This window comes from Natator depressus, chromosome 3 (genome assembly GCF_965152275.1).
Source record: "Natator depressus isolate rNatDep1 chromosome 3, rNatDep2.hap1, whole genome shotgun sequence".
Taxonomy (NCBI): Eukaryota; Metazoa; Chordata; order Testudines; family Cheloniidae; genus Natator; species Natator depressus.
Window position 1 is genome coordinate 184,185,348 of NC_134236.1, and position 576,716 is coordinate 184,762,063.

General features: G+C 44.6%; 4 protein-coding genes across 8 annotated transcripts; 2 read left to right on the forward strand and 2 right to left on the reverse strand.

The window, feature by feature from the left end:
- The first annotated feature begins 1,147 nt into the window (after positions 1–1,147).
- EML6 (EMAP like 6) lies at positions 1,148–342,137 on the forward strand. Of its 3 annotated transcripts, XM_074949464.1 has the most exons (44): positions 1,148–1,447; positions 2,387–2,512; positions 2,954–3,648; positions 49,577–49,736; positions 64,414–64,512; positions 67,451–67,519; positions 71,413–71,598; positions 75,723–75,858; positions 94,630–94,831; positions 105,663–105,800; positions 134,705–134,961; positions 138,166–138,378; positions 144,880–145,047; positions 147,759–147,865; positions 155,193–155,311; positions 156,158–156,344; positions 159,552–159,657; positions 218,582–218,675; positions 222,994–223,094; positions 224,913–225,115; positions 226,159–226,270; positions 226,810–226,937; positions 236,995–237,136; positions 239,261–239,413; positions 239,699–239,830; positions 267,874–267,962; positions 269,470–269,646; positions 269,770–269,971; positions 270,252–270,378; positions 292,263–292,341; positions 299,339–299,468; positions 309,350–309,448; positions 311,859–311,879; positions 312,236–312,409; positions 315,671–315,879; positions 326,525–326,682; positions 328,088–328,202; positions 329,717–329,905; positions 331,218–331,390; positions 332,032–332,194; positions 335,041–335,144; positions 337,160–337,313; positions 337,663–337,763; positions 341,546–342,137. In XM_074949464.1, exons 3-44 carry the CDS (start codon positions 3,452–3,454, stop codon positions 341,568–341,570), a joined length of 5,898 nt encoding a protein of 1,965 aa, XP_074805565.1. In that variant the 5' UTR covers positions 1,148–1,447; positions 2,387–2,512; positions 2,954–3,451; the 3' UTR covers positions 341,571–342,137. The 3 variants fall into 3 exon arrangements, with proteins under 3 accessions (XP_074805565.1, XP_074805566.1, XP_074805567.1); XM_074949465.1 differs by lacking the exons at positions 2,387–2,512; positions 311,859–311,879; XM_074949466.1 differs by lacking the exons at positions 2,387–2,512; positions 239,699–239,830; positions 267,874–267,962; ... (16 more) ...; positions 337,663–337,763; positions 341,546–342,137 and having other exon boundaries at positions 236,995–237,135; positions 239,259–239,413.
- LOC141983923 (uncharacterized) lies at positions 121,725–132,448 on the reverse strand. Its single transcript, XM_074946880.1, has 3 exons — positions 131,890–132,448; positions 131,052–131,301; positions 121,725–121,773 (listed from the first exon to the last, which is right to left on the reverse strand). Exons 1-3 carry the CDS (start codon positions 132,446–132,448, stop codon positions 121,725–121,727), a joined length of 858 nt encoding a protein of 285 aa, XP_074802981.1.
- Positions 342,138–344,135: 1,998 nt separating the features above from the next.
- Positions 344,136–410,329, reverse strand: RTN4 (reticulon 4). 3 transcript variants are annotated; one of them, XM_074949455.1, is made up of 9 exons: positions 409,711–410,329; positions 387,387–387,443; positions 384,128–386,584; positions 356,292–356,499; positions 353,011–353,149; positions 348,805–348,874; positions 348,197–348,243; positions 345,521–345,579; positions 344,136–345,085 (listed from the first exon to the last, which is right to left on the reverse strand). In XM_074949455.1, the coding sequence occupies exons 1-9, from the start codon at positions 410,123–410,125 to the stop codon at positions 345,043–345,045; spliced, it is 3,495 nt and encodes a 1,164-aa protein (XP_074805556.1). In that variant the 5' UTR covers positions 410,126–410,329; the 3' UTR covers positions 344,136–345,042. The 3 variants fall into 3 exon arrangements, with proteins under 3 accessions (XP_074805556.1, XP_074805557.1, XP_074805559.1); XM_074949456.1 differs by lacking the exons at positions 384,128–386,584; positions 387,387–387,443; positions 409,711–410,329 and adding an exon at positions 371,743–371,938; XM_074949458.1 differs by lacking the exons at positions 384,128–386,584; positions 387,387–387,443; positions 409,711–410,329 and adding an exon at positions 359,275–359,409.
- Positions 394,022–395,692, forward strand: LOC141983929 (uncharacterized). The gene is made up of 2 exons (XM_074946886.1): positions 394,022–394,577; positions 395,157–395,692. The coding sequence occupies exons 1-2, from the start codon at positions 394,022–394,024 to the stop codon at positions 395,690–395,692; spliced, it is 1,092 nt and encodes a 363-aa protein (XP_074802987.1).
- Positions 410,330–576,716: the final 166,387 nt, after the last annotated feature.

A 576,716-nucleotide genomic window follows, 5' to 3' on the forward strand; every position in this document is an offset into this window, starting at 1 on the left:
ATGGTGTAGCTTCCACAGTGGGTGCAATGAAGCATAAATTATATTTCCTCATGATCATTGAATTAAATCTGGTCTATTACCTGGACCCTGTGTGACTTTCAGAATTCTGCTAAAGTACAATTCCCAAAAGCACCACCAAGGGGTCAAATAGTAACAACCTTTGTGATACCAAAAATCAAATTCAAAACCTTGGGTGAACACTTTAGGGATCTAGGGCACTTTCACTGCATATGAAGGTAAGTACTTTTGTGCTATTACCTCCTTCTCTCTAGGGACGCACCATAGCATAGCACACTGTATTGGAGAGTCTCATATCTAGTGTTTTAGGTATAGCCCCTGCTCCTGGAGTCCTTTAAATTTGTGAGCTTCTCAGCTTTAGTTAAAAAATGGATGTGTCTAGCCCTTATTGTTGCAGAGAAAAGCTAGAAAACATGGACACTAAAGGGCCAAACCCCAGAAGGCAAATAAAAAGACCCCAAGTTTTTATTTTTTAAAACCTCATGATTTGTCAGCCAATCTCAGGCTTTCTGGGTGTCTGGGTCAAGCTGTGTTTGAAGGCTTGAGGTTGGCAAACCTAGTAATATTTCCATTGGAAATAGCTCAATAGGCAGGTCTTTAAACAGAGGGGAGCAGGGGTGGAAGGCAGCCAAGGAAAATTTAGTTAGAAATAGTGAGTGTGTGTGTGTGTAAGCAGAGACTGTTCCCACTGTGGGGGAAGGGGGAGAAAGGTAGGAGTGAGGGGATGTAGGGAGGAGAGTGGCGGACCCAAAGGTTGAGGCAATAGAGGGCGGGAAGCTTGACAGCAGGAAGGGAAAGAAGAGGATGGGGAAACTGTGCGTGAGCAATGGCGCAGACAGGGTGTCCGGCGCGGCAGGACATTCCCCCACCTTGGCCGTTGCTCCGCAGCCCATTTGTTTCTCCTCAGCCGCAGTTTCCGACAGATGCAGCCGCCACCCAAAGCCACCAAGCTGCATATCCAACGCCACAGCAATCGCTAGGGGACGGGGCGGAGTCCTAGTCGCGTTGCACCTTGGGACTTGTAGGCGCTCACAGATTCTGCCCTGCCCGGCGAGGCGACTCAAAGGCGCGGGTGAAACTCCAATCCCCATGATCCACTTTGAGAAGCCGCCAAGCCGGTTCTGTGAGCAGCAGGCTTAGCTGTGCGCGTTGGGGTTTCCAACCGAACCTCTCCGATTCTCCAAAGCCGCTTACGACAACTCACTAACCTTCCCGCCCACATTGAGTGGGGCGCCAGGGCTGCCTAGGAAACATGCCTGGCCGTGTGCGCTGGAGACTGAGCACTGGGAGGGGGAAGGAGGGGACGCCGGCCAGCCAGCCAGCCAAGGGAGTGCTCCTCTCCGTGCTGCCTGCGTGAGCTGTACTCGCCTCTGTCGCCACTCGCCTCGGAGCACACGGACCAGGCTGCGGAGAAGAGCGCTGCTGCCAGGTGGGTGACAGATAGCGACCGCTTGGGCGCGCTGCTTTGGCTGTGGGCTTTAGTGTCAGGTCACATCCCCCCGCTACCACTCCCTAGTGGGGCACGGTGCCCTGTGTTATACCTCCTCCCCACACACGGAGGAGCATTGCTTTGGCTGTGGGGTTAGTAGTGTCCGCTCGCTCCCCTGGGGCACGGTGCCCTGCGTTATTTCCCCCACCCCCCCACCCCCGACAGAGGGGATCGTTGCTTTGGCTGTGGGGTTAGTATCCACTCTCCCCTCTCGGGCACGATGCCCTGCGTTATTGCCCCCCCTCCCCCCCGGAGATCATTGCTCTGGCTGTGGGTGTTCGTATCCGTTCATCCCTGTGGGAATATTTCTCTGGCTGGGGGTATTCGTGTAAGATTACCTCCTGTGCAGGATGATGCCCCGTTTTACTCCTATGGGGAATATTGCTCAGCGTGTGACATGAAGTTTAAAGCTCCCCAGTCCAGTCCCCTCTGTGGAGTGTTGCTCTGGGGGACAGCGCCGGGTTATACCACCACCATGGACTATTGTTTTGAGTGTGATGACGGATTATATTCCTTGTGTGGAGTATATCTTTGTGTGTGATGCCAGATTTTACCCTAAGGGTCGTATTGCTTTCAGTGTGGATTCATTGATAGTAGGTTATGTACTAAGTGGGGAATATTGCTTATGTGTCTGGGGGGAGGCACCACTGAGGAGTACTGCTGTGGTTGTGAGGTACAGTTTATATTAACCGATACCAATACACTCTGGTTTAGTTTGTTAATATAAGGTTAAATGGAGGATAATGAAGTTAGAGGCATATTCTGTGGAAAATGCATGGTTTAGCCTTTTGCTGGTTAGTTTATTCCTATCCTCCCTTCCATCTAGTACTGAACACTGTTATCTGCATGAGTCTTTGCTTTTCTTCTTCTCTGATTCAGAAATCTCTCTCTGACGTTTGTGACTGGCTTTTTGGTGAATGAGTGTGGTGTGAGGTGAATGTTACAAAGGATGTGGAGAAACCACACAGAACGGATACGAACTAAAAAATTAATTCCGGCTTTAGGGTAAGGAAAAGGAAATCATGAAAGTGTGTGTTGGCGCAGGGAAAAAATTGTTATTCCAAAACATGGTAGTAAACATTTTTTTAAAAATGCTTTCTTGACTTGATGGTAAATTGAAATGTTTTGGTGGCTGCAAAATGGACAGTGTTTGAATTAAATTGTTGTTTTAGACTCCGAGAGAGCTATTTTTTTAGGACGGAGCGGGGAAGAGGTCATCTTGTTTGGATGTATTATGTTAATTCTGTTTCTCTTGAACATTATCCTGTATGCAGATTGACAATTGCAAATGAATTATGGTGGAAAAGCTGAGAAGGATTCCGTATAACTCGCTTAGAACTGACAGAATAAATTCAGATTTATTGCTGGAAAACCCTTACACTTTGCATTTTAAGTTCACGTTTATTTTACATTTTAAATATACTTTTTTTCCTTTTTTATTTTCAGTTTAAATCTACAGACATAAATTTTAAAAGGGAAAAATCCAGAAAGCCTCTTTTTGCAGGAAGACAAGAAAGTGCATTAGAGGAGACACAGCCCGGACTCATCTCCAGGTGGTGGTGACATCCAGAAGTTACTTTGCCTTTGGAAAGAAAAGACCTGTGTGACATTAATTTACGTGTATGTGCATTATCCCCCTTCCTCGCCCCAGAAGTTGTCTGGGCTGCAAAGCAGCGGGGAGGCTGCAGCTGCTTGTCTCGGGCAACAGAAGATTATGGTGCCAGCACAATAGTAGCAGCCGCGGCAGGAACAGCAGCAGCAGAAGCAGCAGAGCTGGTCCGTGAATGTGTGTTCTGATTAAAATCAGCATTGGAAAGTGCAACCTGAAAATTCAGCAGCTAGGCAGGAATTGGTAACGTTTAAAAGAGGGAAACATTTTAAGGGGGGAAGAGGGAGGGCGGCACTAGGTTTCGTGTGTGCTTGTGGGAGTCGGGGTTGATTATCATGGCGGATCGGACAGCTCCTAGATGCCAGCTACGTCTGGAGTGGGTTTACGGGTACAGGGGTCACCAGTGCCGCAACAACCTGTACTACACGGCAGGCAAGGAGGTGGTTTACTTCGTGGCTGGAGTCGGGGTGATTTATAACACCAGAGAGCACACCCAGAAGTTCTTCTTGGGACACAACGATGATATTATCAGGTAAGGGGGGGGGCAGACAGTCGGTGTGTGTTGGGGTTAATAGGGAGGGGCGGGGAGAGGAGGACTAGTAAGTACCTCCTCCTCTACTCACCTCTGAGCATGTTTCTGTAATTTTAGGGAGAAGCACAGGTTGTCATCAAAGGCCTGGGTGAAATCTAGATCTGTCTGGATCCTGCTGATCTTTTTTGTATTGAAGCCCCCAAATTGGAACGCAGAATAGAAAATGAGTTTAGCCTCTCCTACTGCACCACAAACAAACAAACAAAAAACACCACCACAACAAGAAAAATCAAAAAAGTTTAGTGCAAAAACTTTACTGCAAAACCCCTGCCAATTTTCGGTCCACAGTCCCTTAATGATAATGTCTAAATAGAGAATATGGTGTAGATGCTACTCTTACAGCAATAAAATCTGGACTCCAGACATCCCAGTTCAACAGTATCACAAATGCACCTGAATCCTGCCATTTTTTGGTTCCCACACTGCCAATTCCACTTCAACAAAGAACAAGTTTAGTTGCTCATGCCCCAGGAAAATTGTGTGCCAGTGCATTCTGTTGCAACAGAACTACAAAAGTCCAGATTCAACACCTGAATCCTGGATTAAGCCAAGTTTTCATCTCAGTCTCTCAAATTCTACTGCCTAAATAGAGAATGTGTTTAGCCATGCCTGCTGTACCTTAAGATGTGCCCTAGCATTGCAAAAATTTGGATTCAGTTTCTGGGTTCAGCTGGATTCTGCCAAATTTTGTTCACAAACACAGAAATTGTATCAACAAAACAGAGAACAAGTTTTGCTTCGACTATTCCACCAGAGAAATCTGGACCCCACTACAAAAAAGCTGCATGGACTGCTGAAGCCAGCTAACTGTTGGCCACCTACCATTTTTTTTAACACCTAAATTTAGTATAGATGAAACTTCTCCTACTCAAGCAGAGTAATCTGGAATTCAGAATAGTACATGATGAATCATGGTGCAACAGTGCTGCAGAAAACACATATCCAGCAGTTGAACGTCGGGGTCTCCATCTAGGTTTTGCTACTGAATATGCAAATACTGCAATTGTCAGATAACCATACTGGAGTCATAGCTTACAGAAATCCATCTACCTTATACAACATGATGTCTTTCACTATCACATACATATGTTAGTTGGCTCATTTACCTCCCTCCTTTCATTGGGTGCACTTACAAAGTTCATTTTGGTTTTAAAGGTATTCCCAACCCATGCGGCATTCTTTATTTAAATTTTATTTCTTGAAATGCTACTACCTCTAAAACCAGAATGAACTTTTTAAAAGCACCCATGGTAGTTCATTAAATGCCTGGTACCTCCCTTTTATATTGCTGGTCATTTATTTATTCCTTAGAAGCTAGAAAGTATAATAATCAAGGTCCATATTTAGCAATGTATATATGAGTTTTATTTTAATACACTCATTCAAAGCTTTGATTTTGTTGCATTTCCATCTGCTAAGGAAATAGTGTCCTGATGATTACTATTGTATAAATTGTATGGCTGGTCATTTATGGAACATTTCAGAGGATTGTTTCCAGCACACTGCATATGTACTAAATTTTGATGATAAAACAGGGGGAGGGTATGTAGGTGTTAAGCATTGGCATTTTGACACTACATGCTAGTTTTATTCTAATTGTAAAGGATAGTAGTATGCAAATCAGTTATTTAAATCAAAAAGCTGTTTGAGGACTAGTCCTGTGGTTAGCGTAATATGCTGGGATTTGAAACTACAGTTCAATTCCTGAGCTGTTAGGGCTGATAATTCTGCTGAGTCAGAATGTTCCACTCCTGGAGGTGGCAGGAGTATTTTGCATTGCTCAAAATGAGTGCTCTGTTGCCAAGTAAATAGCAGCATCAGTGGGATCCAAATAGGCGTTCCATGTTTCTCTTCATGGCCAAGGAAGGTTGCTGGGATGAGGGGCTTAGGAAAAGACAAGTCTTCTGCTGATAGAATATTTTTCTTTTTGCATTTTTAATACTTGATGCCTTTATTCCTTTGGTACATTTTGTGATTCTCATTAATAGAGAATTCAGGCACAGCATCCAATATAGCCACTTTTTAGCTGGATGTTTACTGGTATGATAAGCAGTGAAGTGCTTAATAAATGTTAACATTTAAATTGTCACAGTTAGGCGTCAGAGCCAACATCTTATTGAGATGAATGGGCAATAGTTCTCTAGTATTTCCATTGGTGCTATTGTTTTACTTTTTCTATGTCCAGACTCATGACAACAGTGAATAAATTTGCAATATGAAAGTTCATTGTAACTAAAGGGGTTTGTAACTTTTTTTTTTTAATTAAAATGAAACTTTACACTTTGGAAAATACTGCAGAATTAGTATGAAGGCCTTGAATGTGTGGTTTTTCTGCCTCCGTAGGTTCCTATTGGCTCCATTTGTAGCGAAAGCTTTCAGGGATGTACTGTTTTTATGAGAGTTGGTGAACCCTATAAAAACATTCATAGAGATTGAGAGTTACCATCCCACTTTGCAGTGTTTTACCAAAGTCATGGGCATCAATGTTTTTCCATAATGAAAAGGTCACATGTTAAAAAAAAAATTAATTGTACTTCCACTAGTTCACAAATTGCCCTGTCTTTGGCTTTGTGTCAACATCATGCAGTGGATACAGTTCATTTTTGGCTAAGTTAAACAAGAGCCTCTTAAATTACACTTAGAGTTCAAATTGGAGGTGGGGAAAAGTAGTGATACTTTTCCAAGATCCAACCCTCCCCGCAAATCAATTTCTGTGCATTTGAGACACCACTCTTGGTGGAATGTCTAGATGTTCAAAATATGATCATGTGGGCTCTGCTATGGTCTTTCTTCACAGAGGGAGGGAAATAAATGGTGATATTCTCCCAAGCACCATCTACTTCTGATGGAAAAATGAGATGTCAATCACAGTAGATTGTGCTGTCTTCATAATACAATTCTCCATCTCCTTTATGTGCTTTGATCAGCTGTGAAATAATTAATGATGTTCATATTTAAATTATTATTGTTGTGAGTGTGAGCCATCACATCATTGTGGTGAATAGGGGCAGTTCACACCTCACAGGACTATTGTTACAGTCTCTCTGAAGATTCAGGCAGACATAGAATCATAGACATCAGTCATAGACATCAATTACATTTGCGCTTTTTATGGTTTTCTTCATAATCAGAGGGTTTGAGATTTACTTTTTTTTTTAAATTAAAACATAAATTCTGGAGCACAAGATACTACCACTGTGTGGCTGGCTAAGGGTACAGCATATTGCTACCTATGCACCAAAACCTGCAAAGACTTACACACATGACTTACTCCCATTGAGTTCAGAGTTACTCACATGTGTAAGTTTTTTCAGAATTGGGCCTGTTGTGAGCTGAATTCAGGATGAGTTGTAACACTAATCCATTCAGATGTTAGGGTCATCATCTGGTTTGAGTAAAGTGAAACTGTGGGTTTGAAGCGGACAAGTTATAGTGAACGGCAAACAAAGTAAATACAAGTATATGATGGAATAAGTTATGTAACTTCATTATTTTAAGACTTCTTCCCACAAAATGCTTTTTCTCATAAGAGAAATAACATACACTTTTAGGTCTTAATCTGCAAGTAGATGCACTGGTATGGGTCCTCTTTTATGTAATCCCTTTAACTTCAATGGAAGACCACATAAGTGCAAGAGTCTGGGGCCCTAGTTTTGACAGTAATTGAAGTCTTTCAAGAGAACCTCAGTTTTCCTGGCACTTGCATTTTAAATTATTTGTTTAGCAACTAGCATTGTCATCTTTTTTCTATCTTAAATGAAATGTTGAGAGAGGAATTTTATCACTAAATTTGTGATAATATGTTAAAGCTGGAAACATCTTAATAATAATGATAATAATAGTAATAATAATAATGATACCTTACTTTTATCTAGAGCTTTTCATCATTAGATTCTAAGGGAGGTAAATATAATTATCCCCATTTTACAGATGTTGAAACTGAGGTATAGGGAGGTGAAATGAGTTGCTCATTGTCACTTAGTAGGCAAGTGGCTGGTGTCCCAGGTTAGTGCTGTACTCTTAGGCCATGCTGTCTCTCTTTCTTTAGTCTGAAGGTGTCCAGAATAGTAAATTTCTGCAGTCTGTGCATACCAAAAAGAAGTTTACCGTGGGAAATAGTTAAAATATATTAATTTCATCAGTTTAGATTTTTTTCTGTATAGTTTTTAAATGCAATTGATAATTTGATTATTTTTTAAATTGGTGCAATGTCTGAAATTGCATAGTTAGTCTGTAAACACAGATACTTAATATTTTGGGTTCTAATTGGTCAAATTCATCTCTAGGGTAACTCCATTGTCTGATCTCATAGTTTACATTCCACAACAAAATACAGTCTTCTGAAACTTGGAGAAAAATTGCCAGTGGCAGCAACATAGTCAGAATTTTGGGATTTCTAGATCTAAACTACATTTCCAAGAATTTCTACAGTATTTAACAGTTTCATAATAGCTTTGAAGTTATTAGAGGTTTTTAGAAATCACACTGGTTTTGTTGTTTCTGCAGTTCTTAAAACACAGTATGACTCGTAACTGTGTTTGCCTTGACTGATCTGTTGAATACCTAAATAATATAATTTTATATGTCTACAAGACCACATTTGTATTCTAGCTGGGAAAAAAATAACTCAGCTGTGAGGCAGGAAACCACAAATCACACCACATTTACTATAGTTTTTTTATAGTAATCTGTGCCTCTGGATATTAACTAGAAAGCCAACCTGCTAACCTCTGGTAACAAACCATGTTATTTATGTGAGAGAAACTGCAACTTAATAATAATGTGGGATTTGTCAGAACAACTCTGTAAGTACTATGGTATATGCGTTCCACTGTGCTGACATGCTAGGAGGTTAAGATACATTGCAAAATATTGACGTGCCACCGGTGATGGGTTGAGTGAGTAGATGGAGGTTTGGTTTATTTCTTACAGTAATCATTTCAGAAGATAGAAAACATAGAGAATGACTACACATTTTTGCCGGGTTGATAGGGTTGTGAAAAAGAAATGTGATGCTTGAATCAATGCCATTTGTTCCTGGGGATATTATATATTACTGTAGAGAAAAAAAATGAAGACAAAGTCATGGTCATCAACCACCTGGAGTTAAACCATCTTTCTTTCAGTGGATAAAGTACAATATTTTAAAAATTGTGTATTGTAATAATGTTATGTTTACATGGAGTCTCTTATGCCCAAAGATTCTAAAGTACTTAACAAACTTTACATACAGTTATTGTTTTTTATAATGGTACCTGCTGACGAATGTTCATCACACAATGATAACCAAACTACTACAGTTATTTGCTATGCTACCTGCAGGAAAAACTGACCTGTAGTTTATGGTGACTTTAATAGCAACCAATGCACATAAAGCACCACTGAAATGCAACTTGCTTTGGGGTAGGCAAGTGGTACCAATTGGTACAGCTCATTGAATAATAGCAATAATTTCCTGTTACAGTTTTAATGGTAACCCCCAAACTGTTTCAGTTCAAAAGAAAAGACTTAGGAAGAACAATAATAGAATACCATTTATTTAAATATTTTTGGATGTTTTCTACATTGTCAAATATATTGATTTCAATTACAACACACAATACAAAGTGTACAGTGTTCACTTTATATTTATTTTTGATTACAAGTATTTGCACTGTAAAAAAACAGAAATAGTATTTTTCAATTCACCTAATACAAGTACTGCAGTGCAGTCTCTTTATCATGAAAGTTGAACTTATAAATGTAGAATTACGTACAAAAAAATTGCATTCAAAAATAAAAAATGTAAAATTTTAGAGCCTGTTAAGCCAGTCACTCAGACAAACAAGTTTGTTTGAATTTGCAGAAGTTCTTGTTTATGTCACATGACAGTCAGAACAGGCATTCTCATGGCGCTGTTGTAGCCGAAATCACAAGGTATTTATGTGCCAGATGCACTAAAGATTCATATGTCCCTTCATGCTTCAACCACCATTCCAGGGGACATGTGTCCATGCTGATGACGGGTTCTGTTCGATAAGAATCCAAAGCAGTGCGGACCGACACATGTTTATTTTCATTATCTGAGTCAGATGCCACCAGTACAAGGTTGATTTTCTTTTTTGGTGGTTCGAGTTCTGTAGTTTCCGCATTGTAGTGTTGCTCTTTTAGGACTTCTGAAAGCATGCTCCATACCTCATCCCTCTCAGATTTTGGAAGGCACTTCAGATTCTTAAACCGTGGTTCGAGAGCTGTAGCTATCTTTAGAAATCTTACATTGGTACCTTCTTTGCGTTTTGTCAGATCTGCAGAGAAAGTGTTCTTAAAATGAACTAGATGTGCTGAGTCATCATCTGAGCCTGCTATAACATGAAATATATGGCAGAATGCTAGTAAAACAGAACAGGGGACATACAATTCTCCCCCAAGGAGTTCAGTCACAAATTTAATTAACACATTTTTTTAACGAACATCATCAGCATGGAAGAATGTCCTCTGGAATGATGACTGAAGCATGAAGGGGCATACGAATGTTTAGCATATCTGGCACGTAAATACCTTGCAATGCTGGCTATGAAGTGCTATGCAAATACCTGTTCTCACTTTCTGGTGACATTTGTGGCAAATTGCTGGCACTACTTTGATGGGTCTCGCACTTTCTCTTCTTGGGGAGGGTTCAGGGCACCATTTCTTGCCCCTGAACTGGGGTATTAACTGCCCCACTAGTGTCCTAGAGGAGGGGAGTGGAGAGGGAGGGACCTGGGCCTACCCTGTACTCTGGGTCCCTGCCCAGGGGTCTAGGGATAGCAGTAAACCGCTTGAACTAGTGGTTCCTTCCCCTGGACTACTTCCCTCTCCTGCCCTTCAGCTCCCTTTGCACAAACCAGGTGTCCCTTTACCTAGGGTCTTCGTCTTCTTAGCCCACCACAGCACTTCTCCAAACTCTCCTGTGCTTCCCTCCAAACCGCTCTCTGCTCCAACACCAATCCACTCTGCTTCAACTCCTTCCCCGTCTGATAGAAGCAGGGGGGGTTTTATTAGGTGACTGGCTTCAGGTGTGCTAATTGGTTTCAGGTGCTTTAATTAATCTATAGCAAACTTTCTTCCCTCTACAGGGAAGAAGGCTCCTTTCTAGCCCTCTCCTGCTGCCCTCTGGTCTGGGCTTTCCTTGCTTTTTGCCCCTGCTTTAGTTCCCCCCCGTGACCGGGCCAGATGCTTTTTCTTCGGTTTTTTTTTTTTTTTTGCTGCTGTTCGAGTGCTGGTCGGCTGCCAGCTCGCCTGCCAGCCCCCCCCACGCCTGCCCTCAGACGCTGCTATTGCTTCAGCTGCAACCCCCGGCGGAGGGGGGAGGACTGCCAACCTCCTTCCCAGAGGAGGGGAGTGGACACCCCCAGACCCAACCGTTTTGCTGTTTGTTTGTGGACCCGCAATTAATCGTCTTCTTATCTTTGCTTGGCATTTTTGGAATGCTCCACAAAGACCGGGAGAGAAGACAGCTGACAGAGACATCGCCCGGGAAAGCTACAAATCATCGTGGAGGGGGCCGTAAGACTGAGTAACTTTTGAACTGTACTCTCATGTGGGGGAAGTTTGACTGTGTCTTAACTGCGTTTGTAGGGCACAGGGGGTGTGGCACGGAGCTGCCCCTCGATCCATTGGTGCCCCCCCCAACACTACTACAACCGTCATGGCTCCCCCGCCGTCCGTCCCTGCTGGCAACCTGCCATCTGCCTCTAGCCTCAACTGCTTGCTTTGAATTCCATCATCCGGACCAGACACAACAGCTGACCAAACGAGACTTTTGGATAAACGCGCGTGGGTCCGCGTCCCCTCCCCCCCGGACTGCCCATCCCACAGTTTGCCCCTACTACCTGACCCAAACTCCTGTTTCCTTCCCCTGTCCAGTCTGACCCATTTGGCCCACCCCCGCCTGCAGCCCAACAGGGAGAAGTGGTTAATCTGCTTCCCCCTCCCCCCTCCTCCTTCTGGTGTCTCCCCATCTCTCCCTGCTCATGATGGCGGGGAATGAGAGGGGTGAGGCCCCTCTAACAACCTCAGTTGCCCCTCCCCCACCTACCCCCCTGCCTAACCCCCAAGCCCCCCTCCCCACCACTGCTGCCAAAACACCTGCCACCGCCCCCGCTGGGGCATCGGCAGCCGGAGGCACTGGGGCGACTATTGCCACTACTACGCCCACCGCCCCCCCAGATTCTAGGAAAGCCCCCCCAGTTAGCCGGAAAGGCCAGGGTGCGAAGAAGGGGAAGGGCCCCGCCACAACCACCAAGCCCTCCATGACAGAGGCTACCCCCACCGCTGTGGCCTCATCATCGACCATGGCGTCCCTCCCCGCTGTTCCCTCCACCAGCTCTGCGAGCGTCCCTCCCCGGCCCCCAGGGCATATGCCCGGGCAGTGGCAGCCCCCCCCCCACCTGCCGCCTCGTCATCTCGCCCACCCACCGCCTCCGCTACCATCAATAGTGGCCGAGGGCCCTTTCCCACCATGACCAGGAAGCATGGCGTCCGTTGCCTCCTGGTGCCCCCCTCGCCCCACGTGGATACCTACATGCAGGCGTTGGCGAGGGTGGTAGGACCCATGGCTATCGTGGCGGCCTCCAAAATGTACGGGAAGGTCGTCTTTTTCTTAGCATCGGAGGCTGCCGCCCAGGAGGCGGTGGAGAAGGGCCTGGCGGTGGGGGGGGTGTTTGTCCCCCTGGAGCCGCTAGAAGACCTGGGCGTCCGCCTAGTGCTGACCTCCGTCCCTCCTTTTCTACCCAATGCCACCCTGTTACCCGCTCTCTCCACCCTGGGGAAACCCGTTTCTGTCATCAGCCCTCTCCCATTGGGCTCCAAGGACCCCACCCTCTGTCACGTCCTTTTGTTCCGCCGGCAAGTGCAGCTTCTACCGCCACCAGCGGCGCATGACGGAGAGGCGCTCGAGGGGTCCTTCCTAGTCCCCTACCAGGGAGCCTGCTATCGGGTCTACTATTCCACAGGAAGAGACTGCCCCTTGGTCCGGCGGGGAGGGGCACCCGAGACCCCCAAGACCTGGCAGGACATCGGCTCTGTCGTTGCCGGCGCCCCTGGCTCCCCGACATCTGAAACCACCTCTCCTCCTGCTCGATCCACCGCTGCTCCTGCCCGGGCCCAAGAGACGCCTCCCCTACAACGCCCAGACGAGCAAGGGAGCCCCGCCCTTGCTGTTAACAATCCAGCAAAGCCTATGGAGGAGGGTGCAGCAAAGATATTACCGGGCATAGGAGAGGGCCCGCCCCAAGGAGAACCGCCCCCCCATGTTGCCTCACCGTTACCCCCCCGAGCCTCTGAACCATCGCCTCTGACCCCCGACACGACCCCTGCTAACCAGCCCCCAGACGATGCTATGGAGGGCTGGACCCTAGTCCAGGGAAAGCGAGGCAAGCGGAAGGCTCGAGCTCCGCTGCACCCATCCGATGCAGAGGCCCCCCGGAAGATCAGGAAGGGAGGCACTGACACTGAGCCTTCCGCTTTGCCCACGAGAGAGATCCATCCGCCGGTGTCAGGAGGGGAAGACAAAATAGCACTGGAAGGTAGAATCTCCCCTCCACGGGAGACCCTCCCCTCCGAGACCTTCTGCCCGAATATCACCCAAACCCCCCGCGAACCCCGAAGCGACCGTCATAGCGGGCGCCAGAGGGGAGTCCCCCGGGGTGGCAGAAGATGACCTTTCCTCCATGTATGGGGAGATCGAGGCCCTAGGTTTGACCCCGGTCACCCAGGGAGAGAATGACCTACTGCCGGCTGGCCTCGATCTGGGCAACCTTACCCCAGTCCCCCTTTCCCCATGCTCCCTCCCCCTAACCGCCTTCCTGGGCGAGCACCCTGCAGAAGGTGGTCCACCACCTGAAGCCTCGGCTGCCAAATCCACCACAGAGCCTGCGCCTAGCATCACTGGGAGCCCCCTCCCCACCCCCTTAACCCTTGAATCTGTTCGGGAGGCACCACCTCTTAGCTGCTTGCCTCCCGAAGCCCAGAGCCTCGCCTCTGCCCCCACCCCCGCCCCCACCCCCACCCCTGTCCCTGCCCAATCCACCTCCTCCTGCAATGCTATTGCCGCCCCTGGGGTTATTTCTTTCCCGTTTTTTGCGGATCCCCCTCAAGGAGCAGCCTTTGCATTTTCCTGCCGCGACCCATTAGGAGCTGCAATTTTCCCTCCGCCATCCTCTTCTACCCCAAGCCTTGAGAAGGACCTAATAACTTTGGCCTGTCAGATGCCCCGTTGGTGGTCTGCACCCTGCCTGCCCGCCTCAGCGGACCACGAGGCTGCACCAAGAGCCCCACCAGGGAATAACCCGGAAATCGCAACCCCACCCCCCCATGAGCTGCGAAAAGCGTTGCGACAGTTTTTAGAAGACATCCATGGCTCCCGCAACAGGGTACAGCTAGCTCTCCAGCTATGGGGGGACTTTGATCACATCCTCCAGGCCACAAGGGCCCTTATAAAGGAGGGTAAAGGGAAAGGAAGGCACGGTGCTGTGGCCTACGGGCGGGCCCGCAGCTTCCGTGACGATTTACTCACTTACGGGATGGGTCACGGATTGTTGCGCGACCCGCTGGGGGCTGCGAACACCCCCGCCAACAAGGAACCCCCACCCCCCAGCCCTCCGCATGATGCCCCTCATTATTGCAACTTTGAACACCAGGGGCTGTAGGATGGCTCTCCGCAGGTCCCAGGTGCTCTCTTACCTTCGGGAAGGGGGGTACTCTGTGGTTTTCCTGCAGGAGACCCATACGGATCCGACCGCCGAGGACAGCTGGCGGCTGGAGTGGGGGGACGGGGTCTACTTCAGACACTTCACGATTTGAGAAGCTGGAGTGGCGACCCTGTTCTCCCCCAACCTATGGCCCGAGGTGCTAGGGGTCACTGAGGCCGTGCCGGGCCACCTGCTGCATCTCCGAGTCCGTATGGAGGGGCTCGTGGTCAACCTTGTCAACATCTATGCCCCGGCAATGAGCCCGAAGCGGCCGCAATTCTATCAGTGGGTGTCCGACTTCCTCGGCACCCTAGATTCTCACCAGTGCTTAGTCCTGGGAGGGGACTTTAACACCACCCTCGAGGAACAGGACCGCTCAGGGGCCGAGCTGAACCCGGCCGCTGCGAACATTCTCCAAGAAATAGTTGAACATCACTCCCTAGTAGATGTCTGGCGTGACCACCACCCAGATGACACTTCCACGTTCACCTTTGTCCGGGTGGAGGCCCATCGGTCACACCACTCTTGGTTGGACCGTATTTATTTATCCCGTTTCCATCTTTCACAGGCCCACTCCTCCAACATTCGGCCGGCCCCATTCTCCGACCATCATCTAGCCACCATAACAGCCTCCCTCCGTGCAGAGAGGCCGGGACCGGCCTATTGGCACTTTAACAATAGCCTGTTGGAGGATGGGGGCTTCGTGACATCCTTCCGAGAGTTTTGGCTGGCCTGGCGAGAGCAGCGGCATGCCTTTCCCTCGGCGCGGCGATGGTGGGACCTAGGGAAGGTGCGCGCCAAGCTCTTCTGCTGTGACTATACCTGGGGCACCAGCCGACGGAGAAATGCAGCGATAGAGCAGTTGGAATGGGAGGTCTTAGAAATGGAGAGGCGTCTGGCCGCCAGCCCCGAGGACCCGTTCCTCTGCGGAGTGTGCCGGGAGAAGCGGGAGGAGCTCCGGGCCCTCGAGGACCATCGGGCCCGAGGTGCCTTTGTTCGATCCCGCATCCGCCTCCTTCGGGAGATGGATCGCGGCTCCCGTTTCTTCTACACCCTGGAGAAAACGAGGGGGGCCAAGAAACACGTCACCTGCCTTCTAGCAGAAGACGGCGCCCCCCTCACGGATCCGGTGGAGATGTGTGGGAGGGCCCGTGACTTCTACACAAGCCTTTTCTCCCCGGATCTGACTGATCCTGGCGCTTGCAGGGTGCTCTGGGAGGAACTCTCCATGGTCAGCGTGGGCGACCGAGACCGGCTAGAGCTGCCTCTCACCCTGGCCGAGTTCTCGGAAGCCCTCCGTCGCATGCCCACCAATAAATCTCCGGGCATGGACGGGCTGACCATGGAGTTTTACCACGCGTTCTGGGACATCCTTGGCCCAGACCTAGCCACTGTCTGGGCTGAGTCTTTGCAGGACGGGGTCCTCCCCCTTTCGTGCAGGCGAGCAGTGCTCGCCTTGTTGCCGAAGAAGGGGGACCTCCGCGATTTATGAAACTGGCGTCCCGTCTCGCTCCTTAGCACGGACTACAAAATCGTAGCGAAAGCAATCTCGCTGCATGATGGCGGACGTGATCCACCCAGACCAGACCAATACTGTCCCGGGTCGCAGCATTTTTGACAACCTATTTCTAGTCCGAGATCTTTTGGAACTCGGGCGGAGAGATGGTCTGTCGTTCACCCTCCTGTCTCTTGATCAAGAGAAGGCGTTTGATAGAGTGGACCATGGGTACCTCCTGGGCACTCTGCAGGCGTTTGGATTCGGACCTCAGTTTGTGAGTTTCCTCCAGGTGCTGTACGCTTCCGCGGAGTGTCTGGTTAGGCTCAACTGGACCCTGACCGAACCGGTCAGCTTCGGGCGAGGAGTACGGCAGGGGTGCCCCCTCTCAGGCCAGCTGTACGCTCTGGCGATCGAGCCCTTCCTCTGTCTCCTCTGCAGGAGGTTGACGGGGTTGGTGCTGCGGGAGCTGGAGCTGCGGCTGGTCCTGTTGGCGTACGCCGATGACGTGCTCCTCATGGTCCAGGACCCGGGCAACTTGGCGCGGGTGGAGGCTTGCCAGGCCATCTATTCGGCAGCCTCCTCCGCCCGAGTCAACTGGGTCAAGAGCTCTGGCTTGGCGGTGGGGGACTGGCGGCAGGTGAGCTCCTCCCACCCGCGCTTCAGACCATCCGGTGGAGCGCGGGCCCACTGCTCTACCTAGGCGTTTACCTTTCTGCCACACACCCTTCTCCGCCAGAGAACTGGCAAAATTTAGAAGGCGGGGTGATAGAGCGGCTCCGGAAATGGACAAGGCTACTCCGATATCTCTCCCTCTGAGGGAGAGCACTGGTGCTTAACCAACTAGTCCTGTCCACGCTCTGGTACCGGCTCAACACCCTGGTCCCGGCCCCTGGTTTCCTGACCGACCTCCGGACATCGATTCTAGAGTTCTTTTGGTCAGGAATGCACTGGGCCCCTGTTGGGGTTCTTCATCTACCCCTGAAGGAAGGAGGGCAGGGCCTGAAGTGTCTGCACACTCAGGTCCGTGTCTTCCGCCTCCAGGCCCTGCAGAGGCTCCTTTATAGTGCAGGTAGTTCGACGTGGAGCATATTGGCGCACGCCTTCCTGCGCCGCTTCCAAGGGCTCCGATACGACCGGCAGCTCTTTTATCTTTGTCCGAGAGGTTTTCTGCGAGACCTCTCCGGGCTGCCGGTCTTCTACCAGGACCTCCTCCGGACCTGGAAACTGTTTTCAATGGCCAGGTCCGTGGCGGCCACCGTGGGAGCAGATCTCCTCGCGGAGCCCCTGCTGCACAACCCCCAGCTCCGTGTGCAGGTGGCGGAGTCCCACTTGGTGCGCCAGAGTTTGGTCCTGGCAGAAGTCACGAGAGTCGGAGACCTCCTGGACTACGACCGGGGAGACTGGCTGGATCCCGTGATGCTTGCTCGGCGCATGGGGCTCTCCAGACCTCGTAACCCCCGGCGCGTACTTCGGGAGGTGAAGGCCGCTTTGACGCCCGCTGCTCGGGCTTATCTTAACTGAGCCCTGTGCGAGGGCGCACCCCGCCCACCCTCTACCCCAGGCCCGCCGGACCTTTCAGTTGGGCCCCTACCCCGTAGATCCCAACAAACCCCTCACCCTTTCACTGCGAGACGGCTGCATGAACTGCAGCCAGTCAGCTTCCAAATCGCGCCACGGAAATATCTATACAACTCACGCTTCACACCCTTCACGCCCACACCCTGGTGTCCCACCCCGATACAAAGTGGCGGGACCTCCTGCCACCTTTAGAGGGTGAGCAACCCTGGTGGGCCAGCCTGTATTCCACCTTGGTCCCGAGGCCCGTCGGGGACATTAGTTGGCGGCTCCTTCACGGAGCTGTGAGCACGGGCGTGTTTTTGAAACGGTTCACCCCCATCCCGGATACTTGCCCTTTTTGCAATGTGAGGGAAACCCTGGCGCACGTATATTTGGAGTGTGCCAGGCTGCAGCCCCTTTTCCGGCTCCTCACAAATATTTTACTTCGCTTTTGGCTACACTTTTCCCCTCACCTTTTTATCTACACACTCCCCATCCGTGGCCCCACAAAATCGCGAGATCTCATAGAATCATAGAATATCAGGGTTGGAAGGGACCTCAGGAGGTCATCTACTCCAACCCCCTGCTCAAAGCAGGACCAATCCCCAATTAAATCATCCCAGCCAGGGCTTTGTCAAGCCTGACCTTAAAAACTTCTAAGGAAGGAGATTCTACCGCCTCCCTAGGTAACGCATTCCAGTGTTTCACCACCCTCCTAGTGAAAAAGTTTTTCCTAATATCCAACCTAAACCTCCCCCACTGCAACTTGAGACCATTACTCCTTGTCCTGTCCTCTTCTACCACTGAGAATAGTCTAGAACCATCCTCTCTGGAACCACCTCTCAGGTAGTTGAAAGCAGCTATCAAATCCCCCCTCATTCTTCTCTTCTGCAGACTAAACAATCCCTCAGCCTCTCCTCATAAGTCATGTGTTCCAGTCCCCTAATCATTTTTCTTGCCCTTCGCTGGACTCTCACCAATTTATCCACATCCTTCTTGTAGTGTGAGGCCCAAAACTGGACACAGTACTCCAGATGAGGCCTCACCAATGTCGAATAGAGGGGAACGATCACGTCCCTCGATTTGCTCGCTATGCTCCTACTTATACATCCCAAAATGCCATTGGCCTTCTTGGCAACAAGGGCACACTGCTGACTCATATCCAGCTTCTCGTCCACTGTCACCCCTAGGTCCTTTTCCGCAGAACTGCTGCCTAGCCATTCGGTCCCTAGTCTGTAGCGGTGCATTGGGTTCTTCCATCCTAAGTGCAGGACCCTGCACTTATCCTTATTGAACCTCATCAGATTTCTTTTGGCCCAATCCTCCAATTTGTCTAGGTCCCTCTGTATCCTATCCCTGCCCTCCAGCGTATCTACCACTCCTCCTAGTTTAGTATCATCTGCAAATTTGCTGAGAGTGCAATCCACACCTTCCTCCAGATCATTTATGAAGATATTGAACAAAACCGGCCCGAGGACCGACCCCTGGGGCACTCCACTTGACACCGGCTGCCAACTAGACATGGAGCCATTGATCACTACCTGTTGAGCCCGACAATCTAGCCATCTTTCTACCCACCTTATAGTGCATTCATCCAGCCCATACGTCTTTAACTTGCTGACAAGAATACTGTGGGAGACCGTGTCAAAAGCTTTGCTAAAGTCAAGAAACAATACATCCACTGCTTTCCCTTCATCCACAGAACCAGTAATCTCATCATAGAAGGCGATTAGATTAGTCAGGCATGACCTTCCCTTGGTGAATCCATGCTGACTGTTCCTGATCAATTTCCTCTCATGTAAGTGCTTCAGGATTGATTCTTTGAGGACCTGCTCCATGATTTTTCCGGGGACTGAGGTGAGGCTGACTGGCCTGTAGTTCCCAGGATCCTCCTTCTTCCCTTTTTTAAAGATGGGCACTACATTAGCCTTTTTCCAGTCATCTGGGACTTCCCATGTTCGCCACGAGTTTTCAAAGATAATGGCCAATGGCTCTGCAATCACAGCCGCCAATTCCTTTAGCACTCTCAGATGCAACTCGTCCGGCCCCATGGACTTGTGCTCGTCCAGCTTTTCTAAATAGTCCCTAACCACCTCTTTCTCCACTGAGGGCTGGCCATTTACTCCCCATGCTGTGATGCCCAGCGCAGCAGTCTGGGAGCTGACCTTGTTCGTGAAGACAGAGGCAAAAAAAGCATTGAGTACATTAGCTTTTTCCACATCCTCTGTCACTAGGTTGCCTCCCTCATTCAGTAAGGGGCCCACACTTTCCTTGGCTTTCTTCTTGTTGCCAACATACCTGAAGAAACCCTTCTTGTTACTCTTGACATCTCTTGCTAGCTGCAGCTCCAGGTGCGATTTGGTCCTCCTGATGAATCTCCTGGTTAACCTCCTCCTAGCCCTAGCTAAAACAGCCATTTATAAAACCAGAGAGAGGAGGTTGGCTAATGAAGCGTCCTGCGATTGTAGGGCCGTTTTCCGATCCTCAGTACATTCACGTATCCGGGCGGAGTTCCTCTGGGCAGCGTCCACCGACTCCCTTGACACCTTCGAGGAATGGTGGGCGCTGTCCGAGGTTCTCTGCTTGGTGACCCCATCCGGTTCCCTCCGTCTGACCCTTTGATTGAGGGGAAGAGTGAGAGACCCCAGCTGTTGCCGCTGTGGATACCATCATCACTGTCACCTGGGAGGGGTCCTATCACGCATGGTGTACGTCCCCCCCACCCCCAAACTGCCCACCCTGCAGCTGTGCCCATCTTGTCGGGGACTCTCAGGAGACAAATAATCGGTGACACTGAGTGTGGCACCAGGTAACTCAGGAGGGTGGAAGACCACGAGTGTCGAGGAAGCCCCCCCGCTCTGGGCCCAGGCTAGCCTGAACACTTCTCCCTCCTGAAGGCTGCTGTGTTATACCTTGTGTTTGCTTTTGTTTTGTTGCATAGTTTTGCTTTATCCTTTTTTGGTGATTCCTTGTAAGTGTTACACAAATAAAATTTTTTTCTTCTTAAAAAAAAAAAAACCCCAAAAAAACCCCACTCTCCTGCTGCCCTTGGGCCATGCTGTATCACACATTGTAGATAGGAAGAGGGCAGCATTATTTCCTGTAAATGTAAACAAACTTGCTTGTCTTAGCGATTGGCTAAACAAGAAGTAGGACTGAGTGGACTTGTAGGCTCTGAAGTTTTACATTGTTTTGTTTTTGAGTGCAGTTATGTAGCAAAAAAATCTACATTTGTAAGTTGCACTTTCAGGACAAAGACAATTTTCAATCTTTTGAACAATTTGCTTTTACACACAGCACTTGCCCCTTGGCATGACTGGCAATCACAGAAGTTTGTACAATCATCATCAGTTTAATTCTGCTTCTTGCTAATTCTGGTACACAGGCTGTTGTGGAAATGGGAAGTGAAAGGATTTAAAAGAAAGAAATCTGTTTTTCAATGCTTCATGCTCCCCTCTGTATCTGGGGAAGGGGAGCAATTCCACATTTGTAATATTGGCCTCTTATCCCAGGAAATCCCGAGGCTTTGCAGGATTTTAGCTCTGTTTGTGGTAGCCAGTTTGGATTTACCTGGATTCACCTTTCACCCACCAGCCATCTGTTTACTTACAGATGTATTAACTTCTGCTGTTCTCCCTTGTGTGCAAGGGACCACCTTTTGGAAAGGATGGGTTCTGCGGTCATTTGTGGCAGAAGAGATGGCAGGAGCCAGAGGTGAAAGTAAGCTGGTACGCCCCGGTACGGCATACCGGCAAGAGCCCATGCGCCGTACTGGGGTGGATTGGCTTCCTCAGGTGGCAATTTAAAGGGCCCAGGGCTTCTGCCTCAGCTACCGACCCGGGCCGTTTAAATAGCCGCTGGAGTGGTAGCAGGGCTCCGGGGATCATTTAAAGAGTCCCGGGCTCTGGTAGCTGCTACCACCCTGGGTCCTTTAAATTGTCCCCGGAGCCCTGGGGTAGCGGTGGCGGAGCTCTGGCAGCTATTTAAAGGGCCTGGGGCAGTAATGGCGGCTGGAGCCCCCGGCCCTTTAAATAGCCACCACAGCTCTGCTTCTGCTACCCCAGGGCTCCAGCATGCTCCGGGGACGATTTAAAGGGCCCAGGGCTTCTGCCTCAGCTACCGACCCGGGCCGTTTAAATAGCCGCTGGAGTGGTAGCAGGGCTCCGGGGATCATTTAAAGAGTCCCGGGCTCTGGTAGCTGCTACCACCCTGGGTCCTTTAAATTGTCCCCGGAGCCCTGGGGTAGCGGTGGCGGAGCTCTGGCAGCTATTTAAAGGGCCTGGGGCAGTAATGGCGGCTGGAGCCCCCGGCCCTTTAAATAGCCACCACAGCTCTGCTTCTGCTACCCCAGGGCTCCAGCATGCTCCGGGGACGATTTAAAGGACCCAGGGTGGTAGCGGCAACCGGAGCCCCGGACCCTTTAAATCACCGCCCGAGCCCTGCTGCTGGAGCCCCGGGGTCGTGGCGGCAATTTAAAGGGCCCGGGGCTCCACTGCAGTACCGGTGGCTGGGAGCCCCTGGCCCTTTAAATCGCCGCTGGAGCCCCCAGCTGCCACTGTTATCCCAGGGCTCCGGCAGCGGGCCCCGGGTGGCAATTTAAAGGGCCCGGGGCTCCCACTGCCTCTACCCTTCGGAGCCCTTTAAATTGCCACCTGAGCCCCGCTGCTGGAGCCCTGGGGTAGCGGCAGCGGGGCTCTGGCGGTGATTTAAAGGGCCAGGGGCTCCTGGCTGCCGCTACTTCAGTGGAGCCCCAGGCCCTTTAAAGGTCCGCCAGAGCCTGGGGCCCCAGGATAGCAGTGGCAGCTGGGAGCCCCCGGGGCTCCGATGGTTATTGAAAGGGCCTGGGGCTGGGACTGTGGTAGCAGCAGCTGAAGCCCCGGGCCCTTTAAATCACCCCTGAGCCCTGGGGCTCCCAGCCGCCTCTGCAGCTGGTAGCTCCGGGGTGATTTAAAGGGCCCGAGGCTCCCAGGTGCTGCTACCACAGTCCCAGCCCCCGGCCCTTTAAATCTTGATTTATAGGGCCCAGGGATGTAAAGGCCCGGCCTCTTCCGGTAGAGGCCATGCCTCTTCTGGTTGAGGCCCCGCCCCGCTAAGGACTCCGGAGTACCGGTAAGTCTTTAAGTTACTTTCACCCCTGAGGGGACCCTGGAGTTCCCGGCCACTGCAGGTGGTGGGGGCCCCGTGCAGCTCCCGGCCGCCGTGGGTGGTGGCCCACAGAGCTCCCCACTGCTGCGGGTGGCAGAAAGGGCCAGAGCACCTAGCCACTGCGGACAGTGGGGGCCCCCACAGCTCCTGAGGGGGCTCCAAGCTGCCATTGATTGGGAGGGGGAGGGGATCCTGCAGCTCCTGACCGTGGTGGGAGGGGGACCCTGGAGCTCTGAGCCCCCTCGGATGGTTGGGGCCCCTGGATCTCCCAGCTGAGCCCCCACAGCTGCCCAGTGGCTCCCCATTTTGTCATGGATATTTTAGTAAAAGTCAGGGACAGGTCACAGGCTTCTGTGAATTTTTCTTTATTGCCCATGATCTGTCTGTGACTTTTACTAAAAATGTCCGTTACAGAATCTTTGCCTTAATTATCGTTACTAAGTGTGTGGTCCCATGCCTTATTTACTCCCCATCAAAATCCTGATCTGAATGCAGAATTATTTTCTTTATGGATTTTTCTATGGTTTTCGTCACTATAGAATATAATGCTTATATTAATGAATATATTCATTATATATTAATGAATATAACACTTATATTAATGAATATATTTTTACAAGACCCCTATGAAATAATTTTATCATCTCCATTTTACAAATGGGGAACTGAAGCGCAGAGAGTGTTTAGACTTTATGAAATGCATGTAAGTTGCTTCATGTATTAATTCTACTTATAATGGCTATAAGGTAATACTTGTTTGCTATATAGCAGTAGAATGTACTATGTAACTCACCAAACAAGAAAACTTTACCTAATGCAAAATGTGAAATCCCTGTGAAAGATATTATCTCTTGCCCATCAGAAAGGACTATCAAAACTAAATGGGCTATTGTGGGACATCATAATACAAAGACTTTAATTGCCCCTTCATACTCATGAAGGGGCTATATGCAAAAGGGCTCGTCCCATCAGCTTGATTTCTGGAAGAAGGAAATAAAGACAATGAACAAGAAAATTTTTCATCTCTTTTGCTATTTGGACTCTGACAGGGCCAGAGCTATAAAACAGAAGCAGAGATCCCCAGGGTCAACCTGGATTAGCCCTAAAAGACATTCAGTGCTGGCAGATTACTACAACTATCACTTTTAAAAACCATAAACTGTAACTCATTTGTGTATATAAGTTTTCATGCTTTAACCTTGTAATATCTCTTTCTTTTCTTAAATTTACTACAGTATTGGCTGTAAGTGTTCGTCTTTGATTTGAGACCTGAGGTACAAATTGACCTCGGGTGAGTGACTGGTCTCTTGGGACTGGAAGCAACCTGAATCTTATGTGATCCTTGCTGTATAGCAACCAAGTATCACTAATTCAATCTTGCCTGGGTGGCACAATAGACTGGAATGCCCTGGGGAACTGTTTGTGACTCCATGGTAAATATGCTTCAAAAGTTCACATTTGTTACTGGGTTGGTGAAATTAAATTATAGAGCATACAGCCAGCTGAAGGTATCTGCCCTGCTTTTTGACTGTCTGCCCTTTGGCTGGCACTCATGGTAGTGAACCATTCAAGACAGCATGACAGATGCATTCCCAGCAGCACTGATACTTTTTGAATAGATTCTTACACACTAAGAATGTTTTTCCTCCCACTTATATCTAATGTTACCATACTTACCATTTCTGTAGACATCTATTCGAGACTCCTTTCTGCATTAAAAAAAGTGTCAGCATCTGCTTCTGATGGATTTAATGCAGAGTTTGGAATCTATCAACCAGATACATTATTGATTCAAGCTATAACCATCCCAGCCCCCTTCTTCAAAAGTGCTTAAACTCAAAATGTTGAATGACCGGATCATCAAGAAATTGATCATTCTTTTTGTAAGGAGGTGAATGAATAGTTGCAAATGCAATATATACAGCAACAAAATGTACTGTGTATGCAAACAAGCATGAACATTTATACATGCCAACTGACTGTTTTTCTTGTTTTGGGGAGCAGGGACTTTCAGCTGTGCTTGATTTGTATTCCTTTACATTTTAAAAAAATAGCTTATAAGTAGGGCTGTCGATTAATCACAGTTAACTCACACGATTAACTCAAAAAAATTCATTGCGATTAATCACTGTTTTAATTGCACTGTTAAACAATAGAATACCAATTGAAATGTATTCAATATTTTGGATGTTTTTATACATTTTCATATATATTGTATTCTGTGTTGTAACTGAAATCAAAGTGTATACTATTTTTTGATTACAAATATTTGCATTGTAAAAATGATAAAAGAAGTATTTTTTTTCAATTTACCTCATACAAGTACTGTAGTGCAATCTTTGTTGTAAAAGTGCAACTTACAAATGTAGAATTATGTACAAAAAAGCTGCATCCTAAAATAAAACAATGTAAAATTTTAGAGCCTACAAGTCTACTCAGTCCTACTTCTTGTTCAGCCAATCGCTAAGACAAACAAGTTTGTTTACATTTACAGGAGACAATGCTGCTCTCTTCTTATCTACAATGTCACCAGAAAGTGAGAACAGGCATTTGCATGGCACTTTTGTAGTCAGCATTTACGTGCCAGATATGCTAAACATTCGTATGCCTCTTCATGCTTTGGCCACCATTCCAGAGGACATGCTTCCATGCTGATGATGCTCGTTAAAAAAATAATGTGTTAATTAAATTTGTGACTGAACTCCTTGGGGGAGAATTGTCCCCTGCTCTGTTTTGCCTGCATTCTGCCGTATATTTCATGTTATAGGAGGCTTGGATGATGACCCAGCACATGTTATTCATTTTAAGAACACTTTCACTGCAGATTTCACAAAATGCAGAGATGGTATCAATGTGAGATTTCTAAAGATAGCTACAGCACTTGACCCAAGGTTTAAGAATCTGAAGTGCCTTCCAAAATCTGAAAGGGACTAAGTGCAGAGCATGCTTTCAGAAGTCTTAAAAGAGCAACACTCCAATGCGGAAGCTACAGAACCCGAATCACCAAAGAAGAAAATCAACCTTGCGCTGGTGGCATCTGACTCAGATAATGAGATTTGGATTCTTATTGAGCAGAACCCATCATCAGCATGGATGCATGTCCCCTGGCATGGTGGTTGAAGCATGAAAGTACATATGAATCTTTAGTGCATCTGGCACGTAAATATCTTGCGATTCTGGCTACATTAGTGCCATAAGAATGCCTGTTCTGATTGTCAGGTGACACTGTAAACAGTAACCGGGCAGTATTATCTCCTGCAAATGTAAACAAACTTGTTTGTCTGAGCAATTGGCTTAACAAGAAGTAGGACTGAGTGGACTCTAAAAATTTACATTGTTTTATTTTTGAATGCATTTTTTTTGTATATAATTCTACATTTGTAAGTTCAACTTTCATGATAAAGAGATTGCACTACAGTACTTGTATTAGGTGAATTGAAAAATACTATTTCTGTTGTTTTTTTACAGTGCAAATACTTGTAATAAAAATAAATGTAAAGTGAGCACTGTACACTTTATATTCTGCATTGTAATTGAAATCAATATATTTGAAAATGTAGAAAACATCCAAAAATATTTAAATAAATGGTATTCTATTATTAACAGTGCGATTAATCGTGATTAATTTTTTTAATTGTGTGACTAATCTCTATTAATTTTTTTAATTGCTTGACAGCCCTACTTATAACTAATCTAATTTCTTCTCCCCCCCTTTTTTTTGCTAGTAACATGTTGAGCCAAATTCACCCCTGGTGTAACTTCATTGATGTCAGTATTTTGTTCTGTCCATGTAGCATATTGTGTTTAAACTTGAAATGAAGAGGCAGAAGAGCAACATCCTGTATTCTAGTGAATTAACATGAGTGTAGTGGTTTTGGAAGCAGAGCAGCACCTGTTGCAATAAAGATTTTTTTAATTGTGGGCTTTGTGGGCAGGAGGTTGCGGAGGGCTACTGAAGCTTTCACTTGGCTTTGGAGGCAAATGTTTGGCAGGTAGGAACTGGAACAGCAGCAGATTCAAAGTGTATTGGAGAGGAGGAAGGGCAAAGAAAGAGATTTTAAGGAAAGAAATAAAAGGTGTGTGAGATTTTAAATCCCAAATCTGGGGGAGGGGTGGTCCGTAATTTTTTTTTTAAATACATATACTGTGGAAGAATAGTAATGCCAAAGAAAAGACATCCATTCCTCTCATTTCGTTTTGTTTTTAATTTTCAGCTTTTATTTGTTTTTCTTGTCTCGGTTAGTTGATTCATTCTTTTCTTATTAGTTTTGCCCATTAACAATGCTTAGATCTGTATGTCTGCTTCTCCTTCCCTTACTCTATAGTCAAAGCAATCACACTTACGGAGGTGGGGCTGCTGGGATCAACTGTATATGCTTGCTTACTATCCCTGCTTTTTTGTTTAGCTGCTATCATTTGCAGATAGTGATGCATCCAGCACTCTAGTTGCAGAACAATGAATGGAAACAGCACAGGAGATTATTGTGAAGCTTTGAGACATCAGAGAAGTACCTCATCCCTCCCTCTTCCAAGTTATAATTTTGGCAGCTTGCTGCTCTGTCTACATAAGGAGCTATTTAAGTTTTATGTTTCACCGTTGAAAATATTTCTGGAACTTCCCTCTGGATTGTTACAGACTGTCTACATACCTGTTCACAACTCTAAAATAATCCAATTTATCTTCCATCTAGTAATGTCTCTCCATCTGTCTTCCCTCAGATGTGCTCATGGACTTCCTCCTTACCATTCCATCTTTGTCTCTTTCATAGAATCATAGAATATCAGGGTTGGAAGGGACCTCAGGAGGTCATCTAGTCCAACCCCCTGCTCAGTGCAGGACCAATCCCCAATTTTTGCCCCAGATCCCTAAATGGCCCCCTCAGGGATTGAAATCACAACCCTGGGTTTAGCAGGCCAATGCTCAAACCACTGAGCTATCCCTCCCCTCATGAAAGGGACTCCTAACATTTCACATAACATCCATCTCTGCTACTCACTTCACCATACTTCATTCTTCTCCTGTCTTCTTTATACAGAACTAGCATTTTCATCTTAATGTGGTTCCTGTGATTATTTGAGAATGTTCACAGGAGGCTGGGGAGCTTTGATGTTAATGCAACAAGAATCATATTAGGATAGAAACGCAGGATCTATGCTTGCAGGTGAAAGTTGAAAGGGGAGGCTGATGTATGTTGCTTTCACACTGAGAATTATGCAGTAGAGAATGGTACACTTTGGCTATTGGTGTACAATAGATTTCCTTGACCTGCAGCTGCACTCCAACCTGGAAAAGAAGTCCTGGATAGCTTCTGCTGACCACTCCATGCTCATCAGGACCTTTCATGAGAACATGGAAAATCAGTTTTGCCTGACTTTAAGTGGTCAAATAGACTATTTGTAAGTGAAGCTGGGATAAAATCTGTTGAGACTACATTTCACAGGCTGAAGCTCAGAGTTTCAAAAAGAGATGATAAAAATATCTCCCATCAGAATTGTGATCTTTGTGCTACCAAAATTCATGTGTGATCAGGAATCAGACCCTGCGTTGCATAAGAGAAACTGAAGATTTCCTGGACAGACATCAGAATATGCTTCTACAGACACAACGTTCTGAAGATTCAGAGCAGGCTGCACTGTGGGGACAGGAGGACGGTGAAGAAATTTGGCAGCATGTGACCTCCAGAAGAAGAAAGGGGAGCATCCATGTACCAGCAACGCAGATACAGGTAAGTAACCGTTTTCGTGTTCTCTCCACAGGTACTAATGCGGAGAGTGGACTAGATGATACATCTGAGGGAAGGGAACACAAGGAGACTCCACCGATTGGAAGGCATGAGATGCACTTTCCTAGGGTTGGGGGTTCCATGACCACCGCTCGCAAGAGAAGGAGGCGGGTGGTGGTGGTCGGGGACTCTCTCCTCAGGGGGACTGAGTCATCTGTCTGCCGCCCCGATCAGGAAAAGTGAGAAGTCTGCTGCTTGCCAGGAGCTAGGATTCACGATGTGACAGAGAGACTGCCCAGACTCATCAAGCCCTCAGATCGCTACCCCTTCCTGCTTCTCCACGTGGGCACCCATGATACTGCCAAGAATGACCTTGAGCGGATCACTGCAGACTACGTGGCTCTGGGAAGAAGGATAAAGGAGTTTGAGGTGCAAGTGGTGTTCTCGTCCATCCTCCCCGTGGAAAGAAAAGGACTGGGTAGAGACCGTCGAATCGTGGAAGTCAACAAATGGCTATGCAGGTGGTGTCGGAGAGAAGGCTTTGGATTCTTTCACCATGGGATGGTGTTCCAAGAAGGAGGAGTGCTAGGCAGAGACAGCTCCACCTAACGAAGAGAGGGAAGAGCACCTTCGCAAGCAGGCTGGCTAACCTAGTGAGGAGGGCTTTAAACTATGTTCACCGGGGGAAGGAGACCAAAGTCCTGAGGTAAGCCCGGAGGAAGCACAAGCAGGAGCGCGCTAAAGGGCAGGGCTCCTGCCTGATACTGAAAAAGAGGGACGATCAGCGAGTTATCTTAAGTGCCTGTAGACAAATGCAAGAAGCCTGGGAAACAAGCAGGGAGAACTGGAAGTCCTGGCACAGTCAAGGAATTATGATGTGATTGGAATAACAGAGACTTGGTGGGATAACTCACATGACTGGAGTACTGTCATGGAGGGATATAAACTGTTCAGGAAGGACAGGCAGGGCAGAAAAGGTGGGGGAGTTGCATTGTATGTAAGGGAGCAGTATGACTACTCAGAGCTCCGATATGAAACTGCAGAAAAACCTGAGAGTCTCTGGATTAAGTTTAGAAGTGTGAGCAACAAGGGTGATGTTGTGGTGGGAATCTGCTGTAGACCACCGGACCAGGGGGATGAGGTGGATGAGGCTTTCTTCCGGCAACTCATGGAAGTTACTAGATCACAGGCCCTGGTTCTCATGGGAGACTTCAGTCACCCTGATATCTGCTGGGAGAGCAATACAGCGGTGCACAGACAATCCAGGAAGTTTTTGGAAAGTGTAGGGGACAATTTCCTGATGCAAGTGCTGGAGGAACCAACTAGGGGCAGAGCTCTTCTTGACCTGCTGCTCACAAACTGGGAAGAATTGGTAGGGGAAGCAAAAGTGGATGGGAACCTGGGAGGCAGTGACCATGAGATGGTCGAATTCAGAATCCTGACACAAGGAAGAAAGGAGAGCAGCAGAATACGGACCCTGGACTTCAGAAAAGCAGACTTTGACTCCCTCAGGGAACTGATGGGCAGGATCCCCTGGGAGAATAACATGACGGGGAAAGGAGTCCAGGAGAGCTGGCTGTATTTTAAAGAATCCTTATTGAGGTTACAGGGACAAACCATCCCGATGTGTAGAAAGAATAGTAAATATGGCAGGTGATCAGCTTGGCTTAACAGTGAAATCCTTGCTGATCTTAAACACAAAAAAGAAGCTTACAAGAAGTGGAAGATTGGACAAATGACCAGGGAAGAGTATAAAAATATTGCTTGGGCATGCAGGAGTGAAATCAGGAAGGCCAAATCACACCTGGAGTTGCAGCTAGCAAGAGATGTTAAGAGTAACAAGAAGGGTTTCTTCAGGTATGTTAGCAACAAGAAGGTGGTCAAGGAAAGTGTGGGCCCCTTACTGAATGAGGGAGGCAACCTAGTGACAGAGGATGTGGAAAAAGCTAATGTACTCAATGCTTTTTTTGCCTCTGTCTTCACGAACAAAGTCAGCTCCCAGACTACTGCACTGGGCAGCACAACATGGGGAGGAGGTGACCAGCCCTCTGTGGAGAAAGAAGTGGTTCGGGACTATTTAGAAAAGCTGGACGAGCACAAGTCCATGGGGCCGGATGCACTGCATCTGAGAGTGCTAAAGGGGTTGGCGGATGTGATTGCAGAGCCATTGGCCATTATCTTTTAAAACTCATGGCGATCGGGGGAAGTTCTGGACGACTGGAAAAAGGCTAATGTAGTGCCCATCTTTAAAAAAGGGAAGAAGGAGGATCCTGGGAACTACAGGCCAGTCAGCCTCACCTCAGTCCCTGGAAAAATCATGGAGCAGGTCCTCAAGGAATCAATTCTGAAGCACTTAGAGGAGAGGAAAGTGATCAGGAACAGTCAGCATGGATTCACCAAGGGCAAGTCATGCCTGACTAATCTAATTGCCTTCTAGGACGAGATAACTGGCTCTGTGGATGAGGGGAAAGCAGTGGACGTGTTGTTCCTTGACTTCAGCAAAGCTTTTGATAGGGTCTCCCACAGTATTCTTGCCAGCAAGTTAAAGAAGTATGGGCTGGATGAATGGACTATAAGGTGGATAGAAAGTTGGCTAGATCCTCGGGCTCAACGGGTAGTGATCAATGGCTCCATGTCTAGTTGGCAGCCGGTATCAAGTAGAATGCCCCAAGGGTCGGTCCTGGGGCTGGTTTTGTTCAATATCTTCATAAATGATCTGGAGGATGGTGTGGATTGCACCCTCAGCAAGTTTGCAGATGACACTAAACTGGGAGGAGAGGTAGATAGGACACAGAGGGCCCTAGACAAATTGGAGGATTGGGCCAAAAGAAATCTGATGAGGTTCAACAAGGAAAAGTGCAGACTCCTGCACTTAGGATGGAAGAATCCCATGCACCGCTACAGACTAGGGACCGAATAGCTAGGCAGCAGTTCTGCAGAAAAGGACCTAGGGGTTACAGTGGATGAGAAGCTGGATATGAGTCAACAGTGTGCCGTTGTTGCCAAGAAGGCCAATGGCATTTTGGGGTGTATATGTGGGGGCATTGCCAGCAGATGGAGGGACGTGATCGTTCCCCTCTATTCGACATTGGTGAGGCCTCATCTGGAGTAGTGTGTCCAGTTTTGGGCCCCACACTACAAGAAGGATGTGGAAAAATTGGAAAACGTCCAGCAGAGGGCAACAAAACTGATTAGGGGACTGGAACACATGACTTATGAGGAGAGGCTGAGGGAACTGGAATTGTTTAGTCTGCGGAAGAGAAGAATGAGGGGGGATTTGATAGCTGCTTTCAACTACCTGAAAGGGGGTTCCCAAGAAGATGGATCTAGACTGTTCTCAGTGGTAGCAGATGATAGAACAAGGAGTAATAGTCTCAAGTTGCAGTGGGGGAGGTTTAGGTTGGATATTAGGAAAAAGTTTTTCACTCGGAGGGTGGTGAAACACTGGAATGCGTTACATAGGGAGGTGGTGGAATCTCCTTCCTTAGAAGTTTTTAAGGTCAGGCTTGACAAAGCCGTGGCTGGGATGATTTATTTGGGGATTGGTCCCGCTTTGAGTAGGGGGTTGGACTAGATGACCTCCTGAGGTCCCTTCCAACCCTGATATTCTATGATTCTGTGATCAGATTGTGCTGCAGTGCCATTCTGTTCAGTGTCACTGCTTAAATATGCCAAAACTGTTCTATACACAGCACTCGTGAGTATAAATCACAACTGGCTGGAATGAAAATTGTAGAACCTTTTTCTCAAAACATTTAATTCTGAAGTATTTTTTCTTTTTGTTGTTGTTGTTACTTGCCCTGTTCTGTTGGGTTGGGTAATTTGAATTATGTGATCAATATCTATTTAGCTCTTTAATTCTGGCCTACTTTTCATTTTCCCCCATGTAACCTTGCACTGTTACTGCCAGTTCCCCTCTTTGGTAGATTGTAATGCAGCCGTATGGGTCTGTTCTGTCAAGATTCTTAATAATTGAGGAGATTGAATTGTATTGAAAATTTTGAGCTAAATGTTATCTAATATTGTCCAAAATAATTAAAGGAATATTTCAATATTCCTTTCTATGATGGTGAATTTTTGGAGCTCTTTTATAAAGTATAAATTATTGTTATGAAAGATGCAAAAAAGGCATTTTAAATAGCTAATAGCAATAGCTTTCTATAGTAATAATTTATACTAACACTAATGTAAAGATATTTTAAAAAATACTAATGTGTACTATTTATTACTGATTTTCATTTTCAGTGTATTGTGTTAAGAAAATAAGGCAACAGTTTGTATCCCTTGTAGCTTCTCAAATGCTTCTATGATTCACCAGTAGAGCTTCTGGAACAGCTGGCATCTGACATATCCACAGTGGAGATATCATTCAAATTCTCCAAAGACATCAGCAACACTCAGAACAAATAATTTCCTTGCCCTCAAACAGTGTTTCAGTCTCTATAGGAATTCAATATACACACCACCTTGTATAAAAATGTTAGTAAACTCACAATTAGTTTATATTGTAAAATAGATCTTTATGTTGATTTTCTAGCTTCAGTAGATTTGTTCCTTGATAAGAGGGCTTTGAAGAGGGCTTTAGACTGTAGTAGCACACAGTTATTTACCAAGAGCTGATTCTTGTTCACTTTACTCACACAAGTAGTCCCACTGAAGTCCCTTCTTTTTTCACCTTTTGTTGAAGTCAGTGGGGCTATTGTGAGTGAGGCAAGTAAATGGATGTGTTATTTTATAAACTTTTATAAACTTTTATGTGTTATTTTATAAATTTTATGTGTTATTTTATATTTCCTTTCTGCTGTTGGTTACCCTGACCAAATAATGTGCACTGTGGCTTATAGATGTGATCAAAAGTTTATAACTACTCACTTGGAAAATCTCTAAAAACTTAACAAAATGTCTGTGTACCAGTCATAGAATCATAGAATATTAGGATTGGAAGAGACATCAGGAGGTTATCTAGTCCAATCCCCTGCTCAAATCCCCTGACCACTGCATGACGGAATCAGCTCCAGCTAGTAGAAGCAGCCAAATACAGGACCTTTGGTCATTTTGACATTTGGAGAACTTTCTACAGTTTTGACTGGACTCTGTCTGCCTTGTGCTGGTTGGCTGTTTGCTCCAATACTCCCTCTCCTTCCATTTTTTTCATCTTAGTTTCACTCCATGTCTGTCCTTCTTACCCTTGGGTCCCCTGCCCTGTCTCTGTCACCCCTTCCCTTCCTTTTTCTTTCCATTTAGTTTACCTACTCCTCCCTAAACCTACTCCTTCCTCTTCCCCAAAAAATCATGAAATTAACATGTTGTTTGCCACCATCCCATTGTTCACTCTGCTTGTGTTTATACCCATTTTTCCACCCTGTGTCTGTCTTGTCTATTTAGATTGTATGCTCTTCAGGGTAGGGACCATCTACTAGTCTCTGTGTGTACAGTGCCTAGCACAATAGGGCCCCACTCTCGGTTGGCCTTTAGGCAAAATAGACATGTTTAAATAAAAAAATATTATATGTCATAGGTCATATACTGCTACAGTAACAGACCACATAAATTCTCCTTTATTTCTTTGATAGAGGTATGTGCTTTTGGAGAATAAAGGATTGGAATTCTGTCCCCACTGTGGCTGTGAATTTCAGGTGGTCATGGTGTGTAGTATAGTGACAAACTGTGATGGCCACAGATTTGTTACAATATCTGGCATGTTCTCCCTCCCCATCTCTCTAATTATGAGTGTGAACTCATAGTACCATCTATTTCCTTATCTTCTATTTAGCTTTTATATTGTGATAGCATATTCTCTAATCAAATGGATTTGTATACCAATATGGGTTCTACATGTCAAGCTTTTGCCACTGTTACATGACTGGCTGTCCTCTGCAAGGGATTATTAAGCAACTGAGCACAGTGCATTCCCAGTTTGTCAGAAGTGAGTGTGTTATTTTGGCTGTTCCTCACACTTTTAAAAATGATGGTTAAAGTAGATAAATGACAAATCTTGATCTTTAAATAAAACAAAGTCATTTTTATTTTTGTTTTGAGGCCCCACCTCCTTTTCCCTCCAGTTGCTCTTTCACAGAGACTTGCTATTAATGTAATCAACAACGGCTGAAGGGCACAGCAGACACACCTGCCAGCAAATACAACACAGAAGAGCAACTTCAGGGGAGAGACAGTAGGGAGAAGCACCTGTTCCCTCCATTACCCCAGAAATAGGAAAAATATGTGGTGATGAGGAAGGAACTGGTCATAAAAGACAAAGGGAAAAGGAGGGATCTGGCAATATGGGAGGAATATCCTGCACTCTCAAAAATGAGACAGCAAGCCTTGGCAACCACCAATGAGCACCTCTCCGCATGGCTTCTTCTTGATCTTCTGGTAGTAGGAGTAAACTGGGCCCTTTTTCACCCTTCTCCCTCTTTGCTATCTTTACTATTTCCCCTGTAGTGAAGGGTATAGTAGCTCTCTGTAGACAGTGCCAGGAGAGAGGGGAGGAATACAGAGGTCACTGTTTGATCTGCTGCCAGAAGGGAGTTGAGAACAAAGGGTAAACAACAGAAAAAAAGCTCACTGTTGGAAGCTCAAGCTGTAGAATGGAGCAGGTGCTGCTTCCTCCTCCTTCCCTGGTTCTTCTGCTGGTCATGCCTCTGCTGATGACAAAGAAAATTCTCAGTAGGGAGTCGAGCTTCTGGAGGAAAATCAATGTTCCTTGAAGAATCCTTGAAGAATCCTTAAGCCCTGAATCTGGTAAATAGGTACAGTTGCCTGTGAAGGTTCAGAAGTTCTGTTCTACAGTTGGTTGAAATCTGGAAATTTTAAAGTGTTGGAATTTCTCATGAAACAAAATTTGTGAAAAAAATGCATTTAGAAGTACCTAATTGCTCTGTTTTGATAAGGTCCAAGTGCTTTGTTCAACTATCATATATAATTAATATGTACTAGGAAAAATGATAACATTGAAATTAAGCACTTGGACCTTATTGAAACAAAGTAAAACATTTCAATGAAATTGATGTGTTCTCGTGAAATATTTAAATTTTTTCTAATCTGCATTTTTCAATGGAAATTTGTTCCCTTGGAAAAATTTTCACTCAGCTCACTGTTCTCATCCAACACTTTATGACTCTCATAAGAATGGCAATACTAGGTCAGACTAAAGGTCCATCTAGCCCAGTATCCTGTCTTCCGACAGTGGCCAATACCAGGTACTTCAAAGGGAATGAACAGAACAGGTAATCATCAAGTGATCCATCCCCTGTTGTCGATTCCCAGCCTCTGGCAAATGAAGGCTAGGGACACCATTCCTGCCCATCCTGGCTAATAGCCATTGGTGGACCTATCCTCCATGAATTTATCTAGTTATAGTCTTGGCCTTCACAACATCCTCTGGCAAAGACTTCCACAGGTTGACTGTGCATTGTGTGAAGAAATACTTCCTTTTATTTGTTTTAAACCTGCTGCCTATTTAATTTCATTTGGGGACCCCTAATTCTTTTGTTATGAGAAGGAGTATATTATACTTTCCTATGTACTTCCTTCAGACCAGTCATGATTTTATAGACCTCTATCATATCCACCCTTAGTCATATCTTTTCCAAGCTGAAGAGTCCCAGTCTTATTAATCTCTCCTCATATGGAAGCTGTTCCATACCCCTAATAATTTTTGTTGCCCTTTTCTGTATCTTTTCCAATTCCAATATATCTTTTTTGAGATGGGGTGACCAGATCTGCACTCAATATTCAAAATGTGGGCGTAGCATGGATTTATATAGAGGCAATATGATATTTTCTGTCTTATTAGCTATGCCTTTCGTAATGCCTTTTGATTCACAACATTCTGTTAGCTTTTTTGTCTGCCTCTGCGTATTGAGTGGATGTTTTCAGAGTACTATCCAAAATGACTTCAAGATTCTTTCTTGAGGGGTAACAGCTAATTTAGACCCCATCATTTTATATGTATACTTGGAATTGTGTTTTCCAATGTGCATTACAAAATTCAGGTTGGGAAGGGGTTTCCTGTTTTTCTTAGCCCTTATTTAGACATTTATTTCTTTGACTATGAAAGTTTTCCATGTTCAACAGTGTATGATGATAACTTTTAAAAATGTGATTGTCTATTATAAAAGCCGGTTTCTTTAGGCCAGGTTATTTAAACCTGTATAAGTAGATTGTAGTGATTCTGAAGGGAGATGTTTTTAAGTAAGAAATTATATATGGTAGGTCTCAATTGTCATCTCTGTAATTGACGTAACAAGGCCAAAAGATCTGTGCTGCTCTTAGGAGGTAACCGGTATTCTGTGAAGTCAGTGAATGAAATACAGTTCTTGCGATGAAGATGTATGTTGTGATGTGGAGCTATTGTGTTGGAAATATAAAAGCAAGATGAAAATCAGTGACTTTCCAGCATTATATTCATAAATAGTGCTTTTGGCATACGAAGACCTTTCCTTCGCTTCTGTTAAACATATTTTCCATATGAGGTGTGTTTTGAAATCTAATATGTAACTTTTCAACAGCAGCAGCAGCATAGGTTTGGAAATATTTTTTGCAAGACCTAAAAAGATAAAAAACACTTTTCATCACAGTCTAGAAATATATAATATGTAACTAAATATTTATTAACCCCACTAAATAGCACTACAGTGTTAGCCATTCAATTTCTTTCCTTTTGATCCATTTCTGCAGTTATTACAAAGAAATGAATGGCTTATAATGAGTAACTGTTCCAGTTGTTAGTGTTTTTGTTTGCTGTAGCTGCTGTGGGCTGTTCTTTCCTGGTTGCACGGAAATAATAATTATAGGAGTTGCTAATAGTTGGGGGGGGGGAGGGCGGTATTTCTTGCACAGTACCCTGTGGAGAAATTTGACTAATAATTTGAGTGAGTGACTTGTAGCCAGTATTGCTGGGGGTGCTTTTGCACCCCCTGGCCAGTAGTAGTAATAACAAACATCAAAGACATGGTTTCCATCACCCCCACTATAAAAATTGTTCCAGCACCCCTACTTGTAGCCAGCACTGTTCCTGGCTCTGCCACTGACTTAGGGTTGATTTACATACAGTGTTTGTAATGATTTTTAACTATATATCAGTTTTAGAAACCAATATAATTAAAGTGGTACAGTTCCTAGTGTGAATGCACATATACGTTGTTCCAATTAACTATACCAGTTTCTAAACAATATAATTAAATGGATAAAAAAACTAATGTAGACAAGCCGTTCATATATGAAATCAGTCAGGACACTCTCTCTGTATTTCAATTTCCCTGTCTGTAAAATGGCCATGTTACCAACATCACAGAGGTGTTGAGGCTTAATCAGTGTTTATAAAGTTGGATGAAATGAAAAATATTTACTCAGGGGAAGATAATCAGGCATGCGACTCAAAGGCTATACATGAAAGCAGGAAAGTTTAAGGGCATGCCTACACTCGGATTTTAGTTACTGGTGTGCCTATACCAATGTAACTGCAGTGGTGTTGCATTAATGCAAACCCCTACTGTATATGCACTTACTGGTGTAAAGAGTGACTTGGACTAGGGTTGCCAACTTTCTGATTGCAGAAAACTGAACACCCTTGCCCTGCCCCGAGGCCCTGCCCCTGCCCTACCCCTTCTCCAAGGCTGCACTCCCCACTCACTCCATCCCCCTCCCTCTATCGCTTGCTCTCTCGTTCACTCTCTCATTTTAACCAGGCTGGGGCAAGGGATGGGGTGTGAAAGGGGGTGAGGGCTCCGGCTGAGAGTGTGGGCTCTGGGGTGGGGCCAGAAATGAGGGGCTTGGAGTGTGGGAGGGAGCTGGGGCAGGAGCTTGAGGTGCAGAAAGGGGATGAGGGCTCTGGTGTGGGGCTGAGGGCTCTGGTGTGCAGGAGGGGGCTGGGGCTGAGGAGTTCAGAGTGTGGGAAGGGATGCAGGCTCTGGGAAGGAGTTTGGGTGAGGAAAGGGGCTTAGGGCTGAGGCAAGGGATTGGGATGCAGGAGGGGGTGCAGGGTGTGGGCTCTGGGAGGGAATTTGGGTGCGAGAGGGGGATCAGGGCTGGGGCCAGGGTTAGGCATGTGGCAATTTTTGTTAGTGTAAAAAAATTACAGTGGGACTAGATAGAGAAAGATAATTAAAAGATAACTTTAATGCACTACAATTTTGCCTAAGGATTATTGTTTCTTCCTTATTTGTGGAATGCATAAAGCAAACTTACTGACTTTCTCTTGAATATATAAAATATTATTTAGATATTGTTGTTTTTAATTAATGTTTCTAAAATCTGAGAATTGTTCACTAGTTCTGTATTTAAAAACTTCATATTAATAAAACACCAGACTATTCATAAAAGTGCAGTTTAGAAACAGTTACAGTTGCTCCATTTAAAAGATGGATATTTAATACTGATATTACATTTATAGGGGTTTTTACAGTATTTCCTATCTGAAGCCCTGTATTGATAGAATTGTTCCAGACAATAAGAATACATGCATTCTGTACAGTTACTAGCCTGTTGCTGTACACTTTCCCCCCCTCAGTTATAGTTCCTTACAGCCTGGTTGTGGGGGATTTGATTTATATGGTAATTGATGAACAGGCAAGGCCTTGACCAAGAATTTATTAGTGAAAACAATCTATAATGAAGCACAGACTTTTGGGAATATGCCGTTTTCTTTTTTTTAAATAGCAATGCTCATTATTTTAGCATCCACAGCAGGATCCCTGTTAAAGTAGAATAATTATATGTGCCAATCATGTGTTCCAGTAGAGACCGATTAAACATTTTTATAAAACTCATTAGTGAATCCTTCTGGTCTGGTGGCCTTGCCAGATGGTAAACACTTACTCTACCAACACAATTTCTATTGCAGCAATATCCATCTCCAAAAGTATCTTTTCTTTCTAAAATGATTCTTGTAGTTTAAGGGAAGGCAAATAATCATTTCCTGCTCTAAAGTAGTTTTCCTGGTTTTGTGTAGTAATTTGTACACATTTTAAAATGTCACTGTCGAGACTGGAATGAGCAAGAGCTTGAGTCAAAATGTTTAGATTTGGAACCCAAACTTCTCTAAGGAGGTGTATGGCTTGGTGATCCACTTCAAGACCTTCAAGACCACTAGCAACAAGACTGATTATCTTGTTTGGTAAATCTTTACCATGGCCTGTCTTTACCTTCCTAGTTTTGAATAAATATTCTAACTTAATTATATTTTTCTCAGATAAAATAGGGATAACATAGACATCTCTTGTTTCCTGCCCTCAGCCAAATATGGGAAGTTGAACTGAACTTGTAGAGAACTTTGTATTCAGAAAAAATAACTTTTTTTTTTTAGATTAGAGCTTTAACTTTAGGGTTCTAAATCCATAATTAGGTCCTGATTCTGCAAAATTTTAAACACATGATTAACTTTAATCATGTAAGTAATACCATTGGTGTCAATAACACTGCTTATGTGCTTAAAGTTAAGCATGTTCATAACTTTATGTAACACCAAGGCCCAAAGTACTTAAATAATATTTCTGTCTAGATTTTCAAATTGTAGATCACCTAGCAGTTCCCAATGGGAGATGCTGGATTATCAGAACATTAGAAATATCAGGCTACTTATTTAAGAGTCTAAAACTTTAGGTTATTTTTGAAAGTGTTTGCTCAAGATTTTAAAATACAAAATCAACAATATTTGAAATACATAGAATTAAAATTCCAGTTATTATCTGTAGCTAGATATTGTGTCTAAAATCATAAGGTGCTCCACTTTAGGTGTCCATGTGCCCTGTGCTTGTAATCGAAGATTTTTAGTAGTAGTGCCTGCTTGGGTCTTCCATGCACTGTCGCCATCTCAAGCTGCCTCGGGTGGTTACATAACACTGCACGACCAACCGTCCCTCCGTTTCTTCTCTGCTGCCTTTGGCTTGAGTCGGAGCACTTAGCAGCTCCTCTTATCTACATTTAGTATAAGATTCATTTATGGTAAATAGTTTAGTTAGCAGTTAGTTAGTAGTTATTCTTACCCTTCCTACTTATTTTATCTTATTTTCTTAAAAAAACCAAACAAACAAAAGTTGTTTTTCTTCTATCCTTATATTCCTTATTATAAAATAAGTTTCAGTTTATCTAGAGTTTTACTGTGTCGTCCCCCCCCCGCCCCCATTCTGGGACAGAAAACTATCTGGTATGCCTGGCTTTCTGGGATTAAAAACGGTGCCTGACATGCAGGCTGTCAATCCCTGTTTCTGATGGACACGCACAGTGTGTCTGCTGTCTTGGAGAGACACATATCCCTCAGAAGTGCTCTCATTGCCATAATAGAAAGGCCAGAACAAGGAAAATGAGGGATCTCCAATTTAAGCTTATACAATGGAAAAATCTCTGCAACCAGCCTCAGATCCTGAGTTGAGGACCGGACTGGCCAACAGTCGCCAACAGCAGCCTCTGACAAAGGTCCTGTCGCAATAGCTCCTCCTAGAGGGCCGTTGCCCAAGAAGGCTACAAAAAAGTGGGCTGAGCTTTCACCTCCACAGAAAGCAGCTAAGAAAAAACGCTCCCCTGCTGCCAAGACCACTTCAGCATAGTTGGCACCTGGTATGTTGGACTCTGAGACACCGGGACCCAAGAAGGCTACAAAAAAGTGGGCTGAGCTTTCACCTCCACAGGAAGCAGCTAAGAAAAAACGCTCCCCTGCTGCCAAGACCACTTCAGCATAGTTTATGGCACCTGGTATGTTGGACTCTGAGACACCGGGACCATCAGCTGAATAATAATAATAATAATGGGGGATTTCAACTATTCCCATATTGACTAGGTATATGTCACCTCAGGCCGGGATGCAGAGATAAAGTTTCTTGACACCTTAAATGACTGCTTCTTGGAGCAGCTAGTCCTGGAATCCACAAGAGGAGAGGCAATTCTTGATTTAGTCCTAAGTGGAGCACAGGATCTGATCCAAGAGGCGAATATAGCTGGACCCCTTGGTAATAGTGACCATAATATAATTAAATTTAACATCCCTGTGGCAGGGAAAACACCACAGCAGCCCAACACTGTAGCATTTAATTTCAGAAAGGGGAACTACACAAAAATGAGGAGGTTAGTGAAACAGAAATCAAAAGGTACAGCGCCAATAGTGAAATCCCTGCAAGCTGCATGGAAACCTTTCAGAGACACCATAATAGAGACTCAATTTGAATATATACCCAAATTAAAAAACATAGTAAGAGAAACAAAAAAGTGCTACTGTGGCTAAACAACAAAGTAAAAGAAGCAGTGAGAGGCAGAAAGACATCCTTTAAAAAGTGGAAGTTAAATCCTAGTGAGGAAAATACAAAGAAGCATAAAATCTGGCAAATGAAGTGTAAAAATATAATTAGGAAGGCCAAAAAGGAATTTGAAGAACAGCTAGCCAAAGACTCAAAAAGTAATAGCAATTTTTTTTAAGTACATCAGAAGCAGGAAGCCTGCTAAACAACCAGTGGGACCATTGGACGATCGAGATGCTAAAGGAGCACTCAAGGATGATAAGGCCATTGCAGAGAAACTAAGGGTATGTCTACACTATGAAATTAGGTCGATTTTATAGAAGTCGATTTTTAGACTTCAGTTTTCTATAGTTGATTGCGTATGTCCACACTAAGCACATTAAGTCGGCGGAGTGCATCCTCACTACTGTGGCTAGCATCGACTTATGGAGTGGTGCACTGTGGGTCTCCGCTGCCCATTGGAATTCTGGGTTAAGCTCCCAATGCCTGATGGGGCAAAAATATTGTCGCGGGTGGTTTTGGGTACATGTCATCAGTCGCCCCTCCCTCCATGAAAGCAACGGCAGACAATTGTTTTGCGCCTTTTTTCCTGGGTTATCCGTGCAGACGCCATACAACGGCAAGCATGGAGCCCGCTCAGTGCACTGTCACCGCTGCTGTTGCAGCAGATGGTGCAGTAGGACTAGTAGCCGTCCTCATCGGACATATAGCTTGGCCGGGGGTTCTGGGAACGTCTTCCCTGCCCGGCTCCTAGCAACCTCCAGGGCATGGTGTACGGCTCCACTGCTTCTGCTGCAACTCTGCTCTCCTGCTCTTTTGCGAGCTGGAGGCTTCTGCCTCAGGCTGCTCTCCCAGCTGGCAGCACCGCATGGTTGCACCTACCCCAGCCTACCCCTTGCTCCCATGGCTCATGAAGCCTGGACAGTAGTAAGAAGCAGTTCAACTATAGGCTGAGCAAGTGTGGAATGGTGGTACAATGTGCCTTTGGACGTTTAAAAGCTCGCAGGTGCTGTTTGCTGACTAGGTCAGACCTCAGTGCAACCAACATTCCCATTGTTATTGCTGCTTGCTGTGTGCTCCATAATATCTGTGAGAGTAAGGGGGTGACGTTTATAGTGGGGTGGGAGGTTGAGGCAAATCGCCTAGCATCCGATTTTGAGCAGCCAGACAGCAGGGCGATAGGAAGAGCACAGCAAGGCACTCTGTGCATCAGAGAGGCTTTGAAAACCAGTTTCATGACTGGCCAGGCTTCGGTGTGACAGTTATGTGTGTTTCTCCTTGATGCAACCCCGCCCCCTTTGTTGATTTTAATTCCCTGTAAGCCAACCACCTTCCCCCCTTCGAAATAAAGTAACTATTGCTTTGAAACCATGCATTCTTGCTTTATTAATTAAAAAAAAATGAGAACGGACAAGGTAGCCTGGGTGGGGTGGGGGAGGAGGGAAGGAAAAGGCCACATTGCTTATTATAGCAACACTAAATATCAAACTGTTTGAATGAGAGCCTTCTCTTGCTTGGGCCATCCTCTGGAGTGGAGTGGCTGGGTGCCCGGAGCCTTCCCCCCGGCCCCGCATTCTTGGGCATCTAGGTGAGGAGATTATGGAACATGGGGAGGAGGTTAGGCGGTTATACAGTAGATGCAGCGGGGGCCTGTGCTCTTGTTGCCTTTCCTGCAGCTCCAACAGACGCTTCATCATGTCTGTTTGCTCCCCCAACAGACGCTTCATCATGTCCGTTTGCTCCCCCACTAACCTCAACATCACGTCCTGCCTCTGCTCTTCGCGCTCACTTAATTCTTTCCTGGTCTCTGCCACTGAATGCCTCCATGCATTAAGCTGTGCCCTATCAGAGCAGGAGGACTGCATCAGCTTGGAAAACATGTCATCGCGAGTGCGTTTTTTTCGCCTTCTAATCTGCGATAACCTCAGGGACGGAGATGATTGAGGGACTGCATGGTCACCTGTGCTGCTGAGTGCTGCTGAGTTCACCACGCTGACCAAACAGAAAATTAAATTAAAAAGTTCCTGGCACTTTTTCTGTGTACCTGGCTAGTGCATCGGAGTTCAAAGCGCTGTCCAGAGCGGTCACAATGGAGCACACTGAGATAGCTCCTGGAGGCCAATACTGTTGATTTGCATCCGGCACTACCCCAAATTCGACCCAGCAAGGTCAATTTTAGCGCAACTCCCCTCGTCAGGGAGGAGTACAGAAGTTGATTTTAAGAGCCCTTTAGGTCGACGGAACGGGGTTGGTTGTGTGGATGCAGTCATTTTTAAATCGACCTAACACGGCTAAATTCGACCTAACCCCATAGTGTAGACCAGGGCTAAATGAATTCTTTGCATCAGTCTTCACGGCTGAGGATATGAGGGAGATTCTCAAACCTGAGCCATTCTTTTTAGGTGACAAATTTGAGGAACTGTCCCAGAATGAGATGTCATTAGAGGAGGTTTTGGAACAAATTGATAAACTAAACAGTAATAAGTCACTAGGACCAGATGGTATTCACCCAAGAGTTCTGAAGGAACTCAAATGCGAAATTGCAGAACTACAAACTGTACTCTGTAACCTATCATTTAAATCAGCTTCTGTACCAAATGATTGGAGGATAGCTAATGCGATGCCAATTTTTAAAAAGGGCTCCAGAGGTGACCCTGGCAATTACAGGCCAGTAAGACTGACTTCAGTACCTGGCAAACTGGTTGAAACTATAGTAAAAAACATAATTGTCAGACACATAGATGAACATAATTTGTGGGGGAAAAGTCAACATAGTTTTTGTAAAGGGAAATCATGCCTCACCAATCTGTTAGAATTCTTTTAGGTGGTCAACAAGCATGTGGACAAAGGGGAACCAGTGGATATAGTGTACTTAGATTTTCAGAAAGCCTTTGACAAGGTCCCTCACCAAAGGCTCTTAAGCAAAGTAAGCTGTCAAGGGATAAGAGAGAAGGTCCTCTCATGGATTGGTAACTGATTAAAGTTAGGAAATAAAGGATAGGAATAAATGGTTAGTTTTCAGAATGGAGAGACGTAAATAGTGGTGTGTACTGGGACCAGTCCTATTCAACATATTCATAAATGATCTGGAAAAAGAGGTAAACAGTGAGGCGGCAAAATTTGCAGATGATACAAAACTATTCAAGATAGTTAAGTCCCAGGCAGACGGCGAAGAGCTACAGAAGGATCTCTCAAAACTGGGTGACTGGGCAACAAAACAGCAGATGAAATTCAACGTTGATAAATGCAAAGTAATGCACATTGGAAAACATAATGCCAACTATACATCTAAAATGATTGGGTCTAAATTAGCTATTACCACTCAAAAAAGAGATCTTGGAATCATTGTGGATAGTTTTCTGAAAACATCCACTCAATGTGCAGCGGCAGTCAAAGAAGTGAATAGAATGTTGGGAATCGTTAAAAAAGGGGTCCTTGTGGCCCAAATTTATTTGGGCATAAGCTTTCATGGGCAAGAGCCCATTTCAGAAAATATCATATTGCCTCTATATAAATCCATGGTATGCCCACATCTTGAATATTGCGTGCAGATGTGGTCGCCCATGTCAAAAAAGATATATTGGAATTGGAAAAGGTTCAGAAAAGGGAAAAAAATGATTAGGGGTATGGAACGGCTTCCATATGAGGAGAGATTAATAAGACTGGGACTTTTCAGCTTGGAAAAGAGACGACTAAGGGATATGATTGAGGTCTATAAAATCATGACTGGTGTGGAGAAAGTAGATAAGGAAGTGTTTTTTACTCTTTTTCATAACGCAAGAACTGGGGGTCACCAAATGAAATTAATAGGCAGCAGGTTTAAAACAAAAAAAAGGAAGTATTTCTTCACACAACATACAGTCAATCTGGAACTCTTTGCCAGAGGATGTTGTGAAGGCCAAGACTATAACAGGGTTCAAAAAAGAACTAGATAAATTCATGGAGGATAGGTCCATCAATGGCTGTTTGCCAGGATGGGGTTGTCCCTAGTATTTGTTTGCCAGAAGCTGGGAATGAGCAACAGGGAATGGATCACTTGATGATTACCTGTTCATTCCCTCTGGGGCACCTGGCATTGGTCACTGTTGGAGGACAGGATACTGGGCTAGATGGACCTTTGGTCTGACCCAGCATGGCCATTCTTATGTTCTTATGCTAGTAATCCTTTGGATCACTTGAAAGAAAGGTTAATACTTAAACCATGAACATTTGAATTTAACCTGTGTGGTAAAGACAGAGAAACTCTCTCTGTGTGTGTAATATAATACACACACACACATGCTTTAAGAAAAAAGATGACTAGGAGGGGAAATACTTTGTCATCAGGATGCAGTGAAGGTAGACACAGATGAGCAGAGAACTTCTAGCCCAGCTACCCAGTTAGTGTGTAGGTGAATCCTGGAATCTGGGTGTGAATGTTTGTTCAAGTTATAGTTGATAAATTTTAGAGGGACATGTGTGAATCTTCAGAGTATGTCTACACTTTGAGCTGGGAATATAATTTCCAGCTCGAGGAGACGTACCTGCATTAGCTCTGATTGAACTATTGAACTAGAAACAGTGTAGCCATGGCAGCGGGAGGGGCTAGATGCTCTGAGTATGATCCTGTCTGAGACCCTAGACTAGAGGTTTTCAACCTGTGGTCTGTATACCCCTGCTGATTCACAGACTATGTCTAAGATTTTCAAAGGGTTCCACATCTCCATTTGAAATTTTTTAGGGGTCTGCAAATGAAAAAAGGTTGAAAACCCCTGCCCTAAACACATACTCCAGATGACTAGCTCCTCCCACTGCTAGTGCCACCACAGCGACACTCTGTTTTAGTGCAGGTATGTCTCCTTGAACTGGGAATTGCATCCCCAGTTCAAAGTGTAGACATACCCTTTAAACTTCCAGATTCCCCTTTTCTTTCAATCTGACATAAATGCAATTCAGTGGCAGCACCTTTAAAAGTTACAACCACATAACTGCTATTCAGACATACACTGCATTCCTGTGGAGAGAATGGCTATGGGAAAATGATGTTGCATTCAATATGTTCTAGACAAGGAATACTTTCCCCTCAAAGGGAGCAGCCTGTGAAACCAGAAAAAAACCAGAGCTCCTTTGAGCAAGCAGCAATGGGGAGGCTCATTTCAGCTGGGTTAGGTCCTAATGTGGTTACCCCCAGATCCATTTTAGTGCCCAGGGCAAACAAGCATATTTGCACCCCTTACCATTTTTGGGGGTCATTTTTCCACCCCATTCAGAGGTGACATGTAATTTATTCATAATGGGGAGGGGGACAGGTGACCACCCCATGGAGGTTTTCAAACTGTGGGGCGCACACCTCACGGGTTGGGGAGGAATGTTTTTGGGGGAGAGTGGCGATGCCAGGTGGATTGGTCCGGTGACGTCAGACAGGGATCAGGGAGGGAACACCATCTCTACCTCTGACTCACCTCAGCAGGCCACCCAACCTGTCTGGGTTGGGGGGGCACCTCTGGCCCCATCTTTCTGCCCCTATGGCTTTGCACCCTGGGCGGCTGCCTCACTTGCCCCACCCTGATTACAGCCCTGGCTACTTCTTTATTGTATTCCTAGAACAGAAACAAAATGGTGGCACCTAAAGGAATAGGGCAAGACACTAAATAGCGTGCTCTCCAATATGCTTATTCTTCAAAAGTATTCTCTATTCTTTTGGGTTTTTTTAATGGACAGCGACAAATAATTTGGGTAATTCTCTTCCAAACAATGTATTTAGTTACGGAATAATCATAGTGAAAGATGTTCTAATTTGAGCCCTATGTGGTCCAGCTAGATATTTAGCCTTCTAATTCACCTCCTACCACAGATTCTAAGTGTTTTTCCCCATGTGTAACTTTTATGGATGCAAAGTAAACATGAACAGAGTGTAAACTGATTCACTGTTGTCTCCTGAATCTGTAGTCAGCCTGAAATGATACTTCTGAGAACACTGTAAGTGTCCCATTCATCTGAATGGGTAATTTCTAAAAACGAATGATGAAACTGTTCAGATAGTTACCTATTTCAGTGCTGATCATTTTAGCGGACATCCAGTTAATGTTCTAATCCCACAATCTTAAACCACCTCCGCCCTTCTTCTGTGCCAAAAGCTCCAAATATTTCCTACTTAGCTCCATAGGCATAGTTTGACTTCTATATTTAGGGGGGCAGCCCCAGTCAGGCCAATGAGGCTTTGTGTGTGTGTGTGTGTGGGGGGGGGGAATTTTGTGCCTGCCAGAGGCTTGCAGTTTGGGGGGGCAATGCCTCCATCTCCCCCAGCCATGCTCAAGCTCAGCTCTCAAATCTCTAGTTTCCTCTGACTACTCCAACATAAATATTCATTGCCAATAGAAAAATTGAAAATACTAGACTATTGTAAAATTGAACTTAACAATATAAACAAAACAAGAGCTACTGTCAGGGCCGGCTCCAGGCACCAGCATTCCAAGCAGGTACTTGGGGTGGCAGTTAGAAAGAGGCGGCAGTTCCTCCGGCCACGGCAAATATTTGGCAGCAGTTTCTCTGTTCCGCCCGCCATGGTGGCAAATCAGTGGCAGCTTCTTCCTTTTGCTGTCTGCGGGGGCAGTTTTTTTCACTGCTTGGGGTGGCAAAAACTGTAGAGCCAGCCCTGGCTACTGTATTGATTGTATTCTTTTTTGTGTCTTGTTTTGTAAACTCCATTTTTATATTTATTTGAAGCTGCCTCTGAATTTGCAGTTTGCTATGCCAGGGACTCTCAATGAAAGCCAGCTGAGATCTGGGCAGATGAGTAGGGAGATATTGGGGTGAGGACTGCCTGCCCCTCTGTGTGGGGTCTGACATCCCTCCTCCTAATTCTGTATTTCCTGGTTTTCAAAAGTTTGATATGAAACTTACCCTTCATTTCCTGGTTTTTACTAAGTTTGAGTTTTGTTGGTTTGAATTTGATGTTCTGGAAGAGCATGATATACCACAAGTTTTTTTGTTTTTTTTTGGGCGGGGGGGCTTTTGGGGCTTGCTGGGGGGAGGGGGTTGGTCAGTGAATTTAGGTCTACCTTGCAGCAGAGTATGCGGGGCCTGGGTTATACTATTTTGCAGTAACAAGCATATCCAAATAACAAAGAGTAAGAATGTTGCTTGACATACTTTATAATATATTTACTTTTAAAGAGATGCATAAGGGCAGTGTTCAAAATCAGTTTCTCTGTAACCCCAATGGGAGTTACATAACTAAAAACCCAGCATAGTTACATAACTAAAAACCCAGCATAGTATTTTTTAAACATTGCTATCTATATACAAAAAGGAGGTAGCACGAGTACCGTTTGATATGGCTGTTGCTAATTTTTCTTGAATATCAGAGAAAATAAGGTAAAATATATAGGTACAGGAAATTTCAGCTTTCCTGAGGATTTAGTAACTAAAAATATATCCATAAACACATGCAATTCCTTGTCTCAGAGGTAGAAGCAGTAGTTTGACTCCCCATCCCCTCTGAGGTTTTGATTCTTTAAAAAATATATAACGATGATGGTGAAGGCCTTCCTATAGTTTAAATTAATTGTGAAAAATACATTTTACTCAGCTGCTGGCTTACTTTTTTTTTAAATTTGAACTGAAATTTGCATACTAATTTCTAAAACCATGGAAATACAAAGAGAGGCCCATGGAAGAAACAGGCCTATCAGATAAATGAAACTATTTAAAATACAATAGTTTATATTTTTGTTGACAATACACTAGCTAAAATCTGACTGTGTGCTGAATTGGACTTTGTATTGATCGTCTTAATCTGTCTCAGCTGAACATACTGTTTAAATTTAGCAAGCTAAATTAAGATGGAAACAATTTGAAATACTCTTCCTTAGAGATTGTTGCTATGAAGGTTCTGATATGTTAAAGGAGTTGGGATTTTTGAAAACTGAAAAAGATCAGTGATCTGTTTTCATCTTTGATTACTCTACAATATTGTGCTGAACTAGAGAATTAAGTGTGGGTTTAAACTATATTCTCTTCTAGCCTGGCTGTACACCCAGATAAAACCTTAGTTGCTACTGGACAGGTTGGGAAGGACCCTTACATTTGCATCTGGGATTCCTACAGTGTACTGACTCTTTCTGTTCTTAAGGATGCGCATACACATGGAGTTGCCTGCTTGGCTTTTGATTCAGATGGCCAGGTTTGTATATTTTCAGTTTATATTTTTCTTCTATTTAAGTTTACACATAAAATATATATTTTTATATATATAGCCTGCATATAGAATTATAGCATTACATCAGAACTGTATACTGTAGTTTAAAATTTTAATGCTAATACAGAATCCAAAATACTGCAAATATATCTCTTTTTCAAAAAGAAATGCTTCTGGGGCCAAGACCACAGCCTAGCACTCCAGCTAGTTGTATGGGGCACTGGGCAGATGCCAATGGTAGACATAGCCCTCCATGGCCCAAATGCAGCCCTATCCCCTGAGGAGTTAGTATTGGAGAAACTGCACAGTGAGGGGATCGTTTGGTCCTCAGAACCAGCCAATGTCCACCTGCGCCTGTTGTTCAGAGAGCTTCTACAGTGCATTGATATACACTGTGTCCCCGCAATCCTGTCCCTCCTTGGGCAGCAGAACTGCATTGGTCTCACTGTTAAGGGATTCTCACCAGCTGTAATGCAGAGTACATTTAATTTAATAAAGTGTTTGAAATAGAAAAGCTGTGTGGCTTTGGCGCTTAGCATCGGAATCCCGAAAAAAACAAACAGAAGACCACTCACAAAAATCTCTGAGAATCAGAGTGTTTTGACCATATGATTAACCAGATATTTTTAAGAAAGATGGAAGTCAAATATAAATGGAGAATTGGATTTTTTGTTATTGGCCACAATAAGTAAGTTTCAAGAAGAAAAAGTAATGGTAAACCACAAGGACTTTAACATAAATAGTGTGCTTCACACAGAGACCTGAACAAATTATTCCAAACAGTTCATCCCTACAGAAAGATTACCTGTGTAATATTGTCACTATCAATGTCTGGAATATTCCACTGTGTAAATTTTTGTCACGCCTTAAAATTCCTATCCTATGTTAGTTTTAAGGACACTTATGGGTGCCTAGATCCTTCTAGAGGCCATCTGCACTAGGGTACATTTCACCTTGTGCAATCTTCCCCACAAAGTTTAATCCCAACCGAGAGAGAATTGAATTTGCATGTTTTAAAAAAATAATCAGTCAGCTAAATTCGTTTTGGGTTGCACAATCAGATAACACAGGTATGCTCCCACTGATATCCCTGAGAGTTGGATTGTCTGTATCTGTGGGCAGATTTGGACCATGATGTTTTAAAATAATAGTCTCATATGGAACAAAACTACCTTTAATTTTTAATGTAAATTAACCTCTTTTCACTCACTTTAAAATTTAATCTGAAAGGAAGGACACTGCCAGAAGCAACCTTCCTTTATCATATCTTATTTGTAACAGTACATTACTTTAGTCTCAAATTAATAAATGTGATTGTTAATTTTGCTACCTAGTAACATAGAAAGATCTGTGAAATGGTTAATAGACATGAGAGGAATGAGGGATTTTAAGAAATTTCAAGGGTCGCAGGTGTTAAACCAATTCAACAGCTAATTTTTTTCCTAGGATTGTAATAATAGTAGTTATTACATAGTACTTTACATTGCACATCATTACCTAATTAACATTATTATGGGTTGCTCCTCCAGATTTAAGCTTGCTTTCTATTTCAAGCCCAATTTTCAACTCTCTTCCCCCAAATTCCTGAAAAAGGAAACGAGTCCCTCTGAAATTTCATACACCATATCTCATCCCCAGTGTACAGTCTTTCTGGGAAGACTGGGAAAAAATGGGAAGGGAGTTATAATGTTATAATGTTTATTGTGTCCCAAAAATCTCCTAACTTTCTTGTGTCCTCCTATTTCCGAAATGACTGGTAGTTTAATGCTTAAAGATGGAGATAGGCATTTAGTCAGAATTTCAGAAGTGCCTAAGACCAAGTGCATTTGAAAATCCTACTATTTGAATATCTGAATCTTTAGGCGTCTAAATACTGCTAAAATTTTGGCCCCTTACCCTACAAGTTCCAAATTTGTTGACCTTGCATAACAGTGTTCTAGAGATGCAGTGGGAGTAAGGGTTGGGGTTGAACTTGGGGTTTAGTGTGGGAATTCCAAAGATATAAAGAACTATTTTTACAAACATGATATAAACTGACCAGATGCTGAGTATAAGATTTGCAGCTTTAGCTGTGGGGCTGAGCCAGAATTGGAGGGCATGGATTTGGGGGTGAGGAGACCAGGAGGGACATGGACTCATGAAAACCAGGTACACGGAGCTTATAGCTGTCAACAGTTACATTTTGGCCAAGACACTTCTAGGTTCTGAACACCATTGTGCGAAATTTGTGTCCTGTTCTGAGACTAGACAGATTCCACCTACGTATGTATTACTCACTTCCTTCAGATGCACCCCGTTATCCCTTTACACTGAATGCATTTTAAAATTGAAAAACCAGTAAATATCTTGGGCTGAAAAGGGAGAATAAGGTTATCTACATGTTACTGTACTCTATCATCAGTAAAACATACAAAAGATCAATCTGCAGTTTAAATCAGGAAATATTTTATGTACATATTTTTATTTATGTATACTTAGTAAGATGCCAAGTTTCAGAGACAAATATATTTAGTCAGGCTTGGGAGAATTTGGGCTTTTTATACTTTTGATGGATAATAACGTTTGTTTTAAGTATTTTTATACTTTTATTTATTTTCACAGTTGCACAAAATTATGGGTTTTAAGCAATTTTTTTTATTTTTATGGATTTACATTTTCACAGTTGTGAGAAATAATGGGGAAAGTCAGATAATTATTTAATTACAATAGTCATTGAGATTCAAACAGTTAAAGTGTTATAACCATTAAAACAAAACTTGTCATCATCATATCAAAATATACAAAGAAAGTATCCTTAAATCACACACTAATAGGTTCTCAAGTACTGTTTTTCTTATTTTGCCTATCTGAAAATTCCAATTATTATTGGTGGACTATTTTTCATCAGTTTTTGGGGGTGAACAGTGAAATCAATGTTTACAGACATTTACAGATAAAAATCTAATCCTTCCCAGTCTGTATTTAGTATAATCTTGCTATTAGAATTTTTTATAATTAAATACTAAAGTGAAATACATCCTGAATGTCCAGCACACTAGTCTGAGCTGCTGCCACTTAAGAGAAATGCATTTTTTCCCGTTTGATTGGGAAAATGTTACTTTCTTTATCAGATTTTATGGCCTAGGTAGTTTACAAATTTTTAACGAAAAGAACTGTCAATTTGCATATAGTTGAAGATATGTTTTGTTGATAGCTAAATTTTTTATATTTTGCATCTTCAGAATTTTTTCATAGCTACTGTAAAATTAACGAGGAAACAATTTACTTGAATCAGGAACTAACTATGACCATATTGCAAGCTGTTCTGCGCTGAAGTTAGTAGGCTTCTCAAAAGTGCTGGGTTCTACCCCTTATCAGCCTGCAGATTTAGAGCTGATATTTTTGCATATTACATAGGCTTTGTACAACCTGCAAAGGAACCTTTCACTTACACTCACACCTTTAACCCTTCCCAGAATACTTTGCAATGCCTGCAACAGCGTTAGCAACATACAATGCTGATCTGCCTCCCCAGGGGACCCCCTGAGGGAGGGAGCCATTAGGTTGTGACATTCTCCCCCTTGATTCCGAATCAACATTTAGTTGTGAGGGGTCACGATTTAAGTTTCCACCCTCCCTCTGACACGGTGGCTAGTTTCACCATTGGCCTTCTACACAAGCAGTAATATAACACAAACAGAATTGTTAGGGCAAGAACAATTGCATACACTAGCCGGTAGTGGCTTCTGGCTTTGTTAGTAAAATAGCATAGCACATCCCCTCGCTGGCACATCCCATCTGGATGGCCGTGGCAAAGGCAGCTTTCTCCATATTAAATGTGTGTTGTAACACAGTGAAGGAGGAGGCATCTGCCTGGAACACAATAAGTTGGTCCCGGGTGTATGTCAAGGGAAGGAAAACATTGGGCATAATCCATGAAAAATTAAACACAATATAATTAGAAACATTAATATTGCTTTGAATAACAGTGGGCCAATGCACCCAAAAATTGTGCACTTGAGATTGTAATCGCAAATCGAGGGGCACCCTGGGGTAGGTGGTCCTCCAAACACACGCAGAGGTATTGGTAAACAGATGTGCCTTGGTGGGGGCGTATCCTGATGCCTCCTCTTCCCAGCAGATGTTTTGACCCATCTCGTAAAAGCGGCCTGGCGTCACCTTTTCTTTACACATCATTTGAGGGGCTCCATAGGCCATAATTGCCAGGTGATGCCCTCTGCAATCCATACATGCTGATGGTCAGTGGCCATGGTCAGCACATACCTCTTAACTGTGTCGTTGTAGGGAGCCACCTCCTGCACGTCGCCATGGACCACCCAGTCCCAGAGGCAGCCTTCCCACGAGCCGGGTTGGATTTTTATAGCTGGGGCCCACACTCCCTTCATGGGACCAAAGGGTGTAAAGGAGCAGGTTATGCTGGTGCACTTCCAGTTTGTGAGCCTCCAGGAGTAGCAAAAAGGTGATTGCTCCCAGGGGATCCCCGAGTGGGAGTGGATTTCCCCCGGCCAAGATCCATGGAGCACATCCTCCTGTATGCTCTGGACTTGTTGGGTCAAATATTGTTGGAGTTGAGCGCACACCGAATCCCATGCTAGTTGGCCCCCACCCCAAATTATGGTTTTAATCAGTCCCCACAAGGTATCCCGTGTGTGGAGGGCCAATTCGACAGTGTGTTTGAGGGTGGAGGTGGCCACTATTAGGTGGGTGAGATCTGCACTTGTGATCAGCCCCATGGCCTTTTCGAATTGTCCCAACCGCTCAACCCTCAGAGCCCCTTGTTGAATATTCTAAATGCTAGCTGCCGTATTGACCCCATCCCACAAGGAGCCCACTAAGGTCCGCCTCCCCCGGGGGAGTAAAGACAACGTTTGTCTGAGGAGGGCAAGTTGAAGGGTGGCCCCCCTTGTACAACTGGGGAGGAAGGTGGGGACCTGAAAGTGTGTCAGAGGCAGGAAAACATCTAAAGCTCCCAGGGTGGCATTAAGGAGGATCCAGGATTGAGTGGCTGCTTCCCATTTGGTAGCCGGTGACATCTGCCACCACCGCTGGTGGGGGGAGATGTGGAGGTGTTTTCCTAGATTTATTCCTTGAATACTTTGGGCTAGGCGGAGGAGGTTACAATTTAAACAGGGATGCTGGAAATCATTCGGGGCATGTAATATTTCCCTCCCTACACTGGCGAGATGTGTGTGTATGAGGGAGTAATATATGTGATATACCAACATGTGGAACTGTGGGGCTCAGGTTGAACTTTACACCAGCCAGGGATTAAGAGCGCAACCACATCCCGCTTCCAGCTGCCAATGTGGAGAGTTGATTCGAATGGCATGCTGAATCCTCCTGTGATATTGAAAACCTCTCTGTGTACCCTCCCATCTGTGGTCCGCTTGAGCCATCGCTCCCAGGTTTCCCCTTTCCAATGGAACCACAAGCACGGGCAGTAGGAATGGAGATTGTCCTCCTCCAAAGGTAGGGCCATTGTTCCCAGGTGGAAGTAAATTCTATGGGCGGGGGGTTTGAAAGGCGTTGGGATGCAGTGTTGTCTCCGGTAGTGTTGCTTGGTGGGGTAGGGGGCCCTTCTGGGTCGATCCCATCTGGGATCCAATTGGGGAGGGATATGCAGGGCCAGGGGACCTGGTGTTCTCGGCAGGGGCTGCCCCGGGGAGGATACCCAGGTAATACATGGTGCCACATTCCCAGGGTGACGTGCCACAGTTGCCTCCCTGCCAGTGGATAATTGATTGTTTCTTGCACCAGGACCAATTCTGAACAGCGGTAAAATTAACAAAGGAGGCCTAAAACATCGGGACCCCAAGGATTCCCATAGAGAAATACCACCAAACATACATTGTTTTGTCCTGATGAATTTTGCAGGCTTGAAGCAGCAAGAGCAATCCCACCACTCCTGGTTGGGGTGTCCCTGGGCTCTTGCTATTACTGTCTTGCCCTGTTAACAAAGCAAAAAGGGAAAGAAAAAAGGAAGAGTAACAGAAATACATCTACTGGGGAAACCAAGGCACATATAAAACTCTCTAAATCATTAATCGTTCCATTACAGCTCTTCCTGGCTTCTGTCATGGATGTCGTTTGCCTGGCTTAGGAGGTCACAACAACAATGTTCTCTCCGGGGATCAATATTCTGTCCAGGGATTGCTTCCCAAGGGGCTGCTTATTTCGCTCCAGGCCACCACATGAGGAACAGGGTTTGTCCCCCTGGGACCCACGGAAGGTCCAGGGCCACCCACCAGGTATTTTGCTGTGGCCCCAAGGTGTCTATCCGGACAATGCATTGCCCCCAAGGCTCCTCCTCTCCAGCCTTACGCCATACTTTGGCTTGGGCCCCATCGGTGGCTCGAACCATGGAGAGCCTTTGGAGGTACTTTTCCTCCTCATCATTATAATCATCCAGATAATCCCATGGACAGATGGAAACCTGGATGGTCCAGGCAGGTGGCTGGTCCACAACCGAGTCCCATGATGCCATGACCAGGAACCTAGGGAGAAACATATGTTTTGAGTTGATTGGCGTGTGCCCATTTTAGTTTACTGGGTAGCTGAAGCTGGTACACTACCGGAGAGATGCAGTTCACCACAGGATATGGGCCATTTGGCATCTTAGGTGTGGGCCTCTCTCCCCAGTTTCTGCAGCATCACCTCATCTCCAATTTGCCACCCCCGGACGCCTTTAATTACGGTCCCTTTGTGTTTGGCTTTTTCTCTGTCTAAAGCGGCTTCTACAGCTTTGCAGGTTTCACAAAGTTCCTCCCTCAGCTGGGTAATATACCGACCATCTGGTGAATTGGTGGGTAAATTCCCCTTCCATTCCCACAGATTGCCCCACATCATTGGGCGACCAAAAAGGATATGGTAGAGGGTGTACCCGGTACCTAGGCAGTTAGAATTGTATAAAGCTGCCAAAACAGTTGGCAGCTTCCGGGGCCAATCCATTCCTGAAGTGGAACACATTTTACGGAGGGCATTCTTCAAATCCTGATTTTGCCTTTCCACAGCACCACTGCTCTGTGGCTGATAGCTAATGTGTATTTGCTGCTTAATGTTCAGGGCAGCAAGCAAGGATTTAAGGACCTCTTCCACACCTTACCCCACCTGGTCAGAGCCGATAATCCAGGGTGTGCCGTACCGGCAGAAGATTTCCTGATAGAGTTTCTTGGCAGCCACACCCACTGTATTGACCTGGGTTGGAAATGCCTCTGTCCAGGCTGAAAACACATCAGTTATCACCAGGAGGTATTTATACCCCTCCTTTGTTGTTGGTAGCAAATCAATAAAGTCCATTTGCAGATGGTGCCATACCTCTTGGGTTCTTTGCCCCTGCAGGACAGGGAGTTGGCCCCCTTGCTTTACCTGGGGACACTTAAGACATCCCTCTACAATCCATTTACAATTTGCTTTTGTTTTGGCCATTGTGCCACCTGCCTGACTTTGAAGAGTGTTCCCTCCACCCCCTCATCTGCCCACTCATGTAATTCCCGGACTATGTCCTCCTGCTCGGTGGTTGCTAGTCCTGTGACTAATGCCGCTACCTTGCTTGAACGTATTCGGGTCATCTTATCCACTCATCCATTCCATTCATGAAGTAATCCCTTGTCTTTATGGGCATGTGATTTCACCCAGGTGATGTAGACCTCCCCCTTTTGTGCTCTGTACAACATCATTATCTCTTGCCACCTTTCTTGATGTTTGAAGGGTTTACAGTCTGCAGTATTCCAATTATCCTTTTCCCAATAAAACATGTATGTTGATACTCCTCGTACCACACATTCATTGTCTGCTACCAGGTATACCGCAAAGTCCTCCCCCAACTGACTCTCATATTTCAGAACCTGGAGCACTGCTTCTATCTCAGTGTCTTGTGCTGAACCATGCGCTAGGTTCCCAGTGAGACTCACTTCCCTCCACTCAGAGCTGTCCACTGGATGTACCGATTCCCTTGGTGGAAAAAGCAGGATCCATCTGTAAACCATAAATGGTTAGCCTGGGTTTGGTCGTGGAGGATTGGGAGGGGGTCCCATTCTCGGGGAGCTGTCCGTTCCTGCTCCACTACCTCACAAGAATGCTCGGCACCCTGTTCCACCAAAGCTGCTCTGAGCAGATCCGAGGACTGCAGAGTCTCCGATGCCACCCCACTTTGGGTAAGAAACAGGGTCCACTTTGCCAAGTGGGTATTTGAGACCAAACTCATTTTGGACCCGGTTAAAGTGTATTTCAGGGGCGTGTGCAGGGTCTGCAATATTATTGGTGCTCCCTCGATATATGCTTGGAAAGTCTGCACCGCCCATACGCTGCCAAGCACTCCTTTTCACAGGGGCTATATTTCACCTCTGGCTGCTTTAGGGCCAATCATAGGCAACTGGGATCAGCCAACCCTCCACATTTTTCTGAAGGAGGACAGCCCCCAGTGCCTCCGGACCGCAGGACAGCCGGAGGTAAAAAGGTTTGGTAGTATCTGGGAAAGCGAGGGCTGGCGCTCGCAAGGCAGTTTGCTTTAAGGCATCAAAGGCAGTTTCTTGCGGTTCCTCCCAATTCCACCATGCTCTCTTTTTGAGCAGTGCCCATAAGGGGCAAGTGAGAGTGGCAAAATCAGGAATATGATTCTGAATAAAATTAAAGCCCCTCGAAATGGTGTGCAGTTGTTTTAAATTGGTGGGTTTCTTCATCTCACACAATGCGCGGACTTTTGCCACATCCACTAGCCTACCCTTTTCCCCCATGGTAATGCCTGAGTAGAAGACTGACCGCTGAACCAATTGCACCTTTTTTAATGACACCTTGAACCCAGTTTCCTCAATTGTATTTAACAGAGTTCTGGTGATATCTCGCACCTGGGGTTCTGTTTCCCCGTGCACTAACAAATCATCCATGTATGAAATGACGTGGCAACGGATCTCGGGAGGCAGTTTGTCTAGCATAGCCACCACATGGTGGTGTGCATGGAGGGGGCATTGTGGAATGCCGTAAAGGTGAACTATTTCCCCCTAAACTGAAACGCAAAGTGGTCCTGGGAGGCAGAGGTAAGGGGTAAAGCAAAAAAGCAATTGGCTAGGTCGATTACCGAAAACCATCTGTCCCGTGGCTGCACATGGAGCAAAACCTCAGGCACTGAGGTGACCACCGGGGCCATCATCGGGGTGCCTTGGTTTACTTTCTGGTAATCTATGGTGAGGCGCCAGGTCTGACCTCCCGCTTTCAGCACTGGTCAAACCGGGGTGTTAAAGGGGCTATGGGTAGTCCGGAGCACTCCTTGTTTCTCCAAGTCGGCAATCACCCCGGCTATGCCCTCCTCTGTGGCTTTGGAGTAAGGATACTGGCGTTGTGGGGGAACGGGGGACCCTACCACCTCAACCAGCACTGTCTTATGCCTACCACAGTCAGATGGATACATTTGCCACACCCCAGCACTGTCTGCCTCCAATATGCTTCCTCCTCTACGGTAAGCGCTGTCATTGCGGTGGTGGCAAACCTCCCCCCCTCGTCCTGGGGCAGAGGCATGCGCCGCTCCTGCCATAGTGTGCCCCCTTGGTCATAAGGATTAAACCATAGCCCCTGCTCCAGCATCCAGGGCATTCCCAAGATCACCCTCTTCATGGATGAAGGGTCAATAGTAAATGAGGCATGCAAAACCGTCCCTACAATGGTCACTGGGACCTGGTAGCGGGTCTGTCACTGTTGCGACCCAGAATTGAAGGCCGAGACATGGGTGGGAAGCCCTGGGTTGTCCTCAACAGGGGTGAAGTTTAATACATTGGTACCCGCCCCAGTGTCTAGTAGGGCCATACAGGGCCACTCAGCGACTACAATGGCAATTTTCGGGTGTCGGTTAGAGTCCCAGGTTACCTTACCCCACTACTGCCAGCAGGACCCCTGGCTGACAATGGGGCTGCCCTAGCCAGAGCCCTAACTGGGGTCCCCAGTCTGCGGGAGTTGATCATGGGGCTGGCGATAATCTTCCACCGGAGGGATGGAAGGGGTGGCTGCTGATCGCCCGCCATGTGGGCCCAGGTTTCGTGGATGCTGGTGGCTTGTTCATCCCGCCTGGCCGAGAGGGCAAAATAGCCTTTCTACCAACAGGACAGTGGGTTTCTTATCCCACCGTCTCATGTCCTCCCCCAGAGCCCTGAGGGCACACCAAGTTTGCTTCCGCACCTCCATCGCTATCCTCTCCTCATCCTCTTTAGTTAACAGCATGAACTGGCTGTCACAACCCAATGGCCCCCTCCCCTCAGGGAGTCTCCGGGGAAGGCAGATAAGCATTGTTTGTGGCTAACGCTGTTGCAAGCATCGCAAAGCATTTTGGAGAGGGTCAAAGGTGTGCGAGTGGGGAGTGGAAGTTTCCTTTACAGGGTACGAGAGGCTGAGAGGGGGGAGAAGAAAAAAAGAGCAGAGAACGGGTTAAGTCAACATTTCAGCTAGCTCAGTTGGAAGATAAGATGCTGGCCCCAGCAGACTTGGCTGACAGCCGAGAAAGACGGGGGGCTTAAAGCTTTCCCAAGCAGCCATAAAAAAAAAAAAGAACTAAGTTAAGCAGCGCTGCAGAGATAGCAGCGAGGACAGTAAGAGCAAATAAAACAGCAACAGCAAAGGCCAATAGAAGGAAAAACAAAGTCTCCGGAGCCGGGATGTTTTGGGAAACTGAGGAGGCCACAGCAAGCCGGTTTGAAGTGACACAAAGAGCACCAGGAACAGAGGTCACAAAATAAAACACCCCCAAAGGAGCCCAGGACTTAAAACCCTCCTGAGAGCTGGAGCACTTTGGAGATCAGCAGCAGACCCAGATGGCCTGGGCCCAAGACAGCACTCCCGTCCACCTTTACTCCACATCTCTTCTTCTGACGTTACACCCAGACTTGGCCAGTCTCGGGTAGCGTGTATGTGAATATGAAAGTGGGTTAGGGCTTGGGACATTAATGCTTTCTTTGTTCCCCTGAGTGATGTGGGAGTGTTCCCAGCACTCTCTGCTGTTACATTATTTTATCAATAAAGCTTTAAAACTTAGACACTTGATGTGTTCTATACCTCCTCCCCAAAGATCCTGTGGCATCTGCCTAATTCACTGACGCCCTAGGCAGATTTGTAATAAAAATCTGTCACAGGCCCTCCTATGTTCTGACTGGCCCTCGGTTGGCCCCTTTCCACCTTCCCCTGGCATCCGGTTGGTATATGTGGGGGTGCCGCCATCTTTACCCGTTTAATTGGCTCCCCAAAATGCTTAGCAATTTGCATGATTTTACCCTTTAACACCTCCCAATTTGCGTGTTCGCCCTTGGCCCAGAGCCCTAGTCTATCCCTCCACCAGTCATTCATCCCTTCCATCAGCTCCCGTAACTGAGCGACGGTCCATGGAAGCTGGCCAATAAGGCGCTGCTCTGCTTTCACCGGCTGAATTTGTCCCAAGACAGCCGCAATTAAACTCTGTTGATAAAAATAGTCTAACCCGGTTTGCTCAGGGGCCTGATCTAGGTTAGATAAATATTTTCGTTTGTCCCTAGCGGAAAGAAGAATGTTTGCCAAGGCTTGAACGACAGGCAACCCCTCTCCCAGCAATTCGGCCACCGTGGTTTTTAGGGTGGAGGCCAGCTCTGGGCTGGCAGCTGTGAGCACCCGCTCAGTCTCTTGCTGGGACAAAATTATTTACATGTATGATGTCCAAAGGGAAAGGAGCCAGGTAGCGGCCTTTTCCGTTTTGAAGAGGCCAAGCTCGCGAGCCAGCATATCTGCCGGGTCCAGCAGACTCTGAATTCTGGCTGAAATACGCTGAGTCTCGACCCAATTCCCATCCTGGAGTTGCTCAGTGGACCTCTCCTCCATTTTAATGTGGGCTGCTATCGGGGTGCAACAAGAATCCACCCATCCTTGGGGATCCTCGCAAAGGGAAAAATCAAAGCCTTCACACGGGTCACCCTGTTATGCAGACAAAACTACACAGGATCGTTTCAGGGGACAAGACAAGATGTCACGTTTATTATAACACAATTTGATTTATGACCAATAACTAATATCTAATACCTATGTACACCCCCCCCAACTGTTCTGCAGCTGCTGTGTAGTTACCAGTCCTGAGTGTAGCTTGAGTTCGTGGCTTGGGTTCATAGCTTGTGGCAGCTAACTGGCCGGAAGAGCCGGGCACAAGGAAGAGCTGGGTCTCTGTTGGGCAGGCACCGACGTCCTTCCAAGTTGGCAGCAGAATGTTACCCTCCAAAATCTTCCATCTCATCCATCCTTTTTGTAGGCTTTAGTTTGAATGCAGAGTCTATAGGTCTTGCTGTGTCACGCTGCCTCTGGGTTTGGTGTGATTGATCACACGTCAATTGCAGACATGACTTTCAGCCTGGAACCTGGCTTTGATGTTTCTTCAATTGTACTTTTGTTCTTTTCTTTTTAGGGTGGACTCTTGCTTTGTCAGGGCTGTTGTCTGCATCTTCAGCCATTGGTGTTTATACTTTATTTCATCAGGACAGGCTGGGGCTGGAGGTTGATGTCATCATCCATACATACCTCATTCACACATCTAAACTAAGCTAATAAGATTACAACAGGGTTTTGCAAAAATGAAGGTTGCAGCAAGCTTTTACAAAATGGAGTGAGCATTTTAAAATGGAGTTTGGAACAAGTTAAAATGGAGTTTGAGTTACAATATGGACAAGTGTAAGGAATGGCAAACAGTGAACAGAAGTTACAATATAGACAAATATAATGAATGACAAACAGTGAGCAGAAGTTAGAATGTTGAAACAGTGTAAGTTTGAGTGATTTAAGCAACAATTGGATTGAAAGTGAAACTCAATTAGCCAGTTATTGGGGTAACCGGTTTCATGAATGAATGTTGTTTCATTCATAAAAACTTTGCTTATGAAGTTATATTAATATAAGTGAACAATTAAAAACAATTTCATTGATCAGTTCTACAACCCGAATCATCCCCCGTGAGGCTCGCCACCTGGACTGAACATACGGCCAACTGATGTTTTAACTGTTCAATTTCCTTTTCGTGTCAGTCACGCTGCTGCTGTGGCGTATGCTGAGCACGAATGGTCAAATCTTTGACTAGCCCCTGAAGGACCAGTACTTGCAACTTTTCTTGGATGTAGGCTTGTGTTGCTGCCTGATTAGTGATTTGCGCTTTTAGTTGCTCAATTTCCACTAGTTGTCGGGTACACGTCTCTTCCCTTCTCCCCAACTCCTCTTTCTGTCCTGACAACATTTGATACCACATGGCTGCTGCAGTCCATACTGAGCCCACAGCTGCCCCTAGGTTTTTACCCTTTTGCTTTTCATACTCGGCATACAAGTCTAGTAAATCCTGCCAAGTAAGCACGCCCCTCTGAAGCTCCGCCACAGAACCCTAGGGATTGTATCCCACTTTGGTGAGAGCCCTCTCCAGCTGGGAGAGTTCCCCACCCACCCCTTTGCAAGAGGTAAGAGGGTCCCGTCCCCCTTTGCTGCCTCCCCCGTGGCATGGGCACCCAGTCCCCCAGCCTCCTGAGACCCCACTGTTTATGCCATTGCCCACGACTGTGGGACTCCCGAGTCCGCAGCTGTACCCTTCTGTTTCCTGAACATATTATCACAAACCGTTAGTACCACTCTGAAGGTCTTTTAATCACGGGAGATTTCACGCTGCCCACACCGGCACTGGGGCTTACAATGCTCACTCCCTCCCGGGCTGGAGGGCAGGACGCTAAGCCTCCCTCCATATTACTCGGTCCTCTACCACCGAGGGTCCATACACCAAATCCAAAGCCCCGTCCCGGGCAGAGCGAGAAACCCTAAGTTCTCCTCCTATGCTCAGTCATACTATGACTGAGGGTGTATGCACCGAGGATTATTCCTTCCACTTGGAGCAAGGGTCTCTAAGCCATCCTCCGATTACCCGGCACTTCTATGGCCGGGGATGGACCCACCTGCACCCTTCCCCCGCCGACTGGGTGGAGAGGCAGGATACTGAACCAGATGAACCACTGGTGTTATCCAACAGGAAAATTTCTATGTTCCTGCATCCTCATAAGGACGTGTGAAATTAGGCAAAATTTGAAGAGACTTGGTATGCTAATTTATATCTTAAACATCTCTTCTTCGTCTGTTTGTTTATAGCCATAGCCTGGACAAAAAGGGATTTTTGCTTTCTTTTGTTTCTTGGGAGAGGGCAGTTCATTTATTTGTATTAAGCTTTTAAAATAATTAATTATGCATTCTTTCAAAAACAAAATTGAAAATTAAAGGGTAAATTATAGTTATAAAATGCTACTAGAAATGTCCACAAAAATGAGCACCATAGACATAATGAAATGTGGTGGTGTGGGTGGTGGGAGAGGAGTGTTTTAATCACCCATTTATTTTTAATAACAGGTCAGTAAGATGTGAATGCCAGATTGTTGTGCTACTGAAGCAAGTGCTTCAGATCTTCTGATGAATTTAGCCTATGTTTGGTACATTTAAAAGTCAGGTAGTTAATTTCAAGCTTCTAGAAAAGACTAGAATTTTTGGCATGTCCTAATAATAAATAAATTTTTAACATGGATATCTTGATGGTATCTTTAGCAATTTAGTTTTAATTTGAGTCATATTTGTACACATACTATGCTCAGTTGAAAGACTTATTTTGGGCTGATCTTCAATTAACTAGATGCTTTTTTTTCCCCCTTAGTGTTTAGCCTCAGTGGGACTGGATGCCAAAAATACAGTATGTATTTGGGATTGGAAGAAAGGAAAACTACTAGCAACAGCTACTGGCCATTCAGATAGGGTAATCATATAGAAGGAATTATCTGAATCTTGTCTGGAGCATTTCCCAATAACTTCTGTAACATTTTTGTTTCTAAATTGTATTATTTTTTCATCAAGTTAGTGCACAGCAAGGTCCATCAAGTGGATCTGAGTGGAGAATATTGCCCAAAATTAGGAAATGTCAAAGCAATTTCACCACCAGTCAAAAAAAACCACACACACACACACACACAGATGATCATTAAGATAAATGAATCTTTCCACTGTGCATATATATTTTACTATGCATGGTATATCTGTGAATATTTCACATGATAGAATATACATAAATAGTGGCAACAGAACAAAACAATATGTGTTTATACTGTCTGTATGTACTGTGTTTGTGAGTTGGGTGAGTTCAGTGCTTCACTGTTGTGTACTATATTTCTAACACATCAAGATTAATGTTTTTATTCGTTTTTCAAAATTACTCTTTTAGGGTCTGATGCAACTCCCATTGATGTCTGTGGAAGTTTCGCTACTGACTTCAAAGGGAGCTGTTTCAGGCTCTGTTTCTCTAAGCCATGATCGAAGTGTTTCAACACTTAGCCCTTCAAGCCCTCCCCACAGCGAAAGTAAAAGGGTGTTTGGCAGGGGATTGTCTAATCTGATCCTAAATTCTAGTGGTTGAATGTTTTTGTTCTTCTTCGAGATGTGTTGCTCATGTCCATTCAACTTAGGTGTGTGTGGTTGCCACATATACCAAAGCTGGAAGTATTTCCCTCAGCAGTATCCATAGGGGACTGGCTCTGGTGCCCCCTGGGGTGGCACACACAAGCCGCGGTATACAGGGCACCGCCGGTTCCCCTCAGCCTCAGTTCCTTCTTGTCTCCAGTGATGGTGCTGGAACTGTTGCTGCTTTAGCTAGTGCTGTTGCTGCTCGTTCGTATGAACTAGCTATCTCTTGTATTAAAGTGTATATAGTTTTCTGTTAGTGTTTGTAAATCCCTTAGCTATAGTTAGAGACTTCGTAGATCCCGAATGGGACTTTGCCTCGGGATGGGGCATGCCCCAGTCCCCAGGCTTTAGTTCTGTGATCGCTGCAAGAGGCCCATGCCCGCTAGTGAACCACACAGCAGTTGTCTGCGTTGCTTGGGCGAAGGACACGTTAGTGAGAAGTGCAAAATTTGCAAGTCCTCCAAGCCAAGGACTAAGGAGTGCAATATTTGTTTAAGAACGTGCCTTATGGAGTTGGCCCTCACCCTGGCACCAGAGCAACGCTCCAACTCGGCGCCGAGTACCATGACCTCAGTACGCAGTGCCCCATTGGGACTGTCCACTGGCCACCATCATTCCCCATCCATGGCTCCGACCAAGAAGGCCAAGAAGGTGAGGCGAGGCTGGTCTCCAACCTCCCGCAAGGGAAAGGATAAGACTGGGTGTGAGCAAGGTCCCATGCCAGACAACTCAAGAAGGAACTGACGTGGGGGGAACTGGCAGTGCCCTATATACCACGGCATGTTCGCGCCACTCCAGGGGGCGCTGGAGCCAGTCCCCTACAGATAGTGCTGAGGGAAAAAACTTCTGGCACCGGTGCATGTGGTGAGCATACACACCTAAATTGAATGGACATGAGCAACACATCTTGAAGACCACCAGTTATGGAAAAAGTCTTTTCTGGTGTGAGGGTCATAAGACATTGCTGCAGTCTGTCATTTACATATTTAAGAAGTATAGTACTTAGAAAATACTTCAAAATCACAACTTTTTATAAAGAAGATTTACATTTTATATTTTGAAAGACAGTGTTTATTATACTAAATGACTGGTTGCATACTTAACATGATAAAATACTTGTTAACTGACTGGAGTAGCTACTGTGCTTTGAATCAAAATGGAGAAATTAGGCAAGGGGTGTGTGTGTGTGTGTGTGTGTGTGTGTGTGTGTGTGTGTGTGTGTGTGTGTGTGTGTGTGTGTGTGTGTGTGTGTGTGTGTGTGTGTGTTAAATGAAACAATTCACACTACTGTGGCTCTTTTGGGTAATGTTGATTGCTAGTTTGGCTCCTGAACCTCTGAGGTCTGAATATCACTAGTCTACATTTTAAAAAGAAACTAGTGATTTGGGTGCCTCAATTTTTGGGTACTCAAATTGAGACACCATAAAAGGGCCTGAATTTCAGAGGTTGGCTGCTCAGTGTTTTCTGAAATTCAGGCCCCTGTAAAGTATCTAAAGATGGAGAACCAAAAACTGAGGCACTCTTGAAAGTTTGGGCCATAGTATAAACTCTTTATTTTCAAGCTTTATACAATATTTCCCTGAGGGCCTGATTGTGCAGTTATTACTGAGACTAAGTTCCCATTGACCTCAACAGGAGTTCTGAGTAAAAAATGTGGGATATAGTCCTTAATTTTGAAATATGCTTACTTTGTATTATATACAAAAATATATATTGCTCGCCAAAATGACTAATGTAATTTTATTATGTAAATTTCTGTGTATATTACCACTTTAGCTGCATTACATAAGATGGCATATTGGGTTAGTATTGCCTAACCTGACCTGGGTACACCTTTTCCCATAGATAATGAGTGAAGATGAGTAATGGTCTCTCCTCTTAACTTTTGAGGGACATTAGCTCACATCACACAACTTGCACTTTATTTTCCCCAGTTTGGCACAGTAAATTTTCTCTGGGACTAGAATAGGTGGGTTGTTGCAAGTTATGAATAAGATCTGCTGGCAGAGCTGTATGTGGAAGCCTGCAAGCACATGTCTGCATTATCCCTCAGTCTAGCTATAGTTATACTTGTCATTCATGTCATACAGCATTGTATTCACCTAAACATTATGCTGTTAATTTAATCAAATACTGAGCGATAGAACTGCATTTAAAAATGTGCAAAAATAAATTAAATATATGGCAGATTCAACTGGTTTATAATTCAAAGTAGCATCTTTGAATATTTTTAACAGATTTTTGATATTTCCTGGGATCCATATCAGCCAAACAGAATGGTTAGCTGTGGAGTGAAACATATAAAGGTAAATTGGTTTTGTTGCTTTTATATTTTCATTTGTTAATGTTTATGAAGTCATCCGATGTCCTGAACTGCTTGCCTATTTTCTTTCAGTAGGTGGCATCCTGGCACCCCCAAAGCCCATGAACACTATCTAGTTTTCTAGGTTTGCAGCCAATTAGAGATGATGAGGGAAACTTTCAGAAATATGAAGTGATTGCAGTGCAGGACAGCTTATCAAGCAAAGTATAAACATTTAATGTCTTAATATTTACCAATACTCACTCCCATTTTTGGCTTCTGCCCTCTCTATTCCACCAAACTGCTCACCAACATCTTCAGTTATCTCTTCCTAGTTAAAATCTCAATAAGGCATCATTGAAAAGGTCTGAAAGGATTGATTCACTCACTGAGGCTAAGAAAATTGCAGAACCATGGATCACTTGATGATTACCTGTTTTGTTCATGCCCTCTGAAGTACCTGGCATTGATCACTGTCAGAAGACAGGATACTGGGCTAGATGGACCATTGGTCTGACCCAGTATGGACATTCTTATGTTATGTTCTTATGAATGAGATAGGGATCCTAACTGCTCAGCCACAGTCTGGACAGAGACTACAGAGAAGGTATGAGAGGAGTCACTCCATGCTGCTAGACATCCTCTGCAGCTTTGGGAGTCAGATTTCTTAGAGATCCTTGGTTTTCCACTCCATTTTTTGGCCCAGCTCCCTGTACCTCTGATCTCATGGAACTGAAGAGAGAACCTGAGTACTCCACAGCTCCAGTATTTGTTCCTTCCCACAGTTTTGCACAGGAGGCACATGTGGACCTAAATACATATTTGTAAATTACCTTCCTGTTGCCTTACTTTGTTGCCTAGTATTAAAACTTAAATGGGACCAAAATTTAAGTAAAATTGAAAGCAAAATGAAAATCCCCCCCCCAAAGGTTCATATTTTGGATAAAACCTCCTTGGGTTTATGCAAAGCTTGGAGGGAAGTCCCTCACTTGGCCAAAGTTTTCTGTTTTCCCCTGTCTTTGAGACGCATCTCTACCAGATGGCAATTATTTCCCATGATTAGGGGTGGGAAAAATTTTAAACAGAAGTTTTAGGAAACTTGCTAATCTTTCTTGCTCTGGTGGCTGAGAAGTTTGAATGCTAAACTGACACGATTTTCAAAACTGTGGGGTGGTTTTGGCAGTAGTTATGCCATTTGCTGTGTTCTGCAAGCTGCTTCTCAAAAACCTATCTTTAGTTAGCACCCGTGCTTTGTTAAAATGGTCATAATTAACCATCCAAACAAACAGATATAGATTAAGGCATGCCATAAAACTGTGTGTTGAAATCTTTGAGGATTAGGTGTTGGATTCCCATCAAAAGATGTACAAACAGTAGTCCATACTATATCTTAAGGTTAGAGGGATGGGATCTCTGCTTGAACTTAGAGGTAGATAAAATAAATAGCTTCTCCAGCTCTATACTATAGGGTATTTACTCTGTGTTGTAGAATCAAGATTAATATTTGGGGAGGAAGAAATGGGGAGAGTGTAGTCTTTTCTCTGAGCTTCTCTCTAGTCAAGCAACCCAAACTATTTCTGAAGTGTACTGCAGCTGAGCTTTTTGCTGAATGGCTAGGCTGGGTATCAAAGCCACACCTGCAACCTTCCACATTTCTCAAAGCCTGCATGCAATTTCAGATGAATAAGTACCACTGGCTTTTAAATACATTTAAAAGATTGTGAAGAGCTTTGAGGTCTACACTTAAAAACACTGTGTAAGAGGTAGGTGTTATTCTTATTTTTCTTATTAATTACTTCGCAGGATCAGGTTAATTTAGCTTCCTACATATGTAGTTAGGTGCCTAAGTTTAGCAAAATTCTTGGCAAAAGTGACTTGCCACATATAAAATTATCCCTAAGTGGTACAGGAGGAAGAGCAGAGTCTGAGTTCTCTCTTCTGTAGACACTCAGTCCTGGCAATCTGTGTCCCACAGACACTTGGCCAGAGGGCCCCAGGCTGGAATGGAGTTGAGTCTGTTGCTGAACTTGCTGTAGGCAGGAATCACAGGTGCTACCTCCTGCCTAGTCAGAAATGCTGGCCACCCACATCAATGGGCGGGGAAGTCGGTAGGGTAAGTGCTGAAATGGGGATAGTCCCAGTAGCAAGGACACTCAGCAAGGGACAATAGGAAGTTCCTCCCCCTGAGAGGCACCCATTTGCCAGCTGGAGGAGAGGGGTGCAGATTGGCCAACACTCCCCAGCTCCCAAGATTTATCTGGTGCAGGGACAATGTGGAGCCTCTTCCAGCTCCATTCCAGCAGCCCAGCCTACCCATTCGAAGTAGGAATGGGAACCCAGCCAGACAGGTGCTGCAGGTCTAGCTGATTGCCTATTTAGGGAGTCAGGAAGGAATTTTTTCTTCCATGGGCCAAATGGCAGAGGACCAGAGAGTCTTTTGCCATCCTTGCAGCATCTTCAAGCCACAGTGGGTTAAATAGGAATGCTCTTACTGCCTGACTGAGTTACTGGAGTGATGGTGTTTATTTGTCACAACTTGCAGCCAGTTTCTACTGTGGCTAAGAGAATAAAATGAATTGCTCCAAGAGGTAAAAGATCTTGGATTTTGGTGACGGGCCTTGGGCTCATGTGATAGAGGCAGATCTTGTGGCCCTCATAGGCTGAGGTCCCCACCCTGCTGCATCTTCTGTCCCATTCATGGGGGAGGGTGCTGAGACTCAGACAGAGCTGAGTCCTGGGGGTAGGCTGAGGAGAGCCACACTACGTTATGGGTTATATGGTATAGGAGAATATGGGTGATGGACAAGTAGGGCCCATCCCTTTTGTTAAAGTTTAATAAAAGTTGCAGCCTGCTGCTTTATTCCATGCATGTGTTTGTCTTCATTTTGCTGCTGTGTCCACATCAATATCCCCTGCTGGGGTGGAGGCTGCACTGGATATGCCACCTCCTACTGAATTATTTTGCTAAACTGTTGTTAGTGGGGCAGCAGTTATGAGTTCTAATGAGTCTTAAACTAGGTATAATTTGCTGCCTCCCCTTTCTCCCTCTACAGCCAACCAAAAATTAGGTGGGGGGGGCAGTATAGTGTTCCCCAAGTTTGAAAGCTGTGTGGAAAATATTCCCCTTCCACGCCTGTAATTAGGCCTATGTTGAAAAGATATGGAAATTGGAGATGGGCCCCAAACCAAAATCCTTGATCCAAACGCTTTCAACTCTAAGGAAGTTCATATCATATTTTTAACATATGAATTTTGTTAAAAAATGCCCAAAGCATGTTCTTAATTTGTCTCAGATTACAATCTAATGGTTATAAATGGCTCATAATCTTGTCTTTCATGACTTCCTATCAGCACATACTACTGTTGGGCTAAATGCTGAGAGTCTTACTTGATCCTCATTCAGGCAAACTTGATGGGAATTTTACATGAGTAAGTACTAAGAGAAGACCTCAGGACTTGGTCTTATTTTTTATTTCTACAGCCCATAGTTATGTATGGAGCTCTGCAAACAAACAAGACAAGTCCCTTGTTTAAGAAGATTCCATTCTATTATATATCACGCATGAAAAGGTGACAGACAAAGTGAGGGTGAGGTTATTAGAAGAATGAGGGTAACAATAATAAAACAGCATGAGTTATTTTTCAGTTTAATACATATACACACAAAAAATTTAACTATCACATTGTGTATGTGATCTTAAGATCTACTGTGGTAGTTTTCCATTCTTTATAAGTTGTTTGTGGCATGATGGAACAGTCAGTTAAGAGGCAAGAGCCATATAAGTGTCTAGCTCAGTTACTGAACAATATGTAGAGATGTCTGTAAGATCTGCAAACTGATGTCAAAACCAAAAATGCTGCAGAGACTTCTCTTCATGTATCATTTACATTTCATAGTTTTGGACATTGTGTGGAAATGCACTGACAGCAAAAAGAGGAATATTTGGCAAAACAGGAGATCTCCAAACTATCCTTTGCTTAGCATGTGCAAAAGAAGATGTCACGTACTCTGGTGCTTTAAATGGAGACATCTATGTTTGGAAAGGGCTAAACTTAGTCCGCACAATTCAAGGAGCTCACAGTGTAAGTTATGTTTTTAATTCTAACTTATGAAAATTAACCTTGTTCACTGAATTGAAGAACTGTAATGGATCTGTAATATTTCAAAAGATTCTAATCTGTGTCAAATCGTAATAGAATGTATAGTGTTCTAAGACTTTATGAATTGTTCACTTTATACTCTGATTATGTAGGTATTTAAGTATTAGCTACAGTATCTTGTTCTACTGACAGAACTGCTGCTGTTGTTTGTTTGTGTGTAGTGTTGATACTGATTTCACCAAACAGACTTAAATGTAAGGTATCATCTTGATAGATTTTTAAGGTGCCTTCAGTTCTGAATAGACCAATTGTATAAACATAGATTCTAATATGTTAGTCTTATTTAATATGCTAGTCTTATTTAAAATAGGATTCCCAATATTCCATACCAAGGATTTTCATAAAAATGAGATCTTAAGCATAACAAGCATCTTATGTGTTTTTCTCAGTAACCAAGGCAATAAGAACATGAGCAAATCTGCTTTATAGTGGAATTTCTCTTTGGCTTGCTCACATAACGTGGAAATGATTTTAAAAACTTTCATTAAATACTAAAAATGTAATTTGAAGCAAACAAAAATCTCAGTCTATTCAGTGTAGATGAACATTGGAGCTAAAAAAATAGCAGAGGCATATTTTACTACTGTAAATGTTTATTTCATATTCCTAAACATTCAACTTTAGTGCCTTAATTAGATTACATATGTTCATGTTTCCTTTTGTTCTCAAGGTAAAGGCAGAGCATTCTTCTAACATCTTGTCCTCAATACATTTGAAACTGCTAGAAACAACTGTATTGAATACAGTGTTCCATGTGTTTTCTCTGAACATGTGGGTAGGGATTGTTTCCTTAGTGTTATGCTATAAGAGCTACCCAGGGGATTTATATTTCTGGAACCTTGGTAGAAACAACAGTCTCGATATACAGTTGTTGCTGAGCCTCAGTAGTTATGAGCCTAAGAAAAACACAGCTTTGCTGACATTGTATGAAGAATCACAGTAATATTCAAAAATTGAGTTCCATCATGGAATGAGCCACCCAAATACCCCAAGGGAACCTGCTTCAAAAGAGAAATAACCCCCCCCCCCGACCACACACCCCTAGTTGTCACCTACCACCCATCACTAGAACCCATATGGGGTATTATCAAACAACTACAATCCATATTCAATGCATACCCCACCCGGAAATAAATCTTTCCTGGACCCTGTAAGGGTTTGGACTCACCCGGCAGCACCTCCTGCTGGTCATCCTTGGGAATTAGCTCGATTTCCAGCCCAGAGCACCCTCCGCAGGCCAGTGATCCACCTTACCACTGGTCCCTGGTCCCTCCCAGGATCTGGTGCCCTTGCCTTGAGTGCTGCCCCCCTGGCAGTGCCCCCATTCCCTGGGTCTCCCCACCCCAGGGAACCTTCACCCACTATCCCCACACCGCCTCAGTCATGGCTACTGCCAGTTACCATCTAGCCCCGCACCCTGGGGCGGACTGCAGTGTAAAAGCCAATCATGACAGGAAACAAGGGGTTTGGTCTGGCTGCCTTTACCCACCCCCAGGCTGCCCCTCTGCAACCCCAATACTTATGTGGGCCTGGGACCAGACCCTGCAGCCTGGGGAGTTGCTGGCCTAGGGCTTCCCAGCTCCTGAGGCCTTTCCCCAGCCCTGCCTCACTCTAGGTCCCCCAGGTGAGTTCCCCCACAGCCAGGCCTGTCTCTCTCTCCAGCCAGAGAGAGTCTGCCTGAACTTCTGGCTCCCAGCCTTTATAAGGACCAACTGGGCCCTGACTGGGGCGTGGCCCAGCTGCGGCTACTTCCCCACTCAGCCCAGCTTCTAGCCTAGCTGGCTTTTCAGCCCTTCAGGGCAAGAGCGGGTGACCACCCCATTACAGACCCACTCTTGTGGACCCAACCGGTCCCCCTGCCCCTTCTCCATGAGCTGGCTGCACGACTTGCAGCCGGTTTGTTTCCAGACCGTGCCAAGGAAACACCTATACACGCTCGTGCTCCACACTCTTTACTTCCTCACCCTCGCGTCCTGCCCCAATACAAAGTGGTGGGACCTCCTGCCACCTTTAGAAGGTGAGGAGCCCTGGTGGGCCAGCCAATACTCCACCCTGGTCCCGAGACCCGCCGGGGATATCAGCTGGCGGCTCCTTCATGGAGCCGTGAGCACGGGCGTGTATTTGGCGCGTTTTACCCCTATCCCAGACACCTGCCCCTTCTGCAGCGTGAGGGAGACTCTGGCGCACATTTACTTGGAGTGTGCCAGGATGCGGCCCCTATTCCGGCTCCTCACAAATATCCTGTTACGTTTCTGGCTGCACTTTTCCCCTCACCTCCTTCTCTATGCACTCCCTATCCGTGGCCCCACAAAGTCATGGGACCTCCTGGTCAACCTCCTCTTGGCCCTGGCTAAAACAGCCATGTATAAAACCAGGGAGAGGAGGTTGGCCAATGGAGACTCCTGTGACTGTGCCTGTTTCCGATCCTCTATCCGTTCACGTATCCGGGCAGAGTTCCTCTGGGCGGCGTCCACTGGCTCTCTTGATGCCTTTGAGGAGCAGTGGGTGCTGTCCGGGGTTCTCTGCTCGGTGTCCCCATCAGGCTTCCTTCTTTTGACCCTTTGACTGCACTCCTGTTCCTGTTATTTCATTAGTTGTCCCCCAGAAAAAATTGGTTTCCAGGTCCTGTAGATCCTCCCCTTAGGCTGGGGTGGGGGTCCTTAAGCAGTGGGCAGGCTCCTGCCCGCCCACTTCCTGGAACCCAATAGGTACAGACCCATTCTTCTGGCCTTCAAATAACCTCCCAACCTCTCCAACCTCCTCATCACACACAAGCTCCCCACAGACCAGGACATACCAACTCAAAGTGGCACCAGACCCTGCCAGAACAACAGATGCAAAACTTGCAGACATATCTTCCACTACTACAATGATAAAAAAAATCCCACAACACACCTTTCAAGATCCATGGGCCCTACACATGCCTTTCATAACATGTGGTGTACCTCATTTAGTGCACTAAATGCCCCAATAACAACTATGTGGGTGAACTTACACAGAAAAATGATAAAAGACAAAAACATCACTTCACCTGTGGCTGAACACTTTTCACAAAGCAATCGCTTTATATTTGACCTCTCAGTCCTCATCCTCAAAGGAAACCTGCATAACACTTTCAAAAGTTGAGTCTGAAAGCTTAAATTTATAACTTTGGTAGACACTAAAAATCATGGACTGAATAGAGAGATTGGATTTATGGCTTATTACAACAATCTATAACCTACTAACGGCCACTTCATCTTGAATGATCCCTTGAAATATGTGTTAACTACTTATGCTAAACAAGCTGTTCCATCTTGTACTTAGTTGTGACACTCTGATTTAAGTTTCCCAAACCTCATGAAGAGCTCTATGTAAGTTTGAAAGCTTGTCTCTCTCACCAACAGAAGTTGGTCCAATAAAAGATATTACAGTAGAGACAAGGTGGGTGATACATTAGTAAGCATTCTAACAAGTACTGTCAAACTATTGTAATGTAGAAGAACATGGTAAGCCATAAATTTTGCCTTTTTTAAAAGTGAAAAAGCAATTCAAACTACAGTAGATACTTTTTGTGCCAACAAAAAATGAAATTCACACTCTTTCAGTTTACATCAGATTCCAAATGATGTCTGAACTGAATTCATGAAACGTTGTCTGAGCCATCTCTGCACCTGTAAGAATATTTGTATCAATTGTTTGCTTGTTTTTGTTTATTCTGGGTGACAATTTATTGTGAGTGTCCTATCGTTTACTTAATACTCCTTTGTAACAACATTAATTAAATTTAATTTACAGTCACATATGTACGCTATGTGTATGACATTTATACAAAAACTTCCATTATAATTCACAATCAATGGATTGGTAAGATAGCACTTGAAATAAACTGTCACCTGTGTGTTTGGTTTGTTTTCTGAGTGGAGAGCATCTTGTCTTTTAAACAGTATTATCTAACAGTTCTTAACAGTTTGGCCTTTAAGAAGAGCATACTCAAACACACTTGGATTTGTTTTTATGTTTAAATTATTATTAACTTTCAAAACTATTATACTATTGATTAACAGGCTGGAATTTTTAGTATGTATGGTTGTGAGGAAGGTTTTGCCACTGGTGGGAGAGATGGTTGTATTCGGTTATGGGACACCGATTTCAAGCCAATAACTAAAATTGATCTCAGGGAGACTGAACAAGGATACAAAGGTAATACAATTATTTGTGAGTGGATTTTGAGATATTTGGATAATGGATGTTACATTTTAATACAATATAAAGTGTTAATGCCTGTGCATGCTGTTGAATTTTACCAGACCGGATAGACTATATACAGATTTTTAAACTGAATTATTTTGTTTGACAATAGTCTTTTTTAATATCTTTGAGCAGCTTTCATATTCCATAGTAAAAATAGAAGGGTGCTTTGTCATCTTTTTTCCATACTGTGGAAGTTCAGAACATGATCTACAAAGGTACACTCATCACAAAAGTGTAAGACTGAGGTTACTCATGCTTTCTGAGCACAAGAGAGGGGAAGCCAGTCATTATGACTCTTAATGTTCAATATTTTTCTTCGAGTGCTTGTTCATGTCCATTCCATGTTAGGTATGCGCAAACCCTCCAGCACACGCTGGAGATTTTTCCCTTAGGGGTATCCATTGGGCCAGCTCTAGTGCCTGCTGGAGCCATGCACTCGTGTGCCAGTATAAGGGGCGCTACTGGCTATTTACCCTCTCAATTCCTTCTTACCGCCCTTGACTGTTGCTGGAATGACCCTTCTTGCTTCGGCAAGATTTTCTTCCCAGTGTTTTTTGGACTCTAACTCTTCATTCTTAGTTATCATAGTTTAGTGTATATCGTTTTTGAAATTAGAATTAATGTACATAATTAGCTCCTGTCGTTGAGGGACTCCTTTGCGCCATGGGCCAGGCATGCCTCAATCTCCAGGCTTCAAACCTTGTGCATCCTGTGGCAAACCTATGCTTGTGAGTGACCCACACTCCAGCTGCTTGAAGTGCTTGGGGGAAACTCATGTGAAGGTCAATTGCCAGATCTGTCGGGACTTCAAATCCTGCACTAAAAAAGACAGACATTAGGCTGAAGGCTATCCTCAGGGAAGCTGCCCTCAGACCAGCCTCAGAGCAGAGCCACTATAATTTGGTGCTGAGCACTTTGGCGTGAGTGCGAAGTGCTCCTCCAGCATCAAGCTCTTCCCGGCACTGTTCACCATCTCCAGTGCCGAGGAAGAAGCACAAAAAGCAGCGCATTGACAGAGGGCGCTTGCTGGTGCAGAAGAAAGACAAGGGGTGGGAAGGCAGCACAGTGAGACCTGTGCTAGGCCACTCTTCCACTCCCAGACCCACGATGGCACCATCGACTCTGGCTAGAGCATTGAGTCCAGTGTGGGACCCTCTGCCAACACCCAGAAGCAACTGTGGCACCAGTGATCTGAGTATTCCATTGACCCCGGAGGCTTTCCAAGCTGTGAGGGACCCATTTGCTTTCCCGGTTCCCCCGACTCCATTGGTACACCCTCCAACTCCAATGTCCAGAAGCAGAAAGGAACAAGGGGCGTCAGGCTCCTTCCAGGACCAGGGCCCCTGACACCCTCTAGAGGCTAGCTGTCCCTGATCTCAGCATCCAGATAATCTCTGGTCCACCGCTGGTCTCTGTAGCCCCGGCACTGCATGGTGGCAGAATCAGGAACTGTTCCACTGTGGTCTCCAAGAGAGGGCTCCTGTTCTGAGTCTGAAGGGAACTGTAGGTGCAAACTAAGGCTCACCACCGGTACCCAACCTATGCACCACCAGCGTTTGGTACTGATCACCCCCCAGCACCTGGCCAGCGCGTCACTGGCCAATGCAGTGGTCTTACTGGAACCCCTTGGGGTTTCCCCTGGCACCAGGTCCTCCCTCCCATTGCTCCTAGTCAGTGGTTTCTGAGAGACAGGCTTTCGCTCCTTCTCAGTCATCACTGGACCCCGACTCCAGTACTGACCCAAGTACCAATGTTCAGAAGATGGCTCTGGTGGATGTCATAGGGGCTGAGGAAGAAGAGGGATCCCCTCCTCTGGTGCAAGCCTCCTACTCATCCTCTCCAGATAAGGCTGTCGTGGGACCAGGTGTCCTCTTCCATAGGATGATTTCAGGGCCCACTGGTACCTTTTGAAGTGGATAGCTGCAAATCTGGGTCTGGAAACTGAAGATCTTAAAGAGACATCACACAGCCTTAGTAATACCATGGCTGCAGCAGCTCCATCCAAGGTGGCCTTACCCATCAATGAGGCTGTGATGGGGCTGGTCAGGGCCCTGTGGCAAACTCCTCCTTCTTTGCTCCCCACCTCAAAGAGGGCAGAGAAGAAGTATTATGTGCCAGCGAGTGGGTTCGAACACTTATACTTGCACCCCCCGTCCAGTGTCCCTGATTGTGTCTGCAGCAAATGAGAGGGACAGGCAGGGCCAGTTGAGCGCTACCCCTAAACAAAAAGAGGTGAAGAAACTGGACCTTTTTGGAAGAAAGGTTTATTCGACAGGTAGCGTTCAACTACGTATCTCTAACCAGCAAGCTTTGCTGGGGTGATAAGATTATAATCTGTGGGACTCCCTGGCTAAATTTAAAGACTCTCTGCCCCAGGATTCAAGGCAGGAGTTCACTGCCCTCTTGGAAGAGGGAAAGAATATGGCCAGGACCTCTCTCCAGGCAGCTCTGGATGCAGCTGACTTAGCAGCTGGAATAATGGCCTCTATTGTCACCACGAGGCATTCTTGGCTCCAGTCCTTATGGCTTCCTCATGAGGTCCAACAGTCCATCCAGGACCTCTCCTTCAAAGGCTCCTCTCTATTCTCAGAGCAGACAGACATGAGACTTCACAGCCTGAAGGACTGAAGGGCCACCCTATGATCCTTAGGCCTTTATGCTCCATCAGTTTCCAGGAAGCACTTTAGGCCCCAGCAGCCTCCTTGTTTCTCAGTGTCTCCAAGACAAGAGCCCTACAAAAGAAAAGGGAGAGGTTATAATTGGCAGAGGTCTCAGAGGTACTCTGGGGAGTTCAAGCAGGCCTTTTGAAGGTATGCCAGAAGGCACTATACTGTCACCACTTCAGATCCGTCTCCCCTTTTATTTTTGGAGTGTCTGTCCCATTTCAGCCCAGCATAGTCATACATAACTTTGGACCGTTGGGTTCTAAGTACAATGACAATCGGCTATACCCTTCAGTTTTTATCCCTTCTCTCCCACACCCCCGTTCCCATGCCTCTTCAGGGACCCGTCTCATGAGCAACTCCTTATCCAGGAGGTGCAATACCTCCTACAAATGGGGGCTGTGGAGGAGGTTCCACAAGACTTGAGAGAAAAGGGGTTTTAATCCGATATTTCCTAATCTGAAAGGCCAAAGGGGGCCTCCAGCCCATTCTGGACCTGCGTTGCCTCAACAGATACCTCCTTGGATCCCGGAGACTGGTATGCTGCCCTTGACTTAAAGGATGGATACTTTCACATTTCTATCTTCTGTAGTCACAGAAGATTTCTCAGGTTTGTCGTGACTCAGCACCACTACCAATTCACCGCTCTTCCCTTCGGTCTATCAGCGGCCCCCGGGGTTATCATGAAGTGTATGGTGGTAGTAGCAGCCTTCCTCAGATGGTGAGGCATCTACCCATACCTTGATGATGGCTGATCAAAGATCGGTCACAGGCTCAAGTTCAGAACAGCATTAGCACAGTCCAAGCCACCTTCCAAGTGCTGGGCCTGCTGATAAACGAATGGAAATCAACTCTTGGCCTGGCTGAGGGAATAGAATTTATTGGGGCAGCACTCAACTCGACCCAAGACAGGGCCTTCCTGCCACAGCCCTGATTCCAGACCATGTCGGACCTGATATCCAGTGTCATGGTTTATCCGATTATGGCAGCTTGGGTTGTCTCAAGCTACTGGGGCACATGATGGCATGTACTTACATGGTTCAAGATGCAAGACTGCACTTCAGACCCCTCCAGATATGGTTAGCATCAGTATATTCCTTGAGCAGACAACACTTGGATTCTGTGGTTTCTCCCCTAGTCCTCACCTCCCTGGAGTGGTGGAAAGACCCAAGATCGGTAATGATGGGGGTGCCCTTTGTTACCCCTCAAGCATCAGTAGCTTTAATCTTGAATGTGTTAGAACTTGGGTGGGGAGTCCACCTCAACAATCTCAGGACTTGGGGCCTCTGGTTCCAAGAAGAAGTCCCTGAACATAAACGTCAGGAAGCTCAGGGCAGTACTCTTAGCTTGCCAAGTGTTCCTTCCCCAGCTGTCAGGTCAGGTGGTGCAAGTCCTGACAGACAATAATGTGGCCATGTTCTATATCTACAAGCAGGGAGGGGCCCTATCTTTGGCCCTGTGTCAGGAGGCCATCTGTCTATGGGACTTCTGCACAAAGCACTCCATTCATCTTGAGGTATCACATCTGGTGATGGAGGGAACACACTACATTTTTTTTTTAAATGTACAGATCTACATTTTAAAAAGTGAACTTTAATTTTGGGTTTCCAATTTGAGACCACTGGAGTCTGATATTCATAGAGGTTGAGCACATGAAAACCCTATTAGACTGATATGGAGCTGTGGATACTCAGCACGGTGAGTACACACACAAAAATTGAGGTCTACTACAAATTAGAGGCTGCTTTTGAAAATTTTGACAATAGTATTTCTTGCATCTAAATATGCTTCCCACAATTTTATTGGAGATATTCTGCCTGATGGAGGCAAAATGTCTCCACCCAATATCTTATCGCTCTGGAAACCAATTATACCTTTAAAACTTTGATTACAATAATTTAATTGGAGCAGAACAAAAAATAAAGAACAAAATAATTCAGTGCAGTGAAATGATCTTTGCAAACTGCGTTCAGACCAACTTCATTCTTAGGTTGTCTTCAGCCAACTCTAACTGCAACTGTTACCAGTTGACAATCTTTTAAACTCTACATCTCAGAAAGTTCCACACCTGAAAGGTGCTGCAACCACAGAGTGTTGCCACAATTATTAAAGCTCCATATGCCATACTCCTCTCCTTTAATTTTTAAACCATAGATTTATGACCTGATTTGCATAGATGATGAGCACTCATAGTTTCTGTTGAGGCCAATGGTAACTATAGTTATACAATATCTCTGAAAGTGAGGCCATTTTGTCTTCTGGAAGGTATATAATTCCATTTTGATTAAGGGAGCCTGTTGGGGCAAACAACTGACATGTACTCCTCCGGCTCTTAATTTACATGTTCAGAATCACCTTCTATATTAACATTAATATTGGAATTATCAGCAGGCCAGTAAAAAGGATAACAATTTTTTTCTTAGAAACCACATAGTTATCATCAATGTCAATACCCTTTCTATTTTCTGAAATTTTATCTTGTAACAACTGGTGAGTGTGTTTGTTTGTTATTTCATTATTTTACTTCAACCAGGTATGTTATTCATCCTGACACTTGTAAAATGTATATCTATATGTAAAAAGTATATCTAGACACGCTTCTGACAAGCAAAATGCCTCCAGTCACTGCTATATGGTTAAGCAAGTCCCCTTAGCATGTTCTCAAAGTTCCCATCTAGTTCTTAGAGCTCTGTATGCATACTTTCTAGCCTTCAAAGCTCTCAAATGGACCCTGACAGCAAAGTTTGTTTGCTGACACAATTCTGGTTTCATGCATTTTTGGCAGCCAGCATTTTAATGACTAATGTTCATTTCCACAGAAATAATCTGTAGAAACTGTATTTATATCAGTTTATGATCCATTTCTGAAGCACCCAATTCCAAGAAACACTTTCTAAAAAATTGTGGAGGAAAAAAAAAAGCGGAGTGGGTAAGTCCTGACCCCTTTGACAGATCTGGTCCTGAGAATTCAAGAAGGCCAAACTCTGACATGAAGAAAAAAAACAGAATAATCACCAAATGCTAAAACTATGGTGAAGCATTACTATATTCTGGCTGGGAACAGCCCCTCATGCAGTCTGTTTCTAATAAAAGTAAGAATGACCTATATGTAGACCTGTACATAGAAACCATTGCTGGCTATTACAGTGCACACACATAAACATTCAGCCTCTTTGTTTCCCCTTGTAGTGGCCCTGTGAAGCACCCTTCATATTTTGGAAAGTCCAGTATAGGAATAATACATTTCTATCCTGTACTCTGCTTGCTGCTCGTGAACTTTCTGGCAGGTGTCTGTTATGTCTCTGAATTTGCCGAATTAAGAGAATTTTCTGCAGAAAATTATTGCTTCAAAATAATAAATAAAATTAAGAAGCTGTAATTTATTTATAAAGGTCATCTATTCCTAATGTGCTATCTGCAAAGACCATCTTACCGTCCTTCTGCAGGTGGTCTAAAGAATGCATTTTCATCTTGGAGTAAGTTAAGCTATTTTGCTTCCTTTGCTAAAAGGAAGAAAACTCACATTAGAGTTGCTATTAAATTATATTTATTTGATGCCATTACCTCTACCATCTGTTAAATGTTAAAGGATACAGAACACTTACAGGAGAGCAACTAAGTTCAGAAGAAAATTATATACCAACAGCAAAATGACAGGGATGTAGACTATCAATGCTAATTCTTACTATCTCCTTACAAGACAAGACTAATTAGTACAAAATTCCATTTTCAGAGCAAATAATGAGCTCAATTTCCACTTAAAGATAAATGTGAATGTTAACATAATTCTTTTTATTAGTAAATAACAAATTAAGTGACTTCTAAGTAGCAATAAGCTAAAACTAGAAACATTTACCTGACCCTTTCTCTCCTGAGCTTTTGGGGTTCAGATAAAATAGCATTTGAACCACTCATGTTTTAAATTTGTTTTTCCAAAACCAGAAGAGATTTTGTCACTCTGCACTGAGATGGCAGTGACAAAGATTAGAAATCTTACTTAAGCAAGCCAGTAAATACTGAATTATGCTACAGCTATTCTATAGGAAGAAAGTGCTTTGTGTTGAAAAGGGGTTCTGTCCACGTGCATAATCATTTAGATTAAGTAAGAAGAAATGTATCTGTGAAAACTGCTTTCTAACAATAGACAGACTCTTAAAATATTAATTTAGGGCATGAAAACGGTTACAGATCATAAAATCCAAGCAACCTGTGGTCTTACCTCTCTCTGTCCCTACCCTTTGTTGTCTGTCTTCTCATGCCCTCTTTTCTGTTTTCTCTCTCCACTGTATCCTTTCAATGTCATGCTTCTCTCACCTGCCTCCTTTGTCCCTTCTTCCATCTCTAGCCCTTTCTTTGGTTCCTGTATTGTGACCCACTGCTGATCCATTCTGTTTGCTAGCTACAGATTTCATTTAATTAACCTTTCCATATCTTGTTCTTCGAGAACTCTGATCACTGGAGCTCTGCCAGAGAGCACTTTAGACATCAGGATTCTTGTCTGTTTCACTTTGTTGATAGTGCACGTAGACTCTGATCCAGTAAAACACATGCTTAACTTTAAGTGGTTGAGCAGCCCCATAAAAGTAGTCTACATCCCTGTCAAGGTCTTGGGATTCTTCAGAACTCTGGAAATTCCATGATGGCTTCAGCTATCTTCTATGTGGCCCTGGTTCATTTAAGCATGTGCTAAACACTAAGTATGTGAGTAGTCCCAATTTCTCCCCCACACCACCTCCCGCCTCCCTTTGTTTCTTTCCTAAGCAGTTTGCAGAGGCGGCCCACTGCTGGACTTACAATTGTTTTAGTACTAGAGTGCTATCAGGAATTTGTAAATTTTCTTGCACATACTAACTGACCAGCCATCCCCTTCCTGCAGTATACCAAAACTTTTCCATGGTAGAAATGCCACTGTCACAGTTCAGGGCAATTGCACCTGTATTTCCCGCCAGTGGTCCAGCCAAGGCACCCAGTCTCAGGCTTCCAGCTCTTCAGCTGTTGCCTCTCTTGGGTGGAGACACAAGTCTGTCTCCCTTCTGACCATGGCATTTTCAGGTCACACAGTTCCCTGGTGTCACTGTGTGTTTCCCATCACAGACAGGTTGACTAAGGATACTTGCTTGCTTTCTCTTCAGAGACTGTTAACAGGTGTAATTGTTACAGATATGTTACCAAACAGCACTTCCTATGCAAACCTACTTTATTCTTAAGATAAAAAGCATTACAGAGGAAGCATATTGAAAACTATAAAATAACCTACACACATACTAATAAGCTTACCAGAGTTGACCCCAATTCTAACGTGGATTCTTCTTCGAGTGCATGTCCATTGCAATCAGGTGTGTGCTCACGCATGTGCACGTTGGCCAGAAGATTTTTCCCCTAGCAGCATCCGTTGGGTCAGCCTGGGTGCCCCCTGGAGTCACGCCTTCATGGCACCCAATATAGAGCCCTGCCGACCCGCCACCCCCTCAGTTCCTTCTTACCGCCAGTGACGGTGGCTGGAACTTCCCTTAGCTGTTGCTAAGCAAGTTTGTTTTTCTCTTGTTGTATATAGTTACCTTAGCTTAGTTTAGTGTTCTTAGTATAGAGATTGTTGGGGGTTTCCCCCAATCCTAGCTCCTAGGAACCATGGTATGCCGCGGTCCCCGGGTTTTAAAAACTGTGTGGCCTGCACAAAGTGCATGCCAAAGAGCGATCCGCACTCGTCGTGTTTATGGTGCTTAGGGGAGAGCCATCAAAAAGATCGCTGTAAGATCTGCCGCGAGTTCCATCCAAGAACTCTTAAAGAAAGGGAACAGCAGCTTAAGGTGATCCTCATGGAGGCAACCCTATGCCCCTACTCTGACCCGGGCTCAGGGGACCCGGTCCCCAATGAATCGTCCTCGACGCGGAGCACCTCGGCACCGTTGTCGAGCTCGGCGCTGAGAAAGGACTCCTCCCGAGACTCTCAGCACCGACATTGCTCCACATGGGGCCCAACTGATAGTAGGCATCAATCCCACTCGCTGGTGCCTCAGAAGTAAAAGAAGCCGGACAACCGCTCTCCTCTGGCTAAACCAAGAGAAGTGTATCCCCTGCCAGGGCCGTGTTGACTCCTGCCCAAGTGAGGCAGTCGAGTCTGGCCCCACCTCAGTCGTTGGTTCCTACACAGCAGCTACAGCTCCCGTCGATGCCGGAGGCTTACCAAGCTGCTCAAGACCTCCTGCATCTTACGGTACCGTTCTCGCCCACCAGGAGGGAGGAACCTTCAGCAGTGGCGGACCCGCCCCATCCTCTGGTGCAGTCAAAGGGGAAGCCGACTATGATGTCGAGGCGTTCCCCCTCACCATGCCCCTTGGCGCCAACTCCTTTGGATGGAGAGCTTACCCGCTTCCCAAGCTCTCGATGCTCGAGACACCGAGGATTGGCTCCTCCGTGGTCTTCAGTCTCAGAGACCTCGGAGTCAGAGTCAGACTCCTATCGCTCTGGGAGAAGCAGGAGCTGCAGATCGAGGTCCAGGAGAGGCAGGAGACAGCCCCAGGCATGGCCTCCGCAGTGGCAGAACCCACCTCAGTGGCCCTTCTTGACCCCCTGGGCCTTTCACCAAGGACAGGGAGGAACCCAGGGTCACCACTCCGCAATGTCTTCTGTGGCTTCAGCCACCCTTTGTCTCGCCATCTGCTGCTCACCTGCCTTCAGTACCTGCAATTCCGACACCTCCATCAATGACACCGTCGTTGACTCCAGCACTGTGCTTGGCTCCGACCTTGGTACCACCCTTGGCAGCGTCTTTGTGCCCATCTCCCACACTGGCACCATTATCGATGTCGACCTCCGCCTCCCTTGGCTCCTGTGAGTGGGCCGACACAGCTCCCTCTGTCATACTGGTGGCGGCGCCGACACTTGCTCCAACGTCTACAGCCCCGGTACTGTCGGCAGCACCACTAGCACCAACACTGTTCCGAGAGTCTCGGGACCCCTTGGGAGTGGACAGCAGGGAGCATCCACTCATTGTAAATGCTTCCTCCTCTTCATCACTGGACGAAGCATTGGTGGGGACAGCCAGAGCTCCTGTGCTAGAGGACAATAGAGTGCTGCAGCAGTTGCTGCTCAGGGCTGCCCAGAGTTTGGGCATTAAGGGCGAGGAGGTGGTAGAGGAGGCTGATTCAATGGTGGACATCTTCGCACCTTCCAGACCTTCCCGTATTGCCCTTCCACTTATTAAAACCTTTGTGGACACCATCAAGACCCTGTGGCAGACCCCAGCTTCCTTGCCACCCACTGCCAAGCACAACGAGAGGCATTATTTCGTGCCTTCCAGAGGGTTCGAACATTTGTACTCCCACCCACCCCCTGACTCTCTGGTGGTCGATGCAGCTAACCAGCATGAGAGACAGGGCTTCCAAGGATCCTCCCCAAAAAACAGGGAGGCTAAGCGCCTAGACCTTGTGTGGAGAAAGGTCTACTCTACAGGGTGTTTGCAGCTCCGTATCGTGAACCAACAGGCCATCATAAGCAGGTATTCGTACACCTGTGCAGCAATGGCTAAATTTACAGAGCTCATCCCTTCAGACTCCCAAACTGAGTTCTCAGCCTTGGTGGAGGAGGGGAAGCTAGTCTCCCGTGCTTCCCTCCAGGCTGCATTGGACGCTGCAGATGCCGCCAGTAGGGTTATGGTGACAGAGGTAGCTATGAGGAGGGGTTCCTGGCTCCAAGTATCAGGGCTACCCTACGAGATCCAGCAAACTATTGAGGACCTTTCATTTGAGGGTGAGACTCTTTTCTCTGAAAAGACAGACAAGACACCCTCAAGTCCTTGGGTGTGCAAACCCCCGCCATGCAGCAGAGACACTTCCACCTGCAACCTCCTCAGAGATTCCAGCAGCAGAACCAGCGGGACAGTTCTTGGAGGAGGAACAGGATTGGCAGGAGGAGGCAACACCCATCCTCAGGCCAGGGCTTTGGCCAGCCCAAACTGCCCTCTGGCCCTAAACCAGCCTTTTGAATGTGCGGTCGAGGACGGCACACCAGATCACAGACTGGAACTACTTTGCCTTACCTTTTTCTCCCGATTATCCCCTTTCTACCGTGAATGGTCCCATATCACCTAGGACCGTTGGGTGCTCCACACAGTAGAGGGGGTATACTCCATCCAATTCTGTGCCCTCCAGCCCTTCCACCCCCCCTTTCCCGTCCCTCTTCAGGGACCCTTCTTATGAGCAACTTCTCATACTATCAATAGGGGCAGCGGAGGAGGTTCCTCTGGAGCACATGAGCGAGGGTTTCTATTCCTGGTATTTCCTAATACCGAAAGCCAAAGGTGGCCTCAGGCCTATTTTGGACCTGCGAGAACTCAACAAGTTTGTGAGGAAACTCAAGTTCCATACGATCTCCTTGGCCTCCATCATCCCTTCACTAGATCCAGCATATTGGTATGCCGCCCTCGACTTGAAGGACGCGTATTTTCACGTCGCAATCACTCAGACCCACAGGAAGTACCTCAAGTTTGTGGTCAATGGTTCTCACTACCAATTTACTATCCTCCCATTCGGCCTGTCAGCAGCACCTCGAGTATTCACCAAGTGCATGGCAGTCATCGCTGCATTCTTGCAGAGGCATCAGGTACAGGTGTGTCCATACCTCGACGACTGGCTGATCAAAGGCCGCTCCAGTGGTCACATTTATCAAAGTCACCTTCGAGAGTGTGGGTCTGCTTCTAAACGAAGCAGAATTGACTGTGTCTCCCATCCAGAGGACAGAGTTCATAGGGGCAGTACTGGACTCGACCCAAGCCAGGGTATACCTGCCACAGGTGAGGTTTCAGGCCCTCAATGACATAATCCGGGGAGTCATGCAGTTTCCCACCACTACAGCAAGAAGCACATGGCGGCCTATACATATGAGGTGCCACATGCCAGACTCAGGCTTCGGCCACTCCAGTTGTGGCTAGCATCAGTCTATCACCCAGCCCGGGACACCTTGGACAGGATCGTGACCCTTCCTCGCCCGATCCTCGATTCGCTCTGGTGGTGGATCGATGCCCGGCAGGTGTGCTCAGGGGTCCCCTTTGCTGCCCCACAGCCATCTCTGTCGTTAGTGACAGACGCATCAGCCTTGGGCTGGGGAGCTCATTTGGGGGACCACAGAACTCAAGGCCACTGGTCGAAAGCAGATCTGCGTCTCCACATCAATGTCAGAGAGCTCAGAGTGGTGCACCTAGCTTGTCAAACGTTCTGCCCTTACCTGATCGATCAATGTATATCAGTCATGACAGACAATACAGCAGCAATGTCCTATATCAACAAACGGAGGTGCAAGCTCCTATCCCCTGTACCAAGAAGCCTTCATGCTATGGGACTTCTGTGGAGAACATTCAATCCACCTGCAGGCATTATACCTCCCCGGGATTCAGAACGAGCTGGCGGACCACCTCAGCAGGTCATTCCGCAGCCACGAGTGGTCCCTTCACCTGGATGTCACAAATTCAATCTTCCAGAGGTGGGGATTTCCCCTGATGGACCTCTTCACCATGTGATGCAACAGGAAGTGCCAGCAGTTCTGCTCCTTCCAGAATCACAGCCCGGGCTCCACCGTGGATGCATTTCCCCTCCACTGAGGAGGTGCTCTCCTATACGCCTTCCCACCAATACTGCTTGTTCACAAGGTGCTGCTCAAGATTCGCAGAGATCGAGCTCAGGTCATACTGATAGCAGTGGCCTGGGCCCGTCAGCACTGGTACACATCCCTCCTAGACATGTCGGTGGGAGCCCCGATTACTTTGCTGCTCTCCCCGGACCTTCTCACACAAGATCATGGACGTCTCCAACACCCAAACCTCCAGTCGCTCCATCTTACAGTGTCGAAGCTCCATGATTAAACCCGTCAGAGCTTTCCTGTTCAGAACAGGTCAGACAGGTCCTTCTTGGCAGTAGGAAGCCCTTGATGAGGGCCATGTACCTTGACAAGTGGAAGAGATTTTCAGTCTGGTCGATGTAGTGCCGCTTGCCCCTGACGCTCACTTCAGTACCGCACATCCTAGACTATCTCCCTCATCTGAAGCAGGAAGGTCTCTCATTGCCTTCTATAAGAGTGCACTTGGCTGCCATCTCGGCCTTCCACCCAGGTGTGCAAGGCCGCTCGATTTTCGCTATCCCCATGCTCAGCTGATTCCCAAAAGGGCTTGATAAGTTATACCCTCATGTCCATCAACTGGTCCCTGCCTGGGACCTCAACTTGGTCCTCTCGAGGCTCATGGGGCCCCCCCTTTGAGCCTTTAGCAACATACTCCCTGCTCTACCTCTCCTACAAGGTCTCATTCCTGGTGGCGATAACCTCGGCCTTGACATCAGACACTGTGTTCTTTAAGGACAAGGTTCAGCTCAGGCCTCACCTTGCTTTCCTCCGGAAGGTTGTATCGCAGTTTCACATCAACCAGGACATCTTCCTCTTGGTTTTCTACCCTAAACCTCATTCCAGTGGCAGGGAGCAGAGACTCCACACTCTGGATGTCTGCAGAGCGCTGGCCTTTTACACTGAGAGAACGAAACCATTCAGAAAGTTGGTCCAGTTGTTCGTGGCAGTGGCAGACAGGATGAACGGTCAGCTGGTTTCATCCCAATGCTTTTCGTCATGGATCATGTCCTGTACCCATGAGTGCTACTACCTGGCAGGTGTTCCTGCATCTCCAATCACTGCGCACTCTACCATGGCGCAGGCTTCATCTATGGTGTTCCTGGCTCAGTTTCCCACCCAGAAAATCTGCAGAGCGGCAATGTAATCTTCCATACACACTTTCGCTGCGCATTATGCAATTACCCAACAGGTCAGAGACGATGCGGTCTTCGGAAGAGCAGTACTCCAATCAGTGGACAGCTCCGACCCCACCTCCTAAATTTGGCTTGGGAGTTACCTGATTGGAATGAACATGAACAAGCACTCAAAGAAGAAAAAACAGTTACTCACTTCTCGTAAAGGTTGTTCTTCGAGATGTGTTGTTCATATCCATTCCAATACCCACCTTCCTACCCCTCTGTCGGACTAGCTGTCAAGAAGGAACTGACGGGGTGGTGGGTCGGCAGGGCTATATATTGGGCGCCATGAAGGCGCGACTCCAGGGGGCGCCCAGGCTGACCTGACGGATGCTGCTAGGGGAAAAATCTTCCAGCCAATATGCACGTGCGCACACACTCACCTGATTGGAATGGACATGAACAACACATCTCAAAGAATAACAGTTACGAGAAGTGCTCTGACAGGAGCAGTCCTTATTCATAGAATATTAGGGTTGGAAAAGACCTGAGGAGATCATCTAGTCCAATCCCCTGCTCAAAGCAGGACCAACACCAACTAAATCATCCCAGCCAGGGCTTTGTCAAGCTGGGCCTTAAAAACCTCTAAGGATGGAGATTCCACCACCTCCCTAGGTAACCCATTCCACTGCTTCACCACTCTCCTAATGAAATATTGTTTCCTAATATCCAACCTAGACCTCCCCCACTGCAACTTGAGACCATTTCTTCTTGTTCTGTCATCTGCGAACACTGAGAACAGCCTAGCTCCATCCTCTTTGGGACCCCCCTTCAGGTAGTTGAAGGTTGCTATCAAATCCCCTCTCACTCTTCTCTTCTGCAGACTAAATAACCCCAGTTCCCTCAGCCTCTCCTCGTAAGTCTTGTGTCCCAGCCCCCTAGTCATTTTCGTTGCCCTCCGCTGGACTCTCTCCAATTTGTCCATATCCCTTCTGTAGAGGGGGGACCAAAACTGGACGCAGTACTCCAGATGTGGCCTCACCAGTGCCAAATAGAGGGGAATAATCACTTCCCTTGATCTGCTGGCAATGCTCTTACTACTACAGCCCAATATGCCGTTGGCCTTCTTGGCAACAAGGGCACACAGTTGACTCATATCCAGCTTCTCATCCACTGTAATCCCCAGGTCCTTTTTTGCAGAACTGCTGCTTAACCAGTCAGTCCCCAGCCTGTAGTGGTGCATGGGATTCTTCCTTCCTAAGTGCAGGACTCTGCACTTGTCCTTGTTGAACCTCATCAGATTTATTTTGGTCCAGTCCTCCAATTTGTCTAGGTCACTCTGGACCCTATCCCCCCAGCTTTGTGTCATCTGTGAACTTGCTGAGGGTGCAATTCATCCCCTTATCCAGATCATTAATAAAAGATGTTGAGTAAAACTGGTCCCAGGACTGACCCCTGGGGCACTCCACTTGATAGCAGCTGCCAACTAGACATCAAGCCGTTGATCACTACCCATTGAGCCCAACAATCTAGCCAGCTTTCTATTCTTCAGTGCCTCATCCAAGGAGATTCCTTTGTGGTCACCAGTTCATCACACCTTCAGCTCAGAAAAAGCAACCAGGATTCTGAAACCTCAGTAGGCTCAGTCCTTCCAGCCCTATCCTAAGGATTGGGGCCCCCTGTGGACCAGGAGTCCCGTCTGTTTGCTTGATCAGGAAAAAAGTCATGAACCAGTTAAAAGCCAGTTTGTCTTTTGGTCCTTGGAGAATCCAGTTTGAACTTGTATATGCATACCTCTCCAAGGCCATGGCTCCAAAAGGTTGATAAGGGAGGAAGTACAGTGACATCCCCCATCACTATTAGAGAAGGTACATACAGTGCCATAATAACATGTACACAATTGCATTTTTAATACAATGCACCCCAAAGGTATTAACCCTATTTCAGTAAAGTTAAACTTAATTCAATAAAGTTCATTCAGGATATTGCAGGAAATTGTCAGTCTCTCACAGCCACCATACACAATCTGATCACTAGCACAGTATTTACACTTAAATCTAAATCTACCAGAGTGCTAATAGAACACCTGATGAAGAATACAGTTTCCTTCACATATATACTAGGAATGATTTCTCTCTAGAAATTTAAAATAGGTTTGGTGTAGATGTCTTAAGATTGTCTACACACCCATGCTTTACTGCAATTACTGAGGATTTGTAAGGGATATCAGAACTCCATTCCCTATGCTGATTTTGGTGCCCTTCAGGAGGAGGGTGTTGTAAGACCTGAGCTTAAACCATTTCCTAGATAACTTATGGAAGGGTACAGACTAAGTCATCTTCTGTGTTTTTGTGGTTTTTTGGAAGTTGGCAAGACAGAAGGCATGAACATTCTTTTATCCCTTTCAAGGGGACAGCACAAAATGCTAATACATATATTTTATTCATAGTGGGGATTTTATTGACAAGCAATTTTCTACCAATATTTAACAATATTTTATTCAAGTATTGTTTTATTATAAAATCTGTAGCTGGAATTGACTTTGTCATGGATTTTAACATGACAATTTGACTTTTCATTTATTCATTTCATCCCCCCATACTTCATCCCACTACAGAAGTTACTGATTTTTTGATAATTTACTAAAGCAGGCAACCAAACAGAAAATGCTATCAAGTTGTTACTGTCTTATTTTAAAGTGTTCATTCTCAGCAGACTTTCTTCTCTTGTAGGAGATATTGAGATAGAGAGCCCTAATCTTCACATTTAGCTACCTAAATTGATAGCCAATCCCATATTTGGTTCTTAAAATTGGTTCTTACTGTGTTAAAAATGGACATACCTTTATGGCTATTTGAATGTCCAAATACAGAATTGGGCCATCTGAGTGAAGAGCTTAACTTTGCAAAACTGAGCCCAGAGTCTCTACATTATATGTAAGGCAGAGTCAAGAAGTTGATTTCAGGGCTTTTCGGACTGGGCAACATGAGAAAAATCCAGACTGAAAGTTCAGTAAACATTAAAGTATCTGTTTTCAGAGTAGCAGCCGTGTTAGTCTGTATCCGCAAAAAGAAAAGGAGTACTTGTGACACCTTAGAGACTAACAAATTTATTTGAGCATAAGCTTTTGTGAGCTACAGCTCACTTCATAGCATGCATCCGAAAGCTTATGCTCAAATAAATTTGTTAGTCTCTAAGGTGCCACAAGTACTCCTTTTCTTTTTATTAAAGTATCTGTAATGCTACCCACCTGGTTTAATGGGTGGGAGACTTGATTGGATCCACCAGGTACATGATAGCTTTAGGCAGAATAAAAGGGGAAGTGTATGCAGGGATAGGCCTCTCCTCCCGCTACATGCTCCTCTGCCAGTTGGCCAGCCAGAAAGAGAAGTGCTAATTGGCTCCTTGCTTCCCACAATCATTAATTTAAACCCTTCCCAGGGATTCTTGAGCCTCTTGCCCCATTTTATCTGAAAACGCCCTTCATCCCTGTAGTTGGGCATGTCTGAAAATTTTAATCATAGTTCAGTAACTCACTTTATGAATCCTAAGTCATTGAAGAGAACAGTATGAACAACTGCACATTTTTACTTTCACTTTAGAAACAAATAGCATCAGAAACTGTGCATGTAAAAGAGGAAGCATAATAAACTGGCAGAATAAATGGTGAACTGAATGATCTGGAACTTAAACCTAAAACTAATCAATTAGAGATTCATTTCTTTGTGAAGTTTTCAGTGACAAATGTTTATAATGATATTTTGAGGTTGAAATCACTTCCATTTGCATATTTCTGGGACATGGCACATCTGTTTATATAGTAGAAAGGAGTCTGTTCTGACAAAGCAGATGCCAAGCCTGTCTCCAATGAGATTAACTATTCTGTGGTGTTCATCCATAGGTACTTTATTAATACAGACACTGTCGGTATCCCAGAGATAGAAATTATTAATCACTTTCCATATCACATAAAACCCATCACTTACAGTTCTTAAATAAATGACTTTGTATAAATTCATCTATGGCAATTGCTCAGGTTAAAAAGGAATCTAATTTTGCAAATATATGTAGGCAGATCCACAAATTAGCAAAAATATTGCATATTTAAAAAGATAGCATGAAATCTGATTGTAATGTTAGGCTTGACATTAAAATAAAAAATAAACTTAATCACTAGATTAAACCTGTGGAAAATGAAAAAGTAACTATAAAGATGTATTTACGTCTCTCTACCTCCCAAAACCTAAATATGATCTGATTATCCTTTTCCTTGTACTAGTTTTACAGCAGTGTAACTCTTTTGACTGGAGTTATTCCCAGTTTACACTGAGGGAATGGAAAGTCAGACCCAAAAGTACAGAGACTTAAAATTATGTGGAATCAATTATTTAATTTTTATAATTAATTATATTGCCTGATTCATGATTCACTATTACTAGTGTAAATAATTTACAATAACAGTGAAATCTCAGCCTGTCTGTGATATAGATGTATATTTGGTTTTAAAGTGAGGGTTGTTTCTTGTAGTGAAGGACAGATGTGGTTTAAAAATAATCCTTATAAAAAAAGCAGGAAGGAGGATGATTTGTGAGGCAAATATACTCTTGTGTTTAAAGCACAGGACTGATAAATGGAAAATCTGCATGTCACTTCCACTTTTGCCACAGATTTCCTGCACACACTAGAGTAAGTTACTTAGGCCAGGTCTCCCTCTGGAGAAATTTACCAAAATTTAAAAATAGAACCACTGAGAGTCACAGTGTAGATAAGACTGTGGTTACGGGAATCATTTTTATCACTGTTTTAGTTAAGCCTGCTTAAAAAGCAATTCTAATGAAAATGATGTTAAAAACAGTTCCAGTCACAGGAACCTAGCCTAATCTAAATTTCCCACAAGTTTTAACACAGGTGAACTTGTGTTAAATAAAGTTGGATTTTTTGGGGGGTAAATTTCCCCATTATAGACAAAGCTTAGGAGACTGATTCTGTGACATGATGAGCACACTCAACTCCCACCATAGGCAGTAGGAGTTCTGGGCATTCAGCGCTTCTCAGGATTGCCCTTGCATCTCCCAGTGCCTTAACTTCCTTATTTGTAAAATGGGAATAATTATATTTGCGTTACCTCATAGAAGTGCAATTATAGCTTTCTATTTAGCTTTATAGCTAGGTAAGCTATAAAATGCCTTCAGTCTTCAGACTGAAGACACTATGTAAGTTAAAAATACAGTTGTTATAAAGGAATTTTTAAAATTTCTATTCTTTATTATGTTGGATATAACTTTGTCTTGTTATTACTGGTGACCTAAAACTACTCTGTTCCTTGTCAGGTTTGTCCATCCGAAGTGTTTGTTGGAAAGGAGACAGACTTTTAGCAGGGACGCAGGACAGTGAAATATTTGAGGTGATAGTGAGAGAAAGAGATAAACCAATGCTGATAATGCAGGGTCATTGTGAAGGGGAGCTCTGGGCCCTGGCAGTCCATCCAAAGAAGCCTTTAGCTGTCACGGGCAGTGATGATCGATCCGTACGGTAAGGCTGGAGCTCATTTACTGCTATATATTCAATTAGTCATGTACTTTTAACAAGAACATTTTTAACCAATATTCTTTTCGAAACATTTGTCATTTCTTTAAAAATAGGTTTAGTGGTGAGTAAAGAATTGCAACAATTTCCCAAGAAATTGTAAAACCTTCAGCTTAATTAAGATAGTATTTTTTCTACTTATTTCCTTGCAGCCATACCTTTGAATCATCCCTAGTGTCCACATTCCATAAATCATGTAAAACCCATCAGAAATTGCCTACAAAAAGGTAGGCTTAAAGCATGCTGAATTTCATTTCTTCCTGTGCCTAAAATGGAAGGCATTAACCTAACATATTTAGTCATTGATATTGTCACATTTTCCTCTTGTATTTATGAGCGTATTAAACAAACTTGGCCCCTATTCCCCAAAATACTTGATGAGGTCCAATTTCTCTTTAGTATATACCACAATTGGAAATTAGTAGGACTGTCAAGTGATTAAAAAAAATTAATAGTGATTAATCGTGGGATTAAAAACATTAATTGCACTGTTAAACAATAATAGAATACCATTTATTTAAATATTTTTGGATGTTTTCTACATTTTAAAATATATTGATTTCAATTACAACACAAAATACAAAGTGTACAGTCTCACTTTATATTTATTTTTGATTACAAGTATTGGCACTGTAAAAAACCAGAAATAATATTTTTCAATTAATTAATTCAATTAATTCAATTGAATCTGTAGTGCAATCTCTTTGTCATGAAAGTTGAACTTACAAATGTAGAATTATGTACAAAAAACTGCATTCAAAAATAAAACAATGCAAAATTTTAGAGCCTGCAAGTCCACACAGTCCTACTTCTTGTTAATCCAATTGCTCAGATAAACAAGTTTGTTTACATTTGCAGAAGATAATGCTGCCCGGTTCTTGTTTACAGTGTCTCCTGACAGTCAGAACAGGCATTCTCATGGCACTGTTATGGCCCGAAATTGCAAGATATTTATGTGCTGGATGCACTAAAGATTCATATGTTCCTTCGTACTTCAACCACCATTCCAGCGGACATGCGTCCATGCTGATGATGGGTTTTGGTTGATAAGAATCCAAAGCAGTGCGGATCGACACATGTTCATTTTCATTATCTGAGTCAGATGCCACCAGCACAAGGTTGATTTTCTTTTTTGGTGATTCGGGTTCTATAGTTTCTGCATTGGAGTGTTGCTCTTTTAAGACTTCTGAAAGCATTTTCTACACACCTTGCCCCTTTCAGATTTTGGAAGGCACTTCAGATTCTTAAACCTTGCGTCGAGAGCTGTAGCTATCTTTAGAAATCTCACATTGGTACCTTCTTTGCATTTTGTGAAATCTGCAGTGAAAGTGTTCTTAAAATGAACAACATGTGCTGGGTCACCATCCGAGCCTCCTATAACAGGAAATATATGGCAGAATGCGAGTAAAACAGAACAGGGGACATACAATTCTCCCCCAAGAAGTTCAGTCATAGAGTCATAGAATCATAGAATAGTAGCGTTGGAACAGACCTCAGGAGATCATCTAGTCCAATCCCCTTCTCAAAGCAGGACCAACACCAACTAAATCATTCCAGCCAGGGCTTTATCAAGCCGGGCCTTAAAAACCTCTAAGGATGAAGATTCCACCACCTCCCTAGGTAACCCATTCCAGTGCTTCACCACCCTCCTAGTGAAATAGTGCTTCCTAATATCCAACCTAGACCTCCCCCACTTCAACTTGAGACCATTGCTCCTTGTTCCGTCATCTGCCACCACTGAGAACAGCCGAGCTCCATCCTCTTTGGAACCCCCCTTCAGGTAGTTGAAGGCTGCTATCAAAAGCCCCTCACTCTTCTCTTCTGCAGACTAAACAAGCCCAGTTCCCTCAGCCACTCCTCGTAAGTCATGTGCCCCAGCCTTCTTATAATTTTCATTGCCCTCCTCTGGACTCTCTCCAATTTGTCCACATCCTTTCTGTGGTGGGGGGCCAAAACTGGACGCAGTACTCCAGATGTGGCCTCACCCGTGCCGAATAGAAGGGAATGATCACTTCCCTCGATCTGCTGGCAATGCTCCTACTAATGTAGCCCAATATGCCGTTAGCCTTCCTGGCAACAAGGGCACACTGCTGACTCACATCCAGCTTCTCATCCACTGTAATCCCCAGGTCCTTTTCTGCAGAACTGCTGCTTGCCAGTCAGTCCCCAGTCTGTAGCGGTGCATGGGATTCTTCCTTCCTAAGTGCAGGACTCTGCACTTGTCCTTGTTGAACCTCATCAGATTTCTTTTGGCCCAATCCTCCAATTTGTCTCGGTCACTCTGGACCCTATCCCTACCCTCCAGCATATCTACCTCTCCCCCCAAGCTAAGTGTCATCTGCGAACTTGCTGAGGGTGTAATTCATCCCCTTATCCAGATCATTAATGAAGATATTGAACAAAACCGGCCCCAGGACCAACCCCTGGGGCACTCTGCTTGATACCGGCTGCAAATAGACATCAAGCGATTGATCACTACCCATTGAGCCCGACGATCTAGCCAGCTTTCTATCCACCTTATACTATTCACCCAATCCATAATTTTTTAACTTGCCTGCAAGAATACTATGGGAGACCTTATCAAAAGCTTTGCTAAAGTCAAGATATATCACGTCCACTGCTTTCCCCATATCCACAGTGCCAGTTATCTCATCATAGACGGCAATCATGTTGGTCAGGCATGACTTGCCCTTGGTGAATCCATGTTGACTGTTCCTGATAACCTTCCTCTCCTCCAAGTGCTTCAAAATGGATTCCTTGAGGACCTGCTCCATGATTTTTCCAGGAACTGAGGTGAGGTTGACCAGTCTGTAGTTCCCCAGGTTCTCCTTCTTCCCTTTTTAAAAGATGGGCACTATATTTGTCTTTTTCTAATTGTTCGGGACCTCCCCCGATCACCAGGAGTTTTCAAAGATAATGGCCAATGGCTCTGCAATCACATCAGCCATTTCCCTCAGCACCCTCGGATGCATTAGATCTGGACCCATGGACTTGTGCATATCCAGCTTTTTAAATAGTCCTTAACTCAGGGGTGGGCAAACTACGGCCCGCAGGCCATATCTGGCCCTCCAGCCGGTTTCATCTGGCCTCAAGCTCCTGCTGGGTTGTGAGGTTTGGGGCTTGCCCTGCTCCCGCGCTCCAGCCAAGGCTCCCGGAAGCAGCAGCATGTCCCCCCTCTGGCTCCTACATTTAGGATCAGCCAGGGGGCTCCGCGCGCTGCCCCCTTCCCAAGTGCCAACCCTGCAACTCCCATTGGCCGGAAGCTGCAGCGAATGGGAGCTGCAGGGGCAGCTCCTGCAGATGGGATAGTGCCAGAGCGGAGAAGGGACATGCCGCTACTTTCAGGAGCTGCTTGAGGTAAGCGCTGCCCGGAGTCTGCACTCCTGACCCCTCCTGTGCCCCAACCCTCTGCCCCAGCCCTGATCCCTCTCCCGCACCCAAACCCACTGCTCCAACCCGGAGTCCCCTCCTGCACCCTGAACTCCTCATTTCTGGCCTCACCCCATAGCCCACACCCCCAGCCAGAGCCCTCAGCCCCTCCTGCACCCCAACCCTAATTTTGTGAGCATTCATGGCCCACCATACAATTTCCATACCCAGATATGGCCCTTGGGCCAAAAGGTTTGCCCACCCCTGCCTTAACTTGTTATTTCACCACTGAGGGCTGCTCACCTTCTCCCCATACTGTGTTGCCCAGGACAGCAGTATGGGAGCTGACCTTGTCAGACCTTGTCTGTGAAGACTGAGGCAAAAAAACATTGAGTACTTCAGCTTTTTCCACATCATGTGTCACTAGGTTGCCGCCTCCATTCAGTAAGGGTCCCACACTTTCCCTGACCTTTTTCTTGTTACTAACATACCTGTAGAAACCCTTCTTGTTACCCTTCACATCCCTTGCTAGCTGCAACTCCAGTTGTGTTTTGGCCTTCCTGATCACACCCCTGAATGCTCAAGCAATATTTTTATACTCCTGGCTGGTCGTTTGTCCAATCTTCCACTTCTTGTAAGCTTCCTTTTTGTGTTTAAGCTCACCGAAGATTTCTCTGTTAAGCCAAGCTGGTCGCCTGCCATATTTGCTATTCTTTTGGCACATCGGGATGGTTTGTTCCTGCACCCTCAATAAGGCTTCTTTAAAATACAGCCAGCTTTCCTGGACTCCTTTCCCCCTCATATTAGCCTCCCAGGGGATCCTGCCCATCTGTTCCCTAAGGAAGTGAAAGTCTGGTTTTCTGAAGTCCAGTGTCCATATTTTGCTACTCTCCTTTCTTCCTTTTGTTAGGATCCTGAACTCAACCATCTCATGGTCACTGCTGCCCAGGTTGCTACCCACTTCTACTTCCCCTACCAATTCTTCCCTGTTTGTAAGCAGCAGGTCAAGAGGAAAACGGCCCCTGGTTGGTTCCTCCAGTACTTGTACCACAAAGTTGTCCCCAACACTCTTCAAAAACTTCCTGGATTGTCTGTGCACTGCTGTATTGCTCTCCCAGCAGATGTCAGGGTGATTGAAGTCTCCCATTAGAACCAGGGCATGTGTTCTGGAAACTTCAGTTAATTGTCCAAAGAAAGCCTCATCTACCTCATCCTCCTGGTCTGATGGTCAATAGCACATGCCCACCACGACATCACCCTTGTTGCTCTCGCTTCCAAACTTAACCCAAAGACTCTCAACAGGCTTTTCTCCAGTTTCATACAGGAGCTCTGAGCAATCATACTGCTCTCTTACATACAGTGCAACTCCTCCACCTTTCCTCCTCTGCCTGTCCTTCCTGAACAGTTTATACCCATCCATGACAGTGCTCCAGTCATGTGAGCTACCCCACCAAGTCTCTGTTATTCCAATCACATCATAGTTCTTTGTCTGTGCCAGGATTTCCTATTCTTCCTGCTTGTTTCCCTGGCTTCTTGCATTCGTGTACATGCACCTAAGATAACTAGCCGATTGCCCTGCTTTCTCAGTATGAATCAGGAGGCTCCCCCTGTTGCACTCTCCTCCTTGTGTTTCCTCCCAGTATCCCACTTCCCCACTTACTTCAGGGCTTAGGTCACTATCCCCCGGGGAATCTAGTTTAAAGCCCTCCTCACTAGGTTAGCAAGCCTGCCTGCGAAGATACTCTTCTCTTACTTTGTTAGGTGGATCCCATCTCTTCCTAGCAATCCTTCTTCCCGGAACAGTATCCCATGGTCGAGGAATCCAAAGCCTTCTCTCTGACACCACCTGCGTATCCATGTATTTATCTCCACAATTCGATGGTCCCTACCTGGGCCTTTTCCTTCAACAGGGAGGATGGACAAAAACACAACTTGCACCTCAAACTCCTTTATCCTTCTTCCCAGAGCCACGTAGTCTGCAGTAACCCGCTCAAGGTCATTCTTGGCAGAATCATTGGTGCCCACATGGAGAAGTACTCACAAATTTAATTAACACATTTTTTAACGAGCGTCAGCACGGAAGCATGTCCTTTGGAATGGTGGCCCTTTGGCATGAAGGGGCATATGAATGTTTAGCATATCTAGCACGTAAATACCTTGCAATGCTGGCTACAAAAGTGCCATGCAAATTCCTGTTCTCACTTTCTGGTGACATTGTCAATAAGAAGGGGGCAGCATCATCTCCTGTAAATGTAAACAAACTTGCTTGTCTAAGTGATTGGCTGAACAAGAAGTAGGACTGAGTGGACTTGTAGGCTCTGAAGTTTGACATTGTTTTGTTTTTGAATGTTGTTACTTAAACAAAAAAAATCTACATTTGTAAGTTGCACTTTCACGACAGAGATTGCATTACAGTACTTGTATGAGGTGAATTGAAAAATACTATTTCTTTTATGTATCATTTTTACAGTGCAAATATTTGTAATCAAAAACACTTTGATTTCAATTACAACACAGAATACAATATATATGAAAATGTATAAAAACATCCAAAATATTTAATAAATTTCCATTGGTATTCTATTGTTTAATGGTTCAATTAAAACAGTGGTTAATTGCGATTAATCAACAGCCCTAGAAATTATGCCCTTCAGAGTGACCATTGTGGATTTCAAAGCATGAATGCATTTACTCATATTTGTTACTTTACTCTTAGAATACTCACGTTTCTCAAATTATTTTTAAAAAGTAGTGAGTTATTGGGAAAACATACAGAATAAACAGCACCTAAGGTGCTGTAGTTTTGGATTTATGTCTTTGGGCCAAATCCTATATCCAGTGTACAGGTGCATCAAGTTTATAACCCCACATAAAATTACCAGACATTGGAGGACATGAAATAAAAAAGCTAAGATCCACGTAAATCATTGTGTGTAGGCGGTGCAGGTATAAGATCATTATATATTAGTTATTTCTAATTTTACTAAACTTAAGCAATTAGAGAGTACGGTGACTTAAACAATTCAGGCTGAAATTTTTCATGCCATGTGCCTGCCTCAGGCTGAAATTTTCCAAAAATGTTAGTTAAGACAAGTCAGCCATGTCAGAGAACAAGATGAGGAAAAAAATACACTGTCTGTGTTAACAAAAAATTCTTACAACCAATTTATTGAAAATTTCCTGTGTCTCCATTCTTTGGAGCAGGGACTTAAAATTTGGCAGGAGGGCGTCTCTTGGTTAAACTCTCTGTGTTTCTTTACTTCTGCATTCATAAGATGGGATAGACACAGATTAATACGTTTTATGATTTATGGATTGGTTTGAATATTATTTTATATCTGTGCTTTTTCCTGCCATTAAATGTATTGAACCATCAGTAAACCTCCAACATCAAAACTGTTTCCTTCTGTGCCGGTGTGGTTGCTGAGTAAGCTCCTGGGCTGCAGACATCAGTATGTGGTCCAGTAAATAAACATCAGGTATATGATAGAAGAGGCTGGAATATTACCAAGAGAACAGTTAAGGTTTATAAAAGTCAATTATTTCAACCAATTAATAGAAAAACTTCCAAAGAAAGATTTTTTTTTGGCCTTATTTGAAAATACATGCAGTGTTTGTGCAATAATAGCGAACTTCAGCTAGAGCCTCTAGTTTTGCACTTACAAAAGAGCATACACAGGCATTTGATCTATACAAAATGTGCATTTCTCATTTCCATGCACAAAGTCAAGTCCTTACTTCCTCATTTGCACATGAAAATACCTGTATGTGTGCAAAATAGTTACATGAACTTTTTTTGCAGGTGTGAAATCATAGGCCGTAGCTAAATGTTCGGTTGCAGGGAATGGACTGTCCTTTCATTCCTCAACCTGTATTTTGGAAAACCAAACTACAGTACTTGCACTTACATACACAGCATCTAATCTTCCCAGTATATAGAGAAATGGAAACCAGATGCAGAAGACTAACTTGGAAGCAAGATTTATCCCTATGTTTGTACTGAATTATGAAGTCTTAAGTGAAACAGAAACTAAAGCAAACTTTCACTGTTGGGGAGGCCTGCCCATGGATCTCGTTTAGTAGAAATAAACTCCAGTGTTTATCAACTTGCATTGCAGATCTCACTATGGAATGATTCCAGATCTCCAGTCCCCATCTGCATTCCTCATACTCACGATGAGAGTCCAACCGACAGCTATTTTTGTATCTGGAAGTAAATATAAGTGTGTTACTAATACAAAGTGCTTCACTCTGGCTACAAACATAAAATGTGCACTTTAGTTACTCTTTATGTTTACAGAATATCAGGGCAGTTGATATTGATGCTATCTGAAGTACTACCATTTATCCTGGAGAATCAGATGGCTTTTTTCAGACTGTTTTCCAAAAATATCATTTATGCAAAGGCCAAGGATTGTGTATTTTAAATTTCAGTGCTGGACTCTCTGTCCACCCATGATTAGTCACCAGCAGATTAGGTTACTGCCAGAAGAGGGTAGGAGTGTAGCGAAAGCATTTTATGTGACATTGTAGCAGAGTCTATGTACCTGCCCTATTGAAGTGCATAAGTCTGCCCCAGTTTCCCCTCCCGAGTCTCATAGCACACAACTAATGTTTCATCTAAAGTCTCTCCTTTGGGGTCTGATTTATTGGTATTGTTAAGCAAGTATCCACCCATCACCTTTGAATCCAATCCAGGCTTTTCAAGGCCTTTCTGGCATTTTCAGCCAGGCTTCACATTCAGCCTTGTATTAGGGCTCCCTAGTGTCTCCCTAGCAAGGCCTCCTGCTAATCTTGTGCCTGCCCAGCCTAAGCCCTCTCTGTGAAGAGCGTTCTGATGGTTCCACTCGAGAGACTTCACCACAGTTATTCCCCAGGCAGTTGTCTGTCTGCCTGTCTCTGTAGAGCATCCTCTTCCAAGTCATTCCTGTTCTCTGACTCAGACTAAGAGGAAGCCAGACCTTTTCAGAGGTGTTGCTTCCAGCTAGTCACATGATCTTTTCCAGTCACACACTCCCTCTGACTAGGGGACTTCACTTGGGAGCTCCTTGGTCTTCTGAGTCAGGAGTAAAACAAAGATGGAACAGGGCCCTAGCTCCCTAAAAAGGGCCAGCTCACTCTGTGACACACATGAATGTCAGTGAAGTGATAGCTATATTACACACTTGCTTTTAGTCTTATTTCACCTAGGCTTTTCCCTGCTACTGCTAATTTGTGGTGTGGCAGAAGCAAGATCGTATGATATAGTTGAAAAGCAGGTGTGAAACATGTCTTTCATTTTACTGAATGCCACATATAGTGTCTGTAAACCATTAAAGAATAGCTTATCTTAGACTACTTCTTTCAGTGTTCTTTGTGCCCGTGGGTGCAAGTCAGTCCATGGAACCTTCTCATTGCAGTTGGAGCACTCATACACCCCTCCTGCCCTTCTCTTCTGCTTTCCTGGACATTTTGAGGGTGTATAAGAGGAAGTGTTGCACCCTCTGATACCTCCTTTTGTTCCAACTGCAGCAGCAGATGGACTTGAACCTTTCCAGATCCTTCTTTCATGTAGATATTAGTGTCGCAGCCTAGTGCAATTTGTAGTTTTATTCTTAGCATAGTTAACAGTACTTAGTTCTTCAGCTTTGACTACTGGTTCCGTGATGGATCCAAAAGGTGAAGACACCTGGCTTTAAAATGTGTGCCTCTTGTCTGTGGTCTTTCTGGTCAAGGCAGGGCCATATTTGATGCTTGGAGTGTCTCAGTGGGGGCCACTCTCCTTTGAGGTACTCTATTTGCAGCTCCTTTAACAGGGAGCACCTAAGGAGTGCCATAACAGGCAGCAAGCCCTAATGCTCCAAGAAGCTCTGGCTGGGAAGCCTGTCAGATCTGATACCTCAAAGAGATCTGAACACAAGATGCACGTTCCAAGATTGTTGTACAGTTAGTTCCTAAGTAACTGGATTCAACCTTAAAACATTCAGAGACACTGTCAGTGCCAGCCTCTGAGATAACAACCAAACTGTAGTAAAAACCATCAGAGCCTCCTAAATTAATTCCTAAAAAGATTGCATGAGACAGGAAGTCTCCTGTTAGCAGAGCCAAGTTACGTTCAGAAAACTCCTCAGATCTGGATCGAAGAACACTGAATTCTAAACCAAAGATGAGAAGTTTGGATCAGGGTGAATCCTTACCTCAAGTTCATCCTTCAGTTCCAAGGATTGCATCAGATCCAAAGAGAGTTCTGGAACCAGTTGCCAATTCTCCATTGCCAATTCTCAGTTTCAACTGTTGTGATATTATGAATGCATTACATAGATCCACAGTTGGATCATTTACCAGATCTGAAAAGACATTGCCTAAAGGGGATAAAAAGAACATTCCTGCTAGTCACAGTTCTCAGAACTCTCCATCTGAGAAACAGAGGCGGTTGAATGAGCTATCTCAGTTTTCCATGGACCCTTCCTTACTGCCCCCATTTTTGGGCTCCTTCTGTAAAGTTTTTTCATGATTCGCCATTTTCCACATATCAGTTCCTGTAGTTTCACCAATAGTGTCTGTTTGCAAATGTTCTGACAGGGCTATTATTCAACTCAGCAGCTCCATTGGTAACAAACATCTTGGATGCCTCTAACAAAGGGTGGAGAGTACACCTCAACAGATTAGCAGTTTGAGGTTATTGGAGCTCTCAAGAAAAGAGACTACCTATAAACGTCCTAGAATTGAGTGATCTGTTTGGCTCTCAAATCTTTTCTATCTCACATCCAGAAAAAGGTAGTGGAAGTTGTCACAGACTGTATGCCAGCAGTATATTACATGAACAAACAGGGAGGGGCTCATTCTCAGCCTAGCCAAGAAGCAGTCAAATGGGTGTTTCCATCAGAGTAGTTTGTCTCACAGCTGTATATCTAGCAGGAGCCTAACTGAGCAGAGATGTAACAGGATTTGCATGATAATTGTTAAAGAAATTGGTGATAGATGACATCTTCAACATGTGAGGGTTCCAGGACATAGATATTTCTGCAAATCGAAAGAATATGAAGTGTCACCACTTTTGCTCAAGAGCAGGGCGAGAGAGAGAGAGAGCGCGCGAGTCTGTCTGTATCAGATGCTTTCACCTAAACTGGGGGAAGGGTCAGTTCTGTTCCCCCCCACCACTTTCCTCTCATTCAGAGAGTGATAAAGAAGATAAGGCAAGGTAGTAACAGGATAATTCCAGTTGCCCCCCCAAGACAAGAATAGTTCATGGATCTTCTTCAACTCTTCAAGGGAATGTACAGACTTAAAAAGACAAAATGTGCAGTGAATGTAAGCATACTTACTGTGTGGATCAATTTGTAGAAGCTGGCATTTCATTTCTGCGTTTGATAGTATTGAAAGTCTGTAATCATAAGTATTGTGCTTTGATTCTCAATTTTTTGTGTAGATTATGGAGCCTTGCTGATCATGCCTTGATTGCTCGCTGTAATATGGAAGAAGCTGTGCGCAGTGTATCTTTCAGTCCTGATGGATCTCAGCTAGCTCTTGGAATGAAAGATGGCTCCTTCATTGTTCTCAGAGTAAGGTAGGACAGTGAATTGTATTTCAGCACTGATGACTCTTCTAGTAACTCAAGGCCAAATCCTGAAGTCCTTTAGAAAATATTTTTTAAATCAGTGGGTATTTTGTTTAGAAAAAATTTGAATAAAAAATTATCAAAGCCTCTAGGTATTTCTCCTCAGTTGGCTTTAGAGGTGACTACTACTACTAATAATGTGTATTACACCCATGCTTTAATGTATAATTTTATTTAAATTTAACATAAAATGTCTCTCATGACATCACTAATAATGTTGTCTAAGTTTAAGCTTTCAAACTTAGCATTTTCAAGTGAAAAGCATCTGTCTTATGGCTTAGTAGCTCTGAAATTAAACATATCTTTTGGGGAACAGAAACCATGTTTATGACATGCTAATAGATGCTAGGTTTGAGAAGGACCTCTTCAGTCACCAAGTCCATTTCCTGCATGAATGTAGGAAAGCTTGCTATCTGTCATAATTTCTTTAGTGATGTCTGAAGGAAAGTTTGTGAACATTTGCATATTAAGTGAAAATCAAACTTCCCATGTAATAGGACAGCCCCTTTTAACTCTTTAGAATGATTTTTTTTCTATTTCAAAAGCCATAGTACAAGCTGTTTTTTGTTGGAATAATGGAATGGAAGAAGTGCAACAGCAAATGAAATATTTAGGTAGGAATAAAAACCTATAGACAGTGGGAGATCTGTGAAAGTTGCTGTAGTACACTTTTACCATACAGGGCCAGATTTTAAAACGTGTACCCACATTTCACCAGCAGAACAGATATATAAATAAAGTTCTCATTTGTGAGCAAAACTCAAGTGACTGTGCATGAGAACAGATAACTAAATATGTAACCACTACACATGCACATGCTGCTTGGTAAGTTCCATAGGCGTGCATATATATTTTGTAGCTGCAATGAAGGTATATGTATATGAAAAATTGGCCTATTATTTTTTCCCATAAAATAATCCCATATTTTACATAACTCATTACCCAAATGGGATCTAAAGTTTCCAGACTTGATTCTCCACTGCCTTGCAGCTTGTGTAAAGTTGTGCACCACTGTGCTAAGTAAGAGTAAAATGCTATTGTTCTCCTTTGATAGTGTTTTACCCTTAATTGCAGAGATGCAAATGCCTATACAAAGTGCAGAAGCAATCCAGAGTCAGAACCTCCATTTTTCTGCTTCATGTTATATGAAATAGAAAACACAAACATGCTCATTACCCATTCATTTCTATGGAAAGCCAAAGCAATATTACACGTGTATCTTACTGCGCACTCTTTACTCCAGGAAGACATTCATTTATTTCAACAGAGGTTTTGCATGAGTAAAAGATTCTGAATAGGGCCCTAAGAAGTCATTTATTATTGAGGTTGGTGGATAAAGGAATTAAAAATGAGTACATAATAGAAGTAAAATGCATGATATTGTTCTGCAGTCAAGGCTTGTTAATAGGAAAAAAGGAACATTTCTTTGGATACTTGAAGTACATATCCCAGATATAAGTAAAAAGGTATTCCTCACCCAGTGAAGATTTGCAAAAGGTGTGCACTAAGAGGGTATTAATAATCAAAGAATCATAGAAGCATAGAATATCAGGGTTGGAAGGGACATCAGGAGGTCATCTAGTCCAACCCCCTGCTCAAAGCAGGACCAATCCCCAACTAAATCATCCCAGCCAGGGCTTTGTCAAGCCTGACCTTAAAAACCTCAAAGGAAGGAGAATCCACTACCTCACTAGGAAACCCATTCCAGTGTTTCACCACCCTCCTAGTGAAAAAGTTTTTCCTAATTTCCAACCTAGACCTTCCCCCACTGCAACTTGAGACTATTACTCCTTGTTCTGTCATCTGCTACCTCTGAGAACAGTCTAGATCCATCTTCTTGGGAACCCCCTTTCAGGTAGTTGAAAGCAGCTATCAAATCCCTCCTCATTCTTCTCTTCTGCAGAAGAAATAAACCCAGTTCCCTCAGCCTCTCCTCATAAGTCATGTCTTCCTGCCCCGTAATCATTTTTGTTGCTGGACTCTTTCCAATTTTTCCCCATCCTTCTTGTAGTGTGGGGCCCAAAACTGGACACAGTACTCCAGATGAGGCCTCACCAATGCCGAATAGAGGGGAATGATCACGTCCCTCGATCTGCTGGCAATGCTCCTGCTTATACAGCCCAAAATATACTGTTAACCTTCTTGGCAACAAGGGCACACTGTTGACTCATATCCAGCTTCTCATCCACTATAACCACTAGGTCCTTTTCTGCAGAACTGCTGCCTAGCTGGTCAATCCCCAGTCTGTAGCAGTGCATGGGATTCTTCCATCCTAAGTGCAGGACTCTGCACTTGTCCTTGTTGAACCTCATCAGATTTCTTTTGGCCCAATCCCCTAATTTGTCTAGGTCCCTCTGTATCCTATCCCTACTCTCCGGTGTATCTTCCACTCCTCCCAGTTTAGTGTCATCTACAAACTTGCTGAGGGTGCAATCCACGCCATCCTCCAGATCATTAATGAAGATATTGAACAAAACCGGCCCCAGGACCGACCCTTGGGGCACTCCGCTTGAAACCAGCTGCCAACTAGACATGGAGGCATTGATCACTACCTGTTGAGCTCGATGATCTAGCCAGGTTTCTGTCCACCTTATAGTACATTCATCCAGCCCATACTTCTTTAACTTGCTGGCAAGAATACCTTGGGAGACCCTATCAAAAGCTTTGCTAAAGTCAAGGAATAACACGTCCACTGCTTTCCCCTCATCCCCAGAGCCAGTTATCTCGTCCTAGAAGGCAATTAGATTAGTCAGGCATGACTTGCCCTTGGTGAATCCATGCTGACTGTTCCTGATCACTTTCCTCTCCTCTAAGTGCTTCAGAATTGATTCCTTGAGGACCTGCTCCATGATTTGTCCAGGGACTGAGGTGAGGCTGACTGGCCTGTAGTTCCCAGGATCCTCCTTCTTCCCTTTTTTAAAGATGGGCACTACATTAGCCTTTTTCCAGTCATCCGGGACCTCCCCCGATCACCATGAGTTTTAAAAGATAATGGCCAATGGCTCTGCAATCCCCTCCGCTGACTCCTTTAGCACTCTCGGATGCAGCACATCCGGCCCCATGGACTTGTGCTCATCCAGCTTTTCTAAATAGTCCCGAACCACTTCTTTCTCCACAGAAGGCTGGTCACCTCCCTCCTCATACTGTGCTGCCCAGTGCAGTAGTCTGGGAGTTGACCTTCTTCGTGAAGACAGAAGCAAAAAAGCATTAAGTACATTAGCTTTTTCCACATCCTCTGTCACTAGGTTGCCTCCCCCATTCAGTAAGGGGCCCACACTTTCCCTGACCTTCTTCTTGTTGCTAACATATCTGTAGAAACCCTTTGTGTTACTCTTAACATCCCTTGCTAGCTGCAACTTCAAGTGTGATTTGGCCTTCCTGATTTCACTCCTGCATGCCTGAGCAATATTTTTATACTCTTCCCTCATCATTTGTCCAATCTTCCACTTCTTGTAAGCTTCTTTTTTGTGTTTAAGATCAGCAAGGATTTCACAGTTAAGCCAAGCTGGTCGCCTGCCATATTTACTATTCTTTCTACACATCAGGATGGTTTGTCCCTGCAACCTCAATAAGAATTCTCTAAAATACAGCCAGCTCTCCTGGACTTCTTTCCCCGTCATTATTCTCCCAGGGGATCCTGCCCCTCAGTTCCCTGAGGGAGTCAAAGTCTGCTTTTCTGAAGTCCAAGGTCCGCATTCTGCTGCTCTCCTTTCTTCCTTGTGTCAGGATCCTGAACTCGACGATCTCATGGTCACTGCCTCCCAGGTTCCCATCCACTTTTACTTCCCCTACTAATTCTTCCCGGTTTGTGAGCAGCAGACCAGTTCTTCTGGTCAAGAAGAACTCTGCCCCTAGTTGGTTCCTCCAGCACTTGCACCGGAAAATTGTCCCCTACACTTTCCAAAAACTTTCTGGATTGTCAGTGCACTGCTTTATTGTTCTCTTTGACAAAGTTCCTCCTCTGCCTTGGTGGATCCTGTGCTTATTGGCGGATTTGCTCACCTCAGAGATTCACGGCAGCCCTCAGTTTGGCCACTTTTGCCAGTGGCTCAAATGTGCTGTTCACTCAGCTAACCTCATCACTGGCCAGCATGGGGAAAAGGAGGAGAACAATCCCCGCAGTCTCTGCTGGCCCACCTAGTGGGTTGGGGGACAGGCCAGAGACCTTCCCTTCTGGTGGGACCCACAATCAAGGTCAACTCCTCTTATATCAAATAGGGAGTTAGGGGGATGGTGGGAACCCGGGCCCGCCCTCTACTCTGGGTTCCAGCCCAGGGCCCTGTGGATTGCAGCTGTCTACAGTGTCTTCTGTAACAGCTGCGTGACAGCTACAACTCCCTGGGCTACTTCCCTATGGCCTCCCCCCAGCACCTTCTTTATCCTCACAGTAGGATCTTCCTCCTGAAGCCTGATCACGCTTGTATTCCTCAGTCCTCCATCTGCACACCTTCTCACTCCCTGCTCCTTGCACGCCCTCCACTAACTAGTGGGAAGTCCTTTTTAAACCATGTGTCCTGATCAGTCTGCCTGCCATAATTGATTGTAGTATGTTCTTAATTGGCTCCAGGTGTCTTAATTAGCTTGCCCATCTTAATTGGTTCTAGCAGGTTCCTGATCGCTCTCATGCAGCCTCTAGTGCAGTCAGTCAGGGAACAGCAACCGGCTGCCTCTCCAGTGGCCAGTAGATCAGCCCTCGACTCCTCTCCTATAGCCCTCTGGCTTGGAGGGAGGCTGCTGCTGGGGCTGCTGCATGGGGGGGAGCCCCTTTGCCTCACTACAGGGACTGGTCAGTCTGCTCTGGCTGCCCTGCTGGCTGGAGCTCCTCTCTGGCTGCCCTGCTAGCTAGAGCTCCTCTCTGGCTGGAGCTATCCCTCCCTTGGGCTGCTGCTGCTGGCTGGAGCTCCCTCCCTCCCTCCCTGAAGGACTGCTTTGCTGGCTGGCTGGTGGGAGCTCCCTTCCCTGGAGGACTGCTGCTGCTACTGCTGGTGTGGGGGAGGAGGGCCTTGCCGGCCTGCCCCTCCATCCCCACCTCCATCCCTCTGGAGGGAGAACCAAGGACTCCATTGCCGACACCACCACCTTCCCTGTCTGGGTCCTCACCTGCCGCCTGCTTGCTGCTGCTGACTGCTGCTCCTGAGCCTGCTGCCTCATCGAGGAGGAGGGAGACTGCTGCGGGACACTGTGGAGGGGGTTGATTGGCATTACTGGACTGAGTGACTCTAACACCTGTGCTCCTGGGGTGGTGGTAGCCTTTGCTGCTGTGGGGGGTCCGGGGAAGGGCATGGAGTCCTCCCCATAGCCTAGTTGCCCCCCTCCACACTTTCCTCCACCAGCACCACTATCACCACCGCCGCCCCCTCCACCAACCCAGTTAAACACTGACACCTGCTGCTCACCCCTTGACGGGGCCATTTGCTCCTCCCCTCACCACCATCTGGGACTGTACCTAGCAGCAAGCAAGGACTGGAGTGAACCTCACCAGTGCTCGTGCCCCCGCCCCCTTGGACTTGGCCCCTCTGCCCCAGTTGCGTTGGGCCAGGGGCTGCCCCACTACTCCCGCCACAGCCCAGTTTTTCCCTCCCTCCCTACTGTAGCCCCCAGAAATTTTTTTTCCCACTGTTGTTTGCCTGCCCTGCCATGGCCCCGCCCTAGGTTTGTGAGTTTGTTGCTTTGCGTGCCCTGTCTTTTCCAACAGTTAGTTTTTTCCCTGTTCTACCTGCCCCGCCCACAGCTATTTCACCACCTGTTCCTACTCCCCTGCCTCCCATTGGCCCCCTGACCCACCCAGCCCACCGCACTGTGTGCCCATGTCCTTTCCCTGAGCGCTTGTGCCCCCACTCCTTTAAGTTGTATACCCTGATCACCACACCCCCCTGATGCCATTGTAGCCCTTTCCCATCCGAGTGCAGCCGGAGGAGCCGATACCCCGCCCTGCGCCTGTGATTGTGCCCCCCTTTTGCCCCTGTGTCCCCACTCCACTTGCACCCTCCCCTGCCTGCAGCCTAGCGGGGAGGAGTGGTTGCTTATTCCATTTCCCCCGGTCCCTGCTGTAGTCCCCCGCCCACTGGTACCCTCCTTCCCTGACCGCAGCCTAGCAGGGAGCAGCGGTTACCCAATTCCCTCCCTCCGATCCTCCCGCTGGACTTTCCTCACCTGCGTGTTGCTTAGCTGGGAGGAGCAACTGCCCATCGCTCCACCCCCATATTAGGGCCTCCTCTTGCTACCATGGAGGAGGACCCTGCCCCTGCCCCTACTCCCACCCCTGCTCCTGCCTTGCTGACCCTGTGGTCCCCCCTTTGCCACTGCCCCGCCTGCCCCTGCGGCTGACCTCTCAGCCACGACTGGTCCAGACTCCGCCGCTGCTGTGGCCCCCCTTTCCACAAGCAAAAAGGACCAGGGGAACAAGAAGGGCAAAGACCCCGCCTGGAAAACTAAACCTCCTGCGGGCGGGGCTGCCCTTCCCACCATGGCCCCGACACCTACCACGACCCCTCATTCCCCTGCCATTCCTTCCACCAGCTCTGGGGGCGCTCCATCTCAGGCCCCCAGGTGGCTGCCACCCCTCCGCATGCCACCGTGCCATCCACCGTGCCATCCACGCCACCTCCGGTACCATTCCTGGTGGCCGGGGTCCCTTCCCCTCGCTGACCAGGAGGCACAGATTCTGCTGCCTCCTGGTACCCACCTCGCCCCACGTTGAAACGTACGTACGGGTGTTGTCGAGACTGGTGGGGCCCACGGCCATCATGGCGGCCTCCAAAATGTATGGAAAAGTCGTGTTCTTCCTAGTGTCGGAGGCTGCCACTCAGGAGGTGGTGGAGAAGGGCCTGGCAGTTGGGGGTGTGTTTGTCCCCCTGGAACCTGTGGAGGACCTGGGCATATGGGTGGTGTTGACCTCCGTCCCACCCTTCCTTCCCAACGCTGCCCTGACACCTGCCTTCTCCACCCTGGGGAAGCCCATTTCGGTCATCAGCCCTCTCCCACTGGGCTGTAAGGACCCTGCCCTCTGTCACGTCCTATCCTTCCGCCGGCAGGTCCAACTCCAACTGCCACTGGAGGTGCATGATGGGGTGGTGCTCAAGGGGTCCTTCCTGGTGCCTTACCAGGGGGCCCACTACCGGGTCCACTACACAACGGGGGAGGCCCAGTGCTTCCTCAGCCTGACGACAGGGCACGTTCGGAGGGACTGCCCCCTGGCCCGGGACCCCTGAGGCCTGGGAGGGCGCCGGCCCTGTCATCACCAGTGACCCTGGTGGCCTGGCTACTGCTGCCACCACCCCTCCTCCTCCTGCCATAGCCCCTGCTCGGGCCATGGGGACAGCCCCCCTGTCGCACCCAGAGGAGCGGGCGGGCCTCGTCTCCATCAGCTGCAGTTTGGCTGGCCAAGGAAGAGGGCCCGCCCCCGGGGGAGGTTTCCCTTCCCACCACTGTCCTGCCCTTGCTGCCCCGAGCCCCGGAACCATTGACCTTGCCCCCTGGCCCTATCCCTGCTGACCTGCTCTCCACCTCAGGAGGGTGCTCGTCTGGGGGAAGCATGGTGTCTGCAAATCACAGGCTCGATCCCTCCCCTCCAAGGAGGAGGGAGAGGAAGCCCCCTAAAAGATGCTGCGGGGGGCTGATGCTGCTAAACCTTCTGTTGTTCCCCCAGATGGGGCCCAGCAGGAGGCACTGGCCTTGGAAGCTGTGGCAGCGGACAAAGGCCCCCTTGCCGAGTCCCCTCCTGAGGAGACCTGTGTAGGAGTTCCCCTGGCCCTTGTGCCACCTGTGCCCCCTGCCGCTGCTGATACCAGGGCAATCGTTGCCCCGGTTACTGGTGGGGAGGACTCTGGGGCTGCGGGGACTGATTTTACGTCCATCTTTGAGGAGATTAAGGCCCTGGGTCTGACCCCGGTCACCCAGGGGGAGGACAACCCCCCGCCAGCGGGCCTTGATCTGGGCAGTGGCTTAGTCCTGCTGCCCCTTCCTCCTGCCTGCCCCTCACCCCCAGCTGTCACACCTACTCTAGTCCTTGGGGCGCCCCTGGCCCTCCCTATTTGCCAGACACAGATAGCATTACATCTGAGGCCGCTGAGCCCCTCGGGGCGATGGCCGATGCCGAACAGCCGGGCCCCGAGCCTGTGGGTGGACCCTCTAGCACCCGGACAGAGTGGCTAGCCTCCCCTCGGCAGGGGGGCCCCACTGCTGACTCCACCGTGCCTACCACCGTGGCTGTGGGTGACGCACTTCCCGCAACTCCCATGCCCGGCTTAGGCGAAGGCCCCCCTCCCACCTCTACCCCCTTGGCCCTGAGCCCTGGTCGAGAGGAGCTGCACCCCGGCAGCTCGGCTGCTGGGGACCATGAACCCATTTCTGACCCTGCTCACACTCCTGTCCCTGCCCCCAATCCTGCTCCTGGCCCCTCTCCTGCTCCAGGCCCAACCTCAGTCCCCGTTCCCGCTTTAGGCCCTGGCCCTGGCCCAGCTCCTGCTCCCAAAGCACCGCCTACTTCTCTCCCCTCCACCTCCCGTGCTATTGCTGCCCCCGAGGTTGTCTCGTTTCCTCTACCCAGGGACAACCGTCGGGGTGGTTTTTGTCTCTCATTTTTCCGACAACATTGGGGCTGCAATATTCCCTCTGCCGTCCCCTTCCTTTGCTTGGGATGGGGACAGGCTGCCCCGTGCAGTTTCTCTGGGGCTCGCCCCCCTGTTTGCCCGTCTCTGCAGGCCACGGGGATCTCTCAGGGGCCCCACCGGAGGATGGCAGCAGGCTGGCTGCCACGTCCCCCTCTGCGCTGACGGATGAGCTGCGCCGTTTCCTAATGGAAACCCGTGGCTCAAAGGGCAAGGTGCAGCTCGTCCTCCAGCACTGGGGGGACTTCTATCACGTTCTCTGGGCTGTGAAGGCCCTTTTGAGCGAGTGGAGAGGGACCGGGAGGCAGGACATCGCGGCCTACCAGCGGGCCCGCAAGTTCCACAACTCCCTATTGACCTTTGGGGTCAAGACCAGGTTGTTGTGGGGCCCCCTGGAGGCTGTCGATCACCCTGCCCATGAGGATCCACCCCAGCCCTCACTATGACAGTCACCATCTTTGCTACATTAAACACCCAGGGCTGTAGGGTGGGTCTCTGCAGGAGCCAGGTGCTCTCCTTCTTTTGGGAGGGGAGGTACTCTGTGATCTTCCTGCAGGAGACCCACACGGCTTCAGCTGTTGAGGCTAGCTGGTGGCTGGAGTGGGGGGAACGGGGTTTATTTTAGCTACCTCAGCGCCCATTTGGCTGGGGTGGCCACCCTGTTCTCCCCCAAGCTACAGCCCGAGGTGCTGGGGGTTGCCGAGGTCGTGCCGGGCCGCCTGCTGCACGTCCAAGCCTATGTGGTGGGGCTGATCTTAAACCTAGTCAATTTTTATGTCCCAAACACGGGCCCTGACCGGATGCACTTTTACTGGCAGGCGTTGGCCTTCCTTGGCACCCTGGATCCTCATGAGGCACTCATGAGGTGGGGACTTCAACACCACCCTCGAGGACCGGCACTGCTCAGGACTCGAGAGTTCGCTGGCTGCCGCGGGTGTCCTCAGGGAGATCATGGACCATCACTCCCTGATGGACATCTGGCGCAACCATAACCTGGATGACGATACCGCCTTCACCTATGTCCAGGTGGAGGACGATCAGTCGCGCCACTTCCAGTTGGACCAAATTTATCTCTCACGTTTCCATCTGGCACGAGCCCACGCCTCCGGCATCCGGTCGGCCCCGTTCACGGATCACCACTTGGTGACTGTGACGGCCTCTCTCAGTTCAGAGAGGCCAGGGCCGGCCTATTGGCATTTTAATAACAGCTTGCTGGAGGATGTGGGCTTCATGGCATCCTTCCAGGAGTTCTGGCTGGCCTGGTGGGGGCAGCAACGTGCCTTTCCCTCGGCACGGCAATGGTGGGATGTGGGGAAGGTGCGCGCGGGGCTCTTTTGCCGAGACTACACCTGGGGCGCTAGCTGGCCGAGGGATGAGGTGATAGGGCAGTTGGAGTGGGAGGTCTTAGAGCTAGAGAGGCATCTGGCCTCCAGCCCCGAGGATCCACCCCTCTGCGCAGCGTACCAGGGGAAACGGGAGGAGCTCCGGGCCCTGGAGGACCATCGGCCCCGGGGTGTCTTTGTTCGATCCCGCATCTGTCTTCTTCGGGAGATGGATTGTGGCTCCACTTCTTCTATGCCCTGGAGAAAAAGTGGAGAGCCAAAAAGCATGTCACCTGCCTCCTGGCGGAGGACAGTGCCCCCCTCACAGATCCGGAGGAGATGCGTGGAAGGGCCAAGACCTTCTATGCCAGCCTATTCTCCCCAGATCCGACCAACACTGAAGCCTGTAGGGTTCTCTGGACCGAACTCCCGATGGTCAGCGTGGGGCAACTGAGACCAGCTGGAGCTGCCTCTCTCTCTGGCCGAGTACTCGGAAGCCCTCTGTCTCATGCCCTCCAACAAATCTCTGGGCATGGATGGGCTGAATGTGGAGTTCTACCGCATCTTCTGGGACGTCCTCGGCCCAGACCTCTTCACCGTCTGGGTCTAGTTCTTGAAAAGCGGGGTCCTCCCTTTCTCGTGCAGGCGAGCCGTGCTCGCCTTATTGACGAAGAAGGGGGACCTCTGACTTACGGAACTGGCGTACCACCTCGCTCCTCAGCACAGACTACAAGGTCGTAGTGAAGGCCATCTTGCTGTGTCTGGGGTCCGTACTGGCGAATGTGGTCCATCCCGACCAGACCTACACCATTCCGGGCTGGATCATCTTCAATAACTTGTACCTGGTCCGGGACCTCTTGGAGCTGGGGCGTAGGGATGGTCTGTCGTTCGCCCTCCTGTCCCTGGCTCAGGAGAAGGCATTTGACAGGATGGACCACTGGTATCTCCTGAGCACTCTGCAGGTATTAGGCTTCGAGCCCCAGTTTGTGGGCTTTCTCCAGGTACTGTATGATGAGGCGGAGTGTCTGGTTAGGCTCAACTGGACCCTGACCGAGCCGGTCAGCTTCAGGCGGGCAGTACGGCAAGGGTGCTCCCTCTCAGGCCAGCTGTACGCTCTGGCAATTGAGCCCTTCTCTGTCTCCTCCGCAGGAGGTTGACAGAGTTGGTGCTTCGGGAGCCAGAGCTGCGGCTGATCCTGTCAGCGTACGTCGACAACGTGCTCCTCGTGGTTCAGGACCCGGGCGACCTGATGCGCGTGGAGGCCTGCCAGGTTGTTTACTCAGTGGCCTCCTCCACCCGGGTCAACTGGGTCAAGAGCTCTGGCCTGGTGGTTGGGGACGGGTGGCAGGCGAGCTCTCTCCCACCCATGCTTCAAGCCATCTGGTGGAGTGCGTGTCCGCTGCTCTATCTCTAGCTCCGCTCCTTCCATCCGATGCGGAGGCCCCCCGAAAGACCAGGAAGGGAGTCACTGACACCGAGCCTTCTGTCTTGCCCCCGGATGCATCCTATCTGCTAGAGCCGGCTGGGGATGATGTGGCAGCAATGGAGGGTAGCACTGCCTCGCCTCTGGAGTCCCTCCCTGGGGGGCCCACCGATGGAACCCCTTCTGCTCCCTTGCCACCTGAACTCCCTGCATGCTCCGAGGCAAGTGTCGCTTCAGGCACCAGCGAGGAGGTCCCCGGTGTGATGGGTGGTGATTTCCCCTCCATCTTCACGGAGATCGAGGCCCTGGGTCTGACCCCAGTCACTCAGGGAGAGGACAACCCAGGGGTTGTCTCTGCCAGGGGGCCTCAATCTGGGTGACCTCACCCTGGCGCCCCCTCCCCATGCTCCATCCCCCTAACTGCTGCTTCTGCTCCCGCTTCCAAGGAACCCCTGGACTCTTCCACCAGCTCTGCCGCAGATGACCCCCCACTAACGGCCGCTGAGCCTATTGAGGTGACAGCCAGTGCCATGCGGCCGGGACCTGAGTCACCAGGGGCATCCCTCGTTGATGCGGGGCAGCCGACCTCCTTCCCGGGTGGGTGCCCCACTGCTGCTTCCCTACCTATCGATGCCATGGCTACAACACCTGCCTTGGAGCGCGAGCCCGGTATCATCGAAGGCCCTCATCCCACTCCACAGACCCCTGAGCCTGGCCGAGAGGTGCCGCCCTTCAGTGGCTCAGCTGCTGGGGTCCATGATCCCACTTCTGCCCCTCTCCCCAACCCTGCTCCCGACCTCTGCACTGCTCCTGATGCCGACCCCAGCCTCCTCCCCTCCACCTACCATGCTGCTACTGCCGCCCCTGGAGCTGTCTCCTTCCCCTTCCCGGAAGACGACCCACAGGGAGCGGCCTTCGTGTTCCCCTGTCCCGACCCCCTAGGGGCTGCTATTTTCCCTCCGCTGCCCCCTACTGAGCCAAGGTCTGAGGTGGGCTGCGTGGCACCAACACATTGGGCACCACGTCAGGTGTCCGCCCCCTGCCTGCCTGTCTTGGTAGGCCACGGGGCTTCGACAGGGGCCCCACTAGAGGACGGCTAGGGGCCTGTAACCCCGCCCCCCGATAGGCTGTGAGAGGAGCTGCAAGAGTTTCTCCAGGATGCGTGCGAGTCCCGGAACAAGGTGCAACTTGCTCTCCAGCTCTGGGGGGACTTTTATCAAATCCTCCGGGCCATAAGGGCCATTCTGGGGGAGGGTAAAGGGACTGGGAGGCAGGCCGCTTTGACCTACAAATGGGCCTGCAGCTTCTGTGACTCTTTGCTCACCTACGGGGTAGGTCATGGTTTGCTGCACGGCCCAACGGGGGCCATGAGCATCCCTGCCAGCGAGGATCGCCCCCAGGCCTTCCCATGGCATCCATCATCTTCACAACATTAAACACCCGGGGCTGTAGGATGGGTCTCCGCAGGTGCCAGGTGCTCTCCTTCCTTCGGGAGTGGGGGTACTCTGCGGTTTTCCTGCAGGAGACCCATATGGATCCAGCCACTGAAGCAAGTTGGCAGCTGGAGTGGGGGGACAGGGTCTATTTTAGCCACCTCACAGTTCATACGGCTGGAGTGGCTACCCTGTTCTCCCCCGACCTACGACCTGAGGTGCTGGGGATCACCGAGGCTGTGACGGGCCGCCTGCTGCACCTCCGGGTCTGTATGGAGGGGATAGTGGTCAACCTCATCAACGTTTACGCCCTGACATTGGGCCTGGAGCGACTGCACTTTTATCAGCAGGCATCCACCTTCCTTGGCTCTTCGGATCCTTGCGAGTGCCTGATCCTGGGCGAGGACTTTAATACCACCCTCGAGGAGCAGGACCACTTGGGGACTGAGCAGTGCCCAGCCGCCATGGATGTCCTCCAGGAGATTGTCAACCGTCACTCCCTGGTGGATGTCTGGCGCGACCACCACCCGGATGACGTCTCGATGTTCACCTTCATCTAGGTGGAGGCCCATTGGTCGTGCCACTACCAGTTGGACCGCATTTACTTCTCATGCTGTCACCTTTCACGGCATCCGGCCGGCCCCGTTCTCAGATCACCACCTAACGACCGTGATGGCCTCTCTCTGTGCGGAGAGGCTGGGGCTGGCCTGTTGGCACTTTAATAACAGCTTGTTGGAGGATGTGGGCTTCATGGCATCCTTCCGAGAATTCTGGCTGGCCTTTCCCTCGGCGCAGCGGGACGTGGGGAAGGTGCGTGACCAGCTCTTCTGCCACGACTACACCCGGGGCACGAGCCGATGGAGAGATGCGACAATAGAGCAGTTGGAACGGGAGGTCTTAGAGCTGGAGAGGCGTCTGGCCACCAGCCCCGAGGATCCATCCCTCTGCAGAGCATGCCAGGAGAAGTGGGAGGAGCCCTCGAGGACCATCGGGCCCCGGGGTGCCTTTGTTTAATCCCGCATCCGCCTCCTATATCGTGGCTCCCGCTTCTTCTATGCCCTGGAGAAAAAGAGTGGGGCCAAGAAGCACATCACCTGCCTCCTGGTAGAGGACAGCAGCCCCCTCACGGATCCGGTGGAGATGTGCAGGAGGACCAGGGCCTTCTATGCAGGCCTTTTCTCCCCGGATCCGACCGATCCTGATGCTTGCAGAGTGCTCTGGGATGGCCTCCTGACGGTCAGCGCGGGCAACCAAGACCGGCTAGAGCTGCCTCTCACTCTGGCTGAGTTGGCAGCTGGTGTCAAGTGGAGTGCCCCAGGGGTCGGTCCTGGGGCCGGTTTTGTTCAATATCTTCATAAATGATCTGGAGGATGGTGTGGATTGCACTTTCAGCAAATTTGCAGATGATACTAAACTAGGAGGAGTGGTAGATATGCTGGAGGGCAGGGATAGGATACAGAGGGACCTAGACAAATTGGAGGATTGGGCCAAAAGAAATCTGATGAGGTTCAATAAGGATAAGTGCAGGGTCCTGCACTTAGGACGGAAGAACCCAATGCACCGCTACAGACTAGGGACCGAATGGCTAGGCAGCAGTTCTGCGGAAAAGGACCTAGGGATGACAGTGGACGAGAAGCTGGATATGAGTCAGCAGTGTGCCCTTCTTGCCAAGAAGGCCAATGGCATTTTGGGATGTATAAGTAGGGGCATAGCGAGCAGATCGAGGGACGTGATCATTCCCCTCTATTCGACATTGGTGAGGCCTCATCTGGAGTACTATGTCCAGTTTTGGGCCCCACACTACAAGAAGGATGTGGATAAATTGGTGAGAGTCCAGCGAAGGGCAAGAAAAATGATTAGGGGTCTGGAACACATGACTTATGAGGAGAGGCTGAGGGAACTGGGATTGTTTAGTCTGCAGAAGAGAAGAATGAGGGGGGATTTGATAGCTGCTTTCAACTACCTGAGAGGTGGTTCCAGAGAGGATGGTTCTAGACTATTCTCAGTGGTAGAAGAGGACAGGACAAGGAGTAATGGTCTCAAGTTGCAGTGGGGGAGGTTTAGGTTGGATATTAGGAAAAACTTTTTCACTAGGAGGGTGGTGAAACACTGGAATGCGTTACCTAGGGAGGCGGTAGAATCTTCTTCCTTAGAAGTTTTTAAGGTCAGGCTTGACAAAGCCCTGGCTGGGATGATTTAATTGGGGATTGGTCCTGCTTTGAGCAGGGAGTTGGACTAGATGACCTCCTGAGGTCCCTTCCAACCCTGATAGTCTATGATTCTATGATTCTATGATTCTTGGAAGCCCTCCGCCACATGCCCACCAATAAATCTCCGGGCATGGACGGGCTGACCGTGGAGTTCTACCACATGTTCTGGGACTTCCTCGACCCGGACCGTGTCACCGTCTGGGCCAAGTCCTCAGAGAGCGGGGTCCTCCCCCTGTCTTGCAGGCAAGCCGTGCTTGCCTTGCTCCCAAAGAAGGGGGACCCCCGCGACCTTCGGAATTGGCGTCCTGTCTCGCTTCTCAGCACGGACTACAAAGTCATAGCGAAGGCCACCTTGCTGCGGCTGGGGTCTGTGGTGGCAGACGTGGTCCACACCGACCAGACCTACAGCATCCCAGGCCATACCATCTTTGATAATCTGTATTTGGTCCGGGATCTCTTGGAGCTCGGGTGTAGGGATGGTCTGTCTTTCACCCTTCTGTCCCTGAATCAGGAGAAGGCATTCGATAGGGTGGACCACGGGTAGCTCCTGGGCACTCTGTGCGCATTCAGCTTCAGATCCCGGTTTGTGGGTTTTCTCCAGGTGCTGTACATCTCCGTGGAATGTCTGGTTAGGCTCAACTGGACCCTGACAGAGCTGGTCAGCTTCGGGCGGGGAGTACGGCAGGGGTACCCCCTCTCGGGCCATCTGTACGCTCTGGTGATCGAGCCCTTCCTCTGTCTCCTCTGCCGGAGGCTGATGGTGTTGGTGCTGCGGGAACCGGAGCTGCGGCTGGTCCTGTTGGCTTAAGCTGGTGACATGCTCCTCGTGGTCCAGGACCTGGGCGACTTGGTGCGGGTGGAGGCTTGCCAGGCTGTCTACTCAGCGGCCTCCTCCACCCGGGTCAGCTGGGTCAAGACCTCTGGCCTGGTGGTCGCGGACAGGTGGCAGGCGAGCTCCCTCCCACCTGTGCTTCAGGCCATCCAGTGGAGTGTGGGTCCGCTGCTCTATCTTGGCATTTACCTTTCTGTCATGCATCCATCTCCATCGGAGAACTGGCAAGGTTTAGAGGGCAGGGTGGTAGAGCGGCTCTGGAGATGGGCAGGACTACTCCAGTGCCTCTTCCTTCGAGGGAGGGCACTGGTGCTCAATCAGCTAGTCCTGTCCATGCTCTGGCACTGGCTAAACACCCTGGTCCCAGCCCCGGATTTCCTGGCCAACCTCCGGAAGTTGGTTCTGGAGTTCTTCTTGCCAGGGCTGCACTGGGTCTCTGCAGGGTTCCTCCACCTGCCCCTGGAGGAGGGAGGACAGGGCCTGAAGTGCCTGCACACTCAGGTCCACGTCTTCTGCCTTCAGGCCCTGCAGAGGCTCCTTTATGGTGCAGGTAGTTCGGCGTGGAGTGTACTGGTGCACGCCTTTCTGCTTCCGAGGGCTCCAATACAACCAGCAGCTCCTTTATCTCCATCCAAAGGGTCTTCCGCAAGACCTCTCTGGGCTGCCGGTCTTCTACCAGGACCTCCTCTGGACCTGGAAACTGGTTTTGGCCACCAGGTCCATGATGGCCGCCAAGGGGGCGGATCTTCTCGCGGAGCCCCTGCTACACAACCGCCATCTCCGTGTGCAGGTGGTGGAGTCCCCCTCGGTGTGCCAGAGGTTGGTCCTGGCGGAAGTCACCAGAGTTGGAGACCTCTGGACTACGACCGGGGATACTGTCTGGATCCCCTGACTTTCCCTCAGTGCAAGCGGCTCTCCAGACCTTGTACTTCCCGGTGCGTACTTGAGGAGGTGAGGGCTGCTTTACCGCCCACTGCTCGGGTTTTCCTCTACTGGGTCCTGCGAGAGGGCACGTCATGCCCACCCTCCACCCCAGGCCCTCTGGACCTTTTCATTGGGCCCCTGCCCTGTGGACCTGCCAGGCCATCCCACCCTTTTACTGCGACCCGGCTGCACAACTTGCAGCCGGTTCGGTTCCAGACCGTGCCAAGAAAACACCTGTACACGCTCGTGCTCCACACTCTTCACCTCCTCACCCTCACGTCCCGCCCCAACATGAAGTGGCGGAACCTCTTGCCACCTCTTGAGGGTGAGGAGCCCCGGTGGGCCAGCCTATATTCCACCCTGGTCCTGAGGCCCACTGGAGATGTCAGCTGGCAGATCCTTCACAGAGCCATGAGCATGGGTGTGTACTTGGTGCAGTTCACTCCCCTCCCAGACACCTGCCCCTTTTGTGGCATGAGGGAGACCCTGGTGCATGTGTACCTGGAGTGCGCCAGGTTGCAGCCCGTATTCCGGCTCCTCTTGGATATACTATTACGTTTTTGGTTACACTTTTCCCCTCACCTGTTCATCTACGTACTCCCCATCCGTGGCCCCACAAAGTCGCCGGACCTCCTTGTCAACCTCCTCCTAGCCCTGGCCAAAATGGCCATCTACAAAACCAGGGAGAGGAGGTTGGCTGACAGGGTTTCCTGCGACTGGGGGGCCTATTTCCGCTCCTCAGTCCATTCACACATCTGGGCAGAGTTCCTCTAGGCAGCGTCCGCTGGCTCTTTAGACACCTTCGAGGAGCAGTCTGGGGTACTCCACGTCTGGTTCCCTTTGTTTAGCCCTGTGACCTCACTCCCGTTCCTGTTATCTCATTAGTTATCCCCCACAATTATTTGGAATCTCGGATCTGTGGATCCTCCCCTTAGGCTGGGGGAGGTCATTTAGTAGTGGGCTGGCTCCAGCCACCCACTTCCTGGATACCAACAGGACTATTCTGCTGTACCCAACTGGCCTGGGTCTATCACATCTCCCAGCAGATATCGGGGTGATTGAAGTCCCCCATGAGAACCAGGGCCTGTGATCTAGTAACTGCTGTTATTTGCCTGAAGAAAGCCTCGTCCACCTCATCCCCCTGGTCTGGTGGTCTATAGCAGACTCCCACCACAACATCACCCTTGTTGCTCACACTTCTAAACTTAATCCAGAGATTCTCAGGTTTTTCTGCATTTTCATACTGGAGCTTTGAGCAGTCATACTGCTCTCTTATATAGAATGCAACTCCCCCACCTTTTCTGCCCTGCCTGTCCTTTCTAAACAGTTTATATCCATCCATGACAGTCCTCCAGTCATGTGATTTATCCCACCAAGTCTCTGTTATTCCAATCACATCATAATTCCTTGGCTGTGCCAGGACTTCCAGTTCTCCCTGCTTGTTTCCCAGGCTTCTTGCATTTGTGTATAGGCATTTTGTGTATAATCTTGTGGCTGGGAAAGCATAAACAGTGAAGAAAACCCAGGGAGAACTGTCAGCTATTCTCTAACATAAAAATTGTATTTAAACTGCTGTATAGTCATACAATTTTTATTTAAAGTCATTAAAAGTACTGCCACATAGTAGTACCAGTACAGACTTTTACAAAGCTTAATTTATAAAGAATGTAGTAATATTACATTAAAACTCCTTTTAAAAGATTAGTTTCATTCTCCTCTGGCAATTAATCTCATCTCTGACTCACGGTAATCTTGTTTTTGCTGATTTGGCTGGCATTTAACATTATTCATGATTCTGATGTTAGATACTGGTAATAACAAATCTGGGTCCATTGTTCTAGCCTTAAAAAAATGACAATGTTTTTGTGTGAAACCCTAAGTGTAAGTGTTTCTCCATCTCTTCCTGTTTCAAGATTTCTTGGAAGATGAGCAATTCTGCAAACCCTGAACTTAGGAAACTATGGGTTCTGGCAACATATATCTCTTTTTTTTAGGGTCAAACTCTGATCCAAATGGACTCTGTGGCATGTAGCTCTCAGAATCTCAGTGATTTGGGCCCTATGGCCATGAACGGGAAATCTAGAGGGTGGATCATCCTTCTCAATAGTAGCATTTCCCGTTGTGGAGTGGTTATATCGCTGCACTCATTACTAAACTATTGCTTAGAGTAGGTAGAACACTTTTTTGTCAAAACACTTTTTCAAGAAAAAGTGGTTTTTTGAGATGTGTTGCATATGTACATTCCACTGCAGGTGTGTGCAAGCCCACTTGTCAGAGATTTTTCCCTTGCCATGCAAAAGTATAAAGGGCAGAGCTGCCCCTGACCCTCGCCCCCCTCCCAGTTCCTTCTTACCATGTATGAAAGTTGTAGGAATGTGTGGTCTTGCAATTGCAAAATTTTCCCTCATATTTGTATGTAGTTGGTCCGTGTTTTAGTAGTTTTTGTAGTTTGGACTGTTTGGTAGATACAGAAATATTGTTTTTTAAAGTGTTTTTAAAGCTTCAATTCCCATTGCTAAGTCCCAGTGGTGGGGCAGGCATGGCTTGGTCAACGGGTTTCAACTTGGTCAACTGCCCTTCCTGCAAGAAACCAATGCCAGTGAGTGACCTACACTCAGGATGCCTGAAGTGTCATGGAGAGACACATTGGGATCGGTGTCAAATTTGGAGGGACTTTAACCCAATAACCAAGAAAAACAGGGAGGCCAGACTCAAGTTTCTTCTGATGAAGGCAGCCCTGCATCAACCCTTAGAGCCTTCGGAGTAGGAACTGAGTGCGTCTGCATCCATCAGAATTGTTCCCTCTGTTTTGATTGAGCTTTGGGGCCTATTGCCCTCCCTGGTACTGAGGGAGAGACACCAGAGGAAAGCATTTAAGGGCCCAGTCTCTGGGAGATTGAGGTCCCCAGCACCTCAGTCCGGCAAGCACATGGACGAGCACAACAGAGTGTACTCAAGGCCAAGGCATTTACCAAGGCAGTCGTCTGCTCAGGAGGGACTGTCCACTCTAGCACCAGCACCATTGAGATTGACCCCCGAAGTGGCTCCATTTAGTTCAACAGTACCTCTACTCTGGCTTATGTGACAGCATGGGATGTGGTGATTCTCAATGTGCTGGCTTTGCCAGCAATCCAAGAATCTTCTTGCCCAGTACCAGTGCCCACTGTAACTTTATTGACTTTGTCCCAGCATGGGGTACAGTGGGTGCCTCTAGTCCTCCGTGTACCTCTTCATGTGGTACTGTCAAGAAGGAAGCCAGCCATGATCTCACTGATAGCACCATCTCCAGGCTCCCAACATTGATCCTGGGCAATGATTGGAACAGTGCCTACTTGATTAGAGGAGGCTGGTTCATCTTCAGACTCTGAGTTTGGCTCCTGTGTGTCACAATCGGACCGTGAACCATTCCCCTTCCACAGCCTACCATCCTTGGTATTCCTTGGAGGCTCCATCTTGGCCACCAAGCAGAGACCATTGACTGGAAAGTAGTTGGGCTCTGAGACCTTACCAATAGCCATTTTGGACCCCTTGGGTTTTTTTTTCCTGCCTCCAGGTCATCTCCATGCACTCCCTACTTTGCTTCATCAAGTAGGCACCAAGATTTACCACACCAGGTGCAGAGGGAGACCACTCCCAGTAACAGGCTCAGTACCCAGCAAGAAGAAATTCTACCTTTAGAGGAATTGAAGAAGGCTCCACTACAGCCAGTTTTGGCGTCCTCCTCTTCATCACCTGATGAGGTAGTGGTATCAAAAAGTTCCTCACTTCCTCCCTGAGGATTATAGGGGTCATCAGGACTTGTTCAAGAGGGTGACTTCCACACTGGATATCCAGGTCGAAGAGGTTGGAGAAAGGTCGCACAGGCTGGTCAACATCTTAGCTTCTGTGGAACCATCTAGAGTAGTGCTTCCAATTAATGAAGCTATCCTGAGCCCACCAAGGTGCTGTGGCAGACTCCTTCTTCGCTCCTCTCACCTAGCAGAAAGGGCCGAGCACAGATATTCTGTCCTCTCAGAGGGATTTCAACATTTTTACACCAACCCCACTCCGGGATTGGTGGTAGTCTGAGCTGCCAATGAGAGAGAATGCCAGTGGCAGCAGGTATCTACCCCCAAAGGAAAGGCTGCAAAGAAGTTAGATCTCTTTAGCAAAGACTTTAGCAAAGCTTTTGATACAGTCTCCTACAGTATTCTTGCCAGCAAGTTAAAAAAGTATGGACTGGATGAATGGACTATAAGGTGGATAGAAAGCTAGCTAGATTGTTGGGCTCAGTGGGTAGTGATCAACGGCTTGATGTCTAGTTGGCAGCCGGTATCAAGCGGAGTGCCCCAGGGGTCAGTCCGGTTTTGTTCAACATCTTTATTAATGATCTGGATGATGGGATAGATTGCACTCTCAGGGTATGTCTACACTACGGAATAAGGTCGAATTTATAGAAGTCGGTTTTTTAGAAATCGGTTTTATATATTCGAGTGTGTGTCCCCCCACAGAAGTGCATTAAGTGCATTAACTCGGCGGAGTGCTTCCACGGTACCGAGGCTAGAGTCAACTTCCAGAGCGTTGCACTGTGGGTAGCTATCCCACAGTTCCCACAGTCTCCGCTGCCCATTGGAATTCTGGGTTGAGATCCCAATGCCTGATGGGGCTGAAACATTGTCGCGGGTGGTTCTGGGTACATATCGTCAGTTCCCCCCTTCCCTCCCTCCCTCCCTCCGTGAAAGCAAGGGCAGACAATCGTTTCGCGCCTTTTTTCCTGAGTTACCTGTGCGGACGCCATACCACCGCAAGCATGGAGCCCGCTCAGGTAACCGTCACCGTATGTCTCCTGGGTGCTGGCAGACGCGGTATGGCATTGCTACACAGTAGCAGCAACCCATTGCCTTCTGGCAGCAGACGGTACAGTATGACTGGTAGCTGTCCTCGTCATGTCCGAGGTGTTCCTGGTCACCTGTGTGAGGTCGATCAGGAGCGCCTGGGCAGACATGGGCGCAGGGACTAAATTTTTAGTGACTTGACCAGGTCATTCTCTTAAGTCCGGCAGTCAGTCCTATTGAACCGTCTTATGGTGAGCAGGCAGGCAATATGGATTGCTAGCAGTCCTATTGCACCGTCTTCTGCCGAGCAGCCATGAGATGTGGATGGCATGCAGTCCTTCTGCACCGTCTGCTGCCAGCCAAAGATGTAAAAGATAGATGGAGTGGATCAAAACAAGAAATAGACCAGATTTGTTTTGTACTCATTTGCCTTCTCCCCTGTCTAGGGGACTCATTCCTCTAGGTCACACTGCAGTCACTCACAGAGAAGGTGCAGCGAGGTAGATCTAGCCATGTATCAATCAGAGGCCAGGCTAACCTCCTTGTTCCAATAAGAACAATAACTTAGGTGCACCATTTCTTATTGGAACCCTCCGTGAAGTCAACCCTGTAAGCCGTGTCCTCAGTCGCCCCTCCCTGCGTCAGAGCAACGGCAAACAATCGTGCATCTGAGTTGAGAGTGGTGTCCAGAGCAGTCACAATGGAGCACTCTGATTGGGTTAAAACATTGTCGCGGGTGGTTCTGGGTACATATTGTCCGGCCCCCGTTCCCTCCCTCCCTCCGTGAAGGCAAGGGCAGACAATCGTTTCGCGCCTTTTTTCCTGAGTTACCTGTGCGGACGCCATACCACCGCAAGCATGGAGCCCGCTCAGGTAACCGTCACCGTATGTCTCCTGGGTGCTGGCAGACGCGGTATGGCATTGCTACACAGTAGCAGCAACCCATTGCCTTCTGGCAGCAGATGGTGCAGTATGACTGATAGCCGTCCTCATCATGTCCGAGGTGCTCCTGGCCACGTTGGCTGGGAGCGCCTGGGCAGACATGGGCGCAGGGACTAAATTTTTGGTGACTTGACCAGGTCATTCTCTTTAGTCCTGCAGTCAGTCGTATTGAACCGTCTAATGGTGAGCAGGCAGGCAATACGGATTGCTAGCAGTCGTATTGTACCATCTTCTGCCGGGCAGGCAAGAGATGATGATGGCTAGCAATCGTATTGTACCATCTTCTGCCGGGCAGGCAAGAGATGAGGATGGCTAGCAATCGTATTGTACCATCTTCTGCCGGGCAGGCAAGAGATGAGGATGGCTAGCAGTCATATTGCACCATCTTCTGCCAGGCAGGCAAGAGATGAGGATGGCTAGCAGTCGTACTGTACCATCTTCTGCCGAGCAGCCATGAGATGTGGATGGCTTGCAGTCCTTCTGCACCGTCTGCTGCCAGCCAAAGATGTAAAAGATAGATGGAGTGGATCAAAACAAGAAATAGACCAGATTTGTTTTGTACTCATTTGCCTCCTCCCCTGTCTAGGGGACTCATTCCTCTAGGTCACACTGCAGTCACTCACAGAGAAGGTGCAGCGAGGTAAATCTAGCCATGTATCAATCAGAGGCCAGGCTAACCTCCTTGTTCCAATAAGAACAATAACTTAGGTGCACCATTTCTTATTGGAACCCTCCGTGAAGTCCTGCCTGAACTACTCCTTGATGTAAAGCCACCCCCTTTGTGGATTTTAGCCCCCTGAAGCCAACCCTGTAAGCCGTGTCGTCAGTCGCCCCTCCCTCCGTCAGAGACAATCATTCCGCGCCTTTTTTCTGTGCGGACGCCATACCAAGGCAAGCATGGAGTCCGCTCAGCTCACTTTGGCAATTAGGAGCACATTAAACACCACACGCATTATCCAGCAGTATATGCAGCACCAGAACCTGGCAAAGTGCTACCGGGCGAGGAGGCGACGTCAGCGCGGTCACGTGAGTGATCAGGACATGGACACAGATTTCTCTGAAAGCATGGGCCCTGCCAATGCATGCATCATGGTGCTAATGGGGCAGGTTCATGCTGTGGAACGCCGATTCTGGCTCGGGAAACAAGCACAGACTGGTGGGACCGCATAGTGTTGCAGGTCTGGGACGATTCCCAGTGGCTGCGAAACTTTCGCATGCGTAAGGGCACTTTCATGGAACTTTGTGACTTGCTTTCCCCTGCCCTGAAGCGCATGAATACCAAGATGAGAGCAGCCCTCACAGTTGAGAAGCGAGTGGTGATAGCCCTGTGGAAGCTTGCAACGCCAGACAGCTACCGGTCAGTTGGGAATCAATTTGGAGTGGGCAAATCTACTGTGGGGGCTGCTGTGATGCAAGTAGCCCACGCAATCAAAGATCTGCTGATATCAAGGGTAGTGACCCTGGGAAATGTGCAGGTCATAGTGGATGGCTTTGCTGCAATGGGATTCCCTAACTGTGGTGGGGCCATAGACGGAACCCATATCCCTATCTTGGCACCGGAGCACCAAGCCGGCGAGTACATAAACCGCAAGGGGTACTTTTCAATAGTGCTGCAAGCTCTGGTGGATCACAAGGGACGTTTCACCAACATCAGCGTGGGATGGCCGGGAAAGGTACATGACGCTCGCATCTTCAGGAACTCTGGTCTGTTTCAAAAGCTTATTCCCAGACCAGAAAATAACTGTTGGTGATGTTGAAATGCCTATATGTATCCTTGGGGACCCAGCCTACCCCTTAATGCCATGGCTCATGAAGCCGTACACAGGCAGCCTGGACAGTAGTCAGGAGCTGTTCAACTACAGGCTGAGCAAGTGCAGAATGGTGGTAGAATGTGCATTTGGACGTTTAAAGGCGCGCTGGCGCAGTTTACTGACTCGCTTAGACCTCAGCGAAACCAATATTCCCACTGTTATTACTGCTTGCTGTGTGCTCCACAATATCTGTGAGAGTAAGGGGGAGACGTTTATGGCGGGGTGGGAGGTTGAGGCAAATTGCCTGGCTGCTGGTTACGCGCAGCCAGACACCAGGGCGGTTAGAAGAGCACAGGAGGGCGCGGTACGCATCAGAGAGGCTTTGAAAACCAGTTTCATGACTGGCCAGGCTACGGTGTGAAAGTTCTGTTTGTTTCTCCTTGATGAAACCCCCCGCCCCTTGGTTCACTCTACTTCCCTGTAAGCTAACCACCCTCTCCTCCTCCCTTCGATCACCGCTTGCAGAGGCAATAAAGTCATTGTTGCTTCACATTCATGCATTCTTTATTCATTCATCACACAAATAGGGGGATGACTACCAAGGTAGCCCAGGAGGGGTGGTGGATGAGGGAAGGAAAATGCCACACAGCACTTTAAAAGTTTACAACTTTAAAATTTATTGAATGACAGCCTTCTTTTTTTTGGGCAATCCTCTGTGGTGGAGTGGCTGGTTGGCCGGAGGCCCCCCCACCGCGTTCTTGGGCGTCTGGTTTTGGAGGCTATGGAACTTGGGGAGGAGGGCGGTTGGTTACACAGGGGCTGTCGTGGCAGTCTGTGCTCCAGCTGCCTTTGCTGCAGCTCAACCATACACTGGAGCATACTGGTTTGGTCCTCCAGCAGCCTCAGCATTGAATCCTGCCTCCTCTCATCACGCTGCCACCACATTCGAGCTTCAGCCCTCTCTTCAGCCCGCCACTTAGTCTCTTCAGCCTGCCACCTCTCCTCCTGGTCATTTTGTGCTTTCCTGCAGTCTGACAATATTTGCCTCCACGCATTCGTCTGTGCTCTGTCAGTGTGGGAGGACAGCATGAGCTCGGAGAACATTTCATCTCGAGTGCGTTTTTTTTTCTTTCTAATCTTCACTAGCCTCTGGGAAGGAGAAGATCCTGTGATCATTGAAACACATGCAGCTGGTGGAGAAAAGAAAAGGGACAGCGGTATTTAAAAAGACACATTTCATAAAACACTGGCTACACTCTTTCAGGGTAAACCTTGCTGTTAACATTACATACATAGCACATGTGCTTTCGTTACAAGGTCGCATTTTGCCTCCCCCCACCGCGTGGCTACCCCCTCAACCCTCCCCCCTCCCTGTGGCTAACAGCGGGGAACATTTCTGTTCAGCCGCAGGCAAACAGCCCAGCAGGAATGGGCTCCTCTGAGTGTCCCCTGAAGAAAAGCACCCTATTTCAACCAGGTGACCATGGATTATATCTCACTCTCCTGAGGATAACACAGAGAGATAAAGAACGGATGTTGCTTGAACGCCAGCAAACATACACTGCAATGCTTTGTTGTACAATGATTCCCGAGTACGTGTTACTGGCCTGGAGTGGTAAAGTGTCCTACCATGAAGGACGCAATAAGTCTGCCCTCCCCAGAAACCTTTTGCAAAGGCTTTGGGAGTATATCCAGGAGAGCCGCGAATGCCAGGGCAAAGTAATCCTTTCACATGCTTGCTTTTAAACCATGTATAGTATTTTAAAAGGTACACTCACCGGAGGTCCCTTCTCCGCCTGCTGGGTCTAGGAGGCAGCCTTGGGTGGGTTCAGGGGGTACTGGCTCCAGGTCCAGAGTGAGAAACAGTTCCTGGCTGTCGGGAAAACCGGTTTCTCCGCTTGCTTGCTGTGAGCTATCTACAACCTCGTCATCATCATCATCATCTTCTTCGTCCCCAAAACCTGCTTCCGTATTGCCTCCATCTCCATTGAAGGAGTCAAACAACACGGCTGGGGTAGTGGTGGCTGAACCCCCTAAAATGGCATGCAGCTCATCATAGAAGCGGCATGTTTGGGGCTCTGACCCGGAGCGGCCGTTCGCCTCTCTGGTTTTCTGGTAGGCTTGCCTCAGCTCCTTCAGTTTCACGCGGCACTGCTTCGGGTCCCTGTTATGGCCCCTGTCCTTCATGCCCTGGGAGATTTTGACAAAGGTTTTGGCATTTCGAAAACTGGAACGGAGTTCTGATAGCATGGATTCCTCTCCCCATACAGCGATCAGATCCCGTACCTCCCGTTCGGTCCATGCTGGAGCTCTTTTGCAATTCTGAGACTCCATCATGGTCACCTCTGCTGATGAGCTCTGCATGGTCACCTGTAGCTTGCCACGCTGGCCAAACAGGAAATGAGATTCAAAAGTTCGCGGTTCTTTTCCTGTCTACCTGGCCAGTGCATCTGAGTTGAGAGTGCTGTCCAGAGCGGTCAAAATGGAGCACTCTGGGATAGCTCCCGGAGGCCAATACCGTCGAATTGTGTCCACAGTACCCCAAATTCGACCCGGCAAGGCCGATTTAAGCGCTAATCCACTTGTCCGGGGTGGAGTAAGGAAATCGATTTTAAGAGCCCTTTAAGTCGAAATAAAGGGCTTCATCGTGTGGACGGGTGCAGGTTTACATCGATTTAATGCTGCTAAATTCGACCTAAAGTCCTAGTGTAGACCAGGGCTCAGCAAGTTTGAGGATGACACTAAGCTGGGGGGAGAGGTAGATACGCTGGAGGGTAGGGATAGGGTCCAGAGTGACCGAGACAAATTGGAGGATTGGGCCAAAATAAATCTGATGAGGTTCAACAAGGATAAGTGCAGAGTCCTGCACTTAGGAAGGAAGAATCCCACGCACTGCTACAGGCTGGGGACCGACTGGCAAGCAGAAGTTCTGCAGAAAAGGACCTGGGGATTACAGTGGATGTGAAGCTGGGATATGAGTCAGCAGTGTGCCCTTGTTGCCAGCTAACGGCGTATTGGGCTACATTAGTAGGATCATTGCCAGCAGATCGAGTGAAGTGATTATTCCCCTCTATTCGGCACTGGTGAGGCCACATCTGGAGTATTGCATCCAGTTTTGGGCCCCCCACCACAGAAAGGATGTGGACAAATTGGAGAGTGTCCAGTGGAGGGCAACAAAAATGATCAGGGTGCTGGGGCACATGACTTACGAGGAGAGGCTGAGGGAACTGGGCTTTTTTATTCTGCAGAAGAGAAGAGTGAGGGGGATTTGATAGCAGCCTTCAACTACCTGAAGGGGGGGGTTCCAAAGACAATGGAACTTATCTGTTCTCAGTGGTGGCAGATGACAGAACAAGGAGCAATGGGCTCAAGTTTCAGTGGGGGAGTGTAGCGGGGCGGTCACCCCACTCTGGTTTAGAAGGGGTTAAAAACAGCCCTGGGAAAGGCTTGAGGCAGCCAATCAGGGCCCAGCTGGGCCAGTATAAGAAGGGCTCCTGGGGAGAAGGAAGTCAGTCTTGCTCCAGCAGTGGAGCAGATGGACAGTAGTACTGGGACAGAGCAGTACTGGGAAAGGGCAGGCTGAGCTGGGGATCTCTGGCCTGGTGACCTCCCAGGCTGAGGCTGAGGCCTTGCAGCAAAGGCCTGAGGAGGTACTAGGGCTGCAGGGAGGCAGCCAGGGCTGCCTTTTCGTCCAGCCCCCTTGCCAGTGTTGAGTGGCCATTTCAGACTGAAGTTTGCCCCTGAGAGAAGGGGCTAGATGATGACTGGCAGTAGCCACTGAGGCAAGGTGATTATAGGGGCTGAGAGGGGAGACCCAGAGTGTGGGGACACTGCTGTGGGGCAGCACCCCAAGGTAAGGGGCACTGTGGTCCAAGTGGGATGCGGGGCCTGAAGTGGTAGAGATAAAGCGACTGCAGAGGGGCAGGTAAGGGCAGGGGAGAAACTGGCTACAGGAGGGTGCTCCTGAGCTGGATGAGCTAATTCCTGGACTGACCAGTAGGAGGTGCTGCGCCGGTGCATCAGCGCTGTTACACATGGTGGAGAACGTGGGCATGTGCAGTCCACCTCTGATACAAGGGGAATTGTGAGGACTGGGCAAGGTGTGCCAATATGGGGGGAAGGGATGATGGATCCCACCTATGTAGAGGGTTTTTTCACGGAGGGCTCTTATGCTGTCCCTGGCTAGACTCCAGCATCGGTGCCCCAGTGAAAGGGGACTGGTGAGCAGTGGTGAAGGCTAGAGACCCTGCTACAGGTGATCCAGGAGGGACAACGGGAGATGTATTGGGCCCTGCAGGAACAGATAGGGCAGCTGTTTGATCAGAGGGCCCTTGTAAGACTCCTGAGGAAGGAATCCAGGAAAGACCACAGAGAATGGTGGGAAAAGCCCGGCACCAAGGCCAGGAGGCCAGTGGTGGAGTACAGGACTTGTTATGCCTGCAGGAGGTGTGGACTTTTCAGAATGGAGGATTCTGACTTCTGAAGTCCAATTTTGCTTTTAGAAAGTGTTTAGTATGTCTGTCTTAATTTAAATATTTTTGGGTTTCATATTTACAAGTCCATAATTTATATGCTTGCTTTTGGTTCTTGCAGAGATATGACAGAGGTAGTTCATATTAAAGACCGAAAGGAAGTAATTCATGAAATGAAATTTTCACCAGATGGCTCTTATCTTGCTGTGGGTTCTAATGATGGCTTCGTGGATATCTATGCAGTTGCTCAACGATACAAGAAGATAGGAGAATGCAACAAGTCTTCTAGTTTTATTACTTATATTGACTGGTCTGTGGATAGTAAATTCTTGCAAACCAATGATGGTGCAGGAGAGCGACTGTTCTACAAGATGCCATGTAAGTTCAGAGAAGTTAGCTTTATGAACAAATAAGCTAGTTTGATGGTTTCTAAGAGGACAATACAATATGCGTATTCAAATTTTACATCTCAAAGCAGAAATACTTGTTTATTATTTACCTAAATATCTACTGTTTACTTATAAAATCAGATATATTTACCATTCATATTAATCTTTAGGGTTAGTAAAAAGAAATATCTTTCCAAATCTGTATTCATCTAATTGCACATTTCCCATAGTATTAGTTACATTATATACTGATCCACTAAAGAAATAAATTCTAGATCATCATGAATGTCTGAAAAAGCCACCCTTTGTTATACACTGGTTTAATTCCTTTCATATAATGCAGAATTCTGGAATTGGTGGTTAAACTAATTATTAAGAATGTAATTACTAGAAGATGGGAGAAACTTGTTTGGGTAAATGTCAAATGTATCCTTGAAATATAAACGTTTTCAAAATTCCATGATTATTAGTGGCACTCCAAAATGACACTGTTAAGGTTTGACAGGGCCACTGGAAATCATGAACACAGATCATGCCTGAAAGTCCTCAGCAGAAGACTGTAAATGTATGGGTAACAGCAGTTTGAAGAGCAGTACAGCCTAAAATGTAGTAATGAGTTTAGTGTTAGAAAGAGGGACCTAGAGGACAGTTAATTGTACCCAAGAGAGTAGCTAATTCACTTTAAACCTAAACTTGTCCACTCTTCCAATATTGATCTTATGTAGAATAAAAAACTGCTAATCATAAGAGCTGGTCAGAAAATGGAGTCCCATTCCCCACCATGCCCAGGTTTCCAGGATCTAGGATTCTGGCTGAGCATCACAGAGCCTGAGAGTCATGGGAACTCAGTCTTGAGACAGAGCTCTCAAGATATCCAGGCTCCAGGGCACAGCGTTGGGAACCTGCAGGTTCTGCGATGGAACCCCACACCACCAGGGGGGAACCCCACAGCAGGGAGCCTGGAAGCCATGACAACTGTGGCTCAAGCTGGGGCTTTCAGGATTATGGGCTTTCTGCTGCGGAACTGGGATCCTGGGAGACCTAAGCCTGGGGCAGTCTGCATGATATGGCTGCCCTGGATACGCAGACTCTGGGAGCCCAGGCAGCTGCTGACTACAATTGACATTCTTGTCCATTTCACTGCTGCTTGTTTCTCCCAAACTGGAAATCCTGAGTTTTAGCCAGATCTACTAATCATGAGAAAGTATGTAATGGTTTTGTGACATTGACAAAATAAAGATTCTGATGAGACTACTAAACTCATTTTCACTTGTGACCTTGGCCAGGATTTGAATCCAGATCACGAAAAGTGAAAAGCTAATGTATTGGCCTGCACCAAAATTTAGAATTTTAAAGATTCTTTATATTATTTATACATTTGAAAGGACAAGCACTTAATAAATTCTTTGGGGCTTGATCATATGAGTTTGTACAGTACCTAGCACAACAGGATCACAATCCTGAATGGATCCTCTGAGTGCTACCATAGTAAAAAGAATTAATTTTGTTTAAAGCTTAATAAGAAAGTGTCTAGATTAAAACTGCCTTTCAGATTTAGAAAAATATGATGAATAACAGGAAAAGATTTTGTTTTGGTTTAAAACATGTCTTCATCAAAATGAGCTTAAAAACTAGTTTAAAAATGATTACCTAAATCTCTCATGTTAAACTTTATTTAATTGTCATCACTGTGTTAACTTTAAAATGAACAAATCTTTAAAAAAATCAGTTTACGATCAGCATTCCTCTATTTCTCAAAGTTTGCATCACTTGAGGTTTCCATATCTGCATGTAGTATGCATATATCCTGGGGAGTAACAATTTGAAGGGTTTTTTGCTAATATTATATAAAATATTATACAGCGGAAAAAATGTTTACTTTAATAAATTATGGCACATTAACTAAATTAAGCTAAATTAAGCATTTAGATAACATAGTGATAGGCACTTTAGAATTGTTGATAGGTTTACATTTAGATTAAAATGTTTGGAATATTCTTCTGGACAAGAAATCCAGTGGGCTGTACATCCCTAATTGCTTTATAATCATTTTAGAATGAAAGCTAAAGATTTAGTCTATACTTAATAATTTTGAAGAAAAAAGAAATGTTACAATTAATAGATTTCAGATCATTTTTAATGTCTACTGTAGAGATGAGCTTGAACCAAAAACCCTGGATTTGACACCCCCAAGAATTAGACCCAGCTCTAATTTAGTGGAGTTTTAAAATTAGATTGCTTTCTTTTCATCTGACACCTCCTTATATGTTTAAAATGTAGCTAATGAATACTATCACATATGGTAAGGTTAACTTTGTTTCCCCTACAGAATTGGTATAGTCTTCTTGGGACAAGTCCGAAGTTCTTCATAACAATTCTTGAAATTATTCTTCAATGAAATTTGACTTCAAACATTACTCTGCTGATCAGCTCATGTTGTGTTGCTGATACAATCTTAATGCAATAGGATTACTTGCGATCATTGCAAATGAAACATGAATAAAAATGTTTGTCAGCTAATATTCTTTCCCCAATTATATTTGTTCTCCTAGTACATTCAAGACATTCAGAAATGCTGTTTACATAGGGAGCATTAAAGGTTACCATGAAGTAATAACATGCGTAATTAACTTAGAGGAAAGCTATTACCTATAGAAATGTCTTTGGTTAACCTGTAACTATACAATGACTCCTTTACATGAACAAATATTCTCATTTAATTGATCTTATATAATCCAATAAAGCAAACTCCTGTACCAGTTATAAAAGTGAAATTAATAAATGGAGGTAGATTTAGGATAGGATATTTTAGAACTTTAGTCCCCATTTCAAAATTTGAATGAGTACATATTATTTTATTAATTTTATAGCACCTAAAAGTGTTCTATTTATTTATGTGTATATGTAAGTTAGAGACATTTCTTTTGCTATAGAAGATGTGACTTTTTGAGTCAAAATGGTGTAAAATCAGGATCTAGATAATCTGTGTAAAGTGCTCAGATTCTACAGTGATGATCTAGGAAAAATCATAACCAGCTAGATCATATTTATTCAAAATAAAATAATCTTTCTTTGTTTCTTGACATAAAAATACTGAGCTCAGAAAGAACACACAACTAACTATAATGGAGAAAAGCATCTTTTTAATGGAAAGATAGTTGGTTAAACAGCGTATTAATTTGACTGTTTTCAGCTGGGAAGCATTTAACAAGCAAAGATGAGATCAAAGGAATTCACTGGGCCTCATGGACCTGTGTGATAGGGCCTGAAGTGAATGGAATTTGGCCAAAATATACCAACGTTACAGATGTCAACTCTGTGGATGGAAACTACAGCAGCTCAGTGCTCGTGTCTGGAGATGATTTTGGATTTGTTAAATTATTCAAATTTCCTTGCCTAAAGAAAGGTAAGACACACTTTTTTCTTCTCAGGAATTCAGTAATTAAACTGCCACTGAATGTATGTTATATTACACTGATATTATACTAATATAATTACTGGGATTTAATCTCCCCTTGATGCCCATTCAAAACTACCATTAATATTAATGAGAATGATGTGTACATATGAGAGAATATGTTCCACTGATTCTAAAATGATCATTCAGTCAATGCTTGTGATGTTTCAGTGGAGTGGGTATTGCCTTATGTAACACTTAATATAAGCAGATGTCAAATAAGGCTTGTCAAGGTTTCTTCCCCACACTGAACTCTGGGGTACAGATGTGAGGACCTGAATGAAAGACCCCCTAAGCTTATTTTTACTAGCTTAGGTTAAACTTTCCCAAGGAACAAACGTTGCCTTGTCCTTGAACAGTATGCTGCCACCACCAAGTGATTTAGGCGAAGAACAGGGAAAGGACCAATTGGAGTTCCTATTTCCCCAAAATATCCCCCCAAGCCCTTACTCCCTCTTTCCTGGGGAGGCTTGAAAATAAACAAGATGAGCACAAACCAGCCTTGGATTTTTAAGACCCAAAAAACCCAATCAGATTCTTAAAAATCAGAACTTTATTAGAAGAACAATAAAAGATAAGAGAACAACTCTGAAAGATCAGAATGGAAGATAATCTTACAGGCAGTCAGATTCAAAACATAGAGAATCCCTCTAGGCAAAACCTTAAGTTACAAAAAGACACAAAAACAGGAATACACATTTCCTCCAGCACAGCGAATTTACAAACCAAAACAAAGAAAACCTAATGCATTTTCTAGCTAGATTACTTACTAACTTTACAGGAGTTGGAGGGCTTGCATCCTTGATTGGTTCCCGGCAAAGTTATCACACAGACAGACAAAAGTCTTTTTCCCCCCCTTCAGATTTGAAAGTATCTTGTCCCCTCATTGGTCATTTTGGTTCAGGTGCCAGCGAGGTCACCTTAGCTTCTTAACCCTTTACAGGTGAAAGGATTTTGCCTCTGGCCAGGAGGTTACCTTTCCATTTATTTTTATGACAAGGCTATTCTAATCACTTTCCAGAGGAGTGTATTTCTTTTTCCCTGCATATTTTAGACCCTTGCCTTTTATTAAAATATTCCTATCTAACCATTCTGGAAAACATCCATTTGTTGCAATTGAGCAATTGTTATGATCATAGAATCTTTATAACTGTGTCCTATAAAAATCATCTCCTTACTAGCATAGTATATTCCTGTATTGATGAGTCAGACTGGGGCTTTCTCGAATGTTTGGATCCTGGTTCTTGAGAAACCAGTCAGCTCTGCAACAGACTTATGTTGGTACCCAGTCAGCTCTGCAACATACCTATATTGGTATAACTATGTCGTTCAGGGGTGTGAAAAAAAGGGCCTGAGCAATGTAATTATACCGACCTAACCTCCTGTGTAAATAGCACAATGTCCGCGGGACTGAATGGCTAGGCAGCAGTTCTGCAGAAAAGGACCTAGCGGTTACAGTGGACGAGAAGCTGGATATGAGTCAACAGAGTGCCATTGTTGCCATGAAGGCCAATGGCATTTTGGGATGTATAAGTAGGGGCATTGTCAACAGATCGAGGGTTGTGATCGTTCCCCTCTATTCGACATTGGTGAGGCCTCATCTGGAGTACTGTGTCCAGTTTTGGGGGCCAGACTACAAGAAGGAAGTGGAAAAATTGGAAAATGTCCAGCGGAGGGCAACAAAAATGATTAGGGGACTGGAATTCATGACTTATGAGGAGAGGCTGAGGGAACTGGGATTGTTTAGTCTGTTGAAGAGAAGAATGAGGGAGGATTTGATAGCTGCTTTCAACTACCTGAAAGGGGGTTCCAAAGAGGATGGATCTAGACTGTTCTCAGTGGTAGCAGATGATAGAACAAGGAGTAATAGTCTCAAGTTGCAGTGGGGGAGGTTTAGATTGGATATTAGGAAAAAGTTTTTCACTTGGAGGGTGGTGAAACACTGGAATGCATTACCTAGGGAGGTGGTGGAATCTCCTTCTCTTGAAGTTTTCAAGGTCAGGCTTGACAAAGCCCTGTCTGGGATGATTTAGTTGGGGATTGGTCCTGCTTTGAGCAGGGCGTTGGACTAGATGACCTCCTGAGGTCCCTTCCAACACTGATATTCTATGATTCTATGTACTTCATGTGCCTGAGACTCGAAGATTCATGTTAGTAGTGTTCATTGGTCTGTGTCTGTGCTGTTCCTGTCCTCTTGCACCAAATCAAGGGTAAAAGGGGCGGTGTGGACTGATTGTTTCTCCAATTCTTTTCTGCCACCACATGGCATGAGACAGAGCCTACAATGTCCAGAGATTTGATCCTTCTACTTGATTCTGTAAATATTATATGTATGAAGTTCTGTTAGATAGTTATTAGTTTACTCAATGTAGTTAGTTAGGACTTGGGAGTTTGCCTCCCTGCTCCTGATTTGGGGTTGGGAATATGGCTTGATCAGTGACGAGTGACTGTCAGAGGCGCCTGTACTGCCTCAGAGAAGTGCACATCTCCGTCAAGTGCAGTATGTGCTGCTCTTTCCCCAGGCAAACTTACCAGGTACAAAAATTCAAGCTGAAGAGACATCTGATAGAGTGTGCAATGAGGGCTCAGTCATATCCAGGCGAGGAGACTGCCCCTCCCTTGTTCTGGTCAGAAGCTTCAAAAAACATGCCTCCTAGCACCATTACTTTCGACACAGGGATGGGTAAGAATAGAACCAAGGACTCTTTTTCTCAGGGGAAGCATTCTCAAAAATCTAGAAAGGTGTGCCCCTTGAAGTCCACCTCTAAGGGGAGTGCTTCTTCCCCAACACTTTCTGTGTTGCGTGACTCTTTGCACCCTGTCCCAAAAGGTTCAGAAAATCTGAAGAGTCACTGCACCAATTTGCAGGCTCCAAAAACTAAAGGTGCTTCAGCTCCAGTACTATCTGCAACAGCTGGTCTGTCATCAGTAACGAACAAGGACTGACACTGTGAGCCTAGACTGGGTCAACCCCCAGTACCAGCAAAGGAAAAGCACAGAGATTCCCTTGAACCGATGGTACCTTCATGCTCACATAGTGAAGTGTTGGTTTCCAAGGGATTTCATAGAATCATAGAATATCAGGGTTGGAAGGGACCTCAGGAGGTCATCTAGTCCAACCTCCTGCTCAAAGCAGGACCAATCCTCAATTTTTGCCCCAGAACCCTAAATGGCCCCCTCAAGGATTGAACTCACAACCCTGGGTTTAGCAGACCAATGCTCAAACTACTGAGCTATCACTCCCGCCCTCTTCATACACTGGCTCTGTCAATATGGGGAGAAACTAACTGAGGAGAGGTATATGACAACAGAGTATCCTCCCAGATCTGCGGTCTCTCATCTTATTGGACCTGGTCCCGTCTTGGGAGGTTCTGACACCATCAGTCCATGAGCACTATAAAGGGAGAAGCTGGTCTCTGGTCTGTCTACCAATATAGGCATTGTGGCACCTACCATACTGCTGGCACCCCATTAGAATTGAACCCTACATTCTCCTTTTCAAGACAATCCAACACTGAGGAGGGACTGACATCTCTACCACAGAAGGTGAGCCCAGATAAAGGATTGAGAAGCTCCTGGGCTCCCCCACGACCTATGCTATGGGGACTACCTCAACTCATGTTGGATTTTTCTCACTGGCCTTACTAGGGATGTGGGACCCACACATGCAGTATTCAGAAGTGGTACAGTCCTGTCAAGAATCACACTATCCTCCAAGAGTCCAACCTGGCCTGCTCCATGAGCCTGTGGAGGAAGAAGAGCCAGATTCAGCAGTTCAGCTGGTTTTGCCAAGAATATCATCTTCGTCTCCTAAAACGGCAGTTGCCCCGGTCTCACCATCTCTGCTGGATGATCACAGCAGATTACAAAATGCAGTGCGTCATAAGGTGGTCATATCCTCTAGTGGCCAAAGTAGTGACATACTCCAACAACATGCGCAGCTATTCCTAAGAGGGCAGAAAAGAGGTACTTTGTTCCAAGTGAGGGAGCAGAATTTTTATTCATGCATATTGCCCTGAATTTCCTGGTTGTTCAGGCTGCTCCAGAAAGGAGTAGGCAACAAGACACCCCTTCAGATAAGAGGCTAAATGCTTGGACCTCCTAGGGAAAAAAGTGTTTACAGCTTCCAGTCTGCATTTCCAAATAGCCAGTTATCAGGCACTACTTGTGAAGTATGATTTCATCAACTACTGCAAGTTTTCGGAATTCAGAGACAAGTTCCTTCAGGAAGACAAAGTGCAATTCCAAGCCCTCCAACCTGCTGCCTGTTAATTTCATTTCGTGACCCCTAGTTCTTGAAGATAAACATCAATGACCTAGAGTTCACAGTTAATGTATCTGATGTGGTTTTCATAAATAAACTAGAAAGAACATGATCAGTCCTATCCCAGAGAGAAAAATCAACTTCTTCTGTCCTGGTGAAAGCAAAATTTCCTATCTCTGTGTGCACTGATCATTAAGGGAAAGATGAACAATAAGACTTGCATGGCAGAATTGTGGAATTAGCACCAGAAACATCCTCACTCATCAGGTTAGCAGGCTGGTGATTGACCTCTTTGTTTCGGGAAACAGCAGTACAGTGACCTGTAGCCTCTTCAGGAAAGGTCAAGATGTGATGTGGGGAATGACTTCTCACAAAGCTGGGCAATGTTTCTTCCATATGCCTTCCCGCCTTTTCCACTGCTTTCCAGGACTATACAAAAGAGTTACTTTTTATGCCTTTCTGACTGAAGAGGTCTGGACTCTTAGGCATGATTAACTTAGCATTGGACCTTTGGTTGTCTCTGTCTCACAGAGGAGGTCTGCTATTGCAAAATTCAGTCATCCCATATTGTAAAACCCAATCCTTATCCTGGTCCAGACAGGTTCAAAATGGATACTTGTGTGAAGTGATTTTCAAAAGAAGTCAATGAATAGAACTTATTCTACTTGCTGGTGCAAAGTCCATATTTTAACTAATATGTTAAGTATAGCCTTGACTTCCTCCAGGAGGTGTTAATGTGGCCTTAATAGGCAAAGAGGTTAAGCCTTTTTGGAATAATATCATCAGCATGTTCAAGAAAAGGAAGTTTTGTACAAATCCCAACATTAAATGCTTCCTTAGGGCACCAACCTTTATTCTGGTCCCACAAGCTCATAAATAAATACATCAGAACCTAAATTCCCTCTAAGCTGCGTGGTCAGGTGGCCACCCAGCAGGCTATCAAATGCTGGCACTTCAGGTGTCCCTCCCCACACTGCTGTGCTGCTCCTGCCCTCTGCCTTGGAGCCCCTGGCCAGCTGCTACCGGGAGGGGGAGGTGGGCACTGATGTCAGGGTGTCCCCCTTCCCCTGCCCCTGTACCCCATCTCCACAGTGCCGGGGGTGACATGACAGGGCTCAGGACAGGGCTCAGGATGGAGGGAGCTTGCTGGCAGCTGTTGCTGTGTCTGGACAAGCAGGCTTCAGACTGCTGAGTGCCAATCTACTTAAAAGGGCAGCGTACTTAAAGGGGCAGTGTGTGTGTCTCTCTCTGTCACACATTTGCACTGATGGCATGCAAAATCCAACCTCAGAAGATTATTTTATCTCAGAAAATACTGAACATACTGAGCTACTGTTCTCATTTTTGTTAGATAGCTCATCAGTAGTTTGGTGGTGATAGAGACTCTCTTCATCCTAGTTTTAAGAATAATTTCTACTCCATTTTCTGGTCAGAATTATACAGAGGGGACTGGGGAATGTTTTATAATTCCATCACTACTTTGTTTTGGTAAAGGACTTCTATTGTTGTTATACTCTGTCTGAAGTTTCATCCAGATTAGGAAGAGATCAAGATTAGATGGAGGTCACCTGACCTTGACCAGCTATATTGAGCTAAAAGTTGTTGACCTTGTGTGTACAGTAGAGTAAAGGCTGGGGTTAGGTAAAATTTGTTAGCTAATCCCAATTTCCTTTCTTAATCTAGACAGACCCTTAGAAGATATGTAAATGGTATCCCCTAAAACCAACTCCAGCACTGCCATGTTGCTGCCTACTTGCTCGTATTTCTTTTTTGCAGTCTAATCATTTCACCATTTCAACTCTGTCATACAGTTGCCTTGAGGGACCAAGCAAGAGTCTCAATAGCACAGCTGAACCTTGTGCTTTTTTATAATTGTACCACACTATGCTGTTACTTTGCTGATGATTTGGCTTTTTATTGTATTTTATTTCAGCATGAAATTTAAAAAAATAACCTCCTATCTTTGGGCCATATAATGAAACTGTTAGGATGGTGGAAGTTTGATTTGAAATGTTGGAAATTTGCAAGAGCATACAAGCCATGAGACAGATTTTTAATGTATGGTCCCATTAAAAAGAAAACAATTTATATGTACTGTCCTATCACCTTTTTTAAAAATTAACTATATAATTTGTTCATTCAGTGGCTATTTTCACTTTTAACAATTTTATTTTTATATATTTTAGGAGCTAAATTTAGAAAATATGCAGGCCACTCAGCACATGTAACTAATGTACGTTGGTCACATGATTTTCAGTGGGTGTTAAGTACAGGAGGTGCTGATCACTCTGTTTTTCAGTGGAGATTTATTCCAGAAAGTGTAACAAATGGAATCCTTGAAACAGCATCCCAAGGTAAAAATTACCATTTTCTGAAAATTTGCTTATGATGTTTATTTTGTTGTTTTTGTTTCATAAAAATCAAAGAAATATGTAGCACTGATGCAGAAGGTTGTGTTGGATGAAGAGAAAAATATTATTTTTCATATTAGTCTTTTGGAATAACACACATCCAGCTTGCACAGGGCCTTTTGCTTTCCTATAGATTAATGAGAGTTAATAGTCTAGTGTATATCCCAGGCAAAATCCACTCAAATAATCATGTAGCAGGATTCAGGGAATTTATCTGGGAAGATACCAGAGATATTTTTAACTCACATCAAATATAAGAAGCTTGTAAGAGGGAGAGATGTATGAAATCAGAGTCAGTTTTCAAATTTGAACACCTGAATTGTGTACACAAATCCTAATTGTGCATGAAAAAGGCAATTAGCTGTGTAAATGCCATTTTGTGTGTCTATCTGTAAATATGCATATGAACATGTGAGATTTGTGTGTTCAATTTAATGGCCATATTTGAAAATTGCACTTGTAATGTGCATTGTGCCTGTAATATTGAACAGAAGCATATAAATTACATAACGTCAACTGCTAAATATTGGATTTCCCTGCAGGAAATCTTTCACATTGTCTCAGGCCCTGCAGAAATTAACTGATTTTTTCCATGTGATATAACACATTATTTCAAGCAAGTAGAGGGATCACACATCATGCAATATTTCAGGATAACCATAAAATTTCTGCATGTCATCACTATAAAAGGTAGTTACAGATAATGTATAATCCCAGTTGAGTGAATTCCATTAATTATTATTAGGGCTGTCAAGCGATTAAAAAAATTAATCATGAGTAATTGTGCGATTAAAAAAATGAATCGCAATTAATCTCATTGTTAAACAATAATAGAAGACCATTTATTTAAATATTTTTGGAAGTTTTCTACATTTTCAAATATATTGATTTCAATTACAACAAAGAATACAAAGTGTAGAGTGCTCACTTTATATTTATTTTTGATTACAAGTATTTACCCTGTAAAAAAACAAAAGAAATAGTATTTTTCAATTCACCTAATACAAGTACTATAGTGCAATCTCTTCATCATGAAAGTTGAACTTAAAAATGTAGAATTATGTACAAAAAAACCTGCATTCAAAAATTAAACAATGTAAAATTTTAGAGCCTGCAAGTCCACTCAGCCCTACTTCTTGTTAAGCCAATTGCTCAGACAAACAAGTTTATTTACATTTGCAGGAGATAATGCTGTCCACTTCTTGTTTACAATGTCACCTGAAAGTGAGAACAGGCGTTCTCATGGCACAGTTGTAGCCGTCATTGCAAGATATTTACATGCCAGATGCGCTAAAAATTCATATGTCCTTTCATACTTCAACCACCATTCCAGGGGACATGTGTCCATGCTCATGACGGGCTCGATAACAATCCAAAGCAGTGCGGACTGATGCATGTTCATTTTCATTATCTTAGTCAGATGCCACCAGCAGAAGGTTGATTTTCTTTTTTGGTGGTTTGGGTTCTGTAGGTTCCGCATTTCAGTGTTGCTCTTTTAAGACTTCTGAAAGCATGCTCGACGCCTCATCCCTCTCAGATTTTGGAAGGCACTTCAGATTCTTAAACCTTGGGTTGAGTGCTGTAGCTATCTTTAGAAATCTCACATTGGCACCTTCTTTGCATTTTGTGAAATCTGCAGAGAAAGTGTTCTTAAAATTAACAACATATGCTGGGTCATCATCCGACCCTTCTATAACATGTAATATATGGCAGAATGCGGGTAAAACAGAGCTGGGGACATGAAGTTCTCCCCCAAGGAGTTCAGTCACAAATTTAATTAACGCATTATTTTTTAACGAGCGTCATCACCTTGGAAGCATGTCCTCTGGAATGGTGGCCGAAGCATGAAGGGGCATACGAATGTTTAGCATATCTGGCACGTAAATACCTTGCAATGCTGGCTACAAAAGTGCCATGCAAATGCCTGTTCTCACTTTCTGGTGACATTCTAAATAAGAAGTGGGCAGTATTATCTCCTGTAATTGTAAACATACTTGTTTGTCTTAGCAATTGGCTGAACAAGAAGTAGGACTGAGTGGACTTGTAGGGTCTGAAGTTTTACATTGTTTTGTTTTTTGAGTGCAGTTATGTAGCAAAAAAATTCTACATTTGTAAGTTGGACTTTCACGAGGAAGAAATTGCACTACAGTACTTGTATTCGGTGAACTGAAAAATACTGTTTCTTTTGTTTATCATTTTTACAGTGCAAATATTTGTAATAAAAAATAATATAGACTTTGATTTCAATTAAAAGACAGAATATAATATATATAAAAATGTAGAAAAACATCCAAAATATTTAAAACATTTCAATTGGTATCCTATTGTTTAACAGTGCGATTAAAACTGTGATTAATCGTGATTAATTTTTTTTTAGTTAATCGTGTGAGTTAACTGTGATTAGTCGACAGCCCTAATCATTATTCAGGGTTTTACAATAGAGACCTTGGCATTGAAGTGGGAGAATTATCTGTCTTTACCTTTGCGATACAAAACCAGAAATGTTCACCAAGTCCATAGAATGTTTGCAAACACTTTAAAGCTTCTGAAGGTTTTGCATTAATTCCTGGTAGTCTAAAAAATTGTGAAAATGTGACATAATATTCTGTTCTGACTAGATAATAACTCTTACATGTGGATTGATTTTTATGCAGAGGGAGGTATTGAGTCATACAGTGAAGAATCAGATTCTGATTTATCTGATGTGCCAGAGCTAGATTCAGATATTGAGCAGGAAGCTCAAATCAACTATGATCGCCAAGTGAGTAAAAATGAATATACAGATGTAAACTCAGCTGCCTAATAATCCACTATAACTTTTCAGTAAAGCCAGTTAAAATAAAGTTGCAGCAAATTCATCTGTCTACTTCGAGAAAAAATATTTTGACAATATTTAGGCTGGTTATGCAACCAATATACAAAATAAAAGCAGTGTGTACTTTAGCTACAGACGAGTATTTGAAGAGCGTTTAAGAAAAAGTGCCTATATGTACAAAAGCCTTATACTAGTATGATAGATATGTCCTTTTATTATCATGCCCATCAGCTTCAATGAAGTTTCACCCAGCCTGTATTATAATATATCACACATAAAAAGTACTTTAAAAGAACACTATTAAAGTTTCAAAATCAAGAACTCAGAAGTATGGAAATGACAGAATTAAGGATGCTGTGCATCTTGGGATGAATTAGGGTGGTATAATAAAAGTGGCTGTTGTCTGTAGGACCTTGCCTCATTTGCTGCAGAAATTGGAAGGTGTGTGTTGAATGAGGTAGGGGATTAGCAGGAAGAAAAAGAAAGCTCTGATGGTCAAGGCAGTTAAATGCTGCTGTCTTGGAAAATTGGATTTTATCCCTGACTTTGCCACAGAATTCTGTGTGATGCTGAGCAAGTCATTTAAATCAGGCTTTTTAGAAGTAGTCATTAATTGTGTGTTCCTCATTTTCTGGGAGTTTGACTTGATATCCTGGGGTCTGATTTGCAGAAGGTCTGATTTGGGGTTTGATTCACAGCTGCAACTGAAGTCAATGATGAACTCCGCTTTGAACATAAAAAATGCTAACTAATAATGGTAGTTATTCTGAAAAATCACATACTCCCTGTCTCACGTTGGTCATCCAAATTAGTGGATACTTTGAACTTACTCTCTGTGCCGCAGCTCCCTACAGTAAAATGGGATAATGCCACCTCCTCATCTCACAGAGGTGTTGTGAACATAAATTAATGAATGTTTGTGAAGCATTCAGATACTATTGAGACAAGCACCCATAGAAAGGGACATGAGGAAATTAATAATTCTTTGTTCAGAGTGTAGGTAAATGAGGCCTAGGGTCACACACTGAACAAAACAAAATATTGGATAGCTGCTTATTAAGTGAGCAATGTCCAGCCTGTGCCCTAACTGAGGCAGGGGTCCTGTGGAAAAATAGTGTATCATCATGTAATTAAAGACTGTATCATAATGGCACAAGGGGGCCAAATTAAGCTTCCACATGTTGGGGAAGCACTGACTCTGAAAAAGATTTGGGGTCAGTGGTGGCTACGCAGCTGAACATGACCTCCCAATGTGATGCTGTGGCCAAAAAAGCTAATCCTGGGATGCATAAACAGGGAAATCTCAAGTAGGAGTAGGGAGGTTATTTTACCTCAGTATTTGGACTGGTGTGACTGCTGCAGGAATACTGAGTCCAGTTCTGGTGCCCACAATTCAAGAAGGATGTTGATAAATTGGAGAGGGTTCAGAGAAGAGCCACAAGTATGATTAAAGGATTAGAAAACATGCCTTATAAGTGATAGACACAAAGAGCTCAATCTATTTAATTTAACAAAGACAGTAAGGGGTGATTTGATCATCATCTATAAGTATCTACACAGGGAACAAATATTTAATAATGGGCTGTTCAGTCTAGCAGAGAAAGGTATGACACAATCCAATGGCTGGAAGTTAAAGCTAGACAAATTTAGACTGGAAATGAAATGTAAATTTTTGACAGAGTAATTAACCATTGGAACAATTTACCAATAGTCATGGTGGTGTGTTCATCACTGATAATTTTTGAATCAGGATTGGGCATTTTTCTAACAAATATATTATTGGAATTATTGTGGGCAAGTTCAATGGTCCGTGTAATACTGGAGGTCAGACTAGATGATCACAATGGTTCCTTCCCGCCTTGAAATCTATGAATCTAGGAACATCAGGAATGAAATCAGGAAGGCCAAATCACACCTGGAGTTGCAGCTAGCAAGAGATGTTAAGAGTAACAAGAAGGGTTTCTTCAGGTATGATAGCAACAAGAAGAAAGTCAAGGAAAGTTTGGGCCCCTTACTGAATGAGGGAGGCAACCTAGTGACAGAGGATGTGGAAAAAGCTAATGTACTCAGTGCTTTTTTTGCCTCTGTCTTCACGAATAAGGTCAGCTCCCAGACTACTACACTGGGCAGCACAGCATAGGGAGGAGGTGACCAGCCCTCTGTGGAGAAAGAAGTGGTTTGGGACTATTTAGAAAAGCTGGACGAGCACAAGTCCATGGGGCTGGATGCGCTGCATCCGAGAGTGCTAAAGGAGTTGGCGGATGTGATTGCAGAGCCATTGGCCATTATCTTTGAAAACTCATGGCGATCGGGGGAAGTCCCGGATGACTGGAAAAAGGCTAATGTAGTGCCCATCTTTAAAAAAGGGAAGGAGGAGGATCCTGGGAACTACAGGCCAGTCAGCCTCACCTCAGTCCCTGGAAAAATCATGGAGCAGGTCCTCAAGGAATCAATTCTGAAGCACTTAGAGGAGAGGAAAGTGATCAGGAACAGTCAGCATGGATTCACCAAGGGCAAGTCATGCCTGACTAATCTAATTGCCTTCTATGATGAGATAACTGGCTCTGTGAATGAGGGGAAAGTGGTGGACATGTTGTTGCTTGACTTTAGCAAACCTTTTGACACGGTCTCCCACAGTATTCTGGCCAGTAAGTTAAAGAAATATGGGCTGGATGAATGGACTATAAGGTGGATAGAAAGTTGGCTAGATTGTCGGGCTCAACAGGTAGTGATCAATGGCTCCATGTCTAGTTGGCAGCTGATATCAAGTGGAGTGGCCCAAGGGTCGGTCCTGGGACCGGTTTTGTTCAATATCTTCATAAATGATCTGGAGGATGGTGTGGATTGCACCCTCAGCAAGTTTGCAGATGACACTAAACTGGGAGGAGAGGTAGATACTCTGGAGGGTAGGGATAGGATACAGAGGGTCCTAGAGAAATTAGAGGATTGGGCCAAAAGAAATCTGATGAGGTTCAACAAGGAGAAGTGCAGGGTCCTGCACTTAGGACGGAAGAATCCCATGCACTGCTACAGACTAGGGACCGAATGGCTCGGCAGCATTTCTGCAGAAAAGGACTTAGGGGTTACAGTGGACGAGAAGCTGGGTATGAGTCAACAGTGTGCCCTTGTTGCCAAGAAGGCTAACGGCATTTTGGGCTGTATAAGTAGGAGCATTGCCAGCAGATGGAGGGACGTGATCGTTCCTCTCTATTCGGCATTGGTGAGGCCTCATCTGGAGTACTGTGTCCAGTTTTGGGCCCCGCACTACAAGAAGGATGTGGAAAAATTGGAAAGAGTCCAGCGGAGGGCAACAAAAATGATTAGGGGACTGGAATTCATGACTTATGAGGAGAGGCTGAGGGAACTGGGATTGTTTAGTCTGCTGAAGAGAAGAATGAGGGGGGATTTGATAGCTGCTTTCAACTACCTGAAAGGGGGTTCCAAAGAGGATGGATCTGGACTGTTCTCAGTGGTAGCAGATGATAGCATGAAGAGTAATGGTCTCAAGTTGCAGTGGGGGAGGTTTAGATTGGATATTAGGAAAAACTTTTTCACTCGGAGGGTGGTGAAAGACTGGAATGCGTTACCTAGGGAGGTGGTGAAATCTCCTTCCTTAGAAGTTTTTAAGGTCAGGCTTGACAAAGCCCTGTCTGGGATGATTTATTTGGGGATTGGTCCTGCTTTGAGCAGGGGGTTGGACTAGATGACCTCCTGAGGTCCCTTCCCTGATATTGTATGATTCTATGATCAATTCTGGCAATTCCTAACTTCTGAGAGCTTGAGTTTACAACCTTAATAATGGTCTTTTAATTTAGTTTTTTGTGTGTAATTGTCTATGTTTTTAAAAAGCAAACTGAAGGAACAGAAATTCAATCATGTGGCATCATATTGACACACATGGGTCATCAGCAGGATTGGAACCTTAAGATCCACTGCACTGATCTCTGAGCTAGTGGAGTAACTGATAGCAACAGTAGGTTACTGTCCTCTATGTCAATTAGCACTAGAGGGTGTTTAAACACACATCTTGCCTGTGGGTTTCACAGGTGTTTGCTAACAGCAGACGAATGGTGAGACTCAGTAATCTTGGGTTCTATTCAAGGCTTTAGAGGGGAGTGTGCTCTAGTGGGCACAAACTCTTCTGCCCATTCCTCTCCAGCTTAACCCATTCTGTCCTATCCCTTCCAACATGTCTCTGTCCCAGTTGTCTCTTTCCCACTCTTAAGACTTCTCATCTCAGTTCCATTCTTTTTGCCTACCCAGTCTCCTCTTCCGGGCTTAGTCTCCTAACCCCCCCCATACTCCCAGTGTCCTTGCCAAACCCAGTTCCCCACTCCTGGCTCCTTGTCCACTCTGTCTGTCCCATTCCTCCCTGCCCACCCCCCAACACTGGCTCCCTGTCTCCCTCCCTGGGATCCTTATTCAATTTTAGTCCTCCCTTCTTACTCCTCACCCTGCTGCTTGCCCCAGTCTCCTCACTCTGTGGCAACTTGTCCCAATCTTTTTGCCTGTCCAGTCCTAGTTCCTCCCCCACACCCTCCTGCTCCTTGTCAGATCTTCTCTCCTGCCCCCGTTCACCCCCCACTGATTTCTAGTCCCAGTCACAGATCCTTGTCCAATCTCAGTGTCGTCCCCTGCCGCCAGCTGCTCCCAGTCCTCCACATGTCTCACTAGCTTCCAGGCTCCTTGCTCAACCAGCCTCCTCTCCCTCCCTGTTCCCAGTTTTAGTTACCCTGCCCTGCCAGTCCCAGTCTCCTTGCCCAGCCAATCTTAATTCCCCCCACACATACCACCAACTCCCAGTAACACTTTCTCTCCCTTCCCCCTTCATCCCCAGTCTCACCAGACTTCTTTCCCCAATGTACTCCTTTCTTCCCTTCTCTGGTCCATCTTTTGTCCCCTCTGCATTTGAATCAGATGGCTTCCTCCTTCACACTGTCTGAGTTCCAGCATGGGATTGGGAAGGGTGTCATTGACAGTGCAGGAGAGACAGGCTCCGTACTCTCACTTCCAGTATCCAGCCCCATTCTGACTCACAGCAGCTGGGATCAGCCATTACAGTGAAAGTCCAGCTTCATACTTGTAGTCCTGTGTTGGAGCCACTGTGAGGGGATGAAGCATGCTAGATGTGAGGACAGAAAATTTGGATATTTTAGAACTGAGAGATGTGAGAAGCTCGAGCATGTTCAATGTGGACAGAAAATTTGGATATTTTAGCTGCTAAAGTTGAAAAAGTCTCTACTGAGCATGTGTGAACAGTGATTTTTCAAAGGCTTGTAGCTTGGCGAAATATTGGCAGATTTTCAGATGGATGGTAAAGGGCATATCCCTGAAACAAATGCCAGATTTCAAGTCCTTGCTCCAAATCATGGATGATAAAGATATTCAAAGAAAAGGTTGCCAGAATTACTTTATTATAAGTAAGAGTGCATTTTTCACTAGCCTCATTAGTGGAAACAACTGAACAGTTTTGGCTGAAATTAGAGATAGACTAGAATTTTCAAAAGTGCCTAGTCCCATTTTCAGACGTGACTTATCTTCTTACTTTTCACTTTTGAAGATGGAACTTAGGCTCCTAAATTACTTTGGCACTTTTGAAAATGTTACCTATAATATTTTATGTTTCATTGTTAGTGTAACGGTGTGGCTTGCCCCATGCACTGGAGAGCCTGGGGCTAAACCAAACTGATTACAAAATGAGCCCCACCTGAGGGAAATCAGACAGTTTCCCATATCAAGCAGAAAGTGGCTGCAGTAAAGCGGGCGAGCTGGGCTTAAGTGGTGATAAAGCTTGGCTGGGGAAAGAGATGGAGGAAGAGCCAGAGCAAGAAGTAAAGCTTTCTAGGCAGGGAGGTCTGGCAGAGACCCTAACTAAAGCAGGGAGGAGACAGAGAGACCCAGAGGGGAACTGAAAAGATTGGATAGGAAGCAGCCCAGACAGAACTGCAGCACAGGTAAAGGAACAGACCTATTTATTCAGTACATGGCCTTAAGTCGAAACCCAGAGGGTGGAACTGGGTTCACCTACAAAGGGGGCATACAAATCCTTCGCAAGGATTATTGAGCCTAGGATGGGGGGCCTACAGACTATGCCTTGAAGATAGGCAGATGATTAGCCCCAGAGAGGATGGAAGAATTTTGTTTATGTTAAAGACATTTTGGGACTCTTTGTCTGGACAGTTGTGACCCTGAAAGGGGTGGACTTAAGATGGTGACCCAGCTAAAGGGCCAAGTTACTGGAAGAGAAGCCACCACAGTGCCCGAGCAACTGTTGGCAGGGTGGTACTAGAGTAGCAAGAGAATTGCTATGCCACGTCTGGCTAGCAGGGAGGCCCTAGTAGTGAGTGGACTTATTTACAGGTGGCATCCTTTAAAAGTTTTTGAAGATGGTGTTTGAAACCAGATGAAAACAGTGTGTGAACAGTACAGTGTATGCTAGTGACAGGCAAAATGTCTAGAGTTTGTGTTTGTATACTCACCAAAATTTCAGATGCTTATCTGAACCTCTGTATGGTAACATTTCCAGATCAGACATTCTTATGACGTTTTCAGTACCCGTGGGGTCAGGGGTGCTAAAAATTAGGTCATAATTTCAAATGTAGGTCAGAATTAGTGTGGAAATAGCTTTTGTTGCAAGAGATTTTGGTACTCCATTGCCAGCTAAAACCAAGAAATGAAGAGATGTACAAAAAAAAGAAATAATTTAAAGCTATATTTCAGCCTCGTGGTGAATTTAATTGATGTCACAACCTCTAAGTGGCGTCAAACAGCTCTAGGAGTTCCACAATGTTTCAACATCTCTATCTGATTTACATGTATAATATTTTGTATCTCTGGTATATATATTAAGACTGTAATTCCATCTCAGGATTCTGGTGACATTTGCAAATCACTTAAGTAATGTGCTTATTGTATATGTCACCAGAACTTATTGATGGAATTATTTCATTATTATATACAGGTTTGAGTATATGTATTAAGTTGAAAAAAGAAATTTAGAGTATCAGTATTAAAAATCCTGTTCACAAAGTAGTATGTGATACATGAAACTTCTTGAATAGCAATGACCTTTCCCTGACCTTCCATTAATACCACTAGTGGGGATCCTCCTCCTCTCTTTAGGGCAGGGATCATGACTTCTTCTGTCTTGTACATTGTTGAGCACACTGACATACAACTAATATTTTTCATTATTATTATTTAAGGAACTGGTCAGTGTGTATTTATATTCAATTCACTTGAGATGTATAATTAAGTGTAACTTATTCTTTAGGTTTACAAAGAAGATCTACCTCAGTTGAAACAACAAAGTAAAGAGAAAAACCATTCAGTGCCCTTCCTTAAAAGAGAGAGAGCTCCTGAGGACAGCTTAAAACTGCAGTTTGTACATGGGTATTGTAACTACTAAGTAAAGGTTCTTGGACTTCTCTTTTGAAAGCCAAAATTTCCATTGAATAACACAGTGCTTAAATAGACACTCTTAAACACCCCTTGATTAACTTGAGGTAAAGTATTTGATGTAACATTTTCCACTGCTTACCCACAGGTAAATTACTGCGCCTACTGGTATTGTGGTAAAAATGGGAATATCACCTATACATTTCTCTTCCTTTCAGTTGTGATTGTTAGGGAGGAGGATATAAAGAGGTACCAATGTACCTAAGTAATAACCAAGCATTACCTTTTTTTTAAGATCACGTTTTCAACTCAGAGTTGACTTTCCTTGGTATTTCCTGGAGCAGTCATTAGGTCCATTGGCTATGGTTGTTGTAATTAGTAGAAATGTGTGATACATTTGCAGCACAAAAGCATGCAAAACTTTCCTGGGCATAATTTTGTATGAACTTGAGCTAATTTATGATTTCTCATCCAGATCATAGGAGCTCTGTGTTTTCTCATGATTTTGATGCAAATCAGGTGAACATTGACAGTTTTGGATGAGTTTTTGGTTCAGTTAATCCCCAAAATCAAAGTGAAATTTGAGTGGTAATTGTTTGAATGCAGAAAAAAATGTATACTTAACTAGTGCAAAGAAAACCATGGAGTTTTACGCAGCTCTAGTTGTTAACAATTATGAATGTAATATAAGACATTTAAATGGTTGTAGTCAGCCTGTATATTATGATATTTTGGGTCTAGCTCAGGTAAGTCATTTGCGTAGTTAGATTGTTTTCCCTCCAAAGTACACGGATATTTTTGGTGGTATATTAAACTTCCCTTGCTTTATATTTATTTCAGTTACAGAGGCTACGACTGTCGAAATAATTTATTCTACACACAAACTGGAGAAGTAGTTTACCACATCGCTGCTGTTGCCATTGTATACAGTAGGCAACAACACACCCAAAGACTCTATCTTGGTCATGATGATGACATCCTCAGCTTAACCATCCATCCAATGAAAGACTATGTCGCTACTGGACAGGTATGTATCTAGGAGTGTTGGTCATGACAAAACAACTTAAGGAATTCTCTGTCACAAACTATATTTGAGAAATGCAAAACAGTTTGTGTATCTTTGTCATAAAGAGAGGTATTTTTCTGCTTTGAAAATCACAGATTAAATGTTTTGCTACCCATGTCATTGCCTAACTGCTAGGGAAAGCAGGAGTGGAAACAATGATTGTGACACTGTTACAGTATTCCTAAAAAACAGAAATTAGAGTCTCCTATTGTGGCATTTGGAAAGTTGCTTATTCACTCTGAACCTTTGCTTCTCATCTGTAAAATGTAGAAAATAATACATATTTCCCTACCTCCCAAGAGTCTTCTAATGTTTACTTAGGTTTTTATTATATTTGTATAACAGTAGCACCTAAAGGTCCCAAGTAGGCAAGGATCTCATTGTGTTAGGCACCATACTGACAAAGTAAAAGACTGTCCTGATGCAAAAAACTTTAATTCTTAATTCTAAGATACAACAGGATGGCAAGACATATAGGCAGGGGCCAGGGAGCAGCCGCGTAGCCAGGTGGAGGGAACAGGGGGAGGGTGGATGAGCTAATGATAGTAACAGAATATTTGTGTAAAGATTAGCAATGTTCACAATCTTTAGGTATAATAAGATGAACAACAGCAGTAACATTAGATTCATGATTGATAGGTCTGCAAATTTGTCATAGCATTTTTTAAACAAAAATCAGGGAGCAGTTATGGCAGATACAGTAAAAGTCATAGGTTACCAAATTTACCTTGACTTCTCCCTGACTTTTGATTTAAAAAAATATTGTACTCCTTGCCCTGCTCAGGAGGCATGGACCATCCACAGCAGCACCTTTAACCTCAGGACTGCAACCCTAATCCTGACTTGGTGTGGAAGGGAGGGCTGCCCAAGGAAAGGGAGGATGCTCTGAAAAGTGAGAGCCTGCACATGCTCATCCTGCAGCAGCAGGTCCTGTGGGCCTGTGCCTGGCACCCTGCTCTGGGCATTGTGACTTGGCATGTTTGCTCTGGTTTGCCAAGCACTCCCCCCCCGCCACATTATGACAGAGGTTGGGTGGGCCAATCCTGAGTGGCACTGCAACCTGGTATACGAGGTCATAATGCCCAGAGTGGGAAGCTGGGCCCAGCCCTGTGGGATCAGAGCTGCTGCTGCTGTGAATGAGTGACTGACAGAAAAAGTCACGGGCAAATGGGAAAATCACACTAAAGGTGCCTTTTTTTTCCACCCACTATGACAAACCTGTAGTCCTACTGTTTCCCTATCCATTCTCATCAGGCAGGGATTTGTACTCATCATGGCAGGGGTGAGTGTTGAGGGATTTGAAGAAAGATGAAATCGAACTATATGGATTATAAAAGTGAGTTTTACTTATTCATAAGGAGTGGTAATGGGGGAAAGCTCAAAGGTGTCTAGGGAGAAGCTGACTGGTGGGCAGTAAAGACTGGGAATGTTGGAGAAGGAAAAGCAGGCATCATCATCATGATATAAATTACTAGATCAACTATGTAGCATGGGACCAAGTCCTGAAAAGGCTTATAGATAGAGAGAAGAAACATATGTTGGATGTGCAGATAAGTGAAAGCATTGGAGAAACTCAAAGAGAAGACTGATGTGCTCAGAACCAGGAAGATAATCCTAGAAGCAGCATTTTGAATAGACTTGAGGGGAACAAAGGTGCAGCAGTTAAGGCCAGGGAGGAGGAAGTTGCAGCAGTTAAGGTGCAAGATAAGGGCCTAGATGAGAATTTGATGGTGTAGAGAGAGAAAAGGTCAAATTTTAGAAACATTCTTTACCAGGAAGTGGAGAGATTTAGACGCAGCCTAGATGTGTGGATTTCAAAGGAGGGTTGAATTAAAGATGATGCCCAGAGGGGAAAGGAGAGAGAGGAGAGGCTTTGGGACAAAATATAAGACCTCTAATTTGGGAATGTTGCATTTAAATTGAATGGCTGGACATCCACAAAGAGATGTCAGAAGGACAGGCTGAGATTTAAGTTTGTGCAGATGAAGGCAAGTCTGAAGTGGATATGAAGTCAAAGTTTTGTTTATGGATAAGATCATCCAGCGACAGAATGCAGAGGAAGAAGAGTGTAAAGGCTGGAGCTCTCTTGAACCTCCAACATTAGTTACAGGGCATATGAGGAGGACCTACCAAACAAAACACTGAAGAAATTATTAAAGAGGTAGGAAGAGAACTAGGAATAGTCACAAAAGCTGAGGGAAGGTGAAATTTTAAAAGACCATGGCCAGCAGCATCAAAGTAGCCAGTAGGTCAAGGAGGACAAGGATGTATCCATGTTATTTGGATGCAAAGTGCTCAATAGACCCTTTGTTAAGTGTGGCTTCTGTGGAGTGTAAAGCTGGAAGTCAGATTGGAGAGGATCTAGGCTGGAATGGGAGGGAAGGAACTTCAGACAGTGGTTCTAGAAGGTGCATTCAAGGAATTTGGAAATGAACAAGAGAAGAGAGATTGGGTGATAATTTGAAAGGAAGCTACAGTGAGGTGGTTTTTGTTTGATTTTAAGATGGGGGAGACCAAAGCATGCTCATACAGGGAGGGGAAGGAAGAAATAGAGTAGGGGGTGAGGGAGGTCAGGAGACTGGAAGGAACTGGAGGAGGAGGAAAGCAGGAGAGTATGCAGTGAAAAAGGAGAGATGAGAAGAAGGTTATGCCAGATGGTTTTCAACATTTCCTTTGAAGGCTGTGCAGAGATGGGGGGGAAGGGACAGAAAAGGGAGGTAAAAAAAGACAGCTGGGGTTGTGGGTGTGGGATTGAGTGAAGGTGGAGAAGTAGACCTGTGTGGCTAAAAGGATGGCAAAACTGAAAGAAGTGAATTAGTGGAAGAAGTCTGTATGGTTGTGGGATATCTACCATAAGAGAAGGTGAGGAAGAGGGCACTGAGAATGAAAGAGAAGTTCTCGGTGTTGATGGATAGGAAATCACAGGAGGATGGGGTTTCTGGGCAACGCTGAGGGGCAGGTGGGTGATAGTAAGGGAGATGTGGTAGTGACCAGGGAAGTGGAAGTCAGAGGTGGAGAAATTGGAGAGAGAGCAGTTCTTCATGAAGATAAGATCTAATGAGTGCAAAGGTTAATGCTTCTAAAGTGTTTTGAAGATGCAAAAGTGCTAAATATTGTTATTGTTATAGTAATTTAGGAACAGCTATTAAGATTAGCATTCTAATTTAGGTTGGAAGAGATGCTGCTATTCATGTGTGGGACACACAGACACTAAAATGTTTATCGTTGCTGAAAGGCCAGCACCAAAGAGGAGTATGTGCACTGGATTTTTCAGGTAAGCAACAACCCACACACATCAGAATGAATTATTAAAATTAGTCATTAGTCTAAAAATGAAATTTATCTTTTAGATAAAAGGACATTTTTATAATTAAGATCAATTTCACATGGGCTGTTTGATAAGAGTGGGATTGTGTATGGAAATCAAGTACATGGCCTTTTTTTTTTTTTCCCTAACAATGGATTATTATTCAAGTGCTGCTCCCTATGCGTATTCCAAATGCGGGTGCGCATGTGCGCCATGCACCAGAGCCAGAACTGTTCATAGTAGTTTCCATTGACTCACATGTGCGTGGTGCATTGACCACATGACGCATCCGAGGCTCTAAGAGGCTGTGTGGGTTGACGCCACTCCAGAGTCAGAATCCTCTGTTCCTCTGTGGTCTTAGCGAGCTAAGAGTACTGCATTTGCCTTTGTACCTAGTTCTTTCTAGTTAGATAGTTGTCCATTCGTTCATAGTAGTTAGTTAGGTTCTCCCTTGAATTTCCCCTATCGGGGACTTCTCCTCCTCCCCAGACCCAACAAGTGAGTGTCAAGAACTGTGCCTCGTGCCCTTGCTCCTTTTTGGTGGGTGACTAACACACTCATTGCCTGTACTGCCTGGGTGAAGCCCACATAGTTTCTCGCTGCTCCATCTGCTGCTCATTTCCATTGCGTACCCGAGCAGCTCATGAACTTCACCTCCATAATTTTCTAATGGAGGAGGCAATGCGCCCACATGTGCAACCAGACCCAGCTCTGATGGAACCACCAGAGCGGCGCCCATCACCGATGGTGAGCGCCTCACCGGGTCCCTCATGTGTGGCACCGGCCAGGTTTGTATAATATTTGGTGGTGCCCAGAATGGGTCCAAGTCCTGCCCCCCCCACATACACCTGCCTAAGGCTCTGGGAGGGAGTTTGGGTGCAGGAGAGGGTTTGGGGTGCCAGTTCTGGGAGGAAGTTTGGGTACAGGAGGGGTGCAGGCTCTGGGACAGAGTTTGGGTGCTGGATGCAGGCTCTGGGCTGGGGCAGGGGGTTGACATGGCCCTTTCCCCGGCCTTCTCCTACATCCTGGAACCATGACAACAGTCCTATCCTCTGGGATATGATCCTGCAGTCGACCCGTGGTTCCTTTACTAATGCATGGCGATCCCTACTCCTGGCCTTACTGGCCCTCGTGGGACCCCTACCACCATTTCAGTATGCATCGCCCGCATGGCCTGTCTCCTGTTTCAGGAGGAACGTCTGGGTGTTCCCACTCCATCAGCACCGCTGGCCTCAGCGGCACCATCGGAACCAGCAGTCCCTACAGGCACTTTGTCGTCACTGGACGATGCCCTTATTCCACCTTCCCTCTCACCACCAGATGACCATGCACAATTGATGGCTTCTGCACTCAGTCTCCCAGTAGAGGATGTTCAAGACTCCCAGGACCAATTCCTGGACATCCTTCAACCTTCCAGACTGTCTCGTACCGCCTTACCAAGACATGGTGCCATCTTACAGTCAGCCCAAGCTTTATGGCATATGCCAGCATCCTGCACCCCCACACCAAAGTGGGTGGAATGCCGATTCTTTATCCCCTCTAAGGGCACTGATTTCCTTTTTACCCACCCACCACCTAACTCTCTGGTTGTCCACGCTGCCACCAAATGCACCCGTCAGCAACACTTCAAGTCTGCTCCTCCAGACTACACTGCTATAAAACTGAACTTGCGAGGCATCATCCACCAGGGCTTTCATTATCGAATTCCTTTCCTTCCCTCCTTGCCACCTGCCTGGTGGCCAACCTTCCAAAGATGGTCTCCACGAAGATGCCACTGCCCTCCTCTGAAAGGGTGCCATAGAACCTGTCCCATAATACTACCACGGCCATAGCTTCTATTGCCCCTCTTTCCTCATTCCGAAGAAAGGAGGTGGTCTTTGCTCCATCCTGGACCTCTGCTCCCTGAACAAGTTTATTCACAAGTTTCATTTCAGGATGGTCACCCTCCCTCTCATTATCCCCTCCCTTCCCCCATGGAGGTTGGTTCACGGCTCTTGATATGAAAGATGCATACTTTCACATAAACACCCACCCCACTCATCGCTAATTCCTCCATTTCACAGTGGGCAGTGCCCATTATCAATTCTGCATCCTCCCCTTCAGAATCGCTGACACCCCCCGTGTCTTCACAAAGGTCTTTGCAGTCGTGGCAGCCCACATGTGCTGACTGGGCCATTCCCTTTTCCCTTACCTGGACAACTGGCTTCTTGCGGAGCCCTCTTGCTCCCATCTCCTCGCCACTATACGGACTCGCCGTACCCTCCTCTGCAGCTTCGGTATCTGCATCAACGAGGACAAGTCAATCCTCGACTCTACCCACACACTCACTTTCATAGGGGCATGACTGAACTCTGTCTCGGCCCGCGCTTTTCTTCCATAGGACAACTTTGCCATCCTTACTTCCCTTATTACGACACTCCAGCACCATCCGCAGACACACATCTTTCAGTGCCTCCCTCCTGAGCCATATGGTGGCCTGCACTGTTGTTACACTGTATGCCCACCTTCATATACGTTGCCTTCATCTCTGGCTCCGTACTGTTTATGATCCACAATTGGACTGACTAAACAAACCACTCATCCTCCCTCCTCCTGTTTTGACTTCTCTTGTTTGGTGGTGCAACCCATCCACAGTTCTAGTGGGCTTCCTGTTTACATCTCCGATGCCCAGCACCACTCTCACCACGGACGTTTCGCTGGTAGGCTGGGGCACCTATCTAAATGACTGCACAGCACAGGGCCTTTGGTCAGAGATGCAGAGATGCACATCAATGTCCTGGAGCTGTGGGCGGTCCATCTTGCCTGTCAATCCTTTCTGTCCTTCCTCCACTCCCACAATGTCCAAGTACTGTCAAACAAGATGACAGATGTCAGATACATCAAAAAACAGGACGGTGCAGGGTCCCCTTCTCTCTGTCAGGAAGCTGTCCATCTTTGATGCCTCCGACACAAGATCATCCTACATGCAGTGCACCTTCCGGGCACCAGCAACTCTCTGGCAGATAGACTCGTCCACTCCTTCCATGCCAACTACGAGTGGGAACTCTGCAAACCCCCTCTCCAATCTGTCTTTTGTCGGTGGGGCATGTCACTTTGGGACTTCTTCGCAACGTCCACAAACCACAAACTTCCCCTCTTCTGCTCCTGAGGGGGCCTGGACCCGGGCTCACAGGGTGATGCCCTTCTCATTCCCTGGACTTCAGATCTCCTCTACGCCTTCCAACCCATTCCACTTCTCCCCCAGGTTCTATGCTAAGTGTGCAGGGACTGCACAATGGTTATCCTCATGGCTCCCTCCTGGCCTTGCCAACACTGGTACACCAATCTTCTCCAACTCTTCGCTCGCCCCCCATTCCTCTTCCCACCCTCCTAGATCTCCTGATGCAGGATGCCACCATCACATCTCTCCAGACTCCATTTCCATTCTTGTCCTCCTAGACTATCTTCTTCATCTCCACTAATCAGGCCTCACTCACTCCTCCGTTCATGTTCATCTAGCAGCGCTAAGTGCCTTCCTTCCTCCTGGGGATGGCTTCTCCGTCTTTACTCACCCAACGACCTCCCCATTCCTCTGGGGCCTCCTCGATGCTTTTCACCTCTTGCAGAAGCCTGCACTGTCATATCTCAATGTGGTCCTCTCTGTTTTCACCAAGCCACCTTTCAAACCCTTTGCTACCTGCTCCCTCACCTACCTCTCCAAGAAAGTAATCTTCTTGGTAGCCATCACCTCTGCACACCATGTCAGTGAACTGGCAGCCATGATGGCGGACCCACCATTAACGGTCTTCCACAAGGACAAAGTCTCCTTATGTCTGCACCCCAAATTTGTACCCAAGGTGGCTTCCTCTTTCCACTTCAACCAAAGTATATACGTTCCGGTCGTCTACCTCAAACGCCATACCTCACCCATGAAGCATGCCTTCCACTCCCTCGATGTCTGCAGGGCACTAGCCTTTTATCTCTACTCCACTTGTGCTTTCTGTGCATCCCCCCGTCTCTTTGTTGCCATCGCAGAGCGCTGCCACAGCTCCACCCTCTCCTCACAATGACTCTCCAAGTGGATCTCCCACTGCATCGAGACCTGCTATGAGCTCTCTGGCGCTCCTCTTCCACTGGGAGTCACAGCCCATTCCACAAGGGCATATGCTGCCACATCAGCCTTCCTGGCAGGAGATACGTTGAGCTGCCACTTGATCCTCCATCCACACCTTCTCCACTCATTATGCCATTGCTCCCTCCACAACTGCGGATGCAGCAGTCGGTCACGCTGCCTTACAGACTTGTTCTTTCGAGAGCCCTCATGCCAGCCTCATGCTGACCACTGCTCACTACTCTCCTGCCTTTGGAATCCACATAGGGACCAGCACTCGAAGAAGAAGAGAGGGTTACTTACTGTAACTGAAAGTTCTTTGAGATGTGTGATCCCTATCTGGATTCCAATCCCTCCCTCTTTCTCCTCTGCTCCAGGCTCCATTCATTATGGGTACGAGGGAACTAGAGTGGTGTCGACCTATACAGCCTCTTAAAGCCTCAGGCATGCCATGCGGTCAATGCACAACACACGTGCGGGTCAACGGATACTGCTTTGAACAGTTCCTGCTCTGGTGCATGGTATATATGCGCGCCCGCATTTGGAATCCAGATAGGGACCACACATCTCAAAGAACCTCCAGTTACAGTAAGTAACCTTCTCATCTCTCTGGTCTCTAGTCAGCCAAAATATCAGTGGCCTCCTGGAATGCACTTGCCATAGCAAGCCAGCCTATTCAAGGAGAAGATAGACGAGATGCCCTTACTCATGCATGTAGTCCCAATGAAATCATGTACTTCTGTGAGTTTCCTACATATAATAAGAGTACAGCTATTAGATTCAATTTATTGATGTTTACAGGATGGTATAATTATTCTGAAGTAGACAAAAGAGTCACCTGGAGCATGTAAGCAAGATGGAAGTGTAATTTGCATGCTGTAATTTGCATGCAATTCTTAAATTGTGGTTAGAGATGCCCAAATACAGGAGTGTGTCTGAGGCAGAGGGCAGTACAAAGCATCGTTGTCTGTTGCTGTTCTAATCTCCTTCTGAGATGGGCTTGTACTGTCTGGGTTGCCTCACTTTTTCAGAGGCAAGATTCAAGAGTGGGAGAAAGACTGTCTCAGTATTGCAAACCCCCACATGTTCAAAAATCATGAGTCAGGCCTCCCAAAATCATCAGATAGGATTAAAATCATAACATTTTAAAAGAAAACTACTGACTACTGGTTTACCTTTAAGGTGCTCTTAGGTCACATTTTCAAACTTTTCTCCGCAACCATGAGGGCTAGAAATTTCATTCTTTTTTTTTTAAATGAAAGCTCAGATCCTCAAGTATTTGCATAACTTTGGGAGCTAGGGCTTTAAGAAAACCATCAAATATTGTGAGCCTAGTGATAAAATTGCAAGAGTTAGCTACACTGGTGTCCATAAACAGGAAGGTGACAGGAGTGGGAGAAAAGGTCCATTCAGGAGTATTGGACTAGGAGGAAGAGATGGTAGCTTGATAATAAAAGATTGTCCAAGGGCCCTGAAATTTTAGTGGATCCAGTTTTCCTTTTAGCCTTTGTTCTCAACAATATCTTATCAATGCATGATGCAGAGCTACTAGCAGTTTGATATTCAGACATCAGCTTAATTGCTCCTTGTGAACTGTTGTGATTATCTGATTTAAACATCTCTGAACTTCAAAAAAGTTTGGATCTGAATCTAAATTTTGCGGCTGCTCTGTTTCTAAAATAGGTACTTGTTTGAGTGATGGTCCTTATGCTTATTCCATTGGAGGTGCACATGTGCTCCACATGCCTGAAACTGGAAGATTTTTTTCACTAGCAGTGTCCATTAATCCGTGCCTGCCCTCTTCTCCTCATGTTCTGAACCAAGGACATAAGGGGCAGTGCAGATCAACCATCTCTTCAGTTCCATTCTATCTCCCATGGTCTGAGACTGAACTTATGCAGAGCCACCAAGGAACAGAAGCCCTGTCCGCTCTTAAGCAACAAGGGCCATATATGCTATCCTGGAGGACCTTACTATCTGTGCAGGCCTGGAATTGCCAATTCTATCTAATCCAGTCCTAACCAGGGAGGTCCCCACACCATCTGTTCAACACTCACAGGTACCAATGACTAGCTGAGGTATAATAAGACCACCAGTGCAGAGGGCACCACCCATCAATACAAAGACCTCACACTCCTCCCAACAAATCTGGAATCAACAGGAGAGCATCACCAGCCTTTTCAAAGTGGGCAGTCAGCCCCAACAGATGATCCAAGAACTCATGAGCATCTTCTCATTCTCACAGGAAGGACTATCAGAATCAGTGTTACCCTTCCTTCCTCGTTACCCCCATGATCCCTGGCACTGCACTTATTTGGGTCCCTGGGATCTGTAATTGAGACAGCCTGAGACAGGTAATCCCGCAGGGGTGAGTGGTTCAGCTGATCAGGTTGCTGATTTTCCTCAGAGTGTTCCTGAGTGGATTGAGGTTCTTCAGGGTCCGTTCTCATGCGAGGATGCTCAGACAGGAAGTAGACTCCCTGCTTCCTCCAGGAGCCATAGAAACAGTACAAGGGAAAAGGATTATACTCAAGATACTTCCTCATCCCCAAGAAGAAAGGAGGCTGAAGGCCCATAGTAGATTTGATGTCTTCATCCACAGCCTGAAGTTCAGAGTGATCACCCTGACCTTTATAGTTCCCTCATGGACTTACAGAGGTCAGGGTGATCATTCTGTTTACAGCTCTTGATGTAAAGATGCTTATTTCCACATATCACATTCTGGGGTGCAATTCAGATTAGTGAGAGGTTATGTCACTGCTTGTCCTGTAATCCTGAGTGCCTTAAATGCTCTGCTTCTGTAGCCCCATGTCTGGATGTTCCCAGTCAACATGCACTGAGTGTCTGTGTGTTGAGTAGCCCTGGTTCAGCAACTCTGACTCCAGCAGCCTGCTTTTTTCACACTCTGGTCTCCACCAGCTTTGGTTACTACTATCCAAGTGATCCCAACACACACCTACCCCTGAATTTCCCCCAAACCATGTACTATGAAATGTCCAGCCCCTCCTGGAACATTCAGAGGAGTAATAAGTTCTGTTGCTCCTTTAAAAAGACAAAAGTGCAGCACCTTCTTGCTTTAACTGCAGTTAATACGACTTCAAGTGAAACACAGTCCTGGGTTGATTCAGAATAGAAGTAAAAGGTTATTTAATGAAAGAGAGAGGTTTTCAGTGAGTTGAAGTATAAGGGATAAAATCAGAAAGGGTTACAGGTAAATAAAAGTGAAAAATGCTTTCTAGTAACCAAAATTTAACCAAACTACAGCCTTGGTTCAAGATGAGTTTCTTACCACACTTCCTTCCAGCAAGATTGCTGTCCACCCCATTGGTCAGGATTTCCCACAAAATACAAAGTGCTTGGTTCCTTTGTAAGTTGTGAGTGAAGGATAACTTGGAGTTCTTTGCCCCTCTCTTTTATAGAAATATATCCTTCTCAAAGTTCAGTGCCCCTGCTGTGAGGAATGTGCCATGAAGTCTGATGAAGAAGGTTCCATGCTGGTTTCTTCCCCGCTGGTGCTTTCTACAATGCAAATTTATCTGTCCATGCAGTCTCTGATATGCCAATAAATGGCCACTTGTCTGATTTCCTTGAAAAAAGTCAAGGAAAGTGTGGGCCCCTTACTGAATGAGGGAGGCAACCTAGTGACAGAGGATGTGGAAAAAGCTAATGTACGCCATGCTTTTTTGCTTCGGTCTTCACGAAGAAGGTCAGCTTCCAGAATACTGCACTGGGCAGCACAGTATGAGGAGGAGGCGACCAGCCCTCTGTGGAGAAAGAAGTGGTTTGGGACTATTTAGAAAAGCTGGACGAGCACAAGTCCATGGGGCCAGATGTGCTGCATCCGAGGGTGGTAAAGGAGTCAGCGGATGTGATTGCAGAACCATTGGCCATTATCTTTGAAAACCCATGGTGATCGGGGGAGGTCCCAGATGACTGGAAAAAGGCTAATGTAGTGCCCATCTTTAAAAAAGGGAAGGAGGAGGATCCTGGGAACTACAGGCCAGTCAGCCTCACCTCAGTCCCTGGAAAAATCATGGAGCAGGTCCTCAAGGAATCAATTCTGAAGCACTTAGAGGAGAGGAAAGTGATCAATAACAGTCAGCATGGATTCACCAAGGGCAAGTCATGCCTGACTAATCTAATTGCCTTCTATGATGAGATAACTGGCTCTGTGGATGAGGGGAAAGCAGTGGATGTGTTATTCCTTGACTTCAGCAAAGCTTTTGATAGGGTCTCCCACAGTATTCTTGCCAGCAAGTTAAAGAAGTATGGGCTGGATGAATGGACTATAAGGTGGATAGAAAGTTGGCTAGATTGTTGGGCTCAATGGATAGTGATCAATGGCTCCATGTCTAGTTGGCAGCTGGAATCAAGTGGAGTGGCCCAAAGGTCGGTCCTGGGGCCGGTTTTGTTCAATATCATCTTTAATGATCAGGAGGATGGCATGGACTGCACCCTCAGCAACTTTGCAGATGACACTAAATTGGGAGGAGAGGCAGATATGCTGGAGGGTAGGGATAGGATACAGAGGGTCCTAGAGAAATTAGAGGATTGGGCCAAAAGAAATCTGAGGTTCAACAAGGACAAGTGCAGAGTCCTGCACTTAGGATGGAAGAATCCAATGCACCGCTGCACACTAGGGACCGAATGGCTAGGCAGCAGTTCTGCAGAAGAGGACGTAGGGGTTACAGTGGACGAGAAGCTGGGTATGAGTCAACAGTGTGCCCTTGTTGCTGAGAAGGCCAATGGCATTTTTGGATGTATAAATAGGGGCATTGCCAGCAGATTGAGGGACATGATCGTTCCCCTCTATTCGAAATTGGTGAGGCCTCATTTGGAGTACTGTGTCCAGTTTTGGGCCCCACACTACAAGAAGGATGTGGAAAAATTGGAAAGAGTCCAGCGGAGGGAACAAAAATGATTAGGGGACTGGAACACATGACTTATGGGGAGAGGCTGAGGGAACTGGGGTTGTTTAGTCTGCGGAAGAGAAGAAAAAGGGGGGATTTGATAACTGCTTTCAACTACCTGAAAGGGGCTCCAAAGAGGATGGATCTAGACTGTTCTCAGTGGCAGCAGATGATAGAATGAAGAGTAATGGTCTCAAGTTGCAGTGGGGGAGGTTTAGATTGGATATTAGGAAACACTGTTTCACTAGGAGGGTGGTGAAATAGTGGAATGGGTTACCTAGGGAGGTGGTGGAATCTCCTTCTCTTGAAGTTTTCAAGGTCAGGCTTGACAAAGCCCTGTCTGGGATGATTTAGTTGGGGATTGGTCCTGCTTTGAGTAGGAGGTTGGACTAGATGACCTCCTGAGGTCCCTTCCAATCCTGATATTCTATGATTCTATGATTCAGCTAATCCTCAGATGACAGTAGGATCCTGTCTTGTCTTCCTAGGTCAGATAGCTTCATGCATATTTGTGACATCCTTTTTGAGATTTTGTCTAAGAAGTCTACAGATTTGGTTGTGGACAGTCTACGCACCAAGCAAGCACAGTCCAGACAAACTGGTCTCACTTCCCCACAGAGTTCTGACTTCATTTATCTGGTGGGAAAACAGGGAGGCAGTGTGTGAGGGGATTTCCTTTGCCCCTCTGCCACCCACAAAAAGATTGATCAGATGCCTCCCTCCTACGCAGGGGAGCCTTTCTCATCAAACAAATAGCACAGGGTACTTAGACCCAACAACAGGGTACTTGGATCCTCATGGCCTGTAGACAGTCCATGAGGTCTACAGTCCATGAGACCTGCAGTCCATGAGGCCTGCAAACAATTCCTGCTGTTTATTTGAACTCTGCATGTTCAAGTCATGTCTAAGAAGATGACAGCTTATTTTATATATGAGCAGGGAGGAGCAAGGTCCACCCCTCTTTTCACAGAAGCTCTCAAACTCTGGAACTGGTGCATTCACCACCAAATCATTCTCTCGGCAGTGCACTTTCTGGGAGTGCAGAGTGCTCTGGCAGACAGCCTTAGTCTACATTTCTCCAGAGAGCACAAGTGGGAACTACAGAACTTGGTGGTACAGAGCATCTTCAGCAGTGGAGATTCCCATTATGAGATTTCTTTGTCTCTTGGGACACAAAGAAATACCTGATCTACTGCTCCAGCACAGTTCAGGGCCTCTATTCCAGAGGAGATGCATTTCTAGTGCAATGGTCAGAACCACGATGTTTGTATTTTGGCCCATCCCTCTTTTACCTCAAGTTCAGAGGAAAATTAAACAAGAAAAAGCATCAATGATTCTAGTTGCTTCTCAGTAGCTGAGATATTTCTAGTTTACAAGCATTCTCCAGATGGTCTTGTGTACATGCATCCACATTCAGCTTTTCTCAGGCCTCTTGACCCAGGACAAGGGCAAGATCCTCCACTCCAACCCAGCATATCTCTATCTAACAGCTTGGTATTTGGATGGGTGATGAATCTAGAGCAATTGTGCTCAGCAGCAGTACAATCCATGATCACAGTACAGTCCATCCTTAACAATAGCAGAAAAGACTCCACAAGAAAATGCTGTACAGCAAAATGGAAAAGGTTGTTCTACCTGGTGCCAGTGTTATCAGATACCCCCCAGAGGTTGCTAAGATCCCTACTATTCTGGACTACCTTCCTCTTTCTAAAAACATCTAGACTACCAGCGCTTTGCGAGTGCACTTGGCAGCTATTAGCACCTTTCACCCTCTGGTTGACAGACATTTGCTCTTCTCCTATTCCACCACAGTATGGTTTCTGAAGGAACTAGTCAGAACTCTTCCTCCAGTGCTGAAGACTACCCTGATATGGGACCTCAGCATTAACAGATTGTCCATTTGACCCTGTGGCCCTTTGCTCATCTATCTATGAAGGTTGCCTTCCTGGTTCCAATCACCTCAGCCAGAAGAAAGCATGGGCGAGCTAGGGGCCTTTATCAGGGATCCTCCTTCTATGGTCTTCCATAAGAATAAGGTTTTCTTTAGGTTACATCCTAAATTTATTGCTAAAGTAATCTCAGAATTCTATCTGAATCAGATCATCCACTTTCCTATCTTCTATCCAAAGCCCCATGCCACTAGAGAAGAAAGGAGGCTCTGCTCTCCAGATGTCTGTCAAGTCTTGGCATTTGACCTGCAAAGGACGAAACCCTTCAGGAAATCTCCTAAACTGCTTGTTTCCTTTGCTTCCCCTCTCATACTTTCAGCTATCTCTGCACAGAGGCTTTCCAAATGAATACCAGGCTGCATCCTGCTTTGCATGTGTTGATGCTGACCCCGCCCCTACAGGGTGTGAGAGCCCACTTGACCAGAGCTCAGGCTGGGCTGGTAGCTTCATTTCATGATGCCCCTCTTCTGGAGAGCTATAGAGTGGCAACTTGAAACTCTGTGCATACATTTGTGGGACATTGCACCGTGGTACAAGGTTCTATGGCAGGTGTATCCCTTGGCAGAGCACTCCTGCTATCTGGAACAGCGGGGTTTCTCATACCCTCCTCCTCAATGAATACTATTTGTGAGTCACCTCATGTGGAATACACGTAGGACCATCACTTAACAAAGTCTGGTTACTTCCCTGGTACAGTAACTGGAGTTCTTTGATATGTATGGTCCCTAATGTGTATTCCATTACCTACCCTCCTTCTCCCCTGCTTCTGATCCTTATTCTAAGGTTATTCACAATAGAGAAGGAACTGGAGAAGTCTATGCCCTCAGTTTGGAACATGAGGAGGAGAAAGGCTAAGGTACAGACAAAAGGATGCTGCCAATGAAAAATCTTCTGATCTCGGAGGCACATGGAGTGCATGCACATCTCAAGTGGAATATACATAGGAACTATACATTTCAAAGAACTCCAGTTACTGTACACGGTAAGTATCCAGATTTTCAACTAAAATTCTCTATTCAAATACCCAACAACAAGGTTAGGAAAAATTTAGAACTGGATCCCATTTTTCAGCTTGGGCCTATCTCTAGTTGTGCTGTATCATGTCAACACATAAGAGTGACTTTGTGATGCTACTATATGTTAACCACCAATGTATTGGAAAATTGTAAACACTTGTTCATGCACTGGTTGGAATTTTTAAATGTTAATAAAATGTCTGTTTTTAAAATTATGGAGGGTTTAATACATAATAATACCATAAGGTACCAGCCATAAGTAAAAGTTTTTAAAATTTTATTCATTTTTAATATGAAATCCTTTCTCTCAGAGTTGTGATATTTCATTGTTGACTGAGGTTTTTGAATAAGTTATTTATCTAACAAAGTAAGTTAAGTGAACACAGTATTGGTGCTCTTGTAATTTTGCATGACTGCATTCTGTGACTCAGTCTCTGCAACTGGGTTGTCCTGTCTTTGTGTGTGCAATAATCAACAACAATTGCGGTGCTGTATAGTATATTGCATGGTATGTGGCAACTTTAAACCTCCTCTTGAAGCTTACCCCTAAACAGCAGAACGGTTCCTCAAAAATTACAAAATTAAACAACAGTTTTTTGCCTCACTCTAACTAAAAAGCAGAAATTGGAAACTAAATAAAATGTTGCACTGAATATTCCCAAATTTTCAACCCTAATTAAATATGTATGATGAAACATAGTCTAATTATAATGCTCTTAAAATAGGAATGGATAGAGGTGTTGGTATTCAGAGCTAGCCCTAGGGAAAAGTTCTTCTGGGTTCAGGTTTGCATTCAACAGTGTTAGAAACTTGTAAACTACTCCAAAATTAAGGAAATCTTGCAAGATCAGATGATCATCTGTCTTTGAAAATTTTCTGCAAACTTTTTGGCTGTTCTGGCGGTGATTTGGGATGCACCTAGATTCAAACTAGACTACAAACACCTACCCTTCAAGTTTTGGATCTTTATCAGGAACCTTAACTGTAGGGTTTGGTTAAAATCTAGTGATTTTACTGCCAGGAGCAGCCCTTTTGGGTGTTGCATAATTTGTCACTAAGGGATCTAAACTAGCTGTTATCACTCAGGAAAGAGATCTTAGAGTCATCGTGGATAGTTCTCTGAAAATGTCTGCTTAATGTGCAGTGGCAGTCAAAACAGCTAGCAATGTAAGAGCCATTAGGAAAGGGATAGATAATAAGATGGAAAATATCATAATGCCACTATATAAATCCATGATATGCTCACACCATGAATAGTGCATGCAGTTCTGGTCACCCCATCTCAAAAACATATATTAGAATTGGAAAAGACACAGAGATGGGCAACAAAAATTATTAAGAATATGGAACAGCTTCCATGTGAGGAGAAATTAAAAAGACTTCTCATTTTAGAAGAGAAATGACTAAAGAGGGATATGATAGAGGTCTATAAAATCACAAATGATTTGGAGAAAGTGAATAGGGAAGTGTTATTTACCCCTTCACTGAAAACACAAACCAGGGGTCATCCAACGAAATTCATAGGCAGCAGGTTTAGAACAAACAAAAGGAAGTACTACTTCACATGATGCACATTCAACCTCTAACTCATTGCCAGGGGATGCTGTAAAGGCCAAAAGTATAACGCAATTCAACAAAGAATTAGATAAGTTCATGAAGTAGGTCCATCAATGGCCATTAGCCAAGATGGTCAGGGATGCATCCCCATGCTCTGGGTGCCCCTAAACTTCTGATTGCTAGAATCTGGGACTGGACAGCAGGGAATGGATAACTCAATACATTTCTCTGTTCTGTTCACTCTCACTGAAGCATCTGGCACCAGCCACTGTTGGAAGACAGGATACTGGGCTAGATGGACCATTGATCTGCCCTAGTATGGCCATTCTTATGTTCTACAAGGACTGCCAGTTTGGACCCTTAATTTTCATGTGACAAGCATGCCTAGAATCCTTATACCTAAAGTTTACCAACCTTCTCTGATGCAAAATGTTTTGAAAATAGACTTAATCTTATATATGTTAGCTTCTTCAACATAAAGTGCTTAAACATTTTTATTGCTACATTTTCAGCATGTAATGATCTTTATCAATCTGTTTGGCACTAAGGTCATGCCTAGACTAGGAAAATATGTTGAGTTTTAAAATGGATTGGTTAGCACCTTAAACAGTGTGTTTTAAACCATAGTTGTCATAAATATAAAGGGAAGGGTAACCACCTTTCTGTACACAGTGCTATAAAATCCCTCCTGGCAAGAGGCAAAAATCCTTTCAACTGTAAAGGGTTAAGAAGCTAAGGTAACCTCGCTGGCACCTGACCCAAAATGACCAATGAGGGGACAAGATACTTTCAAATCTGGAGGGAGAGAAAAGGTTTTGGTCTGTCTGTGTGATACCTTTGCCGGGAACAGATCAAGGATGCAAGCCTTCCAACTCCTGTAAAGTTAATAAGTAATCTAGCTAGAAAATGCATTAGGCTTTCTTTGTTTTTTGACTTGTAAATTCACTGTGCTGGAGGAGGAAATGTGTATTCCTGTTTTTGTGTCTTTTTGTAACTTAAGGTTTTGCCTAGAGGGATTCTCTGTGTTTTGAATCTGACTGCCTGTAAGATTATCTTCCATTCTGATCTTAGAGTTGTTCTCTTATCTTTTTTTGTTCTTCTAATAAAGTTCTGACTTTTAAGAACCTGATTGATTTTTCATTGTTCTTAAGATCCAAGGGTTTGGGTCTGTGTTCACCTGTACCAAATGGTGAGGATATTATTCTCTAGCCTTCCCCAGGAAAGGGGGTGTAGGGCTTGGGGGGGATATTTTCGGGGAAACGTCTCCAAGTGGTCTCCTTCCTTGTTCTTTGTTTAAATCGCTTGGTGGTGGCAGCGTACCAGGTTTTTAACCTAAGCTGGTTCCCAAGGCAAGAAAGAAATCTGTGCCTTGGAAGTTTTAACCTAAGCTGGTAAGAATAAGCTTAGGGGGTCTTTCATGCAGGTCCCCACATCTGTACCCTAGAGTTCAGAAGGAACCTTGGGGAAGGAACCTTGACAGTAGTATAGACAGAGCTGAACACCTTTAAAAATGTGTTAGCTGATCCTGGTCAACCAGAGGATTTCCCATCTCTTATAGTGTTTAGAAACATATTCTTAAATACAACCTGTTTTTCTACTTTATACATGGCCTAAGAGAAAACAAAAGGGGTTTAAAAAAAATACAGGATTTGTACTCTCAGTATCCTTTATATATAATAGAGATTCACTATCCACTAAACCATCTTTGTTAATGTGAACAGGAATTTAACATTAATGAGAATTTGAAGGTGCTTTATTATCAGCTTTAGAGAGTCTAATCATAATATTTCATGAATGTAACAGAAATCTAATAAGAATTAGGTGGAAGGAAAAGTTGACTTATTTTAAAATTAATATAAAGGGTCATAACTTTCAGTCCATGGGGCCGGACGAGTTGCATCCGAGAGTGCTGAAGGAATTGGCGGCTGTGATTGCAGAGCCCTTGGCCATTATCTTTGAAAACTCGTGGCGAACGGGGGAAGTCCCGGATGACTGGAAAAAGGCTAATGTAGTGCCAATCTTTAAAAAAGGGAAGAAGGAGGATCCTGGGAACTACAGGCCAGTCAGCCTCACCTCAGTCCCTGGAAAAATCATGGAGCAGGTCCTCAAAGAATCAATCCTGAAGCACTTACATGAGAGGAAAGTGATCAGGAACAGTCAGCATGGATTCACCAAGGGAAGGTCATGCCTGACTAATCTAATCGCCTTTTATGATGAGATTACTGGTTCTGTGGATGAAGGGAAAGCAGTGGATGTATTGTTTCTTGACTTTAGCAAAGCTTTTGACACGGTTTCCCACAGTATTCTTGTCAGCAAGTTAAGGAAGTATGGGCTGGATGAATGCACTATAAGGTGGGTAGAAAGCTGGCTAGATTGTCGGGCTCAACGGGTAGTGATCAATGGCTCCATGTCTAGTTGGCAGCCGGTGTCAAGTGGAGTGCCCCAGGGGTCGGTCCTGGGGCCGGTTTTGTTCAATATCTTCATAAATGATCTGGAGGATGGTGTGGATTGCACTCTCAGCAAATTTGCGGATGATACTAAACTGGGAGGAGTGGTAGATACGCTGGAGGGGAAGGATAGGATACAGAAGGACCTAGACAAATTGGAGGATTGGGCCAAAAGAAATCTGATGAGGTTCAATAAGGATAAGTGCAGGGTCCTGCACTTAGGATGGAAGAATCCAATGCACCGCTACAGACTAGGGACCGAATGGCTAGGCAGCAGTTCTGCGGAAAAGGACCTAGGGGTGACAGTGGACGAGAAGCTGGATATGAGTCAACAGTGTGCCCTTGTTGCCAAGAAGGCCAATGGCATTTTGGGATGTATAAGTAGGGGCATAGCGAGCAGATCGAGGGACGTGATCGTTCCCCTCTATTTGACACTGGTGAGGCCTCATCTGGAGTACTGTGTCCAGTTTTGGGCCCCACACTACAAGAAGGATGTGGATAAATTGGAGAGAGTCCAGCGAAGGGCAACAAAAATGATTAGGGGTCTAGAGCACATGACTTATGAGGAGAGGCTGAGGGAGCTGGGATTGTTTAGTCTGCGGAAGAGAAGAATGAGGGGGGATTTGATAGCTGCTTTCAACTACCTGAAAGGGGGTTCCAAAGAGGATGGCTCTAGACTGTTCTCAATGGTAGCAGATGACAGAACGAGGAGTAATGGTCTCAAGTTGCAATGGGGGAGGTTTAGATTGGATATTAGGAAAAACTTTTTCACTAAGAGGGTGGTGAAACACTGGAATGCGTTACCTAGGGAGGTGGTAGAATCTCCTTCCTTAGAGGTTTTTAAGGTCAGGCTTGACAAAGCCCTGGCTGGGATGATTTAACTGGGAATTGGTCCTGCTTCGAGCAGGGGGTTGGACTAGATGACCTTCTGGGGTCCCTTCCAACCCTGATATTCTATGATTCTATGATTGTGTTACCTAGTTTATATCAATATCTACATTATTACAAATGTTAATGAATATACAAACAGAATTGAAATGTGTTTTACTTCTTCAACATAAAGTAAATTTTTTCACCTGCATTTTAGTTTTAGTTTACTTTTTATGTAAGAATATATATGTCCTTTTATAAACACAAAGCATGAACTGGGCACCTGTCTGTTAGTGATAGGTCTGTACAAAAATACAAAAAAATACAGTCTTTGGTATTGTCATGGCAGTACCTTAGGCCCTGATCCTGCAAACACACATGCTTAACTTTAAGCATATGAGTAATCCCACTGACTTCAGTTGACGTCATTGGCGTTCTGCATGAACACACGAGGTGTACCTACATACATCTCACTGCAGGGTTGGGTCCTGTGTTGGTGGTGGGGAATGGTAGTGGTGGTAGTAGTAGTAGTAGCTTTCCCCCACACACCCAAATTAGTTTCAAGTTGCATTAGTCTGATACTTGGTGTTATTGCATTCATGCAACATTATGTGTGCCCTGGGTGGCAAATTTAACACCTGTAATTTCCCATATATATTAACCAGATTATATGTAATTTAGTGGATAAAGTGCTGCCTTATATTTCAAATGTATAGAGTTTAAATCTAGGTGAGATTGTTTTCTTAATGAAAAGTTTTCATATCTTTTTTCTATGTCAAATGTATTGCTTTTTAGCACTTTTTACCCTTGAACATTGTATTTTTCTAAGAAGTATGTAAACAGATCTTTTTCTTAAAGAAGCAAAACATATTAACCCTTTGACCTTCCATTGTTAGCTTCCTTTATCACTACCAATACCAAAGCAAGATTATATTCTTGTCGTCTTTTTCCTTTTTATCTCCTTTTATTTCTTGTTTCCTTCTCTTTTATTTCTTTGCAATCACAATTGTCCTCCTTTTCCCACTTCTTTACTTCCTGCCTCTTAATTACTCTTCCTCCTCCCTTTTAGTTCCATTCCACTCCCAATACAGTTCCTCTCTCTACTTCCTTAAGTCCCCATTGCATTTCCTTTTTTACCTTGCTTCTCCTATGGCTCAATCCTGCTAGATACTGAGCACTCTGACTACAGTCCAGCAAAGCATTTAAGCACCTACTTAACTTTAAACACTTGAGTAGCCCTGTGGAAGTCATTTAAGTTCTATGGCCTGTGTATTCAGGAGTCAGACTAGATGACCATAGTGGTCCCTTCCATAACCCAGGGTGCCTGGGGTAGCCCAAACTGGAAATGCCAAGGTCAGGGCAGATACTCCCAAATCAGGGCAGGTACTCCCAAGAAAATGCCAAAGGAGAGCAGATACTCCTAAGAATGGTGGGTAACACTGAAGTTAAACTCCCCAACCAGTCCCAAACTGTTCTTCTGAACCCCACACTGGTTATCAAAAAGCAAAAAGCAAAAAAAAAAAAAAAGGAATCACACAGCCCCATTATTGCATTCCAGTTCTCTGGCTCCTATTCAGCACCTAGATCCAGTACAGTAAGAAGTTATTTTAAAACTCTGCTCACTATACACAATGTTCTTCAGACCCCAAATGGACAGCCACATTACCAGGTCAATATTAGGTTGGATCTTACCCAAAATACCATGCCGCCAGCCAATCCTTTAGTGTCTAAAACTAAAGGTTTATTACAGGGGTCGGCAACCTGCGACATGCGTACCAAAGGCGGCACATGAGCCAATTTTTACTGGCATGCTGCTGCCAGCCGGGGTCGCGGCTGCTGGCCCCACTCAGCCTGCTTCCTGCCTGGGTGAACGGAATCCCAGGCCGGCATCAGGCTGAGCGGGGCTGGTGGCTGGGACCCTGGCTGGCAGGAGCTAGCGGACGGAACCCCAGACCGGTGACGGGCTGAGGCGCTCAGCCCACCAATGGTCTGCAGTTCTGTCTGCCGGCCACCCTGAGCCCGCTGATGGTCTGGAGTTCCGGCCACCGGCCCCTTGCCAGCCGGGGTCTTGGCCGCCTGCCCCACTCAGCCCTCTGACAAGTCTGGGTTCCGGCCGCCTGCCCCTTGCCAGCTTGGGTCCTGGCCATTGGCCCCGCTCAGCCTGCTGCTGGCTGGGATACCAGCCGCCTGCCCCACTCACCTCGCTGCTGGTCTGGGGTTTCAGGGGCCTGGCCCCTGCCAGCTGGGGTCCTGGCTGCCGGCCCTGCTCACCCCACTGGCAGTCTGGGGTTCCATCAGGGGGCCCCTGTAAATGTAAATTTATTACTGGCATGCGAAACCTTAAATTAATGAAGACTTGGCATGCCACTTCTCAAAGGTTGCCGATCCCTCGTTTATTATAAAGAAAAAAGAAAGAACAAGAAGAGAGCTGTTAAATGGTAAAGCAGTCACATACATACAAATATTCAAAGTCCATTTATCAGGTTCTTAGCAGTATTGGTGAGTTTGCTGGCTTGTTCAGACCTTCAGTTGTAGCAAAATTCCTCCAGACGTAAGAAGCAGGAATGAAGACAAGAAGCAGGATAGAAGACAAAATGGAGATGATGCAGCTGCCCTTTATAGTCCTTTTGCCATATGTCTGGTACTTCCTTTGTTCCAAACACAAACTCATAGCACATGGCATTAAAGGGCCTTAGAGTTCTTTCCACAGGCATTTCCCTGCATGCCTTGCTGAGTCAAAAGTTGTAGTCCCTGTCCCTTTCAATGGATTCATTGTACAGTTGATGTCCCTTAATGGACATCAAGCAGGGGTCTGGGGCACATGACTTACAAGGAGAGACTGGGCTTGTTTAGTCTGCAGAAGAGAAGAGTGAGGGGGGATTTGATAGCAGCCTTCAACTACCTGAAGGGGAGTTCCAAAGAGGATGGACCTTGGTTGTTCTCAGTGGTGGCAGATGACAGAACAAGGAGCAATGGTCTCAAGTTGCAGTGGGGGAGGTTTAGGTTGGATATTAGGAAAAACTTTTTCACTCGGAGGGTGGTGAAACACTGGAATGCGTTACATAGGGAGGTGGTGGAATCTCCTTCCTTAGAAGTTTTTAAGGTCAGGCTTGACAAAGCCGTGGCTGGGATGATTTATTTCGGGATTGGTCCCGCTTTGGGAAGGGTTTGGACTAGATGACCTCCTGAGGTCTCTTCCAACCGTAATCTTCTATGATGCCATTCTGTCTGGGAGTGTCACCCAGAAACACAGTACAAGTTTGGAAATACAGATATACCTTCCATATCTATAACTCATAATACAAAGGAGATTCAAGCATGTAAACAATATTATCATACTTATAACATTTTCACAAATACCTTACATGCCATATCTGGTCAGATTCCTTGCAATTTTATAATATTGGTGGTATTAATAATGTAAATGGTATCCCATATTCCATATAGCATCACACTTTCTGCCTGTAGAATCTGAGGGGGAAAAACGTCAGTGTCACTATTTGCATTCATAAAGTTAAGCAGGTCCTTGAGTGCTTTGCTGGATCAGGCCAGAGTGCTTGGCACCTTTCAAAATCGAGACCCTAGTAGTCAGTCCAATGAGGTGTTGGGCACTGTCAACTCCCAATGACTTCACTGACTGCTATGGCCTTCTCCCCAGGTTCTCCATACTTCCTCTTCCTGAATCTATTTCCAAGAAAGAATAGCAAGAGTTGGGCCAAGTCAGCTCCTTCTTATAATGTTGGAAAAGTTAATTAATTTATTACTTACTGGACTGATCGAGTCTGTTTTTCTTGAAATTTTGCATGGCAGTAGTTTGTCTGAATTTTTTTTTAACCAAACGTTGTGTGCATGCTCTTCCCACGTACTGTACATAAGTGTGTTTGAATTCTGTATTCAATCTTTTTTTCTTTTTCTTTGTCATTATAAATGTTTCCATTACATTCATCAAATGCAATAGTATTTGGTGGCTGATTTTAGTCTTTCAGTTTTTCATCATTTTATTGCTGCTGTGGTTTCATTAAATTTTATTCATCCATATGATTATGGAATAATTCATTCTTGACGCTTTTCTAAAGCAAAAGAAGAAAAGAAATGATTTCTGTTCAAAAACATTTCACATAAAATGGACCCTAATTCTGGATTATTTAGACTTGAGGAAATTGATTTCTATTATCTTATGTGACGGGGCAAGGCCAGATGGCTATGGAAAAGTAGTGCGAGATAGATATATTAGCTCCCGGCTAAACAAATCCCTGGTACCAGGATAAGTGAAATGGCAGCTGCTCCAGGTCAATTAAGAACTTTCCAGAAGGCAGGGAGAAGGCTAGGTTGATTGGGACACCTGAAGCCAATTAGGGGCTGGCTGAAACTAGTTAAAAGCCTCCCAGTTAGTCAGGTGGGTGTGCATGTCAGGAGCTGTGGAAGGAAGTTGTGCTATTGGAGAGGCTGAGTAGTACACACCATATCAGGCACAAGGAAGGAGGCCCTGAGGTAAGGGTGAAGTGGAGCTTGAGGAAGTGAGGGCTGCTGTGGGGGAAGTAGCCCAGGGAATTGTACATGTCATGTTTCTAAAAGGTTAGCTACCATAGCTGATACTATTAGGGTCCCTGGGCTGGAGCCCGGAGTAGAGGGTGGGCCCGGGCTCCCCCTCCCACCTTTACCCCCTGATTAATCACTGAGACTGGGAGAAAACAGAGACTGTGCAAGAAGGATAACTTCTCCTCACCTCCCTCGCTGGCTTATGATGAAAATGGCTCAGTAGACTGTGACCCTTGTCTCTAGAGAAAGAAGGGTTACGTGGAGGGTCACAGTGAGCCTCTGAGGCTAGCAAAATCTGCCAGGAAACGCGGGACCCATGGAGGCAAGGACAGAGCTTTATCACAACTGGTGTCAGGAGTGGGACTTCGCTCACAGCGTGGCGGAAGAAAGAGATTTTTTTTTTTAAAAAGTATGCACTGGGGTTTTGGATTTTTTTTTTGTTTTGGTTTGTTTGCTTGCTTTGTACCACAATGGAGGAGGTGGTAAGAGCTCTGGTACAAGCCACGGCAGCCCAGCAGGAGGCCACCCGGGTTCAGGCAATGGCACAGCAGGAGTCTATGCAGCTACAGCAGGAAACCAATCAATTATTGATGAGCCAGGCGACCCAAGATCGTGCCCTCTTGAGAGAGGTGGTGGACCAGCTGAAGATCCTCACCACCCAGGCCCGCGGGTCCGACGGGACGCGAATCCTGAGGGCCACTGGTTGTCTGCCAAAGATGATGTCAGGAGTTGAAGTAGAGGCATATCTCCTCTCATTCGAAAGGACTGCTCAGCGTGAGGCGTGGCCCCAGGAGCAGTGGGCCAGCATTCTCACCGCTTTTTTGTGTGGAGAGGCCCAGAAGGCCTACTTTGACTTGCCTCCCACGGATGCCACTGACTATACCCGTCTGAAGGCAGAGATCCTAGCACGATCAGGGGTAAGGGCAGCGGTAAGGGCCCAGAGGTTCCATGAGTGGAAATACCAGGAGAACAAACCCCCGAGGTCCCAGGTATTCGACCTCATACACCTTGCATGGAAGTGGTTACAGCCCGAGGTGTGCAGGCCAGAGGAGATTTTGGAGACCCTGGTCATAGACCATTACATGCAGGGACTGCCGCCAGATCTCCACAAATGGGTAGGCCAGAACGATCCGTCCACATATGACGAGATGATCGCACTGGTGGAAAGACAGATGACAGCCAGGGAACTGACCTGACTACCCAAGGAAGGCCCCTTTCGAAGCAAGCACCCGACCCCAACCCTGGAAGGTTGGGCAGCCAAACCCCCGGGGATTCCTAGGTGGAAGAAGGGGGGGCCCGAAAACCAGCAGGGACCCCAGAAGGAAGGGATTGGCCTGAGTGGAGGGAACCCCGGGACTAAACCCCCTAACCACCAGGATAGGGGAGTGATTAAAAGCAATTATAAATGTTATGCATGTGGAGAGTGGGGACACATAGCAGCACAGTGTCCCAGCACCGAGGAGCCTATGCAATGTAACTTGGGGGATTGGGAGGTCCCATGCTCCCTTATCCACTTCACGGGGGATTGCATTAGCCGCGCATAATTACACCAGGCCAGTGAGGATAAATGGAGCAGAGACTACAGCGCTTGTGGACTCTGGGAGTGCTATCACCCTCATATCGGGTAAGCTGGTAAAAAGTAGTCAGCTGCTACAAGCCAAACGCATAGCAGTGACGTGCGTGCATGGGGCCGTGAGCCATTACCCCACCATCTCAGTGGAGATAGAGGTTCAGGGAATCCCCATTGAGGTGACCGTGGGCATAGTTCCTAAACTCCCATATCCTGTAGTCATTGGGAGGGACTATCCAGGGTTTGATAATTTACTCCCCTGGGAGAGGCTGGAGGGAGGTGGGGACCCTGAGGACAGCGACTCGTCACTGGGGGAATGTCAACCCCCGATATTCACTGAGATTTCTCAGGATCTGTTCTCAGCCCCCTGAAAGACCCAGAAGACAAAAAAAGAGAGGAAGGCCGTGAAGGCCTTGGGAACCCGGATCCTGACCCAGGGCCAGAAGACCTCCCTAGTAGGCAGATGGACGCGAGCAGCCAACAGAGAAACTTCCACCACAGAAGGTGAGCCAGAAGCTGCCCCCAGCCATGACGGCGGTGAGCCATTGGAAGAAGCAGAAGCCGACCCCTGAGAGCTTGGGCAGGTTAGTCCCGGGAGAGAGACTTTTGGGCGGGACCAGGCGGAGGACCCCAGATATGATATTGCCAGGAAAGAGGTGGCCGAGATCGATGGGATACCTGTTGGATGGGAAGGTCCGGGGTCCCGGACCTTACTTTATAGTGAAGAAAGATCTCCTGTAGCGTGTGGTGCAAATGCAGGAGCAAGAGATACAACAACTTCTGGTGCCACGAAGCCAAAAAGCCATATTGAGTCTCGCCCACAGTCACCTGTTTGGGGGACACCTAGGGGTAGAGAAAACCCAGGCACAGATCCTGCGGAAGTTCTTCTGGCCAGGAGTACATGAAGATGTCCGGCGATACTGCACCTCTTGTCTGGAGTGTCAGTTACATAGCCCTCCCCCACACTTGTGGGCTCCTTTGATACCTCTTCCAATAATAGAGGTTCCTTTCGAACGGATAGCCATGGATCTGGTAGGGCCCCTAGAGAAGACAGCTCGGGGCCACCAACATGTGCTTGTTGTACTGGACTATGCAACCCGGTACCCGGAAGCTGTTCCCCTGCACAACACAGCTTCCAAGACAATAGCTAAGGAGCTAGTACAGATCTTTGCCCGGGTTGGGCTGCCCAAGGAGATATTGACTGATCAAGGGAGACCTTTCATGTCCAAGTTGATGAAAGATCTCTGTTCACTGCTCCATGTACAAGCCCTACGGACTTCTGTATACCACCCGCAAACAGATGGCCTTGTGGAAAGGTTCAATAGGACCCTCAAGGCCATGATCAGGAAAGTGGTGAGCCGGGATGGGAAAGATTGGGATACCCTATTGCCTTACCTCATGTTTGCCATCCAGGAGGTTCCGCAAGCCTCCACGGGTTTCTCTCCATTCGAACTACTATATAGGTTCCACCCTCGGGGCTTCTTGGATATAGCCAGAGAAGCCTAGGAAGAGGAGCCAAATCCCGGAAGGAACATAGTTGAGCATGTACTGCAGATGAGAGATCGGATAGCCCGAGGTACGCCCATTGTACGGGAACACTTGGAGAGAGCACAGGAGACGCAACGAACCCATTATAACCGCCAAGCGAAGCTTCGACGGTTCCAGCCAGGGGATCGGGTGATGGTACTGGTGCCCACAGCAGAAAGTAAACTGTTGGCCCAGTGGCAGGGACTCTGCGAAATAATCGAAGCCGTGGGAGAGGTGAACTATAAGGTGCGGCAGCCAGGCCACCGGAAATCGGAGCAAATTTACCACATAGAATCATAGAATATCAGGGTTGGAAGGGACCTCAGGAGGTCATCTAGTCCAACCCCCTGCTCAAAGCAGGACCAATCCCCAATTAAATCATCCCAGCCAGGGCTTTGTCAAGCCTGACCTTAAAAACTTCTAAGGAAGGAGATTCTACCACCTCCCTAGGTAACGCATTCCAGTGTTTCACCACCCTCCTAGTGAAAAAGTTTTTCCTAATATCCAACCGAAATCTCCCCAACTGCAACTTGAGACCATTACTCCTTGTCCTGTCATCTTCTACCACTGAGAATAGTCTAGAACCATCCTCTTTGGAACCACCTCTCAGGTAGTTGAAAGCAGCTATCAAATCCCCCCTCATTCTTCTCTTCCGCAGACTAAACAATCCCAGTTCCCTCAGCCTCTCCTCATAAGTCATGTGTTCCAGACCCCTAATCATTTTTGTTGCCCTTCGCTGGACTCTCTCCAATTTATCCACATCCTTCTTGTAGTGTGAGGCCCAAAACTGGACACAGTACTCCAGATGAGGCCTCACCAATGTCGAATAGAGGGGAACGATCACGTCCCTCGATCTGCTGGCTATGCCCCTACTTATACATCCCAAAATGCCATTGGCCTTCTTGGCAACAAGGGCACACTGCTGACTCATATCCAGCTTCTCGTCCACTGTAACCCCTAGGTCCTTTTCTGCAGAACTGCTGCCTAGCCATTCGGTCCCTAGTCTGTAGCTGTGCATTGGGTTCTTCCGTCCTAAGTGCAGGACCCTGCATTTATCCTTATTGAACCTCATCAGGTTTCTTTTGGCCCAATCCTCCAATTTGTCCAGGTCCCTCTGTATCCTATCTCTGCCCTCCAACGTATCTACCACTCCTCCCAGTTTAGTATCATCCGCAAATTTGCTAAGAGTGCAATCCACACCATCCTCCAGATCATTTATGAAGATATTGAACAAAACCGGCCCCAGGACCGACCCCTGGGGCACTCCACTTGACACCGGCTGCCAACTAGACATGGAGCCATTGATCCCTACCCGTTGAGCCCGACAATCTAGCCAACTTTCTACCCACCTTATAGTACATTCATCCAGCCCATACTTCTTTAACTTGCTGACAAGAATACTGTGGGAGACAGTGTCAAAAGCTTTGCTAAAGTCAAGAAACAATACATCCACTGCTTTCCCTTCATCCACAGAATCAGTAATCTCATCATAGAAGGCGATTAGATTAGTCAGGCATGACCTTCCCTTGGTGAATCCATGCTGACTGTTCCTGATCACTTTACTCTCGTGTAAGTGCTTCAGGATTGATTCCTTGAGGACCTGCTCCATGATTTTTCCGGGGACTGAGGTGAGGCTGACCGGCCTGTAGTTCCCAGGATCCTCCTTCTTCTCTTTTTTAAAGATTGGCACTACATTAGCCTTTTCCCAGTCATCTGGGACTTCCCCCGTTCGCCACGAGTTTTCAAAGATAATGGCCAATGGCTCTGCAATCACATCCGCCAATTCCTTTAGCACTCTCGGATGCAACTCGTCCGGCCCCATGGACTTGTGCACGTCCAGCTTTTCTAAATAGTCCCTAACCACCTCTTTCTCCACAGAAGGCTGGCCATCTACTCCCCATGTTGCGATGCCCAGCGCAGCAGTCTGGGAGCTGTCCTTTTTAGTGAAGACAGAGGCAAAAAAAGCATTGAGCATATTAGCTTTTTCCACATCCTCTGTCACTAGGTTGCCTCCCTCATTCAGTAAGGGGCCCAGACTTTCCTTGGCTTTCTTCTTGTTGCCAACATACCTGAAGAAACCCTTCTTGTTACTCTTGACATCTCTTGCTAGCTGCAGCTCCAGGTGCGATTTGGCCCTCCTGATTTCATTCCTACATGCCCGAGCAATATTTTTCATCAATCTTCTAAAACCTTGGCACGATCGAGTGGCATGCTTAGTCATGCAGGAGACCCTTCCCCAGGAGGATAACTTACACGAACAAGTGAGGATATCATCTGACTTGATGCCGATCCAAAAGATCGAGGCAGCCGATATGATTAATCGCAACAGAGATGTGTTCTCTACAAAACCAGGGCGGACGACTGAGACCTATCACCATATCCGCACGATCCCCGGAGCCAAGGTAACATTGAGACCCTACCGAATCCCAGCAGCCAAAAGAGAAGAAATCAAGGCCGAAGTAAAGAAAATGTTAGAATTAGGGGTTATTGAAGAATCTTACAGTCAGTGGTCCAGTCCAATTGTTCTAGTGCCTAAATCTGACGGTACCATGAGATTCTGTAATGACTTTCGCCAACTGAATGAAATATCCCAGTTTGATGCATACCCCATACCATGCATCGATGAACTGGTTGACTGACTGGGTAGTGCCTGATTCTTGACTACACTGGATCTGACAAAAGGGTACTGGCAGATTCCTCTGACCAAAGAAGCTAAAGAAAAGACAGCATTCTCCACCCTGGATGGGCTATTCCAGTACACCGTCCTCCCTTTTGGGCTACATGAGGCCCCAGCCACATTCCAGCGTCTCATGGATAAGCTGCTGCGCCCCCATCCTAGTTATGCAGCTGCATACCTAGATGATGTCATCATCTATACGCCAGACTGGGGAACCCACTTGGAGAAAGTTGAGGCAGTACTGCGCACCCTAAGGCGGGCTGGCCTCACTGCTAATCCCGTTAAATGCGCCATAGGGCTAGCACAGGCTAGGTACCTGGGATATATTGTGGGAAGGGGCATAGTGAAGCCCCAAACGAATAAGATAATTCAAAACTGGCCCCGGCTGACCCGAAAGAAGCAGGTCCGTGCGTTCCTAGGCGTGGTAGGCTACTACCGACGGTGTATTCCCCACTTTGCCACTAGGGCAAGTCCCCTAATGGACCTGGTGAAGGCCCGAGGTCCAGACACGGTAAAGTGGACCGACGCAGCAGAGGGGGCATTTACAGACCTTTGGATGGCTCTCTGTAATGACCCCATACTCATAGCCCCAGACTTTAACAGGGAATTTATTTTACAAACAGACGCTTCCGAGGTGGGGTTGGGAGCAGTTCTGTCGCAAATGGTGGGAGAAAAGGAACACCCGATCCTCTACCTAAGCAGAAAGCTTCTTCCAAGAGAACAGAAATACGCAGTAGTCGAGAGAGAATGCCTTGCTGTCAAATGGGCTATGGAGACACTGCGTTATTACCTCTTAGGCCGGCGATTTACTCTTGTGACGGACCATGCACCCCTCCAGTGGATGCAGCGGAATAACGAAAAGAATGCAAGGGTCACCAGGTGGTTCTTATCCCTCCAACCATTCCAGTTCCACATACGGCACAGGGCTGGATGCCACCATGGCAACGCTGATGGTCTGTCACGAGCATACTGCCTGGCGTCCCAAGTTGCCCAACTCTATGGTGTTGAGCAGAGAGGGGGGATATGTGATGGGGCAAGGCCAGATGGCTATAGAAAAGTAGTGGGAGATAAATATATTAGCTCCAGGCTAAACAAATCCCTGGTACCAGGTTAAGTGAAATGGAAGCTGCTCCAGGTCAATTAAGACACCTGGGTCCAATTAAGAACTTTCCAGAAGGCAGGGAGAAGGCTAGGTTGATTGGGACACCTGAAGCCAATCAGGGGCTGGCTGAAACTAGTTAAAAGCCTCCCAGTCAGTCAGGTGGGTGTGCATGTCAGGAGCTGTGGAAGGAAGTTGCACTGTTGGAGAGGCTGAGTAGTACACACCATATCAGGCACAAGGAAGGAGGCCCTGAGGTAAGGGTGAAGTGGAGCTTGAGGAAGTGAGGGCTGCTGTGGGGGAAGTAGCCCAGGGAATTGTACATGTCATGTTTCTAAAAGGTCAGCTACCATAGCTGATACTATTAGGGTCCCTGGGCTGGAGCCCGGAGTAGAGGGTGGGCCCGGGCTCCCCCTCCCACCTTTCCCCCTGATTAATCACTGAGACTGGGAGACAGCAGAGACTGTGCAAGGAAGGATAACTTCTCCTCACCTCCCTCGCTGGCTTATGATGAAAATGGCTCAGTAGACTATGACCCTTGTCTCTAGAGAAAGAAGGGTTACATGGAGGGTAACTTGCCTCCATGGGTCCTGCGTTTCCTGGCGGATTTCGCTAGCCTCAGAGGCTCACTATCCATCATTTAGGGGCATAGGAGAACAGCACTCTCTTTGCCTGTGAAAGTTGGATCTTCTTGGCCTGAAGAGCAGGAGCTGCTGATAACTTGCTATAAGTGAGAAACTGTTTTAGTCAAAGACAACCTTGCTAGAACTAAATTTGTCACTAGAAAGCGTGGGGTTTTTTGTAACCATAATTCTCTCTTTTTCTCTTGCTTAGTAATACTTAAATCTCTATTCTTATTAATTAAATTATTCTTGGTTATATAGTAAAATGGTTTATAGTAAAACTGTTGTATTGAAGCATAAAGTTAGTCTTCAGCTAACCTAACAGGCTGGTGTGTAAAGTGTCCCTTTGGAGGCAAGTATTAGAGGGATAGCCGTGTTAGTCTGTATCCACAAAAATAACAAGGAGTCCAGTGACACCTTAAAGACTAACAGATTTATTTGGGCATAAGCTTTGGTGGGTAAAAAACCCACTTCTTCAGATGCTTGGAGTGAAAATTACAGATACAGGCATAAATATATATTAGCACATGAAGAGAAGGGAGTTACCTTATAGTGGAGAACCAATGCTGAAGGCCAATTTAGTCAGGGTGGATGTTGTCCACTCCCAATAATTGATGAGGAGGTGTCAATACCAAGAGAGGGAAACTTGCTTTTGTAGTGAGCCATCCACTCCCAGAACAGGTTGGATTATGAACAGGAGGCTGCCAGACAACTCTCCAACACCATATTCTACAGGCTACTATCCTCCAATCCCACTGAGGAGTACCAAAAGAAACTACACCATCTGCTCAAGAAACTCCCTGCTACAGCACGGAAACAGATCTACACAGACACACCCTTAGAGCCCCGACCAGCGGTATTCTATCTGCTACCCAAGATCCATAAACCTGGAAATCTTGTACGCCTCATCATCTCAGGCATTGGCACTCTTACAGCAGGATTATCTGGCTATTTGGACTCTCTCCTCAGACCCTACGCTACCAGCACTCCTAGCTATCTTCGAGACACCACAGACTTCCTGAGGAAACTACAATGCATTGTTTCAGAGTAGCAGCTGTGTTAGTCTGTATCCGCAAAAAGAAAAGGAGTACTTGTGGCACCTTAGAGACTAACAGATTTATTTGAGCATAAGCTTTCGTGAGCTACAGCTCACTGCATTGGTGATCTTCCTGAAAACACCATCCTGGCCACCATGGATGTAGAAGCTCTTTACACCAATATTCGACACGAGGATGGACTACAAGCTGTCAGGAACAGTATCATTGATGAGGCCAGAGCACACCTGGTGGCTGAGCTTTGTGACTTTGTCCTCACCCACAACCATTTCAGATTTGGGGACAATTTATACCTTCAAGTCAGCGGCACTGCTATTGGTACCTGCATGGCCCCACAGTATGCCAACATTTTTATAGCTGACTTAGAACAACGCTTCCTCAGCTCTCATCCCCTAGCGCCCATCCTCTACTTATGCTACATTGATGACATCTTCATCATATGGACCCCCGGGAAGGAGGCCCTTTAAGAATTCCACCTGGATTTCAACAATTTCCCTCCACCGTCAACCTCACCCTAGACCTGTCCACACAAGAGATCCATTTCTTGGACGCTACAGTGCAAATAAGTGATGGGCACATAAACACCACCCTATACCGGAAACCTACTGACTGCTATACTTACCTACATGCCTCCAGCTTCCATCCAGGACCCATCACACTATCCATTGTCTACAGCCACGCCCTAAGTTACAACTGCATTTGCTCCAATCCCTCATACAGAGACAAACACCTACAAGATCTCTATCAAGCATTCTTAAAACTACAATACCCACCTGAGGAAGTGAGGAAACAGATTGACAGAGCCATATGGGTACCCAGAAGTCACCTACTACAGGACAGGCCCAACAAGGAAAATAACAGAACATCACTGACCATCACGTACAGCCCGCAGCTAAAACCTCTTCAGCGCATCATCAACGATCTACAACCTATCCTGGAAAATGATCCCCCCACTCTCACAGGCCTTGGGAGGCAGGCCAATCCTCGCTTACAGACAGTCCCCCAACTTGAAGCAAATACCAGCAACGACACACCACACCACAGAAACTCTAACCTTGTAACAAACCCCGTTGCCTTCTCTGTCCCCATATCTACTCTAGCGACACCATCATAGGACCCAGTCACACCATCAGAGTCTCATTCATCTACACATCTACTGATGTGATATATGCCATCATGTGCCAGCAATGCCCCTCTGCTGTGTACATTGGCCAAACCGTATAGTCTCTACGTAAAGGGATAAATGGACAAAAATCAGACATCAGGAATGATAACACACAAAAGCCAGTAGGAGAACACTTCAATCTCCCTGGACACTCAATAACAGATTTAAAAGTAGCCATTCTTCCACAAAAAAACTTCAAAAACAGACTTCAAAGAGAAACAGCTGAGCTACAATTCATTTGCAAACTTAACACCATCAATTTGGACTTAAATAGGGACTGGGAGTGGCTGGCTCACTACAAAAGCAATTTTCCCTCTCTTGGTATTGGCACCTCCTCATCAATTATTGGGAGTGGACAACATCCACCCTGACTAAATTGGCCTTTACCATTGGTTCTCCACTTGTAAGGAAACTCCCTTCTCTTTATGTGCCAGTATATATTTATACCTGTATCTGTAATTTTCACTCCATGCCTCTGAAGAAGTGGGTTTTTTACCCACCAAAGCTTATGCCCAAATAAATCTGTTAGTCTTTAAGGTGCCACCGGACTCCTCATTGTTTCTTTGGAGGCAGTGAACTTAATACACTGCAGAGAGACATCTCTGGGGAACTCGGGAACTGGGATTCACTGGTTGTAACCTGAAAGGCAAGGTTAAGACTGGCAGAGTCTTGAGTTTACTAGTGAGATGAACAGTCTGGTGTGGCAAGGAGCTGACACAGACTGATCTCCAGTGGTGCTCACTCTTTCTGAGGCAGAAGGATAACACAGTGGCTTACAGTTCTGAGCAGAATACCACTAGTTGTATACAGTATATGTACATGCAAATTAATGGCATCAGTTTTGGGAAATTAAGGCACTGATTCAGCAAGTTACTTTAGCATGTGAATAGTCCCCATTTCTGATGGGACTACTCAAACACTTAAAGTTAAGCACATGTTCAGGTACCTGCTCAAAGGGATGGAGTGAAGCAACAACTGTACACAAAAAGTCCTTGAAAATGCTTTTAATTTTTACAGTTCATAACCTTTCACAAAATCTTATTCATTTGGTCTACTATCCTCGTTTTGATCTGTTTTCAGAACTACCATTTTAGTAACAAGGAGTTCTGTATCTCTGAGTAGTATTGTGAATGTTAGCTGTTTAGTTACTGACTGTAAAAAGTGCTATCTAATGCTAAAATGGAAATTCTAATCATTGAATATCAGGGTTGGAAGGGACTCAGGAGGTCATCTAGTCCAACCCCCAGCTCAAAGCAGGACCAATCCCCAATTTTTGCCCAAGATCCCTAAATGGCCCCCTCAAGGATTGAACTCACAACCCTGGATTTAGCAGGCCAATGCTCAAACCACTGAGCTATGCCTCTCCCCAAGGGAACGCTAATCTGAGTTACAGCTATTTACATTTAGAGTAATTCCACTGACGTCACTGAGTAATTCCACTGTTACTTAGATCAGAATTTGTTCTTAATTTCCCCACCATAATAATTAGTTAAATGTAAACTTATGAAATTACATTTAAACCTCTTCATGTGTTAAATATTTTTAAGCATCATTTATGGTCTCCATAATCCTGACAGTTTGCTACCATTGGACATGTTTAGACTAGAAAAATAGGTAGTGTTTTAAATCACGTTAGCTAACTTGATTTTAAATAAGATTTTGAGCCTAGTGTGGACAAGGCAAGTTGTGCTAAAAGTATATTAGCTGATCATGGTCACCCTCGAGTTTACCATGACCAACTACCGTGATCTTAAATACAACTTGCACTGTCCACATTAGATGCAAAATCCTATTTAAAATCATATTAGTTAAAATGAGGAAGGATGAGACAGTGTTAGGGCACTATCCTGGGTTTTGGAAAGCCGGGGCTCAGTTTCCTTGCTCTACCATGGACTTCTTGTGTGACCTTGGGCAAGACACATAGTCTTTCTGGGCTAGATTCACAAAGGAATTTATGTGCCACTGGTATTCACACACACCCCCGCCCCACTCAACTGCGACCAAACCCTGTAGGCACCTTAAGTCACTCTCACCTGTGGGGGCCAGTCTGATAAGCATGTTTGGAGCATGCCTAATGCCAGATAAAATAGCTGCAGGGGGAGCCCAATGGTTAGGATACTCACCTGGAATGTGGGAGACCTCCAGTTCAAGTTACCCTGCTACATGATGAGAAGGGATATTAACAGGGATTTGCCACTCTGACATACTCAGGGTACAATCTGGACCGATGAACAGCTGTGTCACCTCAACTTTCTAACTTGGGTTATCTTCTATATTGCTTCACTGTGAGAGCTACCACTCCTGGTCTGCTCATGCACAGCCACCAGCATGTAAGTTACTCCCAGTTATATTGTATGAGTGCTTCCAGCCACTCTTGAATTACACTGCAGAACAGCACCAGCAAACTACCAGTTCCAGACTTTCCCCAGAAATGTACATCTTGTACTGCCCAGCTCTCTCCTGGACAATACAAGCTCATATAAAGTCTGTCATTTTATTAATAGAAAATGATATGCACCAAACCTGTTATCCCAAATGGAGTATCCTAAACACTTCCAAACAGTGGTTTAGATAAAACAATGCTACAAGTTTAATGACTACAAAGAGAGATTTTAAATGAATTTAAGTAATGAGGCATCAAGGTCAGAATTGGTTACAAGAAAAATAAAAGTAAAATGTAACTAATGCCTAACTTAACAAACTAGAATGAATTTAGAGCAAGGTCTCTCTCACTACATGTTTCAGCAGTCTCAGTCATGATCCCTCCCCCAGTTCAATGTTGCTTCCTTTATTCTTCAGGTGTCATGGAGCCATTGGCAGAAAGAAAGGGAGGAATGATTTGGGGCGTCTGCCCTCCCTTTTTATATTCTTTCCCTTCTTTGAGAAGCATCTCCAGCTGAGGTTCAGGAGACACAAAGTCTGTGTGGACAGGAACTCCAAGCTGTTTCTTTTTAACATATAAATTTTTCACCCATGTCCCTTTTCCTGCCAATGAATAGTCACTTAAACAGGCAATAGGCCATTTGGTTTGTTTATACTTGGCTGAGGTATCAGCTTGTCTTTTGTTCCTGAGGAACTGTTTTGGCCACTTCCCAGACTTGGAATATGTCTTAGTAACACCATCCAGTGGAACTTATAACTTTACATACAGCATTGCCACACATTTTATCAGAACAGTATTGACCAGCAAGTTATGAGTTTTCAAATGATACCACACAAGGCATACTTGTACCAAGATTATCACAATAGCATGTAAGGGGTGAATACAGGGGTACAGACTGTCACAGCCACCTCTCAGATGAGTGCCCTAGCCATTGACCTATGAGATATAAACTCCAAGGCCAGAAACTATAATTGCAATCATCTAGTCTGTCCTCCTGTCTAACACAGGGCATAGAACTTCCCCCAAATAATTCCTACAGCATATCTTTTAGAAAAACAGCCAATCTTAATTTACAAATGGTCATTGATGGGAGAATCCACCACAGCCCTTGATAAGTTGTTCAAAAGGTTAATTACCCTCAATGTCAAAAATGTATGCCTTATTTCCCGCTGAATTTTTCTAGCTTCAACTTCCAGGCATTGGACCATGTTATACCTTTCTCTGCTAGATAGATTAAAGAGCCCATTATTAAATATTTGTTCCCCAAGTAGATACTTGAGTGGTAAGTGGTAATCAAGCTACCCCTTGCCATTCTCTTTGTTATCTCCCTCTATAAAGCATGCTTTCTAATCCTTTAATCACTCTCACGGCTCTTCTCTGAACCCTCTCCAATTTATCAACATTTTTCTTGAATTGTAGGCATCAGAACTGGACACATAACTCTAGTAGCGGTCACCCCCATGTCAAATTATAGTGGTGTTTGGCTAATATGTGCAGGTTAGCATACATAAAATCATATTAATAATATGTATGATCAACACCATATATATTATTAATATGTTATTATTAATATGATTTTAAGCACCAATAACATTAAGCACAAATATTGTAACAGTGATATAGCCTAAACTACCCTAAACCATAATCCTGTTCACTTATGCTAAGTATCCCCAAAAAGAAAAGGAGAACTTGTGGCACCTTAGAGACTAACAAATTTAAACCTGCTAAATATCCCATAACTCTTTGCATTTATGATGTAAGCATTTGGCACAAGCAGATAGGAAACTTGTCAAAATCAAGATACATTCATTCTAAGTCTTAGTACAAGCTAGGAAAATACTTTCACAGATCAGTACCTGGAATGTATTATTTCAAAACAAAGATAAGGGATACACGATGGTACCAGAAAAACAAGGTAAAAAGCTGATTAGTTAAATCTAGTTTCAGATGACATATACGGTACCTTTTACTGGTAAAGAAGTAAGATATAAAAAGATGGCTTAGGGGTGTAACTTTGAGGGGCACACCTTCTGTGTAAGGTGAATGTAACATCGCTACACAGGATGGCTCCTCAGAGACTGGTATCGTATAGAACCTTTTCTTGTACCATATTAATAAAACCTGACTCATGTTGGTAATTTGGTCTCTTGAGTATATTTCAGAATGGACCAAAGTATAGTCAAACAATTGACTATACAATTTATCAACAAGGTAAAATAACTTTTCTATTCCTACTAAAGATTCCCATTTATGCATCCCAGGATCACATTAGCTATTTTGGCCACAGCATCACATGTTAAGAGCTCATGTTCAGATGATTATCCACCACAACTCCCCAGTCTTTTTCAGACTCACTGCTTCCCAGGACAGAGTCCCTCATTCTCTAAGTATGGCCTATATTCTTTGTTTGTAGATGTTGTGACAAATTTCCTCCTCTGCCTTGGTGAGTCCTGTGCTTATTGGCAGATTTTCTCGCCTCAGAGGTTCACTGCAGCCCTCAGTTTGGCCACTTTTGTGGCTCAGATCTGCCGTTCACTCAGTTAGCCTCATCACTGGCCAGCATGGGGAAAGGAAGAAGAACAATCCCCACAGTCTCTGCTGATCCACCTAGTGGATCGGGGAACAGGCCAGAGAGCTTCCCCTCTGGTGGAACCCACAGTCCAGTTCAACTCCTCCGGTATCAAGTAGGGAGTTGGGGGGATGGAGGAAACCCGGGCCCGTCCTCTACTCCAGGTTCCAGCCCAGGGCCCTGTGGATTGCAGCTGTCTACAGTGGTTCCTGTAACAGCTGCATGACAGCTACAATTCCCTGGGCTACTTCCCCATGGCCTCCTCCCACACCTTCTTTATTTTCACCACAGGACCTCCCTCCTGATGTCTGATACTGCTTGTACTTCTCAGTCTTCCAGTAGTACGCCTTCTCACTCTCAGCTTCTTGCGCCTCTTGCTCCCAGCTCCTTGCACGCATGCCACAAACTGAAGTGAGCTCCTTTTTAAACCCAGGTGCCCTGATTAGCCTGCCTTAATTGATTCTAGCAGCTTCTTGATTGGCTGCAGGTGTTCTAATCAGCCTGTCTGTCTTAATTGTCTCCAGAAGGTTCCTGATTGTTCTGGACCCTTCCCTGTTACCTTACCCAGGGAAAAGGGACCTACTTAACCTGGGGCTAATATATCAGCCTTCTATCACTCTCCTGTAGCCATCTGGCCCAACCCTGTCACAATGTATATATTTACATTTAGACTATCAAAACACATAGTGTTTGCTCACACCCAGTTTACCAGGTGGTCCAGATCACTCTGAATCAGTGACTTGTCCTTGTCTTTATTTACTACTTCCCCAATTTTTGTGTCATCTGCAAACTTTATCAGTGATGATATTAAATATTGTAGGGCCAAGAACTAATCCTCGTGGGACCCCACTGGAAACACACTAAATTGCTGATGATTTTCCTGTTAACCATTACATTTTGAGACCTATCAGTTAGCTAGCATTTAATCCATTTAATGTGTACCAGGTTAATTTTATATTGTTCTAGTTTTTTAATAAAAATGTTATGAGGTACCAAGTCAAATGCTTTATAGAAGTCTAAGTACATTACATCAACACTGTTATCTTTATCAACCAAACTTGTAATCTCATCAAAAAAAGATATCAAATTAGTTTGACAGGATCTATCTTCCATAAACCCATGCTGATTTCCATTAATTACATTACCCTCCTCTTATTATTTATTTATTGAGCCACTCCATTATCTTTTCTGGGATCAATGTCAGACTGAGAGGCTTATAATTATCTGGGTCACCCCATTTATCCTTTTAAAAAATTGGCACATTAGCTTTTTTCCTGTTTTCAGGAACTTTCACAGATCTCCAATACTTATTGAAAATCAACATTAATGGGCCAGCAACCTCCTCAGCCATCTTTGTTAAAACTCTTGCATGAAGATTATCTGAACCCGTTGACTTTAAAATGTCAAGTAACTTCTGTTTAACATCCTCCAGGAATACAAATGGAATGGGACGAGAGTTATCACCATATGATGAGACTATATCATCTGTATTTTCCCCAAATGCAGAACTAAAATATTTATTGAACACTTCTGCCTTTTCTGCATTATTATTGATAATTCTACAATTTCCATCGAGTAATGGACCAATAATATTGCCAGGATTCCTTTTGTTCTTAATATATTTTAAAAACTCCTTGTTGTCTTTAACTCTGCTGGCATTAGAGGTCTCCTTGTGTCCCTTGTCTTCCATTATCCATTTTCTACAATTCATAACTTTTGATTTATATTCATTACTATCAACTTCTCCTTTCTTCCATTTGTTAATTTTTTAAAAATAAAATGTTTAGCTGCCTTCACTTTCCTGCTAAACCATCACAAGCTTCTTCCTCAATTGTGGAATTATAGCTTTCCGGGCATCTGGTAAGGTGTTCTTAAATGATTCTCAATTATCATTCACATTTTTCAGATTTAAATTCTTTCTGCCAGCTTTTCATAAATATAAAGGGAAGGGTAACCACCTTTCTGTATACAGTGCTATAAAATCCCTCCTGGCCAGAGGCAAAACCCTTTCACCTGTATAGGGTTAAAGAGCTGACCCAAAATAACCAATAAGGGGACAAAATATTTTCAAATCTGGAGTGGGGGGAACAAAGGGTTAGTCTGTCTGTGTGATGCTTTTGCTGGGAACAAATCAGGAATGCAGCCTTACAACTCCTGTTAAGTTAGTAAGTAATCTAGCTAGAAATGTGTTAGATTTCCTTTTGTTTAGTGGCTGGTAAAATAAGCTGTGCTGAATAAAATGTATATTCCTGTTTTTGTGTCTTTTTGTAACTTAAGGTTTTGCCTAAAAGGATTCTCTATGTTTTAAATCTAATTACCCTGTAAGGTATTTACCATCCTAAATTTAAAAAGGTAATTCTTTTACCTTTTCTTTAATTAAAATTCTTCTTTTAAGAACCTAATTAATTTTTCATTGTTCTTAAGATCCAAGGGTTTGGGTCTGTGTTCACCTGTACAAATTGGTGAGGATTCTTATCAAGCCTTCCCCAGGAAAGGGGGTGTAGGGCTTGGGGGGGATATTTTGGGGGAAGACGTCTCCAAGTGGGCTCTTTCCCTGTTCTTTGTTTAAAACGCTTGGTGGTGGCAGCATACGGTTCAAGAACAAGGCAAAGTTTGTACCTTGGGACAGTTTTTAACCTACGCTGGTAAAAATAAGCTTAGGTGGTCTTTCATGCAGGTCCCCACATGTGTACCCTAAAGTTCAACAGTTGATTTGGCTAGAATTGTTTTCAGCTTTGTGAAATTGATCCGATTAAAGCACCAAGTATATATAATACTGTTCTGGACTTTACTGTGCTTGCCCTTTTTAAATATGATCAAGTCATGATGACAGGGGCCAAAGCTACCATTAATTTTTAGTTCTGTGATCAGTTCCTCTTTATCTGTTAGGACAAGGTCTAATAAAGAACTCCCCCATGGTGATTGCAATACTTTTTGATTTTGGAAATTGTCATCTCTAATGTTTAGAATTTCCAAGGATGTTTTAGTACTGGTAGAATGAGGTCTCTAGTATTAATGTCACTCAAATTTAGGACCTCCATAATCATGTAGCTTTTCCCCTGTACATTATAGATAGCTGCTTAAGGAGGCTGTAATCCTGTTCCTTAGTGTGACTTGGTGGACTGTAGCAGACACCAACTAATACGCCAGCTTTATTTGTTAGGACATTCATCCATAAGCATTCAAAATCATTTTCTTCTGAAAAAAGAAAAGGAGTACTTGTGGCACCTTAGAGACTAACAAATTTATTTGAGCATAAGCTTTCGTGAGCTACAACTCACTTCATCAGATGCATGCAGTCTCACTTCATCGGATGCTACTGCATGCATCCGATGAAGTGAGCTGTAGCTCATGAAAGCTTATGCTCAAATAAATTTGTTAGTCTCTAAGGTGCCACAAGTACTCCTTTTCTTTTTGCGGATACAGACTAACACAGCTGCTACTCTGAAACCTACCATTTTCTTTTGAGTTATCAGTGACTCAGAAACAGGTAATGCAATTTTTGACAGAGTGCCACTCCCCCTTCCATTCTGCCCACTTGATCCTGTCTAAATAAGTTATAAACATTTCACTGGTGTGAATCATCCCATTAGCTTTCAGTAATACCAACTAGATTGAATTTATGCTTATAAACGAGCAATTCCAATTCTTCTTATTTGTTACCCAGGTTCCTCGCAGTGGTGTATAGCTAATTCAAGAATTTCTTCTCTTCATGTTCTTTGATTCCTTGATTCATTTTGTTCACAACATCTCAATTTTGTGCTGAGTTCTCATATATTCCCTCTTCCCTGTTGGGGCTGTTCCGCTTTGAATAAATAATTAGTCACTGGGTGAGAGAGAGGGAATGACTCTCTAGGCTGGTGGTTAGAGTACTCACTTAGGCTGTGGGAGATTTGTAGGGTCTAGTCCTCCTGTCAGGATTTCCTCCCCACTCTGAACTCTGGGATACAGATGTGGGGACCCGCATGAAAGACCCCCTAAGCTTATTTCTACCAGCTTAGGTTAAAAACTTTCCCAAGGCACAAATCCTTTCCTTGTCCTTGGGTGGTATTGCCGCCACTACCAAGTGATTTAGACAAAGATTCAGGAAAAGGTTCCCTTGGAGTCCCTATTTCCCCAAAATATCCCCCCAAACCCCTTCAGCCCCTTTCCTGGGGAGGCTTGAGAATAATATCCTCACCAATTGGTACAATGTGCACACAAACCAAACCCCTTGGTTTTTAGGACACTGAAAATCAATCAGGTTCTTAAAAGAAGAACTTTATTTAAAAAACAAAGTAAAAGAATCACACCTGCAAAAATCAGGATGGAAGGTACTTTTTACAGGGTAATAAAAAGATTTTAAAACACAGAGGATTCCCCTCTAGGCTCAACTTCAAAGTTACAAAGACAGGAATAAACCTCCCTCTTAGCATAGGGAAAATTCACAAGCTAAAAACAAAAGATGATCTAATGCATTTCCTTGCTATTACTTACAATTTCTGTAATTTTAGATGTATTACTTCAGGATCTTTTTAGGAGCTGGTTTACCTGCTTGGTCTCGCTCTCTCTCTCTCTGTCCCGAGAGGGAACAAACAAAGAGAGCACAAACAAAACCTTCCCCACCCTCCAGATTTGAAAGTATCTTCTTTCCCCATTGGTCCTTCTGGTCAGGTGCCAACTAGGTTAATTGAACTGATTAACCCCTTACAGATAAGTGATTCTGTACCTCTGGCCAGGAGGGATTTTATGTTACTGCATACATAAAGGTTGTTAGCCTTCCCTTTATATTTATGACACGCTCCCCAAATCACAGACGGTGCTGGACAGCCTGTTCCACACTGGCTGTGATTTCTTCCTGGAGCTCTAGAAGAAATCAGAGTTAATAAGACACATGCACCTTTAGATATACTACTGATTATATAAAAACTAACAATATTTCCCACATTTCAAGGATTATTTTAATTAGCTGATTCTGGGAAACACTTTGTTAGAAGCTCCTGAAATGTGTTGTATTTCAAAATCAAAATCTTGGAGAGCTAAACTCCACGGAAGAAGTTTTTTGTTATTTTCCTTGACGGTATGAAGCCACTTCAGCGCAGCATGGTCGGTTTGCAGGTGGAAACACCGTCCCCAAACATATGGGCGTAGCTTTTCCAGAGCGTACACAATGGCATAACATTCCTTTTTCATGACTGACTAGTTGCTTTCCCTCTCAGACAGTTTTTTGCTGAGAAACACAACAGGATGGAATCTTGATCCAGTCCGTCCTGCATTAAGACTGCTTCCACACCACGCTCGGACACATCTGTGGTTACTAGGAAAGGTTTGTCAAAGTCTGGGGCCCTTAGCACAGGGTCAGACATGAGTGTCGCTTTAAGCTGGTTAAAGGCCTTCTGACACTCTTCAGTCCACTGAACTGCATTTGGCTGTTTCTTTTTGGTCAGGTCGGTCAGTGGGGCAGCGATTTGGCTGTATTGCGGTACAAATCACCTGTAATATCCGGCCAAGCCTAAGAAGGATTGGACCTGTTTCTTTGACTTTGGGACAGGCCACTTTTGGATAGCATTCACTTTGGCCTGTAGGGTGTTGATAGTTCCTTGACCCACCTGGTGTCCAAAGTACATCACTCTGTTTAGGCCTATTTGACACTTTTTAGCCTTAACAGTTAGTCCTGCCTCCCTTATGTACTCAAAGATTTTTCGTAGATGCTCCAGGTGTTCTGGCCATGAATCACACAATATGGCCACATTGGCAAGGTAGGCGACTGCAGATTCTCCTAATCCCACTAGGAGACCATCTACAAGTCTTTGGAAGGTGGCGGGTGCATTCCGCAGCCTGAAAGGAAGCACATTAAATTCTTACAGCCCCTTATGGGTGATGAAGGCTGACCTTTCCTTGGCGGATTCATCTAGTGGTACTTGCCAGTACCCCTTGGTTAAGTCTAAGGTAGAGATGAACGGGATACATCCCAGTTTCTCCAATAGCTCATCTGTGCGTGGCATTGGATAGTTGTCTGGGTGAGTTATAGCATTTAGCTTACAATAGTCAATGCAAAAGCATATTTCCCATCTGGTTTGGGAACTACAACTACTGGAGATGCCCATGCACTTTCAGAGGGGCAGATTACATCCATCTGTAGCATGTCCTGGATCTCCTGTTCTACAGGAGTTTTAGCTTGAAAAGCCACCCGGTAAGGTTGGGCTCTAATTGGGCGAGCATTACCTGTGTCAATGGAATGGTATGCCAGTTCGGTCCATCCTGGGGTGGCTGAGAACATCGTCATGAAGCTAGAGCACAGCGCCTTGATCTGCTTGTGCTGCATACGTCTGAGGGTCATGGAGAGGTTCACCTCTTCCACGCCACCGTCACTTTTTCCTTCATAGTAGACACCTTCAGGCCACTCAGCGTCATCTCCTCCCTGGCCTGCAAACTGAAGAACCTTTAACTCTCTCGAATAGAAGGGCTTTAGAGAATTAACATGGTACACTTTAGGCTTTACGTTTGAGGTGGGGGATGCTATGAGATAGTTAACAGCTCCCAGGCGCTCTTGGACCGTAAGTGGCCCTTTCCACGATGCTTCTATCTTATGGGCCTGGAGCGCCTTCAAGACCATAACCTGGTCCCCTACTTTGAAGGAATGCTCTCTGGCATGTTAATTATACCAGGCCTTTGGCTCTTCCTGAGCATCTTTTAGGTTTTCTCTAGCTAGGGTTAAAGAGTATCAGAGGGTGTTTTGCAGGTTGTTTACAAACTCCAGAATGTTAGTTCCTGGAGATAGCGTAAAACCCTCCCATTGCTGCTGCACCAACTGTAATGGCCCCTTAACCTCATGGTCATATACAAGTTCAAATGGTGAAAAGCCCAAACTGGGATGTGGTACAGCCCTGTAGGCAAAGAGCAACTGTTGCAACACTAGGTCCCAGTCATTGGAGTGCTCATTTACGCATTTATATATCATGGCCCCCAAAGTTCCATTAAACTTCTCCACCAGACCATTTGTTTGATGGCGGTAAGGGGTGGCAACCAAGTGGTTCACGCCATGAGCTTCCCACAGGCTTTTCATGGTTCCTGCCAGGAAATTAGTTCCTGCATCTGTAAGGATGTCGGAGGGCCAACTTACCCTAGCAAAAATGTGTGTTAATGCCTGGCACACATTTTTAGCCCTGGTGTTGCTTAGAGCTACTGCTTCTGGCCATTGGGTGGCAAAATCCATGAAAGTCAGTGTGTACTCCTTTCCTCTGGGTGTCTTTTCCAGGAAAGGACCCAGAATATCCACAGCTACTCGCTGAAATGGAACCTCAGTGATGGAGAGTGGTTGAAGAGGGGCTTTGATCTGGTGTTGGGGTTTTCCCACTCTTTGGCACACCTCACAAGACTGGACATAGGTAGAAAAGTCCTTGCCCATTCCCTCCCAGTGGAATGACCTCCCCAAACGGTCTTTGGTCCTGTTCACCCCAGCATGGCCACTAGGATGATTGTGGGCTAAGCTTAAGAGCTTTACCCAGTACATAGTTGGAACTACCAACTGTCTTTGAGGATGTCAGTCCTCCTGGTGCCCACCAGAAAGAGCTTCCTTGTATAAAAGTCCTCTTTCTACAACAAACTGATTAGAAGAGCTGAGAGGTGTTGGGTTGCTCCGTGCCGGCATCCAAGCTTCCTGGAGGCTTTTGTCTGCTTTCTGCTCTGCCTGGAACTGTTCCCTTGATGCTGGATACATCAGTTCTTCATTGGATTGTGGAATTGGGCTTGGTCCCTCTGGAAGCGATGTAGGCGATGGGATTGTTTCTGTTGTCTGTGAACTGCTTTCCGCTGGTGCACTACGTTGTATTTCAGGCTCCGGCTAAACCTCTTGTGCAGGCTTGGCGGCTGCTGCCGGTGCAGGCTTGGTGGTGCCCTCTGGTGTTGGAGTTGCAGACGGGGTTGCAAGCACTGAATTCAGTGCTGGCAATGATTCTGGTGCTGGATGCTCCGCCACTTCTGGTTCTGGGACTGGTTCTGGCTGGGTCTCTGCGACTGGATCCACTATTGTTGTCTCAGACATTGGCATGGAGTCTCTGGTAACACAGACTGGGCCCTTGCAGAAGGCTCAGGACCAGAGCGAGATGTGAAGGCTTGCTTACCCTGGCTGCAGGTGACCATTCCCACCCTCTTGGCTAGCTTCACATTGTTGGCCAAGTCTTCCCCCAGCAGCATGGGAATGGGATAATCATCATAGACTGCAAAAGTCCACATTCCTGACCAGCCCTTGTACTGGACAGGCAACTTGGCTGTAGGCAAGTCAAAAGAGTTTGACTTCAAGGGTTGAATCGTCACTTGGACCTCTGGGTTGATGAATTTGGGGTCCACTAAATATAGCTGACACCTGTGCTCCAGTCTCCCTCCACGCAATAACCTTCTTCCCGCCCACACTCACAGTTTCCCTTCACTCTGAGGGTATTTGGGCCTGAGGACCTTTGGTGTGACCCTAGTGCAATGAACTGCAATCTGTTGGGGTTCTTGGGGCAGTTGGCCTTTACATGCCCCAGCTCGTTACATTTAAAACATCACCCAGCTGACTGGTCATTGGGGCAAGGTAGGTTGCTGGAGAATGGTGTGGTAGGACGAAAAGGTATCTGGGGTTTTCCTTGGTGTGTAGGTGGGGCCTTGGGCTGCCCTGGGTGGTATGGTGTGGTCTCGGGGTGTCCCTTCTGGTATCTGCCCAAACTGCGACCAGGGTTGTTCCTCTCTGCTACCTTCAACTGTTTCGTTCTGATTTGCCCCACCTCGCTGGCGGTCTGGGACTGCTCGTATTGATCAGTATAAGAAGCAAGACTTTCTGCTGAGTCCAGTTTCGTATCCCATAAACACTGTTTTACATCATCAGTGGTCATAGTCAGGAACTGCTCCTGTATAACCAAATCATACATCCCTTCAAAGCTAGTTACACCTCTTCCTTTGACCCATTTATCTAACAGATTCTTCATCTGGCTTACATAAGCCACATTACTTAGTCCAGCCCCTCTCTTAAGGGCTTTACATTTTACTCTGTAAGTTCAGGTGTAATTTGAAATTGTTTTAAAACCAAATCCTTAAATTTACCATAGTCAGAAGCATCCTCAATAGACATCTTGTAGAATATGTCCAGAGCTCTTCCAGTCAATTTTGCTACCAATGTGGTCATCTTTTGATCTTCAGGAATTGCATGGAGGATGCACAGTCTCTCAAAGGTGATGAAATATTCAGCAATATCACTGGATTCATCATATTGTGGACATAGTCACTCTCATTTATCCGATGAAGTGAGCTGTAGCTCACGAAAGCTTATTCTCAAATAAATTCGTTAGGCTCTAAGGTGCCACAAGTACTCCTTTTCTTTTTGCGAATACAGACTAACACGGCTGCTACTCTGAAACCTCTCATTTATGGATTTTTGGGAAAGTGGAGCCAGCTGCTGACGGGTTCCATCTTTTCCACTCCATCACCTCCAGTTCATGCTTCCTCTCTCTTTCTGCCTCCTTCTGAGCATGCTGCCTCTCTCTTTCCTTCTCCTCCAGTTCATGCTGCCGCTCTCTTTCCCTTTCCTCCCTAGCAGCTTTTTCTCTGATCACTTGTGCATCAATCTCCATCTGTTTGAATTCCAGTTGTCTTTCATGTTCCTTCTTTCTTTCCTCAGCTTCCAATCTGGCTAATTCCAGTTTTTTCTGGACCTCACTTTCTGTCATATTGGCTAACCTTCCTTTCCTTACCGCAGCCTAGCCCAAGAGCTAGAAAAGAAAAAAAAACAGATTGTGAATTCCCTTGCTGTAGCTTAACTCCTCTGCCTACAGGCGGAAAAACAAAACAAAACAAACAAAAAAACAAACAAACAAACAAAAAAACTCCAGCTGCTCTCAGCTAAGAAAAAAAAAGTGTCCTTAAAAAAAAACCTCCCTGGTTTTCAAGCAGCTAAAAGGAAAAAATGTTTCCTTTTTAAAATCCTGAGGTCTGTGCTTCTGGTTCAAAATGATCCCACCATGCTGCCACCATGTCAGGGTTCCCTCCCCACTCTGAACTCTGGGGTACAGATGTGGGGACCCGCATGAAAGACCCCCTAAGCTTATTTCTACCAGCTTAGGTTAAAAACTTCCCCAAGGCACAAATCCTTTCCTTGTCCTTGGGTGGTATTGCCGCCACTACCAAGTGATTTAGACAAAGATTCAGGAAAAGGTCCCCTTGGAGTCCCTATTTCCCCAAAATATCCCCCCAAACCCCTTCAGCCCCTTTCCTGGGGAGGCTTGAGAATAATATCCTCACCAATTGGTACAATGTGCACACAAACCAAACCCCTTGGTTTTTAGGACACTGAAAATCAATCAGGTTCTTAAAAGAAGAACTTTATTTAAAAAAAAAAGTAAAAGAATCACACCTGCAAAAATCTTAATGGAAAGTACTTTTTACAGGGTAATAAAAAGATTTTAAAACACAGAGGATTCCCCTCTAGGCTCAACTTCAAAGTTACAAAGACAGGAATAAACCTCCCTCTTAGCATAGGGAAAATTCACAAGCTAAAAACAAAAGATGATCTAATGCATTTCCTTGCTATTACTTACAATTTCTGTAATTTTAGATGTATCATTTCAGGATCTTTTTAGGAGCTGGTTTACCTGCTTGGTCTCGCTCTCTCTCTCTCTGTCCTGAGAGGGAACAAACAAAGAGAGCACAAACAAAACCTTCCCCCCCTCCAGATTTGAAAGTATTTCCCCATTGGTCCTTCTGGTCAGGTGCCAACTAGGTTAATTGAACTGATTAACCCCTTACAGATAAGTGATTCTGTACCTCTGGCCAGGAGGGATTTTATGTTACTGCATACATAAAGGTTGTTAGCCTTCCCTTTATATTTATGACACCCCCAACTCCAGAGGCTTGAATTATTTAATTCAAAGTGCAACAGCTTCAACAGGAGAGACTAGGGGAGACCCACATCAGAATGTCCTGTATCTCTTCATTCACAGAATAAGAAATCTGAGCACCTAATTCAGGTTTTGTGAATCCTAGTGAATTGTTAGGTATAATTGTGCATATCGTCACAGTGCCAAATGCCTTTGTGAATTTCACCCTCTGTCCCTCAGGTCCCGAGCTGTCAAATGGAAGAATAGTACCTCCCTGTCATAATTATAAAGGGAAGGGTAACCACCTTTCTCTATACAGTGCTATAAAATCCCTCCCGGACACAGGCAAAATCCTTTCGCCTCTAAAGGGTTAAAAAGCTAAGGTAACCCCGCTGGCATCTGACCCAAAATGGCCAATAAGGAGACAAGATTCTTTCAAATCTGGAGGGGGGGACAAAGGGTTTTGTCTGTCTGTGTAATACCTTTGCCGGAAACAAATCAAGAATGCAAGCCTTCCATCTCCTGTAAAGTTAGTAAGTAATCTAGCTAGAAAATGCATTAGATTTTCTTTTGTTTTTTGGCTTGTAAAATTCACTGTGCTGGAGGGAATGTGTATTCCTGTTTTTGTGTCTTTTTGTAACTTAAGGTTTTGCCTAGAGGGATTCTCTATGTTTTAAATCTAATTACCCTGTACATTCTAATTTTTCAGAGGTGATTCTTTTACCTTTTCTTTAAATAAAATTCTTCTTTTAAGAACCTGATTGATTTTTTTATTGTTCTTAAAATCCAAGGGTTTGGGTCTGTGTTCACCTGTACCAATTGGTGAGGATATTATTATCAAGCCTTCCCCAGGAAAGGGGGTGTAGGGCTGTCATAAATATAAAGGGAAGGGTAAACACCTTTAAATCCCTCCTGGCCAGAGACAAAAACCCTTTCACCTGTAAAGGGTTAAGAAGCTAAGACAACCTCGCTGGCACCTGACCAAAATGACCAATGAGGAGACAAGATACTTTCAAAGCTGGAGGGGGTGGGGGGGCAAAGGGTTCTCTCTGTCTGTGTGTGTGTTGCTTTTGCCGGGACTAGAGCAGGTCAGAACTCCTGTAAAGGATTAATAAGCAATCTAGTTAGATATGTGTTAGATTCTGTTTTGTTTAAATGGCTGATAAAATAAGTTGCGCTGAATGGAATGTATATTCCTGTTTTTGTGACTTTTTGTAACTTAAGGTTTTGCCTAAAGGGATTCTCTGTGTTTTGAATCTGATTACCCTTAAAGGTATTTACCATCCTGATTTTACAGAGGTGATTCCTTTACTTTTTCTTCAATTAAAATTCTTCTTTTAAGAACCTGATTGCTTTTTCATTGTTCTTAAGATCCAAGGGTTTGGGTCTGTGTTCACCTATGCAAATTGGTGAGGATCTTTATTAAACCTTCCCCAGGAAAGGGGATGTAGGGCTTGGGGGGATTTTTGGGGGAAAGACGTTTCCAAGTGGGTTCTTTCCCTGTTATATTTGTTAGACGCTTTGTGGTGGCAGCAATAAAGTCCAGGGACAAAAGGAAAAATAGTTTGTACCTTGGGGAAGTTTTAACCTAAGCTGGTAAAAATAAGCTTAGGGGGTCTTTCATGCAGGTCTCCACATCTGTACCCTAGAGTTCAGAGTGGAGAAGGAACCTTGACATGGTGGCAGAGCGGTGGGATCATTTTCAGATCATTTTGAACCGGAAGCACAGCAGGATTTTTAAAGGTTTTGTAAAAGGTGATTGCAGCTGTAGATTCTCTCTCTCTGCCTGGGGGACAGAGCAGCAGGCATAACAAAAGGATTTTTCTGTAGGCTGAGAACAGCTATCAGGAAAAAAAAGGTATCAGGTTACGGCACAGCAAAATTTTACAAGCCAGTTTTTTTGTTTTGTTTTGTTTTCTTTCTAACTCTCGGGTGTAAAGTTAGTTAAAAACAGAGAGGTTAGGATGACAGACTGCACTGTTCAACAGAAGTTGTAATTAGCCAGCTTTGAGGCTGAGGAAAAACAAAAGGAACATGAAAGACGGGTATAACTCAGAAAGATGGAAATGGAGGCAAAGGAAAAAGAAACGGAGGAGAAGGAAAAAGAGAGGAAGCATGCACTGGAGATGGAGAAGGCAAAGGCTCAGCAGAATATACCGAATAACGCTAACAATCCTTCCCCAGCAATCCACAAATGGGAGCGACTATGTCCACAGTATGATGAATCCAGTGATATTGCTGAATATTTTCTCACCTTTGAGAGACTGTGCACACTCCATAAAATTCCTGAAGCTCACAAGATGACCACATTCGTCGCAAAATTGACTGAAAAAGCTCTGGACATATTCAAGATGCCTATTGATGAGGCTTCTGACTATAATAAATTCAAGGATTTGGTTTTAAAACAATTTCAAGTTACACCTAAAACTTACAGAGTAAAATTTAAAGCCCTTAAAAGAGGATCTGGACTAAGTAATGTGGCTTATGTAAACCAAATAACAAATCTGTTTGATAAATGGCTCAAAGAACGGGATGTAACTAGCTTTGGAGAAATGTGGAATTTAATGATACAGGAGCAATTCCTGAATATGTCCAAGGATGATATAAAACAGTGTTTATGGGATAAGAAAATAGACTCAGCAGGAAGTCTTGCTTCTTATGCTGATCAATACGAGCAGTCCCAGACTGCCAAAGAGGCAGGGCAAACCAAAACAAAACAAGTGGAGGGAGGAGAGAGGAACAACCCTGGTCGCAGTTTGAATGGATACCAGAAGAAACACCCTCAAACTACACCCTACTACCGGGGGCAGCCCAAGGCCCCAACTACACCCCAAGGAACCCTCCGGACACCTTATCGTCCCACCACACCATTCTCCAGCAACCCACCTCGCCCCAGTGACCCGTCAGCTGGACGATGTTTTAAATGTAATGAGCTGGGGCATGTAAAGGCCAACTGCCCCCAAAACCCCAACAGATTACAGCTCATTACACCGGGGTCCCACAAAATGTCCTCAGGCCCAGATGCCTCCCAGATACCCTCAAAGCAGAGGAAAACTCTAAGTGTGGGCAGGAAAAAGGTTACAGCATGGAGGGACACTGGAGCACAAGTGTCAGCCATCCATGCTTCCTTAGTGGACCCCAATTTAATCAACCCAGAGGTCCAAGTGACGATTCAACCCTTCAAGTCAAACTCTTTTGACTTGCCCACAGCCAAGTTGCCTGTCCAGTACAAGGGCTGGTCAGGAATGTGGACTTTTGCAGTCTATGTTGATTATCCCATCCCCATGCTGTTGGGGAAAGACTTAGCCAATCATGTGAAACTAGCCAAGAGGGTGGGAATGGTCACCCGCAGCCAAGCTAAGCAAGGAACCTTAACATACCCTACCTCACATGGATGCTGTGAGGTAAAAATACATTTTAAAAAGAAAAGGAGTACTAGTGGCACCTTAGAGACTAACCAATTTATTTGAGCATAAGCTTTCGATGCATCCGATGAAGTGAGCTGTAGCTCACGAAAGCTTATGCTCAAATAAATTGGTTAGTCTCTAAGGTGCCACTAGTACTCCTTTTCTTTTTGTGAATACAGACTAACACGGCTGCTACTCTGAAACCTACATTTTAAAAGACTGTGAAGTCCTCAGATACTATTGTAATGAGGTCATACAAGTACTTTATATTGTAGACATGATAGCTAACACATATTAAAACACAACTTGTGTCAAGGTTCCTTCCCCACTCTGAACTCTAGGGTACAGATGTGGGGACCTGCATGAAAAACCTCCTAAGCTTATCTTTACCAGCTTAGGTCAAAACTTCCCCAAGGTACAAAATATTCCACCCTTTGTCCTTGGATTGGCCGCTACCACCACCAAACTAATACTGGTTACTGGGGAAGAGCTATTTGGACACGTCTTTCCCCCCAAAATACTTCCCAAAACCTTGCACCCCACTTCCTGGACAACATTTGGTAAAAAGCCTCACCAATTTGCCTAGTTGACTACAGACCCAGACCCTTGGATCTTAAGAACAATGAACAATCCTCCCAACACTTGCACCCCCCCCCTTTCCTGGGAAATGTTGGATAAAAAGCCTCACCAATTTGCATAGGTGACCACAGACCCAAACCCTTGGATCTGAGAACAATGAAAAAGCATTCAGTTTTCTTACAAGAAAACTTTTAATAAAAATGGAAGTAAATAGAAATAAAGAAATCCCCCCTGTAAATCAGGATGGTAGATACCTTACAGGGTATTTAGATTCAAAACATAGAGAACCCCTCTAGGCAAAACCTTAAGTTACAAAAAAGATACACAGACAGAAATAGTTATTCTATTCAGCACAGTTCTTTTCTCAGCCATGTAAAGAAATCATAATCTAACATGTACCTAGCTAGATTAGTTACTAAAAGTTCTAAGACTCCATTCCTGGTCTATCCCCAGCAAAGACAGAATATAGACAGACACACAGACCCTTTGTTTCTCTCCCTCCTCCCAGCTTTTGAAAGTATCTTGTCTCCTCATTGGTCATTTTGGTCAGGTGCCAGCGATGTTACCTTTAGCTTCTTAACCCTTTACAGGTGAGAGGAGATTTCCCCTGGCCAGGAGGGATTTCAAAGGGGTTTACCCTTCCCTTTATATTTATGACAACTTGTTTTTCTAGTCTAGACATGGACTGTACATGTAAGATACAGCTTGCAGGGGAGAGGCTTAAGGTGATGGCTGACAACCACACAGGTGTGAGATCCTTGACAATTGGTTTCCCGTTGTCAAGATATGCAGTGCCCTCTACTCTGCTCCCGTTCTCACATTCATCCATCTATTAGTTAGTTGCTCTAACAATCACCTATGTGCCTTCTTCCACATGGTCCGCTATGCATGGTCCAGCCTTCCTGAGCTCATCCTCCAGGCCTCAACCTGTTCACATTTAAGTCCTTCTTAAACACCTATTTCTGTTGTAACCCATAATTAATCTAGTTGATTTGTATAGAAAATCCATTTTATAGTTCCCCTTCCTTGAAATATATTTACTTTGCTGTTTGTCCATCAAAGAACTCTTCAAGGCAGGCATCACCCCTTCTTATGTGTCCGGAAAATGCCTCGCATATTATGGGTGCTATCATAAACATATAATAATATCCAGAACAATAGAATGTTATAATGGATGTGGGAGCTCTCCCAGTATTTAGGTACTTAGTTCCACAAAACTGAGTTACTGGGAATGATATGTTGTTTTGCAAACAGTTACTGGATTTTTCAGCACAAAAGTCTGTTTCCTTTCGCATATAGTACAACAGGTACGCACATTTTTTCAGAATCCTTCATTGTGTCCTGCTCTGAAAATTCTGCCTACAAATTCATAGTCTCAAATTCATAGTCTCAAATGCCAATTGCAACTTGTTAGTTAAAGTGGAGTTCTGTTCTGCATGTAAAGCATAGTCTCAAATTCATAGCATAGTCTCAAATTCATAGCATAGTCTCAAATTCATAGTCTCAAATGCCAATTGCAACTTGTTAGTTAAAGTGGAGTTCTGTTCTGCATGTAAAGCAGGGATATTAATAAAGAATTTTTACAAAGAAACATTTCTTTATTGCTAGTCAATACTTCACTTGGAAACAAATCCTATTCTTAGCATACAGCTTGATAACCAGATGTGTGCTTAGGAGTTCTTCATGTACAGTGGGAGAATTAATTCTTACCCATGTTTAGAGAGCAGCAGTTGAGCTGTTTCACAATCGCTGCTGCATAAACCTATGTTGTTCTTCAAGTGATTGTCCACCCAGATTCCACTCTCAGTGCTCATGCCCCCATGCATTTGAGATTGGATTATTTTTGAATAGCAGTGCCTGTTGTTTCAATGGCTGTGCTCTGCATGCCTTCACATCCAGTGGAGTCTCATGAGAGACAGTTGAAGTAGGGAGTAGACTCCCTGCTACAACTCAGAGCAATGGAAGAAGTGTCCTTAGAATTCACAGGAAAGGACTTTCATTCCCATTACTTCCTACTTCCAAACAAGAAAGGGGGTTGGAGACCCATCCTCAATCTTTGCGGTCTCAACATGTTTATTCATCATTTCTAATTCTGCGTCATCAGCTAGCTTCCGTAATACCTTCCCTGGATCCTCTGGACTGATTCATAGCTCTCAACCTTCAGGATGCTTACTTTCATACCTCCATCTTCCTAGCCCACAGAAAGTACCTGAGATTCCTGGTAGGAGCATCTCAATACCAATATAGAGTCCTGTCTTTTGGGTTCTCAGGAGCTCCTCAGGTCTTCACTGAAGTCCTGTCTGCACATCTTTGTAGGTGAGGAATACAGGTTTATCCTTATGTAGATGACTTGGTGGTTCAGGGAAAATCCCTACAGCAGGAAACCGACTAGACTTATTAGAATCATAGAAGATTAGGGTTGGAAGAGTCCTCAGGAGGTCATCTAGTCCAACCCCCTGCTCAAATAAGGACCAACACCAACTAAATCATCCCAGGTAGGGCTTTGTCAAGCCGGGCCTTAAAAACCAGTAAGGATGGAGATTCCACCACCTCCCTAGGTAACCCATTCTAGTGCTTCACCACCCTCTTAGTGAAATAGTTTTTCCTAATATCCAACCTAGACCTCCCCCACTGCAACTTGAGACCATTGCTCCTTGTTCTGTCATCTGCCACCAATAAGAACAGCCGAGCTCCATCCTCTTTGGAACCCCCCTTCAAGTAGTTGAAGGCTGCTGTCAAATCCCCCCTCACTCTTATTTTCTGTAGACTAAATAAGCCCGGTTTCCTTAGCCTCTCCTCATAAGTCATGTGCCGCAGCCCCCTAATAATTTTTGTTGCCCTCTGCTGGACTCTCTCCAATTTGTCCACATCTTTTCTGTAGTGGAGGGCCCAAAACTGGGTGCAATGCTCCAGATGTGGTCTCACCAGTGCCGAATAGAGGGGAATAAATCACTTCCCTCGATCTGCTGGCAATGCTCCTACTAATGCAGCCCAATATACCATTAGCTTTCTTGGCAACAAGGGCACACTGTTGACTCATATCCAGCTTCTCGGGCATTGTAATTCCCAGGTCCTTTTCTGCAGAACTGTAGCCAGTTGGTCCCCAGCCTGTAACACTGCATGGGATTCTTCCATCCTAAGTGCAGAACTCTGCACTTGTCCTTGTTGAACCTCATCAGATTTCTTTTGGCCCAATCCTCCAATTAGTCTAGGTCACTCTGGACCCTATCCCTAGCCTCCAGCGTATCTGGATAGAGTACCCCCCAGCTTAGTGTCATCCGCGAACTTGCTGAGAGTGCAATCCATCCCATCATCCAGATCATTAATGAAGATGTTGAACAAAATTGGCCTTAGGACTGGCTCCTAGGGCACTCTGCTCGCCTGTCAATGGATGGATTAGATCCTCCATCTGTTTACCTCACTGGGGCTAAAAGTCAACAAGGAAAAGTCCATTTTGACCCTGACTCAGACCATGCAGTTCATTGGTGCCGTATTAAATTCCAAATGATGATAGGCCAGAGCATTTTGGACATTTCCCAGAACACCAATGAGATGTGCCTCAAAGTCATGTGACACATGGCATCTTGTGCCTTTGTTACACAGCATGCTATACTTTGCCTTTAGCCTCTGCAAGGATAGTTGAGATCAGCCTATCCACCAAACAGACACAGCATGAACCTGTTGGTCATAGTTGCTCTAGAAGTCCTATTCTCATTAAATTGCTGGACAGAACCACTTCAGCTGTGCAATGGAATTCCTTTCTTGGTGCCTCTTCCTACCTGGGCCTTGGTGATGGATGCCTACACAGAAGCATGGGAAGCTTGTCTCGAACAAGTCAGGATTCAATTATTATGGTCTCCATGGAAAGCCATGCTACATATAAATGTCCTGGAGCTCAGAGCCATATGGTTGGCATGCAAAGCCTTTTTACCCCTTCCCTAAGGCCTCACCATTCAAATGCTGACAGACAACATCACTGCAATGTACTATATCGATAAACATGGTCAGGGAGGGGACACATTTCTCCCTCTCTCCCCCAACACACAGTGTGTCAAGAGACAACACAACTTTGGAACTGGTGCATACTTCACCATTTTACACCAGTAGCCCTCTACCTACTTGGGCTACAAAACCAACTAGTGGATCAATTCAGTAAGGATTTTTCAGTGAATCACAAATGGTCCCTCAACGACTCAGTCTTCCATGACATCATCTTCAGGTGGGTTTACCTATTTGTGCCCAGAGGGGGCACAAGCCTGGGTTTGCTGACAGAAGCTTTTCTTCTCTCATGGGCACCAGGACTATTCTGTGTCTTCCCACAGATTTCTATGATACCCAGAGTTCTTCGAAAACTACAACAGAATGCAGGCCATGTGATCATGGTAGCCCCTGCATGGACCTGGCAGTTTTGGTTCTCCATCCTGGTGAATCTATCGTACCACTTCTCTCTGACTTAGTTTCCCACCACTAAGGCCAGATCCTGCACCCAGCTCCAGCAGGACCACCCAGGTGGTGGCTGAATGACTTCATTAAAGAGGAGCTGCTCATCTGAATTAAAAAACATCTTGTTACAAAGCAGAAAAACCTTCAACCAGAATGACCTACAGGGCTAAATGGGGGAGATTTTCTATCATGGTGGTTCAGCAGCAGCTTTTGCCATTGACAATCTCAGTCCTGACTCTTTTGAACTATTTCCTTACTCTGAAGCAATCTAGACTTTGTTAGTTCAATCAGGGTACATTTAACAGTGATCTCAGCAAATAACCCTCCAGTTCAGAGTTACACTATATTTTCACATCCCTTGATGGGGAGATTTTTTTAAGGGTCTCACTCATGTCTTCCCATCTATTGGGTAGCTTCCCTCTTCCTGTGAATTCAACTTAGTTGTCATTCAGTTAATGGGACCCAACCCCCTTTGTACTCTTGGCAACCTGCTTTCTTTACTACCTGTCAATAAAAATGGCCTTTCTGTGGCTACTACTTCAGTTAGTAGAGTGGCAGAAAGTCAGTCCCTTATGCCGGTCCCACTTTACACCATATTTCATAAAGACAAGGTCAACCTTAGGCTGTACCCCAAGTTCCTTCTTAAGGTAGGCTTGGATTTTCACCTCAGTCGTATATATCTGCCTACCAGTTTTCCCCCAAAACCTCATTCCACCCCAGGCAAAACAAAACTTCATACCGTAGACTTGGTGAGGCTTTATCCTTTTATTTGGAAGTCATTTAGATCCTCTCCCAGACTGTTTGTGGCTTTCATAAAAAGGGTTACTGGGCAACCTATTTCCATGCAGAGGTTATCTAAATGGGTTTCAGATCATATTAAGAATTGCTATCAGATAGATAAGAAGTATCCTCCCAGTTACATTAGAACCCAGTCCACTAAGGCTCAGGCAGTCTCTGCCACTTGCTTGGGTAATATACTAATATCTGAAATATGTAGGGTGAAACCTGTAACTCTGTTAATACATTTACTTCCCATTATACCCTGGTACAGACTTCCAGATTGGATAGCCAACTCTAATAATGCAGTCCTGCAGTCGCTCTTTAAGTAGGACGTCTCTTTCCACCTTGAGGCTTGAGATAACTGCTTGCCAGTCACCAAGAGTAGAAGCTGTATGGGCAATCACTCAAAGAAAGAATGGTTACTTTACAGTAACTGTGGTTCTTCGAGATATGTTTTTGCTTTTTTTGCCTCTGTCTTCATGAACAAGATCAGCTCCCAGACTACTGCACTGGGCAGCACAGTATGGGGAGGAGGTGACCAGCCCTCTGTGGAGAAAGAAGTGGTTCCGGACTATTTAAAAAAGCTGGATGAGCACAAGTCCATGGGGCCAGATGCACTGCATTGGTGGGTGCTAAAGGAGTTGGCAGATTGCAGAGCCATTGGCCGTTATCTTTGAAAACTCACGGCAATCAGGGGAGGTCCCAGACAACTGGAAAAAGGCTAATGTAGTGCCCATCTTTAAAAAAGGGAAGAAGGAGGATGCGGGAAACTACAAGCCAGTCAGTCTCACCACAGTACCTGGAAAAATCATGGAGCAGGTCCTCGAGGAATCAATTTTGAAGCACTTAGAGGAGAGGAAAGTCATCAGGAACAGTCAGCATGGATTCACCAAGGGCAAGTCATGCCTGACTAACTTAATTGCCTTCTATGACAAGATAACTGGCTCTGTGGATGAGGGGAAAGCCATGGATGTGTTATTCCTTGACTTTAGCAAAACTTTTGACATGATCTCCCACAGTATTCTTGCCAGCAAGTTAAAGAAGTATGGGCTGGATGAATGGACTATAAGGTGGATAGAAAGCTGGCTAGATCGTCGGGCTTAACGGGTAATGATCAATGGCTCCATGTCTAGTTGATAGCCGGTATCAAGTGGAGTGCCCCAAGGGTTGGTCCTGGAGCCGGTTTTGTTCAATATCTTCATTAATGATCTGGAAGATGGCGTGGATTGTACCCTCAGCAAGTGTTTGCAGATGACACTAAACTGGGAGGAGTGGTAGATATGCTGGAGGGTAGGGATAAGATACAGAGGAACCTAGACAAATTAGAGGATTGGGCCAACAGAAATCTGATGACGTTCAACAAGGACAAGTGCAGAGTCCTGCACTTAGGATGGAAGAATCCCATGCACTGCTACAGACTAGGGACCGAGTGGCTAGGTAGCAGTTCTGCAGAAAAGGACCTAGGGGTTACAGTGGACGAGAAGCTGGATATGAGTCAACAGTCTGCCCTTGTTGCCAAGAAGGCTAACAGCATTTTGGGCTGTATAAGTAGGAACATTGCCAGCAGATCGAGGGACATGATCGTTCCCCTCTATTCAACATTGGTGAGGCCTCATCTGGACTACTGTGTCGAGTTTTGGGCCCCACACTCCATGGATGTGGAAAAATTGGAAAGAGTCCAGCAGATGGCAACAAAAATGATTAGGGGGCTGGAGCACATGATTGATGAGGAGAGGCTGAGGGAACTGGGATTATTTAGTCTGCAGAAGAGAGGAATGAGGGGGGATTTGATAGCTGCTTTCAACTACCTGAAAGGGGGTTCCAAAGAGGATGGATCTAGACTGTTCTCAGTGGTAGCAGATGACAGAACAAGGAGTAATGGTCTCAAGTTGCAGTGGGGGAGGTTTAGGTTGGATATTAAGAAAAACTTTTTCACCTTGAGGGTGGTGAAGCACGGAATGGGTTACCTAGGGAGATGGTGGAATCTCCTTCCTTAGATATTTTTAAGGTCAGGCTTGACAAAGCCCTGGCTGGGATGATTTAGTTGGGGATTAGACCTGCTTTGAGCAGGGGGTTGAACTAGATGACCTCCTGAGGTCCCTTCCAACCCTGATATTCTATGATTCTATGTTGACCCATAAAAATTCCATGGCCTACTCTTCTTCCCTAAGGACTAATTCAGAGTCCTATCTATATGGGATTCTTACTGGTGAAGGAAGTGAATTGCAGTTGAAGCTCCTTTATACCCTCAGCTGTGGCGGTTGTGAGGTTATGCAGGTTCAGGCATGGCCCCCGTGGAATTGCTATTCAAAAATAATCTGATCTCACATGAATGAGAGAGTGGAATCTGTATGGACAACACCTCTTGAAGAACCACAGTTACTACAGGGTAAGTAACCATTCTTTCCTCCTATATCCCTTTTCATGGTGGTCAATCGGCTAATGGATCAAATAGTTACACACAAGACTTGCAGCTGGTGTGCTCTTAAATCTACTCTCCATGGTAGAGTGAATGGTTTCTCCATGTAGCTGTATAGACCCTTGCACATTTCTCAAATCCTAACCTCAACCCGGCATAATACAACTGTACCATTCTGTTGCGTTCAAGGCCTTTTGTTTCAAGTCAGAGGATCAAGAATTGTAAAAGTACTTTCAGTGTAAAAGTACTTGACTATGTATTTGTTGCCCACCGTAAAACATTCCATTTTGTTATGACTGCTTTGAAATTCAATTTGCAGTATATTTGTTGTGTTGTACAAACTGTTAATGAAATATCACCTTTGATATTGTATATTATTTTTGTACAGCTGATGGGAAGTTTTTGGCATCTATTGGGTTAGATGATAATCACAGCATTGTATTCTGGGATTGGAAAAAAGGAGAAAAGATAGCCACAACAAGGTAAGAATATTTCCAAGTGCAAACATGATCACTGCCTATTCTGATCACTATTTTACCTTGTTCTGTATAATATTAACTAAAAATTTTAAGATATTGTTTGGAATAAAAAATATCACATCTCACTGAAAACAGAGTAATGTTTCAGAAGAATATATCTAGGTAAAAAACATTAGGATATATAGTTTAAAATTGGAAAATTCTGTAAACTGTTTCTACCGGGAACTCCCTATCCTTTCTGGGAAGATTGCTGCACTGGAATCTTAATAAAAAAGAATAACCCTTTATAGGGCTCATGTAACTTTTTTTTTTTCATTCTATCATCCCTTGACCCAGGATTGTCAAAATCATTTAAATCAAAAATTGTATATTTTTCCTTATATGATGGATAGTATTCTGGATTGAAGATTCCCTCTCGATGTACATATACTGCTTTATATCAAATAAGGGGAGGTGGGTCCTCTCATATAAACAGATTTTTCCAGGCCTATTGGTACTGCCAGGTCACCTGTCTCCCTGCTGAATCAGCAGTTTCTGCAGTATTTGTCCCTTTGAGTCACTAACAGGAAGCTTAGCTGCTAACAGCAGTGGTTAAGAAACTTTTGTAATTGCTTGAAACAGATAGTATGAATAGAATTGGTCTGCAGGTCATATTTCTGATAGATTTTTTTATTTTAAAATATGGAATAGCAATTGTTTCTTTTTATTAAAATAGTTCTGTTCGTAGCAAGATTCAGACAAGAATGTTAAAAATGTATAACAAACTAAAGAAAGAAAGAGAGTCTGAGGAAGTGGGCATTCACCCACAAAAGCTTATGCTCCAATACATCTGTTAGTCTATAAGATGCCACAGGACTCTTTGCCGCTTTTAAAGAAAGAGAAAATCTTGCTCCCTCTCAACACTCTTCAAGGAAGTATTCTCTGTCAGCTTCTCATAATACACAAATTATTTCTTTGATACATCTTTTACTCTTACTTATATAGCAAATGTAAAGGGTTCATGACATTTTTTTACTTTGAATAAGGGGTAGCCCACCTGAAAAGGTTTGAGAAATGCTGTTCCATACCATATGAAAGCTGGGATGCCAAGTTACTCATCGGGGTATACAGAAATGGTTTCTGTCTCTAATGGTTCACCAGAGAATGGTTGTTAAAATCAAGAGGGTCATCAGAATTATATGACTTTTTTTAAGGTCTGATATTTTGGACCTATCTAGAACAAATTACATGGTCATTCTAGAAAGCTGAGAATCCCCATTTTAAAACACTAATAATATAAAGTATCAGTTTCTACCCTTGATGATTGACAACACATTGAATTTAGAAATTAGCATTAGTGCCCATCTAGCATTGCTTTTTTTGCACAGGTCCAAAACTGAACATAGAAGATCCCAGAACTCAAACAACTGTAACTGTAATTACCTGAGAACTGGCTTGAAGACTTATCTGCTGCTAGTTAAACTATCCTCTGAAATATAATTTTAGTTTTTGTCCTTCTAATTATTCTTTTACTTTGTATCATCTTATTTCACATTTCCTAGTCCGCCTTGCCACATTTGTTTAAATATTTTAAAATTCCTACTTATCTGTCTGTTTATACATCCTTTACATCTCTGCCTAATTGAATTGACTTTTGTTGCCTATTTCCTTGCTCTAAGCCTTAACTAGACTCAAAGTCAATTGTTCCACCTACACTTTCTGACTTATTTACCACTTTGCTATAGTCTGTTTCTCATATTGTAGGATACTGTAGAGGAGTGACTGCCTCATAACACCTCCTCATGGTCCTAGGGCAGCCCTTCATACAGTGCCTCACCTCCCTTCTTGCATCCCCACATAAACTCCATGCAGGGTTTTTCCAGTCCAGTCATTACAGCTCTCCTTAGGGTCTGATTTAGTAACTTAAAGTTCAAAGTTAAAAACAAAGTCTTTCCTCCAGTCTGATACAGCCCAAACGCCCCCACTCTGGTCAGAGTCCTTCTTGCCTTAGCAGGCTATGCTCAACCCTTCCTAGCTGGAGCAATTCCTCTGGTCTCAGGGTCTTCTATGTAGGATCTTCTATGCAGGAGTCTTTCTCACTCTCTACAGTCTCCTTATCTTCCTTCTTTACTGCAGCCACCTTCTGCTCTTTATCAGAAACTGTCTCATTCCCTGCAGGTGGGGCTCATTCTGTAATCAGGGTTGGCTTGGCTCCAGCTCCTCAGCCCAAAGGCAAGTCACCCTGTTACAGCTACATTCTACCAACCCTCATTCTGGCAGAAAAATGCATAATGAGATCCAATGATGGGAAGTTAAAGCTAGCCAAATTCAGATTACTGAGGTGCCAACTTTTTAAAGCGAGGTTAATTAAACATTGGCACAACTTATTCAGGGATGTGGAGGATTCTCAGTCACGTAGACTTTAATTCAAGACTGGCTATCTTTCTGAAAGACATGCTGTATGTAGTTCAAACATGTTGTGGATTTGATGCAGAAATTATTGGGTGACATTCTTTGGCTTGTATTATGGAGGAGGTCAGATTAGATTATCATACCTCTGAGCCTGTTTTCCCTGCCAGCTTGGGACTTCAGTACCTTTAGAAGTGCTCCTGTCTCCAGAACTCAGATATCCAGCTCCCAATGGGGTCCAAACCCGAAATAAATCCGTAAATTCATAAATTGTTCGCCCTCTATAACACTAATAGAGAGATATGCACAGCTGTTTCCCCCCTCCTCCCCAGGTATTAATTCTTACTCTGGGTTAATTAATAATTAAAAAGTGATTTTATTAAATATAAAAAGTAGGATTTAAGTAGTTCCAAGTAATAATGGACAGAACAAAGTGAATTACCAAGCAAAATAAAATAAAACACACAGTGTAAGCCTAATACAGTAAAAAACTAAATGCAGGTAAATCTCACCGTCAGAGATGTTCCAATAAGCTTCTTTCACAGACTGGATGCCTTTGTAGTCTGGGCCCAATCCTTTCCCTTGGTACAGTCCTTGTTCCAGCTCAGGTGGTAGCTGGGGGATTTCTCATGACTGCAGCCCCCTTTGTTCTGTTCCACCCCCTTATATATCTTTTGCACAAGGCAGGAATCCTTTGTCCCTCTCTGGGTTCAAACCCCACCTTCTAAATGGAAAAGCACCAGGTTAAAGATGGATTCCAGTTCAGGTGACATGATCAGATGTCACTGTAAGACTTCATCACCCACTTGCCAGCACACAGGTGTGCAGGAAGTTTTACAAGTAAACAGAGCCATCTACAACCAATTGTCCTGGTTAATGGGAGCCATCAAGATTCCAAGCCACCATTAATGGCTCTAACTTTGCATAATTACAATAGGACCTCAGAGTTATATTTCATATTTCTAGTTTCAGATACAAGAATGATACATTTATACAAATAGGATGAACACACTGAGTAGATTATAAGCTTTGTAATGATACCTTACAAGAGACCTTTTGCATGAAGCATATTCCAGTTACATTATATTCACACTCCTTAGCACATTTTCATAACATCATATGGAGTGCACCGTCACACTCTGTTAGCCAGATACTAGGAATGGGCACAGGAGATGGATCACTTGGTGATTACCTGTTCTGTTCACTCCCTCTGAAGCACCTGGCATTCACCACTCTCAGAAGACATGATACTGGGCTAGATGGACCATTGGTCTGACCCAGTGTGGCCATTCTTATGTTCTTAAGAAAACTGACCAAGCTGAATCCTGTTCAGGGGGTCCCTAACACATTGAACTGAAAGAGACTCTAAAGCAGCAGGGCCTGATTATGAGGCCTGCTGATTGGATAGACAACCCTGCAACAGTACCTGTGGCACCTGAAACACTCGGGGCTCTTGCAAAGCTTGCTGTGGGTTCATCTGACAGCTCTTTCAACTATCTACCCACCAACTGACCAGTCCTCAGTCTTCTCCCACTCATGACAAAGAGGTTACTGAAAGGCATCTTATGGATGTCTCCACCAGTCTGATGTCATGGGCTCTCCCAGTAGTGAAGGAACTAGGTGTGGTGGGGTGACTTCAAGTTTGCTGGAATGCATGAGGAGAGGAAGGTTGCATGCACCATCCCAGTGGATACTGCTGACTAGAAAATTCTCTGATGCATTCTCACTAAATGTGCACTCACCAGCTGTGGAACATATATTCAAGCTACACATCTCGAAGAACATGAGATACCATATGGGTAAGTAACTTTTTTATCCAAAATGTTACTCGTTTGAAGTTGGTTTGTAGAAAGTTGTAAAACATTCAAAAATGTATAAAATTATTTATTGAAATATGCTCAGTCTTTTTTTATCATGTGTTTGTTTATTGCAGGGGCCAAAAAGAAAAAATATTTGTAGTGAAGTGTAATCCGCATCATGTAGACAAACTAGTCACAGTTGGGATGAAACATATCAAATTTTGGCAACAAGCAGGTACTGTACTGGGTTAATATTTTAATGCATTTGTATATCAGGAGTCTCAGTCTATCTGAAGTTTCTAGTAATCAAAATACAATAAAATTGCAGAATCTACTTCTGGATCTGTAAATGACACCATGTTCCTGCCCTTTTCTTTGGAAGACATCTCCAACTAATAGCCATATTAACTCTAATCATAATGCTAAAGAGACTCCACTCAGCATGCCTCTTTGGCTCTCAGAAAAGATGCATTCCTGTGACTTGGCTGAGCCACTTGGCCAGATGCAGAGACAAGAGGTGTGACCTTTCCTATAGGGAAGCCAGCTGGTAGTTATGAGTCTTAATGACCTCAAGCTGGACTGCTAAAAATGATAGTGTTTGAATTCCAGCTACCATTGTAACACTTCTGTAATCCTCATGGTTTCCAGATAGAATTTTCTTTAGTCATCAGAAAGACATAGCAGCCTTGACTCAAGTTGCCAGACTGAACAGCTGGGTTTGTGAGTGTCCTCAAAACACCTACTGTCTGGAAAAAAATGGAGACCAATTATTTTGCATAAGTTGTCATGGTTTACATTTATCCTATGGGCCAAAAAATTTCTATCGCCATGTCATGATATTGTCATTCATAGTAACACAGTATCATGACTATGTATGAAACACACACAGGATTTTTACCAGGTTATATTCAGTAAGAACATTTTTTATACTCTTCAAACTGTTAAGCAAGTCTTGCAGATTGGTAGTGACCATTCTTCTTGACTGTCCTATCAAAGTTAGGAGAGAGAGCAAACATGTAGACTTGATTTTTGAGTAAGGATTTTGGCTAACCTGCTCTCCAGGACTATTACTCTCATACTCATGAAGTACTGTGTAAAGTAATTTTGGATTAAGCCTTGGCTCTGTTAAGATCAATAAAGACAGGCAGCACAAGGATAGCTAAAACTAGAACTGAAGCTAACTCAGAATGACATAGTTTACAAGAGGCCATGCTGGTTTATAAAGCCAAAATGGCTCAGGTACCAACAGATTAAAGAAGACAAGATTTTATTATATGTCGTTATTACTGTAATAAAATAAAAGCACATGCAGTATTACTGGACAAAGTCTGGTATATGTATTCACGTTAAATAGCACCTTTCTCCATGGATAGACTCATTGGAATAAATGAGATTTATTGTAGAATAAACTACTCCTCACTGTAAAAGTATCTGAATCTGGGCCTATATGTGTAAACTGAAGCAAATTAATCAAATTCTATATTATTTCCTTATTATCCTAGTACATATTGTATTTATATTTTTGTCTAGGATCATTCATTCTTTGTGCTCTTAGGCCCAAGCTGTGACCTCTGTACCAAGGAAATGGTTTTGGCACAGTATGGTTCTCTGGCAGTCAAGTGAGGACAGAATCCTTCCACTCAGTCTGCAGAACTGCTCCATGCCCACTTCTACAACCTTCATACTATACATAGCTTCTGCATTACCGTGCCCACCTCCACAGGGGAAAAGGAGATTTGGCAGGTGGATTTGTGGAGCAATTAATTCACCAACCAGGCCCTTACTTTCTCTGTCTGATCTCTGCCCAAGATTCAGCAGCAGCTTGAAATAATCACCCATAGAAGAAAACTCTGCACACAGTTGCGGGGGCATAGTAGCACTACATGAATTTCCCACATTCTACTGTCTTGCTGGGCATTGAAATCCCAACATTACTATTGCCTGCTTAGTATTTCACATTCACAGCAAGTTTTGGGGACAGAATTTTTGTCCTTCAGAGCACTTAGGATACAAATGGAAAATGTAGTGAGATTTAATGTTGTTCACATTACAGGAGGAGGTTTTACATCCAAACGAGGGACCTTTGGAAATATTGGGAAACTGGAAACTATGATGAATATTTCTTATGGGCGAATAGAAGATCTGGTTTTCTCTGGAGCTGCTACTGGAGACATTTACATCTGGAAAGATATTCTGTTGCTTAAGACAGTGAAAGCCCATGATGGACCAGTATTTGCTATGCATGCATTGGATAAGGTATTCATCTTCTCATGTAGTCTGTTTTCTGTTCATTATTTTCATAATAGTTGATTTTGAAAGTGCATAGACAGGGAGGGTGCATTCTAAAAAAGACACCTGTGGTTTTGTACAGAAGTACATCAGTACATTGTGTTTTGTTAGTGAAAACAATGGATGTGCTTTAAAAAACATGGCTTCTGTATCAGCAGAACAGATTTCCGTAGATAAAATGGAATGTGGCTAAAACACAAAATGTAATTGACAATAATGAGCTGCAGTGTTTTGTGGTGATATGCTCCTTTGCCAATATTTAATGTATTGATCTATGATCAGTAACGTTCTAAGCGGAGCCAAAATACTGGAACTCTGAAATATACAGAATCCACATTCACTATGTACACATTTCTTTCATTTCCATGTCTTTGGAGGCATGCAGCGTAACAAAGAATATTTTTAATACCCCATCACCGCCACAAAACCTGTTTTTATGATGAAGCTGTTCATGCATTGGGAGCCCCCATGATAGCACTAATGCCTTTTTCATTAGAATATCACAGAGACAAGAAAAACTTCCAACATGCAAGGATGATATTATTTTCAAGATACTTTGAATAACTGGCAAAACTATTTATTCTTTTTTGTAGTGTCATTAGTAAATCCTTACATGAAAATGTGGCAAATTATATTTTAATTTCTGCCACATAAACATATTTTTTTAAAGTATAGTTAAGGCTGGGGGCTAAATTGTGCCCCCAGATATTAACCGACAACTTGAAGTCTGTGGGAGTTGCATATGCTTATCTGAGTAAACAGTTTGATCCTAGGAATTATAATTGTAAATGTTTGTAGGACTGGGCTCTAAGGAAGGTGCTCTCTGCTCCTTTAATACCTATGTGCAGGACATCTGTAATTTGACTACAGATTTTGGGTGAGACTCCTATGCAAAACAGACAAAGAAGAAGTTGTACTGTAACTTGATCAATATGGACATATTTTAAGAATTAACATTTTAATGTAGAACATTGGTATTTAAATACATTTTTCAAACTGTGTTTGTGCAGGGTTTTGTAACAGGTGGAAAAGACGGAGTTGTGGCACTCTGGGATGATATGTTTGAGAGGTGCCTGAAGACATATGCTATTAAAAGAGCAGCATTATCCTCTAGCTCTAAAGGTATTATTTTTCAGAATATATTGATAAAGGATATATGCATGAGGGTTGGTAAAATGGCATGAAAAAGTGTCAAAATCTTAACAAAACAACCAGTTGGCCAATTAAATTCTTCCCTCATTCTCCTGACATTTGGCTCCTGACATTGGTTTTGGATAAGTAACAGCCTTTAAAAAAAAGTGTCACCAACTTGTTTTTCCAACCATTTCAGAATGCATTCTCCATGTTAAATAACTAGCTTTTCAAGTGCCCCCTCTACATGGCCAGATTTCTGAGTAGAAGCAGATTCTCTGTAAATTTAAAGAACCCTGTGAATTATGGTATTTCAGACACAGTATCTTTCTCAACCCCACCCCCATTCCCAACTATTACATAAATCCACAGGTCAGTGAACTGCTTGACCAAACAAGTATATCTTACATGTTATGTTGTGACTATCCTAAATAGATTCTGCTTGTAGATAATGTAAGGTACAATACTAACCGAGACCTTTCTTTGATTTTGCAAATAAGAAGTTTAAATCACATTTTTTAATCTTTCAGGTTTACTTTTGGAAGATAATCCCTCCATTCGTGCCATCACCTTAGGACATGGGCATATACTAGTGGGGACCAGAAATGGAGAGATACTTGAAATTGATAAAAGTGGCCCCATGACTCTGCTTGTTCAGGTACAATACTAGTATTCTTCATCAAAAAGTTCATAAGAATGCAAGAATTCCTAAGATTTCCCCAATTGCTCTCTTTTTGTTTTCTTTAATACTCTTGTTCAGTTATTCGCCATCCCTCCCTGTCACTGTTCATTCAGAAACTAGTGTACAGTAGGACCTTGCTGATTCATACTGATGAGTTGGAGACCTGTTGTGAATTACTAATTTTTGAGGGGGAAAAAACAAGTAAGAGCCCATTAATATTGAGTACTATTGAGTCTTTTCATTTACTTTAATGGGAGCTGGATTAGGACCTATGGAAATATATATTATATATATAACAATAAAAACTAAAAAGGGGGGCTTTTGCAACACAAAATGTAATTTGTTCATTTTATTTTGACAGTTGTGGTTCAGTTTATTTATGCTGAAATCATATAGCATACTAGTAAATATTCTATATATTATTTTGTAATAAATGTTAAGTTTTAGTAAACTGACAGCTCACTACAGTAATCTGCTGTTACATCTTTCCTGAGAAGTGGAGAGGCAACTATTTGTGTGATTTATAACATCTATGGATTTAGCAAAATATTTAACAAATTTCTGGTATATGTGCCCCTTGAAATCTCTGATTTTTTTTGTTTTAATAACTGTACCAACTTTGCAGGATAGCACTCCTTTTATAGTGAAAATTGTTTAAGATCTCCTTTTGTATGTTTTGGGTGGTTTTTTTAAAGTCTAATATGGAGTTTATTGTAATTTGATCTACTTTTTGGGAGTTTGAGCCACTTTTTAAAAATAAGACTTCAGTTAAAGTAGTCAAAAATGTTTCTTTTGTTTTATTTACATTCTATTTTATTAAATCATAGATATAGCTAAAATTTCTAGTGTTTTTACAAAACATTATTTCTTATCTATATTACTGTTGTATGGAATTAGTTCCAGGCATGTAAAGCAATCTTGCAATTTCAGCTACTTGTGTGATAGCCATAACAATATGGGGTATGAGCAGATGTATTTTGTACTTGAGTTTTAACCAGAACATTTGAAATTATAATTTTCTCATATATTTCTGCTCTGACAAATGCTAATGCGGTGTGATACTGAAATTGTATGAAACTAACCTGATTTCTGTGGTGAGTTCTGCTGATAAAAAAATATATATGTGGTGCCTGCATCTAGCATAATAAAGTGATATGGAAATAATTTTTATAATTTGTCATCCAGACAAAATTACTGTTATATCAACTGAAGTACAAATAGAAAATATGTAAGATGTGATCAAGATGGCCTGATGAACCAGTAAACTTTTGTTGTTTTAGTGGAGTTTTTCCATGTCTACAAAATGCAAATAGCTAAACTGGAATAATTCACAGTAATAAGAAATGAGCTGACCTTGTACTTCAGTAGACTCATAAATTATAAGGGACCACTGTGATCATCTAGTTTGACCTCCTGCATAACACAGGCCATGGGACTTCCCCATAATAATTCTTTTAGAAATACATCCAATCTTGATTTAAAAAGGGTCAGTGATGGATAATCCACCATGACCCTTGGTAAGTAATTCCAAATAGTTAATGGTAATGGTCACTGTTAAAAATGTACACCTTATTTCCAATCTGAATTTGTCTAGCTTCAACTTCCAGCCACTGGATCATGTTATACCTTTCTCTATTAGACTGAGGAGAGAATATTAAAGATTTGATCTACATATATATACTGTGGCAAGTTGGCCGATGTTAGTATGGTGGTTCCTGCGCTTTTCTTGGCAGGGGGCTAAGATGCCACCCCTTGCCCCTGCTCTTGGGATGCTGAGGTCCCCAATAATAGCCCAGGAAGGTGGTAGAGAAGGGAAGCAGGGGAGGGGTCTGGATTTGCTCCTCACTCTGAGCCCCAGCCCCTCTCAATCCCTGCGGGTTCTTACCCTCTTCTGCCTTGGGTGGGGAACCTTCAGTCCTTAGATGTTGGGGAAGGAAGTCTCCCTTGCTTCGGTTCTCTGTTTTTTCAAATCTTACAACACACCTCCAAGCTCCAGTCCTTTCTCCTTCCTCCTCCTCCCCTGACTGCCTGAAGCAGGGGGTTTTATTAGGTTCCTGACAGGGCTTAATTGACTACAGGTGCTCCAATTAACCTTTAGCAACCCTCCCTAGTCTACAGGGAACCACACCTTAATTAACCTAGGGTTTATATATTTCCCCTCTACCACTGCTCCCTGGCCCTCCTGTATCACATATCCCGCCCCACCCCCACCCCGCTCAACACCACGGGGTTGGGCTACTTGGGACGAGAAACAGGGTTGTCATGACAGGCTGTCCGTGTTGCTTTGTCGGCTTCTGGCTCTATGCTGTATCCGGAAGTGGAAATGTTGTAGGGATAGAAACCATCTAGTCACTCATGTATTCCTCTCCTTGTTTGTGTGCATCCATTGGAGTGGGGTGTGGTCTGTCACAAGGGTGAACTGCCGCCCAAGTAGGTAGTACCGTAGAATCTCAGGAACAGTCAGCATGGGTTCACCAAGGGAAGGTCATGCCTGACTAATCTAATCGCCTTTTATGATGAGATTACTGGTTCTGTGGATGAAGGGAAAGCAGTGGATGTATTGTTTCTTGACTTTAGCAAAGCTTTTGACACGGTCTCCCACAGTATTCTTGTCAGCAAGTTAAGGAAGTATGGGCTGGATGAATGCACTATAAGGTGGGTAGAAAGCTGGCTAGATTGTCGGGCTCAACGGGTAGTGATCAATGGCTCCATGTCTAGTTGGCAGCCGGTGTCAAGTGGTGTGCCCCAGGGGTCGGTCCTGGGGCCGGTTTTGTTCAATATCTTCATAAATGATCTGGAGGATGGTGTGGATTGCACTCTCAGCAAATTTGCGGATGATACTAAACTGGGAGGAGTGGTAGATACGCTGGAGGGGAGGGATAGGATACAGAAGGACCTAGACAAATTGGAGGATTGGGCCAAAAGAAATCTGATGAGGTTCAATAAGGATAAGTGCAGGGTCCTGCACTTAGGATGGAAGAATCCAATGCACCGCTACAGACTAGGGACCGAATGGCTAGGCAGCAGTTCTGCGGAAAAGGACCTAGGGGTGACAGTGGACGAGAAGCTGGATATGAGTCAACAGTGTGCCCTTGTTGCCAAGAAGGCCAATGGCATTTTGGGATGTATAAGTAGGGGCATAGCGAGCAGATCGAGGGACGTGATCGTTCCCCTCTATTCGACACTGGTGAGGCCTCATCTGGAGTACTGTGTCCAGTTTTGGGCCCCACACTACAAGAAGGATGTGGATAAATTGGAGAGAGTCCAGCGAAGGGCAACAAAAATGATTAGGGGTCTAGAGCACATGACTTATGAAGAGAGGCTGAGGGAGCTGGGATTGTTTAGTCTGCGGAAGAGAAGAATGAGGGGGGATTTGATAGCTGCTTTCAACTACCTGAAAGGGGGTTCCAAAGAGGATGGCTCTAGACTGTTCTCAATGGTAGCAGATGACAGAACGAGGAGTAATGGTCTCAAGTTGCAATGGGGGAGGTTTAGATTGGATATTAGGAAAAACTTTTTCACTAAGAGGGTGGTGAAACTCTGGAATGCGTTACCTAGGGAGGTGGTAGAATCTCCTTCCTTAGAGGTTTTTAAGGTCAGGCTTGACAAAGCCCTGGCTGGGATGATTTAACTGGGAATTGGTCCTGCTTCGAGCAGGGGGTTGGACTAGATGACCTTCTGGGGTCCCTTCCAACCCTGATATTCTATGATTCTATGATTCTATGATCTCCATGGCCCATTTAACCGCTAAGCATTCTTTTTCTACTATGGTGTACCATTGCTCTCTGGGCAGGAGCTTTCGGCTAAGTTAAAGGATTAGGTGCTTCTCATCCCCCACCGTCTGTGAAAGGACGGCCCCAAGTCCTACCTCCGAGGCGTCTGTTTGTAGGATGAACTCCTTTTTGAAATCTGGGGCTATGAGCACTGGATGGCTGCAGAGGCCGTCCTTAGGTCTGTGAAAGCTTCTTCTGCTGCTTTGGTCCACTTAACTATCTCTGGGTCCCGAGCTCTTATCAGGTCCATCAGAGGTGCTGCCCTTGTGGCGAAGTGAGAGATGAACTGGCGATAGTACCCCACTATCCCTAAGAATGCTCTGACTTGCTTCTTGCGCATCGGGCGGGGCCATTCCTGTATTGTCTTCACTTTGTTCCATTGGGGCTTCACCAGGCCCCTTCCGACTACATACCTGCGATATCTGGCCTCGGCTAACCCTATTGCACATCTGGATGGGTTAGCGGTGAGGCCAGCCTGTCTAAGAGCATCCAGTACCGCTTCCACTTTCCCCAGGTGCGTCTCCCAGTCAGGGCTATGGATTACCACATCATCTAAATAGGCGGCAGCATACTTGGCATGGGGTCGAAGTAATCTATCCATCAATCATTGGAAAGTCACAGGGGCCCCATGGAGCCCAAAAAGGAGGACGGGGTATTGGAAAAGGCCATCGGGTGTAGAGAAAGCGGTTTTTTCCTTGGCGTCCTCAGCCAGGGGGATCTGCCAGTAGCCTTTTGTCAAGTCCAAGGTGGTCAAGTGTCGGGCCTTGCCTATCTGATCCACCAGCTCATCAATACGTGATATTGGGTAGGCATCGAATTGGAATACCTCATTTAACTTCCGGAAGTCATTACAAAACCTCAGGCTGCCATCAGGCTTGGGGACCAAGACAATAGGGCTGGACCACTGGCTGTGTGATTCCTCAATCACCCCAAATTCCAGCATCTTCTTTACTTCTGCCCTAATTTCTTCTCTTTTTGCCTCTGGTATGCGATATGGTTTTATCGTCACCCTTGCTCCGGGACAGGTGACGATATGGTGTTGGATCAGCGTTGTACGGCCTGGTTGTGTGGAGAACACGTCTTGGTTCCACTGGATCATGTCGACTACCTCTGTTCATTGTTCTGGGGCTAATTCGGGGGATATCTTTACCTGCCCTTGTGGGCCATCTGCCTGGGATGGAACCGGCAGGACGGCCAGGCACGTCTCCTGATCAAGCCAGGGTTTCAGTAAGTTGACATGGTATATCTGCTCTGGCCTTTGGTGGTCTGGCTGCTTCACCTTATAATTCACCTCCCCAATGGCTTCCACGATCTCATAGGGTCCATGCCAACTGGCCAGGAGCTTACTTTCTGTTGTTGGTACCAGCACCAGCACCCGTTCTCCTGGTTGAAATTTCTGTGTTTTTGCCCGACGATTGTAGTACTTGTGCTTTTTCCAAATGCTCTCGTACTATGGGGGTTACTTGGGCTATTCGTTCTCTCATCTGGGCTATGTGTACAATGACGTTCTTCCCTGGGTTGGGTTGTTCCTCCCATTCCTCCTTCACGATGTCTAATATGCAACGTGGGTGGCATCCATACAGTAACTCAAAGGGGGAGGATCCAGTAGATTCATAGATACTAAGGTCAGAAGGGACCATTATGATCATCTAGTCCGACCTCCTGCACAACGCAGGCCACAGAATCTCACCCACCCACTCCTGCAAAAAACCTCTCACCTATGTCTGAGCTATTGAAGTCCTCAAATCGTGCTTTAAAGACTTCAAGGAGCAGAGAATCCTCCAGCAAGTGACCTGTGCCCCATGCTACAGAGGAAGGCGAAAAACCTCCAGGGCCTCTTCCAATCTGCCCTGGAGGAAAATTCCTTCCTGACCCCAAATATGACGATCAGCTAAACCCTGAGCATATGGGCAAGATTCACCAGCCAGATACTACAGAAAATTCCTGGCCCTCCTGTATCACAATACTTACAAACTATAATCAAATTACCCCTTAATCTTCTCTTTGTTAAGCTAAATAGATTGAGCTCTTTGGGTCTATCACTGTAAGGCATGTTGTCTTATCCTTTAATCATTCTTGTGGCTCTTCTCTGAACTGTCTCCAATTTATCAACATCCTTGTTGAATTGCGGGCACAGTATACCAGCAGTGGTCACACCAGCTCCAAATATAGAGGTAAAATAATCTGTCAACTCATACTCAAGATTCCTCTGTTTATGCATGTGAGAAAAATCACTGAAAAGGTACGAGAAAGAGGGAGGTGGCATGGAGTGCTCTTTACTACCGACCTGTCTCCTTTTAGCCAATTTAAAATCTTGGCTTCTCTTTCTGATATTTGACATAGGTCAAACAGAGCTCTTAATCTGTTCACCTCCAAATCCTCTCCCCCACCTCCTTTCTTGATCACTGTGGACACCACCACCATCCTGCCTGTCATTCAGGCCTGTAACTTGAGCAGCATCTAGTACTGGATAACTGTATCCAAACTGGAGGAAATCCAGAGAAGAACAACAAAAATTATTAAAGGGATATAAAGATTGACTTATGAGAAAAAATTAAAAGAACTAAACAACGACTAATACCAGATCAGAATCCTGCAGAAGGCTTAACTTCCATAAACTTCATTGAGAAAGTTGCCTGTGTTAGGATCTCAGGATAGCACCCTAAAATGGATATAACTGTCTCTTGTACAAGTATCGAAGGGTGGAAGAGAGAGAATTTGTTTAGGATTGTACAAGGTTTACACCTAATAGTGATGAGATTAAATGAAGGAAGTCACAGAATCACAGAATATCAGGGTTGGAAGGGACCTCAGGAGATCATCTAGTCCGACCCCCTGCTCAAAGCAGGACCAATCCCCATTTTTTGCCCCAGATCAACAGCCCCCTCAAGGATTGAACTCACAACCCTGGGTTTAGCAGGCCAATGCTCAAACCACTGAGCTATCCCACCCCCCAAATGTACATTTAGGCTGATTATCAGGGGCAGGACCTGACAGTAAGTTCTCTTAGGGTATGTCTGTACTTGGTTCTCGTAGGGTATGTCTACACAAGCAGGGAGAACTGGAAGTCCTGGCACAGTCAAGGAATTAAGATGTGATTGGAATAACAGAGACTTGGTAGGGTAACTCACATGACTGGAGTATTGTCATGGATGGATATAAGCTGTTCAGAAAGGACAGGCAGGGCAGAAAAGGTGGGGGAGTTGCATTGTATGTAAGAGAGCAGTATGACTGCTCAGAGCTCTGGTATGAAACTGCAGAAAAACCTGAGAGTCTCTGGATTAAGTTTAGAAGTGTGAGCAACAAGGGTGATGTCATAGTGGGAGTCTGCTATAGACCACCGGACCAGGGGGATGAGGTGGATGAGGCTTTCTTCCGGCACTAACGGAAGTTACTAGATCGCAGGCCCTGGTTCTCATGGGAGACTTCAAACACCCTGATATCTGCTGGCAGAGCAATACAGCGATGCACAGACAACCCAGGAAGTTTTTGGAAAGTGTAGGGGACAATTTCCTGATGCAAGTGCTGGAGGAACCAACTAGGGGCAGAGCTCTTCTCGACTTGCTGCTCACAAACCGGGAAGAATTAGTAGGGGAAGCAAAAGTGGATGGGAACCTGGGAGGCAGTGACCATGAGATGGTCAAGTACAGGATCCTGACACAAGGAAGAAAGGAGAGCAGCAGAATACTCTGGACTTCAGAAAAGCAGACTTTGACTCCCTCAGGGACCTGATGGGCAGGATCCCCTGGGAGAATAACATGAGGGGGAAAGGAGTCCAGGAGAGCTGGCTGTATTTTAGAGAATCCTTATTGAGGTTACAGGGACAAACCATCCCGATGTGTAGAAAGAATAGTAAATATGGCAGGTGACCAGCTTGGCTTAACAGTGAAGTCCTTGCTGATCTTAAACACAAAAAAGAAGCTCACAAGAAGTGGAAGATTGGACAAATGACCAGGGAGGAGTATAGAAATATTGCTCAGGAATGCAGGAGTGAAATCAAGAAGGACAAATCACACTTAGAGTTGCAGCTAGCAAGAGATGTTAAGAGTAAGAAGAAGGGTTTCTTCAGGTATGTTAGCAACAAGAAGAAAGTCAAGGAAAGTGTGGGCCCCTTACTGAATGAGGGAGGCAACCTAGTGACAGAGGATGTGCAAAAAGCTAATGTACTCAGTACCTTTTTTGCCTCTGTCTTCACGAACAAGGTCAGCTCCCAGACTACTGCACTGGGCAGCACAGTATGGGGAGGAGATGACCAGCCCTCTGTGGAAAAAGAAGTGGATCGGGACTATTTAGAAAAGCTGGATGAGCACAAGTCCATGGGCCGGATGCGCTGCATCCGAGAGTGCTAAAGGAGTTGGCGGATGTGATTGCAGAGCCATTGGCCATTATCTTTGAAAACTCATGGTGATCGGGGGAGGTCCCGGATGACTGGAAAAAGGCTAATGTAGTGCCCATCTTTAAAAAAGGGAAGAAGGAGGATCCGGGAAACTATAGGCCAGTCAGGTCCTCAAGGAATCAATTCTGAAGCACTTAGAGGAGAGGAAAGTGATCAGGAACAGTCAGCTTGGATTCACCAAGGGCAAGTCATGCCTGACTAATCTAATTGCCTTTTATGACGAGATAACTGGCTCTGTGGATGAGAGGAAAGCAGTGGTTGTGTTATTCCTTGACTTTAGCAAAGCTTTTGATAGGGTCTCCCACAGTTTTCTTGCCAGCAAGTTAAAGAAGTATGGGCTGGATGAATGAACTATAAGGTGGATAGAAAGCTGACTAGATCGTCAGGCTCAATGGGTAGTGATCAATGGCTCCATGTCTAGTTGGCAGCTGGTATCAAGTGAAGTGTGCCAAGGGTCTGTCCTGGGGCTGGTTTTGTTCAATATCTCCATTAATGATCTGGAGGATGCCGTGGATTGCACTGTCAGCAAGTTTGCAGGTGACACTAAACTGGGAGGAGAGGTAGATACGCTGGAGGGTAGGGATAGGATACAGAGGGCCCTAGATAAATTAGAGGATTGGGCCAAAAGAAATCTGATGAGGTTCAACAAGGACAAGTGCAGAGTCCCGCACTTAGGACAGAAGAATCCCATGCACCGCTACAGACTAGGGACCGAATGGCTAGGCAGCAGTTCTGCAGAAAAGGACCTAGGGGTTACAGTGGACGAGAAGCTGGATATGAGTCAACAGTCTGCCCTTGTTGCCAAGAAGACCAATGGCATTTTGGGCTGTATAAGTAGGGGCATTGCCAGCAGATCGAGGGACGTGATCGTTCCCCTCTATTCGACATTGGTGAGGCCTCATCTGGACTACTGTGTCGAGTTTTGGGCCCCACACTAGAAGAAGGATGTGAAAATTTTTGGAAAACGTCCAGCAGAGGGCAACAAAAATGATTAGGGGACTGGAACACATGATTATGAGGAGAGGTTGAGGGAACTGGGATTGTTTAGTCTGCAGAAGAGAAGAATGAGGGAGGATTTGATAGCTGCTTTCAACTACCTGAAAGGGGGTTCCAAAGAGGATGGATCTAGACTGTTCTCAGTGGTAGCAGATGACAGAACAAGGAGTAATGGTCTCAAGTTGCAGTGGGGGAGGTTTAGATTGGATATTAGGAAAAACTTTTTCACCTTGAGGGTGGTGAAGCACTGGAATGGGTTACCAAGGGAGGTGGTGGAATCTCCTTCCTTAGAGGTTTTTAAGGTCAGGCTTGGCAAAGCCCTGGCTGGGATGATTTAGTTGGGGACTGATCCTGCTTTGAGCAGGGGGTTGGACTAGATGATCTGAGGTCCCTTCCAACCCTGATATTCTATAATTCTATGATTGGGTTGGAGCTGGGGAGTGGGGAATGATTCCCTGCTTGAGGACACATATTTGTACTAGTTCTGATTGAGCTAGTGCACTAAAAATAGTGTAGTCACAGCAGCTTGAGTAGCGAGAGGGGCTAGCCACCCAGAATGCATGTCCATCAGAGACACTGAGAATGTATTTGGGGCAGCTTGTCCCTCAAGTTGCCATGGCTGCATTTGTAGCCCACTAGCTTCATCAGTGTGTATGTGTGTCTCCTTGTGCTGGGAATTTATATCTCCATCTTGAAGTGTAGACATATCCTTCCTTAGAATGAGAAACATCTTCTGAAGGAGGTGGTGGAAGCCCTGTTATCTGAGACATTTAAAAGATTAGACAGCAGTAGAAAATGCACTAGCGCGGGGATGGCCTACAGACATTAAAAGGTGTTATCCATCCTTAACTTCTATGACTTTCCTTAGGGGCATATGGAAGGAGAAGTGTGGGGTTTGGCAGCTCACCCTCTCTTGCCTATCTGTGCAACGGTGAGTGATGATAAAACACTGAGAATCTGGGAACTTTCCTCACAACACCGCATGTTAGCAGTGAGGAAACTCAAAAAAGGTAATTTTTTCCTTTGACTGTAAATACTGCAAGAGTAAGAATACTGCACTGCATTTCTATAGTGCCTTCCATCCATGTCTCTCAATGCACTCTACAGAGATAAATGAATTAAGTCTTTAATATCCCTACTAGGTTGATAGGGAAAAGGATCATATAGAGAATCTGGGACACAGAAGGGGTGATGTCCCTGACATAAAGCAGGTCTGTGGCAAACGAGGGAAAAGAACCCATTTCCCCTGACTCTACAAGTCCTATGTTTTAACCATAAAATCATTCTCCCTCCCTAAGGACATTTTAAAGCCCACAAATTGTGTGTTTATTGTTCTGCTTTAAAAAGTTTTCTTACCAAGTTACAGACAAGATAATTTTCCATGTGATAAAAAGTAGTCAGGATCAGGATCCAGTGGCAATGTGAACCTTATATTTTATTCCCCCACTTCAACTTCTGGGCAGCTGGTCAATTATGGACTACATATCCTTCCTCCTCCACATAGAGCAGTGAGTAACTGTTGAAAGAGTGCCTCCTGAAAATTCCAACTTCTATTTCATTTGTAGATTCCTTTAGGAATTTTTATTTTATTTAAAACTAAAGGCTTGATTTTTAGTGACAGACCAGAAGTGCAGGAGCTCTAATTGGCTGAGAGAAAGTAGAGTCACTATCAGTATGCTTTGGTGAGGCAAACTGAGGGTGAATCAGATCTGCTGTATAGGACATTGTGGTCAGAATTAATACTGGGAGAAAAGTTGATAGTGGGAGGTTCTAGGCATATGGTTTTGCCCCACCAAAGTGGAACCATCACATGGTCATAAACCAAAGGAGTTTTCATATGTGGGGCACGGTGTCTCTGAAAGATTTGCATGGTCAGGTGAGTCAGAATGGCTCCTTGGATTTTCATTCTGGATTTCCATTTTTATGTTAATCCTAATTCTTCTTGTTTTGGCTGTATTTATAGCATAACTAGATGGTGTTATTCATGCTTTTAGATAATGTAACCCCCTTCCAAGACTGATATTTCTGTGGCCACTTTATCCTTTGTCAGTTTGAAGATTTAAAATACAGAGTGCATTCCCATGGAAATCCAGGAAAGCAGTTTGTAGTTCTACTTTCATATGATATTTTTGTTTTAACAAATAACAGTTATGAAGTTAGGCTGTCTCACTAAGGTTAGGAGGGTATGATCCCCCTGAGCCGGCCAGGAAAGCTGCCCCCACCCCTGCTCTGCTCCCGCCCCACCTCTTCCCACCCCTGCTCCACCTCAGCCCCGCCCCCACTTCATTCCTTCCCCTGAGCTACGTCCTGAGGGACTGCAGCAGGGGTCGGGCGCGCCCTGCACTCACGGGGCAGCAGGAAGTGAAGCAACCCGGCCCCAGCCAGCTCTGCTCTGCCGGCTCCCAGCCATGCTGCCGGTGAGTGCCTGGGGATGGTTTCCCCCTGCCCCGCAAGTCCCAAGCCTGGGAACCAGGGAAGCAGAGCGAAGCTGGCTGGGGTTGGGTCACTCTACTTCCCGCCGCCCCGTGAGTGTGGGGTCGGGTCCGCCCTGCAATCACCGGGTGGCCGGAAGTGGAGTGACCCGACCCCAACCCACTCCGCTCCACCAGCTTGTGCTGGGGGGCGATTCCCCCCCTGTTCCCCAAGCCTGCTCTTGCCCTGCCCCCCCAGACCTTGGGGGACCTCCCCCCCGTTCCCACAGAGACCTGGGGCCAGCCCCCACCCCGCACCACAATGTCTAGGGACAGCCCTCGACAGAGGTGTGATTGCAGTTCACCTAGACATAGCCATGGTAACTTTAATCTACCTAGCACAACTACAAACAGTAGTGAAGATGTGGCAGCATGGATTCCAGCATAGACTATTAACGTGAGTGTGTATGAATGTACAACCTGTGCCGTGGTCTGTGCCACCATGTCTTCACAGCTCTGTTTGGCTGTACTAGCTAGATTAAAGGTAGTGTCAGTATGCCAACATGATCTGCAATCACACCTCTGATTGCGTGTAAACATATCCTAAAAATGATTAATTTATAGACTTTTTCTGTGAGGAGACCTTCTAGCTGCAGATTATTGCTGGTTTCCTCAGTCCAAAATTATAAACAGTAAGGTGTTTCTTTTGAATTTCTTTTCCAGGTGGAAGATGCTGTGCCTTTTCTCCTGATGGGAAAGCCTTGGCTGTAGGGTTGAATGATGGGAGTTTTCTGGTAGTGAATGCTGATACTGTTGAAGATATGGTCTCTTTCCACCACAGAAAAGAAATGATCTCTGATATCAAATTTTCACGAGGTGCAGTCAAAGGATAAAATAAGTTGTTTGTTGTTTTTTGTTTTTGTTTTCAATGAAAAACCTAAAATGGAATGTTAAGAGTGCAAATTTGTTTTAAATGTGAACCATGGCTGTTAGATATTTTTCATTCTGATGTGTTTGTACAGAGTCTAGCACAATGGGCCCCTAATCCCGACTGAGGTGTTTGAGTACTACTGCAATAGAAATAAGTAATAATAATAATTAATAATAATATCAAGAATATTCACATATACATTAGTTAACTTGGATGTCTTTCTTTTACAGATTCAGGAAAATATCTGGCAGTGGCTTCCCATGATAATTTTGTAGATATTTACAATGTGCTTACCAGCAAAAGAGTTGGCATCTGCAAAGGTGCATCTAGCTATATCACACACATTGACTGGGACTCAAGAGGTAAAATCTTTGACCAAATATGTGAATTGAAATGCCTGTAATTACAGTAAAACTAAATGTCAAATGTGTGCCTGTTCCAGTTATGCTATAGAAAAACTGCCTCATAATATCCCTTTGTTCCACCAAAAATGCTCTTATACATCACACATCCCAACTGCAATTCATTTTTATTGATGGAATGCATACTTACATACAACATCTGTGCTGAAGATTGTGGTACTTAGAACATCTAACTACAATGTCACTCATGAATGTAATGTTGCTCTTTTTCTTTACCTGATGCTCTGTGGTTGCATGCTAGCAACACATAACACGTATCTATTCCACCTCTCATGACTTATTTCCTTTCTTCTTCTGTTCAATGAGCACTACGTGGCATTTATTGTGATGAAGCCAGTCAGAGAGCATTACCAAAATCATACCATAGTGTGATACAAGTAGCCTCATTTTCTTAGTCTTTTTCAAATGTAGATATAATTTTCCATGAATATGCCACTTTTAGTTCCATCTCCTTGTGTGAAATTATAATGAGGATTTGCTGTATTTAACAAGTAATTACAAAAATGTTTGCCTATTGTACTGAAATATTTTAATATTTCACAATGGCAAATTTTATGAATTTTAGCTACATGCAGTTGCACAGTCCAAAGCTGGTTAAACATAACCTTTTTCAACTCTATCTGTTGAACAGTCTTCTGGTAATCGAGCATCATGTTTCATAACACTGTACAGCTCTAACTTTCTGAAAGGTTTAAAAAAAAACCCAAAGTTTTGAATAAGTAAGGAAGCAAAGACTGGTATGCATTCCTGTCTATGGGGATTTCTGACTGGGGGAAATTTCCAACAAAAGGAGTAGTACATTAAATAATTTGATCACAGTCATCCAGGAGAATGTGCTGACCTACCAGTTTAAAAAGACTTAAGTATGATTATTGTTTATTTAGTCCTCTAATTTTTTAGGAAGTTTTTTGCCCTTTTCTCTCTCTCTCTTACCTGGCATCAAACTGACCTGTGCTCCTGTCAGGGTTCCTTCCCCACTCTGAACTCTAGGGTACAGATATGGGGACCCACATGGAAGACCCCTTAAGCTTATTCTTACTAGCTTAGGTTAACAACTTCCCCAAGGTACAAACTTTGCCTTCTCCTTGAACAGTATGCTGCCACCACCAAGCGTTTTAAACAAAGAACAGGGAAAGAGCCCACTTGGAGACGTCTTTCCCCAAAATATCCCCCCAAGTCCTACACACCACCTTTCCTGGGGAGGCTTGAGAATAATATCCTAAGCAATTTGTTACAAAATCATCAAAGACCCAAACCCCTGGATCTTGGAACAATGGGAAAATCAGTCAGGTTCTTAAAAGAAGGATTTTATTAAAAAAAAAGAAAGGTAAAAATCATCTCTGTAAAATCAGGATGGAAAATACTTTACAGGGTATTCAGATTCAAAACACAGAGGTTCCCCCTCTGGGCAAAACCTTAAAGTTACAGAAAACAAGAATAAACCTCCCTCTTAACACAGGGAAAATTCACATAAAACAAAAGATAAACTAATCCGCCTTGCCAGGCTTACTTACACTGATTGCAATATTGGAGACGTGGATTAGGATGGGTTGGAGAAGATGGATTTCTGTCTGGCCTCTCTCAGTCCCAAGAGAGAACAAACAGTAAACAAAGAGCACAAAACAAAAGCCTTCCTTTCCCCAAGATTTGAAAGTATCTTGTCCCCTTATTGGTCATTTGGGTCAGGTGCCAGCCAGGTTAGCTGAGCTTCTTAACCCTTCACAGGTAACAGGATGTTGCCTCTGGCCAGGAGGGATTTTATAGCACTGTATACAGAAAGGTGGTTACCCTTCCCTTTATATTTATGACAGCTCCTGGTCAAGGAGGGCTGGATACCCCTCTTTTAGAAGCCTGCTATTGTTACTTCTGATTTGATTAGATGAGGCTGATGCAGTCTGAAAGTGAGGGACTTCTGATCTTATCATATAAGCATTCAGGTTCTGAATTATGACCCTATCATATAAGCATGGTAGATGCCAATATACTCTCCAGTTTTAAACCTGCTTTCATGATCAGCTCTTCAATCCTTAAATATTAGAATCTCTTCAATTAAGTCAATTCCAAACAGTTATTAGTTCTTGAGCTACCTCTTCCTCTTTCTAACTTCTCCAGTCCGCTAACTGGATCGATTTACTTTAAAATATTTCACTTTCTGACTCTTTTATACATGTGCTTTGTACAGTACCAGACACCCTCTTCAGTACTTGAGGCTCAGGGATGAGAGTAAAACAAAAGCATTACAATAAGCTTCTCTTTGATCTTATTTTAATATTAAAGAACATGTACAAGTTTGCAAGTTATCCAGCATACCAGTTGTGTCACATCAATTCTCTGTCAAGAGCAACAATTACTGAACATTTTCCCACTTTGAGGGATATGTCTGACATAAGGGGAAGTGAAAAAAAACAGTGTGTGTGAGTCCTTTTCATAGTGTGACAAAGTTCCTGCTCTACCTTGGTGGGTCTTGCGCTTATTGGCGGATTTGCTTGCCTTGGAGCTTCACGGCAGCCCTCAGCTTGGCCGTTTTTCTGAACCCACAGTCCAGGTCGACTCCTCCTGTGTCTGACCAGGAGTTGGGAGGATTTATGGGGAACCCGGGCCCATCCTCTACTCCGGGTTCCAGCCCAGGGCCCTGTGGAATGCAGCTGTCTAGAGTGCCTCCTGGAACAGCTGTGTGACAGCTGCAACTCCCTGGGCTACTTCCCCATGGCCTCCTCCCAACACCGTCTTTATCCTCACCATAGGACCTTCCTCCTGGTGTCTGATAATGCTTGTACACCTCAGTCCTCCAACACTCCGCGTTCTCACTCTCAGCTCCTAGTGCCTCTTGCTCCCAGCTCCTCATACGCACACCACAAACTGAAGTGAGCTCCTTTTTAAAACCCTGGTGCCCTGATTAGCCTGCCTTAATTGATTCTAGCAGCTTCTTGATTGGCTGCAGGTGTTCTAATCAGCCTGTCTTAATTGTCTCCAGAAGGTTCCTGATTGTTCTGGAACCTTCCCTGTTACCTTACCCAGGGAAAAGGGACCTACTGAGCCTGGGGCTAATATATCTGCCTTCTATTACTCTCCTATAGCCATCTGGCCTGACCCTGTCACAATATGTATGATTCTAGTGAAGAAGTGGAATGTTGTACTTACACCAAAATCCCACTTTGCAGTTGGAAGGGAGGGTGTAGTCAACAGAGGAATAGAAGTGATATGCAGCTTATATATTTTAATTTCTCTTCATCAGACTGTACTGTGGGTCAGGCTCTATGCATTTTTATTAGAACATGGGCCAAGATAATGTCACTCTTAACTAGTTAAGCTCTTTGGAGCAGGGACCATCTTTTTGTTCTCTCGTTGTACTGCATCTAGAACAATGGGGTCATAGTCAATGACTAGGGCTCCTTGGCACTATGGTGATACAAACAATAACAACTTGTTTTACAATACCTGTACATCAAGTTGTGGGATATGATACATGTATGACACTTCTTGGGGCACCCAGTGCAGTGAGTCCTCCTTGTCCACCCAACCAGTCTGTCAGCCACTCAAGCACTCTCTGATCACTGGATGCTCACAGAAATGCCAGGTCGTCTGTTTCCAAATAAACAGTGTACCCCAGTTTTACCTCAGCCCACCACTTCTGTATCACATAGCACTTGGGCTCAATTATAGTAAAACAAAAGGAAATTTATTTAAGTAAGACTAGAGATTCAAATAAAAACAAGTGTGAATGATGGAAACAAATGGTTACATACAAAACAAAATCATAAAATGTGAACTAGGGCCTACACTTGTCAATAATTACTTTTCCTATTTAAGGCTTTGTCTACACCACAGAGTTTTGTCGATGCAAGTTACGCCTATGATCAAAAACCGGTATAATTACATAATTTGTGCATGTTCACATAATGCTCCTTCTGTCAGCAGAGCACATTCACAGTTGGTGCTTTAGCATCAACAGAGAGAGCAGTGCACTGTGGGTGGCTATCCAACTGTGCTACTCGCTACCTTCTGCAACTAGGAGTTGTGGGAAGGTGGAATGGATTGCAGTGCATCATGGGTGCGGGCTCAACATCCCATGATGCAGTTTTTCCTTCCCATCATTCCATGGGCTTCCAACTGCGTTTCATGACATTTTTCATTGGCCCCTGTTTACTGTGTGCCCACCATCTCTGTCTGAAAGGATGGATCCTACACTGCTCTCTACTGTTGTGGTCACTGTTATAAACATATTGCGGCTGCTCATACAGTATATCATGAGCACCCAATCTGAACAGGAATCCGAGATGCCTGACCTGCTGTGTGCCATGGAAAGAAACACCACCAGGTTACTTTGGGCATTTTGAAGCACTTGGAGGAGAGGAAGGTGATCAGGAACATTCAACATGGATTCACCAAGGGCAAGTCATGCCTGACCAACCTGATTGCCTTCTATGATGAGATAACTGGCTCCGTGGATATGGGGAAAGCAGTGGATGTGATATATCTTGACTTTAGCAAAGCTTTTGATACGGTCTCCCAGAGTATTCTTGCCAGCAAGTTAAAGAAGTATGGATTGGATGAATGGACTATTAGGTGGATAGAAAGATGGCTAGATTGTCGGGCTCAATGGGTAGTGATCAACAGTTCGATGTCTAGTTGGCAGCTGGCGTGCCAAGTGGCATGCCCCAGGGGTCGGTCCTGTGGCCTATGTTGTTCAACATCTTTATTAATGATCTGGATGATGGGATGAAGTGCGCCCTCAGCAACTTCACAGATGACACTAAGCTGCGGGAGAGGTAGATACGCTGGAGGGTAGGGATAGGGTCCAGAGTGACCTAAACAAATTGGAGAATTGGGCCAAAAGAAATCTGATGAGGTTCAACAAGGACAAGTGCAGAGTCCTGCACTTAGGAAGGAAGAAACCCATGCACCGTTACAGGCTGTGGACCGACTGGCTAAGCAGTAGTTCTGCAGAAAAGAATCTGGGGTTTACAGTGGACAAGAAGCTGATATAAGTCAGCAGTGTGTGCTTGTTGCCAAGAAGGCCAACACCATATTGGACTGTATTAGTAGGAGCATTGCCAGCAGATTGAGGGAAGTGATTATTCCCCTCTATTCGGCACTGGTGAGGCCACACCTGAAGTATTGCGTCCAGTTTTGGTCCCCCCACTACAGAAGGGATGTGGACAAATTGGAGAGAGTCCAGAAGAGGGCAACAGAAATTATTAGGGGGCTGGAGGACATAACTTATGAGGAGAGGCTGAAGGAACTGGGGTTATTTAGTCTGCAGAAGCGAAGATTTGACAGCAGCCTTCAACTACCTAAAGGGGGGGTTCCAAAGAGGATGGAACTAGGCTGTTCTCAGTGGTGGCAGATGATAGAACAAGAAGCAATGGTCTCAAGTTTCAGTGGGAGAGGTCTAGGTTGGATATTAGGAAACACTATTTCACTAGGAGGGTGGTGAAGCAGTGGAATGGGTTACCTAGGGAGGTGGTGGAATCTCCTTCATTAGAGGTTTTTAAGGCCCGGGTTGACAAAGCCCTGGCTGGGATGATTTAGTTGGTGTTGGTCCTGTTTTGAGCAGGGGATTGGACTAGATGACCTCTTGAGGTCTCTTCCAACCTTTATATTCTATGATTCTATAATTCTATGATTCACGGAGCAGTTGCACATGGAGGACCATCATTTTTGGGTTCGGGAAACAAGCACTGAGTGGTGGGATCACATTATTATACAGGTCTCGGATGACAAGCAGTAACTGCAGAACTTTCAGATGTGGAAAGGCTTCCTGGAACTGTTTGTGGAACTTGCCCCACCACTGTGGTGCAAGGACACCAAAATGAGAGCAGCCCTCTCGGTGGAGAAGTGCGTGGCGATAGCTGTGTGGAAGCTGGCAACTCCAGACTGCTACCAGTCAGTCACATATCGGTTTGGAGTCTGGAAGTCCAACGTTGAGGTTGCATTAATGCACGTGTGCAGGACCATTAATCTTATTCTGCTATGAAGGACTGTGACTCTTGGCAATGTGTGTGAAATACTGGATGGCTTTACAACAATGGGAATCCCTAACTGCGGTAGAGTGATAATTGCCTAGCATATCCCAAATTTGGCCGCGGACCATCTTGGAACAGAGTACATCTTAGAAAGGGGTACTTCTCTATGGTATTGCAGGTACGTGTGGATCCCCATGGTCATTTCATTGACATCAACGCAGGGTGGTCAGGGAAAGGTGCATGACGCACACATCTTCAGGAACACTGGCCTGTACAGAAAGCTGCAAGCAGGGACTTTCTTTCCAGTCCAGAAGATTCCAATGGGGGATGTTAAAATGCCCATAGTGATCCTGGGTGACCCAGCATACCCCTTACTCCCATGGCTCATGAAGTCTTACATGGAAAACCTGGACAGCAGCAAGGAGTGCTTCAACAATAGGCTGAACAGGTGCAGAATGATCCTAGAATGTGTCTTTGGCAGATTAAAAGCATGCTGGTGCTGCCTTTTAGGCAGGTTAGACCTAAATGAGGAAAATATTCCCATGGTCATAGCCGTCTGCTGTGAGCTCCATAATATTGTGAAACTAAGGGTAAAAAGTTTCCCCCAGGGTGGAGCATGGAGGCGCATTGCCTGGCAGCTAATTTTGAGCAGCTAGATACCACGGCTATTATAGGGGCACAACGGGAGGCTATTTGAATCAAGGAGGCTTTGAGGCACCATTTTGACAATGAGTACAAGTAATGTAAGTCTTTGTATACAGCACTCTGCCATGCTTTGTTAACTTGCTGCCTTTCATGAAAATTTTGATGATTCCTGACCATGATTTGTAATCTGCAAATGTTCCAGTTGCCACTGTGTATTAATTCCAGCAGCAAGTCCATATATAGGAGACAAATAAAGATTGATTATTTTTCAGCGAGTATGTTTTTATTAAAAAACAATTAACAACATACAGAAAACGCTTGGTGGAAAGTCAGATAACAGTGAAGGACAGTGTCCTGATGTAGGCTCCCATAGCTGTGTGTAACTCCAGGTATCATTTTGGAAGCTGTCTGAAGGGGTGGAGTGAATGGGGTACTGAGACTGCCAGGAAGATGCAAGGAATGGGTGGGAGGAGTTTAGGGAGGGCATGGCAAGCAGTTCTGTTTCAGCTGCAGGGGGGCTGAGCACGGATGTATTTTGCTTACAGTGTGATTAGGGATTTCAACACCTCTATTTGCTCTTCCATCACTTTTATCATCTGCTCCTGGCTAAAATTTTCTCCTGGCTCTCCTTACTGTTCTGCCTTTGGCTTTCTAATTTTCATTTACAGTCTCTCTCCACACCCTGCGTTCTTGTTTTTTGGCATCTGAGGATTGGAGCACCTCTTGAAATAGGTCCTCCTTGCTCCTCCTTGGTCACTTCCTTATCTGGTGGAGGCGCTGCACTTGTGTGTAGGGGGTTCCCCAGAAGACCACATCTTCAGAAGCACAAGAAACAATAAACAGAAGCATGATTGTTAATGCACATAAAGCATCAAATCATAACAGTAAAATGTACCTGTTTTCAAATTTGAATTAGTTTCTCAGTGTCCCTGCCAAGCACACAGCTCAGTGAATGCCCTAAACATGGTGAGTTCACCCAGGAAAGGGGCATTCAAGATGGGGCAAAGGGTCTAGGTCAGTGGTCCACACACTGTTGGGCGCGCCTCTATAGGGGGGTGCAGAGGAACATCCGCGGGGTGTGGTGGGCCTGGGCCAGCCCCCCCAGGAGACAGGGAGAGAGCGCCACTCTGCCCCTAGTTCTGCTTCAGCCCCAGTCCCAGCTTTCCAGATACTAAAAGTCTGGTTACCTGCAGTAACTGGCCTCTGCCACCAGGGGGGTGGGAAGAGCAGCAGCTGCTGCTGGAGCCTGGAGGAGCACTCAGGGATGGATCTGGCAAGAGAGGTACCGGCAGCTCCCCTGTCCTGCCCCATGTGTGGCTCCCACTCCCCTATCCTGCCCCCTCACCTCTCCACCCCCAGAGTGCAGCTCCCCGTCCCCTGTCCTGCCCCCATTCACCCACTCGCCTCCCACCCCAGCTCCTGGGCAGGGCTCAGACCAGGTAAGGGGGGGTGCAAGTGAAAAAGTTTGGGGACTGCTGGTCTAGGTGGTTTTTTAAGGGGATCACTGCAGGCGACGAGGGGCAATATTGTAAATTCTGCTACCATTTTCCACATGTCATTGAAGCCAATATCTTACTCCTGAGGGTAAGCAAGGATTCAAGGGTGAATATCCTGTATGCGTGCAGCTTCAGACCAGGTCCTTGTGCTGCTCACTGTGTGCCACTTTGGTCCCTGCACAAGTGATTGCTGATTGATGCCGGCAATCCTACAATGTTTCCTACAATGGAGGAAGGAACAAAGCAGCTCTGCCAAGGAACTTTTGGCAGAGGATGGATGAGTATCTCCAGGAAAGTTTCCTAGAGATCTCTCTGGAGGATTCCAGTGAACTCTCAGTGTGCATTAGCACACTGTTCCATCCCACTGTGTAGCTGCACAGGGGAATGTCCAGCACACACAAACACAGCTAATCTTGTGTGGAAGAAAAACGCAGTCTTCACTCTTAGGTTGTTTGCAACAAGTCGGAGACAATTTATTCTCAAGCAATTCCAAGGGGGAGAGTGTGCACAAACAGGGATTCCCCCTTCCTAGGCAGGTCTCCGCATGATAAACAATTAGGGCAAGCATTTATGCCTTTTGTTACATACAATAATGATCAACTGCTGCGTCTTGTTTATACATATTCATTCCTGATATCTTACTTTTTCTCAGCAGTTCCTGCTACAGTCTGCATTCCATTCTTATCTAACACAAGGTCAAAACAGCATCTCTGACAGTTTTTCTGGTCGCTTCCCACTCGCCAAGGCCCTGCCTTAAAGTCTCGCATTATTAGAGTTAGAGTTAGCCTGACTCTTACTCTATTCCTAAGAAAACTAAGATGTCTGCGTCCAAATCCCTTTTATCCCTTTTTTACTTCCACACTCCCCCCTTTTGTGCTTCTAGCACAACTATCAGTCTTAAACCTCCATTTCATCAAACCTTGTATTTCTGATTCTAGATTCTAGATCAAATGGTTCAGCCTCATGGGCTTTGGTTGGATGCAATGACAATGCCTGGTTAGTATGAACATGGCAGGTGTTATTATTATTACGTCCTTTACAACAACAATAACATAATCCTGAATTGAACAACAGCAATAAAAACATTAACATTCCCATTGTAATAATATGATGGGGTTGTTTTATAGGCCTAGTTACATAGCACAATGCATCATAATTAGTATATAACGTAGACACTCTATAGGCAGTATGAAAGGCATATTTTTCAATTTGATATATATTTTGAAGCATATGAATTTGACCTTGTAATTCAGAGATTTGCCGGACCTCTGGTAGGAGTGAAAGCAAATTTTGGAACTGGTCAGGTACTAAGGCAGTCCTATTAAAGGGTATCTGAAATCTAAGGGCTGATTGTAGGATTCTATCCGCAGGCCAATAAATAATATGATTGCCTGCAGCAGTGGTGAGATTAAAATGTATGTCTTGCAAAGTGGTGGCCTTAATATACACACAACTGTCATTACTCTGTCAAGGTAGTTCCTTGTCCCGTACCCTCCCAACAAACATTGTCATGAACAGTGACAACTTCCCCTGGCTTCAGTTTTCGTACACACTGAAGTTGTGGGGGTTCTAAAGGCCAGAGTGTCCATTGACTCCCTATCCCTATCCAAATGTTGGGTGTTATTCCAGGAGCATTGACTATAAATCGGTTAGGCATATCAGGTAGTTTAATTTCCCAAATGTCTCAGTGAATTATCCAATCCCACATACATCGTCCCCATGAACCCGGCAGGATTCGGTATGTGGGGGCCCACATCCCTTCAATCAGTCTGTATGCTTGGAAGGAGCACTGCGAATGTCTGCACTTCCACTCAGAAAATCTCCAAGTACGTCTCCATGGCCACAGATCAGATGATACTCCTGAAGTATCTGTAAGGGCAGTGGGCCAAGCCTGATGCTCCAGATCACTCCGAATGGCCATGAGCTGGTCATTCAGGAAATCCTGAATTTCTGAACGAGCCAGATCCCACTGCAATGCCTTCCCAGCCTCAGTGATATTTAGTACCATCGTCTTCAGAAGTTTCTGGGTCATTGAACTAAGGGCGGAGATAACATGTAATTCACCAACTCCAGCCTGTACCTGGGTTAACTGTGCTCCAGTAATAAGACTTGTGGCTTTTTCCAACTGTCCTAATTTCTCTTCATGTTGTTGGCCTTTATAAATATTCCAAAATTGGAGCTGCACTATTGGCACCATCCTATAGGTGTCCCGCCAAGTCCCTCTTCTTTCTAGAGGAAACCCAGGCCCTTTGCTGTACTAACCTAATGGCAGCCCCTTTTGAGCAATCAGGATATGCAGAGGTGACCTGAAAACTGGATAAGGGCAGCGTGAATTTTATAGTCCCTAGTGTAGTATTAATCAAAGTCCATTGATATCCTAACACATCTCTCTTTAGTGAAGTACCATACCACATCTGTTGGCTAAACACTTTCATATATTTCCGAGAGACATTAGCATTAATAGCATAGGAAGGGGTATATTGCAGGTTAAATTATCAGTTACTGGGATTATTTCAATGCAGGTAAAATTTCCAGTGGCAGAACAGACTCTTCGGGTATATGTTTGATTATTCACTAATTGGGTGACCAAATAACAATAAGGGCCTCTTTCATCTAACATACTGCAGACTCCAGGAGTGGCCATCTTTTCTACCTCGCTCTAGAACCCATTAATCTCAATTTCCGATTCTTGGGGCTCATTTGTAGTGATATCATATATTTCTATTTCCACCGACCCATTTGTTTTCCACTCAATTGTTTGCTCATATGACATATTCTGAACTTTAAAAAATAAGTTTCTGAACAAAATTTCAGTAAATCTTTAACATATGAAGGTCTTGGCCATTGGGTTTCATTAAAATATACAGTATTGTCTGTATTTGGGTAAATTACGGGGGTGGTGGCAAAGGTGGAGGAGATGGTCGGGGTAATATTCATGGCAGCAAGGCGTCTTTGGTATTCGTCATCGGGAAGCCAATTAGGGAGGGCAGTACATTCTGATGGTACTTATCCGTAAGCACAAAGCCCAGACCCTGAAAGAAATCCAAACCACCACTCAACTCCACATTCCCAAGAACGGTCCCGGCAGTTCCCTCCCTGCCAATATACAATACTCCATTTCCTCCACCAGGGCCAATTTTTAATGTCCTTTGTTGTCAGGAATTCCTGGACCTTGGTGGTTTCAGCAGAGCGAGTGTTCCTTCTTCTCTCTTGGAACAGTCGTGGTTCAGCATTATGCAGGGTAGAGGTTACTAGCACATCACCCTGTAATGATTTGGTTCTTCTAGCAAAATCCAAATGCATGGTAGTTCTGTCAGTGGACAAGGGAGAGGTTACTAGCACTTCACCTTGTCCTTTTCTCCTGCTGTCCAAAAGGAACAGCAGCACCAGAAGGAGAAATAGACTGATCATCAGACGGAGAGTCATCTCAAGGTGGAGGGGCCCTTTTGCAGTGAGAAGTGTGGGCCCAGGCAGTCAGTCCAACAGCGGTGTTGGTAGTTAACAGGACTTGGTAAGGGCCTTTCCAGTGTGGGGTCAGGGCGGTCTTTCGCTGATGGACCTTTATGTAGACCCAGTCTCCTGGTTCCAGCGAGTGGTAGGGTTGCTCAGGATCCTTGGGTAGTGCTTCTTTCACCTGTGTCTAAAGAGACCTAACACATTTCATTAGTGCCCTGACAATAATTAAGCATTGTGTCATCCATTAAATGAATGTCCATCTGGGCGAGGGTCAGCGGAGGTGCTGCTGGAAGCCTCATCAGGCATCCTGTCAGAATCTCATGAGGGCTGAGTCCAGTCTTTCAATTGGGAGTGGCCCTCATATTCATCAATGCTAATGGGAGGGCATCTGGCCACTTTAAGTTCGTCTCAGCACAGATCTTGGCTAGTTTATTTTTCAAAATCCCATTTTGATGTTCCACTGTCCCGGCAGACTGCGGGTGGTGGGGGCAATGGAGGTTGTGTTGGATCTACAAAGCTGCACATAACTCTTTTACAGTCTGTCCAGTGAAACGAGTTCCACGATCACTGTTAATACTCACAGGTATGCCAAATCATGGTACAAAATCCTTAAGCAAAAGTTTCACAACAGTCTTGGCATCTGCCCTTCTGCAAGGGAAGGCCTCAACTCAGCTTGAAAAAACATCAACTAAAACTAACACATACTCATAATTACAACATTTAGGCATTTGAATAAAATCAATCTGAATATTTACAAAAGGTCCCCATGGAGGGGGATGTGCTGCCTGCCTAACTTTAACAGCTTTACCAACATTGTGCTGCTGGCAAATCATACATTGTTGACAGTAGTGGTGTGCAATAGAAGAAAAACCCAGCCCACGCCAGTCCCGTTTAACTGCAGCAACCATCCCCCCTTTGCTTACGTGCGCTGCTCCGTGGTACATGTGAGCAAAATAGGGCAAGAGCACCTCAGGCGCAACCAGGCAGCCGTCCAGGGAATGCCAAAGGTGATCAGGGTGTAAAATGCACCCAGCAGCACTCCAAGAACATTTCTCAGCCTCTGGCGCTGCCTCCTGGATCTTGGCAAGATCTTCAAGGGAAGCTAGCAGAGGCTGCTCAATCAAGGCACAAGTGTACGCAGCCTGAGGGGTAGAAAGGGCCACACAGTCTTGGCTGTGGAATCAGCCAAAGCATTTCCACGTGTAACTACATCATGAGGGGTCTGGTGAGCTATACACTTAATAATAGCAACAGCTTTGGGCAATAAAAGGGCATCCAAAAGAGCAGATACATACAGACTATTCTTAATAGGGGAACCAGTGGATGTAAGAAAACCCCTGTACTTCCAAAGTAAACTATAATCATGTACCACTCCAAAGGCATAGCAAGAATCTGTATAAATAACTGCTTGATTCTGAGCTAAAATACAGGCTTGGGTCAAGGCAATAGGCTCAGCAACCTGGGCTGAAAACACAGAAGGAAGGAAGGCACGTTCAATAACAGAATATGAGGAACATACAGCATAACCAGCTACCAATTTACCCTCAGAATCTCGCAAGCACAAGCCGTCCACAAAATAAATGAGATCAGGATTCTGCAAAGGCATATCCATAAGGTCGTCTCTCGGACGGGTAAGAACAGAAGTCACAGATACAGTCATGTGGCTCCCCGTCTTCCGGCCCAGGCAATAGAGAGGCAGCATTTAGAATGGGGCAGCAAGTCAAGGTAATATGAGATGAAGACAGCAACACAAGCTCATATTTAGTGAGGCAGGAAGTAGATGTTGTGTCTTAGATTTCAACAGAAGAACTGCCACAGCATGAGGTACAGCGACAGTTAAGGGTGATCCTAAGACTATGGATTCAGATAATTGCACAGAAAGGGCAGCTGCAGCTACAGCTCAGAGACGGGGAGGAAATCCAGCTGCCACAGCATCCAGGGTAGTACTGTAATAAGCAAGGGGACGGTGTTTATCTCCGTGTTTTTCCATTAGTTCAGCCAAGGCAAACCCATTACGTTCATGACAGAAAAGAATAAATGGTTTAGCATAATCAGGAAGCCCAAGGGCTGGGGCACTGGAAAAGGCTTGTTTAATGGCCACAAAGGCTTGTTCAGCCTCTGGGGACCATGGAAGTGGCTCGGGGGTGCCTGACTTAATCAGCTTCTGCAATGGCTTAATTACTGTCGAATAACCCAAAATCCACTGTCTGCAGTACCCAGTCATACCAAGTAAGGTTCGCATTTGAGAAATAGTGACAGGCCTAGGCATGTTTTAAATGGCTGTAAGGCGAGCATCTGATAAATGGCGAGTGCCAGGTGAAATATCATGACCAAGGTAATGAACTCTGGGTTGGCACAACTGGAGTTTTTCCTGAGATGCCTTGTCACCCTTCGCAGCAAGAGCTGTCAGAAGAACTAAAGTATCAGTTTTACAGGATTCAAAGAAAGGGGATGCCAACAAAAGATCATCCACATATTGTATGAGTACAGATTTTCCTGGGAAGACCACATTGTCCAGATCCTTCTTTAGGATCTGGGAAAACAGGGATGGAGATTCGGTATACCCTTGGGGTAAGTGAGTCCAGGTGTACTGGCGCCCTTTATAGGTAAAGGCAAACAAATATTGGCTATCAGGATGAATGAGAATGGAAAAGAAAGCTGAGCAAAGGTCCACAACAGTAAAGTGAGTGGCTGTTGGGGGAATGCAAGAAAGAATAGTAGTTGGGTTAGGAACCACTGGAAAGAATGGCAAGACAACAGCATTAACCCCACGTAGATCTTGAACAAACAGATAGGTGTTTTTTCCTGGTTTCTTTATGTGGAAAATAGATGTATTACAAGAACTAGTAGTAGGAACAATAATACCCTGCTGTAACAAGGAATCCATTACTGGAGCTATTCCCTCCTCTGTTTCAGGGTGCAGTAGATATTGTGGTACCTGTGGAAGTGATTGAGACGGATCAACAAAAATCTTAACTGGTTCGGCTGTTCGAATCTGCCCCACTTCATTTGCATGCCGAGACCAAAGATAAGAGGGCACTTGTGACAACAAGTGAACAAGATGAGGGCTGAGAGCTGCATGTGGTCTGGCTGGCACTGTTGTGTGCAGTGTAGCCGGCACCAGATTGGTATTCTCATCAGGAACTTGTAAGAATATGCCATCTGGTGTACAATAGATAGTACAGCCTAATTTACACAAAAGATCCCATCCCAACAAATTAACAGGAGAGGATGGGCTGAGTAAAAAGGCATGTTGATCAGAAAGGGGTCCCAGGGCAACAGAAAGGGGTTTTGTGACAGGATGTGGAACAGATTGGTTTGAAATACCAATGGCATTAATAGACAAGGATGACAAGGGAACAGAGGGAAACTCTAAAGATCTTAAGGCTGATCTGCTAGATCCAGTGTCCACAAGACGAGCAATAGATTGTCCTGCAATTTCACAATTTACATATGGGCCTTCTTGATTAATAGGAATTAAAGGATTCATGATGCAGTTACGTTCCCTCAAGCTGTCCTAATAAGAGTTGTTTTGTGGGGAAAAAACAGGTGCTTCAGGGTTTGGGAAAGGGGGTGGAGGATTTTGAGGCTGTCGGTTCAGGCATTCATTTCTCCAGTGTCCCTCCTGGCCACAAAAGTGGCATGCAGTGTTCCTTGTCGGGGCAGGATATGAGGGACCTCTCCCTCTCCCCCGACCTTGTCCTCATCTGCCCCTCATTACCCCATGGCCTCTATACTGATAAGTTTGCAACTGCAAGGCCAAGAGTTTTGTTTCAGAACTTTATTTTTTCTGCTCTATGCAAGCTGTACAATGGTTAGCAACTGTCACCAATTCAGAAAGAAGTTTAGTTTGCCAACCAATGCAGATAACCCTTAACTGCTGCTGAACCCTTGGTAAGAGTTCTTGAACAAAGGCAGCCCCCACTGCCTCTCTGGCATTGGTATCAGGCTGGGCAATTCCCGAATGTTGTTCAAATACCTTAGTTAGTCTATCTAGATAATCGGCAGGGGATTCGCCTTTGTTCTGTTTACAGTTATTGATCTTTGTCCAATCCGTTTTCTTAGGGCAGACCTCTGGAATGGCGTTCAAGAGGAGATTCCTAGCCTCAGTCAGGGCATCTCCAATTCCGGGGTCAGCACCGGGCCATTGGGCCTGAGCAACTAGTCGTTGTTGAACCCCGGCTGGCAGAACTACTCGCAAGAGTTGGTTAACATCTGCCCATGATGGATTGTAACACTGAATCACTGTCCGGAGCTCCTCTCTAAACTTTTCTGGCTCCTCTCTAACATTAGGAAATTCCTTTACTAAATTTCTAAGGTCCCCTGGCGTCCCAGGGGCATGAACTGTAACCAAATTATTTCCATCACCTGGCAATTGTCTTAAGGGAACCTGAAACACTAATATCTGGCTCCTAGTGTGGTGGGAAAATGGGCTAGAAAAGTCAGAGTCGGGTGAGCTGCTAGAGGGATCGGAACAAATCCTCGGCTGCTGATAGGGCGGCGAAGAGGAAGGCCCCCCTCCAGGAGAAAGAACAATTTGTGTAGTCGATACATGTGGCAGTGAGGTTTGTGCTCCCTCATGGAGATCATTAGAAGGCGCAACTTGTGGAGGGGAGGGAGGAGGCAATGGCTGCTGCCGTGGAGCACTGCTGAAAAGATCCACAATGTCCTCAACGGCTTCATCCTCACTCTCAGTCTTGACTAATTGGGGATATAAAGGAGCTGAGGGAGTAGCTCGGGCAGGGAGGCATCCGGATTCTTTACATTTAGTTTTCAAATCCTGTACTTGAGTTTTTAATTTTTCCTGGGAGTCCTTCAGACTCCACACTCGAGACTCATGGAGTCTCTTTGTAGCTTCCTCCCACCAATAAACAACTTGTCTCCACTGTATATCAGGGATTTTGGGGGATTTAAGGGTTCCTCTGAGGTATATGATTTTATCTAGATCGAAGGTACCTTCTAGTGGGAATTGTTTAGATGGATTATCACACTGTAAAAACTCCTATTTTCTAAATACTTGCAGGTCCTAGGACCATAATGCACATACATGTAGTACGCAGGGGTACCCTTCAGTGGTGCGGGGGAATTCTTAGACTGTCCCCCACACATTTTGCAATCACACAGGGGAGTATCCTGTCCACTCAACGGCTCATATGGGACCCCTGTCCTTTCAGCGGCTCATAAATTAGGGAAGATTTTCACTCACACACCCCAAGAAAGGGTCCACTGGGTCACGGGTTCCACCGACTAGCGGCTTAAGTCTGGACCTGGTCAGCAGCTCATTAGTAAGGAAAGAATCTCCACTGGGTCACAAGGTTCAGCTGACCCCCCCTTGCTTTCAGAACTCCCACATGGGGTAGCCATGGGGCGGCTGGAGTCAGCTTAAGTCCTGGACTTGATCAGCAGTTCATACCCCCCTTCATTCATTCATACACACACATTCATTCCCCATATCCTGATGCATCTCATTTAACAATAACCTTAGTTCTTTATGTCCGGACTTAATACAACCTTTCCCTTATTTGAGGTGGCCAAAACCACTCAGCACCTATGCATTAACCTTATTGAGGGCGGCAAGACTACTCCTCAGTACTGCATATAACTAACCTTATTGAGGGTGGCAAAACTAAATCCGCAGTACCACTTCAAACTAACCTTATTGAGGGCGGCAACAGTTCCTCAGTATCGCTTTGCATCTGATCTTGTTGCTTAATCAATAAGTTCGCATGGCATAAGCCCCAAAGTGACAGGCGGCCCCACGGGCAGTCCTCCTCCGAAACCCCAATAGAGATTTCAGAAGGTCTCTTACCTCTATTGTGGTGCCATGGGGTTCGAAGGGGAACAGTCTGCAGTAGTTGACGCTGTCTCAGCTGGGCGTTGCCATCTGAGTCACGGCACCAAATTGTGGAAGAAAAACAGTCTTCACTTTTAGGTTGTTTGCAACAAGTCAGAGATAATTTATTCTCAAGCAGTTGCAAGGGGGAGGGTGCGCACGGACAGGGATTCCCCCTTCCTAGGCAGGTCTCCGCATGATAAACAAGGCAAGCATTTATACCTTTTGTTACATATAATAATGATAAACTGCTGCATCTTGTTTATACATATTCCTTCCTGATATCTTACTTTTTCTCAGCAGTTCCTGCTACAGTCTGCATTCCATTCTTATCTAACACAAGGTCAAAACGGCATCTCTTACCATTTTCCCACTCGCTTCTCACTCACCCAGGCCCTGCCTTAAAGTCTCGCTTTATTAGAGTTAGAGTTAACCTGACTTTTACTCTATTTTTAAGAAAACTAAGATGTCTGCGTCCAAATCCCCTTTATCCCTTTGTTACTTCCACACTTGTACATTTCTATCCCTTAACCCACTTCTAGTGTATAACAAAGCAAAGGACAGTTCTACCTCATATAACTGAGCAGCATCAACTCAAAAAGATAACTTACCAGAGTTTCCCTTTCCTGCATCATGTGCACCAGAGATGGAGTGTTGGGACTGGCTCGAACCCTCCTGGGTCAAGAAGAGGTCCTGGCTTGCCACAGTACTGGATGACCCAGTCGCCTCTCCCATCTTGTCCTCCAATTTGACCTCCTCTTCCACCACTTTGTTCTCAGGATTGAATCCACTGTCCACTGTCTTTAGCTCCTCCCCACCCCCAAACTATCCCCAGGTCTCCTGGCAGTAGAGATGGGGTTGCCACCAAGGATAGCATTCAACTCCTTATAGAAGCAGCAGGACTTCGGCACAGCACCAGAGTGACAGTTTGACTCCCTTGCCTTCTGGTACGCCTGCCTCAGCCCCTTTATCTTCACACAGCACTGATGTGTCTCCCATTTGTAACCCTTATCCAACATGCCACAAGAAATTTGACTGTAGGTATCAAAGTTCCTACGGCTGGAGCAGAGCTGGGATTGCACAGCCTCCTCTCCCCACAGTACCAGCAGATCCAACAACTTAGGTGTGCTCCAAAAAGGAGAGTATTTGCTGCATGGAGCCTCCATGGTCAGCTAAGAAGATGCAATGTGAGCTGTCCATGCTGAGCAAACAGGAAGTGGAATTTCAAAAATTCCCAGGCCTTTAAATGGGGAGGGACAAATACCTGTGTACTTGGCTGCAGAACAGTGAAGTTTGAACTGCTGACCAGAGCCGATTGCGTCCTGGAGGCCATTTACAGCGACATAACCAAGCACAGTGTCTACACTGACACTTTGTCAATATAACTTTGCAGCAAAAAGCTCTATGCTTCTCATAGAAGTGGTTTTATTTTGTCAGTGAAACAGAAGAGTTTTGTCGGCAGAAGGAGCATTGTAGTGTGTACAACTCCACTGTTTTGTTGACGAAAGCTGACTTTTGTCGACAAAACTCTGTAGTGTAGACAAGCACATTTTTACCCCAAAGTTCAATCTTTGGCAGCACTTGCTAGCCCCAAGGAGCTAGAAACCAATCTTTCATGAAGCACCCGTGCTCATCAAGGTACCTCCTCAGTGAATGGACCCAGCGTGTCTTTTTCCACCCTGTTATCTACTGAATCAGTCTTTTGTCTTTATTCGCAGACAGGGTGTCAAGGTTCCTTCTCCACCACCAAGCGTTTTAAACAAAGAACAGGGAAAGAGCCCATGTCATAAATATAAAGGGAAGGGTAACCACCTTTCTGTACACAGAACTATAAAATCCCTCCTGGCCAGAGGCAAAACCCTTTCACCTGTAAAGGGTTAAGAAGCTAAGATAACCTAACTGGCACCTGACCAAAATGACCAATAAGGAGACAAGATACTTTCAAAACTGGAGCGGGGGGAACAAAGGATCTGTCTGTCAGTGTGATGCTTTTGCCGGGAACAGATCGGGAATGCTCTTCATAACTCCTTAAGTTAGTAAGTAGTCAAGCGAGAAATGCATTACTTTTCCTTTTGTTTAATGGCTGGTAAAATAGCTGTGCTGAAAGGAATGTATATTCCTGTTTTTGTGTCTTTTTGTAACTTAAGGTTTTGCCTAGAGGGATTCTCTATGTTTTGAATCTGATTACCCTGTAAGGTATTTACCATCCTGATTTTACGGAGGTGATTCTTTTACCTTTTCTTTAATTAAAATTCTTCTTTTAAGAACCTGATTGCTTTTTCAAGATCCAAGAGTTTGGGTCTGTGTTCACCTGTACAAATTGGTGAGGATTCTTATCAAGCCTTCCCCAGGAAAGGGGGTGTAGGGCTTGGGAGGATATTTTGGGGGGAAGACGTCTCCAAGTAGGCTCTTTCCCTGTTCTTTGTTTAACACGCTTGGTTGTGGCAGCATAGGGTTCCCCACTTGGAACTCCCTGAAAAAGGAACCTCAATGAAGAAAGCCCTCTGTGAAGAAAGAAGTGGTTCGGGACTATTTAGAAAAGCTGGACGTGCACAAGTCTATGGGGCCGGATGCGTTGCATCCGAGAGTGCTAAAGGAATTGGCGGATGTGATTGCAGAGCCATTGGCCATTATCTTTGAAAACTCATGGCGATCAGGGGAAGTCCCGGAAGACTGGAAAAAGGCTAATGTAGTGCCAATCTTTAAAAAAGGGAAGAAGGAGGATCCTGGGAACTACAGGCCAGTCAGCCTCACTTCAGTCCCTGGAAAAATCATGGAGCAGGTCCTTAAGGAATCAATTCTGAAGCACTTAGACGAGAGGAAAGTGATCAGGAACAGTTAGCATGGATTCACCAAGGGCAAGTCATGCGTGACTAATCTAATTGCCTTCTATGATGAGATAACTGGTTCTGTGGATGAAGGGAAAGCAGTGGATGTGTTATTCCTTGACTTTAGCAAAGCTTTTGACACTGTCTCCCACAGTATTCTTGTCAGCAAGTTAAAGAAGTAAGGGCTGGATGAATGGACTATAAGGTGGATAGAAAGTTGGCTAGATTGTTGGGCTCAACGGGTAGTGATCAATGGCTCCATGTCTAGTTGGCAGCCGGTATCTAGCGGAGTGCCCCAAGGGTCGGTCCTGGGGCCGGTTTTGTTCAATATCTTCATTAATGATCTGGAGGATGGTATGGATTGCACCCTCAGCAAGTTTGCAGATGACACTAAACTGGGAGGAGAGGTAGGTACGCTGGAGGGTAGAGATAGGATACAGAGGGACCTAGACAAATTGGAGGATTGGGCCAAAAGAAATCTGATGAGGTTCAACAAGGACAAGTGCAGAGTCCTGCGCTTAGGATGGAAGAATCCAATGCACCGCTACAGACTAGGGACCGAATGGCTAGGCAGTAGTTCTGCAGAGAAGGACCTCGGGGTTACAGTGGACGAGAAGCTGGATATGAGTCAACAGTGTGCCCTTGTTGCCAAGAAGGTCAATGGCATTTTGGGCTGTATAAATAGGGGCATTGCCAGCAGATCGAGGGACGTGATCATTCCCCTCTATTCGACATTGGTGAGGCCTCGTCTGGAGTACTGTGTCCAGTTTTGGGCCCCACACTACAAGAAGGATGTGGAAAAATTGGAGAGAGTCCAGCGAAGGGCAACAAAAATGATTGGGGGTCTGGAACACATGAGTTATGAGGAGAGTCTGAGGGAACTGGGATTGTTTAGTCTATGGAAGAGAAGAATGAGGGGGGATTTGATAGCTGCTTTTAACTACCTGAAAGGTGGATCCAAAGAGGATGGATCTAGACTATTCTCAGTGATAGCAGATGACAGGACAAGGAGTAATGGTCTCAAGTTGCAGTGGGGGAGATTTAGGTTGGATATTAGGAAAAACTTTTTCACTAGGAGGGTGGTGAAACACTGGAATGCGTTACCTAGGGAGGTGGTGGAATCCCCTTCCTTAGAAGTTTTTAAGGTCAGGCTTGACAAAGCCCTGGCTGGGATAATTTATTTGGGGATTGGTCCTGCTTTGAGCAGGGGGTTGGACTAGATGACCTCCAGAGGTCCCTTCCAACTCTGATATTCTATGATTCTATGATGGGGAGTTGCTGGAGAGGGGCTTTGACCTGGACTTGGGGTTTTCCCACTCTTTGGCACACCTCACAAGACCGACATAGGTAGAAACATCCTTGCCCATTCCCTCCCAGTGGAACGACTTTCCCAAATGGTCTTTGGTTCTGTTCACCCCAGCATGGCCACTAGGATGATTGTGGGCTTAGCTTAATAGCTTTACTCGGAACTTAGTTGGAACTACCAACTGTCTCTGAGGATGCCAGTCTTCCTGGTGTCCACCAGAAAGAGTTTTCTTGTATAAAAGTCCTCTTTCTACAACAAACTGATTAGAAGAGCTGAGAGGTGTTGGGTTGCTCCATGCCGCCATCCAAGCTATCTGGAGGCTTTCATCTGCTTCCTGTTTGGTCTGGAACTGTTCCCTTGATGCTGGAGACATCAGTTCCTCATTGGATTGTGGACCTGGGCTTGGTTCCTCTGGAAGCAATGCAGGTGATGGGGTTGTTTTCGTTGACTGTGGACCGCTGTCCACTGGTGCACTATGTTGGGTTTCAGGCTCCAGCTGAGCCTCTTGTGTAGGGTCATCTGCTGCTGCTGCCGGTGCAGGTTCAGTGGGGCCCTCTGGTGTTGGAGTTGCAAGTACTGGATTCAGTGCTGGGAATGGTTCTGGTGCTGGTTGTTCCGCCAGTTCCAGTTCTGGGACTGGCTTTGTCTGGGTCTCTGTGACTGGATCCACTACTGCTGTTGCAGACATTGGCATGGGGTCTGGTTCCATCACCTCTGACCGTGTCCTGGTAGAAGTTTCCGGAACAGAGCTAGGTGTGACAGCTTGCTTAGCCTGGCTGTGGATGACCATTCCCACCCTCTTGGCTAGCTTCACATGATTGGCTAAGTCTTCTCCCAACAGCATGGGGATGGGATAATCATCATAGACTGCAAAAGTCCACGTTCCTGACCAGCCCTTGTACTGGACAGGCAATTTGGCTGTAGGCAAGTCAAAAGAGTTTGACTTGAAAGGTTGAATCGTCTCTTGGACCTCTGGGTCGATTAAACTGGGGTCCACTAAGGAAGCAGGAATAGCCGACACTTGTGCTCCAGTGTCCCTCCATACTGTGACCTTCTTCCCACCCACACTCACTGTTTCTCTTCGCTCTGAGGTATCTGGGAGGTATGTGGGCCTGAGGACCTCTGGTGTGATTCCGGTGCAATGAACTGTAATCTGTTGGGGTTCTTGGGGCAGTTGATCTTTACATGCCCCGGCTTGTTACATTTAAAACATCGTCCAGCTGACGGGTCATTGGGGCAAGGTGGGTTGCTGGAGAATGTTGTGGCGGGATGCAGAGCTGTCTGGAGTGTTCCTTGGTGTGTAGTTGGGGCCTTGGACTGCCCCCGGTAGTAGAGGGTGGTCCGAATGTGTCCCTTCTGGTATCCACTCCAATTGCAACCAGGGTTGTTTTTCTCTCCTCCCGCCACCTATTTTGTTCTGGTTTGCCCCGCCTCTCTGGCGGTCTGGGACTGCTTGTATTGATCAGCATAAGAAGCAAGACTTTCTGCTGAGTCCATTTTCTTATCCCATAAACACTGTTTTATTTCTTCCTTGGACATATTCAGGAATTGCTCCTGAGTCATCAAATCACACATTCCTTCAAAGCTAGTTACACCCCTTCCTTTGACCCATTTATCTAACAGATCCTTCATCAGGTTTATATAAGCCACATTACTTTGTCCAGGTCCTCTCTTAAGGGCTCTAAATTTTACTCTGGTTTCAGAGTAGCAGCTGCGTTAGTCTGTATCCGCAAAAAGAAAAGGAGTACTTGTGGCACCTTAGAGACTGACAGATTTATTTGAGCATAAGCTTTCATTAGCTACAGCTCACTTTACTCTGTAAGTTTTAGGTGTAACTTGAAATTGTTTTAAAACCAAATCCTTGAATTTATTATAGTCAGAAGCCTCATCAATAGGCATCTTGAATATGTCCAGAGCTTTTTCAGTCAATTTTGCGACGAATGTGGTCATCTTGTGAGCTTCAGGAATTTTATGGAGTGTGCACAGTCTCTCAAAGGTGAGAAAATATTCAGCAATATCACTGGATTCATCATACTGTGGACATAGTCGCTCCCATTTGTGGATTGCTGGGGAAGGATTGTTAGCGTTATTCGGTATATTCTGCTGAGCCTTTGCCTTCTCCATCTCCAGTGCATGCTTCCTCTCTTTTTCCTTCTCCTCCGTTTCTTTTTCCTTTGCCTCCATTTCCATCTTTCTGAGTTATACCCGTCTTTCATGTTCCTTTTGTTTTTCCTCAGCCTCAAAGCTGGCTAATTACAACTTCTGTTGAACAGTGCAGTCTGTCATCCTAACCTCTCTGTTTTTAACTAACTTTACACCCGAGAGTTAGAAAGAAAACAAAACAAAACAAAAAAACTGGCTTGTAAAATTTTGCTGTGCCGTAACCTGATACCTTTTTTTTCCTGATAGCTGTTCTCAGCCTACAGAAAAATCCTTTTGTTATGCCTGCTGCTCTGTCCCCCAGGCAGAGAGAGAGAATCTACAGCTGCAATCACCTTTTACAAAACCTTTAAAAATCCTGCTGTGCTTCCGGTTCAAAATGATCTGAAAATGATCCCACCGCTCTGCCACCATGTCAAGGTTCCTTCCCCACTCTGAACTCTAGGGTACAGATGTGGGACCTGCATGAAAGACCCCCTAAGCTTATTTTTACCAGCTTAGGTTAAACACTTCCCCAAGGTACAAACTTTGCCTTGTCCTTGAACCGTATGCTGCCACCACCAAGCGTGTTAAACAAAGAACAGGGAAAGAGCCCACTCAGAGATCTCTTCCCCCAAAATATCCCCCCAAGCCCTACACCCCCTTTCCTGGGGAAGGCTTGATAAGAATCCTCACCAGTTTGTACAGGTGAACACAGACCCAAACCCTTGGATCTTGAAAAAGCAATCAGGTTCTTAAAAGAAGAATTTTAATTAAAGAAAAGGTAAAAGAATCACCTCCATAAAATCAGGATGGTAAATACCTTACAGGGTAATCAGATTCAAAACATAGAGAATCCCTCTAGGCAAAACCTTAAGTTACAAAAAGACACAAAAACAGGAATATACATTCCATCCAGCACAGCTTATTTTACCAGCCATTAAACAAAAGTAAATCTAATGCATTTCTAGCTAGATTACTTACTAACTTAACAGGAGTTGTAAGTCTGCATTCGTGATCTGTTCCCGGCAAAAGCATCACACAGACAGACAGACAGACCCTTTGTTCCCCCCCCTCCAGTTTTGAAAGTATCTTGTCTCCTTATTGGTCATTTTGGTCAGGTGCCAGTTAGGTTACCTTAGCTTCTTAACCCTTTACAGGTGAAAGGGTTTTGCCTCTGGCCAGGAGCGATTTTATAGCACTGTATACAGAAAGGTGGTTACCCTTCCCTTTATATTTATGACACAGGGCAACCCCCCCGCTGTCATATTGTTTCTTTTCACTTTCAAGTGGTTTTGATGTTTTTATAGTTTATCTCTGAGATTTTTCCATTGACTTTTAAGGGTTGGTGCAAAGGTGGGCAATCGAACAATACATTACATAATTAGCTAGCCAGGGAGGGGTGGCAACTCCCTCCTGCCTGAATGGTCCATCACTGAGGCATATGATTCCCAGGTGACTCACTTTTACCCCATAACTGTAAGCATAATTTTCAATATAGTTACAATATTCTTTAAATATTACCAGTACACACATCTCGCAATGATTATGAGTATTGATAAGTTGCAAGCTTTCAGTACAGGCCTCATATATTACCCTTTATGGATAAATACACTGAAAGTGGTGTATTTGGTGTAGTGAATTTCTCAGGTCTGAGACAGGAGTTGCTTGTAAAGAACAGTGAACCCTTTGCCAGTGGGCACCAGAGGGCCTAGTGTTACAACATGTATAGCGGATAATGCCTGTCTTAAGAATAGGGACACTGAAATCCCTTTAAGTATCTTTAAAATTATTTGGAGATGATCTATCTGCTGAGATTTTGAAGGAACACATATGAAAGGACACCGTTAGCTCCTTTTTTGTTGTTGATTTTACTCCCCATTATTTCTACTACTACCTAGAAGATGTAGGCGAGCATTCATTTCCATTACATCTTTTGCCTTTTCCCTGAAGCTCATGCTGATTTACCCCCTTCCCCTCTGTATTTGTAATGGTCTTGAAAGCAACATGGCTTCCGAAAAGATATTGTCTACTTCATCCACAGGTTATTTGGTCATACTGTTCAACATAGTAGAGAAGAATAAAATAGATGATCAGATACTACAGTGATGGGCAGCAATATAACTCTCCCCCCCACCCCCCAGTAGATAGAATAATCCCTACATGGCAAAAATAATGAGTGACATTCTATGACCCTAGTTATGCAAGAGGTCAGACAAGATGACCTCCTGTGGCCTTAACATCTATTGCCTCATACTGTATTCTTCCTTGTTTGGGTCCTGCCATCATCTGTGACTCCAGCAGAACTGAACATGGCTCTTGGAATAATGGGCCACATCCTCCGTTGAAGTAAATCAACATGACTCCATTAGAACTACACTATTTACACTGGCTGAGGATCTAATCCAGTGTTTCTTAGTTAATAACTGCTTCCTTTATAAAACTACACTATTTAGATACTGGAAAACCTCTTTCATAATAAATTCCCAAGTGAATTTTTAAAAGATAACTTAATTTTTGACCAAATTTTAAATTTGTGGGTGCTGCCTTCAATTTCTGGTTGAGACTTATACAGGAGGGTGTTGTTCCTGATGACAAGTGGGCAGACTATCCAGGCAGCACACATGCAGCTGATAAATATATTCCCAGTATCTGCCTAGGAGTAAGAAAATGTTTTGCTCCTGCTTGAAGGCTCTAGCACAGTAGATGGGGGAGGGTGGCAGATTTCTAGCACTGCCAGAGGTCAGCTACCTTATGTTGTTTTTCCTCCATCAATGGAAGGGGTGAAGAAGCCTTTCAGACCCTGAGCATCCCAGCTCTTTACCAATCAAGGGAAGCTCCAGAGTCATTTTATAGTGGCCTACAGGACCCCTGTAACTTTTCAGCAATAGATTTATTTTAGAAATCTGTCTTTCTTGCTGTTTCAGTTATATCATAAAACTCAAATTTAAGGCAGCCTGTTTATTTTTCCTGTTTCTCCCCTTCCTGCCCAATGGCTTACTAATGAACCAATCCCTGCAACAAATCCTGTTGCCATCTCTGTCTGCATATGTATTCAAGGGACACCATTATAGGACCTAATCACATCAGCCATTCCATCAGGAGCTCGTTCAGCTGCACATCTACCAATGTGATATATGCCATCCTGTGCCAGCAGTTCCCCTCTGCCATGTACATTGGCCAAACCAGACAGTCTCTACGCAAAAGAATAAATGGACACAAATCAGACATCAAGAATTGTAACATTCAAAAACCAGTAGGAGAGCATTTCAATCTCCCTGGAAATTCAATAAGAGACTTAAAAGTGGCAATTTTTCAAAAAAACTTCAAAAACAGATTTCGATGAGAAACTGCAGAACTGGAATTAATTTGCAAACTGGACACCATCAAATTAGGCCTGAATAAAGACTGGGAATAGATGGGTCACTACAAAAAGTAATTTTCCCTCTGCTGATACTTACACTTTCTTGTCAACTGTTGAGAAAAGGTCACTTCCACCTTAATTGAATTGGCCTCGTTAGCATTGACCCCCCACTTGGTAAGGCAAATCCCATCTTTTCACGTGGTGTAATATATATACTGCTTACTGTATTTTTCACTCCATACATCTGATGAAGTGGGTTTTAGCCCATGAAAGCTTATGCTCAAATAAATTTGTTAGTCTCTAAGGTGCCACAAGGACTCCTCGTTGTTTTTGCTGATACAGACTAACACGGCTACCACTCTGAAATAATGTACATTCAGTTTCACATAAGCCTGCCTAATTGTTAGCATACAATTTGGATCACATTCGTAATGTTTGTATTCAAGGATTGTTTGTTATACATTTGTATAGGGCAGTGCTCTAATTGAGAGAGAGAGAGATTTATAACTTTTTTTAAATCACTGTACAGCCATCTGTAAAATAATCATGAAAATTACATCTGTTCATCTTCATTTACCATGATAATGAAAACACTAATAAAGTATTACTTACATTGGGTGAATAGAGTTTTGCAAGGTTCTTATATGAAGTCTCACATTTAGGACTTGATCCAGCAAAGTGCTAAGCACCTCTGAGGCTACTCAGCACCATGTGTCATTTGGCCCGTACTCTGCTGTTTGTGAGTAGTATCTAAACAACCATTTTTAGAAACTGAATTGGACTGTATTTATATTAGTGCTCTGTAGGTCATTCTTATCATTTTGTCACAAATACCTATGTAGGATGTGCATTCAAGTTTTTCATAACACCTCATCACTCAATAAAAAAGGCACTTCATAATATTCCAAATCATGTATAAAATAAATAATAAACTCGTATTTCACGTACAGGAAAGTTATTGCAAGTCAATTCTGGTGCCAAAGAACAGCTATTTTTTGAAGCACCAAGAGGAAAAAGACATATTATAAGAGCTGCTGAGGTATGGATCATACTAATTACATTTTCTGAATACTTCACTCAGTACTAACTTGAAGGTTTTACATTGTGAATGTTGTTATATGATATTGCTGAAAATTAGTGTATTACTTATTTAAATGGTATGTCTTCTTCATATACCTTCCCCTATGCTACCACGCTTTCAAGTTTACAAAGTGCTTCACAGACATTAGTGAATCTTCACAACAGCCCTGTGAAGTAGACCTTTGTAAGTATTATAACATACAAATGTTACATATACAAAAGTTAATCCTTATAATGGATATAATTAGAACTGCTTAATCACTCAGTATCATACCTTTCATAACAGCTACATTACTCTAAGCCAGGGATCGGCAACCTTTGGCATGTGGCCCGCCAGGGTAAGCCCCCTGGTGGGCCGGGCCGGTTTGTTTATCTGCCGTGTCAGCAGGTTCAGCCAATTGCAGCTCCCACTGGCTGTGGTTCACCGCTCCAGGCCAATGGGGGCTGCGGGAAGCAGTGCAGGCCAAGGGATGTGCTGGCCGCCGCTTCCCACAGCCCTCGTTGGTCTGGAACGGCGAACCGTGGCCAGTGGGAGCTGCGATCGGCCAAACCTGTGAACGTGGCATGTAAACAAACTGTCCCGGCCCGCCAAGGGGCTTACCCTGGCGGGCCACATGCCAAAGGTTGCCGATCCCTGCTCTAAGCACTTAACAAACATTAGTATTTCAAAATTAGAACCATTTCAGATAAGCACTTAATTCAGATCTGATCACATATTGTAAATATTGTGGGTGAGATTTTCAAAAGTACTTGGCATTGAACTAACTTTTCTCTCTCATTGAAATAAATTGAAAAATAGATTAAAAAGTACAGATTTACTAAAATTCTCACAATAAATCTCAGAATGAAACTACGTGAGTGCAGAAGAGACAACACCAAATTTTCCATCACCTGCAATATCTGCAGGTGCATCCATTTGTTCTTTTAGAAGAAGGATTTATGTGCAAATATATATTTGTGCATTTCAGACAAGTTATTCCACATAATCTCTTTGCATGAACAATCACTTCTTTTGTATTTAATCTGTGTGCAGGCAATTTAAGTGCAATTTAGGAAGCTACTTTTAAAAATATGTGGCCTCATTTTAAGGGATGCTGAACACCTGCAACTCTTAATGAGAGCTGCCAATATTCATCACCTCTGAAAATCTCTAAACAGTTTAAATCCAAATGATAATGACCAATGATCTCTCCCTGGAGAATAAAAAATGTATAGCAAAAAAGTAAAATTCCAGGAACTCTGCCTTGTAGTATAGCAGTTTTAATAAAGGACATAAATGATATTTAGCATTAATCAACTGGAAATAAACACTCTGTAAGCTAACAAAAAGAAAAAATCATTTTGGCCAAGCCCATATGCAAGTTGATCTGTTTGTTAGTATCACAGTTCAAGAGAAAAATGTAACAACTAAAGCAGTGTATTAGACATTTGTCAAGATACTTTGTTTTGGGAATTTTTGTTTCCAGATAGAGAAGATTGAATGGGATACCTGGACATGTGTTCTTGGACCTACTTGTGAAGGAATCTGGCCCATGCATAGTGATGTCACTGTTGTAAATGCAGCTACTCTTACAAAAGATGGTTCACTGTTAGCTACAGGAGATGACTTTGGTTTTGTGAAGCTTTTTTCATATCCTGTAAAGGTAATAAATAGTATTTACTCATCAGATTAGAAGCCATGCTGGAAATGGTAGTGGGGAAGATTTCTGTAGGAAAATGTGAAAAATGAATAGTTTAAGTGATAACATGTATTCTTTATATTGCAGGGGCAACGTGCTAAGTTCAAGAAGTATGTGGGTCATAGTGCCCATGTAACCAACGTTCGATGGTTACATAATGATTCTGTGCTACTGACTGTAGGTGGTGCAGATACTGCTTTGATGATCTGGACTAGGGAGTTTGTGGGCATCCAAGAGAGTAAACTGGTTGACAGTGAGGAGTCAGATACAGATGCAGAAGAGGATGGAGGTAAAAGCAGAATATGAAAAATACATATTAAATTTAGTCCTGATCTCACAAAGACTCACATACATTCTTAACTTTAAGCATGTGAGGAATCCCATTGAGTTCAATGGGACTCCTCATGCTTAAAGTTAAGTATGTGCTTAAAGTTAACTATGTGTAAGTCTTTGTAGGATCAGGACCTTAGACTGCTTCTGTTGTTGCAAATCTTTCTATTTCTTATTTCTCCAATACAAAACTGAAAACAAACTACACAGGTGTCATTTTATCTTTCACATTATTTAAGGTTATGACAGTGATGTTGCAAGAGAAAAGGCTATTGACTATACAACAAAGATCTATGCAGTAAGCATCCGAGAAATGGAAGGCACAAAGCCGCACCAGCAGCTGAAGGAGGTTTTAGTTGAGGAAAGGTATGGCATTCATCTCCATATATTCAATAAAGTCTTCTGACTTTCCTTTTATTGAACTAAAAAAGTAGGTTATAAATATTGACAAGACAGCATTTTAAATTCTTATGTCCCAGTGCATCATGGGTTAAATTGGGGATATGTTTGTGTGCCTTGGGCAGTGAGGAAGGGATTTTTGTTAATCACAGAGGTGTCAATCTTTTTTTTTTCCAAATTGATATGTACAGCCTTACGTATTCTTACTTTTAGATATGAAGTGAAACATTAAACTTAAGGTTCACCCAAATAGGAAGGAATACCTGCTAGTCTTTGTGAACTTACACCTTCAAAACTATAGGATGAAATCAAATCAAATCTCAAGTTAAATGAGTTGACTTGATTCATCTTGATCTCAGTCTAGAGGATGTTTTTCCTTATCATTAAACCATAGAATTCAGCAGTCTGCCTTCAAGAGTGGTTTAGGACGTGAATAAAAAGGGCATTACTGGTCAGATCTGAACTATACTGTGCTCTTTGGGTGAAGATGCTCATTTTTTAAAATATTTATTGTTTAAAAATATTCCTACTTGCCTGTGCATTTGGTTTCAGTACCAGCCTTATATCCTATAAATTCCTTCTGAGCATTTTTGAATTCCCCTTCTACCTTTTACATGGCCATTGTATGCTGTCTTAATTAGTGTGTGTTTGTTTTAAAAGATGGAGCTGGTAGCCTCACCTATAGTTTAGGTTGCCTGACCATTTACATTATAAGACAGTAAGGAGAAGGAGGAATGCAGAGGGGTGAGAAATTGGGAGGAAGATAAGGAGAGAGGGGTGTTGCAGAAGCCAGAGGGTGAGAAGTAGCAAAAGGCATGTGGGACAGGAGCCAAGGTGGAGCAGAGGGGAACAGAGACAGGCCAGGGACATAAGGGTCTGTTCTGTGACCACTACAGCACGCTTCCCTACAGAACCAGGTATTGAACCTAGGAGTCCTGAGTTTCTACATTATTCTGCTTTGAGCAAATCACTGGTATTACTGCGCTGTGAAAGCACTGGCAAAGTATGTGCCTAATCCACATGGAGGATAACACTCTAGTGCTGCTACCAGTTACTATGTTAGCTCAAGTGGTAAAAGTCTGTGCTGTGGATCTAAAGGTCTGAACCCTACTGATGACTCAGAACAGAAAACTATGTAGTGACCTGGCTGGAAGAGTGTCACGAAGAGGAGGCTGCAGTTCCTGGAGTGAGAGGGGCCGCAGAGTGAGATAGGATGTGTGAAGACACCATCAAATAGGGGTCTGATGCCTGGCAGAGCTAATCCCCAGGACAGCCAGGGGGAGGCGCCACTAGCAATGAGAGCTTCCCAGGACAGCCTCTCACATAGAGATTTACTCAAAGTCCTTCCATGCAAAACATCTCAGGCTGTCTTCTCCGGCACTGCCCTGATGGTGCCTCTTCCCCAGTGCTGGTAGGGGAACTCTGGCCTGCCCAGTACTCCGGGTCCCAGTCCAGGGACACTGAACCCAGCAGTTCTGGGCTTTACTCTCTCAGCCCTCACTAACTTTTGAGTGATTGACTTTGCAACCTTAATCTTTTTTTTAATGTAATTCTCTAATTAAGAAAAAACACCAAAAAACAGAAATTTCACCCCCAGCCAGAGCCCTCGCCCCCTCCCGCACCCCAATCCTCTCCCCCCATACCCTGAACCCCTAATTTCTGGCCCCACCCTGGAACCCACACCTCCAGCCAGAGCACTCACTCTCTCCTTCACCCCAACCCCCTGCCCCAGCCCGGTGAAAGTGAGTGTGGGTGGTGGAGAGCAAGTGATGAAGGGAGCGGGGAATGGAGTGAGTGGGGGGCAGGGCTTTGGAGAAGGGACAGGGCAGGGACAGGGCCTCAGGGAAGGGGCGGGGCAGGGGCGAGCAAGGGCATTCGGTTTTGTGCGATTAGAAAATTGGCAACCCTACAGCTGATCCTGCTTGCAATCATGTTCCTGCTCCCTGGCTCCCCCTCCAGGTGTAGCCTGTGGAGTTAATTGGCCTCCCAGGCCATCTTAACCCCTTCCAATCTTGTGTGGGGCAGACACCCCATCACAGAGGCCTACAGTAATTTAAGTGTCAAATTTTATTTTTATTTTTTAATTGGTACCACCTACCAATAAAAAATCGGGGGGCATAGTTTTGTTATTTACTGTAGTTCTTGCAAGTAAATAGAAAAAAGAGTAGATTAATAACTACTTGGCAATTATCGGGTGACTCCATATTTCAGGGAGCCCAGATGTTCTATTCATTATGTGGCATTTGCAATGCAAACTTTGTGCTATGTGGAACTGCAAATTGGATATCAAACCTGGAAATAGAAATAGGATACACTGAAAATTAAAATGGATTAACAATATGTATTTTTGTGATTTACTAGTTAGAGTGCAGAACTCAGTCAAGAATCCTGGATTCTATTCTCAGTTTAATTTTCTTGCATGTAGGATGATGTTCAGCTGCTTTTATTGTTGTTTTTAAGGATGTGATGGGTTATATAGTGGACCTATTTAGTATACTGCTTTTAAAAAATTAGATTCTTATATTAGGCCCTGATTTTGGAAAGCCTCTAAACCTGTTCTTAAATCCACCTCTATTCAGGAAAGCACTTAAGCATTTGCTTAAGTTCTGTTGAAATCAATGAGACTTAAGCACATATTTAAACAAATGCTTATGTGCCCTTCCTGATTAGAGATGCTTTCCTGGGTCAAAACCTCCTGCTGCACAGGAGGAACACAATAATTCATTGCAAAATCCACAGCCAAAATTTTCAAACTGGCATGCTTAAAACTGGACACCTATATCCATATGTAAGCACTTAAAATCCCCGACATTTCCCATTGACTTTAATGGGAGCTCTGGATATCCAGCATCTCAGAAAACCAGGACATTTATTTAAGTGCCCAAATGAAAATATAGGCACCTAATCCAAAGAACCCGAATTTGAAAATTTTGGCCCACATATTTTGGGACCCACAATTTTTGGAACAAAGACATGGAGTCCCAGAGTTCATGTGTTTTTAAAAATTTACATTTGGGCATCATTTTTCCCCCTGCTTTCACCATATGTACATCTTCTCTACTTTCTTTCTTAGTAGCAAAATCTTTGTACTTCATTTTATCTTTCTGTAAAATGTGTATAATGATACCTACTGCACATCAACATTTTGAGGATCATTTAGAAATGTTAAGTTTTAATTGTGGGCAAATAGACCTAAGTCAGTAATATGCATGGAATACCACACTGGATCCAGAAAACACAATGCCAAAATATACTGGGCCACATTCCCTCATATGTTCTGGCTGCTTATGCTGCTTGGGTGATACAGAGTAGCTGTATCTTTAGTTTAACTGACTAAAAGTCTGGTTTACACCTGTCTGGCATTGTTGAATTATCAAAAGCAGCCACAGCATACCATGAATCTGACCCACTGTGTTTACAAGACTACTAAATCTTCATCATTACATTAATGACTGGTGGTATAGGAGATACATGTTTCCTCATTATATGATATATTGGCCCAGATTTCCCCCCACATTTGGATTGCTTTGTGCTATTCATCCTTACAAAGCAACATTACAGCTGCTGCAGTTAGCTGTGGGAGAATCAGACCAGAGCAGAGGGGTTCTCTGGTGAAGCAGAGCCAGTAGACCTGCTCCTACACCACTCCCCCGACCTGTGGCTGTGATAGGGAACACGGCCTAGGGAAGGGAGGTGCTTTGTTCCAGTAGTCCCCAACTGTTAAAATAACTTCTTGGCAATCAGTATAAATTAGAACACCACTCAAGCTGCTGTAAACTATTGCAGAGGACAATCCACGCCACAGTCAGCCTGAGATTGAGAGAGTACAATCGTAGCTTACAACATCCCCCACCTGTTGTCCTCTGTGTGTTCTTCAGCCATTGTTTCTGTCTAATAATCAAAACTAGCATATTACATTTTAACAGCTATCTGAAATTTTTCAAAAATCCCTTATCATGCAGATTAATAGCTGCATTTTTCCATGTGTTTCACAAAAGATTCAAAGGCTGATGTTCATATTTTTATATATGAAAGGTATGGTTTGGGTTACTTTAATCACATATTTATATACATGGAGTTTGCAGATCCGATGACCTTACTGTGGATCACGCACATTTCATATGTAGCTTACTGGATAATAATATGTGTTAAACATATGCAAATCATATTTGATACACATGTAGTTCATCTGAGTTATATGTACAAGTGACAAATAAATATGACTCATACATTTTATGATAAAAAGTTTCTTCAGTCTGAATGAGGTAGTTTGTTTTTATATGAGCCCATCAAACAATACAATTACAATATAAATAATTATGAATTCTCCCAAGATACTAATCACTACTCATCATTATGTTCCTATATGCAACCTAGGCACGTATTAACCGAGCTCAAGGGAAGAGTTCACAGTTTACAAGATCACTGGACAAATATGTGAAGGTATCTGAAGCATTCATAGACACCTGCTTCTCTGAGGCCAATTGTACAGGATCTGCCAGGGCTGGCCTTACCATCAGGCGAACTGAGATGCCAGACTATGTGGGGGGCACCACTAGGACCCAGAGTGTAAAAAATTCTGTCTGCTGCTGGTGCATATGTATTCTCTCTGCTCTAGATGCACAGAGATGGTGGAGTGCTGTGCTGGAGGAAGGAGGGCACAAGAGACATAACAGGCAGGCAGGAGAAAAGGTGAGAGGGAATAACAGAAAGCAGCAGGAGCTGCAGGGAGAGAGAGGAGGAGGAGCCTCTTATGTACCTCTCTAGCACCCTCAGGAACCTGGACTGATTAACACCAGCATCTCAGGGAGCTTCTTTCTTTCCTGCTGCTTCTCTGAATCCACTTGAGGCGAACAGGCAGTCAACTGAAGTAGTAGGAACCAGTTAGGCCCTTAAGAAGCTGATATCTTCCCTTACTCAGGCCCTTCTACCAGCCTGCGTATTTGTCCCCTTCAGCTGTGTGTTGAGAGCCACTATAGCTGACACAGAACAGCACTCATGAGTGAAAGAGGAAAACGCGCCTCTGGGGCAGCATTCAGAAAAAGAAAGAAAGCAAAGGAAGCTTTTCTATCTAAGCAGGAAGGCGCTCTCCTGAGATATACAGGCACAAATGTTCACGTTGAGCCTTCCGGCCCCAGTGAGGATGTGAGTGGTGAGGAGATGACTGATCTTCCAATTAGAGTGCAGGTGACCTGGCAGCTACTGCAGCATAGAATCATAGAATCATAGAATATCAGGGTTGGAAGGGACCTCAGGAGGTCATCTAGTCCAACCCCCTGCTCAAAAGGACCGATCCCCAATTAAATCATCCCAGCCAGGGCTTTGTCAAGCCTGACCTTAAAAACTTCTAAGGAAGGAGATTCCACCACCTCCCTAGGTAACGCATTCCAGTGTTTCACCACCCTCCTAGTGAAAAAGTTTTTCCTAATATCCAACCTAAACCTCCCCCACTGCAACTTGAGACCATTACTCCCTTGTTCTGTCATCAGCTACCACTGAGAACAGTCTAGAGCCATCCTCTTTGGAACCCCCTTTCAGGTAGTTGAAATCAGCTATCAAATCCCACCTCATTCTTCTCTTCCGTAGACTAAACATCCCCAGTTCCCTCAGACTCTCCTCATAAGTCATGTGTTCCAGTCCCCTAATCATTTTTGTTGCCCTCCGCTGGACTCTTTCCAATTTTTCCACATCCTTCTTGTAGTGTGGGGCCCAAAACTGGACACAGTACTCCAGATGAGGCCTCACCAGTGTCGAATAGAGGGGAACGATCACGTCCCTCGATCTGCTGGCAATGCCCCTACTTGTACAGCCCAAAATGCCATTGGTCTTCTTGGCAACAAGGGCACACTGTTGACTCATATCCAGCTTCTCGTCCACTGTAACCCCTAGGTCCTTTTCTGCAGAACTGCTGCCTAGCCATTCGGTCCCTAGTCTGTAGCGGTGCATTGGATTCTTCTGTCCCAAGTGCAGGACTCTGCACTTGTCCTTGTTGAACCTCATCAGATTTCTTTTGGCCCAATCCTCCAGTTTGTCTAGGTCCCTCTGTATCCTATCCCTACCCTCCAGCGTATCTACCTCTCCTCCCAGTTTAGTGTCATCCGCAAACTTGCTGAGGGTGCAATCCACACCATCCTCCAGATCATTAATGAAGATATTGAACAAAACCGGCCTGAGGACCGCCCCTTGGAGCATTCCACTTGATACCGGCTGCGAACTAGACATGGAGCCATTGATCACTATCCATTGAGCCCGACAATCTAGCCAGCTTTCTATCCACCTTATAGTCCATTCATCCAGCCCATACTTCTTTAACTTGCTGGCAAGAATACTGTGGGAGACAGTGTCAAAAGCTTTGCTAAAGTCAAGGAACAACACTTCCACTGCTTTCCCTTCATCCACAGAGCCAGTTATCTCATCATAGAAGGCAATTAGATTAGTCAGGCATGACTTTCCCTTGGTGAATCCATGCTGACTGTTCCTGATCACTTTCCTCTTGTGTAAGTGCTTCAGAATTGATTCCTTGTGGACCTGCTCCATGATTTTTCCAGGGACTGAGGTGAGGCTGACTGGTCTGTAGTTCCCAGGATCCTCCTCCTTCCCTTTTTTAAAGATGGGCACTACATTAGCCTTTTTCCAGTCGTCCGGGACTTCCATATCTTCCATATGATATTCCATATCATAGCATCCATATCTCCATCTCAAATGGATGTAACCATGCACATTCCTGAAGAAAAGTGTAGATCAGAGAAGAGTGTGGTGGCGGCAAAAGAAACAGCTGCTGCTGAGTTTAGTTCCTTAAGTCTAGATGATCCAGGACTGTGGACCCACTTGAGCAGTAGCCTGAGGGACTTCCTTGTACTGCATGGGTCACAGCAAGTGAAAAACTTCATGTTCCTCAAAGACATTGAAAATAGAAGCTTCCATCCAATACATTACTGGTGTGAAATCCCCAGTGATGACAAAGTGGAGAGGCCATGGCTTCTGTACTTAAAAACTCAGAATGCTGCATACTGATTTTGTTGCAAACTCGTTCAGTCTAATGTTTCAGCCATATTGGGTTCTACAGGAACAAAGGACTGGAAAAATCTGGCTAGAAATGTGGCATGCCATGCGAAGGCAGCAAATCACCAGAGAGCATTCCATAGGTGGAAAGAGCTTGAGATGAGACTAAGGTTAAAGGCCACCATAGATGATCAGAATCAAGAGAAGATTGCATCAGTGTCTCTTTACTGGTGAAATGTTCTGAAAAGGCTCATTGCCATTGTGAGAATGCTTGCTACCCAAAACCTAGCACTGCGTGGCACTTCAGATCAGCCGTATGTGACAAACAGTGGAAACTTCCTTAAAACTGTGGAGCTGATGGCTGAGTTTGATGCTGTACTCCAGGAGCATCTAAGAAGAGTCACCACTCAAGAAATGTACACACACCACTACCTTGGAAAAACAATTCAAAATGAGATCATACAGTTACTGGCAACAAAAGTCAAACAGAAGATTGTGGCAGATGTGAAGTCAGCAAGATATTACTCTGTTATTCTGAACTGCACACCTGACATAAGCCATACGGAACAAATGACTTTAATCGTGCGTTTTGTAACAACAACAGAACCTAGTGAAAATGTCCCTGCAATGGCGACTGTCAAAGAGTATTTTCTAGAATTTATTGACATTGATGATACTACAGGAGCTGGTATGACAAATGTGCTTCTTAAAAAGCTGGAAGTTATGGGAATTGTGAGAGCTGACATGAGAGGTCAGGGCTACGATAATGGTGCCAACATGAGAGGAAAGAACAGAGGAGTGCAGACACAGATCTGAGAGTTAAACCCTTGAGCTTTTTTTGTCCCATGCAGTTCTCATTCAGTAAACTTGGTGGTCAGTGATGCAGCATCAGCTTCTAGTGAGGCTGCTGAATTTTTTAATGTAATTCAAAGCATGTATGTATTTTTCTCTGCATCAGCTCATTGATGGCAAATTTTGAAGCAACATCTGGGAACATCCTCTCTGACACTGAAACCACTGAGTCCCACATGATGGGAAAGTTGAGTGGAGGTGATAAAGCCTACCGAACACCAAATTGGGAAGATAGATGATGCCATAGTTGCCATTATGGAGGATAATGCTATGACAGGAACTGTTCATGGGAGAACAGTGGCAGAGGGAAATGGAATCACCAGAAACATAGATAACTTCAAATTTCTGTGTGGCTTAGTGTTGTGGCATGACATACTGTTTGAAATAAATGTTGTAAGCAAGAGACTCCAAGGCGTTGACCTTGATATATCTGGAGCAATGGAATAACTGGACAAAGCAAAGTCATACCTACAGTCTTACTGGTCAGATGAGGGATTTCAGATCGTTCTGAAGAGTGCACAGAAGTTGGCAGAGGAACTTCACACTGAAGCTATTTTCCCACCCATTCAAGAATACAAGAGTCACCAAAGAAGACATTTTGATTACGAGGCATGGGATAATCCCATACGAGACCCCAAAAAAACAATTCAAAGTTGAATTCTTTAACCAGGTGCTAGATTGTGCAATACAGTCAGTTGAAGAACGTTTCATGCAGCTAAAGGAACACAGCAGTATATTTGGGATGTTGTATGATATTCCAAAACTCCTCACTATACCTGAAGAAGACCTACACCAGCAATGCAGGGCACTAGAGACAGCGTTGACACATGATGACATGTGTGATATTGATGTGAGTGATTTAGGTGATGAACTGAAAGCCCTTTCAAGATACATTTCATCAGGATCAACTCCAAAGGCTGTTCTGGAATATATATGCACAAATAAGATGACCACCCTCTTTCCAAATGCTTTTGTTGCTCTGCGCATACTTCTAACACTGTCTGTAACAGTTGCCAGTGGAGAACGCAGCTTCTCCAAGCTGAAGTTAATAAAAACACATCTACGCTCCACAATGACACGGGAGAGGCTGGTCGGCCTTGCAGCCATCTCAACAGAGCATGAGCTGGCCCAGACTGTGGACCTTCAGGAAGCAGTTCAAATGTTTGCAACCAAGAAGGCACAGAAAGCACCACTTTGATTATTGAAACAGATAAAAATGCCAGTGTTTACTATGGAGACAAGAAAAGTTACATTTGCTGTTCAGGCATTTGAAAGTTAAGTGTTACTTAAAATTTTTGAACAAGGCATTTTAAGTTGTTAGTTCTCCTTTATTGGTGTAGGTAGCAGAGCAGTACCATGAGAGGAGTGGAACAGGAAGAAGGCAGAATTGAGACCTTTCAAAGTTTTGGTCCAAGCAAGGGGCCATGGGGACATCATTTGAACTCCCCACTTCAGGTGTCAAAATGTTGTAGGATCTGCTGATGGCATCAGAGCTCACCACTGCACAAAATGTGTTGAAGTTGAGACATAGGGGTGCAAACCTCAATTCCATTACATTTTATGCTCCCATAATATTAAGGGCTGACAGTATTGTTGGCACTGAGATTAAATTTCAGTACATCAGTGCAAAACTTTTCAGTACAAATTAAGTGAACACATCAGGCTGTTCATTATTTCTTGCTCTGTTCTTCAGTCAAAGATCTGATCCATCAGTGGCTTCAATTGCCTCAGCAGAGTCATGGACCTTCTTATGTCAGGAGTAGAAAAGTGGAGTTCCATTAGTGCAGAGCAGGCAAAGCAAAGCTTCACTTGACATGGAGTTGGTATTGATGACCAGAGTGGTGCATTCAGTCATCAAAAATTCTAGAGCCGTTATACATTAAGATGAAATTGATGAATTGTCTGTTGATGGCCAACAGGGGGTTGTTGAGGTCTGGCTTTGGGAATGTCAAGGTTCCCCACTCTGAACTCTAGGGTACAGATGTGGGGACCTGCATGAAAACCTCCTAAGCTTACGTTTACCAGCTTAGGTTAAAACTTCCCCAAGATACAAACTATTTTACCCTTTACCCTTGGACTTCCACTGCCACCACCAAACTTTATCTGGGTTCCTGAAAAAACGTAGTTTGGAAACATCTTTCCCCCCAAAATCCTCCCACCCCTTGCACCCCACTTCCTGGGGAAGGTTTGGTAAAAATCCTCACCAATTTGCATAGGTGACCACAGACCCAAACCCTTGGATCTGAGAACAATGAAAAAGCATTCAGTTTTCTTACAAGAAGACTTTTAATAGAAGTAAAGAAATCATCTCTGTAAAATCAGGATGGTAGATACCTTACAGGGTAATTAGATTCAAAACATAGAGAATCCCTCTAGGCAAAACCTTAAGTTACAAAAAAGACACACAGACAGGAATAGTCATTCTATTCAGCACAGCTATTTTCTCAGCCATTTAAAGAAATCATAATCTAACGCATCTCTAGCTAGATTACTTACTAAGTTCTAAGATTCCATTCCTGTTCTGTCCCCGGCAAAAGCATCACACAGACAGACCCAGACCCTTTGTTTTTCTCCCTCCTCCCAGCTTTTGAAAGTATCTTGTCTCCTCATTGGTCATTTTGATCAGGTGCCAGCGAGGTTACCTTTAGCTTCTTAACCCTTTACAGGTGAGAGGATTTTTCCTCTGGCCAGGAGGGATTTTAAAGGGGTTTACCCTTCCCTTTATATTTATGACAGGGACCAATCTGGCTGATACATGCAACACTGATGTAGAATCTCCAGGTCTGCTAGGCTGGCTGACTTTATATTAGATGTCTGGGAAACATCAGAGGAGGCCAAGAGAGGCTAGATGGGAGCTAACAACTTGCTAGGACATTTGGAAGCAAGTCTCATAGCTGTGCCAGTCATACTCATACTCTTTTCCCAGACTCAAGGTTGAACATTTATATCAGTCTGTGAGGGACATATCCAACCACACTCTGAACACTTCCTAAAGATGCTGGGCTGCCTTCTCTCCATACCTGCAAGAATACAAAGAGTTGGACATAGAACAAACTATACAAAATAAAAAACCTACAAGTTTCCTCTTGCCAATGGCTAGGAAGGCCTCAATTCTTTGACATAGCAGGAGTTGCCAGGCTTGGCACCCCCGGCATTGATTACTGGGGATAGTACCGAGCACTGGTGGAGCCAGTCACAAAACTTCTTTACATCTACTACAAATGAAGGTGTTGAAGCTCCATAGTTTAGGAAAGATTACTCCTTGAGAAAGCTGACAAGACATTGAGCTGAACCAGTTCAGCAGGCTAGCAACAAAATTTTTTATCATAATGGAGGCCTGGGTTTGAGCAGTTTCAGCCTACTGTTTGCCAATGAAAGCTGAAAGTGTTGCAAAGGTGACTTTTTCCATGCCTGAGGAAGGAGGGTAGACTTTGTGGCTTTGGTTTACTCCTCTGCATTCAGTCTTTGGAAAAGCAAAAGGGAAGAAGAGCTGAGATTTCAGTGGTGAAATGATGATCCAGTTTGATGGGCCACGAGCTTAACCATTTTTTAATAGGTCCTCAAAGAAAATGTGAAGTGACCACCTCCCCGTTCTCCATCACACAATTTTTCTTCCTTTCTTCAGATAGTCTCCCCACAAACTCCTGCATCAGTCTTCATTCCCTTTATACCCCCTAAGCCATGCACCTGTATGCATGTCATTACACAATCATAAACAGTCTTCACCCACACCCATGCATACCAGATATATGCCAGCATCCACACACGTTAGTCACACACCAAGACGTGTACTAACACTAGTGGTAGACAGGCAAGAGTACCTTCCATGGAATTGTAAGAGGAGCAGGAGGGTTCCAGCCTTCAAGTGCCTCTCCTCAGCCCCTGAGACAGAGAAGTTCCTCCCTCCCCATCCCCACAGACAAGAGAAAGGGAGCCAGGGGGATGTTTTTGTCTCTGAAGGGAGCCATCAGAACCCACCTCTCTCTTCAGGCAGGGTTGTGGGGAAGCAGGATTATTCCACTGTCTCCCTCCCTCCCTATGTAGAAGGAGATGGGCCCAACTGTTCTTGCCCCTCCATGGGAGAGAGGCTATAAGGAGAGAGTTGATTATGATAGCTGAATTGCCGCTAGCTGAGTGAGTAGGGACTTTAAACTCCATCCCGTTGTTGCAATGTGTCCTGCTTTCACCACACATCTAAGCTCTATGCAGAGACAGCACAGGCAAAGCCAGTGGAGTACAGATCAAAGCCCTGTGCTGCACTGGACTTCCAATTCAGGGGCAGACTAACAGGGGTCAGTCCTGGGACCGGTTTTGTTCAACATCTTTATTAATGATCTGGATGATGGGATTGATTGATTGATTGTATCCTCAGAAAGTTCGCAGATGACACTAAGCTGGGGGGAGAAGTAGATACGATGGAGGGTAGGGATAGGGTCCAGAGTGACCTAGATGAATTGGAGGATTGAGCCAAAAGAAATCTGATGAGGTTCAACAAGGACAAGTGCGGAGTTCTGCACTTAGGAAGGAAGAACCCCATGCACCGCTACAGACTGGGGGCCGACTGGCTAAGCAGCAGTTCTGCAGAAAAGGACTTGGGGATTACAGTGGACGAGAAGCTGGATATGAGTCAGCAGTATGCCCTTGTTGCCAAGAAGGCCAACGGCATATTGGGCTGTATTAGTAGGAGCATTGCCAGCAGATTGAGGGAAGTGATTATTCCCCTCTATTCAGCACTGGTGAGGCCACACCTGGAGTATTGCATCCAGTTTTGGTCCATCCACTACAGAAGGAATGTGGACAAATTGGAGAGAGTCCAGTGGATGAAAAAAAAATGATTAGAGGGCTGGGGCACATGACTTACGAGGAGAGGCTGAGGGAACTGGCGTTATTTAGTCTGCAGAAGAGAAGAATGAGTGGGGATTTGATAGCAGCCTTCAATTACCTGAAGGGGGGTTCCAAAGAGGATGGAGCTAGGCTGTTCTCAGTGGTGGCAGATGACAGACAAAGAAGCAATGGTCTCAAGTTTCAGTGGGGGAGGTCTAGGTTCGGATATTAGAAAACACTATTTCACTAGGAGGGTGGTGAAGCAGTGGAATGGGTTACCTAGGGAGGTGGTGGAATCTCCATCCTTAGATGTTTTTAAGGCCTGGCTTGACAAAACCTTGGCTGGGATGATTTAGTTGGTGTTGGTCCTGCTTTGAGCAGGGGATTGGACTAGATGACCTCCTGAGGTCTCTTCCAACCCTAATATTCCATGATTCTATGATTCTGTGACACTCCAAAGTGCCGAGCCTCTAAGGAGCAGGATTTTCATCCTCGTACAGGGGAAGACAACAACTTCGTAAGCCCATCTGGACAAGTCTAACCTAATCTAAGTCAATGCCTTCAGAAAGGAGTTAAAACCCCTTGTAGCATATGCTTTTCCTTTACTGCTTTAGTTGCTTAATAAAAATAATAATTGCATAAGTACCTCTGAGGATTATAGAAATCATATAGTATATCTGCCTTACAAGGTGTGAGACTAGTCATGGCCCAGGGTTGGGAGCCCTTGAGGCCTAGCAGAATCCAGTGGCAATGAACTAGTTAGGGAGTCCGGGTGAAGCCTCTTCAGCAGTTGTAGTTTTAGCATGTAACAGTAGGTATATATCTACATTGCAATTAAATACCCATGGCTGGCTTGTGTCAGCTGACTTGGTGTATTAGGGCTCAGGCTGCAGGGCTGTAATATTGCGGTATGGATGTTTGGGCTCAGGCTGGAGCCTGGGCTCTGGGACCCTCCCCCTAGCAGAGATGGAGCTCCGGGGAGGTGGGGCTGGGGGTGCAATTTTAAAATGTCTTCTCAGATGTATTAGTTTGTGCATTGAATTAAGATAATTCATTCATTGTTGTTTCTTTCTCCTCTCCCCCACCTTGTTTTTCTTCTCCCCCCTCCCTCCATATCTGTCTTCCTCTCTCCCCTTATTTCTCTTTTCTTTTCTTGCTCGTCTGATTGGCATTCTGCTCCCTGCTCTGCCTATGTAATTTAGGAATGGGGTGTCAATCAGAGGTGCTGCAGGAACAGTCTCGCGGTGTGGGAGCCCAAAGAGCAGCGCTCCCACACCACGGGACACCTTGGTCAGTGGCAAGACTGTCCCGGACAATCCAGGACAATTGTAAGCCATGTTATATATTACTTAGGAAAATACGTAAAAATTATGTCTTATGTGAGAAACAGTTTAATGGTTGAATTGGGATCATTTTAACTGGCCAAAGTAGAATTTAAATGACAAGAAGTATAATGAGCCTGTTGCCTAACATTATGTTTCATGCCACTAATATGGGAGGCACAATAATGTTTGCATTTTGTGTTCTGCTAACACTAATTCATATCCTGTGTTTGCAGCATTCATTTGTTTGACTTGCATGTCTACATGAACTAACAACTTAATACCTATGGTGATGGAAAATCCTTCAATGCAGGTTGAATATATGGAAAACCAAAAGCAGCGTTAGCATGTCTAGTCCTCTGTTTTATATCACACTAGTCTGTCCCATTTACTGTAAGTTATCTGTCATAGGCTGTTTTTCATAGGCTGATTTGTAATCCTACACTGTAGTAGGGTGTAAAAAGAGGATTTTCCTATCTTCAGATATTGGTTATTCTTTTGTTGATGATTTATTTCTTATAACACAAGGGCTCAGTTTTCAAACAAGCCTCCAAAATTGCACACACATTTTTGCACCATAAATTGAATGGCTAGATGCATAGTTACACAATTTGCTCATACAAATATGGATTTTACATGTATAATTTTGTGGGTGCAATTTCAGAAGCCAGCTTGGAAATGAATCCCTATTTGTATACAGGCATTTGTGGAGACTATTCAGAATGTATTGGAGAAAAATATATTTGGGGTGTAGGAAATAACACAATGAGTCTTTTAACAGAAGAGTGGTCATTGGGGTGGAGTGGAGTCTTTTGGGATCCTACTTTTTTACCTTCTCTATAGTTCGATGTCAAAATGACCTATTCAAGCTGTAATTGACAGGACACTGCTTCTACTGTGGTTCTCCCCCAGAACTTGAACATATTGTGACTGCTATATTCCCAGCCGCTGGCAGCCTAATGAACTCAGGATCAATCTCATATCCTCTACAACGCAGCCATTGTGCTGTTGCCAGATCAGAGGCATGGCCCCAGACTGTTTTTTTGTTTGTGTGAAGCTTTGTGTGCTTGGAAATGAAGTCATTCCGGTACAGTGCATCTATCCACACAAAGTGCCATCAACATTTCTCCATTCTAACTTGAAAATTGCTTTCTGCTCCAGCATTGTTCAGGAACTGTCAACTGCTTTGAGGTTTTTTTATCATGTGGACTGGAGTCCACTAGGGACCATAGGGAAACTTCAAAGGCATGTCATTTATGACCTGGTTTGAATCCAATCATCCAGAGGTGAGAAGCTAATGTATTCACCCACCATACTACCTCCTTCATTCCGAAAGATCTCCATATATTATTGAGTGAATATTTTTATTTACCAAATATCCCCAGCTACCAACAGTCTTATCATGGATGTATTAAATTAATACAATCAATGGAAGAGACTCTCTCCCCCAACACACCAAATACAAACCCAGCCCCAGCACCTGAGAGAAGTCTGTGAAAAGAGACATACTTTGCAGGGTATGCTTAATGTCTGCAAACTTGGATTCTGCCAGACTGCTAAGGGAAATAAATACCAGAGTTGAGGAATTTCCAGTAAGATCAGCTAGCCATTTAAATTTGGGGACTGTTGGCTTGAATGCCTCAGCTGATCATAACTACTCTGATAGTATGTGGGGAGAAAGTGATCTCTCACGTAGCTGGTAAACAAGTTATACAAAGCTTTTTAGCTCAGAGTTAACAACTTAAATTTTTCCTGGAAGCCAGTGAAGCAAGAAACTGATGCAATATGCTGTCTGCGGCTAGCATCACCAAACAGGATCTTCCAAGTTGCCCTATTTGTGCATAATATTATATAGGAAGGAACCATAGATAGGTGCAGGAGGCCTATACCAAGATCCTGCATAGCTAAACAGCTTCGCAGGATATTTACAACAATCAGCTAATTTAAAAATAAAGGTCTCTAGTTCCCATTCAGAACTGTTCCTATTGATCTTCTTTTCTGCTTGTTCATGTTTGGAGACTGAAGTAGAATGACATGTGAATGCAATGAATAGCTTCCTTTCTTAAAATATATGAAAATGGCTATGACCACCATGCATTCTCCAATATCTTATTTTTGTTTTAAAGAGTGCATCAGCATACATGTAAAATCATGCAGAGTACTGGAAAAATGTTAGTGACTTTGTTGTGCTGATATTATGATTTTTTTAAATGATGTTTTCTTCTAACCTTGTTTAAATTTTGTTATATTCCAAAGCAGGCTATTTCCAGTGTCAAATAACATTATTTTTACTCCCCTGTCCAATATCCATGAAATGTTAAGTAAAAGTAATGACAAAAAAGATTGCATAGCCTAACTATTACTTGAATATTATCATGTTATTATAATACACTTCCATACATATATGAGGATGGGAGAACATGAAGAAGTTTTAGGTTTCACAAAGTCTTTAAAACTTTTTTGAAAAGTTATTGATGTTTTGTAACACATTTTAGAATGATGAGAAAAAGATGTGCATTCCTTCTCAGCACCCAATGGAAATTACTTTTAAGGTCTCGCTTACATCTTTTATGATATGAACAACTTTTTATTAAATCTCAGAGTATAACTTTGTTGCCCAAACAGATTTTCCAGGTTTGGATCCCCTTATTCTCTCTCTGACCATGCCTTTCTCTTCTTGGGAGTATGCTTTCTCTCAGGATTGTTTGTTTTCTTTTTCTGTTATCAGAGCATGCGCTCTCCAGCTAGCCACCTTAGAATCATAGAATCATAGAATATCAGGGTTAGAAGGGACCTCAGGAGGTCATCTTGTCCAACCCCCTGATCAAAGGAGGATCAATCCCCAAGTAAATCATCCCAGCTAGGGCTTTGTCAAGCCTGACCTTAAAAACTTCTAAGGAAGGAGATTCCATCACCTCCCTAGGTAACGCATTCCAGTGTTTCACCACCCTCCTAGTGAAAAAGTTTTTCCTAATATCCAATCTAAACCTCCCCCACTGCAACTTGAGACCATTACTCCTTGTTCTGTCATCTGCTACCACAGAGAACAGTCTAGATCCATCTTCTTGGGAACCCCCTTTCAGGTAGTTGAAAGCAGCTATCAAATCCCCCCTCATTCTTCTCTTCCGCAGACTAAACAATCCCAGTTCCCTCAGCCTCTCCTCATAAGTCATGTGTTCCAGTCCCCTAATCCTTTTTGTTGCCCTCCGCTGGACATTTTCCAATTTTTCCACGTCCTTCTGGAAAAAACTGGACACAGTACTCCAGATGAGGCCTCACCAATGTCGAATACAGGGGAACGATCACATCCCTCAATCTGCTGGCAATGCCCCTACTTATACAGCCCAAAATGCCATTGGCCTTCTTGGCATCAAGGGCACACTGTTGACTCATATCCAGCTTCTCATCCACTGTAACCTCTAGGTCCTTTTCTGCAGAACTGCTGTCTAGCCATTCGGTCCCTAGTCTGTAGCAGTGCATGGGATTCTTCTGTCCTAAGTGCAGGACTCTGCACTTGTCCTTGTTGAACCTCATCAGATTTCTTTTGGCCCAATCCTCCAGTTTGTCTAGGTCCCTCTGTATCCTATCCCTACCCTCCAGCGTATCTACCTCTCCTCCCAGTTTAGTATCATCTGCAAACTTGCTGAGGGTGCAATCCACACCATCCTCCTGATCATTAATGAAGATATTGAACAAAACCAGCCCGAGGACCGCCCCTTGGGGCACTCCACTTGATACCGGCTGCCAACTAGACATGGAGCCATTGATCACTACCCGTTGAGCCCGACAATCTAGCCAGCTTTCTATCCACCTTATAGTCCATTCATCCAGCCCATACTTCTTTAACTTACTGGCAAGAATACTGTGGGAGACCATGTCAAAAGCTTTGCTAAAGTCAAGGAACAACACGTCCACTGCTTTCCCCTCATCCACAGAGCCAGTTATCTCGTCATAGAAGGCAATTAAATTAGTCAGGCATAACTTGCCCTTGGTGAATCCATGCTGACTGTTCCTGATCACTTTCCTCTCCTCTAAGTGCTTGCCCACCTTTGTGTCCCACTTGGCACCCAGGTCTTCCTCTCTGCCCATCTCTTTGCTTTTGGGCTCACCCCAGTGGTGAGCTGGAGCCGGTTCCCACTGGTTTGCTAGAACCGGTTGTTAAATTTAGAAGCCCTTTTAGAACCGGTTGTTCCGCGAGGACCAACCGGTTCTAAAAGGGCTTCTAAATTTAACTGGCCAAAAGTGGTGCCTTAGGTGCCGACTCCATGGGTCCTCCAGGGCTGGAGCACCCAAGGGGAAAATTTGGTGGGTGCAGAGCACCCACCGGCAGCTCCCCGTCCCACCCCACCCCCGGCCCCAGCTCACCTCACCTCCACTCCGCCTCCGCCTCCTCCCCTGAATGCACCACCCCACCCTGCTTCTCTGCCCCCCACAGGCTTCCCACGAATCAGCTGTTCGCGTGGGAAGCCGGGGCAGGCTGAGAAGCAGGTGGCGGCTTCGGACTCAGGCCCGGGGAGGTGGAGGTGAGCTGGGGCAGGGTGTGCGAGGAGGGCCGCCCACGCCGCAGCAGGTAACCCTGGAGTGGGGTGCAGGGGAACCGCTCTCCGCCCCAGGTCGCCTCCGCCACCCTTGGCCTGAGTGTGAAGCCGCTGCTGCCTGCTTCTCAGCCCTTCCAGGCTTCCCACCGAACAGCTGATTCACGGGAAGCCCGGGGAGAGGGCGGAGAAGCAGAGCGGGGTGGTGCGTTCAGGGGAGGAGGCAGAGCGGAGATGATCTGGGGCCGGGTGCAGGGTGGGGAGCTACTGGTGCATGCTCTGCACCCACCAAATTTTCCCCATGGGTGTTCTAGCCCCAGAGCACCCAGGGAGTCTGCACCTAAGGTGCCACTTTTGATGTGATCAGTGGGGGGAGCGGCCGCTTCCCCTGCTCCCCCCCAGCTATGCTCCCCCGCCCCTAGGAGCCAGAGGGACCTGCCAGATGCTTCCTGGGAGCTGCCCCAGGTAAGCACCACCGGGACTCCCCACCTCACCCCCCGGCAGGTCCCTCTGGCTCTTAGGGGTGGGGTGGCACCCACTACGGTGGCCCACGAGACCCTCCTGCCCAGTTCTGGGGGCAGTCAGGGGACGGGTGGATGGGGCTGGGGTCCGAGGGGGGCAAGTCAAGGAATGCAGGGGGTTGGATGGGGCAGGAGTCCCGGGGAGCGGGGGTGGGCAACGACCCCCTCATGGAGTGAGGAGGGAACCAGTTGTTAAGATTTTGGCAGCTCATCACTGGCTCACCCTCAATCTCAGTTGCCAGGACTTTTTCCTCTGCCTCTCTCAGGTGACAGTGGCTTTATTTGTCTCTTTCATGTAAGGTCCTCTCTGACAGTCCAATCCTGTTTCCAATAACTTCACTAGGAACAGGTTTCTCATTATTGTTATCATTTTTATTACACTTGCACTGATCAGTCAAATTGTACTATGTGCTGTACACGCACAGACCAAGAGACAATCCCTGCCCCAGAGAACTTATCCTAATTCTTTCTGACCTGCTGTTTCTACTCCTTTACTCTCCTTCCTAAGTAGCTCTGTCTCTTTTTCTTTCTGCAGTCAGGCCTCTTTTTCTCTCCCTTCAGCAACTTGTACCCTTTTTTCTCAACCCTGACTCCATTTCCTCTAAGACCTCTCCCCTTTTCTTCCTCTCTCTTTCAAATCTCCCACTCCCAACGTTTCACCTTGCTACTTAATTTGTTTGCCCTCCCAATGCTGCCACCTCTGCTCACCCATGTTTTATCCTCCTCTTTCTGCTGCTACAACTAAATATTTCACTACAGACTTATTGGTTAGCTGAAGGGAGGAAGAGAACTGTCACTCGCATCTTTTTCCACTCCCACCTAACCATCCATAGAAACAGCAGAGCTAATTCTGTTCTGACTCACACAGGTATAAATCTGGATTAAGTCCATTGAAGATGAGTTACATCTGTGTAAAACAGGTGTAAGAACAGAATAAGGCCCATTATTACTGAAAGAAACAAAGTCTGTAGTGATTCAGAGTGCCTGCAAAAATTAAAGCCAATAACATTTGAGTGTGTCTAAATTTTTCTAGAATTCATTCCTCCTATCTCTTACTGTGCACATATTTTCTTTAAATTACTGGAAAGAAACGGTTAATACTTGTATTATGTTTTAACTTGCTTTCCTTTGGAGGCAGGGAATTGTCAAGTAAGTATTAACACACAGGAAAAGCACAGGTTTCTATGAATGTGCAGAACAGGTCACAAAGGGTAAATATATTTAATTTATTACAATGCAAATTTCTCACCCTCAACACTGCCATCTTAAGTTTCAACCAAATTAGCGATGACCATAGACTTTTTAAAAGTGAAAATGAACTTGATGCTGCTTTTCTTTTACATTTCTTTTATGAACCACAATATGAAAATAAAGCACTGAATGCATATGTGTATATATATATATATGTATATATAAATACACACAATATTTGTGTGTGTATGTACTGTGTGTGTGTATATATATATGTGAGTGTGTTTATATTTTCAAAATAAATTGTGTGTTGGCTACTTAATCCTGGCTTGCTTTTGTCATAAACTTTAACAGACATTCTTAGGGGAAGAAACGTAAAATCAATTCATTTTAAAATTATACTAAAACAGAAAAAAGAGCAGGAAACATGCAAGAAAACAATTGATGCTTTTCTGAATTGTTCATTTAAAGGCCTCATACTAGTTCTGGGTTCAAATTGGCCTTTGCAAAATGTTCTAGCTTAGCTTAATGTTTTATATGGAATGAAATTTTATGACCGTTTACTTCCCATCTAGTCTCTGGTGGTGATTATACCACGGTTTGGTCCAGTTATCATTGATGATTACATAATGTGTTTCGATTGAACAATTTCAGAGAAAATAAAGGAACCTGGTTTCCCTGAGAGCAAAAAAATAGAAACTGTCTCAGTACACAAGTTGGCCTACCAAGAAACAACAGGAAGTAGGCTAAATTATGAGCTGAACTAGAATACAAACAAACATCCATTGTGTGAAACTCTCGGCAGCACTCATGAGACTGTTGTTATGTTTCCAACAGTTACAGTTTCTATAAGGCACTCCGAAAAAACTAAAATACACAAAAGTATTCTCAGTTCAGTATAAAGTGTGTGGGAAGCATTAATATAGCTTCCTTTTTTTCTTCCTGTCCTGTAGGAGTTTGCCCGGTGATGCCAGGGTATGACCTTTCTGAATTTGTAGACTGGTGCACTCTTTGATTTCTGTTTTAGTTCTTGCTGGCATGCTTGAATAGCATGGTTTGTGCCACCCAGGAATGACTGATCAACTCTGAAAATGCTTGTGCATGATTAAAATGGCCAAAATATTTGTATAAACCATACTAAGTTTCTTACTTGGTTTTATTTGCTGCTTACAAGGGGATCAAGGTAACTCTTTCCTCTTTTATTGTCACAAGATCACCTGCTGATATATTTTGTTCATGTATATTTTGAGCTTTTATTTGCCTGGTTGAGTTGTGGGGGGTTTGTTTGTTTACTTTCGATTCGTTTACTTTTGATTTTGTTTTGCTCTTTCTGAGTCCAACTTTCTGTGCTACATAATGTTGCAATAAATACACTAGCTCTATGCTTTGTGAAATGTTGCCCTTAAAATACCCCAAAGATTATATCACCAAAGAAAAAGCAGCTCAAATTAAATAAAAAGGAATAAGTTATCATTTACTGTTTGCATCTGAAGTGATTTTTTTGCCAAGTAAGGATTAATTATACAAGAATTACAATGCAAGTACAGCAGGCATTTCAGACTTATTAATTATCTTCTTCTTTGTTTTCTCTGTGCTTGTTTCAGGCCACCAGTTAGCAGAGCTGCTCCTCAGCCTGAGAAACTGCAAAAGAATGATATCAACAAAAAAAAGAAACTGGTTGAGGTCAGGCTTAGCACTTTTTTTTCTTCTTTTTTTTTTAGTATTAATGTTTATTGGGTGAATTTCACCCATACTTAGAGTGCAGACTAAAGTCACATATGTGCCTGGTTGTGACTCTCTGTACATCCCTAATTTACACAGACATTTGCTATATTAAACATGTTAATAACTAGTTACACATTGGTCATTTGCACATGCAGTTATCATGACTGCATACGAAATAAAAATGGTGCCCCAAATTATGCTGTTTTTTGTGTATTTGGGAGTGCACATTTTTCTGAAAATGTAGTCCCTAATTTTAAAAATATATGTTCACTACATGCACTGAGCAAGCCAAATACTATAGCTGTCTATGGATACTATCTGCAGCAATTACTTGGCCTGTCAATATCACATAGGTTTTTAAAATAATCTGTACTATGCTCATCAGTGACCTGCACACGAGGTGCCTTCATTGCCTCAGGAAGGCACATATTAAAGAGAAGTGCAGGATCTTCAAAAACTTCAGACCTCCCACTCTCAAAGACAGGGACATCAGATTAAAAGCCCTATTAATGGAGGCTGCCCTGTGCCCCACGTCGTAACCATGCCGCTCCGACTCAGCACTGAGCACCTCGGCATTGGTGTGGAGTGCTCCCCCAGCACTGGCATCTTTCTGGCACCGCTACCCCTTTTCCATGTCTAAGAAGAAGCATAAGAAGTCGCAGTTGAACCGAGGTTGTTCCCTGTCACCACGCACAACTACCTGGGAAATTGGAATCTCCACATGAGTCGAGACCCCTGCAGGGCTACTCATTTTCCCTGAAGCCACTTTGGGCAGCGGCTACTCCACCCAGTGCACCGAGCCCAAATCAGGATCCACCACCGACTACCAGGATTGGTCAGGGCCTGCAACATTTCTTGGTGCCTTCAACGCCGGGGGCGTTCCGAGCGGCAGGAGATTGATGTCTCTTCCAGTGCCACATATGCCTCAGGATCCGGGCCCGTCTTCGGCGGACCCCTCGAAGGTGGTTCCCTCAAAAGGGAAGCCTGCGATGAGACCCCCCCTATCTGGGCCTCCAACACAGCACCGATCTCCTTCACAGCACTGATCCCTGGCCCATTGCTCCCCATCACTACATAGTCACTCTCCAGTCGGCCAGTCTCCGCCTGCCTGACACCAATCCCCGGCACCACAAAGTGCATCTCTGGTGCCAAGACGCCAGTAGTTGTCTCCGAGGCATCGCTCCCTGTCATGACGTCTGTCCCCAATCAGCCAGGTACCAGATAGCATGTGACAGCTTCAGCCCCACCCTAGTCTCCCAGGGAGGAGTCTTCCTCGGGATGTGAGTGTGAGCCCTCCCGACCCCCAAGGCATCATCAGCTCTGATCGCATGGGCCGGAACCGGCGACAGGCCCACTGTTGAGCCCCTGGCTGTCCACCCAATAGCCACCCCAATGGCAGAATTGAACCTTCTGGGGGTTTCCGCCCATGACGGGCTCATATTCAAACCCCTCTGTGGTTTCTGAGGGCCAGACCTTAGCTTTGGCACTACAGGCACCAGGCGATGTACAGGCATCAGATTCTGAGCTGGACCTCGGCACGAAGACCCCTGCACAATTGGCACCTGTGGCCGAGGAGGAACCAGCCATACCGCCTATAGCTGCCTCCTCCTCCTCTTCCCCGGATGAGGCAGTGACCGGGCCTGCCAATCCTTTGCCACCTGACAACTTGCGTGCCCATCAACAGCTGCTCAAAAGAGTGGCCTCCAACTTGGGACTGCAAATCAAGGTTCTCAAAGAACTGGCTGAGAGCCTAATCGACATCTTGGCTGCAGCAGCTCCTTCTAAGGTGGCCTTACCAGTGCACGACAGGGGTGCTAAAACCGGTAAAAGCATTGTGGCCAACGCCATCTTCTCTGCCCCCAACTTCAAAGAGGGCAGAGAAAAAGTACTATGTCCTGACCCAGGGGTTTGAGTACATGTATTCCCACCCTCCCCTGGGTCGCTGGTGGTCTCGACAGCCAATGAAAGAGATAGACGGGGCAGTTTAGTGCAACCCCTGAAAACAAGGATGCTAACAAACTGGACCTTTTCAGAAGAAAAGTTTATTCAGCAGCCAGTTTCCAGTTATGTATTGGAAAGGCTAAGATTTTGTCATGGATATTTTTAGTAAAAGTCATGGATAGGTCATGGGCAATAAACAAAAATTCATGGAAGCCTGTGACCTGACTCTGACTTTCACTAAATATATTCCTGACAAAATGGGGAGAGGGGTTCAGCACCCACTGCTGCTGGGAGCACCCACTGTGCTGCCTCAGTGAGTGGGAGCTCTGGGGTCCCCCACATGTGGTGTCTGAGCAGCTCTGAGTGGGGCCCACCACCCATGGCAACAGGGAGCTCAGCGGGTTCCCCACCACCTGTGGCGAGTGGGAGCTCTGGGATCTCCCACTGCCTTTGGGGGCTGGCCTGCTGCAGGGTCTCCTCACCCCCCATGGTGGCTGGGACCTCTGGGGGGTTCCCCTGCCACAGCTGGACAGCTTCCAGGGTCCCCGCACTGCCTGCCACAGGTAGGCAGCTGGGTGGGATCCCTCTGCCACCCACTATGGCTGGGTAGCTGCAGGGTCCTCCCGCCACCTGCCGTGGCTGGGCAGCTGTGTGGGGTTCCCCTGCCACCCATCATGGCTGAGAGCTGCAGGGTCCCCACACCAGGGTGAGGGGCTGGGAGCTGCGGGAGGCCGGCTGGGAGCTCCAGCCCCAAGGCAGAAAATGTCATGGAGGTCTCTGGAAGTCATGGATTCCGTGACTTCCGTGACCTCCATGTAGGCTGACCAGGTAGCAAGTGCGAAAAATCGGGACGGGGGTGGGGAGTGATAGGCACCTATATAAGCAAAAGCCCCAAATATCGGGACTGTCCCTCTAAAATTGGGACATCTGGTCACCCTACCTCCATGACATAATTGTAGCCTTATGTATTGCCAACCAGCAAGCTCTACACGGGCGATACAGTAATAACACTTGGGACTAGATGGCCAAGTTTTCACAGACTCCCTGCCTCAGGAGGCAAGACAGGATTTCTCGGCCATCTTGGAGGAGGTTAATGTGGTGGCCAGGGCCTCTCTTCAAGCGGCGCTGGATGCAGCTGTCTGTGCCTCACAATCTATGTCCTCAGCTATGACCCTGAGGCATAGTTCATGGCTGAAGTCTTCTGGGCTGTCAAACGAGGACCAGCTCTCTTTTCGCAGCAAATGGACACAAGGCTGCAAAGGCTAAAGAACTCAAGGGTCAGCCTCCATTCCCTCCTATTGTATACACCTTAGGCCACCAGAAGACAGTTCCAGCCACCTCCACTGCCACCCAGATACCCAGGTCCACTTCACCAGCCCTCCTATAGAAAGAGGGACAAAGGTTATAAGCTGTGTCAATTGGCCCCATCTTCCTCGGCCTCCCAACTGGGCCCTGCCCACTACCAAGGTGGTTCGAGGCAGTCATTTTGAAGGTGCGCCCGGCTGAGGGTGACGCACCATACTTGCACCTGGATCCAGCCCCTCCTCTATTCCTGAACCAGCTTTTCCCGTTCCTTACTGCTTGGTCCAGAATCAGCTCGGACCATTGGGTGCTCAACACCATAACATCTGGTTACATCCTGCAGTTCTCCTCCATCCCTCCCTCCCACCCCTCTTCCCTGTTCCTCTTCAGGGACACTTCTCACAAGCAGCTCCTCGCCCAGGAGGTGGAGACCCTCTTGCATAGGGGCCATGGAGGAAGTCCCTCAGAACATGAGAGGAAAGGGTTTCTATTCACAGTATTTCCTAATCCCAAAGACTAAAGGGGGCCTCACACCCATTCTAGACCTGCACTGTCTCAACAAATATCTCAAAAAGTTGACATTTTGCATGGTCTCTCTGGCCTTCATCATCCCCTCCCTGGATCCAGGAGACTGGTTCTCCACCCTCGATTTGAAGGATGCATATTTCCACATTTCTATTTTCCATGGGCACAGGAGATTCCTCTGTTTTGTGGTGGGCCAGAGTCATTACCAGTGTACGACGCTGCTCTTCAATATCCCCTCCCCTCCAAGGGTCTTCATGAAATGTATGGCGGTAGTGGCAGTAGAGGCGGAGAGGCATACAGATTTATCCATATCTAGTCATGGTTCTGCCATAAATTCTGCTGTCCCTGGTGTGGTGGACAGACCTGCATGTGATATTGGAGAGGGTCCCCTTCATAACCCCTCCCCGTCAGTGACACTGGTTTCTGATGCTTCAGACTTAGGGTGGGGAGCCAACTTCAGCACTCAAGGTCTCTGGTTGTGGGAGGAACGCTCCCTACACATAAATATCAGGGAACTCAGGGTGATATGCCTGGCTTACCAGGCGTTCCTTCCCTACCTGAGAGGTGGGGTAGTCCAAGTTCTAATGGTAGTCCAAGTTCTTATATCAACAAGCAGGGTGGAGCCCGCTCCTCAGCCCTGTGTCAGGAGGCGCTCAGGCTATGGGACTTCTCCATCCAACATACCATTCATCTCGTAGCATTGCACCTCCCAGGGGCCAGGAATGCACCAGCAGATCTCCTCAGCAGGTCCTTCTTGTCTCACTCCACCGAAAGGTGGTCAATGTGAGCTTCTACAGGTGGGGGACTCCCCAGGTTGACCTGTTGTCTCCAGGAAGAACAGAAAATGCTATTGATTCTGTTTGATCTGAAGGCTCAACAGTGGCTCCCTATCTGATGCCTTTTTGTTCCCATGGTCAGGGGCACTGATATACGCCTTCCTCCTGATTCCACTGGTGCACCGGAACTTCTTAAAGATCAAGCGGGACAGAGCAAGGGTTATCCTGATAGCTCCGGCGTGGCCACACCAACACTGGTTTGGCATGCTGTTGCAGCTCTCAACAGCAGTGCCGTGAGAGTTCCCGCTCTGGCTGGACTTACTGTACCAGAGTCATGGTCATAAGCTGCACCCGAACCTAGCATCCCTGCATCTGATGAAGTGGCTGCTGCATGGCTGAATGAGGAGGAACAAGCATGCTGAACTCAAGTCCAGCAAGTCCTGATGGGTAGCAGAAAGCCCTCCACAAGGGCAGCCTACCTGGCCAAATGGAAACACTTTTCATGTTGGGCCTTGGACCAGAATCTGTCTCCTGACAAAGTCACTTGGAGTGACTTTATCCTCAAGTTCGCGACCCTATCGTGATTTAGTTGGGGATTGGTCCTGCTTTGAGCAGGGGGTTGGACTAGATGACCTCCTGAGATCCCTTCCAAACCTGAGATTCTATGATTCTATGATTCTATCCCGGCTTGGGACCTGAACCTGGTACTGTCAAGGCTCACAGGGCCCTCCTTAGAGCCATTAGCCTCGTGCTCGTTGCTGCTCCTCTCATAGAAGGTCTCCTTCCATATTACAATCACTTTGGCTCGAAGAGTCTCCAAAATTAGAGTGCTCACATGGGAACCACCCTATACTGAGTTCTACAAGGATAAGATCCAGCTGCGACCACACCCAGCCTTCTTACTAAAGGTGGTGTCGCAATATCACAATTATCAGAACATTTTCCTCCCAGAGTTCTTTCCAAAACCTCATAAATCCAGTGAAGAACGTAGGTTACACACCCTGGATGTTAGACGGGCCTTAGCCTTTTACATGGAGAGGCTCTGACCTTTCTGAAAATCGACTCAGCTCTTTGTCGCAGTGGCGGATAGGATGAAAGATCTGCCCATCTCTTTGCAGAGAATCTCTTCATGGATAACAGCCTGCATCAAGTTTTGTATGAACAGGTAAAAGTACCCACTGCTGGCAACTGTAACCACCCATTCCACAAGAGCCCAGGCCTCATCAGCAGCCTTCCTGGCCCAAGTGCCGATTCAAGACATCTGTAGAGTCGCTACCTGGTTGGCTGTCCATACCTTTGTGTCCAATTACGCCATCATCCAGCAGGCCCGGGACAATGCCAGTTTCAGCAGAGCACTGTTGCAGGCTGCATGTCTGTGAACTCTGAGCCCACCTCCAGGGATACTGCTTGTGAGTCACCTAACATGGAATCAACATGAACAAGCACTCAAAGTAGAAAAAACAGTCACCTACCTTTCATAATTGTTGTTCTTCAATATGTGTTGCTGATGTCCATTCCATGACCCATCATCTGTCACCTCTGTCAGATTCGGTGGCAAGAGCCGGCTCTATGGATACCAGTAGGGGAAAAATTTCCGACAGCCCTGCACGTGGGCACACACACACCTAACATGGAATGGAGATGAGCAACGCATCTTGAAGAATAACAGTTACAAAAGGTAGGTAACTTTTTTTTACACATAACTTTTGCACTGCAATTTCTTTAAATTGATTTGGGTGAAAAAAATAATAAATGTATATCATAGAATCATAGAATATATGTTTGGTGACCTTAAATTTACCTTAAATAGCCCTTAAAGAAACAACCAGTTTATAGCTGACTGATTTATTTAAAAAGAAAAGGAGTACTTTTGGCTAACAAATTTATTTGAGCATAAGCTTTCGTGAGCTACAGCTCACTTCATCGGATGCATGCAGTGGAAAATACAGGGGGGAGATTTTGTATACACAGAGAATATGAAACAATGGGTGTTACCACACACACTCCCCCCTGTATTTTCCACAGCATGCATCCGATGAAGTGAGCTGTAGCTCACGAAAGCTTATGCTCAAACAAATTTGTTAGTCTCTAAGGTGCCACAAATACTCCTTTTCTTTTTGCGGATACAGCCTAACACGGCTGCTACTCTGAAATCTGATTTATTTAAGAATCAGAATATGAATTCAGTGGTCTAGTCAACCAGTAGTATTGTAGATAGTCAATGGAAATGTCATCCTTAAAATAGTAGAGTAGGGAAATTTTACTAATTATTGTTTAATTATTTCTTTGCCTCCCGAAATATTTGCTTGTCTAATTGGTTTAGCACCCTGCTTTATCTGATCCAAACATGGTTTGTAACTCCCTTGTTTGTTTTTATTCCACTATCTAATCTTTTTTCTTTACTTAACTAGGAGCTGGCTTTAGACCATGTTTTTGGATACAGAGGATTTGATTGTCGCAACAACCTTCATTACCTCAATGATGGTGCTGATATTATTTTCCACACAGCTGCAGCAGGCATAGTTCAAAATCTTTCCACAGGTAATTCACAATGAAACAGTACTGTGAAATTAAAAAAACAAAAACAAACCCAAAAAAACAAAAACACAAAAAATCTATGGCCAAGACAACCTTTTCATTCAACAATCATAATTTTGTCACTTTCCTACATGTCTTTTTTCTTTTTGTATCCTGGTAGGGAATTCATGTAAATTAGTCTATAGTTGTTGGTTACTGTACTGTAGTATGAATGTAATAGGGTGCCACTGTTTTTTTGTGAAGCCACCCTGTTCCTGTGAGCAGATGTAGCTCCTGTGAGAGATGTTATGCAAATCCTTGCAGGCATTTGTGACTGTCCCTTGTTAAAATTCACCCTGGATTTAAGAGAGATGGTAGTGGCTCTCTAGGAAAAGAGAGCCTAGGGTTGAGTTGAATAGGGTTACCATATTTCAGGTTCCCAAAAAGAGGGAGACTGTGGGAATATAGTTGGGGGAGCTAGAGAGGGTACCTGTGGCAGGGGTACTCACTGGAGAGGGGGGCAATGTCACGCCCTGACATGGTGGCAAGGTGGCTAGCACAAGCTCAGGACACAGCACCAGACATCAATCACCACATACCTGCAAGACCCCCCCACTCCAAGGATGGGAACTGGGGCCTGGGTGGGTGGGATACAGCAGCTGTGGGTTTCAGGAGAGTGGACCAATCATCTGTGGATGCAGGGGAGGAAACAATCAAAGAGCGGACCTACCGGGGCACTTTCTGAGCTGCAGCTTGTCTGCTCTGCAGACGTCCTGGATATTTCCTGTTGTTTGAAAAATCCACCCAGAGAGAAACAGGAAGCTCAAAAAAGAGGCAATGTCTGGGAAAACCAAGACATGTGGTAACCCTAGGGCTGAACAGTCCTCAGGAATGAACCCAAGGAGGAGCCCAACCTGTTGTATCATTTTACTTTTTTAACACAATCACATCCCATTTGCACAATGTTTGTATGCTGTGTTTTGGAGAGGCTAAGAACACAACCTTCTCTTCATATAACAAACAGTAGGAGGAGGAGGAGGAGCAAGGAGAAGTCTGGCCATGCTCCACAGCCCCAACCAGTGCTTAATTTGTAATGAAAGAGTTGCTGGGGCTCAAGCAATTAGATTCCAAGGCTCAAGCAATTTTTTTACTTTCATAACTGACACGGCAAGCTCAGAGGTGCTGGGACTATGAACTGCCAAGCCTAGAGGTGCCTGGGCTCAGCCTTGGCAAGCCCTGGCACAAATTAAGCACCAGCCCCAACCCTTCCATATCCCCCAGATTTAGCTGTATTTACTCCCTCTCAGTCCCAGGCCTTGTCTACACTAGAGTTTTGTCGACACAAGTTACACCAACAATAAAAAAACTATATAATTACATTGCTTGTGCATGTTCACACAATGTTCCTTCTGTCGGCAGAGCACATCCGCATTTGGTGTGCTAGCATTGACAGTGAGAGCAGTGCACTGTGGATAGCTATCCCACTGTGCTACTCACCACCTTCTGCAGCTAGGAGTTGTGGGAAGGTAGAGTGGATCACAGTGCATCATGGGAGTGGGCTCAACGTTTTTTCTGTCCCATCATTTTGTGGGCTTCCGACTGCATTTCATGCCATTTTTAGTGGTCCCTGATTACTGTGCAACTGCCATATCTGCCTGGAAGGATGGATCCTGCACTGCTCTCTACTGTTGGGGTTACTGTTATGAACACATCGTGGCTGCTCATGCAGTATATCATGAGCACCCGATCTGAACAGGCATTTGAGATGCTTCATCTGCTGTGTGCCATGGAAAGAAACACCACTTTTGGATTGATGGAGCAACTGCACATAGTGGACCGTCGCTTTTGGGCTCAGGAAACAAGCACGGAGTGGTGGGATTGCATCACTGTGCAAGTCTGGGATGATGAGAGGTGGCTGCAGAACTTTCGGATGCGGAAAGCCACCTTCCTGGAACTGTGTGTGGAGCTCTCCCCAGCACTGCGGCACAAGGACACCAAAATGAGAGCAGCCCTCTCGGTGGAGAAGTGCATGGCGATCGCTGTGTGGAAGCTGGCAACTCCAGACTGCTACCAGTCAGTCACGTATCGGTTTGGAGTCTGGAAGTCCAACGTTGGGGTTCTGTTAACACAAGTGTGCAGGGCCATTAATCACATCCTGCTACAAAGGACTGTGACTCTTGACAATGTGTGTGAAATAGTGGATTGCTTTACCGCAATGGATTCCCTGACTGCGGTGGTGTGATAGAGGACTAGCATATCCCAATCTTGGCCCTGGACCATCTTGTGACGGAGTACATCTATAGAAAGGGGTACTTCTTTATTGTAGTGCAGGTGCTTGTGGATCACTGTGGTCATTTCACTGACATCAGCACAGGGTGGTCAGGGAAAGGTGCATGACTCATACATCTTCAGGAACACTGGCCTGTACAGAAAGCTGCAAGCAGGGACTTTCTTTCCAAACCAGAAGATTCCAATGGGGGATGTTGAAATGCCCATAGTGATCCTGGGAGACCCAGCGTACCCCTTACTCCCATGGCTCATGAAGCCTTACATGGGAAACCTGGACAGAAGCAAGGAGCACTTCAACAATAGGCTGAGCAGGTACAGAATGACCATTGAATGTACGTTTGACAGATTAAAAGCACACTGGGGCTGCCTTTATGGCAGATTTGATCTAAATGGGGAAGATATTCCCATGGTCATAGCAGCCTGCTGTGTGCTCCATAATATTGTGACACTAAGAGTAAAAAGTTTCCCCCAGGATGGAGCACGGAGGCAGATTACCTGGCAGCTGATTTTGAGCAGCTGGATACCAAGGCTATTAGAGGGGCACAACAGGAGGCTATTTGAATCAAGGAGGCTTTGAGGCACCATTTTGACAATGAGCACCAATAATGTAAGTCTTTTTATACAGCACTTTGCCATGCTTTGTTAACATGCTGCCTTGCATGAAAATTTTGATGATTCCTGACCATAATTTGTAGTCTGCAAATGTTCCAATTGCCACTGTATATTAATTCCAGCAGCAACCACCGTGTGTAGGACACAAATAAAGATTATCTTTCAGAGAGTATGTTTTTATTAAAAGCCAATTAACAACACACACAAAACGCTTGGTGTAAAGAGAGATAACAGTGAAGGGCAGTGTCCTGATATAGGCTCTAATAGCTGTGTATAACTCAAGCAATCATTTTGGAAGCTGTCTGAAGGGGTGGAGTGAATGCGGTACTGAGACGGGCCAGGAAGATGCAAGGAATGGGTGGGAGCAGTTTGGGGAGGGCATGGCAAGCAGTGCCGTATCAGCTGTGGGGGAGAGGGGTGAGCATGCATATATTCTGCCTGTAGTGTGATTAGGGACTTCAACGTCTCCATTTGCTCCTCCATCACTTTTATTATCTATGCCTGGCCCATTAAAATTTGCTCCTGGCTCTCCTTACTGCCCTGCCTTCTAGTTTCTAATTTTCATTTCAAGTCTCTCTCCATGCCCTGTGTTCTTGTTTTTTGGCATCTGAGGATTGGTGCACCTCTCAAAACATGTCCTCCTTATCTGGCAGAGGCACTCCACCGGTGTGTAGGGGGTTCCTTGAAGGCCACATCTGCAGAAGCACAAGAAACAGAACCATGATGGTTATTGCAGCATTGAATCATTACAGTAAAATACACCTCTTTTAAAATATGAATCAGTTTCTCACTGTCCCTTGGCAAGCACACAGCTCGGCGAACACCATAAACATGGTGAGTTCACCCGGCAGCGGGGGGAGGGGTGTGTGCTCAAGATGGGGCAAAGGGTCTAGGTGGTTTTTTAAGGGGATCACTGCAAGGCATTGGGATAAAATTACAAATTCCGTCACCATTGTCCACAGGCAGGGTCACTGAAGCCAGTCCTGAGGGTAAGCAAGGGTGCATCTCCTGCATGCATGCGGCTTCAGACTGGGTCCATATGCTGCTCATTGTGGCCGCTTCAGTCCCTGCACAGGTGATTGCCAATTGGCACGGGAAAGTTTCCCATATTGGGGGAAGGAACAAAGCAGCTCTGCCAGGGAACCTTCAGCAGAGGATTGGCAAGTACCTCCAGAAAAGTTTCCTAGAGATCTCTCTGCAGGATTCCCGTGAAATCTCAGTGTGCATTAATACATGTTCCATCCTACTGCACAGCTGCACAGGGGAATGTGCAAGCGCATCTAGTCTTGTACATTTCTATCCCTTAACCCACTTCTATCATATAACAAAGCAAAGCTCTACCTCATGTAACTGAGCAGCATCAACTCAAAAAGACCAGTTACCACAGCTCCCCTCTCCTGCATCATGTGCACCATAAATGGAGTGCTGTGACTGGCTCAAGCCCTCCTGGATCTAGAAGAGGTCCTGGCTCACCATGGTACTGAACAAGTCTGTCACCTGTCCCATCTTGTTTTCCAACTTGACCTCCTCTTCCACCGCTTCGTCCTCAGCATTGAGTCAACTGTCCACTGTCTCCAGCCCCCTTCCCCCCCACAAAGTATCCTGGGTCTCTTGGTGGTGGAGGTGGGGTCACTGCCGAGGATAGCATCCAGCTGTGATTTCCCTACACCCCCCCGAATTTCCCCAACACCCCCCACCCCCAGTTTTGTGAACTAGTTACATGCCAATTTAGTGACTGTTTGGAAATTTGAAACATTAATACACATTTTAAAAGCATATTCAGTGTATGATAAAATACGTGTATCTGAAAAAGTATAATAGATTTGAAAAGTATGAACATGGACTAGCTTCCTTATATGGCTGTTGTTTTTTATGACAATGTCAGTGCATTCATTTCGGTGATGTTGGCCAACCTAATAATTTCAAATGATGATTTGTAAGCAAAGTCTAAATGAGCTCTCCCTGACAGCTAGCGATGAGCTGGGGCTGGGGGGAAAGGCTTCAGGACCAGATTGCATTTACATTCACACCTAATCTACCTAAGTATCCAGCAAACAGTTTTGCAGCCTTTTCACGTAGTTTGTCAGCATTGGCTTTGATGATCAGTTTGACAAACCAAGCTGCTCCACTTTTACCAATTATAGCATTGGGAAGCTTTCCTTCTTCGTAAGCTTTTTTACAAGAGGAGCACCAGTAGCCATCTTTTGTAACTTCAATAAACGGGAACACTTTGACCGACAAACATCGGGAAATGCCTTTAGGTTTTGGAGACACTGCTTCTTCAGTAGGTAGCTGTATTTGTGCTTCGGGCTGGCTGGATGTAGATATACCACTTGAACCTTAAGATGCCATGTTGATATATTCTTGGTTCTTGATGTGTTCTTCACCTTGGTTAGTTTTTGAGGCCTTTGAGTGGAAAAATTGTTGGTTTTTTTTGTCTTTTCATTTTCACTTTGACCTGCAACATATAAAAGAGATATGAATAAAGTAAATGTTTTGTTAGGATAATGCAAATTTAACATAAGGATAATGCAAGTTACACCAAAACACATAACAGGTCTAGATTTCTAAAAAAATATAAATTTAAAAAAAATGTATTTAATTTAAATTGACTTCTGAAAAGTAAGCCATCATGGGATAAGAGGGAAGTCCTCTCATGGATAAGTAACTGGTTAAAAGATGGGAAAGAAAGGGTAGGAATAAATTATCAGTTTTCAGAATGGAGAGAGATAAATAGTGGTATCCCTGAGGGGTCGGTAGTGGGATCATTACTGTTCAACATATTCATAAATGATCTGGAAAGATGGGTAAACAGTGAGGTGGCAAAATTTGCAGATGACACAAAACTATTCAAGATAGTTAAGTCCGAGGCAGACTGCAAAGAGTTACAAAGGGATCTCACAAAACTGGGTGACTGAGCAACAAAATGTACAGAAACTCCCCAACATAATGACCTCTCAAGATAGCAACGATGTGAGATAACAGCCTTGGCAAATAATGCATTTTAAAAACCTTGGCCGACTAGAAAACATATTTATATAAGTTTCCATTCCCAGTCACAAATCTAGCATTCTAGAGCAAAGTCACTAAAATATAGTCCAACAAACAAATGTTTATTTAATGTGCCCCTCACTTTTCCTTCCACCGTACCCCACTCACTGGTGTTGTCCTTGGTCAGTGGAGACTCAGAGTTCAGAGGAGCTTTCATGTGAGTACACCTCCCAGGTGGGGGGCAAGCAGGCACCTTGCTCGTTCCTCCAGCTGCTCACTGTTCGCTCTGGCCACTGCTGTTTGTTGTGCCACAGTTCACTCCACCACTCTGTTGCCAATGGCCCTGCGCAGTCACCTCCGGCTGCCAACTGCCACTGTGACCTCTGCAAGTTGGTTTCTTGAGGTTCCACCCAGCTCTCAGTGATTTCAGCTGAGCTCTCAGTGGGGGAACCTCGCAGCTAGTGCAGTCTGGGCTGTGTCTTCCACAGAAACACTGTCCCCACAGCAGGACTAAGCACATAGACCTGATTATCAGTGATTTCAGCTGTAGTGGTCACTTAACAGAACAAAAGACTATCTATGAAGCCTAATCAGCTCTGTCTTTAAACAGTGGAGAGGGACAGGTCCCCACCCTCTCTCTTGATGCCCTCAATCAGCACAGGCTAAGTACAGTTCTACTGCCCTTTACTCATACAATAAGAACAACAACATTTCATTCCCCCCCCCCATTCAAGTGATTTGTAACCCAACCCCAGCCAAAATCTATCACTTGGGCAACACAGTTCTGTAGTGCATCAACATACAGAAAGCTTTATAAGCTTTCAACACAGGCCTCTGGAGTGCATCAACATACAGAAAGCTTTATAAGCCCACTTTCAAAGCCAATTTTAGAAGTACTTAATGAGGCTGTTAAGAATACTGGAGACACAACACAGTTCATGCGAACAAACATGGCTGTGGCATCCTACTTTCTATTTAAGCAAGAGATACCACACACTACAAACTGGAGGCCAATGTTAAGTGCATTGTCACTTGTTCATCCTGAAGTTGAACACTGGTTCCGAACAAGACCAGCAAATGCTCACTATCTTTCTGCAAAAAACTCAACTGACTGGCTAGAAGCATGCAGTGCAACAGTGAAAGACTCAACAGTTGAAAAAGTGAAGAACCCTCTCACCACATTCAAAAAAATTGCATACATGGCTAATGAATGCACTGATGCAAATTGGCATCAAGTATTAAGTCCTTGTGTATGTTATTTTGATGTCAGGGGTAGGCCAGTAGATGCATTTCTAGATGTTCAAGTTATAGAAGACACATCAGCTGCATCTGTGACAACCCACATCTTAGAAGAATTAAATGCCTGTCAGTTGGACCCCAAACAGATGGCTGCTTGTGCATTTGATGGAGCTACAAACTTCTCTGGAAGACATGGTGGAGTACAAGCTTTGCTCAGAGAAAAGTGTAACCCTAATCTCTCCTTTGCACACTGCAGAGGCCATCTACTCCAACTAGCACTAGTATGAGCTGCAGAATCTTCAAAAGACATTTTAAAAGCTATAAGTTTAATGTCTTCATTATGTTATTTTTTCAGCAAGAGTCCAAAAAGACTGAATATCTTGGAAAATATAGAAGGTACACTGGGACTGAAGTTCAAATTAGTCCAACCTGGGAAAAACCCCTGGCTTTCTCATGAGTGATCCTTGGCTGTTGTCTTAAAATTACTCCAGCCGTTATTACTGGCTTTGGAAAGTATCTACCAAGATGAGATGGATCTAAGTAGTGAGGCTGGTGGATTACTTTTGCTACTACGTTTAGAGAAGACTATTGCCATTCTCTATCTCGTAAGTCTACTGTTGAAACCACTTGGGTCATTAAACAATGCCATCCAAGCATCTGCTACAACAGTAGTAGATCTCTGTCCAGCAATAGAAGCTACATTTGGATCAATCAGAGAGCTATCCATTGAAAAAGTACTGGAAGAAGCAAAGACTTCAGTCCAGAAGTTGACTAATGAAGGCATTTATATTGAGTCCTTAAGTGAAGAAGACAAGAAGTGTTTGTTAAGACAACTGAAAAAGTACACAGACTTGATTCTTAAAAATCTACAACAGCGACTTCTAGATTCTGCTCAACCTCTAGGTAACTTTTACAGATGCCTGTCCCATACAACACCAACAGGTGAGTGGAATGAGGCACTACCAGCAATGGGGCTGCCATGTGATCAGGACAGAATAGAGAATTTGAACACAGAGTGGAATATCATACGACGAATGAATGAAGATTTGACTTCAACTTCTTTTTTATCATCACTAGTGGCTCAACCTGATCTTTGTGTTCTGTTTCCTGGGATGAAAGAAGTAGGAATTCATCTCTTGCTACTCCCAGTCACAACAGCTGCAGTTGAGCGTTCTTTTTCATCATTGAATAGAATTTTGTGTTCTGAAAGAAGTCACCTTCTGCCTGATCATGTGAATGAACTAATGAGTATATCAATTGAAGGAATGGAAGTACCGGACTCATGAGAAGCCACCAAAGATGAACGCATTGCATTCAAGAAGTTCTTTAACAGAGTTCTGCAAAATTATAACAAGAAACCAAGAAGGATGTAGACATAGTGCTTCATAGAAGGCTTGAGTAGCCAACTTTGATTTGTGTTAAATCTAATAAAATGGTCATGAAACATTTTTCAGTTTTTACTATGATGCCATACAGCCCACCTTCACCCTCACAGTCTCACCCCTCATCGGCCCTGACACACACACCCCCATAAATTCGAACACCCCCCCTAATTTCAATTCCTGGGGAAACGACTGCGTGGCAGGTCTTCAGCTCAGTACCAGAGCAACAGTTTGACTCCCTTGCCTTCTGGTACGTCTGCCCCAGCTCATTTATCTTTGCACAGCACTGATGTGTTTCCTGTTTCTAGCCCTTATTCAACAAGCCATGAGAAATCTGACCATAGGTATCAAAGTTCCTATGGCTGGAATAGAGCTGGGACTGCACACCCTTCTCTCCCCACAGTACCAGCAGATCCAACAACTCAGGTGTGCTCCGAACAGGACAGTGTTTTCTGTGTGGACCATAGTCAGCTGGAAAGTTGTGATGTGAGCTGTCCATGCCAAGCAAACAGGTAGTGGAATTTTAAAAATTCCCAGGCCTTTAAAGGGGCAGGGGCGGATGATCAAACTGCTGACCAGCATGGTCAGAGTGGGCATTGTGGGACACCTCCTGAAGCTCATTTACAGCAACATAGCCAAGCGCAGTGTCTACACTGACACTTTGTCGATGTAACTTTTCCACAAAAAGCTCTATACCTCTCGTTGAGGTGGTTTTATTTTGTTGGAAAAGCAGGAGAGTTTTGTCAGTGGAAAGAGCATTGTAGTGTTTATACCTCCACTGTTTTGTCAACAAAATTCTGTAGTGCAGATAAGGCCTCAGTCTGTAACTGCTACTGAGTAGCCAGAGGGAACCAAGATAATTTCAGCAGTACATCGTAAGGATCTTCCTGCTAGGAAGAAAGGAGTGCCATCTGAGCCATTGTGTCTCCATCACTTTGGGAATGTCCTTCCCAGTGCATCCCCAGTATCTGGGGGTTGGGAGGCATTATCCTATCTACACTATTTTCTCTCTCCATCCTTGAGGGGATAATTTGCTAAATGAACTTCACAAAGCTTTAGTGTTTCTCTGACCCCCTCTCACAGGTTTTTCCACTTAAGAAAGAGATCTGAGTTATGCATTGTTCACCTTTGTCCTTGCCCTGTCCTGGCCTTGGCTGCTCCCTAGTCATCCCTGGTTGTAACTATTTGAAAAAGAGCAAACAGCCTTTTTGTGAACAGTTTTAAAACTCTGTTTACAGCAGGTTTGTGCTGTATTTTAAGTAATGATTGCCCTGCCTTCCATCCCTTCCCTTGATCATTTAGTGTGGCCCATAGCAATAGATTGTTGGAAAAATTCTTCACTGCCATTGCTGAAATACTATTTTTAATAAAAACGTAATTGAATTTTCTTAGGAAGTCAGAGTTTCTACCTGGAGCATACTGATGATATTCTCTGCCTCACTGTGAACCAGCACCCGAAATATAAAAATGTTGTGGCTACCAGTCAGATTGGTAAGCGATTCTCCATATTAACAAAGTATTACTTAAAATTTATCAGGGGGACTGATTAATTGGGGCTGGGTGCATTCATTTTTAGGAATCTGGGAATTATCAGAGTTATTTTCCCCAGATTATCCTTTCACTCTTAATGAAATCACCAACTTTCAGCATTTTCTTATTATTTAAATCTGTCTGTCATCTCTGATTGTGAGCCACTGAATATTAGATCATGGGACATCATGTGTTATAATAATGTGAAAAAGAAAAAAAATTGAATAGGACTGCTCCCACCAAGCCACTGCTCTGTAGTATAACAAAGACATTACTGAACAATGAAAGCATTACAATGAAACCACCTTCATAAAACCTCAGAAAGTGAAGCAGAATAAGAGAAAACTGCAATGAACTCCCTTTAGTAGTAAAAAACAGTTTGAGCTCCTAAGGCCCAATTCTGAAATCATACTTATGTGAGTAATCTTTACTCACATGAGTGGTTCCAATGGGTTACTCACAGGACTAAGAGCTGCATGATCAAGGCCCTTCAGATGCAAGCTTCAAGATAGAAAAATAGGGTCTGATTTCCCTTTTCACTTAAGCTGATTTAACACTGCTGTAAGTAACTCCACTGAAATTTGCACAGTTATTCCTGATTTTACACCACAGTAAGTGAGAGAAGACTCAAACCCATAACTTTTATGCTAATGAACCTTAACAGTGAGACGGGGAAATGTCAGTATATCAACACCTTGACAAATTGTCCTTGTCAGTTGTGAGGTTCTGAGCATGATCAGTTCTCATTGAAATTAATACAAATTTGGTTATTGAGCAGGCTCAAAGGTAGGGAAAATATATTTAGCTATCTATTAGCCTTATTTGAAATTCAAGTTCAAATATTAATATTAGGAAAAATATTCAAAAAAACTTTTACAGTTTTTTACTTCTGTCAAAAGAGTACCTACTGTGCTATTGCAAAGGAAGATTTTGCAGTTTCTTTATTCATTGTTTTGTTATTAAAATTCACATGCTATTTATAGAAGATTAGAACTTGCCTGTAAATGCATCCTGGGCTAAAACTCAAAATAAAAAGGTTTCAGGACAGGAGCAAATGTTATTTTATACTTTAGGGGAAAACAGTTCAGCAAAAAACAGACACATTCTGTTTGCTGTTGCCTTCTTATTCTCAGGGTTTTTATACATTTAAAAAGAAAAATGCCTTTTCCCTATTGTTCTCACTCTGTCTGCCTCTATCTCATTTGGTGACTCCACAGTGTCCAGTTAAATTCATTAATAATATTCTATAATAATAATTTACACGTATATAACACTTTTTATCCTGAAGGGTCCCAAAGTTCATTACACACTAGCTATATATGAGCTCTCTGAAATGCATTCACTTCTGGAGTGAACCATAGCACAGCATGCTGCACAACATTGAGGATAAGAGAAATATAAGAACATTTACAAAAAGTGCAGTGGAATCTTTAATGCCCACAGAAAGCATTGTGTGTTTAACTTAAGATCTCATCTGACAGAATAGTTGACTGTAGTTCATGCAACAATGCTAAAGTAGAGCTCAGTCCTACAAAGATTTAAGCTTGTGTGTAATTTTACTCATGTGAGTAGTCCAACTGAAGTCACCAGTTTAAGTGAAAGGAGAATCTCACCCTATATTGCTCTCCTGATATTTGGGGTCAAAAGGGCATTTTCATGTAACTCTCATCAGAGTAACCCTTACCCATGACTTCATTGGGACTACTCATTTGAGTATATACCCTTACAGGATTGGAACCTAAGTTTCAATTTCTTATATTTGGAAAACATTCACTCATAGTATCTTGGAGATAGCTTTTACTATCATGTCCTAAATTTTGAAATAGAACCCAAATTGCATACTTTTTCTGAGCCCTTTAAAAAATATGTTTAGGAACCGTTATACTCACATGTTCCTTAGAATAAAATACGTGTACATTTTTCTCAACTAGATTCCTGAGATGGGATGGCATGAAAAAAACAAATTTTGCAGAACAGCTCCTTTCTTCTTTTCTGTCATTGTTTAAAGAACCCATAAAATCAGTGTTTCTGACCTTTAGTCAATATTCTGCATAACTATCGACACATTTTAGTGTAAAAATCACTTAATGTAAAAAAGCCTGTATAGCTCTAGCATTAAATGCCTTAATTAAAACAGGAAAAGCAATAAATATTGTTGTTTTATATTTGTGTATAAAAGACAGTGTTCCTAAAGAACATCAACGATATTCCTGCTTTTTTATTTTGTTTATTTAATCCATATCCATTTTCAAATTTTTAATTTTGTGCTTCCTTCTGGTGCTGATGCTGAGTTCAGCATTAGAAACATGACTTATTTCAGCAATCGTTTTCCTTTGGTTCTTCCTCATTTGCTGTTGCTCTCACAATGCAGGTGACATAACAGAATTTCCAGGTAAGGCTGTTTCGTGAGTTCTAGTCAACGCAATTATGTAAAAGTTTCATGTTACCTGGTTGTATCTGTGTGAATTGCGGATACAAGTAAAAACATCTACAGACAGTTTATTTTGCATGAGGCTCTCCATGAGTGTTTTGTTGATCATTTAGAATTTGTCTTATTTCATGAACTACAGTAATTTTCTCCTATGTTTCATAAGCTATTACAAGCTTCTTTTTTTTTTTAGTTGTGTGGTTCTTAATCTTTTAAAAAATGTTTTTAAATGTCTGTTTAAATGCCGTTCTTGAAAATGCTTATTTTACATTGAAGCCTTCACAAATTAATTCCATTTTAATGTATATCTTTGCATTAAGGTACAACTCCTTCTATTCATGTATGGGATGCTATGAATAAGCAGACTCTTTCTATGCTGCGCTGCTTCCATGCCAAAGGGGTCAACTATATTAACTTCAGTGCTACTGGCAAACTTCTGGTGTCAGTAGGAGTTGATCCAGAACATACTATCACTGTGTGGAGGTGGCAAGAAGGTAAATCTAGAGCCCCTAGCTCTTTATTATTTGCAATTATTTACTTTGTCCGTCAAGGCTTTGTGATTAGCCCCACGTGTGACACAGATAAATCAGACAACAACTCTTCTGTACTAAGTGGTCCATTCTATCTTCAATAAATTCATATAACTATCATCAAGGTGAAATTCAGCCTAATACACAGGGATTACGCAAGGATATACATCATCAGGGGCAGCTCTCCCGATTTTGCCGCCCCAAGCAGTCGCCGCCGAATTGCTGCCGCCACTACAGCGGCGGAGCTGCCACCAAAAGCTGCCACGGCGGGAAGGGCGGTGGAGCTGCTGCCGAATTGCTGCTGCGGGACACAGACTGCCGACCCATTCTAAAGGCCGCCCCAAGCACCTGCTTGGAAAGCTGGTGCCTGGAGCTGGCCCTGTACATCATGTGTCAAGAAACCCAATAGGTGTGGGAGAGGGCTCTGTTCTGTAATACAATTCCTGGTTTCCACTTATCTAGCAGAGAAGAAGAATGTGACTGCAGACTCTCTCAGTAATTAATAGAACCTCATTAGTGGTCCTTAAATCAGGGAAGTTTTCGTCAGATCTTCCAGTGAGAAATGTGGAAAATGGATCTCTTTGCCACTCACTGCACAAGAAACTACTGGCCTTCTGATCTTAGCTCTAGGAGAAGACCGTACACTAGAAATTGTTGCTTCCTTCATTTGTTAAGGAGTGAGGCTCCTGTATGGCTTAATTAATGGTGCTCCAGAATGTCACAGTTCAGGGCAACTGCACCTGTATTTTTTAACATGGTCCAGCAAGGGCAACCACTTAGGCTCCCAGCTCCTCAGCTCTCTTGGGCAGAGACCCACGTCTCTCTCCCTTCTGACCAGGGTTTTCCTCAGCTGCACAGTTCCCTGCCTATACTGTGAGTTCCCCAGCAAGCCAGACTACCTAAAAAGGCCTGTGTCTGAACTTTGCTTTCTCTCCAGAGGCTATAAACAGAATAATTACCACAGTTGTAAGTTACCACACAGCTAAGCAAGCTCATTTATTCATAAAATGAAAGTTTTACAGATAAAATATACTAAAAACAATAAACAAACCTACACACATGCTAATAAGCTTACCCCCTGCTCCAGCAAGGGCTCTAGTAGGTGATCAGTCCTTCAAACCCCACACAGGGGTTTTCTGTGTTTACAAGTTCATAACAGCATTTTGCTCAGAACAAGAACACCTATGCATAGGTTGGCCTTTAGACTGTTTGGGTCTTTGATCTTCAGAGACTGAATCAGTCAGACAATGGTTCTCTCCTCAGGGCAAAGCTTCAAACAAGGTTGGGTCCCGAGGTGGAAATATGCATTCCTCTCCCTCCGGGTATTTCCTAGAACACCCATTTAACATTGTCCCAAAAGTTCCTTCTTGTCTGGAGTATTATTTAAAAAAATGATTCCTCTCCCCTCAGTAACCCCTCATTTGCCAGCAAAAAACTGCAATTCCAGCAGTTGCTAATATGCAGACAGAAGATTTGTGGGGCTTTAGCCAGGAAAGGAAGTTCTGGGACATGTCTTCCCTGGCTGGAGCCTTGCAAGCCTGCCTGCAGGCAGGGCAGGAGCAGTGAGGGGCACCTGCAGCCCAGATGCTGGGGCTTTCTACAGAGACATGGGGAGCTGGGGGCTCCATACTCCCTACACTCTCTGGGGTTTGGGGCTCAGCACGTCCTTCCTTTGGTGCAGCCTCCCCCTCCCTCCCTCCTTGGCAGGACACAGCTTGGAGATGTACTGTGCAGCTCCAGCACCTGGGCTGCAGCCCCCTCTATGTCACTGCCCTGCCCACAGCCTCCTCTCCAAGCCCACAGCCCTTTACTTCCTGTGCAGTCTCTGTGTGCAGGCAGGTTTGTGGGGCTGCAGCCCCAGAAGGAAGCACTGCTCCTATCTTCCAAAAAATATTGTTAATAAGAGGCACGCCATTGCCAATATCCAAATCCCATTACCATTAAAGTCAATAGGACAAGATTTGTTCCCAGCAAAATGTTGCTGTGAATTGGAAGTTGTCAGGATCTTGACAACTTGTCAACTAATTAATAAGGTGTCAATAGTTGGTTCCTATTAAGTGGAATCTATTCTAGCTCTTTGAAGCTTATAACACTTCTTAGGGTTTATATTGGCCAGCTCTCCTCCCTAGAGAAGTTACATACAATTCCACAATAATATATAAACTTTGTATTTATAATCCAATAGACTCCAAAGCTATTTAAACTTAATTCAATAAGATCTCACATAAATATTGAAGGAAATTCCTGTATCTGTCAGACTGACCAGGTCAGGAGACGCAATGGTTCAGTGATCTTAATGGCTCCATAAGATTTAGTTTTCAACCGTGCAGTAAGTAGATCAGTGATAATAATTCCCATCAGGCTGAGAGTCTGTATGTAATCACTCACAACCAGGGCAATTCACTCATCCTGCCACTATTTTTCCCCTTCCTGCACAATGTTCCCTCTAATTTTTGACAGGCCGTGTGCTCAAAAAATTTCTTCTGTGCAAATCGTTGTGCTTCTGTGCAAATTTTTGTGCATGCGGTGTTTTGCTGTGTGCACGGGGTTTAGGATCTGTGTGCACATGCACACCAGCACAGCTTAGAGGGAACAGTGCTCCTGCATATCCATCCCTATGAGGTTCTTCTCCACAAGCCTGATATTAAAAAGTATTTTCTTTGTATTTGGTATGGACTAAAACCCTTAAACCCCAAAGTTTTAATTGCTTTGACTTATAGGTACTGCAGTCTTAAAGGGGCCATGTCTCAAATGGTTCTGATTGTATTTTTTAGTGTTTTGACCTGGCATGCTTGCAGTTAGCAGTTCATGGCATGGCTCATACTATCAAGGTAGAGTGGCCCCTAAACTGGTGTTCTTCTTTGAGTACTGGTCCCTATGTGTATTCCACTATGGGTATGCATGCACTGCATGTACCCAGAGCCAAAGAATTTTGAAAGTAGGATCCATTTGTCTGCACATCAACGTTTCCTAAGTGTGGGTGTTGTGAAGGGCTAGCCAGGGTCAGGGGGCTTGCAAGATGTATAAATTAAGATAAATTAAGCAATGGTGCAAGGTGGGTGTGTTTATTTCTTTCCTGAACAGGGACTCATCCTTTGGTGTCTGGAAAGTAGTGCCCTAAGTTATCCAGTAGCACCAGTCAACTTATTTTTATAAAAGCACATGGAAGATTAATTTTGCAGGTAACTTTAGCATTATTTTTAATGTCTTCTTAATTTAAAACAGGGGCTAAAGTGGCTAGCAGAGGAGGACATCTGGAGAGAATATTTGTTGTAGAGTTCCGCCCAGATTCAGACACTCAGTTTGTGTCTGTTGGGATAAAACACATGAAGTTCTGGACACTAGCCGGCAGTGCTTTACTTTATAAAAAAGGAGTCGTTGGATCCAGGGAAGATGCCAAAATGCAAACCATGCTTTCTGTTGCCTTCGGAGCTGTGAGTTCAAATTGCTTGTTATGAAATTTCAATAATTTTTTATTAAAACCTGAAAGTACCAACGCTAGTTTGGATGAAATTCACTCCAATGTGGATGACCTATGCAAGGCTCTGTGAACCCTTATTCCACACTTAAACCCTTAACTTGGGACTTTTAAATGGTGCTCAGAGCATTGCAGGGGTCTTCTTGAACTGGGATTTGTCCCATAATAAATATCCTTTGCAATATTAGTGCTTACCTGGGACATCGCCTGATGTGTTTTTTATTTCCTATACTTAAATTATTTAGCAGTTGAGCAGTTAATTTAGAAAAATTAAATATTTTAATTTTGTTATGAGATTTTATAAAAAAAAATTCCCATGATGTTATATGTGACATACTGTAGTAATATAGCTTGCGATGACACTGTATAGTCCTTTCTATGTGTTCACTAGGGAACAAGTTAATGGCCGAATTTGATTTTAAGGGCACACGCAGATGTGCATTAGCCTGAAAATGGAGTGTTAATGTGAGTGAGCTGTAGCGCATGAAAGCTTATGCTCAAATAAATTGCTTAGTCTCTAAGGTGCCACAAGTACTCCTTTTCTTAATGTGAGACCAGAATCTTACCCAGTCTCTGCCTCTTGCAGAAACCCCATGCAGATTATTCTTGCCAGGGACAGGCATAATCTATACAAGACACCAATGGTAACACTAAACCTGCCCTTAAACTTCCATGCTAAACAACAGGGCCAAGGTTTTAAATACAGGTGCATAAAGATAGGCACCTAACTCCTCAGTTAAGTGCCCAAATAAGTGACCTTATTGTCAAAAGTGCCTGGCACCCATCTGCTCCCTTTGATTTCATGGAATTACAGTGTTGTAAATCTGGAATAATGCAGTGGAGAATAAGGTCCAAAACCACAGCTGTTGTAGACTATACTATTAATTATTTCTCATGACATAAGTTCCAAGGTGTAACCCCATTACTTGTCATCACAAAATTCTTTTCATACATGAAGGTCTACCTGCGGTCAAGTCAAAACTCAGAGTTATTAATCACTGTTTATTCGGTAGAAAACAATAATCAACAAAAAAAAGCAATAATGTACTGTTAACTCAGTTCAACCTTTTCATTTGTATTTCTCATGGAGAGATTCCCAGAAATTATATCTTCTATAAACTGAGACCCACTTCCTATAAAGGGGCACTGTTCGCTGGGAGCACTGAACAAAAGTTGATTACACTCCAAAATCAGTAGGTAGACCCTCTCCAAAACACTTATAATCCAGACAGTTTACGCATGTCCAAAGGAAGTTTTGTTCTTCAAGAATGTGTCAGTGTGTATCCCACTGTATGCATGCATATGCCTCATGTGAGAGACCAGAATTTTTTGAGGAACTGTGTGCACTGAGGCCAGGCACATATCCTGTGCTTCTTCTTGCTCCCATGTGAGGGCATAAAGGGTGAGGCGGTGGCTGCTCCCCTCCTGGAGTTTCCTCTTACCACCTGTGGCAGCAAGATGGAACCTGGAAAGTGTTTGACCCCCTACTTCTGAGCTTTGGCTAAACCTTCTGCAGACCTTCTGAACTCCTTTAATTGTCTTGATCTTCAACCTCTGTGTTCATATTGACCCATCTAGACCAATATCGATAAGAACATAAGAATGGCCCTACTGGGTCAGACCAAAGGTCCATCTAGCCCAGTATCCTGTCTTATGACAGTGGCCAGTGCCAGATGCCCCAGAGGAAATGAACAGAATAGGTAATCATCAAGTGATCCATCTCCTGTTGCTCATTTCCAGCTTCTGGCAAACAGAGGCTAGGGACACCATTCCTGCCCACCCTGGCTAATAGCCATTGATGGACCTATTTTCCATGAATTTATCTAGTTCTTTTTTGAACCCTGTTATGGTCTTGGCCTTCACAACATCCTCTGTCAAGGAGTTCCACAGGTTGACTGTGCGTTATGTGAAGAAATACTTCCTTTCATTTGTGTGACCCCTAGTTTTCATTTGGTGACCCCTAGTTCTTGTGTTATGAGAAGTAGTAAACAACACTTCCTTATCTACTTTCTCTACACCGGTCATGATTTTATAGACCTCAATCATATCTCCCCTTAGCCATCTCTTTTCCAAGCTGAAAAGTCCCAGTCTTATTAATCTCTCCTTATATGGAAGCCATTCCATACTCCTAATAGTTTTTGTTGTCCTTTTCTAAACCTTTTCCAATTCCAGTATATCTTTTTCGAGGTGGAGCGACCACATCTGCACACAGTGTTCAAGATGTAGGCGTACCATGTATTTATAGAGAGGCAACATGATGTTTTCTGTCCTATTATCTATCCCTTTCTTAATTATTTCCAGCATTCTGTTCACTTTTTTGACTGCCGCTGCACATTGAGTGGATGTTTTCAGAGAGCTATCCACAATGACTCCAAGATCTCTTTCTTGAGTGGTAACAGCTAATTTAGACCCCATCATTTTATATGTATAGTTGGGATTATGCTTTCTAATGTGCATTACTTTGCATTTATCAACATTGAAATTCATCTGCCATTTTTTTGCCCAGTCATCCAGTTTTGAGAGATCCCTTTGTGGCTCTTCGCAATCTGCCTGGGTCTTAACGATCTTTAGTAATTTTGTATCATCTGCAAATTTTGCCACCTCACTGTTTATCCCTTTTTCCATATCATTTATGAATATGTTGAATAGGACTGGTCCCAGAACAGACCCCGACAGGACACCACTATTTACCTCTCTCCATTCTGAAAACTGACCATTTATACCTACCCTTTGTTTCCTATCTTTTAACCAGTTACCAATCCATGAGAGCACCTTCCCTCTTATCCCATGACAGCTTATTTGCATAAGAGCCTTTGGTGAGGGACCTTGTCAAAGGCTTTCTGAAAATCTAAGAACACTATATCCACTGGATCCCCTTGGTCCACATGCTTGTTGACCCCCTCAAAGAATTCTAGTAGATTGGTGAGGCATGATTTCCCTTTACTAAAACCATGTTGACTCTTCCTCAACAAATTATGTTCATCTCTATGTCTGACAATATTGTTCTTTATTATAGTTTCAACCAGTTTGCCCGGTACAGACAAGCTCCAAGATCCTCCTACTGGACAAGCCAGTGTCATCCAGCTCGCTGTCAGTAGACAGACTACACCCAAAACTTGCACAGAAAATACTGTGCCAAGAAAGTAACCAGCATAGTCAGGCTTACAGGCCTGTAATTGCAGGGATCACCTCTGGAGCCCTTTTAAAAAATTGGTGTCACATTAGCTATCCTCCAGTCATCTGGTACAGATGCTGATTTAAATGATAGGTTACAGACTACAGTTAGTAGTTCTGCAATTTCACATTTGAGTTCCTTCAGAATTCTTGGGTGAATACCATCTGGTCCTATTACTGTTTAATGTATCAATTTGTTTCAAAACCTCCTCTAATGATACCTCAATCTGGGAGAGTTCTTCAGATCTGTCACCTAAAAACAACGGCTCAGGTTTGGAAATCTCCCTCACATCCTCAGCCATGAAGACCGTTGCAAAGAATTCATTTAGTTTCTCCGCAATAGCCTTATCATCCTTGAGTGCTCCTCACCTCGATCATCCAGTGGCCCCATTGGTTGTTTAGCAGGCTTCCTGCTTCTGATGTACTTTTTAAAAAATTGCTATTACTAGCTAGATTTTCTTGTGACGTTCCCCTCTGGTGTTGTCTGGACCGGTAATCTACTAGGTCACTCCAATTCTTGACTCTGGGAGCCAGCTTTACCCACCTCTGCTGTGGGAACCCAGGAGCCTCTGGCATGTAAGCTGCTCCTTAGATTGTGCTACTGAATGAAACTAGCCAATATCTCCAGTCCCAGACACAACCCTAGGAACCTCCGTCTTGCAGTGTCCAGTTATGCCCACTGGACGCTACAACTTTATATGAGTTCGTCAATTTAACAAAAAAATTGGTATGTACCAGGCTTGTTATCCCAAGGGGAGTTTCTGACACGCTTCAAACCAAACACATGCTTCAGGTAGAATAAACAAACAGATTTATTGACTACAAAGATAAATTTTAAGTGATTATAAGTCAGAGCATAACAGATCAGATTTGGTCAAATGAAATAAAAGCAAAATGCATTCTAAGCTGATTTTAACACTTTCAGTACCCTTACAAACTTAGATGCTTCTTTCCCCAGGCTGGCTGGTTGCTCTTCAGTCAGGCTTTACCCTTTGATCAGCGCTTCAATTGCTTGGTGTGGTGTCTCTATAGATGTAGCTGGAAGAGAGAAAGAGAGCATGGCAAACGTCTCTCCCTTTTATCATGTCCTTTCTTCCCTCTTGGCTTTTCTCCTCCTCCTTCAAAGTCAGTTGAGCATTACATCATCACAGTCCCATCCTGACCAAAGGAATGGGGGTGACTCACTCGAACAGATCATTTTGTTCCTGTGAGGCTGGGCTAGGTTTGTCTCATACCTGCCCTGATGAGGTGAGAACTGCCTCTCTGCTCTTGGAGAGCTTTTGCCTGGGCTTATTTTAAGCCATGAGGATACATTTTAGCCTCATAACTATATACATGAAATTATAACCTATAACATTACTGTAACAATTACTATAACATCACTATAACAACAATGCTCAGTGCATCATGAGCCTTCCGAAGACACCCAACATGACAAACTTTGCATTGGATACCACACAGTCATTTTACAAGGATGAACATGGGGGTGCTGGATGTTCCCCGAGGTACAGAGCATCACACACACATAAACTTGGACACCTTCATTTACAGACCTCCTTGTGTGAGGCTGTCAGGGTTCCTTCCCCACTCTGAACTCTACCAGCTTAGGTTAAAAACTTCCCCAAGGTACAAACTTTGCCTTGTCCTTGAACAGTATGCTGCCACCACCAAGCAATTTAAACAAAGAACAGGGAAAGAGACCACTGGGAGACATCATCCCCCAAAATATCCCCCCAAGCCCTACACCCCCTTTCCTGGGGAAGGCTTGATATTTATATCCTCACCAATTGGTACAGACCCAAACCTTTGGATCTTAAGAACAATGAAAAATCAATCAGGTTCTTAAAAGAAGAATTTTATTTAAAGAAAAAGTAAAAGAACCACCTCTGTAAAATCAGGATGGTAAATACTTTACAGGGTAATCAGATTCAAAACATAGAGAATCTCTTTAGGCAAAACCTTAAGTTACAAAAAGACACAAAAACAGGAATACACATTCCCTCCAGCACAGCTTATTTTACCAGCCATTAAACAAAAGAAAATCTAATGCATTTTCTAGCTAGATTACTTACTAACTTTACAGGAGTTGGAAGGCTTGCATCCTTGATCTGTTCCCGGCAAAGGTCTCACACAGACAGACAAAAACCTTTTTCCACCCCCTTCAGATTTGAAAGTATCTTGTCCCCTCATTGGTCATTTTGGGTCAGTTGCCAGCGAGGTTACCTTAGCTTCTTAACCCTTTACAGGTGAAAGGATTTTGCCTCTGGCCAGGAGGGATTTTATAGCACTGTACAGAGAAAGGTGGTTACCCTTCCCTTTATATTTATGACAGAGGCTTCTTAACATGGCATGCTCAAAACCTGTGAGCTTCAAGCCCTATCCATTCTGTGATGGATTAAGTCCCTTAAAAGATGGGCATAGTAAGTGCCTCTTCTATCTCGGAGAGTCCCACATAGCTAGCAGATGCCCAATGTGCCTGTCATTTTCTGCTAGAATGCAGAAGTTGCAAGACAGAAGCCTCAAATTCCACCTTCTGGAATAATCCATGAAGATCTCACTAGAGCCTGAGGAGACAAGCTCCAAGATCCTCCTAGTGGACAAGCCAGTGTCATCCAGCTCTCTATCAGTAGACAGACTATACCCAAAACTGGCACAGAAAATACTGTGCCAAGAAAGTAACCAGCATAGTCACCCCGTCACCAAAGCCACTGGCATCATTGGCATCACAACAGGCACCAACACTGTCATAAACATACAGCTAAGGTTTCAGAGTAGCAGCCGATGAAGTGAGCTGTAGCTCACGAAAGCTTATGCGCAAATATTTTTATTAATACAGCTAAGGGTAGCATAAAATCCCTCCTTTACCTGTAAAGGGTTAATCAGTTCCATTAACCTAGTTGGCACCTGACCAGAAGGACCAATGGGGAAAGAAGATACTTTCAAATCTGTGGGGGGGAAGGTTTTTGTTTGTGCTGTTGTTGTTCTCTCCGGAGACAAAGAGAGAGACCAAGCAAGTAATCCAGCTCCTACTGAATGATACATCTAAAATTACAGAAATAGTAAGGAAATGTGTTAGAGTATCTTTTGTTTTAGCTTGTGAATTTTCCCTATGCTAAGAGGAAGGTTTATTCCTGTTTTCTGGTAACTTTAAAGTTTTGCCTAGAGGGGAATCCTCTGTGTTTTAAATCTAATTATTACTCTGTAAAATTATCTTCCATCCTGATTTTACAGAGGTGTTTCTTTTACTTTTTTTCTTTATAATAAAAGTTCTGTTTTAAAGAATCTGGTTGGGGTTTTTAGTGTCCTAAAAACCCAAGGGTCTGGTCCATGCTCACCTTGTTTACTCTCAAGCCTCCCCAGGAAAGGGGGTGAAGGGGCTTGGGGGGATATTTTGGGGAAACAGGAACTCCCAGTGGTCCTTTTCCTAAATCTTTGTCTAACTCACTTGATGGAGGCAGCGATACCGTTCCAAGGACAAGGAAGAATTTGTGCCTTGGGGAAGTTTTTAACCTAAGCTGGTAGAAATAAGCTTAGGGGGTCTTTCATGCGGGTCCCCACATCTGTACCCTAGAGTTCAGAGTGGGGAGGGAACCCTGACAAACACCTAGAATATCAAATTCCAGCGCCGTCAGGAGTCGCTACAAACATAGAGGCAGAGACTCCAGGGGAACTTGGTGTCCTTCCATAAGGACAGAAAACACTAAGTCTCTGGAGAAAAATCCACCAGGCCTCCCATGGCATCAAGGGCTATAGGAAAGGAGCAGACTACAGTGTATGAGACCCTGCTGGCACCAAGCCTGCTCCAGGACTGTACCCTTCAGTGTTAACAGTGACTATGGAGGACAGATCTAGGGGATAACCAGGACAACCACTAGTGCCAAAGGACATGCCAGTATAGACCTTGATACTGAGAGTGCCATACATTTCATCCATGCCCCTAGAAGAGAGCAACTCCTCACCAGATCATATAGTCTCCCTGTCCTCAAGTACAGAACCCTATCCCCTCAGGTCAGTGGTCAACAGCATGGGGAGACCTCTCTGATTCCCCTACATGAATCAGCCACCACCAGCTCTTCAGGACTGGCATAAGATTGGCCACTACCTAGAGAGCCAACTGTACTAATACAGCAGGCCATGGTGGCCCTATTTGGGTTACTAGGGTCCACTGTCTCAGTCTTCACCACACTTGACAAGAGGAAGAAGTCACTCTCCCCTTCAGCATTGCTGGTCAGACCGCTGCCACCGGAGAACCAGGAAGAACCAAATCTGGGGCCAGAGCAACTCCAACGCCCCCTATCACCACCTAAGGATCTCTCATCTTCATCTTGTGACAAAGTGACACAAGTACCAATGTCTGATGACTTTAAATCATTTCAGTGGCAACTTCTGCGGATTGCTGACACTCTGAAGATAGAAATAGCAGTGATATCAGAAAACCCCCACAAGCTATTTGACATCCTGTTAGCTTCTGGTCAAGCCAGGATTGCCTTCCCCATAAATGAAGAACTGCTTGACCCAGCCAAGGCCCTGTGGCAGGCATTTGCCACAACAATGAGGTACCAAGTACCTTCAATGTGATTTGAGGACTTCTACACACACTCTAACCCCAGGCTCCTTAGTTATGAACAGGAGAAGTCTAAGTGGAGCAAGCGTGGCCCGCAAAACAACTGAACCTATTTGGGAAAAAATCACTGTGACGTTGCAGTCTATATGATTTTAGGAAAATATGCTAATGAGTGTGAATATAATGTAATTGGAATATGCTGCAAAAGGTCTCTTGTAAGGTATCATCACAAAGTTTATAATCTAATGAGTGTGGTCATCCTGTTTATATAAATGTATCACTCTTGTATCTTAAACTAGAAATATAAAATATAACTCTGAGGTCCTATTGTAGTTATGCAAAGTGTGGGCCATTAATGGTGGTTTGGAATCTTGATGGCTCCCATTAACCAGGACAATATACTGTAGATGGCTCTGTTTGCTTTCAGGCCTTCCTGTGAGTCAGGCTGGGAGGAATGAAAGCTTGGGGGTCTCACAGGACATGTGATCATGTCACCTAGTACTGAAATCCATCTTAAACCTGGTGCGTTTCCATTTAGAAGGCAGGGTGGAGACCCAGAGAGACAAAAGATTCCCACCTTGTGCCAAAGCTATATAAGGGGATGGAACAGAACAAAGGGGGCTGCAATCATGAGAAATCCCCTAGCTACCACCTGAGCTGGAACAAGGGGTGTACCAGGGGAAAGGATTGTGCCCAGACTAGGAAGGCATCCAGTCTGTGATAGAAGCTTATTGAAACATCTGAGGGTCAGGTTTTATCTGTATTCAGTTTTGTACTGTATTAGGCATAGACTTGCATGTTTTATTTTATTTTGCTTGGTAATTCACTGTGTTCTGTCTGTTATTACTTGGAACCACTTAAACCCTACTTCTTGTATTTAATAAAATCACTTTTTACTTATGAATTAACCCAGAGTATGCATTAATACCGTGGGGGGGGGGGGGGAGAGGGAAAAACAGCTGTGCATATCCGTGTTACAGAGGGTGAACAATTTATGACTTTACCCTGTATAAGCTTTATACAGGGTAAAATGGATTTATTTGGGGTTTGGACCCCATTGGGAGCTGGGCATCTGAGTGTTAGAGACAGGAACACTTCTTAAGCTGTTTTCAGTGAAGCCTACAGCTGTTAGGGGACGTGGTTCAGACCTGGGTCTGGGTTTGCAGTTGGCTAGCATGTCTGGCTCAAACCAGGCAGGGTACTGAAGTCCCAAGCTGCCAGGAAAAACAGACTTAGAAGTAGTCTCAGCACATCATTTGGCAGTTCCCAAGGGGGTTTCTGTGATCCAACCCATCACAGTCACATTCTTCTGCCTCTCTATAGCTTCATCTCGCTCACTGCCATCTCTAACTGGCTGAGTATGACTTCTTAAATTGGGACAGGGCAATCAGTCTGAACCCAGTGGAGGCACTGATACCAAAGATCCTGGACTCTATGCTGCTCCTGAAAAAAGGTGGCACTGGCATTCAATTCTCTCCAGGTCCACCTAGCAATAATACTGGCCTATCACTCTAATACAGAAGCACACAATCTTTTCACATCCAATGGTATCAACATTCTTTAAAGGCCTTCTTCATACCCTGTGGTTTGACACCTGGTTCTTTGGTGGGACCTCGGTATCATTCTTGTGAAGCTCATGGATCCTCTGTTTGAGCCACTGTCAGAAGGCTGCATATACTACCTTACCATTAAGGTGGTCTTCCTGGTGTCCATCAGTTCAGAGAGTCAGTGAGCTCCAAGTTCTCATAGCCAGACCACCTTACACATCCTTCTGTAAAGACTCAGTGGTGATGAGACCACACCCCAAGTTCATCCTTAAGATACTCTCAGACTTTCACCTAAACCAATGAATTACTGTGCAAGTCTCCTTCCCAAAGCTGCACTCAATGCTGGGAGCGGATAAATTACACATCCTGGATGTTTCCAGAGCTTTGCTGTATTACTTACCTTAATAGGCCAAGCCATTTTGGCAGTCTCCCCCAACCTTTGTGGACATTTCTGGTTCATCCAAAAACCGAGATATCTCATTGCAGAGAATCTCCAAGTGGATCACAAAATGCATTTACACTTGTTAGCTGTCTGATAAGCCTCCCGCTTTCATCATCAAGGCACAGTCCACCAGAGCACAAGCTGTGTGCATTGCCTGCTTCAGAAATGTTCCAGTCTCTGAGCTCTGCAAGGTTACAACATGAAGTACACTAACTCTTGTGAAACATTATGCCTTTGATGTGGCAAAGAGGGCAGATGTGACATTTGAGAGAGTAATACTTCAATCGTTCTCTGACTTATTCAACTGATACTCCTCCCTCCCACCATTCAGCTTGACAGTCATCTACAGTGTGGCCCACACTGACACACATTCAAAGAAGAAAGGATGGCTACTTACCCGGCAGTAACTATATTTTTTTGAGATGTTGTAGGTGTGGATCTCACAACCTTTCATCCATCCCCACTTTTTAGAGTCCTCACCTAACAAGGGATTTGAATTGCAAAGCAATTGAAGGAGAGTTGTGGCCACCTCACCCTTTATGCCCTCATGTGAGAACACAAGGAGGCACCAGGCAGAGGGTGAATGTGTGGCCCCAGTGGACACTGAAAATTTCAGTCTTGTACACACAGGGCACATGCACACCTACAGGGAAATCCACATTGACTACAACATCTTGAAGAACCGTAGATACTATAGGGTAAGCAATTGTTCTTTTCCAAAGTATGATTTTACTAAAATACTGTGGTTGTATCACAGTGGACTTTTCTGTGAGAAATACAGTAATGAGAAGAGAGTTTTAATTCAGTTTCCTAAAGAAGCAGTAAAAATGTTATGAATGATTTCTACAGTGGAGGTTGTTTCTGTTTGTTACAGAATAACCTTACGTTTACTGGTGCCATAAATGGAGATGTATACGTGTGGAAGGATCATTTTCTGGTTAGATTGGTGGCAAAAGCTCATACAGGTCCAGTGTTTACAATGTACACAACTCTTCGAGATGGACTAATTGTAACTGGAGGGAAGGAAAGACCGTAAGATACACATCTTCCTAAAATACATTGTTTATGTCTGTGTCAGATTATTAGATTATTATTATTTATACAAAGCCCTAGATATGCATAGTGCTTCATAGATATATAAAAAACAGAGGTACCTGCCCCACAAATCTTATAATCTAAATGACACAAAACACAGCAAGGGATATTAATAAGTAAAATAGGGAGGGAAGATGTGGGTCACAACAGTGGAATGGGGAGCAGGAGGAGCAGCAGTATGGCAGCAGAGGTAACTTTTGTGCAATCTCCCTTCTATTTTGTGGGGTTTCTGACCTCCTGCATAGTAGAGGCTGACAGCAGCATTTTTGTCATAATTGTTAGATTTACTCAAATTCCAGACTCTCTCTTCTGACCATTTCTTTATCTTTGATTTACACGATATTCTATTTTCCAGAAGTCAAATATATTTTTTTCAGAGTTGACCACTTTTACAGCCAATGTGATAGTGGTTTGAGATTAATTAAGGTCAGGCTTGACAAAGCCCTGGCTGGGATGATTTAATTGGGGAATGGTCCTGCTTTGAGCAGGGGGTTGGACTAGATGACCTCCTGAGGTCCCTTCCAACCCTGATATTCTATGATTCTATGATTCTATGAACAGAGAGACTGTGGCAAGGCACCTTCTCAGTCTCACCAGCCTCAGCTATTTTTAGCCTTGGTGAGACGGGCTTAGCGTAAAACAGTCTCTCTTAGCTGTACAGGGGCAGTCCGTCCTTCTCTTAGCCAGTGTTTTTGGCTTGTTTTTCTCCCTTGTGGGAGGGAATGCAGCCTCCCCTCCTGGAGAGGCTTGCTCCCTTGCTGCTACTCGCCTACTGGTAGCTTGACTCCTTCTCTCTCCCCTCACCCTTCTCCCCAGAGGGGGAGGGTTTAAAAAGGTCTCAGGCAGCCCTTAGTTGGAATCAGATGATCCTAATTGACCTCATGTAATTCCCTCTCAGCTCATCCTAATTGATCTCTGGTAACCCTTTCTCCGATGAACCTGATTGAACTGTAGTCACCCCTCCCCAGTTGATAGGGAGGAGGGCCTTTTAACCTTCTGGGACTGTTTTCTCCCCTCCCCTTGCAGCCATTTGTCCTGAATTTATCACAAAACTTATTTGCCGTTTACATCATGGTAGTGGTAGTAGTAGTAATCGTAGTAGTACTGCTTTGGAAAATATGCAAAACGATGGCTTGATACACTCATTTTTATTATTTCCTTACCATAATACAGTAATGCAACTTCTTTAAATACAGCACAAGGAGATAATGCGTATGTTTTGATATTTAAACAATAATTTCTAAAAAGTACTACTTTAGCAATGAAATCTGCATATTTGATAAATTCCAGTCAGTGGGAAAGGAGAATTCCATATAATATTTGACAACATGCTCTTTTTCAGGACAAAGGAAGGAGGTGCTGTAAAATTGTGGGACCAGGAGATGAAGCGCTGCCGAGCATTTCAGCTTGAGACAGGACAGCTCATTGAGTGTGTGCGCTCGGTTTGTAGAGGAAAAGTAAGTGAGTCAACATGACAAGTTTTACAATTTACTGCCTACTCTCATCATAAGAAGTCCCTATGTTATTCTTGATGTTGTTCTTGTTGCATGGAGGAGCAGGAAGAGAGCAAAGAGATTATAATCACTGAGACCCCCTCTAAGTTTATGTGCACAAAATTTTATGTGCAAAAATTTTAGCTCAGTTTGCATGCACTAATCTACCTGATTTACATGCCCATTTGCGCATCAAAATATGGGGTATGAATTCCAAAGGGATGTATGAACATTTTTAGAAGTCTGGCTAAAACTGGGCCTCTATGAGCCAAATGCTGTGCTTAGATCAATTCATGTGGAACTTCAGAGAGATTCCTTTTGACTTCGTGGGAGTCACACATGCATCTGAGGGCAGAACTGGCTTTAGACCCTGATTTGGTCCTCAAGTGAAGTCAGTGGAACTACTCATACGCTTAAAGTTAGGCACTGCTTTTAAGTACCTTGCTAAATTTAGACCTTGGAGATTTAATATAATGTTGATTCATGTGCAACAACTCTTAAAAACAGAATACTTTTGTTTTGCATTTGTGTAATATATGGCGGTATTTTTAGATGTAAATGATAGACAAAGAATACTACTTTAAAAGATGAATTGCAACATTTGATTTAAACTGTATAATCCTGAAACCAGTAATAGAATACACTATAATCCTAAACATGTTAATTATAAATAGTTTTCTATTTAATATAAAAAAAGTAAAAAGTTTTGTAACTCAGCCTGAATAGTTGATTTTTTTGCACCAGTAAAATGTAGACATTATGGCCTGACTTTTATGGTAATGAGCAAACAATTGCACATCTATATTTTTAGGCACAAACAGTACATGTCTAACAGCTATTTGCACATGCTGATACATAATGATATTGGCTCTATTTAACTTTGCACTATTGGATCCTAGGAATTCAGGGTATCCTTGATCTTCTAAACATTTTGTGTTAGTGAACTACAGTCAGAGGTTCAAATTCAGTGGCAATAATAATAATATTACTGTGGAGGAGATGCAGAGATTCAGTGGTAAAAGAATATAAGATAAAAATAATGAAAGATAAAGAATGTGGAAAACATTGACATTTTTTCCTAATCTTGTGGATGAATGTTGTGTTCGTGGCAGTCAAGGGCTGATAACATATGCAGGTGCTACAATTTATCGTGAAGCCTGCCACTGCATCTGAATCCTTCCAACATCACTGCTACTCCACTTCTGTGTCTGTCATGAGCAGAGTCTGCCAGTCATGCAAAATTGTATATAAACTCTATAATCTGGACAAAAAACCCCTAGGGACCTAAACCAGGATTTGAAAATTGGCGTCTGGAAATGAAAGGCTAGTTCACTTAATATATTGTTTCAAGATGCTGAATGAAGCATAAATCAAGACTAGTTATAATAAGTTCTCTGTTACACATCTTATATTTTAATGTGTTGATATTATGTGCATTATTTTGATAATCTGGTTCTCACCATATTTGACTACAACAGGGCAAAATTTTAGTGGGAACCAAAGATGGGGAAATACTTGAAGTAGGAGAAAAAAATGCTGCTTCAAACCTGCTGATTGACAATCACATGGAAGGGGAGATTTGGGGTTTAGCAGCTCATCCCACAAAAGACATATTTGTCACTGCAAGTAATGATGGAACAGCAAGAATCTGGGACCTCTGTGACAAAGTGAGTACCATTTAAACTAAGAAGCATGTCATCAGTAGCAGTATCATTACGTAATCAAGATTTTTCCAACTGTGAGCTATGTGTTGCCCTCTGTCCATGTACGCAACTCTCTTTGAAGTATGCACATATACAGGGCAGTGTTTGTCCCTATATTTCCATGTTGTTCCCAGCTTAATCTGTAGTTGTGTGAGAAGGTCTTTGGTGATATGGTTTATTGCTGTTTCTAAAGGAAATGTATCTGCATTTTGCTGAGATGTGCAGCTATTTGAAACCTCCCAGGCTTAAGAAGTGCTTTCTGTCATGTATGGACTGTGAAATGTATTTAAAAAAAAGTTTAGAAGTTATAGAATGTTGGGTCAATGTTTAGAAGTTGGGTCAATGTTTTAATTGAATGCAAACAGCTAGGGTGCACAGAGCCAGCAGTGGGGAAGTATACACTGTGCCTTAAAAAACTGTGTAGAAAGTGCTCCAAAACTCCCTGTCTGCAAACATAATACCTCCTTCCACCACCACTTAAGTTCTGTAGCTCCACTGGCCCCCAGAGCTGTATCTTAGTCTTAAATTTGCATTAATTATCTGGTTGGACCTGGGTTATGTCTACACGACTGACTTCTGCCAGCAGAGTTATGTCTGTAGGTATGTGAAGAGATGTGATCCCTGAACAACATAGCTGTGCTGGCAGAAGTCCCTAGTGTAGATTCAGTTATACCAGCAAAGCTCACACTTTTAGCATTATAGCTTGTTTTGCTTGGGAATGTATGTGGAATAAGATAATAAAAACACCCCTTTACTGGAATAATTTGCATCCAAATTACCTGACAGTGGCTCAAAGATAGTATGGATCATTTTTTAATATCAAATAAATTTAATATAAACACAGTAAGGTAAGTGAAGAAGCAGGAGCATTATAATGTATGATGGCATTAACTGGTTTAACAAATCAAAAGAAGAACTTCATATTTAATAGTTAAATAAATTATTCAAATCAGTGTTAAACCCATATAGAAACTGATTTTACAAACTTTTTTGCTGGGCTACCTCCTTGTAATGAGTTCAGTGCAAGATGACTGGAAGCACTGAAATGTCCATTTTAATCAAAGCCTTACTTTCAAATTTATTTCACAATGTCTATCTGGTGAGAAGTGCCTTACTATGCGAAATTTCAGACTGACATTTTGAGGAAACTGTACAATTTTCTTTTAAGTAAGGGTCTTTTTGTTCTTTTATAGATAGCTTTGCTTAAGTCTATTTACTTGATAGTTTTCTATAAAGAGAAAAAACTAGTAAGAAATCATTGTTTTTGTTGATACAGAAATTGCTGAATAAAGTGAATTTAGGCCATGCTGCAAGATGTGCTGCATATAGTCCTGATGGTGAGATGGTTGCTATTGGCATGAAGAATGGAGAATTTGTCATCTTACTTGTAAACAGTCTTAAAGTTTGGGGCAAAAAACGAGACCGGAAATCAGCTATTCAGGATATCAGGTACATCAAAAATTCATTGCCCTAAACCTGCAGTCCTTATTTAGGGTCATTTCCTGATTGAACTAGGCTGGATTCTCTTTAACTGAAGTCTTTAAATCAAGATTAGAGGATTTCAGTAACTCAGCCAAAGGTTGTGGGCCTACTATGGGACTGGGTGGGTGAAGTTCTGTGGCCAGTGCTGTACAGAAGGTCAGACTAGGTGATCATGATGGCCCCTTCAGGCCTTAAAGTCTAGGATTCTAATCTCCACCTGAATACAGCTAGTAATCTTTGCATATTAGACTTTTAATATGAGGAGTTAATGTTACATTACAATATCACCACATAGCACTGGGAAATCCCCTAGCTCAGCCTCAAAGAATAAATGGTACTTTGCCCATATCGTTAGGCACTTTACAATAATGAAATATTAGCAATTCTTAACTACATATGCTTCAAGCATCAGTGTGCCTTTCTGATTCAACTGTTTCAACATCAGTGGTGAGGTTTGGTCTGGCTCAGAACTTGCTATTGTTTTTCAGTCTTGTCTTAGAAAAGATTGAACTTTTATACCTTAAGAATTGTGGAACAAAGCAAACAAAAATCTTAACAAATGCACCAATACAGCAAATTATATCCCTGCTTCATGATTTGTTGTCTAGAATCAGCCCTGATAATAGATTTTTGGCTGTTGGCTCACAAGAACATACTGTCGATTTTTATGACCTCACCCAAGGCACAACCTTAAACCGGATAGGCTACTGCAAAGATATTCCAAGTTTTGTCATTCAGATGGATTTTTCAGCAGACAGCAGATATATTGAGGTATGTTTTAGGTGGGCATGCAGTTGTTTAGAGTTCCTCTCATTAATTTATCATCAAACACTTAAAGGAACAAAATTAAGCATGTAAAAAGCCTTCCAAAAGTCTGGCCTGTAAAGCATAGGAATAAAGAGCTCTGTTCATCCACCATCATCCCCTAAATCTATCAGTTGTCCCAAGAGATCAAGTACAAGCCTTGCTATGAAATGAATGATCTGTGAGTTAGAAGAGCATTTTGGGATACTGGCATGCAAGTGAGTATAACCAGCATCCCAATTTTCATCAAAATTCCTGTGTTCAAAACTGCAATAACAAATAGCTGTTGGGCTGGAGTTAAGGGTTAATGAATCTAGGGATTTGTAACTACAGTTACATAGTACCCTATTAGGATTTATCAGTATGGTAGAATTACCTGGCCTAATGAAGGTAAAATCTGGGTCTAGAGTACAGGTGCACACAGTAATGGTAGAACAGTAAAAATGGGTACATTTGTGACAGGTTGGACCCCCCCTAGGATGTCACCTGGTGTGCTGGGATGCCAGAGTCAGACTATTCTGCCAGCCTGGGTCCCCATTTACCTGGCCTTGCTAGGTTAGGTTCCCCAGCCTTTTCCAGCCAAGCACACAGGCAGGGCCACATTCACCTGCACAGAGAGCCAGAGATCCGCTCTGGGAAGGCTCAGCTTAAGGGGCTTGCCACAGCACCCAGATGTCCACCCCCACTTGGAGTACAAACCCAAAATTATGTGAAAGTCATCTCTTCCCTCAATGTGGAGGAGGGTGTACACAACGTCTCGCCCCTTCCCCCAGTTAGAAATCACATAAACTGGGTTATATTATAAACTGGAAATAAATTTATTAACTATAACAGGTGTGTTTTAAGTAGGTAAGGGGGCAGCTGACAGAACAAGGCAGATTACTAAGAAAATAAAACAGAGCACGCAAACTAAGCTTAATACACTAAAGAAACTGGTTACATGTAAGTTCTCATCTTAAATGTGGTTCTAATAGTCTTCTTCACAGGCCAGACCCCCTTCCAGCCTGGGTCCAGTTCTTCCCCCAGTTCAGTCTTAGTTGTTCTAGCTGTCATCTTGGGTGGGGAAGCAGGGGAGCTCTCACGACCAGGATTACCTAACTCCCCACCCTTAAATAGGATTTGCATAAGGCAGGAGTCCTTTGTTTCCTAGTTTGACTCCCTTGCCTTACAGTGGAAAGTTACAATAAGTCCCAGGTAATGTTTTAGTATCAGGTGACAAGACCACCTGACTCTGTAGGGCCCCTATAGCCATTCTTCACAGGCTGACCCGCACATTCACAGGAAGACTAGGCACTTTTACAGTCCATTGTCTCTTGCTGATGGGCCATCAGCACTGTTGGGCTTTTTCACTGTTGTTCCTGAAGTGTTAGCGGGTGGTGTGAGATGGGGGGAGAGGGCAATAGTTGTGTACACCCTCCTCCACATTGAGGGAAGAGGCGAATTTGATAATATATCTTTGGGTCTGTACTCCAAGAGAGGTGGACATCTGAGTGCTGGAGCAAGTCCCTTCAGCTGAGTCTTCCCAGAGCTGATCTGCAGCTGGGTGAGAGGAGGTTTTAAGAGCCTGGCTGAGCAAGACAGGTTAAAGGGGACCCAGGCTGGCCGAACAGGTAGACTAAGGAGTATCTCAGCACACCAGGTGACATCCCAGGATGGGTCCAACCCATCACAACATTCTTTCACTAGTGTGTTCTGCAAAGTACACAGAAAAAGGCTGGTCACACTCAAAAATACTCTGTAACCCTAGGGCTCAAATATGCCTTTAGCGTGCTGATCATCAGCAAAGCGGTATTGTGCATGACACCATTTGAAGCTCCCAAATGTGTGGGGGGAGCATACCTGTTGCTACTCCTTTTAAGGGGGAGGTACAGCATGTGCTCTTCTCCACAGCTCAGCAGTTATGCTATTCACTGTAAAGGCGGGTGGGAGGGGTGGCAGACCCTTGTCTTTTAAAAATGTCGTTGCCCCTTTGGGATCACAAAAGTAGTAGCAGTCCTTGCATGAGGACTGTAAGTGTGGCTAGTTCTTGCTAGAGGACTTAGGGAGTAGGGATTTTGTTTTACCTTGCGCTGCTTCAAGGGTCCAGCAATGTTTTGGCCTATAATTTTAGTTATGGAAGCTGAGCGCATAAAGCCTTCTCTTTACTCTCAGATACTGTATGAAAAATGCCATCTCTCTAAGACTGAGCATAGTGCAATGTATATCATCACATAGCAAGAGGATCTACTGGCAATAAGTAGCTATGCAAAAGCTCTTTATTAGTTAGATGCAAAGTTAGTTTCACAGTTTTAGTACCATAGCAGTTTCCGTCGTGTTCTCAGAGCTGTTGAATGATCAGTTTATACTGATAATCCACTGCTGGTGAATAATCTCTCAATCAGATTAGTGCAGATAATATACAGTATCTCACATATTTTTGTCAAAGTCTACAATACTAAAGTACATGAACCCAAATGGTTCATGGTTTCCCTCCAAGGTGTCTTTGATGCTGCCAACTTTGACAGGAAGATGTGAGATAGTACAGATAATAATCTGATTGAGAGATTATTCATCAGCAATGGATTATTAGTATAAAATGCTCATTCAATAGCCAAATCGTTAGTTCATACTGTAAATTTGTTGTGATTAGTTTATATTGTATATAACTCAATTACAGAAGCCCAAGAAAAGCTATAAACTTAGAGATATAGGTAAACTGCTATATTGTACATATGGAGACCATTAGTGTTAAGAAATAAACTTTTAATTTTAAAATATTGGAATAACATCAAAATATATTTATGGAAAGGTTAATCTACTCTTTCTACATTCAGGTATCAACTGGTGCCTATAAACGACAGGTTCATGAGGTGCCATTGGGAAAGCAAGTGGCAGATGCCACACTAATAGAAAAGATCACATGGGCCACATGGACAAGGTGATGAAATGTCTAAAAACCAAAGAACTTGTTTTTACAAGCAACTGATTGTGCATGAATCTGTACTACAGAAATAGGATAAGTGAAGGTACTGTTATGAAAGTGCAGTTAGTGCTGGGATTCACAGAGTTTTGGGCTCTTGTACTGTGTCCAGTTTTGGGCCCCACACTACAAGAAGGATGTGGATAAATTGGAGAGAGTCCAGCGAAGGGCAACAAAAATGATTAGGGGTCTGGAACACATGACTTATGAGGAGAGGCTGAGGGAACTGGGATTGTTTAGTCTGCAGAAGAGAAGAATGAGGGGGGATTTGATAGCTACTTTCAACTACCTGAGAGGTGGTTCCAGAGAGGATGGTTCTAGACTATTCTCAGTGGTAGAAGAGGACAGGACAAGGAGTAATGGTCTCAAGTTGCAGTGGGGGAGGTTTAGGTTGGATATTAGGAAAAACTTTTTCACCAAGAGGGTGGTGAAACACTGGAATGTGTTACCTAGGGAAGTGGTAGAATCTCCTTGCTTAGAAGTTTTTAAGGTCAGGCTTGACAAAGCCCTGGCTGGGATGATTTAATTGGGGATTGGTCCTGCTTTGAGCAGGGGGTTGGACTAGATGACCTCCTGAGGTCCCTTCCAACCCTGATATTCTATGATTCTATGATGCTTTTAGATTTGCAGAACTATTATATGAAGAACGCTAGCTCTTTTGCTTTTCTGAGGCCCTGTCTGCACTGAACTTTTAGAATGAATTTGTAACTAGTTGGTGTCACAGTTGCCACCATACATGGTTTGTAGCCACACACACAATGTGGTTGGTATTCAGGATTACTCCCTACCCACATCTGTGTAATCACTCTTGGCCAGTCCCCTTTACTCCCAGCCAGCTGAGCTGCCTGATATCCCAGAATGCATTGCCTCATGCATTGCTGGTGCCACTTTGTGTTGCGCCCTCCAAGCACTCTATCCTTTGCTGAGGCACTCTGCGGTAATGTCCCACATTTTGCCAGAATGCACCAATACACACACAGTTAGGCAGCATGATAGATGTGGCTAGAAAGAAAGCAGGGCTGACATGATCATGTTATGAAAAAGCTGTTGCATGGACACTACTTAAATGTGGTTATTATAACTGAATTACATAGGACCATCACAACCTGATTAAAAAAGCATGGCTGTACGCTTAGTGTAGCCAGAGCTGTAATGTCTGTTGAACAGCACAGCCAAGTTACCCTCTATGGCTTTTTAATTACAGTGTAGTTTAAAACTGTAATGAACTATACTAATGCCATTGGTACAGGCATTAATCAAAAGATCTGACAGTATCCAGTGAGATGACAATACGCACAAGCTCTTAGGGAACAAGGGTAGAATTGCATAACACACTTGCTCTTACTGCTTTGTTATCAAGCAAACACAAGACTGCAATGCCGTAGCTATTACTATGGCTTCTTCTGTCAGAGAGTGTAAGGGAGCGGGGGGTGCAGATACATTTGAGAGCTGATATGTGGGCAAACATTCTAAGTGAGGGAAAAACAGCTATTTTAAGAAACACTCTAGATACAAACAATAATCCCCCTCACTTGAGGAGGTAGGGCCCAGGAAAGGAGTACTACTAAGAGGCATCACTGCTATAAAATTTCAGTGTGAGTGGGAGCATAAATGTGGGGGAAAGGAAGAGTGTCTCACTGAGGCAGGATGTATTTGTATCTCACATGAGGGGAGGATATATGGGGGCTAGTGCCTCATGAGGGATGAGGTTGTGCATCTTGAGGGGACTTGTGTTGTGGTCTCGGGCATGGGGAAAAATGAGCACATGTGGGGTGCTCTCTCTGTATTATGAAGATGCATTTGGGTGCAATAATGCACAAGGACAAGGTGAATCCCTAGGGAGAGCAGTTTACTAATGGTCACCCGCCATTGTCCTGCTGTAAAGCCAACCATTATGCCCATAATATTGGTCCAGCAGAGGTAGTGGCCCATGCTTCTTCATAACTATCTTCTTCTTTTATGTTTTGGAGCAGTGTTCTTGGAGATGAAGTCATTGGGATTTGGCCAAGAAATGCTGATAAAGCAGATGTCAACTGTGCATGTGTGACCCATGCTGGTTTAAATATAGTGACAGGAGATGATTTTGGTCTGGTGAAACTTTTTGACTTTCCATGCACAGAAAAATTTGTAAGTGTACATTTTAGCTTTTATTTTAATCTAAGATGCTAGGTTTTGTGTTTAACCAGTTTTACCATGGCCTGAAGGCAAAGAAGTGCCAGTAGGTTAGAAGTGTGTTACACTAAAAGAAATGTTTCAGAGTAGCAGTCGTGTTAGTCTGTATTCGCAAAAAGAAAAGGAGTACTTGTGGCACCTTAGAGACTAACAAATTTATTTGAGCATAAGCTTTCATGAGCTACAGCTCACTTCATTGGATGCATTTGCGTATTTTCATATACTTGCAAAAGAACATAGCGTTGTTTTTGTTAATGGCTGTAATAGTTTATTTATTGTCTGCAATATTCTGTCTTTCTAATAGGCCAAACACAAGCGTTATTTTGGTCATTCTGCTCATGTTACCAACATACGCTTTTCTCATGATGACAAGTATGTTATAAGTACAGGAGGAGATGACTGCAGGTAACTCCTTATTTTACTAATCAAGAATTTTGTAAACAGGTATGATCCACCCCCATTGCAACACTGTGTTTAGCATCTTCTCAGAGCATGCTGCCACGCTGCATCCAAAATCCATTTATATAGCAAAACAAAGGCTAGGCTAAAACACTCTAAGTACTTGGCTATCAAGGCTGGAGTGTTGATGAGGATGTTACGCTCAATAAACACAGGTCAGAAAATTTAACACATTTTTTTAAAGAAAAATAATAACAAAAGACAACCTCAAAGATCACAAATCAGGATAAAAAGTTATAAGGAATAGCAACCCTCATGCTTTGGATTTAAACTAACCATGCCGGGGTACAGCGTAGCAGCCGTGTTAGTCTGTATTTGCAAAAAGAAAAGGAGTACTTCTGGCACCTGAGAGACTAACCAATTTATTTGGTTAGTCTCTAAGGTGCCACAAGTACTCCTTTTCTCATGACGGGGTAGATTCCCAAGGGAATCACTGTCAGTCACAAAACCCTTGCTCAGCTGCCCCTTACCCTAGAGCAGTGGTCCCCAACCTTTCTTTGGGAATATTATATATTTCCCAGAAGACTGTGGTGGGTGCCAGACAACCCGCCACCGCAACATTTTGGAAGGACACAACAAGGCCTGGGCCAACCCCCACAGGCGGCCAAGGAGGGAGCACGACCCAGTCCCGCTCCACCCCCAGCTCTGATGGAGTCCCAATTGCGGCACCACTCCCAGCCCCAGCCTTGGCCCCCAACCATGGCCCAGCCACAGCTTCCACTCTCAGTCCCGCCCCTAGCCTCAGCCCCCAGTTGTGGCTCCACTCCCGGCCCCTGCTTTGGCCCCCGACTGTGGCCCAGCCATGGCTTCCACTCCCGGCCCCGCCCCCAGCTCCATTCCCAGCTGTGGCTCCATTCCCAGCCATAGACCCGCTCCCAGCTGCGACCCCCGCCCCCAACCTTGTCCCCCTTGCCCCTGTCCGCCCCTGGGAGCTGCAACCATGAAAATCTTGGGGACTACTGTCCTAGAGGCACCTAAGTCTCTAGGTGCCTACCTCTTTGATGGAAAAGACCCCAAAGCACCCACCCAAATTTCAGCAGCTAAGTCCATAGAATCATAGAATATCAGGGTTGGAAGGGACCTCAGGAGGTCATCTAGTCCAACCCCCTGCTCAAAGCAGGACCAATCCCCAACTAAATCATCCCAGCCAGGGCTTTGTCAAGCCTGACCTTAAAAACTTCTAAGGAAGGAGATTCCACCACCTCCCTAGGTAACCCATTCCAGTGTTTCACCACCCTCCTAGTGAAAAAGTTTTTCCTAATATCCAACCTAAACCTCCCCCACTGCAACTACCCAACACCACCCAACAGCTTGCTACTTAAACCCCAAAAGAAGTCATGCTTAGAGCACATTCTAAGCCCCCATAAGATGGTAAGGAGGCACTCTCCCTTATAACCTTTAGTCCGTGGTTGGAGCACTCATGTAGGGTGACCTGATGTCCCCATTTTATAGGGACAGTTCCAAGATTTGGGGCTTTGTCTTATATAGGTGATTACCCCCACCCCCCCGATCTGATTTTTCACGCTTGCTATCTGGTCACCCTAGGTGTGGGAGACCAATGTTCAAGTCTCCCCTCTGCCTGAGGGGCAGAAGGGAGTTGAATTTAGGTTTCTCACCTGCAGGGGAGAGCCCTATTCTAGACTATAGAGCCACTCAACTCTCCTGCTGGCCCAATGCCTATATATAATTATTCATTTAATAATTTATTCACAGTGGAACAGCTCCAACAGGAGAAATTAAGAGTGATCCACCCCAGCATATCCCATAGCTCAGGGGTTAAGGCATGCTCCTGAGAGGTGGGAGACCCAAGTTCAAAATCCTGCTCCACGTTAGCTGGAGAGGAACTGAACACACATCTCCCACATCACAGGTCAGTGTCCTAGCCCCTGGACTAAAGTGTATAAGGGGGTGGGGGCATAATGCAGCAGCAGCATTTATTCCAAAACAAACAGCTTCAGTACCTAACTCTAGGACAGGGGCCCTAGTTGTGAATCCTGAGCAGATATAAGGGTATCCCTTCAGCCCAGTACAATCACAGAATATCAGGGTTGGAAGGGACCTCAGGAGGTCATCTTGTCCAACCTGCTGCTCAAAGCAGGACCAATCCCCAATTTTTGCCCCCGATCTCTCAGTGGCCCCCTCAAGGATTGAACTCACAACCTTGGGTTTAGCAAGCCAATGCTCAACCCACTGAGCTACCCCTCCCCCTCAATGCTAGGATACACTCAGGGACTTTTAGAGCAGGCCAGCAGGTTCCACAGGGCCAGTTAGTGTGTGTCCAACTGGTCAGTCATAGTATTTACACCTGGCTTGTGTACACTAATGCAGCATGTAGACAAGCCCTTAGGTTTAGGTTACATCCTTCTCATTAGCTTTGGTGTCTTCCCACTCATCTTGTTGGCTTTTTGGATCCCATTCTCAGCTGCCTAATCCACCCCAATCATTGTGTAGGACGTTGGGCTCTCAGATGGGAGACGGGTTGAAGTTTCTGCTCTGAATCAGGCAGAGGACAGATTGGAGGCTATATAGCCCAGAGGTAGGAAAGCACTGGTCTATGAGTGGGGCTCCTGTTCAGTATAGTAATACATATAATTATTATGAATAGTAATCCTCAAAAAACAGGTAAGCAGAAATGCAAGAAACAAACTCCAAGTATGGCTAAATGGCAAATTGCTAGAGCTTAGTTGAGCCATACAGAGATCCAGAAAATAGAAATGCAGCTCAAGCAGAAAAGTAAGCAATGCCAGTGAAATGTAAGGTGTAACTAGAGTGCTTTGACAGAGGAGCAACTAACCATAGCCATAACACAATGAAGTTCATGTAGATGAGAAGCAGGAAGGCTGCAAGAGAAAGTAGCTATTGACCTAGCATAGGCCAAAGGAGTAAGTAAATGGCCACTGTGAGGAAGCTGAAGTAGTGCTTTGCATCAGTTGTCCTAGAGCATGGCAGTGAGATACCTACATTTTTTATGTACGCAAAATGAGGCAGTGTTTGAAGTGTCAAAAATGAAAGTGCTGGCAGAAGCCGATTCCCATAGTTTATAACAACCCTGACAGATTGGAGATTAGGCAAATCTTTCCTATCAGTTATTCACAGAAGCTTAGTCAGCGTATCCTGTACCAACCTCATTCAGAGGTTGGTACCTCATCCTGTACCATTTCCTCATTCAGAGGAAAATTTCACAGACAGGACAATTGATCTGATCCACATAGGAATTGCTAATGGTTCTATGGAAATATGCATATTTTTATGACTCATAAAACCAAATACTGGTTCAAGTGTAACTGTTGAGCAGTTTACAATGTGCTATGCAAACATTAAGTAACCATCAACATGCCAGTGACTTTGCCCAAAGGCACACAATGAGTTGGGGTACAGCCAAGATTAAAATTCAGCCATTGTACCATGCTGACTTCTCTCGGAAGCAAGCTGGATAATTTTTGAACAAATGCTGAAAGTAAAAAAAACACCCCCGTACTAGATGTTTACAGTTGTTGTATGAATAAGGGAGCAGTGTTCTTTGAAAAGTGTCTGCAAAAATGTATCATAGGGCTCCATAGTCATTTTCTCTTATTGACATCCATACTAAACCTGCTCAGTTTGGGAGTAAAAGGATAGGTTTTTTTTTTTCCACAAGTGCTGAAGCCACAAACACAACCTGCAATCTGTACAGTATTATTCTAGTGCTAATTGTTAAAGACAACTTTACCACCAATTAACTTTTTTAGTGTATTTGTGTGGAGATGTCTTTGAAAGAGGAATTCCCTTGCTTCTGGTGCTGCAACTGCCATGTGACTTCAGAGGAGTGACGAGTCACCCCAGTCCACAATGCTTTGGCTGCTCTAATTTCATAACAACAATGCTGCATGGATTACACACTTTTGGAATCTGAGTGTGGTAATATTGAGTGCTACTATGATTTTGTATTTGAAAGACTGTGATGCCCTTGTGATGGAAGCTGAAGTTTTAAAGGTTGTTCCTAGGCCTCAGCAATGAACAGTTCAATCATTAAACTGCTTTTGCTAAATATTTTATAATTATTCCAAGCAGCTACAACTGTAGCCTAAAAAAAACCTTCTGAGCGTCAGAAACCCTAAAACGTAACACAGCATTTAATTTGTGAATCTGTAAAATCATTTCTTTACACCTTCCTTCAGGAATGGTCCCATTTTAAGACAACTGTTAAACTCTTGTTTGGAATTGTATGCATTGTGAGTAAAGCTTTATATTGTTTTTAAATGACCGCAGGGGGTTTCACATTCACTTTCAATAACTAAATAAACCAAGTTTCAGAATAGCAGCCGTGTTAGTCTGTATTCGCAAAAAGAAAAGGAGTACTTGTGGCACCTTAGAGACTAACAAATTTATTTAAGCATAAGCTTTCTGAAGTGAGCTGTAGCTCACGAAAGCTTATGCTTAAATAAATTTGTTAGTCTCTAAGGTGCCACAAGTACTCCTTTTCTTTTTGTAAATAAACCAAGTAACACATTTTTAGAATTCACTATTTTTTTTTAAAAAGAACACATTTAATTTAAAAAGTTCTTTATCCATGAAGTGCCTTTGAAAGAGTTTGCCAATAGGCCTCCCACCACTGTCAGCTTTCTGCATATGGTGCTATAAACTTCCATCCTGAGGAGGGCTTAACACAAACACCTTTTCCAGATCTGACGTGGTCAGCATTTTCTGCTGTTACTATTCTTAATGCTATCACAACTGAACTCCAAAATGTTTCCTTCAGAGAGAACATACATACTGTTATACAAGCAATTATCTGAACCTCCTGTTTGTCAGTGACATGAACAATCTATTAAGGGGCAGAATGTATCTGGCTCAAGAAGGTAGCAGGTCAAAGCCAGGATTTAAGCTCAAATCTGAGGGATGATATGGGTACAAAGGACTTTTTTCAGGGAGGGGGAAAGAAAATCATTAAAAACTACTGTTATCTTCTTGTGCTCCTGCCTCTCTTTGGGTCTGTGCTTTATATTTGACTACTTATACAGTAAAAGATTAGTAAATTGATTTGGACTCTTCCAAAAAGCATCATTTCCCATCTTTTACTCAGGAAGAGCTTCTTGGAGATGTGCTAATTGTACATAATGAATGACAGGTAAACCAGTAAGAAGAGATTGCACAACCTTAGGTTAATCTGGCAACCATTCATATGCTGTTTAGAAACATGTATGTGACATTAACAAAAATAAAAAGAACTGGATGAAAATTCAAATGGAATGCTTTTGTCAGAAAATGCCATTTTGTCAAAACCAAATCTTTCGACAGAAATTGTCTATTTCAGTGAAATTTAGTTTTAAAAAAGTCTCAACTAGCATACAGTGTAAATGCTCCATTTTGAGTTTTCATTTCAAAACAACTTTTCATTTTGGTATATATTTCATATTATAAACAAATGTAAAAAGTGAAATGTTTTGATTGACCCAAACCTTTTTTTTGGGGGGTGTGGGGGTGTGGGGGTGTGTGTCTAAGTAAATGTGGGTTACAGGAAATCTTGTTTTTGTTCCAAAGCAAAACAAAATTCCTGAAAAATGGAAATTCTCATTCTTGCACATCTCTGATAAGAAGGTAGCTATTGGCTATAAAATATCATAGAAAAGGCAAGCATTATCAAAATGTAATGAATATATATTTAACACAAAAGTGCTTGAGGAATCTTAGTGAAATTTTTTTTTAAATAAATGGAACTTTTGCCTTACAATACTCTACAAAAGATCAGTTTGTCAGACACACAATAGGAGACCCTATGTAGTCTTTTTTTTTTTTTTTAAGAAAGCTTTTCTGTATTAAGATAATGTAACCATGTTGGGTGAGCATTTTCTTTGCCTATATTGTCATGTCGGCCTTTCACGTTGATTGTATCCTGAATAAAAATAATTGTGTGATGGAATGAATTGCTAAATGATGATTTGTGAAAAATATTTAAAAGCAATAGTGTCTATCAGGAAAACATTTCAATAAATATGATTTGTATATGTTTATGTGGTTTGATTTTATATATAATATGCTAAGAAGTAATGCTGTATTATATTGTATATGAAAATATTAATGCATGAATTTATTTTTCAATGGCCACATAACTATTTGAAAACCTGTGTGTCAAATACATTTGGTTATAAATTTTCATTGATCTTATTTTTACAGTCAAGTTAGTAGAATCAATAAGTTATCCTGAAAAATTGCTGGACTCACTTCGTATCCCTTTCAATTTTCCAAAGCGCTGAACTACATAAAACAGATGCTCGACTGACTTGTATAATAAATATATATATTATAATCTGGAAGTCTCCTCAAGACAAAACACCAAAATTCTTTAAGTCTATAAGCTTTATTGATACTTGGGTTTTTTGTTTTTACATTTCACAATGCATTCCACAGACTTAATTCAATACAGCTTAAACCACAAGTGTATACATTTTCATTTGTAATTTCTTGCATAACAATGCTCGACATTTTCAAACATTTGCAGCATTAGATATTTGCTCCACAGATTATGTTTGTGCAACACAGTGTATGCTCGAAGTTTTATGTGTGTGCAAGTTCATTTGTTTTTTTTAAATAGATGGTAGTGTTTCTAGAAATATTTTATTTTTCAAGTTTGTGCGCTATGGCTAGTCCTAAAATCAGTCCATTTTCTGAACTATTAAGCACTGTGGAGCAGCTGAAAGATCCAAACTTCGTGAAATACTATATATATATATATATATATATATAGGCAATTGATAAAACAATAAAATCACAATACAGCTACACTTACACCAAAAAGACAAAGTTTTTCAAACTTGCTTTAATGGTATATTCTTCTAAACATCTCATTTTAGAAAATCTGCCTCAATCTACCCAGACCATACACAGTGCACAAAATGGGAAATGTTATCCTCTGCTCTACCTTTTCTTGAATGCAGCAAGACTATCTCTGATGAAGCACAATATACAGCTTTGTCAAATCTTTTGTATTAGCTGGTGCTGCACACAGGATAAACAAAGATGATTAGTTTTAATTCCATACATAGCAGCTTACAATAATTAAGATGATGAAACACATGGCAGTCAAAACAGGTATTTTTCCTCAAACACTGTGCTGCTAAAATATAAAGATCTGTGAAATTGCACTGCAATGTCAAGGTTTTGCTATTCCCTGACCCTCCCCATGTAATTCAAATGAATATTTCCCCCCTGAAAGATGAACTCCAATTGACAAGTTGCTTCAGGCTTTTTACTCAGTTTTGCGTTTCAATCCAGGTATTTTAGCTTGGATCCTGAAAGAGTGAGAGAAAATTAAAAAGGTATTTAAATGTGGACATACAGCAATATTTATAGCATAATGTAGCCTTGAAAATGTCAATGTTTAAAGATAATTATCATAGATACATTAAATTTGCAACAGTAAGAAAATTGGCAGTAAAGTTGCTAAATCCCTCTTCAGAGCCCTGCTCTGTTGAGGACCTAAAGTCCTCTGCATATAAATCCACATATCTGGATTGCTATTAGAATTGCATGATTCAAACATTTTCCATCAAATATTTTTTACTGCACTGCAAGGAATCAGTTAATTCTGTAAATCTCCCACAGTTTTTAAGTACTTTTTTCCTCTTGATGACTATATATAGCTTCCTTAACATACCCAAGGTATTGTACGTACATCAAAAAGTCTATCTATACAAGCTAGTTTGAAACAGCCAACATAAACTCACTTAGTCACTGCATCTCTGGCAGTCTTGTTCACAAGTCCCAAATAATGGTCAATTTGAGCCTGAAATTTAAGAGAAAAAACAGAAAAGTTAGCTGTTTAGCTTTACTGCTGCTAAAGGCTGCTTTACTACTTGCAAGTCATCATTGTTCCTTGTCTAATTAGCTTATGCTTCATTAACTGCCCTGAAAAATTCTAAGACAAGCAAAGAGCCCATTTTTATTTATTCCAGGGTTTCATATAATTTTTTGCAAATCACAGGCATAAAACTATTCTGCTCGCATCTCTACCAACCAGTAAATGAAACAGCCCAGCTTGTAGCGTAAACAGTGCTGTATGGTGAAGGAAGAGACTTTCCCAGATGGACAGATACTGGGACTCACTGCAAAAAGGAAGGTGAATCAATACTGTACATCCACCTGCAGGAAAATCTCACTCTTCTTTGCCCCTCCCAGCCACAGGCAACACGAAGTGGCAGAATGGTCAACCCCTCATTCTGAATGTGGAAAGGCCTGCTACTGTAGGTTCTTAGATTCTAACCAGCTCATTCAGTAAGTCACCATCACTATTTGCTTTTTGAAATGCATGTGATGCAGTAGGGATTAATAAGTATGTTCACTTGCAAACACCACAATCGGTATATCCTAGCATTTCATGTGTTTCTTCCATATAAGTAGTCTAGTTACTAGCAGCTCAAACCACCCTTTTCTTCAGACTCCTCCTACACAGAGTGTACAACCAAGACCTTTATATGCACAAAAACAAATGTACTGTTCACACTTCTGTTTTGCTTTATTTTGAGGAACTACTTGTATTGATAGCTCCAAAACAGGTGATAACTTATATATTAAGAGTCTCAACCATTCTTGGGCTCTTCCTGACAGTGCAGTATTGGGTCTGTGTATATGTATACTGTTAGAAGCACAATGCTTTGAACAAGTGAGATATCTCAGTTCCCTTCTGCTATTCTCCACATACACCTGGACAGTTACTAGAGATCCCATGGCACTTTGAAGAGGGTGATTAACTGAATGCTGGCTGGCACACTGGAGTTTAACAGGTTCCAAACAGTCAAGTCTGCACATGGGCCAGTTATGTGCTCTTAATAGCAACGGGCTTTCCTCCTAATCACTATGCAACTAGGATGTTACAAAAGTAGTGTATTACCACTGAAACAGAACAGCCAAGCCGGACTGCAGAAGGGTGGGATGGAGCCCACCATAAAAATGTATATTACTAGTCACACATTATCACCAGTAGGAGTTTCTAACCAGTGGTTCAGAAATTTCCCTGGACATTGACAGTAAAACTGCTAACTCTCTCAGCTTCTGCCAAGGCAGAGTCTCTCTTGAGAGTTCATTATCTTGGTACACTTGATCACTCCATTGCAGAGCCCCGTGATCTGTCTTTTATAAGAAATAATTCCCTTGTAATGAAAACATGGAGCCTATTCCCCTCTGATTGTTTGGACAGCAGAACATACGAGCTGCCAACTTTCAAGGACTGCAGGGCTTTTGATGAATTTACCTCAAACATTTGGACTTCCCTCCAACGTAAGAAAAATCTACCTCACACACCTGAAAATCATTTGACCTGTAGGCTTAGAACGAGGAATACTATCCATCATGACTATCAGGATCAATCTGAAGCAGAGTGCATAAGCAGAGCCTTGTTTGTTTTCGGCATGTCTCACTGGGAGCCAGAATGTACTGGTATTAATTCAGTTCCTTTGCCGTCAGAGATTGAAGGCTTCATAAGTGAGGTTGGGCATTTTAAAGGGATTATTTTTATACTTTCAGAAAACAACAATCAGCTGGCGATTTAAGTCAGTGGGACTAGGAAGCCTGCAGACAGGGTAAGTTGTCAGTCTTCCTCTTCCAGGGCCATGTGACTTCCCTTCATCTTGTGGGTACTTCCTTCTTTTCTGGTGCTGAGTGATCTTTGCTGTGCAAGTGGGTTTGAGAGCAGATGATGGGAGTGTCCCAAAACTGCTCTGTGTGCCTCATTGTATTTGGTCCCCGCTGCCTTCTTCACTGCGTTGCCCCTTTACATTGGTCTTTATTGTACAGGTGCTTTTCAGAGAGAAGGAATCCCTGTGTCAGTGCTCACCTGGTCAACTACTCTATTCCCTGATGGATCCAATTCCTGCCTAATACTGCTACAATCTCCTGTCCCTCCCAGCAATTACTGTCTTCAACAGATTTACCAGAGGAGCATTAGACTGTGCCAAGCTCCCGCTACGTGCATTAGCCAGTAGTACAAATCACATGGGCTCAAGAATAAATGTCTGCAATGCCAGCTTCAAGGTGGCTTCTCAAAAAAACTATATAAATTACTTACTGAGATTTTACATAACTCAGATATTGCTACTTTAGTACTGAACAAATTGGGATCAGAGGGAGAGAAGGTGAAATCATACTAAGCAAACCTCTCTTATAATTATTATATGCTTCGCATATTTCCTAAAGAAGAGGGGAAATGCACTATGGGCTTTAATTGTACTACTCGTAACACTGTCAGGAAACCTGCACTGGCCATTTTTAGAAACAATATCAGGTGTTGAGGTTAAAGGTTTAGGAGACTAAAATCAGATTTCTAGTTATTCATTCTTAAGTGTTTCTGATTCAACAGGAGTAATTTTTAATCAGACATTTGTGAATGTCAGACATTAAGCACTCACCTGATGTCTCTCATAAATAACAGGAACACTGAAGAGAGAAATCAGAGCTGGAAAGGAACAGAGCGGGTTTAAATACAAACAAGATAAAGACGCCACTCAACTAAAATTTAAAAACAGTTTTCACAGCCTGGCATATTTTTAAAAAAGCAAAAAAGAGAACTAAATCACAATGCAAAAATTGTTAGGCTATTGTAATTTAAATGGATCTTATAAGAAAAAGATGTTCTGTAGCAATACTGTATTAGTTACACTTCAGGTTTCTGTCATCCTGGTGGAACGTGACAGTAACCAGTTTTGCACCATCATATAATTTGTACAAGGCAACTGGAATTTGAAAGTAAGAACTACAGGTAGCAAAATGAGCAAAACTAAATATGATTTTTAAATGATGTTGTTTTGTCCTGAAAGTCAGCAACCTAAGGACAAACAATGAAATTCAAAAATACTATTTTTATAATTCCACAATCTAAAAAAGTAAAATAAAAGATCATGCAACAACCTACATTGTGTTGTACTGCAAGTAGATACACACAGCATTTAAGAGGCTTCAATACTTTTCCAGGGTTATTTTGCAAGGCAAAGTATTTAACACAATTTAAAGCACTTACCCAGTATCAGTAATGTCAGACCATTAAACAAGGCACCAACATAGGTGAATACCCACATCAACACTGCAAACTGAAAGAACAAAGGTCAGTTAGGCCATAAACAGTCTAATCAAGATGTGTTCATTAGAACATTAAGAGAGGTGCCTTTAACAAAATTACCCTTCTCTAAAGGCGTGTATAAAGCTCAGCAAAAAAACACTTTGTATGTCAAAGATGATTATAGATGAGGGACTGTATGGGTGAGGCGATGGGTAATAGGATATGCAGCCTTTCATTTCGAGGTCACAAGTCTGAATTTAGCCCAGGTCAATAGTGACCAAAAAGCTACTACCATTTCATGACTATTCAGTGTTCTTCTGCACTCATACAGCACTTTCAATCCATAGTGCTTTATGATGATGGGTAAACATGATTATTTTTTCCTTACAGATGGAGTAAGTGAGGCACGGTAGGAGGCTAACTGTCTTGCCCAAGGTCACACAGCAAGTCAGTGGCGGAGATGAAATAGAACCCAGGTCTCCTGACTTACAACCCAACACCCAAATCCACAAGGTCAGAGCCACCCCTTTACATAGGTTGTGAGTTGGTGAAATTAAGCCTATACAAGAGTCAACATCACAAAAAGAACCATTAGAACCACATTTTTGCTGGTTTGACTCAGTACAGAGGCCAAGAATTAAATTGTCTGTTAGAGATGGTAATGTTGTGTCAGGGCACAGGCCTGTTTGAAAGGCAGTGTGGAAGAAATGGCAAGTTTATTTTCCTTCCTTCTTCATTTTAAATGAACAGTACAGATACTCTTACAAGTGTGGATTCAGTTATTAAATATTCATAGTAGGAAGGCGTCAGAGTCCATCTTCCATTTTATGGCACAGAACATTTAAACCAAAAAGCATAAAGCCTTAAGAATTAAAAGTGCTGATGGAATTTTAAGGTTACAAAAAAGATTTAAAATTCTAGACTAACAAAAATTTAGAAAATAAGTGTATATTCTGGTAGGAAAGACTCCTGAAACCCATGTATTGCTGTAATTTCTGAGTTCTGGGCATAATATCCATAAACCATACTGCAGAATTAATCTCTCTCTCACTCACACAGTCTGGCCCAAATCCTCTGCTTGTGCCCAGTCCATACTCAGTACAGCAGAGTGTATCAGGAAGGCAGGACTTCGTCTGGACTTGGAGCAGTCCTGCTGATAGAAAGGTTTGCCTCCATGCTCGATGCAGAGCAAGCCCAAAATTATGTAAGTTCTGAATCTATAATTTTTTAAAACTTTTGTCAACTTTATATTGAGATTGCAGAAGTGGCAACCTCAGCACTGTGCTGGGTGCCATACAAACATTTAGTAAAGGACAGTCACAAAATCATAGTAATGTAAAGTGAAAAAACACACTATTGCAAGAACAAGCACTTTCTAAAATTAAGTAGCATATGCTGAAGACACTAGAGCCCAGCTTAGCCTCACATCCATATATTCATCTCCTTTATGCTGAGGTACTACACAGAATAAGGAAGTTTACTGATCCCAAAAAGTAACTGCTGTTGCTTTTTCTTAGTAAGATTTTTTAAAGCTCTTTATTTCTCTGGCTCCAAGCCAGAGTGAAGCATAAGCAGCCCAAAGTCTATCACAAAGATAATACTGCTTTTCCCGCATGGCTCCATACAGGAAAGAATGAACTCAAAGTCTTCTACTGTAATCCTGATGGGTGAATCAAGTGCCATAACTAATTTGTTACCCACTTTATTCCAATTATTAGTAACTGATTACACAATACAAGTACTTTGTAATCTAATTTAATGGCAAATTAAAAAAAAAAACATAGGTCAGTTTCTTCAAGTTGTTTTACTATGAGCTAGTTCAAGTAAAGTAATGGGCTCCATCATTCAAGTAACAACATGGCTTCACAGTATTCATGTCCTAACAGAAATGTTCTTTATTGCACGAGTTTTGGATGAATCACTATATAACCACACACCCAACACAATATAGTTCCCTTCCTTGGCTTTTCCTGGCAAGTACTGTACACAGCTATCCGTTGAAGTTATAACTGAAAGAGTTCCTTTGAACTTTACCATATACAGTACAAATATTTTAGATGCCATTTTAAACCATCATGACTCCACACCGTTTAATCAAAACATCTCAGAAATGATTACACCTAGATTTCACTGTTAGCATAAGTACATATGGTAAACTGGACTCTATTCCTGTTCTACTTTCAAATTCAGTAATATGGAATATTATGTAAAAGCATAAATGTGACTTTCTATACCCAAGATGTTTATTTAAATAGATGAGACAATGCCATTTGTTGACCAGGGCCCTTATTAGGCATAAAATCTCAATATTTTAAAGTTTTCCTACAACAGAAACTACTTCAGAGCCATGAAATTTTGTAAGCTGACTTTACAGTTTATTGATTTCATACAAAGACTGCATCCAAACTACCATACAATAAAAAAGTGCATTAGGTTTAAGTAGGTTAAAGCTTTCCTCCAAGACAAATGAGACTCTTTCAATTCTATTCTGAAGTCAAAAGAAATTGAAGAAAAAGAAATAATAGTTTAGCAGGATAAACAGCAGCTTTCCTGAAGCTCACAAACCAAGCTATTTAAAAAAACCAAAAAAAAATTTGGAAGGAATTTTCTCTTTTCTTGCATTCATTAATAATGACTGAATGAAAGTCAGATCTTCAAGAACAGTTTGGCTGTCCATTCTTTTCTCTTAACCGATAGTCTAATTCTTTCTTTGTGGCATCACAAGCAGTTGGTGTGTAAATTCTCATATCACAAATGAGGGCTTGCACCTTAAGGAGCACCTTAATTATTGAAATCTTTTTGCCAGACAAAAGCCCTTCGTGATTGAGTTTTTCCCTGATGTATTTCCTGAGACAAATCCACAAGATTTTAGTCCTGGCCAAAAGAGGCTTTAAATCTACTTCCTAAATCTAAGGCTAAAACATGCCTCACAAATAACTAACTATAAGAGCACACAATATATGGAGGAAATTTGCTTTTTTTTTTTTTTAAAGGGCAATTTAAAAGGTCATTGATTATATATCAAAATGTGACTTTGGTCATTTCACAGCTGTTCAATTGGCTAGAACAGTGGTTTTCAACCTGTGGTGCGCAGACCCCTTGGGTTCGCAGATTATGTGTAAGGGGTCCATGGAAGGTTGTCGTTACCATAGAACTGTGGTTTTCAACCTGTGGTCTATAGTTCAGTTCCCTCTTATTGAGTGTGAAAGTGGTGTAGTCTTCCCCGAGAGGATCACTCAGTGTGACGATTGAGAGGGAGGGGCAGCAGTCAGAATATAGTCACTGCAGAAACTCATGCAGAAGTAGAAACAGATCTGTTTAGACCACTTCACCAGAGGACTACTGTCACAACAGAAACCATGTAAACAGAAATGGGAAGTGCAAGAAATGAGAACCCACAGGATCTTTATAAAAATAACTCAAACCTCCCTGCTGCTAAGGATTTCAATTATATGACAGGTTTCAGAGTAGCAGCCGTGTTAGTCTGTATCCGCAAAAAGAAAAGGAGTACTTGTGGCACCTTAGAGACTAACAAATTTATTTGAGCATAAGCTTTCCGTGAGCTACAGCTGAAGTGAGCTGTAGCTCACGGAAAGCTTATGCTCAAATAAATTTGTTAGTCTCTAAGGTGCCACAAGTACTCCTTTTCTTTTTAATTCTATGACGGTGTTATGTAGCCTCTCCCTGGGTCTGTGGGAGTCTGCACTGCAACAGGTAGAACCGGACACAGAGGGAAAGGATGTAACAGGTGGTTGAGAGAACTATTTGCAAGTCAATTATTGGTGGAGTCTTGTACAACATTAGCAAATGTGATATTCATGTCAAATGCCATTTGAAATGTAATGTTCATCGATGCTTTAGGTAATCTCAAGCTGCACAGCTATAAATGTTCTTTTGGGTATTTAAGATTAGCAGAATGAGAAACTGTACCTAGAAATTCAATGGGCCAGATGCTGGCCACTTACTGGTGCTGACATGTGAGCCAAAAAACAAAAACAGAAAGGAGTTAGACTGTGCCCAGCTATCCCCAAATTCAGATTTTTAAAGAAATGGACACATTCCAAATACCTTTAACATCTGACCACTGGCTCAATTTAAACCTCTCTTTTTAAGCCCTGTTGAGGAAAGTCAAATCTACAGCTGTATGTTGTATGCTTTATCATTTACCTTCAGAGAATCAACTAAGTCATCAACTAAGAAAAGACGTCTGAGCTCCTTTACTGTGCCATTAATGTGGCCAAGTGCAGCATTGCTGTACTTCTGGACAAGCTCCTCAGACACAGCAACATCAGTCTCCAAGTAAGCCCTACAAAATGAAAGAATCATTCATGAGACACAAGCTTTACCTGCTTGTTTTTTACATTACTAAATCAGGTCTTCTCTGCTCTGGAAGACTCTATAGCAGCGGTTCTCAAACAGTGGGTCAGGACCCCAAAGTGGGTCGCGTCCCCATTTTAATGAAGAAAAAAGCAGCAAAAAAGAGAAAAGGCAGTATTAAAAAAATTCCTTGCAGCTCACCTTTAAGCAATAATCAACACGAAGAGATGGATAAAGTTACTCTTCATTTTATTAAGTCTTCTAAATGGAATTTCTTTAAGCAAATGATTGTTAATGTTCTAGAGAAGGATTCTGGTCCAAAAGGATTTAGTGCCTCACTTTTTGGAAGTGAAAGGTTAAGGTTTGCAATTTGCAACAGGCCAGACTTCCTCCACTCTGCCTGCAGTCTCCCTCTCTCTGCTTAAAGTCTGAAGATTTAGCTGAAAGTTCCAGGAATTTTCCAATCAGAAAGATAAAAATCCTGTAATCCTTATAAAGTGTTCTCACACGCCCCCATCCCCCACTCCCTATCCCACCTTTTCCATTTACTACTAAACAGAGTCGCTAGGTCAGTATTAGATTCTTTAAATAGAAAATGATCATTTTAAAATTTAGTTTCATGTCCAGTAAGGGCTCAGAGGGGAGATGTTGCTTATCTGGAATATGGCACCCAATTCTATCTACACTGCCCCATGACTGGCAAATTAGCTCTGTTCTACATCTACTCATTAAGACACCTATTTTATTTAACAGGTAATTAGAATTATGAGAGACGTTTTATAGTATTTATACAGTTGTGTTAAGTATTGTTTACCTGGAAAAAGTATTTATTGTTTTACAATTCTCAAAAAGCATGCTACGTGTCCCACAAAACCACAAATAAAAGAGGACAGATTCCCTGCCCTGAGGAGTTTGAAATCTAAGTTCAAGCAAACTGCAATATAGCGGGGCAACCAGTCCGAATGCAAAGAGGGGACGTCAAAAATGAAGCTAGCAGACAGCATGTTAGGACAACAAAGACATTTATGTTATTCATTGCTGGTAGGCATTCTAGAAGAAGTGGATCTTAACATGGGATCTAAAAGAGGAGATGGTAAGGGCCATAGGGACCAACTCAAAAAGGGTATTCCAAGGTAAGTGAGCAGTGCTGGGAGAGCGGGGAAAACAGAGGAGAAGTGGACAAATGGGGCATCAAGGCTGCTAATACTGGCAGAACTGAGCCTTCAAGAGACAACCCTGGACAAGGAAGGAGGGGCAGAGTTATGCAGGGCCTTGATGATGAGGTGTCTGACGTGACTTGATCAATAGGTCAGAAACATGGACCTGGTAACTGCTTTTTGTATGGATTGTCAGGGAGAGGAGAGGCCAGGGCGGAACAGTTTGTAGCAAATAAGAAAGAAGGGCCTGAATGAGAATATCCACTGTATGGACAGAAAGAAAAGGTCAGATCTTAGAAATGTTGTGGAGTTAACTATGTACTTACTGTAAACCAGTTTGTACTTATTGAATACCAGTTATAGAGAAACTGCATTCAGAGTACTCCAACTACCAGTTCCTTTAATTTAAAGGCTTTCCCTTTTAAACCAGCTTCGTTAAGGCTGGCCAGTATCCTATTTTGCATTGTTCTGCTGAATGCTATTACAACTGTGGGTCTATGTTTTTAATGTCAATAGCCACAGATGCATTTTTCCTGATCTGTCTGCACTGTAACATTACCCCTTCTTAGAGTTTTCACCCACCCCAATTTAAAGGACCACCCTACTGCAGGCAGCTGTTGGCTTTTAGGGAGTGGACTGGCCACTTCTGTAAGCATTTACAGAGTGCAGATGAGGAGATTCCAATGGGGAGGACAGACCAGCTGCCTCAGCAAACCTCTCTTGCTTTGGTTTTGAAGGAATGGAAAGGGAGGGAGGGAAGGGAGAACTGACCCTAAGAAGACCACAGGAAGGCTACATCTGTCCTCATGGAGGAGAGGTTTTAAAAAACTACCACATATCAATCTTATCTGGAAAAGAGAATTGGCAATAGCACAAAAAAAGCAGCTGAAGAAAAGTAAACTGGGAAAATGGAGGAGAAAAGGAGACTGAACCATATTTTGGAATGGAAAGGAGGAAAGTTGCTGGATGGTGTGGCTGGTTATGCAATAAGGAAACATACACTCTTAATAATTATTTTAATGCATTAATGTGAAGTTTACAGCTCTAAAGACCTAATTCTACAGTAGGTGCACTGCTATGGCCTACATGAACCCAATAGTAATAGCAAAGCTCCCTGCTTTTCTAACCACACGAACTATGCCCATGCCACATTCTTGGGAGTGGGCACAGTTATTATTTAACAAGTTAATCATCTGTTCTCTTTGGGGATTTCAATGAACTCAGTCATCCAAGTCTTCAAAATTGGCCCTGTTTGAATTTGAAAATTGAAACTGTTTACAGTTTTCCTCATTGGAGTCCAAGTTTTCAGATTTATCCACTGATCAGGTCACAATGAACCCGGATATTGCATCTAACAAATTGCTTATAATCCAACCAAATGGACTCATTTAGAATATAGCTGCATTACTGCACATTCATGCTAGCATAGTAAGAGTTAAGCATCCTATTAAGAAAGGATTTCAGAAAGAGGTATATAACAAAATGTGAATAATTAGCAACAGAACATATCTTCTGCTGTATTTACTAATCTTTACCAAACCACAAATTGCTTTACAGTTATCCAAGTATGACATTTTTAATGGCTTAGTACTTGATGTCAGGGCATATCTGAAGTGCTGAATCAAGTATTAATGTGTAAGTAAGTTCGATGAACCAAACTGAAATATATATATATAAAGTTTTAGTGTGCTACTGGAGTCTGTCTTGCCTTTTTGAAGAAATACACTATGCCAGACAAACAGCCTTAATTCATTTTCCTTACCATTTTTTGTGTCCATTCTATGAAATTATTTTGTGAAAATACCAATCATGTTTGAGAGTAGCTACAGTTGAGAGAGAGAGAGAGACTGTACAGTATTGAGGCTGTTTTACATTGCCATGCACTGGTACAGTATATATATATTCAAATGCAGTTAGCTGCATCTATACTGATAATCCAACAAACATGTACTTTGTATTAAAGAAAAACCTCACCTAAATGGGTGGCCTTCATCGGACTTCTGGATTGCCTGGATAACTCCCTTGTATATCCTGAAGCTGATCGTCACAGAAAGAAGGGCCAAGGCAATGTAAGCTGTCACACTCACAATGCTGAATACTGTTAATGAAAGCAGCAGGAACAAGCTGGCACCAAACACCACTCCTGTCTTCTTCATGTCTCGCCAGTAAAGGAGGTCAACAACTAAAAGTTAAAAGGTCTGAAATTAGAATACAAGACCTCTTACATCCATATGACAAGTGTACATTTGTTTTATCTGAATATTACATCTTAAATAATTGAACCCAGTATCTCATATTTCTACATTATTAGAAGTTTATAATTATAAACAATAAGCATTCTGGGAAGAGTTGGAACTGGTTTTACACTAGACTCTGGATTATTGGAATTACCCAAAATGAATTTGCTAAAATTCAAGGGCAGTTCTACCCTGAAAAGAGACTACATCAAAATGAAATCTTAATCTGCTCTTCATGAGCATTCTGAGTCACACGTGCTCACATCAGTGACAAGTTTTTACTGCTTTTTATTTCTGTACCTCTGGGCACCCAACAGCTAAAAGAAAGATTCTGTTTTTCTTGAGGCTAATCAACAGAATTGTTTACTGAATTGGAAACCACTACACCTGTGTAAACCCAATGAAGGCAAGTGCACAGATATCACCGAGGGCAGCATTTTAAGACAATGGGGCTGGTTACACAAATATAACTGAAGGCATAATTGGGCTTGCAAAACCTTTTCTACTGGTGATGATGCTGATGCAAAGTTAGGAACAATCATGGAAATGTAGGGCTAGAAGGGACCTCAGGAGAACCCAGTTTGATTTCCAGTCAAAGCTAAATTTGCAAGCCAATGATGCACAAAATGTTTATTTGTAAACTGAGCATATATTTTCTATATAACCATAGAAACACATGATGCCATTTTTAGTATTACTGTTCAGACTAATTGCTCTTTGCGTAAATCTTTGGCCACTGGGTTAAAATATCAAGTTTCCTCTTTCTGGGTTTGAGTCTGCTGCATTTTTAAGTGAAGTATCACAGATTTAGTGAGAACCTCCATTGTAGCATGCAGGAGTATTTGATCTAACCAGGTTTTATACACTTCTCAATGCTATGTAATGGGAAACGTCATGGGTGAGTTTTGAGTTGCCTAACTTTACAGCTGATTTCTTGGGCGTGGGTTCTCTTCCACGTCATCACTCTCCATCAATAGTGATTATGTAAAATTTATTAGATAGAGCGCTCAATATAAAAGAGGGTAAAAGAAAAAACCTTTATGAGCATTACAAATAATGTTAGCTAGTTATCTAGTCTTTTCAAAATGTGAAGCACTACTATGTTTATTATCTGTTCTAAAACCACTGGGACATCTGTTTATCTGCCTGAATTTGGTTATATTAAGCTTTATGTGAGCTTAGCACTCCAACAGCATCTTGTCTACCTTAAGAATTTTACTCTAACTACAAAACAACCACAATCCAGAATAAATCCGTATATTAATTCAAAACAAGATAAGCAGTTGAAATAACATTGGGTGGTATGTATAATCTGATGGAAATTTGTATGCACTAGCTTTAAATAATTATGTGCTACCTTAGGGCCAGATCCCGCTAATACCTGTGTAGACATAACTTTACTATCATACATAAAAAGCCAATAGAATTATTCATACAACTGCACACACATAAGCAATTTTGGAACTGAAGCCTTCCTTTCAACATTTTAAAATCATTTCAATACAAGATTTGAACTAATCAGCTGGTGTTGGAAAAACAAGAACTCTATGCTTTGTAACTTCTAAAAAAAACTGACAATTTTCATATATGTACAATAGCTTCATTGTCATGATTTTTTTATTTTAAGATCTGCATTAATAGTATGTTATTGTCTCTTTATAGGGACAGTTTGTAACAGTGGTAAAGGACTACATCTGCACAGTTAAAAACAACAAGTGTAATGGCAATAATTCAGCAATCACGAAAATTCCCAGTAACATTCACTGGAAAGGTAGATATTCTAAAATTGGGGTAGTCCGTGAGGGTCCATTTGTATAGTGACTTCCAAAAAACTAGAGTCCTAGCTTCAAATACTTTGTTCCTTAATGACTGAAGACTGGTGACCTCAATCTACTCCCTTCCTTCATTTGGACCTGGAACTGTATTTGCATTTTACATTTCCCCCACATATACTCTGCCCTGTCCCATTCAAAATGAGAAATACCATATAAGCCTCAATGCTAATCCCACATGTATACTGTTTCATTTTGCAATAATGTAAACAATCTTGTAAAACAATTACAAAATTGAATTGTAACTTTTAGTCCATGTGGCTGAGAAAAGGTAAAAGCTGCTTTAAATTCCCCCCCCCCACCTCCAAGACAAGGTAATTTAGAAAATCCAAACTGTATATTGGTGAAAACAGCCTGCTGGCTTTAAACACAGTATACTCACAAAAGGTAAACATACTCTGGGACACTCCGAACAGTATCCTTCCTTATGCTAATTGTGTTTGCTTAAATTTACCCTTGTCTAAACTACAATTACAGCCCTTCAATGTAAGTATTCCAGGCCTAATCTAAAGCAAGTGCAGCTGTCTACATATGGTAAGCATGAATTGTCATCTGGCACATCTAAAAATAGTACTGCTAGCATCCATGCCTCACATGCAGAACTCATCCAATTACATTTTGCCTTTAAAGCAAATGCCGTGATAAGAGGCTGATTGCTGAATTCTCTGAAGTCTTTTCTATCACAGGTTCTTATTTTTAAGGCTGAACAGTTTCAATAGCAGTTTTTGTTACAAAAACAAGCGCTTTTATATTTGATCTGAAAATCCCCTCTCAAAAAATAAATGAGCCACAAGAAACTGTTTTTGTCTTTTGAACAAATTAAAAGCCTCAGGATTCACAAGAGAGTTTTAAATTCATGTATATATATTAAAACAAAAAAGAACTAACCAATTTTGGCATCCATCTTGAGTTTTCCTGCATGCACCCAGATCTTGTACAGCTGACAAGCCAGAACCTTTTCACTTCCGGCTAGGGTATTCAAAGGTCAACTGATATACGCAACTGCCTGCCGCCTCACTACTACAGTTAGAAGCCTCACAGACTAACACAGAATGCTTTAAGCGTTCAGCCAATAGCTGTTTCTCCAGTAAGTCCTTGGAATGCAGTTAAAGTATTAAAAAAAAAAAAAAAAAAAGATATTTGCAACAGAATCAGACAAGTAAACATTCTACATCTAGCATAAAAAAGATTTCAGGGCCAAATAAAGATTCTATATAGAAAAAAGGAATGAACAAAGAAAGGACAAAATCATGTCTCATTTAAGAAACTGAATGCATGAATCAGAAAACGTTTCTCAAATACCCTCCTGTAGTCTAACAGTTAAGTTGAAATTTTTGATGACTGTTTCATTCAAATACCAGTTTAAAAAAAAAAAAAGTTCACAGCTGCAGACAACTGCCATTTTTTGGCCTGATTTTACAATTGCTGGTGTACTAACATGGGAATCTATTAAGAAGCATTGAACATCTGCAGCTTAAACAGGCATCTATAGGGTGCAATATTTTTGTCAAATCAACCATCTACAATACGTATTATGATAGTACCTTATATGGGAAAATTCCTGTGAAGGTTTTATGTTAACCCTTACTATACCATCATTTTCCAGTAAGACAAATTAAAACAAATATATACATGACTTCCAAAATGTTATGTTTTCTGCTTAAAAGACCACTAGAAAAAAAACAGATGTAAAAATTAAAGCTGCTGTTTTTATTTAAACCAGGGGTATCCAAACAGGTTAGAGAACAAATATGACAGGGCCATTTGTGGGCTAGAAGCTTGGACCTCTTCATAATTTAGATTTTCTAGATACAAAAATCCCCTTTAGGCTTGGCTGCCTCATTCTGCTTCTGAGGAAGTACCACACAGGTCTTCAAAAATTGCAGCATCTTCTGTGAAAAGCATTAGGCAGTCAAAGCCAAGGAAAAGCTATCAGCAAGGGATCAAAGTAGCTACAAAACAGAGGTAGGCAAGAATGAAGAAGCAGGACAGTGCTACTTCCTCTGTGGGCTACTTCACAGGATTTTGCAGGTTACTGAGGACTGTAAACTAAAGATCCTTGGTTTAAACCAATATTTACCAACAAAACCATTGACAAAAACTTAAGCCAAGACAACAGTGACTGCAAGATGGTGGTGAGTTTTGCGACTATACCAGAAAGAAACTGATCTCATTGCCCCTTTCACTGAAATGAAAGCCTTCAGTCTAGTGCTGCTCATATTTAAATTAAGGGATGGCTACATACATTTGCAAAATGTGTGCATTGATAACAGTTGAGAGCACTCACTCTGAATTGTGTTATAACCTGATTTACTCCTGGCTCGAAACTGACTTTAAACCATGTAACAAAATCACGGTACATTTCAGATCTTTACAGTTCTGCAAGGATCTGTCTGTGTTACAATTACTAGGGAGTCAGAGGATCTAGCTACAACACAATTCCATAGATGAGATCTTATTCATCTTCCATAATGGGAATAAAGCAGTCAAAAAAAAAAGCGGGGGGGGGGGAGGAGAAGAGGCTGGGGCAGGGGGAGGGATAGCTCAGTGGTTTGAGCATTGGCCTGCTAAACCCAGAGTTGTAAATTCAATCCTTGAGGGGGCCACTTAGGGATCTGGGGCAAAAATTGGGGATTGGTCCTGCTTTGAGCAAGGGGTTGGACTAGATGACCTCCTGAGATCCCTTCCAACCCTGATATTCTATGATTCTATGAATGTTACAGAAGACAGTTAAAGTCTCTTCTATACTGAAAGCTGGAACAGTGTTGTAACCAGATCCCCAGCTCAAATGTAATTATAATGTAGACAGGCCTAAAAGAAGGTTGAGGGGAGATATGATTGCTCTCTAAAAATATATCAAAGGGATAAATACCGGAGAGGGAGAGGAATTATTTAAGCTCAGTACCAATGTGGACACAAGAACAAATGGATATAAACTGGTCACTGGGAAGTTTAGACTTGAAATTAGACGAAGGTTTCGAACCATCAGAGGAGTGAAGTTTTGGAATAGCCTTCCAAGGGAAGCAGTGGGGGCAAAAGATCTATCTGGCTTTAAGATTAAACTTGATAAGTTTATGGAGGAGATGTTATGATGGGATAACATAATTTTGGTAATTAATTCATCTTTAAATATTCATGATAAATAGGCCTAATGGCCTGTGATGGGATGTTAGATGGGGTGGGATCTGAGTTACCCAGGAAAGAATTTTCTGTAGTATCTCACTGGTGAATCTTGCCCATATGCTCAGGGTTTAGCTGATCACCATATTTGGGGTCGGGAAGGAATTTTCCTCCAGGGCAGACTGGAAGAGGCACTGGAGGTTTTTCGCCTTCCTCTGTAGCATGGGGCACAGGTCACTTGCTGGAGGATTCTCTGCTCCTTGAAGTCTTTAAAGCACGATTTGAGGACTTCAATAGCTCAGACATAGGTGAGAGGTTTTTTGCAGGAGTGGGTGGGTGAGATTCTGTGGCCTGCGTTGTGCAGGAGGTCGGACTAGATGATCATAATGGTCCCTTCTGACCTTAGTATCTATGAACCTATGAATATGGTTAAAGTATGGCTTGGTCCAATCAGCTCCACCCTGTTGACCTCTGACCTTGTCTCACGTCCCATGATTGATTTTAAGCTTGCTGTAAGTGGAATGACACCATAGGGGTATACTCAAAATTTTGTAGTGTAGACTGGCCCTTCTACTATGGGCTTATCTACTCAGGGACATCCAGGAAATTAACTAATGGTGTGAATTTGAAGTGGATACATTAAACTGCAGCAAATCCCTGGTGAACACCCTCATTCAGAATTCAAGTGAATTAACACCACTTTAATTCTGAACAGTGGCATCCACATGGGGATTTAATGTGGTTCAATGAATCATCTTCAAATTAACATCTTTAGTTAATTCAGATTAATTTTCCTGCCTGTTCCCATGTAGACAAGCCCTGAGAAGCAGCACTAAAGTCATGGACATTTGCTTTGAGAGCACTGTAAAGTCAAAGAGCCATATTTCTCCCAGAGCTCATTGCAGGGATCAAAAGGAGGCAATCTGCCCTGCTCAGGGGCTGCTGGGTCTCCAAAATGTTATGTTTTCTACTTAAAAGACCCTTAGGAAAAAAACAGATGTAAAAAATAAAGCTGCTGTTTTAATTTAAACCAGGGGTATCCAAACAGGCTAGAGAACAAATATGATGCCCTAAAGTGCACCATACTGCTGGCCCATGGGGCCACTGCAAGGCATAATATATTCAGGACATAAGAATACTCTGGCCATGCTTCCTCCTTTCCCTTATCTTACTCCTGGGGGAATTCTGTAACAATAACAGAACACTGGAAAGAACCCAAAGAACACTGGAAACCCACCATAATTACTAGACTATTCCAAAACTGGAAGGCAAATATTACCTGAAAAATACATGTATTCATGAGCCAATGTACCACCTTTTTCTCTCATTTCAAGATTAGTAGTGACTGGACATCTAACATAGTGAATGCCAGTGAAAACGAGGTAGGATCAGTGGCTAAAATAGGGAAAGAACAAGTTAAAAATTACTTAGACAGGTTAGATATCTTCAGGTCACCAGGGACAGATGAAATACTATGAAATAGTATTCTTGAGAATACTCAAGGAGCTGACTGAAGAGATAACAGATCCATTAGCGATTATCTTCAACAAGTCATGGAAGATGGGAAGAGATTCCAGAGGACTGGAAAAGGGCAAATATAATGCCGATCTATAGAAAGGGAAATAAGGACAACGTGGGGAATTACAGATCAGTCAGCTTAACTTCAGTACCCAGAAAGATAATGAAAAAAAAAATTAGGCAATCAATTAGCAAACACCTAGAAGATGATAAGGTGATAAATAACAGTCAGCATGGATTTGTCAAGAACAAATCATGTCAAACCAACCTAATAGCTTTCCTTGACAGGGTAACAAAGCCTGGTAGATAGAGGGGAAGTGGTAGATGTGGTATATCTTGACTTTACTAAGGCTTTTGATACTGTCTCACATGACCTTCTCATAAACAAACTAGGGAAATATAACCTAGGCGGAGCTACTATAAGGTGGGGGCATAACTTGCTGGAAAACCATTTCCAGAAAGTAATCATCAGTGATTCACAATCAAGCTGGAAGAGGATAACGAGTGGGGTCCCACAGGAATCAGTTCCTGGGTCCAGTTCTGTTCAATATCTTCATCAATTATTTAGATAATGGCATAGAGAGTACACTTACAAAGTTTGTGGACGATACCAAGCTGGGAGGGGTTGCAAGTGCTTTGGATGATAGGATTAAAATTCAAAAATGATCTGGACAAACGGTCTGAAGTAAATAGGATGAAATTCAATATGGACAAATTCAAAATACTCCACTTAGCAAGGAACAATGAGTTGCACACATACAAACTGAGAAATGACTATCTAGGAAGGAGTACTGCAGAAATGGATCAGGGAGTCATAGTGGATTACAAACTAAACATGGAGTAAAGAAAAAATAAACATACATAATTCTGGGATGTATTAGCAGGAGTGTTGTAAGCAAGATACAAGAAATAATTCTTCCACTCTACTCTGCGCTGATATGGCCTCTACTGGAGTATTGTGTCCAGTTCTGGGCACCACATTTCAGGAAAGATGTGCACAAATTGGATGAAGTCCAGAAAAGAGCAACAAAAATGATTAAAGGTCTAGAAAACATGACCTATGTGGGAAGATTAAAAAAATTGGGTTTGTTTAGTCTGGAGAAGGGAAGACCGAGAGGGGACATGATAACAGTTTTCAAGTACATGAAAGCTTGTTACAAGGAGGAGGGAGAAAAACTTCTCTTTAAGCTCTGAGGATAGGACAAGAAGCAATGGGTTTAAGATGCAGCAAGAGTGGTTTAGGTTGGACATTAGGAAATACTTCCTGTCAGGGGGGTTAAGCACTGGAATAAATTGCCTATGGAGGTTGTGTAATCTCCATCATTGGACATTTTTAAGAGCAGGTTAGACAAACATCTGTCAGGGAGGGTCTAGATCTGGGTGGCCAAACTGCAGCTCGTGAGCTGCATGCAGCTCTTTTACAATTAAAGTGAGGCTCGCAGTGGCTCCACCCCCCTGCCACCCAATTCTCTGCCTGCCAGACTGGCAGGGAGGGAGCTCGGGGGTTCTGCCGTGCAGTGGGGCTTAGGGCTTCTGCCAGAGACGACTGGTGCCTGCTGAGAGTGGGGAGGCATAATTTAAAGCTTTGCCCCACTCCAACAGCTTAAGTCAGGCCCCACAGGCATGCTCCCCCTCTTACCCTCAGCAGCACCTCCCTCCAGCTCCCAGGTGTTAGCTCCACAGGGAGAGGCAGCAGCAAAAGCAGCAGCTCTCCCTGCAGCTTGCCACATGGCCGCAGCTCCCAGCTTGCCAGCTCCAGCAGTTACTATGCAGGAAGGGGGCCCGGTGGTACCATTTGACGAAGAGGGACCAGCAAGCCCTGGCAAAAATCTGGTGGAGCATGTGACCCTCCACATATGGCCTCTGGCTTCTGCCCAGCAGGTGGTTATGTCAAAAGATATATTTATTTTGGTACCAGACTACTAGACTAACCAGTTTTTGGACTTCGCCCCATATTTCGCAGACCAGCAGAGCCTGGAATACTAGAGGAAAGCAGGATAGAAACATATGTCCCCTTTAAAGTGAGATAGCTCCATCTCCTGTAGCAAACTTTATCATGAACAGCACTAACAGGTTTCAAGAACTTACCCAGTCTTTGGATGGAGACTTAAAAGCAATGACACAGGTCGTGTAGTTGAAAAAGCAGAGTAAAATGGAAGTGATTTGCCAACCTGCTTTTCCCAGCTCACTTTGTCTCCCTAATTTGATTCATATGTGCTGACCAAGCTCTATGTGAAGCTGAACTACTGCGTCAGCTGTGCCATCCATATCAAGGAGTTGAAGAACTGTTCCTGGAAGGCCTGAAAGGACCATGCCCCTCTGCCCAGGTTCAGACCTGCTGGTGCTACACTGAGACCTCCCCTGAAGCCCATGTAAGGAGATCGTGCTGAAAATGTACAGTTTGAAACGTTATGTAAATAAATAATTTTACATCTAAAAGAAAAAACACAAATTTGTGGGTATGGGGTTTTTGTTTTGTTTTACACAAAGATTACTATACTAGTATAATTAAAGCAGTACAACTTCCCCAGTGTGGATGCAGTTATATCAGCATAAGAATGCTTCTACTGGTGTATATTTTGCCTTACTGGAAGGCAAATAAGACATACTGCTATAACCGTGTCCACACTACTGATGTAGTGGATTGCACCAGTATAACTATTTAGGGGGAGAGGAGGGGGAAAGGTCACACTGCAAGTCTCGTGATATTTGGTGTTTTTCTTAGAGCCCCATATTCTGGAATGATTACATGCAAGTCTCAGCATTCATTTAGAAAAAGGGGCAGGGGAGGGGAAAAGGTAAGTTTCCCATGGTTGCGGAGAAAAACTTGAAAACATGGCCAGGGAGTACCCTAAAGACTCAAAAATTTGAAGGCAAATGAAAAAACAAAACAAAACTTTTTGAATTAAGTCTTTTTTTTTTTGGCCTGACACATGGAGTTTTGAATGCTTGAGGTTGGCAGTACTGTTTACCATATAACCTAAACATTTCAAATGATACTAGTAAGAATTTTCCATGCTTTAGAAATTTTGAACCTCTACTAAAAGGCTTAAAAACTGGAATTTATGACCTGACTGAAGGTTTTTTCCTCCCTTATCCACATATGCACACACAGGTGGTTATTGTAGGGTACCTCATGGGTGAGAGGCAGCTGGCATATATCGCGGGGGAGGGGGAACAATCCAAAACCCGTATGAACTTGGAAAGCCAGTGTCATAAATATAAAGAGAAGGCTAACCACCTTTAAATCCCTCCTGGCCAGAGGAAAAACCCTTTCACCTGTAAAGGGTTAACAAGCTAAAGATAACCTCTCTGGCACCTGACCAAAAATGACCAATGAGGAGACAAGATACTTTCAAAGCTGGAGGGGGAGGGTACACAAAGGGTTCGCTCGGTCTGTGTGTTGCTTTTGCCAGGACCAGAGCAGGAATGCAGGTCAGAACTCCGGTAATGGGTTAATAAGCAATCTAGTTAGATATGCGTTAGATTCTGTTTTGTTTAAATGGATGAGAAAATAAGCTGTGCTGAATGGAATGTATATTCCTGTTTTTGGTGTCTTTTTGTAACTTACGGTTTTGCCTAGAGGGAGTCTCTATGTTTTGAATCTGATTACCCTGTAAAGTATTTACCATCCTGATTTTACAGAGGTGATTCTTTTACTTTTTCTTCAATTAAAATTCTTCTTTTAAGAACCTGATTGCTTTTTCCTTGTTCTTAAAATCCAAGGGTTTGGGTCTATGTTCACCTATGCAAATTGGTGAGGATTTTTATCAAGCCTTCCCCAGGAAAGAGGGTGTAGGACTTGGGGGAATTTTGGGGGGAAAGACGTTTCCAAGCGGGCTCTTTCCCGGTTATATTTGTTAGATGCTTGGTGGTGGCAGCAATAAAGTCCAGGGACAAAAGGTAAAATAGTTTGTACCTTGGGGAAGTTTTAACCTAAGCTGGTAAAAATAAGCTTAGGGGGCTTTTCATGCAGGTCCCCTCATCTGTACCCTAGAGTTCAGAGTGGGGAAGGAACCTTGACAGCCAGTTATAAAAATAGTCAAACTTGGACATACCGGTACCAAGCTTAACAGGGCCCCTTAAGAAGTTATTTCTGAGTATGTAGATCTAAAAAGCTTATCAACAGGACAAAATCTGAAGCTCACACATACAAATAGGACTTAAATTCTTACAGAGTACTTCTAAATGATTCAGAAAGATTCAGAAGGGTGATTGCAGATTGGTGGTTACTGGACAAAGGTCACACTATTTTAAACTCAACTACTTATTTATCTAAAACTATTGTAGATTATGCTGGCAAATTCTGAAAGTTAGTCATAAAAATACTTATTTGTGATCCAGTAAGAGAGATTGTAAACAATCAATGTTTTTAAGCATACAGTATAAATAGACTATAACAAGAGAAAGTCTGGTGTACTGTGCTTCCACCTAGTGTTCATTAAATGAGTAAATTACATGGGTGCTAGGATGGCTTCCCAATATGTCAACCTCTTCATGGGCCATCTTGAAGAAGAATTTCTGGACAAATGCACCATGAAACCAATGATATATCTGAGCTACATCAATGATATTTTCATCCTCTGGACAGACGACCTAAACAGATTTCCATAACTATCCATTAAACTCTCTCTAAAACACCCCCACACTAACATCAACTTCCTGGACACCATGATCAGCTTCAATGATGGTACCCTACAGACAACTATGCATAGGGCCCTACCAAATTAATGGCCATGAAAAACGCATCACGGACCATGAAATCTGGTCTCCCCCCGTGAAATCTCGTCTTTTGTGTCCTTTTACCCTATACTATACAAATTTCACAGGGGAGACCAGTGTTTCTCAAATTGGCGTCCTGACTCGAAAGGGAGTTGCAGGGCGGGGGCCACAAGGTTATTTTTGGGGGGGAAGAGGGTCACAGTATTGCCATCCTTATTTCTGCGCTGCCTTCAGAACTGGGTGGCCGGGGAGTAGTGACTGCTAACTGAGGGCCCACCTCTGCAGGCAGCAGCACAAAAGTAAGGGTGGCAATACCATAGTATGCCATCCTTACTTCTGCACTGCTGCTGGCAGCGGTGCTAAGGGCAGCGGTACCGCAAACCCCCTACAATAACCTTGCGAACTCACACACAACTCTTTTTTGGGTCAGGACCCCTACAAGTACAACACTGTGAAATTTCAAATTTAAATTGCTGAAATCATGAAATTTATGATTTTTGAAGTCCTATGACAGTGAAACTGACCAAAATGGACTGTGAATTTGGTAGGGCCCTACCTATACACAAGAAACACACAGACCACCACACCTACCTTCACGGATCCAGTAACCAGCCCAAACACACCAAGAAATCTGTTATCTACAGTCAAAAGAACAGGAGTACTTGTGGCACCTTGGAGACTAACAAATTTATTAGAGCGTAAGCTTTCCTGGGCTACTTAAGGAAATAGATTCAACATGTGTAATGACCCAGCCACTCCCAGTCTCTCATTACACATGTTGAATCTATTTCCTTAAGTTAAGTATCCTCACACCTTCTTGTCAACTGTCTAAATGGGCCATCTTGATTATCACTACAAAAGCTTTTTTCTCCTGCTGATAATAGCTCATCTTAACTAATTAGCCTCTCACAGTTTGTATGATAACTTCCAACGTGTGTGTGTGTGTGTGTGTGTGTGTGTATATGTGTATGTGTATAATTATATATTATATATATAATCCTCTTACTATATGTTCCATTCTGTGCATCCGATGAAGTGGACTGTAGCCCACGAAAGCTTATGCTTAAATAAATTTGTTAGTCTCTAAGATGCCACAAGTACTCCTGTTCTTTTTGCGGATACAGACTAACAAGGCTGCTACTCCGAAACTTATCTACAGTCAGGCACTCAGGTATCACAGATTATGCTTCAAGAAGGAAGTCTGGGATGTACACCTTACACACAAAACTGCCTTCCCCAAATAAGGACACTCCCCCAAAGTAGATTGCATCATGGAATGAGTCACCCAAATACCCCAAAAGAATCTGCTTCAATACAGTAATAAAACCCTCTCCAACCACACACCTCTAGTTGTCACCTACCACCCTACACAGGAACCCATACAGCGTATCATCAAACTATTACAACCCATACTGGGAACCACACCCTGAAATAAATCTTTTTCTTGAACCTCCTCTTCCGGCCTTCAAACAACCCTCCAACATATCCAAGCTCATCATCAGAAGCAAGCCAGATCAGGACCCACCAACTCAAAGCAGCATCAGACCCTGCCAGAACACATGCAAAACCTGCAGACATAGCTTCACTGCTGTGATCATCAACATCCCCCACAACACAAGTCTCAAGATCCATAGGTCCTACACTTGCCTATCACATGTGGTGTACCTCATCCAGTGCACTAAATGCCCAAACAACTGTGTGGGTGAAACTAGACAATCACTATGCTCTTGAATGAACTCACACAGAAAAATGATAAAAAACAAGAACACCTTATCACCTGTGGGTGAACACTTTTCGCAAAGCCATCACTCTTTATCTGACCTCTCAGTCTTCATCCTCAAAGGAAACCTGCACAACACCCTCAAAAGACAAGCCTGAGAACTTAAATTCTTAACTTTGCTAGACACTAAAAACATGGACTGAACAGAGATATTGGATTTATGGCTTATTACAATAATCTATAACACATTTAACTCCTCCCTCCTCCAGTTATTTTTCCCCTTTCCCCTATATGACTGAAGAGGTGTTAACAGGCCTTGAACGGTCCCTGTGACATTGCACTCCATATGTTTATGGAAATATGCTTATGAATGTGAATATAACTGGAATATGCTTCATGCAAAAGGTCTCTTTATAAGCTTTGTAATGATACCTTACAATCTACTGAGTGTGTTCATCCTATTTGTATGAATGTATCATTCTTGTATCTGAAGCTAGAAATATAAAGTATTACTCTGAAGTCCTGTTGTAATTATGCAAAGATTGGGCCATTAATGGTGGTTTAGAATCTTGATGGCTCCCATTGACCAGGACAATTGGTTCTAAATGGCTCTGTTTACTTGTAAGCCTTTCTGTGTTCCTGTGAATCAGGCTGGAAAGAATGGAGACTTGGGGTCTCACAGGACATGTGACCATGTCACTGAAATCCATCTTAAACCTGGTGCTTTTCCATTTAGAAGGAGGGGTGGGGATCCAGAGACAAAAGATCCCGCCTTGTGCCAAAGTTATAAAAGGGGGTGGAATAGAACAAAGGGGGCTGCAATCATGAGAAATCCCCTAGCTATCACCTGAGCTGGAACAAGGGCTGTACCCAGGGGAAGGATTGTGCCCAGACTGGGAAGGCGTCCAGTCTGTGATAGAAGCTTATTGAAATATCTGAGGGTGAGGTTTTATCTGTAAACAGATGCTTAATGTATTAGCCTTAGACTTGCATGTTTTGTTTTATTTTGCTTGGTAACTTACTTTGTTCTATCTGTTATTTCTTGAAACCACTTAAATCCTACTTTTTATACTTAATAAAATCACTTTTGTTTATTAACCCAGAGTAAGTGATTAATACCTCGAGGAGCAAACAGCTGTGCATCTCTCTCTATCAGTGTTACAGAGAGCAGACAATTTATGAGTTTACCCTGTATAAACTTTATACAGAGTAAAACGGATTTATTTGGGGTTTGGATCCCATTGGGAACTGGGTGCCTGGGTGCTGGAGATAAGTGACTTGCTGAGCAGTTTTTGGTTAAAGTCTGCAGCTTTGGGGGTGTGGACCAGACCTGGGACTGTGTTGCAGCGGACTAGCATGGCACCCCCACAAGGCAGGGTTCTGGAGTCCCAAGCTGGCAGTGGAAAACGAGCTCAGAGGTAATTTCAGCACGTCAGGTGACAGTCCTAAGGGGTTTCAGAGTAACAGCCGTGTTAGTCTGTATTCGCAAAAAGAAAAGGAGTACATGTGGCACCTTAGAGACTAACCAATTTATCTGAGCATGAGCTTTCGTGAGCTACAGCTCACTTCATGCATCCGATGAAGTGAGCTGTAGCTCACGAAAGCTCATGCTCAAATAAATTGGTTAGTCTCTAAGGTGCCACAAGTACTCCTTTTCTTTTAGTCCTAAGGGGGTCTCTGTGACCGAACCTGCCAAAGTCCCTTAAAATGTGTGTTAATTACTTAGGCTAAACAATATATTCCATCCTGCCTTTACCTGCAACACTGAGTACATTTTCCAGACTTGAAGAGCTCTGTGTAAGCTTGAAAGCTTGTCAATAAAAGGTATTACTGCACCTACCTTGTCTCTCTAATATCCTGAGACCAACACAGCATAGATTACACTTCACACAGGCACACTTAACCTCATTAAATTCGATTGCTTTAACAATTAACAGGACTTAAAAACTTTGAAAGCAACATATTGGTTAAATCAGGGCTGCATTGACATTTGTGCGGTACACACTGAACCAGGCTATTCTGTGCTATGCTATGTAGGACTGCAAAAATCTAACCAGCTAAGATATTTGCAGTGTGTCATACAAGCTATTTTTCTTTTTTAAATATTTTTTGTTACTTTGTATTGGTCATCATTTATTCCTTTTACTCTAGACCTTTAGCATTTTTACATACTTCACCATGTCTTACAACTTTAAAAAAAATTATGCTACAAGTCTGTTTTACTGAAAAATAACCACAGTTTAGCTTAATAAAAATGTTAAATAAATAGCAAATACCCTTATCTTTCCAACTGCTCAGCTGACTGTCCATCTCTCCTCACGATCTACTCTCCAGCTGTGATTATCAATTATGCATACCAATAGAATAGCTGCAATTGGAGAAATCTACAGTCTGAAATATGAAACATCAGTTTCCCCAGAGGTCTGCAGTCTTGTCTGCTGCACAACTGCAGCAGGACTTAAGTCACATGACTGTCTTCTGGGTGTGGAGCAGACTGACGCAGTGCAATCTGTAACTAAGCTACTAATACTCCAGCACTAATTCTTCAGTTCAATCTCCTTAGTTCTGCAAACATTTCCTTGCTGCTAGTACCACACAGAACGAAGGGAGTCGGGGAGGTAGGGAAAGGAATCTCCGGTACAAAGGAAATCAGCTTTTTCTCAAAGCAGCTAGGCTAAACTTGAAATGTATCAATACTACAACATTACATACAGGCTTTTGCAACAAAGCTAAAACTACCTCAATCTTGCTTTTTTGTCACATTGCCAGAGGTTATAAAATTCATGCTCACAGCAAGACTTCACCAGACAAACTTAAAATGGTTTGCTCTTACGAAAAAATGGAAAGATGAAAGTTTACATTTACATTTCTACAAAATCGGTCTTTCCCTTCCCCCCACCTATGCAGATTTCTGACACAGCTTGCATGAAAACCTCAGTCATCTTGTTATATTTATAACCTTAATTTTTTTGTCAACTATAGATTTCATTTTCCTTGGAAAAGTAGGAAACCTGAAGTGCTTTATCATTCTGTCTACACCTCTAATGAAGTAGTTAAGAAGCGCATAAAGAGACTGAAGGAAATCTCAATACCAGAAATACCTCCCTTAATCCTTAAAAACAGCCTTGACTCATTCTTTATTCACACCTTATTTACTCCTGGGGGAACTGTGCACCTAAAATTAAAAATTCTGCAAAATTCTACATATTTTATTTGTCGAAAAAACATAGTATAATCATACCAATTTCCATTATTTTCGTGGTTCATTTCAAAATACCCGTCAGCAAGTATGTCTGTAACAATACAGACAACAAAAAAGATTCAGGAAATATTTTTTGACAAATAGATTCCTTGCTAGGCATATTAATACAGAACTTTGAGTAATACTTCATTTAAACTTCAATACAGACCCATATTTCCCGCCCCCCTCAGAAGCAGTGCAAAGGCTTGGGAGAGTCAGAGGTAATGGAGGAGCTGAGGGAGAGGGAAATAATTGCCGGGAAGGAGCCTGGTGTGAACTTGGAGGGTTGTTGGGTTGGCATTCAGCCCCTGCCTCCCCCCGCCCCCGCTGTGTTCCTGCACTCATCTCCCATTCAGCCCCCGCCTCAGTCTGTCCCACCCCCAGCCCTTCTGAACCCAGCCTGTGACCCTCCAGCAGCCCCATGTGCCCCACACTGTCCATTCCCCCATATCCTGTGCCTCCTAACCCAGCCTGTTCTCTTCCCTATCCACAGCTGGGGCTGCTGCTGGGCAAGAGCAGCAGCTTTCTGTCCTGGCACCACAGCAGCCCATGGTGGGCGAAAAATGTAACTGCAGTACTTTTCTGCAGAAAAAAAAATTCTGTGGGGCACATGAATTCTGTGTGCGCGCAGTGGTGCAGAATTCCCCAGGAGTACTTAATGCAGAAGTATTAGCATAAAAACGTTTTTCCTACCAAATATAAACAATCTTAGAGCCAGTTATTTTACCAGCATGCAGAGATGCTCATGTTTTTATCATATTTTGAGTTATTCTTAAAGCCCCCAATCCAGGAATCACAAATCTGAACTTTCAAAATGAGTTTCTAGCCCTAATGGATGTGAAGAAATGCTTGAAAACATGACACAAATATAACCTAAAGACTCAAAATCCAGAACAATCCCAAATATTTTAAAAATCTCATTTTTGGGGGGCCTGAGTCATGATTTCTGAGTACTTGGGTTTATCAATACTGAGCATGCCAAAAAGTTCCCCAATGCTGTCTAGAAACATAGCCAAGACTTGATGTGTCATATTATAAAAACAAACCAGAAAGAGAAATTCATAAAATGATATCAAAGTGTGCTCTTGTGGCTGGTGCTAAATTAGGTGATTTGCATCTTAATACTCAGCTTCCTCTGCCGAACGTGTACTTCTCTCGTACTGTAAAATGTTATCTTGCACAGACCTTTACACTGATTTGCACTCAGTTACTACGAATAAAATACCTCTTGACTTTAGGTTTGCATCTGTTGTTTTAGACTTAATAGGTGTAACAGACATCTAAATGTTATTCACTTTAAAATTACCATAACCTTTATGTTCACAGCTATATACATTCCCTCAGATCTTATCTTTAGATTTTATGGCACTTTAGTCTTATTTTAGAAAGTTTTATTTGATAATAAATACAGTGAATGCAAAAAAATTTGAAAGTTGGGTTCCCCCGCTTAAACCGTAACTGAATGTAGGCTGGTTACTACCAAAATGAGCTTTACCATCTTTTCCTGTTTTCCTCTCACTTGAGATGAACTCCATTAAAAACCACCCAAAACTGACTCCTTGATAAGGTTGACATGCATGGCTGGGCAACAGCTTCTCTTCAGCACTCAGGAACATTAGTCACCAACCAGCACACAGATTTTGCTGTTACTGAAGCTCTAGACCAACTCTCTTTTTAGCCTGGAAGAAGGTAATTCCTAAATTCTTGCTTTCTGAAGCCAGATATAATTTTTTGTTGTTATTGCTATGTAAGAGCTAGGTACTATTATTATTAAAATGGTTTAACTCTTAATTATGATAAAGCTGTACTCACTTTAGTGTCCATACAATTATTTATTTTCTGCTGCTGACACCTACCCTTCTCGCTACAGTAATTTAGAACAGATATAACTTTATTAGTCATTTAAAATTAATAAACAAACCCTGATGCTGTAGGTATCTCTTGTAGCCAGTGGTAAAATTCTTGTAAGTGTACAATTAAAATCTGTCTCTTTTTCTCTCTTGTTCTTTGTGTTTTAATACACACACACACACACACACACACACACGATACAAACAGCACACTAGGTGCACTAGAAGTCATTATTGCTTCGTTAGCCTCCTGGACAGACCCTTCTCACCTCCCTACCCCTGTACTCAGATCTTTTCCTTTATTCTCTACATGTACAATATTTATTCCTCCTTCTCTGTGCAGTCATTTAGTCTAAATGCTCTGTACAGTCAAATCTGTGCCCCTCAGTAATTACTAATTTCAGGCAGCCATAATTTAGGGTGGGATTTTTACAAAGCATTCTGCATTGGCCTAACTCTACTCCCACTGAAGTTAATGGTAAAATGCCCACTGAATTCTCTGGAAACAGAGTTAGACCAACACTCAGTGCTTACGAAAATCCAAATGTTAATGTATACATGACCAAAAACTCTACAGCTTCTCAATAATCCTGCAACTACAGAATGTTTATTAATAAAGAGGCCTAAAGACCAGGCGGTGGTCTAGCCTTCTGCCTCTGGACAACTGGGATCCAAAATCTGTTTGGTTATCTAAGTTAAGTCCTTAATGAAACTGTCTAACATTACGAGACTATTTATCACAAAAGCCAGCATAAGGGGAAGCTGCTGCTCAGGAGAGACCAAAGAGTGGAATAGCAGGGGTGATGCAGGCTGAAGTGAACTACCACAGAACTTGACTGCATAATGCTAAGTAATAGGCACTACTACTGGTCTCATTTCATAATTAAAATTCACAAAGTTTTCCATCCATAAGGAAATTCTGCAGATTTGTACACTCCGAACAGTTTCAATGGAAAACACTTCTTCTGCTTCTTCATCTTAACTGGGAAGTGTCCCTTCTCCTTTCAGCCAGTAGTAGAGGCAAGATAAGACAAACTGAACAGCACTTAGAGCACAAAAATTTAATCAGGATTGACTTAATGTAAAATGTATTTCTGTAAGAAATTTTGAAGCCTCTTCAGAGTTAGCTTTCTTTCATTGATGGTACTACATAGGTGCAGGGCTGTTCTTTATGTTTGACTGCGCTACAGACTTGAGTATTTGAAATCAATGGAGATGAATATCTGGATAATGTGGATACAAAGTAACATTTAGCTATTTCTCTTGCTTTGAGCTTCATATAAAATGATTTGGTTTTTAGTTATAAACTTGCACAAGGCAAGTATCATACTAATGCTCTCATTATGTAAAAACAGATATTTCATGATTTTTAACACAGTATCGGAGTGCATGTGCAACAGTTCAATAGCCTTTTTGGATTGCTGCTTAGTACTTTGATTTAGTCTCCAAATTAAGTTTTACTTCCTATGGACCAATATAATGGAGATTGAAGTGCTGATATGCTGGCAGCATTTAGTCTGAACTATATCCACATGCACTTGGCCGGGTTTGAGTTCACAAACAAGACACTCATACAAACCTATAAAAGCATTGAAATTCTTAGCTGGAAATTAAACCAAAACATTTTCAGAAACTGGTGCTTAAATTAGGAATCTAAATAAGTGGTCTGATTTCCAGAAGTGCGGAAAACCCACATCTCCCACTGACTTTCAACTGGCATTTATGATATTCCATGCTTTTGTATGTTGTGTGTTTGGGGGACAGGAGGGCAGAAAGATTAAAAAAATTAAAAACAATAACATCACTTAAGGGAAACACTACTGGCATATGAGTATTTTTCATAAAACTATGCAAGTAAAAGCAGGTATTATTCAAATACACAGAGGGGTGAATGAAGTTTGGGAAACGGAAGAGGATCAAGAAATGTAATGGGCTTTTCATTCCTAACTTCAAAGAGCATTTCAGATAAAGAAAGAAAAACAAAGCTATTTGACAATAGCCTATTGAACTGCTATTCAGGAATTTGTCATGCCTTTATACAGCGCTGTGTTGGTTGAAAAATATCCACTAAATTACCCTTTTCATTTACAAACACTAGGTGGCACCAAAATCCTCACCTACAGATATTCCTCTCAATGTAATTGTTATATACTTAAGTTTCTGAAAGTGTGAACTGCAGGGGAAATTTTGGCAAACCAGTAAAGTGCCTGAAACCACTATTGCTTATTGCTAAAAACAGCCGACTCAGCAGGGCGTAAAATGGCCATGCAGCAGCCTTAGCATAACCAAGGTGCCACAGAAAGGACAGCTTGACCCCACGTCCTTCCTGATAAGAAGTGTGTTGAAACTGCTGATACACGCATTTTAGAAGAACAGGACGCTTGTCCATGTGCCCTCAGGAATGTGTCTGACAGGGCCTCAAGACATGCAAACTCTGAAAAAAACACACCTGGTTAATCGATGACCAGAAGGAAACCTCTTGCTTGACCTTTGAAACTGCTTCCTTAATAAGTCTTCTTTATGTGACATGTCACTGTATTACTAATATATAAATTAGGGGGGGAAGTTTGAGTTAGCTGGACTTTTTGGGAGGGTTTTTTCAGGAATTCTCCCTTGGACGCATCTTGTGGTCCCCACCGGAAGACAGAAGATTAGGCCACCGGAAGCCTGTCACGGTGCCACTCGAGAGCCACACTCAGCTTCGGTAATTATCGAGGGTTGGGGGTGTTTTACTAATCTGTTGCGGACGTGTGTAAGTGCTTGAGACTAAGTAAAGTTTAGTTGTAAGTGAAAGCACTCTTGTGTTGTCCTGTTTGTGCCAGCCATCTATCAGTCAGCCGGCCATGTTTCTCCTGATTTATTTCCTGATACCACCTTGCACAGAGTAAAAGTTACCAAGAGCTTTGGGTTGAAAGAACCCCGGGTAACAGATCAAATACATACTAAGAATTATGGATCAGACATTGTTTGACAATTATAGAAAACTACCCAGGGATTTGCTGGGCAGCGTTAATTAAACTTACCTGCACTAAAATGGAATCATAATAAAAAATTTAAAAGACAGATAGCTTTAAAATGTGCTCTATTTGAGCAATGGACTTCACAATATTTAATCAATTTGTAACCCATTAAAGGGTTCCATGTAGTACAATGTGGTCCAGGGATATCAAGAGTAATTCCACTAGATGTACACAGATGTTCTGGTACTTAGGTTTGCCTTCATGGATTGGCAGAAACAGAGGAAGAATGAATAACATGGAAATGAACAGTTCTGAACAACATCAAGCACCTTAACATGAAATGGGAAGATTTGGAGAGATGGGGAAAGCAGTGGACATAATCTATCTTGACTTTAGCAAAGCTTTTGATATGGTCTCCCACAGTATTCTTGCCAGCAAGTTAAAAAAGTATGGATTGGATGAATGAACTGTAACCGTGGTTCTCAAACTTTTGGACCGGTGACCCCTTTCACATCACAAGCCTCTTGAGTGCGACCCCCCCTTATAAATTAAAAACACTTTTAATATATTTAATATCATTATAAATGCTGGAAGCAAAGCATGGTTTGGATTGGAGGCTGACAGCTCGTGACCCCCCACGTAAAAACCTCATGACCCCCTGTGGGGTCCCAACCCCCAGTTGAAGAACCCCTGGACTATAAGGTGGATAGAAAGTTGGCTAGATTGTCGGGCTCAACGGACCGTGATCAACGGCTCGATGTCTAGTTGGCAGCCGGTATCAAGCAGAGTACCCTAGGGGTCAGTCCTGGGACCGGTTTTGTTCAACATCTTTATTAATGATCTTGATGATGGGATGGATTGCACCCTCAGCAAGTTTGCAGATGACTCTAAGCTGGGGGAAGAGGTAGATACGCTGGAGGGAAGGGATAGGTTCGAGAGTGACCTAGACAAATTGGAGGATTGGGCCAAAAGAAATCTGATGAGGTTCAACAAGGACAAGTGCAGAGTCCTGCATTTAGGAAGTAGGAATCCCATACACCGCTACAGGCTGGGGACCGACTGGCTAAGCAGCAGTTCTGCAGAAAAGGACCTGGGGATTACAGTGGACGAGAAGCTGGATATGAGTCAGCAGTGTGCCCTTGTTGCCAAGAAGGCCAATGGCATATTGGGCTGTATTAGCAGGAGCATTGCCAGCAGATTGTTGGGCTCAACGGGTAGTGATCAACGGCTTGATGTCTAGTTGGCAGCTGGTATCAAGTGGAGTGCCCCAGGGGTCGGTCCTGGGGCCAGTTTTGCTCAACATCTTTTATTAATGATCTGGATAAAGGGGATGAATTGCACCCTCAGCAAGTTCACAGACGACACTAAGCTGGGGGGAGAGGGATAGGGTCCAGAGTGACCTAGACAAATTGGAGGATTGGACCAAAATAAATCTGATGAGGTTCAACAAGGACAAGTGCAGAGTCCTGCACTTAGGAAGGAAGAATCCCACGCACTGCTACAGGCTGGGGACTGACTGGTTAAGCAGCAGTTCTGCAAAAAAGGACCTGGGGATTACAGTGGATGAGAAGCTGGATATGAGTCAACTGTGTGCCCTTGTTGCCAAGAAGGCCAACGGCATATTGGGCTGTAGTAGTAGGAGCATTGCCAGCAGATCAAGGGAAGTGATTATTCCCCTCTATTTGGCACTGGTGAGGCCACATCTGGAGTACTGCGTCCAGTTTTGGTCCCCCCACTACAGAAGGGATGTGGACAAATTGGAGAGAGTCCAGCAGAGAGCAACAAAAATGATCAGGGGGCTGGTGCACATGACTTACGAGGAGAGGCTGACGGAACAGGGTTTGTTTAGTCTGCAGAAGAGGAGAGTGATGGGGGATTTGATAGCAGCCTTCAACTACTTGAAGGAGTGTTCCAAAGAGGATGGAGCTCGGCTGTTCTCAGTGGTGGCAGAGGACAGAACAAGGAGCAACGGTCTCAGGTTGCAGTGGGGGAGGTCTAGGTTGGATATTAGAAAACACTGTTTCACTAGGAGGGTGGTGAAGCACTGGGTAACCTAGGGAGGTGGTGGAATCTCCATCCTTAGAGGTTTCTAAGGCTTGGCTTGACAAAGCCCTGGCTGGGATGATTTAGTTGGTGGTGGTCCTGCTTTGAGCAGGGGGTTGGACTAGATGACCTCCTGAGGTCTCCTCCAACCCTAATCTTCTATGATTCTATGAAGGGCAGTTGACAGGAAAGGATGGCAAATGTGGGTAGCCCAATGTGCAGCAAAGCATGGGATGGACTAAGTTATTTCATGGATTGGCATGGGTGAACAAGAGAAAATGTGCAAGGAGTTCACAAACCCTTTGAAGAAATGTTGGCAATGTAAAAGTGTGTATTAAGCAACACCAGTTTAATTGAACTTTCAGCTTCAGATCTGAGTATTAGCCTTGAACCAACTAATTTCTTCATTTCTTAGGACCTATGGTTCATCACTGCTGCAGCATCACTGATTAGACCAAAGGTGGAAGCACCAGTCCAAGCACAGGCATAACCATTGCTTCGACAAGGTCGTGAACCTCAGATCCTTTTGCTAGCCTAGAAACTTACATGGGCGTATATATTAAGTGCTTTGGTTCAAGAAGGTTCTTACCACAACTATTCATATACAATTTTAAAGTAAATGGTTTTAGAACCAACAGGGTTATAGCTTCTGTGGCACTTAACCACACCTACACCTTTACAGACAACAAAAAACAGGAACTGCAAGACAGCAAAAGAAAAGAAAAGAAAAAAGAGCACAGCGCATTGACTAATAAGAAATTAAAGAGAAATTTAAGCTGCACATTTTTCTGAATCCACATTCTCATCAATTTGAAAACTGATGAAAGATGGATTATTGGAAACCAGAAAACGGTAAAAGTAATTTTGTCAACAAATTGCATCCAGGTTCCAACAATCTATAACTATCTTTCCTATAAACTGACAGGTCTCAAGAAAATAACACATTACCTTTAAGACAAGTGGGAACAAATACAAATTGCTGCAATAGCTTTTTTACCTCAGTACCTTAGTGTGCACTAATCTTGGAAGAAAGATGTTTTTCCTCCTCTAAAATAATGTAGCATGTCATTTTTATTAATGACCATGGCACAAAAAGTAAGTGTGCTAATAAAATTTGTGGATGACACAAAGTTGGGAGATATTGCCAATACAGAAGAGGACAAGGATATCATACAAGAAGATCTGGCCAACCTTGAAAACTAGAGTAATAGAAATGGGATGAAATTTAATAGTGCAGAGTCATGCATTTAGGGACTAACAACAAGAATTCTTGCTATAAGCTGGGGACATATCAGTTGGAAGTGACAGTGGAGGAGAAAGACCATGGTGTATTGGTTGACGAGAGGATGACTATGAGCAGCCAAATGTGATGCGACCATGAAAAAGGCTACTACAATCCTAGGATGCATCAGGCAAGGCACTGGTGGGACCTCATCTAGAACACTGTCTGCAATTCTTGCCTCCCATGTTTAAGATGAATGCAAACGTGAACAGGTGCAGAGAAGGGCTACTAGGATGATCCAAGGAATGGAAAACTTAACTTATGAGAGGAGACTCAAAGAGCTTGGATTGTTTAGCCTAACCAAAATAAGGCTGAGGGGAGATAGGATTACTCTCTATAAATATATCAGAAGGAGGAAAAGGAGTTATTTAAATTAAGCGCCAATGTGGACACAAGAACAAATGGTTATAAACCGGCTATCAACAAGTTTAGGTTCGAAATTAGATGAAGGTTTCTAACCACCAGAGGAAAGAAGTTCTGGAACAGCCTTCCAAAGGGAATAGAGGGGACAAAAAAATAAAATAACTGGCTTCAAGACTGAGCTTGATAAGTTGATGGAGTACGAGGCAACTGCCCACAATAGCACATAGCCAATCTGCAACAGCTAGCAGAAAATATCTCTAGTGGCTGGTGATGGGATACTAGATGGGAAGGGCTCTGAGTTACTACAGAGAATTCTTTCCCAGGTGTCTGGCTGGTGGGTCTTGCCCCCATGCTTAGGGTTTGACTGCCATATTTGGGGTTGTGAAGGAATTTTCCCCCAGGTCAGATTGATGGAGGCCTTAAGGGGGTTTTCATCTTTCTCTGCAGCATGGGGCCTGGGTCACTTGCAGGTTTAAACTAGTGTAAATGGTGGATTCTCTGTGACTTGAAGTCTTTAAATTATGATTTGAGGACTTCACAAATTCAGCCAGAGGTTTTGGGTAAGGCTCCATGTTTGTCACGGATTCTGTGACTTTCCATCACCTCCGTGACTTCTGCAGCGGCCGGTGCACCTAAGCAGCTCAGGCAGCCCCAGGCCAGGTTCACCAGCCACTGCTGGAGCAGTCTTAGGGGCTCCCCTCCGCTTCCCAGCAGCAGGAATTTGGGTGTGGGGGGGCTCAGGATTGGGGTGCGGTGCTTACCCGCAGCTCCCATTGACCACAGTTCCCAGCCAAAGGGAGCTGCAGAACCGGGGCTTGGGGTGGAGCAGAGGCAGCATGTGGAGCTAGGGTCGCCTCTTCCCAGGAGCCAGGTACGGAGCCTGCTTCAGGCCCCCCAGACTCCTCCCCCAGCACCTACATCTTCCCCTGTGCTGCACCCCCTGAACACTCACAGTGCCCCCCCAAGCAACTGTGGGGGGGGCCCAGGCCACGCCCCCCACCCCAGCACCCACGGCGCCCCCTCCTGAGCCGCCCCTCCCCCCAAGTTTTAGTCAGGGGTATATATAAAAGTCATGGACAAGTCACGGGCTGTAAATTTTTGTTTACTGCCCGTGACCTGTTCATGACTTTTACTAAAAGTACTCATGATTAAAACATAGCGTTAGTTATGGGTCTATTACAGGAGAGTGTGGGTGAGGTTCTGTGGCCTGCAATGTGCAAGAGGTCAGACTAGATGGTCATGATGGTCCCTTCTGGCGTTAAAGTCTAGGAATCTATTAGCAATGTGCTTTAAAAGGTTCTTGTTCAAAATAATAACTTTTTTTTTAAACAGATGATAGCTTCCCTGAGTTCAAATGATGAGAAACTAGTTTCAAGAAAAATGCCCAGAGAGGTCAACTGGTATTGGATGTGAAGTCTTCATAAAACAGCAAAGGAACACTTTGTAATAATATAAATACAGCTATACTAAGAGGCAACAGGATCCGGAAAGGAAAAGAAAAGATCTTTCTGTTTATTTTAGAGAAATAGCAGCAACTTTTAGGAAGGAAAAAGTCTGCATTTAATTTTAGAATGTTGTGTAATTTTAAATTGTAAGGTCTTGAAGTAGGCACTGGATAAATAAGGTAATGGTACCAGTACACACACACACACACACAAAACAGAACCCTTATGGAATTTTAAGTCTGCTGCATGCAGGTAACATGGAATACCAACACAAAGTATAAAAATTAAACTGCACATCATGTATGTAGTAAAACAAGAATTCACAGAATTCAGATTAATAGGGATACATACACTGAAATGATTGCCGATTCCAAAGTATCCATATTTATACTAAACTTGTGCCAGAAGCAGATTTCCAGTAAATCACAGGCTTATGTACAATTCACAAGAATTTTTCAAGAAGGAACATAGTGTTCTGCACCAAAAAGGCAAACACAGTTTTATTTTATCCCACAACTGAGCTGGATTTGAATGAGGCATACAGTTTGGAGCAGTAATTATGAAACATGAAATGCTGAGAGTCCTATCCTCTACCTTTCTGCTACTTTAAATCAATGTGAACCTAAGGAAATACTATGCTAGAGTACAGCTCACTAAGATCTCATTTTAAAAATAAGAAATGGGCATCTCTAATATAACTGTGTACAATGTGTACAAAGTGATTTTAATGTTCACAGAATATTGGACTTCTTACTGCTCAGCATTTTCAATAATGTGAATATTAAGATATCCGATGTACGTATCGGCCCACTGATTACAGCACTGGAAAGCAATACATAAGTTATTGCTTAGGCTATATCAGTGCGCCTTTGATGGCTACAAGTTGTACATGAAAAACTACCCAGAAAGTTTTAAGATCTGATTTATGATTAAATTCTGTAGGTGAAGAAACAAAAGCATTTGAGATAAACTCATACAATGTAAATTAAGAGACTAACCATCCCAGTTACTATGGCAACATGCCTTTGAGGAATAATTTGGTCTCAAAACTTGTGGCTAGCAACATGGAGATAACATACATGGCTTTGAGCAATAAAAGCTGGTTTCCAGGGCTTTTGATGTCCCGTTTATTGAGGAGCAAAGAATTTTGAAGTAAGCAGTAAGCTGTTCTCTTAGCTCAGGGTAAAGCTCTCTATCAACAGACCATCAGTAAAAAGAGGAGAGGAGAAGACTGGGGAAGGGAAATCCACCCTGAGTGGCTGGTAGGCAAGACTGAACACAAAAAAATAATGATGCAGTCAGGATGGGGAAAATGTTAATACAGTTCTCACACTTTAAGCCGTGGGCACCAGAAATATGTTAGACAATGAAATGTACAAATAGTGATCCATTTTAAAAAAAGAGACGTCATTAATGCTTAAGTTTAGCTAAAGAAATATGTTGATTAGTGAAGTGCAAGACAGTGTATGAAGATTACCTGAGGATTTACTCATCTTTGCTGTAAATATAGCAGTAGATTTTTTCTTGTCTTTAACAGAAGCAACTTCTCTCTCAGCTTCTTTCTCAAGAGTTTCAGGTTTTCCTATACTGACTACCTCTTTCTCAGTGGACAAACGTGAAACATCAGTAGGCAGTAACACTAACTTGGATCCTTCAGGCACTTCTCTGACCAAAGCCTCTGAGGACTTTACCAAGGCATGAATATTTTCTTCAGCTTTCACTTGCACATTCTTTAAAGACAGATCATGGGGTAGTTCTGGACAAGGTAAGTGACCTGTCTCAGCTTTGAGCACATTAGTAATCTGTTTACTTTCATCTTTGTGCGATATTTCTTTGTCAGTGTTTTTTGTCACAAATTTAGGAACAGTTTTAGGACTGACTAATGTCATAAAGTCTTCGGTCAGTGGGACTGGAGATGACTCTGTGGATAAGAGAACTTTGTCTACTATTTTTGGTTCCTTAAAAACAGACATATCATCTGAATCGGCCACAGTACTCAACTCCTCCATTTGAAGAGGAATTTTTTCCTTCTTGGCTATTTCTATAAAAGCTGACTCAGAGGGCAAAGCAGTAGTAGTTATGGAAGATTCCAATTCAGGGTTGAAAGACTCCAAATAGGGTTTGCCAGTAGAATGTAGCAAATCTGTAAGTCCCTCCTTACCATCATCATCTGTTACAATCTTGTCAGTATTTTCAACTGATTTGTCTTCCACCGTGAGGGATGCAACTACTGGTTCTTTCTGAGGAAGCTCAGGTGTTGGCTGACCACTAAACAAGGCAATTTTACCAGACTGGGGTGACATCTTTTCAAAGGACTCAATATGTTCGGGCACACGCTGTGAAACACATTCTGTTATTAGTGTCTCTGAATAATCTATAAAGGTTGGAGAAGCAGATTCACTGGAGACCTTTGTTTCTTTAATTAAGTCACAAGCAATAGATATATAAGGAGTCTCTATTTCTTCAGCAACTGCACTACTCTTATGATCAGGTTCTTTTAATACAGCTTCCTCCTTTGCTTCTTGTGCCCGTGTTAATAATATATTCACTGCCTCTTCGTATGGTGGAGATTTCCCAGACTCTTGTTGTACATTCTCATAATCAATGACAGGAGTAAAAGCTTCTGATGGGGAGGCTTCAAGCTGCCCAGCAGTAGCATCTGCACCAGCAGCTCCAGTGTTTAATGGGGCTTCCATCACAATATCAGGCAAGACTGGTGATGGGGCAGCTTCAGCTCCTTCAAATGAGGGACAGAGCTGTATCACAGGTTTCAAAGGCTCTTGTGATGACTCAGATGTTTGGACTAAATCTATCTTTGTTTCATAAACAAGTTTTGTACATGTTGCATCATGCATTTCACTTTCATATGCTTCTTGTACTAAATCTGGAGTAAGACCTTCAGATATATTTGCTGCAGTATCAGCAGACTTCTCTGATAAACTATCTGTTTCAGCATAGTCAGCTTCCTGGCTCTGCCTGGCTACTACTTCAATACAGGTATCATTCTGTTCTGTGCCAATCTGGGCTTTCATTTCTGCTATTTTTTTCTCATCCGTTTTATTTTCTGACATCTCCTCCTCTAATGGAGAAAGAGTTTTAGCCATATTGTCCTCAACTGTTACAGCAGATTCAAATTTAGCACAAGTAATATAAGCTTGTGAAGATTCTTTTATAGCTTCTGGGGTGCTTGGGAAGGAAAGATCTTCATTACTGCTTTCACTTTTGTTTTCAAGATCTTTTTGTATTGTTAGTATCTGAAGTTTATCTGCATCATATTTCTCATCTAAACTGCTTTCTAATTTGCTATCTACCTGACTTCCAACAACCACTTTCAAGCTGCTAACTCCATGGCAAGTATCTTTTACCTCCCATATTGGCTCAAATGGTTTGAAGTCTACATATTCTTCCCTTGTAGGAGTGTTTTCTTCGAAAACCACTTTTTCACCATGATCACTGCTATCATATTTCACTTTCTCAGAAGATGCCTCTTCATCATGCTTTCCAAATAAATCAACGGGCACTTCTGGAGATGTATGTTGCTGATGTGCAGGGTTTTTTTCTAGGTTAAACCTTTCTTTACTGTTCTCTAGCAGCTTTTCTTCTATAGTCTGTGATATAATGGCTGCTTCTGCTTTAGCAAATGGGAATTCCATTTCTGAATATTCCATCTCTGGAACATCTCTGGCATTTTTCTCTACAAGAAATGGATTCCTTGCAATTTCTTTATAAGCCTCACTTTCATTTTTGTTGTAAATGCCTCTTGCAGGTAATCCATCTGATAGCATATCAAAGGTTGTGTGCTCTTTAAAGGGATCGGCTGAGAGAGGAGAGAGGGAAGGAAGAGAAGCAGCAGTGTCAAGCAGGACTGCAGTGAAATCCTCTTGGCCAGACGACATAGCGCTACCTGGCTTCTCCTGCAAGTCCATAACTTTTTCTGTGACCATGGACAGAAAGGAAAGTTAGAGAATGCAAGTGTTCTTAAAGTTAATGCAAACTGTATGACAAGTTCAAAATAATATTAGTTATTAAAATATTCCTCTAAAACTATCATAAATATTACTAGCCATTAAAATAAAGTGTGGGTTAGAATATAATGTTATTCTATTTCACGTCTTTTAGCAAGCAGGGAAGTATGCAAAAGGTTAGAGAAGCAGCAACTTTATGCAGTGCAAGGATTACTTTAGATCAAAAAAATCAAAGAAGAACAGTATCCAATCCAAGTATCACCAACAAGAATGTTAGGGAACTCTAACCAGGTGTGTGTGTTGGCTGGGAGGTGGGAGGGGAATCGGTCTTATTTTCCCTTTTACAAAAAAAAGATTCAATGGATAGCATATTAGAAGAACGGCCACTGAGTAAATGCTATACCATGGAGTTCATTTACACATAAAATACTGCAGAAAGTTATTACTGATTAAAGCTTTTGCTAGTCAGTGAGAGCAACTATGCTTTAAAATTTTAACCTGTTAATTGTATCACATGAGTTCCTGTATCAAGAGTCCAAGAATCCACAGAGCAGTAGCTTGTTTATAACAGTCACTATCTGCCATCTATGGAAACAAATGCATATTTGAATCTTGAGCAGATAAACTGCAAGCTTAGAATTTGGAAGATAAATGCTATTCTTGGACCCATGCCAACTTTTGGTAAATGCAAACTAGTTGGAAGGAGTTAATGAGGTGACAGTCAAAGTGCAGAATGTATTCTAAGACAAAAGGCTAGCAGAAAGAACTTGCCTGCAGAGGAGTGCATCAGAGGCTCAGATGCAGCAGGAAGAGCAAAAAGGGTCTCATCTGAAAAACAAATACATAGAACCTCAGCAGAAATAAATAAAGGCTAGGTAGTTTGAAAAGAAGAGTAAGCAAGCAAGTATTCAGTTCACAATCAGTAACAATGTGTAACTAGTATTTATATCCACATTAGAAACCACAGGACTATACACAAACCAGAAAGTATGGTGTCTCTGAATTCAAAATTCTACATTTTATCATGAGGGCGTTACTAAGGCTACATATGCTTCCCCATACCCCAAGCCAGGAGCTCGTTCTAAGACAGAGCAGTAAACTACAGCAATTAGTCTTCATTCTTAATTGTCCAAGCTTCCATGCTACTAGTACTCCTGGGGGAATTCTGAGCCACTGTCCATGCAGAATTTGTGCAGTAATTAATGTTGTGCATGCAGAATTTCCTTTTCCCCACAGAATTGCCACAAAAATGGGCTACAGAGCGGCTGGCCACCACTCGGGGCCGCTGAACCCAGCAGATAAAAGACACTGCCGTGGGAGGGGGAGGAGGAGGAGGAGGAGCTGGAGGGTTCCCGGCAGCTGCAGTTCTCAGCACACCCTGAAAAAAGGGGGCAGCGTGCAGGAAACTCCACACAAGGCCAGGATGCAGCATCAGGCTGTTTCTCCCTCTGGATTCCTGGCTCTGGGGGTTAGAGGGTGAAGGTGTCTGGGGTGGGGTGGGCTCCACAGCTGGGCTCTGGGGGGGAGGGGATGTGAGTGTCTGGGCTGGGGGAGGGCCCACAGCTGAGCTCTGGGGGATAGGGTGTGCATGCGAGTGTCTGGGTCGGGGGTTCTGCAGCTGGGCTCTGGAGGATGAGAGGGTACAAGTGTCTGGGCTGGGAGGGCCCTGCAGCTAGGCTCTGGGTGTGGTGGGGGTAGTGAGTGCGGGTGTCTGGGCTGGGGGACTGCCACACAGCTGGGCTCGGGGGGGGGGGGGGATGCAGGTGTCTGGCCCTCCTGCTGGGCTCTGACAAATAAAATATGCAGAATTTTGCAGAATTTTAAAATATTGTGTGCAGAATTTTTAGTTTTTTGGTGCAGAATTCCCCCAGGAGTATACTAAAGCAGAGGTTCTCCAACCAGGGTCCATGGACCCCTCAGGGTCCGTAAGGATACTCCAGGGGGTCCACAAGTCATGTCCAGGGCCACCGGCCCCACTGATCAACTCCTCCCCTGCCCTCCCAGTGCCTCCTGCACGCTGCGGAACACCTGTTCCATGGTGTGCAGGAGGTGCTGGGAGGGAGGGGAAGGAGCAGGGATGGGGCACAATCAGGGGAGGGAGCAGAAAGAGGCAGAGAAGAGATGGGGCAGGGGGGTTTGGGGGGAGGGCCTGGGGCTGAGTGGGTGTTCAGTACCACCAGGGAAAATCAGAAGCCGGCTTGGGCATCCGCAAAAATTTTTAAATCAAAATGGGGGTCCTCGGGTTGCTAAAGTTTGAGAGCCACTGTACTAGACTCCTAACAATATAAAAGAACAAATTACCTAGAGCTGACACCGCCATGCTGTCCTTAGTTTACCCATTGTACCCACGTGTCACAGAAAGATGACTAATCTTGCAACATTCAAGTACGAGACAGGAATTTAAAGGGAAGCCTTCAAGTTAAAGCTGCTATAGGACATTAAAGATAGGAAATGCAAAAAATATAATGTAGTTAACTTAATTTTAGTATTTAAATTATCCCAATTACACACTTAATTTCCCATCTCATTGAGATAAGCAGGGTAGAAGGGTTGCTATTATTTGTTTGAAAACAACTTTTCTGAATGGCTAAGTTTACAGAAACACACACTAAATTCTCCTAAAAAGCAGGCTGCAAGACAATGTAAACTGTCTTTTGTTGCTTTGTTTTTAATCTGGGTAATTCCCAGAGATCTTCATGGTGCTTCCTGGCAACATCACAAAATATCAGAAGTCTTATGGTAAGCTACAGCATCTATGATGTCACATAACAATGCATTACAAGATATCTTCAGTGAACTAGGAAGTACTAAAGAGTTGTACAGAGGTGTCCACCTTTAAATGAAATTTATAATCTGCAGGATATTTCAAGATACAGAAAAACATTACAGAGAGGCTCTAAAATAATGAATTCTGCAATTTCATCCATATGATTTTCTTCAGTTCCTGATAATATGTTAGTATAATTTATTTGGAAGAACTTTCCGAGGAGTTTCTGTATAACATTTACACACTGGCTGTCCAACTAAGAATCTGAGCACAACACATAAGGCAGATTCAATGTACAATGTGGCATGTAAAAAGGTGCAAAACATGTTCAATGGGTAGCAAACAAATGAAAAAAAAAATCACTTCTATCATTCAGCCAATTTTTGCCAAAGCTGGTTGTACAAGTAGCTTAAAATGAACACTGTTCACAAGCCAAATTTCAAAGTTCAGCAAATTTAGTTTTATGAAATAAATGTCTTTTCTTTTTAAATGAAAAAATTAGGGGTTGGGGTTTTTTACACTTCTAGAACTAAAATGGCTAAAATGATTTGCTCAAACTCTTTATCCTAACGTTCATTTTAGCAACCACTAGTAGAAAATTTCAACTCTAATTCAGAACATGTGAAAGCAACGTTCTAATTGAAACTCTGTAACACTAACTATGGCAGATACTATTAAGTGACTATTCTAATACAGACTAGATACTCTCACTGGACACTAGTCAGCATGCAGTACTGCAGGTCATAAAAAAACAAGTGTATTACTGGCTGAGATTCTATGGCTTGTGTTATGCAATCCTCTTGGCGAAACGACATAGTGCAAGAGGTCAAACTAGATAATCACCAACCAAGCAAAGGAAGGTCTAACACTCAGTGCAACTGCATTCCTCTATCAGTAACAATAATTTTGGAACGCTGCACACCATCAACTTCAAATTTTCAGGTTATGTTTTATGCATCAGTGATCACAAGCCTATTGATTTGGCACAAACCGGAACACCCCGGAAAAACCCAGTTCACAGAAAAAACAGATGCAGGCGGCCCTCTAGAGGACTCTCTTTGCAGTACTATGCTGCTAACTCTACATATCAGAGGCAGCAGCTCAACTTCCTGAAGCCTGGACTCTATCAGAAATAAAAAGGAAGGTTTGTGGGGGGAAAGGAATGAGGACCCAGAGAGGGGAAGTGGAGGTGGAAGGGGTTCAAGTCAAACACACTCTTTTTAAGATGAAAAGTCCCAGTCTTATTAATCTCTCCTCATACGGAAGCCGTTCTATAACCCTAATAGTTTTTGTTGCCCTTTTCTGAACCTTTTCCAATTCCAGTATATCTTTTTTGAGATGGGGCAACCACATCTGCACACAGTATTCAAGATGTGGAAGTACCATGGATTTATATAGAGGCAATATGATATTTTCTCTCCTATTATTTATCACTTTCTTAATGATTCCCAGCATTCTGTTTGCTTTTTTGACTGTCGCTGTACATTGAGTGGATGTTTTCAGAGAACTATCCACAATGACTCCAAGATCTCTTTCTTGAGTGGTAACAGCTAATTTAGACCCCATCATTTTATATGTATAGTTGGGATTATGCTTTCCAATGTGCATTACTTTGCATTTATCAACATTGAATTTCATCTGCCATTTTGTTGCCCAGTCACCCAGTTTTGCGAGATCCTTTTGTCGCTCTTCGCAGTCTGCCTGGGACTTAACTATCTTGAGTAGTTTTGTATCATCTGCAAATTTTGCCACCTCACTGTTTACCCCTTTTTCCAGATCATTTATGAATATGTTGAATAGGACTGGTCCCAGAACAGACCCCTGGGGGACACCACTATTTACCTCTCTCCATTCCAAGAACTGACCATTTATACCTACCCTTTGTTTCCTATCTTTTAACCAGTTACCAATCTACGAGACCACCTTCCCTCTTATCCCATGGCAGCTTACTTTGCGTAAGAGAATTTGGTGAGAGGCTGGTGGTTCTCATCCTCTAAGGCACACCAAACCAGCCAAACAGAGAGGACTTCAGTTTTACCCCACTAGCTAACCATAAGTCATACAAGCAATTCCCTTAGACACTCCAGTTTCCCAGTATCACCACCAGTGCCACTCGTTATGGGGACAAATGGTTATGAAGTCAATACCCCAGTAAAAGAAAAAAAGGTTCTCCCGATCCCAAGCCCCAGACCCAGATCAATATACAAGTCAGATCTTACCCACAAATCACGCTGTTGCCAATCCTTTAGAATCTAAAATCTAAAGGTTTATTTAGAAAAGAAAGAAATATAGATGAGAGCTAAGATTGGTTAAATGGAATCAATTACATACAGTAATGGCAAAGTTCTTGGTTCAGGCTTGTAGCAGTGATGGAATAAACTGCAGGTTCAAATGAAGTCTCTGGAGTCCATCCACAGCTGGGATGGGTCATTCAGTCCTTTGTTCAGAGCTTCAGTTTGCAGCAAAGTTCCTCCAGAGGCAAGAAGCAGGATTGAAGAAAAAATTGAGGGGTTTCCAGGGCCTTTTATATTCTCTCTCTTGTGGGCGGAAACCCCTTGGTTCTCCTGTGCAAAATCACAGCAACAAGATGGAGTTTGGAGTCACATGTCCATGCATCACTCAGTTCTTCACAGGCCAACGCCATTGTTTACATGGTAGTTTGAACCAGGGGTCGGCAACCTTTCAGAAGTGGTGTGCCAAGTCTTCATTTATTCATTCTAATTTAAGGTTTCGTGTGCCAGTATTACATTTTAACGTTTTTTAGACGGTCTCTTTCTATAAGTCTATAATATATAACTAAACTATTGTTGTATGTAAAGTAAATAAGGTTTTAAAAATGTTTAAGAAGCTTCAATTAAATTAAAATGCAGAGCCTCCCGGATCGGTGGTCAGGACCAGGGCAGTGTGTGTGCCACTGAAAATCAGCTCACGTGCCGCCTTCGGCAATCGTGCCATAGGTTGCCTACCCCTGGTTTGAACGTTCCCAGGAAAGCTCACATGTGGATTGGCATCTCCCAAAGTTCATTGTCAGTTAAGTGTTTTTTGATTGGGCATTTACTGAGAATAGTCCTTTCCCAAGAAGCGGACCAAATCCTTCACTGAGGCTACTTAGAATCAAAACACATTGAGATACAAGTACGTAGCCAATATTCATAACTTCAACTACAAAAATGATACACACATACAGATAGCATAATCATAAGCAGCAAATCATAACCTTTCCATAGACATCTTACTGGACCTCCTTTGTACAAGGAGTGGTGCAACTATAGGACCTTGGTTGCAACAATGATCTATAAGGTCACAGTTCACGTCAATAACGTCCCAGCATCACATTAGCTATCCTCCAGTCATCTGGTACAGAAGCTGATTTAAATGATAGGTTACAGACGACAGTTGGTAGTTCTGCAATTTCACATTTGAGTTCCTTCAGAACTCTTGGGTGAATACCATCTGGTCTTGGGGACTTATTGCTGTTTAACTTATCAATTTGTTCCAACGCCTCCTCTAATGATACCTCAATCTGGGACAGTTCCTCAGATCTGTCACCTAAAAAGAATGGCTCAGGAATCTCCCTCACATCCTCAACTGTGAAGACCGATGCAAAGAATTCATTTAGTTTCTCCGAAATGGCCATATCGTCCTTGAGTGCTCCTTTAGCACCTCAATCGTCCAGTGGCCCCACTAGTTTTTTAGCAGACTTCCTGCTTCTGATGTACTTTAAAAAAAATTGCTATTACTTTTTGAGTCTTTGGCTAGCTGTTCCTAAAAATTTCTTTTTTGGCCTTCCTAACTGTATTTTTACACTTCATTTGCCAATGTTTATGCTCCTTTCTATTTTCCTCACTAGGATTTAACTTCCACTTTTTAAAGGATGCCTTTTTGCCTCTCACTGCTTGTTTTACTTTGTTGTTTAACCACGGTGGCTCTTTTTTGATTCTCTTCCTATGTTTTTTAATTTGGGGTATACATTTAAGTTGAGCCTCTATTATGGAGTCTTTAAAAAGCTTCCACTCAGCTAGCAGAGATTTCACTTTTGGCAATGTACCCCTTAATTTCTGTTTAACTAACCTCCTCATTTTGTAGGGAGGGATAGCTCAGTGGTTTGAGCATTGGCCTACTAAACCCAGGGTTGTGAGTACAATCCTTGAGGGGGCCATTTAGGGATCTGGGGCAAAAATTGGGGATTGGTCCTGCTTTGAGCAGGGGGTTGGACTAGATGACCTCCTGAGTCCCTTCCAATCCTAATATTCTATGCCCTGGTCTACACTAGGACTTTAGGTCGAATTTAGCAGCATTAAATTGATGTAAACCTGCACCTGTCCACACGATGAAGCCCTTTATTTCGACTTAAAGGGCTCTTAAAATCGATTTCCTTACTCCACCCCTGACAAGTGGATTAGCGCTTAAATCGGCCTTGCCGGGTCGAATTTGGGGTACTGTGGACACAATTCGACGGTATTGGCCTCCGGGAGCTATCCCAGAGTGCTCCATTTTGACCGCTCTGGACAGCACTCTCAACTCAGATGCACTGGCCAGGTAGACAGGAAAAGAACCGCGAACTTTTGAATCTCATTTCCTGTTTGGCCAGCGTGGCAAGCTGCAGGTGACCATGCAGAGCTCATCAGCAGAGGTGACCATGATAGAGTCTCAGAATCGCAAAAGAGCTCCAGCATGGACCGAACGGGAGGTACGGGATCTGATCGCTGTATGGGGAGAGGAATCCGTGCTATCAGAACTCCGTTCCAGTTTTCGAAATGCCAAAACCTTTGTCAAGATCTCCCAGGGCATGAAGGACAGAGGCCATAACAGGGACCCGAAGCAGTGCCACGTGAAACTGAAGGAGCTGAGGCAAGCCTACCAGAAAACCAGAGAGGCGAACGGCCGCTCCGGGTCAGAGCCCCAAACATGCCGCTTCTATGATGAGCTGCATGCCATTTTAGGGGGTTCAGCCACCACTACCCCAGCCGTGTTGTTTGACTCCTTCAATGGAGATGGAGGCAACATGGAAGCAGGTTTTGGGGACAAAGAAGATGATGATGATGACGAGGTTGTAGATAGCTCACAGCAAGCAAGCGGAGAAACCGGTTTTCCCGACAGCCAGGAACTGTTTCTCACCCTGGACCTGGAGCCAGTACCCCTTGAACCCACCCAAGGCTGCCTCCTGGACCCAGCAGGCGGAGAAGGGACCTCCGGTGAGTGTACCTTTTAAAATACTATACATGGTTTAAAAGCAAGCATGTGAAAGGATTACTTTGCCCTGGCATTCGCGGCTCTCCTGGATATACTCCCAAAGCCTTTGCAAAAGGTTTCTGGGGAGGGCAGACTTATTGCGTCCTTCATGGTAGGACACTTTACCACTCCAGGCCAGTAACACGTACTCGGGAATCATTGTACAACAAAGCATTGCAGTGTATGTTTGCTGGCGTTCAAGCAACATCCGTTCGTGTGTTATCCTCAGGAGAGTGAGATATAATCCATGGTCACCTGGTTGAAATAGGGTGCTTTTCTTCAGGGGACACTCAGAGGAGCCCATTCCTGCTGGGCTGTTTGCCTGCGGCTGAACAGAAATGTTCCCCGTTGTTAGCCACAGGGAGGGGGGAGGGTTGAGGGGGTAGCCACGCGGTGGGGGGAGGCAAAATGCGACCTTGTAACGAAAGCACATGTGCTATGTATGTAATGTTAACAGCAAGGTTTACCCTGAAAGAGTGTAGCCAGTGTTTTATAAAATGTGTCTTTTTAAATACCGCTGTCCCTTTTCTTTTCTCCACCAGCTGCATGTGTTTCAATGATCACAGGATCTTCTCCTTCCCAGAGGCTAGTGAAGATTAGAAAGAAAAAAAAACGCACTCGAGATGAAATGTTCTCCGAGCTCATGCTGTCCTCCCACACTGACAGAGCACAGACGAATGCGTGGAGGCAAATATTGTCAGACTGCAGGAAAGCACAAAATGACCAGGAGGAGAGGTGGCGGGCTGAAGAGAGTAAGTGGCGGGCTGAAGAGAGTAAGTGGCGGGCTGAAGAGAGGGCTGAAGCTCGAATGTGGCGGCAGCGTGATGAGAGGAGGCAGGATTCAATGCTGAGGCTGCTGGAGGACCAAACCAGTATGCTCCAGTGTGTGGTTGAGCTGCAGCAAAGGCAGCTGGAGCACAGACTGCCACTACAGCCCCTGTGTAACCAACCGCCCTCCTCCCCAAGTTCCATAGCCTCTACACCCAGACACCCAAGAACGCGGTGGGGGGGCCACCGGCCAACCAGCCACTCCACCACAGAGGATTGCCCAAAAAAAAAGGCGGCTGTCATTCAATAAATTTTGAAGTTGTAAACTTTTAAAGTGCTGTGTGGCATTTTCCTTCCCTCCTCCACCACCCCTCCTGGGCTACCTTGGTAGTCATCCCCCTATTTGTGTGATGAATGAATAAAGAATGCATGAATGTGAAGCAACAATGACTTTATTGCCTCTGCAAGCGGTGATCGAAGGGAGGAGGGGAGGGTGGTTAGCTTACAAGGAAGTAGAGTGAACCAAGGGGCGGGGGGTTTCATCAAGGAGAAACAAACAGAACTTTCACACCGTAGCCTGGCCAGTCATGAAACTGGTTTTCAAAGCCTCTCTGATGCGTACCGCACCCTCCTGTGCTCTTCTAACCGCCCTGGTGTCTGGCTGCGCATAACCAGCAGCCAGGCGATTTGCCTCAACCTCCCACCCCGCCATAAACGTCTCCCCCTTACTCTCACAGATATTGTGGAGCACACAGCAAGCAGTAATAACAGTGGGAATATTGGTTTCGCTGAGGTCTAAGCGAGTCAGTAAACTGCGCCAGCGCGCCTTTAAACGTCCAAATGCACATTCTACCACCATTCTGCACTTGCTCAGCCTGTAGTTGAACAGCTCCTGACTGCTGTCCAGGCTGCCTGTGTACGGCTTCATGAACCATGGCATTAAGGGGTAGGCTGGGTCCCCAAGGATACATATAGGCATTTCAACATCACCAACAGTTATTTTCTGGTCTGGGAATAAAGTCCCTTCTTGAAGCTTTTGAAACAGACCAGAGTTCCTGAAGATGCGAGCGTCATGTACCTTTCCCGGCCATCCCACGCTGATGTTGGTGAAACGTCCCTTGTGATCCACCAGAGCTTGCAGCACTATTGAAAAGTACCCCTTGCGGTTTATGTACTCGCCGGCTTGGTGCTCCGGTGCCAAGATAGGGATATGGGTTCCGTCTATGGCCCCACCACAGTTAGGGAATCCCATTGCAGCAAAGCCATCCACTATGACCTGCACATTTCCCAGGGTCACTACCCTTGATATCAGCAGATCTTTGATTGCGTGGGCTACTTGCATCACAGCAGCCCCCACAGTAGATTTGCCCACTCCAAATTGATTCCCAACTGACCGGTAGCTGTCTGGCGTTGCAAGCTTCCACAGGGCTATCGCCACTCGCTTCTCAACTGTGAGGGCTGCTCTCATCTTGGTATTCATGTGCTTCAGGGCAGGGGAAAGCAAGTCAAAGTTCCATGAAAGTGCCCTTACGCATGCAAAAGTTTCGCAGCCACTGGGAATCATCCCAGACCTGCAACACTATGCGGTCCCACCAGTCTGTACTTGTTTCCCGAGCCCAGAATCGGCGTTCCACAGCATGAACCTGCCCCATTAGCACCATTATGCATGCATTGGCAGGGCCCATGCTTTCAGAGAAATCTGTGTCCATGTCCTGATCACTCACGTGACCGCGCTGACGTCGCCTCCTCGCCCGGTAGCGCTTTGCCAGGTTCTGGTGCTGCATATACTGCTGGATAATGCGTGTGGTGTTTAATGTGCTCCTAATTGCCAAAGTGAGCTGAGCGGACTCCATGCTTGCCTTGGTATGGCGTCCGCACAGAAAAAAGGCGCGGAATGATTGTCTGCCGTTGCTCTGACGGAGGGAGGGGCGACTGACGACACGGCTTACAGGGGGCTAAAATCCACAAAGGGGGTGGCTTTACATCAAGGAGTAGTTCAGGCAGGACTTCACGGAGGGTTCCAATAAGAAATGGTGCACCTAAGTTATTGTTCTTATTGGAACAAGGAGGTTAGCCTGGCCTCTGATTGATACATGGCTAGATCTACCTCGCTGCACCTTCTCTGTGCGTGACTGCAGTGTGACCTAGAGGAATGAGTCCCCTAGACAGGGGAGAAGGCAAATGAGTACAAAACAAATCTGGTCTATTTCTTGTTTTGATCCACTCCATCTATCTTTTACATCTTTGGCTGGCAGCAGATGGTGCAGAAGGACTGCATGCCATCCACATCTCATGGCTGCTCGGCAGAAGACGGTGCAATAGGACTGCTAGCAATCCATATTGCCTGCCTGCTCACCATAAGACGGTTCAATAGGACTGACTGCCGGACTAAAAAAAATGAACTGGTCAAGTCACTAAAAATTTAGTCCCTGCGCCCATGTCTGCCCAGGCGCTCCTGATCGACCTCACACAGGCGACCAGGAGTACCTCGGACATGACGAGGACGGCTATCAGTCGTATTGTACCGTCTGCTGCCACAAGGCAATGGGTTGCTGCTACTGTGTAGCAATGCCGTGACGCGTCTGCCAGCACCCAGGAGACATACGGTGACGGTTACCTGAGCGGGCTCCATGCTTGTGGTGGTATGGCGTCCACACAGGTAACTCAGGAAAAAAGGCGCGAAACAATTGTCTGCCCTTGCTTTCACGGAGGGAGGGAGGGAAGGGGGGACGGACGATATGTACCCAGAACCACCCGCGACAATGTTTCAGCCCCATCAGGCATTGGGATCTCAACCCAGAATTCCAATGGGCAGCGGAGACTGCGGGAACTGTAGGATAGCTACCCACAGTGCAACGCTCCGGAAGTCGACTCTAGCCTCGGTACTGTGGAAGCACTCCGCCGAGTTAAAGCACTTAATGCACTTCTGTGGGGACACACACACTCGAATATATAAAACCGATTTCTAAAAAACCGACTTCTATAAATTCGACCTTATTCCGTAGTGTAGACATACCCTATGATTTTTGTGTAGTTCCCCTTTCTGAAATTAAATGCTACAGTGCTGGGCCGCTGTGGTGTTTTTCCAGCCACAGGGATATTAAATTTAATTATGTTATGGTCACTATTACCAAGTGGTCCAGCTATATTCACCTCTTGGCCCACATCTAGTGCTCCATTTAGGATTAAATCAAGAATTACCTCTCCTCTTGTGGGTTCCAGGACTAGCTGCTCCAAGAAGCAGTCATTTAAGGTGTCAAGAAACTTTATCTCTGCATCCCATACCGAGGTGACATGTACCCAGTCAATATGGGAATAGTTGAAATCCCCCATTATTATTATTATTATTATTATTATTATTGAGTTTTTTATTTTAATAGCCTCCCTAATCTCCCATAGCATTTCACAGTCACTATCACCATCCTGGTCAGATGGTCAGTAATATATTCCTACTGCTATATTCTTATAATTAGAGCATGTAATTTCTATGGTATAGTTTAGAGACTAACCAATTTATTTGAGCATAAGCTTTCGTGAGCTACAGCTCACTTCATCAGATGCATACTGTGGAAAGTGTAGAAGATCTTTTTATACACACAAAGCATGAAAAAATACCTCCCCCCACCCCACTCTCCTGCTGGTAATAGCTTATCTAAAGTGACCACTCTCCTTACAATGTGTATGATAATCAAGTTGGGCCATTTCCAGCACAAATCCAGAGTTTAACAAGAACGTCTGCGGGGGGGTGTTGGTATATCACACAACAGAACCACTAACCCAGGAACCTATCCTTGCAACAAAGCCCGTTGCCAACTGTGCCCACATATCTATTCAGGGGACACCATCACAGGGCCTAATAACATCAGCCACACTATCAGAGGCTCGTTCACCTGCACATCCACCAATGTGATATATGCCATCATGTGCCAGCAATGCCCCTCTGCCATGTACATTGGTCAAACTGGACAGTCTCTACGTAAAAGAATAAATGGACACAAATCAGATGTCAAGAATTATAACATTCATAAACCAGTCGGAGAACACTTCAATCTCTCTGTTCACGAGATTACAGACATGAAAGTTGCGATATTACAACAAAAAAACTTCAAATCCAGACTCCAGCGAGAGACTGTTGAATTGGAATTCATTTGCAAATTGGATACAATTAACTTAGGCTTGAACAGAGACTGGGAGTGGCTAAGTCATTATGCAAGGTAACCTATTTCCCCTTGTTTTTTCCTACCCCCTTCCCCTCAGACGTTCTTGTTAAACCCTGGATTTGTGCTGGAAATGGTCCAACTTGATTATCATACACATTGTAAGGAGAGTGATCACTTTAGATAAGCTATTACCAGCAGGAGAGTGGGGTGGGGGGAGGTATTTTTTCATGCTTTGTGTGTATAAAAAGATCTTCTACACTTTCCACAGTATGCATCCGATGAAGTGAGCTGTAGCTCACGAAAGCTCATGCTCAAATAAATTGGTTAGTCTCTAAGGTGCCACAAGTACTCCTTTTCTTTTTGCGAATACAGACTAACACGGCTGTTACTCTGAAACCTATGGTATAGTCTGATTCATTTACGATTTTTACTTCATTTGATTCTACGCTTTCTTTCACATATAATACCACTCCCCCACCAGCACGACCTGTTCTGTCATTCAGATATATTATGTACCCTGGTATTACAGTATCCCTTTGATTATCCTCATTACACCAAGTTTCTGTGATGCCTATTATATCAATATCCTCATTTAATACAAGGCACTGTAGTTCACCCATTTTATTATTTAGACTTCTAGCATTGGTATATAAGCACTTTAAAAACTTGTCTCCTTTTAACTGTCTGCCACTACACAATATAATTGAATGGAACTCTTTTTTATTTGACTGTTTCTGATCAGACCCTGCCTGTATTTTATCATTTTCCATCCTCTCGTCCTCACTAGGACATAGAGATTTTCTATTAATAGATCCTCCCCTAAGGGATGTCCGAACCACGTGCTCCTCTGCACCTGTCAGCTTTCCCCCAGCCCTTAGTTTAAAAACTGCTCTACGACCTTTTTAACGTTAAGTGCCAGCAATCTTGTTCCATTTTGGTTTAGGTGGAGCCCATCCTTCCTGTATAGGCTGCCCCTTTCCAAAAGCTTCCCCAGTTCCTAATAAATATAAACCCCTCCTCCCTACACCATCATCTCATCCAGGCATTGAGACTCTGCAGTTCTGCTTGTCTAACTGGCCCTACACGTGAAACGGGGAGCATCTCAGAGAATGCTACCATGGAGGTCCTGGACTTCAATCTCTTTCCTAGCAGCCTAAATTTAGCCTCCAGGACGTCTCTCCTATCCTTCCCTATGTCATTGGTACCTACATGTACCAAGACTACCAGCTCCTCCCCAGCACTACACATAAGTCTATCTAGATGTCTCGAGAGATCCGCAACCTTCGCACCAGGCAGGCAAGTCACCATGCGGTTCTCCCGGTCATCGCAAACCAGCTATCTATGTTTCTAATGACTGAATCACCCATTACTAATACCTGTCTTTTTCTAATAGCTGGCATTCCCTTCCCCTGAAAGGTATCGTCAGGGCGAGAGGATACCACATCATCATCTGGAAGGAGGGTCCCAACTATGGGATTATTTCCCTCTGCTCCAGTTTGATGTTCTCCTTCCCTGAGACTTTCATCCTCCTCAGCAGCACAGGGGCTGTCAGACCAGTGGTAGGACCACTCTACTGTGTCCCAGAAAGTCTCATCTACGCACCTCTCTGTCTCCCTCAGCTGTTCCAGTTCAGCCACTCTGGTCTCCAAAACCTGTACACGGTCTCTGAGTACAGGAGCTCCTTGCACCAAATGCACACACATATGCCACTGCCTATAGGGCAGGTACATGCTGTATTGGGTGCAATAAACTGGGTAGCCCCCACTCTGTTGCTGGACTTCTCCCTGCATTTTCTTTTTACTCCAGCTGGTTCCTTTGTTGTTTTGTTTATATCAAGGGGATGTTTTTGGCTTTTAAGTTTAAAGAAAGTTGAGTTCTAGCCCCTGCTCACACTCCCCCTGTAAAACTCCCTCGCAAAACTCCCCTGTTTGCCTCTCCTGGTCGCGAGCTCCTCTGGTTGCTTAGGAGCAGACTTTTTAAAGCCCTGGTCTCCCTGAGTCCTGAGTAGCCCCGCCCCCTGGTTAAGGGTTGATAGGTGCTAAAAGGCTTAGGGATCACAGTTTTTCACCAAGAAAGTTAATAGGAAACAAGGTACAATACACATTGACATCTTCAAGAGAAAAAGGAGTTGAATGGCCAAGATAGAACAAAAATTATTTTGACAAGGTCTTTGTTTTTCCAGAGGGTCCTAGCCAGCAGAGAAAGGAAAGAAGAGGATACTACCATGCCCTTCAACAGAAGGGAACCCTTATGGGTAAAATCCCCCATCCTCAGCTTTGGATCTGGAAACCAAAATTGATGGACCCTAACTAGGAAGGAGAAGTCACCTTTGAAAATTTTATCCTTCATCAGTTAAACTTTTCATTAGTATAAATGGACATTAAATGAATATTTTACTATGCAAGAATCTCATGACAAAAAAACAAGACCATAATCTGAAAGCTGTCCAAAAAAAAGACTTGTCTGCAAAGGGAGTCATTCTTGGAATAGCTACGTGTGGACGCTTTTATTCTTATTTATTCTGTAATAAGCACATCCACACAAGGTGTTAATCAGGAATACTTAATTTATTCTGGATTTACTTTCATGTATAGACAAAGCCTACATTCAATTTAAATGATTTCCCATTGTGATACAACTACTGCAATTACCACATTGTACCAAAGCGTTTAAGGAATACAAAATAAGGAACACAATTAGATACTGGAACTATCACTTTGTAACATTAGGAATGACTGCAACTCTGCAATCAGTAATTGGATTTTTTCCATTAACTGAAGCCATATTTAGGCTATGTCTACACTATGGACCTTAAAGCAGCACAGCTGTTCCACTGCAGCTGCACTGCTGTAAGGTCTCCCATGTAGCCACTCCAGGCTGATGGGAGAGAGCTCTCCTGCCGACATAATTAAACCACCCTAAAGGAGCAGTGGTAGCTATGTAGGTGGGAGAGAGCTTTCCCGCCGACAGCACTGTTCACACCGGCGCTTTAGTCAGCAAAACTTATGTCAGTCAGGAGCGTATTTTTTCAGACAATGCCTTTGTCAAGCTGTAGTTTAGAAGACCCAGCTGCCAATTTACTTGGTGATAAACAATTGGGAAGAGTCTTTATCGATTTAAAAACAACAGATATAAGTTGGTCACATAAGTCAAGAAAGCTAGTAAGACAGCTAATGGAAAAAAATCTCTGCAGACCTTCTATCGGGAACTAAGTAACATTTCTTCAAGAAGCAGATATCTTCATCCTCCATTTGTTGAAGGATACATATGAAATATTTCAAAGCCCTTAAACCATCTAATAAGAACACCTGGCAGAGTAAAAACCCCAGGTTCTCTCACTAACTGAACTTTGGACAAGTTACTAAAGGTTTCCTTTGACACAGTTTTCCCACCTGTAAAATGAAACTCAGATCCACCTTGTGAAGTGCTTTCAGAACCTTGGATGAAATGAAATGCAAGCTGTTATAACAGTGAAGATCAATAAAGTTTTGTATGTAAAAAGAAACCATAGTTTTGACATATTGAGGATATCAGTTAAAGCCAGATGTAGTCAGATGTGTTAAAAGGATCCATGAACTGTAATTACCCCCCACTGGAAGACAGAAGATGCTAGCCTCCTTCTACAATATTTTAGGTCCTCTCACATTTTCATGCAATTCATGCAAACTGGAGTCATGCAATTTAATCTGAAGACTGGTACATTAATCTAGTAGTCTCCCATACAAAATGTGTCATCTCAGACCAATGACAAACATGGACTCAAAACAAGTACTTTCCTTCAAGTTCTGCAACCTACTTCCCCCACTTCCAAGATCATTACAAAAAATCTGCACACCTGCTCGCAGCTTTTTCCCATCTCAGCACCAATGAACATATCATCTTATGGCTAAATAACAATTTCCTATTGAATGAGTCCAAGTTCTTCACCATCAGGCTTGCACATCTCCTAAAGAAATTGGTAGTTATTTCTGAAGCAACAATTCTTCCCCTGGAAAGGAAGACTACTGAAATGGATTACTCAAGTGTAGTTTATAAAGATCCAAACGTCTGAACTGACAGCACTAGGGATGTAGCTCCACTTTATTTTATTTAGCCACAAAGTAAAAGCAACACAGACTGCACAATTGCAAGATTCGCTACACCATCCTGCCATACTGATAAGTCAGAACAGCGACTAAAGATAAGTTAGTTCAGTCCTTTACCACATTACTGAGGAGGTAATCATTGTTTATCATTTTTATAGTGCAAATATTTGTAATAAATAGAAAGTAGACACTATACGCTTTGTATTCTGTGTTGTAAAATTGAAATCAAATATTTGAAAATGCAGGAAAATATCCAAAATATTTAATAAATTTCAATTGGTATTCTATTGTTTAACAGTGCAATTAAAACTGCGATTAATCTCGATTAATTTTTTTTATTGCGATTCATCTTTTTTGAGTTAATCGCATGAGTTAACTGTGATTAATCGACAGCCCTAGTTAGTATTTAATAATAATTTTTGAATGTGTGAATATTTGTTTATTGTTGTATTTATATTGTTATTTTTGTTACTAGCTCTGTAAACTATAGAATGAGAGAAACAGGAGCTGCCCCTTTAAGAACAGGGTGAATACCCCTGCAGTGAGCACTTTCAGAGGCCTATCAGCGATGTATATGCTGCTGTCTGAGGAGGCCAGCTTGCTTTGGGAGGACTTGGCCTACAAGAAGCTCTGAAGAAAGGTTAGAATTCCAAGAATAAACTGAGTTCTCATTCAAAAACTGAGCCTTGCTTCTGACAGCATAACAAATTTGGAGGGTCCATCAAGATTCTTTGTTCTGGACTACATATAGAGGTTGCTCAGGCTAACAGGCATACGTCTTTTAGCTCTTACAGTAGAAGCTCATGCCTTTTAAGAACAAGAGGTCAGGGTTCTTTCCCCATTGCTGATGACCTACAAAGGGAAATGTTGTTACATCAGCAGCAGAAGAGGTAAGTCCAGGACAGTTAAGCAGAATAGAATGAGGCAGCTGGGGAACAGGGAGAACAGAACCAAATGGCTAGGAAATATGTCTAGGGAACAGAGAAGCAGGTGCAGGGAGAGAGGTGAAGGGGGACAGGCAGCAGAGAAGAGGGAGAGTAGAACGATTGGGAGTGTGGATATGTAAAAAACTGCCCATACTGTCTACCTTTTAAAAAAAAAAAGGGAGGATGAAACTTTTACTAAGTTGGGTTCTGCCTCAGGATAATATTCAAGAGCCCTTAACTTAAGAGGTAAGTAAAGCACAAGCCAACATGGCACTGCAACAAAACTTAGGGGCAGGTGGTGGGGGGCAGTCTTCCCATTTGTTAATGTAAGTGAAAAAGTATCCTTGAAATAGGGACCCTGACAGCAGCAAAGTGAAACTAGCATGTCAGTTTCACACCTATCCTCAAATCAGCAAAGGCTGCAAAGGAGTAAGGGATTGAAAATGACTGAAGCCCTTCTCCCCTGCTGTTGACAGAATAGCTTCCCTCCTGCAGCCAGGAGAGCTCCATATTGACAGATCTCACCTAACCAAGGCAAATATGAAAGGCGGGATCTTTCATTCAAAGTGCTGTCCTGAACTCTACTGGAAGTTTGGTCTACTTCTCCCTTTCCAGACAACAGAGAAAGGAGGAGTGTCTGTGCTGGGCTTCCTACTACAGCTCTGCTTTTAAACCACACTGGGCTCATTCTCTGGACCCCTGTCCAAAAATAAAATAAATAAATAAATAGTACCATCCTCAGGCTAGTAGATGTAGTCCTCTAGGCAATATGGTTTGATTTTCCAGAGATGACAATTACCCACAACTCCCATGGAAGTAAAATTTAGATGCTCAGCGCAAGTAAAGTTAAGCCCACAGGTGACTGTTTTCAAGCCCTCCACTTCAAAAATTTAATAGATGCTTTTGACTTCATTGATGGTAAAGGAAAAAGTAATAACTCCCTCTCATATCCAGATAGATGGGCAATGACGGTCTGAAAATTTCAGACAAAGCAATGAAGCATAGTTCCTCCCTGAATAATCATGACCATGGAAAGAAGAGTAGAAGAGGAAAAATTGAAAATAGCACTAGTGGAACCAGTCAACCCACTGATCACTCACCTCTCCTACACATCACATAGGAACACTGCTCTAAAAGAGGAAATTGAATAGCAAAATAAAGCTATATTCTAAGTTTGATATATGTAGAGGAAAATTGTAATGTAGGACATACTCTTATTTTCACTCCTAATGTAATACAGTGAGTATCTCAAACATAAACAAACATTAATAACCAAGAAAAATATAATCTTGATAACCTGATGATGCTGACAGGAAATGTTGCCTGGGAAAGGCATATATCGAAGTTGTTGCATGCCACATTCTATCTTTTAACTTTGTACATCTGTCTTTTCTACATATTCCAATGGTGTACTGCTTTTTCTGTATTGGACAGCATATTAATATTCATTTACTCATACATTTACTCAATTCTGACACTGAAGGTACAGATTCCTTTGTCCGAAATGTCATCATACATGTTCTTACTACAGGCAATACTACTCCATTCTTTGTTTATTTTAAATAGAACTTCTAAATTATTCAGAATGCAAACAACTGAATTAAAACAAACACAAAGAAATCTCACATATTGTAGACAACTTCTGCCCAAAAGTGATTTTTCTAAATTCTAAGTCAAACACATGAAATCACAAAGCATATCCGAAGCATATACAACAGAACAGAAAGTGTATGCAACTAAAATCCTCAAAAACAGGCTGAACTGTTATATACATACAGCCATCTTAGTTGTCAGCTATATTGCCTCAGGATACAGGCACAAATTTAATCCTGTCAATTTTATACAATGACTAAAAAAGTGACCTAAACTGGAGCCAAACTAAACACTTATGTAGGGATAAACTGTTCCAACATCAGCTATTAAGTTAACTGCTCCAACGCAAAAACAGTTGAAGTTTAAAAAGATACACAATATGTTTGAAATATAAAATATTCTTCCATATAAGAAAACTGGAGTTACTCATGTAGTCCTTAAATAAAGCAAATATACAGACAATATTTCTAGAGTGAGACATCAAAGAGTTAAAAGTAGTTTCAGAAACAAGTACTCAAAATATTTCCCTACTGCTTACTAGACAAAGACTAAGGCTACTAGCATGAGTAAACCACAGGGCTGCCGTGCCCCCTACCTAAAAGCCATGCTTTCCCAAAAGAGCCCATCCTACATCAAAAAGAAAAGGAGTACTTGTGGCACCTTAGAGACTAACAAATTTACATCAGTCAATTCTGCACCACTACTTTAATTTTGTCTTCAATAAATTCTGCCCCTTCCAAGTGAAGTTTTACACCCTTCTTATTAACGTCTGGTCTCTCTCTGAAAATACCACCCAGGTCATCATCATCCTGTTGCATCCAAATCCTCTGTTTTATACATCATTTCTACTTTATAAAGAAGAAATGGCTCAGGAACTGCTCTGCTCCCTGCCTTTCCCTTTCTCTGAAAAACAACAGATTCAGGAACTCTGCCCCCTACCTCCTGCTAAAAGGAGTGCAAGGGGCCTTCTCTGTTCCTTCCTCCCCACTCTGCTCAAGCACTTCCCCATTCCTACTCAAAGGCACTTTTCCTGGGCAAAATTTCTACTCGGCCATCAACTATTATCCCTTCCCCTATACACCTCAGCCCACTTGCTTGTGAAGGACCCATACAAACAGAAAAACTAACTACATGAAAAGAAACCAGCAAATCTGTCTTCACACAATGCTGTCAAATATACAAATTAAATAAACTGAAACAACAGGAAAAGTTTACATTACAAATTTCCTTCAGTTACAGTAATCTCTGATGCCAAATGTAAGAATTGTAAGTGACAGTATTTTTAGAAGGAAGTGCAATTTTTACATTGGTGTCCTTTTAACAAAGTTCTTCTAAAAGATGCGTAACAAATTAACCTAAAACCCAGAAGAAACATTTGTTTAAGAAGTCCATCTCACTGAGAGTCTTTATTCCCACCACTGTACCTAGGTATTACAGCACTTTTGTATCTTTGCCTTGCTTATGTATTATTGCACATGGGTCATTATGAGTTAAGGATAACATAATTATGAGGCATCTTGATTTCTTCACTTTTATTATTGAAAAAGAAGTCACACTTCTTTGGCTATGATCTTGTCAAGTTTCAACTAAGCATGACTGGTGCTAAAATAAAATGGCAATAAGCACTATCATAGATTAGACAGAGCTATGCTGGTCAGTACGTGGGATTGGAGACTTTCAAAGAAAGCCTCAGTACTATTAGGAGTGCAGGTGGTAGCTCAATAAGCGTCAGCACTTTAGTCTGTATCAGCACTGAACCAGTACTCACCATGATGTAAGGAGCACTCTACTGTTGGAGATGCTGTCTCTACAATGAAACAGAACCAAGAACAAGGCCATTTGTGGTCTCTAACAGCCCTATGCTGGAAGTGAGGGATGGGAGGTTGTGATCTATTTCCATACCTGTAATAACATGCATACCTATATATGTCTTTAGTACTCAGCATATGCTTTTGTATTACATTCATTTTCTTTTGGGGGGAGGTTTCATTTTAATTTTGATAGTTTTTAGCAAACAACACAGAATTTACAATAAAGAAGCCATGTACAAACAAAATTTTATTGCACTCTTTGTAAGGGTATGTGTGGAGGAAGTTATCTATTTACATTTTGCCTGACTACATCCCTGTGAGAATGACTTAAGACAGGAGGAAAGTTGTTTTTCTCTTCCCCCTTTTTCTTCCCCACCCAGTACCAAATAGTACTTTAAACACACACATATATATTCTGGGGCAGGATACAAAGTGATCCTAACACTGCAGTAGGTTCACATTACTGGTCACTAAGAATACTAAAGATCTAGGACTATCACTGTACTAGTAAAAACACCACAAATTATTTTTACAGCAATAGATAATTTAGTTATTAAATGCAAAACAAAAAAAAATCCCAGAAGAGGAATAAATGACACAGACAGGGAAAACAGGGAAACAATTAGGTCTCAGACAGCTTTTGAATTTAATACTTAAAGAATCCACCAGCTCCACGCTGTTCGGTTGTGTCGCCCATTTTAACAGCACCACTCCTCTAATATCTAATGCGCTCTAATTAGCTCTTAGCTTTAGTCATTTTTTTCAAATGAATTCCCCACTGTCCCTCCCTAGTTTGGAATATGGGGGAGGGTTTCCACTACAGACAACACCCAGCAACAATACGAGGTCTGCCTGGGCTCTCCACTACTGCTATTACAGCAGCTGCGTTGCGACTGCGTCTGAGGAAACCGGGCGGCGGCACGCAGCACGAAGTCGCCCCCACTTTTCTTAGGCGTGGCACCAAAGGAGGGAGGCGCTCCACTCAGCCAGTCTCCGCCCAGCATGAGCGGCGGGGTCGAGGAGGTGGGGCGCTGGGGGACAATGGACGGGTGGAACAAGCAGCTTCGCCACCACCCTTGTCTCCAGACAGCGACAAGAGACTTGAAGACAAAAAATGCGCACCACTGCACCGCGCAGAGCCCAGTGAGAAGCAGCAGCCAACGCAGCGTTTTTCCCGTCCCCCATTTAATATACATTATTTAAAAAGACAAAGACGAGAATCTGCCCTGAATCAGCAGCTCTAAGTCCCGGGGCGCGACGGGCAGGAGGAGGAGGTGGGAACAGCCAAGAAGGGAGCGGGGGAGTGAAGAAGGCGGCGTGGGGGAGGCAGCGGACAGAAAAGAGATGAGCTAGAGGAGGATGAGCGGGCAGCAGCAGCGGGAGGTGGAGAGACTCATGTGGCTCTTGTTCCCAGGCTGCTGCGGGCAGCATCCCCCTCGCACGCACACCTCGCTCCCGGGGTCACCGAGTCCGGCCATGTCCCAGACTAGGACCCGAGGAGCCTCAGGAGGCCAGCAAAGGCTGCGGACAAAGGGGAAACTCCCTGTTCCGCACGGCTGCTGCAGACTGGGGCCGCCGGCGTTGCTAGGGAAGCAGAGTGTGGGAGCCGGGGTGCCCCTTCCTCTCCCCGCCACAGCCCCTCTAGCTCCAACGCACCCCCGCCGCAAAGCCAGCCACGCCCTCTAGCGCGGCTACTCCCCTCCCTCGGAGCAGGAACCGGGCCGCTGGGTGGGATGCGGGGGATGGCACTTACCAGCACAGCCGGAGGACGATCCCCTTCTCCTGGGAGCAGCGGCGGGGTGTGTCGGCAAGGAGCTGCGGGCAGGGGGCTCCGGTTTGGGAGGCAGGGAGGCGGGGGGCTCAGGCGGGGGGAGCGGGCTGGAGAAGGAGGAGACGGCGGGAGGTCTCCTGTCCGGTTGCGGCTGAGGCTGCTCGGGGGCTATAGGGCGGAGGGTCTCCCCGGAGCCTCCGAGGTCCAGCAGCGGGGCGGGGGCCGCGGCCATGGCCGGCAGCTTCCTCTCCATCACCTCGTCGAAGTCCTCCTCGTCGTCGTCGTCTTCCACTTCCTCCTCCTCGGGGTCCCGCACGAACTGGTACTGGAAGTAGGGCTGCTGCGGCCGGGCTGGGCCGGAGGAGGAGACCAGAGGGAACTGGTCCGGCTCATCCATGGTGCTAGGGCCGCAGGAACAATGAGTGAGCGGGGCTTTCTCCGCCAGCTCCTTGGGCTGCTCGCACTGGCGGGGGGTTGCGCAGCTGTCGCGGTGCCGAGCCGAACCTCCACGCCCTGTTGAGTCAGATTGGGGAGCAGAGGCAGAGCTGACGCCCCGCTTCACGAGAGTAGAGAGGGATAGCCTGGCTAGCCAATGGGAGGGGGAAAGGAAGCAGGGTCACACTCGGGGAACCAATAAGAGGCTGCTACCGCCGCCTTCGCCTCCGCCTTATGAATATTCAACAGGGCATGGATGCTGGAGGCAGAACAGGAATAGAAAAGTCGGGTGAAGTTCGGTGCAGAGAATGTGGGTGGGGCGAGCCCTGAAGGGTGGGGAGCCTGTGTTGGGCAGGGGGAGGGAGGGAGACTCTGTGGCGGGGGTATGTGTGTTTCTGAGGGGAGCTGTGTGTGTGATGTGGGGATGGGCACGGGGACTGCGTGCGTCTGAAGGTTGGTGTCTTACTGTAAAGGGAAAGAGGGGTTTCTGTAACTGAGGGGGGCTGGGGAGAATGGGAGCTCTTTGTGTCTGAGGGGGAGAGGATGGTCTGTATGGCTGCAGAGAGTGGGGGCGCTCTGTGAATGGGGCGGTGAGGGGTGGGGTTCTGTGTGTACAGCGGGGAGGGGAGGCTGTATAGCGGAGATAAAAGGAGGGGGAAAGGATGGGTCCATTTCAGGGTGCCGCCCCTAGGAGGATCAGCAATAGCTCCTAGTCTGCGCTTCAGACAACAATCTGCTGCGTGCCAGACATTTTGTGGCACAAAACTTTTTCTGCGAGGGGCGGAGGGACAAGGAGAGGCTGGAAGAATCCTCTTTGTCAGACACTGACAGGCTGCTGTGGTGTCTTGCTGCTATAGATGAAGTAATGAGCGAATCACATCTCTCTCTGCACAGTGGCTATATACAGTAGCTCTCCAACCTGCATTAGGTTTATAAATGGTGGGATGAGTCAGCCCCATGAGTGACACAGCTAAAAACTTAAACTCTGAAAAAGAATTTGGAATAACGCCAGGCTAATTTCTTCATCAATTTTTGGGGCTCAGTTTAATGATTCGACAATTTCTAATAGTCAAGGCCAGGCCAACCTTAAATGCATTAAATAAAATTTAGGACCTGATTCTGTGATGTTGAGCACCAACTATTGCAAAATGCACCCGCAACTTCCCTTGTCTCCAAGGTGAATTGAGGGTCCTCAGTACGTCTTAGCTAGAGATCATCACCTTGCTGGATCAGTCCACTGGTGAACAGGAAGAACAGTCATTTTATGACTGTTTTATTTTATTATTTTATTTACTTATTTTATTTGAGCTTATGCTCAAATAAATTGGTTAGTCTCTAAGGTGCCACAAGTACTCCTTTTCATTTTAGTCAGTTATACTTCTCAGAATCATAAAATAAGGAAGTCAACATTAAAGAATATCTACGGGATACCATATCTACATTTAAGACTTTTATATAAAATGTTCTGTTTATATAGCACTTACTCACTATACAGACACCACCACTGAAATACAGCCACTGATGGAATGGAAGGTGGTGACCGGTCAGTATGCCACTCAATAGCAGAATTGGTGGAGGGGGTGCAAAAGAGGAATGAAATTTTGGCCAAAAGTACCAGAGGAAAAAAATGCCCTATGCACAAAAAATACCTTGATTATTCCATGTCCATGCAGAGATGACAAGACCCCTGTTTTTAAGTTGTTATTCAAAAGACCCGTACACAGTAAGTTTCATGGCACTGTCTTGCCTTTCATAAGCAAAGCATCCCAAATTGGTTTTCAAAGCATTGATGAGTACTATTATCACACTGACTGTAGCCTTCTCTAGGCGTGGAAGTTGTACTGGTTTAATTTAAATTAGTTTTTAAACCAATTCCTAATCAATTTAAATTAAACTGAAATAAGACTGGTTTAAACAGAAATAAGTGTGTCTACAGAACCTTTAGCACCAGTTTAACTAAATCAACACAGTCACCACAGCTAGGACAAGCTAGCAGAGTCTCACATTTCATTGCCTCTCTAATGGCATAATCCTCTACTCTTCCAAACTGCATACCTTTGGATCATGGACACACACATTCCTTGATTTCATATATATTGTTTAGAGGTCAATTTATGGGGACATTCACAGTGAGATGCAAACTACAAATTCATCTAGGTGTGACACAGAAAAAGGAACGGTGTAAATGGGAAATTCTCTCTCTCCTTATTTAAGTATAAAATAAAAAGCACCAAATACACTTTCTAACTTCAGGGCCCAATTCTACCACATTTACTTACATTGCATTCTATATACCCAAATGAGCAGTCCCATTCAGTGGAGATATTTACATAGAATCATAGAATATCAGGGTTGGAAGGGACCTCAGGAGGTCATCTAGTCCAACCCCCTGCTCAAAGCAGGACCAATCCCCAACTAAATCATCCTAGCCAGGGCTTTGTCAAGCCAGGCCTTAGAAACCTCTAAGGATGGAGATTCCACCACCTCCCTAGGTTACCCAGTGCTTCACCACCCTCCTAGTGAAACAGTGTTTTCTAATATCCAACCTAGACCTCCCTCACTGCAACTTGAGACCATTACTCTTTGTTCTGCCATCTGCTACCACTGAGAACAGTTCTAGATCCATCCTCTTTGGAACCCCCTTTCAGGTAGTTGAAAGCAGCTGTCAAATCCCCCTTCACTATTCTCTTCCGCGACTAAACAATCCCAGTTTCCTCAGCCTCTCCTCATAAGTCATGTACTCCAGCCCCCTAAGCATTTTTGTTGCCCTCCTCTGGACTCATTCCAATTTTTCCACATCCTTCTTCTAGTGTGGGGCCCAAAACTGGACACAGTACTCCAGATGAGGCCTCACCAATGTCAAATAGAGGGGAATGATCATGGCCCTCGATCTGCTAGCAATGCCCCTACTTATACAGCCCAAAATACCATTGGCCTTCTTGGCAACAAGGCCCACTGTTGACTCATATCCAGCTTCTCGTCCACTGTAACCCCTAGGTCCTTTTCTGCAGAACTGCTGCCTAGCCATTCGGTCCCTAGTCTGTAGCAGTGCATGGGATTCTTCCATCCTAAGTGCAAGACTCTGCACTTGTCCTTGTTGAACCTCATCAGATTTCTTTTGGCCCAATCCTCTAATTTCTCTAGGGCCTTCTGTATCCTATCCCTACCCTCCACCGTATCTACCTCTCCTCCCAGTTTAGTATCATCTGCAAACTTGCTAAGGGTGCAATCCACACCATCCTCCAGATCATTAATGAAGATATTGAACAAAACCAGCCCCAGGACCGAACCTTGGGGCACTCCGTTTGATATCGGCTGCCAACTAGACATGGAGCCATTGATCACTACCCGTTAAGCCCAAGGATCTAGCCAGTTTTCTATCCACCTTATAGTCCATTCATCCAGCCCATACTTCTTTAACTTGGGGCAAGAATACTGTGGGAGACCGTGTCAAAAGCTTTGCGAAAGTCAAGGAATAACACGTCCACTGCTTTCCCCTCATCCACAGAGCCAGTTATCTCATCATAGAAGGCAACTAGATTAGTCAGGCATGACTTGCCCTTGGTGAATCCATGCTGACTGTTCCTGATCACTTTCCTCTCCTCTAAGTGCTTCAGAATTGATTCCTTGAGGACCTGCTCCATGATTTTTGCAGGGACTGAAGTGAGGCTTACCGGCCTGTAGTTCCCCGGATCCTCCTTCTTCCCTTTTTTAAAGATGGGCACTACATTACCCTTTTTCCAGTCGTCCGGGACTTCCCCCGATCGCCATGAGTTTTCAAAGATAATGGCCAATGGCTCTGCAATCACATCCGTCAACTCCTTTAGCACTCTCGGATGCAGCGCATCCAGCCCCGTGGACTTGTGTTCATCCAGCTTTTCCAAATAGTCCCAAACCACTTCTTTGTCCACAGAGGGCTGGTCACCTCCTCCCCATGCTGTGCTGCCCAGTGCAGTAGTCTGGGAGCTGACCTTGTTTGTGAAGACAGAGGCAAAAAAAGCATTGAGTACATTAGCTTTTTCCACATCCTCTGTCACTAGGTTGCCTCCCTCATTCAGTAAGGGGCCCACACTTTCCTTGACTTTCTTCTTGTTGCTAACATACCTGAAGAAACCCTTCTTGTTACTCTTAACATCTCTTGCTAGCTGCAACTCCAGGTGTGATTTGGCCTTACTGGTTTCACTCCTGCATGCCTGAGCAATATTTTTATACTCCTCCCTGGTCATTTGTCCTATCTTCCACTTCCTGTAAGCTTCTTTTTTGTGTTTAAGATCAGCAAGGATTTCACTGTTAAGCCAGGCTGGTCGCCTGCCATATTTACTATTCTTTCTACACATCAGGATGGTTTGTCCCTGTAACCTCAATAAGGATTCTTTAAAATACAGCCATCTCTCCTGGACTCCTTTCCCCCTCATGTTATTCTCCCAGAGGATGCTGCCCATCAGTTCCCTGAGGGAGTCAAAGTCTGCTTTTCTGAAGTCCAGGGTCTGTATTCTACTGCTCTCCTTTCTTCCTTGTGTCAACCATCTCATGGTCACTGCCTCGCAGGTTCCCATCCACTTTTGCTTCCCCTACTAATTCTTCCCGGTTTGTGAGCAGCAAGTCAAGAAGAGCTCTGCCCCTAGGTTGGTTCCTCCAGCACTTGCACCAGGAAATTGTCCCCTACACTTTCCAATAACTTCCTGGATTGTCTGTGTACTGCTGTATTGCCCTCCCAGCAGATATCAAGGTGATTGAAGTCTCCCATGAGAACCAGGGCCTGCGATCTAGTAACTTCCATTAGTTGCCAGAAGAAAGCCTCGTCCACCTCATCCCCCTGGTCCAGTGGTCTACAGAAGATTCCCACCACAACATCGCCCTTGTTGCTCGTACTTCTAAACTTAATCCAGAGACTCTCAGGTTTTTCTGCAGTTTCATACCGGAGCTCTGAGTAGTAATACTGCTCTCTTACATACAATGCAACTCCCCCACGTTTTCTGCTTTGCGTGTCCTTCCTGAACAGTTTATATCCATCCATGACAGTACTCCAGTCATGTGAGTTATCCCACCAAGTCTCTGTTATTCCAGTCACATCATAATTCTTTGACTGTGCCAGGACTTCCAGTTCTCCCTGCTTGTTTCCCAGGCTTCTTTCATTTGTGTATAGACACTTAAGATAACTTGCTGATCGTCCTGCTTTCTCAGTATGAGGCAGGAGCCCTCCCCTCTCGCGCTCTCCTGCTCGTGGTTCTTCCCAGTATCCCACTTCCCTACTTACCTCAGGGCTTTAGTCTCCTTCCCCCGGTGAACCTAGTTTAAAGAGCTCTTCACTAGGTTAGCCAGCCTGCTTGCGAAGATGCTCTTCCCTCTCTTCGTTAGGTGGAGCCCGTCTCTGCCTAGCACTCCTCCTTCTTGGAACACCATCCACTGGTCAAAGAATCTAAAGCCTTCTCTCCGACACCACCTGCGTAGCCATTCATTGACTTCCACGATTCAACGGTCTCTTCCCGGGCCTTTTCCTTGCACAGGGAGGATGTACAAGAACAGCACTTGCACCTCAAACTCCTTTATCCTTCTTCCCGGAGCCACATAGTCTGCAGTGATACGCTCAAGGTCATTCTTGGCAGTATCATTGGTGCCCACGTGGAGAAGCAGGAAGGGGTAGCGATCTGAGGGCTTGATGAGTCTCGGCAGTCTCTCCGTCACATCGTGAATCCTAGCTCCTGGCAAGCAGCAGACTTCTCAGTTTTCCCGGTCGGGGCGGCAGATAGATGACTCAGTCCCCCTGAGGAGGAAGTCCCCGACCACCACCACCCGCCTCCTTCTTTTGGGAGTGGTGGTCGTGGAACCCCCATCCCTAGAACAGTGCATCTCATGCCTTCCAATCGGCGGAGTCTCCTTCTGTTCCCTTCCCTCAGATGTATCATCTAGTCCACTCTCCGCATTAGTACCTGTGGAGAGAACATGAAAACGGTTGCTTACCTGTATCTGCATTGCTGGTACATGGATGCTCCCCTTTCTTCTTCTGGAGGTCACATGCTGCCAAATTTCTTCACTGTCCTTCTGTCCCTGCTGTGCAGCCTGCTCTGAATCTTCAGAACATTGTGTCCGTAGAAGCATATCCTGACGTCTGTCCAGGAAATCTTCAGTTTCTCTTATGCAACACAGGGTCGATACTTGTTTCTCCAGACCTGGAACCTTCTCTTCCAATGTGGAGACCAGCTTGCAGTTTGTACAGACAAAGTCGCTTCTGTCCTGTGGAAGAAAGATGAGCTATGTGACTTCTTGCATTAAGTAAGGTTTGCAGAATTGTATCTTCATGGTGAAGTTTACCCCTTTGCAAAGGGTCAGCACAAGGCCTAGACAAAAGTTCATCCTTTGTGAACTGCCTAGGTCCCTGCACTTGGGTTCCGTCTGCTGCCTAGCAAGCAAATAGCTCTACTTCTAAAACACTTGACTCAGAAGGGATTGATGGGGCTGTAGATCTATAGTTCACAATTCTCAGCTTATTAGTAACTGAAAAATACATATGTGAAAATTCTCAGTTTCCTTTGTTGTTCAAAACAGTATTTGATATAAATGACTGCACCTCGGGGGACCACCGAGCACCCCCTGTTCATCCTTGTAAAATGATTGTGTGGTATCCAATGCAAAGTTTGTCATGTTGGGTGTCTTCAGAAGGCTCATGATGCAATGAGCATTGTTGTTATAGTGATATTATAGTAATTGTTACAGTAATGTTATAGGTTATAATTTCATGTATATAGTTACGAGGCTGAAAATGTATCCTCGTGGCTTAAAATAAGCCCAGGCAAAAACTCTCCAAGAGGAGAGAGGCAGTTCACACCTCATCAGGGCAGGTATGAGACAAACCCAGGCCAGCCTCACAGAAACAAAGGATGCTGGCCTAGATAGCAACAAAAGGATATGTTCGAGAGAGTCAACCCCTACCTTTGGTCAGTATGGGATTGCGATGAGGTAATGCTCACCTGATTCTGAAGCGGGGGGAGCAAAACCAAGAGGGAAGAAAGGACATGATAAAAGGGAGAGACATTTGCCATGCTCTCTCTCTCTCTCTCTCTCTCTCTCTCTTCCACCTACAACTACAAATACCACACCAAGCAACTGAAGTGTTGATCAAAGGGGAGAGCCTGGCTGAAGAGCAACCAGCCAACCTGTGGTGAGAAGCCTCTAAGTTTGTAAGGGCATTGAAAATGTTAAGATCAGCTTAGAATGTATTTTGCTTTTATTTCATTTGACCAAATCTGACTTGTTATGCTTTGACTTATAATCACTTAAAATTTATCTTTGTAGTCAATAAATCTGTTTGTTTATTCTACCTGAAGCAGTGTGTTTGGTTTGAAGTGTGTCAGAGACTCCCCTTGGGATAACAAGCCTGGTATTTATGAATTTCTTTGTTAAATTGCCAAACTCATATAAGCTTGCAGCATCCAGCAGGCATAACTGGACACTGCAAGACAGAGTTTCCTAGGGTTATGTCTGGGACTGGAGATACTGGCTAGTGTCATTCGGTTGCACAATCCAAAGAGCAGATCAATCGAGGATTGTAGTTACCTAGTAAATCACCGGTCCGGATAACACTAGAGGGGAATGTCACAATGATATATTTAATCTTCCCATATAATAGATCCGGCAGAGGCAGCACCAGTATAAGCTCCTACCACTGTGCCTCATCCTAGACCTAGATAAATCACCTGATGGCAGAAAGGGCAGTTCAGTTTCCATGCTTACATTCAGTCCTTGTGTTTTTTGCCGAAACTAACAATTAGTGCAGATTTTCTTCAAGTGTACCCAAACTGAACTGAGACCACTCTCTCATTTCATGATAGCCATGAAATTATAATGATTTTGAAATTAATTATTATTGACATGGGCTGGATTCAGACCAGTGATGTGGAGACAAAAGGCCCACTAAGCCAACTATTTTTAATTCCATAATGCGTTTATCCCTTTTTATGCCTTCCTAAGTGGCAAGTCTGATTTCATTTGAACAGCTGCATTTTATACCCAAGCTTAAAGCTGCTCTGATGTGGAACTCAACCTAGATAACAGACATTTGTTAAGTTTCCTGACAACGATGTAGAATGTGTGTGAGAAAACAGTTTTAAGTCAGTTTCAAGAGTACAGCGAAGGTGACATAAGTATCACTATTACAAAAATCGAAAGTTTCACTGCATGTGAATAAGCACTTAAAACAATGTATAAGGGTTGGGTTTTATGTTTGTTCTAACATTTTTGCTTCCTGGGGACAAACAATTCATCCATGTGCAAATTTTAGTCAGCCTTTGTATAGTAATATAATTAAGAATGATTTAGTGGCAGCAAGGTAGTTTGATTAAATTACAGGTGGTGCTAAAACAGAACACAGAGGCAGGCTTTCCCATCTGGAATAAATGGGTCAAATTCGACCCTTAATTACACCTATTTAGCCCCATTGAAGTTAATGGATTGTAGATATGTTAAGTGAAGGCAAAACTGGGCCCAGTGGACCAACTCATACATATAAAAATCAGGAGGACTGCACTGCTTTACCCGGGTTGAATTTAGTCCAGTGTCGTAACTTCAAGTCTTGAAATTCACCTTGAACTAGGATAGTTATCCCTGAATACTACTTCTGATCAAGTAAAGGTTGTGGAGACAGTAAGGTGGAGAAGCATGGGCCAGGTTCCCTAGTGTAACTCCTGGTGAATTGCACCAGGGATGAATTTGAGCCATTGGTATTTAAACATATGATCTACCCTCACCAGCCTTCAACGATTCATCCAGTTTCTTTTGTTAGCACCCACAGAATCACAGAATACCAGGGTTGGAAGGGACCTCAGGAGGTCATCTAGTCCAACCCCCTGCTCAAAGCAGGACCAATCCCCAACTAAATCATCCCAGCCAGGGCTTTGTCAAGCCTGATCTTAAAAACTTCAAAGGAAGGAGATTCCACCACCTCCCTAGGTAACGCATTCCAGTGATTCACCACCCTCCTAGTGAAAAAGTTTTTCCTAATATCCAACCTAAACCTCCCCCACTGCAACTTGAGACCATTACTCTTTGTTCTGCCATCTGCTACCACTGAGAACAGTTCTAGATCCATCCTCTTTGGACCCCCCTTTTAGGCAGTTGAAAGCAGCTATCAAATCCCCCCTCATTCTTCTCTTCTGCAGACTAAATAATCCCAGTTTCCTCAGCCTCTCCTCATAAATCATGTACTCCAGCCCCCTAATCATTTTTGTTGCCCTCCTCTGGACTCTTTCCAATTTTTCCACATCCTTCTTGTAGTGCAGGGCCCAAAACTGGACACAGTACTCCAGATGAGGCCTCACCAATGCTGAATAGAGGGGAACGATCACATCCCTCGATCTGCTGGCAATGCTCCTACTTATACAGCCCAAAATGCCGTTAGCCTTCTTGGCAATAAGGGCACACTGTTGACTCATATCCAGCTTCTTGTCCACTGTAACCCCTAGGTCCTTTTCTGCAGCATGGGCCAGGTTCTGCAGCCTGGGCCATGCTGCCTAGCCGCTCGGTCCCTAGTCTGTAGCAGTGCATGGGATTCTTCCGTCCTAAGTGCAAGACTCTGCACTTGTCCTTGTTGAACTTCATCAGATTTCTTTTGGCCCAATCCTCTAATTATCTAGGTCCCTGTGTATCCTCTCCCTACCCTCCAGCTTATCTACCACTCCTCCCAGTTTAGTGTCATCTGCAAACTTGCTGGGGGTGCAATCCACACCATCCTCCAGATCATTAATGAAGATATTGAACAAAACCAGCCCCAGGACCGACCTTGAGGCACTCCGCTTGATACTGACTGCCGACTAGACATGCAGACATTGATCACTACCCGTTGAGCCCGAGGATCTAGCCAACTTTCTATCCACCTTATAGTCCATTCATCCAGCCCATACTTCTTTAACTTGCTGGCAAGAATACTGTGGGAGACCGTGTCAAAAGCTTTGCTAAAGTCAAGGAATAACACGTCCGCTGCTTTCCCCTCATCCACAGAGCCAGTTATCTCATCATAGAAGGCAATTAGGTTAGTCAGGCATGACTTGCCCTTGGTGAATCCATGCTGACTGTTCCTGATCACTTTCCTCTCGTGTAAGTGCTTCAGGACTGATTCCTTGAGGACCTACTCCATGATTTTCCCAGGGACTGAGGTGAGGCTGATTGGCCTGTAGTTCCCCAGATCCTACTTCTTCCCTTTTTTAAAGATGGGCACTACATTACCCTTTTTCCAGTCATCCCATAATACATGAGTATCTCCAAAGTACTTAAGAAAGACATAATACTTCTCTATTCTTTCCTACCATGTAGTAGTCAGTCTCTAGATCATATGTGAGATAGATGATTAAAAACTGAATGTTATGCAAATACAATGCTGAGTGCTTTTGACATCTTTAGGAAGCTTAAAATGAATTTAGTGAGTTACCTAAGAAATTAATCAAAAGTAGGCCCACAATCCAAATCTTTTATTTATACTAAAAATAATGGATCAAATTCTCTGCACAGTTCCATTATTTTTAGTGGCGTTTCACCCATGTCACCAGCAAAGAATCTGACCTAAAATATTTTACTAAAAGCAAGATTCACATACATTCATTCATTGCATACTGGAAGAGAAAACATGTTTTTATTTTCTGTACTGCAAATAAAAGCAATTTAGTTGAACAAGTTGTTTATCATTTTATCTGAAGTTCTAAAATGGTTTTTATCTTTTGTTGTGGATTAAAGGTGGATTAAAAGTTCCCTTAAAATGTATATTTTAGACTACAGAGAACCTATTTGTAACTATTTAAATAATTTTAACACAGTCACAATGACAGCACAAATTGAAATTTCACTAATCCCTGATTTTGACTTTTAGAAGTAAATAAGAAATATATGTAATAGTTCATTTTTAAATATAATCCTTCATATGCTGTACCACAAAATGGTTGTATGTGTGTGTCAGTTACCACCTAAAGAGACAGGAAAGTGTTTTTATTTAAAGAGGAAGTGACTTAATATCTTGGAGGGAGGTAAGGAGGAAGTTCCAAGTGGATTGAGCAATCCAAGTCAACAGGCTGTAGAAATTACAACTCCTAAGTACTTAATATATGTTGTAAAACAACAATTCTATTAATTGTTTAGAAAGACATTTTAGTCTTATAAAAATTTACAATAGTAGTTAGAGTCCACTGCAGATATTCAACTGGATCATTTGAAAACTGAAAGGAAAGTCTATATATAAAGGAAAGTCTAAAATAAAGCAGTCTATAATTTAAAAAAATATACTGGCTAATATTTTTCAATTTCCTTTGGTAGTGTTGAAGATAGTTGTGTTTTATAAGGGCATTCTTCTTCACATCCCAGTGTGACCTTCTGCTCAATCTTACACTAAAGTAATATCAGAGTCTACTGCTAGGAAAATCATTTTAATTTTACAAATCTGGCATTACGACTTTACAGCAGGATCACACAGGAAGGGCATTTGGCCTGTGATGGAGGACATTTGGCCTGTGATGGTTTAAACACAAATGTGTGGTAATTTAAAAACAAACTGTTCAGTTGCAGGACTAGATGCAGCTCTGTCCCCTTTCTGGTCTTTCTCAGCACACTCCCTCACATGTCAGCCTCATGCCTTTACCTCTCATTAGGTGGAATTCTGCTTTTCTCCCCCGCTTAGTCCTGGCTCTGGGTATTGACCATTCTTATCCAGCAAGTCTGACTGAGTTCAGACACCTGCAGTTTTTCCCTTCAGAAGTTTGTGACCAGTGGTATACAGTGACAAAATAGCCTTCTTGAAACAAAGTATTATATATTTTAACAATAGGAACAAAGCATTTAGAGAAAAAGGATTTTTAAAAAGTCTACTCTTATGTCTATCCTACCGAGAAGTTTTACCATCCCCTGATGGTAACGGATGCAGGCCTATCTTCTTCAGACATACCCTGCTGGGGTCTGTGTGTCACTCTGGTTCCCTCAGACAATTACTCCCCTCTCCTGAAGGAGAGTCCCTAAACCCTACTATAGTTCTTTTGATCTCTAATGTTCCCAGGCCTTTTTCAGTCCTGGTATTTTCTTTTAACAACCCTCAAGCATTTGCTGAGTGGTGACTTATCTTGAGCCATTCTGTCTCTTTCCTGGTTGTTTTTCCTCCGCAATAGCCCCCTGTAACAAGGAGGACATCTGAATGCCCCCTCACGGCCTGAGGTGGCTCTGCAGTGTCTTGCTTCATTATCCGTCCTCTCTTGTAACCCAATAACTTACTTCAGGCTCTCTTGATGCAGTAATACCCTCCTTGAGGCTGGTTTGTTATAAAAAGCTTGTGCAAAATAGTCAATAACAAAAGTCCCAAAGATATAGTCTGTTTCTCACCCCAGTGCAACATTAGAACTCCTGACATCTCATCCCTTGATGCCATACCGGTGCCTCTGGCCATGCCCAGACTACGTCAGTCCTATTCTGTCCCTCTGACCCAGGACAGCCACTCCAGCCCATATAGCTGGAGTGCAACCCTGCTGTGCATTGTGGAAACCCCCAGAATTTCTCTGCTGGGAACATCCCTCACTCCCACTGGTCCTCTCACTGTTCCTCTGTATCTAGCTCTTCAGCCTTGAAGATGTCAGCAGGTAAGCTCCTCCACTCCTCTCTTGCTTTTAGACCTCTGCAGCCCTTGGTTCTGGCTCTCTGACTTACCTCCAAGATGTTAACTCCATCCCTGCTCTCTAGCCTTCTGCTCGCTCTGGCTTGGGGACACCAGTCTGCAAACTCCTCTTTCTGCTCTCCTAGCTTCAGCCTTTCTCCCAGGAACCACTCACATGCAATCTCCGGCCCCTCTCATCTCTTTCTCCCAAGTAGCCCTGCCTCATTGAGTCTCTTCCTGGCCAAGGTGCCCTCTTTTAAGTTCAAACTGGAAGCAGTGGATGAGGCACAGGTGCACTGTCCCTACTCCCCCTGAAAGGCGCAGTGTTAACCTGTGATACCCCGCTATTCTACCAATGTAGTCATACAGCAACCATTCCAATAATCAGGTCAACATACAGTATTCTAGAATAACACATTATTGCAAAGCAGCTCCAAATCAGTCACACAAGGTAATAAAAATGCTTAAACCACTTTGTGCTTCTCCAGTCTTGAACTGGGCCAGTCCATCAGTATAAGTGAAAGCAGTTTAAGGGCTGCTATAAATTACACCATCTGCCAAGTTCCAAGGAGCGTTTAAGGCAGCTGTGAAGTGCTGTGTACAGGGACTCCTTTCTCCTGGCCACACCCTCTACCACAACACCAAGGAGGGGGTTGGAACAGGAGCTGCTATGGCTGCTGTCAAGGTTCCTCCCCCACTCTGAACTCTAGGGTACAGATGTGGGGACCTGCATGAAAACCTCCTAAGCCTACTTTCACCAGCTTAGGTTAAAACTTTCCCAAGGTACAAATTAATTTTATCCTTTGTCCCTGGATCTCCACTGCCACCACCAACTTCTAACTGGGTTTACTGGGAAACGTAGTTTGGACACGTCTTCCCCCCCAAAATCCTCCCAACCCTTGCACCCCACTTCCTGGGGAAGGTTTGGTAAAAATCCTCACCAATTTGCATAAGTGACCACAGACCCAAACCCTTGGATCTGGGAACAATGAAAAAGCATTCAGTTTTCTTACAAGAAGACTTTTAATAGAAGTAAAGAAATCATCTCTGTAAAATCAGGATGGTAGATACCTTACAGGGTAACTAGATTCAAAACATAGAGAATCCCTCTAGGCAAAACCTTAAGTTACAAAAAAGACACACAGACAGGAATAGTCATTCTATTCAGCACAGTTCCTTTCTCAGCCATTTAAAGAAATCATAATCTAACACGTACCTAGCTAGATTACTTACTAAAAGTTCTAAGACTCCATTCCTGTTCTATCCCTGGCAAAAGCAGCATACAGACAGACACAGACCCTTTGTTTCTCTCCCTCCTTCCAGCTTTTGAAAGTATCTTGTCTCCTCATTGGTCATTTTGGTCAGGTGCCAGCGAGGTTACCTTTAGCTTCTTAACCCTTTACAGGTGAGAGGATTTTTCCTCTGGCCAGGAGGGATTTTAAAGGGGTTTACCCTTCCCTTTATATTTATGACAGCTGCTATATGCACTGGGGGGATTTTTCTGTAGCCAGCTACATCAGCTTTAGGGCTTGCTTCGCAATGACAGCACAGCATGAAGCTACCCAAACACAATGGAGAATATGGACCAAAAAATGTCCTCACTATTATAGCACCTTGTCTAAATGAAAACATGTTTACACATGTACATTTTATTCAAAGGGATATTGGAGTGTTTCTGTTTTTTAGGTAAGTAATATAGTAAATAAAATATACTTAGAAATGTTACCTTATTCTTCACATATATTCACAGTAACAACATGGAGATGAGAAGTGTAAGGAATGTTTTTGTTCGTTATTAGATATGGTGCTTGTTCTTTGTTATATCTAGTTAAAACAATATGTACCTCAGATAATATCATGTGGGTAAGAGGGTTGTGACGGTGTACCCCATAAGGCTTTATGGAAATATGCTTATTAATGTACATATGACATAACTGGAATATGTTTTATGCTACACATGCCATGTAACATATCTATGTAAAGGTTATGATCTATTCATCCTATTTGTATGCATGTCTCTTTTTTGTATTTGAAGTTATGAATATTGGCTATGTACTTGCTTGATTTTTAAGTAGCCGTAGTAAAGCATTTGATCAGCTTCTTGAGAAAGGAATATGCAAATTAAGTGCCCAACCAAGAAGCACTTAACGGACAATGGATCTTGAAAGGCTCCAATCTACATAAGAAGTCTACATGAGGACGTTCAAGGTAGCATGTGAACCATGGCTGCTACCTGTAAGTTCTGAGTCATGCATGAACATGCGACTTGCCCATGTGACTCCAAAACTCCATCTTGTTGCTGGAATTCTACACAGGGGAAGGGCGGGATATCCACCCACAAGAGAAAGTCTATTTAAACCCCTGGGAGACCCCTCCATTTTGTCTTCAGCTGGCTCAAGAGATAGCCTCTCCACCCCCAAGGATACCTGAAAGAAACTGGAACAAAGGACAGTAACTACAGGGGGTGTGAGTGATTGCTGGACCCAGACTAGAAGGAGACTAGTCTGTAAAAGGAAGCTTACTGGAACTCCTCTGAGGGTGAGGTTTTATCTGTATTCAGTTTTCTTACTGTATTAGGCATAGACTTGTGGGTTTTATTTTATTTTACTTGGTAATTCAGTTTGTGCTGTCTGTTACTACTTGGAACCACTTAAATCCTTCTTTCTGTATTTAATAAAATCACTTTTTACTTATTAATTAACCCAGAGTATGTATTAATACCGGGGGGGGCAAACAGCTGTGCATATCTCTCTATCAGTGTTATAGAGGGTGAACAATTTATGAGTTTACCCTGTATAAGCTTTATACAAGGTAAAACGGATTTATTTGGGGTTTGGACCCCATTGGGAGTTGGGCATCTGAGTGTTACAGACAAGAACACTTCTTAAACTGCTTTCAGTTTAAGCCTACAGCTGTTAGGGGACGTGGTTCAGACCTGGGTCTGGGTTTGCAGCAGGCTAGCGGGTCTGGCTCAAACCAGGCAGGGCACTGAAGTCCCAAGCTGCCAGGACAAGAAAGCAGGGGCAGAAGTAGTCTTGGCACATCAGTTGGCAGCCCCCAGGGGGTTTCTGTGATCCAACCCATCACAAGGGTTTTAGAATGTAGTTACCCTAAACTAAAGAAAAAAAATCTGAACATCTGTATCATATAAGATCACCCTGGACAATTGAGAAATACAGCAAATATCAGACATTTCAGAACACTTAAGATGAGCTCTGCGAAGCCTGAAAGCTTCTACCTTCCACCAACAGAAGTTGGTCCAATAAAAGATATTACTTCACCAATCTTCTCTCTGAGAATACAGCCAGTCATTTCTCTTACTGCCTATAAAGTAAAGTTTATCGTTATATCATAATTATAAAATAACTTACTTTTGCATAGCATCTTTCATTTGAAAGGACCCCAAGATGACTTGCATCTTTAAACTGACATTAAAATCATAAACAAGGAACACTTTATCTACCATCAAAATGTACCTGCCTCTGAAGTGAAGCATAGCAACCATTTAATAGTGCACAACACTTTACAGTAAGTGAGAACATGATGTGAAGAATGTATCAAATTGAAACTCATGGGGAATTTTAGGTAAATAGAAGTAATTAACCAAGTTGGATTTTGGCCAGGCCAAGCTTACAAAAAGAACCAGAAGATCTTTAAAGACAAGTGGTTAAGACATCAGTTTTATATCTTGTTCAAATTATAGCACCTCTAGCAACACAATGTCCTTAACATCCTGACAGGACATTGCTTCAACATTGACTTAGAATGAAACAGCCACATATTGAATTATTTGCTGCAGCACTTAGGTTTTCCTGGGTAACCTCACACCAAAACACTGACACAGTCTAAGGGCTTGTCTACACAGCCCAGCACTTCAGGCTACAGGGGTGTGAACTTCAGCGAGTTCCAAGGAGTACGTTAACACAGACTAGGTACCTTTTAGTTTACAGAGCAGTGTCCATATGGGGCAGCTACACCGCAGCACTTCAGTGTTCACTGCAATTCACACCCCCATATTTTTCAATGTGATGCAATGTAGACTTAGCCTAAGACTGCTAACTTTTAAGATCTAACAGTATCATGAGGCCGAAGGTAAACCTTGTCCTGATAGACTGAATAGGGAGGCTCTGATACCAGAGTGCTCAACTTGCCCACTTTCCTCACCGAGGTAATTATGATTGAGAATGCCACCTTCACAGAGAAGTGGAGTAGAGAACAAGTTCCAAGTGGTTCAAAGGATGGCTCCATTAACTTTGCTAATACCAGTTGCAGATCCCATGGCGGGTAGGTTCTTGCAACTGTGGATATGATCTGTCCAGCCCTTTCAAAAACCTGATAGTGATGGGATTGGAAAAGAGAGATCTGTTATTCACCAATGGGTGGAAAGCTGAGATGGGTCCCAGATGAACCCTGATAGAGCTAACTGCTAGTAGTCCAATATATGATGGGTGGGAGCTTGCTCCAGAGAAACACCTTTCTGGTGGGACCAGATGGAAAAACACTTCCATTTAGCCAGGTAAGTACTCCTGCTTGAAGGCTTTCTATTCTTTAGAAGTACTTCTTGTATGTTCTTTAAGAAAGCTTTTTCCAACAGTGTTAGCTATGAAGCATCCATGCTGCCTAGTGTAAGGACTACAGGCTGGCATGGAGGAGGCATCCTGGAAAACCACATCTGGGTCCAGCAGGAGAGACAGTAGAGGTCTAACTAACAAGGCTAGTAGGTTTGAGAACCAGTGTTGCCAAGGCCACGCTGGCGCTATAAGTATGAGGTGATCATGCTCTTGTTTGGTCTTGGATAAAGCTCTGGGCAATAGCAGAATCAGAGGGAAGGCATACAGTAGGGCATTCTTCCAGGGCAACAGGAAGACATCTGTCACTCACCCTGGGTTGTGACACACACACACACCCATGAACAAACTGATGGCACTTTCTGTTGACCCTTGTTGCAAATGGGTCCACTTGGGGGTTCCTCAACAGATGGAAGATGGATCAGGCCACGTCCAGAAGCAGTGACCACTCATGGTGATTGGTGAAGGACCTGCTCAGATCATCTGCCAGTGTATTCTGCACTCCTGAAAGTTAAGCAGATCTCAGATGAATGGAGTTGGCTTGCAGAATTCCCAAGAGAGAATCACCTCCTGGCACAATTGAGTGGATCCTCCTTTTCTGTTCACGTAAAACATAGTTGCTGTGTTGTCTGTTAACGCTAGCAGATTTCCCCCTCCCCTGTGACAGATTTATGTTACCAACCTGCCTGAGGCGTCAGGTGATCAGGCTGAGGCCACAGGATCATTAGGGGAGGAGATGAAGGAGCACACCAAGTGACTAAGTTTAAAGCTTTATTAATAAAATAAAGTAAAATAACAGCGGAGAGTGCTGGGGGTTCCCCACGTCCCTCAGAGGAAGGAAGAAAGTGTTAGTGCCCCAAGCCCTAACCCACTTTCATACTCGCATATGCACTACCGGAGGCTGGCCAAGCCCAGGTGTAATGTAAGAAGAAGAGGGGGAGAGGTGGACGGGAGTTCTGTCCTGTGCACAAGTCGTCCAGGGTCCGCTGTTGATCTCTGATTTGTTTCCACTCCTGGGAGGGTTTTAAGTCCCGGGGTCTCTTGGGGGCGTCTCGTTCAGGGACCTCTGTCCCCTGTGCTCTTTGTACCAGTCCAAACCAGCCTTCCGTGGCTTCCTCAGCTTTCCCAAAACACACCGGCTTCAGGGACATGAAAATTGTTGTTTTTCCCCTCACTGGCCTTCCCTATCTCACTAGTTTTTGCAGCCCCTGCAGTTCTGTTCAGCTGAATCCTCCTTTCTCATGGCTGGTCGGGGTTGGAATCCAGGCCCCTGTCTTTCTTGGCAGGAAGCCAAGAGTCAGTTGTGTGCAGTGGCCTTGGGCTGAAGTCAGCATCTTATCTTCGGACCTAGCTGGAGCACTGAGTTAACCTATTCCTGTCTCTCTCTTCCTTCCCCTTTGGTCTCTCATAACCTGCAAAGAAATATTTCACTCCACACTCACACCTTTAACCCTTCCCAACGCTGCCTGCAACAGCGTTAGCAACATACAATGCCAATCTGTCTCCCCAGGGTACCCCCTGAGGGAGGGGGCCATTGGGTTGTAACCCCTCCCCCCCAATATTTGGAAGGAAGGCCAAACAAGCTAGATGGACCACTCACAATTCCCTGATGTTTATATGTGCCTTCAAATCTTGGATAGACAAAAGACAGCAGGGACCCTATGTGCACAGATCAATACATATGTGACTAAAGTGAGCACTGGCTGTGGGGAGGCAAAGGGGTCTTTCAGAGGGTCTGTCCACCAATCCAGAGAGAACAAGATTAGGATTGGTACTCAGATCTCCATATCTAGATGATGATGGCTCAGGGAATACCCCAAAGCTAGCCATCCTTGTAGCTTTCTGAGGTGCAATCTGGTGTACTGCACTACATAAGTACACGCTGCCATGTGCCCTAGGAACCTGAGGCAGCTGCATACCGTGATGACCAGATGTGCTTTTAGTTCCAGAATTATGCCCCATAGTGTTTCAAACCTCTATTGCAATAGAAAAGCCTTGGCCTTTGTAGAGTCCAGGACCATGCCAATAAATTCTTTACTCTGAAATGGTTTCAGAACTGATTTGTCCACATTGACTAGGAGCTCCAGCATGCCAAAAGTGGACTGGATAATGACTATGCCGGACAGTACCTGGCCTGGCCTCTCACTAGTCAGTGATCCAGTTAAGGGAATACATGGACACCTGACTTTCAAAGGAACATTGCTACCATCATCATGCACTTGAAGATATGAAGAGCTGCTGACAGGCCAAATGAAAGCACTGTAGAGTGGTAGTAAATTCCATTTACCAATAATCTGAGAAACGTCTTTCAAGTTGAGGGTAGCATACCAGTTCCCATGCTTCAGGGAAAGAATAATGGAAGCTAGGGTAACCAAGCAGAATTTTATTTTCTTCAGGAATTTTAACTCTCTTAGATCTAAGATAAACAAAAGGTTGTCTCAGGCCTTTGGATTTTGTTCCCCCTGAACATAAGAATGGCCATACTGCGTCAGACCAACAGTGTATCTAGCCCAAGTATCCTGTCTTCTGACAGCGGCCAGTGCCAGATGCTTCAGAGGGAGTGAACAGAACAGGGCAATTTATCAAGTGATCCATCCCCTGTCATCTAGTCCCAGTTTCTAGCAGTCAGAGATTTAGGGACACCTAGAGCATGGGTTGCATCCCTAACCATATAGGCTAATAGCTGTTGATGGACCTATCCTCCATGAATTTATTAAATTCTTTTTTGAACCCAGTTTATGTTTGGCTTTTACAGCATCCCCTGGCAATAGTTCAATAGATTAACTATGCATTGTGTGAAGAAGTACTTCCTTATGTTTCTTGTAAACCTGCTACCTATTAATTGCATTGAGTGACCACTGGTTCGTCTGATGTGATGGAGTAAATAACACTTCCTTATTCACTTTCTCCACACCATCATAATTTTATAAATCTCTGTCACATCCTCCTCCCACAATTCATCTCTCTTCCAAAGTGAACAGTCTCAATCTTTTCAATCTGTCCTCATATGGAAGCTGTTCCATACCCCTAATCATTTTTGTTCCCCTTCTCTGTATTTTTTCCAATTCTAATATATATTTTTTGAGGTGGAACAACCAGAACTTCACACATTATTCAAGGTGTGGGCGTACCATGAATTTATATACTGGCATTTTATTTTCTGTCTTATCTATCCCTTTCCTAATGGTTCCTAACATTGTTAGCCTTTTTGACTGCCACTGCACATTGAGCAAATCTTTTCACAGAACTACCCATGATGACTCCAAGATCTCTTTCTGGAGTATAACAGCTAATTTAGACCTCATAATTTTGTATGTATAATTGGGATTATTTTTCCCAGTGTGCATTACTTTTCATTTATCAACATTGAATTTCATCTGCCATTTTCTTGCCCAGTCACTCAGTTTTCTTTGGACTTTCTTTCTTCTCAGTCTGCTTTGGACTTAACTATCCTTAGTAATTTTGTATCATTTGCAAATTTTGCCACCTCACTGTTTACCTCTTTTTACAGATTATTTATGAATATGTTGAACAGCACTGGTCCCATTACAGATCCTTGGGGGACCCTGCTATTCACCTCTCTCCACTGTGAAAACTGACCCATGTTTTCTATCTTTTAACCAGTTACTGACCCATGAGAGGACCTTCTCTCTTTTCCCATGGTTTCTTACTTTGCTTTAGAGCCTTTAGTGTGGGACCTTGTAAAAGGCTTCCTGAAAGTCCAAGTACATTATATCCACTGGATCACCTTTGTCCACATGTTTGTTGACACCCTTAAATAATTCTAATAGATTGGTGAGGCATGATTTCCCTTTACAAAAGTCATGTTGACTCTTCCCCAACATACTGTGTTCATCTTTGTGTCTGATAATTCTGTTCTTTTCTATAGTTTCAAGCAGTTTTCCTGGTACTAAAGTTAGGCTTACATGCCTGTATTTGCCAGCATTGCCTCTGGAGCCTTTTTTTTAAAAATCAGCATCACATTAGCTATCCACGAGCCATCTGGTACAGAAGTTGTTTTAAGCAATAGGCTAGACAGCACAGTTAGTAGTTCTGCAATTTCATATTTGAGTTCCTTCAGAACTCTTGAGTGAATACCATATGTTCCTGATGACTTACTACTGTTTAATTTATCAGTTTGTTCCAAAACCACTTCTACTGACAACTCTAGCTGGGACAGTTCCTCAGATTTGTCACCTAAAAAGAATAGCTCCGGGGTGAGAATCTCCCTCATATCCTCTGCCATGAAGATGGATGCAAAGAATGAATTGGCTTCCTTAAGTACTCCTTTAGCACCTTGATCATCTATTGGCCCCATTGACTGTTTGGCAGGCTTCCTGATTCTGATGTACTTTAAAAAATTGCTGTTAGTTTTTGCATGTTTTGCTCGTTGCTCTTCAAATTCTTTTTTGGCCTGACTAATTATACTTTTACATTTAACCTGCCAGAGTTTATGTTGCTTTCTGTTTTCCTCAGTAGGATTTGACTTCCAGTTTTTGAGTGGATGTCTTTGTGTCTTCTTCCTCTATGGCCACCTGCTTGAAGGAGCAATTGGACCTCCTGCTGAAGGACAGTCTTGTGAAAGTGGTACCTGAAAAGGGGCAGGGAATAGGGGTGAGAGGGGGTAATAGAAACCCCAAAGTTAAGACCCACTTTTCTAAGGTGATGTGGGACCAAGTCCTTAGGAAGTGGGATCAACAATTGGCAAATAGAGGGCGAGAAGTGGATGGTACTCTGGGGACTAGCAGTCTGTTCTCGACCAACACATCAAACACTTGTTTGAATGAAGTTGCTGGATGACAGGAACCTGCAATTGAAGAAGAGGGTGGTGGTGTCGGTCACCTCCTGTAATTTCTGCCCCTTTTTCTTGATAGGTCTTGGGACCAAGGCATAAAGCCCAGATATCTGTGGGTCTACTGCAGATAGAACTGCTTCCTTATGTCACCAGCATGTTTCAAAGTGACTTTGGTATTGCTATGGAATCCTCTAGGCTATGGAGCCTATGATTTATCTTTCCAAAAAAAGGGAAGGACTTTCAAGTGGGATGTCTTTGACGGTCTGCTGGATCTCTGATGACTGCAACCATGTATTATAGTTATGGCAGACTTGAGCTGCTGATTCAGCTGCATCCAACCTGGCCTGAAGGGCTTTTCTGGCCTCTAGCTTGCCCTCCTCCACCACTGCAGTGAATTGCTGGCTGCAGTCATCCAGTAACTTGTCCTTGAACTTCAATATGTTATCCCACAAGGTGAACTCATACTGACTGAGAAGTGCCTGTTGATTTGCAATCCGAAATTTCAGACTCCCTGTAGAATAAAGTTTTCAACCAAAAAGGTCCAGTTTCTTTGAGTCCTTTCCTTTTGGTGTCAATGCCTGGTGTCCCTGCTTCTCCCACTCATCAGCTGTGGCAACTACTAAGGAGCCCAGTGGGAGATGCATGCACAGATGCTCAAATCCCTTAGAGGGGACATAGTATCTCTTCTTTGCCCTTTTCACTACTGGGGAGGAGGTATGATGGGGTCTGCCACAATGCCTTGACCAGCTCCATAATATCTTCACTAATTGGGAGAGCCACTGTGGTGGGTCTGCTGAAGCCAAAATATCCACCAGTTTGTGGGATTTCTCGCAGACTTCCTCCACTTGGATATCCAGGACTATGGCTACTCTTTTTAGGAAGTCCTGATGAGCTCTATAATCATCTGGTGAAGAAGAGTCACTCACTACCTCTACCATCTTATCTAGTGATAAGGAAGAGGAAGCATACAGATGTTGAAACAGTTTGCTCTATCTCCTGTACTACAGGAACCACAAGAGTGGTTTCCGCCTGCTCAGCCCCAGTCCTGGTACCGATGGCAGGAAGATGTCGTCTCCCAGTGCATACACAAGGAGACAGACTGTGATGGATGAGGGGAATGCCCTTGGGTTCCAGAAAGGTTATTTACATAGACTTGGGACCCAATGCTGACTGGGCCATTGCTGAGGCTGCTGTGGCAACCATAGGACATAAGTCTCCAAAGGAGGATACATGTCCTGTCTAGACTGAGACACATAGGATCCATCCTCCAAGTCTGAAGACGAAGAATCTGAGTCCTCCGATAAAGGGGAAGCAGGACCTGTTGGTACTGGAGAGAGATAGCCAGAACCGGAAGATAATGGTACCTGAGAAATCATAGCTAGTTTTCCTCTCAACAGTATTGTCTTCCAAAGTAAGGAAAGTGTAGGTGACATCAGCATTGCATGTTTCAGAGGAGCCAGGGTAGGGTCCCTAGGCACTGATACTGGCTGAAATCTTTCCTGTACTACCAGAGAAACTGGCACCAAGAGGTTAAGTGGCTCCCTAGCAGCTGCATATGCCTCTGGTGTCAATAGTACCACTAATGCCTCCTGGCTCTGAAGTGCTGAGAGATAGCCTGAAGAAGCTACAGTGAGCACTTCAGTGGTCAGTCTTGATGGACCTGGCACAGGTTCTGGAGTTGACGACCCCTTCGTCACTGAAGAGTGTTTTGGGGAGTGCCTCCTTTCAGTGTCCCTTCCAGAGCTTTTGCCTTTAGAAGGCTTCAACTAATGGGGACATTATTAAGCAAGGTACCAAGACCCTGCAGGTCTTGTGTCTCTTCCTCAGCACCAGAAACAGCAATTGAGCTCTCGACTGAGATGACTCAGGAAGAGTACTCTGGACCTATGCTGATGTACCCAGTGCCCCATTCCGGCTCTGAGGGTCAACAGAGTGCTGCCTCCGTAAGAATACAATTAAACCTGACTGCTCTGTCCTTTTTTTGAGCAAGGCTTAATTCAGGGATGGGGAACCTATGACCCACGGGCTGGATCCAGCCCTTTGCTTAATTTCATCCGGCCTGCAGCCCTGTAGGTTCCCTACCCTGCCCTAGGGGGTAGTGAGGACATGGGGCTTTGTAGTGTTCACCACCTGGGCCCTGGGCAGGGGATGGGGGAAGGCAACGGTGGCGGCTGCACCTCCTCCTCAGCACTGGCCCCGCTTATGGCGACGCTGGGCACATCCGGGCTTCTCCTCGTCCGGCAGCCGCCGCTGCCCTAAGCACCCAGCCCGACACTCCATTAGCACGTCCCTTCTTCCTGCCCGGCCCCAGAGGCAGGGGCAGCCCCAGCGAAGGCAGCGCCAAGCCCCAGCAGCAGCCAGGGACATATCCAACCAGGGGGCCTGGATGAACGGGCCTGTCAAGCTGTGACTGACAGGTGAGAAGGGGCCAGGGGAGGTCCCAGGATGGAGTATAGGCCCCGCCAAGTCCCGGCTCTGATCCACTGCCAGACGCAGGGACAGGAGGAGGGAGTGGGAAGAAGGAGGTAGTGGTGGAGGTGAGAAGGGGGCTGGGGGCCAAGAGCTGGGCTTTGTGAGGAGACGGGGAGGGGGTAGGTGGCTGGGGAAGAAGCCTGGATTGTGGTGGTACAGGCTGCTTTGGGGAGAAAGGGCCTATGACAGTAGCACTTTTAACTTTTTTTTTAAATAGCATTTTTAGTGTATGCAGTCTATCATCATTGTTACTTATTCAAATATGTTGCTGGTGGAGTGGGTGGTAGGCTAATGTTTGCATTGGCATGGCAACCAGTGACTAATTTTCGAATCTTGTGCATATGACGCTGTTGTCATTTCCTCCCGATCATGCAGCACTTTTCTTCATTTCAACGTTCATTCTTCAGCAACTGTTGTTACAGGTTGCTTGAAGATTAAAACAGTGTTCCAACCCTGTATGCTTCCTTTTAAAATGGCTACTACAACCAAAAGAAGAAAAGTAGATGCAGCCTGCGATTGACTTTTTTCTGTGGGTTAACGGCCCCTGATAGAAAAAAGGTTCCCCACCCCTGGCTTAAATCCTTTACAAATGTGACATTTGTCACTCACATGGGACTCCCCCAAGCATTTAAGGTAGCTGGGGTGTGTGTCACTCCCCAGCACTGGTTTGCTCCATGAGCAACATGATTTAAACCCTAGAGCCTGAGCCATAGCTCTGGCACTGAAAATTGAACCAGTTAGTCTAGAGACCTAAAAACTGAAACTTATATCTAACCAACCACTACTCTAACTATCACAGAATCATAGAATATCAGGGTTGGAAGGGACCTCAGGAGGTCATCTAGTCCAACCCCCTGCTCAAAGCAGGACCAATCCCCAACTAAATCATCCCAGCCAGGGCTTTATCAAGCCTCACCTTAAAAACCTCTAAGGAAGGAGATTCCACCACCTCCCTAGGTAACGTATTCCAGTGATTCACCACCCTCCTAGTGAAAAAGTTTTTCCTAATATCCAACCTAAACCTCCCCCATTGCAACTTGAGACCATTATTCCTTGTTCTGTCATCAGCTACCACTGAGAACAGTCTAGATCCATCCCCTTTGGAACCCCCTTTCAGGTAGTTGAAAGCAGCTATCAAATCTCCCCTCATTCTTCTCTTCTGCAGACTAAATAATCCCAGTTCCCTTAGCCTCTCCTCATAAGTCATGTGTTCCAGTCCCCTAACCATTTTTGTTGCCCTCCGCTGGACGTTTTCCAATTTTCCCACATCCTTCTTGTAGTGTGGGGCCCAAAACTGGACACACTACTCCAGATGAGGCCTCACCAATGCCGAATAGAGGGGAACGATCACATCCCTCGGTCTGCTGGCTATGCCCTGTGGAAGTATAACATTGTATAAGTATAACGTTGTATAAGGGGACATGCTGGATACATTGTATATGAGAGGGCATGCCAAAACATGTTACAAAGTATCTGAGGGAGCACACGTAGGGACAGTTAGCTTTTGAATGGAGAAGCAATTAAGATAGAGCCAGCACGTCTAAGAAGCAGGCATCAGAATGGAAGGTGTGAAGGGCAATTAGTTAAGTTAACTGGAAGCTGTTAAAGGAGATTGTTAAGGGTGGCAGGTAATTGAAGATACGTGACTGGTCTCAGGGATCTCGAAGGGTGGTGACTAAAATCTTTTTCTTCTTTTGTCTGTAACTTCTCTGTAACTTGTTCTCCAAAAACCTGTATAAAATGAAAGACACAAGCCCCACTCGGGGGGCTCACTTCTAAATGTATTAGCAGAGCAGCTTTGCTAATAAAACAGAGTGGTCTGATAAATTGTGAGTCTGAGTCAAACTTTGACAGCCCCTACTTATACAGCCCAAAATGCCGTTACCTTTCTTGGCAACAGGGGCACACTGTTGACTCATATCCAGCTTTTCATCCACTGTAACCCCTAGGTCCTTTTCTGCGGAATTGCTGCCTCGCCATTCGGTCCCTAGTCTGTAGCGGTGCATGGGATTCTTCCATCCTAAGTGCAGGACTCTGCACTTGTCCTTGTTGAACCTCATCAGATTTCTTTTGGCCCTATCCTCTAATTTGTCTAGGGCCCTCTGTAGCCTATCCCTACCCTCCAGCGTATCTACCACTTCTTCCAGTTTAGTGTCATCTGCAAACTTGCTGAGGATGCAGTCCACACCATCCTCCAGATCATTAATGAAGATATTGAACAAAACCGGCCCCAGGACTGACCCTTGGGGCACTCCGCTTGATACCGGCTCCTGACTAGACATGGAGCCATTGATCACTACCCATTGAGCCCAAGGATCTAGCCAGCTTTCTATCCACCTTACAGTCCATTCATCCAGCCCATACTTCTTTAACTTGCTGGCAAGAATACTGTGGAAGACCTTGTCAAAAGGTTTGCTAAAGTCAAGGAATAACACGTCCATTGCTTTCCCCTCATCCACAGAGCCAGTTATCTCGTCATAGAAGGCAATTAAGTTAGTCAGGCACGACTTGCCCTTGGTGAATCCATGCTGAGTGTTCCTGATCACTTTCCTCTCCTCTAAGTGCTTCAGAATTGATTCCTTGAGGACCTGCTCCATGATTTTTCCAGGGACTGAGGTGAGGCTTACTGGCTTGTAGTTTCCCGCATCCTCCTTCTTCCCTTTTTTAAAGATGGGCACTACATTAGCCTTTTTCCTGTCATCCGGGACCTCCCCCGATCACCGTGAGTTTTCAAAGATAATGGCCAATGGCTCTGCAATCACATCTGCCAACTCCTTTAGCACCCTCGGATGCAGTGCATCCAGCCCCATGGACTTGTGCTCATCCATCTTTTCTAAATAGTCTTGAACCACTTCTTTCTCTCACCTCCTCACCCATGCTGTGCTGCCCAGTGCAGTAGTCTGGGAGCTGACCTGGGAGCTGACCTATAGCTGACCTAAAGACTATCTAAAACCCTAACTATGGGACTATATGTAAAAATGGGTATATATTACAAGGAATGAGGGGAGAACTTGCAGTAGCAAGGTTGTAATTGCTCCAACAACTATCACAGGCAGTAAGAAGGAATTGCGGGGGATCGGGGTGGCTCCACCGTTTATACCTGCATGCAGTAGCAGTGGGCACTTGAGTCATCCAGATGTATACCAGGGAAAAAATCTCCAACAACCAAGCACTGGGCACACATTCAGTGGAATGGACATGTGCAATCACTCAAAGAAGAAAGGGACATTTTTTGTGGGAACCATGCTAGTGAAACTGCTGCAGGCTAGTCAGATACACCCACAGCTTTGATAGGGCCAAAGAAGCACATGGGAAATAAAACTGGACTGAGTTTTCTCTTTCAATGTGTGACATGGAAAGGAATGAAAAACAAAAGGAGAAGACCTGAAAAAAGAAATCACAGAACAGGGAAAGCAGTGGTTACACTAAACATTCCCACTGTTCCCCCAAGCGAGCAGCAGCACCTCTACAAAATATAGTAAAGTTTGGAGCTCCTTAGAATTTTTCAAGGGTGTGGTTGGCAAGTAGGGGCAGCTTTTTCAAATGTTATTTCTCTGTACAAACATAACTTTACTTTTTTATTATGTGAACAGAATTAACATGTTTCTATAAAAACAGGCACTCTGAATTACATATAACTAGGGTTCCATGTTTGTCACAGAGGTCATGGATGTCACGGATTCCGTGACTTGCTGTGACCTTCCTGACTTCTGCAGAGTCCAGTGTGCCTGGCCCAAGGCCGCCTGAGCAGCTCAGGTGCACCGGTCGCTGCTGAGTGCTTACTTGGGGTGGGGGCTCCCTGGAAGGGTGACAGGAACTCCCCTCCCTCAGCTCCTAGCTCCACGTACTGCCTCCACCTGCAGGCACCTCCCCCACAGCTCCCATTGGCTGCGGTTCCCAGCCAATGGGAGCTGCAGAATTGGGGCTTGGGGCAGAGCGGAGGCAGCAGGTGGAGTTAGAAGCTCGAGTCGCTGCTTCCCATGAACCAGATAGGGAATCTGACCCAGCCCCACCAACACCCCCGCAGCCCCTGCAGCGCCCTCTTCCCTAGCACCCCTGGCCCCCCAAGTTTTAGTCAGGGGTATATAGTAAAAGTCATGGACAGGTCATGGGCAGTGAATTTTTGTTTATTGCCCGTGACCTGTCTGTGACTTTTACTAAAAATACCTGTGACTAAAACGTAGCCTTACATATAACACATGCTGAAATTGACTTCACCAGTACAGATAGATTATTAGTTCAGATTAACTGTTTCAAGTCTATCAATTAGAACTAGAGTTTTATATAGCATGGAGTTTAAAGTATGAGCCTAAAAATAAATAAGCACATGCTGGAAAGAATGTAGATGCTTTCAGAGAGATCAGATAAGCTATTTGTGATTTATAACTTAGGCCTAAAAAAATACCACATCAGCTGTCAAAGAATGCAATCTCTAATCCAGTCTTTTGCTATTGATGTTTCTTCATATCAGATTTCCACCATTTTCATCTTGTGTTATCATTATTTCTGTATGGAGAGCAAATGTTCATTTACAGCATCTTAAGTTTAACACCTCTGAATTATTGTAGATATTTTTTCAAGACAATTTTAAGAACTTACTTAGTCCACTGTATCTTCTCCTATTTAAGATCTCCCACAGTTCCAAGCTTCTCCCAGTAAACATTCCTACATTCCAACTTGCATATATCTCAGTTTAATCTGCTTACTCACTCACTTCTTTAGCAGCCCTTGTCCAGTTAAAACAGTCAGGCAAGGCTGATTTATGTCGCTTGCAGGGTATGCCCTAGCCAGGTATGCCCCCTGAATTTCCTCAGCACTCCCCTAGTGTTGCCAATTTAGTCATTGGCTGGAAATTTGAATTTAAATTGAAACATTAACACACACTTTAAAAGCATATACAATATAAAATACTTGTACCTGAAAAAGCATAATAGGTTTAAAAAGTATGAACAAAGAGTAGCTTCCTCACACAGCTGTTGTTTTTTATGACGATGTTGGTTCATTTGTTTTGGTGCTGTTGGCCAACCTAATAATTTCAAATTATGATTTGTAAGCAAGGTCTGAATGAACTTTTTCTTGACAGCTAGTGATGAGCTGGGGGAGGAAGGGAAGGCTTTAGGATCACACTGTATTATTACTCTGCCTAGTTATCTAGCAGACAGAGCTGTGTTGCCCAAGTGATCAATTTTTTCTGGTGTTGAGTTACAAATCACTTTACTGTGTGAGTAAAAGATACCAGAACTGTACTTAGACTGTCCTGATTGAGGGAATTACCCTCAGTGCTTAATTTGTGCCAGGGCTTGCCAGGGCTGGGAGGTGAACTCATGCAAAAGCACTGCTGAACTCTGGTCTCCACTGACCAAGTACAACAACTCTGAGTGGGGTACAGCGGAGGGAGAAGGGAGGGGCACATTAAAGGAACATTTGTTTGTTGGACTGTTTTAGTGACTTTGCTCCATAGTGCTAGATTTGTGACTTAGTCCAAGATTTTTAAAACACATTATTTGTCAAGGTTGTTATCTCACATCATCACTATCTCAAGGGGTTGTTATCTTGGGGAGTTTCTGTACTAAACATTTTTATTATATTAATTTTAACATAAGAATGGCCATATTGGGTCAGACCAATGTTCCATAGAATCATAGAATATCAGGATTGGAAGGGATCTCAGGAGGTCATCTAGTCCAACCCCCTGCTCAAAGCAGGACCAATCCCCAACTAAATCATCCCAGCCAGGGCTTTGTCAAGCCTGACCTTAAAAATATCTAAGGAAGGAGATTCCATCACCTCCCTAGGTAACGCATTCCAGTGCTTCACCACCCTCCTAGTGAAAAAGTTTTTCCTAATATCCAACCTAAACCTCCCCCACTGCAACTTGAGACCATTACTCCTTGTTCTGTCATCAGCTACCACTGAGAACAGTCTAGATCCATCCTCTTTGGAACCCCCTTTCAGGTAGTTGAAAGCAGCTATCAAATCCCCCCTCATTCTTCTCTTCCGCAGACTAAACAATCCCAGTTCCCTCAGCCTCTCCTCATAAGTCATGTGTTCCAGTCCCCTAAGCATTTTTGTTGCCCTCCGCTGGATGTTTTCCAATTTTTCCAATCCTTCTTGTAGTGTGGGGCCCAAAACTGGACACAGTACTCCAGATGAGGCCTCACCAATGTTGAATAGAGGGGAACGATCACGTCCCTCGATCTGCTGGCAATGCCCCTACGTATACAGCCCAAAATGCCATTGGCCTTCTTGGCAACAAGGGCACACTGTTGACTTATATCCAGCTTCTCGTCCACTGTAATCCCTAGGTTCTTTTCTGCAGAACTGCTGCCGAGCCATTCAGTCCCTAGTCTGTAGCGGTGCATGGGGTTCTTCCATCCTAAGTGCAGGACTCTGCACTTGTCCTTGTTGAACCTCATCAGATTTCTTTTGGCCCAATCCTCTAATTTCTCTAGGGCCCTCTGTAGCCTATCTACCTCTCCTCCCAGTTTAGTGTCATCTGCAAACTTGCTGAGGGTGCAATCCACACCATCCTCCAGGTCATTTATGAAGATATTGAACAAAACCGGCCCCAGGACCGACCCTTGGGGCACTCCACTTGATACCGGCTGCCAACTAGACATGGAGCCATTGATCACTACCCGTTGAGCCCGACAATCTAGCCAACTTTCTATCCACCTTATAGTCCATTCATCCAGCCCATACTTCTTTAACTTGCTGGCAAGAATACTGTGGGAGACCGTGTCAAAAGCTTTGCTAAAGTCAAGGAACAACACGTCCACTGCTTTCCCCTCATCCACAGAGCCATTTATCTCGTCATAGAAGGCAATTAGATTAGTCAGGCATGACTTGCCCTTGGTGAATCCATGCTGAGTGTTCCTGATCACTTTCCTCTCCTCAAAGTGCTTCAGAATTGATTCCTTGAGGACCTGCTCCATGATTTTTCCAGGGACTGAGCTGAGGCTGACTGGCCTGTAGTTCCCAGGATCCTCCTTCTTCCCTTTTTTGAAGATGGGCACTACATTACCCTTTTTCCAGTCGTCTGGGACTTCCCCGGATCGCCATGAGTTTTCAAAGATAATGGCCAATGGCTCTGCAATCACAGCCACCAACTCCTTTAGCACTCTCGGATGCAGCGCATCCGGCCCCATGGACTTGTGCTCGTCCAGCTTTTCTAAATAGTTCCAAACCACTTTGTTCTCCACAGAGGGCTGGTCACCTCCTCCCCATGCTGTGCTGCCCAGTGCAGTAGTCTCGGAGCTGACCTTGTTCGTGAAGACAGAGGCAAAAAAAGCATTGAGTACATTAGCTTTTTCCACATCCTCTGTCACTAGAATCATAGAATCATAGAATATCAGGGTTGGAAGGGACCCCTGAAGGTCATCTAGTCCAACCCCCTGCTCGAAGCAGGACCAATTCCCAGTTAAATCATCCCAGCCAGGGCTTTGTCAAGCCTGACCTTAAAAACTTCCAAGGAAGGAGATTCCACCACCTCCCTAGGTAACGCATTCCAGTGTTTCACCACCCTCTTAGTGAAAAAGTTTTTCCTAATATCCAATCTAAACCTCCCCCACTGCAACTTGAGGCCATTACTCCTCGTTCTGTCATCTGCTACCATTGAGAACAGTCTAGAGCCATCCTCTTTGGAACCCCCTTTCAGGTAGTTGAAAGCAGCTATCAAATCCCCCCTCATTCTTCTCTTCTGCAGGCTAAACAATCCCAGCTCCCTCAGCCTCTCCTCATAAGTCATGTGTTCTAGACCCCTAATCATTTTTGTTGCCCTTCGCTGGACTCTCTCCAATTTATCCACATCCTTCTTGTAGTGTGGGGCCCAAAACTGGACACAGTACTCCAGATGAGGCCTCACCAATGTCGAATAGAGGGGGACGATCACGTCCCTCGATCTGCTCGCTATGCCCCTACGTATACATCCCAAAATGCCATTGGCCTTCTTGGCAACAAGGGCACACTGCTGACTCATATCCAGCTTCTCGTCCACTGTCACCCCTAGGTCCTTTTCCGCAGAACTGCTGCCTAGCCATTCGGTCCCTAGTCTGTAGCGGTGCATTGGATTCTTCCGTCCTAAGTGCAGGACCCTGCACTTATCCTTATTGAACCTCATCAGATTTCTTTTGGCCCAATCCTCCAATTTGTCTAGGTCCTTCTGTATCCTATCCCTCCCCTCCAGCGTATCTACCACTCCTCCCAGTTTAGTATCGTCCGCAAATTTGCTAAGAGTGCAATCCACACCATCCTCCAGATCATTTATGAAGATATTGAACAAAACCGGCCCCAGGACCGACCCCTGGGGCACTCCACTTGACACCGGCTGCCAACTAGACATGGAGCCATTGATCACTACCCGTTGAGCCCGACAATCTAGCCAGCTTTCTACCCACCCTATAGTGCATTCATCCAGCCCATACTTCCTTAACTTGCTGACAAGAATACTGTGGGAGACCGTGTCAAAAGCTTTGCTAAAGTCAAGAAACAATACATCCACTGCTTTCCCTTCATCCACAGAACCAGTAATCTCATCATAAAAGGCGATTAGATTAGTCAGGCATGACCTTCCCTTGGTGAATCCATGCTGGCTGTTCTTGATCACTTTCCTCTCATGCAAGTACTTCAAGATTGATTCTTTGAGGACCTGCTCCATGATTTTTCCAGGGACTGAGGTGAGGCTGACTGGCCTGTAGTTCCCAGGATCCTCCTTCTTCCCTTTTTTAAAGATTGGCACTACATTAGCCTTTTTCCAGTCATCTGGGACTTCCCCGGTTCGCCACGAGTTTTCAAAGATAATGGCCAATGGCTCTGCAATCACAGCTGCCAATTCCTTCAGCACTCTCGGATGCAACTCGTCCGGCCCCATGGACTTGTGCACGTCCAGCTTTTCTAAATAGGTTGCCTCCATCATTCAGTAAGGGGCCCACACTTTCCTTGACTTTCTTCTTGTTGCTAACATACCTGAAGAAACCCTTCTTGTTACTCTTAACATCTCTTGCTAGCTGCAACTCCATGTGTGATTTGGCCTTCTTGATTTCACTCCTGCATCCCCAAGCAATATTTTTATACTCTTCCCTGGTCATTTGTCCTATCTTCCACTTCTTGTAAGCTTCTTTTTTGTGTTCAAGATCAGCAAGGATTTCACTGTTAAGCCAAGCTGGTCGCCTGCCATATTTACTATTCTTTCTACACATCGGGATGGTTTGTCCCTGTAACCTCAATAAAGATTCTTTAAAATAGAGCCAGCTCTCCTGGACTCCTTTCCCCCTCATGTTATTCTCCCATCTAACTCAGTATCCTGTCTTCCGACAGTGGCCAATGCCAGGTGCTTCAAAGGGAATGAACAGAGCAGGCAATCATCAAGTGATCCATCCCCTGTCATCCACTCCTAGCTTCTGGTGAACAGAGGTTAGGGACACTCAGAGCATGGGATTGCATCCCTGCGCATCTTGGCTAATACCCATTGATGGACTTTCCTCCATGAAAGTATCTAGTACTTTTTTGAACTCTGTTATAGTTTTGGCCTTCACAACATCCCCTGGCAAAATGTTCCACAGGGTGACTGAGCATTCTGTGAATAAATACTTCCTTTTGTTTGTTTTAAACCTGCTGTCATTTAATTTCACCCATAGTTCTTGTTTTAAGTGATGGGGTAAATAACATTTCCTCATTCACTTTCTTCACACCAGTCAAGATTTTATAGACCTCTTAGTCATCTCTTTTCCAAGCTGCAAATTCCCAGTCTTTTTAATCTCTCCTCATATGGAATCTGTTCCAAACCCCGAATCATTTTAGTTGCCCTTCTCTGTACCTTTTCCAATTTCAATATATCTTTTTTGAGATGGGACGACCAGAACTGCATGCAGTATTCAAGATGTGGGTGTATCATGGATTTATATAGTAAAAGTGGAGGAGTTTGGTTCGCCAGACTGATCAGCAAAGCCAATACTGACCATCTACCTGAAAAGGCTGCAAACCACCAAGCCTCTGGACTGCATCGACATGCAGAAAGCCTTATAAGCCAGTCATTGTCCAAGCCAATTTTAGAAATACTTTATGAGGCTGTTAAGAGTGCTGGAGACACAACACAGTTTATGTGAACAAACATGGCTGCCGCATCATACTTTCTATTTAAGCAAGAAATACCACACTACAAACTGGAGGCCAATGTTAAATGCATTGTTACTTGTTAATCCTGATAGGTTAATCAGGACACTGGTGAACAAGACCGACAAATGCTTGCTATCTTTCTGCAAAAGATTCAACTAACTGGTTAGAAGCATACAGTACAACAGTGAAAGACTCAGCAGTTGAAAAAGTGAAGAACTCTCTCACTGCATACAGAAAATGTGCATTCATGGCTGATGAATGAACCAATGCAAATGGGTGTCAAGTATTAAGTCACTGGGTACGTTATCTTGATGTCAGTGTTAGGCCAGTAGGTGAATTTCTAGATGTTCAGGTTAGAGAAGACACATTGACTGCATCTGTGACAACCCACACCTTAGAAGCGTTAAATGCTTGTAAATTGAACCACAAACAGATGGCTGCATGTGCATTTGATGGTGCTGCAAACTTCTCTGGAAGATATAGTGGATTACAAGGTTTGCTCAGAGAAAAGTTTAACCTTAATCTCTCCTATACACACTGCAGAAGCCACCTACTCCAAATAGCACTAGCATGAGCTGCAGAATTTTCAAAGGACATTAAAAAAGCCATACATTTAATGTCTTCGTTATATTCTTTTTTTTTCAGCAAGAGTCCAAAAGGACAGAACATCTTGGAAAAAATAGAAGATACACTGGGACTGAAGTTCAAATTAGTCCAACCTGGGAAAACCCACTGGCTTTCTCATGAGCAATCCTTGGCTGTTGTCTTAAAATTACTGCAACCATTATTACTGGCTTTGGAAAGTATCTACCGAGATGGGATGGATCTAAGTAGTGAGGCTGGTGGACTACTTTTGCTACTAAGTTCAGAGAAGACAATCACCATTCTCTCTTGTAAGTCTACTGTTGAAACCACTTGGGTCATTAAACAATGCCATTCAGGTATCTGCTACAATAGTAGTAGGTCTTTGTCCAGCAATAGGAGCTACCCTTGGATCAATCAGAGAGATATCCATTGAAAACATACTGAAAGAAGCAAAGACTTCAGTCCAGAAGTTGACTAATGAAGGCACTTATATTGAATCCTTATGTGAAGAGGACAAGAAGTGCTTTTTAAGCCAGCTGAAAAAGTACATAGACTTGATTCTTACAAATCTTCAATAGCGATTTCTGGATTCTACTCAGCCTCCACATAGCTTTTACAGATGCCTGTCTTATAAAACACAGACAGTTGAGTGGAGTGAGGCACTACCAGCAATGGGGCTGCTATGTGATCAGGACAGAATAGATAATTTGAACACAGAGTAGAATATCATACAATGAACAAATGAAGATTTGACTTCAACTTCTTCTTTATAATCACTAGCGGTTCGACCCAATATTTGTGCTATGTTTCCTGGGATGAAAAGTAGAAATTCATCTCTTGCCACTCCCAGTCACAACAGCTACAGTTGAGCAGTTTTTTTCCTCATTGAATAGAATTTTGTGTTCTGAAAGAAGTCACCTTCTGCCTGATCTTGAGCATATCATGAAGGATTGGATGTACTGGACACACAAGAACCCACCAAAGATGAACGCACTGCATCTGAGAAGTTAATTAACAGAGCTGTGCAAAATTACAACAAGAAACAAAAAAGGATGTAGATGTAGTACTTCACAGAAGGCTTGAGTAGCCAGCTTTAATTTCAGTGATGATTTTAAAACATGAGGTAAATCTAATAAAATGGTGGTGAAAGATTTTTTCACTTTTTACTATAGTGCCATACAGCCCACCTTCGCCCTCGTGATCTCACTCCTCATCGGACCTCATCCCCCTGTATATTCAAACACCGCCCCCTAATTTCAATTCCTGGGGAAAACACTGGCCCTAGCCCTCTGAGGTACACTTGACATGGATATCAGTTCACATAAGTGTTTCTATTGGATGAGCTTTACAAGTCAGCTATCCTAGCCTGGCAGCCTGGATTTGAAATAAGAGTTTCCCTTCTTCTAGGTGAGCTGCCTACTGAGGCTACTGAACCTACATGCCCTGGCAAGACTTATTTTAAGGTGGTCTTTATTCACCTTGACAGCTTCGTCATAGAGCCTATGTGGCATTTTATAGAGGTAGCCACACCACCAGCTATCCCACCATGCCCTGCTGAGAGATGCCACCAGTTGATCTGCAACTGCTTATTCACAGCTGTTCAGCATCTGCAGGACATTCCCCTATCTTGTGGCAAGCCACAAGAAGAGAAGTCAGTATGCTCTTGTGGGGGAAATTGCTGTTAACCTTGCTGTTGAAACTGACCCCATCCCATTCTGTGGCAAAATCTATGTACTATATGCAACATATGCAAGAGCTGTAATGCAAGAGGCCCACAGGCCTGCATCCTGTAAGACTTGGCTTAAGCAAAAGCATTTACGTATGCTAGGCTGTGGCACTTGACCCAGATAATGGACCAGGCCAATCTCTAACTAGAAGAGAACTAAAAGGGCCTCCAGAAGAGTCCCTAGCTGTCCATTATATGCACCCTCCACCCTGCAAACGTCCCTATTCAAAACGCTGCCACAGCAAACCACAGATCTTGATAAGATCTTGATACTTGATGCATCAGCACTGTGCTAGTTATGAAACTGCACTTCCATTAATTCCTTATAAGGCTTTATTAATAATGCTTGAGTGGTAAGGAAATGTATCATTTGGCTTGAATTTGGACCTATATCAGTCTGGTATTATAGGGGCAGGGCAGAGAGAGACCAGGGTGGCACCTGCGTGTGACCATCTCTGTCTCCTTCTCCCTGAATGCTTGTATTCAATAAAAGGACCTCAGACTGTTTGAACCAAACAGATGGTGTGACTCGTTTTCCACAACAATTTGGGGGCTTGTCCGGGATCCACCATATACCATCCTTGACTACAGAACCGCAGGCCGTTTCCCTCTGCACCCAAGGCGACATGTAAAAGGTAAGAGACCTTTTAAATCTCTATATTGGGTTTTCGGTGGAGAACTGACTGTAGGCTCTGGAATTGGGTGAGTTGCGTGCTGGATCTGAACTTTATTATCAAACAGCTCTGAAGCCTTCAGGTAGGCCGGAAAAGTCACAAAGGTGGCTGTCTAGGACTTAGTCTGTGTGTGTGTGTGTGTGTGTGTGTGTGTGTGTGTGTGTGTGCCAGTGTGAAAGTAAGGGTCACAGAAAGATGCTCAGAGCCCTCTGCGAAGCTTTGCTCGTGACCAGAGGTGTCTCTAAAGCAAGCTCTGTGACCCCAATGGAAAAGGGCGGTAAAAGCCCTGGCCGAGATGGGCCGTTTCTGCATGGCTTGAAATGGACCCCGTCTAAGGCAAGGAAAGCATGCGTGTCCCTATTTTCCGTTCTTGGACGACCCTAATTCTTTGGCCATTGACTGATCCTGCACCTCGCCTGAAGCAACAGAGTATGCGGCTCTACCCGATGCTCTTTACAAAAGGGGGCTGTGGGGAAGGTCATAGGTTAGGACCACTGACTGGTCTTACATCTCCCTGATGGGATAGAGCATGCGACACTAGCCGACGCTCTTCTCTGAAGGGGGTTGTGAGAGGGTCATGGACATCCTCTGTAAATCTTCCTTGTACAAGTGTGTTTCCCTTAACTTCTTTCCTCTGTCCACATTTCCTGTAAGTCTTTCCTGTGTGAGTGACCCGAGTGAAAGTGAACCGGGGACTGAGGGCCGAACATCCCCCAGGAAGGTTGGATACTGGGCGGCCGGAGGATCCAAGGGGATCCCTGCCTCACCAGAAACTGTTATACTGGGATGCCAGGAACTGGGGAAATGGGGGCCGGTGGGTCCAGAGGGATCACTGTCTCCCCAAAAGGCCTAGTCCTTTCACTTGCAAGTTTCTAGAGAAATGGAATTGGCATACCAGGGATGATTCAAAATTACGGTCTCCCCTAGAAGAAAAGTTTTGACCTTGACAAGATTGTGCACCTCAGAGGCACACTTCTGGCAAATGTTTGATGCATATTTCAATTGGTGTGGAGAAACAGATGGTGTGACTTGTTTTCCACAATAATCTCCACCATAGAAATGAAGATGTTGAGATGGTCAAATGGTTAGACACTCTGCAATAAGAAACAAAATGAGGTTGTGAGGAGCCTAATGCAGGTTGCCCCAATTGAAGATAAGTTGAGGGAGGGTAGGCTATATTGGTATGGACATGTCCAGTGGAGCCCTGAGAGTTATATTGATAAAATGGCTTTTACAATGATGGTGAATGGAAGACGACCAAGGGAGAGGCCAAAGATTATGTACACGGACTGGATATCAGCAGACTTTAGAGAGACCAATTTGTATGACAGCCAGATGTACTTGGCTGTCATAAGTTTTGTAAGAAGGCTATAAAAGCCACCAACCCCTGAATAGGGAAGTGGCAAGAAAGAAGACGATGATGACTTAGTCCACTGTATATTTTTGTTTTTACAGAAAGGAAATCATAATGAATGGATTAAGGCTAAATGGGGCTGGGACGCTGTATGGAATATGGGAGACACTTTATGATATTGTTGATACCAATATTATAAAATTGCAATGAATCTGACCAGATATGCTGTGTAAGGTATCTGCGCAAATGTTACAATTTGCCAAGTATGATAATCTTGTGTATATGTTTCTATCACCTTTGTATTGTAAGTTATAGATATGTATGGTATATCTGTATTTGCAATCTTGTGCTATGTGTCTGGGTGACTCCCCCAGACAGAATGGCATCAGCACTAAGCTGGCTTGATGGCCCATCAAGGGACATCAACTGTTTAATGAACCATTCCTCTCAACTCAGTGTTGAGTCCAGACCCTGAGACCACAACATCTGGATCTCAAGGATGCAATGATCCTGCCCAATTCTACCCTTAGATTGGTGGGGTTTCAGATAGAAGTCTGTTACCAGATTCTTCTCCTATCCTTAACCCTACATTACCTAATCCACTTGGAGAAACTATGGCAAGATGCTATCAACTTCCATATTTTTAGACTGTTTTAACTTGAGCATGTTCTGTACAAAAATACATAAGGTAATAAAAGATATGGATTTGAAGGCCAATATACTTTGATTGTTTCTGATCCAAATCCTGACCATTTTAACCTTTAATAAGTAAAAATAGCTGTTCAAAGTTATAGCAGACAGTCTTAAAATATAATTTGCCACACTGATTGAATCCAGTCTTTCCTGCACTGTAGCATTAAAATGTGGAATAGACCCATATGATGGAAGAAATCACAACCCAACTGAAGATATCCTTTGATAAACATCTTCTGAGATGCTGGCTAGCCCTAGACAATCTTCATTTCCTTGCCTCCATTGTTCCTTGAATGCAGTCCCTCTGCACTGAATCTGTGTTCACCCAGCCATCACCCTCACATTCAATTCCCTCCTCAAATCTCATATTTGCCTCCAAAAGTCACCTACAGGGAATAGAAACATAGGTACAAATGCTACCAGTTATATATGTAACGACCTGTTTATGTCCAGAAATCAGGTGGCTAGATATCTAACTGGTAACATTTTTCACCTTAAATGTATTGTTTTAAATATGTTTCTCTGTAATGCTTTTACCTTAAGAATAAATGTGCTTGCTTATAAAGAGCTGTGTGGTAACTTTTAACTGCAAGCAATTACACTGTTCATACCTCTGGAGAGAAAGCAAAGTGCAGACACTGGCCTTTTCAACAGTCAGGCTTGCTGAGGATATCACAATGTAGAGGCAGAGAACTGTGCAGCCTGGAAAACCCCCAGTCACGAGGGAGAGATACATGTGTCTCTACCCCAGAGAGGTGATGGCTGAGGAGCCAGAAACCTAGACTGGGTGCTGTTGAGGGACCACAGAGGGGGAACTCCAATGTGAAATTGCAGAACTACTAACTGTGGTATGTAACCTATCATTTAAATCAGCTTCTGTACCAGATAACTGGAGGATAGCTAATGTGACACCAATTTTTTAAAAAGGCTCCAGAGGTGATCCTGGCAATTACAGGCTGATAAGTCTAACTTCAGTACCGGGCAAACTGGTTGAAACTACAGTAAAGCACAAGAGCAAATCTGCACAGACACACCCCTAGAACACTGAGCAGCGGTATTCTATCTGCTACTCAAGATCCATAAACCTGGAAATCCTGGACGCCCCATCATCTCAGGCATTGGTACCCTGACAGCAGGATTGTCTGGCTATGTAGACTCCCTCCTCAGGTCCTACACTACCAGCACTCCTCGCTATCTTCGAGACACCACTGACTTCCTGAGGAAACTACAATCCATCGGTGATCTTTCTGAAAACACCATCCTAGCCACTATGGATGTAGAAGCCCTCTACACCAACATTCCACACAAAGATGAACTACAAGCTGTCAGGAACAGTATCCCCGATAATGTCACGGAAAACCTGATGGCTGAACTTTGTGACTTTGTCCTCACCCATAACTATTTCACATTTGGGGACAATGTATACCTTCAAATCAGCGGCACTGCTATGGGTACCTGCATGGCCCTACAATATGCCAACATTTTTATGGCTGACTTAGAACAACGCTTCCTCAGCTCTCGTCCAACCCCTCAGACAGAGACAAACACCTAAAAGATCTCTATCAAGCATTCTTACAACTACCCACCTGCTGAAGTGAAGAAACAGATTGACAGAGCCAGAAGAGTACCCAAAAGTCACCTACTACAGGACAGGCCCAACAAAGAAAGTAACAGAATGCCACTAGCCATCACCTTCAGTCCCCAACTAAAACCACTCCAGCGCATCATCAAGGATCTATAACCTATCCTGAAGGACGACCCATTACTCTCACAGATCTTTGGAGACAGGCTAGTCTTGCTTACAGACAGCCCCCCAACCTGAAGGAAATACTCACCAGCAACCACACACCACACAACAAAAACATGAACCCAGGAACCTATCCTTGCAACAAAGCCCGTTGACAACTGTGTCCACATATCTATTCAGGGGACACCATCACAGGGCCTAATCACATCAGTCACACTATCAGAGGCTTGTTCACCTGCACATCTACCAATGTGCCAGCAATGCCCCTCTGCCATGTACATTGGCCAAACCAGACAGTCTCTATGTAAAAGAATAAATGGACACAAATCAGACGTCAAGAATTATAACATTCAAAAACCAGTCGGAGAACACTTCAATCTTTCTGGTCACTCAATTACAGACCTAAAAGTCGCAATTTTACAACAAAAAAACTTCAAAAACAGACTCCAATGACAGGTTTCAGAGTAGCAGCCGTGTTAGTTTGTATTCGCAAAAAGAAAAGGAGTACTAGTGGCACCTTAGAGACTAACCAATTTATTTGAGCATAAGCTTTCGTGAGAGACTGCTGAATTGGAATTAATTTGCAAACTGGACACCATTAAATTAGGCTTGAATAATAAGGCTGGGAGTGGATGTGTCATTACACAAAGTAAAACTATTTCCCTATGTTTATTTCCCCCCCTACTGTTCCTCACATGTTCTTGTCAACTGCTGGAAATGGCCCATCTTGATTATCACTACAAAAGGGGTTTTTTTGTTTTTTTTTCTTTTCTTTTCTTTCCTCTCCTGCTGGTAATAGCTCACCTTAACTGATCACTCTCATTATAGTGTGCATGGTAACACCCATTGTTTTATGTTCTCTGTGTACATAAAATCGTCCTACTGTATTTTCCACTGCATGCATCTGATGAAGTGGGCTGTAGCCCACGAAAGCTTATGCTCAAATAAATTTGTTAGTCTCTAAGGAGCCACAAGTACTCCTGTTCTTTTTTTTAGTAAAGAACAGAAATATCAGACACATAGATGAACATGATTTGTTGGGGAAAAGTCAACAGGGTTTTTGTAAAAAGAAACCATGCCTCACCAATCTACTAGAATTCTTTCAGGGGAGTCAACAAACATGTGGACAAGGGTGATCCAGTGGATATAGTGTACTTAATGTTAGAGGGCTTATTCCTTCACCTGCTCACTTCCCTGGTCCTTCTTGCATGAACAGAGAGCAACAATACCTGAAGTCCAAAGGTGCAAACAATTCAATGTTTATTGGGGTGAACTTCCAGCAAGCAATGATTCCAGTTTCCTTCCTTAGTGTTCCCCTTCCCAGCTCTGACACCACAGAACCTTGCCTGTGTCCCTGTTCCCATTCCCTGTTCCCATTCCCCCCTTTAGCAAAACATGATTCCAATTCCCTCACCCCCATTCCCCGTTTCCATTCCCCGCCTTTCTTCCTGATTTACTGCAGACTATATAGTAAAACTTGAGTTCTGCTTAGCTATACCTTAACCAATCATTTTACTGAAATTTAACTAACCAATCCTAACATATTGCAACATGATTATTTAACCACCTTAATTAGTTTACACCCAGCAAAATTAATTATACAGCAGACAGAAACAATCACAGAACCAGACAGAGACCATGCAAATAAACAATAGCAAAGTGGGAACTATAATGGCAAAACAATACAGAAGCGAGGATTTCACAACTACATCTATAAAGACATAAGGGTTTCCCAGCTGTGTCTATTGATAAGTGAGTTCTTACCAAACAGAAAACTATCAAACTAAATTTCCTTTTACATCTTCTAGGCTCTTCCCTTTCTCTGGAGGTGATAGATCACATCACCTTTCTAACAGCCCCAGATTGCCTTCTTTCAATGTGACTAGTTTGGAACATACTCTTCCTAGCTTATGGCTGCCTCTGCTGCTTAGCCAAAGGCCTTAGCCTAAGAACAGGGCCTCAGACTGTCACAGTAAGAGAAGGCCCTTACACCAGCAGATAGTGATTTCGATTCTTTCTTTTATACCTCTATAACTAGCCAAGTGATAAGAATACACCTAAATTCTTAAAGTATAGGCCTTTGCAGACATGCCTGAATATCTATATCCTAACTCTTAGATTTTCAGAAAGCCTTTGACAAGGTCCTTCACCAAAGGCTCTTAAGAAAAGTTAAGCTGTCAGGGGATAAGAGGGATGGTCCTCTCATGGATCAGTAACTGGTAGCTAACGAGGCCAATGCAATCAAGGTGGCTCATTAGCACTGCAAAAGTAATTTTCCCTCTTGTGGTATTCACCCCTTCTTGTCAACTGTTGAGAATAGGCCACTTCCACCTTAATTGAATTGGCTCATTAGCACTGACCCCCACTTGGTAAGGCAACTTCTATCTTTTTATGTGCTCTAACATATATTCTGCTTACTGTATTTTTCACTCCATGCATCTGATGAAGTGGGTTTTAGCCCATGAAAGCTTATGCTCAAATAAATTTATTAGTCTCTAAGGTGCCACAAGGACTCCTCATTGTTTTTGCTGATACAGACTAACACGGCTAACACTCTGAAAACTACTTAAGATACTTAAGTCCCAAGCAGATTGCAAAGAGCTACAAAAGGATCTCACAGAACTGGGTGACTGGGCAATAAAATGGCAGATGAAATTTAGTGTTGATAAATGCAAAGTAATGCACATTGGAAAACATAATCCCAACTATACATATAAAATGATGGAGTCTAAATTAGCAGTTACCACTCAAGAAAGAGATCTTGGAGTCATTATAGATAGTTCTCTGAAAACATCCACTCAATGTGGACCGGCAGTCAAATAAGTGAACAGAATGCTGGGAATAATTAAGAAAGGGATAGATAATAGGACAGAAAATATCATGTTGCCTCTATATAAATCCATGTTACACCCACATCTTGAATACTGTGTGCAGATGTGGTCATCCCATCTAAAAAAGATATATTGGAATTGGAAAAGGTTCAGAAAAGGGCAACAAAAATGATTAGGGGTATGGAATGGCTTCTGTATGAGGAGAGATTAATAAGACTGGGACTTTTCAGGTTGGAAAAGAGACGACTAAGGGGGGCGGATATGAGAGAGGTCTATAAAATCATGACCAGTGTGGAGAAAGTAAACAAGGAAGTGTTATTTACTCCTCATAACACAAGAACTAGGGGTCATCAAATGAAATTAATAGGCAGCAGGTTTAAAACAAACAAAAGAAAGTATTTTTTCACACAGCGCATAGTCAACCTGTGGAACTCCTTGCCAGAGGATGTTGTGAAGGCTAAGACTATAACAGGGTTCAAAAAAGAACTAGGTAAGTTCATGGAGGATAGGTCCATCAATGGCTATTAGCCAGGATGGGCAGTGATGGTGTCCCTAGCCTCTGTTTGCCAGAAGCTGGGAATGGGCAACAGGGGATGGATCACTTGATGATTACCTGTTCTGTTCATTCCCTCTGAAGCACTGGGATAGATGGACCTTTTGTCTGAACCACTATGACCGTCCTTATGTTCTTATGGGAATATAGGTGTTGTTGCCATGAACTCTGACAACCTCAATCTATAATTTTATATACACATATACAAAAATACATATGCAAAGGCTGAAGTAAAAAAGTAAATTACGTTGGCTCTGGTCTGATCAGGTTTTGTTTTCTTTTACTAGATTCAATATTATTCTTAGGATAGTGCTTACTACTTCCAATCAAGGCTCCACTGTATTAGTAGGCACTGTAGAGTCATGTAACAAAGAAGACAATTCTTCTGCCAGGCAACTCAAAATTTACATGAAAGTAGGCAACAGCTAGATGAAATAGACAAACAGCATGGGGGTGGGTTGGGAGGATGAGGTAACATCAAAACTAACAGAGTTTAGCAGAAAAGCAGAAGTCACAGTTCAACATTTGCCTTCCTACTTAGCTTTGTTTGGTTTCAGGATTATTTTGTTTCTATTTCATGTGTTGCTAGACTCCCCTGGACTTGAGAGACATATCTAAATCAAAGCAAGTAACAATGTCCACTACCATACAGAGAGAGAGAAAGAGGGAGAGAGAAACTAATCATGCAATAAAAATAAAAATAGTAAAAATCAGGAACCTATTATGCCAAAATCAGCATCCTATTGTGCTGGGCTCTGTACAAACTCAGAGAGAAACCAGTATATACTAGTATATATTGTATATGAACATTATACATATATTTGACTGTGTCCATCTCCCCACACCCTTATGTGTGTTCTCTTAGGTTGTAAACTCTTCAGGCAGGGACCACATTTACCTCTATGCTTGTACAGAGCCTAACACAATGGAGTCCCAATTGTGATCACAGCCTCAGTGCACTACCATAATATTATATAATAATAAAAAAACTACTACCAGCTTCTTTTTGAAGCCACACTTGTCCCAAGTCCAATGACAGGCCAAACATGTCAGCTGTCAGCATTGCCCAGCAAAGAGGCAGAACACTAACTGGTAACCGAGACTGTAAAACTTCAGAAGAGCCATTTATGACCATAGGACCTCTTAATGCCAACTGGCAGAGGGTACAGGGGCATAAGTGTTACAGGGATCCCCTTGGACTGGCATTAACATTGTAGTTCACCAAAAAGTGTCATGTAAAGTTTCTACTGAAAGATTGTGTCACACTGATCATTATAATCTTTGCAAAATGTATATTCAGATAATATGTAAGGAGATATGTACATATATTGGAAAGTATGTTGTTAAGCTCTTGTAGCTAAAGGCAGGTCACCCAGAGGTAGCATTTCTTAGGTCAAGTTCCAGACAGAAGATGGGAGACACTTATCTCCCTGGTTGACCATTGTGTGCCTTACAACAGATGTCTATTAGCACATTGAGTCAAATGCTAATGAAGAGCTTATAGGGACTTCAGAAGGAAAATTAACGGAAAGAGATATAGTGAGGGGACAGACCCTGTTTTCAGGTGAAGACCAAAGGTCTGAGCTGGTATATCTGGGGGTGCAGAAAGACACCCTGGCACCCTTCATTGGGGGAGGCAAGCTGCCAGCTGGCTTGGCTCATGAAAGAAGGTCTCAGTCATATTGGCTGAAAAACACTGTGAGAAGGACTTAGGGGTAAGCAGTACCTTATTAGACAAGAGTGCATTTTGTGAGTTGAGTTTAGGCTCTAAAGTGCATGTTATGATTTTGTTTTATATGTAACCCTTTGTTTCCAGTATTTCTGTTTCCTATCATATGAATCTCTATTCTTTGTTAAATAAACTTACACTTGATTTCCAATAAACAAATCTTAGTGCAGTGTATTAAGTGGAGCTGTATTCTAAAGTGTAACTAGAATCATAGAATATCAGGCTTGGAAGGGACCTCAGAAGGTCATTGAGTCCAACCCCCTGCTCAAAGGAGGACCAATCCCCAATTTTTGCACCAGACCCCTAAATGGTCCCTTCAAGGATTGAACTCACAAACCTGGGTTTAGCAGGCTAATGCTCAAACCACTGAGCTATCCCACCCCCCTGTAATGATCAGTTCCTTTGGGAACATCAGGCCTGGTAATTCTGAGTATCATAGAATCATAGAATATCAGGGTTGGAAGGGACCTCAGGAGGTCATCCAGTCCAACCCCCTGCTCAAAGCAGAACCAATCCCCAACTAAATCATCCCAGCCAGGACTTTGTCAAGCCTGACCTTAAAAACTTCTAAGGAAGGAGATTCCACCACCTCCCTAGGTAACGCATTCCAGTGTTTCACCACGCTCCTAGTGAAAAAGCTTTTCCTAATATCCAACCTAAACCTCCCCCACTGCAACTTGAGATCATTACTCCTTGGTATGTCATCAGCTACCACTGAGAACAGTCTAGATCCATCCTCTTTGGAACCCCCTTTCAGGTAGTTGAAAGCAGCTATCAAATCCCCCCTCATTCTTCTCTTCTGCAGACTAAACAATCCCAGTTCCCTCAGTGTCTCCTCATAAGTTCCAGTCCCCTAATCATTTTATCCTTTATCCAGTGGATAAAGGGCTGGACACTACATGGGGACACTCAGAGGACTCAGAGGTTGGAGCGGCCTATCACTAGGCTGCATGACGGACAGTGGAGCCTGTGTGGGCTGAGAGGGGAGTGGTTAAGTTGCCTGTGGCTGGGAGAGGCAGGGAGCTGACCCTTGGCAGGCACAGACAAGGCTCCCTCATGCTAAGAGCAGGTGGTAGCAAGGTGCCTCACAATACTGGGTGCCCTTGGAAGCATCAGACCATTACTGAATGCTTAAACTTTATCCATACAAGTTAATAGTATAGTATGCAGGACAATTTTGTTTCCATTAAGAAAAGAATGAAACATTTTTCAAGCAAGATGCAATAAGCAGATAAACTGCAGGTATCAGATTTAGAAAAATATTGGTCTGCACATGCCTGCTATTTGTTTTAAAATGTTTTTGAGCATTGGCAACATAGAGGTGTGTGGTGTATATGTATGCAACTTGTGTAGCCATACCACCTTGGGCAATGTCACATCAGATTTCACAGGTTAGGCAGGGTGAGGCCTGGTCAGTACCTTGAGGTGGAATCCCAAAGGTTGCTACAAGATATGGTGCTGGGGATTCCTTTTCCCTACACTGTTGTGTAGTGCTGCTGACATCATTATTAGGTGTGTGGCATTCTTGCCGAGGAATGCCTGTGTAAGTAACAGGGTATACAAAGAGTGAATGTCTTTTCCTATGTGCTGCTTTTTAAACAGTAAGACAAATGTTTTGAGTGATACGCCTTTAACAGGAGCAGCGATGACATGTTGGAATCAGGGGGTTGTGTGGCAATTGTTTGTGGGTGGGAGAGCTGGAAGTGGCACTTGGGGGTGGCAGTTTGGTATGGGAATAGGAGAGAATCTAAGAATGACAGTTTGGCAAGTTAGCTGGTCTTTGGAGTTTGAGGGGGCCATAGGGCAGGACAGTTGGGCAGGGCAGTGGCAGTTGGGAGCTGAGAACAGCAGGTGGATAAAGAAGGAAATGAGCAGAATAAAATGGACTGACAGGAGTAGGGTCCCCTTTAAGAAGGTTAGATGAGAGCAAAGAGGAAAAGTTAACAAGAAACAGTGTAAAGTATATAAGAAGACCAATGTAAGGAAATTGAAAGTGAGATGATGAAAGAAAAAAAGATAGAATAAGAGAACCCTGCTTATAGTGAGAGCAGAGAAAGTAGATGGGGCAGAAAGCCATATTGACAAATCCAGCTGAACAGATAAATGATCTGCAAATTATCTCACTGTATTGAGTGTATGGAGGGCTTGAATCACTGCCTAACAAACTTCTTGTTTAATTTTAAAAAAAAATCCTATAGTGTTTCTCGTTTTTATCCTCTCCTATTCAAATCTTCTTCCTAAGGACTAAATTCTTTTCTCAGATAGGCACACACAACTCTCACGGAAGTTAAGGGCAGTTGTGCATGGGTATCTGAGGGCACAATTACTAAGGCAGAAGTTAAATCTGGTGCAGGGTGAATGGATTTGGGCCAGTACTGCTACTGCAGTTACTAATATTGTGAGGACTGGATTTTGCAGCCTTGACTACCAAAATCAGGGGCACAAGGTCACCCAGCCTTTTCAACAGCTACATTTCCATGGTATGTGAAGTGACTTGGCTCCTGTGGAGATTCAGTTTGTAATTCTGTAAAGCTTTAATGAAAAGAAGGCATTATACTATATAAACCAATATTTGATATGGCCATATACACATATCTATTAAATAATTAATAATTCACGTATCTTAACAGAGGCATACCAACACTCAGATATATACTTGTAGAGGGATAATTTGTAACCAAATGATAATTAAACAAAACAATAGCAAAAGACACTACAGTAATAGCCAAAATGAGCCTTGACTGTATAATAATTAGTAAGCAAATATCTTTGTTAAGCAATAGATATGGTTGAAAAGAATTATAGTGGATTCTGCTTAACATGCAGAAACCACATTAGAATTGCCATAAGATAATTTTCTACTGTGAAAAAATCAAAAGTAGGAAAGTCTGGAGGTGAATAGTGAAGGGATGCAGCCATTTCACTCATGTCATACGTTACTTCACTTGAAGTAAATATGACTCCAGCACTACCCATTTCCAAAACAAAATGTGACAAGCTCAAATGAAAAAATCAAAATATGCTAAACTTGCAAAAGCTTGAGAGAATAATTCTATGTGAATGATGCCTAACTGAAGAAACCCAGGCACCTCTGAGAATAAAATCTTGTTGAGACTATAGAGCTGAACTTTGCTGTGTAAAATCGGTTTCTTCACATGACACCGAACACCTCACAGCATGAGGTTAGAAATACTAAACGTAATCAGCAGTACCCACCTGGATATCAAGGAATACAAGAACAGATCCCAACATGTCCCCCTCTCTGTACCAGCTTGCAGAGTTGAGCTCACATACTGGCAGGGGTGAAAGTAACTGAGGCCACTTACTGGTACGGGGCAGGGTGACTCCGGCTCCCGGAAGGGACGGGGCCTCGGGTGGAAGGGGCGGGGCTGGGGGGTCAGCATCCCCAGCCAGCCCTTCCAGTCCGGCTGGCCCGCGCTGCCCAGGGCTCCCGTGTTGATTTAAAGGGCCCAGGGCTCTGGATGCCACTGCTGCCATAGCGGCAGTGGTGTCCGGAGCCCCGGGCCCTTTTAAATCACCGGCCCCAGGGCAGCTGTTCCCTTTGGCCTCCCGCCTGTCGGCGGCCGGGGGGGCCAAAAGGGGCAGGAACATTAAAGCACTGCAGGGTCCTTTGCTGCGGCCCTGCCGACATGGGGGTGCAGCAACATTAAAGCGCTGCAGCGGCAAAGGACCATCCTTAAAGTGCTGCTGCGGCAGTGCTTTAATGTCCTTGCCCCTTTTGCCTCCCCTGTCAGCAGCTGTCATAAATATAAAGGGAAGGGTAAACAACTTTAAAATCCCTCCTGGCCAGAGGAAAAACCCTTTCACCTGTAAAGGGATAAGAAGCTAGGATAACCTCGCTGGCACCTGACCAAAATGACCAGTGAGGAGACAAGATATTTTCAAAAGCTGGGGGGAGGGAAAAACAAAGCCTCTCTCTCTCTGTCTGTGTGATACTTTTGCCGGGGACAGAACAGGAATGGAGTCTTAGAACTTAGTAAGTAATCTAGCTAGATATGCGTTAGATTCTGATTTCTTTAAATGGCTGAGAAAATAAGCTGTGCTGAATGGAATGGATATTCCTGTTTTTGTGTCTTTTTGTAACTTAAGGTTTTGCCAAGAGGGATTCTCTATGTTTTGAATCTAATTACCCTGTAAGGTATTTACCATCCTGATTTTACAGAGGGGATTTTTACCTTTTCTTTTTTTTTTTAAATAAAATTCTTCTTTTAAGAACTGATTGATTTTTTTCAGTGCCAAAGATCCAGGGATTTGGGTCTGTGTTTACTTTGTAACCAATTGGTTAGGATATTATTCTCAAGCCTCCCTAGGAAAGGGGGTTTAAGGGCTTGGGGGGATATTTTGCGGGAACAGGAACTCCAAGTGTTCGTTTCCCTGTTTCTTTGTCTAAATCACTTGGTGGTGGCAGCATACTGTTCAAGGACAAGGCGGAATTTGTGCCTTGGGAAAGTTTTTAACCTAAGCTCGTAAAAATAAGCTTAGGGGGTCTTTCATGCGGGTCCCCACATCTGTATCCCAGAGTTCAGAGTGGGGAAGGAACCCTGACAGGGCCTAAGAGTGGAGTTTTTATAGAGAAAACTTAATACTTCAAGCAAATTAGATTATATCCTGGCAAACTCCTCTGTACTAAATTATAATGTTAAATGAATTGAGCTAATTGAACATTGCCACCTCTCATACTACTTCCTTTGGCCTTTGGTCATTTGTCCCAGTACTGCTGGTAGTAATGTAAGCAGAGTCAGAATGAGCTCTACCCTGACATCTGGTGGTGAGCTATGGAAAAGGACTTCAGGGGCTGATCTCGTTTGCATGGGCATACCCACCCTGCCTAGCATGATGAACTGCTTGCCCAAATGGTCACTTTGGCTGCTGTGGGATCCCCAGTCTCTTTGTTATTGAGGCAGGAGTAATAAAGGGTTGTTATCCTGGTTATGTGACTCAAAGACAGTAGAACTGTACTTGGCATTTTATGTCGGAGGGACTCACCCTCAACTAAGTAGCACTAGCTAGGCAAGGGACATGGGTTCCAAAACCCAGTGAATTGGGAGAGTTGGGGGATAGGTATGTGGACATGGCAGTGTGTGCCCTGACTTCTCTAAATGCTACTTTGACCTCTCCACTGTGTAATAACAGAGCTAATTATCCACTGGGAGTCTTGTCACATGCTGCAGAGCTGAAATCACTGATACCTAGGTCTAAGCATTAGACCCACTTTGGGCTAGTGGTGCACCAGCACTGAGGCTCCCCTACTACCAGCTAAAATTACTGAGAGGTGAAGTTACTGAGAGCTGCGTTAAGTGGGGAGGGGGCCTGAAGACAAGTTGGTGAGTGGCTAGCAGAGAGGTGTGGAGAGCGGAGCGCATAGCAGGGCAGCTGGCGGAGAGGAGTGGACAGCAGGATAGCTAGCGGAGAGGTGCGGAGAGTGGAGAGGAGCAGCCAACAGGATGGCTGGCGGAGAGGTGCAGCTGGTGGTGGAGACTGCAGCAGAACCCCATGGAGAGGCGTGGCACTTGGCTGTCAACCCGAGCAGCGGAGCATGTAAGATGCCCCCCATACCTCCCTCCACTTCCATGCAGGCTGGGAGGTAAACTCTGCAGATGAACTTCTGAACTCTGGGGGCTGCACTGACCAAGGACAGAAACTGGGGTGGGGGGAGGGCGAAGAGTGACTATTGGGTTGCTGGACTTAAGACCCTAAGGGGAAAAGGACACTGCCAGACTTACTTGGGGGTGGGTCTTTTGCTCATGGTTTGTGTTATGAATCCTGTTTGTGGTATTTCCCCAATGAAATGCCGCATTGTTTCCCTCCTTTATTAAAGGGCTTTTGCGACACTCAGACTCTGTGCTTGCGAGAGGGGTAGTATTGCCTCTTAGAAGCGCCCTAGGGGGTGGTATGTAATTGTCCCAGGTCACTGGGTGGGGGCTCGAGCCGGTTTTGCATTGTGTTATTGAAACGGAACTCCTAGATACTGAACCTGGCCCTTGTTGCTGCCAACTCTGACGGGCAGAAGGGTTACAGTAATAAAGCATAAATATAACAATTATGATTATGTAAGCACATATGGGATTGCAACTGCACTAGAGAATACTAAAATCCGAGCCTTGGCTATTTTAAGCATTCAACTCAATAAACTAATTGACGAGACAGTTTAAACATCGGTCAATGAATATTTTCACTAAGATCAGAAAAACTGTGGGGATTTTTGCCGTAAACTCTCTAAGTAAAACTTGTTTTCACATCATTCCAGTCATGAAGAAGCTGAAATTTTAAATTATTTTTTCCATCCCACTCCCCCACCCCCAAAAAATGATAAATGCTGTTCTGAGAATCATACCTTGCAGAACCCTTATGAAATCTGTTCTCAGAAAAATAACTAGATCTGGTTAGAGAACATAGCCTGCATTTTAAAATCTGTCCTTATTTTGGTACAAAGATACATAGTAGTTAGAACAAACTGCATAGCAGAAGACCTATTTCAGAGCTTTAAAAGGCAGCATTGAGTGAGAAGGATGTCCCTTGTCCCCCATTTATTCTCCTAGAAAGGTTGGCTCAGCTCCAACCTTTCCTAAATATAGCTATATGTGATCAGCTAGCAAATTATTTCAGAAATATCTTATCTATAAATATAATAAAATTAAATTATTCAACCACTTTACCTTTCAGGGATCATTTTCCTTGAGGTCTGTTTCATATTCTTACTCTCCATGAGAGTCACATGATATTTATATAAAATTAATGTCAAACAGGTGCAAGCAATACCTGCCATGTAACTGCTATTGTATTTACAGTATAACTGCAATGTAGCAATCGTTTTTAACATAGTAAAGGAAGGTGCAGCTTTGCACTTGACAGAGGGTCTGTAGGACCTTTTTAAAACAGAGGGAACCCAACAGTATTTTTATTTGAGTGACAGGAGCTGTTTGAGTGATGATGGTATTTATAGGATGAGGTCACATATTCAAGCTGTTCAGATACAAAAGTGTTCAAAGCTGTCAGTCAGGCTCAAAGTAGATAAGAAGAGCAGCAGCTTATCAGTCAGGCATTTCTAGTGCTACTACGATAGTCACATTTATTAATGCAAGCCATGTACAGGAGACTCAACTCCCTGACAGGAAGGACTGTTCTAAAGCCTGATTCCTTTATCACTATTTACCAAAGTTAAAAAATGTGGACTATAGAGGGAGGTGCTTGTGCACACACATTTCAATGCTTCAAGGAATACAATATATTTCATATTTTAAGTAACATATTTGGGTCCAAATTGAGAAAGCTCTAGGGAGGAGAGGGGAGTTTTAACACAGCGGCGGGCAAACTTTTTGGCCTGAGGGCCACATCGGGTTTCTGAAATTGTATAGAGGGCTGGTTAGGGGAGGCTGTGCCTCCCCAAACAGCCAGGCGTGGCGTGGCCCGGCCCCTGCCCCCTATCTGACCCCCCCTGCTTCTCGCCCCCTGACAGCCCCCCCAGGACTCCTGCCCCATCCCCATGGTGTTCCATGAAGGAGGAGTGCTGGGCAGAGACGGGCTCCACCTAACGAAGAGAGGGAAGAGCATCTTTGCGAGCAGGCTGGCTAACCTAGTGAGGAGGGCTTTAAACTAGGTTCACCGGGGGAAGGAGACCAAAGCCCTGAGGTAAGTGGGCAAGCGGGATACTGGGAGGAAGCACAGGCAGGAACGTCTGTGAGGGGAGGGCTCCTACCTCAAAGTGAGAATGAGGGGCGATCAGCAGGTTATCTCAAGTGCCTATATACAAATGCACAAAGCCTTGGAAACAAGCAGGGAGAACTGGAGGTCCTGGTGAAGGCAAGGAATTATGACGTGATTGGAATAACAGAGACTTGGTGGGATAACTCACATGACTGGAGTACCGTCATGGATGATTATAAACTGTTCAGGGAGGACAGGCAGGGCAGAAAAGGTGGGGGAGTAGCACTGTATGTAAGGGAGCAGTATGACTGCTCAGAGCTCCGGTAAGAAACTGCAGAAAAACCTGAGTGTCTCTGGATTAAGTTTAGAAGTGTGTGCAACAAGAGTGATGTAGTGGTGGGAGTCTGCTATAGACAACCGGACCAGGGGAATGAGGTGGATGAGGCTTTCTTCCGGCAACTTGCAGAAGCTACTAGATCGCACGCCCTGGTTCTCATGGGCGACGTTAATCATCCTGATATCTGCTGGGAGAGCACTACAGCGGTGCACAGACAATCCAGGAAGTTTTTGGAAAATGTAGGGGACAATTTCCTGGTGCAAGTGCTGAAGGAGCCAACTAGGGGGAGAGCTTTTCTTGACCTGCTGCTCACAAACCGGGAAGAATTAGTAGGGGAAGGAAAAGTGGATGGGAATCTGGGAGGCAGTGACTATGAGCTGGTCGAGTTCAGGATCCTGACACAGGGAAGAAAGGTAAGCAGCAGAATACGGACCCTGGACTTCAGGAAAGCAGACTTCGACTCCCTCAGGGAACTGATGTGTAGGATCCCCTGGGGGAATAACATGAGGGGGAAAGGAGTCCAGGAGAGCTGGCTGTATTTCAAAGAATCCCTATTGAGGTTACAGGGACAAACCATCCCGATGTGTCGAAAGAATAGTAAATATGGCAGGTGACCAGCTTGGCTTAACAGTGAAATCCTTGCGGATCTTAAACATAAAAAAGAAGCTTACAAGAAGTGGAAGATTGGACAAATGACCAGGGAAGAGTATAAAAATGTTGCTCGGGCATGTAGGAATGAAATCAGGAGGGCCAAATCACACCTGGAGCTGCAGCTAGCAAGAGATGTTAAGAGTAACAAGAAGGGTTTCTTCAGGTATGTTGGCAACAAGAAGAAAGTCAAGGAAAGTGTGGGCCCCTTACTGAATGAGGGAGGCAAGCTAGTGACAGAGGATGTGGAAAAAGCTAATGTACTCAATGCTTTTTTTGCCTCTGTCTTCACGAACAAGGTCAGCTCCCAGACTGCTGCGCTGGGCAACACAGCATGGGGAGTAGGTGGCCAGCCCTCTGTGGAGAAAGAAGTGGTTAGGGACTATTTAGAAAAGCTGGACGTGCACAAGTCCATGGGGCCGGATGCGTTGCATCCGAGAGTGCTAAAGGAGTTGGCGGCTGTGATTGCAGAGCCATTGGCCATTATCTTTGAAAACTCCTGGCTATCGGGGGAAGTCCCGGATGACTGGAAAAAGGGTAATGTAGCGCCCATCTTTAAAAAAGGGAAGGAGGAGGATCCTGGGAACTACAGGCCAGTCAGCCTCAGCTCAGTCCCCGGAAAAGTCATGGAGCAGGTCCTCAAGGAATCAATCCTGAAGCACTTACACGAGATGAAAGAGATCAGGAACAGTCAGCATGGATTCACCAAGGGAAGGTCATGCCTGACTGATCTAATCACCTTCTATGGTGAGATTACTGGGTCTGTGGATGAAGGGAAAGCAGTGGATGTATTGTTTCTTGACTTTAGCAAAGCTTTTGACACTGTCTCCCACAGTATTCTTGCCAGCAAGTTAAAGAAGTATGGGCTGGATGAATGCACTGTAAGGTGGGTAGAAAATTGGCTAGATTGTCGGGCTCAATGGGTAGTGATCAATGGCTCCATGTCTAGATGGCAGCCGGTATCAAGTGGAGTGCCCCAAGGGTCGGTCCTGGGGCCGGTTTTGTTCAATATCTTCATAAATGATCTGGAGGATGGTGTGGATTGCACTCTCAGCAAATTTGCAGATGATACTAAACTAGGAGGAGTGGTAGATACGGTGGCAGGTAGGGATAGGATACAGAGGGACCTAGACAAATTGGAGGATTGGGCCAAAAGGAATCTGATGAGGTTCAACAAGGATAAGTGCAGGGTCCTGCACTTAGGACGGAAGAATCCAATGCACCGCTACAGACTAGCTAGGCAGGCTAGTTCTGCGGAAAAGGACGTAGGGGTGACAGTGGACGAGAAGCTGGATATGAGTCAACAGTGTGCCCTTGTTGCCAAGAAGGCCAATGGCATTTTGGGATGTATAAGTAGGGGCATAGCCAGCAGATCGAGGGACGTGATCGTTCCCCTCTATTCGACATTGGTGAGGCGTCATCTGGAGTAGTGTGTCCAGTTTTGGGCCCCACACTACAAGAAGGATGTGGAAAAATTGGAGAAAGTCCAGCGAAGGGCAAGGAAAATGATTAGGGGTCTGGAACACATGACTTATGAGGAGAGGCTGAGGGAACTGGGATTGTTTAGTCTGCAGAAGAGAAGAATGAGGGGGGATTTGATAGCTGCTTTCAACTACCTGAGAGGTGGTTCCGAAGAGGATGGTTCTAGACTATTCTCAGTGGTAAAAGAGGACAGGACAAGGAGTACTGGTCTCAAGTTGCAGTGGGAGAGGTTTAGGTTGGATATTAGGAAAAACTTTTTCACTAGGAGGGTGGTGAAACACTGGAATGCGTTACCTAGGGAGGTAGTGGAATCTCCTTCCTTAGAAGTTTTTAAGGTCAGGCTTGACAAAGCCCTGGCTGGGATGTTTTAATTGTGGATTGGTCCTGCTTTGAGCTAGATGGACTAGATGACCTCCTGAGGTCCCTTCCAACCCTGATATTCTATGATTCTATGATTTTATGATCCACCCCTCCCTGTCCCCCGCCCCGCCCCTGTACCCACCACCCCTGACTGCCCCCCGCCACCCCATCCAACCCCTCCTCTCATTCCTGACTTCCCCCCCCAGGACCCCTGCACCATCCAACCACCCCTTCTCCCTGACTCCCCCAGAACCCTTGCTCCTGACTGCCCCCCGCTGCCCCATCCAACCCCCCCTCTCCTTCCTGACTGCCCCCCTGGACAACTGCCCCCATTCAACCCCCATGCTCCCCACCCTCTAACCGCCCCAACCTCTATCCACACCCCCGCCCCCTGACCACCATCCCGAACTCCCCTGCTCTCTATCCAACCCTGCCTGTTCCCTGCCCCTTTACTGCACTGCCTGGAGCTACAGCCGAACTGCCCAGAGCACCAGAACAGGCAGCCATGCTACCCAGCTGGAGCCAGTCACGCCACCATGCAGCACAGAGCACCGGGTCAGGCCGCGGCTCTGCAAGAGCCCCACCGCCCAGAGCATTGCACCAGTGGCACAGGGAGCTGAGGCTGCGGGGGAGGGGAAAGAGAAGGGGAGGAGCCGGGGACTAGCCTCCCGGGCCAGGAGCTCAGGGGCTGGGCAGGAGGGTCCTGTGGGCTGGATGTGGCCCGCAGGCCATAGTTTGCCCACCTCTGTTTTAGCAGAAAATCCAAGGCATCATAGTGCATTTCAACTGACATATTAATGGAAATTCTTCAGTAATGCAGACTACAACATTCTGCATAAGTGTATCTTGATCTAATAATTATAATAATAATAATTAATTAATAATATACAAGTGATGAAGATTTGTAACTATTGGGTCAGGTCCACAACAGGATTACATTGGCATAGCTCTACTTCAGTGGGAGATCTGGCTGAATAAGCTCCCTGAATTAGGGCATATTTGAATATCTCAGTTTCCACACAGGAAGGGCTAATCACCAGTTTTGTCATTATCCCATTAGCCCAATAGACTGGGTTTAATCATAGAGAATCATAGAGAGAGAGAATCATAGAATATCAGGGTTGGAAGGGACCTCAGGGGGTCATCTAGTCCAACCCCCTGCTCAAAGCAGGACCAATCCCCAATTTTTGCCCCAGATCCCTAAATGGCCTCCTCAAGGATTGAACTCACAACCCTGGGTTTAGCAGGCTAATGCTCAAACCACTGAGCTACCCCTCCCCCCAATTTAAGGCTAAATTTAGACCTGGTGTAAGTGTATGCAATTTCACTAATAACACCACGGCTGAATTTGACCGTATGTGTTAAAGGCACTTAAGTAGAGAATTTAAACAACTGTTAATACATTGGGACAAATTTTAGATTTGGTGTAAGCATGTACAATTAAACTAAACTCAGTGGAATTGTACCTACTTACACAAGGCCTGAATTTGGCCCACTGTCTCTAGGACAAAGTTCCTTTCAAATGTAATTGGTTAAAAAATTCTCCTTTTTTCTAACCCCAAGCAATCTTAGACAGACTGATATCTAGTTGGTGGCTGGCGGTGATGGCTATGGAGGACAGCCAGGAATATGGCTGTTTTAATGCATTACAGCAGTACAGCACAAAGGCACACTGCATTTAGGAGCAGGTTCTGGGGAGCAGCAGTTTTGCGAATGCAAAGTAGTCTGGCTGGAGATTTGAACACCAAACTGTTTTGCTGCAGCTCTAAAAGTGGTGCTACATCTGTGTAAGCTTTGCTGATGCTTTTATTGTTGATTATACATCCATGTCCAAAGCAATAATAGCAACAATATCCAACATTGTGCATAAAAATAGACTAGGAAAAACTATCCCAACTCTATGCCCACTCATTTATCACAAATACTAATGATTCTTGATTACTAAGAGACAACAGTAGCAAAAAAAAGAGTAGGAGGAAATGGGAAAAAGGGAGCAGAGGATTCATAGCATTTCTTATTAAAGGAGATGCAGATTATCTATTTTCTTTGAAATTCCTGGAAAAAGAAGTACAAGTTAACTAAAAACAAAACTATGTTTAACTGAAAATTTTAAACTATATCATGCAATTTACGTAAAAATGGTCCAATGATTTTACCACTGATTTCAATGCAAAAGGATTTACTTCCTGCCCTGATTTTAATTTCTTCCTTCCTGTTAGCAGATAAATGGCAGCCTCAATAGAAAAAGCTCATTGATATCAACAATCACAGAGAAGTCTAAATTTCAATAAGCGTTCCTCAAACAATATTTGTTATTTAAACATTTTAACTGGTATGCTTTATGTATATAAAGCTGGATATGAGTCAACAGTGTGTCCTTGTTGCCAAGAAGGCCAATGGCATTTTGGGATATATAAGTAGGGGCATTGCCAGCAGATTGAGGGACGTGATCGTTCCCCTCTATTCGACACTGGTGAGGCCTCATCTGGAGTACTGTGTCCAGTTTTGGGCCCCACACTACAAGAAGGATGTGGAAAAATTGGAAAGAGTCCAGAGGAGGGCAACAAAAATGATTAGCAAAAAGAAAAGGAGTACTTGTGGCACCTTAGAGACAAACCAATTTATTTGAGCATAAGCTTTCGTGAGCTACAGCTCACTTCATCGGATGCATCCGATGAAGTGAGCTGTAGCTCATGAAAGCTTATGCTCAAATAAATTGGTTAGTCTCTAAGGTGCCACAAGTACTCCTTTTCTTTTTGCGAATACAGACTAACACGGCTGTTACTCTGAAAAATGATTAGGGGACTGGAACACATGAGTTCTGAGGAGAGGCTGAGGGTACTGGGGATGTTTAGTCTATGGAAGAGAAGAATGAGGGGGGATTTGATAGCTGCTTTCAACTACCTGAAAGGGGGTTCCAAAGAGGATGGCTCTAGACAGTTCTCAGTAGTAGCAGAAGACAGAACAAGGAGTAATGGTCTCAAGTTGCAGTGGGGGAGGTTTAGGTTGGATATTAGGAAAAACTTTTTCACTAGGAGGGTGGTGAAGCACTGGAATGCGTTACCTAGGGAGGTGGTGGAATCTCCTTCCTTTGAAGTTTTTAAGGTCAGGCTTGATAAAGCCCTGGCTGGGATGATTTAATTGGGGATCAGCCCTGCTTTGAGCAGGGGGTTGGACTAGATGACCTCCTGAGGTCCCTTCCAACCCTGATATTCTATGAGTGTATGATTCTATGTATAATAATTTTTATTACACTGGAACCCAAAATGTGCTAGGCATCGCAACAATTATGTAGGGACAAAATTAGAAAGGTCGAGGCACAAAATGAGATTAAGCTAGCTAGAGATATGCAGGGTAACAAGAAAGCATTCTACAAATACATTAGAAGCAAGAAGAAGACCAAGAAAAGGGTAGGACCATTACTCAATGAGGTGGGAAGAACAATAACAGAAAATGTGTAAATGGCAGAGGTGCTTAACGACTTCTTTGTTTCAGTTTTCACCAAGAAGGTTGGTAGTGATCGGACATCCAACAGTGAAAATGAGGTAGGATCAGAGACTAAAATAGGGAAAGAAGAAGTTAAAAATTACTTAGACAAGTTAGATGTCTTCAAGTCACCAGGGACTGATGAAATACATCCTAGAATACTCAAGGAGCTGACTGAGGAGATATCTGGGCCATTAGCAATTGTCTTAGAAAAGTAATGGAAGACAGGTGAGATTCCAGAGGACTGGAAAAGGGCAAATCTATAAAAAGGGAAATAGGGACAACCTGGGGAATTACAGACCAGTCAGCTTTACTTCACTACCCAGAAAGATAATGGAGCAAATAATTTAACGATCAATTTGCAAGCACCTAGAAGACAAGGTGATAAGTAACAGTCAGCATGGATTTGTCAAGAACAAATTGTGTCAAACCATCCTAGTAGCTTTCTTTGACAGGGTAACAAGCCTTGTGGATGGGGGGGAAGTGGTCTATCTTGACTTTACTAAGGCTTCTCGCATGACCTTCTCATAAACAAACCAGGGAAATACAACCTAGATGGAGTTACTATAAGGTGAGTAGATAACTGGTGGAAAACCATTCCCAGAGAGTAGTTATCAGTGATACACAGGCACGCTGGAAGGGCATATCAAATGGGGTCCCGCAGGGATCAGTTCTGGGTCTGGTTCTGTTCAATATCTTCATCAATGACTTAGATAATGGCATACAGAGTACACTTATAAAGTTTGCAGATGATACTAAGCTGGAAGGGGTTGCAAGTGTTTTGGAAGATAGGATTAAAATTCAAAATGATCTGGACAAACTGGATAAATGGTCTGAAGTAAATAGGATGAAATTCAATAAGGACAAATACAAAGTACTCTACTTAGGAAGGAACAACGAGTTGCACACATACAAAATGGGAATTGACTGCCTAGGAAAGAGTACTACTGAAAGGGATCTGGGGGTCATAGTAGATCACAAGCTAAATATGAGTCAACAGTGTAACACTGTTGCAAAAAAGCAAACATCGTTCTGGGATGTATTAGCAGGCGTGTTGAAAACAAGACATAAGAAGCAATTCTTCTGGTCTACTCCACACTGATATGGCCTCTACTGGAGTATTGTGTCCAGTTCTGGGTGCCACATTTCAGGAAAGATGCAGACAAATTGGAGAAAGTCCAGGGAAAAGCAACAAAAGTGATTAAAGATCTAGAAAAGATGACATGTGAAGGAAGATTGAAAAAACTGGGTTTGTTTAGTCTGGAGAAGAGAAGACTGGAAGGGGACATGGTAACAGTTTTCAAATACATAAAAGGTTCTTACAAGGAAGAGGGAGAACAATTGTTCTCCTTAACCTCTGAGGACAGGACAAGAAGCAATGGGGTTAAATTGCAGCAAGCGAGGTTTAGGTTGGAAATTAGGTAAAACTTCCTAGCTGTCAGGGGAGTTAAGCACTGGAATAATTTGCCTAGGGAGGTTGTGGAATCTCCATCATTGGAGATTTTTAAGAGCAGGTTAGACAAACACCTGTCAGAGAGGGTCTAGATAACACTTAGTCCTGCCATGAGTGCAAGGGACTGGACTAGATGACCTCTTGAGGTCCTTTCCAGTCCTACAATTTTATGATTCTATGAATTATATAGGAAGGCACACTTGCTCTTTTGAAGAGTTTTCATGATCTAAGGCCCTGATGCTGAAAACATTTATGCACAAGTGTTGTCATAAATATAGAGGGAAGGGTAACAACCTTTATGTATGCAGTAGCATAAAATCCCTCCTTGGCAGCTGTACTGAATCACCTTACCTATAAGGGCTTAAGCAGTTCAAATAACCTAGTTGGCACCTGACCAGAAGGACCAATGAGGAATGAAGATACTTTCAAATCTGGGGGGGGGGAGGATTTGTTTGTTGTTCTCTTTTGTTGTTCCCTCTCCGGACGGAGGGAGAAGCCAAGCAGGTACAACATCTCATGAAAATATACCTGGAATAATCCATCTAAAACCACAAGAAATTGTAAGTAGGGTAAGGAAATGCGTTAGGTTAACTTTTGTTTTGGCTTGTGAATTTTTCTGTGCTACAGAGGTAGTTTTATTCCTACTTTTGTAACTGTGAAGCTGAGCCCAGAGGGGAATTCTCTGTGTTTTAAAACTTTTTATTTATTAGTAAAGTTACCTTCCATCCTGATTTTGCAGGTGTGATTCTTTTACTTTTTTCTTTATAATAAAGTTATTTCCTTTAAGAACCTGATTGATTTTCAGTCTCCTGAAGACAAAGGGTCTGGTCTGTGCTCACATTGCTAAGGCAATTCGTTGGTATACTATTCTCAAGCCTGCCCAGGAAAGGGGGTGAAAGGGCTTGGGAGGATATTTTGGGGGAATAAGGATTCCAAGTGACCCTTCCCTGAATTTTTGTGTAAATCACTTGGTGATGGCAGCAATACCCTCCAAGAACAAAGAAAGGAATTTGTGGCTTGGGAAAGTTTTAACCTAAGCTGGTAAAAAATAAGCTTAGGGGGTCTTCCATGTGGGTCCCCACATCTGTACCCCAGAGTTCAGAGTGGGGCAGGGGGAACCCTGACATGAGTAATCCCATTTTGTTCAATGGGACTACTCATATGCATAAAGTTACTCATATGCATAAGTATTCATAGATTTGAGCCTAAAATGTTTGACAGAAAATAGTGGAGATAAACATTGGCTGAAATTTAGCTGTCATTCAGAGGTTTCTCTTGTAATCTTTTATGTAACATTTTATATCACATATATTTTCTATGGCTTCATAAGTTTAGTGTAATTAATTACCAACATCTCACACTGAGACGGTATTTATATTGGAGTTACTTTATATTATTATAGGCACACTTGGATTGGGTCTATTTTTCTAGCAATTATATCAGTAAATCTCATTACTGCATTTGTAGCTTATTCTAAATCAGAGGTGGGCAAACTATGGCCCGGCCTGTGGGACCGTCCTGCCCGGCCCTTGAGCTCCTGGCTGGGAAGACTAGCCCCTGGCCCCTCTCCTGCTGTCCCCCATCCCCCACAATTACGCCACCGCGCGGGGCTGCGAGCTCCTGCCGCTCTGAGCGGCATGGTAAGGGGGTGGCAGCAGCGGTGCATGCGTGCGGCAGCGAAGGGGGTGGATAGGGGGTCCCAGGGGGCAGTCAGGGGATGGGAAGCAGGGGGCGGTTGGATGAGGTGGAGGTTCTGGGATGGGGCGGTCTGGGGTCGGGGAACAGGGGGGGTTGGATAGGGCATGGGAGTCCTGGGAGGGTCTGTCAGGGGGCGGGGGTGTGGATAGGGGTCGGGGCAGTCAGGGGACAGGGAGCAGGGGGGGTTGGATGGGGGTGGGGTCCCGGGAGGGTGGTTAGGGGCGGGGGGTGCTGGGAGGGGGCGGTTAGGAGACAAGGAGCGGGGGGGGGGATTGGATGGGTCGGAGGTTCTGAGGGGACAGTCAGGGGGCGGGAAGTGGGTGGGGGTGAATAGGAAGTGGGGGCCAGGCTGTTTGGGGGCACAGCCTTCCCTACCCGGCCCTCCATACAGTTTTGTACCCCTCTGTGGCCCTGGGGCCAAAAAGTTTGCCCACCCCTGCTCTAAATTCTATTTTACTGTGTAGTGTATTGCTGAAATGTTACAAAACAAAGGTTTATGGCCTATTTTCACTTGTATTGTTCCCTATTTACATATTATAAGCCAAAAGCTTTTACAAATGTACAGCTCTATTCCTGCAAACTCTTATGCATATGAGTAATTTCGCTCATGTGAATAGTCCCATTTTACTCAATGGCACTACTAATGAGAGAAAAGAATTGGACCCAAAGAAAGGAACTGAATGGCTGGCACTGAATGTAAGAAGTCAGCAATCCTTAAAGGCCAGATTCTGTAGTTTCCACTCCAATGGGACTTTTGGCAGCCAGAGTTAGCAGAATTAGGGCCTAAATAGATGCCAGAAGTTCATGTACGAAAAGAGATAATTGCAAGATGGCAAATTTTTCAAAATTTGATACCAAACTTCAGTGTTTGTCTTTGTTAATCAAGCAATAAAAGTGGGTCAAGGTGGGTGAGGATCTTTAATGAGGTCTGAGTTCATCATTATGTTCTTGCCCTTGCATAATATAATCCCTTTAAACGATTTTTTATCATATTACCTGTGAAATATACCTAAAATAGCAACTAAAAAGAACAGTATTTTTAATTACTTTTACTCCACTATGACTATTATCATAAATGTGATGATGTAGCAACTCACTTGTTTCCCACCTCCTATTTTAGACAGAAACTAGCTGAAATGGAAGATATTCAGATTTTCCTTGATTATTTCTACTACACAGAAAGAGGAAATATGTAATGTCAATCCTCCATGAATGATCAGTGAAGATACTGGGACTTGAATACAAAACCCTCTGGAGTAATAAGTGTCATCAACTGATGGGATATTTCAGTAACTTATTTGCTATTGGAAAAATTTTATCACTGGCATGAAAAAAATTCTTCTGGTTTACTTCAGGAGTGATTAAGTTATTTTGCTCTCTCTTTTCCCCCATGATGACCTTATATAGTTCTCTCTTTGTGCCTTCCTTGTTATAAAATAAAAGAAATCTACACTGAAAAATACACGTTTTGCTCTCTGGTGTGTGGGAAGATATAACAGCTTACATTTCCTCTTGCGGTATGAATACTGTTCATTATCTCCTCTGTTTAGACCTACATATATTTATCTCAAACAGAAAAATTGTGACTAGGCTAAATAAAGATAACTAGACTCTCTATCTTGGAGACTCTTGCTATCTGAAATGCAAATAATTTATATTTGCTGAAAATGGTAGAAACCTACCACTGCCAATCAAAAATTTCCTTTCAGTGGACAAATAAACTTGATGTAAAATAATTGCACCAAATTCACACTTCCTGAGCCTGAAAGGATGCAAGTGCTTGTGACTCCCACTGAAGACATTTGTTTCTCTTAGGGTCACTGTGCCTCACCACAATAGCTGCAATCATAGAATCATAGAATATTAGGATCAGAAGAGACCTCAGGTGGTCATCTAGTCCAACCCCCTGCTCAAAGCAGGACCAATCCCCAACTAAATCATCCCAGCCAGGGCTTTGTCAAGCTGGGCCTTAAAAACCTCTAAGGAAGGAGATTCCACCACCTCCCTAGGTAACCCATTCCAGTGCTTCACTACCCTCCTAGTGAAACAGTGTTTCCTAATATCCAACCTAGACCTTCCCCACTGCAATTTGAGACCTTGCTTCTTGTTCTGTCATCTGCCACCACTGAGAACAGCCGAGCTCCATCCTCTTTGGCAGGGCCGTCCCTAGTTATTCTGGGGCCCTACGCAGCCACCCCATGGGGGTGGAAGGGTGGGGCCCCAGGCCTCTGCAAGGGGGGGCGGGGCTGGCCCCAGGCCTCCGTGAGGGGCGGTGGCTTGGGGGGTAGGGGGAAACCACCCCCCAGCACTTACCGGAGGTGCAGCTGGGGCTGGGACCCTGCACTTCCGACCGCCAGTGAGTGCAGGCCCGGCCCTGCTGCACTCCTCAGGGGCTGGAAGAGGTGGGACTGGGGCGGAGCAGGGCGGGGGCTTTGGGGAAGGGGTGGAGTGGGGGTGGGGCTGGGACGGGGCAGGGGTGGGGGGCCTGGAGAAGAGGCAGGGTAGGGGCTGGAGTAGCACGCAGCTGTGCAGGGCACCAGGAAATTTGGTGCCCCAAGTTTCCTGGTGCCCTACGCAGCTGCATACTTTGTGTATGGGTAAGGGTGGCCCTGCTCTTTGGAACCCTCCTTCAGGTAATAGAAGGCTGGTATCAAATCCCCTCTCACTCTTCTCTTCTGCAGATTAAATAACCCCAGTTCCCTCAGCTTCTCCTCGTAAGTCATGTGCCCCAGCCCCCTAATCATTTTCGTTGCCCTGCGCTGGACTCTCTCCAATTTGTCCACATCCCTTCTGTAGTCGGGGGACCAAAACTGGACACAATACTCTAGGTGTGGCCTCACCAGTGCCGAATAGAGGGGAATAATCACTTTTCTCAATCTGCTGGCAATGCTCCTACTAATACAGCCCAATATGCCATTGGCCTTCTTGGCAACAAGGGCACACTGCTGACTCATATCCAGCTTCTCGTCCACTGTAATCCCCAGGTCCTTTTCTGCAGAACTGATGCTTAGCCAGTTGGTCCCCAGCCTGTAGCAACGCGTGGGATTCTTCCTTCCTAAGTGCAGAACTCTGCACTTGTCCTTGTTGACCTCATCAGATTTCTTTTAGCCCAATCCTCCAATTTGTCTAGGTAACTCTGGACTCTATCCCTGCCCTGCATTGTATCAACCTTTCCCCCCAGCTTAGTGTCATCTCTGAACTTGCTGAGGGTGCAATTAACCCCATCATCCAGATGATTAATAAAGATCTTGAACAAAACCGGCCCCAGGACCGACCCCTGGGGCACTCCATTTAATACTGGCTGCCAACTAGACATCGAGCCATTGATCACTACCCATTGAGCCTGACAATCTAGCCAGCTTTCTATCCTCCTTATAGTCCATTCATCCAATCCATACTTTTTTAACTTGCTGGCAAGAATACTGTGGGAGACCATATCAAAAACTTTGCTAAAGTCAAGATATATCACATCCATCACTTTCCGCATATCCACAGAGCCAGTTATCTCATCATAGAAGGCAATTCGGTTGGTCAGGTATGACTTGCCCTTGGTGAATCCATGTTGACTGTTCCTGATTACCTTCCTCTCCTCCAAGTGCTTCAAAATGGATTCCTTGAGGCCCGGGGACCCATATGAAAGACCCCCTAAGCTTATTTCTACCAGCTTAGGTTAAAAACTTCCCCAAGGCACAAATCCTTCCTTGTCCTTGGATGGGTACTGCTGCCATCACCAAGTGAGTTAGACAAAAATTCAGGAAAAGAACTACTTGGAGTTCCTGTTTCCCTAAAATATCCCCCCAAGCCCCTTCACCCCCTTTCCTGGGGAGGCTTGAGAATAATCTACCAACCAAATAGGTAAACTAGATTCTTAAAAACCAGCACTTTATTATAAAGAGAAAAAAAAGTAAAAGAAGCACCTCTGTAAAATCAGGATGGAAGGTAACTTTACAGGGTAATCAGATTCAAAACACAGAGGATTCCCCTCTAGGCAAAACTTTAAAGTTACAAAAAAACAGGAATAAACCTCCCTCTTAGCACAGGGAAAATTCACAAGCTAAAAACAAAAGATAATGTAACGTGCCTTGCCTTATTTACTTACTCTTTTTGCAATATTGAGACTCATTTTAGGATGATTTTAGGAGAAGGAGTTTTCTGACCTGATGCTTCTCTGCTTCCCCAGGGAACACACAAAACAAAGAGCACAAACAAAGCCTTCCCACCCCCCAGATTTGAAAGTATCTTCTTTCCCCATTGGTCCTTTTGTTCAGGTGCCAACCAGGTTATTTGAGCTTCTTAATCCCTTACTGAGACACATTTCCTGAGGAATAAGCCTTCTTGCTAACCCCCACATTCTTTGCTGAATCACTGATGAGTTCACAGTGCACCTGGCTGTAAAACGTCTCTCTTTCCTTTTTGAAAACAATTGTAATGAACTGCAAAGAGCCAAATCTCTATTAGATCATAGATTCCATACATTGAAGAAAGCAAACTTTCTAAAAGCCACTTATGATATTATTGCAGCTTTGTCTGCCTTTTTTCTTCAGCTTCCACTTTTTCTTCTGCCTCTTTCTTCCCTCTTCTTCAGGGCTTGTTTCCCTCCAAAAAATGGCGATCTACCTTTTTGTAACTGTTGTTCTTCGAGATGTGTTGCTCATGTCCATTCCATTCTAGGTGCATGCGCGCCCCCGTGCACAGTCGTCAGAGATTTTTGCCTTAGTGGTATCCATAGGGTCAAAAATAGCTCCCCCTTGAGTGCCATGCTCATGTGTTGGTATAATAGGCACTGCCAACCCTACACCCTCTCAGTTCCTTCTTGCTGGCAACTCCAACAGAGGGGTTGGAGGGTGGATAATGGAATGGACATGAGCAACACATCTCAAAGAACAACAGTTACAAAAGGTAACAGTTTTTTCTTCTTTGAGTGCTTGTTCATGTCGATTCCATTCTAGGTGACTCACAAGCAGTATCCTCGGAGGTGGGCTCAGAGTTCAGTCTAATGGCTTGCAGCACTGCTCTACTGAAGGCAGCACCATCCCAGGTCTGCTGGGTAAGTGAGTAATGGGACTTGAAAGTGTGGATGGACGACCTGCTGGCCACCCTACAACTGTCCTGGATAGGTACTTGGGCTAGGACAGCTGCCGAGGAGGCTTGCGCCCTGGTTGAATGGGCAGTTACAATCGCCAGAGGTGGCACCTTTGCCTTATCATAGCAGCAGTGAATGCAGGCAGTGATCCAAGAAGAAATTCTTTGAGCAGGCACTGGATGACCTTTCATCCTGTCAGCCACTGCAACAAACAATTGTGTCAACTTGCGGAACGGCTTGGTCCTTTCAATGTAGAAGGCTAGCATCCTCCTGATGTCTAGGGAATGCAACTTACACTCCTCCTCCAACTTATGCAGCTTTGGAAAAAAGACAGGTAAGTAAATGTCCTGTCCCATATGAAACTGTGAGACCACCTTGGGCAGGAAAGCCGGATGCAGCTGTAGCTGGACCTTGTCTTTGTAGAAGAATGTATAGGGCGGTTCTAAGGTAAGCACCCTAATCTCAGAGACATGGTGGGCAGGGGGGAGTGTTATCGCAACTAGAAATGCGACCTTCCAGGACAGGAGAAAGAGAGAGCAGGAAGCCAGAGGCTCGAAGGGAGATTCCAAGAGTCATGACAGCACAAGATTCAGGTCCCATGGTGGAACGGGGTACCTGAAATGTGGGTAGAGGTGCTCAAGGCCCTTGAGTAACCTGGCAGTCACCCTCGAGTGGTGGACGGAAGGCCAAAATAGCGGCCAAGTGGACCTTAATAGATGATAAGGACAGGCCTTGGAGCTTGAGAGGCAGAAGGTAGTCCAGGATCAACTGCAAGCAAGGCCTGCTTGGTCAGAATACCTTTATCTGAGGTCCAACAAGCTAACGGCTTCCATTTGGCAAGTAGGTGGCTCTGGTGGAAGGCTTTCTCCTGCCCATCAGGATCTGCTGGACAGCGGCCGAGCACTCCTGCTCCTCCACATTTAACCATACAGCAGCCAAGCTGTCAGGTGCAGCGCTGCTAGGTTTGGATGCAGAAGACTGCCATGGTTTTGGGACAGCAGGTCCGGCCTGAGTGGCAGCTATAACAGAGCAGCCACCAAGAGGTCCAGGAACATGCTGAACCAGTGATGGGACAGCCAAGCTGGAGCTATGAGGATCACCTTCGCCCAATTTTTATGAGGACTCAGTGAATAAGTGGCACTGGAAGAAAGGTGTACAACAGTGCCCCTGACCACGGGAGCAGAAAAGTGTCCAACAGGCAGCGTCTGTCGATCCCCCAAAATGAGCAGTAAACATGGCATTTCCTGTTCTGCCTGGACACGAACAGGTCTGCCTGGCGAGTCCCCCACCTCTGGAAGATGAAGCTGACCACTTCCAGATGGAGGGACCACTCGTGGTGAGATGAGAAGGTCCTGCTGAGGTGATCTGCCAAAGCATTCCTAGCCCTGGAGAGGTGTGCGCTATGAGATGGATGCTGTATTATACACAGTAGTTTCAGAGACTAAGAGCTTCCTGGCAAAGGGAAGACAATCTGGCTCTGCCCTGCTTGTTGATGTAGAACGTAGCTGTTGCATTGTCCATCAGGACCTGGACCACCCTGCCTTTTATGTGAGGTAGGAAGGCTTAGTAGGCAAGGCGAACTGCTCTGAGCTCCCTGACGTTGATATGTAGGAAGCAATCATGACTTGACCAACAACCTGGCATACTGAAATTGCCCAGGTGGGCTCCCCACCCCAGGTCTGATGCATCGGAGACGAGGGTCACCAACGGGGACAGAACCACGAAAGGAACCCCCTCCAACACCAGTGCAGTACTCTGCTACCAGGTGAGTAATGACAGTACGTGGTCCGGAACCCTGACCACATGGTCCATGCTGTGTCTGTTGGGGACATAGACTGACACCAGCCATGCCTGTGAGGGCCTGAAGTGGAGCTGCGCGTGCCAGATCACATAAGTGCAGGCCACCATGGGTCCCAACAATTGCAGGCATGTGTGAGCAGTGGTGAGAGGGTCGGCTTGCATGCACAAGATGAGGTCCACCATGGCTTGGAACTGGGCCTCGGGGAAGAAGGCTCTGGCCTGAGTAGAGTCGAGGACCACTCCAATGAACTCTATGCATTGCATCAGGATTAAGGTCAACTTTTTCTCATTTATTAACAGCCCCAGGTTAACAAACCTTTTGTTGACAGATGGAACAAACTAGATCAAGATGCCACCGCACATGATCCTGGGACTGACCCTTTATTAGCCAGTCGTTGAGGTACAGGTAAATTTGAAAACCCCGGTGCCTCAAGTAAGCGGATACTGGTGCTATGCACTTTGTGAACTCTCTTGGGTCTGACGAGAGACCGAATGGCAATGCCATGAATTGGAAATGGCGCTGGCCCAGCGTAAAATGAAGGAAGCGCCTGTGCTATGGGAAAATAGAAATATGGAGGAATACGCATCCTTCAAGTCGAGGATGACATACCAGTCTCCTGGATCCAGGGAGGGGATGATGGAGGCCAGGGAGACCATGTGACACTTCAACATTTTGAGAGACTTGTTGAGATGATGCAGATCCAAAATGGATCTGAGGCCCCCTTTTGCTTTCGGGATTAGGAAGTAGCGGGAGTATCGTAGAATCATAGAATATCAGGGTTGGAAGGGACTTCAGGAGGTCATCTAGTCCAACCCCCTGTTAAAGCAGGACCAATCCCCAACTAAATCATCCCAGCCAGGGCTTTGTCAAGCCTGACCTTAAAAACTTCTAAGGAAGGAGATTCCACACCTCCCTACGTAACACATTCCAGTGTTTCACCACCCTCCTAGTGAAAAAGTTTTTCCTAATATCCAACCTAAACCTTCCCCACTGCAACTTGAGACCATTGCTCCTCATTCTGTCATCTGCTACCACTGAGAACAAAGAGTAGAACTTCTGCTTTCATGTCTCAAGGGACCTTCTCCACTGCCTCTAGGCGCAGGAGGTTCTCAACCTCTTGGACGAGGAGTTGCTCGTGAGAAGGGTCCCTGAAGAGGGACAGGGAAGGGGGGGTGGGAGGGAGGTTCAGCCACGAACTGCAGGGTGGAGCCTGAGAATATTACTTTGAGCACCCAGCGGTCTGAGGTCAGCTGAGACCAATCTGACTGGATGGGGCGGAGGTAGTTGAGGAAAGAGTGAGAGAGTGGATCCTGGGAAGTGACTGGGGCATCCTCCTCTAACACACCCTCAAAATGACTGCTTCTAGCCTCCTTAGTTTCTGGAAGGGCCAGGCTGAGCAGATGAACAGGAAGACAACAGGTGTTGCCATTTAGACCACTTGTCTCTATCCTTTCTCCTGTAGGTGCCCAGCTGGGGAGTCCCCCCAGGACCTAGACTGTGGAGGTGGAGGAAGCAGAGGGCGTAACAGCTTCCTGGCCTGCTAAGAAGTATGGAGGCTTAAGGAGTGGAGGGTGGCATGCGAGTCTTTAAGGCCATGGAGTCTCGCATCTGTGAGCTAGGAGAAGAGCCACGCCCCCTCAGACAGGAGGTCCTGAATTGTGTCTTGTATCACCTGGGATAACCTGGAGGACTGCAACCAGGAACTGCTCCTCATGGCCACCGCGGAGACGACCACCCTGGCCACTAGGTGTATCCCAAGCCATTTAAAGGACCCCTTTTGCCACCACTATGCCCTCATCCACCAAAGCGGCAAACTCCTGGGCTCCTTGAACTTGTTAAGGGAGTCCCACAGGTTAAAATTGTACTTGCCTAACAGGGGCAGGTGGTAGACACCTGAAATTGCAGGCTTGCTGTCAAATAAATCTTTCTGCCAAATAAGAGCTGTATCTTGGCATCTTTGTTTTTGGGCATGCTGCTGACTTGACCCTGCCTGTCCCTTTCATTAACAGCAGACACGACCAGTGACACCCCTTGAGGTTGTGTATACAGATATTCGAACCCTTTTGCCGGGATGTAATATTTCTTTTCCACCACCTTAGAAGTAGGCAGAATCGAAGAGAGGGTCTGCCACAGCAATTTGGTACTCTTAAGGACCCCTGGGTGCATAGGCGCCAACTCTGGGGCTCAGGCACCCACAGAAAAAAAATACTGGGTGCTCAGCACCCAGGAGTCAGGGCTTGAGTATGGAATCTGATGAGTTCTGGGCTGCTAACAACTTCTGCCCTTGGGGCAGGGAGTTTGTTTATAACCAGAGGCAGGGTGATTAAGATAACAAAAGGCTTGTCATTAAATTAAATTAAGGAGCATTAGATGATCCTGAAAGCATTCCCAGGTACTCCAGTTAAAAGATAGGAAACAAAGGACAGGAATAAATGGTCCTTTTTCAGAATGGAGAGAAGTAAATAATGGTGTCCCCCGGGGCTTGTACTGCTCTGGGACCAGTGCATGTTCAACATATTCATAAATGATCTGCAAAAAGAGTAAACAGTGAGGTGGCAAAGTTTGCAGATGATACAAAATTACTCAAGTTTCAGAGTAACAGCCGTGTTAGTCTGTATTCGCAAAAAGAAAAGGAGTACTTGTAGTCTCTAAGGTGCCACAAGTACTCCTTAAAATTACTCAAGATAGTTAAGTCCAAAACAGACTGAAAAGAATTACAAAGGGGTCTCACAAAACTGGGTGACTTGGCAACAAAATGGCAGATGAAATTCAATGTTAAATGCAAAACAGCTGTCATGGGGGTCACTAATAGGCATCATCCTGTTGCATGATGAGCATGATTTGAAGCCGGGAGAGTGGGCCATGCCCTGCTCCCAGGCGAAGTCCCAGCTGGGACTCTAACTATCAAACTAACCTAATGCTTAACTTAATGGCTAACTAAGTACCTACAAACTATGTACAAAGAAGACAGACAACAGCTGTGAAGAACCACTAATGCTCTTGTGATGCAAGACAAGGCGCTCCAACCAACTGTCATGGGCAGTAAGAAGGAACTGAGAGGGCGTAGGGCCAACAGCACGTAATATACCAATGCATGAGTGTGGCACTCAAGGGGGCACCACAGCCAACCCTAGGATACAGCTAAGGCAAAAATCTCTGATGACTATGCACGTGGGTGCACACACACCTACTACCTACATGAACAAGCACTCGAAGAAGAATACATTCTCTATAAAAGTTCACCCTTCTAAGTATTTTTAAAACTTTCCTTTCCTCTTTTCTTTTTCTTTATGACAATTTTTGTTCTTATTTTGCATTTCTCTTATCTTTTCTTACTTATAGGGAGTGCACTCTCTCTCATCCTTTCCCTATTCTTTCCCTCCTTCCACCCCCATTTTCCTCCCCCTTCCCTTTCTTCCCTCCATATTATCCATCATCTTTGTCTTCATCCCTTCCATCCATTCCCTTCCCTTGGTTCTTTGTCTGCCCACATTACCTCAGGCAACTCCCTTCCTCTCTGTCCCCTGTGCCACTAGTTGTGCTACTACCAAGTTCCCTTTCCCTTTCCTTTGTCACCAATTTCCCCCCCCAGATCCCTTGTTCCCTCAGTTCTTTTTCCCTTTCCCCAAGTTCTGTCTTCCCATTTCTTTGCCAAGCTTTCTTTCTTAAATTCTGTTTCCTCGACTCCCCAGTTGATCCATGTACTTACTCTCCAGTTGTTAGGTACAGTGAGGAGGAAGGAACAAGGAGCTATAGGAGAGCTATGCTGTGCTCTCTCCCCTCTGTAAAGTAGCCCTGCAGTCCAAAGCCATGTGACTCAGTGGCTTTGGATCAGGCCCCAGATGGGTTGTTTGCAGGAGGTGCTCAGACACTTGTAGGATTGGGTCCAGTGGGAGATGGTAACAGTCTCAAATTTGGTTAAAACATAGAACTAGTTACAGATGTTAAATAAGAGATATATACTTTCTTCCAGTGTTTGTGGTGTGCTTGCTGCTTGATTGAAATATACCATGTGGTCTGTTTGTTTGGGGTACTGTGTGCTGAGCCTAGCAGTCTACTAGGCAAGGCTGAGAGCTTCTTAACCAGACTTTGATCCTCAGCCCTTTAGCACCCATCAACCCTTAACCAGGGGGTGGGGCTACTAAGGAAGACCAGGGCTTTAAAAAGCTTGCTCCTAAGCAACCAGAGGAGCTAGCAACCAGGAGCTGCTAACAGGGGAGTTTTGTGAGGGAGTTTAGAGAGGGAGTGTGTGTGTGGGGGGGGGGGCTGGATAACTTAACATTCTTTAAACTTCTTTAAATTTAAGGCCAAAAACATCCCTGATCATAGAATCATAGAAGATGAGGGTTGAAAGCGACCTCAGGAGCTCATCTAGTCCAACCCCCTGCTCAAAGCAGGACCAAAAAAAAAAGAGCATCAACAAAGGAATGAGCTGCAGGAGTAAAAAGAGAATGCTGGCAGAAGTCCAGCAACAAGTGGGGGCCATCCAGTTTATTGCACCCAATGCAGCATGTATGATTACCTGCCCTATGGGCAGGTGGCATATGTGTGCATTCAGTGCAAGGAGCTCCTGGTTCTCAGAGACCGTGTACGGGCTTTGGAGACCAGTGTGGCTGAACTGTAGAAGCTAAAGGAGACAGAAAGGTACATAGATGAGACTTTCTGGGACACAGTAGAATGGTCCCACCCCTAGTCTGACAGCCTCTGTGCAGTTGAAGGGGATGAAAGTCTCAGAGAAGGAGAACATCCAACTGGGGCACAAAGAAACAATCCCATAGTTCGGACCCTCCTTCCAGATGATGTCGTGGTATCCTCTCGCACTGAGGATACCTCTCCGGGGGAGGGAACTCCAGTTATTAGGAAGAGACAGGTAATAGTTATGCGGGATCTGATCATTAGAAACATAGATAGATGAGTTTGTGATGACTGGGAGAACCACATGGTGACTTGCTTGCCTGGGGCGAAGGTTGCGGATCTCTCAAGACATCTAGATAGACTTATGTGCAGTGCTGGGGAGGAGTTGGTACCTGTGATACATGTAAGTGCCAATGACATAGGGAAGAATAGGAGAGAGGTCATGGAGGCCAAAGTTAGGCTGCTAGGAAAGAGATTGAAGTCCAGGACCTCCATGGTAGCATTTTCTGAAATGCTTCCAGTTCCATACGCAGGGCCAGTTAGACAGGCAGAACTGCGGGATCTCAATGCGTGGATGAGATGATGTTGCAGGGAGGAGGGGTTTAGATTTGTTAGGAACTGGGGTGACTTTTGGGAAAGGGGGAGCCTATACAGGAAGGATGGGCTCCACCTAAACCAAAATAGAACCGGATTGCCGGCACTTAAAATTAAAAAGGGAATAGAGCAGTTTTTAAACTAGGGGCTGAGAGAAAGCCAACAGGTGTGGAGGAGCACGTGGTTCAGACAGAGACATCCCTTAAGGGAGGATCTATTAATGGAGATTCTCTATGTCCTAGGAAGGAGGAGAGGATGGAAGATGATAAAATAAGGGTAGGATCTGATGAGAAACAGTCAAATGAAAAAGAGTCCCATTCAATTACATCATGTAATGGCAGACAGCTAAAAAGTGACAAGTTTTTAAAGTGGTTATATATAAATGCTAGAAGTTTATATAATAAGATGGGTGAACTAGAGTGCCTTGTATTAAATGAGAATATTGATATAATAGGCATCCAAGAAACTTGGTGGAATGAGGATAATCAATGGGACACAGTCATACCAAGGTACAAAATATATCGAAAGGACAGAATAGGATGTGCTGGTGGGGGAGTGACCCTATATGTGAAAGAAAGCATAGAATCAAATGAAGTAAACATCTTAAATGAACTAAACTGTACCATAGAATCTCTATGGATAGTAATTCCATGCTCTAATAATAAGAATATAGCAGTAGGGATATATTACTGACCATCTGACCAGGGAGATTAGAGAGGCTATAAATATAAAAAACTCAATAATAATGAGGGATTTTAACTATCCCCATATTGACTGGGTACATGTCACCTCAGGATTGGATGCAGAGATGAAGTTTCTTGACACCTTAAATGACTGCTTCTTGGAGCAGCTAGTCCTGGAACCCACAAGAGGAGAGGAAATTCTTGATTTAGGGGAGCACAGGATCTGGTCCAAGAGACATATATAGCTGGACAGCTTGGTAATAGTGACCACAATATAATTAAATTTAACATCCCTGTGGCAGGGAAAACACCACAGCCGCCCAACACTGTAGCATTTAATTTCAGAAAGGGGGACTACACAAAAATTAGGAAGTTAGTTAAACAGAAATTAAAAGGTATAGTGCCAAAAGTGAAATTCCTGCAAGCTGCATGGAAATCTTTTTCAGAAAACATAATAGAGGCTCAACTTAAATATATACCCCAAATTAAAAAACATAGTAAGAGAACCAAAAAGTGCCACCATGGCTAAACAACAAAGTAAAAGAAGCAATGAGAGACAAAAAGGCATCCTTTAAAAAGTGGAAGTTAAATCCTAGTGAGGAATATAGAAAGGATCATAAACTCTGGCAAATGAAGTGTAAATATATAATTAAGAAGGCCAAAAAAGAATTTGAAGAGTAGCTAGCCAAAGACTCAAAAAGTGACAGCAATTTTTTAAAAGTACATCAGAAGCAGGAAGCCTGCTAAACAACCAGTGGGGCCACTGGACGATAGAGATTCTAAAGGAGCACTCAAGGATGATAAGGCTATTGAGGAGAAACTAAATGAATTCTTTCCATTGGTCTTCACGGCTGAGGATGTGAGGGAGATTCCCAAACTGGAGTCATTCTTTTTAGGTGACAGATCTGAGGAACTGACCCAGATTCAGGTGTCATTAGAGGAGGTTTTGGAACAAATTGATAAACTAAACAGTAATAAGTCACCGAGACCAGATGGTATTCACCCAACAGTTCTGAAGGCACTCAAATGTGAAATTGCAGAACTACTAACTGTAGTTTGTAAACTCTCATTTAAATCAGCTTCTGTAGGACTGGAGGATAGCTAATGTGACACCAATTTTTTTCAAAAAAAGAACAAGGAGTACTTGTGGCACCTTAGAGACTAACAAATTTATTTGGGCATATGCTTTCGTGGGCTAAACCCACTTCATCAGATGCATGCAGTGGAAAAAAATGGGGGTTGCCATACCAACTCTAACAAGAGTAATCAACTAAGGTGGGCTATTATCAGCAGGAGAAAAAAAACTTTTGTAGTGATAATCAGGATAATCAAACTGTTTGAAATGGGCCATCCTGATTATCACTACAAAAGTTTTTTTTCTCCTGCTGATAATAGCCCACCTTAATTGATTACTTTTGTTAGAGTTGGTATGGCAACCCCCATTTTTTCATGTTCTCTCTCTCTCTCGCTCTCTCTCTCTCTCCCCCCATCTATCTATATATATCTTCCTACTGTATTTTCCACTGGATGCATCTGATGAAGTGGGTTTAACACACGAAAGCTTATGCCCAAATAAATGTGTTAGTCTCTAAGATGCCACAAGTACTCCTTGTTCTTTTTACTGATACAGACTAACACGGCTACCACTCTGAAACCAATTTTTAAAAGGGCTCCAGAAGTGATCCCGGCAATTACAGGCCTGACTTCAGTATTGGCCAAACTGGTAAAAACTACAGAAAAGAACAAACACATAGATTAACATAATTTGTTGGTGGAAGAGTCAACACAGTTTTTGTAAAGGGAAATCATGCCTCACCAATCTACTAGAATTCTTTCAGGGGGTCAACAAGCATGTGGACAAGGGGGATCCAGTGGATATAGTGTACTTAGAATTTCAGGAAACCTTTGACAAGGTCCCTCATCAAAGACTCTTAAACAAAGTAAGCTGTCATGGGATAAGAGGGAAGGTCCTCTTATAGATTGGTAACTGGTTAAAAGATAGGAAGCAAAGGGTAGGAATAAATGGTCAGTTCTCTCAGAATGGAGAGATAAATAGTGGTGTCCCCCAGAGGTCTGTACTGAAACCAGTCCTATTCAACATATTCATAAATGATCTGGAAAAAGGGGTAAACAGTGAGGTGGCAAAATTTGCAGATGATACAAAACTACTCAAGACCCAAGCAGACTGCGAAGGGCTACAAAAGGATCTCACAAAACTGGATGACTGGGGAACAAAATGGCAGATGAAATTCAATGTTGATAAATGCAAAGTAATGCACATTGGAAAACATAATCCCAGCTATACATATAAAATGATAGAGTCTAAATTAGCTGTTACCACTCAAGAAAGAGATCTTGGAGTCATTATGGATAGTTCTCTGAAAACATCCACTCAATGTACAGCGGCAGTCAAAAAAGCAAACAGAATATTGGGAATCATTAAGAAAAGGATAAGACAGAAAATATCATATTTCCTCTATATAAATCCATGGTAAGCCCACATCTTGAATACTGTGTGCAGATATGGTCACCCCATCTCAAAAAAGATATATTGGAATTGGAAAAGGTTCAGAAAAGGGCAACAAAAATTATTAGGAGTATGGAACGGCTTCTGTATGTATAAGACTAGGACTTTTCAGGTTGGAAAAGAGACGATTTGAGGGGGGAATATGACAGAGGTCTATAAAATCATGACTGCTGTGGAGAAAGTAAATAAGGAAGTGTTATTTACTTCTCATAACACAAGAACTAGGGATCACCAAATGAAATTAATAGGCAGCAGGTTTAAAACAAACAAAAGGAAGTATTTTTTCACACAGCACATATTCAACCTGTGGAACTCCTTGCCAGAGGATGTTGTGAAGGCCAAGACTATAACAGGGTTCAAAAAAGAACTAGGTAAGTTCATGGAGGATAGCTTCATCAATGGCTATTAGCCAGGATGGGCAGGGATGGTGTCCTTAGCCTCTGTTTGCCAGAAGCTGGGAATGGGCGACAGGGGATGGATCACTTGATGATTACCTGTTCTGTTCATTCCCTCTGGGGCACCTGGCATTGGCCACTGTTGGAAGACAGGATACTGGGCTAGATGGACCTTTGGTCTGACCCAGTATGGCCGTTCTTATGTTCTAGTATTTAGGATTTTAAAAAATTACTTTATGAATTTCATTTTTCAAACAATAACAAAACAGCAATCTGATTTAGGTAAATAACAAATTACCCCATAGGTGATGTTATTACATGTTGCAAAAGTGTACCCAAAAAAACCCATCCCACCCTTTCTCACTTTCCTCAAACATCATCAATATTTTCTTTAAATTTCCCAATTTGCCTAGTTAATTTTCCATTGGCCTTGCCCATTTCCAGCTGCCTGATCCATCTGGCCCCGTCAGCTTGTTGATTTTATCTGCTACTTTAAATTTGAAAGATTTCCATATTCCAATATTCCATATTCAGGGCAGCAAACAATCTAACAGCACTCAGCTCTTAATCAGATTTCATAATGGATGTTACTGGCATTCATAATTCTACAATTTGCAACCCCCGCAGCTGTAACCCAGTAAGGAACACATATTAATAAAAGATCACTAACAAGAATCTATTTGATGCAAACAACTTAAAATGTAATTTTCCTACCGATACCAAGGCCATGGAAAATTGAAAACGCTGTTTGTTCCTATTTCTCCCATTACATTTTTTTTACAAACTTACAATTAAACAGAGAAGTCCCTACAAAGCAATTAGTACCAAGAAAACTATAAATTAGAAAACTATAATAAGTTTAGCCCATCACTTACTAGCTAGCTATCAAATAGCATGCACTGAACTGTATTCTATTATGTCATTGTGTGTATAAAGCCCCACTTCTGCAACTGGATCGAGGTGGGTGGATCACTGCACCCACATGGAGCCCTATGGACTTCAAGGAGTCTCTGATGACTTTGAATCTGGTTTTTGGACTGAATTGGCTGACTATGCCAGTTTACAGATACATAACAGAATTATCCCAAACCAGGATCAGTTCCTTACTCTTACTTCTGTCTTATTGTTAGGGTTCTCAGGTGTATATTTTGTATCAAATTGTCTGTCTTAAAACACTTAAAACTCATCCTCTTCCATGACAAAGCATTCTACGAATCCATCTTTATTCATTCTTTATTTAAGAAGTGTGTGGGTTTCCTTTTTCACTACTAAGAGAGGTTGACAATGAACATACACACTGTTTTGCACAGACAGCTTATTTTTTTTCAGCTTATAATGATGGTGAATGTCAGTTTGCTCTCAAACCATACAGCACCCCATTAGCTTTTGAGACAAAAACCACCATCTGTCATAGAATTATAAAGATAAAAACTGGAGTATTGTAGGGCAACAAGTGCTGACTTCAGATTAAATGTCATGCACTATAAGCAAAAAGGGCTACAATGTGTCCACTTTCAAGAAAGAATGATTTACAGCAAAGCAATTTTTTTAACCCGGTGGGATGGGATTGAGTGTGGGAGGAACATGAAATCAGAAAAAAAAATTTTAAACTGCTCAGAACAGAAAGTGAAAAAACACTCAGCCCTGGTCTACACTATGAGTTTAGGTCAAATTTAGTAGTGTTAGATTGATTTAACCCTGCACCCGTCCACACAATGAAGCCATTTTTGTCAACTTAATGGGCTCTTAAAATCGATTTCTGTACTCCTCCCCGACGAGGGGATTAGCGCTGAAATCGACATTGCTGGGTCGAATTTGGGTTAGTGTGGACGTATTTCGACGGTATTGGCCTCCGGGAGCCATCCCACAGTGCTCCATTGTGACCACTTTGGACAGCACTCTCAACTCAGATGCACTGGCCAGGTACACACAAAAAGTCCCGCAAACTTTTGAATTTAATTTCCTGTTTGACCACCATGGCGTGACCATGCAGAGCTCATCAGCAGAGATGACCATGGAGTTCCAGAATCACAAAAGAGCTCCAGCATGGACCGAACGGGAGGTATTGGATCTGATCACTGTATGGGGAGATGAATCCATGCTATCCGAACTCCATTCCAAAAGACGAAATGCCAAAATATTTGAAAAAATCTCCAAAGGCATGAAGGACAGAGGCTATCACAGGGACCCGCAGCAGTGCCGTATGAAAATTAAGGAGCTCAGGCAAGCCTACCAAAAACCCAAGAGGCAAATGCCCACTCGGGGTCAGAGCCCCAGACGTGCCGCTTCTATGATGAACTGCATGCAATTCTAGGGGGTGCCCCTATAAATACCCCACACCTGTATGTGGACTCCTGCAAGGGAGTCTCATGCAACAGGGATGAGAATTTGAGGGATGAGGAAGATGATGGGGAGAGGGAGGTTGAAGATAGCGCACACCAGGCAAGCAGAGAAACTGTTCTCCTCGACAGCCAGGAACTGTTTATCACCCTGGAGACAATACCCTCCCAACCCTCCTAACCTGGGCTCCTGGACCTTGAAGGCAGAGAAGGCAGCTCTGGTGACTGTACCTTTGTAAATATGATACATGGTTTAAAAGCAAGCATGTTTAATGATTAATTTGCCCTGAAGACTTGGGATGCATTTGCGGCCAGTACAGCTACTGGAAAAGTCTGTTAACTTGTCTGGGGATGGGGCGGAAATCCTCCAGGGACATCTCAATGAAGCTGTCCTGGAGGTACTCCCAAATCCTTTGCAAAAGGTTTCTGGGGAGGGAAGCCTTATTGGGTCCTCCATGGTAGGACACTTTACCACAGCAGGCCAGTAGTACATAGTCTGGAATCATTGCATAAGAAAGCATGGCAGCGTGTGGTCCCGGTGTTTGCTGGCATTCAAGCAACATCCGTTCTTTATCTCTCTGTGTTATCCTCAGGAGAGTGATATCATTCATGGTCACCTGGTTGAAATAGGGGAATTTTATTAAGGGGACATCAGAGGTGGCCGTTCCTGCTGGGCTGTTTGCCTGTGGCTGAAAAGAAATCATCCCCTCTGTCAGCCACATGGTGGAGGGAGGGGTGAAGTGATCATCCCAGAGAATTGGCGTGGGGGGGTGGTTAGTTGGGTTTGTGCTGCATGTTAACTCGAAAACATCAGATCCTCCTTTTAAATGGCCAATGTGTCTTTTTCAATTTTAATCTTCCTTTTTTCCTCCCACAGCTGCAAATGTTTCAACGCTGAGACTAGCATCTCCGTCCCAGAGGCTAGCGCAGATAAGAAGGCAAAAAAATCGCACTCGCGATGAAATGGTCTCTGAGCTCATGCAGTCCACCCGAACTGAAAGAGCCCAGCAGAATGAGTGGAGGCAGACAGTGGCAGAGTCCAGGAAAGCACAAAATGAACATGAGGACAGGAGGGATGCACGAGAGGATAGCTGGCTGGAGCAACAGGAGAGGTGGCGGGATCAAGAGGAAAGGTGGCGGCAGCATGATGAAAGGAGGCAGGATGCAATGCTGAGGCTACTTGAGATCAAACTGATATGCTCCGGCGTATGGTTGAGGTGCAGGAAAGGCACAGACCGCCACTGCAGCCCCTGTGTAACCAACCGCCCTCCTCCCCAAGTTCCATAGCTTCCTCACCCAGACGCCCAAAAATGGGGGGGGCCCTCCGGGCACCCAACCACTCCACCCCAGAGGACTGCCCAAGCAACAGAAGGCTGGCATTCAATAAGTTTTGAAGTGCAGTGTGGCCTTGTCCTTTCCTCCTCCCCTCATTCACCACCCCACCCGGTGCTTCCCTCCTCCCCCATCCCTCTCGGGATACCTTGGCAGTTATCCCCCTATTTGTGTGACGAATTAATAAAGAATGCATGAATTTGAAACAACCATAGCTTTATTGCCTCTGCAAGCGGTGATCAAAGGTGGGAGGGGAGGGCGGTTGGCTTATAGGGAAGCAGAGTGAACCAAGGGGGCGGGTTTTCATCAAGCAGAAACAAACCGAACTGTCACACAGTAGCCTGGTCAGCCATGAAACTGGTTTCTAAAGCTTCTCAGATGCACAGCACGCCCTGCTGTGCTCTTCTAGCTGCCCTGGTGTCTGTCTGCACATAATCGGTGGCCAGGCGATTTGCCTCAACTTCCCACCCTGCCATAAACGTCTCCCCCTTACGCTCACAGATATTGTGGAGCACACAGCAAGCAGTAATAACAATGGGAATATTGGTTTCGCTGAGGTCTAACCGAGTCAGTAAACTGTGCCGGCGCACTTTTAAATGTCCAAATGCACATTCTACCACCATTCTGCACTTGCTCAGCCTATAGGTGAACAGCTCCTGACTACTGTCCAGGGTGCCTGTGTATGGCTTCATGAGCCATGGCATTAAAGGGTAGGCTGGGTCCCCAAGGATAACTATAGGCATTTCAACATCCCCAACGTTATTTTCTGGTCTGGAAAGTAAGTCCCTTGCTGCAGCCGTTCCCACAGACCAGAGTTCCTAAAGATGCGAGCATCATGTACCTTTCCCGGCCATCCCACGTTGATGTTGGTGAAATGCCCCTTGTGATCCACCAGTGCTTGCAGTAGCATTGAAAAGTACCCCTTTCGGTTTATGTACTGGCTGCCTTGGTAGTCCGGTCCCAAGATAGGGATATGCGTTCCATCTATTGCTCCACCACAGTTAGGGAATCCCACTGCAGCAAAGCCATCCACTATGACCTTCACATTTCCCAGAGTCACTACCCTTGATAGCAGCAGCTCGGTGATTGCGTTGGCTACTTGGATCACAGCAACCCCCACAGTAGATTTGCCCACTCCAAATTGATTCCAGTAGCTGTCTGGTGTTGCAAGCTTCCAGAGGGCTATGACCACTCACTTGTGAAATGTGAAGGCTGCTCTCATCTTGGTATTCTTGCACTTCAGGGCAGAGGAAAGCAAGTCACAAAGTTCCATGAAAGTGCCCTTATGCATGCGAAAGTTTCACAGCCACTGGGAATCATCCCAGACCTGCAACACTTTGTGATCCCACCAGTCTGTGCTTGTTTCCCAGGCCCAGAATCGGCGTTCCATGGCATGAGCCTGCCCCATTGCCACCAGGATAGCCAAATTGCCGGGATCCATGGTTTGAGAGAAGTCTGTGTCCATGTCCTCATCACTCTCGTCACCACGCTGCCATCGCCTGCTTTTGCAGGTTCTGGTTCTGCATATACTGCATGATAATGTGCGAGGTGTTTACAAGGCTCATAACTGTCGTGGTGATCTGAGCGGGCTCCATGCTTGCCATGGTATGGCGTCTGCAGGACAGCAGAGTTGCAGCGGAAGCGGTTGTTGGATGACCAGTTTTGCAGACCTACTGCACTGACTGCTGCCAGGACACAACAGCTGAGCGGGCTGCACACTTGCCGTGGTATGGCGAGACACGAGCAGCTGAGCAGAGTTGCAGTGGAAGCGGCCCTCCGAGACCACCAGGAGAGCAGGAGAGCAGAGTGCCAACAGAAGCGGTGGATGATGACAGTCATATAGAGGACCTGTGAGGTGGATTCATAGCATCAGGAGAGCAGGAGAGCAGAGTGGCAGCGGAAGCGGTGGATGATGACAACGGTTAGCAGTCCTACTGCACCGTCTGCTGAAAGCAGTATGGCGCCCGCACAGAAAAAAAGGCGCAAAATGATTGTCTGCCATTGCTTTCATGGAGGGAGGGGTGACTGACAACATGTACCCAAAACCACCCACGACAATGTTTTTGCCCCATCAGGCATTAGGAGCTTACCCCAGAATTCCAATGGGCGGCGGAGACTGCGGGAACTGTGGGATAGCTACCCACAGTGCAATGCTCCGAAAGTCGATGCTAGCACTCCACCGACTTAATGCGCTTAGTACATTAGTGTGGGGGGACACACAATCGACTGTATAAAAATCGCTTTCTAAAAAATCGACTTCTATAAATTCAACCTAATTTCGTAGTGTAGACATACCCTTAGAGAAAGGTACTGATGCTCTATGCTCCAGTTCTAGTCTGAAGGGCAGCTGACAAGGGGAAAATAATCCAGAGATATCCGGTGAATATAGATTTAAGACAGAGGGGGGGAAAAAAGAGAGAGAGTGATGTTTCAAGAACTTCAGGAGAGACCAGATCCTGTCAGCAGAAAGAGGCTGAGTGGCCTATCCTAGAGGAATGGAAATGCATGACAAATATCCCCAGAAACTGCCAGAGATTGAGGAATTTAACCAAGAGAATGAAGAGGAAATTCACAGGAAGAGGAAATGGGAATTCAGAGCAAACACTGGGCAAATTGGCTGATGGAGACAGTAAAAGTGATAATTTTATACTGTATGGGGAAAAGTCTGTTAATATTTACATTGTGCAGTTCCAGTGAAATCACTAGGGTTTCATAGATATAATTATGAGAGAAACTTGACCCAACATGGAATAAAATGAGTTTTGGTATAATAATGTTTCACTCTCATAACAATTATCATAGACAATAAGGACAGAGAACTGGAGTAATAGGAGCAAGTGTGTATTTATTTTTAAATGGGTATATTAATTAAAATATTAAGGGCCAAATTCTGCTCTCAGATATACAGGTATAACTGTTACTAAGTCCGGTGGGAGTTGCATGTGTGTGTATCTAAGTTTGTCCCTTAGAAGATATACTGAATTCACCTGTTTTATATGAAGTAACCTTAGGGACTAAAAATCATTTGTAATTGATTTTGCTAGATTGTCCCATTTGAGGGTCTAAAAATGAAAACTCTTTTATTGACAGAGCACAAACCAAAAGAAAAAAAATCCCAATATTTCCAAAGAAGATGAAAAAAGAAAAGGAGTACTTGTGGCACCTTAGAGACTAACCAATTTATTTGAGCATGAGCTTTCGTGAGCTACAGCTCACTTCATCGGATGCATACTGTGGAAATTGCAGAATACATTATTATATACACAGACACCATGAAACAATACCTCCTCCCACCCCACTCTCCTGCTGGTAATAGCTTATCTAAAGTGATCATCAAGATGGGCCATTTCCAGCAGAAATCCAGGTTTTCTCACCCTCCGCCCCCCCACAGACAAACTCACTCTCTTGCTGGTAATAGCCCATCCAAAGTGAGCACTCTCTTCACAATGTGTATGATAATCAAGGTGGGGCATTTCCTGCAGGAATCCAGGTTCTCTCACCCCCTCACCCCCCTCCAAAAACCACACACACAAACTCTCCTTACAACGTGCATGAAAATCAAGGTGGGCCATTTCCAGCACAAATACAGGTTTTCTCACCCCCCCACGCCCATACACACACACACACACACACACACACAAACTCACTCTCCTGCTGGCAATAGCTCATCCAAACTGACCACTCTCCCCACAATGTGCATGACAATCAAGGTGGGCCACTTCCAGCATAAATCCAAGTTTAACCAGAACGTCGGGGGGGGGGGGGCGGTAGGAAAAAACAAGGGGAAATAGCCACTCCCAGTCTCTATTTAAGCCTAATTTAATAGTATCCAATTTGCAAATGAATTCTAATTCAGCAGTTTCTCGCTGGAGAGTTGGGTCATCCTTCAGGATAGGTTGTAGATCCTTAATAATGCGTTGGAGGGGTTTTAGTTGGGGGCTGAAGGTGACGGCTAGTGGCGTTCTGTTATTTTCTTTGTTAGGCCTGTCCTGTAGTAGGTGACTTCTGGGAACTCTTCTGGCTCTATCAGTCTGTTTCTTCACTTCCGCAGGTGGGTATTGTAGTTGTAAGAATGCTTGATAGAGATCTTGTAGGTGTTTGTCTCTGTCTGAGGGGTTGGAGCAAATGCGGTTGTATCGCAGAGCTTGGCTGTAGATGATGGATCGTGTGGTGTGGTCAGGGTGAAAGCTGGAAGCATGTAGGTAGGAATAGCGGTCAGTAGGTTTAAGGATCTACAACCTATCCTGAAGGATGACCCAACTCTCTCACAAATCTTGGGAGACAGGCCAGTCCTTGCCTACGGACAGCCCCCCAACCTGAAGCGAATACTCACCAACAACCACATACCACACAACAGAACCACTAACCCAGGAACCTATCCTTGCAACAAAGCCCGTTGCCAACTGTGCCCACATATCTATTCAGGGGACACCATCACAGGGCCTAATAACATCAGCCACACTATCAGAGGCTCGTTCACCTGCACATCCACCAATGTGATATATGCCATCATGTGCCAGCAATGCCCCTCTGCCATGTACATTGGTCAAACTGGACAGTCTCTACATAAAAGAATAAATGGACACAAATCAGATGTCAGGAATTATTACATTCATAAACCAGTCGGAGAACACTTCAATCTCTCTGGTCACGCAATCAGAGACATGAAGGTCACTATCTTACAACAAAAAAACTTCAAATCCAGAGTCCAGCGAGAAACTGCTGAATTGGAATTCATTTGCAAATTGGATACTATTAAATTAGGCTTAAATAGAGACTGGGAGTGGCTATTTCCCCTTGTTTTTTCCTACCGCCCCCCCCCCGACGTTCTGGTTAAACTTGGATTTATGCTGGAAGTGGCCCACCTTGATTGTCATGCACATTGTGGGGAGAGTGGTCAGTTTGGATGAGCTATTGCCAGCAGGAGAGTGAGTTTGTGTGTGTGTGTGTGTGTGTGTGTGTATGTGTATGGGCGTGGGGGGGTGAGAAAACCTGGATTTGTGCTGGAAATGGCCCACCTTGATTATCATGCACATTGTAGGGAGAGTGGTCACTTTGGATGAGCTATTACCAGCAGGAGAGTGAGTTTGTGTGTGTATGGGGGTGGGGGAGTGAGAAAACCTGTATTTGTGCTGGAAATGGCCCACCTTGATTTTCATGCAGGTTGTAAGGAGAGTGGTCACTTTGGATAGGCTATTACCAGCAGGAGAGTGAGTTTGTGTGTGTATGGGGGTGGGGGGGGGTGAGAAAACCTGTATTTGTGCTGGAAATGGCCCACCTTGATTTTCATGCACGTTGTAAGGAGAGTTTGTGTGTGTGGTTTTTGGAGGGGGGTGAGGGGGTGAGAGAACCTGGATTCCTGCAGGAAATGCCCCACCTTGATTATCATACACATTGTGAAGAGAGTGCTCACTTTGGATGGGCTATTACCAGCAAGAGAGTGAGTTTGTCTGGGGGGGGGCGGAGGGTGAGAAAACCTGGATTTCTGCTGGAAATGGCCCATCTTGATGATCACTTTAGATAAGCTATTACCAGCAGGAGAGTGGGGTGGGAGGAGGTATTGTTTCATGGTGTCTGTGTATATAATAATGTATTCTGCAATTTCCACAGTATGCATCCGATGAAGTGAGCTGTAGCTCACGAAAGCTCATGCTCAAATAAATTGGTTAGTCTCTAAGGTGCCACAAGTACTCCTTTTCTTTTTGCGAATACAGACTAACACGGCTGTTACTCTGAAAGAAGATGAAGTCTCTCATCCTACACACAGAGTTGAGTATTTTGTTACATTGGATGGACACCGACCATAAGTAGTATACTCACTTAGCATATGCATTTACCACTGTCCTCTCCTGGATGGAACATAACATCTGATTTAAGTATGTGATTTCTAGTGACTGCAGCATACAAAGGATATAAGTGCTACTGCTTTTAGTTCCATCAGTCTATCTTATATATGCATATGACCACCATTATCATAGAATGTGAGTGCCTCACAGTCCACAGTTATCCCCATTTTTTGAGAAACCGTGAGGCTAAATGACTTACCCAAGGTCACACTGGAAGTCTGTGGCAGAACAGGGACATGAACCCTTGCTTCCCAAGTCTTAGGCTAGTTCCCCCAGCCACTGAACCATCCTTCCTCTCCTCAAATATGACTTGTAGAGGTCAAAAAATCCTGTGTTCTATCACCAGTAATGGAACTCCTCTGGTGTCTCCATTGGGAAGTATAGAATCACAGAAGATTCGGATTGGAAGAGACCTCAGGAGGTCATCTAGTCCAGCCCCCTGCTTAAAGAGGAGCAACACCAACTAAACCATCACAGCCAGGGCTTTGTCAAGCTAGGCCTTAAAAACCTCTAAGGATGGAAATTCCATCACCTCCCTAGGTAACCCATTCCTGTGCTTCACCACCCTCCTAGTGAAATAGTTTTTCCTAATATCTAACCAAGACCTCCCCCACTGCAACTTGAGACCATTGCTCCTTGTTCTGACATCTCCCACCCTTGAGAACAGCCTAGCTCCATCCTCTTTGGAACCCCCCTTCAGGCAATTGAAGGCTGGTATCAAATCCCCCCTCACTCTTCTCTTCTGCAGATTAAATAAGACCAGTCCCCTCAGCCTCTCCTCATAAGTCATGTCCCCCACCCCTCTAATCATTTTTGTTGCCCTCCACTGGACTCTCTACAGTTTGTCCACATCCCTTCTGTACTGGGGGCCCAAAACTAGACACACCAGTGCCGAACAGAGGGGAACAGTCACTAGGTCATCTAGTCCAACCCCATGCTCAAAGCAGGACCAATCCCCAACTAAATCATCCCAGCCAGGGCTTTGTCAAGCCTGACCTTAAAAACTTCTAGGGAAGGAGATTCCACCACCTCCCTCGGTAACGCATTCCAGTGTTTCACCACCCTCCGAGTGAAAAAGTTTTTCCTAATATCCAACCTAAACCTCCCCCACTGCAACTTGAGACCATTACTCCTTGTTCTGTCATCTGCTACCACAGAGAACAGTCTAGATCCATCCCCTTTGGAACCCCCTTTCAGGTAGTTGAAAGCAGCTATCAAATCCCCCCTCATTCTTCTCTTCCGCAGACTAAACAAGCCCAGTTCCCTCAACTTCTCCTCATAAGTCATATGTTCCAGTCCCCTAATCATTTTTGTTGCCCTCCACTGGGCTCTTTCCAATTTTTCCACATCCTTTTTGTAGTGTGGGGCCCAAAACTGGACAGTACTCCAGATGAGGCCTCACCAATGTCGAATAGAGGGGAACGATCACGTCCCTCGATCTGCTGGCAATGCCCCTACATATACATCCCAAAATGCCATTGGCCTTCTTGGCAACAAGGGCACACTGTTGACTCATAACCAGCTTCTCGTCCACTGTAACCCCTAGGTCCTTTTCTGCAGAACTGCTGCCAAGCCATTCGGTCCCTAGTCTGTAGCGGTGCATGGGATTCTTCTGTCCTAAGTGCAGGACTCTGCACTTGTCCTTGTTGAACCTCATCAGATTTCTTTTGGCCCAATCCTCTAATTTCTCTAGGGCCCTCTGTATCCTATCCCTACCCTCCAGTGTATCTACCTCTCCTCCCAGTTTAGTGTCATCTGCAAATTTGCTGAGGGTGCAATCCACACCATCCTCCAGATCATGTATGAAGATATTTAACAAAACCGGCCCGGGGACCGCCCCTTGGGGCACTCCACTTGATACCGGCTGCCAACTGGACATGGAGCCATTGATCACTACCCGTTGAGCCCAAGGATCTAGCCAACTTTCTATCCACTTTATAGTCCATTTATCCAGCCCATACTTCTTTACCTTGCTGGCAAGAATACTGTGGGAGTCTGTGTCAAAAACTTTGCTAAAGTCAAGGAACAACACGTCCACCGCTTTCCCCTCATCCACAGAGCCAGTTATCTCATCATAGAAGGCAATTAGATTAGTCAGGCTTCATTTGCCCTTGGTGAATCCATGCTGACTGTTCCTGATCACTTTCCTCTCTTCTAAGTGCTTCAGAATTGATTCCTTGAGGACCTGCTCCATGATTTTTCCAGGAATTGAGGTGAGGCTGACTGGCCTGTAGTTCCCAGGATCCTCCTTCTTCCCTTTTTTAAAGATGGGCACTACATTAGCCTTTTTCCAGTCATCCTTAGACTTCCCCGGATCGCCATGAGTTTTCAAAGATAATGGCCAATGGCTCTGCAATCACATCCGCCAACTCCTTTACCACTCTCGGATGCAGCGCATCCGGCCCCATGGACTTGTGCTCGTCCAGCTTTTCTAAATAGTCCTGAACCACTTCTTTCTCCACAGAGGGCTGGTCATCTCCTCCCCATGCTGTGCTGCCCAGTGCAGTAGTCTGGGAGCTGATCTTGTTTGTGAAGACAGAGGCAAAAAAAGCATTGAGTACATTAAGCTTTTTCCACATCCTCTGTCACTAGGTTGCCTCCCTCATTCAGTAAGGGGTCCACACTTTCCTTGACTTTCTTCTTGTTGCTAACATACCTGAAGAAACCCTTCTTGTTACTCTTAACATCTCTTGCTAGCTGCAACTCCAGGTGTGATTTGGCCTTCCTGATTTCACTCCTGCATGTCTGAGCAATATTTTTATACTCTTCCCTGGTCATTTGTCCAATCTTCCACTTCTTGTAAGCGTCTTTTTTGTGTTTAAGATCAGCAAGGATTTTACTGTTAAGCCAAGCTGGTCGCCTGCCATATTTACTATTCTTTCTACACATCGGGATGGTTTGTCCCTGTAACCTCAATAAGGATTCTTTAAAATACAGCCAGCTCTCCTGGACTCCTTTCCCCCTCATATTATTCTCCCAGGGGATCCTGCCCATCAGTTCCCTGAGGGAGTCAAAGTCTGCTTTTCTGAAGTCCAAGGTCCGTATTCTGTTGCTCTCCTTTCTTCCCTGTGTCAGGATCCTGAACTCGACCATCTCATGGTCACTGCCTCCCAGGTTCCCATCCACTTTTGCTTCCCCTACTAATTCTTCCCCGTGTGTGAGCAGCAGGTCAAGAAGAGCTCTGCCCCTAGTTGGTTCCTCCAGCACTTGCACCAGGAAATTGTTCCCTACACTTTCCAAAAACTTCCTGGATTGTCTGTGCACCGCTGTATTGCTCTCCCAGCAGATATCAGGGTGATTGAAGTCTCCCATGAGAACCAGGGCCTGTGATCTAGTAACTTCTGTGAGTTGCCGGAAGAAAGTCTCGTCCACCTCATCCCCCTGGTCTGGTGGTCTATAGCAGACTCCCACTACGACATCACCCTTGTTGCTCACACTTCTAAACTTAATCCAGAGACTCTCAGGTTTTTCTGCAGTTTCATACTTGAGCTCTGAGCAGTCATACTGCTCCCTTACATATAGTGCAACTCCCCCACCTTTTCTGCCCTGTCGGTCCTTCCTGAACAGTTTATATCCCTCCATGACAGTACTCCAGTCATGTGAGTTATCCCACCAAGTCTCTGTTATTCCAATCACATCATAATTCCTTGACTGTGCCAGGATTTCTTAGAAAAGCGCTAGCCCATTATCCCCACATGTTCTGCCAGAGACAACTATGGTCCTTGTATCCCAGCGCTGTCCTGAGAGAACAGAAAAGCAGTTGTGTTTGGAACCAGAATGTAACACAGAGTGAATGCTAGTCCCTGAATTCTCACACGTTGGGTCAGTCCTGGCTTGAGCATGGGAGCAGAAGTATCAGCTCCAAGGAGCAGAATCAACATCCTTTGGGAACTCCCCCAGTTTTGTCTATAGACCTGAAGTACAGCCTCAGAAGCAGTAACCCTGTCCTCTCAGCTGCGGGAACAGGAGCATTGCAGAAGTAGCGTTACTTTCAGAAGAGGGAAGAAACTATGCAGTGGGAACTGGTGGTGCATAGGAATGTCAGAGTCACTTTGCAGAGGCTCTGCTTTAACCCAGTCAGAAAACTCATTTGCAGATCCTGGATGTGGGAGTGTGCAAAGAATTCCATGGACAGTAGAGTTGGAAAATACTTTGAAGAATATTCGATCCAGCCCTGTAATTAAGAAGGACTGTCAGCTTTGGTGCATTTTATGTCCAGTTCTAAAGACCCGAGAGATGGATGGGACTAGGGCCTCCTTCCTTGGGAGAACATTCCACAGCTGGATAGAACTAAACCTTATGGTATTTCCCCCTAAGATTCCATTTATATTTTCCTTTTCCTCATTACTTCCCATTATTCCCTGTTGCAGTAACCCCCCCTTGCCCCAATTCGAACCCTATTTACTGGTGTCTACAGGACAGTGCTGCCCTTTGTGTTGCACAGATTCTAACTAAGTGACTAGATAGTTCATTTTTTCCTTTTCATCCTTTGTGATAAAATCTTGTTCCACAAAAGCTACTAGTAGGGCCCCAGTCTCCAGTAGGTCACATACGGCACAAACAGACCACTCCCACCCCCTTGATAATAGGGAAGATGCCTGCCTACCATTAAGCTTCACATGTCATGTGCTGTAACTCAGTGAATACAGGGAAGCGAGATCATCAGAACTAAGTTACTAATAAAGGGTTATGTTATTGTTTTTCAAACTAAACAGCTGCCACAGTCACTCCTTTCCCAGGAAGACCACATCAGGAGCTGGAGGACCAGAAGGACACCTCCCAGGAGGGATGTAATGCAGCAGTGGGAAATGCATCAAAATCCATTACAAAAAGGGAATTTCTACTTCTCTTAAATATTTTTGCCATTGCTCCAGCCCACCAAGCTAATGTCTGTAGGGGCACATTCAAAACAATGGACCCCCTGCTGTTGCCAACGAGGGTTGTAGCGCTACTGTTTTCATCACAGCAAACACAGGGCATTGCCAGCTGCATGGTATGAGCTTATTATTCAAGACAGTGCAGGTTCATACAGTCACCTCAGCAGAGTAAACAACTAGCAGACACCTTTGCTTTGCCACGGAGCCAGGTGAGTTTCCTCACAGACATTAGGAGGGATGGACATTAGAGACTGTGTGCAGGAATGTCAAAGAGGGGTCACTGTTGAGAAGGAGTAAGCTCTGGGGAAGAATGTGAAGAAGGAGTGGGAAGTCCCAGGACACATGGGAAGAGGGAGAGACTGTTCCATGCAGAATGGGGCAGGGAAGGCAGCATAATGGTGATGGAGAGAGGTTTACCAAGGGCCTGTGAGGAGGGAGGCCTGGGCTGAGTAAGGGGAGCAGGAGGAGATGTAGGCAGGAGGAGCGGGGTAGGGCCTTGCAGGTGAAAAGTCTGACCTTGATGCAGGAGGCCTGGGTAGGGCAGTGCAGGGATCTGAAGAAATAACTGACATGAGCAGAGCATCAGGGGAGGAAGGTGATTTTAGCAGAAGCCTTTTGGCTGAGCAAAGGGAGAGGCTAAGCCAGGGAGGAAGAAGCTACAGGAGTCAAGGGGAGAGATGTCCAAGGGAGCAAGGTCTAGTGAAGAACAGAGAAAATTCAATGCCAGCCTGGGCATGGGAAGTGGGGGAGTAAAAGGCAAAATGGAGGTTGCAAGCCTGGGTGGTGTGCAGGTCAGGGACAGAGAGGGAGCAGGATGGGATCAGGACTTCAGCTGACTCATGTCCCTTTGTCTCCTGTTCGTACAAGGAGGGCAGGGTATTCAGATTCAGGGACAGAGACTGCATGCCTTCTCTCCCCACCCCGCCACTTGCCTGCAACAGACAATTCTGCTGGTCCTCAGTAATCCCATAAGATTTATCCTGAAGGATTATTGTGCTGCACACCTGATCAGTTCCAAAATGTCAGGCAATGTTCTAACATCAATGGGCAGAACTCTACTGATTTTGGCAGGCCCAGATTAACCAATGTGCACTTGGGGCACTTGCACAGGGTCTCCATCTGAACAGGGCCCCTGATCACTGCGGGGAAGGAAGCAGTGCTGTGACACCATGTACCTGGTCGCAATGCCACTCACTCAAATTTGACACAACTGCTCTTCTGGTCATGATGAAGCAGGGGCTGGGCAAAACCTGAGCAGTGTAGAGCCGTGTAAGCATAGTGATGGGAGAAAACAGAGCTGGGTGGCTGGGATTGGGAGGAGCCACCATAGCCCAAGATGGTAGTGTAGTGAAGTGCTGAGTGGGGAAGGGTTGTGGTGAATGTACAGGAAGGTCCTGGGGGCAGTGGGTGAGGGGCTGGGGGCAAACTGTTGGTGGCCAGTAGGCTTGGGGGTAACTGGGGGATGTTGGGGGTTGTGGCTGGTGCGGCTGACGTGAGCAGGCTGTATGTCAGGGCTGCTGGGATGCATGTGGGTGCTGTCAGGATAAGTGGGGGCTGGTGGAGGGTTGTTGAGGTATAGGTGGGGTGAGAAAGGCATTAGGAGCACTTTGCTGAGTGATCCCTGTGCAAGAGCTCAGCATACTCGGGAAATGTGGTCTAGATTAAATTATTATAAGGCGGCTGCCCAAGTGGTTGAATGACCAAACTCAAAGAGTAGTTAGCAGTGATTCACTGTAAGATAAGGAGGGTGTATCTAGTAAAGTCCCACATGGGTCAATCCTGTCTGTTACTAGTCAATATTTTCATTAATGGCTTGGATAATGGAGTTAAAATATGCTTATAAAATTTGCAGATGCCACCAAGCTGGGAGGGGTTGCAAGCACTTTGGAGGACAGGATTAAAATTCAAAATGACCTTGATAAATTGGAGAATTGGTCTGATTCAATAAGATGAACTTCAAGAGGCGGGGCTGGGACAGAGCAGGGGCGGGGGCCCTAGGGAAGAACCGGAGCAGGGGCTGGAGCAGCACACAGCTGCACAAGGCACCAGGAAATTTGGTGCCCAAAATTTCCTGGTGCTCTATGCAGCTGCGTACTTTGAGTATGGGTAAGGACGGCCCTGCCTGTGCTCTGCTATACAGCTTTTACCTAGCAAAACAAGTTTCCTCACAGCAATTCCTTCTAATAGACAAATAATTTCTTGTTATGAGTCTGAGGATTTTCAGTACAAAAAGGACGTTTCTGAAATCTCTAGGTATATTACTCCTCTTCTGTGCATTCCTTTTAAACAATTGTTTCAATTCAACCCCCATTTACTGGTGTCTACAGGACAGTGCTGCCCTTTGTGTTGCACAGATCCTAACTAAGTGACTAGATAGTTCATTTTTAAGTCAAGATTGAATGTTTTTTTAAAGATATGCTCTAGTTCAAATGGAATTATTTTAAGGAAGATCTATGGTCTGTGTTATACTGGAAGTCAGACTACATGACCACAGTGGTCCCGTATGGTCCTAGAATCTATTCATCTATATGCATGTGTGGTTTCCCTTTTGTCATAATTCCTCCTCTGAACCCCAATGTTCTATCTTTCTTTGTAGGACAATAATGGGTAAGGTCAGGTTCACTGCCTCAGTACAGACACCTTGTCTTCTTTTCTCCCTCTCCCATGGAAGAGGTAGAGGGGTCACACTGATGTTAAAGTATGGAGAGATTTTGAAAAAAACTTTCAAAGACCCATACTCTATGTCCACCATTCCATATTGACACAAATGTTGTTTGCAATTGGTAAGACTAATCAAAAATTGTGAGAGCTTTATGTTTGCATTTCCAAGGGGGCTTATATAGAGAGAGGCTTCATTCAGATAAGTAAAATATTAACATTTAAGATGCATAAATATTGTGTATTTGCATTCCTGAATTTCCAATACTCTTCTGAGTTCCCCAGTGATTAGCTGGCACGAGAGATGGGAAAATAGGCAGCATGAAGGGAAAGCCTTCCAGTGCCATATTCCCACAGGACATTTTAAAAGTTTATGGATAGTTAATAATTAAGGTTATGTTTCTGCCTTGGAAATTTTTGATAAATTACATGGCATAGGTGTCAGGTCTCAGAGTGGTAGCCGTGTTAGTCTGTATCAGCAAAAAAACCAAGGAGTACTTGTGGCACCTTAGAGACTAACAAATTTATTTGGGCATAAGCTTTCATGGGCTAAAACCCACTTCATCACATGCGTGCAGTAGAAAATACAGTAGGAAGATATATATTCACAGAGAACATGAAAAAATGGGTGTTGCCATACCAACTGTAACGAGACTAATCAATTAAGATGGGCTATTATCAGCAGGAGATTATCACTTTTGTAGTGATAATCAGGATGCCCCATTTCAAACAGTTGACAAGACAGCCCCCCAACCTGAAGCAAATACTCACCAGCAACCACACACCACACAACAAAAACACAAACCCAGGAACCTATCCTTGCAACGAAGCCCGTTGCCAACTCTGTTCACATATCTATTCAAGGGACACCATCGTAGGACCTAATCACATCAGCCACACCATCAGAGGCTCGTTCACCTACACATCTACCAATGTGATATATGCCATCATGTGCCAGCAATACCCCTCTTCCATGTACATTGGCCAAACCGGACAATCTCTACGCAAAAGAATAAATGGACACAAATCAGACGTCAAGAATTATAACATTCAAAAACCAGTCGGAGAACACTTCAACCTCCCTGGTCACTCAATTTCAGACCTAAAAGTCGCAATTCTCCAATAAAAAAGCTTCAGAAACAGACTCCAATGAGAAACTGCAGAATTGGAATTAATTTGCAAACTGGACACCATTAAATTAGGCTTGAATAAAGACTGGGAGTGGATGGGTCATTACACAAAGTAAAAATTATTTCCCCATGCTAATTTTTCCCCTACTGTTACTCACACCTTCTTGTCAACTGTTTGAAATGGGCCATCCTGATTATCACTACAAAAGTGTTTTTTTCTCCTGCTGATAATAGCCCACCTTAATTGATTAGTCTTTTTACAGTTGGTATGGCAACACCCATTTTTTCATGTTCGCTGTGTATATGTATCTTCCTACTGTATTTTCCACTGCATGCATCCGGTGAAGTGGGTTTTAGCCCATGAAAGCTTATGCCCAAATAAATTTGTTAGTCTCTAAGGTGCCACAAGTACTCCTCATTTTTTTTTACAGCATAGGTGTAACGCTATAAGGCATGGAAAGGTGGAGCTGAGGGTGAAGAGATGAGAGCAACCCCACCTTGCACTCACCCAAGATATCAGCTGCTCCTGGGTCCCACCGGGCTGGCCCACATGGTCGCAGCACACAGGTTTAGTGTATCCACCCTCCATCTCCGTCTACAGAGAGGTGGCTCACCAAAGAAATGTTGTGACCACATGGGCCATGTCACAATGCCCAGAGCAGGGAGCCAGGCCCAACCCCACTGGACACAGGAGCCACTGATGCAGGGTCACTGACTTTATTGAAATTCAGTTATCATGAACACCGTGACCTCCAAGCCAAAATTATTAGTGACAGTATGAAAATTAGGATGGCTGTAGTATAATCTGCTGTCCAGAGTCATAGGTAAGTTCACATCCACATTCTCCCTCATCAAGGAAAACATATTCAAAATTCAGTTACATATCAAATGCCTGTGAAAGAGCATGTGAGCTATATGACTATGCTGGTAATGTCATACATTAGGCAAAAACTTTAAATCTATGAGAATTTGGTTCTATAGCAACTCCTCTAAATATAATGACAGGCATTATTCTGGATATTTCTTTTAGACAGTGGATTTATACCCCATTTCTTAAGCCTGTGCAGCCTCTTCTGGGTGCCAAATTCAGTGCTGCTACATGGATAGCATAGACTTTCACTAAGGCTATGGCTACACTTGCAGATGTAGAGTGCTGGGAGTTAAACCAGCCCTTGGAGACCGCAGCAGGGAAAGTTCTGCCATGTGTTTACACTGTCAGCTGCAAGCGCAGTGGTGTCGCCACATTAGCAGCTCTTGCAATGCCACAGAGAGCAGTGCATTGTGGTAGCTATCCCAGTGAGCAAGTGGCTGCAACATGCTTTTCAAAGGGGGGGGGGTGGATTGTGACAGGAAGTGTGTTGTGTGTATGTGGGGTAGAAAGTGTGTCAGCATGCTGTCTTGTAAATTCAGACAGCGGCGGGGAAAGGGGTAAACCCCGACATCAGCACACACGCCCCTGCCTTTCTCTCACACACACATGCCTGCCTCTGTAGCAGGAGCATTCCACAGTAATGCTTTGCTTTGTCCTGGAGCAGATAAGCATGCTGGCTATCAAAAATGGAGCTTTGAAAGGGGATATCCACATGCCTGCAGCTGACTTCAAAACAATGACCAGAGTGGCCATTTGACTTCAAGGGATTATGGGACATTTCCAGAGGCCAATCACAGTGCAGTAATGCAACACATTGTCCACACTGACACCCAGGTGTTTCAGCCAGGGCACAGCAAACTCTATGCTTCTCAGGGAGGTGGATTACCAGGAGCGCTCCAGCCACAGAGTCCAGGCGTTCAAAGCACCTTGCCAGTTTAGACACCTCAGGAGTTAGGGCACCCGGGGCTGATTTAATGCTTTCTAACTTGCAAGTGTAGCCAAGCCCTAACACACTCACTCTTTATTCCTCCAAACAACTCTGGCATCAATAGAACTGGGTGATCTTACTACTGATGTACCAGAGTATGTCTCATTCAGAATTTATCCCTGGCCCTAATTGTGATTGTTTGTCTGGTATTAACTGAGTCTATGTAAGTTATGTAGGTTTCAGAGTAGCAGCCGTGTTAGTCTGTATCCGCAAAAAGAAAAGGAGTTCTTGTGGCACCTTAGAGACTAACAAATTTATTTGAGCATAAGCTTTCGTGAGCTACAGCTCACTTCATCGGATGCATGTAGTGGAAAATACAGTGGGGAGATTTTATATACACAGAGAACATGAAACAACAAGTGTTACCATACACACTGTAACAAGAGTGATCAGATAAGGTGAGCTATTACCTCGCACCCCAGGCCTGCCCCATTCCTTGCCTCTTGATCACAGCACCCCCCGACCATGGCATCCTGGGTGATGGACCATGTTGCCCACCCGTCAGGCCAGCCCTGCATACAACTCCATACTGTATGAGTTGGTTTTGTTTGCAGATGCCAGTGTTACTCAGCATAGAATCTGAAACAGAACCAGCGTGTGCCGTTAAGACCACAGCAAGATTTTGCTTGGGTAGTTTTCTTTTCATGCATTTTCACTAATCTCTAATCTGCTTCTTGCCTGCAAGGTACCACACAATCTCTCAGATGGTGTTTCAGAGACAGTCCAAATCAATTGGACAGAAATATACCAAAAAAAAAAAAAAAAGAGAGAGAGAGAGACAGAAAATTTACACATATAAGTTACATAGCTCGTCTTTCTCCAGTGGCTATGACCTACACAGAAATACTTCTAAGACCTGTGCGACATTACAGAGTAAACTCAGTTTTAGCACTTTGCTCGAACTGGATGTTCTGGTGTTTTGCCACTGCTCATTTCTGTTCCATATCTGCTACCCAAAAGCAGACAGGAAGACAAAGTTATTAGACATAATGGAAAAAACAGGACTCTGATCATCAGTTTCAGGGTGCTGTGAATACTTACATACATTAAAGAGTGGTTAAAAACTGTATTTTTAAAATAGTAATATGTCAAAGTAGAATCATAATATTTTTAAACAACAAATACTTTAAAATCAATAGTTAATTTTTAGTTCATGTTTATTCTTACACCCTGTATTCACTTCCTGATTGAAGATAGAGACGGGGGTCACAAAAGGCCTACCAGCATTTTTATAAATTTGATTCAGGGCAAAAATGGATACATCCACACTTTGGAATTAGAGATGGGCCCAATCAGTAAAGTTCAGGTCCAGATCCAAACTTCTTCAAAATTCAAGGGTATTTGGATCTATGTTTTGGTTGACTCAACATAGAGAAACGGGTTAGCTGCAAAATTCACACTAGAGCCAAACTTCAACTAAGATAGAATGTTCAGTTCCAGGGTTTTGGTTCAAGTTAAAATAATCAACAATTAGGCCCATTTTGGAGTGTTGTCCCGCTCCATACACATCAAGGAGGACAAGGTACTCACATGGCTTCTGCCGAAATTCCTCCAACAATGATGTCACTGTATTGTTTAGCTTTGGAAGGAGGCTTCAACAGTGGTGCAGGAGGCCTTCTTCTTGCTCACCCTGGAGATTAATTATGTCCCAGACCGAGGATCCTCAGATGAGATCCTAATAAATAATTGTGACACTCTGTACCTCGCGGGAGTGCCCTGTAACCCCCATATTCCTCATTTATATATAATTGTGATCTTGCATATAAAGCATGCCAGGTAAGGTATCAGGGGAAAGGTTATGATCTGCAGAAAGTCACTGTTCTATTTAAATATGTATGTCATTAGTGCATATGAAGTTATGGGATTGTATTGTATGGTTATCACTAAAACATGCTGTAAGTTGGGGAATCAGCCAGATATTAGGTCTCCAGAGACAACACCTGGGTGGGTGTCAAACAACGATCAACAGCCATAGTCCAGCAAGGAAGCTACAATGTACTTACTCACTTGCACAAGGCCACACCAGGAGAATTGCTCAACCTTGCCTGGGGAGTCAGCAATGCCCACCAGACATGCCTGGACTGTTCTCCAAGCACATGGGACTAAAGATATAAAACAGAACACAGTGGCCCCATGCTTCACCTTTTCTCCTCCTGCCATGGTGCAAGCAACAAGGACACTCAGAAGACCAAAGACTCCAACAGAGGAGACTGGCCCAGGTTTCAAGGGTGAAACCTGTGTACTATGAATTGCAATCTCCAGTGGGGTGAGAAAAACTGCTTAATCTAGATGTTGCCCAGTCTAACAGGGTTAAGAGTTTAAACTGTGCTTATATATTATTTTTCTTTTGGTAACCACTCTGACTTTTTGCCTATCACTTATAATTACTTAAAATCCATCTTTTGTAGTCAATAAACATGTTTTACCAGTGAGTTTTTCTGAAGTGTTTGGTAAATCTGCATAGGTTTACAAAGGCTGGTGTATATCCACTTTCCATTGTGAAAGTGGTGAACCAATTAATAAATTTGCACAGCTTGTCTTGAGCAGTGCAAAACAGTATATTCCTGAGGTACAAGGCTGGGAGCTGGGGGGATTTGGCTGTGTTACCAGATTTGCCTGTTACTTTGGGGCATGCTCATTTATTAGGGTTACTCTTCTAGTGAGGGGGGTGTTCTGTAATTCTATCAATGTACTGCTGGTGTCACTTATGTTTTCATATGGAGCTCTGCTTCTCCCTTCTGCAAGTCCCCTCCCCTGGAGCTATCCTGCAGGACCTAGGTTCCCCAGGGCTGGGTTCCTCCAACCCCAGAATCAGATGAACACGCACACACATACACTCTAATAGAGCAAGTCTGAGTGGACCGGGTCAATCAGCACTCTCAAGCTGACCCCTTATATATTCCTGGACTCAGTCGCTGGGTCAAGCAGGATTTTCAAGCTGCCACCTTTACATGCCCCTAGACTCAATAGGCTGGGCCAAGCAGCACTTCCAGGCTGCCACCCTCATATGCCCCATGGACTCAGTGGACTGGGTCAAGCAGCACTTTCAAGCTGCCACCCTCATGGCACGTCCCTAGCCCCACTTTCACGTTACAATTGTTCTGGTAGTAACCCACTTGATGAGCAAACCCCACAGTAGTTTGGGGCACTACAGGGATCTTTAGCTTAGGTAAGAGGAGCGTTGCTGCAGAGTAAATGGGGAAGCCACAAAACAGTAAAGTTCACAGAGAAAGGGAGGGAAGCAAGCAGCTTAACCATAGAAGTTATTTATTGAATAATAGTAATAACCACACAAGGAGAGCCTAAACAAACATAACAGTTACCTTATTAAAGATTACAAAGGTCAGATATAGAAAACTATATCTGATCAAACAATTCAGGGTTAAAAAGTTATACCTGAGGTAGGAAAAAAAACAGAGCGAGAGAGAGAGAGAGCACTGGGGTCTCACCACTCCATGAAGCTTGAAGCTTGAACTGGTTGGAGTTCCCAGGTGATGGTGGTAGCTCAGGGCTCTGAGTGCTGGAGACAGGCAGAGCCCCCAGCATGATCAGTCAGGAGAAGATGAAGTCCCAGTGCAACTGATACAGAGTTTGGATCCAGGCATCAGAACCCTTACTTGAGCATGGGTAGGGGTTTTTGTAGGGAAAGAACCATGGTTCAAGGGAGAACACTAGATTTGTTTATGGGTAAACTGATGACTCAAGGGTTTTCTTTAGGATAGACAATAGGAACTTATCATTCCTGGCTATGGGTGGTGCTCCTTCAAGGGAGCTCACAATGCAATTAGGCAGCTTCACTATTTTGGATATCAGTCAAGGATTCATTACTAGAATTGATCTGATAATTGCTGAGCTGGGTGTGTGTAGGTGTAGGTTCATTAACATCTGGAGCAGAGATCCCCCATGATGCAGTGCTTCCCTGCTTTTCTGCTCCCAGAGTTCAGTGCGGTTCTTGCCTTGGAATCTCTGTTCTCCATTCTGTATGCTAATGAAGATGCCTCCCTGTCCCATCTTTGATGCAGATGAGGCTAGGGGAATCACCATAATCCTGTCACCCTTGTCAGGAGGGGTTTAGGTGTGTCTCCCACCACCTTTTCATTGCTTTCTGTAAGTCTTTCTTCTGGTCAGATTTGGTTCAAGCAGAGGCTGGAGGGGAGGGGTGTCCTTCATGAGTCAGACTGGCTGGATACTGCACCCTGGTTCCCCAAGAACACGGAGCTGACTGGTATCAGCTGGTGTTTTAATCTGTGTGATTCATGAGTGGCTCTGGGAGCATTCATACAATCTAGCTGCGTGTGGGGCTCCACATGCGGTTGTGCTGAGTGATAACAGTGCCTGGAGGGGTTTGCTGCTTGTCACTAGCAAAGCATTGTGAGAGGCAGCCCAAGCTGGACAGTTAAGAGGACAGACCCAGGTGCACCCCAGGGATCCCATCACAATAACCCAAAGCAGCCCCAAAACAGAGAGAGAGTATCCATTCACAGTGCACTGTTTACAGGGCTAGCCTTAAGCACAAACAAAGCAAGTGAAATCTTGAGTCACCACTTTTCTGGGCCCCATAATCTACATGGATGCTGAAACTCACTGACCAGCTCTATCTCCATTTCCAGTAGTACAACCACAGTGTGGTAGGCTGACTGCTAGGCCTGATCTTCCCTCTGGTAGTTGGCCTGGAGTAGGGAAGGAATTTAATGCTAGACATCCCTTTCCCCCTTGAAGAGGGAGTACTGTAAAAGGAAGTAATTCATAGATTGATTTCCTACTTCCCATAAGCTTGGGTACCTGCATGTTGTCAATCCAGCCCTGATCGTTTATGTCATTACCAGTCAACATACTGTGTCCTTTCACTAACTGGCAGGTAGAGAGAATTTTCCCAAGAGCCAACCAGCTGCTGCTGTGTTCTGTCCTTTCCAAAGGTTCAACTACACAATCATCAGCAGGATAAAATAGAGATAGATCAAGAAATGCAAGGGAAATTTTCATGTTTCTGTTTTCATCCTTGGGGCAGCATTTACAAGCCAAGTAAAGGGAGCCAAATTCATTCACAGTTACAAGTTCCAAGGGCACAGGAAGCTGCCAGTATGACATCTGCCTCAACTGCACCAGGGAAGCTGCCAGCACTTTGGATCCAAGATCTGTAAGAGAAGTTTTATCAGGGGACTCCATAGGAATAATAATATTTGCTGCATTGGTAACTAAGTCTATGATGAGGGGAATTATAGTATTATGACCAGCAAGAGAAAGATGACGTCAAGCTGGCCAGACAACAAGCACTCTGCCTGATCTAGCAGGTGATCAGATTCAAACAGAGTGTGAAACATTTCTGAATTGTTATGTTATGGAACAACCCATCCTAATTGTTCAGCTACATCTCAGCTATGTGACTAAAGAAATTGCAATAGAAATTCTTATGTCTATATCATTCTTTTAATTTGGTGTCTGCTAAACTGACATTTGGCCAGGTGGGCTGGGTTCAACAGCTTCAGAAATTGTGACATCTGCCCTGTTCTTTCACAGCAAGGAAAGAGGAATAGGAAAATGTATCTATGTTTACCTGAAAGTGTTCTTTCTTCTATTTATAAGATCCATGGATCCATTACAATGAGTACTTCAGCCTGATTGCAGCTGTGGGGCAGAACGAGACCTATCAGTCATTAACAGCAAGGTACCGTCTTGCTCCCTGGAGTTCCCTCCAACTGAGATAATTTCCACAGCCAGGATAATTCACTTCTACTTTCCCAATTTACAGATTGTGTTAACTGTACTTTGAGGAAAAAGCACAATTTTCCCATGCTCCTCAGTAAGAAAATTCCCCCTAATGACAACAAAACCAAATTATTTTATGTCAATTTCCATCTCTAGTCTTGATGATCTGTTTGTCTCCAAGATGGGCTGGATCTGTGGACCTTATTACTCAAAAAAGGGAATTTTTAGGTAAACAGATAAATTTTCCTATTCTTCATCATGGTAAAGGTCTACAGATCTGTTACAATGGGATCTTCACAGAAGCATGCCTGCAGGGTGGGAAGCAGGATCATCCTTTAAATATGGACAAACAAAATGAGGATATTCCACTGGGAACTAAGGCATGTCCAAAAAAAAGTCATTGGCTGCAACTGGATGACCAATATGCAGAATTTGGTGAACATGTATTGATGGCCATGTGGTCATCTAGCAGCTCTCAGTACAGAAGCCATGATTACTCTTCCCTGAGACTGTCAGTGCTCCTTAGGACTGGACTTTGGTTAAGCCTCAGAGAAAGAATATTTCTTAAATGTACTTGGGGACTGAATGTTATGACAGTTGTGAGGACTACCTATCTGAATTAAAAAGTAGAATCGTGGCTCTCTGTAGAGAAAGCTCCCAATTTCAAATAAAAAACCCTCATCTGATTGGAGATAGTAGCCATCAGGAAGTTTACTCTAATGGGTATGAAGTATGTCACCTCCTGAAGGTTTCCAAACCTGGTGGTGCTGAATAGGAATAGAATGGAGGTTCCAAGATAGTGTTTTATTCCAACCCCGCGTCACAGGCCATGAAATCTGGTCTTTTGTGTGCTTTTACCCTATACTATACAGATTTCATAAGGGAGACTAGCGTTTCTCACATTGGGGGTCCTGACCTGTGTTCTCTCTAATTTTTTACATCCATGTGCAGAATGAATTTTGTTATGTGTACCAATCTGGAGGTGATGTGTGGTGGGAGTGGGACTAAGGGGTTCGGAGTGCAGGAGGGGGTTCAGGGCTGGGGCAGAGGGTTGGGTGCAGGCTCTGGGGTGGGGCCGGGGATGAGGGGTTTGGGGTACAGGCTGCCCCCTGGCTATGGCAACTCCAATGGGGTTGGGCTGGGCTGGGGCAGAGGCTTCTCTTCCTGGCAGCTCCGGCAAGCCTGGGCTGGGCCGGGCCAGGGGAGGGACTCCTCTCCCCAGCAGCTACAGTGGGGCGGGGCTGGGACAGGGGAGCGGCGCCTCTCCCCGCCTGCGCAGCCCTTGATAGCCCGCTGCGTGGCCACACAGCTTACAGGAAACATAGGTCCTGACCCAAAAGGGAGTTTCAGAAGAGTCACATGGTTATTTTGTGGGGGTCATGGTATTGCCAACCTTACTTCTGCGCTGCTGTTAGGGTTCCTTCCCCACTCTGAACTCTGTAGGGGACCCACATGAAAGGCCCCCTAAGCTTATTCTTACCAGCTTAGGTTAAAACTTCCCCAAGGCACAGATTCCCTTCTTGCCTTAGGATTGTTGCCACTACCAAGTGATTTAACAAACAATCAGGGAAAGAACCACTTGGAATTCTATTCCCCCAGAATATTCCCCCAAGCCTATACACCCCCTTTCCTGGGGAGGCTTGAGAATAATATCCTAACCAACTGGTTACAAAATGATCAAAGACCCAAACCCCTGGGTCTTGGAACAATGGAAAAATCAGACAGGTTCTTAAAAAGAAGGATTTTACTTAAGGAGAAAAAGATAAAAGAATCACCTCTGTAAACTTAGGCTGGTAGTTAACCTGACAGAGTAGCAGAAAATTCAAAGAGCACAGAGGAACCCCCTCTAGCCTTAGTTTCAAAGTTACAACAAAACAGGGATAAACCTTCCTCTAACAAAGGTGTAGCAGGATGGCTACCCCACTCCTAAAAGAGAAGAGGTTAAAAGCAGCCCTAGAGAGGGCAGTGGCTGGGGATGGCTGATTGGGGAAGCAGCCGCAGCTGGGCCACGCCCCAATCAGGCCCCAGCTGGACTGTATAAAAAGGCTGTGAGCCAACAGCCCAAGGAATCTCTCTCCAGGCTGGGAGAGAGCAGGGCCTGCCTGACAGGGTACTGATGGTGCTGGGGAAGGAGCAGGCTGAGCAGGGCACTCCAGGCTGGCAACTCCCCAGGCTGTAGGGCCTGGTCCAAGGCCCATAGAGGTACTGGGAGGCAGAGGAAGGCAACAGGTCCGAACCCCCTTGCCTATGATGAGTGGCCTTTACACTGCAATCTGCCCCAGGGAGCGGGGGCTTGGTGACGACTGGCAGTAGCCCAGACTGAGGCAAGGTGGGGATAGTGGGTTGGGGGTTCCCCAGGAAGTGGAGACCCAGAGGCAGGGTGTGGAGGTACTGCCAGGGGGCAGAACCACAGAGAAAGGGGCACCAGGGTCTGTGAGGGACATGGGGGCCAGAGCTGTGTGGATCACCAGCCTGCAGAGGACGCTCCATGCTGGAAAAGAGCTAATTCCCAATGACCAGCAGGAGGTGCCGCAGGGCTGATTCCACTCCTTTAGAAAAGGGAAAATTCACAAGTTGAGAAAACAAAGATAAACTAATACGCTTTGCCTGGCTGTTACTTACAAGCTTGAAATAAGAGAGACTTGTTCAGAAAGATTTGGAGAACATGGATTGATGTCCGGTCCCTCTTAGTCCCAAGAGCGAATGGCCACAGAAAACAAAGAACCCAAAACGAAACCTCTCTTCCCCCCCGCCCCGCCACCAGATTTGAAAGTATCTTTTGTCCCCATTGGTTTCTTTGGTCAGGTGCCAACCAGGTTACTTAAGCTTCTTAACCCCTTACAGGTAAGGAGGAATTTAGGCTACCCCTATGGTTATGACAGCTGCCTTGAGGTCTGGAGGGCACCTAGCTCTGAAGGCAGCGCCCACTAGCAGCAACACAGAAGTAAGGGTGGCAATACCATACCATGCCACCCTTACTTCTGCGCTGCTGCCTTCAGAGCTGGGCAGTCGGACAGTGGCAGCTGCTGACTGAGGGTGCAGCTCTGCAGGCAGCAGTGCAGAAGTTAGGCTGTCAAAATCATATCCTGCCATTCTTTCTTCTGTGCTGCTGCTGGAGGCAGCTCTGCCTTCAGAACTGGGCTCCCGGCCAGCAGCCACCGTTCTCCAGCTGCCCAGCTCTGAAGGCAGCACCACCGCCAGCAGCAGCGCAGAGTAAGGATAGCAATACCGCAACCCCCCTACAAAAACCTTGAAATCCCACACACAACTCCTTTATGGGTCAGGACCCCTACAATTACAACACTGTGAAATTTCAAATTTAAATAGCCTAAATCATTAAATTTATTATTTTTTAAATCCTATGACCATGAAATTCACCAAAATGGACCGTGAATTTGGTAGGGCTCTATATATAAATGTAGTAATTGGCTCTTTTATTCTTCCTGCTTGGGCCTGCAAGAAGTTTCTTACATTCCTCCTTCTCTATGCACAAGGGCTAGGGCCAATGGAAGTTTTAGCTTGGGATTTGCATAGCTTCACTACTGTCTGCATATCTGCTGGAGAAGGGGTGGAAAAATGAGGACTAGGGCCATGGCTTATCACCCCGCCTTTCAAGGAATGCTGCAGCTCTCTATGGTCATGATGTCTCCTAGAGATTCCACAGGTACGGTGCTCCTCAAACACCACCCTGGCTGTGGCTGACCCACTCTCTACACCAGCAAACACATTTAGTACACACAATAAATAAAACTTGCTCCTTCTGTGCTAAAGAATCAGTCTTTAGGCTACATGAAATGCCTGGCTGATTAGCATGACTCTCTGTAAAAAATATATGTTCTATATACACTGTATAATTGTAAGTAAAAACAATTAAAAAAAAATTCTGTACCTAATACTCATTAAATTAAAAATAAAGGTGTTTTTGCCTCATATTTGCTTATAGAATTATTTTTAATAGGTTATAATAATCCCATGCAATTTTAGAGTACAGAGGCAACCAGGTTTGTGCAGTGGTTAGGTAGGGATGGAACACAGCTGTTTTGCACTTGCTACCTTAGTCTATGCACTGAAATAGTGGCCACTTCATAGACGACTCATGCTTCCCCGTACTGGGGGGACATAATCTAAAGGGGAGGACACATTATGATGGGTTCGGTCACAGAGACCCCCTTTTGGACTGTCACCTGATGTGTTGAGACTATCTCTGAGCCCTTTTTCTCTGCCAGTTTGGGCCTCCAGAACTCTGCCTTGTTGAGCCAGACACACCAGTCTGCTCCAACACAGACCCAGGGTCTGAACCACATGCCCCAAAGCTGCAGACTTAACTGAAAACAGCTTAGGAAGTGCTCCTGTCTCTAGCACCCAGACACCCAGCTCCCAAAGGGATCCAAACCCCAAATAAATCCATTTTACCCTGTGTAAAGCTTATACAGAGTAAACTCATAAATTGTTCACCCTCTATGACACTGATAGAGAGGTATGCACAGCTGTTTGCCTCTCCCCCTCCCCCCCCAAGTATTAATACATACTCTGGGTTAATTAATAAGTAAAAAGTGGTTTTATTAAATACAAAAAGTAGGATTTAAGTGGTTCCAACTAATAACAGACAGAACAAGGTAAGTTACCAAGCAAAATAAAACAAAATGCGCAAGTCTAAGCCTAATACATTAAGAAACTAATTACAGATTAAATCTAACCCAGAGAGGTTCCAATAAGCTTCTTTTACAGACTGGACTCCTTCCTAGTCCGGGTCCAGCAATCACTCACACCCCCGTAATTACTGTCCTTTGTTCCAGTTTCTTTCAGGCATCTCTTGGGGGTGGAAAGGTCACCTCTTGAGCCAGCTGAAGACAAAATGGAGAGGCTGCCAGGGCCTTTTATATTCTCTCTCTTGTGGGTGGAAGCTCCTTTGTTCTTCTGTGCAAAGTCACAGCAACAAGATGGAGTTTGTAGCCACCTGGGCAAGTCACATGTCCATAAATGATTCAGCTTTTTGCAGGCCAACACCATTGTTTACATGTTAGTTTGAACATTCCCAGGAAAGCTCATATGTGGATTGGGGTCTCCCAAAGTCCATTGTCAGTTAAATGTTTCTTGATTGGGCATTTACTGAGAATAATCCTTTCTCAAGAAGCTTACCAAATGGTTCACTGAGGCTACTTAGAATCAAATGCATTGAGATACAAGTACATAGCCAATATTCATAACTTCAAATACAAAAATGATACACACATACAGACAGCATAATCATAACCAGCAAACTACAACCTTTCCATAGACACCCCACTTGTCCTCCTCTGTACAAGACCTGGTACAACCATAGTACCCTGGTTGCAACAATGTTCTATACAGTCACAGGTCATGTCAATAACGTCACACATTTGACCACCCCATGTATCTCCTCTGCCCAATGACCCCCTCCCTGTGCCTCACCTGAGGCCGCTGAACTCTCTTCACCCCACATTACCTGCAGGGGGAAGGGCTCTGTCCTTCTCCTGCTGCTCTACCCTGCCCCTGGCATATTCAGCCGGTCTCCCTGGCAGCTGGGTCCAGGAGGGAAGCGTGACAGAGCCACCTCTCATGGCTGAAGGCGGCTGCACTAGGTCACTGCTCCATGAAGCACAGCAGCTTTCTGAGAGAGAACATGTCTAGGGAGGCGGCGGTGGCCCGCTCCCTGCCCGGGCTCAGCTGCTGGTGACAAGGGCCAAGCATGCCAGAGGAGAGGGGGCTCTGGCTCGCTCAGCCCCAGTCCCTGGAAGCCTGGCCTGGGCAGGCCACTGCCGCCTCAGCCAGGCTCTCTCAGGTGGCTGCTGCATTACATAGAGCAGTGACCCAGCGACTGGTGCGAGAAACAGCTGTTTCTGCCCCTTCCGCTCCCCACCCAGCCCGGCTGCCAGGGACAGAGCTGAGCATGCCAGGGTGGGGTGGGGAGGGCAGGCACAATGGGAAGACAAGCCCCTCTCCCACCCTTCCCAGCTGGCCAATCTGCAGGGACACTTAGCGGCCTATTAAAATCTCCTGGATTGGTTTCCGTAGCCACCAGGAGCTTGATTCTGATTCCGGGAGACTCCTGGCCAGTCCAGGAGGGTTGGCAACCCTAGCTACTATAAAGATGGGTGCATAACTGGTTGGAAAACCATTCCCAGAGAGTAGTTATCAGTGGTTCACAGTCATGAGTGAGTGTCTGAGCCTGAGTGAGTGTCTGATTGGCTGCTAGCCTGCAGGGGGCGGGCATTAGGGTGTGTGTCTGTTTGCATCAGGGAAGCCTGGCTGTTTAAAAATAGCCAGAGCCTCGCGAACCAGCTGAGCGGCAGCGAACCAGCTGAGCAGCGGGGACAGCAGAGCAGCTCACAGCAGGAGTTTGCCTGGGAGTTTGCCTGGAGTGAGCCCAGGGAGGCTTACATCTTGCAAACGTCTCTGAGGAAGCTCATAGTAGGTAGGTGATATGGAAGGGGGGGGTTCAGCTGTTGTGACCTGCACTGGATGTGCCATGTTTGTCTTTCTTCCACAGGACAGAAGCGACTTTGTCTGTACAAAGTGCAAGCTGGTCTCCATATTGGAAGAGAAGATTGAAGGTCTGGAGCAACAGATAACGACCCTGCGTTGTATACGAGAAACTGAGGATTTTCTGGACAAAACTCAGGATAGGCTTCTAGGGGCACAAAGCTCTAAAGATATAGAGCAGGTTGCACAGAGGAGCCAAGAGGCCAGTGAAGAAGCTTGGCAACATGTGACCTCCAGAAGAGGTAAGCGGAATGTCCGGGGTTCCAGTAACACAGACACAGGTAACTAACCGCTTTCGTGTTCTCTCCACAGGTACCATTGCGGAGAGTGGACCAGATGATATGTCTGGGGGGAGAAAGCAGAAGGAGACTCCGCTGGTTGGAAGGCATGAGATGCGATGTCCTGAGGTTGGGGGTTCCACGACCACCACTCCCAATAAGAGAAGGCGGGTGGTGGTGGTTGGGGACTCTCTCCTCCGGGGGACTGAGTCATCTATCTGCCGCCCTGACCGGGAAAACCGAGAAGTCTGCTGCTTGCCAGGAGCTAAGATTCGCGATGTGACGGAGAGACTGCCGAGACTCATCAAGCCCTCGGATCGCTACCCCTTCCTGCTTCTCCACGTGGGCACCAATCATACTGCCAAGAATGACCTTGAGCGGATCACTGCGGACTACGTGGCTCTGGGAAGAAGGATAAAGGAGTTTGAGGCGCAAGTGGTGTTCTCGTCCATCCTCCCCGTGGAAGGAAAAGGCCTGGGTAGGGACCGTCGAATCGTGGAAGTCAACGAATGGCTACGCAGGTGGTGTCGGAGAGAAGGCTTTGGATTCTTTGACCATGGGATGGTGTTCCATGAAGGAGGAGTGCTGGGCAGAGACGGGCTCCATCTTACGAAGAGAGGGAAGAGCATCTTTGCCAGCAGGCTGGCTAACCTAGTGAGGAGGGCTTTAAACTAGGTTCACCGGGGGAAGGAGACCAAAGCCCTGAGGTAAGTGGGAAAGCGGGATACTGGGAGGAAGCACAGGCAGGAATGTCTGTGAGGGGAGGGCTCCTGCCTCATACAAGGAATGAGGGGCGATCAACAGGTTATCTCAAGTGCTTATATACAAATGCACAAAGCCTTGGAAACAAGCAGGGAGAACTGGAGATCCTGGTGATGTCAAGGAACTATGATGTGATTGGAATAACAGAGACTTGGTGGGATAACTCACATGACTGGAGTACAGTCATGGATGGTTATAAACTGTTCAGGAAGGACAGGCAGGGCAGAAAAGGTGGGGGAGTAGCACTGTATGTAAGGGAGCAGTATGACTGCTCAGAGCTCCGGTACGAAACTGTGGAAAAACCTGAGTGTCTCTGGATTAAGTTTAGAAGTGTGTGCAACAAGAGTGATGTAGTGGTGGGAGTCTGCTATAGACCACCGGACCAGGGGGATGAGGTGGATGAGGCTTTCTTCCAGCAACTCACGGAAGCTACTAGATCGCATGCCCTGATTCTCATGGGTGACTTTAATTTTCCTGATATCTGCTGGGAGAGCAATACAGCGGTGCATAGACAATCCAGGAAGTTTTTGGAAAGCGTAGGGGACAATTTCCTGGCGCAAGTGCTAGGGGAGCCAACTAGGGGGGGGCGCTTTTCTTGACCTGCTGCTCACAAACCGGGTAGAATTAGTGGGGGAAGCAAAAGTGGATGGGAATCTGGGAGGCAGTGACCATGAGTTGGTTGAGTTCAGGATCCTGACGCAGGGAAGAAAGGTAAGCAGCAGGATACGGACCCTGGACTTCAGGAAAGCAGACTTCGACTCCCTCAGGGAACAGATGGCCAGGATCCCCTGGGGAACTAACATGAAGGGGAAGGGAGTCCAGGAGAGCTGGCTGTATTTCAAGGAATCCCTGTTGAGGTTACAGGGACAAACCATCCCGATGAGTCGAAATAATAGTAAATATGGCAGGCGACCAGCTTGGCTTAATGGTGAAATCCTAGCGGATCTTAAACATAAAAAAGAAGCTTACAAGAAGTGGAAGGTTGGACATATGACCAGGGAAGAGTATAAAAATATTGCTCGGGCATGTAGGAAAGATATCAGGAGGGCCAAATCGCACCTGGAGCTGCAGCTAGCAAGAGATGTCAAGAGTAACAAGAAGGGTTTCTTCAGGTATGTTGGCAACAAGAAGAAAGCCAAGGAAAGTGTGGGCCCCTTACTGAATGAGGGAGGCAACCTAGTGACAGAGGATGTGGAAAAAGCTAATGTACTCAATGCTTTTTTTGCCTCTGTTTTCACTAACAAGGTCAGCTCCCAGACTGCTGCGCTGGGCATCACAGAATGGGGAAGAGATGGCCAGCCCTCTGTGGAGATAGAGGTGGTTAGGGACTATTTAGAAAAGCTGGACGTGCACAAGTCCATGGGGCCGGACGAGTTGCATCCGAGAGTGCTGAAGGAATTGGCGGCTGTGATTGCAGAGCCCTTGGCCATTATCTTTGAAAACTCGTGGCGAACGGGGGAAGTCCTGGATGACTGGAAAAAGGCTAATGTAGTGCCAATCTTTAAAAAAGGGAAGAAGGAGGATCCTGGGAACTACAGGCCAGTCAGCCTCACCTCAGTCCCTGGAAAAATCATGGAGCAGGTCCTCAAAGAATCAATCCTGAAGCACTTACATGAGAGGAAAGTGATCAGGAACAGTCAGCATGGATTCACCAAGGGAAGGTCATGCCTGACTAATCTAATCGCCTTTTATGATGAGATTACTGGTTCTGTGGATGAAGGGAAAGCAGTGGATGTATTGTTTCTTGACTTTAGCAAAGGTTTTGACACGGTCTCCCACAGTATTCTTGTCAGCAAGTTAAGGAAGTATGGGCTGGATGAATGCACTATAAGGTGGGTAGAAAGCTGGCTAGATTGTCGGGCTCAACGGGTAGTGATCAATGGCTCCATGTCTAGTTGGCAGCCGGTGTCAAGTGGAGTGCCCCAGGGGTCGGTCCTGGGGCCGGTTTTGTTCAATATCTTCATAAATGATCTGGAGGATGGTGTGGATTGCACTCTCAGCAAATTTGTGGATGATACTAAACTGGGAGGAGTGGTAGATACGCTGGAGGGGAGGGATAGGATACAGAAGGACCTAGACAAATTGGAGGATTGGGCCAAAAGAAATCTGATGAGGTTCAATAAGGATAAGTGCAGGGTCCTGCACTTAGGATGGAAGAATCCAATGCACCGCTACAGACTAGGGACCGAATGGCTAGGCAGCAGTTCTGCGGAAAAGGACCTAGGGGTGACAGTGGACGAGAAGCTGGATATGAGTCAACAGTGTGCCCTTGTTGCCAAGAAGGCCAATGGCATTTTGGGATGTATAAGTAGGGGCATAGCGAGCAGATCGAGGGACGTGATCGTTCCCCTCTATTCGACACTGGTGAGGCCTCATCTGGAGTACTGTGTCCAGTTTTGGGCCCCACACTACAAGAAGGATGTGGATAAATTGGAGAGAGTCCAGCGAAGGGCAACAAAAATGATTAGGGGTCTAGAGCACATGACTTATGAGGAGAGGCTGAGGGAGCTGGGATTGTTTAGTCTGCAGAAGAGAAGAATGAGGGGGGATTTGATAGCTGCTTTCAACTACCTGAAAGGGGGTTCCAAAGAGGATGGCTCTAGACTGTTCTCAATGGTAGCAGATGACAGAACGAGGAGTAATGGTCTCAAGTTGCAATGGGGGAGGTTTAGATTGGATATTAGGAAAAACTTTTTCACTAAGAGGGTGGTGAAACACTGGAATGCGTTACCTAGGGAGGTGGTAGAATCTCCTTCCTTAGAGGTTTTTAAGGTCAGGCTTGACAAAGCCCTGGCTGGGATGATTTAACTGGGAATTGGTCCTGCTTCGAGCAGGGGGTTGGACTAGATGACCTTCTGGGGTCCCTTCCAACCCTGATATTCTATGATTCTATGATTCTATGTTGGAAGGGCATATCGAGTGTGGTCCCTCAGGAATCAGTTTTGGGTCCAGTTCTGTTCAATATTTTGATCAATGGTTTAGATAATGGCATAGAGAGAACACTGATAAAGTTTGTATACGATACCAAGCTGGGAGGGGTAACAAGTGCTTTGGAGGATAGGACTAAAATTCGAAATGATCTGAACAAACTGGAGAAATTATCTGAAGTTAATTGGATGAAATTCAATAAGGACAAATGCAAAGTACTTGTTTTAGGAAGGAACAATCAGTTGCACACATACAAAATGGGAAATGACTGCATAGGAAGGAGTCCTGTGGAAAGGGAGCACAAGCTAAATATGAGTCAACAGTGTAACACTGTTGCAAAAAAAAAAGCAAACATAATTCTAGGGGTATGTCTACACTACGAAATTAGGTCGAATTTATAGAAGTCAGTTTTTAGAAATCAGTTTTATATATTCAAGTGTGTGCGTCCCCACAGAAAATGCTCTAAGTGCATTAAGTGAATTAACTCGGTGGAGCGCTTCCACAGTACCGAGGCTAGAGTCTACTTCCGGAGTGTTGCACTGTGGGTAGCTATCCCACAGTTCCCGCAGTCTCCGCTGCCCATTGGAATTCTGGGTTGAGATCCCAATGCCTAATGGGGCTAAAACATTGCCGCGGGTGGTTCTGGGTACATATCGTCAGGCCCCCGTTCCCTCCCTCCCTCCGTGAAAGCAAGGGCAGACAATCATTTCACGCCTTTTTGCCTGAGTTACCTGTGCAGACGCCATACCACGGCAAGCATGGAGCCCGCTCAGGTAACCGTCACCGTATGTCTCCTGGGTGCTTGCAGACGCGGTACTGCATTATTACACAGTAGCAGCAACCCATTGCCTTGTGGCAGCAGACAGTGCAATAGGACTGGTAGCCGTCATCGTCATGTCCGAGGTGCTCCTGGCCACATTGGCCGGGAGCGCCTGGACAGACATGGGCGCAGGGACTAAATTTGGAGTGACTTGACCAGGTCATTCTCCTTAGTCCTGCAGTCAGTCCTATTGAACCATCTTATGGTGAGCAGGCAGGCGATACAGATTGCTAGCAGTCCTATTGCATCATCTTCTGCCAGGCAGCCATGAGATGTGGATGGCATGCAGTCCTTCTGCACTGTCTGCTGCCAGCCAAAGATGTAAAAGATAGATGGAGTGTATCAAAACAAGAAATAGACCAGATTTGTTTTGTATTCATTTGCTTCCCCCCCTCCCCTGTCTAGGGGACTCACTCCTCTAGGTCACACTGTAAAAAGAAAAGGAGTACTTGTGGCACCTTAGAGACTAACCAATTTATTTGAGCATAAGCTTTCGTGAGCTACAGCTCACTTCATCGGATGCATACTGTGGAAACTGCAGAAGACATTATATACACAGAGACCATGAAACAATACCTCCTCCCACCCCACTCTCCTGCTGGTAATAGCTTATCTAAAGTGATCACTCTCCTTACAATGTGTATGATAATCAAGTTGGGCCATTTCCAGCACAAATCCAGGTTTTCTCATCCTCCGCCCCCCCCCCCACACAAACTCACTCTCCTGCTGGTAATAGCCCATCCAAAGTGACCACTCTCTTTACAATGTGTATGATAATCAAGTTGGGCCATTTCAAATCCAGGTTTTCTCACCCCCCCCTTTTTTCCAAAAACCACACACACAAACTCACTCTCCTGCTGGTAATAGCTTATCCAAAGTGACCACTCTCCCTACAATGTGCGTGATAATCAAGGTGGGCCATTTCCAGCACAAATCCAGGTTTTCTCACCCCCCCACCCCCATACACACACAAACTCACTCTCCTGCTGGTAATAGCTCATCCAAAGTGACCACTCTCCCTACAATCAAGGTGGGCCATTTCCAGCACAAATCCAGGTTTTCTCACCCCCCCACCCCCATACACACACAAACTCACTCTCCTGCTGGTAATAGCTCATCCAAACTGACCACTCTCCTTACAATGTGTATGATAATCAAGGTAGGCCATTTTCAGCATAAATCCAAGTTTAACCAGAACGTCTGGGGGGGGGGGTAGGAAAAAACAGGGGGAAATAGGCTACCTTGCATAATGACTTAGCCACTCCCAGTCTCTATTTAAGCCTAAATTAATAGTATCCAATTTGCAAATGAATTCCAATTCAGCAGTTTCTCGCTGGACTCTGGATTTGAAGTTTTTTTGTTGTAAGATAGCGACCTTCATGTCTGTAATTGCGTGACCAGAGAGATTGAAGTGTTCTCCGACTGGTTTATGAATGTTATAATTCTTGACATCTAATTTGTGTCCATTTATTCTTTTACGTAGAGACTGTCCAGTTTGACCAATGTACATGGCAGAGGGGCATTGCTGGCACATGATGGCATATATCACATTGGTGGATGTGCAGGTGAACGAGCCTCTGATAGTGTGGCTGATGTTATTAGGCCCTGTGATGGTGTCCCCTGAATAGATATGTGGGCACAGTTGGCAACGGGCTTTGTTGCAAGGATAGGTTCCTGGGTTAGTGGTTCTGTTGTATGGTATGTGGTTGTTGGTGAGTATTTGCTTCAGGTTGGGGGGCTATCTGTAGGCAAGGACTGGCCTGTCACACTGTAGTCACTCACAGACAAGGTGCAGCGAGGTAAATCTAGCCATGTATCAATCAGAGGCCAGACTAACCTCCTTGTTCCAATAAGAACAATAACTTAGGTGCACCATTTCTTATTGGAACCCTCCGTGAAGTCCTGCCTGAAATACTCCTTGATGTAAAGCCACCCCCTTTGTTGATTTTAGCTCCCTGAAGCCAACCCTGTAAGCCGTGTCGTCAGTCGCCCCTCCCTGCGTCAGAGCAACGGCAAACAATCGTGCATCTGAGTTGAGAGTGCTGTCCAGAGCAGTCACAATGGAGCACTCTGATGGGGCTAAAACATTGTTGCGGGTGGTTCTGGGTACATATCGTCAGGCCCCTGTTCCCTCCCTCCCTCCGTGAAAGCAAGGGCAGACAATCGTTTCGCGCCTTTTTTCTGTGCAGACGCCATGCCTGTGCAAGACAAGCATGGAGGCCGCTCAGCTCACTTTGGCAATTAGGAGCACATTAAACACCACACGCATTATCCAGCAGTATATGCAGCGCCCAGAACCTGGCAGAGCGATACCGGGTGAGGAGGCGACGTCAGCGCGGTCACGTGAGTGATCAGGACATGGACACAGATTTCTCTGAAAGCATGGGCCCTGCCAATGCATGCATCATGGTGCTAATGGGGCAGGTTCATGCTGTGGAATGCCAATTCTGGACTTGGGAAACAAGCACAGACTGGTGGGACCGCATAGTGTTGCAGGTCTGGGACGATTCCCAGTGGCTGCGAAACTTTTGCATGCGTAAGGGCACTTTCATGGAACTTTGTGACTTGCTTTCCCCTGCCCTGAAGCGCATGAATACCAAGATGAGAGCAGCCCTCAGAGTTGAGAAGCAAGTGGCGATAGCCCTGTGGAAGCTTGCAATGCCAGACAGCTACCGGTCAGTTGGGAATCAATTTGGAGTGGGCAAATCTACTGTGGGGGCTGCTGTGATGCAAGTAGCCCACGCAATCAAAGATCTGCTGATATCAAGGGTAGTGACCCTGGGAAATGTGCAGGTCATAGTGGATGGCTTTGCTGCAATGGGATTCCCTAACTGTGGTGGGGCCATAGACGGAATCCATATCCCTATCTTGGCACCGGAGCACCAAGCCGGCGAGTACATAAACCGCAAGGGGTACTTTTCAATAGTGCTGCAAGCTCTGGTGGATCACAATGGACGTTTCACCAACATCAGCGTGGGATGGCCGGGAAAGGTACGTGACGCTCGCATCTTCAGGAACTCTGGTCTGTTTCAAAAGCTGCAGGAAGGGACTTTATTCCCAGACCAGAAAATAACTGTTGGGGACGTTGAAATGCCTATATGTATCCTTGGGGACCCAGCCTACCCCTTAATGCCATGGCTCATGAAGCTGTACACAGGCAGCCTGGACAGTAGTCAGGAGCTGTTCAACTACAGGCTGAGCAAGTGCAGAATGGTGGTAGAATGTGCATTTGGACGTTTAAAGGCACGCTGGCGCAGTTTACTGACTCGCTTAGACCTCAGCGAAACCAATATTCCCACTGTTATTACTGCTTGCTGTGTGCTCCACAATATCTGTGAGAGTAAGGGGGAGATGTTTATGGCGGGGTGGGAGGTTGAGGCAAATCGCCTGGCTGCTGGTTACGCGCAGCCAGACACCAGGGTGGTTAGAAGAGCACAGGAGGGCGCGGTACGCATCAGAGAAGCTTTGAAAACCAGTTTCATGACTGGACAGGCTACGGTGTGAAAGTTCTCTTTGTTTCTCCTTGATGAAACCCCCCGCCCCTTGGTTCACTCTACTTCCCCGTAAGCTAATCACCCTCCCCTCCTCCCTTCGATCATTGCTTGCAGAGGCAATAAAGTCATTGTTGCTTCACATTCATGCATTCTTTATTCATTCATCACACAAATAGGGCAATGACTACCAAGGTAGCCCAGGAGGGGTGGTGGAGGAGGGAAGGAAAATGCCACACAGCACTTTAAAAGTTTACAACTTGAAAATTTATTGAATGCCAGCCTTCTTTTTTTTGGGCAATCCTCTGTGGCGGAGTGGCTGGTTGGCCGGTGGCCCCCCCACTGCGTTCTTGGGCATCTGGGTGTGGAGGCTATGGAACTTGGGGAGGAGGGTGGTTGGTTACACAGAGGCTGTAGTGGCAGTCTGTGCTCCAGCTGCCTTTGCTGCAGCTCAACCATACACTGGAGCATACTGGTTTGGTCCTCCAGCAGCCTCAGCATTGAATCCTGCCTCCTCTCATCATGCTGCCACCACATTGGAGCTTCAGCCCTGTCTTCAGCCCGCCACTTACTCTCTTCAGCCCGCCACCTCTCCTCCCGGTCATTTTGTGCTTTCCTGCACTCTGACATTATTTGCCTCCACGCATTCGTCTGTGCTCTGTCAGTGTGGGAGGACAGCATGAGCTCAGAGAACATTTCATCATGAGTGCGTTTTTTTTTCTTTCTAATCTTCACTAGCCTCTGGGAAGGAGAAGATCCTGTGATCATTGAAACACATGCAGCTGGTGGAGAAAAAAAAAGGGACAGCGGTATTTAAAAAGACACATTTTATAAAACAGTGGCTACAGTCTAACAGGGTAAACCTTGCTGTTAACATTACATACATAGCACATGTGCTTTCGTTACAAGGTCGCATTTTGCCTCCCCCCACCGCGTGGCTACCCCCTCAACCCTCCTCCCTCCCCGTGGCTAACAACGGGGAATGTTTCTGTTCAGCCGCAGGCAAACAGCCCAGCAGGAACGGGCTCCTCTGAGTGTCCCCTGAAGAAAAGCACCCTATTTCAACCAGGTGACCCTGAATGATATCTCACTCTCCTGAGGATACCACAGAGAGATAAAGAACGGATGTTGTTTGAACGCCAGCAAACATACACTGCAATGCTTTGTTGTACAATGATTCCCGAGTACGTGTTACTGGCCTGGAGTGGTAAAGTGTCCTACCATGAAGGACGCAATAAGGCTGCCTTCCCCAGAAACCTTTTGCAAAGGCTTTGGGAGTACATCCAGGAGAGCCGCGAATGCCAGGGCAAATTAATCCTTTCACATGCTTGCTTTTAAACCATGTATAGTAGTTTAAAAGGTACACTCACCGGAGGTCCCTTCTCCGCCTGCCGGGTCCAGGAGGCAGCCTTGGGTGGGTTCGGGGGGTACTGGCTCCAGGTCCAGGGTGAGAAACAGTTCCTGGCTGTCGGGAAAACAGGTTTCTCTGCTTGCTTGCTGTGAGCTATCTACAACCTCATCATCATCATCATCATCTTCTTCGTCCCCAAAACCTGCTTCCATGTTGCCGCCATCTCCACTGAAGGAATCAAACAACACGGCTGGGGTAGTGGTGGCTGAACCCTCTAAAATGGCATGCAGCTCATCATAGAAGCGGCATGTTTGGGGCTCTGACCCGGAGCAGCCGTTTGCCCCTCTGGTTTTCTGGTAGGCTTGCCTCAGCTCCTTAAGTTTCACGCGGCACTGCTTCGGATCCCTGTTATGGCCTCTGTCCTTCATGCCCTGGGAGATTTTGACAAAGGTTTTGGCATTTCGAAAACTGGAACGGAGCTCTGATAGACGGATTCCTCTCCTCATACAGCGATCAGATCCCGTACCTCCCGTTCGGTCCATGCTGGAGCTCTTTTGCGATTCTGAGACTCCATCATGGTCACCTCTGCTGATGAGCTCTGCATGGTCACCTGCAGCTTGCCATGCTGGCCAAACAGGAAATGAGATTCAAAAGTTCGCAGTTCTTTTCCTGTCTACCTGGCCAGTGCATCTGAGTTGAGAGTGCTGTCCAGAGCGGTCACAATGGAGCACTCTGGGATAGCTCCCAGAGGCCAATACCGTCGAATTGTGTCCACAGTACCCCAAATTTGACCCGGCAAGGCCAATTTAAGCGCTAATCCACTTGTCAGGGGTGGAGTACGGAAATCGATTTTAAGAGCCCTTTAAGTCAAAATAAAGGGCTTCATCGTGTGGACGAGTGCAGGTTTACATTGATTTAACGCTGCTAAATTCGACCTAAAGTCCTATGTAGACCAGGGCTAGTATGTATTAGCAGGAGTATTGTAAGCAAGACACGAGAAGTAATTCTTCTGCTCTACTCTGCTCTGATTAGTTCTCATCTGGAGTATTGTGTCCAGTTATACATGCGACATTTCCGGAAAGATGTGGATAAATTGGAGAAAGTCCAGAGAAGAGCAACAAAAATGATTAAAGATCTAGAAAATCTATGTAGGAAGATTGAGAAAATTAGGTTTGTTTAGTCTGGAGAAGAAAAGACTGAGAGGGGACATGACAACAGTTTTCAAGTACCTAAAAGGTTGTTACAAGGAGGAGGGAGAAAAATTATTCTCTTTAACCTCTGAGGATAGGACAAGGAGCAATGGGCTTAAATTACAGCAAAGGCTGCTTTGGTTGGACATTAGGAAAAGATTCCTAATTGTCAGGGTGGTAAAACATTAGAATAAATTGCCTAGGAAGGTTGTGGAATCTCCATAATTTGAGATTTTTTTAAGAGCAAGTTAGACAAACACCTGTCAGGGATGGTCTAGATAATACTTAGTCCTTCCTTGAGTGCAGGGTACTGGACTAGAAGACCTCTTGAGGTCCCTTCCACTCCTACTATTCTATGTAGATCTAATTTACCTGGCAAGCACTCAGGTACTAGAGTGATGGACACTATAGAAAACCCTAAAACAGACAGATTGACATCAACAGAATGGAAAACTGTTTATTTCAGACAGTATTCCAGTTATAAAGATGCTGGTTAATCTAAGTTAACTTCAGAGTGGGTGGGAAAAACCCCAAACAAACAGATTTTAATAATATGCTTTTTACAGCTCTGAATGTCTCCTAGTACAAGCAGAACAGCAGTTTCAGGCTGCTGATTTCTTTATGCAGAGGGATCCTCCATTATTCTTGCACCAGTAAATTGGAAACTGTGAAACATTCTTGGCTAGCAGAAGAGGAAGAAAGCTGCAGTCACATGTAGAGTCACACAGATGAAGTCATACACTGGCATAACAGCAAGTGTTGTCAGTTTTCAAAGGCCATCTGTAGCCAGCAGACTTAAACTGTCATCCCGGAAAAAGATGGAAACAACTCTAATGGGAGACTGCATTATCCCCTCCCTGGCAGTCTATGAAGTGAGGCTTGTTCTGTGAACACATACAGAAAACAAAGCACTACATTCTTTTTTAAAAAATGTTATTTTTTAAAGCTTAACAAAAAATTCAAATGACAGAAAAAAATGGGAAGAACTAGAGACAACACCAGATCTGAGGAGTCACTTTTGAACTACAAAATATATAAACTCATTTGCTGCAATAAGGGGAGAAAGATTGACCTAGTGAAGAATACTTGCACTCCCTTGTGGACCTATGGGCTTTGGGACTCTTCTGTGTAAGCTCTTTGAGACAAGAACTTCTCTTCTGTTTTTACAGCACCCAGTCAGTGATCACCAGAAATATTATAAATAGCAGTTCAGTTCCCTGCAGCAGTAAATAGCTGCACATTCTGAGAGGATACATTACTGTGACAAAGTGGGAATGTTCTTAATGTTTTCTCTGAATACTGTGTGGGTGCCTCAGTTTCCCCTATGCCTTTCTTAAGTATCTAGGTGGTGGGATAAGGGTGTGTGATTGTTGCAGAGCCCTAGAGGGCCAGTATGGTGCTGTCTGCACAGAGAATGGCCTACACCCTGTCTCCTGGCAACTGATGGCCTGGGCCCCTCCCCTGCAAGGTGCCAACTGAAGGTGTTGGAGAACAAAGAGATCAGGTGCCCTCCTGGCCTGGGAAAGAGACAAAAGCCAGAGGAGGGGCTGGAGGGGGTTTCAGTTTGGAGATGGTTTGGGAAACGGAGGGAGGCCGAGCACCGGGGTTTGGGTTCCCTACCCCCCAAGATGGACCTGACTGAGGGGTCCTGTTTTCTGTACCTATAAGCTATGTTTTGGACTGTGTTCCTGTCATCTGATAAACCTTCTGTTCTACTGGCTGGCTGAGAGTCACGGTGGATGGCAGGAAATGGGGGGTGCAGGGCCCTGTCTCCCCCACACTCCATGACAATTACATATTCCCAAGGAAAGATATGGAGGTGGCCTGAAATGTGTGTTGTATGTTCTCCAACAGGTAACTGTGATACAGGAAGACCAGGGAGCAGTGGGAGAGTGCTAGAGGGGAAATATATAAACTCAAGGCTAATTAAGGCGTAGCTCCCTGTAGACTAGGGAAGGTGGCTGCAGGTTAATTGGAGCACCTGCAGTCAATTAGGGCCCTGTTAGGAACCTAATAAAACCCCCTGCATCAGGCAGACAGAGGAAGAGGAGAAAGAACTGGAGCTTGGAGGTGCGTTGAGAGATTTGGAAGACCTGGGAACTGGAGCAAGGGAGACTCCCTTTCCCCCAGCATCTAAGGACCGAGAGTAACCTGACCTGAGGGGGATGAGGGTTATAAACCCACAGGGGTTGAGAGGGGCTGGGACTCAGAGCGAGGAGCAAACCTGGACCCCTCCCCCGCTTCTCTCCTCTATCACCTTCCTGGGCTAGTAGCGGGGCCCTTGGCACCCAAGAGCAGGGGCAAAGGGTGGCATCTTAACTCCCTGCCAAGAAAAGCGGAGGACCCACCAGACTAAAATCGGCCATCTTGCCACAGTAACATTTTGAAAAATCAATCTGAAATTTGAGATAGGGGATCTGCAGGGGAAGAGGAAGCAGAGTATTTTCACTCTCTAATGCATGTAGGATTGCAGTAATGTGACAAGAGAAAAGAAGTAATCTCCTTCTTTATTCTTGAAGTGAATGATAAATATGCTTGTTTGGTTCCAGTGTGGGGAGGGGAAGAAGAACACTGAAGACTGCAAAATGAGTCTTGGGATCTGTGCCTGGCACTGATGCAAATGAAGGTACAACCATACAAACAATCAGACCATTCATTGCTCCTTCATTAGCAGCTTTTCTTTGCAATACCAACAAAAACAACTTTTTTTGTTTGAATGACCAACCAAGAGGATTGAAAGACAAAAAAGGGAGAGCCTAATTGGTGAGCATACAATGTGCACATAGTTTGTAAGATCTGTTTGTTATGCAAATAAAGTAATGCTGAATGTGTAGGTGCAGTTAGTGTAATTCAATTTACACAACAGATTTAGTGAGGAAACTTACTGTAGCATATGTGACATATCACTTTAACACACATGTTCTTAACAGAATATGTTCAGACACTAGATTAATCAGATATGAACTTCACACTGAGATCAAAGACCTGTTGTCTCATTCATTTTTATATTAAATGACAGAATACACATGTGAAAATCAAATATACAGACTATGTTTGTTTTGTCATGTAAAAGGATGTTTATTATTAGTGGGAAATGATAAAATTAGTACTAAAAGCAATTCTGTGTAACTTTATTTAAAATGGCCAAATGATCCCTGGTGTAATTCTGTTCACTTAATGGTCTTATATTAGGTATGAATTTAGACAGATAGGCTGGGTAGGCAGCACCACCTATTAAGGTTTTTCAACACTACCTATTATAAGACCCTGCTTTCTGTTACAATGTTGCAAAATTTTAACTGTTTGGGCTGCAACTTTTCATGCTGTCTGCCCAGGTTTTTTGTTTGTTTAATTTCAGCCAGAATGATTCAGCCATTTCATGAAGGAGGCTAGAGAAAAATATATTGTTTGCCTGTGTTAAAAAATTCTGCCTTTTCTTTTAAAAGCTCTAGTGCCCCTATGCTTTGGGGCAGGGACTTGAAATTTGCTTTGTGTCAGTGATGTGCCTTTTGCTATTTGCATGAAAATCTGTCCAAGTTATAAGTCTTTGAAGACTCAGAGTTTGCGTATGTTCAATAGAGACTTAGATTTTAGCAATTAAAATCTGACGATTCCATCCTCACTGATAATGTCAAGTCTCTCAGACCTACTCATAGTGCTGACCAGACTGCCCATGCACCATCCCCATAGAGTAACTGAGCAGGCTCCAGCCCAGGGCCATGGGGGCTTAGGTCTGCATCGTAATTGCTGCTTCATACCAGGGTGCAGCTGGGTACCAGAACTGAGAACAGGGAGCCTCTCCTTCCTGTTTGCCCAATGACCCCCTGCTGGCACCCAGGCAGTGTGGAGGAGGAAGCTGTCTGATTCAAAAGCAGAGAGCACAAAAGCCAAACCAAGGGGAGGGAACAGTGTAAACTAGAACAAAGAGTCTGGTGAAGGTGGGACTGGAGGAGAAACTGTGATTAGGAATTAGAGGAGAGGAGACTGACTGGAAGGAGTTGGAGACCAGGAGCCAGGGAGTGAGGGGGCCTGGGATTGGTTGGATTGGGATTGGGTGCCTTTTGCGGGAGGGTAGAGACTAGGCACCAAAGGGAAAAAACAGGGGATGCATAAGGGAGGGACCAGGTGTCAATATGGCACCACATGATGGAATTTCTGTTTTTAATTTTTTCTAAGTATGCAATTACTCACAAAAATTATGTTAAAATAAGATGACTAAGGTTGCAAATCAAGCACTCAAAAGTTAAGAAATGCCAGAATCACGGTTGCTTGTGGAACCTTAATTTGCATCCCCTCGACATCCTCCCTCACCCTGTGCAGATGCATTATGATTTAGTCTTTACGTGAGCTCACATTATTTTTTCCACATGACGAGACCCCTGCCTCATTCAGAGCACACAATGGACTGCATGATGGACCTGCTTTGGGGATGAATCAGGGTTGTGCAGTGAGTGAGGTTGTTGTCTGCCTCAGTTGTTGCAAAAGCTGAAGGTGTGTAGTGAAGGAAACAGGGAACTGCAGGAAGAGAAAGGAGGGTCTTGATTAAGGCAATTGAATGCTGCCCTGGAGAATGGATTCTATCCCTGCCTCTGGGGGGATGCTAGGCAAGTCACTTAAAGCAAACTTCTCACAGGTGGTCACTAATTGTGTGTTCATTTTCTGGGTGCCCAACTTGAGACTCTGGGATCTGATTTGTAGAACTGCTGAACGCTCACAGCTACAACAGCAGTCAATGGGAGCTCTAATTTGAACATACAAAATGCTACATAGTGTTAAGTACTCTGAAAGATCAGGTCCTAAGTGCCTCAAGTTGGGCACTCAAAATTGGTAGATACTTTTGACCTTAATCTGTTCCTCAGCCCCACATCTCTGAAATTGGAATAATAATACCCTCTAGTCTCTCAGAGTTGTTGTGAAGATAAATTCATTAATATTTGTGAAGCACTCTGATACTATAGTGATGAGCGCCATAGAAAAAGCTCATGAGGAAATTAATTCTGTCTTCAGAGCAAGGTTTGAATAGTATATAGTCACTAGGCATGGGGCTACCCATTGAACAAAGGAGAGAGCCAAATAATGAATAGCTGCTCATTAAGTCCATCCTGTGCACTGAATGAGGCAGGGCGTCCTGTGGGAAAAAACAGAATGTGATCATATAATTAAAGACTGTAGAATAATGTATACACACAAGGAGGCCAAATTAAGATTGTTCAAGTAAACATTCTGGCATTTCCTAAATCATCTGAGTCAGATGCCACCAGCAGAAGGTTGACTTTTTTTTTTTTTGGTGGTTCGGGTTCCTTAATTTCCACATCAGAGTGTTGCTCTTTTAAGACTTCTCTCAGATTTTGGATGGCACTTCAGATTCTTAAACCTTAGGTTGAATGCTGTAGCTTCTTTGTGTTTTGTCAGATCCGCAGTGACGGTGTTCGTAAATCAGACAACATGTGCTGGGTCATCATCCGAGACTGCTATAATAGGAAATATATAGCAGAATGTGGGTAAAACAGAGATGGGGACATGCAATTCTCCCGCAAGGAGTTCAGTCAGAAATTTAATTAACGCACTATTTTTTTTTAACAAACATCATCAGCATGGAAGCATGTTGTAGGGGCAAGGTTGTGGAAGATTGGCGAGGAGCTAAGTGGCGGACCACATATGTGACTGAATGTAAGCGGAGGATGCAGTCAGTTCAATGAACTTTGTCCGACAGACCCTGCCAAGATATAGTTTAGCATAGTTCAGCATATTTTTTGCCTGTAAAAAGTCAGTTTATATAATAAGCATAAATCATGAATGCAATTCATGTAACCAGCTGTTCACCCCATGTAACCTCGAGATAAGGGCAGCGAATATAACACCGCAGAGGACTCCCCCTTGGCGAAGTCCTACCTGGTCAGCTGTCCTGAATGGCCAGATTCCCCTGCAGCCCCTCCACGAGCCCTAGGGATTCCCCGCGCAGCTTGGAGTGAAGTTCTTCCTTCAATAAAGCATAGCTTGCTATTCTTAGGCCTGGGTGTCATCTTTTCGCTAGTATCTCCCCCGCCCTTGCGGGCACAATTGGCATCACAAACAGGATACCGGTGGGAGAATGCCTCTTTGGGGAAGGAAGGATAAGGGGGAGGGAGAGAGCTGCATCCCCGGGTGGCCCTCCACGGGATGGTGGGCACCAGTGGCTCGCAAGCTGTTGGGGTTGGTTGCCCCTGCCGCATGCCCGAGCAGGAGCCTGGGATTACCCCAGTTAGGCTGGAGGAACTGATATCCAAACTCCGGCTGGACAAAGCAGGACCCTCAGAGCGAAAAGTGGCGGGGGACCTGGGATGGGTCTTCCTGACTGTGCTCCACGCGGTGGACAAGGCGCTGCTGGTTCAGCGCCAGAGGATAGGACGATTAGAGACTGATTTGCAGCAAGCAAACGAGGCCCGTTCACTAACCCAGGAAGTCATCACCAGTACAGCTGAACAGGCCGAGCAGTTAGAGCACCGATGCGCAGTTATGGCGGCTCGCATTGCGAATCCCCAGCAGCAAAAGGGAGGACAGCAGGACTTGCGCCCCCTTGCCCTATGCGCACTGGTGCGCAAAAGCAACTGGGATCCAGAGACGTGGGATGGGGACATTTGGGAGACAAGTGAGGACAAGTCCCCCAGGGAGGGGGATGGCGGGATGGCAGGGCTATACCCGCAGCTGCAACCCATTGTCGAGACACAGTACGAGGGACTGCACGGGGATAATGATAATATGGTAGGAAAGGATACTATCCAGGAATTTAAATCCTCCGAGATACAGGATTTTGTGCAGCATTTCAAGCAGCATCCCAAAGACTCTCTGCTGGCCTGGCTGCTACAGCTGTGGGTCGAGGGAGTGGATGTGATTACCTTTACCCCCTCTGAGCTAGGCAGTATGGGCTCGCTAACCACAGACCCCCTCCTTCGTAGAAGTCTCAAGGCAGGGGCCGCTATGGAGACGGAATACCCGTATCCCTCCCTTATGTCATAGTTGGCCATGGCTATCAAAACCATCTGGAGTTCACCCACAGACATGGATGATGGATTGGAGCAGTGGGCTTCCATCCCAGAGGGGGTTAGCCAGCTCCGACAGCTAGGCATGCGCACAGGCATATTTGCCGAGGCTTTTGAAGGGCCTGATGCTGTGGAGATGACCCGCACCATCCATACCCGGCTTCTGCGGAATGTGCCCCCACACCTGAAGGCGATGATCCTTCCGATGGTTGGGGGAGCCATAGGGTCAGTGGGAGATGCGGCACAGCTCATGGTGCAATTAACAGAAATTGATGGTATGATGAAGACCACAAAGCCGCGGTAGGTGAATGTGAAGCAAAAGGAGAGGGTTAGCCACAATACCATGTTCAAAGACCTATTGAAAGCGGGGATTCCCCTGGAGGAAGTGGCTGGGAAAACCAATGCTGAGCTGTTAAGATGCTGGTTACAGCTCAAGCTGGAACAGTGTGCCAAGGAAAGGATGGGAGCCCCAATGAGAGGAGGGCCCCCAAACAAGGTCGATAGTACCCCTCAGCAGCCCCAACTGTCTGCCCTGCTGGCAGACTATATTGAATGGAAGCTGCCCGCCCAATATTGACGGGATGGTGGGTCCCCGGCGCCCCCATGGAGGTAAGGCGATATGTAGTGGAGGACCACAGCCCTTATGTCCCAGTAGAGATCTACTGGCCTAGCGGGGGGTGACAACGAGTAATGGCCCTTGTGGACACAGGAGAGGACGTGACTATACTACATGGCACCCCGCCCCCTCAGGGCCAGTCGGTAATGGTGAGCAGCCTTGGAGGGGTGGATGTTCGGGCCGCGTCAATGCAGTTAAGGCTGGCCATCAGGAAGGCCCCCCCCATACAAGTCACCGTCTTAATTGCCCCCATTCATGAATACATATGGGGTATAGACCTCCTCCAAGGGCAAACCATAGACAGTGGGGGCCCTTTTCCTTTGGGTGCCTGCTGTATGCCTGAGCGGTTGTAACCATGCTGTGGGGGCATCCGCGGTGGGACCCCATGGTGCTTCCGACCCCTACCACAGTGGTCAATGCCAAATAGTATCGGATACGCGGTGGGCACGAGGAAATAACCGCCACCGTTAAAGGACTGCTCCAGACGGACATCATTCGCCCTGCCATGAGTGCATTTAACAGCCCAATTTGGCCAGTCCATAAAAAGGACAGAACCTGGTGCATGACGGTCGACTACCGCAACCTGAATAGGGTCAGCCCAACCCTAATGGCAGCAGTTCCCGACATGGTCTCCATCATGGAGCGCCTCGCAAGTAGGGCAGTGGCATGTAGTGGTGGATCTGGCAAATGCCTTCTTCTCCATTGCCAGTGCCCCGCAGAGCAAGAATCAATTTGTCTTTACGTGGGAGGATTGGCAGTACACGTTCACTGTGCTGCCCCAGGGCTATAAACATAGCCCTACCGTCTGTCACCAGCTAGTTAGTCGAGACCTGGAGCAAGTGACTCTCCCAGAGGGAATGGTCCTAGAGCACTATATTGATGATGTCTCGCTGAGCGGGCCCCATGAGGCGGCACTCTCCGAGGCCAAGAACAATGTCTTCCAGGCTCTGATGGCCAGGGGATGGGCCGTCAACCCTAGTAAAATCCAGGGGCCCAGCCAGGAGGTGATCTTCTTGGGCATACTTTGGTGAACCTCAACGTAAAATCCCACAAAAGGCCATTGAAACAATTACCCACTTCCCAGAGCCCACTATTGTGTGCCAGGCTCAAACTTTCCTGGGTCTCCTTGGATATTGGCACACATTTATTCCCCAACTAGGGTATATTTTGAAGCCCATACAAGCAGTAGTCCAGAAGAAAGCCACGTTTAGTTGGGGGCCAAACAGAGTGCTGCATTCCAACAGGCTAAAGAGGTGCTCAGGCAGCACACAGTGCTGAGCCCAGGCAGACGAGGCACTCCCGTCAAACTTGAGGTAACGGTGGTAGACCACATGGCCTCGTGGGGGCTGTGGCAGCAGGCTTCATCTTGAAAGGAGCCCATAAGGTATTGGTCACAATCCCGATGAGGCTCGGCTGAGAGTTATGCACCCCTTGAACAGCAGCTGCTTGCAGTGTATGGGCCCTGAAGCGGACTGAGCCCATAACCGGCGCAGAGCCTGTAAAGGTTTGTACCCCCCTTCCACTTATGGGTTGGGTCCGGGACGAGAGCCCGCTCCCGCGGAATGGGGTAGCCCAGACCCAAACCCTATGGAAATGGAAACATTACCTGCAGTTGTGTATACAAATGACCCAGTCAAGCATTACCTTCAAGGAACTGCCCTCTGGAGGCCAGCACACTTATGCCCCCCTGGTTGAAGTGCCTCAACCCCCCTGTATGGAGGACCCTCCCTACGCCTCCTTGACCGAACAACAACGAGAGGCCGCGTGCTTCACTGATGGATTGGCCTCATATAGGGGGGCAGAATGATGGTGGTGAGCGGGCGCATATAATCCCTGCCTTGAGGAAATACTGTTCGAGACTGGCCCTGGCCTGTCTAGCCCGTGGGCTGAGCTACGGGCAGCATTTATGACCACCACAGAGAACCCAGGCCCCCTTTATCTATATACGGCCAGCTGGGCAGTCTACAAAGGCATGACACAATGGATGGCCATCTGGCATGCGACTGGCTGGACTGGCTGGACCAATGGCACCACCCTTTGCCATTGGTGGTGGCGTTGTGGCGGGTGGGGACTACATACCCATGGTTTTCTGTATTATTTCAATGCCAGTGTCCCCGTATGGGGGACATCCCTCAGTACAATTAGGCGCAGGCAAATCCCACGTGCACATTACTGGTCCCAGTGTAACCAAAGCTCTGATAGTTGGTGTCGCAACGCCTCAGATAGCACATGGCTCCCCATGGCAGGATTGCCGGGGCTGTACTGGCTATGCGGCTGCTGGGCGTATAAAACCCTACCCAACCAATGGTGTGGACGGTGCACATTGGGACGGCTCCTCCCCTATACATATGGAATGCAAATGTGTGACAAACCCCTTTGGGATTACGACGTGTGGCTGGCCCTTTAGAATGCCTGTAGTCAGAGGCCCGTTGCTGTTCATCATGTAGACGCCCACCTGACGGGGGGAATCAGAGGAGGCCCTGTTCAACAGAGAGGTAGACGACATAGTCACAGTATATGTAGTAGCTGCCCTCGGTGTGGCCAAGTGGATACATCAAAAGAGCAGACATCTGGGAGGGGAAAAGGCAATGCAATGGGCCACCGATTGTGGCTTACAGACCACAATTGGTGCACAGCAGGACGCCCGTCAGCACTGCCCACTGTGTACGAGGCTCTCCCACCAGTGCTTAAAAGCAGAGAAGGGGTACCTGAAGCGAGGCCAGAAACCTGGGGAAGTATGGCAGGTGGACTACATTGGCCTGCTGCCTGAGACTCAGCAACATAAATATGCACTAACTGTGGTAGACACATATTCAGGTCTGCTCTTTGTATGCCCATGCACAAGCGCCACACAGGAGCAGACTATAAAGGGATTGGAAGAACTCATCCGCTATTACAGATCCCCCCTCGAGGTGCAAAGTGATCAGTGGAAGTAAGAGAATGGGCTAGGGGACGGGAGATTGTGTGGGTGTTCCACATTGCATACCACTTGCAGCGCACCAGGCTCATTGAACGCATGAATGGCTTGCTTAAAGAACAGTTACACAAACTATCTCCCACTGAATCACTGGCTGGGTGGAGCTGTAATCTCTGCCAAGCCATGGCTGCGCTCAATGACCGCCCTCTGTATGGCTCCACCCCATACGCTAGATTCAAGGGGGAGGTCATTGAGCGACCCCGTGTGTTGCGAGTACAGCGTCTGCACCCACAAGCCCACCTCCCCATTCAGGCCACCCCAGGAAGTGCTGGTCTCGATTTGCAGGTCCCTCAAGAGAGCCTCACTCTACAGCCCAATAGCCGAAACCTTGTAAGTACTGGCCTAGCCATTGGACTCCCAAAGCACTATTATGGGCGCTTTGCCCCATTCAGCAGTCTGGCACTTAAGGGCATAGATGTTGCGGTGGGAGTAATCGACACTGACTATACCGGGGAGGTTAAGGTGTTGGTTCATAATGGCCCGCAGGCAATGACTCTCCTCCAGGGCAAACGTATTGCACAGTTGATTTGCGAGCGCATTGGGTTGCCTGATGTGCAGGAGGTGGATGCACTTGCACCCACCACTCAGGTGGGGGGGTTTGGCTTAACTGGATGTGCAGTTTGGGTTCACGACCCCACCAAACATAACCCGCTCAAAGGGGAAATCCTAGCTAACGGCCCCAGGGACACTCATCTCGTGCTGCTAAAAGGGGAAGACGCCCCAACTTATGTGCCCTCTAAGCATTGCAGTTCAGACAGCTCTGCGGAGTGTCCCAGTCGCGCCACCCAATGACCAATACCTGCGCGATGTCTCTACGATGTGTCTTCTATGGCATAATCCTCAAACTAATTTTAGGTGCAACTGGTGTCCAAGCCACATGGCACCACAACTCAGCCATCCAGTGGATGCAGTCAGTGGCGCTAGCAGGTAACAAATCGGACTGTTGGTACTGCTTGCATGGCCCTCAATTGGCAAGCGCTGGCATTCCATGGGCTGCAGTGCCGTGGAATGAATCCTGGGCCCTTAACGACACCACCTTTCTCACCAAGTATAATGAAACGCCCTCTTACTGGCGCCAAGGGACACCGGAAGTGGTGTTGGGGGATGCTTATTGCTGTGTTCAGCGGCCTTCGGCGATGGATGCCGTTCATCCCATTGGAGAACTGCCCCCATCCTCATGCACAGTGATAGCAGAATACCTGCCAGACACCGGGCAATTTAATGTTACTGCCGGCCCACCAGAATTGCAGAGTAAGTGGATGGCTGGAGAGACATGGGTCTCAAGTGATAATTGTTCCGGTTCTTCCGAAACCAATTTGACTTATACCAATGGCACCACCCTTTGCCATTGGTGGTGGCGTTGTGGCGGGTGGGGACTACATACCCATGGTTTTCTGTATTATTTCAATGCCAGTGTCCCCGTATGGGGGACATCCCTCAGTACAATTAGGCGCGGGCAAATCCCACGTGCACATTACTGGTCCCAGTGTAACCAAAGCTCTGATAGTTGGTGTCGCAACGCCTCAGATAGCACATGGCTCCCCATGGCAGGATTGCCGGGGCTGTACTGGCTATGCGGCTGCTGGGCGTATAAAACCCTACCCAACCAATGGTGTGGACGGTGCACATTGGGACGGCTCCTCCCCTATACATATGGAATGCAAATCATGCCTGCTCATGCAGTGCATAATTACACATTGGTGGCACGTCCACGATGAAGCCCAAACCCCATTATGCAGAGACCCACAGGCTTTCATTAGTTTGTCCACGCTTTCCTCCCCTGGCTAGAGGTGGTTGAATTGGAGCGTGCTATTGTAAATATTTCAGCCACGTTAGAGGTTATAAAAAATATAACCATAGACACAATTCAAGCCCTGCAGTTAGAGGCAGCCTCTTTATCGCAAGTTGTATTACAAAATCGTATGGCATTGGACTATCTATCAGCCACTCAAGGCGGCATTTGTGCCTTGATTAATGAAAGTTGTTGTTTTTACTCAAATCAGGATAAGCGTATCGAGACGGATGTTCATAATACACTGGACCACTTGAAGGTGTTACATGACGTGGGCTCTGAGACTTCTGTATGGGATGACCCTTGGCGGTGGCTAACCTCCTGGCTTCCAGATCTTGGCGCCTGGGGGAGATGCATTGGGCTCCTGTTATTGATTGGACTATGTGGTTTTGTATGTGTGTTTGTCCTTCTTCAACGTTGCGTGAATTGCTCCTCCACCCTCCTGGCCTGACTAACAACCCCCAAACCAGTGCGCACGCTCGCCATGCCCTGGTGGCAGTAACAACACACCGCAGTCCGCCAAGGGGTGGAGTGTAGGGGCAAGGTTGTGGAAGATTGGCGAGGAACTAAGTGGCGGACTGCGATGTGACTGAATGTAAACAAGTCAGTTTATATAATAAGCATAAATCATGAATGTAATGGATGTAACAAGCTGTTCACCCCATGTAACCTCGAGATAAGCGTGGAGAATATAACACCACAGAGCACTCCCCCCCGGCGGAGTCCTGTCTGATCAGCTGTCCCGAATGGCCAGAGTCCCCTGCAGCCCCTCCGCGCGCACCAGGGACTCCCCACGCAGATTGGAGCAGAAGTTCTTCCTTCAATAAAGTGTAGCTTGCTATTCTTAGGCCTGGGTGTCATCCTTTCGCTGGTATCTCCCCCGCCCTTGCAGGCACATAAGTCCTCTGGAATGGTGGCTGAAGCATGAAGGGGCATATGAACGTTTAGCATATCTAGCATGTAAATACCTTGCAATGCCAGCTACAAAAGTGCCATGCGAACACCTGTTCTCACTTTCAGATGACATTGTAAATAAGAAGCAGGCAGCAGTATCTCTCATAAATGTAAACAAACTTGTTTTTCTTTGCGATTGGCTGAACAAGAAGTAGGACTCAGTGGACTTGTAGGTTCTAAAGTGTTACATCATTTTGTTTTTGAGTGCAGTTATGTAACAAAAAAATCTACATTTGTAAATTACATTTTCACGATAGAGATTGCACTATATTACTTGGATGAGGTGAATTGAAAAATGATATTTATTTTGTTTATCATTTTTACAGTGCAAATATTTGTCATAAAAATAATATAAAGTGAGCACTGTACACTTTTGTCAGGGCTCCCTCCCCACTCTGAACTTTGGGTACGGATGTGGGGACCCGCATGAAAGACCGCCTAAGCTTATTTCTACCAGCTTAGGTTAAAACTTCCCCAAGGCACAAATTCTCCCTTGTACCTTGGATTAGGTAAACGCTGCTACCACCAAGTGATTTTATAAAGAATCAGGAAAAGGACCACTTGGAGTCCTATGTCCCCAAAATATCCCCCCAAGCCCTACACCCCCTTTCCTGAGGAGGCTTGAGAATAAACAAGATGAGCACAGACCAGCCTTGGTTTTTTTAGGACACTAAAAAAACCAATCAGATTCTTAAAAAAAACAGAACTTTTTTAGAAAGAAAAAAAAGGTAAAAGAAGCACCTCTGTGAAATTAGAATGAGAGATAATCTCACAGGGCAATTAGATTCAAAACACAGAGAATTTCCCTCTAGGCAAAACCTGAAAGTTACAAAAAGAAAAACCAGGAATACGCCTTCCTCTCAGCACAGAGAAAATCACAAGCCAAAACAAAAGATAATCTAACGCATTTCCTTGCTAAATACTTACTAAGGAGTTGGAGTGTTTGCTTGCTTGTTCTGTCTCCGGCAAAAGCCACATGGAACAGACAAAACCTCTCTCTCTCTCCCCCTCCCCCCCGCCCCGTATTTGAAAGTATCTTGTCCCCTTATTGGTCCTTTTGGTCAGATGCCAGCCAGGTTACTTGAGCTTCTTAACCCTTTACAGGTAAGAGGTTTTTGTGCCTCTGGCCAGGAGGGATTTTATAGTACTGTATACAGACAGGTGGTTACCCTTCCCTTTATTTTTATGACAACTTTGTATTCTGTGTTGTAATAAAAATCAATATATTTGAAAATGTAGAAAAACATCCAAAAATGTTTAATACATTTCAATTGGTATTCTATTGTTTAACAGTGTGATTAATCACAATGAATTTTTTTAATCGCAGTTAATTTTTTTGAGTTACTCGCGTGAGTTAACTGCAGTTAACCTACAGCCCTAATATAAACACAATACCAGCAGAATCTTGTGGGGATAGATAACTGACTTTGTGTACATTACAAACAATGGAAAAATTAAAACCTGCTTTAACTCCATTGAACTACGCCAGGGATAAATTTGGACCACTATATTGTAAACATCACAGGCTAAATATTGCTCTCAGTCAATGGAGTTGCACAGATGTAACTGAGGGCAGAATTTGGGTCCTGTAGTCACCGTAGGATAGTTGTTTCACACAGAAGGCTATTTAATCTATCAACTTTGCTAAGTGATGCCGTTCCTATTCCTAAAGGTTTTCCATTTAATAAAACAGAATAAACCAATATCAGATTAGTAACAGTCTTGACAAAGACCATCAATGGGTGTTCTAGCTAGCACAATTTGTTTCCAAATTTCCGTTTTATGTCCTAGTCATACTCCTGTAACACATCTAAACTACTCGTAATGCTTCCCCTTTAAAATGCATAATACTGGCCAAGCTGTTGGCCTAGTGGTATTATCACTCTGGCAGGAAAGCTCTGTTTGATTTCTGACCTCTTGTTTCCTTGTGCCTAGGACTGAGGCAGAAGAAGCAGCGAGGTCAACCCGGAGGAAGAGTGCCTTGTATCATACAAAAGCGACTCTCGACTCATTGTGGAGTAGCACTGATGTAATTCAGAGTATGTTTCTTTGTTTCAGAATCCTCCTCTGCTGAGATATAGTGCTAAAGGGATGTGACCAAGAGAAGTTAACATTTAAGAAAGGGGAGTGGAAGTTCCCCAAGGCTCCATGACAGGTCTGAAGGATTCTGCCAGGAGAAAAACAACAGATCTGATCTCTACTTAAATCTATGCAGGAATAGGAATCAAAAAAGACTCAAAGGAGAAAATAAACTAAACCCTTGGTAATAGACCAGCAGGAATAACTGGCCAGGTGATAGTACTGCTGAAAAGGATCTGGGGGTTATAGTAGATCACAAATTGAACCTGAGTCATAGTGATGCAGTTCCAAAGAAGGCTAATATCATTTGGGGGTATATTAACAGGAGTGTTGTATGTAAGACACAGGAGATAAGTGTCCCACTTTACATGGCACTGGTGTGAGGCCTCAACTGGAGAACCATGTCCAGTTCTGGGTTACACGCTTTAGGAAAGATGTGGAAAAATTGAAGAGAGAACAACAAAAATGATAAAAGGTTTAGAAAACCTGGTCTATGAGGAAAGATTTAAAAAAACTGGGCATGTTTAGTCTTGAGAAAGAAGACTGAGGGGGACCTGATAACAAATATATTAAAGGCTGTTATAAAGGGGACTGTGATCAATTGTTCTCCATGTCCACTGAAGGTAGGACAAGTAGTAATGGGCTTAATCTGCAGCAAGGGAGATTTAAATTAGGTATTAGGAAAAACCTTCTAACTATAAGTGTAGTTAAGCTTCCCAAGGGAGATTGTGGAATCCCCATCATTGGAGATTTTTAAGAACAGGCTGGACAAATACTTGTCAGAGATGATCTGATTTACTGGGTCCTGCCTCAGCATAGGGGGATGGACTTGATGACTTCTCAAGGTCCCTTCCAGCCCTTCATTTCTAGGATTCTGTGATTGTTCGGATTTACGGTCAATCTAACATAGACTGCAGTTCAGAAATTAGATCAGAATGGCCTAAAATAAAAGCAGCTTGCTAAATTTAAGTGCTTTGGAATCTGAACCTGAACACTAGCCTTACCCTCAATTTCACATTGAGCCTAAACCTGTACCTAAATCTAGTTTGAGTCTGAACAGCACTTCCTCAAACTATGGCTAAGCACTAATTCAATATATAGATCTTGAATGCGTTAGCTGCCTTGTTTCAAAAGTTATATAGTTATAAGTTATAATACAAGTAACTGACAGTGATATAAGAGATCAGGTTGGACAGAAAGGGAAGAAAAATTTATCTCCCTTTCTTTAATTTAATTTAACGCATCACTAATTTATGCAATAGGTCCCCTGATACTACAGTGATGGGTGCCTTACTAATGCATGAAATAAACAGAAGTTATTGTAATGTCATCAATTAAGTTTATCCAGACATTGTACAAATGAGTAGGGTACAAAATACTTAACAGATTTTTAAATGGTTTTGTGATGTTGAAGGGGACTGCTATTGATTAAAATGGATCAAAACCAAGTATTGCAAGTCTTACTTATTAAAACAGTTTCCTTAAAATCCCAGATAATAAGGGTATTTGTTTTTATTACCTTCCTGTCTAGAGATAAGGATGGATTAAACAATTTGGGCACACTGCCCATTGCAACCAGTTATAACCACCCTTTTTCACTGTACTCTTAGTCACAAAGATTTCCATTAACTTTAATAGCTTTTGGTTCAGTCCCAATTGCAGAAAATAAGAGTGAAATTACACAGCTATTCAAGTATTTTGTTTTAAATGCTGTCCATTGATAACAAAATAAGTAGTAAAAGCAGCACAAGTCCAAACTTATCAGTATACACATCATTTCCAGTTAACATCTTGTGCTGATTACATTGGAGTTTATAGAGTAACAGCCGTGTTAGTCTGTATTCGTAAAAAGAAAAAAGAAAAGGAGTACTTGTGGCACCTTAGAGACTAACCAGTTTATTTGAGCATGAGCTTTCGTGAGCTACAGCTCACTTCATCGGATGCATAGCATATTGTGGAAACTGCAGAAGACATTATATACACACAGAGACCATGAAACAAAACTTCCTCCCACCCCACTGTCCTGCTCGTAACAGCTTATCTGATTGGAGTTTATAAAATTAAAAACAAGAAGGTTGAAGTTATGTTCAGTTTGAAATAAAGAAATGGAATAGGAAAACAGAAGCTAACATTTGTAACATTTTTAACACTGATCTGAGTGTTGAACAATGCACTCCAACCAACAATGCACTCCAATGCACTCCATTTTTAAATGCAATGATCCATTGGTAATTATGTCCTGCTAGGTCTGTATCTAAGTAAATGCATTCTCCTGAATGTTAAACCTGCTGGAACAACCAAGTACAGTAAAAGTCATTTAGGTACATGGAAATTGCATTAAAGCTAGAGATGGCCTGAGAAGGTGTTTGAGCCAGATAGAAGCTGAGATGAATGTGAAAATTACAGATGCACGCATAAATATACTGACACATGAAGAGAAGGGAGTTACCTTACAAGTGGCAAACCAGTGTTAACAAGGCCAATTCAGTCAGGGTGGATGTGGTCCACTCCCAATAATTGATGAGGAGGTGTCAATACTCAGAAGTCACCTACTACAGGACAGGCCCAACAAGGAAAATAAGAGAACACCACTGGCCATCACGTACAGCCCCCAGCTAAAACCTCTCCAGCACATCATCAACGATCTACAATCTATCCTGGAAAACAATCCCTCACTCTCACAGACCTTGGGAGGCAGGCCAGTCCTCGCTTACAGACAGCCCCCCAATCTGAAGCAAATACTCACCAGCAACTTCACATGACACCAAAGAAACACTAACCCGGGAACCAATCCTGTAACAAACCCCGTTGCCTACTCTGTTCCCATATGTACATTGGCCAAACCGGACAGTCTCTATGTCAAAGAATAAATGGGCACAAATCAGACAAATCGGGAATAGTAACATACAAAAGCCAGTAGGAGAACACTTCAATCTCCCTGGACATTCAATAACAGATTTAAAAGTAGCCATCCTTCAACAAAAAACCTTCAAAAACAGACTTCAAAGAGAAACTACAGAGGTACAATTCATTTGCAAATTTAACACCATTAATTTGGGCTTGACTAGGGACTGGGAGTGGCTGGCTGGAAGGGCAGGGGGACAGTTTGGTTTGCTTTATTTTGAATCTTGGTTTATAAATTAATAAAGGAAAAGCCCTAAGCAAAAGAACTAGAACCGTGCACTTGTTTGGAGCATCATTTCACCTTCCCAGCTAGTGGATCAGCCCATCATTTTACATGTTAGAGCACATACACAGTGATCAGGGAGACGACAGGTAAAGGTCTTTGTAATTCCAGGTTTGTTTCTTTCTCTATATAAACTGTTCCCAGCCTAGTAAATATTAGTTCCATTATTTTTTAAGTGAAATGTAGTCAAGTGTTGTATGTGATGAGTCACAAGAGGCCTTTCAGGAGTGAGATGAACAAGGTGGGGAAGATGGCTAATTAGTACTTCAAAAGGTCAATTCAAGCTTCAGGGGTGCATTAAAAAATGAGCACAGACAGCTCTGGAAGGGCAGCTCTGCATCTAATATTTGGATCAAGAGATAATGCCAAAGGCACATACAAACACAAATGGGATTTAAATTTGGACACTCAATTAAGCCTCACTGATTAGACAAAGACCATTAAAACACATCCTCTTGTGCTGTAATTTAGTAGAACCAATGGATTGTTATTGATGTTTTGATGCAGCTTTAACATATCTCTCAGAAGGAGTACAGATACAATGCAGGATCTGCTTCCATTTAAAAGTGTTCCTGTGAGTGAAACAGAAAACATGCTGGGTATGATAAAGCTGTTACTATCAGCTGATATATTAGTGCAGCCTTTCAACAAATGAAAAACGTTGCAAAAGTTCCTAACCACGTAGCACTTGTCATCCATAGATGACAAATGCCTTTATAAAGGTTGGCAAGTGTCATTAATCCTGGTTTACAAAAGGAAAAACTGAGAGAAAGCATGAGTGGCTTTTCCAAGGTCACACAATGTGTGTAGAGTGAGGTCTAGAGCCCTGGTCTCCTGATGGCATGCTCTAACTGCCTCCCCATTTACCTTTTTCCTCTCAAAACTGTCTCTTTTCAGTTACTTGAATATAAATCTGTTCTCAAAAACCAGAACAAAAGAAAAGGCAAATTATATGATATCCCTGTCCCATTCACCACTTGCCCACCCCCAACAAATGGAGATATGACATACTCACCAATACATTCAACCATTGTTATAAACACTATCTGTAGCTGGAGATGCGCCCAAACCAGAACATGTGATTAAAATTCCCTTAAAATTTTGGGGCAAGTTCAGATGCAGACCTCGACTTCACAACTTGGCCCTATTTTTATCTAAATCATCTCAATTCATCCACTTTTATTATTCATTTGTATTATCATCACACCTAGGAGCCCCAGTCATGGACCAAGAATGCTTTATTTGGGAAGATTAACCATGGCCATGCATCAGCTAATACTGCCAGTTCTTATATCCATCCTTGAAGTTGGTTGTTCTTTAAAAGTCCTTGTGGAGGAACTAAAAAGTTAAAACTGATTGATGTTTTTGTCACTAGTACATGCCTGAGAGACTTCCAGCCAGTGGTCAAAAGGATCTGCCTGTAAAAAGGACCAATGCTGGACTTGAAGTGAGCATGTAAGAGGAAACCTATTTTAAAGCAGAGGCACAGAACTGTAGTCAGTATTGATATTTTAGTGGGCATCTTCCAGGCATCAGAGCACTTGCTCTCCATACTATGTCGGACTTGACTTAAAGACATTCTATGTGGTCGAAGAAGGCAGTCTTGCTCCTGCCCTTTAATTCTGGGATCATAATGTGTTCCTATTAGGGCTGTCAAGTGATTAAAAAAATTAATCGTGATTAATCGTGCTGTTAAACAGTAATAGAATACCATTTATTTAAATATTTTGGATGTTTTCTACATTTTCAAATATGTTGATTTCAATTATAACACAAAGTACAGTGCTCACTTTATATTTATTTTTTATTACAAATATTTGCACTGTAAAAAACAAAAGAAATGGTATTTTTCAATTCATCTAATACAAGTACTGTACTGCAATCTCTTTATCATGGAAGTTGAACTTACAAATGTAGAATTATGTACAAAAAAATAACTGCATTCAAAATAAAACAATGTAAAACTGCAGAGCCTCCAAGTCCACTCTGTCCTTCTTGTTCAGCCAATCACTTAGACCAACAAGTTTGTTTACATTTGTAGGAAATAATGCTGCCTACTTCTTGTTTACAATGTCACATGAAAGTGAGAACAGGCATTCACATGACACTGTTCTAGCTGGCGTCACAAGATAGTTACATGCCAGATGTGCTAAAGAATCATATGTCCCTTCATGCTTCAACCACCATTCCAGGGGACACATGTCCATGCTGATGATGGGTTCTGCTCAATAATGATCCAAAGCAGTGCGGACCGATGCATGTTCACTTTCACCATCTGAGTCAGATGCCACCAGAAGAAGGTTGATTTTCTTTTTTGGTGGTTCGGGTTTTGTAGTTTCCTCATCAGCGTGTTGCTCTTTTAAGACTTCTGAAAACATGCTCCACACTTCATCCCTCTCAGATTTTGGAAGGCACTTCAGATCCTTAACCCTTGGGTCAAGTGCTGTAGCTATCTTTAGAAATCTCACATTGGTACCTTCTTTGCGTTTTGTGAAATCTGCAGTGAAACTGTTCTTAAAACGAACAACATATGCTGGGTCATCATCTGAGCCTGCTATAACACAAAATATATGGCAGAATGCAGGTAAAACAGAGCAGGAGGGATATAATTCTCCACCAAGGAGTTTAGTAAAAAATTTAATTAACACATTTTTTTTAACAGCTTCATCAGCACGGAAGCATGTCCTCTGGAATGGTGGCCAAAGCATGAAGGGGCATATGAATGTTTAGCATATCTGGCACATAAATACCTTGCAATACCGGCTACAAAAGTGCCATGCAAATGCCTGTTCTCACTTTCTGGTGACATTGTAAATAAGAAGAGAGCAGTATTATTTTCCGTAAATGTAAACTCATTTATCTTAGTGATTGGCTGAACAAGAAGTAGGACTAAGTGCATTTGTAGGCTCTAAAGTTTTACATTGTTTCATTTTTAAGTGCAGTTAGGTAACCAAAAAAAGTCTACTTTTGTAAGTTGCACTTTCACTATAAAGAGATTGCACTACGATACTTCTATGAGGTGAATTAAAAATACTATTTCTTTTGTTTATATTATTATTTTTATTACAAATATTTGCATTGTAAAAATGATAAAGAAGGTCTTGTCTATTTGCTGGATCAGAAAGAAGGCCCTGAGTAAGTTTAAACACAGGCTTTTATCCCAAAACCTTTGTTTGTCTGTTGGTATCTCTGGAATAACAGTCTGAACAAGTATATGCATGCCTCACCAGAAGAAGTGTTCAAAATCTATGTGATTCACCTTAATCACCTCCCACTGTTTTTGGGTCCTGGAGGAGCTGTGATAACTGACCTCCTGGAATTGTTAGCAATCCACAGTGACAGAAATTTAATACAATATGATCCCCTGAGACATTGCCTATGATTGCAATAACTGTCACAGCACCACGCCACAAAATTCAGATCTGGATTATGTACCTCCTCCAAAAACGCTGTAGGGGGTGTGATGTTGCACTCCATATGTTTTATGGAAATATGCTTATGAGTGTGAGTATGATGTAACTGCAAAAGGTCTCTTGTAAGGTATCATAACAAAGGTAATAACCTACAGAATATATTCCTCCTATTTGTATGCATGTATCATTCTTGTATCTGAAGCTAGAAATACGAAGTATAACTCTGAAGTCCTATTGTAATTACGCAAAGTGTGGGCCATTAATGGTGGTTTAGAATTTTGATGGCTCCCATTGAGTAGGACAATTGGTTGTAAATGGTTTATTTACCTGAAAACATTCCTGCGTATGTGTGGGCCGACCCAGGAAGCATGGATACTAGGGATCTTATTGTGACCATGTCACATGATACTGGAATCCATCTTAATCCTTGTACTTTTCCATTGATGAGGCGGGGGGTGGGGACAAGCACAGACAAAAGATTCCTGCCTTGTGCAAAAGCTATAAAAGGGGGTGTAGCAGGACAAAAGAGGCTGCCAGTCATGAGAAAACCCCTGCTTACCACCTGAGATGTCTGCTCGAACTAACAAGGACCGTACCGGGGAAAGGATTGGGTCCAGATTAGGAAGGAGTCTAGTCTGTGAAAGAAGCTTATTGGAATATCTCTGAGGGTGAGCCCCCACCCAGTAACCTGGGAAAATTAAATGCTACCCTCTGGGCTCCTCTGAGAGGCAATACTTCCCCACTCGCAAGCACAGATTCTGAGTATAGAAAAGAAACTTTTAATGAAAGGAGGGAAGTCACATGACATTAATTAGGGAAAATGCTACAAGCAGGATTCAAAATCATAAAACTGTGAACCGGACACCTACCTCAGAGTGCCAGGGGCAGTGCCTCCTGCCTCATGCTCTTGAGTTCTAGAACCAAAAGTTCCTTTTCTGTGCCTCTCTCTGCTCCTTCACCATACTCCACTCACAGTGGTTGTCCTTGGTCAATGAGGACCCAGGGTTCAGAGGTGCATCTGGGTGAATTCACCTCCCACCTGGGGAAGAAGGCACTTGCCTGCTCCGCCATCTGAGCAAATGCTCTGGCTGGCCACCCCACCAGCTGCAGCTCCTCTCCTCTGGCCACCCCGCCAGCTGTAATTCCTCTTGACTGGCTGCCCCACCAACTGCTCGTTCTACTAGCCACCTGCTTGTCGCTCCCACCAGCTGACTGCTCGTCACTCCCACCAGCTGACTGTCAGTTACCTTGTGCTGCCACCTGCCTCTCTGCTGTAACCTCTGCAGGTCAGTCTCTTACTAATTGTCAGCTTTTAGTGATTCTCAGCTTTTAGTAGGCTCTCATTTAAGCACTTAAAATAACAAAGGCTCCTAGTGAAGCCTATTTAGCTCTATCTTTGGACAGTGGGGAGGAACAGGTTAAACCAGACCGGGGACTCTTAGGGAGAGTCCACACCTCCTCACTGGGACACCTGTTCCCACCCCTCTTACTTTCACAGGGCTCTGGCATTTGAGCCCCTGGCTTAATGTGGTCCTTTCAGCTAAGGGTGACCCCCTCATTTGGGACAGGTTAAGCACAATTCTGCTCCCCTTTATTCAGGCAATAAAGACAACAGCATTTCACTACATTCAGCAGTATAGCGATTTGTAACCCAACTCCAGCAAAGGTGGATCACTTTGAGCAACACCGCTCTATCTGGTGAATATCCGAGCAGAGTATGTGTGTTCATGTTAGTATAGTTTGTTCCTGAAGTCTCTCCCCATCCCAGGTAGCTGTCAGGGGAAAGTTCATTCAGACCCTACTTACATATATTTTGGTATATTTTGATTTTTTCTCTACCCAGGATTTAACAAACCAGCCACAAAAGTAAACTCCTGTTTCACCACACTGGCTAACAAGAAAACATAAAGACAGTTTCCTCAGGCATTCCAGTTCTTATATCACCATCAAAAACACTGGATTCAGAGATGAGTGGTTCTTTACAACCAGTCTCATCAAATAATAGGTTCTTCTGATCCCAAAGGACCAGCCACATACCCAGGTCAATATATAACTTAGATCTTACCCAAAAATCACATTGATGCCAATCCTTTAGTATCTAAAATCAAAGGTGTATTCATAGAAAGAAAGAAAGAAAGAAAGAAAGAAAGAAAGAAAGAAAGAAAGAAAGAAAGAAAGAAAGAAAGAAAGAAAGAAAGAAAGAAAGAAAGAAAGAAAGAAAGGTGAGAGTTAAAATTGATTAAAAGAATCAATTACAAATGGTAATGGCAAAGTTCTTGGTTCAGACTTGTAGCAATGATGGAATAAACTGCTGGCCTAAGTTAAGTCTCTAGAGTAGATCCACAGGTTGGATGGGTCATTCAGTTCAAAGCTTTAATTTGTAGCAAAGTTCCTCCAGAGGTAAGAAGCAGGACTGAAGACAAAATGGAGGAGTTTCCAGAGCCTTTTATAGCTTTTGCCATGTGGAGGGCACCCCATTATTCTTACTGTGGAAAATTGCAGCAACAAGATGGAGTTTGGAGTCACACAGGCAAGTCACATGTCCATGTGTCTCGCCTAGTCACAGCTGGACATTCCATTAAGTGTAGATAGGTGTCTCCCATGGTCCACTGGCAATTAAATGTTCTTTCAATGGGCCGCTCAATTTGAATAGTCCCTGCAAGATGTGCTGGGCATTACCTCGTGGGCGGTACCCCAGGAGCCAACATTTGAAATCCAAGTATAAAGCCAATACTTATAACATCACATACAAAAATGATACATGCATACAGATAGCATAATCATAACCAGCAAATCATAACCTTTTCGTAGACACCTCACTCAACAACCTATGTACAATACTTGCTGCAAATATATAACAGTGGTTGCAACAATGATTTATATGGTCATATTTTAATCAGATAACGTCACAGAAGTGTCTTGACTTTCCTGAAAGAGTAACAAAGAATGTTTCTGAGCCACTCAATTCCTACTATTAACCAGGAGCACTGCTGTTATATTTTCTGAGCCCAACATATACAAGAAAGTTATTTTTCAGCACAAATTTTGCCCCCAAAGTAAAGGGTGGGGGAATCAACATAGCTTACCTTGTCCCATCATATCAGATAGCTGGAATTGAGGGCTCTCTCTGGAACAGGATGTCTTTAATAGCTTCTGATAGTAAAGTTCATTGAGGAACCATGAAGAAGGGAGCAACTTAAAGGAAAGGGGGATGATGGGCATCTAGCATCAATGCTGTTGCCACTTCTCATTCCTTGAGGACTTATGGAAAGGTGCATGAAGCAGAATCAGATTCCATATGCCTAGTACAGTTTAGTTAGAAAAGGGCCACTTTAAGGGCCAAACAAATGCAAAAGGTCTTTCCCCCAGCTAAGGAAACATCTAGAGAATGGCAAGACTCACTTCACCTAAAGTCTGGATGAATGTGTCTCTAATTATTGCTGGGTCTTTTGCTCTTTACACAACAAATGTAATAGGGAGGTGTCAGGGTTCCCTCCCCACTCTGAACTCTAGGGTACAGATGTGATGACCCACATGAAAGAACCCCTAAACTTATTTCTACCAGCTTAGGTTAAAACTTCCCCAAGGCACAAATTCTGTGCCCTTGGACAGTTCGCTGCCACCACCAAGTGATTTAACAAATAATCAGGGAAAGGACCACTTGGAGTTCCTATTCCCCCAAAATATCTCCCCAAGCCCTTATACCCCCTTTCCTGGGGAGGCTTGAGAATAATATCCTAACCAATTGGTTACAAAGTGATCACAGACCCAAACCCCTGGGTCTTAGGACAACAGAGAAATCAGTCAGGTTCTTAAAAGAAGGATTTTATTTTTTTTTTTTAAAAAGGTAAAAATCACCTCTGTAAAATCAAGGTGGAAAATAACTTTACAAATGATTCAAATGATTCAAATTATTACAAATGATTCCAAAACACAGCAGAACTTCCTCTAGGCTTAGTTTCAAAGTCACAGAAAACAGGAATAAACCTCCCTCCAGCAAAGGAAAAATTCACAAGCAGAACAAAAGATAATTTAACATGCTTTGCCTGGCTTTTACTTACAATTTGTAATATGAGAGACTTTTAGGATGGTTTATAGGAGAAGGAGTTTTCTGACCTGATGCTTCTCTGCTTCCCAAGAGAACGCACAAAAACAAAGCCTCCCCCCCGCCCCCAAGATTTGAAAGTATCTTCTTTCCCCATTGGTCCTTTTGGTCAGGTGCCAACCAGGTTATTTGAGATTCTTAACCCCGTACAGCAGGGGTCTCCAAACTTTATGAGATGAGGGCCATATTAGATTTTTGAAGGGGCTTTGCGGGCCAAAGTGACTGTGAAAGAAATTAAATATATGCAAAATATATGCAAAATCATTTAAAAAACTACTCTACTGTGTCAAGAAAAGAATTACTTGTGGCACTTTAGAGACTAACAAATGTATTTGAGCATAAGCTTTCATGAGCTACAGCTCACTTCATCGGATTCATTCAGTAGTGTTGCATTAAATTCTAAATCAGGTATAAAAGTTAATCGATGCAGGTACTGTAGGTTGGGTCCCCTTTTTGGGTCTGCTCTGCCCCGTGCCTGCTCTCTTTGCCCTGTGCCTGCTAGGTATGCCTGCTCTGCTGAAGAAAATGACAAAGGATTGAAAGTTTGGCTGTACTTTGGTAAGAGAAGCCCCAGGTTCCCATTGTTGGTTGGGACTGTTTGGTTCTATTAGTGCTGTAGTTAAAATTTAGCCATTATGAAATTGTTAATTTCCATCTTCTTTACTCCATTTATTGGAGATGTAATTAAGCATCTGGCTTGTATTTTTACTCTAAGGCAGGGGTCCATGCCTGCTCAGCTGCAGCAGCAACTCTCCCCTAAGTTGGCTCCCCTTTTGGGGGGACACTGGCTCCCGGGGGCACTCACCCCTCCGCACAGCTCAGCTCAGCTGTGCTACCCCCCACCACCCGCACGAGCTGCTGCTGGCAGCCCCTCCCCCTGCCTGCTCGGCATGCCTACTCTGCTGCAGCCTGCCTGTTTGCTTCTCCCTGTACCTGCTCAGCTGCAGCAACGACTCTCCCCTAAGTTGGCTCCCCTTTTGGGGGGACACTGGCTCCCACAGGCACTCACCCCTCTGGAGCTGTGCTGCTGCCCCGCGTGTGCTGCTGCTGGCAGCCCCTCCCCCTGCCTGCTCGGCTCGCCTAGTCAGCTGTTCACTTCTCCCCTGTTGGTTGGAGGGCTGGACAAATGGAAACCCCGGGCTGGATCCGCCTCACAGGCCATAGTTTGGAGACCTGTGCCTTACAGGTAAGGAGGAATTCTAGGCTACTCTTAGCTGTGTGGTTATGACAGGAGGAACCAAAGGAACCCATAGTGGGGGATGGAAGGCCGAGATAGCTGCCGAGTGGACCTGGATAGATGGAATGGACAGGTATTGGAGCTTGAGATGCAGAAGGTAGCCCAGGATTAACTGCAGCGAGGCTCATTCGGGCCGAACACCTCTATTTGAGGCCCAGTAGGCAAACCGTTTCCATTTGACCAGGTAGATCACTCTGGTGGAAGGCTTTCTGCTGCCCAACAGGACCTGTTGGACATCAGCCAAGCGCTGCTGCTCCTGCTCATTCAACCATGCAACAGCCAAGTCAGGTGGAGTCAGGTGGAGCGCCGCCAGGTTCGGATGCAGAAGACTGCCATGGTTTTGGAACCGAAGGTGATCCTGCTGAAGGAGCTCCCTCACCCCTGCAACTGCCAGTCCCCTACCCAGCAATTAATTCTGCCCACATACCCTATTAGTATAAGGGGCCTATCATCAATCAAACATAGGCCCTGCCCCCTGACACCTCAGGCCCTGCCCACCTGTCACCCTAAGACCCACAGTCTGGGGATATTACTTCGGGGGTCAAGACAGACACATGTCCAGAAGCAAAGGGTGTCTAAGAATTCCTTCCACCGCCCTCTACCAATAAGGATGGGATGAGAGGAGATATGACCAATCGGGGGTGTTCCGGGGTGGGGTGATCTGTCCAGAAGTGACCCCCTCTGAGAACTCCTCCCACCACCCTCTACCAATCAGGATGGGTTTCATTCACAGAGGGCCTCTCTGAGAGCATATTTGACCAATCAGGGGGAGTTAACGATTAGCTTAAACACAAAGCACATGGTTCTGTTCAGAAACCCCAGGGATAAATTACAAATCACTATGTTAGCTCAGCAAATCTATCCTGGCAAAGTGCAATTCTTTCTAGAAGCTTTTGAGGATGCAAAGGAACCCATAGGGATAAAAAAAAACCCAACTACCTACCTTTTGTAACTGTTGTTCTAAGAGATGTGTTGCTTGTGTTCATTCCATTCTAGGTGTGTGCGTGCCCATGTGCACAGTCGTTGCAGACTTTTGCCTTAGCAGTATCCGTAGGGTCTGCTGTGGCGCCCCCTTGAGTGCCACACTCATGCGTCAGTCTATTAGTCTCCGCCAACCCTCTGCCCTCTCAGTTCCTTCATGCTGGCAACTCCAACAGAGGGGTAGGAAAGCGAGTAATAGAATGGACATGAGCAACACATCTTGAAGAACAACAGTTACAAAAGGCAGGTTTCAGAGTAACAGCCGTGTTAGTCTGTATTCGTAAAAAGAAAAAAGAAAAGGAGTACTTGTGGCACCTTAGAGACTAACCAGTTTATTTGAGCATGAGCTTTCATGAGCTACAGCTCACTTCATCGGATGCATAGCAAGAAGGCAGGTAACTCTTCTTTCTTCTTTGAGTGCTTCCTCATGTTGATTCCATTGGAGGTGGGCTTGGAGGTGGGCTTGGAGTTTACAGTTTAGCAGCTTGTAGTATTGCCCTACTGAATCCAGCATCGTCCCGGACCTGGTGGGTAAGTGTGTAGTGGGACGTGACTATATGGATGGACAACCAGATGGCTGCCCTACAGATGTCCTGGTTAGGCAGTTAGGCCACAAAAGCTGCCAAAGAGGCCTGCACCCTGGTCAAGTGGGCGGTTACAATCGCTGGAGGTGGCAACTTCGCCTGATCATAGCAGCAGTGAATGCAGGCAGTGATCCAAGAAGAAATTGCGTCGACTTGAAGAATGGCTTGGTCCTTTCAATGTAGAAGGCTAGAGCCCTCCTTCCATCTAGGGAATGCAGCGTATGCACCTCCCCAACTTACGTGGCTTTGGAAAAAAGTCAGGTAAGAAAATGTCCTGGCTCATATGTAACTGGGACACCATCTTGCGCAGGAAAGCTGGGTGTGGCCTCAGCTGGACCTTGTCTTTGAAAAAGACCGTAAGGGCAGTTCTGAGGTGAGTGACCTAATCTCAGAGACCTAGCGGGCAGATGTTACTGCAACCAGGAACGTGACCTTCCAGGACAGGAGAAGGAGAGAGCAGGAAGTCAGAGGCTTGAATGGGGGTCCCCGTGAGCCACGACAGCACCAGATTTAGGTTCCACAGAGGACCGGGGTTGCTGACATGCAGGTAGAAGCACTCAAGGCCCTTGAGGAACCTGGCTATCGTGTCCTGGGAGAAACCTGGTCCTTTTTAAATTACTTAGCAAATCGTCCCCGCAGCAAAGGAAAACTATACTGTGTTCGGCCTCTGACAATTTAGGAGTGGCCATTTCAGAAATAGCACTCAATACCTTAAAAGGAAACGTACCTTTGACAAGTGCATGTGCTGAAAAAGAGATGCCTTCTTATAAAAACTTTGTATCATAAAAGGGTTTCACTTAAAAGAAAGAAGCATCTGGTGAAGCAATCTGGGGGGTTTATCGGACCTCCGTTAAGTTTTGCTATCCCTCTAATAATGGGGCTTTTGACTAATCGATAATGGAGTATGCAGAGAAAATGTACCTGGTGCCCAGCCACCAGTTGGAGCAATTAAGGGCTCCCCCTCTGGCGGAGGAAAATATCAGAATGACCGCAACTCACTTACTGGATGCTGAAATGAAGTCTGTTCTTCAAAGGACTGACTTAGCCGAATTTGAAAAGGCTAAACTTTACCGCGCCCTGCTTCTAAGGTACCTAACATATGTGAAAATAAGGGAAAGTAAGGGAAAATAAGTCTGTTTCTACTGGAACAGAAACAGAGTGTGACTGCAAAACCCCCATAAAAACCAAAGACCTCAGACTCTGTTGCTCAGGAGGTGCTGGATAACGTGAATAAGCATTATAAGAAAAATGCATTAGTATTGCTAAATAAGCTGGGCCAGGATAAAAATATCTCTTCATGGAATTATAAAGGGGCTTTTGTGTACAAAGGCTCTATGGTTAATTGTTCTAACATGCTCTACTTAGTCAGGGCCATCACCCAGACACGTGCTGTTCCTAGCAAATATGTACCTAAAGGATGGGATGTGTTTATGAATGCCATAGCAGAACTGAACATGCCATCTTCCGTCATGGGCAGCGCGGCCAACAGAGATCTTTTGAAATGCCTGAAAGTCTCAACCACCAACACTGGAGTTGATCAAGCAACACTGACCCCTTTTTTGCTGTCTAAAAAATGAAAATTGGCTAAAAGACCCAAATGGCTCAGTATGTAATGTTTTTCATGTTAAAAAAAAATGAAGTGCATACCAATATTATACAACAATGTAGGACAGAGGGTGAAAGAGACTACTATATTAATTTTAACTGACTGGGCAAAACGAGATAAGGAGAATATAATTACCGAAGTAGTGTCTGCAAGATTATGTATATTAAACCCAGTGTCTTGCCCAAACTGCTATGGGACCTTTTATGACCACATGTAGCCAAGGCCTCTGTTTTACATCTTATCTGATCCAAAAGGTATAGCAAAGACAGGGACTATTGCTAATTTCAATATTTAATTTAGGTATGAGTATTTTTTTCTGTGATATAATACAATATTTTATTATAAATCATTTCAAAATAAATACTGAAATGGTAAACAGGGGCTCAAGATTCTAAATACAATTTGATTATGGATTGAGAAATTACTGTTCCTTAGATTTTTTGACCTCCCAGCGCTTTCTGTAATCTGAATCTGTAGGCTTGATTTTTTTCTTACTTATCCTAGCGTAAATGAGAAGTAATTCCAATGAAATCAATAGTTACACCAGAAAAAAATGGTGTAAATGAGAGGAGAATTGGGCCAGTAGTGTTTAGTCTTCGGAAGGGGAATCCTACATACAGCAAGCTACAGTGGTCTAGCCTGGGAGTAACTAAATGTGGGGATTGTGGAGTGTGAATTTGAAAGGAATTTGCCAGAGTCTCCTTGCCGTTGTAAAATGCCTGCTGCTGTCTGGGAACAATCCAGGAGCAATGATGCATATCCCATAGGAGCCAGAGCCTGTACTGAGTATGTACACCTTGTAGATGTTTCAGACACAGATTCTGCTCAGTCCTCCAAATGCCTCCTCCTATTAGCAAGCATCACTTCTGTCTTATAAGATTTGCATTTGAGCCAGTTTGTTTTCAGCCAGGTCCCTGGGAAAGCTACAAAGCTGTAGAATCTGTGTTGATGAAAAAGAGACAGATGTAATAATTATCAGCATATTGGTATGGTTGCAGCCTGAAACATCTCTTAATCTGTTGCATTAATTTTGATGGAATAAATTGGCTCAAAGAGTTAAAGGTGTTAACATTATCTTGTCAGTCCAACATTAAACAGTGTTAAACAAGGTTTGGTATACAGAGACCTGAGGCTGCTTACTACCATAGCAAACACACTAGGAAATTCCTGCCAAAGATAGAAAGTGTACACAAAAGGAAAAGAACCAAAACATGGCAAAACGTATTTAAACTGAAATTGGGTGGTTGGGCAAAACAAACAATCAAAACATATCATAGTCTCTTTTTAGAGAAGGTAAATATTACTCTATCAAAAAGTCCTTCTTGGTGGGGAAGAGGAAGTTACTCACCTTGTGCAGTAACAATGGTTCTTCGAGATATGTGTCCCTATGGGTGTTCCACTATAGATGTATGTGTGTTCCTGTGCTTCTGACTGGAGGTCTTTGGTAGTAGTGTCTGTTCGTCCTGCACATGTGCTCTCCCCCGTCGTACTCTGCCTCGAGGCTAATTAGTACTGTGTGGGCAAACCACCCTCAATTTCTTCTCTACCACAGAATCCTTATCAAGAACTCCAAAGTAGAGGGGAGGAGGGCAGCTTGTGGAGCATGCATAGGGGGACACATCTCGAAGAACCATCATTTCCAAACAAGGTAAGTAACTTCCTCTTCTTCTTCGAGTAGTGGACCTATGGGTGCTCCGCTGTAGGAGACTCCTGAGCAGTATCCCAGATGGGAAGTTGGGGCTTCGGAGTCGAGTCTGTTATGGATGATAATACTGCATATTCAAAGCTAATATCAGAAGCACAGCCCCAGTAATCACCTAGTGTTCTGCAAAGGTATGCATGCCCAGCTGGCTGCTCTGCAGATTTCTGAGATAGGGACAATCTTGAGGAAGGCAACCAAGGAGGAAACCAACCTTGTGGAGTGTGCACAGATTGCAGGTGGAGGTACTACATTACCAGGGGTTCAGCTGCACAGCACTAATTAGCCTCAAGGTGGAGCACAAGTGAGGAGAACGTACACGTGGGCCAAACGGACACTGCTACCAAAGATCTCTGATCAGAAGTGCAGTGACGCATGTATACCTACAGTGGAGCACCCATAGGGGCACTATTTGAAGAAGAAGAAGAAACAATTAGTTCTGTTCAATTTTGAGTCAGAAATGATAGTAATTTTCTGCTACATGAGGATATTTCCCTATTAACAGACTGGCATTCCTTGACCTCCGCCCTTCTGCAATATTGGTTTCTGTAAATACAGATAAAATGCTTATTAATCCTTTTCTGCCTAATGCAGTATTTTCTTTTTTTGTAACACAATACACAACAATGCTAGCAACATGACAAACACAAAACATAAAACACAATCTTTGTCGCGATAGTAGATTCATGGTATTCTGAGTGGCTCTTCAGCTGGTACCAGCTTTTCCTGAAGTTCTGAAAGACAAAAAGGATATTTTTCTACCTCTTTTGGGGTGCCAGATTATTGCTTAAAATATCCCTTTCTTTTACAAATACCCTTGCTGATTGCAGGCAAAAGAGAGGAATTACCCCCATACTTTCCTGTGTTTTTGTTCTATAGGCAGGCCAGGTTTCAATGGCTTCTACCTTTTAAGGGTGAATTATCCCACTGTTCAGTTATTAAATTCATGAGGTGGTGTTCCTCAGTTTTCCTTCTTATACAGCAGACCAAGTTTGTAATGTTTTTTTCTGCTGTCGTAAGCTTTATGTTTATTCATAGGTAATAACTGAGAAGCATCATTACCATATGACCTTAAAGGTTTTTTTTTCAAAAATCATACACACTATACATTGTTACAGGGGTACTTATTAACATTGTTTATCCCGATGTTAATATTAAACAATAACATTAGCATAATTCGGGCAGAACTCTTCTTGACCTGCTGCTCACAAACAGGGAAGAATTAGTAGGGGAAGCAAAAGTGGATGGGAACCTGCGAGGCAGTGACCATGAGATGGTTGAGTTCAGGATCCTGACACAAGGTAGAAAGGAGAACAGCAGAATATGGACTCTGGACTTCAGAAAAGCAGACTTTGACTCCCTCAGAGAACTGATGGGCAGGATCCCCTGGGAGAATAACATGAGGGGGAAAGAGGTCCAGGAGAGCTGGCTGTATTTTAAAGAATCCTTATTGAGGTTGCAGGAACAATCCATCCTGATGTGTAGAAAGAATAGTAAATATGGCAGGTGACCAGCTTGGCTTAACAGTGAAATCCTTACTGATCTTAAACACAAAAAAGAAGCTTATAAGAAGTGGAAGATTGGACAAATGACCAGGGAGGAGTATAAAAATATTGCTCAGGCATGCAGGGCTAAAATCAGGAAGGCCAAATCACACTTGGAGTTGCAGCTAGCAAGGGACTTTAAGAGTAACAAGAAGGGTTTCTACAGGTATGTTAGCAACAAGAAGAAGGTCAGGGAAAGTGTTGGACCCTTACTGAATGAGGGAGGCAACCTAGTCACAGAGGATATGGAAAAAGCTAATGTACTCAGTGCTTTTTTCACCTCTGTCTTCATGAACAAGGTTAGTTCCCAGACTACTGCACTGGGCAGCACAGTACACAGGGCCGGCTCCAGGCACCAGCGAAGGAAGCAGGTGCCTGGGGCAGCCAATAGAAAGGGGTGGCACTCCGTCCATCATCGGGGCAGCACATCCGGGTCTTCAGCAGCAATTCGGCGGTGGGCCCTGCAGTACCTCTCTTCCTCTTCAGCGGCAGCTCAACCAGGCTTGGTTTTTTTTCCCCTTCACTGCCTGGGGCAGCAAAAAAGCTGAAGTCGGCCCTGACAGTATGGGGAGGAGGTGTGCAGCCCCCTGTGGAGAAAGAAGTGATTCACGACTATTTAGAAAAGCTGGATGAGCACAAGTCTATGGGGCCGGATGCACTGCATCCGAGGGTGCTAAAGGAGTTGGCGGATGTGATTGCAGAGCCATTGGCCATTATCTTTGAAAACTCATGGCAATCGGGTGAGGTCCCAGATGACTGGAAAAAAGCTAATGTAGTGCCCATCTTTTAAAAAGGGAAGAAGGAGGTTCTGGGGAACTACATGCCAGTCAGCCTCACCTCAGTCCCTGGAAAAATCATGGAGCAGGTCCTCAAGGAATTAATTTTGAAGCACTTTGAGGAGAGGAAAGTGATCAGGAACAGTCAGCATGGATTCACCAAGGGCAAGTCATGCCTGACTAATCTAATTGCCCTCTATGATGAGATAACTGGCTCTGTGGATGAGGGGAAAGCAGTGGACGTGTTATTCCTTGACTTCAGCAAAGCTTTTGACATGGTCTCCCACAGTATTCTTGCCAGAAAGTTAAAGAAGTAGGGCTGGATGAATGGACTATAAGGTGGATAAAAAGCTGGCTAGATCCTTGGGCTCAACGGGTAGTGATCAATGGCTCCATGTCTAGTCAGCAGCCGGTATCAAGCGATCAAGGGTTGGTCCTGGGGCCAGTTTTGTTCAATACCTTTATTAATGATCTGGAGGATGGTGTGGATTGCACCCTCAGCAAGTTTGCAGATGACACTAAACTGGGAGGAGTGGTAGATTCACTGGAGGGTAGGGATAGGATACAGAGGGACCTAGACAAATTAGAGGATTGGGCCAAAAGAAATCTGATGAGTTTCAACAAGGACAAGTGCAGAGTCCTGCACTTAGGAAGGAAGAATCCCATGCACTGCTACAGTCTAGGGACCGAGTGGCTAGGCAGCAGTTCTGCAGAAAAGGACCTAGGGGTTACAGTGGATGAGAAGCTGGATATGAGTCAACAGTGTGCCCTTGTTGCCAAGAAGGCTAACGGCATTTTGGGCTGTATAAGTAGGAGCATTGCCAGCAGATCGAGGGACGTGATCATTCCCCTCTATTTGGCATTGGTGAGGCCTCATCTGGAGTACTGTGTCCAGTTTTGGGCCCCACACTACAAGAAGGATGTGGAAAAATTGGAAAGAGTCCAGCGGAGGGCAACAAAAATGATTAGGGGACTGGAACACATGATTTATGAGGAGAGGCTGAGGGAACTGGGATTATTTAGTCTGCAGAAGAGAAGAATGAGGGGGGATTTGATAGCTGCTTTCAACTACCTGAAAGGGGGTTCCAAAGAGGATGGATCTAGATTGTTCTCTGAAGGGTTCATGTTTAGTTATTCTACCTGGAAACAGTCAGAGCACACTCTGGCTGTTTTGTAGAGGCAATGCACACATTGCTTCTATCCAAGGACAAAAACTAGATATGAACCATGAAAAGTTGATTATAAGACAGTGATCGTGGGAAGCTTTCTTAGCCTGGGCTCAAGGTCTGAGAACCAGGATTGTAGTAGATAAAAGTTAGTAAGTAAGAATATTAATCAACGTCATGCATTCCTTTGTTGTATCTTTTTGCAGTAGAAGTATGTAATGCATAAGGGGGAGGAATATAATAAAAGGAAAAGGTTGAAAGCTGGGGGGGGGGCTCAGCCCATTTTAGCTGCCAGCCTGCTTGCTTGGAAAAAGCTGTGTTCTGTCTCATCATTGAACCGCCACAACTGGCGCCCAACGTGGGGCCCTCAGCACTCACCTCGCCCGGCAAGGGTTTCAGACGCGTCACTCATCTGCTTCGTGGATCCCAGTGAGTATTTTTCGTTGTGGTAAGTATGGGAAGCTCTCTCTCTGCTTTGCAAGTGCAACATCGCAATGAGCTACAGTATTTGCTGCGTAAGGCTCAGCATGACTGCCCTGCTCGAGCACTCACTCTCCTGCTACAAGAGGTATGTGCCCAGTGCCCGTGGTACCCTGAAGCAGGAACCCTTAAGCCAGCAGACTGGGAGCGATTGGGCCAGACATTGCATGAAGAGCCTCGGGCACCCGTGCAGGCTTTACATGCCTGGCACCTCTGTCGCGATGCGATACTGCGTGTCACCTCAGACAGACCCTCTCACGCGAGGCTGGTAATTTCGCCACGCCCGTTGGCTCCTGCAGCTCTCCCCCCTCCTACCGATGCAACACAGTGTGTCACTTCGGAAAGACCCTCTCCCGCGCCAACAGAGGGGCTGCTGATTTCGCCACCCCCGTCTGCTCCTGCAGTTATCCCTCTCCCTGCTTCGCCCCCAATGCCTTTATTACCACCGCCTCCCTTGCCTTCCCCACCGGAGCCGGTGGGTGATCGCCCTCCGCCCGTGGGGCCCCATGCTCCGGGGCCCCCCGGGGAGTCGCCTGCATCTGCTCAGAGGCTTTCGCTGGTGCAGCAAATGGTTCACGCAGCGAAGACTCGCTCAGATCTTACAGCAGAGGAGCTGGCTGAACTGGTCTCGGTTTGTCCGGTGACCTGGCAGAATGATGACCAGGGTCGCCCGGTTGGAACCTGGGTCAGTTTGCCTTACTCGGTGATTAGGGAGGTAAAGAAAGCTATTCGCGAGTTTGGCCTGACTAGCACCTTTGTGCGTGGTCTCATTGAAGGGATAGGTACTGGATACTCCCTAATCCCTGAAGATTGGAAGGCGCTGTTGCGCATGATGTTAACACCTAGTCAGTATGTTATTTGGGTTAGTGAGTATCGGCAGATGGCGGAACGCCAGGCCCAGCTTCTTAGAGATCAAGGTGTCATTTTTGACCATTTGGCAGGGGAGGGACAGTTTGCTACTGTTGAGATGCAGTCTCAACTCCCTCAGGCCCTCTTCCCCATTATTTCCACCTGTGCTCAGCATGCTTTTCGAAAGGTCCCAGATTCAGGCAAGCCTACTAAAAGCTTTGTCAGTATCCGTCAGGGTGCAGCAGAGTCCTTTCTGGATTTCACCAACAGATTACAGGAGGCTATCCTCCGACAGGTGGATAACCCTGAGGCAGCTCAGGAAATCCTGTTAAAACTGGCAGTTGAAAATGCAAATGAGGATTGCTGCCATGCTCTCCAGACGGCGCAAGCCTCTGGCATTTTAGAGCTCTCAGACATGCTACGGGCGTGCCAAAACATCGGCACACAAGCCCCTAAAGCTGGAGTTCTGGCTGCCGCCCTGAGAAAAACCAGGAAAGAGGGGAAGCGTTGTTACCGCTGTGGCAAGGAGGGTCACTTTCAGCGGGAGTGCCACTCATCAAAGGCACCCGCCCGACCCTCAAAGAAGTGCCCCAAGTGTCAAAAGGGCTATCACTGGGCTAATCAGTGTCGTAGCGGGTCGGGAAACCGTGCGACGGGTCCCCCCCGAACCCAGGGCCAAACGGGGGTGTTTCCCACTCAGACAACCATTCCTCTGCCTTAAATTCCATAGACTCTATGAGGGCAGCGACTGCTGGAAGTGCAGGGCTTGATTTGATCATGCAGGAGGACACTGATTTTCGGCTGCCAGGGGAGGTCTGAGCCATACCTACCCAGGTGACGGGACCTCTCCCTGCCGGCTTTGTGGGTCTCGTTCTCCCTCGCTCACATGCTGGGAAACAGGGCTTTTTTGTCATCCCCGGGGTCATTGATGCTGATTACACTGGCATTATTAAGGTTCAGGTGTGGACTCATCTCCCACAGTCGCTCCCACGTGGACGGTCAATTGCACAATTGATTTTAGTCCCCTATCAGGTGCCAGCCACAGAGAATCGAACTCGGGGCAAAGGCGGCTTTGGATCAACGCTGTCTCACTCGCCGTCTCACAGCACGTCCTCTCCACTTGTTGCTCTAACAATGTCAGTCTGCCCCTCAAAACCTCAGTTAACACTTCTCTTAAATGATGTTCCTTTTACAGGGCTGGTGGACACTGGAGCTGACGTTACGGTGATTCGTGATCCGGAGTGGCCGGTTAGTTGGCCTACGGTTCCTTCTAAAGAGTTGTGGGGGATCAGGGGTAGTAAACCCGGGCGACAGAGTTTGTCTTGGGTCACAGTCTCTAAACCGGGAGGCCGTACCCTTGCTACTATTCGCCCTTTTGTGCTCCCTGTCCACCTCAATATTTGGGGCCGTGATTTACTTACAAAGCTGGACACCACCCTCGATATTAATATCGGATGGCCCAAAACCCTCCCTCACCCACATTGCCCTCCGCATTACCCTTGGTATGGCAATCCTTAGAGCCCGTATGGATTGACCAGTGGCCCCTCCCTCTAGAAAAGCTGAAAGCTCTTCAATCGCTTGTGCAGCAGCATTTGCTGGCACAGCGCTTGGAGAGCTCTACTAGTCCCTGGAACATCCCGGTGTTCGTTATTAAGAAAAAATCTGGTGCGTGGCGGCTGTTACATGATTTAAGGGAAATAAATAAACGCATCCAACCTATGGGCCCCTTGCAGTTTGGCTTACCAAATCCAAATTTAATTCCTCAAACCAATCAGCTCTGTGTGTTAGATTTAAAAGATTGTTTTTTCACCATCCCCCTTTGCCCACAAGACCGCGAAAAATTCGCGTTTACGGTGCCACAATATAATAATCAACAACCCTCTCAAAGATATCAGTGGAAGGTCTTGCCCCAGGGAATGCAAAATAGTCCAACCTTGTGTCAGCTCTTTGTGGATCGGGCCCTTGCCCCATTTCGTGCCCGGTACCCTACGCTAAAAGTCTACCATTATATGGATGACATTTTGCTTAGTGGTCCCCAGGTCATGGAACAACAGATTGAATCTTTGTCTCAGATTCTCGGCCAAAATGGCCTGTTAGTGGCACCAGAAAAAATCCAACGCTCTTACCCCTACCACTACCTCGGATATAAGGTTTTACAAACCTATGCTGCTCCGGTTCGTCCGGCATTAATTCTACCTCAACCCCTAACCCTTGTTAAGTTACAACAGATTCTTGGTCATTTAAATTGGATTCGGCCCTATTTTTGTCTCCCCACCTCAATGCTACAGCCGTTGTTCGAGCTCCTACGTGGAGCCCGGGCACCGGGTGCAGTTATTGCCATCACTGAAGAGCACCTTGCCTGCATTCGACAGATTAATGCAGCATTGAGTCAGCAGTTTGTGGACAGACTCCCTGAAGTCCGTCCCCTACGGTTGGTTCTTCTTGCCACCCCTCATACGCCCACTGCGTCTCTGTTTGTACCCCGTACAGATACAGCCGTCTCTATTATAGAGTGGCTGTACCTCTCCTCCACTCCACCTCGGAATATTTATCCATATTTAGATGCCCTGTCTGATCTTGTTCGGAAAGCCCGCCACCGTGCAGTGCAGCTCACTAGCACTGATTTAGTTACTATTGTGTTCCCCTTGTCCCGTAGTGAATTTGATTCCTTGTGCCATACCTCTCTGGCCTGGCAGGTTGCTCTTTGTGATTATGTGGGAGAGATTTCTTATAATCCTCCAAAAGATCCTCGGTTGGTAATTACCCAAAAGGTGCCTCTAATTGTTCAGTGTCTTAGCCGCTCTCAACCCCTTGTTTCTGCTGTCACTCTTTTTACTGATGGCTCTCCACATCGACGTGTAGTCACCTATCAATCAGGTGACCCCCCTCGTTGGCATTCTCGTTTTACACTGCCTCAGCGTTCCGCGCAGCGTTCAGAACTGGCTGCTGTTATTTTGGCCTTTCAACTTTTTGCTGATTGTCCCTTTAATTTAATTGTTGACACCCATTATGTTTATCAAGTAATTGATCATTTACCCCTTGCCCTCATTACCCCTCAGGTTGATGCGGACCTCCTTCGTCTGTTTTTGTCTTTGCAATACCTTATCTCCACTCGTAATTTTCCTTATTTTGTTGCTCATATTCGCAGTCATACCCCTCTGCCTGGGTCACTCACTGAGGGCAATGCACGCACTGATCGCGCATTACGTGGTCAGGTAAATTCCATTTTTTCTGACCCCATTGAAAGCCATGCCTTTTTTCATCAGTCTGCCTCTGTTTTGGCCCGGCAGTTTCACATTCCTGCTGATCATGCACGTTCCATTGTTCGTTCCTGCCCACACTGTGCCGCTGCTGCTCCTACTTTTTCTTATGCTGTTAACCCCAGAGGTACCGCAGCAAATCAGCTATGGCAAATGGATGTCACTCATGTGCCACAATTCCGCCCCTATTCCTTTTTACATGTTTCTGTTGATACTTATTCGGGGTTTCTGTGGGCAACCCCACAGCGTGGGGAAGCCACTGCTAAAGTTATTTACCATTTGCTAGCCTGTTTTTCTGTTATGGGTCGCCCAAGCCAGATTAAAACGGATAATGCCCCAGCTTACTGCTCCACAGCCCTCTCCACTTTTTGTGCCCGATGGGACGTCCGTCTTAAACACGGGATCCCTTATAATTCCACGGGCCAAGCCATTGTTGAACGTGCCAATCGCACGCTCAAAACCTTGCTTGATAAACAATTAAAACAAGGGGAGCTGCGTCTCCGAACCTTAGGAGACATTCAACAACAAATGCATATTCTTTTGTTTACCTTAAATAACTTAACGCTGAACGCAGATCAGCAGACCCCCGCGGATCGTCATTTTCACAAATCTGAGGTACTGGAAAGACTGCGTGTCTTTTACCGTCAGCTGCCTGATCCGCAGTGGCTGGGCCCAGTACCTCTAATCACTTGGGGTCGGGGATATGCTGCTGTGTCTCTCCCTGCAGGACCGTTGTGGGTTCCAGCCCGGTGCGTGCGACCGGCACTGAAACAGCATGGCATGGCACCAGGGGCTGTCGAACCCCATACCAGACTTTCAGCTGACCTTGGAGGAGACCGCGGCGCCTCCCGGATCGACAACGGTGGGACGGAAACGGAGAAGGCGTAGCGTCCCAAGCCGGCCCGTGACATGGGGAGCAGTAAAAGCATTGATTGCCGCGGCTCAACAGAGACTGGCAGCAGATCAACAGCCAGAGACTCCTGAGACTTTGTTTGTGGCGATTCTCGTGCAAATCACTGCTAATTCTGTGATGATTGTATGCCTTTTGTGCCTGCTATTTCCTGTAGGGGTTGGCTCGGGAGCGCTTCCCCCGTTACGAGCCCGAATGACATATAACATATGGGAAAGATTGGCTTCAATAGCAAATGTTACCCACTTTTGTTTATCTGATTCTGTAGCAGTCGGAGATTTGTTAGGTACATGCCTTATTCCAGTATGTCATCACCCTGAGGAGATAGGGAATGAGACGATGCTCGCTGCTTATGCGAATCTCTCTTCCCAGTACTCTGACATGGCTAATTGGGGCCCGGCCAACTATACTCTGCCTCACACGGCTATATCTCTCCACACACCGTACCCGTCCGGGGCCAACAATGTCACCTGTGCGCGTGTGGTTAGCTGCACTAGTACAAAGGTGCCCTTGGGCTGTCGGCAAATTCCTCAACCCCTTTTAAATTGTTCACACGCTGTGAATGTTTCATACAATTATGGCCATATCATCCTACCATCAGGGTGGTTTTTTACCTGCGGCTCACGCACCTTTAGTTATATTCCTGCAAATTTAAGCGATGGCACCCTTTGCTGTCTTAGTAGAATGACTCTTATGCCAGCCAAAGGCATAGTAAAAGAAGTGTACCCCTTTCAGATAATTGTGTTGCAGATGTTGAGCTTTTTAGTCGCGCTGAGTATACTGCTTTAGCGGCCTCCATTGTTGGGGTCCCAGCGCTTGCCACTTATACAGCCAGAACCTTAAATACTCTGGCATGCTTTGCAGCAAAGGCAATTAATGCAACATCCCAGGCAATTGCCCTACTTAACACAGAGCAACATGAATTAAGGGATGCAATCTTGGATAACAGAGCAGCCATTTATTTTCTGCTCTTAAAACATCACATAGGCTGTTCCACGTTTCGGCATATGTGTTGTTTTAATTTAACTGATAATAGTCATTCCATAGAAACTAGACTGGCCGAATTGGCCAATCTTACGGCACACATACGTCAAGATGTGGGGTTTGAGGGTTTTTGGAACTGGCTTACAGGTTGGCTGCCATCTCTAGGATGGCTGCGACAACTTTTTGGTTATGCTGTGTTTGTGATCATTGGGCTTGTTTTTTGCTGCTGCTGTGTACAATGTTTTCCCTCTTTGCTAAGATTTTGTAGAGATTCACCCTGGCAGGCTCCCCGAGTTATGTCACTGTCTGTCTGGGAATTAAACACCTTGCAAAAGCAAATTGATGGCTATCATGAAATGGCCGGGTATAATTAAACAAAAAATGGGGGGATGAAGGGTTCATGTTTAGTTATTCTACCTGGAAACAGTCAGAGCACACTCTGGCTGTTTTGTAGAGGCAATGCACACATTGCTTCTATCCAAGGACAAAAACTAGATATGAACCATGAAAAGTTGATTATAAGACAGTGATCGTGGGAAGCTTTCTTAGCCTGGGCTCAAGGTCTGAGAACCAGGATTGTAGTAGATAAAAGTTAGTAAGTAAGAATATTAATCAACGTCATGCATTCCTTTGTTGTATCTTTTTGCAGTAGAAGTATGTAATGCATAAGGGGGAGGAATATAATAAAAGGAAAAGGTTGAAAGCTGGGGGGGGGCTCAGCCCATTTTAGCTGCCAGCCTGCTTGCTTGGAAAAAGCTGTGTTCTGTCTCATCATTGAACCGCCACAGTTCTCAGTGGTACCAGATGATAGAACAAGGAGTAATAGTCTGAAGTTGCAGTGGGGGAAGTTTAGGCTGGATATTAGGAAAAACTTTTTCACTAGGAGGGTGGTGAAGCACTGGAATGGGTTACCTGGGGAGGTGGTGGAATGTCCTTCCTTTGAAGTTTTTAAGGTCAGGCTTGACAAAGCCTTGGCTGGGATGATTTAGTTTGTGCTGGTCCTGCTTTGAGCAGGGGATTGGACTAGATGATCTCCTGAGGTCTCTTCCAACCCTAATATTCTATGATTCTATGATTCCTTTCTGCTATTCAAAAAGGGTGGCTGGCAGGATATGGTCAAATCGTAAATCAATAAATTTAATAAATGCTACGTCATTATCTTACTATTCTTTATCCTTCATTCTAAATTATACAAAATACAAACAATAAATCCTACTACTACATCCTGTCAGGTTGGAGTCCTTGCTGGTGCACTGGTGACATTCAAGTATCCCCACTGAAGTATCAAGGTCTGAACATCATGGCAAAAATCTTTCTGATGCAGCTACGGCAGTGGTGGTAAAAGTCCCTTTTATTTTCTCCCTCCCCACACCCTCTTTTTTAAGGACCCCAAAAATGGGTGATAGGTGGAATGGTCCATTCTCTCATTATTTTGCCCAACAATGAGGCATAATTTCTGACGTACCAGTGTCGGTCCCTTCCACTTTCAGTCTCCGTGGTGGGACATACTCATTCTTGGAGTGCCCCCTGGCATCCACATATAATGTTGCCGGGATCCTGGGCTCCAGCGCCTACTGCTAGCCATCTCCCTCTGGCCCCAAGTCATCTGTGGCTCAGCCCTCCAACCAAGTCAAAAGGTCAAACTAGGGCTGTCAATTAATTGCTGTTAACGCCTGTGAGTAACTGAAAACAAAATTAACAGTATTAATCACATACCTCTGAGTGGGGAGGGAGACATTGGTTGTGGAGGGACCTGACAGAGTCTGGTCAGGCACAGTAATGAAACCTGCCTCCGGAGGGCAGGAGAGAAGAGGAGAGGAGAGGAAGTGGCTCCCATCCCAGCTCTGGTGGAGAAGTAAGGATTCTGACCCCACCGTGCCCCATTGTCCCCGGCCAGCCCCTCACTCCAGGGACTAACACCTCCTCCCCCCACACTGTGTCCCATTGCCCCTGGCTGGCTC

Coding starts and splice junctions, on each gene's coding strand:
- LOC141983923 (XM_074946880.1), bottom strand. CDS start 132,448: ATGATGGAGTCTCAGAATTGCAAAAGAGCTCCAGCATGGACCGAACGG. Junction 131,302..131,889: donor AGGCGGAGAAGGGACCTCCG/GTGAGTGTACCT, acceptor TTTCTCCACCAG/CTGCATGTGTTTCAATGATC. Junction 121,774..131,051: donor AGGGCTGAAGCTCGAATGTG/GTGGCAGCGTGA, acceptor CGCGACCACCAG/GCCAGAGGTCTTGACCCAGC.
- EML6 (XM_074949464.1), top strand. CDS start 3,452: ATGGCGGATCGGACAGCTCCTAGATGCCAGCTACGTCTGGAGTGGGTT. Junction 134,962..138,165: donor ACTGTTCTACAAGATGCCAT/GTAAGTTCAGAG, acceptor GACTGTTTTCAG/CTGGGAAGCATTTAACAAGC. Junction 309,449..311,858: donor TGTGGCTACCAGTCAGATTG/GTAAGCGATTCT, acceptor CTCACAATGCAG/GTGACATAACAGAATTTCCA.
- RTN4 (XM_074949455.1), bottom strand. CDS start 410,125: ATGGATGAGCCGGACCAGTTCCCTCTGGTCTCCTCCTCCGGCCCAGCC. Junction 387,444..409,710: donor ATCGTCCTCCGGCTGTGCTG/GTAAGTGCCATC, acceptor TTTGTTTTTCAG/ATGAGACCCTTTTTGCTCTT. Junction 348,244..348,804: donor TCTGACATTACTGATACTGG/GTAAGTGCTTTA, acceptor GTTCCTTTCCAG/CTCTGATTTCTCTCTTCAGT.
- LOC141983929 (XM_074946886.1), top strand. CDS start 394,022: ATGATAGAGTCTCAGAATCGCAAAAGAGCTCCAGCATGGACCGAACGG. Junction 394,578..395,156: donor AGGCGGAGAAGGGACCTCCG/GTGAGTGTACCT, acceptor TTTCTCCACCAG/CTGCATGTGTTTCAATGATC.